This window comes from Talpa europaea (genome assembly GCF_964194135.1).
Source record: "Talpa europaea genome assembly, chromosome: X".
Classification (NCBI taxonomy): domain Eukaryota; kingdom Metazoa; phylum Chordata; class Mammalia; order Eulipotyphla; family Talpidae; genus Talpa; species Talpa europaea.
The window spans coordinates 92415289-92992004 of NC_140081.1; the positions used below are offsets into that span (position 1 = coordinate 92415289).

The 576716-nt window shown below is 45.9% G+C and overlaps 1 protein-coding gene across 5 annotated transcripts; it reads left to right on the forward strand.

Moving 5' to 3' along the window:
• Positions 1–32248: 32248 nt before the first annotated feature.
• Positions 32249–449941, forward strand: AFF2 (ALF transcription elongation factor 2; the record flags this gene model as incomplete). Of its 5 annotated transcripts, none has more annotated exons than XM_084259153.1 (20): positions 32249–32295; positions 170134–170266; positions 179423–180283; positions 297358–297402; positions 329630–329666; positions 329953–330004; positions 365748–365844; positions 377926–377963; positions 418913–419072; positions 421191–422201; positions 423667–423788; positions 427725–427947; positions 431214–431503; positions 432063–432126; positions 434108–434244; positions 437542–437613; positions 437984–438077; positions 440150–440202; positions 445735–445925; positions 449820–449941. In XM_084259153.1, 20 exons carry the CDS (start codon positions 32249–32251, stop codon positions 449939–449941), a joined length of 3849 nt encoding a protein of 1282 aa, XP_084115279.1. The 5 variants fall into 5 exon arrangements, with proteins under 5 accessions (XP_084115279.1, XP_084115281.1, XP_084115280.1 ...); XM_084259155.1 differs by having other exon boundaries at positions 329953–329986; XM_084259154.1 differs by having other exon boundaries at positions 170134–170254.
• Positions 449942–576716: the final 126775 nt, after the last annotated feature.

Here is a 576716-nt window from a genome sequence, read left to right on the forward strand (position 1 = left end):
GGCACTTGGTCACTTTGCCACTTAAACCTACAGGCATTATTAGTATCCCCGCTTCACTGATGAGGAACTCGCCCAGTGTTACCCCAACATAAAGAGAGCAAGTTGTGATTGTATCCATATCACTTTAATTTCAACACCAAATTTTTTAGCCTCTCCACCCTCCTGCTTCCCCAGAGTTCACAAATTCCAGTTCTTACCAAAGATACTTCCTACTTCATAGGCTTTCTCTTTGCTAGCCTAATTGGTGCAATTTGAGTGCATTAGCAATGGAAAATCTTGAGCCATAGACCTATGAGCAGAATATGGAGGGCTTCATTTTGGGGTAACCATCTGTTTTCGTTTTCTTTCCCAAAGTCAATCGTGTAGGTAAATCATCTTTCAAAATGGTGATAGGAAACAAAATACTTTGAAAACACCTTGATGAACAGAATCACTTTCTAACTTAAGGCAACATCACATTGATGTTAAAAAGAAACTGCAGTATGGTTTAGGACGGAGCAGAAACTGGATACAGATCATCTTTCTCCTAGGGTGGTTTTGGTCATATTTCACTGGAGAAATACCTTTGAAATTGCTAAGCCTCTAAAAAGGGCGACTCCTAATTAAAAAAAGTATTTTTTTTCTTGTATTGCTAAAAGCCTGAGTTAGGATCATTTGGTTCCCCCCCCACACACACACACACACATTTACTTTCTGATTAGATCCACAGAGATCAAGAGACATGAGTCATAAACTTTGAAACTAGAAGGCCTCTGATTCATCTAGAATCTGTGCAGCAGATGAGTCAGCGTGTTGAATTTGAGTGGCTTCTGACGCTTTTCCTTCATTGCTCGTCATCAGGCCCAGAATTGATAGTGCCATACTAGTTTGTGTTTTTTGATCCTCAGACTTTCTTTGCTGTGGCTTGGTTAACTTTTTATTTCTTGGTTATCTCTTTAGGGTTGAAAATGCAGCTATACACATAGGTATTGATTGACTGGCGAGTTGAATCACTTGGTGTTTAATTATGAACTACTTGGAGATTATTAAAAATTCATGTTGTCTTGTATTTGTGGTGGTGCAGGTTTAAAAGTCATTAAGAAACAGCATGACTGGCTTAGGTAATTAATATTTGGCTTGAAAAATAAAAACATTGCAATTATGAACAGCATGACCCATGGTCAATCACCTATCTCATTTTTTGCAAGTAAACCCCACCACTGAGGTGGATTTGTTTGTCATTCATTCATTCACTCATTCATTCAAGAAGCATTTGTTATTGTTAACTACTAGGTGTCAGGAACTGTGCCAGCAACCATCAAGAACACAGAGATAAAGAAAATCCTTGCCTGTTTTCAAAGAACTTATAATCCAACCGAGAGTTAATACCTTTGCACACAAAACATCCTTTAATACAAAGTACATGTAGAAAATGAGTGACAGAAGTAAAGCACCAAAGTAATGTGAAGAAGAGATATATTACTTAGAGAGTGGGAATACAGGAAGCTTTTAATAGACTATATAGGATTTTGAGAAGCAATGATGGACAGAGAAGGCATGATCATATAAGGCAAGTCATGAAAGATTGGGGACATTCAGAGACTCAAACTAAGATATTTAACAACTACAGATGCATAGTGTGGGACAGGGCCTCCCAAATGCTTAACATTTGTAAGAATCATCTGCAGAGGTGGTTAAAATGCAGATTCTTTTATTGTAGGTCTTAGGTGGAGAAACACGATGCTGTATTTCTAACCAGCTCCCAAGTGAGGTCTATGCTGTTGGTTCATGTTCATTTTTTGTAGCAAGGTCCAGGGCATGGCACTAGGACCAAGATGTGCATGGTCAACAGTGTGGACAGACAACAGAGACTATAGGAGTCTGTCAGAAGGTGACTCCCGTGAGCACTGAGTGGTTGCAAAATGTCTCATAGAAGAAGTAGAAATAGAATTAGGATGTGAAAGAGCTGAGGACTCAAATATGTTCGAGGAGACAGAGAGTCTACGTAGCTAAAATATGGCGCAAAAATGTGCAGAGATAGGAATGCATAAAGTGTATCAACCAGTCTGGTTGAGTAGAGGCACTGTAGAGGGGATTAGTGGGTTTTAATGCCCAGGGCATAAGGTTAGGACCAGATCACAGAGGGCCTTGATGATCAAACTAAGATGCTAAGATATCAGTTTGCATACAGGCTTGGCATGATGGGAATACACATTGAAAAGTCAACACAAAAAAAAAAAAAAAAAACCACACACACAGAAGTACCATCTGTTACTAAGCCTTGTACCCACAGTGCCTGCCTGAAGGGGGTGCTTTTTCTGTTTTGTACAAAAGCTCCATATGGGCACCTGGCAAGGAAGACTGGTAAAGTGAGTGTCTGGCTGGTTTGGGTTTCCATAGAGGGTATATTTACTCATGTTTAGTATTATTGCATACCAGGAGGAAATATCAAAAGTCAGCGAGACTTAACGGACTGAAGAATAGAAGGAAAATCAGAAGGCAGAGACTTGGCAGACAAGCATTTCAGCCTTGGGGGATGATGCAATTGCCCAAAGAGGAGGTCTAGAGCAGGAGTTCTTAACATTTTCTGCAGGATCATGGACCCTTTTGAAATATGATGAACTATATGGACACTTTCAGTCAAGTGAATGCATAGATGCACATCTAAACACAATTTGATATAAACATAGAGGTTTCCTAGAACTCTCTGAAGCATGTCAATGTATCCCTATGTTTAGAAACTCTTGCTTCTAGAGCGGAAAGGAAAACCAGTGGAAGTACAAAGTCTTGGAAGAGGAAGAAGTAAAGAAAAGGAACTCTCAAAGCGTCAATGGAGAATCTAAATACTTCAGTAGAGAATTGCCTTGAACCAAAAAAAGAATTTCTAGAAAGTAATAGGTATATCCACATTATCATAAGTCAGTAAGGAAGACCATGTTGTATCAACAATGTCAACGTTAGTGTGCAAAAGAAATTTCAGTAACAGTTTGAAAATATAAAACCCCACTAAGAAGATGGTTAAGAACTAAGTAGGCCGTGAGGGAATGGAATAGGAAAGAATAGAAAGAATTTCTAAAAAGTGAGATAGTAGAAAAGATGAGTAAGGCAGAAAGGAATGCTAGGAAAATAAGAAGAAAGGTGAGACAGGTCATGCCAGTAAGTCAGGGTGTGAGGTTGTCAATTGAGGACAGTGTGCAGAGTTGGTAACTTGAGAAAATGTTGGAATCATTTGTTATGAACATAAGGAGTACATAGGAGAGGAAATCAAGACATCAGTACTTACTAATAATACCTAAATAATTATACAGATTCAGCACAGTCCCTAGTATGATTCCAATGGCATTCTTCAGAGAAATAGAGCAAGAAAATTCTAACATCTCAATGAAACTTCAAAAGACCTAGAATAGCTAAAACAATCCTGTGGGAAAAAAAACCCAAAAATGTGGGTATCATTCTCCAACTTCAAAATAGACCACAAAGAAACAATAATCAAAACAATATGGTATTAGAAACAAACAGGCACATAGATCAATGGAATAGAATTGAGAGCCCAGAAATAAGACCACGTATAAAAAAAAAGATATGGACAGCTTATCTATGACAAAGGAGCAAAGTGCATATAATGGAAAAAGGGACATCTCTTCAATAAACAATGCTGGGAAAACTGGACAGTAACATGGAAAGGAATAAAACTAGATTACTATCTTGTACCACAGACTAAAATAAATTCAAAATGGATTAAAGACTTGAATGTAAGACCTGAAACTATAAACTATATAGAAGAAAATGCAGGTGATAAGCTCTTTGACATTGATGTTAGTGATGTCTTTGTGGGATTGTCTTCAACGGCAAGAGAAACAAAAGCATATATAAGCAAACAAGACAGCAAACAGAAAGGCTTCTGCACAGAGAAGAATACCATTGTTAAAACGAAAAAAAGCAGTCTGCTGAATGGGAGAAGATGCTTGCAACCATATATGAGACAAGGGGTCAATAAACAACAACAAAAGTACACTCTGATTTAAAAATGGGCGGAGGATCTAAAAAGGTATTTCACCAAAGAGATGCAGATAGCCCACAGACACATGGAAAGATGTCCTTCGTCAATTTTTCCCTGGAGAAATGCACATCAAATCACGATGAGATTTTCACCTTACACCAGTTAAAATGGGTATTGTCTAAAAAGTCAAGAAATAATAAGTGCTGGCGAGGCTGTGGAGAAAAAGGAACACATGTACACTGTTGCGTATGTAGACTGATCTAACCACTCTGGAAAACAGTCTGGAAGTTTCCCAAAATATTAAAAATAGATCTATTATATAATACATCAATTCCACTCCTAGGTATTACCTGGAGAATACAAAAACAGTAATTTGAATGGATATATGAACTCCATGTTCATTGCAGCACTGTTTACAATAGCCAAGGCATGGAGGCCACCTGAGTGCCCAAGAACAATGAATAAAGAAAATGTATCTACACACAGTGGATTACTAGTCAGTAATAAAAAAGATGAAAATTTTGCCATTTTTAGCAGCTCAGATGGACCTCAAGGGGCTCATGCTTAGTGAAATATTAGAGAAGAAAGAGTAATAACGTATGATTTCACTAATTTGTGGAATATATAAAGGGAAGAAAGCAAATGAACAAGCAAAAGAGAAAACAAACGCTTGGACTCTGACAACAGAATGGTGGCTACCAAAGGGAAGAGGGAGGGGCAGCAGGGAGAGGAGGCCCGATTGGTTGGGGGTGGATGGTGGCTGGATACTGGGTGGTGGGTGTGGTGAGATATACACCTGAACCTTATACAGTGTCCTAAGTTAGTGTTACCTCTCCATCAAAAGGAAAAAGAGGGTCTCCCTGGTGGTGCAAGGGGTTAAGACGCAGCGCTATGAAGCTATCCGCAGGCACTACAGCACGGGTTCAATCCCCAGCCAGAGAGGTGACACACACGGCACAGCAGACCTCTCCTGTTTCGCCCACTGCTCCCTCAGCAGTGTATTTCAATCTGCCTGTTCTGTTCCCCACTCTGTCTCTGGTGAATCCTCTCACCTCCTGCACCTCTGGCCTGTACCCCAGCTCTTGCATGCATAAATAAATAAATCTTCAAAAAAAAAAAGAAAAAGAAAAAAGAAAAAATAATAATGTAACGTATGGTGCTTTTGTGTTTGCAGTGTTTCTCTGTGCCAACTCTCTCTACGGATTGACTATATGTGGCCGACTGGTCAATTGCAGGGCTAGACTCTTGGGACAAAACGCTGTGCACACGAGCTCCAAGGTTTCACCGCTCATGTACATCTGTTTTCTATAAACAATTTCCCCAGAGTGGTTACTTTGTCCAGGCATCCAAATCCTTCCTGTGAAGCAGCCCTATCTATATAGCTGATCCATTGGAATGGAAATCATTGACTGAGAAATAAATTAAATAATGTACCTATTGTACTCAATTCATTTAATTGCAGCTCACTTGATTGTATATACGAGCATAGGGGGTACCATCTCATTGAAATGTGAATGTAAATCATGAGTATCAGATAACCGGTCAGTAGGAATTTGGAATATATCACGGTTATTGGCATATTACCCCGTGCAGAGATAGCAGTGCAATTTGGAGCTTGCTGAATTCAGGCAGATTTTGCTTTCCTCTGCTTCCTGGCTAAAGGTCCAAAGGTCCTAAGGGAGAACGCACGCGGATCAGGAGCCACGCTGACCAGCCCAGACGAGCATGGTGAGCCACACACGCGTTTTGCAGACAAAAGACATTTGTGCCAGATTTGCGAATGGCTTGCAAGAGTGATGGAAATGTAGCCGTTGCCCCCCATGTAGAGTCGGGGGTTGTCCCATTCTGTTTTTATCACTTCTGATCTTGGGCACCCACCCAGAGACTGAGCATCAAGCACCCAGCACCAGGCCTGCTAGGCCCCTGAGATTCTCAAGGGGGGCACTTTCTTCTTTTCAATGAGCGATTGCAGGGAGGAAGCGCTGCTGTTCTGATAACGCATGGTGGTTCTAGCTTCAGCCATGGAGGCCTCCACTATGGTAAGACTTGACTTTCATTTTAATTCATAAATAGTTAGATTTTTGAGACTCCACATGAATTTTGTCGACATTTGTCCACATTACAAAAACGCAACACCAGATGACACATTTTGGCACTGCATTTAATCTCCATTTGAGAGACAGAGAATTGTAATGGGGAGTTGGCAGAGGTGTGTATCTGCATTTCTAGCTGGTTGTAGCATTCTGTTCCTCTCTGAAGCTCTAAAAGTCATCACTTCTGAGCTGTGAGAAAAACGGCTGGACGCTCCTCAATGCCAATTACTTTCGATTCCTCCAAGACCCAAGAATACTTGCCACCATGGCATGCTAACAAAATAACCAAAATAAAGCGCTGTCAAATTTGAGATCAACCACCAAGCTGCCAGGGATAATATAAGCAAGACACTGTCTCCAGCACAAAACATTTGCTAAAATCCTGATTGCCTTTCTGAGGTTATTCAAGGAGGAGAGGGGCCTGAAGCCCAAGGCTCCAAAGAGGAGGGCAGGAACCCTGAAATCACAGTTGGCACACAAGGCCAGTGGAAGCCACACAGGCGGGCAGAAGCAACAAGCCTGCCCACGTGACTGGAGTCCAGACTGCTCGCCTCGTGTGACAACTTCCTTCCGCTGAGCAGCTCACGGTCTATAATTGCTTTTGAGGCCCTACTATGAGCCCGGCCTCATATTTGTGCCAGTGGTGATCTAGACTCAGAAAAGACAACACAGAGGCCTTTGTTAGAACTCCTCCTCCTCTCCAGAAATTTCTAGGCCTCTGATAACGTGAAGGGATGGTGACAGGGGTAGGGCTTCGGTGTTTTCTTTAGTTGAAGGACAAATCCATAAGGCCAGCAGAATCTCATCATGAAACAAACATTCATGTTAACATAGTTTGTGTAGAATTGAGCTATTTTTGTGCACAGCAAGTTTATGTTGTGAGGTAAACTGCATGATAGTGCTGTGAAAAAATGGACGGGAAGTCACCGTGAGCTTCTCTTCTGTATCTGAGCTTGAAGAGTATGAGAGAATGCTGACTGTCAAGGATTATCTGTTCCTCCCCCCTCCCCCCACGCACATACTGTACTGAACTCCTCTCCAGGCCCCTCATTGCCTCAGGGAAAGGGTGCTACCACAAATATGAGGCGGAAAGGAGAGCCAAATTCTTATCTTCTTTACCTCAAGTGCAGTCCCCTCACTTGCTCCCTGGATAAATATTCTCTTAGAGGCTGGGCATGACTGCGACAGGCAGACCCACATGAGTTCAAACTGCAGTTCCACCATATACACCTGAATAACCTTGGGCAAGACACTGGACTTCTTGGTGTTTTCGTTCCCCATCTGCAAAACGGTGATAACTGTGATACTCAACCTACTGAGATATTCTGAGGATTTTGTAATGCATTGAGAATAGTAGCAATCACTGTGTAAATGCTAGTTGTTACATGGCAGGGGAGGTGAGAGAGGATGTAAGGGGAAACAAGAGGTATGACTCTGACCAGACCCCTCTGAGGGGACCGATAGGATTATGGGAACTATAGGCAGATTATGGGGTTCCAAGAATAGATGACATTCATGTTGACTTTGCAGGTGGTGCACTGGGAGGGAGTGTTACAGGGTCATCTGTAAAAAGGGAAGGAGCACTGCAGAGCAGTGAGTGAGCACCATTTTCCTCGCCCCCACTTCCATGGAGCCACCTTGGATTTAAGTCCCAATGTGCCATGAACCAGACTAGGGGAGCTGCTGAACACGGGGCTGAACTGAGTGGCCAGGCGGACCCATGTCACACAAAGGCAGGGGGTCTGCGCTGTTGCTTTTCCACTTTCAGCTTGTACTCAGGGGCTTGGGGGCGACACGTGGAAGAGAGACATCTAGAGACTCTGAAGAGACACTTGATTTTGACTTTTGTGTCTCTCCTCTGTCCCAGGCCTGCCTAACCCCTTTCTTGTGGTTCCCCACCAGAAGGCGCCGTCAACGTGTGGCAGGCTTTCAGGCCTCAGCTGCCGTGCTTGGGCAGAGCCTGTTTGGCTGGGCATTTGCCCATGAGGGGAAGATAATTTGGGGTGTTCTCTTAGGAAACTCTTACCCCAGAGCACCGAGAGCAGGTGAGGTGGAGATGGGAGCCAAGAAGGAGCCAAGGTAGGGAGAGCGGGATGGGAGAGATGAAGCAAAGGCGGTTTGTGTGGGTGCCAGCGTGGGCGGGACCTGACATAGTACCTGCCAGATCCCCAGGGAAAGTGAGGAGAGACCGGTGTCTGACACCACGCAAATGAGCAGCAGAAGAGGGAATTAATTTGATTCTAGAAGGAGTCACACATTTTGCACACCTGCGTTTAAAGCCCGAGATTCATACCTGAAACAGGTTTTGTTCTTTTAATAGTCACACCCTTGCTGTGCGCTGGTTATTATTACCCTCATGTCATATACTGGGACTGTGACGCTGAGGAGGGCTAAGTAACTGACCCAAGGTTACCAGGCAGTTGCGGGTGGAGCTGAAATTGCAGCCTGATCTCTGGATCCGCAGGCCTGGACGGATGGGGCCAGTCCAGATCTCATTAAAGTCAGACAAAGTTGGTCTCCAGCAAATCATGGAATGCATATCCTCGACCTCCTCTGCCTGCTACTCTGCCTTGGCCTTGAGCAGGTCCAGTTCACGGGTCAGGGTGATCCTCCCCGGGCAGGGCCTCAGCCCTGCTAGCCTTTCGGCGCTCACCTGCCAGGGTTTCCAAGACGAAACAAGGCAGGGTCCTTTCACTGGCAGGGAAGGAACTAGATAATGTGCGCTCGCACCGCTGTCGCTGGTGTTACTTCTTACCGAGTGAAATAAACTTGTCAGGCGTCAGACCCTCAGTGACCAGAAACCGCCAAGAACATCGCGGACTCTGTTTTTGAAAGAAGGCTCCTTCCGAAGGTTGGCGCGTCACTGGAACAAAGACACCTTTGACCCTTGAGCCTGGACTTGTTCTCCTGAGCCCTGTGCTGGCTTCTGACAGGCACAGACCACTCCTCCGGTAGCTTCCTGTCTCTGCAGGCTAGTTTGCCACACCTCGGCCTCACCCCACAGGTGGTGCCGTCGTGAATATGTCTTCCATTAATTTTACAGCTTAAAACACACGTGCATCCTGGCTGAAAATGCTAAGGAAAAGAAATCCGAAACTGAACCCAAGAGAGTGCAAGCTAACACACTGATTTGGAAACAGAAGAAATCCCACTTCTAGCTTCTGCCGTGATCACGAGAGGCCATGCTAGAAGAATGACCCGGGGTGGGGGTGCTGGGGTCCGTGCGAGCGCTGGGGGGCTTGACAGCATTGGGTTTGGGGTGTGTGGTGTTGCAGTGGCCCCTGGTAGGAAGCCATTCATTATCTGCATCAGTTCACTTTCTTATCGAGCGCACACAGCTAGCTGAGTTACAGAATTGAAACATCTTGTAGGAACACACAATGCGTGATGTGCTTTCCTTTGTAAAAATCTTCCCTACTTATGCAAAGTGTATTGAATTTTATTTCCTGTCTGTGTTCGGAATTCTGGCTGAGTTTATTTAAATCTCCACGGATTTACCTTTAAGCGGTATCTCATTTGAATGCTTTCATGGCCTAATGCTAATAGTACAGCCTTCTAGATGCTTTTGGTTTCACTTTACTTCTTAGTAGGATATGTCATTTCTACGTATAAGTGGTCCTGTGCAAAATAATGCCCCAGTGGAGTTAGATGTACAAAGAAATCGTATTTTGTGTTTTCAGTATGTGGTTGCACTTTGCCCACAGGTGTGAAGGCACACGGCAGAGCAGGCATACGCCAGCCAACTGCCCACAAGGACCTTTTCCTCCGTGACTTGTCTGCACTCGTTCTTCAATGGCTATCGCAGCTTCCCAGAACCCCCTTCGACCTACTCCCAGACCATGTCTCTCCGTCGACCGCAATGATTTACATTCTCATTGGCTGGATATACTGTCTAAAGTTAAAAATGTAGAACAAAATGAGACGCATAGGATAAATTAAAAGAGAAAATGTTCTAGGCTAGGAAAGTCTATTTCCCAAGTCAAACAGAAATGACTCTGAGATTTTCAGACATTGTGAGTTACATGTGTTCCAACTCCTCTACCCTTTATGGATCATGGAGAATTGGTGGCAATCTATTTGGTGTGGAATCATGCACATATGAGCAGATTTAATAAAGAAACATCTTCTCCATTTTCCATATGGAGCTGTTCCAGAAATTACCCACCTGATGTTGAAACAATGAGAAGAGTAGAAACATTGAAAAGAATGACAGAACAGTGAAGATAAAACCCCAGAAGATAGCACAGATGACCTCCATCTTGTTATTTTTACAACGCTACTCATTGTTCTATTTTTCAAAGAAAAATGGCTATTCTCTATGGAGATTTGGGCGAAATTCATTAATAGTTACAACCTAGAAGGCAAAACCAAAATGAGCATTTCAGCACAGGTCACGTGGGCATTTCGTGGAATAACTGGTTACAGGGAATCTAGCAAAGTCATCTTCAGATATCTGTGAAACTTCAAATGACTTTTCTTAGAGTCTTTTTAAATAGGAAAATGAATCTGCATTTGAGAAAATCACTCATGAGAAGATGCTATGTATTGTCCACTGTTAAGCCATTTAGGAGGATTTTTCCTGGTGACTAAATAACATGTTTTGTAAAGTTATACAGACTTAAATGTGATAAGGTCATGTTCATCCAAAAGAATCTCAGAAGTGGATGTTGCTTGCAAACTTTGGTTAAATTCCCTCTATTTCTTTACTCTGGATCTTCTGTAAAGCACAATCTCATTCAAGCACCTTTAACTAGTCTCTCATTTGAAGGCTGTCATCACCTCGTGCTAATTTTACGATTTTTTCTGGATGCTTTTGGTTTTACTTCACTACTATTAAGAAGAAAATCTAACAGTGGAGTCTGTCTTTTCTGTCTTGGTTTCCGATGGCTTTACATGGCCAACTGACTGGGATATCAGGTTTCCTTTCTTTTCCTTTTTCTGCATTTTCAGTTGATCTTGCTTTTACAGATAAATGGTTTCATGATAGTCTGTTGGTAAATCTGCTCTTGTTTTTGATCTAGACAGGTGAACTGTGTAGTTTATGTCCAATAGGGGAAGAATGACAAGATGTCTTCCTTACTGATGGAACAATAGGCCAAGACATTTGGCGTTGGAATAATTCCTTTGAAATATTGGTCCCGGATGGACCATAGCGTTGAGAGTTCAAGTTTATTTAGCACAACAGGGAAGGAAACCAGTCAGGAGCACATCATTTAAAAAACCTGAACACGAGGTGGTCCAGGAAAGAGCCTTGAAAGGTGAAAAGAGCAGAGGAGGATGCAGAGAACATGAGGCCAAGCCCTCGTGCTTGTCTCAGAGCCAGGGTACTTTGGACAAGTCGCTCTTCTCCATGTCTGAGATCGTGTTTCTCATTTGCTAAATGGCAGCAATACTCCACCTCCTATTTTCTTATGACAATAAAAGGAAATAATTTTGCAAACCATAAAATACCAGAGACTTGTACTGGATTCTGATTATTGAGAACAGGTATTGCTATTCTCCTAAGAGAACAAAGAAACTGTGGGTTGTTTATCTTTATGTCATATATAATGTATGATTTGTTGTTGTTTAATAACTATAGAATGTTTATATTCCACTAGGATGCCAGCTGGCAGAGTTTACACTGAAGTCAAAACAGATAAATAAGGAGATGGATCATATTAGAGGGAACAGTGGGAGGATTCTTAAGTGTTATATGTTAATGGTTATGCCTAAATTACTTTCCAGACCCAATTTTTTCCGGTAGGAATTTATGACATGTCGTTTACTTTCTTTGAGCTTCTAAATTCTTTTTGGATGCACTGTAGCTCCCCAATCCAAATTCCCTCATTTTGAAAGCCTATAAGCCATTAAGTCTTTACAACTCAGTGCCCAGAATATGTAGTATACTCTAGGTATTAGCATTGGTGATACCCAAGAAGGAATCAAGTCATTTTCTATACTCATTTTTTCAGTGACACAATGTCACCGTGACATTTTCAGTCTCTTAATCATGCGGGTCAGACCAAAGCATCCTCTCTAAGTATGGTGCCGTGCATGCAAACTCTCCACACTTCCACTGAACTCCCCGTGCCATCTTTCCAAACCTCCGTGTCTGTGAGGGTGGCTCTGTGCCATGTCGTTAAGCCACGTCGGGCATAAGTACAACAGCATGGTCAGAATGAGACATCGTTTGAAATGCCACATCTTAAAGTGTTACTGACAATTGCTGTTATTTATGAAGTGCCTGGACAACAGGTATCCTTGGGTGTCTTTTCTGTAACTGCCAGTGGCAACGATTTTGGAACCATTAGCAGCCATTGTTGGTTCGCAAAATCAACAGCTATTTCCAACTCCATTCTCCTTTGCTGCTTCTAGATGCTGGAAAATTAGCTATGTGTAGCTAGTCTGGCCATGTGATCGAGCTCTGAACAATGAGACATAAGGCAAAATCTATTGTCGGCCCTAGGGGAATGCTGTGGTTTCCTGACACACAGCACACGCGGCTTCCGCTTTTCATTCTTCCTGCTGAAATTCAGACAAAACGTCTGAGGCTGTAGCAGCCTACTTGAGACTATGAGGTGACAAGACCTCACCACACACACACACACACACACACACACACACACACACACAGTCAAACCTTGGAGTGTGACAGAACAGAGAGCGTGACAGGCCCAAGTCCTTGACAGTCCTGTGGAGCTACCTGCCCAACTATGGGGCTGCCTTACTTCATACCTTCTTTCAAGTTAACAGTAAAGATTCTTGTCGTATTAATTAATATCCATCAGGTATTCGTTACTTCAGCCAAAAGCAGTTCCTTTGAAGCTATAACATAAGCCTGCATGACAGGTTCTGAAAAGTGGAGACACTTTTCCTTGTAAGTATCCATGACATCTGACCCTTGGATGGTCAAAGAGGTTTTACAAAGTATACTTGAAGGAAGAGTCTTACAGCAGAAACTTTGCATTGGGCTTCATTTTTAAATCTAAGGTGGAATCATTCATTGCTAAAAAGCAGTGCCCACATTTTAATCCTTATACTTTATTCTTTACTGTTTCCTTTCACAAAATAGAGTAGGGGCCTCCCTGGTGGCGTAGGCAGTTGAGCGCAGCGCTGTGAAGCTGTCCGCAGCCTCTGCAGTGCCAGTTCGATCCCTGTCGGCCACAGAGCAACCCACACGACATGGCCGACCTCTCCTGTCTCGCCGGCTGCTCCCCTCAGCAGTGTATTTCAGTCAGTCTGCCTGTTCTATTCTCCACTCTGTCTTTGGTGAATCCTCTCACCTTCCCTTACATCTGGCCTGTACCCCAGTTCTTGTATAAATAAATAAATCTTTGAAAAAATTAGAGTAAAGTTAGTCTTTTCCCAAGCTGGAATGAAAAATATCCTTAAATCTCTTCTTAAAAATTAAATACAGACATCAGGTGGTTGACGACAATGCTTACAGCATAGCTGTCTGCCTCCTAATATATAGTACCAAAATGCCTGGGGAAGGGGAGGAGAAGAAAACTGGAATAGGCATGAAAACCACATCCTTAGAATAACTTGAAGATAGAGAATGGCTACACTTCAAAATAACCAGGTGAAGAGAGAAAGTTCACTAGTTCCCAGAGTGTGATTGTTCATGGCCTTGTCCCACGTCTGCCTTGCTGTAAAGCTTTGTGGCAAGTAAAGGCAGAGCAAGAAAAACTGCAGGGAAGACAGATTGAATAAGTTGGCAAAAGGTCCTAGGTATATTTTAAATCTCCTACCAGGAAGACCAATTCCATGCTAAGTCTGAAAATACTAAAAGAAAAAGTTTCTACAAAAATCAGAGCATGAACTACAAGGAGGGGCCTTCAAATTATACATAACTTAAAGAGAGACACATGGCTTAGAGTGGCCAAGTCCTATTTACACAGGTAGGTGTGATAAATGAACAGGCAGTTATAAAAGGAACTGCTTTCAAAAAACCTAGCTTTTAGGGGAAAATCACAAGTAGGAAGGAAAAAGAATAATTTGGCAATTGAGTAGCCAAAGTGAATACAACTGAAATTGGGGAAATTTGGGACCCTGCAAGACAAGGGAGAACCATAAAATCTAAAAACTTCAACCCCCTACCACTACTACCATGTCCCCTAGACTTTGCCGTACTAATAGAAGAAGGTGAAGGCCTGCATTATGTCCGCTTGGTCTGCCATAACAAATCCCATAGTCTGGGTGGCTCCAACAACATTTATTTTCTCACAGTTGTGGAGGTTGGAAAGCCCGAGTCCATGATCTGGCAGGGTTCATATTTTTGTGAGAGCTTGAAGTCAGTTGCTTTCTCACTGTTTCCTTGCATGGCCATTCTGTGTGTGTGTGTGTGTGAGAGAGAGAGAGAGAAGAGAGAGAGAGAGAGAGAGAGAGAGAGAGAGAGAGAGAGAGAGAGAGAGAGAGAGAGAGAGAGAGAGATAAGGCCGGCCACCAATCCTAAAGGTTTAGAGCCCCACACTTATGACCTCATTAAGCCATAATTCTTTAAAGGCCCTGTATCTAAATACAGTCCTATTGGAAGTAAGGGCTTCAAAATATGAATTTCGAGGGAACACAATTCTGTCCATAGATGTGCCATTAAATTTGGAGTGTTCTATCAAGCCCAATTACTTAGAAAGAACAAAAGTTAAGAAAGCTATGGTAGAATATACAGATGAGTTGAAGATAACCTCCCCAAAGCAAAACAAGACAAAACGTAAAACTTAACCTATAAGTCAATATCCATACATAGCTAAATACGCTTGAACAAGGTCTTTTTTTTTTTAAGGTAATGTTGCTTTATAACACTGCATAAGTTTCAGGAATATAGGTTCTCACCTCTTTGAATGTATGATAGCCCTCCACTACAATTCAGTGAGTCCCTTTCCCTTTGATGACTCCAGTTCTGTTTTCAGAGTCCAAGGGTGTGTTTTTGTTTTATTTTCTTTGTTCATTTGCTTTGTCAAATAAGCTTTTAGGGTCATGAAAACTATCTTGAATCAGAAATCAAAAAACAAAAGTAAAAGTGGGCTGAAAATAAGAGAGAAAGAGACTTGAATGAACTTTGGAAATAAATAAAATAAGAGAGACAAAATTACCACATAAAAGAAGAATAAATTACAAGGGACCCAAGGTTAGGGGGAGTATAGGTTGAAATGAAGGATTGCAAAAAGGCATTGAAAGAGATATGGAGGAAGGGAAGGCCAAGAAAATAAAAATGCCACAAAGGAAGAAGTAAAAGTAGTCAGAGGGAAGAGAGCAGAAAGGGAAGAGAGATAAAGAAGGAATAATATTTGTATTATTGGCTTCCCTGGAGAAGAAAAAGCAAAACACCAAAAAAGAGCTAATATTGGAAACTTTATATACAACAAGAAAATTTCCCAGAAATAGAAAAAGCCCTGAATTGACCCATAGTTACCTAGGGAAATTAACAGAGAATGATCAACTCCAAGACATGACCTGGTAAAACTATTAGATTTCAAAATTGAAAATAAAACCCTCAAGGCCTCCAGGCAAAAAGATCAATTAACTTACAGAACTATTAGACTGGCAAAGACTTTACAAAACTAACATAACAAAGAAGGGCAGCAATAGAGCAGCATAAAAAAAAAACAATACAGTGCAAAGAAATATGAATCAAGGGTGATCTATCCAACCAGGCTGTCCTTCCAATTTCAAGACTATAAAAAAGCAGTTTTCAACATATAAAAACTGACAGAATTCTGGATTCAGCAGCTTACTTTGAGGGATAGACAAGGGAATGAGCTTCAAACGGTAGAAGGACTGATGGTGAGCATATTCAAATATATCTAAGGCAGAAAGTAGGAGTTATGGTAGAATGTTACCACTCAAAGTTATGTATTGAGACAAAGCGGAAACAATGAAACTAACATTAGGAGAAATAAGGAGAATGAAAGAGGATAGAAAAAGGCAATAGGGGGCCTCCCCGGTGGCGCAGCAGTTGAGCGCTGGGTCGCGAAGCTGCCCGCGGCCTCTGCGGCGCCGGTTCGATCCCCGGCTGCTCCCCGGCCACCGAAGGAGGGTCCCGCATGGCGCGCAGACCTCTCCTGCCGCCCGCTGCTCCCCTCAGCAGTGTACTTCGGTCCTTCTGCCTGCTCTGCTCCCCGCTCTGCTCTGGTGAATTCTCTCACCCTCCCGCGCTTCTGACTGTACCCAGTGCATGTATAAACAAATAAATAAATCTTAAAAAAAAAGAAAAGAAAAGAAAAAGGCAATAGGTATGCATTAAAGAAATTGTAAAGAGCAAACTGGTAGAACAAATAGTTAAATGAGAGGATCGGTATGAAGTGAATTTAAAAGCAGGGTTAAGAGGGAGAGGGTAGAATTGAGAACAAGTAGGGAGGGGCGCAGTGGTCTAGGCTGAAGTACTTTGGTGGCGGGTGTGGGGTGGTGACATGCATCTGAGAAGGTGTGATCCACGTCCCCTAAATTAGACACAGTGTGCAAACATTGTTACCTCAATAAGGAAGACATATATTAAAAATCATTTTTAATAGAGCAAATACAAACATTCATAAAGAACAGAAGAAAATTATAAACAAAAAGAAAAATTTACATCTTACAGAGATGAAAACAGAAAATAAATCAAAACACACATAACAATACAATCTCATAGCAGATTTGAGAGAAAACGTATCATTTGTATTAATAAATACAAATAAGCTTAATCATTAATTCCAAATTAACTATTTAATTGCTTCCAACACAACATCCACAATAAGCCAGAGATGAAGCTGTAAAGCAAACAACTTGATCTGGAAAGGCTGAAATGGAAGGGATGGATAAAGGAACAGCATAAACGTGGAGACCAGAAGAGAGAGTGAGATTAATATCAAAGTAGATGTTAAGCCACAGAGCATTACACATGGTAGAAAGTGTTTTTTCTTGTTTGCTTTTTTTTTTTGGTGAGTTTTATCAATTTTATTAATCTTTTCAAAGAACCGTCTTTTGCTTTCATTGATTTCGTGTGTGTTTCTGTTTTCAATGTATCGCTCTTCAATTGATATTTCAATTGATTGCTCTTCAATCTTTGTTATTTACTTCCTTTTCCTTGCTTTGGGTCTCATTTGCTTATCTTTGTCTAATTATTTAAGCTGTAATCTTAGATTACTGATTGCAGATCTTTTTTCTTTTCTAATTTAGGCATTTAGGGTTATAAATTTCCCTCTGGCTGCATTAACTATGTCCCACAGATTTTGATGTGCTATTGTCTTATTTTCTTTCAGATCAAAATACATTTAAAATTTTCCCTGAGAATGCTTTATTGATTCCTGGGCTATTGAGAAATGTGTTGTTTAGTTTCCAAATATTTGGGTATCTTCCAGATATATTTTTATAATTGATTTCTATATTAATACTCTTGTAGGTGGAAAACATACCTTTCTTATTTATTCTTTTCAATTTCCTAAGTTTTGTCTTTGGGGCCAGAATAGGGTTGACCATAGTGAATATTTTATGTGCACTTGCAAAGAATGTATATTGTGCTGTTGCTGAGTAGAGCAATGTACCAATATCAGTTAGGTGATGGTGATTGATAGTGTTGCTCAGGTTATCTATATATTTTCTGCCAACTTGTTTTATCAGTTGCTGAGAGAGGAATATTGAGGTCTCCATCTCTAAATATGAGTTTGTCTAGCCATTTAGATTGATCAGTATTGCTATCTCATGTATTTTGAAGCTCTGTGGTTAGGTGCATACACATTTAAGATTGTTGTGTCTTCTTGAAGTATTGACATTTCATCATAATGCAATGTCTCTTTTTAATCCCTGCTGATATTGTGAAGTCTGTTTTGTCAGAGATTATAAAAAAGCTTCTTTTCAGTTAGTGGTTGTCATGTCATATCTTTCTTCATATTTACTTTTAACCTGTCCATTTATTTGTATTTAAAATGAATTTCTTGTAGAGATAAGGATACATATTTGTGCTAAAAGCCATAATTCTCAATAGAGATATATCATTTATGAATATTTATATACCCAATGAGACCTCAACTATATGAGACAAAATCTACAGGATGTGATACAAATAATCGGAAAGGTTAATAAACTCAGTGAAAAAAAATCTGGTGGACAAAATATAAGCAAGAGAGAGAAGATCAAAATAACAATCAATTGTGTAGATTTTGATGATAGATATTTTGAATTCCCTTATAATAACAATATACATTATCTTAATTAACTACAGTACAGACAGAATATTGATCAATACTAGAACATACAGAAAGCACCAGCAGTTTCCATAAAATAAAATATGACCTTTATTTTTGAATTTATACATTACTCTCGCTAATCATAATGTAATAAAATACTCTAATCACAATGTCATAGAAGTAGACATTATTAACAAAACAAACATAGAAATGCCTTTCAACCTGAAATTATGAAACTGTCTTTTAAACAACTCTTGAGTGAAAGAGAAAAATATAAATTTACATAATTAAAAAGTAAAATAATGGCCTAGAAAGAATTAGATATCAGAATCTGTTGAATGCATTCAAAATACCAACCAGGGATTAACTCACTGCACTCTATACTTTTGTCAGTAAGATTGAAAAAATCAAAGTACACCAAACAAGGAAGAAAATAATTAATTTAAAAACAAATTAATGAAGCAAAGGATAGAAAAGAGTAGAATTAATAAGTCTAAATCATTGGACAGTTTTTTCCTTGAAAATTATTAAAATTGTTAAATTAATAACTATAGGAAGAAAGGAAAAGTGAAATTGCACAAAACAAGATCCCACTTTTTATTTGCAAAACGTAAACAGACCAATTTCATAGAAAAAGGAATAGAGAAAGTTTTAAGAATTTACTCCATGCTTCTACCCTCCCACCCCTGCAAAACACACAAAGCAGGCCAAGATAGTTTTGCAGGGAAAATTCTACCAAATCTGCAAATACCAGTTTGTCCCAAAGTATTGTAATTGTTAATTGAGCATTGAAAAGAAAGAGACATTTTCCTAAGTCCTTTAATGAAGCAAGTTTAACATTGCTATCTTAATACTACAGAAATGTTAAGAAACTAGATAATATCAACCATGAATATCTATAATAATTCAGAAATAGTGAATTAATCATTAGCAAACAGAATTCCATACTTTATGATGAAAATAATAAACCACAACCATGTGAGATTTGCAAGTAGGGCTGTTTCAATAATAGGATATCCATTGATACATTGTATTCATAATCTAAGGAAGCAAATCATATAGTTAGCTCATAGATTCTGAAAAGAAAATTTTGACAAAGTTCATTATCCATTCAAGGAAAAAAACAAAGAAAGAAAACTGAAGAAAGTAGTGATGTAATATATGGCAAAAGTGTTATCTTAAATCACTGGGTTAAAGGTGGACTTTTTCATAAATATTTCTGGGAGAACTGGAAAGTCATTTGAACAAGAGATTAATTATGTCCTCATCTTACATAAAATACATAAATAGACTCCAAATATATTCAGATCCAAATGTCAAAAATGAAATTACAGAAGGACTGGAAGAATATTGGGTGAAATCCTCTGTAACCTCAAGGCAAGGGAAGACTTTCTAAATATTAAAACTCCAGAGCCATCCAAAGAAAAGATCAATGAATTTAATGACATACAATTAAGAAGCACACGCTAATGACCACTGCGAACAAAATTAAAGACAAATGACAGAGAAAAATATTTGCGAAATGTGCCACAGACAGAATGGTTTATATTGTTACTATATAAAAAAAGTATTAAAAATCATAGAGCCTGATATAAAAATAGGGCAAAGATAAGGGCACACACAGACACATACACACACACATGCTTTGTGCTGTTTGCTGAAAAGACGTGCAAGTAATAATACTTCAAGCCAGGAGTGCAGTGTGTCGGCATCCTGATCTCTAAACAGGCTGCTACCCTAACAGGAACCAGGGATCCTCGAAGAAGTGGTTGATTGCAGAGAAAACGAAGATGAACCGAAAACATCTTGTCATAAATAAAACAAAGAAAGTACACACTAAGGATAAGTATCTCAAAAGGGAAACAGGTTCCAAATGGAAAGAGATTCTGAAGACTAAAGATGGCACAACCCAAGGCATAAAATAAATAGTAATAGTGTTGAATTGTCACCCATAAAATCAGTATACATGAGTCTGCGGTGATATAAATAATTCAATTAAATGGGGGGAGCTTCATGTATAGAAAATGATGCCAATTAACCAACATGGGAGAAAAGAGGGAAACAGAAAATCAGCATCAAAACATCACAACAATAATTGTAGTAAGACCCACGGATGGCCAAAAATTCGAAGATACATATGTTAAGTCCAAGATATTTATTAGTTACAAAGCGAAGAAAGTCAGCCAAAACTTGACCCTGGTCAGCACTAGCGATACAGAGCACATTAGCGTCAGGACCCCATGATATTGTGCTCTTAGGAAGAAGGTACAGCATTCCTTCTGTGATATCCTTACCAGAAATTCATAGCCTCAATATACTCATGAGAAATCATCAGACAAACTCAAAGTGAAGAACGTTCTAAAAATAACTGATGAGTCATCTTCAAAGGTATCAAGGTCATGAGCCATTCCAGAATGGAGACTCTGTTAACAGAATATCTCAGTGCAATGTGGCATCCCAGAGAGGATTCTTGAACAGAAAAATTGACAGGAGGGAGAAAACTGGTGATTTCTGAATAATTTCTACAATTCAGTCACTGCTAGTGTACCAACTTAGATTCCCTGTTTCTGAAAAGGTTAGTTTGGTTATGTAAGACCTTAAAATTAAGGGAAGCTGGGTGAAGGGTAGATGGCAGCTCTCCATACTATTTTGGCAACTGTTCTCTATGTCTAAAATTATTTCTAAATAAAAGTAAAAAATATACCAGACAAAAATACCTGCCCGTCTGAAGCTACCATTTTGATGGGGAAGACAACATAAAGAGTATGATAGGGCCTCCCTGGTGGCGTAAGGGGTTAAGACACAACCTATGAAGCTGTCATCAGCCACTGCAGCACGAGTTCAATCCCTGGCCAGGGAGCTACCCACATGGCACAGCAGACCTCTCCTGTCTCCCCTCTGCTCCCCTCAGCAGTGGATTTCAGTAGATCTGCCTGTTCTGTTCCCCACTCTGTCTCTGGTAAATCCTCTCTCCCCCCACACCTGTGGCCTGTACCCCAGCTCTTGTGTGCATAAATAAATAAACCTTTAAAAAAAAGAGTATGATAATATGTTCTCAAAGATAAATATGTTTTCTACCCTCCCAGGAAATACAGTGAGTACTGGGGGTGACAATGTCTTAAGTCTTCCCTGGGCTAAACCAACAGACTGAGATTTCTCCGTGGACTTGGCTTGCTGAGATATATGGGGTTCTCTAGGGATACCTCCTGAGGTTCCGGCATTAGTGTGCATACACGGAGCCCTAACCATTTCATCAGGCCTGACAAAACATTGCTCCTGGTTTCAACCTTACCCCATTCAATTTCTTGTGATAGAGCCTTCTCCAAATTACTTGTCCTTTTCTACATCTTCTCAGGAATATACATCACAGAAATTTCTAGAATTTCCACCTTTGAGAGCAAAGAAGGCAGATGCTTGATACTCAGTGGGAACTGTTCCTGGCGGGGTGGGGGGTCTGAAGAGACCCCAGCAATATGATTTCATATTGGGTGTTCAGGCCCAATCTGAGCACAGAATTAAACTTTTTTTAATAGGAAAGTTTTACTCTTAAGTTTTTTGTTTGTTTGTTTGTTTGTTTTTAATTTAAGGGCTACTGCAGGAGACTTACATAAATTTGGGGAAAACACAGAAAAGTAAAAAAAAAAAAACAAAAAACCAAATCATCCAAACCTCACTCCCTCCTCTTCCCTAGAGACTGCTATTTCCTTTTCGGTGCATTTGCTTCTGCTTGTGTCTTCCCACGCATCTGTTTAGCGTAGCTCAGGGACATGCTGTTTATTTAATTGTGCAACATGCATTTTACCTTCATAAGAAAACATTTTTATTTCAGGTTTTTTTTTTAAATTTATTTACTTACTTATGCATACAAGAGCTCGGGTACAGGCCAGAGGTGTGTGGGGGGTGGTGTGAGAGGACTCACCAGAGACAGAGTGGGCAACAGAACAGGTAGATTGACTGAAATACACTGCTGAGGGGAGCAGCCGGCGAGTCAGGAGAGGTCTGCTGTGCCATGAGGGTAGCTCCCTGGCCAGCGGGGGATCGAACTCTTGCTGCAGAGGCTGCTTCATAGTGCTGTGCTTAACCCCTTGCGCCACCAGGGAGGCCCTATTTCAGGTTATTATAAACCTTTTGTAGACCTAACAAATATGAGTGAATGATTCTTCACGTGGCTGTGAACTCGACACCTCCCCATTTCCTGGCTGTTTCTTTTGGAGGTTGGACTTGTGCCTCTTCTGGAGAATTCCAAGTACCAGTGAGCTTTACAGAGAAGCAGTGTGACCAAGAGGAATGAACACTCAGGTTGCAGCAGGAGACATGGCTTAGAATTTTGACTCTGTTCCTTATAAAGCTTCCAAACTGTTCTGCTCATTTTCTCTCTCACATATTTTTCATTAGCTGCAAAATGCTGTAACTGCTCTATAATCCTCAAGGTTCCTTTAAATTTTAAGATTCTGTGATAAGAATATTTTGAGTTATAAAGTTTTGTGAGGTTTTCAGTGATTTCCAAAATTTCATATGTCCAGTAGCAATAATACTGTGTTGATATTTACATGTTGACCCATCATAGTTTATGTACACATACTCATATAGTTTAAAATGCCAGGTCATGCCCCCTGCAGCGTTCTTGTTTTGTTACTAGGCACACTCTTTGCACCTGGGACTCTAAAAATACACTTTTAAAAGTTTAATATGTTATTCCTCATTTGCATCAAAAGCCCCTGTTGACACCGATAGCAGAGGAGCGCTCCTGTCGCTTTGATTGTCTGCACTTCTGCTGCTGTTTGTCTGGGGCTTCTCCTTATAAACTGTCCTCATGCCTGTTCAATCTTAGAAAATGTTAACAATAAACACAATTCCTTTTTAAATGAAATTTGATTGGTTTTCCAGTCAATTACAAGACTGTGTATTTTTGGAAGTACAACTCCACACCCCCATGTGTGAGTGCTTTGCTCTCCCCACCAGTGTTCTAGAACCTTAAACCAGGATACTGAACCCCTCTACCCATTGAACCAACCACCCCCAAGCCTTCCCTTCTGCTAATTAACATACTTGTCACAGAGTCTACAGGTCATTTTGCTGTTTTGCCAGAGCATCATTCACAGCACCCCAAACATGGGATCAGCTTAAATTTCCATCGGTGGACAGAGAAGTTATGATATACACAAACACACAATGGAATAGCATTCACTATTCGAAAAGATGAACTCTTCCTTTGTGTGACAGCCTGGAAGGTACTTGAGGTGATGATGCTAAGTGACTTATGTCAGAACATGAAAATACACACTGGATGGCTTCACGCGTGCGGAATATAAATAACCAAAGCATGTAAACCGGCAAAAGCACCACAAAGATGAACCTAATTCTTGCAGAAAGGTGCTATCATCTTTTCATCAGTGAACCACACTTTGGTGAGGGTGAGGCACAGGTGCTAAGTGGCTCCGTGGGTGCCCATAACAGAGGAGAGTGTATATGAAAACCAACCCCACGCGTTGAACATGTGCGTTAGGTGAAAGGCAGATACTGTACCCCAAACAGCTGCATGGGAGAAGGAGAGGACAGACCTGCTATCTTCTGCATCTTTCACTCACTCGGATACGAGATCGAAAGATTTTTTTAAAGTTTTACTTCACACACATTTGTCCCTAAGGCATTTGAGGTGGACGAGGACGGTAAGCAAAGGTTTGGCCTGCATCAGAGAGAGAATGTGGTTTCTTTTGGTCTAGGTGAGACGTTTTCCCAAACCCAACCCAGCAAATCAGAACAAGGAGGGGAGATTTCCGCCCTGACAGACTTTGAATGCAGGCTTTCCGAAACGGCCATGTCTAGGCTGAAACTGGCAGGTCTTCTGTCAGCCACGTGTTCAACGTGAACAGCAAGTAGCTTGTTGGAGAGCACACATGCTGGTGACATGAATGGAGGATGAAGGGAACGTCAGAACAATACTCCTTCTAGAGCCGGGGCTGGCTTTGTGGTTTTATTCACTCATTTAAACTCTGTTGGCACCTTCATCTCAACAGAGCCAGTGTAACCCATTCCAGCAAGGCCTGCTTTAAATAAGGGGAACTGCGTGTGTTTGCAGGCAGAACTTACTGTAGTTTTCTCTTTTCAAACAGTGCGATGGGGCAAAGCGTGTAACTCGGGACTTTCTGTTGAACAAACAGTTGCTGACGTGACTGACTAGAGAGATGAGCAATACTTAGAACACATCTGCACGGTGGTCGTGCCCTTCCTTAGATGGCGATTTGCATTTTTCTTCAAGGGATAAGATTTTTCTTGATTAATTGTTTGAATAACACGTATTTTATGATGTAACTAGGAATGGTGCAAAATAAATAGCTGAGGATGTCAGCACTGTACGGTTTGGTTCTCCACCTGAGACTTAGGGAACCCGGTTGCGTTGCTGACTATGACGTCACTAGCTATGGGACCTTGGGAAGTCATATGCGGCGCCGCTGGGCTAGAGTGGATATTCCATGACACTGTGATATCATAGTTTGATGTGAGAGTAGTGCAGGCAGAAAAGAACAAGGTGATCTTGGGGGCATCATCTTCCCAACAAGTTCAAATTTCAGTAATAAAATGTCATGATGTAGTAAGTCACAAAGCTTGGGCAGTTAACATGAGGAAATGCTACTGAGGCGCAAGTGTGACCACCCAAAGCACAGCTTGGTGAGGGCTATGGTCTCGGAGGCCTGTTAAGGGACATTGACTGCATGATACCTTGCCATTGGCTCATTCAGAGCCCAGCAGTGAAGACCATGGGGTGCAAATGGGCAGGGACCTACTAGCCCCATCACTGGACTGTCTCTTATCGTTGGCAGCAACACCAGAGGCATCTGACTATTAGGGTGTTTGTGGGTTTGGGGATGAAAGTATATAAGTGGGGCCATTGGGTAAGTGGTGGGAAGCCATCTCAGCCTCAAGTGAGGTCTACCCCCAGGACGCCCTCCATCATCCTGATCTGCTTCGTTGCTGTAAAGGGAGGAAGGAACAACCACCAACTGGCAGGGCAGCCTGACCTCTCTGGAGCTGCAATTCCCAGGGGGTCAAATGATTAGGCAAACAACCCTGATGCAGAGGCCTCTGCTCTCCCTGCCCCCATGAAATGGCTTGGACTCATCGTAGTGCTGAAATCCACCCTGAAACCTTCAGTTATAAGAGGAAGAAGCACCGGAAATCTCAGGTACAGCTAATGTACAGGGATCTAATGGACAATTGTAATGGTATAGTTCAAAACATCGTATTGTGTACTTGAAATCTGCTAAATGAGTAGAGGTCAGGTGTTCTCAGTATACACGATGAACTGGCAACTGATAAGATGGATGTGTTCATTTCAATGTCTATATATAGATACATATCTCAAGCCATCATTCTGTACACCTTGAATATGTACAGTTTTTATTTGTCAATTACACTTCCATAAAATCGAGGAGGAAAAAATAATTCAAAGCTTGAGGGGCTTATCAATACATTCTACTTCCTGAAAATAGAAAAGCACAATCAGCTCAAAGTTAATTTTAGGCAGGGATTTCATTTCTCCTAAGAGCATTGCTAACGATTTGATTGTTAGCAACTTAATAGAAAATGAGGGTTTCAGCTGATGTTAAGAACCAGGAAGCTTTAAACAAAGACACTTATTTAACTCTTTTAAATGTTTCAATATGAAAATCAATGACCTGAACCCCCTTCACAAAATGATTACTGAGCATAAAAGTCTATACTTGTTGATACCATTTTAATAGCATCAAAACATGGCACTTATTAACCAGGCACTGAGGCCCATGGCATATGTGCCTGTTTGTCAAACAAACACACACCAAACCAAAACAAACAAAAAAAAAAAAAAGGAAAGGAAAACTCTACAAACAACAGCCAGTACACTTATCACTGTTGATTTCACCAGGTGGGGGTGGGTGTTTATATGGGCTTTTCCCATTTACAAACCCTTTCATATATAGTAGCTTCTCTCCCTGGTCACTGGGAAAAAGCTCAACTTCCTTTAGAATGTAGCTCTTCAGGGCCCACCTGGTGGCACAAGGGGTTAAGCCTCACCACTCTTAAGCTATCAGCAGTCACTGTGGCAAGAGTTCGATCCCCGGCCAGGGAGCTCATCCACATGGCACAGCAGACCAATCCTGTCTCGCTCCTGCTCCCCTCAGCCATGTATCTCAGTAGATCTGCCTGTTCTGCTCCCCACTCTGTCTCTGGTGAATCCTCTTACCCCCCACACCTCTGGCCTGCACCCCAGTTCTTGTATGCATAAAATAAATATTTTTTTAAAAAAAGAATCCAGCTCTTCAGCCTTACAGAGTGGGCTCTGGGCAGACTCTTGGCAGTCAGGGGGCTGAATGGGCCTATAGAGCAGCCCAGGGCCAGGGCAGAGCTCAGGAACCAGATTTCTTGATCACCAGATCAGGAATAGAGATGGTGGATCTGGGTGATGATGGAGGTGACATTTCACTTTGCCTCCTTCGTCATTATAAATTACCGATCTGCATGTGGCCAGCGACTGGGGGTTGTAGAAAGGGATTTCAAATCAAGGGGCATAGAATGTCAGAGCTGGAGAGTTGCCAACCCCAGTAATTGATAGACAAGGGAATGGAGCCCTTGAGAAGTCAAGCAAGAGAGGACTGGCTTCACAGCTCTGCAGCTGCGCAGTTTTGGGCAGACAGGAATTTCTCAAGGATGCCTTGAAGCCCACTGCCCTGAGCTCCCCTGGAGTCTGCCAGAGGCACCTTAACCCTAGCTTTCTAATCTCCAGGAAAAAGACCCATCTGAGTCTCTTTAAGTAATGAAGCAAGAATTACTCCATCATCTTCTCGCTTCCTGTTGCCTATCTGGCTGGCTTTCTTTAATATGAGGGTTTGGCTCAGCCAACTGCCTTCCCCCAGTTCAGCCACAGTTGAGATCAGGGAAATTGCACCACCAGATTTTTTTTTAATCCAACAGTTAACTGATGCCACTGCAGTCCCAAACTCCTGGGGTGTCACAGCAGTGTGCTGGAATGGCCCTAACAAAAGCACTCCCTGAGGAGCACTGGGCTTATTGCCTACAGGTCCCCAAGTCTCAGCCTCAGCTACTCAGCTGTGCCGCGCCGTGCCCTTGGCCACGTCACTTAGTCTGCTTTCTCAACTGTGAAATGGAGATAAAGGTCCCTTCCTTGCTCACCTTCTGGGTTACAGCAAAAATAAAACCCTTTGTGAATGCAGAATGGAGGCTGCGGGGCTTTGTGGATTTAGTACATGGCTTTGGCAGCAGACACACTTGTGGACAAAGCCCGACCGTGGCACCTGGGAACTGTGACTCGGCTTGTCGAGCCTCAATCTCACCTTGCTAAATACAGTCAGTCCTCAAAGTCATCGAGAGCTTCTTGGAGATGGAGATTGCAAGCAAAATGACACATAAAGAGAGCAAGTCCTTGAATAACATCCTTTTGTTCATTACACTGGATTGGTTTGCATTAAAGTTCAAAGGAAACATTCTTCAACAAAATGATGTTATTCCAGGGCCTTCTATAGATTATACTTCTAATACCTACCTCAGAGAGTCACGGGGAAGAGGAAATGGAAGGATGTATGCACAGTGCCTGGTGTGTAATACAGGCTTAATCATTGTTCTCTCTTTTTCTTGTTATGCTAAATATGTGTGACGAATCACTGGGATACACCCCATAACATAGAATAGCATCAATAGCATCACCTTCAAGTGTCATAAACCTGATTAAGTGGGTCATAGATATAGGTTCTATGATGTTTGATATTGTGGGCCCTGTAGGAACCCAGAGCCAGTGACAGTGTTTCCATTGTCTATAGTCATCAGAACACCCAAGAGTAGGGGCTTCCAATTATGGTACATGAGTGAGATGCAACATACAAAATGGTAGAACCTTCTAGATTCAGAGAAGTGTCCTGAACCCATTTGCCATGGACTCTTGGGCTTGCCATTTTTGTGGAGACTAGCTGTGCAGACCTTGAAGGGGCCCTCTATGTGTGACATCCAGTGGTAGACTTTAATTAGAGTTGGAGGACACAGCTCTGGCCCTACCCTCAGGAGACTTATAGTCACTGGGAGCAGTGACCCACAACCCATAAGTGGAGGCATCCTGCGTTTAGGAAAGAGGGAACTGCTCCTTCTGGAAATTGCTCCCCACTTCTGGAAACTGCTGCTCTATCATAGGAGAGTCACCATAATGGAAGCCTGCAGAATTCTTTCAAGCAGGTTTCCTCTGATAAGCTGTAACCTTGATCACAGTCTCTTCCCAGAAAGCCACTCAGCCTGACTGCATGCCACGTCAGAAACAAATGCTTCCTGGTTGCAGTGGAAGGCTCAGGTGGGATAGGGTGACACACATATCACATGCATCACACGCTGTCAATTTGTTCATTTCTTGGAACTGACATACACATTGAAACTTAAATTAATGTTAATTTTTAGACACTGTTTGCCAGAACGTACCTTCTCCATTTTCTACAATGATAAAAATGGAGGATTTCAGATTCTTTGAAATGAAGATTAGTACTTGGAGACTCCACAGGAAAGTCCTCTGAAAGGAATTCAAGTGAAAACTTGCACTCTGGAAGTCTGAGAATCAGCACCCTGTGTAATCTAGCCTCTTAAAACAAGATGTCTGGGCTCATCTGCGGAGCATGGGTCGGGACTCTTAGTGTTGATTCTGTCCTGTCTGAAAAGGATGACTTGGCCTTGGCCCAGGGATCCTTGTGGTTGGTTCTTTTGGGTTGGGTTGTTTGAATAGGGGAGACTGGTGGGGTGTGGAGGGACACTCTGGTCTTTGAGCACGGGGGGATGCCAACAGAGAGGAGGGCCCAAGGGGGAAGGCTGTGACTTATGACCTATTGGGTTGGGCTGAGAATGTTATTGCCAACAGGCGGCCTGGGGTGTCTTCCACTTTAGATAGCACATCCCTGGGAGTCTCAGCTGGGAATGGGGTGTGCAGGGAGCAGTGGCCTCTGAAGGACTCAAGGGCCCAGCTGCCCATGTGGCAGCAGCAGTGGGCCCTGACTCCAGACAGCCATTTTACTTCCTTTTGCTACAGCCTGCTTTCCTTCCTGCCTGACATCCTGCTAGACCAGGCCTGGCTGGGTTGCATATCTCAGGATTCTCTAATGAGGTCCTAGCCCCATCAGGGCCAGTGACAGCAAGACGGGGGGGGGGGGGGGGGGGGGGGCTGAAGTGCACCTAGCTGGGGGTGCTGAAGTACACCTAGCCTCAGTTGGAAAGGTGAGGCTTCTGCTGCAACCTTGAGGTGTGCTGGGCTGGGGCTGGCTGCCTGGCCTCAGAGACAGCCTGGCCTGGTCTTTTTGGCCTCTCTTGGCTTCATCCATGTTCAGGAGGCTGGGTGGGAGTGGGAGCTACTTCCCCCAGCCCAGCTTGCCTGCTGGGTTTTGATCTCAGGCAGGGAAAGCCCCTGCCCCTCTTTTGAAGCAGCAGCCGGCACCACTTGTCTCTTCTCTCCTTCCCGCAGGCACTTCTGTTCAGAGTGCTGCCTCTTGCTGGCTCCTTCTGCTTCTGCTGGTCCTCCTGCTGATTGGGAAGAAAGTGCACCAGTGGGGTGATGGGGGTCTGGAACTCTTAAAGGAGCAGCTTTGTTTCTGCTGGAAATGTATCTAGCTTGCATATTATTTTGTCTGTCTTCCCCCAGTTGATGTAACCTGGCCAGAAAAGTGAATCGGATGCAAAGTGAGCACAATGGCCATGTCAGTGTCGCTGGTGGGTGCTCTGGTTTTCATGGCAGGATTTTCAAGCAGATCAAACCCTAGCCCTGGGGACAGTCATTGTTAGCAATGAAATCCAGCTCAAGGATCATTTAGGGGAGGGTGTAAGGGTAGAGGCCATAAAGGTTGAGGGCTGTGGATGTGACGAGAGAGCCGTCTGTCACCTGGAGGGTCACAGTCTGGAGCTGAGTACTGGAACTCCTGCAATAAACAATAGAGAGCCGTCTGTCACCTGGAGGGTCACAGTCTGGAGCTGAGTACTGGAACTCCTGCAGTAAACAAGGCCCAGAGAGAATTCGAAAATTCCTGGCCCCATTTTGGCAATAGCCCTTTCGGAGTCTTTGACCTGAGGTGTTTGGAAGGAGTCAAACTGAGCAGGCACTAGGAGGTGTAGTGTTCCCTTGGCTACCTCCTGGTCGGCCTGCAGTCAACTAGTATCTGTGAACAACTTGGTTCTATGCAAAATAGGCATTTGAGCAGAGTCTCACGGGATGCTGGGCTCGCTGTATCTTAAATGCCTCACTTCTCCATATTGGTGCTTTTTATATGTGCAAAGAAGGCGAGAGACCAGGCTCTGGGCCGCTCCAGCTGGGACTGTGGAGTCACCCGAGTCTCGCTGGAGCTGTAGCAGCGCCTTCTACCGGGGTGAGCCCTAAACGGGCTTCCCAGAGTGGAGGTTCCCAATGCGCGTCCCCGTCCTTGGAGAACTGTGAGATATTGAGCCAATCGGCCGGTGTCAGTGCTTGTGTTTCTTTTGAGAGAAAAGCGGTTTGGAGGATTTTGCTGTGAGACAGAGAAGCACATATAAGTGGCAAGGGGAGCAAGAGGGCCGCCGGCGCCCGCGAGTCCCGCTGCGCTGGCCCCGTCAAGGCGCGTGCCAGCTCCCTTCAGAGGCGAGCAGGCCGGTGTCTGTCCCCGTGCTCGAGGACGGGAGGCCCGTGAGAAGTGGGACCCGACGGTGCTGCTGCTCGGCAAGGAGCAGAGGCCGGAGCCGGTGCCAGCTCTTGTCCCGCCGCCGCGGAGCCTTTCCCTGAGGGCAGGGGCCGGTCCCGGAGCAGCCGTGGAGGCTGCGGGGAGGGAGGGAGCTGCAGGCCGGGAGCGACGGCTTGTTAGGCCGGAAGCGAGATCCGCAGCGGGTGGCTGGGTGGGGGCGTGGGCACCACAGCCATTTGCCTCGACACGTGGGGGTCGTGTCGGTTCGCAAGGACCTAACCGCCGCCGCCGCCCGCCCGAGGGCAGTGACTTGTGCGGCGCTTCTGAGCCCCGGGAGCCCGGGAGTGCGAGCTGGCGCGCCCCGGAGTAGCGCGCCGCGCCCCGCGGCCGAGCCCGGACTGTGCGGCCTGCCGGCGGGCCTGGGGGGGACGCGGCGCGGCGCGGGGTCGCGGAAGGTGACCGCCTTCTCCTTCGGCGCCCCGCGTGCTGCGCCTGCGGGCCCCAGGGGGCCTCTGAGCCGCCAAAGTTGGCTCCGCCGCTCGGGGGCTTGAGGAGCGTCCCGGGGCAGGGAGCGCGCGCGGGGCAGCGGGGTGCGGCGCGAACCCCCGGGGCCCTCCGCGCGCGCCGCTCCGGGCCCGGCCGTGCTCGTGCGGGTGGCGCGCGGCTGGGGGTCGGGCCGGGGGGCCCCTTCCCGACGCCCTCGTCCCGGGCCCGCCGGTCCCCCTGCCGCCGCCCCGGCCCGCGCCCGGGCCCGGGTCCCCGGCGGGCGGCCGGCGCCAGCAGCTGATTTTGACAGAGGGGTCCCGGGCGGCGCCGGCGGGCGGGGCGAGCCCGGCCAGATCCGGGGATGATAACGTGCCGGCTCCGTGTCGCGGCTCCGGGCGGTGCAGGCTCCGCCCCCTGTGAGTGTGCGAGTGTGTGATGCTGCCGCGGCCGCCGCCGCCGCCCGTGCCGCCCGTGCCTCCGCTGCCGCCGCCGCCCCGGCCGCCGCTGCGCGCCCCGCCGCCGCCCCGGACGCCCCCGCCGCCGCCGCCGCCCGCCCGCCCGCCCGGCGGGCGGCCCCGCCGGCCCCCGCCCGCCGCCGCCGCCGCCGCCGCGTCGGGGCGCTGGGTGCGCGGGCAGCCGGGGAGCGAGCGGCCCCCCGCGCGCGGCCAGCCTCCCGCCCGCCCCGCGCCCCCGCCGCCGCCGCCCCGCGGCGCCCAAGCCGCCCCCGCCGGCCCCCGCCGCCGCCCATGCGGCCCGCGCACTTTTAGCCGGGCGGGAGCGCCGCAGAGCCGGGCCGCCGGGAGCCGCGCGCCAGCCGCGCCGAGAGCCGCGCCGCCCCGCCGCCAGCAGGGACGCCCGCCCGCCCGCCGCCCGGCCGCTATGGATCTATTCGACTTTTTCCGGGACTGGGACTTGGAGCAGCAGTGGTAGGTGTCGCTTGGGGCCTGCTCGGGGACACGCCGCCGTCCGCGCGGGGGCTGCGCTCCGCGCCTTTGTTGGCAGGCGCGGGGCCGAGCGGGGGGGCGCCCAGGCCACCCTCCCGCCGGCGCTCGGCCGCCGCTCGCCCGGGGCCCGGTGGGGGACGCGCGGCCGCGGGGCTGCGGGCCCGGGAGCGTCGCCCGCTCGCCAGCGCGGAGTTGCCGCGGCCGGGAGGGCAGCCGGGGCCGACCCGCACGGCCGCGCTCCGGGTCCGCTGCCCGCGGCGCCGGCCTCCCGGCCCCCGCCAGGCGGCCCGCCCGCGACGCCGCAACTTTCCAGGTGCGCGACGCCCGCTGCCCAGTGCCGGGGACCGCGGCGACACCGCCTGCCACCGGCCGCCCTGCGCGGCCGCCTCGCAGCCGCCGCCCCCGGCTCCGCCACCGCCTCGGTCCCGGCGCGCCGCGCACACCTTCCCCGCGCCCGCTCCGCCAACTTCCCGCACCCGCGCGCCCGGCCACGGCTCCGGGGCCACCGCGCGGGGGGCCCCCGGGTCCTAGCCGGCTTCGGCCACGGGCCCCTTCTACACCTGGTGATTAGGAAGTTGCCCCCCAGCCGGCCGCTCCGACCACCGCCACCTTTGCCGACCGGCGACCCCCGCCGGCACCCCGCCGGGCCGCGGCCACAGCGCTGCCTTGCGACGCCCGACGCCCGGCGGGATGCTCGGCCTCCGCCTGCACCTCCCCGCCCGGGTAAACTTGTCGCCCAGCAGGTTGGAAACGCGCTGCAGGACTGACGGCGAAGCCAGAAAGTTCTAGCCGTGGCGCGCCGTGCGCGCGCCTGTGCACCAGCACGGATAATCCGTCCACCTATTAACTTTTCCTTTAAACTTCACCTTCTGCCCCAGCGCTGTCGTCCTTACTTTGTCACGACACTGCGAGGCGGCCCCCCGGCCCCCAGCCTGTAGAAGGAGAGGGGGGGAGGGCGCAGCGGCACCCACTTACAGTGACACTCCCTCATCGCCTTCTGCAACCGCCTCAGAATCTTCTGCTGGTACCGAGCGGTCGTGCGAAACCTTTCGCGATGCTCAACTACTAGCAGCCTTGCGCTGTGAGGCTCTCCCTTTTCACAAGGCTTTCCCTGGCTCATGAGTATTTCAGACAATTTCCTTCTTTAGAAGAGGGTCATACGCTCAACCAATACCTTCGTTACACCGATCACAACTCCCTCACTCCGACACCCAAAATAAGAAGATCTTAAACACATTTTCTTTTACAGCCATTCCTGATAAATCCTTGAAGCCACACATTACACTGTATCAATATGACTCTGTAACGCATTTTTGATACCGTGCTAGATTCTATCTCTCTGGGGAAAAACACTGCGTTACAATTTTTTAATAACCATGTGCCAACTTTAAAAAGTAAAGATCACAATAAAATTACTGCTCAATTAAATATTGCACGCCTGCACACAGTCTTTACTCCGCGACACTAATTTATTTTGCTGACAACTGATAACTCCAGCATTACTATTTGCATACAATTTGCCTAATATATAGTGTGAGTAACATCATTAATTTACCAGACATTCTTATAATTGATTTCGTGGGTGTAGTTCAAATGTTAAGCACATAAGGAATTAGGTTTTTAAAGACATGTTTATTATATTATTTAAATTTCAGTCTAATCTTAGGCACATGCACTTGCATATTTAAAAGAGACTTGATGTTTTCCTTTCAGAAACATTCTGCCCCCCATTTTGTGACACCGTCTTTTCTTATCGTAAGGAAAATGCAGAATCTGCTTTACTCCAGATCCCTAACTATGCCACATCAGTTAACACGCATGCAGACTTGCACACCCCATGGATGTTATGTCACATACCAGTGAATTTGTTTAACATATCTTAACACACATATGCCTGCTTTCCCCCGTGCACATATTCTAAAGACATGTCTCCTTATTCCTACTGTTTGATTGTGAAGAGCCAGCTTCCCAATGCATCCGTGTTTGTGCACCCCCACAGAGAAAAGCAGCAGAAATAGGACAAGGGAGGATGAACTAAAAAGCCCTAGATTGTGTGGAATGGAAATCTGTGCCTTTCCAAACTCTTTGGACACCCAGAGCACACCAGTGACATGTTCATTCTATGCTTGCTTCCCCTCTTGGGAGTAAGTAGGCGCTTAGAGTACAGCCACCCACTGCCCTCCCTCAACACCCCACAAGGTTCACAGAGGAGAAAGGTGCCACCACACATTCCACAAAAATGATCTTATCCACATCAGACTTACCCTGAACATTTTCTGATGGAACAGAAACTCTGACTTATTGCTGCAGCAACCCCAGATGTCTGACAGTAAATTCATGAGGTCACCCAAAAACACCCTCACGTTCCCAGACACAATGAAGAGAGACGGTACACACACAGGCATATGGGTTATATGCAGGCAACTGAGTCCAAAAAGTGTGTGCCCATTTATCAACACACACTTGTCAGGGTGAACCTGGCCCGCCAGGCTGGGCCCGGACGCCGTGGCATGTCTGTGCGGTGTCTGGGAGCGCTCAGAACCTTAACGGGTCATGCTCTGGACTCGATTAAAGGGCCAAAGCTCAAGTTCTTTAGGGTTCCTGGATGAATGAGCAATATTCACCTGAGTCTGAATTTAATATGAACCATTCTGTGAACTACGAAGGTGCAGATGTCTGTGCGTACCAGACGCCAAATGCTCTTAAAAAAAAAGAAATAGGGAAACGATAAGGAAAAAAATCCAATTTTATCCTTTCAGTCATTTCCTGGCCTTACCTGTGGTAATGCAGTCTGAATTCTTGAGGTGTCTGGAGATGGTGGGGTTACATTTGGACTGATTACCAGCATCTGGGGTGGCATTACATCCCATTTCAGGGGGGAGCCAAATCACAGGGTATATAAAGGGTACAGCCTTTCAGCCCTGTAAGCAACACCCCCCCCCAAAAAAAAAAATTGATGAGGGTTTGCTTTGCCACAGGCAGAGCTGCTTTGTGGAGATGCTTATCTCCTTTTATTATTAAAAAAGGAAAGACAGAGAAGACAGAGGAAGCAGAAAGAGGGCACATTCTTAAATATTAAAAAAAAAAAAAAAAGGTAAAGGAAGCCACCGAGCTAGCAACATCCAAATGTTCAGAAGCCCAGCAAACGTGGTTGTGAAGCAATTGTGACCGTGGCCGACTTGTCACTGTGAATGACACTGTCAATGTGGGCAGTTTTCCTGTGCTGTCGCACAAGGAGTCTAATTAGAGGCAAGCTTGCAAACGGGCAGTTAATACAGGAAGAGCCTTAAACTCACTAAACTGTTATATAAATAGGAAGTTCAAAGGTCTGTGTGTGGCTGTCAAGGCTGGGAAGGGGCCTCGTGCCCCCCAGGCTTCTCTTTTGGGGGAAAGGCAGTCCACACTTTCCCCACCTTGCCTGGACCTTGGGGGCGCCGGGGAGGAGGGCTGCTCTCAGACAAAAGTGACCTGTTTCAGCTGCAGCCAGGCTGGAGTTGCCCCCTGCTCTGCACACAGGCCCTCCCAAGCCTCCGCGTTGCACTCCTGCAGGAGAGTGGAGCAGACCTGTCTCTGGATGGGAATGTTGGGGGTGGAGGCGAGGGAGAGAGAGAGAGAGAGAGAGGGAGAGACAGACAGAGACAGAGACAGACAGAGACAGAGAGAGCAAGAGCCAAAGACCACTGTCACCAGCCGGGGGCATTAAGAATGCAGATGAGGTGGGGCAGGATCTTGTTTTGACTGAGGCCTCCAGTTTGTCAGGATTTCTTACTCTCCCCCTTCACCCATTTATCTCTCTCCCTTCCCCTCTGCCTGTCTGCTGTGAGAAGGGTGGACTTCTAGGGTCTGTTTCCTTTGCTGTCACAGTCTGCATTCTCCAGTATGTTTGAATATTCATTCAGCAAGCCATTTTGCTGTGAGCCTGCAGAGACAGTATGGGGGATAGCTGTAGGGATATGGTCTCTGGGCTCTTCCACAACCCCCAGGACACCTCTCTCCCCACCAAAGAACAAAAACTATCTCAGTAAATCTGAAAAGGCACATCTATTGGACTAGGAGGAGAATGATCTCCCGTTAGAAATCAGTTTAATGATACATGAATTGTTTTGCTAATGATTCAGTCAAGCATTTAACAACTTTGAAATATACAAATCAAGATTGAAAATGACTGCCTCAAAAATGAATCTGTCATTACAGACATAAACGAGAGTGCAAACTTTTAAACATTTTGTAGATGGATAAAAATTATATTGTATTTAAACATGCTAATTATTGTTGAATAGAAATGGCTTTAATGTGTTCAACCTTTATTTCATGCCCATCATTCCGAGCTAAGATTATTTCTTGCTTGCAAAGTTTGCACATATTTAACATAATTTCAAAATCATAAATGTCCAATCAAATGGCCATTTCTGGAACAGTCCAGAATCTGTAACTCTATGAGATTATCGCTGTAGGTCATACCTCAAAGACAGAAACCACCATGTTCTTGATTAGCCTGTTATGTAGACAAAACAATTGGTACAGTGACTACATTTTTCACTTTTAATTTTGTCTTTCTTTCTCTGGTTGCTATTGCTATGGAAGACTCCAAAACCTTCTGTGCTAATAATGGAAAGAAATGGATGGCTGATTAAAAACTCAAGAACACCGCTTGCAGAAACCCTTTTGAGGGCTGTGTGTATGTGTGCTATGACGTGCTTTACATTGTCATTGCTGCTACTATAATTTGGGTATTTACTCTGTATGCTGAGCCCTGGACTAACTGCTTTAAGTACTCAATCTCATTTAATCCTTCAGACAACTTTATGAGCTAGGACGCGCAATGATGTGAAGTAATGGAATCACTGGCTAGGCAGTGATGTAATCCAGGCTCCGGCCTAGATGGAGCTATCTCCAGAGCCCACCAGCAGCCACGACTGCCACTCTGCTTGGGCCTAGCCCACGTACTGAATACCTGCACGGATGTCATCTCACTCAGCCTTTGTGAACTCGAATATTGCAAGTGTTATTCCCATTTTACATATGACCAAAGTGAGCTCTCGAGTCAAGTTCACACCACCTGCTTTGTGGCAGAGCTAGGTCAGAGCTTCACCTCTCCCAATTTCCAGGTCAGGCGTCTGCACAAAACTTTACTGCCTATTTTTTATTGTTCCCACGTGAGCATTTAGCTCTTACTGAAACAAATGGGTTGGATTGTGTGTATTATGCTTACATGAAAATTTCTGTGGAATCACCATGTGATTGAGTGGCTACGAGCTCTGCCTTTTTTGTTTTTTTGTCTTTTAATGGCAAAAGGCACAATTTATGCACAGACACATTTTACAATTTTATAGGTGTCCGTTTAATGATAACATGCCAATGGCAAATTATATGTATATTTAACTATGTATTTATATATATGACAATTGCATGTAACAGGGTATATGTATGTGTATATATGAATATACACGTGGCAAAACTGAAGTCCTTGAGAATGGTCCACCTAAGTTTAAATGCCCTAATTTTGAAGATTTGATACTTGGACATGAGGAAGACCGCGGTGCACTGGTCCGGTTGGTTTGGAGCCTCATAGCGGGGGTAGGAGGTGGCTAACACTTCTTTTTATAGCTTTGTCACCTACCACATCTATAATTTGATTTGATCCTCATACTGACCATATGGGTTTGCCAGGAATTGTGTTATTAGTTCCATTGTAGATGAGAAAACTGAAGTTCAGAGATGTGTGTGAAGTGATTTGCCTAAGTCAGCACAGTAAGTAGGTGTCTTAATTGTGTTTATTGCTCTTTTCACTGCACCACCACTGTTGCATTAAGTTGCTTCTGTTGAAATGCCCACATTGCTTCCTAGGGCATGGCATATTGCTCTCTGGCATCATCTAGCACAGCACCTTTCCCATTACAGGTGCTCAATAAACATCTGTTGATTGACGTTAGAGACCCATCCGCTCAAAGACTGTTCTCCGCAAAAGGTCTTATCTTGCAAAGACAGTTGTTTAGTGAATCCTGGCCATAAAACTGGCCCTCTGCCTGTTTGATAGTGTTTTTTTGTTTTTTTGTTTTTAATTTATACAAGCACTGGCTACAGTCAGAAGTGCGGGAGGGTGAGAGAATTCACCAGAGCCAGAGCGGGGAGCAGAGCAGGCAGACCTACGAAGTACGCTGCGGAGGGGAGCAGCGGGAGGCAGGAGAGGTCTGCGCGCCATGCGGGACCCTCGCCCAGTGGCCGGGGATTGAACCGGCGCTGCAGAGGCTGGGGGCAGCTTCGCAACCCAGCGCTGAACCGCTGCGCCACTGGGGAGGCCCTGTTTGATAGTGTTTTAATTGTAATTTTTGAAGGTCTCTTAGCTAGTCTGGTCTCTTTTGCAGAAAATAAGAACAGTGGTTACAAATGAAGCACCATAGGAAAAGGTAAAATGAGAACCGCTGTTACTTATCGATGCGATTGAAAAATAGTTTTTCTGTGAATGCAAAGATATGCTTAGAATTGAAGAAATTAACCTTGAAGGCATAGGGGTAGAAGGGCGAGAGAGCAGAATTGCGTCTCCATCTGTGCGGAGAACGCTAAGGAAGAATGTGTGACAAAAATCTGAAGAAGAATTGAGTGATCGGAGGTTTGGGATTCCTCTAGCTTCCCCGAAGCCTCAGCCTTTCTGGCTTGTACTTCATCACGCAAAGGCTGGTTTTCTACTTAACTGTAGCAGATCCGTGTCATAAATTATCATGACTGTTAAACAAAGGTCCAGCGCTGGGTTCCTCTCGTGTAAAACTTTTATGTTGCACTTTAATGAAATTTTATATGCGTGTTCAAAGCAAGGTACACTTCATACGGTGGGAGCAGGCGATGCTCTGAATTGTTGAATTTATTTTAAAGTAAATCTTGCCGATGACCTTAGCTGCTAACATCCACCTACTTACTGAGCTAAGAAAAATTACCTGAGTGTGCTTTAGAGAAACCGCCCTGATTTAAGCAGGGCTGACAATAGCAGTACAGCTAGTGTCTGATTTTGATTAGGGATTGCTTACTCTGTGGAATGCTATTGTTTGGTATACCAGCACATTTCCCTTCATTTACAAAAAAGGAAATCAGCCAGCGAGAGTTTAAGTCATCTTTGGTTTTGTTCTGATGTCAGTAGGCATGTGTGGGGGACATGAAGGTATAAAAGCCACAGACTGGGAACTAAGCAAAGGAAACAGGTTCTGTTTTCATGACGAATGCAAAGTCACTTATCTGTGTGGGTTTTGTTTTGGTTTTTTTTTTCAATGTTCCCTTTGCTGGAAAAAACCTTTACTTCCTGTGAAGAAGAAGGTGTGTTTTGTTAGGTGTTTCAAGTAATAGTTCTCTGCCTTGTCTGCCGTCCTTAGTGACAGCCGGATCTCAGTAGTAGACGCTGACCACTTGGTGGCCTTGACTGAACCACATTCCTGGAGTCCACGTTTTGTGCATTGTGGGCAACATAGCTCCTGAAAATAGCCATGAATTTGCTTCTTTTTTAGAGAAATAAAAGATCAAAGTGCTGCTTCTCTTTGAGTGGGAGAAGTTTCCTGGGAGTCTGATGCCTTCTTGGCCTCTGAGTCTCTCGTGTGGTTTGCTCAAACCGACCAGGCAGAAGGAGTGTGTTCTGAGGTCATCTTAACCTTCCGACCATGGCAGTGTGTACACGATGACCCAACTATCTGGTGAACAATGCAATAGGCATCATGTAGGCTTTCTTTCTTCCTCCAGGATGTCAGTCAACTAATTTTTTTAATAAATTAATTTTCCAGAGGGACTGGTTGTTTCTGTGCCAGGTCGGCACAGCCACAGTAACTAAATTAACTTCTCGCGTGATGGATGTTTCTGATGAAGTGCCACGGAATCATGGAGTGGTGTCATCAATTAGCCATTATTTATTTGCTTGCAAAATGCTTGGCTCTGGTGTGTAGGCATTAATCAATCCCTGAACCTGGTGTATCCAGGCTGGAGGGCCCTTCAGGATCATCTGGTCTACCTCCTCATGGTACAGATGAGGAGAAGGAGGCCCAGGCTGGGAAACTGACTTGCTCAAGGCCACGTAGCCAGTAAGTGACAATGCTAGTGCAAGGTGTGTCAATTCTGTTACGAATTGTTTTCAATGTGTGCCCCACAGTTTGCTAGGCAATTGCTTCTTTTGGGGGGAGATGAAAGCAGTGTAGAAATGACCTCTGGCCTCACTAGGTTGACATTGGAATGCAGAAGTAGATTTGGGGAAGTAGGATCACCTGGGTGTAAGTGTGATCAAACATCAGGGGAGGGGGGGGGGAGAAGGAGGAGGGGGGAGGAGGGGGAGGAGAGGGAAAGGAAGGGGAGGAGGAGAATGTAGGAATGGGAGGGATGGGGGAGGAGGGTGTCAGGGGGGGAGGAGGGAGATGATGGGGAAGGGGAGAGGGAGGAGGGAGCGGAGGAGAAGGGGGAGGAGCGAGGGAGCTGGAAGAAGAGGAGAGTGCTCAGCAGAGCCCGCACAGCACTTCCCGCTGCTGCTGAAGTCCAGTGTGAAATGGAAAGCCAGGAATTTGGATTTTCTGGAAGACAGGCCTCAGTAGGAAGCCGTTGTCTTTGGACCCACGTTACCTGGCTTGAGCACAGCTCGTAGACAGTGCCCTGTTGCCCGAGTCATGTTTTGCTGCATGAATGTCCCTTTGCTGAGGGACACCACGCAAGTCTTGGCGACTGTTTTGACTGACTCAGCTGTGGAAACATTGATGCAAACACTCTACAAAGAAGTACCAAAGGAAAGTTTCTTTTCCTGAATCAGTTGCAACAAATGCTTGTAAATTGGCGCAATGGTTGGCAAAAGAGCTGTTTTTGGAGATGTATACATCCCGGCCATTGACACGTGCCCCGGAATGTCCCCTCTTTTTGTTCTTGCTCTTTATTTTTTAAGATTTATTTATGCATGCATACAAGAACCGGAGTACAGGCCAGATGCTTGGTAGGATGAGAGGACTCACCAGAGACAGAGCGGGGAGCAGAACAGGCGGATGGACTGAAATACACTGCTGAGGGGAGCAGCGGGCGAGACAGGACAGGTCTTCCACGCCGTGTGGGTACCTCCCTGGCAGGCCGGCATCGAACCCGTGCTGCACAGGCTGTAGACAGCTTCACAGCCCTGTGGCTCAACCGCCTGCGCCATCACGGGAGGCCCTCTTCTTGCCCTTTTAAAAACTCCATGAGCGCATCCACGTTGAAGGTGTGTGCTGATGTTTTTGCCTTCTGCATTAAGTTTTCATTTCTCCTAAACAGTGAGTGAGCTGGTGCCTAGGTAGCATCTGATTGCTCTTTATATCTGTGCTTATGATTAGCTGTTTGGCCACCAAATGACTGTCTGACTGGCTTCTCCTTCAAACCTCAGCTTTCTGGGAAGCTGCACCTTCTGCCCCCTACTCAGGTGTTCCTGCCTTGTCGGCTTTGACAGCTCTGGCCTGTGCCCCCCGCTCCGTCTGCCGTGAGCATGTTTCTGATGCACCTGAGTTGTATTCCCAGGGTCACACCCAGAGCACTCGCCCATGCAGCCATTCCGAGCTCAGCGTTGTTCCTTTAGTTGCTTCATTCAGCCTTTGTTCCATGTGGAAGTATCAAGTGTAAGCGGGAAGCTGGAGTGAGAAGGTACAATAATGAAAATGAAAACAGCCCTTCCATTTCCTCTGTGACCACCTCTGCTTCGTGCTGTCTGATTTCTCTATTTTACATACAGGGAAACTGGGACAGAGGGGTTCAAGGCTTGCCCCAGGTCACATGTCTGTCACAGAGCGGAAATGAACCCACGGACCATGCGACTTTTGGCTGCTCTCCTAATCCACGATGACGGCACCCTGCGTGCTGGGCTCTGCAGCGGACTTGGCCTGTGAGGCCTCTGTCACTCATCGCTAGTATTTACCAGTCAACTTTGTGTTGAAGTCCATAATCAAATAAGAGCTGTAACTGACCTGATATTTACTCCAACAAGGGACACAAAGTTCTGTTCCTTTGTGGTGTAAGCACCAGATCAGCGGTGTTGGGGATGAAGGTGTATGGGTCTGTAAACTTTGACTTAATTCAAACTGCCGGGGGCGCTGCAGAAGGACAATGATTGTTCAGTGCCTGCTGCCTGCGGGGTGAGTAGACCCATAGCTGAGAAGCAGAGTAGGTGCTCAGTGCTTCCTGAAGTGATGGATTGATATGCAGTAACTTGCGGAATGTGCTGTGTGGTCAGAGTGGGAAGCCCTAGTTCTGGGTTGTAGCTTCAAGGCCTGACAGGCCTCGAAACCTGCAGATCAGCCTGGTAGGCGCAGGTAGGTGTGTTGCGTTACCTTCAAAAGTGCTGTCCCTGATCCTCACGCTTATTGAAATTTTAGAAACTCAGAGCTCTCCATGTGCATGTTGCTTGCCAGGAATGCTGTGGGCAATTCTTTGTTGATGAGCTTAATCTCTCCCAAACAGCCCTAAGCTCGTCAGACTTGTGATTTTGGATGTTTACTTGTAGCGTTTTCCTCTCTTGAGGTATGCCTACATGGAGTCTCTGCAAGAATGCTGAAAGGGCAATTGTGATGATTTAAAAAAAAAAATGGTGTCTCCACTTGTTACCTCGCTAGGTTGAAGCTTTTCTCCAGTAAAGAGGGCGGAGGACGCATCTTCAGCTTGCCCAGTGCTTTCCTCCACACTTTCACAGCATTGTCTCCTCTGAGTCAGATGCCTTCTTTTCTGTTTGTTTGGTTGGTTGGTTGGTTTTGTGTTTAGCAGTTCCTGCTTTGGAGGCTAACCTAGGATTTGGGTTTTCTTAACATATTTTTAGACTGAACATATTTTCTATTTATGCCTCTGGAGGATTCAGATCACAATTTTATCTAAGCGTGTGCGCAAAAGTTTCCATATGTGTTGATTTTATGAAGTTGGTAGGATGTCTTGATGGGGGAAGAGGGCTTTGCACACATCACGTCACTGAACAAGAACCCGCAAAGAGAGGTCGTGGGGGCCTTTCCCCTGCCTTCAGAGTTGGACATCAGCTCGAAGTTGAATGTAATAGACCAGGATGGGCAAATGCACACTATTATGGGTTATGTTATTGTTTTCACTGTGCCATATTAAAGGCGACAGGATGCAGGTAAAGGAAGGTAGACAACAACATAAATAGCGATGAAGGAACATATATAGCGATGAAGAAATCTCAGACATTTTAGTGGAGATGAAACGCCCAGTGAAAGGAATCAGACCTGGGGTGCATACTAGGCGGAGAAGCAGTAGGTACTTATGGGTCTTTAATAAATGGGTCTTTAACAATCAGAAGTGAAACATAGCTGAGTATTAGAGATCTGGGGGGAATTCAAGTTAACCGTTAAATATTAACCCTATCCCTTTTGCTACATTAAACATTTCGGTCACTTGAAGTTCACTAACGGCACAAACTTCCGCAGTTCGCACGCAGACAGACTGCAAGTAGTGAGAGCTCCCATGGAACACCATGGCCATGACGGTTCTGCCTGGATCCTGATTAGCATTTTATCCAGAAAGTGCGATAAAATGCCAGCGCATCCTTTAATGCCACTGGCAAGTATGCCAGCAGCACGCTTCTTCCATCCAGGCTTTTGTAAACACTCGCAGTTGCTCATTCGCTTTGAACAAAAAATAGACATTTGATAACCCTATTTCTAGAGGCCTGAAAAGTGAAAGTGAATTCTAAATGTAGATTAGCAGTAAATGATGACAGCTGCGCCAGTATTACCTCAGTTGATTAATTTATAAGGATACTGGTCAATGATTTTAAGCAACAGCTAGGCAGACTAGAATCCTAATGGGGTCTGTCTGTTGAAATTACATAAAGTAGGGCATTTGATTTATTTCATAGTTTCTCAAAGCTCAATTTTAACTTCATACAAATAATGCATTAGTCACTTGGGATAAATGACACGTTGAATAAAGTTGTGATTTTGTCTACTTCTCATAATCTGGTTTAGCTCAGGGTTACATCTGGCTTCAAAGCTTGTTCCTGCCTAAGCCTTTGTGGGGAGAGTGGGGGTCCTCACAGACCCCGCTTCCTGTCTCAGTGGATGAGGGGGGGCCAGGTGGTCTGGCCCCGCCTCCCGGTCTCACAGGGGTGTTAGGAAGACTTTCTGGATGGAGCCGGGTGGCAGAGGGATGGGTTTCCAGACATTGCTGCCCACTGACCATGAGCTGCAAGATTTCATTTTTGAACTGGGTACATTTTCGTCCCCTGCATATGTGCAATTACAAAGTGAATTTAGGAAAATAACAGCAAAAGCGCTAAAACCAATTGAAGTGTAAGAGAACACCCTATTTTTTGCCTAGGTGCCCACCCGCGTCCCCCACATCGCCAGTCACGCCCTTGCCCGTGACTCTGGGGAGTAAAACCCTCTTGGCCTCACAGTCTCCCCCCTAAATGCAGCGCCAGTGCCAAGACCTGACTACCTTTTGCAGTCAGCCCCCTGCCGGGCCCGTCTTCCGCTGGGCTCCTTGCCTTCACGCGCGACGGGACGGGCGTCCACGCGCGGGGCAGCTGCTGGCGCGGGTGCAGAGCCACGGGGCGGGGGGCTTGAATTCACAGCTGCCTGGAAATAGGTGGGTTTATATTTTTTAAATGTAAAAAAAATGTGATTACAGAAAGTTCATAGGACTTCGTGGACATCAAATAACTCTTAAAAACGAAGGTAAATGATGAAGTAAGGGGTAAGTTTCCTTAAATTGAACATAATCATAAAAATGCAAGGAAAAGCAATATATTCTGCACAATTTATGAGTTTGGGGGGAGAGGCAGAGTTAGCAGAGCCTGACAGCACCCCCAGTGCATCTGGTCTGGCACATTCCTGTTTGTAACGAGAACCTTATGGGGTGCTGGGCCTTGGTTTTCTTAGGCAAGGCCTGCCCCCCAGGGGTATCATAAATGATAGGCAAGTCAGAAACTTCATGGCTCATGGCATTTCTCAGAGATGTTTCAGTTAAGCTGCCTCACCCAGCGACATGCACTGAAGCTGGAGAGAGAGCCCACTCATAAATCTTCTGTGCGGTTTAATTAATTCATGTTTTAGATGCTGTTCATACGAATGGGAACAGGGAAGACATACTGTGTGACTTCACCGAGAGGGCCGGGTTCTTGGGGTTCATGTGACTTTTAATATTTTCTAGGCACACATTCCTGTCACGGCCACTCCCCAAAAATGACAGAGGTGTAAACACCAGTAACAAAAAGTTAGAGACCAAAAGAAAAAGCGGCAGCAGCAGCGGCCGCCGCAGCATACTGCCCAAGCTAGGGCTGTTTCTCCAGGCGGTGTCTTAAGTGCTTTCTGGGCTTTTCCTTCCCTGTCTCTTCCCAACAGACTGTGAAAGTTTGGAATGGAGCCCGCCCTCCCTTGTGAGCTGGCCTGAAGTTGTTGGCGAGGGGGCTGGGCTGGGCGGGGGGCAGGGGGGCGCCTCCTCACGTGCCCGTTTGCGTGTGCGTGTGCGCGCGCGCTCGGTCTGAACACCCTTGTGGCGTGACTGTATTCTCCCAAGAAGGGCTTCCAGCCTGGAGGCTGCCTTTGGGGGGGGGGGGGAAATGCCAAGTTGACTCGTCTCCGTGATGTTAACCCTTTCATGCGCTGTTGCCACCTCTGCGAGTTGGGGCACCTGTCCGAGGGCCCGGTGCTCGGCTGGACGGCAGCAGCCGCTGGGAGAAGCCCGCCGTGATGTCCCTTGGGTGGCGCCTTCGCTTCTGTCTCTTCCTTCCGAATTCCCGACATTGACTCTTACAAACGGCCCGGTGGGTGCTGCTTGGTTGTCTTCCTCGGGATGCCTGATGGCGGGCGGCCCAAAGGCGGGCTCACGTTTTCCGTTTTCCGCCGTCTTCCGTTTCGTGCTGCCTGTCCCAGCGGATGACTTCTCACTCCGCACCCTCCACGAGAGCCCCGGGACTCTTCCGGCAGTGTTTTCAAAGGGGAAAACAGCACTGCTTTTTGGGGAGCCATTTAACTAATTTCTCCTAAAGACACTGCATTTTCTGAGTGAAATGTTTAAAAGGTCGCAGTGAATCAGGCCGCCCACACCGAACAGCGGAGATTGCACAAACCCAAGTGTTTTGTAATGGAAAAATAAGCACTTTTTTTTTTTACCTTTCATAATTTATTTTGGGTGGGTAATAGATAAATTATTCTCCTTCCGCACTGGAAAAAAAAGGGGGGGAACGTATTCAGGGGGCAGAGGCTTGAATATCTTACAGGCCTTTGCTGTGAATTCCATGTTTTGGTCCCAAACTATGTGGCTACTGGAGGTTTATGCCCCACCAATTAAAGAAGCCCAGGAGGGCGTCTTGAATCTAAATTGTGAAAATATTAAACCTTATTTTCAATGAAACAAAACACTCTGGAAATTGTAGCTGCTTTGCTTGGGCAGATGACTTGTTCCTATTTCCAGCATTTCACAGTGAGCTGGAATGTTCATCAGGAGACTGTGGCTGCCCAGGCCTTTCGCGCCGCAGCGCAGATACCAGGCTGCCTCCTGTGTGTAGCGGGACCATTAAGGCTGTCTGAGGCTGCATTTCTTTTCATAACGATAATCTCCCCTTTAAAAACTGAAGTGTAAAAATCACAAAAGCTATAAAATGATCGAAAGAAATATCAAGTTTCATGAATCAGTGATTTCAGAGGTCATGAGGAGAGAGGAGAAGCAGTTGTGTGGAGTCTGAGAACTTCAGACCAGCGTGGCCTGCTCCTTAACAGTGCTCTAGCACTTTCCTCAGTGTCCTGCCTAGTGATGACTCAGCTTGTAATGTCCAGAAAAGGTGGGAGGAGAATGAAATAGGCAAAGGCACTGTCTGCGGCCTCTGGCCCTGGGGGTTGTAGTTCTGCCCTGGGGGACACACAGAATAAGAACATATTCTTCAGTTTGACTCAGCCCACCCAGGGTCTAGGGATGCCCTCCTGGGTATACTGTGTTCTCATGTCTTGGGACAGAATGTCCCTGCCTGTGGCGTTTGCCTGGAGAGACTGCCCTCTCTGGCTGTGCAGGGGGGAGGGGACTGGGGCCTGAAGGCTCCAGTTCTATTTGTAGGGTAGCCAGAGCAGGAAGAGGCCTCTCCACCACCTCTGTACACACTTTTTCAAAAGTTGGATCAACTACCAGATGCCCAACAGGCTTTGCCCGGGGAAACATCCCTCTGGGTGTGTTCTCCTTTAGAGGCCACAATTTGGGAACCCCAAAGGATTAAAAGACTAACAGGAATTTTTCCAGAAGGAGCCAAGTAACTATTTTTTTTTTTAAGATTTATTTATTTTTATACAAGAGCTGGGTACAGGCCAGCGGTGTGGAGGGTGAGAGGATTCACCAGAGACAGAGTGGGGAGCAGAACAGGCAGAGGGACTGAAGCCACTGCTGAGGGGAGCAGCGGGTGAGACAAGAGAGGTCTGCCGCACCATGTGGGTATCTCCCTGGCCGCCCGGGAATGGAACTGCAGGCATGCAGAGGCTGTGGACAGCTTCACCGCGCAGTGCTCAACCCGCTGCACCACCGGGGAGGCCCAGGAGCCAAGTAACTATTGTTGAGCCCTATTACCTCCTGGGAAAACTGTGCTTCTCACTCACTGTGGCCATATTGACCTACACTTGGTCGATGGTAACGGCTCCTGTGATCAGAGCAGCTACTATACAGCTGCCCTGAATGCTTCCCACAAACTGTTAACCTTTCCAGTAACCCTGGAATTGCCAGTATTGTGATGAATTGCCAGTATTATGATGGGGAAATTGAGGCTCAGGCCAAGCCACTTGCTCAAGATCACATAGGTAGGTAGTAGTGAAGCCAGGATTTGAAGCCCTGCACTGTAACACTGAGCTCTAATGCCACGGCTCCTCGGAGACAAGCCTTGACATGTTGCTCCACACTGGTCATCTCTGAGGAAGCTCCTACCTGAATGGTGTCAGAAGGCCCTCTTCTGGCCAGGAGCATTGCTTCATGGTGCAGAGTAGACATTGGATCTGAGTGCCATTCCACGCTGACCTACATTCATGAGTGGTCCCTCTCTGTTCACAGTCCTTCCTGCCGCCCAGCCTTTGTGATGGGTGAAGTCCTAAGTGCTGTGAGGAGAGAAGTGGGCCACTCTTCCTTCATCACATATGGCCCCAGAGTCAGGCCATGAGAGAGTCAGAGTGGGATGAGATTTGGGCAAAAGTCCATCGATTCTCTAAGGTGCCCAGTCATATCTGAAGAGCCTTCTGGTTGCAGGGATGACGCCCTGTTTAAGATAACAAAAAGCAGACACTTTCCACCCTAGTCCTAATTAGCCAAACCTTCAGTGCGACTGCCCTTTGATTCAGAACGGAGATGTAGGTTCAGATATGCATGAGAAAGGGCTGACTGGAGCCACAGCAAACCATTTCCACAGACACCGCACTCAAAGGGCTTGACTCATGAATCATGTGTGGCGATGCCTGGCTTTCTTTGTGACTGCCAAGCGACAGCGCTCACCCAGCACTGCATGGAAGACACTTTTTTTCAGTGTATTGTACTCATTCTTCCCACCTGTTGCACTAGAAGAATCTGAAATCAAAATCCAGCCACTATGACCTTGCAGCACATTGTTGATTACTGCACCCTTTCAGTCAGTGTTCAGCAAACCACTTCCTGTCCTGCCCAAGTGATGAGGTATTATAACCCCCTGAATTCAGCTGAAAAGTATTCTTTCGGTCAAAGGGACTTCAAATGGACATGGATTTTTTCAAACATTGTTGCAGCTATGAAAGGGGTGTCCTGCGATGAATACTTTCTTGCTACCAAATGCTTTTTATAAATATTTAGTTTAGAATGCAGACTGGTAGGGCCTGGCCAGTGAAGGCTTTAGAGTCCATTTTGTTTGGCGCCAGTATTGGCAATGAAGTGTAGATTTGGCTGCTAAGACCAGTTTGGTTGGCTGTTTTCTTCCGAGGGCCACCCTGACCATCAGGGCAGGGGCAGGTGGAGGCCTTCGTGTTGCACATCTTACTGTATTTTACCAGGCAGCGCCCTGCCGCATGTGCCACAGGCCTTCGTTGGCACGGTCTCACTCCCCTGCAAGAGATGCCATGTGTGGCCTTGGGACCTCTGCTGACGGTTAGGTGGGGCTTCTGTGCTCTGCCCTGACCAGTGACACCCCATGGGCCTGAGTGTTGATGGGGAAAGGAAGGGGTCCTTGTGCTGTTTGGTCACTTGCGTGGAGGTTATGTGGTAGAGTTTGCGGTGGAGGTATGTATGTCGTGCATTTACGCGGAGACTGGAGGAGCCTTATCAGCAACGTTGTAGAGGGGCTTCCAGCCTTGGATCAAGGTTGAACTGGACGACCTTTCAGGTGGTTTCAAAGGCTGAGTTTTTACAATGCTTTAAAACCCTGTAGGAGAGAAGCTACAGGCTAGGGCATTGGCTGAGAATCTTAAGTTTGAAATGGCAGAAAATGATGCTCAAATGGAATTACATTAAATTCACTTTAAATCTTAGACATATATGATGCATGATATTTTGCCTCTTGGCGGGGCATGATGTGAGGGGGAGAATAGGAGGATGATGACTGCAACATGAAATACAGCAAACAGACTAAAACTCCAATTTAAAACAAACAATTTCAACGAAAAGGATTGGGAATCATTTGTGAGCTTAACAAATGGAGCCTGTTTATTACTCTTACTTCTGATTGGCGTTTTAACGGCCCCTTATATAACCAGAGGCTCCTCCCTGCTTCTCCCCGGCCTCCTCATTCTTACACTCTTGACTTAGTGGAGGGACTTCACTCCATTTGGCTCTTGGCATGCTGTTACAAAAATGGGTTCAAGAGTTCTGCAGGCGGGAGTGAGAGGCTAGCGTGCCCAGCCCAGCCCAGGCTCACCTCCCTCTTCACCACTCGTTTTCTGTGCGTGTTCAAAACCAATCCTCAGCCTCTTACTCTCCTGTGTTCAGAACATTGTGGAATAAGTAGCACAGTCTTCAAATGCATTCTTCATGCAATCACTGGTAGCTGGGGCTGGTTCACTTGGGTTTATAGTAAGTGTCTGTTGCTCATGTAGACGTGAGAACAATACAAAGTTGGGAAACTACGAATTAAAAATGAAAAAGCAAGAAAAAGAGCTTAAGAATTCCTAGAGGAACGCGAATTGGTCCTTGTGCACATGGCGTTGGTTAATGACATTGGAATGGACCATGCAGAGCCCCCAGGAATGAATGAGTAGTACTGTCCACCTGCGTGTATGTAGAGCGGGTGTGCACGTGCAGTGTCCGTGCCGCAACTCACGCCTGCCTGCACACGCGCACACATGCTAGCTGCAGACGCTAGGTTTTTGGAAAATTTGAACTCCTAAGACATGGGGGGCGGGGAGTTCCTGATACCCTGGCACCTCCCCCCCCCCCCCCCCCTGTATACGCAAACAGCCTTTCTCACTCTGCTAGCCGCCTTCTCTGGCTGAGGGTTCTTTTGTCTAAACAAATTATGCCATTATTTTAGTTTAAACACTTGGGATTTTTTTTTTAAGAATAAAATAATCAATGCTAGCTGACCCGAACACTTATGCACTTAAAGGTGGGGAAATTATATAAAATTAGCTTACATTTGAGAGGCTTCAAAGAGGGACTTGAACTAGTCGACATGGTTTAAACTTCTAAAATCCCTTGATGTCCAGGCTGCATTCAGGGCCCTCTGGCCTCGAACTATTTTAAAGTGCTGGTGGATTCAGGGAAACCCCCAATGCCTGCTGCCCCCAGCCCCTGTTTTCCCTCTTTAACCTCAAGACCCTTGTGTGTTGGAGGGAAGTGTGATTGCACGTTTCCAATTCACCCACATTTAACTCATCAACATGTTGTTTCGCAAAGAGTCATGTTCAAGAAGCTTTTGTACATTTTTTGAAATGACTTTTGTCAAAAAGTCATTTCCCCACTACCCACACCGCCGTTCCCCATAGGAAGGTTGAGTTTTGCTGAGGGTCCACAGACCGAGCGGCTTAGTTCAGTCCTGAGGTGCTTAGTGCCTGGGCTGTGTGGGGGCCCAGGTGCTGGGTCAGGGGGCTCTGCAGGTCGAGGTCACAGGTCACAGGACCTTCTGCTTCTTTGTCACCCGGGCTCAGCTGGCTCAGTTGGGGCCGCAATAAAATGGATTTCTGAATGAATTTGGAGCACAGAGGAGTCAACTCCTCTTAACCAGGACTTTTATTGAACCCTTCATAGGAGAGAGGCGTCGGCCCTCACTGGTCATCTGAAACAAACATCTTTAGTGGAAATACTTTCCTGTGGGCCCCGCTGCTGTGTCCTTTACGAGACATTACAGCTTTTGCAAAAAGTGTGATCACTTTACCTGCCGTTCCTTCTTTTGTTCCTTTAATAAGGGACTCTGATGAGGCTCAGGCCTGGCGCAGCACCCCTGAGAAGTCTCTGTGGAAGGCAAACAGCGTCAGGGAGCACAGAGATGGCACATCCCCGGCACTGTTGAATCCAGCGAGGGGCCCACTCACCCGCACAGGCGGAACCCCCCATCCCAGGACATGGCTCCCGGGAAGCTGACCAGAGGCTGGAGGTGGATCCCCAGCTATGACCCATGGGGGCCCTGTGATGCCCAGTCACTGTCCTTGCACACTGGGCAGTGCGGGGGGTTGGCTAACGGGAAATGCAGCGCAACCTCATGAGTGGCTCAAGTGCTCTGTCCTTCAGGCACCCAAGCTGCACAGCCCGGGGAGTCAAGAAAACAAACACAAAAAAACCCAAACACTTTTGCCTTCATCTTGTTCAAAAAGTTCTCTTAAGAATATGTCCACATTTGGGAAATTACAATGAAACGTAGTTGCTAGAAGATTATTTTGATTATCAAGACACATTTCCTCTCTACATAGCGTGAAGAAAGTCCCAGAACTGGATTACATTCCATGGTGTGTGCATGTGTGCATGTCAGTGTGTGAGTGTGTGTGTGTGTGTGTGTGTGTGTGTGGTCAGCCGGCAGATTTGTCTATCCCTGTGGCTGCTAATGCTTGAAATGACCCTACGGGACAGCAGGGCGAGTGGCCACCGTGTCCTCAGCGGGGGCCCTGCAGAATTGCATGTGCAGATCTCACATCAGATTTGACCTGATCGTAAACTCTTATTTTGGGAGCCTGTGAGGGTGCAGATTCTGTGTCGAAAGGCAAGAGAGAATTCCAGTGAGCAGTGTCTGGGACAACTGTGCCTCCTGGGAACAGACCCCTCCCCCCAGTTGCCCGGGGTTAATTTCTGCAGAGCTCATGTCATGGTCACAGCGCCAGCATTTGTCACCTCGCCAGCAAGCCAGGGCCTTCCCCTCTGTGCTGATGGCCTGGCAAGAGGGCACAGCTGGCCTCCAGGGGCCCCAGTGGATTCCCGGAGCCTTTAGCCTCACACCACCTCCCTCGTAGTGTCCTGAAAAAGTTCTGATGCAAAAGACTCAACCCGTGGCTGTTATTTGCCGGCCACCTGGCCTGAAGACAGAGGAAATAGCGCTCGCCCCTGCGGGCCCAAATCTTCACTTCTCCAAGAATCGCAGGTGCGCAGTGCTCTATATTTAGCATGTGGGCTGTCACTGAGCAGGTGACAAGGCCGTGCATGCGTGGGGGTGGGGGGGCAGAAGGGCCAGCTCTCGTCTCCAGTCCATCTGGGCATAAGGACCGTTTCTCATGTGGTGTGCTGTCGCGGGCACTCATGTTATGGAAACAGGCAAACATGAGGTCTAGAAAAGCAACTGAAGAAAGGCTTTGAGGGACAACTTCAGTTCCTTCCTGCTGGGGGAACACACTGCAAGGGCCTTTTCAGTTTCGTATTCACTATGTTACCATTTGTTCTAGCTGCTCTGAGTGGGAGTTGCATTTTCAATACACATAAGGTCTTTCAGGAAGACATGCCGTGTATCACTGCTGCTGCAGAAGCTTGTACAGTAGTCCCATGACAGCCGTGGCTTTCCATGGATGGGCATTTAGACTAACTCAGGCTAGACACGAGTGGCATCACTAACCCTGTCTCAGTTTTTGCAAAAACAAAACTTAAGCAGTGGCACATAGTTATTTATATAGCCATCCCAATACCTTAGTAGGTGGAAGTGCTCTGTGTGGCAACACACACACACACACACACACACACACACAAGAAAGGATGAACTGAAGCACATAGAATCACGCAACTTTCCTGAGTTCAAATTTTTTGTTGGTGACAGCATTGAGAATACATCTCTGAAATTGGAATTCAACTCCAGTCTCTAAAATCCTCCCTCCCCGCAGCATCTTTATGAAATGCAAGGGTGATACAGATGCATATAAATCTTCCATGCGCTGAGACCGAGATATTACTGTAACTCCTAATGTTAATATCTATGTTCAACATTGAAAACCTAATGAGCAAAACGAGGCCAATAGATCTAGGTTCTGTATGATTAAAATTATTTTCATTTTTAGTGAAAACGTAAAGTCAAATGTATGGTTTTCCTTTGCATTTGTAATCATGATATTATGAAACAAACACATGCACAGACCCCATTCATGTAATTAAACCGATTCATCAAACATATTGTTGAAGAATCTCAGAAACGTGTGGGACAGAGGATTAATTAACTCAAAAGCATGTAAACTCAGAAAGTTTGTCTATTTTCATCCTACATATGCCCGTCCCATGTATGATTTGTGGCAGCTTCAGGACAGATGGCCGAGTGCTTTACAACTCTGACTTCAATTATATACCATGTAGTTCAAGTGAAAATAGCTCTCTCGCAGCACAGATAGAGATGCTAGCAACCATTTAGAAGTGTTTTGAAATTCAGATCAAAGTTGAAGCCTGCTTTGTTTGATTTCATGCAAAAAAAAAAAAAAGTGCCCTTTTTCCTCAGATAATCTCCAAATACTCATCTCTGGTCCTTGGCAGTTTCAAAATTGTGCAGGTTTCCAAGTTAGTGATTGCTGCTCTCCTTGGCACTCTCGTCCAGTCCGTAGCAGATATTTTAACCCTGTCACCACCTGAGAAAATGCTTGCATCCCGCTCTTCTGGACTGAGAAGGAAATGACAGTCTCCTCAGGGTAGTCACTGAGGGAGGGAAGAGGAGGCTGCTCAGGAGGGACACACCTCTGTTGGGTTTGGGCTTGTAGAGGCGGGGCCCACCCTTCCAGCCACAGATGGGCTCTTAGCTGTAGGCCTGTAGGGGCCTCACTTAAAGCTTGGGCCACCCTAGAAGAGACCCTGTTTTCTCACCATGTAAACTGACTGTCACCCCTCTGTTATGGTGTATGACTTCATTTAACGTACCCCCGGGTGTGTGTCTTGTGGTGGGGTGTGGTTTGAGAATCTTCTGCCTCTCTCCTTTAGAGTTAATGTGAGGGGGAGAGTTAAAATAAGTATACGCCCCAAGAGAAAAGAGGAGGCAATATATTTTTGCCTTACCATTTTTAATTTGCCCATTCTAAATACGTTTCCAGAAGGGTTGGTATGACTTTATACTTTTCAGAAATATTCTATTTTTGTAGGCTAATGGTTCAGTTTACTTCTCATTTCTTCATTGCCTTTCAGATAAGTGCTTCCCCAGGAACTTAGTATTAAAATTCGCCTTTCCAAATGCACCATATGGAATTCCCAAAGGAAATTATTTTTAAAGTGTCAGTCTCACTCATGAATTTGGCTGTAGAGTTGAGTTCTTTTCCTAGCACAACCCCCTCTCCCCAATTTAAAACAGTTTCATAAATAAAGATACAGAGGGACTAAAAAAGGATCCCTAGATACTGGATTTCCATTAACATTTAGTCTGGTAGAATTTTCCAGAATATTCCCATCATAAAGTCTGAACTGATAAACTAAGAAGCCGGGTGCAAAGAGCGCTGGTGCCCTGTGGGGGCTGCTTTCACACAGGGACACCCAGACCTTTAATAGCGGGGTGTGGAGGCCACATCACCATTTGGCGTTGGAACTCACCTCAGTCTACTTTGACCGCTACGTGGGCACCTCTGTCTCTTACGTGTTCTAAAGGAATGAGTTTTGAGAAATTAGGCCAGTTGAATTTTTCTAGCATTTTTGAAAGGCCAATGACCATGCAAGAAGCTTCATCTGCAGTTGTAATTGTAGCCAGTTCAGAGTGAGAAACAGATGTCAGAATCATCTTAGGAAAAACTCATTCAGGTAATATTTTCCTGCACGTGGACCTTGCTTACTGTAGAAAAGCAAGTAAGTAAAAAAAAAAAAAAAAAAACCACAAAAACTGTGTGTGTGCGTGTGTGCGTGTGCGTGTGTGTGTGTGAGAGAGAGACAGACAGACAGACAGACACAGAAAGATTAATCATTGGGTTCTTTTTCTTCCTTTTTATAACCACACATAAGCCATAGAAAGAGCTTTGACATAACATTTAAAATCTAAACTACAGCCAGTGTCAATATTATGTAGCTAATATTGACTTTAATCAAAAAGGTCTGGCTAATGTTACAGGGTATAAAGAAGAAACAAAATTGTCACACATCAGTAAACCGCCACTCCACATGCATGCTTGAGCAAGTGCTTCCTGCGCTTCTGGTACTTTGAGTCTGATTTTAGCATTTACTGTCTATCTATCTATCTATCTATCTATCTATCTATCTATCTATCTATCTCTCTCTCTCTCTCTCTCTCTCTCTCTCTCTCTCTCTCTCTATCTGTTTAAAGATTTATTTATGCATACAAGAGCTGGGGTACAGGCCAGAGGTTTGGAGGGGTGAGAGGATTCACCAGAGACAGAGTGGGCAACAGAACAGGCAGACTGACGAAATACACTGCTGAGGGGAGCAGCGGGCGAGACAGGAGAGGTCTACTGCGCCATGTAGGCCAGCTCCCTGGCCGGGGATCAAACTCAGGCTGGAGTGGCTGGTGATAGCATCATAGTGCTGAGACTTTAACCCCTGTGTCACCAGGGAGGCCCTGCCTTTTCTATATTATATAAAAAAGTTTATATTTGAATAATCAGAATAGCAGACTTTATACATTCGGGTTTTGGTTGTAATTTCAACACTGCACCTATAGGTACAGCTGTAAAAGAAGGGATATTACATATAGGACGTTAACCTTAAGTATGTTAGAGTATCATTGAAAGGAATCACTCTGGAACTGCCAATGTAAATATTTTAAACCTTAGGAAAACAGTGGAGTTGTGCAGCCCACGGAGAAAGACAGGAGGAACACTTTGAACAATCCGTCCATTCTGGAGTTGAATTAAGGAAGCAGTGACACTGTATTCTGAATTATACATTGGAGAGAATGAATCTGTGCTGGAGACCTAGCAGGGGGCTCAAGTGAGACGCAGGAGTTTGGAAGTCCTGAGCACTCTGAATAATAAGCACCGCCACAGAGCACCAGCTCTTCATTGCCAGGTTCAGACCTTCCAAGACTGAAATGGCCCAGACGCAGAGCCTTAGATCCAGTGACTTCTCCTGAAAGATTTAGACTCCATGAAGTGATCGCCAGTGAGCAAGGAAATGTTGGCAGAAATGGAAGAGGAAACATGGGCAAAAAACTTGGTGCTGCACGCCAGGAAGTAGCTTTCCCTTCTCCATATTCATTGATTGATTGAATTGGTGCATTTTTCACTTCTTCAAAGACTTCTAACACATTACTGTCTATTTACATTTAAAATTTGAGATAACTGTAGATTCAGACAGTTTCAGGAACTATAGATGCCGTGTGCCCTGACCGTGTTTCTGGGTGGTAAGAGCTTATGGAACTGTAGTGCTCCCTCGCTCATTACTTGTTTTGATTTGCAAATTATTCCAGACTGGACCAGATGAGCGGGGGCCCCTTCAAGTTGGTTCCTGTTTCCTTTTGATTTTTGAGTAATTTCTTATTTCTGGCACAATAAAGTAACTCCAGGCTCATCTTGGGTTTCCCTGCTTCAGCCCTGAAATCAACCATTGCTCTTAGGATCCCTGGTATTTATTTCAATAAATACCATTTATTGAAAATGGTATTTAGAGAACAAGATGTAGGGACTGGGTATACTTTTACTAGCAGAGTGCATTGTCTGTCTCAGCTGACAGACCTGAGAGATATTCAGGTCTACACACACACACACACACACACACACACACGCGCGCCATACATACACACAGACACACACACACACCATATATACACACAGAACACACACACACACACTCTATATTCCTTTATTTGTCCTTCTATGTCTTAAAATACTGTGAAGTCATATTGATACCATCTGTTGTATTCACACAGCACTTCACCCCAGTCCTCCCACTTATCTAACTGGTAACTCTTTTAAAATGGAGAAACCTAGCTCTCATGATCCACATACACTTATATATTTGTACAGTCCAAGCCTGCTAACTCGGAGCACTGCGGAAAAGTGATTCAGGGAGGAATCACTGATGGACTCTAAAAACAATGGATGGACGAGAGAAGTAAGGTGCTTTTGACATAATTTCTAAATATCTCTCCACAAAATATTTATTAATTGTAAAGTGAATAGGAACTTGTCAGTGGAGAAACCTGACTGATAATGCCTTAACCATGTGATCAATGGTACCGCAAGCAATATCGGGACAAGTTGACGTCATATACCTCCAATAGGAGGTATTGAAAGGGACCCAACATTGCTGCTGTGTTAATCCTGCCAAAAATGTGTAACCTGAATCTAATCCTGGGGAAATATCAGACAACAAACTGAAAGAGGCACATTCTACAAAATAAGGGCCCTCTAGTCTGTCAAAATGGCAAGGTCTTGAAAAACAGGCAAGAACCAAAGAACTGTTGGAGGTTAAAGGAGACTAAATGTAAGGCATGATCCTGTTTTGGCTCCTGGTGCCCATCCAGGTGAGCAGGGTGTCCTGGCCAGGACATCTGTTAGCCTCCTGAACTCATAAGAAAATATGTACTGGCTCAGGGCTGGTGCTGGCTGGATTAGAGAGGCGATGGCCCTGCCTGGTGCCATGATTATTGCCATTTCATTGCAGCTTTCCTTCAGTCCTTTACCATCCTTTACCGATGATGTCATGGGCAGGGGGCATGGGATAGTGAACTTTCTAGCACCCTCACGACCAGGTTTCCAACCCAGAGAATGAGTCCACTTAAAAACCCACCAGACTTCACAGAGGATTGCTAGCTGGTTGTAAAGCTTAGTGAAAAAACAACAAAAAATCTGCTGTCGTTGGGACAGAAGTGACGTGTGTGACTGTTTTGGAACAGCTAACAGGACGAGGAAGCTGCAAGGTGCATCATGAGGCCTGGCACCTAAATGTGAATGCCAGTGTTGCCCCTTAGCTAGGTTGGCTTTCCACAAGTCACTCCCTGTCGCAATGGGTGCCCCGGTTTCCTCACCTGTGAGGCAGAGCTAAATAGTAACACCTGCCTTCTTCTTGAGTGGGTTGGAGCGCATGCCAGGTGAATCCGGAAAAGGGCTGAGCAGCCTGCTGGCATGCCAGGATGTTGTCAGGGGATCAGATGAGTTCGAGAGTGTCAGGTATCAAGAATGGTGCCTGGGTCGCCCTGAGCACAGGAGAAATGTTAGCTGCTGTGATAGTTACTCTCTTTTCAGGCCATCTTGGCAGGTGCATACTCCTGGCTGAAAATGCTCAGTAAATAGTAGCAGTTTTTGTCATCTGTACTCTTATGCCTGACACATAATAAGTGCTCAGTTCAATATTACTATTTAAGATGATTGCTGACCTATGAAAATGCCCAGGAACCTCCTGGATGAGCTGAAGTCATTTTCCAAGGCGGATGACTAAGCCCATGTGGCCTCGGGGTGATTTTGCAGACCTTTCTACTCCATTAGACTGAGTCTTGTCCCGTGTCTTCCTCTTTCCACTGAATGAACCACACACCTGGGACTCTCCTTACGCTGGTGGTCATTCTTGGGAGTTAGCTGCTCTTCCTTCCCAGCCTTTCAGGCCTAGTGTAGCCGAGCTGCAGTTCCCCCCGTCACCAGCAGGTGCTGACGACTAACGCTCCCTGTGCTTCAGCCTCAACATTTTTAACATTGGAAACTTGGAACTCAGGTAAATAAATGAGGGCCATACTTATGAGTGGATGGACACATGGGACCTCGGGTAAAGTGTATTGACTACAAGTAAAACCCTGACAATTTGGTGAGAGAATTTAAAGCTGAAATCGTCCTTGCATGTTCCATCATTTAGCAAATGTTTGAGACCCTCATGTCTGCCGGCTCTCAGCTGAGTCCTCTGGGAGCTGATGATGAGGAAGAACGGAAAATAGACATTACCTTCGACATGTTTGTCTCCTTTTTATGTAGGCACACAGGAAAATGGTCAAGGAATTGTATTAATGAAGCTCATTCACAAAAATAGGACTTTTGTCTACTAAAAGTCTTTATTAAACGTATTTCAAAAAGATTAACGGCAAGAACATTAAGAATGTACGAAAAGTCTGAAGATAACATTCAAATGCACCTTAGGATGTTGAGGTGGAAGTGAACTCAGAGGCGACAACATTTCTCCCCCCCCCCATCTGAAATAGTCTAGACAAAACACCGAATTCACTAGAACTGAATAGTCAGGTTCAGAAAAGAATATAATTAAACTTAATATTGAGCCAAATAAGATGAACTGTCATGTTCCAAAACTATGAACGTCTCCCATGGAGTGATGATAAATGAGACCCATTTTTCTGACCTATCCTTTGTACCTTCAATAGAAAAGATAAATCTATCAGCAATTCAGCAATGCTACCATGAATTCCACTGGCGGGGGCGGGGGTGTACATATGTATCCATTTGTGCCTGTTTCTTCCAGGTGAAGCATGAGGTAAAGGGAGGACCATGGGACCTCAGTCAGCCTCAGTCTCTCCATCTGTATAATGCGTTTGTTGTGGCCCCACGGGGCAGTGTAGGTGGAAGAACTTATAGATTATTAAGCAGAGTACAAATGGTTAAGGGGTTAGTGCTTTTCAAGGGGTTAGTGCTTTTCCCAGTATTGCTTTTATATTTGGAAATGTTATAGCTCCACAGCATCTGTCTACATAATAAGTTGGAAATGTTTGTATTTTTATTACCAGGGATCAGATAGATATTTGGTTGCTTTAAAAGCCACTCAACTCGGCTGGATTTCCTCAACTTTTATTTTTATTTCTTTTTTATAATGGTTGCGTACACATGTGGGGAGAATAAGTATTTACAGGAGATCATAAATTGCCCTTTAAGAAAAACATGAAATATTGGACTCGTGTTTGCCCATCCTATTTGTTTAAATGTTGTTAACACGCTCTAATGATGTTTTTTAATCATCTCATCATCATCACTCAAAAGTAAATCATTCAAATCTAGATTTAGTAACACAGCAAAGGCAGGACACGCAAATTGACATTTGTGTGTTTTCTTGATTCCCATTTTGTGCAAAAGCTAACTTAAGATGCCAGTGACTCACAAAACATATTGTTTAAACATGTTCAGATTGCTAACAGACCATACTGTTATGTCTTTTAGATTCCAGTAAACCATATGAAAATGCTAATTATTGAGTCTACATTAATTTGTATAAATTATGCAAATTGAGTAGCAATTAAGCACTACTGTGGTTGAGGTGGATTCCATGCTATTTTTTAACTTAATGTTGGACTGACATAGACTCTGTTCACTAAAATAAATTGTTTTATTGTTGAGTGTTTACAAAGCAATTGCTGATGGTAATTGGTTGTAGATGACACTATTGTGCATTTCAGTAACATTTATTTAACCATATGCACCACAACCCAGAAATGCTCGCGCACACACGCGCACACACATACACACACACACGCGAGCGCACAGAAAGAATGGTCAAGGAATGGCTTTATGGCTGTTCATTCAGAAATAAACTAGAGCTTCTGTCCATTCACATCAACATTCTTTATGAAAGTTATTTCAGAAAGATGAAAACAAATATGTGAAGATAAATGGAGAGCATTTGGAGAGATGTAGTTACGAATATTTGAAAGAGGTGGAATTTAGCAAGAGGTTAAGGCATCTCATTCAGTCTTTGGAACAGAATACCAGGAAGTAATTGTAATTTTAGATGCTTCCTACAGATATGAATGAGAAATTGAACCCTGATTTGGTCAGACCACTTATGTGTGCTTATGCTCTGGCACAGGATGGTCTTGCCCAATTCACTTTGACATACCTCTGTAGTCTTGCTAGATAATGCCTGTGTGCATGGTTCTGCGTGTGTGGGCGTATTTAGCAGTGGGTGGGACACTCTTCATGTACTCTATCAAACACAAGTTCAGTTATTAAGTGCAGCCGTCTTGGGAACAGCTCAGCTGATTTTTAGTGGTGTTTGACAGAAGGCTAGCTCTGAATGTGCTCATCTCAACCCATTTCTCTGAAAACAAGAGTCTGCAATCATGCTTTATTACCACTGAGCAGAACACAAGGCCGGCCATCTTTCTGTCTCTGGGATTCAGATTGGGTTTTTCCCATGCAGAGGTTAAATGTATTGACACAATAATTATGAGAGGAAAGTAAATCTTTCCTTTTGCCAAAAATTATTGTGTGAAAGAGTGTGTAAATTATGATTTGCGAGTGCAGTAACGACTTTTATGTTGAACATGGCAGTGTGCTGATGAGTAGATCATGTCAGCCTTTTGTAATTTATTTCATTTTAGTTTCTCTAATCGGCAATGAATTTGGGGACTCTAGATTCATAGCATGCGATTTTCCTGAGAGTTTAGTCAAATGGAGTGGGGAAGAGAGAGAAAGAATGAATATGCTCTGGAATTTCCACTAGGGTCATATTTATGCTATTATTTGAATAAGAACTTTAGTAAGACAAATCTAGAAATTGATTAGTTTTACTGACTTCATAAATGTGTTTTCTATAATCCCCAAACCCATTCTCATTTGCCTTGGCTTAAAACAGAATCAGTATTTTGAAAAATTAAAAGCGTAAATCATTAAACTCAGTAGTTGTTACTCAGTATCTTAATAATGAATGATAAATGTCCTATAGGACTTTTGCAGTTTAAATGTTATGGTTTGCAACACAGCTCACCAAGTCCTTTGGTTTTCCTTTACAGGCCACACTGGTCGTAATCCCTGTTGTTACTTTTGCTAGATTTTCCTTTTCCCTGGCTACATCCATAGGGAGGGAGCTCGGTTTTATAGCAAGGTCTGTACTTTGAAAATTTGACTCACATGAACTCACTAGATCATCTAGCGGCAAAGGATTCAAATAGAGTCCCATCTCCAGTGACAGAGGCGAAGCTGTCAGGACGGGAGTGACAATCTTGTCATGCCTCTCAGACAGGCCGACTGGGACGAGGCATTGGAAATTCATCACATGTCAAGTGCAGCTCAAACTATGGTACCTAACCGTGGTAGAGCTTTTGAGCTGTATGGCCTGGATCTGTGACTTCATTATTTTGGCTTCAGTTTCTACATCATCACTTGGTGAAAAATAACTGTCTACCTCATACGATTATTAAAATGATTATTACAAATTAATGTCTGCCACATAAAAGGCACTTTAATAAAGGTTAGCTGTTGCTATTGGACACATCACATTAACGATGACAAAGACAGTTCTCGTTTTATAGGTACTAGATGTTTGACAAGGTTTTCTTTCTGTATTTCTTGTCTACCTATGGAAAGTTGAGGTCCTCAGAGATTTATTGAATTGTTTCAGCTACCCAGGATTTGCCAACATAGTTTCATTTCTTCAGTCATGTATCCACCTTTCTGAGCTGAGCTGTCAAAATGTTCAAATGTGTGCCTTGGAGATCAAGGATTGGTGGATACAGATGCTTACTCTTCCTTTCCTCTCCCAGTACTTTGGAAAAGTTACTTCTCAATGCCTCAGTTTCCTGCTTTGTAGAATGGAAATGTTCATAGTACTGAGTTGTAGGGTGTTTGACTGTGAGATCATCTACACAAGGACTTGACCCATAACACTCAGTCATGAAAGCTGCCTCCACCATCATTGCAGTATTAGGAGAATGAGCTTATTATGGTTATTAAGAATTAACTCCAGATTCCTGACACTGACATTTAAAAACTCTCCATAGTATGTTCTATCTCCATCCTTTTCTTTTTCTGCACACTGAATCCAGCCATTGCATGGAACATGCTTCTTATTTATCTGAAATTCACATTTAACTAGGTTTGCTGTATTTTTATTTGCTAAATCTGTTCATGGGTGTGCTCTCACTCACCCCCTTGTCCATACCTCCCTCTAGGGGCGAAAGGCCTCCAGGAAGGGGAAGGCAGAGCCTCCCTACTTCTCTACTCTGTACTCAAGGAGCTCTTGGGCCACTGAGCAAACTGTTGTAGCAAAAAATATTTTTATTCTTTTCTTGCATGTCTTCCGATTACCATTTATTTCTTCTTGCTTTTCAAATGTGCAGTGTATACAGGTTCGGAGGGCCCGCCCGCCTCCCCATGGCTGTCAGCTCCCTGCCCTGTTCTGCTAGCATAGCCCTTCACTGCAACGTATCAGAAAAGCTCCCCTATTTGATGCTGATCTGCAGCCAGGGTGGTGAATAATGGCTAGGGCCTTGCTGCAAGCTGTCCTCTCTTCCCCGAGCGCCCCCCATAGCTCTACTCCCATTTTTCCCTTTAAAATTCCATCATCTCTGAACACCCTAAGTCAGATCTCCTTCAGTGAGCTTCCCAGGCAGCACCGCCCTCTGCCTGCCCTGAGCAGGTAGCCTTCTCATACCTGGTCACTTGTGCCACAACATGCAGTGTGGGGATGCCTGGAGGGCCCAGCCCCTACCTAGTGCGGTGCTGTCCTGGGCCCAGCCTGCCACACCGAACTCCGTATCGCTCCGGAAGAGGCTAATGCAGGTGTTTTATCCCGGATGGAGAGAATTTTGCCTTCCACATTAGAGCTTTGTAAAGGGGAAAATGAACGTCTTCGTAGGAGACAGTAATGCCAGGCCCTGTATTTTTCATTTTACCTGGATACTCTGGGTCCCGTAAAAGTCAGTTCAACACCAACAGAAGAGAGATTAAGCTGGTCTCATTATTTACGTAACAGCTGTGAACATTGGGAATTGTAGTCTTTGTAATGTGCATCCTCAATACCCAAGATGGTATCTTCACTTTTGTTTAAAATGGACTAAGGCACTAGGAAAAGAAAGATCTGAACCAAGTCAGTGAGCGGTGAAATCTGTATCTACAGCTTGCAGTAGAGATGATCGTTTCCCCAAAGCCTTCGAGGGCTGTTACTCAGTCTGGTGTAAACAATTTATTGTTAAAGTCCTGGAATATTTGCATTTTAATTAAAGAAAATTTTAATTAAACTCAGAACTTTTCTCAAAAAGGCGAGTTTGTGCAACTAGGGTGTCTATAAGACGTGACTTCAGACTTCGGGATTTCTGTAATTGACATTTCCATAGAAAATGGCACGTGGCTGTGCTGCTAACTTATTCGAAAGCATCTCTCAACCGCCTTTGGTGACTTCCCGGGTGGCCTCGGAAGAACTGCAGATCGGCTAGGTGTTGAGATTTGAGAGAGGCAGAGATGGACACAGCAGATCAGACTTTCTTTGTAGGGTAGGGAGGTTGCTCAAAAGGGAAACTGTCTTAATAGAAATATTTTAATACATCTGTGTCCACATGGACCATGATGGTAAAATGAATAGTAATGAAATGTTTTTGCTACATAAACTCTGTTTAATACAGAATCCCATCCGTACTTGACCTGCGTGACCTGGAGGTGTGAAACGAGGCTGGGCCTAGCGCAGGAAGGCTACATTCCACCCTAGGTTTGGCCTCAAAATCTCTGTGATCTTGGACAGGCCACTGACTAGATGGCAGACCTGGCGTTTCTCTGTGCTTAATAACTTCTGCCCTTTCAAGCCCACAGAGCTTTTGTGACAGTCAAATGATTTACTGCATCTGGAAACCAGGCACCATCAACGTGCAGTCTCACTGTTAAAAATATTATGGTAAGATCTATAAGCAAATTTCACGCAAGTACAAAAGAAAAGACAGTGAGTTATTTCAACATGAGGGACAAGTTCCTCATATTGTCGAAATACAAAGCAGATGTCTTGAGCCGCCGTGGTTCCTAACACAGCTCAGAGTAAATCATGGCCAGTGTTTTGCACCCACCTCTTGATAATGGTGACACATTCATTTCCCCTTAATCCCGGGCTGTTATGAGAGATGAAGGGGCCCGAGTTTTTCTAAAGATAATCCTGGCGTTGAAAAGGCCCCTCATGTCCTGGCAGCCAGTTCAGCTGGAATGGCAACAGTCATCAGAGAAGAGGTCCAGGGGCCTTGGTGAAGTTCCAGGATAGACATCGCTGGGCCTAGGGTTGCCACAGAGGGCTTTATGAGGTGGTTAGGTGGTCAGGTGGAAGCCGGGGGGAGCTAGCATGCCAGGGCCGCCGTGGAGCTGGGGCAGATGGTAGAGAAATGTGTGTCTAAGGTGTGGCTTGTCCAGGGTGTGTGTCCTCTGTAGCCAGTGCCCTGGTGGCTGCATGGGTGCTGGTCCGGGCGTGTGCTTCTCTAGCTTGCTCCTTAGCTCTCAGCTGTGGTCGAGCTCTCTCCTTTAGGGAGGTGGGGGTGATGAGGGGGACTCTTTGTCCTGTGCTCCTAAAAGGAAGCGCTGAGAGCAGTGGCATAGGGAGAAGCAGAAATGGCTCCATCAGTAGCATCAAGATTAAACTACTCTCCAGGTAATGGCAGAAAATGAGGCATTTTCAGTGAGGCAGCTGCTGCTCACTGTGCCTTGTGGTGCCACACAGGCCGCACAGGCGTTGGTGGCTGGTAATGAACCAAGTTGTGAAATAGATCCTGACAGAGGCCCCCTTCCTGCTTCCCCAAGGTGGCCCCCCAGTGTGGTTAGCTCTACCGCCCACCCACTCTCAAAATGCCTTCCACAGAAACACTGACGGCTAGCTGACTGGTTACACGGATGTGTACCAGAGTGAGGCCACACAGCTGCTGGTGGCCTGTGCGAGTACTCAGCACGTGGGAGGCCTGCCCAGCGGTCACAGGGTTCAATGCAGAACCGGGGCGCACATGCAGCCCTTCCAGCCAGCTTCAAGAAGCAGCACTTGCTGAGGGCCCCCAGGCCACTCTGGGAGGAGCAAGGCTGAGGGGCTCCATCTGGCCCTGCTTCTCCAACTCGAGTGCTGAGTGTGTAGCTTGTGACTCAGCAGACTTGGAGCAGCACTGGCCAAAACGCCCTGACTGTCCAGGTGAGGCCTATTGACGTACTTGTCACAGAGCATGATCTGCACAGAGTAGCATTTAGGAAGCAGAGAACCTTCTGTCCCCATACCTGCCTGTTGTGAATTCTTACTGTGTGTGAGGCCTGGTGCTGCATGTCCTGGGGCCTGATCTTGGTTAGTCTTGGCAAACTCTTCTGGAGGGAAGACCATCCCCATTTTGCAGACGAGACCACCAAGGCTCAGGAAGTTCGAGTCAGACAGTCTCCAGAACTGAAGCATGTGCGGCTGACTGTGGAGTCCAGTGATTTCTTTTAAACTCTTCTGCTCCCTTTACACAGATCATGTTCCGCCTCAAGCCATGGGTTTGATACTTAACAAACTGCGTCGGTCAGCGATGCCCCTTGCCAGTCCTGCTTTGCTGTGGCCTTGCCCAGCAGAGCCTTTCTGACTGCACAGAGAAACGACAGGCTTTGCCAACCAGAACTTGGTTTTTAATCCTCCAATAAGCATGTGATGGATTAGAGAGTTGGATTTTTTTTCTTAAACTCTCGGCAGCCATTGCATTCATTTTGTCTTAGGAGCGTTTTCTCACGAGGAAGACAAAATAATAGAATTTAAATCTTATTATGCACCTTATACTTTCAGATCTATTTTCTGTAACTCTCTTACCCATCTGGAAAGTAGAAATTATCCTCATTTTACACATTCTCATACAGACATTGCTCTGCTCAGCCTCACACAGTTGAAGAAAGACTGAGTTGTGGTCACCGGCCAGCCCCGTCAGATGTCAAAGCCAGGCCCTTTCCCGTCCGCCCAATTGCCATTCACTTGCCTCATCTGTGAAATGGGGAGAGTAATGCCCACCGCATGGGAACATCGCAGCGCCTGGCGTCGACTAGGTACTCAGTGCATGCTGCCTGTCTGTCCCTTGTTACGTCGGTGAGCTGCGGCACGGACTGGAAGGAAAGAACAGCAACCAGTGCTCTACGGCGGCCCCCCTCCCCTCTCCCCTCCGAATTCAGACTGAAACCTTCCACCAGCCTGCAGTTTAGACAGATGTACCTCCTGCCTCGCTCCTTCCGCTCCTGCCCTCGGTTTCAAAGAGCGTCGTTCGCGTCCCATAATTAAGGACAAATGTCACATGTCCCTTGCAAAGTTACAGTATTAGATGTGCTCCTGCACGGGAAGCACATGATCAGAGTCGCTCGATATTAAGAAGTCATTTCGTTTCTTTTCTCAGAGCCCTAAACACCAGCTTGTTTCAATTAGAAATAAATGTAAGGCATCTGCCGGGAATATGTGCACTTTCGTTAATCGGGGTGACTCAAGAGAATGGCGAAGGGGGTTATGTATTACATTTGCTAATAAAGAGAAATGTTAAATATAAACAGTATTTCAAGATGAGGGCTAAAATGAAATGCCTAAAACCTTAGCAGGTCCAGCTGGCTCAGATTTGCATTGCCAGAAGGAGGGATTAGGAAATACTGCAAACGCCGACACCTTCTGCATTCTTAAAATTAAAGGGACAAATTGGTATTTGCAATGAGCTGTGTGCGGGGGTGGAGGGGTAACAGTATCCGCAGGAACAAAGACGGTCCCTGACCAGCTAGAGATTGAATTTTTCCCCCATTTTCTGTGAATCTAAAAATGGAATCCTATTGCATTGCATAATGGGAGAAGACACAAATTTAACAAAGAAAAGCCGCTCGAGGCCCAGATGCTAGGTTGATACTCTGTAGAAGACAGATCGTCCTTTGATTTCCCTCTGAGCAGGCACTCGTCCTGTGAGGAAATAGAGCATTTGGGGGAGCTGCTCCCACTCAGTTCTTGCTTCAGGACGCTGCTTGATATGCTGGTAGCCCCCAATGCATAGATGCTTCGGAAGCATCCCCTGCCAGCAGTGCCTTGCACACGAGCAGAATCTGCTTTATCGTGAGCCATGCAAAAAACCTAGGCCATGAGATGCTTCTGAAACTCCCAGCCTCCTGCTCCATCCAGAGGAAAGCTGTGGAGGAGCCATTCCTGGGGTCGTGGTTAGCAAAAATTGTTGACATCCCCGACTGAAGCAAAGCTGCCCCCTCGTTGTTCATCTTGCCCTCCCCAGCCCAGATGAGCAAAGAAAAAAAGAAAAAAAAGAAAGATCTTTCAGCTCCACCAGATGCTTCTGAAAAGAAAGAACTCAGTCATTCAAGCAGTCTGATTTTATGAAGTGACATTTTCGATTATGATATGACATTGCAGATTTGACATGCTTGTGCTAATTGTGAGAAAATATGCTACTTTGATCAAACCAGAATGAAGGAAATAAAAAGACATTGTGGTTCAACTTGTAATAAAGAGCAGCTCATCCCCACAGCTTCTTGATTGTTGCCATGGTTATGTATTCAGCGTTTCATTACAGTAGCCTGTTGCGTGTGGGTTCTTCACCTAATTCTGATTTCTCATGCTGACTGGCATGAGACAGGGAGCTGGATGGTATTTAACTGGTTTTATTGTGACGTGACTATGATGGATGTGACAGGGGCCTCTGTTATTCGCTGGGGAGTGTGGCCGTTAATGAAGCCATTAGCTGAGCCAAGGCAAGTGAGGAAAATAGGGAAATCACCATTATTCTGCAGCCATTAAGTTGTAATCCGCCACTTTCTCTCCTCACTCAAGACGGCATCTATTTTGAAGGCCTCCCTGACCATCCTTTAAAGATTCATTAATTCATTAACTTTCCAAGGAGATGGCATAGCTGAAATTTTAATCAGCCCATACAGGCTGCTCCCTCCCGATGCCAGCGCCGTGGCCGTGGCCGTGGCCGGCCCCCAGAGGTTCATCTGAAAGCAGTTGCGTGTGTACTTCGGTGCACCCCAGAGCGTGCCTCCATTGGTCGGGGTCACAGAGCTCCTTCCTGCTCAGTAGGCGAACAGGATGGGAACTCTGTACCCCTGTTTTACAGATGAGTAAACAGCAGCTCCATGAGTTTAAATGACCCAAGGAGTGGTCAGCCAGGAGGAAATGTTCCCGGGAAATTCTCATGGCCCCTGGGTGGCACGCCCAGTGCTTCTCCTGTGTATGTTCTTGGCCGGCCACGTGAAACAAGCCTCTGCTTAGCATGGTTCTCTGGAAAGAGTGACTCGTGTTGTGTTCTGTGCCCAGGATGTGCCAACGACTGAAAGTCTCTCCTGAGCCTTAACTAGCTGGCGCGTTGCCAGTGCCGTTCAACGAGGGCAGCAGGCTGGTTCTGGCTCGGTTGGGCTGTCTGCTGTTGGGCATGATATAGGGGAAAGGCAGTGCTATCTGGGCCAATCCTCTGAGCCCCTGCATCCCTGGGAGCGGGTCAGTGGATCTCTAACGCTTGGCGCCATCTCGTCAGGGGGAAGTTCGCGTCTGGATGCAGAAGTGCTCCAAAGACCCGGGTCTTGGTCCTGTGCATTGGCTGCTCGTCAGCTCCCAAGCACCGGAGCTTAACCTACTGCCCCAGACGTGCTCAGGGCTTGTACACTGCACCCTGTTGAGCCAAATCATCTCCACGAAGCCTAGTTTATTGCAAAGTGTTGGATAACTCCTGTGATTCAGTGAAACCGTACTGACAGTGAGAAACAGAACCATGTCCCAGCAACACTGGCCATGCAGCTGTTGAGCCTGCCGTCGTGGGCTGCGTCATGCTTGGGCAGGAAAGATCTGCGTTCAAAAATCAAGGTCTGGTGTCTGACCAGCACGAAATCGAAGAATCGTAAGTTGCACCATTGACAGCTGGGCACTGTCTGTCCTCAATGCATGGCCCCCATGGGTGCATCTTCACCCCATTTGTGTGGGTGTGCTGCATGTGTGATCATTATCGCAAATTCCCAGGTCTGAATGCATGCAGAATACAAGATGGAAATCTTGCACCTGAGGGCTTGGGAACATTTTGCGCACACCTGCCAGTGGGCTGAACGATGTGCGAAGTAGGATGGGAACAGAATGGAAGACTGTTTCTCTGCTTGTTTCTGTGAGTTTGTCCAGGAGGGCAAGCTCCTAACCCCGAGTAGAAACCGTGTGTATTTGTTACAGGAACGAGTGAGGAGGCAAGGGATGCTGGCCCCAAGTTCATTCCGCTGGGCCCCTCTGTGGCCATTCTTTATCTCACCCATGAGGAAATGGAGCTTGGTACTCCTGATGGCCCCCAGGAGTGCAGCTGCAATGCAATCTCTGTTTCCAACTCCTCCAGGCCCTCCCTGGCCACTGGCCTGGGCTGTTTGGGCAGGAGTTAGCCAGCGGTTTCCTAACCCCCTCCACCTGGACAACTTTTCATGATCGGATGGCATAGCCAGGACTGAAATCTGCTTGCCAGAGGGGTCTGTGGTCTGGCTGCATCTGCCTGGCTTGGTGTCACTGGCTAAAAAGACCCCACCTCAGGTCCCAGCTCAGACCACCCCAGCTGTCAGCCGTGTCACCAGATCCCTGGGGATGCAAATGTACAATGCAATCCCTGCTGAGAAAGCCTGATGTCCATGGAAATGGGACTCTGGTACCAAGTGGGTGAAAACTAAGTCATTTTGCTTTACTTTTGCGAAAGAAGAGGCAGGGACTGACCTTGATTGAGCCCCTAGTCGTGCCAATAACGAAACAGGCTTGGCATGTGTCCCTGTGTCCTCTGCTCCAGTGCCCTGTGACATAAGCATTGTCTTCCTCACTTTGCGAGATGCAAAGACACTCAGTAGGGTGCCCAAGGTCACAGGGTCATTGTCAGATCTGGGCTTGCAGCCCAGGCACATGAGCCCCCAAAGCCTTTCCCCCACAGCACACTTGAGGAGAGAGCAGAGGGACAATTTGGAGGAGACAGTCTTGCCTAGTTCTTCAGGGTGTGTCTCTCCAGGAACAATTTCCTAACCCGAATTGTTGCAATGATATTTTTTTTAGTGGTGTTCAGCACCTCCTGATAAGCGTGCAAGAATTGCCACTTGGGAGTTTTGTGAAAAATAATCACCTTGGACTGCAAAGGCCTTCTGACTTTAGATGGTCTTGTTGAGAGCTTCACTTACTTGCTTACTTTTTCTTAACAGGGTGAAAGTAGGTGCTCAAACCCTTTTCTCCCAGCATCCCCATGGCTTATAAAGAAAGAAATACTTGTCAGCTTGATTTGGGTGCAGTTCCTCAGTTATGTCACGGAATGAGGACAGAGTCACTGCATTGTTCTGCGGGTCTGCGGCTGCTGGACAGACTAGTGTTTAAACATGACTTTGAACCTCTATCAGCTCCAGAAGGATTATTATTGTACTTATTAAGGCAGGAAAGTTGAAGAGATACAGCATATTTTCAAAGGAATTTTGGCAATGAGGTGGAATGAAAGATTTTCGTTGAACCCTTCACTTAGCCAGAAAATGCACTTGGTCTGAATAACCCATTCGTCAGATCATTTAGTAGAATTACTTTTCCTTGGGGGGCTCGTAGCTAGTCTGTAGTGGTGGCAGAGTTTGGTTTTCCTAGCACCAGGAGGAAAGGTACCCTCATTTGCCAGTAAGAGTCTCACCGTCACACTTCCATCTCCACAGGCTTTGAGCTGGTTTTGAATCTCTCATTGAGCATAGCTTACCCTCATGTCACCTGGCTCGTGGACGCAAAAGGAGTTCAAGCTGATGGCAGAGACTATGAGTACCTAGGCGCTAGCTTGCACTTAGGAACGTGACCTGCTTTCTCAGGGCTCGCATTTGAAGTGGCCTCCAGCCATGTCACGCTGAACCAGAGTCACCAACAAATGCTCTGTACTGTGCCCTCTTTTTGTAGCCATGGGGCAAACAGAAAGCTGGGGTCATCCCCTTCGAGCCATGGATATATTCTGCGATGCACGTGTTGATTAACATCAAGCAACTTTTTACCTGTGGGTATTATTAATGTTTGTTAATAGAATATAATCTTTTATGCCTTGGCAAGATGCCTTGGGATAGATTTATTTAAAAAATTTCTTTGCTTTTCCCATCTAGTAAATTATGTTTATGGAGAAATAGTTAGTGACACAGGCAAGATAGGAGTAACAGCACTGCTAATTATATCGCTGTACATAAAAAGTGCCATCAGTATTATCAAGTACCACTAATAGTCTTAAATGGTGTCAGATGCAGCAACCTTTGATGTGAATATAACTTGTAAATCTTGCTAAATCTTTCTCTACCCTACAGATTTTCAGTTTTGCATGGGCTGTGTAGTTTTTAAGGAAGGACTCACAAACCCACTTAGGAGAGCCAGCATATCCTCATTTTCACAATGGTTTTGGGGACAGAATTGACCCCCTGCTCCCCTAGATGGCCGGGGCAGGTGACCTTTTTATCTGCTGTTCTGTTTCTTTTTATCAAAGAGACAGAAAAGACTTGTGCGTGCGCGCGCGCGCACGCGTGTGTGTGTGTGTGTGTGTGTGTGTGCTTGCGTGTGTACTCAGTGCCGCCCCGAAGGTGGACAGTAAACGTAGGACAATCTTTCTTGCTGCTGTTGCTGATGGAAGCCAGTGTGCATCTGTGGCATCTCCAGTTTTTATGTGGTGCCCCGTGCGCGGCACATTGCTCCCTAAGTCTCAGAGGAATGCATAGGAAGCAAAAAGTTTGAGAACTGAAGGCCAGTCACATCATGTTGTCTTACTGTGCGGTGGTTTCCCAGGCACTTCATGCCAGTGGGCTCTTTCAGTAGTTTTCTGAACAAATTATTTTCACTTGTCTCTGAGGGAGGGAATCCTGGGCTGGCACAGTGCTGTGGTTCTCAGCGTGCCACCACGACAGCGAATCCTGAGGACTCATGCCTGGAGTTCTCCTGGTTGGCAGAGCAGGTACATCGCGAGTGTTGGAAGGAAGTGTCTAGATGGTGACACTGTCCTTGTTTCCTGCCATTGCATGAGCACAGCTGTGACCTCTCTGGCACCGATGAGGTCTCAGTCGCTGTGAGTTACCGCGCGTGGGCTTGTCGGCACTAGGGCGTGCATGGGGCTGTAACAAGTAAGCATGTGACTGAGATCTTGACTTGCACCTCAGAGTTTACGATCGTGTCAGGGACGTAGTACATGAAAAGCAGATGGAGTGAAGAGCTGTGAGAGAGAGATACAGGGGCCTGATGGGAATGAAAAGGATGGCCGCGGCCTTCCTTCAGTTTGTGGTCAAGACTGGCTTTGCTATTGACTTTGCGCATGAGGAGGTGAGAGGGGGAAATCGAAGTGGAGGATGCAGAGGAAAAAAGGTAAAAAAGAAATCCAGGGAGCCGCCTGCAGATCTGCTGGGCCGGCTGCATGCCAGGCACGGTGAGCGGAAGTCCGGGACCCACTCAGGGTCAGGGCTGGGCTGCTCAGTGGGGAGTGGGAGCCATGTGTGTGGGCAGGCGTGGTGTTTGTAGAGGTCTCTGCTCTAGGGTGGTGAACTGGGGCTTCTGGCTCACAGGGTGGAGCCACGGTGGCCAGTTTGGAAAAACAGTGTTGTTGGCACCCAGTGCACTTACAGGCCAGGGCATGCGCGATAGCTGTGTGTTTGTGGAATGAGCAGCGTCCCCTCCAGAGAGGTATTTTCATTTCAGTTGAGTAGCTTGTAGATGTCCTTATATGCCACAGGTGTTTCCTCCGTTGATTTGGAAGAGGGATCTATATTTGTGATTGGGATCCAGCTCTGGGATGTATCTCAAATAAGTTTCAAATCCCTGAAGGATCGCCCGGAACACTTGCTAGTGTTTTACAATCCCTGGGTCCAGGTGAGGAAGGGAATGATTTGTCCTCACCTTGCAGGCAGGGCACTGATATTTTTCAGGGACAGAATTTTCCACATGCTTCCGGTTAGGAAGACAGAAATGAAGCGACAGCACAGCAGATTAGCTTCCAAGATTTTGGTCTGGCCTCCAGGCCCTTCGCAAACTAAGAAGCTCTCAAGAGAGCAGTGTTGACTTCCCCAGCTTCAGGGTGAAGCACATTTGAACGAGGAGAAAGCCCTTCCTTGCACACACCGGTTTCAGTTGGAGGGAGCCCCTTATCTTTCGCCCCACTTGTCTGACCAGGTGTGCACCGCCAAGAGTCACTTCTGCTCTTCATCTCACACCTGCCACTCACTACGCTCTCACCCCACTTGTCACTGTCTCATCCCTGGACAGTGACATGTGCCCCACAGGGGCCCCGTGCTGTGTCACTAGGCGCCTCCACACTGCAGGTCAGTCGTGCCAGCCTGACCCCCTCCCAGGAAGCAGGGGCTGTGTTCGTCTCATACTTTTGGAACCCGTTGGAGTTAGAGGGGAGATCGATGCCTGCTCTCACCACCCACCACCCTCGAGTGGTGCCCTATGCCCAGTGGGTGTCACCACCAACAGACATATTGGAGAAAATGTGTGATTTGCAGCTGTGACTTCCCAGCATAGAGCTCCCCAGAAGCCGGGAAGACCATGACCTCAAAGGATGGCGACCGATTACTTCATGGACTCAAGCGAAGGATAAGCACGTGGCCTTCCTGTGTACGTGCGCCTTTGTATGCACCGGCTAGGTCGCCCAGCCTCTTTAAAACACTTCCAAGATAAGTGTCCTGAAAATAACTTTGCATCGGTGTAGCGTATTTGTTTTTGCATAGCTCTGTTTTTCTTTTTATTTAGAAAGGACGATACAGCGGGGAGGAACTTTCACCTGTCATCTGATTTGTTCTGGCAATATAGAGATCTGCCGTCCCAGGCCAGCGGCCGTGGGGCTTGTCTGCAGAGGTGTCCCGACAGATACTCTCTCAGCCGTGAGCATGCAGCTGGTTTAATTATTTCTGTATTTCTTTCCTGGAAGTAGAAGAAGCGCCACAAAAACTCATCAAGTCGATGAAGGAGCCTTTATTGGATACACACTGAGTTGTTAGCAAGTCGGTTCTGAACACATATTTGTGCAGCGGAGGCCCAGGTGAAGGAGAGGCCAGTGAGCCACTGAGAAATTCTCCAATATAACTAAGGTGATTTTCTCATGTTCCAGATAAAATCAGTTTGTTCTTCTTCCATTTGCAAAGCGTCAGCGAGTCTCCCCAACTACTCATCCTCCCTCTGTTTGAAGGAGGTTATGATTCTTCCCTCTGTGCACTCTGCCGCCAGGTGATCACAGTCTCCTCTGCCGCTCTGCACAGGTCTGCTTTCCAGGCCTGCGACAGTCTCTGGTCGCCGAGAGCATCCTAATCCGCTTTCTGTTGTGGATCCCAGGCCTGGGTGTGCCAAAGTGAGATTTAAGGGGATTAGCGAGCATTTTGTCTCTCGCGTGGATGCTGACAACCACAGACTTCATTAGTGCACAAGGAAAACTGTGAGACAATGGAGTTTTTGGTGCATTTGTGATGAATTTCTTCAAAATCTGGTTTGAGCATGCTTTGTTTTTTTCCTTCCAGTTGCTACTTCTAGAACTCACAGTTGTGTTTCCCTCTTGTTTATTGAAAACGAAATGCTTAATAGTTTCTTAAGCAATTCTGTGGCTCCAAATTTGTCCGTTAGCTAGAAAATATTGATTTGCTATTGTTTAGCCCCCAGTGGATTGCTTCTTATCTCTTAGACTGGATTTTTGTTAGAATGAGAGTTGACAGAATTTAGATTTAGTCAAGTGAAAGATGTCAGGGTTGGTGAAATGTTAAAGATTGAGAACAAATGGGATATTAACCCAGGACATTTTGTGAAAAGAAATTGTACCCGGAATCAGAAGCTGTGTGGTGCATATTTGCCGAAGGTAATTATTTAAATACCCAAGTCTCCTTGTGCAGGGAGCAAATTGATTTCCGTGGATTGGTTTGTATTCCTTAACTCACAAAGCAAGGCTCGGATGGGAAACAGTCCAATTTTTTTCACAGTTTCAGAATAACTGCATCAAGTTCGGTACCTCCAAAGACTGGATGGTCATTGATGCTTCTTCTTGGTACTTTTTTGAAACATCTGGGTTTGGTTTATAATCTCCCTCTGTTACTGGGACACATACCCAGATGACCAGGGAGTGAGCTGAGCAGTCCTTCCGGTGAGTCCTCTCACCATCCTCTTACGATGGTGGTCCTAGGGGTGCCCACACAGTAATCACATCTCCCCTCACTCTGTGGTGCGTAGACCTGAAATCCACACCCTTGCCTAGTGAGTGCTCGCTGCAGCTTGCTGGAGGTCTGCCCTGGCTGCTGGCCCCCCAGTGGGGCTGGGTCTTCATAGGTTGGAAGGAGAGGGAGAGTCCATGTCTGGTATTGGGGTGTGCTGCACTGCAGACGTGGGGCTGTCTGTGCCTGGGGAGGCGCCTGGTCAGTTCCACTGCCCTGCATGCCCCATCCCGTGAGCTCAGACCCGCAGGTGCACTTGGCCAGAGTTTCCTTTGCCTCGCAATCAGAGCAGAGGCGGGCTGGAGTTGCTCTCGGCTCCCAGTGTGTTCTGAGTGGGGTCCCCGAGCGGCCCTCTGTGCCCCGGCTCTGCTGCTCATGTGCTGTTCTGAGTGTTGCATAAGGGACCGAGTTGAATGTTGCAAAGTGTGTCTTGGCTTTGCAGCACAGGTGCCTTCGTATGAATGAAAAAGTCAAATCTGGGAGAACAGAAGATTCTATGGCTTCGTTTTTCCCTAATGTGTTTTGTTCAAAGCCTGTTTCCCTCGAGATAGGGACATTCGGAACCACCCTTTCCGATTACCACTGCGGTGACAATCGTGTGGAAGTCAGCTGGGGCCCCCGACTCTCCATAGGGGGTGTTTGCTGCTTTGTGGAAAGAAAGTGAAGCCATGGGAAATAGCTCTCCCTCTCGGATACCCCTTCCTTGTGGTTTGGTCCTGGTGGTGAGACAGGGAATTGCACGAAAGAGCTGCTGTCCAGGAAGGGTTTAAGAAATGTTCCAAGTGGTTTACTCTTTGATGGTAGAATACATCCCTTGAGGATGAAAGCCGAGGAGACTTCTGTGTCTTCTCTCTTTTCTGTGTGTATGATTTTTTAATTGAACTTTATTAACACAATAAAATGTACAGGTCCTAAGTGTTCAGTCTTTATCAACTGCGTGCAACTACTTAACCACCATCCCACACGAGATACAGACCAGCTGTAAGAGCAGTCGAATACAAGTCGCATATGTGCTCTCTAATTTTCTAGTAGCTACATTAGAACGAGTACAAAGAAACTGGTGAAAATAATTTTTTCAGTGAGGGTCTGTTTTGCTCTCTGGGAATAGGGATGGGTGAGGACGAGACATGAATGGGCCAAGGAGTGCCCCTTGGTAGTCAACTGTGTTATCTGTGCTAATTTTTATCCTATATGTTGAACCCAGTGTATTTAAAATATTTTCATTTTAGCACCAAATTCATGTGGACATTATAAGAAGGAGTTTTTCACTTTCGCCAATGAGTCTTTGAAACTTGATATATATATTTGATACCTTTGATACTTAGAATACATCTCATTTGGAACACTATCTGTAAAGAGTGTTGTAGGAAAATGCCATAGCACGCAGTGCACCGTGGCCTTCTCTAGAAGGGGAGAAAAAGGGTGCTAGGGATGGGCTGGGGCTGTCACACAGGAACACCTCCCTGGGTTTCAGTTTCCAGTGACACCGAATTCTGGATCCTTCTAAACAGAGGGAGCCAAGTTCTTCTGAGAGGTGTTGTAAAGACCCAAACTATACTTGAGCCTTGGGTTTGGGCCTTCAACCCACTCTTTGCTGATTGTGCATTTCATCGCTATTCCCACACCCAACTTCCTTCCACTTGCGTGCCGAGTGCTTGCCAGTGCAGGGCATCTGCAGAATAGTGGTGAGGGGGACCGTGAACGCTTCCTGGCCCCGGAACAGCTCACAATTTGGTAGAAGAAGATACTGCCAAGCGTTGCTTTAGAGAAATGTGACCCAGCCCTTGGATTAGAGGAAGCTTCTGAAAGACGAGGCTTACCCTTTAACAAATGGTTAAAAATTGACAAGGCAAAGGAGAGACTAGCAGAAAGAACAGGAACTAGAAATGAATAGCTCAAGAATGAGTAGCTAGACAGAGGCTAACTCCACTCTGTTTAAGCTTTGTCGTCCTGAGCCATTTGATTCACATCTCTGGACTTCTCCATCATCTTTAAAATCATGATCCCCACCTACCAGAGCCATCAAAAACTCAAAAAAAATATTAAAAATCTACTACAATGGTGGTTTCATTTATTCATTCATACAACAGATACTCTAAAACACCCACCAGGTGCCAGGTGCTGAGCTAGTTACTAGGGATCCAGCCGTCTGCTGTGTATCTTCCCAAAGCTTGACATCTGTATGAGGGATTTTCATAGCAGTAAGTTAGTTTATCAAGAGCAGAGGCAGGTATGAGGAAGAAGGCCATGGAATAATGTTGGGGAAGAGTGTTTTAAATCAACTTTTTCAGTGTCTGGAGGGAGAGAGGTTGGGGGTTAGTGGAGGGAGATAAGATTGGAGGGTTAGATTGGGACCCTTCTCAGTCTCACTCCTGCTGAAAACATTTTGAAAATCTTCAATCTTTAACAATGTTTGGTATCATTCAAGTTTTTAAACAAAACTGAAATAGACTCTTGAGGATTACAAAGTGAGAGAAATAATCGTCCAATTGGTATTTGTCATGTCCTTCCATTGGGATTTCAGACTCTAACAGTAGGGACAATGCTGTATGTGAATCTTCCTAACCATGGAGGAGAGGAGAGGCGAGGTGAGGCATCTTGTTGCCTAGAGAAGCAGCCCTGGCCACAAAGTTAGAGTATCTGGACTTCAGCCCTATCTCTGCCATTCATTTGCTTTGTGATGTTGAACAGGCCATGTAACTCCTCTGGATCTGTTGCCTGCCCTGCAGAGTGATGGGTTTCAACCCCATGACCTCTGGACTCGTTTCACATCCCATGGTCATCTGGCTCCCAGGCCACATTTCTTCTCTCCCAGTAGCTGCACCTACACTTTGTGTGAGCTGATCACTAGCATACAGTTTGGGGAATGGAACTCACACCTATTAGTAACAGAGCACATTGACAAGAGTTTTGGTTAAGACGTCTGATTCCATTGTTGCTGCCAAGGGTAGCGAAAGTGCAGAAAGAGGATTCTGGTCTCTGTTGGAACCTGTGTTTGTGATTTTGTTTTCTCAACATCCACTGCCAAGTACTTGATCATTGCTGTGCAGATGAAAGAGACAAATTAAACCTCTTCTGACCTGTATTTAAAAGTATGTATTGGCATTGTCCTAAGAGGACTCTAACTTCTCCCCTGATAGGGTTCTCAACACCTTTTCAGTCTATTACATGTTGGCCTCCTGATTTGAGCACCAGACTTGGATTTGTCAATACATGTCCTTCAGCAAGACTGATGTTTCTTGTCTTAATCGGTTACTGATCAAACTTCTAGCACCGGGGACAGTAGCGTGAAGAAAGAATCACCAAGCAGAGAAAAAGATGACAGAAACCAATGACTGTAGGCGTCCCCGCCCATTTAGTGGTCCCATAGACAAACCAAAATCAGCAGGGGCAATCTTTCTGCATAAGTAAGAGTCTGCATATTCAGTCCTGGAATATTCCATTTTTATGCATCAAATTATGCACATACCGATAACCTGTAATTTATGGGTGCTTGCTATTAGGTTTTGTTTAAATGAATTCCTTCCAAAAAGAACCAGCTTCTATTCTGAAGAAATGAATACACTGCACGAGGTGAACTTGCCTACAATTGATTTTCAACATAGAGTTTTCAGTATAATTTAGACTTAGCTGTGGTGGTTTATGACCATAGAAAGTGTAGGTGTGTGGGTAGGAGCTACAGGGATATACTTGTGAATGACTGGAAGCCAGAGGGCAGAGGGAGAGATCCAGTGGTGGGGATTTCAGCTCAGTTTCACATCTCTACCCTAAGGCATTAGATGCTGCTAATTCTTCAAAAGCCAAAGATTTGTTTTACAGAAGAAATTCTGATTTGATTAAGATATTGTTTCCAGACCTAGCGTTCCTTCAGCAAATCAGGCCTACATCCATGATTGGAACTAAACTGCATGTTATCTAAGCATAAAAACGCCACATGATTTGGAAGTATTCTACAGAAGTAACATTTAGTGTAATTACAGTACATTTAGATTAATTACAGCGCTGGTTCCGGGCGCCACCATACTTAAGGTCATATCAGCATTTTTGTTGTTAACCCTGTGTGGAAGAAGTTGATCCTCTGGTGGCGTAGTTTTTCCTCCAGAAAATATTTGCATTTTATCTAGGGCTAGATCAAATTCAGTGGGCTTTTAGTTTCAGGTAACTTTAAAAAAATATGATTTCAGAGGATGATTCTTGTTAACATTGCTGTGTCTGTGTAGAATCTCAAATTAGATTCATTTTCAAAACATGGAAATGGTCAGATGTTTAGTGAGAATATTTACTTGCTTTTATAAATGGCTACTGCCTCTCTTTCTAACGTGGAGCATAAAGCGGAAATTGGCTGCTATTTACCTGCTACGTTCAGGATTACCCATACCACCCGAGTCTGACACCATTCAAAGTGACCTCTTCTCCTCATTCCCATGAAGCTGCCCAGCAAGGTCGGTATCAGTTGGCAGTTTTGTCTTTTGTGAAGGGCCTTTGGAATCTGGGCCTCGTCCTTTTTGAATATCATTACAGGCCTCACATTTTCATCTCCTGAGAGTAACACTGATTTTTTTTTTTTCCTGGAAAAATCGTAAGTAATTTGGAGCCAGATTTGGCGAGTAAGAAGGCTGATAAGGCCGGATACACATGCAACTAAGAAATGAAATGTGGTTCTAAAATACTGAGCCTCAATTTAGTGGCTGGTTCATAAGCATAGCTGAAGGTAATTCCTTTGGAGGAACTGCAGCCTCGCCTGAGCAGCCTGTTCCCTGGAAAGCAGCGGCGAGCTTCCTCGTGGCCCTGCTTGCAAAGTGCCAGTGTCCATTTGAAAGTTAAGTGTCTGCTCATTTGTTATATGAAGAAACTCATTTTAGAGTTTGGGTCAGCCAAAGGAGGGTTCTTAAAAATTCCAAGTGACTGGTATGACACTAGAGGTTATTCCGACCTGTTTACCTATTAAAAACTATTCCTACAATTTATCTTTGTTTCCCTGAATGTAAACACACTCAAAAAGATTTGTCAGTAACAGCAGCCAGTATGTGACTGGCTGTTGACCAGCAGGCAGGCCACATGTTTATACTTTCACTCACTCACCCATGGTGTCTTGGAGAACCGTGGGCACTCATCTCTTCAAATGGTGCACGTTGTATCCACGGAGGGATGAACTCGCCCCAGGTGCAGAGCTTGGGAAGGGTTGTGTGACACTTTGAACCCAGGCGGGTGTAGTAATGCAGCCCTTCTGCCTCACCAGATAGGCACATGCCCCTGGGGAGAGCCGCCATTCGCTGGCCTCCAGCACTTGACTGTTCTCTTGGAGAACAGAGGTGAAAAGAGGGATGGTTGAGGCTCATTTCACAGAGAAAGTTCTAGTGAATGAATAAAAGTCACGGCAAAAATGGTGCATTTTTCAAGCCCTCACTTGGCTTGATTTTTCTTTGCTTTTTTTTTTAAGATTTATTTATTCATGCACACAAGAACCGGGGTACAGGCCAGATGTGCAGGAGGGTGAGAGGATTCACCAGAGCCAGAGCGGGGAACAGAACAGACAGACTGACGAAATGCACTGCTGAGGGGAGCATCGGGCGAGACAGGAGAGGTCTATAGCGCCATGTGGGTGTCTCCCCTGCTGGCCAGGATTGAACCCACGCCGCAGAGGCTGTGGACAGCTTCACAGCACTGCTCTCAACTGCCAGCGCCACCCGGGAGGCTCATCTTTGCTCTTTCTAAGTCACCCTGCGAGACTGTGCTTTACCTTAGCCTGGTCAAGGCATGCAGGCAGCTCATTCCTGCTTTTACCAGGAACAAATGATGCCATAAATCCAGGCCACAGTCGGCGAGGTCACGAGCGCAAGTGTCTCCTTACTGAGCTGCGCCTTGCCAGCCCAGTGCCGGGGCCGCGTCCAGCCGTGCACGGCTGCTCAGGGCCCGGCCCGCGCGGAGCTGCGCCGTGTCTGCCCGCTCCCCGGCAGCTGCCCTCCCTCTGAAACAAGAAGAGTATGTTTAGAAGACATACTAGGGAGCATGTATGCTCTCATGTGTGTCTCCAAACATACAAGAAAAGAAAGGGAAGAGGAAGTGCCCAACAAAAGCACCTCTAGATAATAACACTGTAATGTAAAAATTACAGCCTGGAACTCTTGGAAATGGCTCCACCAACCCCCCCGCCAGGGAGACTGGCACCCGCTCTTTAGCTTTACTCAGCTAAAGGGAACTTATTTACCAGTGCCAAATGCATTAATTTCGTAAAAGGGAGAAAAACAGCAGTGGATGCCATTCAGCTCTCTGATGCCTGGCTCTGGGCATTTTCTGAAGGACTGCCTTCTCTCAGAGCAAGCCCATTAGCAGACACCAGGGGGCCCAGGCAGTGGCTGCCATGCCAGGGAGCCCACTCCCACGAGCATTCCCTAAGCTCAGGGCCTTCCTTAGGCTGCCTAATGGAGTGGCGAGGGGAGTGGCCGCCATGCTTTCCACTCTGGGGAGACAGGTTCGACTCTGTCATTTCTTTGGCTAACGTGAGGGAAGCTGGGTTGGCGGTTTGAGTGGGTTGGTTCTAGTTGAGTGTGTGGGAAAACGCACGGATGTTCTACACCCTCATCACGTGAATTGCTTGGCTGAGGGAAGGGCCAGGCCTTGGGGACAGTGGGGGTGGGCCTCACCACAGCGCAGCATTTCAGGTGGCACCCCACTCTCAGCAGTAGAGACCAATGAACGTTTCAATGTGATATTTGTTTTTTAAAGAAGCAAAATGAATGTGAAATGGTCCACAAGGAACAAAAGATCTAATTTTCAGATGCAGGCCGGCTCGGTACCAGTGCCATTCGGAGTGGCATGGGAGCCTGAGGCAACAGTGAAAAACACTGCATTCATTTAGATTTTTGGCAAATAAATATTGCCTGAAATTTCCATTAGTTTTGATGACAGGGTTTCGGGCACCTCCTCCTCTCCCTGAAGGGCCAACTTTTTGGGGTTTTCCCTAGTTGTCCTCCCCCTCCAATGGCTTTTCATTCAGCACATACTTTACCTCTGGGCTTCCATGGCACTTCCTGTCCCTCTCCTGACAGCATTTTGCAGGGGAGTCTGTAATTACTTGCTTGCAGTATGTGCCTCTTTCAAAAGACTATGGTTTCCCCAGGATGAATACCCCGTCATTGCTCTTGTATCTCCCACACTAGCCAGACTTTCGGTTGGTGCTCAGAAAATATTTGCTGGCTGTTAAAAAGCATTGTATGAATGAAGTGTACGAATGAATGAAAACAAATAACATTTAAGTCTTTGAGAGCTGCTCTAGTGCGGCTGCCACTTCCACTGACAGGCACATCTAGAGCTGTTACCAGGCAGAGTGAGGGGCACCTCGAGACCCCCAAACCTCCCTGCTCTAAATGGGTTCTGCCATCCACCACATAAAGACAAAGCATAGTCTTAGTGTGTAAGACCTTCAGTAGAAAAGAACTTTACTAGAATTAGTGTGAATAGAGGGGACAGTAATAGCTTCCCGGTGAAACGCCCCAAGTCACCCATCCCCTCAGGGGTAAATGCCCAGCCAAGCAGATTGGCCCAAAGCAGGGCACTTGAGGTCCGAAAGCTGCCATACGTCTAAGGTGCCTTCTGGTGGGACCCATAGGAAAGTGGTGGAACTCTTGACTATGCACGCTTCAGGATCCGTGAGTTCTAACCTTAACCACAGGACGCTGGGGGATCTCGGAACTTACTGAATGAGGTGGGTTCCTCAGCCCCCCGCAGTTGTTACTGTTTTAGCTATTTAAGAGGGCATGACAGCTTGACTCTGTCTCCCTGACAGGATGATGGGTCTGATTCCTTTTTTAACCTCACTTAATCACTCAGCGGGGAGGTTGCTTGGACATCAAGGAGATGCTGCCTGTGCTGTCCTGGGAGCTGAGTATTGATTCAGTGTTCAGAAGCCACGGCTGAATGGTGGCCATAGCCAGTTTGAGACAGCAGCCACTCCCCTGGAAGCCGGGGCCACTCTGCTGCCTGGTGTCGCCACAAGTCACTCAGGAAGGCGGCGCCTTCAGTGTCTGCTCTGGTGCCCCGCAGGCACCTCTCAGAAAGATCCCGCCTCACCTCCACAGGTGACACCAACGGCCCTCGGTCCTGCCCCTTTGCTTCCGGAGTCGAGAAGAGTCTGGCTGACTGTGCTTCCTGCCCTGCCCCAAGCCCTTTGGCTACGATATGGGCCTCTTAGCCATTCAACTAAACCAGCCGAAAACCCTGCGTTGGGGAGGGAGGTGATGTCATCGCTATTCCTAAGAATAGTGCGCCTCAGTCTTCCCCCATGACCCCCCGCTTTTCTCTTGCTTTCCTCTTTCAGTCCTTTCATTCTCTCACCTGTTGCAAGGGGCTGGCTAAAGGCTGGGCCCTGTGCCGCTGCTGAGCACGCAGTCGGGAACTTGTGGCTTGTATACATGGAGCTTAAGTTCTAGTCAGAGGTGACAGGTGTGAACAAATGTGCAAAGGAGAAACGGGCCCACTGGTGATTGCGTGATTTGAAGGCAGGAAAGTGGGACGCTGTGTCAGCTACAGAGAGGGAGAGGCCTGGGTGGTCTGAGGAAGCCCATCCGAGCAGAGGCCTGAATGATGAGAAGAAGCTGAGACCTGAGTGACAAGGATGGAGGGGAAGCATTTCAAGGAGAGAGCAGTGCAATTGCAAAAGGCCCCGAGGCAGGGACATGCTTGACTTGTTCAAGGAACAAAACCAGCCTTGCTAAGGAGGGTGACCTTACAGAGGATGGGGTCAGGGACATGGGCAAGGACCAGATCAGTGGGTGCTTCAAAGACTGAGCTAAGCAATTTGAATTTTATTCTACCTGCAGTGGGAAGCCACTGGAGGGGTTGCAGCAGAGGAGGAAGCATGAGGTGATTTGCATCTTAAAAGGGCACTTTGGCGGCTAGGCAGGGAAGGCTGCAGAGGGACCCAGGAGGAGGCAGGGGAGGCTGGCCAAGGAGGCTCTGCACCGGCTGGGAGGGAGCTGATGACAGCTTGCTTGGGATGGAGAGATGTGCAGGGAAGCAGCAGATTTGGTGGAGATGGAGCCATTAGGAGTCGCTGATGGGTCTGGCGTGTGTCTGTGTGGGCGCGTGCGCGTGCGCGTGCACGTGTGTTTGGTGAATGAATGCAAGGGAGCAGTTGTCCTCTTGAGTTTTGCACTGAGTGCTCAGGCGGGTAGTGGTGCTGTAGATCAGGCCTTACATGCATATATCTAGAGAGTTTGTGGAGATGGTTTTATGTTTCTGAGACAAGAGTAACGTAACACTGTTTCCAACATGTGAACTGTATGTAGCCTTTTATTCTGTTCTACCCACTCATTTGTAGGCTTGCTGGACTTCAGAGAAGGGAAACAAGGCACTCCTGCCTTCTGTGCGCATAGTGGTGGTGCTGGTGCCTGCTCCTGGCAGGTGTTTGCTAAGTGCTGGCCCACAGGAAGGAAGGAAAGATAACTGGCCCAATTTTTTACTTGTCCACCTGTTAGTTCCGATGGTTATCATCATGAAAATGAAGGGGTTATAAAAGAGTAAAGAAAACCAGGGACAGAAACCTTGATATACACAGAAGGAAAAAAATAGGATAGAACAGAACCACAAACACGCCACAAATGGTTTTTTCGTCATTGTGAACAGGTTCAATAAATCTATAGTGGCACTTACCCATCCGGCATTACCGTAGTGTTCAGGGCTAAATTTCAACTCTACCTGATCGTTTGAATTCAGCCCCATATAAGTTGTAAATACATGTTTTGTTCATGTCTAAGATACTTAAGATGACAGATGAACATCTGTCGCTAAGGCTATGTTTAGTAACTGAGAAAGAAATTATTAAGTGGAAGTCCAAAATGCCTATGTAATTTTAGGGGAGCTGCGTCATGCACTTGATGCAATAGAGGCAATGGCTTTTTTTCCTCCAAAGCATTTCATAGTTGTGGCTTGACTGATTAGAGCAAGCAAGCTTCAGTGTCATCAGCACACTGTTTGGAGGCATCTTGTTGTGACCTCATCTGCCCTTTCTCATCCTACCTTCTACTCTGCCTTTTTACATCATTTCACATTAAGTACTCACTCTTCATTCTGTCTTTTCTCTTCTGTGCCTTTACTCTTGCACTTCCCGTGGTAAAGAAGATAGCTCCTTCACCATCTCCATCTCCGGTAGCCTAATTATCTTTCAGTGCTCAGTTCAAGTGCAACCTCCTCCAGGCAGCCCTCCTGGATTTCCCTGGACTGAATTGATACCCACCTTTGTGTTTTCTCTGGTTTGCATTATCTTTTTTTTTTTTAATGGCTGTTTCATACAACTATACTGTTTTTCACAGTCCTTAGGTAGTGCATTCCACAGAGTTATGCTCACTACACGTTTATTAAATGCCCAGGTGGATTTTCAGTAATATCACAATCTATGTTCTCATTGTCGTCCCCTGAGTCAGAAGAGGCTGTGTAGGGAGTTAGCTGCTTTGCTCTGCTCCTTATAGCAAGTCCAAACAAATGTGAGCTCTAATACATTACATGGAATGGAAATGAAGCGGCAAGAGCAGGAAGCTGGCAGGGATTGGCTTTGTGACTGCAGTCTAAGATTTCACCATACTGTATGATCGGATAGTTGAGTATCTGTCTGTTTGGAGAAGCATTATGTCATTCATCTCAGACATAGACACACACATCTCTCTCTATGTCTCCGTGATAACAGCACATTCTGTATCCCTATATTTTATTTTCTCAGGTTGTAAAAACCTAACTTCTTTCAAGCATTTTACTCAATATACCCCAAAGGCAACAACAGCAAAAATTTATGAATATATTTTTATTTGATGATTTTTTTACTTTTCGGAAATAGCTAGACAACTTTAACGTCATTAATGAGCCATCATAATTTTAAACATGTGGTCATTTGAATATGTTTCAGCTTTTAGGTTCTCTGTTCTTTTGGGCTTTTTTTTTTCATTTTAAGTTAATAATGATAAAAATAGATCTCATTTATTCGCTTTTTTTCTCCCAAGGTGTTACACAAACCTTAGCATGTGAATAAAATGTGGTCAGCCGTGTGCTGGTATGTAGGATTATTGTCCTGAGAACGTTTGATTACAGCTATTTTTTCTTTCGTTGATGTTGCCAACAATCAACCCAAGAATTGCATTGGAAAAGTGCAAGCCAAACCTTTGTCAATCCGGGTAACTTGTCTTTCAGGAGAGCAGGTTAACCTAGAACCTCCATATTTAGAAACCCTAAGCAACCATTGTTGCATCACCGCTGTGTGTGGGGCTAAGAGCTTGACCTTGGAGATCAAAAGACCAACAAGTCTGCCAGAGGCAGGTAGGAAGATACGGATGTCTGAATCCTTACCTACACAGATAGGTTGTATGTACTTGGCAATAAGATAGGGTGTATACACATCAGTACGCACACACAGATACATCCATCTATCTGTCTAAATATGCAGAGATTATATTTCTGTGTATGCTGGCAGGAATGTGAGAGTTAAGCCTTGGTTTGCTGATTACTCACTCTCTGCCAAGCACTGTGCCACCTTGTTTGCATGTGTTATCTCATTAAATATTTGCAGTGGTTCCATGACTTATTATCCCATTTTGCAGATAAAAAAAGCAAGACTCAGAAATACTTCGTGATTTGCCTAAGACTGTCCTGCTCATAGTTGGTGTCTTCAGGCTTCAAAACCAATGCCCGACCTCAGAGCACTTGCTCCTTCCCATATACTTTTGTTGCTAGTGTCTCTTATTCCACCCAATACCAACATTGTCCCAGAAGTTTAGAGACAGAATAAAAGAAAAAAAGGAACAATGTAAATGGTTGTGTGGGTAGCAACACTGTATCACCATGAGCACCAGGGCTCTGTTTAACTGCCTGCTGTGGGGATCTGCCCTTCCTTAGCCTGTGGTGCTAGGTCTGCATTTGCCCTACAGTCCAGAGCATGGAGTACAGCATTTCAGTGATGGTTCCTTTCTCCCATTCTCCCAGGTGAAGACCACCTTGCAGGTGAAGGTGTGGCCCCTTAGGACTCCTGGTACCTAAGAAGGGACTTGTAATGTGTTCAAACACCAGATGCTCCACCAAGGAAGGCTAAGAGACCCCCCCCCATTCTTAACAAGGATAGAATTAGGTGTTTAGCAGTGATGTTAATGTAGCAGATACACATGTTGATTCTCAATGATGTCTGCCTAAAACTTTTGTTACAATGCAGTGTTGCTTCAATTACAACTAAAATTTAAATATCACCATTAATAATGAGGCTAATAAAATTTTTCTCATATTCAAAGCGCTTTATAATATTAATTAAAAAATGTATTTCCGGGTCCAGAAAACCCATTTGTCCTGAAGAACTGAGCCTTGCACCTTTCCAGATCTCTAGCAGGTCCCTGGGTTTGTAAAACATGTGCAAGTTTCAAGTCAATTTCATCTGAAGCTGAATCTGTAGCCCAGGATATCAGAAAGTGTCCAAGGTGTTTCCGCAGTTGGTTGGCTAGGTCAGGCTCCCTGTTAGGCATCATAGCATTTCTTACAACTCAGAGTGCGATTATTGGTTTAATGCTGATGCCTGTGCTCTCTATGAACTTGGGTGGACAGGGGTTGTGTCTATTACTCAGCTCTGCATCCATCTAACCTACAGTGCTTAAAACCCTGTGACCAGCAAGTAGTTGACAATTAATATTTATTGAGGCAGGAGGAAATGAATGGAATGTAATTGGGAACTAGACGCTTGCCATGTAGCGGATTTAGTCTTGATTTATGCCATGGAGATCCCCATTCGTAGTTTTTAAGCACAGCTCTACTTCAATACCTCTTTCATGACCTAACAGCTCTGAGGGTTTTATGTGACGGAGGGCAAGTCTGTTTGCTTGGAGATTACATGAGGATAGATATAATATTTAGTAGCCTTAGCAACTCCTGAACAAATGTGGTCCCTGGAGAAGGATACACAATAATAAAGTGGGGAAACCCAGCCGTTATCTCAAAGCAAAGCCACATAGGCATCAAGGCTGTGGCTCCCGTTCCTGTGGTCAGGAGCTCGGCCGTTTTCAAGGGTAATTTATGGTGACACTGAGGAGACAGAGGTCATTTAAATACCATAACTGCCCAAGTGTTCCAAACTGGAGCAGTCAGTTTGTGGCTGAGTAAATACATTATGAACCCCGTTTCGCTCTCATATAGACTGTTGTTTCCAGTGTCTGCTCTAAAAGGCGAATCCTAAAGTGACTGGGAGAGATGGGCGGGCCATGTTGCCTGATGCACCAGGATTTGCTTTCTGAAAATGAAGCCCAAGCTCATCCTTCCTCAGCCCATTGTTCTTTGATCGGTTAAATGAGGCTATAAATGGAGGACTGTGATAGCAAAAAATAAATGTTTTAGACACAGCTAGAAAAAGCTTTAGGGGAAAATTTTAGCAAAAGAACAGATTCTTTCTTGTTTCTATAGAAACCAGTAGTGATCATGAGGAGCGAGGTGTTCTTTCAAGTGTGCATGGTAGTAAGGCCAGCTCAGCGGTCCCCAGCTCCCGGGGGCCGTGGCGAGGCCCACGGGCGGGGGTGGCGCCTCTTTCTGGGCCCCTTTCATCTTACTGGGGGGCACGGCATCTTGCTGGAAATGCCGGCTTCCTCGTGGGCTGAGTGGGGCTGCCATCCTCAGCTGCTCAGCATCATAGAGCCAGAAAGACTCTTAAAAGGCATCTCTTGTCGAAAGAAGAAGAAAGAGAGAAACACTCGGAAAGCTCTAATATCAGCTGTCAACAAACCTTTACCCGCGCTCCTTAACCACGGAGCTGCAGGCGTCCGGGTTGTCTCCTGCTGGATCACTGATACGCTGGCTAAAGCTTTGCAGCCACTGGCGGGTATGACAGTTTGTCGCCCTTCCAATCAATCTGTCTACTTCCATAAAAGTTTTTTTTTTTTTTAATGAAATTAGAATGAAACGTGTCCTTTTCCATTTCATTGGGAAGACTGCTGCATTCTTGACAAGTGAATGCTGGGCAGGACTTAAATCAAATTCCAAGGCAAATACTTTTCTAAAGCCTAATCGATACGACAGTTTTAAAATGATTCCTGCAGTCGTTTAAATGAAGTTTAGGGCAAATATAATGACAGGATGAAGCAGGCGCGTTTTGCTTCAATCCGACATTGTCCCAGAAGGGAAGAGGAATATCTAGTAACTGACAAAAGGGTTCTCCCTTTGCCTGACATTTACTTTGTATGTAAACAAGCCAGCGCATTGGCTTGGCAGTGCCTTCGTTGGTGGTAGTCCAAGCTATGATGTGCGTCGTGGTAGTGCCTCTTTCTGCTCACAAATACGCACTCTTGATCAACAAGAGAACGTTTATTGCAGTCTTGCCTTGCGGTTGGCAGAGCAAAATGAATCATTTTGAAATATAAGCTTCCTCAGATCTAAAATATATCACAGGAAAACACAAAACATAAGGGGAGTGGATTGTGAAGTGTGAGGAACACACACACTTAGTCGTCTACATAGATCATAAACAACAAATTGTCATTAATAAAATATTGATACCAATGTAGTCGAAGTCTACAGCCAGCCAACGAGTATTAACAACTGTCGAATCTCCTTGAAGCTGTACTTTGGAAGCGGCATTTTGTAATGGCTGTGTGACCTCAGGTCACTTGTACTGTCTGAACTCTAGTTTCCTCATCTCTAAAAGGATAATAATGCACATAGTGGTGATGATGAGGAGGAGGAGGGGGAAAAGGAGGAGGAAGAGGAGAGGAGAGAGAGATGTCCCTCACAGAATTGCTGTGAGGTTTGAATAAGAAAATTCTGGAAAACTCTGCACATAGGAGGTGCACAGTATGTGTCATGTTCCTTTCCCTTTTCCCTGAAAGTAACCCTATTCATGTGGAGCATTTCTTAGCAAGCTTTCAGCTGTCATCTCTTTGCTGCTACACGAGAACTAAAGTTTTGCTAAAATATACTTGTGCAGAAAAGTAAACAAGCTTTTCTAAATGGGAGCTATATTTGGAATGAGAAATACCCCACCGGGGTATTACTTTCTACTTCTTTTCCCTTGGGAGTAAAGTTAGGATGTAACATAGGTCACGTCTTTCTATATATTTAAGTTTAAGAAACCTTGAGGTTTGCTACAACACATTCAAAGCATTTCTGGAGAGTGGTGTGTGTGTTTGTGTGTGTGTGTGTGTGTGTGTGTGTGTGTCCTGGAGCTGGAGTCACAGTTTTCATCCCCATCTGACATTGGGAGCATTAGTAGCTCTTCCTACTCCTATAAGTCTTGACTGCCTAGCCCAGGGCCTGGCACATAGTAGGGGCTCAATAAATATTTTTCCAATGAATACATGATAATATTGTGAAATAAGATTAGAAGAGGAATGTTTATCAAACATCTCAATAAATTTGTTTCCATTTTTATCTTTCCTTCGCCCTCTGAGACAATGTAGAAAAATGGCTTCCCACGCGGTTGTGTGGAGTATCAGCCCATGTGCACAGGATGACCAAGGGCTAGTTGTGGGTAAAATGGAAAGAGTCCTTGCCTCAGTTTCACTGGCCTCATTGACATGAACCAGTGTCTCCTTAGTAACTTTATTGACTGTTAGTGTTGGACTTCAGCTTGACTACCTCAGGATGCAGACTATCATTTCTACCAACCCAAAGTGCCCAGGATTATGTTTGTGTTGCTTCGCATTCTCCAAACAGCCATTGCCATCATTGTTTGGCCCCTGATGAACCTGGCTAGCTATGTATCTTCACAGGTATGGAACTAGTTATCCTCAGTATGCTTATGAGGAGATATCCTGTCACCCAGTGAGACATTATTTATCAAGAATGAGTTTGAATGAGGAGAGAGTTATGAATTCTTGAGTTATTGAGCTCAACAACTCATCAGTTTTACTGAATAATTACTCTTCCTTTAAACCAAACCATACAGGCAGCCAGAGCAAGACTTGCTGTCTCATACCATCCAGTGAAGTGGAAAGGGGCATTTTCAGAGAACTGTGGAATGTGTGCTGGGGGCTGTTCTGTTCATTTCAAAGATGGTACTGCTGATGCCCGCCATGGTCTGGACACACAGATGAGGTAACTCATCTGCCTAGGCTGGGCAGGCCAGCATGGATGAGGTAACTCTTCTTCTTGAGATAACAAAAGCTCTTCCTTTGCACAGCTCCTCAGCTCCCGCAGCTGTGTATTAGTTTTGTATGCCTTCTGTGACAAAAGACCACAAACGGTGTGGCTTAGAACAACCAAAATAGACTATCTCCAAGTTGTAGAGGTGGGAAGTCTGAGATCCAGGCCTTGGCGGGACCATGCTTCCTCTGGAGGCTCCAGGGAGAGATGTGTTCAGGCCTCTCTTCCAGCCTCAGGTAGCCTCAGATGTCCTTGGCTTATCGATGCATGCCCTCAACCCTCTGTCCTTCTGTGATCTCCTCTTCCATGGCATCACGTGTGTTTCCCTCCACACCTGTCCATCTCTGTGTCCAAATTTCCGCTTTTTATAAGAACACCAGTTGTAAAGGTTCAGGGTCCAGTCTAATGAGCTCATCTTAGTGACCTGTGGAAAGTTCCAGTTTCCAAGTGAGGTCCCATTCTGAGGTGCTAGGAGTTAGGACTCTACCATGTCTACCAACACCCTGCCTACCAGCACAGTTATTCTAGGTTGGTAAGTTTAACTGGATCTGCATGGGAAGCCAGGTGGCAAAGCTGTCTTGAAGTATAAAGGAAAAGGTGGTATCGATGAAAGAGGGGATCTCTAAATGTCTTGCAGTTATGCTGCGTTCCTGTGGGGAAGGCTGCTTCTTAAATCCTCCAAGCCAAATCATGCCCGTTTAAAAAAAAAAAAAAAAAAGAAGTCTGAGCTCACTTGCTCAAGAGCAGACATTCACAATGCAGCATTATGATTTTAAGCTACTAGAAGCTTCCCGTGAAACATGGGGATGATGACTGTCCTAAGCACAGATGGACCCCAGATAAAATATTTATGGTCCAGTCTAGCTACTGATCAGCCCATGTCAGAGGGCCAGCGGTAGTAGGATTAATAGCTCTAGGTTCAGGAACACATCACAAGAAGCACTTTCTAGAAATTATGAAAAAAATATTGAGCTTGAGGCATTAGCAATTACTTTGATTTAAAATTGATTGTGTGCTTCAAAGGATACTTGAGAAAGTGAAGACAACCCATGCAATGGGAGAAAGCATTTTCAAGTTTTATATTTGATAAGGTGCTGGAATCTAGAACATGCAACGAACCAACATTCAAAAGAGAAATGACCCAGACAAAAAGGGACAAACCATCTGAATAGACGCTCTTTTTCAAGAAACACACAAAAACAGGATCAACATCCTGAGCTCCCAGGGAATGCAAATCAAAACCACAATGAGATGCTACTTCACACACCAAAAAATCACATAGTCCTTGGGGTTCTCATGGCTGGCGGGAATGTGAAGTGGGGCAGCCCTGGTGGAAACTAGTCAGCAGTTCCTCAACAAGTTAGTTCAACATGGAGTTACTGCGACCCAGCCATGCCACTGCAAAGTAATATAGCCAAGAGAATTGAAAACACACATCGATGCAAAAAGTTGTACCTTAAGAAATAAAAGCATTATTTATAAAAATCCAAAAATGGAAACAACCCAAATGCCATCAACTGGTGACTGCGTGTACAGAGTATGGCCTCACCATCCGATCTCACTTACGAACATTATCATGGGTATTAAGTAGGATATCATTCATTTGAATGATTATATTTTCAGCCACAGAAAGGAATGAAGCCCCGGCATGCTGCAGCGTGGATGAACCTTGAACACTTGGTTGTCAGGGCCCAGCGTGTCTGAGTGGACATGACTGCTCATACTTACAGGACTTTTAGGGGGTGCTGATGGAAGTGTTCTGGAATTAGTGGTGTTGATTGCGCATCTCTCAAATGTACAAATGGTGAATTCCGCTGTATATGAGTTCTGTCTCAGTAAAACTGTTAGAAAAAAAATTTCTCTCACAGCTTAGCTCATCGATGACGCATTGAAGGTCACTAGATCATTGTTTACAATGTAGACCAACAAAATTTTCGCCTGGGATGAGCATTTTATCCCTGGCATTTAGAATTCTTGCTTCATGGTGATAATAAATAGCAGACACGTAGAAAATGGTTAGGGAAATCACATCGGAACACATTAATCACTGTAGTTAGGTAAGAACTTCCAAAGATGCACAGAAAGTTTTCAGTGTTGGGCCACCGAGAGGTGCCAGGCCACACTCAGTGGCTGGTTTTCCAGTTGGAAGATCAACCATTTGGTTTCCTTCCAGCCTGGGGAACCCTGATCCCCGGCACCTCCTAGAGTGGGAGTGAGGGCGAGAAGGGATGACTTGCCACAAATGCCTGGCGTTTCTTGCTTTGGTTAGCAGCCTGGGGGAGCTACTCTATGCAGTGGGTGGGAAGTTGAAATACTAGGTTACCATAAGATTCTGTGCGCGCGCGCGTGTGTGTGTGTGTGTGTGTGTAAAATATAATAGCCAAAACTAACCTTGATAGTATCAAATAGTCAATACTATCACCTTTTAAATGGTGCTAAAGACAATTTTTTTCTTCAAGAATAGCACGGGGTAATCACTAAAATTAGAAATTTTTTGAGATGAACATCAAGGTTATTTTGAATTACACTTTGAAAAAAGAATGTGGGGAAGAAGGTGAACTTTAATGAGAACAGCCATTAAAAACCAAGAGCACATTTAAGTTGCCATCTCTCTTGTTTCTCCACATGGGGACTTTGAGCGATTTTTTTGTGGTCCTGGAATCAAGTTCCAGTTAAATAATGCGGAGATTTGCATTTTAGCCTCTCAGTAGTGAAGCTGAAAGATGAGGAACATTTTGTATATTTGAGGAGAAAGAAAAGTCATCATTTGGTAATTAATATTAGCTGACACCATTAAAACCAAAAGTATGTGGCAATTTAAACCAAGAGTATGTGGCAATTTTCATTTTTGAGACTCGAAACAGAAAAACTGAGAGCTGGATCCTTTGCGCCCTGTATTCTACCATGAGGGGAGGAGACAAAAGAGAAGGAAAGTCTTTTAAGACAATAAATACAGGGGTTACCTCAGAGGGACACTAGAAACCTAGCCCAATCTGTATTTCCCACCACAGAATGAGGGTTTATGACGACCCAATCATTCAAAGAAAGAATATAATTTATTAACATTTAGATGAGATCATTGTCTGAATCCTGAAAATTGGCCACCTCTGTCTATACCGAATGGATAGTTCATAAAATATTCCATGACCATGACCTGCAACACCTCACCTCGGTTGATCTTGACAATAAATAGCCAATTCTCAGCCATGGGGGGACGTGGGGGGCAGGATTTCTGATCTGTGGATTCCCTCTGGCCCTCCTGCCCTGGTGACAAAGGAGAGGATTGGCACTTTGTGAGTGCAGCTGACTGAGTCGCCCTCTAACTGCTGGTGGTGGCAAAGCCAAGTAGGTGGACTCCTCGTTATGACTCACGACCTCGTGGGGGCAGTGCTATGGCAGATGCAGCCGGGCAGCAGCTCGGGGCTGGCCACTTTGATCCCAGTCATGACCTGGAAATCGCTCTTAATAGTAGGAGAACACACCCTTTTGCCCTACAATGGCAGAGTTGAGTACAGTCAGTTCTACCTTTATATGCACAGCACACAAGTTCCTAAAAATAATTATGCTATGCAAGATCATGAAGCAAAAATCATAGGGTATCTGAGAAAAATGGCTTTGGGGTCAACACTCAACAACTTTGTTAGGGACACATAAAAATAGATAGGAACCTAATAAATGTGGTAACACGGTTTTACACATGTTAAATAGTTAAGAAGCATACAAACACCACAATAAATATGGCCGTTTAACTTGAAAATAATTTGCCGTTTGCTTGTGGAAGTGGACATTGGAAGAGTTTTAGTTTGTGAGTTGTGAAATGGTGGAAGAAGATTTATCTGAAATCTGATGGAAAGTTGTATTGCTGGATGTGAATAGTATGGTTAATAGCATCCATGGTGATGTTTCAGGTGTGTGCATGTACATGTGCATTTTGTGTACCTCTGCTTGTTTTGTGTCAGTCAATAAAGTTTTTTGCCTTCATGGAGAAAAAATAATAGTAGGAGAACACAGATTCGTTCTGTAGCCTGGCAGCTTGAAAAATTTACTCTTGTTTGGGTCAAACTGTTCGGGAACCAGATGTGACTGAATATGTTTGATCTCAGGCAGGGGATGCTGGATGGCACAGCCTTCACCCACCTGCTCTCAGGTGATAATAGTGACACCCTTTAATCCTCAGAGAGCTAATTTCCCGTTATTTCCATTTTAGAGATGATAAAACTGAGAGTCTGAGAAACCAGTACGATAGAACCACTATGCTTAGTGCTCTGTGTGTGTGTGTGTGTGTGTGTGTGTGTGTCTGACTGTAACTGAGCACTTTGCCTGGGACATGAGAAATACTCAGTAAACGAGATCTAGGCTTCCTTGGTCTCACACAGCACTGAGTATGTTGCCTCAGCCTAACAGGTTCAATAAATAGTAGTTGGATTGAATTAAAATCTCACTAAATAGATTTTTCGAGTTGGCTTTCCTTCTGTAATTAGCTTGCTGACAATTTGGGTGGTAATTGGTTGATGGAAAGAATAATTAATAATAGAGGTTGTTTATTTGTAGGGTAAACATTTATCATGGGTTTCATCCCTTTCCATCAGCGTTTACTTCATGAAAAGGCTTATAAGTTGACTATAGAGAAATTATATTACTAAATATTGACTAGCAATTACAATACATGATATGTTTTCCCTTTAATTAGCAAATAGACTGTTCATTATGTTTTAGATAATTGTTACATAGCATTTGATTTTATTTCTTTATCATTTGTGGCAGGTGATTACATTTCCACAGGGTATAATTTTTTATCACATTATTTTGAAATTTGATTGCAAGATTATGCAGTACAGAATTCAGTGTATTCAAATCACCCTGAATTCTCTCACATTCTTGCTTTCGGAAAATGTACACTTGTTTTTTCCTCCTTCTGCGTGCACGTTAAAGAAGGATTGGGTATTAATGAAGTCCCATAATGGTGTAAATCTCTCTAATGCCCCAAATCAGCGACCTTGGAACTTGAACTTGGAAACTTCCTTTGTGTCCCATTGAAGTAGCCATCTCTTTGAAGCTCAATCTCTTGCTAATAAAGGTAAATAATATGTAAATGGTTGAAATTTTATACATTATATAGGCATTCTAGGTTAGAATATCATATACAACAATATTATAATAGATGCAAATGAAAGGAAGTGCAAATGTCATGCTTAAGTGTCTGTGACCCCTGAAGGAGCTTAAGAGTGCTTAGTGATAGCTGCCTGCTTCCCTGGTCCAGTCTTTGAATAATTGGGATGCTAATGCCCTCAATGCCCTGCTGTGGGATTGACCCTATGCGTCTACCTGTGACAGGAAATCAGCAGCAGTGTGTGTGCCTCTTGAATCCGCTCAGCCTTCCCTGCCTCTGCTTTGATAACATTATTGATGAGGCAGCGAGATCATAGGCTGCGCTCATGATGGTTATTGTGGCATGCAGGCATCGGCAGACAGGCACCCAGGTGCCTAGTCACTGTTGTCTTATTAACTTGGTTATCTCATTTCCCCTAAATTCTGCAGTGTCTGTGTGGCAGGCTTGGGGGAAGCGTTTCCTAGAATGAGCCATGTTCTGTGCAAGGCAACTGGCTTGGTTTAAAGTAAGATCCTATCAGGAAGGTGCAGAGGCTGCAACTATATGGTCTTACAAAGATCATGAAGATCTTAAATGTGAAGCAAAAACTCTTTCATCCCCTCCTTTCAGTTTGTTGCAAGGACTTTAAATAATACTGTTTCATGCCGTCAGGAGGGTGTCAGTGCTTCTCGGGAATAACTTTCCTATTAAGATCTGGTCATGCAGTATGTTTAACAGCTCTTCCCTTTATAACGGCATGTTGCACTTCCCGGCATTCCTGAGGGCGTGCAGGGAGAATGGCGTGGACCTCTTGAATAATTAATATGGTTTTCAGAGCAGTAGTCATGGAAACTCAAGCAGTGTCACCTATTTGGATTATAAGAATTAGGCAGATTTTGAATATTACATTTAACCCAAAGGGGTGGCTGTCCCCCCAAGACAAAAGCAATTTCCTCAACTCCCCCAGCTCAGGAAATTAATACGGGGTAGGGGGAGGTGTTCCGTGCGTGTGTGAAAGGAACCCACGCTTCCTAATGAAATCATTTCTTATATTTTTCTGTTTGAATTGCTTAATTGGTTTCCTTTGCTCCCTATTTGAATTCTCTGTTTAATTGAGATGTTTTCACAGGCAAGCTTTTGTTTTTATCCTTCATCTAGTGCTGGTCGTGGTCACAGGTTATTACTTTTTTATTAAAAAGAAAATAGAGAATTTCATTTGCAATGAAATAGCATGGAGCGCTCACTGTCTCCAGTATCTCGAAGGCATCACATCCCTTCTGACTCTGCCCCGCGCCTCCTCTGATGATGTTAGGATGGAGGATTTTCAGTTGCTTTTGTAAAAAAAGACTACAGTCCCTGAAGTTTCTAGACCTGCTCTGTTACAAGTGGTTGGATGACTCTTTTATTTGTCTCAAAGTGTCTCTTCAGAATCGATACTGTCATTACCTTGGCTCTGTGTGTGTGTGTGTGTGTGTGAGAGTGAGAGAGAGAGAGAGAGAGAGAGAGAGGGAGAGAGAGAGAGAGAGGGAGAGAGAGAGAGTCAACCAGGCAATAGCAAAAAGCTATCATCCAGCCTTCAGTAATACTGTACGTGTAAAGAATAAGAATAAATGGAAGTTATTTATAGAGTGTAAACCCTCTGGTTTCCGAAACCATGTTGTGCTGTTATTTGCTCAGGTTTATTCCACAAACAACTGCAGTGGCTAAGACTCCCCAGCCTCTGTTTTCCTAGACTGATGGGGAGAGATGAGCATTAACGACGATTGGAAGAGTAAGCAGGAGAGAGGCAAAGGCCTCTTTTTGTTACTACTTCTAGTTTGCTGCCGAGGACTTTCTCCCCAAATGTGCCCACCTTGCAGGCATCTGGCGACACGTCTCAGCTCCTCTGTGGTTCTTTTTGGAATGGCCACACAAGCGCGTGTTCCGCTTGCTGAGTAGTGGGGCTCCTCCTTGGAACCCCAGATTCTCCTCGCATCTCAAGTCGATCTTTCTCGGCAGTGAATTCGCTCTGTGGTCTCAGCCCTTCTTAGGCGTCCCATGTGTCTTTACAAGTCGCCCGGGTCCCAGCTGCTCGTCACCTCTCCGCTGCGCTTGTGCTTTAATTAGGATTCCGACGGCGACGCTGGCCCAGCTTCCATCCATCTGGTGACAAGTCGCAGCTCCTCTGTGATTGTTTCTGGAATGACCACACAGACGCCAGACCGAGGCTTCAGCAGCAGCCGCGCGGTCCTTCTGCGGCCCCTCTGTCGGCGCATCGGCCCCCGCTTGCTCGGACCATGTGTTTGCCCTTGTTGTTGCTCGTGACCTTGAAGCTTTTCTGTGAACGGATCCAATTGGGAAATTCCAAACGCCTCTCATTTGCGGCGCCCTTTCTGCTGTTATTTTGCTCATGGGTGTCGAGTTGGGAAATTTGCAGTCGTGTGTTTACCTAGTCGACCTGCTTGCCGGGGCTTGTGGCCTGATTCCCACATGCCTCTGCTTCACCCCTAAGGCTGTGTTTCTGACACCCCGGTCCTTGCCTGCCTGCCTTGTTGCCGAAGGGCCCAGCTCTCCCTTGCAGTGGTGCCCAGCATTCCCCTGCGCCCCATCGCTTTGTTCCCTGTGTTCCTGCTGAGGTTACAGGCTGCACTCCAGGGGCATGTCCCCCCCTCGCCGCAGCACTCGCAGGCCTGTTGGGCAGGTTGCTTTGCTCGCTGGTCCCGCCATCCGAAACCTCAAATTTCTTAGGGACGAGGACCCTATCCTGCGCGTTTTGCTAGCCCTACCCTTTGTGCAGTGTCCACGTAGGTGCCGTTTCCAACTGCAATACTGATTGTCGAGCTGCTCTGCGATCTGGCCAGTTTGTGCTATCCAGAGACGGGGTCTGTTTGGAGAAACACGCTCATCACCTGGCTGGCACTGCAGGACAAAGCTATTCGGATACAGACAGCGAAGCATATTGACATAATGAATGAAAGTGTTTTGAAAGGCCTCGCTTGGGTGTGCACAGCCACTGAAGGGAAAATGGGGGCCGAGGGGTGCATCCAGGGACATTCACTCAGAATCTGGCCTCTTTAGAAATGTTTTAGAAAGGTGCCCTTTCTCTCCCCACCCCCCAATCACTACTATTGCCTTGATTATTCAAATCAAAAGGTCTCCCCCAGAGAGGGCCTCCAGGTGTTCCACTAGAGAGGACGCCTTTCCCCTGGGACTATGCTTGCGCCTTGCCCCAGCTACGCCAGGCCTAGGTCAGCACACTGGAGGAGCTGCCCTGAAACATCAGGTCCCAGGGCTCCTGGAAACTTCTGGAAAATATATCTAGGATCAGAAATGCAGCAGCGGACAAAATCCAATGCTAATTTGAAATAGACATATTTTTGTTGTGATAATCAAGCCCCCTGGTTAGTCTTCCTGTGTGGGACTGAAGAGCCAACAATGTCTGTCACCGATGGCTGAAGCAGCTGCATGTAGCCCCTGCGTTTGTGACCAGATTGTCTCTGGGGTACTTTGTCTGTAAATAACATTGGAAGCGGTGCACGCAACTACGTGGAGCTAAATTTCACCTGAGATGCGCATGCACCGTTTTCTGGGAGTTCAATGCAAGGCCAAGCACAATTTAGCTCGGTGAATAGCAGGCTTTTATCAGCCGCATGTATCTCGAAGCCACATGTGTTTTGAAAAATAAAGTGATTGTTGGCATTTGCCGCCGTCAAAAGAGAGTTGTCGGTAGTAATATATGTAAATGATGCTATTAGTCATTTATGCCCCCAGTATAAATGCTGTTTCATGTTGCTTTTATAGAATATAACAGTGTAGCAAGAATCTTTTGATGCTCAGAGACCTAAATGAAAACTGGACTAAATACGATGAAAGAGCAATCAGTGCAACCGAGTAACAGCACCGGAGACTTTCCTGGCTGTCCAGGAAGCTGGTCGGACCCCTCCGTCTGGGCTGGTGTCCTCCTTCTGCAAGGAGGCCAGATGAGCCAAGACCCTGGTATCTTATTCCTCTGGTTCTTGGTGTGCTGGGGCAGCCGGGGCAGACGCTCGTTCTTCTCTTGTAGCCTCATGAGCCGAGTGTCCTTGCGCCCCAGCGGCACTAGCATACATTTTAGGGCTAACACGTAGCCTTCTCACTTTCCAGCATGAGGAGAGGTTCCTGCTGTCTCCCCTGCAGACTGAACCCATTCTGGGTGCCTGTAACCAGGGGGCCATGCCACGAGGGCTGGGTTCCTGGGGAAAGCGCCAGAGGGGCCTGAAGAGTGAGCCCCTTCCTGCCAGTACCCCTTTTTGCCAGACAGCTGGCCCTCCTCATGAGTCACTGGGGTCTGTGCTTATGGAAGGGAAGCCAGCTTCTAGGCAGCCCCTCCTTGGAATGAAGAAGCCCATTGCTTTTGTCAAGGAACCCCCAAGAAAAAAATCCACATCATATTAAAGTAATGTCAAATCAAAAGTCAATCAGAATATTAAAAAACTCCAGGTCATTAGCTAGTTCTTTTCATTCGAAAAGGGTTAAAATGAAAAATAATATTTTCCTCTTCTTTGAAATCATGATTTGATTCAGATGGACTTGAGAAAAGGTTAAAACATTTTTTTTTTATAAGAACCCCATGTTAACTTAGTCACTTTGTGGCGGGCACAAACTCATAACAGTTACATTTAAAAAAAAAACAAAAATAAACCAAACTCACATCAGTGGATTGAAATGAAATAACTTTGTGTCTTAATGTAAATGCCAAGAAAGGTCAACTTTGTAGTACTATGAAGGCTTGTTTTTTTTTTTCCTTTTAGTTTTGTATTTGGTGGGTGCTCAAGAAGTTAATGACAGAGTTACCACATGACCCAGCCATCCCATGCCTAGGTGTATAGTCAAGAGAATTTCAGTTATATTTGCACACAAACACTTGTACAAGGTGTTCACGTAATCCGTGGAAGGCAGAACCGGGAAACAACCTGCATGTCCACCACCTGAGTGATCAACCAAACACGGGGTATTTGTGAAATGGAGTGTTATTTAACCTTAAAAAGACATGGCATTCTAATACCTGCTGGAACATAGATGCACCTTGAAAACTTCATTCCAGATGAAAGAAGCCAGTCAGAAAAGGCCCCATGGAGTGGGCCCCCTGCCATGAAGTGTTCACCAGGGCAAATCCACAGAGACAGGAATTAGATCTGTGGTTGTCAGGCACTGGGTTGGGGGGTGGGGGCGGGGGCACAAACACCTAAGGTATGCAGGGTTTCCTTTGGGACAATAAAATCTGTTCTGCAGTTAGTGGGTGGTGGTTGCAGTCTTGGGAATATACTGAGAACCACTAAAGCAGTATCCGTTGGTGACTCACTACTGATTCCTTTGACTCAGTGATTTTGTCGATGCCAAGTGGTGAATTTTAAAATTCCATCTTTCGATTGCCATGTAGTTATGTTGACTTTCTACCGTGAAAACCAGCTCTCCTCTCTTCTTTCCTTTTCCTTTCCTCCCCATCCCTTCCTCTTTCCTCTCTCCCTCCCTCCCTCCGTCCCTCCTTCTCTCTCCACCATTCCCTCCCTCCCTCTCCCTGCCACCTGTCACCTTTCTCTCCCCACTCCCCTTCCCACCCTCCAGTCTCCTCTCCTCTCCCCCTGCTCTCACTCTGTCCATCTGCTTTCAGTGTGGATTCTTTTGGTATTCAGTGGATTGTAATTTACTATATGTATTTCAAAACTCAAATTGCTGCAAACTTGACCCACGAGAAGCAAAGATCTTACTTACCACGAAGTATCCTGGGATGCCATCAATTCTAAACTCTCTTTGCAGCTAGAGCTTGAAAATATGTGTATGGATATATGTGTGTGTGTGTGTACATATTTATATATTTTTTCCTTAGAAGAACTGGGGTGTAGACCAGAGGTGTAGGGAGGTGAGAGGATTCACCAGAGACAGAGTGGGGAACAGAACAGGCAGACTAATGAAATACACTGCTGAGGGGAGCAGTGGGGAGACGGGAGAGGTCTGCTGTGCCATGTGGGTTTCTCCCTGGCCAGGGATCAAACTCACGCCCTAGCAGTGATGGCAGTGAGACTTAACCCCTAGGCCACCAGGGAGGCCCTATTATGTATTTCTATACATACCTTTCGCATGGACCTCAATATATGTGTGTATGTATTGTATATATGGGGTTTGTGTGCATACATCTGTGTGGATGTATGCATGCATATACAGATGATTTTGCACTCATTTCTAATTCTCATACAACACCACATGGTTCATTCTATCCTCCTGCCTCTTCATATTGATAACTCCCTTCTCTGACAATAAGCCACTTGGTTCTAATTACTTAACATACACTATTTGCTCTGTTCTAGAATGCACAGAAAGCAGTTTCAGAATTGTGACCCCATGGCACCCTGGAAAGAAGCCTAGAACTGTGCACAATATTTGCTTAGATTTCTTTTTGTCTTTAGCCTGAAGGTACACACTTGAAAGACTGTATTCAAGAATTACCTGGTTATTTCCCATGCCCCACAGTAATTGTGAGTCATTTGACATACAGTTCAGTTTATCAGTTTCTTTCAGGGTTTTTGCTTCCCTATATTTATTTTCCTTCTTTGAAAATCATATGGAGACGTTCACAGGGTTTCAACTGTCAGAACTTTTTTACTTGAAAATACATCCTGAATCTCCAGTTCATAGAACTCTTCTCTTCCTCATTAAAGCTCTTTGTAACTAAAGGAATCTCCAGAAAAGGAGTCTCAAATAATTTACTGCTTGTTTACCAAAAAATATGTCACTCTATGCTTTATTTTGAAACTTATTTTCAATTATTGAGATCTGGGGCATTTTGAAATGATGGCAGAGAATATAAAGGCAACATTAGCATCCAAAAGAGAACAGGAGGAAAATAGCTGAAATAATAATTGAGCAAATAGGGAAGGGATTGAAAAACTGCATTTTATCATGTTTGCTTACCAACCGTTAAAGTGAGGAGCCAAGGTCAGCTTGACCTCGTTATGGGCCCCAGAGGTTAAAACAGATCATTGCTTTTTTTAGTGAGCATCTACTTTGTGCCAAGTGTTATTTAGGACAAAACAGAAACATGAGTTTCAGCCCCTGGCCTTAAACAGCATCAGCTCAACTTGGAGGAAGAAGCCAAACATACACAAAAAGAATATTCAGGATTCTAGAAAATAGAGGAGCGGTTTCAGGATATTCAGTAATTATTTGATACATGATTCATGCCAGCTTGAAAGGAGGGTTAGAAGTGAAGGGCTCTGGTGCTGATCAGGGATGGCCGAAGGATGAGCTTTGGGAGGGTGTTGGGGAGTTCATGTGTGTCTTGAGGGCAGCAGCCTTGACAGTGTGGAACCATACAGGGTGTAAACAGAGGAGCACCCTCGAGCCAGACTGCCCGGCTTTGACTGTTGCTGCTGCAGTCCCTTCGCTCTGCTATCCCAGTCACTTTTCTTCCATGTGTCAGTTTCCTTGATCTGTAAAATGGAAGGTAACGGGACCTGTCACATTGCGATCTTGTGAAGCATCAAGCTAATCCTTGCCACTTCCACACAGTGCCTGGCTCCGAGTATGCACTCCATAAATATTTGCTGTTTACTGTGCAAAACCACAAAGGCAGGAAGGCAGAGGTGTCATGTAAGAAGAGTGAATCAACCAGTCTGGCTGAATTGGAATGCTGATGATGGCAGCAGCGGGAGGTAAAGTCTGAAATACATTGTGGAGGAAACAGCATAGTAGCTCCTATTTATGGGGCACTATCTGTGTGCTGCTCACCTCTCTCTGTGGTTTATAGGTGTCCATCCTTGTACTCCTCTCACCGACCGTAGGAGACAGGGATGATGAGTATTCTCAGTTTACATATGAGAACAAATTAAGGCACAGAGTTGTTGAGTAACTTGCCCAAAGTCACACAGCTTCTGTGTGGAGGACCCCAGGTACCAGATCAGTTTCAATTTTATTCTCTATGTAATGGGGAACTACCAGTGGTTTTTAGTTGTATGTATAGGTATGAGGGTAGTTATTTGTGTGAATTTGGTGAGTTAAGTAATTGCCCAGCCAGCCTCTGATATTACATGAAGAGAGAATGGGGGACTATCCCAGAGGAAGGGACTATCTATCTATGTATCATCCATCCATCCATCCATCCATCTGTCCATCCCCATCCATCCACCCACCCACCCACCCACCCACACACCCACACACCCACACATCCATTCATCCATCCATCAACCTATCCATCTATCATCTATGTATCTATAGAGAGAGATTGATCCTGGACCAAGCAAATAAGTGAATACTGGCAGTCCCCCACGACTTTTGGTAACCTCTTTAGCCTGTATTATGGTGTGTAATGGAGAAAGTGTCTCATTGGAACCACAGGTATTAGTTTTGTGAAGTGTACTTTCAAATAAATTTTATGGAGTTTGAGAAAATATGATTTTCTTTTGAAAACTTTCAAACTGCTATAGATAGTGATTGTGACGTTGCTCAGATCATGTTGTGTGGTTAAGTACAAGCTCAGAAAATACACAGTATTAACTAGTCTGGAATAATAGGGTTTTGTGGGCACTTGAAGAAACCTCATTACCTCACTTCCGGGAGACATTATTCCGGAAGTGGGGAATTCGTGGTGGTGGTGCTTTAATTAGCAGAAGATAGTCTCAGCCACATGGTGATGGAAATACGTTTTAGGCTTTCAGAGTTTCAAGAGCTTAATATTCCATGTGTGTTCATTTTAGGTGACATTAGCTTTCTTTCCTCTCATAAGTATACATTATTACAAGAGGATAATGCTCAAATTGTTGAACTAGAGTGGTGATAAGTGTTTTGGTATACCTATGGAAACACTCAGGAAGCTGAACTGTCAGCTGCACATTAAGCAAATATATGCCCAGTTCATCTTTCCAGAGCAGTTTAAATATTTGAAACAAAGAAATTCCCCCATGTATGGAGAAGAGGACAGATATGGACTAACAGGGGCACACCTCTGAGTCCTGTGACAGATTGCATCGGTGAGCAAAATCCTTTTTAATGATGACCATTGACATCAGTGCAGGCCATTTAAATCATGGCATCGTAGACTTTCAGAGGTGGCACAGAGCTTGGAAATCACGTGGCCCCTGCTCTTCATTTGACTCAGCAGGGGGGTGAGGCGCAGAGGGCCAATTACTTGCCCACAGTCATACACCCAATAAGGCCTTTCTTCCTTCCTGCCTCCCTCTCTTCTTCCTTCAGTCTTTTACCTGCCCTCCTCCTTCGCTGCTCCCTCCCTCTCTTTCCTCCTCCATCCACCCTCCCTTCTCTTCCCCGCTTCCTGATTTTCTTCCAACAAACCTTTATATACCCAGCAGCTTCAAGGTGTGGGGCCCCATTCTGGGCACTGAGGACCCAGCAGTAATGAAGTAGCGATGTTTCCTGTGCCCCCACACCCGCTGCTGCTCTGCAGGACTCCCCTCCAGCGGAGCCGGTCTGCAGCTGTGCACAGGGCTTCCCCCAGCCAGAGGGCTGAGAGCTGCTTCCTTAACCAGAGACACTCGCGATATATTTGAGGAGGTGGGCCCAGGACGGGGTGGTACTTTCACTGTGATTGTACCGTGTCTCCAAAGCCAAACGGCTGACCCCTCCCTGCATGGCTGGCCAATGGGAGATGACTTCTCGGCGTTATTACTCATGATGAGGAAGCCTGCATTTTAGTGTATGAATATTTTATTGCGCAAAGTGCCCATGAATAGCTTCAGAATTTTGTAAGGTCCGGCATGAAATATGTAGTAAATTTCATAATTGAAAAAAGAAGGGCGCGCCAACACGCGACTTGACGGGGATGATGAATCCTTGGAATCGCGCAGCTGCGTCACTGCTGGAGCACCAGTGTGCTAGGTCTTGAAAACGAGGTGTAGTGAAAGGGGGGTGAGCCCTCTCAAGGCACATGGCACTCAAGTTATGAGCCGTGGCTGAACCTCTTGCAGTTTGGCTTGCCCTAACTGCCTCTGCAAATGGGACAGAGACAAAGCCCGTGCTGCAGGCCCTGCCGTCGGGAACAGCCTGGCGCCTTCCTCTCCCCGGCACAGCTTGTTACGCAGTGTGGTCCCACTTGGCGTGGGCTGGCGAGGCCTTCCATGGGAATGAGATGCCAATGTGCTGGTAGACGCGGCGGTATCTGTGCTTAAGGTAACACGTGGGTGTTGCTAATGCAGCTGCGTGAGCCCTCCAGCGCTACCCTTTGAGGTGAGGGGGTGTCCCAGGTGCTGTGGCCACAGATGGTGCAAGTCCTGCAGGTGTCACCTCTTCCCCTCCACCTTTCGAATTTGCCAGCAAGAGATCACACCGCACTGGAACGCTGGCTGTAGTGCAAAGAAGGGATTGACTTCTCATTTCCGGATCCCAATACAGAACACAGGGCGCCTGTGGCCTCCGTGCAGGATTCAAGTCGCAGACATCATTGCGCGGATGTTTTCTCCAGACCAGTCACTTCCTGTTCACACTTAAAAGAGAAAAGCAAAATCTGAATGTCAGCTGAGAGTGCTTTCCTTCCGGCGGCCAGGCCAGGCCCACTCGTGGGAAGGCCAGCGCATGGCACCGCCTAAAAGAACCTGAGGCCCGACTCAGTGCTCCTGGCGCCAGTTTCAAGCCAACCGAGCTTGGCATTCGCTGCGGGGGAGCTGGCAAGGCGCCCCGGTCATCCCCAGCCAGCAGGTCTCCCCGGGCGGTGACAAGACAATCAACCTGACAGAATTTGAGAACTTTCCTCCTTCCACCTGAGGGGGGACACAGAGGCGGCGGGAGGCATTTCACTGTGCTGCTTGACTTTGAAAATTTGCTGTCTCCGATGCCACGGGCGCTCATCCTGGCAGGGTTAATTATGAGAAATTGAAAAGCCACTCTGAACAGACTGTCCCCTTCGCAGTCTGATAAAGCACGGCTCTGGCAAGAGAACATTTCTTCATTAATACCCATCCCCAAAGGGCTGCTATGTGCAGCCTTCTGAAGAGGAAGCCTGCACTCCGGGGGCACTGCGGGAGGCTGGGGCTGGGATGCAGAGCTGGGGGTGTTGCTTCTCCTACAATTTCCAGAAACCAGCATGGCGCGGCCTGGAGATCACCCGATGGGTGACATGTGGAAAGGATAGTGCATTGACTGGCACATTGGCATGGCATGCGGAAAGCCTGGTTGCCCTGCACCTGGGCTCTTGGTGTGCTGTGGCATCGTGCACCTGCTAACAGGTAGGTTCACCGAAGCCCCGTAATTGTTTGCCATTTACCATGGCAGCCGAGTGGCAGTATGGTCTGCATTTCTTCCTCAGGAAATTGCACCGGCTCCTTCCAAACCCAGCGCTCTCCCACCAGCCTGACGTCTCAGACTGAATTGCAGTCGTCATCCCCCAAGCCCAAGGCAGGATGTGCACTGAAAAACTCCCGATGTAAACAGTCCAGCTGTAAGGCAGATGCTTCATTTATATGTAACCTCAACTGGCCCCAGAAAGAGGGGGCCCCCACCTGGAAGTGGAAGCAGGCAGAGCAGCCCAGTGCTGTGCTCGGGTTCCCTTTCAGCACAACGGGAGCCCTGGTATTTTGGACCAGACACTGAGGCCGGACACAGAACTGCGCTGTAGGTCAAGACTGATCCATAACACGAGCCTGAGCGTCATTCTCTCTCAGTGACAGCATCTGCTCATCACCGCCACACAGCACGCAGTTGGACAGACGTTAAAATATACCACCTTCCGCAGAGAGCCGCGCCGGCAGTGTGAGCACAGAGCTGTTCCCGGATTTGCTGCCTGTCTGAGAAGCGAAGACAACCATTGGCTGTTGGGGAAAAAGAAGAGAGAAGATAATCCATCAATATGTAATTAGCACTTCCCTGTTCTCTAAAGATCATATTGTTCAAGGGGCTCTCAGCAAAACATGCCGCTGCCGCTGCTCGCTCTCCTTTGCGTTCTTCTGAACACCTTTCCCTCACTGGCTGGGGACCTGCTTTTAGTGGGTTGCTAACAGCTCTCAGCTAAAGCACAGTTGCTGCCTGCCCCTAGGCTGCTGCCTGCAAACTTTCCTCCCTTCCTCCCTCCCCCGCCCTTCCTACATCCCTGTCTTGCTTGCTTTCATCTCGGAATCCCTGAAACGTTGGCATTTCTCCATGAATACATCCTCTCTGCTCCACAGTCTCTGCTAGGAAATAGGGTTCAAACCCCAGCATTGCCTCATTCCAGGATTCAGGGCATCACGGAGTGTGGGAATGCTCTCAGTGGCATCCTAGTGGCTCCCAGAGATATACTCATGGATCCTTCTAGAAGAATCAGAGTCATGAGGGCAAGGTAGAATGGAGCCTGTACTTACTAATATTCAAAATGAGGAATTTCTACATGTGTTGTAAAAATGTTTCCTACCCCCAAAACCCCGTCAGATGGTACCTTTCATTATGACTTCACAGAGGGGTAAATGTCGGCAGGAGAGAGGCCGCATGGGCAAATGACTGGGGCATAGTGGGGAACCCTGTGCCCACTCCTGAGATTTTCCATTCAGAGAGTACTTACTTGGACCTGTCACCTCCGGAACCGTGGCGGGGGAGTGTGCGTTTTGCTGTGTAGCTGTTTCTAGTTGCCCTTTGCTGCATGAAACAGTGGTTTCTATTTCGTTTTGAATGAGTCATGCTGGCGCTGGGTATTGCAGACGTGGCCACGTAAGTGACGAATGTGCATATTCATCGAGGCATTAACAGTCTTCCCACTGACTCCTTTGAGGTGACTTTCCTTCCTCTTGCCCTTACTGTTCCTGTGCTGCTGTCACTGGCAGGACCTTCTAAAGATGACATGGGACCTAAGGTCCTTTTGCAGCCACAAACCGCTGGGTGTGGGCCGGGCCACACAGACCATCACAACAGGCTGATGATGTCTGATTCCTGGGCAGTGTGGCAGTGGGGAGAGCACTCGATGTATGGTGAGTTTGCCGCCGAGTCAGTCCTGTGGCACAACAGGAGGGGCAAAGAGTTCCAGAACTCTAGAGGCAGGGCACCTGGGTTTCAGGCCCCGGCAGCTTTGGGTCTTCAGCTCCGTCTTTAGGAGAGCCTCAGTTTCCCTCTTTCCTCTTGTGTCTTTGCATTCTCTTCAAAACTTTCCCTAACTGGCCAGCACAACCCTCAGTTGAGCTGATAATCACTTCAGTCCTGCTTTATTTCACCAAGGATCAAACAAAATACAGTACGAGCACTTCCAGTGCCCACACTGGTTCTTCTTGTGACTTGTATGTTATTAGCTAAATCCTTTATTTAATGGCTTCCAGCCACGATCAACTCTTTCAAGGCTGGGACTGGATTTATTGTATTATTAGCCAAGAAATTTTCCTTTTCTGAGAGGCCAAGATTGCATTTTGCCTCGCCTCAAAGTGACCACTTTCAAGTACTAATTTTACGTGCTCTTGAACATTTGGCAAATGAAGTGGAACACTTTTGCAAAAACATCTTCCCATTCAGACAATTGTTTCAAAACATAGACCTATCATTTCTGATCAGAGCAATAGCTCTGCACTGTTTTCAAATGTATTTTTTGTTTTTCGTGAAAAATGCAGCTCACTTGCAACTTGTTCCTGTTTAAGGAAAATGCTTACCGCCACATTTGCTCATTAGCTTTGCTCAGACTCCTGTGTCACAGCTGATGGAGCCTTTATGAGCCTTTTAGCCAAATGACTGATGTTTGCCTCGTTATGTCAGATCCGAGGGCACTCCTGGCATCTCGCTTTATTCCCTGTCTAACACCATCAATCGAGCAGCTGCCGCGTGCCCCTGATCGGGCTGATTATGAAAATGTGCTCAGGAGCCTGACGGTGCCTACTGTCTTGCCTCTGAAGGGGCAGGAGACGCTGGCTGGAGCGGGCCCTCCTGTGCAGGTGAGGGTCACCCAGGTGAGTCTAGAGGCACTAGGTGTGGGTCACGTGATTGCTTTCCATTCCTTATGGGAGAAGTTCCCAGAAGGCTGTGTCTTCCTTGGTTCAGCCATTTCCCCAGTTACCCCTTCGAAGATTCTTTGGTCGTTTCATGTGGATTTTGTGTCCTAGACAAGTCCGTTACTCTCAGGAACATGGGGAGGAATCTTGTGAAGCCCAAGGCCTGCTAATGGATTTCGTTCTAAATGCACTTTTGAAAAAGGAAGAGAAACATTTGTTTAGAGCACGTTGAACTTCCACTGACCTTCATGAAGTTTCCTAAACTCGTGATGACAGCTTAAACATGACCTGAGAGGGTCTGTGCTGCTGGCCTGCTCCGGTGGGCTGCCGGGGCAGGATGCAGGCCTCCCATGGAACCCGGGGGCAGGGCTATGGCTTTGTCTGCTGCACCGAGCCCAGCTCAGCGCCTCATGGGGCGTCTGCTTTGTGACCTTGGCCTCTTCGACTTCATGTGCTCCCCACCAAGCTTGGCAGGGCACCCTGTCCCTGACAGCTCCAGTATCACTTGTCCTCGAGCCTTTTTACTCACCACAAAGTAGTCATGTGGCACTTCCCTCTCTGTCCCCTTGGCCAGCCTCCTTTCATGCTTGGAAGCCAGAGGCCTATTTGCGATAATTGAGTTCAGAACTTCATGTTGCCCTAACCGTGTTTGAAACAGCAGAGTCGGCAACCCTGGAGGGATCCTGTCTGACCTGCAGAGGGACCGCACCGTGTGCACAGGAAAACTTGGTGCGACTCAAGCTGGAACTTGACATGCTTATTTCTGGTCAGTTCTGTCTGTTAATTCTCTAAACCAGCAAGTTCCTGAGGTGGTCAAACAGTGGGTGGAGGGGCGTGGGGCGGGCAATTTTTGTATTTGCTTAACACCTTTGGTAAATGGCCTATCGTGGCTGCACTTCGCCATGCCCACAAGGAATGTAGCACGTGGGTGTGGAGAAAGGCCTGGTGGTAGACAAAATGCTCTAGGCCCCTTGGGAAGTCAAGAGGAAGTTTGGTGAAGAGGACAGGTTTGCAACCTGGGCTCAGCATTGCAATTGCTCAGGGAGCTTGGAAAACATATTCACTCCATTGTTTAAAAATGAACAATAATGTAAAATATGTAAAAATTAAAAAAAGAACCCAAGTGATTACAGTAATAATGTAAATGCCTTAGGACTTGAGTGCACCCTCAGGGACATCAATAAATGTCTTACTAATAAATGCAGTGAATGCACAAAAAACAAAAACAAAAACAGAAACATATTCGCAGCCAGAATCCACCCTGAATGGCTGACGGGGCTAGCGCCGTGGCGTGGCTCTCCTCGTGACGAACCGCTGGCAAAGCAGAGGCGCGTGGGGTCCTCACTGAGCATGGGAGTACAAGCTCGGGCCCTCCCCCGTGGGCGCTGTCAGATTGGCTAAATCATTTAACCCCGAGAGTCTCGGCCCCTCCTCTGCAGTGTGGGGCCAGAGGAGTAGCGTGTCGTTAGCAAGTGCTTCCCCTGTACCAGCCGGGGGGGACTGCTTTGCCTGAATGGTCTTTCTCTTTTGTTTTTGTTTAATCTTCAGCAAACATTAAAAACCTCAGAATTATAGTTATGCCCATTACACAGATGTGGAGACCGGGGCCCAGAGACTTGGGACAGTTTCTCCAGGGTCGTACAAATAATGCCTGTGGAACCAAAACTCTAGCCTCCTTGACATGGACTGCAGGGTTCAAGGTCTTCATCATTGTTCTGCGTGTTCAAGGAGTCACTCAGTTGTGCATGGAGATGCACGTGGACGTCATTTATTAGCAGCGGTGGTGACAGCAAGAAGATCAGGCTGGGAATTTCCGTTTAGGAAATGTCAGGCTCAGCTGAGGAGCTGCAGACACGCCAGCAGGACTGGGAGTGGGAGGCGGCTGAGCTTTCGGGGACTCTGTGGCTCGGTTCGAATTACAGGACATGCCTTTGGAACTGCTTAGCCTGCGCCAGCAGGATGTACTAAGGTCTGGAATCAATTCAACAATGCATCCGGGACAGCCTCCCCGGGACTCCTCTTACCTCACGTTTATGTCTGCTGGATTTCAGGTGCTTTCTCAGGTTACGGAGCTAACTGGGGAACATCAGGCACATGGTTGATGTTGGGGGGCGGTGAGTTGGTTGCCATGCGGGCTTGTTTCCCTGTGGGCTGGTCGCATGCATCTGATTTCACTCCCTCTCCAAACCTCAACTACAAGGAAGGACCTTTTGAAGAGAATGAGCCCCAAAGGACTTAGGAGAATGGGAGCAGATGAACGGCACTGGGGTCGCTGGACATCGGGACAAATGGTAGCTGATTCACAGGCCTGATCCCGGGCGTCAGCTCGTAGTGGGAGAAGCTGAGCGTCAGTGGGGCAATCCAGTTGACGTGACAGAAGCCCCGAAAAGCTGAGGAATTCGTGGTGCCTGATCTTCCTGAGGTGGTTCGCCAGCTGTGTAAGTGGATGCTGGCCCCCTCGGGCACTGTTAGTGCCCCCCCCCCGGAAGTAGGCGGTTCTCTCCTGGAGAAGGTAAAGCCGAAGGTTGTTTTCCTGGAAACAGGCAGACTGAGAATGAGTGACGGGGCCCCAGCTCCATCCTGGGGCCACCAGTCTGCTGCCCCCGGAATGCCGGCAGCCAGAGCTCATAGCAGCTGCTCAGAAATAAAGGAGAAGCAGAGAACTTTCTGTAAGGTTCTGATAGGATGGAAAGGGAGGGCGGGGGGAAGGGGAGTGGAAACAGGAAAGCAGGTATCATGCAGAGGGACAGGTGGCAGGCTGGCTCTGGACTGTTGGACCCACGTTGGAAGCCACGTTGGAAGCGCAAAGACAGTTCTCGGGGATAGTCACTTCCACCCCAAGATTCTTGCCTAGCCACAGTCTCAATCAAGTGGGAGGGTAGAACGAAGGCGTTTCCATATTGTCAAGATCTCAAAGGAAATGTGCCTCTAGCCAATCCTTTCTCCAATGGACCTTTCAGCGACCAGAGCACGTTCAAGGCGAGCTCGGCGCCCCTCAAGGAAACAGGGGCTCCAGCGCAGAGTGAGGCCAGGCAGCCCGCAGGCTGCTGGTGACGAGAGTCCCGGATGCACACGGGGCCGCCAGTCTGGGTGGGAGCAGGTCAGAAAGTTCCCGAAGAAATTTATCAAGAAGCTGACATTGGTAGCTGATGTGAGGGAATGTTTTGATGATATTTTCACAACTGGGAGACTTTGGGGGTGTATTCGTGCTAATGTATAGAAAAGTAAGACAAATGATGATGACAGAAGCCACAGAGAATTAACTCCATAGAGCCGTGCGGGCAAGGCCATGTGTTGTTCATATATGGCTTCATGCTCAGTAGCATATACAGTCATATGAATGTAAAACGTCTTTCTTTCACTGAACTTCTGGTATGAATGTGTTGGGAAGATGGAGGGATGGGAAGTGTCTCGATGTATGGTGGGGGGAGGGAGAGAAAGAGAGCTTCCTGCTCACCTTCCATAGACAAGGTCAGTGAGAACACTTGAGGCTGGAAAAGCAAGAACTAGCCATGCAAGAGCCTAAAGACCAGTTGCAAGCAGCTGACTCTTGAGAAGGGGGAGGGAGATGGGCTGGCAGCGCAGAGCTAGAGCCTGTGGTTTGTGTTAACTCCTTGCAAGTAGTTGACTCTTCAATCATTGCATGCATACAAACACCTGATAAAAAAATCCCCAAGTATCTGCTGCTTCCTTTTGCAAATACAATGAGGAGAAATACCCTGAGATAGAAAATGAGCAAAGTGAGAGCAGAAATGGCTACTCATCAGGTGAGGGTGGAAGGCAGGGGGTGGCAGGAGGGAGGGAGGGAGGGATAAAAGATGGGGAAGGAGGGAGGGAGGGGGAGGGGTGAGAGAGAATTCCACCAGCAGAGAAGCAAAGCCTTCCCCAGATGTCAGTCCTGACGAGAACAGTGGGTTACAGTGCCTTTGGACGAACAGAGCCCGTCCCCCACCGCTTCTCGGCCACTTGGGCATTGGAGTGACTGCCTGGCCAAGGGACCACGCATGCTGCACAAAGACCCCTTCATCTAGCCGGGGCTTTGCTTTCACTGCTTGCAAATCCAATGGAATGAACCCAAATACAGCGGGCCCTTGAGAGGAATCCTCTGGAAAGAGCGTGCAGTGGAGTACCGTTCCCACCTCCTCTGTCTAGGAATCCAGCTTCTCAGACTCCTGCATGAGTTTGGCTCCCTGGTGCTGCAGTTCTCTCAGTGAGGCCCAATGACAGCGTGTTGCACACCGGGGCAGATTGGGAACGCCACAGAGCAGCATTTTGATAAAATCCAAGGGCTGAATGCACAGGGAAATGGTATTAACAGATATTTACAGTCATTTACATAATGGAGGCAACTCAGTTTAATCAGGGGAATGTTGGAAATACCTGGTATTATTTTCACTTCCTTTTGCATTTGTGCGTAATAAAAAGGTGGACAAGTCTGTATACGGGTTCCCACTCACTCCTCAGGGAAAGTGATGTGTCTCTTGACAGTGAAGACGCCCTGACACTTGGTGGTCACATGCTGTCTCCAGCAGCGGCGAAGGGACAGCCGCCACTGGACTCTTCAGAGGAAGGGCCAGGAACATTACATGGGGCAGATGAGCACGAGGATGTCCAAATGACCTCATCTTCTAGGGTGAAGCTCCACTTACCTAAGTTAAAATGGCATCTTCTATGGCGAAGCTCCAGTTAGCTAAGTTGAAATGGCCGGGGCTTGGAGTGCAATGTGGCAAAGAGGAAAACTTTTCCACTGAAATATGCTTAAGAGCATTTACAATCACCAGCTTCCGCCCCCCACCCACCCTTTTTGTGTGTTGCCCTGGGAATGCCCTAGGAGTGGGAGGGGCAGCAAAGGGAGCACAGGCGTCTGAGAGAGCAAGGTGGGCCCTCCGGAGAGTTTCTTTCTGTCACCAGGTAAACTCCAGACAGAAACCCTGCATCTCCTGTTGTTCTCGGTCCTGGTAAGTGAATACATTTTTCATGGCCCACCTGCTACTGTAACTAATTAACAGCCATTCCCATTAATTACATTGATCAGGATCATAAAATAATTTCAAATTGCTGAATATGATCAGCAGGAGTAAAATGGTTTCACTTTAATCCCTTAATGATTTTTTCATGATTAATCAAACAAAATATATGTAGTTATTTGATCTACTTTTTTCATCTTGGAACTGCAACTCAGGGCAATTATAGGAGACATAAAGTTGATGCAAACAGAAGTACATTTCATGCAGCAGCTAATTAAGCAATAAGGCACAATGGGGTGGGGGTGTATGATTATCATGAGATAATCACCCCCCTGGGGAGTGACAAAGCAAAAGGTACACTTGAGTACCTCTGCTCCCACAGGGCCGTGATTACCTTCGGATAACCACATACCCCGCTGGCGCCTTATTGCTAATCGGAAACTCTTTCTGTTGTACACAGAAATAAATTGAGGAAAAATGAGTTTGATCGTAGGAAATGGTTCACTACTGCATAAAGGTTTCTCTATTAATAGTGACACCATTAACACAGGCAGTAGAAGGTGGAACAAACCCAGTGTAGTCACATCGTCTATGGGTGTTGGGGACTATTTTAAATGTATTGCTTACCCTTTGGAGGGTGTGTCCATTTGGCACTTGTGAAATGCAGTCCTCAAATGCTCATCCTTCTAATAACTTGGAAAGTTCTCGCATTTAAGGTATTCTTTTGGATGAAGTCACAAAAGAATAGCAGGGTGACTTATTTCCAAAGTCTAAGAAAGAAGGAAGAATACATCTGCTGGGCTTCAGCCATGATCTCTCTCAGATCAATCCATCTCTGAAGTTTTTACCCCACCGTACAGCCAGTTCCGGACGTGACAATGGGAACACACAAGGCCATTTAAGCAGGGTAGAGGATTCTGGCTCTTTCTAGGGCATACTTTTCTCTCCTTTTTTTCTAAAGGAAAAAGGAGTGGGAAAAAAAAAATCAAACCCACATACAGAAAACAAAGCAAAATGATCAATATCCTCCCTGTGCCAGGGCCGACTGGGAGGATGACAGGGCCCTGCTCCCTTGGGTGCCACCGTCCTGCGGTGCTACTTTCTCTCCGCTCGCATGCACACACCGCATGTGCGCGACATCTGAATTCACCCCAACCACTCGTCCAAGTCATTTCTTCATATAGGTACAATAATGGGGTCACACATGGGCTTACAATAATGGGGGTAGAAGCAGAGGTCACACAAAAGAAAAGCAAAATAAACAAAACCCTACCCCTCTCACCAGAAGCTTCTGAACAACCAGTGGGGACGAACCTCTAATGGTGCGCAAACTCCCCTGCTGTTCGTGTGTCAGTTCCACAAAGACTTTCTTCTTGTTCACTGTAAAGAGATAGCCGGGCAGCTTGAATTTCATCTACACTTCCCCTTTATCATGAAAAATCACTATCTTGATGTGAGTTACATTTAAAATGGCCAGATGTATTCCATGCCCCCTTTTGGCTACAGTCTTTCCCGAAGGCTTTCTCAAGTGTTTTATCCTCAAGTGTGTTTGCTGTCTAAGTCACCCCCGAAGCAGAGCTTAAAGAGTTGTTGATGCTTGACCATGTTCATCCACATTGGCCCAGGTTTGTTTGGGATGAGCACGCCTGTTCCAGCATTGCGGGGCCTCCTGAAGGAAATGGAGCCACGCACTCCTCGTGACCTTGTGAAATGAAGACAGATGGGTCGTGTGCAGGACACATTACTGACTTTACGACATGCATAAATTGACAGCTCACTCTATCCCTTTCAGAACAGCATCCTTCAATGCTGTTGCTGTGTTTTACGGTAAGTTTAACCACACGACACATTGAAAAGTCTGTGAGTTAAACAGTCGGACACCAGGTCCAGTTTATCCTTTCCAGCGTCACTAAGTGCTGTTTTTAAAAACAACGGTCTTGCTTTAACCTTACTGAATATTCAGCGCAAGCCAGGCGGCTGGGTCAGGTCAAGCCAGTTGACTGGAGGAGGCTCTGCTGGCCAGGGGTTCTCTGCCATGTCAAAATGCTTTCTGGTCAGGGTGAAGGAGTGAGGTGAGGCTTTATTGAAAAAAAAAAAATAGGCAAAAGAGATAGGCCATCAGCATGATCTTGAAACAGTGTTTCATGCCGAGCCTTTTGGTATCCAGGCTTATCTCAGGTTCACAGCAGCACCGGGCTTACATTATGCATTAGCAAGAGGAAATGTCAGTTATTAACTGAAGTAGCATAGGTGCGAATTGTAAAAGGGCTTTTAAAGTGACAAACTCTGAGAAAGGAAATTAAATGTAGTTATTTATGACAGAGCTTTAGAAATACTTAGATTTGTTCTTGGGAGACCTGGCATTTAGATTTTAAATTGTGTGCAGTCTTCAAACTTGTACAATTCATGTAAAAATAATAATAAAGCATCTTCCCCTATAATCATCTAAATGCGCACCCGCATGTTTGGCTGTGCGTTTTTTCCCTCCAGAAGCAATCAACCATCATAAGTTTTGTATTCTCTAAAATGTAAAACTTTCATTGTATCTGATGAGTTGAAATGATGACAGATGAAACTTAATTGACAATGAACTTTGTTTGGAAAGCCCAATTAGTTGGAATTCATTGTTTTTTTTTTTTTTTTGGTTTGAGTTCCTGCTACGCATCCACATTTCGGGGAGACTGCATAGAGGGATTTTCTCCCCGGTGAATGTGGCGGATGCTTGGACCCTTCCAGGTTAAGTGGACTTGTGTGAAATTTAGAAACACAATAGGTCTTTCCATAGCTGGCCGACATGATTTCCGTGAAGTGCCTTTAGGGAGTGCTCATTGGCCCAAACAAGCCTGGCTGACCAGACAGATGGAAAGGGTTGCTTTAAGAAGGGATCAGAAAAGGCGTTGCTCCGCCACTGGCCTAAATCCACTAATCTGATGTTATTATTAGCGATAAGGAGCAGTGGCCAGAAGAAAATCTCATTCTCTGCAAATGTCATTTAAATAGGACTCTGATATTTTCCAGTCAAGTCGACAGGCTTTCGTCATACAGTGAGCACTTTATTTGTAAATGCGGGAGGGAAAGCAAAGCTTCAGTTCAGCAGTTCTTAGGATGTCAGCTTACCGGTATCGATTAATCATTCAGTAGTGGCAGCTGCTTCTTTATTAAATGTGCAGCTCGCCATACAAAAGGCATCAGATGTAGGAAATGTTTGTTGACAATTCACCTTTTTCTCCCAGTGTGGCAACGCACACACTTTCTTACATGTTCCTCGACCACTGACCACTATTCCAGGCATTCGCCTGCTCCCCTCCCCCTCCTCATGGGCCGGCCGCCCCATAACCCTGTGCCGCCCTCCGAGAGTGAGTTGCTAGGGCGGGCACACCTGTTTGGCAGAGGCGCGCGCTCGCGGCTCTTGCTATGCTCCTTGGGAAGCTCTTGCTACTCGAGTGTGCATGGAAATGATAGAAGTAACACATATGCTGCTGTGGAATCACGCCCTCAGCATTATGAAGCTGCGCCTTGCCTGGAGAAGGAGGCATGTTAAAAAGTTAAAAGAACTCTTTGGGGCCACTGGGGGTACATTTAACAAGTTACCTGCTTCCCTTTTTAAAATTGTACGCCAGGGAGGGCAAAGGCTTTAGAAGTTTTGAAAAGTCTCTCACAGTCAGAGGAGAGTTTATGTTTTTAGAAGAATCTGGCATCCGTGTGCTGTTCAGTGAGTTTACCCCACATGTACCCTTAAGAAGCAAGAATTCTGTGGAGAAAAGCTCTCTAACCTGTTCCCATCCTTCAAAATCATTTTTAAATTCTTCCTTGAGAATTCCTCGGCTCCTAAACTCCCTTGGCATTTAATTTATGTGACCCTCACGTGACAGGCAGCGTAAAGGCCGCCTGCATGGACATCCCTGTTTCTTCCCCCTTCCAACTGGAGAGGGGGCACCTCTGAAGGCATTGACTTTGATACTTGTAGTCCGTATTCTGTGATTTTCAACAACAAATCACTTCAAAAGATAGTATCTAGGTCCCATAAACCATTAAGATGCCTTATAAATTTCATATCTCAGTATCCCAACAACACATTCTAGATACCTTTTGCTACAAGCAGCATAAACATCTCTTGTTATACCCTGATTCACCATTATTGGTACAGACAATATGGCAGACATTTTATTCACTCACTCATCAGTCAGTAAATTTGGAGTGGGCATTATGTGCTACATATTGTAGGGACTTGAGAATACAGTCATCAGCAAGACACAACAAAAATCCATTTCTGCCATGAGCGAAATAGTGTTGGTTTAGCATAGGCAGTCATGGCGGAGTGCAGGTATGGCTTTTGATAAGGGTGCTCAGGAAGGGTCTTCTAGAGGTGGTGACATCACTGTAGAAACCTGAAGGAAGAGCCAGAAGACCATTCTGTGCTTCTTGAGCAGCAGAGTCAAAGGATCTGAGGTGTGGATGAGCTTGGCAAGTCTGAGAAACAGGAAGGAGGCCAACATTGACTTGAGCATAATTAACTTGGAGAGTGGCCTGAAATGCAGTTAAAAAGGAAAGAAGTAGGTGAGGACAGGAGTCATCATGAGTACACCAGGACACCATGGGAGAGTTTAAGTCAGGCTGTGACAAGGTTGGATCTGTGTTTTATTAGTAAAAATTTGCTCTGGCTTCTGCGTGAAGAATGAATTGGAGGGGGTGAGGGTAGGATCTGGAAGGTGATTATAGCAATTGTCCAGGTAAGAACTGATTCTGGCTTGGGTGAGGTTCAGAGAATTATTGATTGAAAGAAAGGCAATTCACTTTGGAAATAGACAGGTGAGACTTGCTTGTGAGGTTGAATGGACAAGAGAAATCAAGGATGACGTGAGTGTGGTTGTTGAGGCCTTGTAATGTGTGCACTGTGAAGGAGAGCGAGGCAAGTAGAGTGATAATTAAAGGCTCCACATTTTTTTTTAATTAATAAATTTTATTTTTATATTCCCCATACAATTGCAATCCCCCCATTCTGACCCCAATCCCTCCCCTCCCGCCCCCCACCCCCCAAAAAGTGTCTCTGGTTCATAGTTTTTGTTGATTTTGATTTTCACTTTCTTATAGTTATTCATTTTCCTGGTCCCTTATTTAAGTTTTCTAGATCCCTGCTATGAGTGAGACCATCCGGTATTTTTCTTTTTCTTTTTGGCTTATTTCGCTGAGCATGATCCCTTCCAGCGCCATCCATGTTGCTGCAAATTGCATGTGTTTATCTTTTTTGAATGCTGAGTAATAGTCCATGGTATATATGTACCACATCTTCTTGATCCAGTCATCTATTTTTGGGCATTTGGGTTGTTTCCAAAGCTTAGCTATTGTAAACAGTGCTGCGATAAACATAGGGGTGCAGGTGTTCTTTGGAATTGATGTTTCTGTGTTCTTTGGGTAAATACCTAGGAGTGGAATTGCTGGATCCTATGGAAGCTCTATGTTTAGTAGGCCCAGAAATCTCCACACAGCTCTCCATAGTGGTTGGACCAGTTTGCACTCCCACCAACAGTGCAGAAGAGTTCCTTTTTCTCCACAACCTCGCCAACATTTGTTGTTGCTATTTTTTTTAATATGTGCCATTCTCACTGGTGTAAGATGGTATCTCATGGTAGTTTTGATTTGCATTTCCCTGATTGCAAGTGATGTTGAACATTTTTTCATATGCCTGTTGGCCATTTGCATTTCCTCTTCAGAGAAGTTTCTTTTTAGTTCCTCTGTCCATTTTTTGACTGGATTATTTTCTTTGTTGTTGTTGAGTCTCATCAGCTCTTTGCAGATTTTTGTGATCAGTCCTTTATCATTAGTGTTGTGTGCAAAAATTTTCTCCCAGTTGGTGGGGTTTCTCTTTGTTTTTGTTATTGTCTCTTTTGCTGTGCAGAAGCTCTTTAATTTGATGTAGTCCCAGCTGTTGATCTTTGCCTTCACTATCACTGCTTTGGGTGATGTGTCTGTAAAGATGTCTTTGATATGCAAATCACGTAGTGTTTCGCCTATATTTCCTTCTATGTATTTTATGGTTTCAGGTCTTATGTCTAGTTCTTTAATCCATTTTGAGTTGATTTTTGTGTATGGTGTGAGGTGGTGGTCAAGATTCATTCTTTTGCATGTAGCGACCCAGTTTTCCCAGCACCATTTATTGAACAAACTTTCTTTGCTCCAATGCATAGTCTTTGCTCCTTTGTCAAAGATTAGTTGACCATAAATCTGTGGGTTTATTTCTGGATTTTCTATTCGATTCCATTGGTCCGTATGTCTGTTCTTGTTCCAATACCATGCAGTTTTGATGATTATGGCTTTGTAGTAGAGTTTGAAGTCTGGGAGTGTGATGCCTCCATTCCCTTCTTTTTTTTTTTCAGGAGAGCTTTGGCTATTCGGGGTTTTTTGTGATTCCATATGAATTTCATCAATAATTGTTCTATTTCTTTGAAGAATGACATTGAAATTTTGATTGGAATAGCATTGAATCTGTATATTGCTTTTGGTAGGATGGCCATTTTAATAATGTTTATTCTTCCAATCCATGAGCAGGGGATGTCTTTCCATTTCTTTGTGTCTTCTTCTATTTCTTTTAACAATGTTTTATAGTTTTCTTTGTATAGGTCCTTTACCTCTTTTGTTAGATTTATTCCCAAATATTTGATTTTTTTTGTTTCAATAATAAAAGGGATGGTTTTTTTGATTTCTTCTTCTTCAGATTTATTGTTTGTGTATAGGAAGGCTACTGACTTTTGTGTGTTGATTTTGTATCCTGCCACTTTACTGAACTGATTGATGAGTTGAATTAGTTTTTCTGTGGAGTTTTTGGGGTTCTCTATGTATATTATCATATCATCTGCAAAGAGTGATAGTTTGACTTCTTCTTTTCCTATTTGGATTCCTTGGATGTCTTTCTCTTGTCTTATTGCTCTGGCTAGGACTTCCAGTATTATATTGAAAAGCAGTGGTGAGAGTGGACATCCTTGTCTTGTTCCAGATCTTAATGGAATTGCTTTCAGCTTTTCACCATTGAGAATGATACTGGCTGTTGGCTTGTCATATATGGCCTTTATGATGTTGAGGTACGTTCCTTGTATCCCAAGAATTTCAAGGGCTTTTATCATGAATGGGTGTTGCACTTTGTCGAAAGCTTTCTCAGCATCTACTGATATTATCATATGGTTTTTATATTTCTTTTTGTTGATGTGTTGGATAACGTTGATTGATTTTCGGATGTTAAACCATCCTTGTGTCCCTGGAATGAATCCTACTTGGTCGTGGTGAATTACCTTATGGATACACTGTTGGATTCTGATAGCTAAAATTTTATTGAGGATTTTTGCATCAGTGTTCATTAGGGAGATTGGCCTATAGTTTTCTTTTTTTGTGTTGTCCTTGTTCGGTTTTGGTATTAGTGTAATGTTGGCTTCATAGAACGTGTTAGGTATTATACCTTCCTTCTCAATTTTTTGGAAGAGTTTGTGAAGGATAGGTACCAATTCGTCTCTGAATGTTTGGTAGAATTCATTTGTAAATCCATCAGGTCCTGGGCTTTTGTTTTTGGGGAGGTTTTTGATTACCATTTCAATTTCGCTAATTGTAATTGGTCTGTTTAGGTGTTCTATTTCTTCTTTATCTTGCTTTGGGTGATTGTAGAGTTGTAGGAATTTGTCCATCTCCTCTAGATTGTTAAACTTGTTTCCATATAACTGTTCATAGTAGTTATTAATAATTCTTTTGATTTCTGCTGTGTCCATTGTGATTTCTCCTCTTTCATTTATTATCCTATTTATTTGTGCTTTCTCCCTTTTTGCCCTTGTGAGCCTGGCAAGGGGTTTATCTATTTTATTTATTTTTTCGAAGAACCAGCTCTTGGTTTCGTTGATCTTTTGTTTTTTTTAGTTTCGATTTCATTTATTTCTGCTTTGGTTTTTATTATTTCTTTTCTTCTACTGGTTTTGGGGCTTTTTTGTTGTTCTTTTTCTAGATCTTTGAGTTTCGAGATTAGGTTGTTTCTTTGAGTTCTTTCTTGTTTCTTGATGTGAGCATCTATTGCTATATATTTTCCTCTTATTACTGCTTTTGCTGCATCCCATACATTTAGGAAATTGGTGTCCTCCTTGTCATTCAATTCAAAGAATTTTTTAATTTCTTCTTTTATCTCCTCGTTAGTCCAGTGGACTTCCAGTAGTGTGGGTTTCAATCTCCATGAGGTAGGAGAATACCTTGCCTTCTCTTTATGGTTTATTTCTAGTTTGATGCCTTCATGGTCAGAAAAGATGGTTGGTATGATTTCAGTCTTGGTGTATCTGTTGATGTTTGTCTTGTGCCCCAGTATATGATCGATCCTAGAGAATGATCCGTGTGCGCTTGAGAAAAATGTATACTCAGATTTTTTTGGGTTTAGTGTTCTATATATGTCTGTTAAGCCTAAGCACTCTAGATCCTTATTTAGAGCTTTAGTGTCTTTACTTATTTTTTGTCTTGTTGATCTATCCATTGTTGATAGTGGTGTGTTGAAGTCTCCCACTACGTATGTGTTTTCTCTGATGTCTGTTTTCAGAGATGCCAATAGTTGTCTGATATATTTTGGTGCTCCTTCGTTTGGTGAATATATGTTAATGAGTGTTATTTCTTCTTGAAGTATTATCCCCTTGATCATAATGTAATGACCACTGGGGTCTCTTTTTATCTTTTTAAGTTTGAAATCTGTTTTATCTGATATGAGTATAGCTGTTCCTGCCTTCTTTTTTGGTCCATTTGCTTGTAGAATTGTTTTCCATCCTTTAACTTTGAGTCTATTTTTATCTTTTGCAGCTAAATGTGTTTCCTGGAGACAGCAAAAGGTTGGGTTTTGTTTCTTAATCCAGCCTGCAACTCTGTGTCTTTTTATTGGAGAGTTTAGTCCATTTACATTTAGAGTTAGTATTGATATGTTAGCATCTGTATTTGCCATTGTGTTTGTCTTTCCTTTGATTTTATTTATTTATTCTTTTAATAACTTTCTTTGGCCTTCTTTTGTTGTTATTCGTCCCTCTGAGGTTCTGGCTTTAGGACTCCTTGTAGTATTTTTTGGAGTGGGGGTTTAGTCGCAATGAAATTCCGGAGTTTCTGTTTGTCTGGGAAGGTCCATATTCTTTCTTCAAAGAGGAAGGAGAGCTTTGCGGGATAGAGTATTCTTGGTTGGCATCTGTTTTCTTGGAGTCTGTTGACTATGTCCCTCCACTCTCTCCTTGCCCGTAATGTTTCTTCAGAGAAGTCTGATGTCAGTCTGATTGGTTTCCCTTTGAATGTTATCTGTTTCTTCCCTCTTGTTAGTTTCATTATTTTTTCTTTGTCTTGGATTCTTGGGAGCTTTACTATTATGTGTCTTGCTGTATTTTTCCTTTCGTCATGGAAGTTTGGTGTTCTTCTTGCTTCTTGTATATCAATTTTCAGATCCTTCTTAGCGTTTGGGAAGTTCTCTTCAATTATATCCATGAATATTTTCTCTGTTCCTACATCTCTCTCCTCTCCTTCTGGGATTCCTATAACTCTTATATTTCCTTTCCTCATGGAGTCAGATAGTTCCCGAAGTCTTTCTTCGGTCTTTTTCCTTCGTACTTCTCCTTCCTTTTCTGTTTTAGTTCTTTTTATTTCTGTGTCTTCAAGAGTACTTATTCGTTCTTCCATTTCATCTATTCTGCTTTCACTGCTTTTCCCAGAGTTCTTTAGCGTCTCCATTAATTCTTTGATCTCCTGCATTTCTTTTACTTCCCTCTTTAGGGACTCGATTTCATTCTTCTGGTCATTAATTATTTTCCCCTTATCATTGTTTTCCTTTATGACTTCTGTCAGTTTTTTAATCACAGCAATTTTAAATTCTCTATCTGGAAGGCTCAGAAGTTCTTCCAAGTTACTGTCGTTGCAATCTGGTAGATGGTTTTCTTTTTGTGGTGTGCTATTTTGCTGAGGAGTTGCTGGGTTGCATGTTGTTTTTCTACTCCCTACTGCCTGTTTTCTAATTTGCCGTATTCCTTGTGACACTGTGTTGCTGGTACTGGCCGGCATCTTGGGCGACCTTCCCAGCTCACCACTGGCTCCTCTGGGGAACTTCTGCTGGGTTCACAAGTCTCCAGCAAAGACAGGTCCCTGCTCTGTCTCCTCGGTGAGCCTTCTGCTGGGTTCACACAGTCTCCAGCAAGAAAGGTCCCTGCTGCAAAATGGCAATGGGTGAACGAGCTCCCCTGCACGCCCGGTCTGCCCCAGCGGTGGGTGCTGCTCCCCTCTGGGCTGGAACTGCAGGCTAGAAGGCGCCCAGCATGGGCCAGCCTCCCAGCTTACCTCTGTCTCCTTGGTGAGCCTTCTGCTGGTTCACACAGTCTCCAGCAAGAAAGGTCCCTGCTGCAAAATGGCGATGCGGGAATGAGCTCCCCTGCACGCCCGGTCTGCCCCAGCGGTGGGTGCTGCTCCCCTCTGGGCTGGAACTGCAGTCTAGAAGGTGCCCGGTGTGGGCAAGCCTCCCAGCTTAACCTCTGTCTCCTCGGTGAGCCTTCTGCTGGGTTCACACAGTCTCCAGCAAGAAGGGTCCCTGCTGCAAAATGCCGGAGCCGGCGACGCGCTCCCCTGCACGCCCGGTCTGCCCCAGCGAAAGGCTCCACATTTTGAATGGCGTGGCCTTGTTCATCCTTGAGCATATCGCTTCTCTAAGCCTCACTTTCCTCACTCGTTAAATTGAATACTAGTCGCTGCTTCTTAGATAGTTTAAAAAAATAGAATTTGTAAGAGCTAATGCCAGTAAAATACTTAGCACTGTGCATTATAAATGAGGGCCCAGATGTTAGTTACAAAGGACTGTGAGGAAAACAAACAACTTTGGAACTTTGTTGAAGTTTTTTATTAAATACCTGATAGGGACAACTCCCTTCCCTCCAAGAAGTTTCCAATTTTTACATGTTAAAAATTCAGGGCAGAAGTCTCAGCTGAGGGTGATGTCACTAGCATAGTTGACTATCTTGAAAGATTTTCCTCTGCAAAAAAGAAATACAGGAAATAACATTGTACGAAAAGTAAATTCTACACGAAAGCAAAATGCTCATCATACTTTGAGAATAGAGTTTACCAAAGGTGTGAAGTAACTGAGTGAAAAGATGGAGAAAAAAAATTCAAAAAGAACTGATGAGTGCAGAGTTCCCTGAGCACTTATATGTTGAAAACTCCCCACCCCCTCCATAGTCTTGCTTTTTAAGTATCAGGCTCATTAGATAGAAAATATAGGGACTTTCTTTCATTGAATTTTATTTTTTTAAATACTGCTCCATTGTTACTTTGCTTATGTAAACTCTGATTCCTCTCCCTTTCTCTGGACTTTGTAAGTGATTTGATAATTTTTTCATCTGGGGCCTTGAGAATATCTTTGTATTTCAAATCAAACACTTTTACAACCTTGCCTTTGAGCTGATCAGGCTGAATAATTTTCCCAGATATACACAGGGGTGGGGGGTGGGGGCTTTTCAATGAACCCATTCAGGGGTTTTTCAAAAACATTTTACTTTTTATAATTTTAAACATTAACTCTTACAGAGTTTGCTTACTGGGATTCCAGTATATGGATATTATTTCTTCTTTGCCTGCCTTCTATTTTCACAACTTTCTTTATGACCCTTTTTCGCTTTTTTCCCTGTGTTATTTTCATCTTCTTTGTTGTTTTCCAATCTTTCTTGTCTCTTCTAAAGTTTTCATTTGAATCTATTTTCCCTTGTGCACCTTATAATCTGTGTTTTATTTTTAGATAATTTAGTCTCTTCTATTTCTTTCCTGAATTTCACCAAGTCACTTTTCAATCCTTCCTGTTTTTCTTATAGATATTTGTGTTCTTGCATTTCTGATTCAAGGTGGTTTCCCATATCTTCAGGTGATTTTTTGATAATGTTCTTTTGGACTATATTTAATTCTCTACAGTGTTCACTTATAGTTTTCTTGTGTTTTGTAATTATTTTCTGGAAGGCAGTTTCCTTAATTGATATGTATAAAATTTCACTTTCTATGTAATGGCACGTTCACAGAGATTGATGATATATTAGGTCACAAAGAAAACATCTATCATTTTCAAAAAGTAGAGTACAAATAACACTATTCAAGCAAAATGTAATAAAATTAGACATCACTAAGAAAAGAAAATTCACTTTTACCAAAATTTAAAAAAAACTATAATTAAACAACTCTTGCATGAAAAAGAAGAAATACAAACTGAAATTATAGATTGAAAAAATGGAAATGAAAACACTACATAGAAGAATCGATGGCATATGTTTAAAACCGTGATCACAGGAAAATTAAATTTCAGTGAACAGTTCACCATGGAAATGAAACACTGGGAATAAAAGGTAAAATTCCCAAACCAAAAAATAGAAAACTGGAAAAAGAATAACAAAATATGCCAGAAGAAAGCATGAGAAAGGAAATAATAAAGATGAAAATGGAAAATAATGAGGTCAAGAACAGAAAAAAAAGTTCTTATAATAACTCCTGTGATTTTTTAAAAAAATATGCAAATAGAAAAACCACTAGCTGACTTATTAAAGAAAAAAGGTGAAGCTAAGTTTTACAAAATAAGATGACAAGGTGGGAATATCTATTTGAAAGTAAGAAGTTAAAAAAATCACGAGACCTTTTTTCAGATATCTACACAATGTTGAAAATGTAGATAAAATCCTGGGAAAACACAGATTGCCAAAATTTACATGATTTAATTTGGAAAGCTTAACTTAAACATCCATGAAAGAAATAGAGAAAGTTATTAGAGAACTAACTCAGAGAAAAGCACCAGGGCCACATAGTTTCACAGTTCTGACTAAATATGTAAATATATGGTAGATAATGAGTGGAGGTTTCTCGCCCTTGGAAAAAGAACTTACAGGAAGCAAGTGGAGAAAGCTAGAATGAAGTTTGTGGAGTTGGATTACCATTGGAGATTTCAATATCAGCTCACACATTTTAGGAAGATGGATGGATAGACGGATAGACAGAGTCTACGGTCTATCAAAGCTTCTTCCTGTATTCGCAGCCCTGCTTTTGAAATGTCCCAGTGTGTCAACGAATTTGTCCAGATGGTGTGATAAAGCCATGAGAAGGTTCTCGAGGCAAAATTAATTTTAATTAAAAAATAAATGTAAGGCATGCAGTGTATCTTGATAAAGGAATGGGAAGCTTGTCAGGAAATCGAACAAGCATGGCTAAGGAATTGCTTTTTCAGGAATCGGTGGGGAATTCTGGCTGCCTCTTGACTTCTGGTCATCGCCTCTGGGGAAAGCAACGTTTGTTTGTTTGTTGGTTTGTTTGTTTGGGAGTTGGCAGAATATTTGAAGCTTTCCTGAAGACCCCTCCAAAGTTTGCATTTTACATTCTGAGGCTGAAATTCTTACTGCGTCATGGCATATACGTGTACCGGTACTTTTAACAACAAGAATGTTTAATGCAGCGGAAAATGTCTTTGAGCCAAACCCTGCCTTCAACATGCACTTGTTTCCATTAAAGGAGGGTGAAAATGGAGCTTGCAGATCTGAGGGTGAAATCTGAATTCTGCTGTAGGAAGTCAGAGTATTAGGAGCTGGGATACGACTTTCACTTTTCCCCACACTGACACTGACTTTCCCTGTAGCATCACTGACTAGTTCAGTTGCCGAGTTTTTATTTTTTCCACTAACCTGAGTCCAGGGATACAAATCCTGGGCTTAGAGTGATGGGGGGGGGGTGGATCTCATAGAGATTTGCAGTATTCCTGAGGATCTGTGGGATCTTCATCATATTCATATTTTATTTATAAAGCAAATGTTCCATGACATTGAAACATTAAATGGATTATCCTCAGCCATGTGCAATGCATGATTTTCTAAAATATCTGATTAATTTAATATGGGTGATTTTCATTCTTTGATATGTGGCCTTGGTGTAATTTATAACAAGCTATAAATATTTGAAATACTGTTGAAATGTGGTTGGGGAATAGTATCAACACCTGCCTTCTATGCTAGTCGGGTTGTAGGGAGCTCTGAATGGACGTGGCTATTGTTCTGGGACTTCATTTGAACTGTGTTGCATCTGAATATGTGCCTAAAGTGACTGGTGATATTAGAAGGGGTTCTCACTGTTATCTTAGCTTTTGATCCCAAAGTGAGTCTAAATCTGGGCAATTTTATGGCAACTTTCCTTCTTTTCTCCACATTTTAATTCCGGTCGAGTCAGAGCTGCCAAGGGCTTCCTTACTGGCTCCTCTTCCTCTTCTCAACTCCATGTGGCGCTCTGACCAAGAAAGAAGGAACACAATCCCTGTCAAAGCCTGTCCTGTGCGCGGAGACATGGAAGGCCCTGGCCTCTTACGTCGGGCGTAGTCCGCCTCAAGTGGCCCGCCCGGGAACAAAGACGAGGCTGTTACCTCACGTGACGCGGCCAGGCTTCCAAGGGGCGGCGGGTGAAGGGCTGTCTCCAGTCCAGGAAATGAGTGAGCTCCCAGATCAGTAGCCTGCCCTGTGGCCCCCACTGCATTCAGCTGGTCCTCATGAGGCCACAGACAGAGCGCATGGAAATCAGACGTGTGGAGGCTCTGCCTCGCCCCTGAGCACGCCTTAAGTTCAGCTGTTGACTAATCTGAAGCTCCCGCAAACCAGGAGGGTTTAAGAACTAGGGACTACATGTACCTAGAGACAGTGCCTTTTTATTGTCACTGCTGTTCCTTTCCCCGCTGTTAGCCACCCTGATTGGCAGTGGCTTGCCGTCGAGGCAGGTGGCACATGCCAGGTGTCACAAAATGGTGTTGACCACTTGGCGACTTGGGCCAATGGCCAGAGCGCACACACGCTTGATGGCCGCCTCTGGGTTCAGAGTTGTTCTACTTGATCCCACGGCTCTGTGCCCTGTCAGCCTGAGTCAGCTCTTGGACGGTGACTGTGCATTTCCTGTCCAAACAATGAAAGCAAACAACACAGACAACAAAGGTCCTTGCGCATAATTAGCAAGTTGTGCTTCTCTTGGCTGTTTCCCCCTTTCACTTGACGCAAGCCAGGGTGTCACACATGAAAGGTTAGGGGAGCTGCTGCTTTTCGGTCCCGAGTCAGCCGAGATCTCACGCCTCAGTGAGTTGGGGCCGTTCTGACTGCGTTCCCAGTGGGGAATGTGCTTGCAGTGGCTCGGAGCAGATGTGCTGGGGATGATTCCAGGGCATGGCTGCACAGGTGACCTGGCCTCCCTGGTTGTATGAGTTTCTCTTCCAATTTTATGAGGAAATAGTTGTCACCCATCCCCGCATATGCTGAAGGCATGCGCGTGATGTGGCTGCCACACATTGTGACACGATGACATAGTGGGTCTGGCCACCGCTCATGGATGCAGGGTCAGGTTTGGCACAGTCCCCTGTGTTGAGTTAGAATAAAATATATTTTTCATCTATTGCATTTGTCCATATAAGCAACACACCCTCCCCCCCTTGGGGAGGAAGGAACGCTAGGAATTCCGCCCCTGGGGAGGAAGCAGTGCCTGGCATAGCTGTACTAGCGGACATTGAAGCAGGACTTAACAAACTAATGTCTTGTAATTCCTATTACTCACCCAGTGTTTTTTAAGTCTTCCATTGTCTTGGTGTTCCTGGGGGGCATGTAGAGGGCAGACCCCTGTAGGAACCACAAATGGTGACTTTGGTTAGATAGAAAGCTGGAGCTTGGATGTTTGGGGTCAAGTGCTTACATACAGGGGTCCCACTGGTAGGGAGGGGATAGCTTGCAAGGTGTATTCTTGTGACCTTGCTTTCTACTTTATTAAATGTGACAGCAGCCGATGCTCTGGGGTATGGTGACTTTGAGAAGGCCTTACCTTGGAAGGGGACACCTGCAGGAGACATTCAAATTGTCTGCTCTCTTGTGTGCAGTTTGTTGACACTGAGTACAGACTCGCGGTCATGGCCAGCCGCCAGAAGAACGCGTCCATGACCCTGAGCACGATATTTGTGTATGCACAACAACACCATCTCCTGTGGCTGCTGAAGCAACTTGCCACACTCACTGGCTTCCCACAAGTAGGCTCTCGTGCAGTTATGGAGGCTGACCTCTCAAGTGTGTTGTCGGTGGTGCTGCGTTCCTTCTGGAAGTTCTAGAGGAGAATCCCTTCCTTGCCTTTTCCAGTTTCCACCAGCCGCTGGCATGTCTTGGCTGTTAGTCCCTTGTCACTGTGACTTAGGCGTCTTTCCTGCCTCCTCTGGCCCTGACTCTGCCTTCTGGCACATGGCCCTCTGCAGCAGTGTCGGGTACCTGGCTCGTTCAGCTGTCCGTCCGGAACTTAATTCCCTCTGTCAGGGCCATTTGGCCATGTTAGGTAGCATAGTGACAGGGCCCCAGGAGGTGGACATCTTTGGAGGCACAATACTCAGCCACGCTCACTTGCAATGAACATTCTTGTGCCTCAGTTTCGTCATTCGTACAGAAGTGGCCAAAGCGTCTCTCCATCTTCCATGCCCAGCTTCCACTCCTCAAGGCTGAGTGAAACCTTTCCCTCAAAGTGCTTTAGGCACACTAGGGTTGTCTCTGTGGGCATCAGACATAGTTGAGTGATGCTCTAGGAAACCACGAATTTTCTCACCTCACCTCACCTTATTGCCCGACCTTCATGTGTCTTTCATGCCTGGCATCACTGTCTCCCACTGGCAGATACACTTGCGGTTGGTGCGTGTTTGGCCCTGCTTCCCCTGGAATCCACTCTCGGTCTTATTCCCAGATCAGCTCCAAGCATTCCTTGGCACCAATCCCTTCCTCCTAAGCCTCCTGATAAATTCTGAGCTTCACCTGCCTGCCACGCCTTCTGCAACACCCTCCCCCAAGCTCCTTCCCCCAACTTACCTTTCGTTGCTTCTCCACATTTGCTCTTTTATCAGACAGTCTGGGGTACTCCCACCCCAGTCTCATGTCGCCTCCCCCCTAATCTTGCCAGACTCTGCTTTCACCACCTCCTTGAAGCCTGTACGGATCTTCACTTCTCTCGCTGTCGGTAGGGAGTATCTAATTTGGTTCATTATCTTTACATGTCTGTCAGTAGTTCTTATTTCTCCAAACAATGACAATCTGGAAATCAGGAATCTTACCCTTCACATCGGGGATCTCCGCACTCCACTTTTCTCGCCCAGTACGCCTTAAATGCATATTTCTTGCTAAGAGCATGTGTGCACAGGGATTAGCGTCGCAGGCCTTTTGTTCCAGGATTTATTTTCTTGTGCTGTTAATCAGGCTCTTTATGCCATTTAAATATAGTGACACTTAATTTCTTAGCTTACATGTGGTAGCCCCTCTGTCTGCCGTAGAAGATTATGAGCCGGCTCATTTTTACAACTAGGAAACTATATAAAAGTTCACATAAGTTCAGCGGTGAGCTGGAGAGACAGCCTGTAGAGCTCTGGCAGTAGGGACTTTCCCTGAACTTCAGACCGTGTATCTGACCAGACCCATGTATAGAGATTTCTCGTCTATGACCCCCCCACGCTTAAGATGTCTGAAACCTCTATTAACAAAGACCCCCCGCCCGTGCAACAGGAAGAAGTAAACTCTCTCCCTAAGCTCTTGACTGTACACACTGCTTGTCCAATGGGGTAGCCGTGGCCACACAGAAAAGGATAGGCAGCCATGTTATTAGCAAAGGAAGGTGCTTCTAGAGAGACTCTGCAAAATAATTTCTGAGAGGCTTTCAGAGTGGGCAAGGAGACATGGTCACCAGACCCGTCGTGTCTTCCGTCGTGTCTTGGTGCGAGCTGCTTTTTCTCCCTCGGCGACTTGGTAAGAAGCAGCAGCTAGAACTGGTCGTTTTATCCAAGGCAATTTTCTGAGCAGTAATAGGGGAGAATCAATGTGCAAATTTTTATGAGCGGACGGGTGAAAATCCCTAAGTGCTCTGAGGCCCCGGAAAATGTGGCCTTTGTGATTCTTTGCCTTTTTGAATTTGCCCCTTGGAAAAGAGGGGGTGGGAGGAGGGAGTGGATCTGCCACAAAAGTTAGAAAATAATCACTATGTTTGAGCCAAGGCCGCCTTCGGAGGCTGCCGTCAGGATCACGTCACCGATTTTCAGTCTGTCAGCCCAGTTCTGAATGGCCGTGGATCTTTCCGGGAGACTCAATGGTGACCGACAGGGTCCGTTTTAGACGCCACTTCTCATCCCCTAATACATGAGGCCAGGGAAGCCCGAGTGTGAATTCAGCCTTTCAGTGATCAGTGCAGCCCTCCACTTCTCAGTTAAATCCTTAGTGTTCAAGGCTCAAGTGGTCTATTGTGCTGGCAATTAGCCAATTGCAGGTGCAAAATCTTGAAGGCACGCATAGGAGGTCTCGGTGGGAATCGCCTTAAGAAATGGATCTCTCGTTGTGTGCTGGATTTGTGAGGGACTGCGTGCAAAGAGTTAAATGGATACAGACGCCGTCTCAAGAAAGAATGACTGAAGCCAAAGAAAGCGAACATGCACTCTGTCTGAGGGCTGACCTTATTTGACTGGGCAAAAGAAACCCTCCACCTTCTAAGCCCTTTACAATACAATGACCCAGGGGTCCAAGGGAATGGAAACGTTTAGAGGTGTGCCCCAGCATCGCCACCTGCCTTCCACCCTTTCCACAATCAAAGTCACATATTTGGGGCTTGAGAGTTAAGCCCCCCAGCACAGTTTGACCCCCAGTTTGGTCTCCCATCTCATGCCCCCAGGAGCCCTGTGCTCTCGGCTCCTGTTTTCACTCGAGCTGTTCTCTCTCTTGGAAGCGCCTTTCCCTGCATTAGAGACCTGAACTAGTCTGTCAAGATCCACCTCCCAGCCTTATCTCTCCTGAGAAACTTTGTCAGATCTTTCTAGCCTGTCTGCAGCACTTTGTACCTCCTTTTTAATTTTTTTAAATTTTTTTTTTTCATTTGTGTATACTTCTGACGCCTTGCTGGTACTTCGGCATCAGTTCATTAAATGAAGACCAACCATATATCCATCTAGCTTAGGCAGAACTTGGATGAGAAAATCTCAGCACGTTCCTTTAAAAAAGATATGTAAAGAATGGGCAGCTCATTAGTAATGTGATGGAGCAGCCAGAGGCGGGGCATCAGCGACGGAGCTGAATTGTGGGGACCCGCTGTCCGTGCGATCTACTGGGAAAGAAGACAAGCCTTCTTTCCAGACAGCAGTCAGTGACAGAGTAGAAATGGACTAATAGTTTCATTCACACACAGCTTCTCAAGAACACAGTGTCGCCTCCCCCTGTGGCACCTACAGGCTAGGTTGCGCTGGTTGTGAAGCGGCCACGTGCTTCTGAAATCCCAGGCCTTGTTGCAGAACCACATGGGAAGCTCCATTGTCCTTTTGAGGGAGAGCGTGTCTGCTCGCGCCACCTGTGGAGCTGGGGGCAGATGAAACAAATGAGGCCCCGTGTCCCAGTGTCCCACCAGTTGGACAACAGTCTCTGCTTGGCCTCACCCTAGAAATCAGCACTTGGAGAAATCAGCCTTCCCAGTCAGCCGAATCCAAATTGTAGTAGCGATGCCGCTTGTGCGAACCCAGCTTCCCCGTCAAGGATCGTTCACCGATGGTCACGCTCACCTTTCTGTCTGGCCAGGATGAAGGGCGAGTCCGTTTCCTTGCATGCATGCTCCGATGCAGGATGTGCTGTGCATCATTTCCACACGCTCTCGTTTTCTTATTTCCCCGAATGAACGTTCATTTCTGTTGGCCGGAGTAACTTTGTGCTCAGCTCCAAAAATGTTGTCATCCAGCCTTGAATGGCTGCACCAAGTTTCTGTGGCCTGTGTTGCCCCTTCCTGCTGTGGTTTCCAGGCTGATAGAATGGAAGCCCCTTCTTGATTACGTCAAACAAGCGAAGAGAGCAACCATGCAGCAGCAGAATCTCGAAATGCACGCGTCTCTCAGAAGCCCAGGACCACCTCTTGTGAGCCTGCCTGCCATCGGCGAGTCACTTTGCCACGGGCTGCCTCGCACAGGAGATGTGTGATAAGCGGGGCAGGTGTGATGGAACTTTACGCTGACAGCGTCATTCTGGGTGTTTTAAAGTTTAGACAGAGTTGTCAAACCATTCTGGTGGCATCATGATTCCTAAAGAAAATGACTGTATGTGAAATTAAAACGAATCGTTTCCGATTTTCCCATCGCTTTTCTACTTGTGCCTTTAGGGAGCCTTTAAGGACGAGAAGGCAGATTATGAAAGGAGATGTATTTATTCTACTCCTGAGCAGGCTCGGTGCTCTTGGCTCTGCTGTCTGTGAATCATCGTCTCTTTCCTCCCTTGAAGGATAAATATGGCATTCATTCCAACCCATTTAGCCCATTATTCTTTTGTATATAAAATAGGCCCAATTAAGACATTCTTGTGTTAATTTCTGCCTTCTATGTATGGCTGGAAAGAGTTTAAAAATACCCATCACAGCAAACATCTCAAAATGCTTCCTGCATGCTGAGCCTCCCACCACTCGCCCCCACCCGAAGGCAATAATTCACCCAATCATGGAGATTTGTGATTTTCTGTTTCCCACTTACCTACATTAAGGCTCTGTCTATGCACAATTCAATATTTAGATGAAAACATGTATTTGTAAATATCTGGGGTTTGACGGAAAAATTTCCGTTTTCATCCAGATGTCTGGCATTGTAGAGACCCAGACTAAGAGTGTAGTGTCTGCATGTTAACTCCTTCATGGTTACCCAAGTGCACGAACAGTGACATGATGGCCTTGATCTTCCCTGCGCATCTGCTGCTGCCTCCCGCTCCCCACCAAGGAGGGCTGGGGTCATCACTTTCCCACTTGCCTCACTGAAAAGCTGTGATGTGTCTCGCGCTGGTGCTGTGATTCATGTGATGGGCCATGGGCCGAGCTCCAGGCCTGCCTGTGATTCTTCTTTGCACACCGACTAGCCTTGTGACATTTGCAAACTCTTGCCTTCTCTCCAGATCTCACTTCTCTAAGTATGGAAACCAAGAGGAGCCGAGGGAGGATTTAGGACCCCAGAACTGCCTACACTCCATTGTCACCCCAAATCCTGTGAAATCCATTTGCTCCACCTGTGTATGTGAATTGATTGCTAGTGAGTAGTACTGTGCGCCTTCTGGTATTCCTTAGCCCACTTAGAGGTTGTGTTGGCAATTTGGAAGAGGCTATACTAACAGAAAACAGGGCTTTCAAAATTTTAAAATAAGGACACGATATTTTCAAAGACACTTCCATTTTTTTATTCCATGCAAGCCCCCTTACATTTTATTCCTTGGAAAAGTTTTTCTGAGTATACCTTTTTGATAAAACGAGCATGGAAGGACCTCATACAAAATACGCCCAAGGGGCCATGATATTTGGTTACTAGAAAGATTAGCTTCCAGAAGAGTTTCAACAAAGTTTCTCTGAATCATGATATAAACCTTTGAATTTCAAAGTGCTGCTTTCCATTATGGTAGGGAGAACATAGGAACCTTTAAACGCAAGTGACACCTGCAAGCAAGCAGGTGTGCACACTGCCTCCCCCTCACCTTTCCTCCACCCCCTTCTATATTATGGGTAGACAGACTTGTATATACATTTACATTATTAGAAAAGTTGAAAGTAATTTGTAGGCTGCATTCTTAATGCTTTGTATACCTTCTCTAACTATTATAAAAATTCTAAATTTCTGTTTAGGCCATTAAATAAAACCCGCTTTCTTCCTTAGGGGACAACTGACACAACCTTTAAGACTGAGTGAATCTAACTTAGAGAAATTACTGTTTCATCCCATAATGAAACGTCCTGTATGATGACGTCAGCAGAAATGGCACCAGGTAGATTTCACAAGAGGGTGGCATTGTTACTGGGAGGGCTCGTGGAGGCAAGGTTATCATTTTGGGTTTTTTTTAAGATTTATTTATTTATGCATACAAGAGCTGGAGTGTAGAGCAGAGGTGCAGGGGTGAGAAGATTCACCAGAGAACAGAACAGGCAGATCTACTGAAATACATTGCTGAAGGGAGCAGCGGGCGAGACAGGAGAGGTCTGCTGCGCCATATGGGTCAGGACCCTGACCGGGGATCCAACTCGTGCTGCAGAGGCTGTGAATAGCTTCACAGTGCTGAGAGTTAACACCTTGCGCCACCAAGGAGGCCCAAGCTTATCATTTTCTTCACAAAGAAACAAGCTGACCAAACGAGTGGGTTCTGCTCTTGGAAGAAGTCCCTATCCAGGAAGAGACTTCTAGGCAATGTGGACGTCACTGAGCTTTTGGAATTCAGTCTTCTGGAATTCCAGGCTTTTGGAATTCAGTCTGTTGCCCCTTATGTCTCACTTCTGATTTTCTGATTATAGCCACTGCCCCCGCCGCCCCCGCCTTTGAAACAAGGACTTGAGCAATGATGTGGCCGAGGCCTGAGGTTACATTATATAAGAGTCACCCCCCCACCCAACTGCCCCTTCTAAAGTGTTTTCCCAGATAGCTCCAGTGTCTTCAGCAGAGCTAAGCTGTTTGGGAGAAAAGTGGACTTCATCATTCCTGCTTCTTATCTTCTCAAAGATGGTAGCATGGTCAGAGGATGCAAGGCTGGAAGAAGAACACACTGTGTTCCTCCAACATTCCTAGCACCACACATAGCGGGCCGTTCCTCCTGTGCAGGCTGTAAACAATCACATGGGGAAGGTGTCCTATTCCGTGTATCTGAGCTCCCAGGGGTAAGAGAAGTCAAGGGGGCAAATACATATGGAAGATTGAGCACGTCGAAATTTTGCCCTCTTGCTTCTGGGTGACTTTCCCAAGGGGCATCTGGGTGACGTATTTCACACTTGGCAATGTGACTTTTCTGAATTCCTTGTTACTTTCCAGCACATTTTTGTTTGCTCTAACAATTTTACTAAGAAATTCTTAATTGGGATTATTGTCTTGACAAAACATTTTCCTCAGCGTAATTAGAAAGAGCATCATTTGGGAGAGTAACAGCAAGCCCCGCCTCCCACAAACCCTTTTGTGCTTAGCTTGGGAGGACCAGGTCCTTGGCATACCACTCACGTCGGAGGGTGCAGTCAAAGGCATCCGTTTTTCTTGGGGGCTAGTGTTTTGGGCCATTGGCTATATAAAGTAAGACTTGTCTCTCATTCCTCCTCAGTGGCCTAGAAAGTGGTTTTCCTAGGAAATCTGTGCATGGGGTTAATGGCTACCAATGTGGATAGGAGTTAGACAGCAGGAGAGTTGGGTTTGTCTAAAGATTGTTTTCATTTTTCCAGGAACTCTTGCCCATCACATCATCCTCGGTCATGGGTGATACCTTAGAAATCCCCCAAAATAGCACATCAGGATCCCTGAAAAATCTACTTCAATCCACTCATTTAGCAGACACTGAAAGTAGAAATTGCTACATTTTGTCTCACCTGAGAAACTGCTGAATCAGTCACCCAGCCATGTGCTCAAACCAAATTTAACCATGTCCTCTTTGTCTGGTGGTTTTCGGTTGGATAAGAGAGCCAGACTACAAGAGCTCGACTCCAGTCTTGCTGAGCTTCTGATCATGCTCTGCGGTTTTGAGCAAGTCAACTACCACCTCTGCACTGTCCTAGCTGCTCCACCCTACTGGGAATATTTTCTTTCCTCTCTGTAGGAGGTTTTGGGCCTCTGTCGTCCCCAAAGGAAAAGCAGTGCCTCTTTAGCCTCCAAATTTTAGTAGACTGTATAACCACCCGCGTGACAGCCGCCCACTCAGAACACAGTGAATGGATGGGTGCTTTTCAACTCTTCTCTTTCCAGGCCTGCCCTCTGTGGGAGAAATCACTGAGTCTTTGCACCCCTAAGGGCACACTCAGAGTGCAGTGGTAGGGACACTCTCAAGGGCGAGCTTGTCTGAGGCAGTAAAAGTTTATGAAGCAAATGGATGAGTTCCCAAGAGGCGCCCCATGGAGTGGTCCAGGCACAGCTGCTGTAGCAGTGGTGATGCAGGAACTAAGGACATGTCCTTTCTGGATTATGGTGCCTGCATCAGAGCTTCTTGTTGGTTGACCCGTAGTTAATTGACAAACCAAAAGTCAGTTAAGCAGGGAATTATTTAACGTTTATATTGGGTTGTCGGAAAAGTCCTGACTCATTTTTACTTGAAAAAAAATACATCATAACTTTTCCCACAGCCCAATAATATAGGGAACACTTTATTTTAGGTTAAGATGTTTAAAATTTATATTCATTCACTCACTTTTGATGTTTTTTTTGAGTATTGGTTGGCTATGTTGATGCTCTCACATAAACCACATAAATCCATCTTCTGTTTTGTTTCTTCGAAGTGCTACAGGAGCTTAAAGGCACATAGGAAACCAGCTCAGTCCTGAGGTCATCTGGACTTTTACTTTATTCATTTTTGATTTTTGTTTTTAACAATCCTTGAGAGATGTCTGATCCACACCTAATCTGGCAGCAGGTTTTCAGTGTTCCATTTTAATCAAGCGTCTCTAAATATTCAGCTTAGTTTTTACCAGTAACTGTTTTCCCAGTTATATGTAGTCAGTTGATCTAGCCTCTGTTGTAGTTGTGTAATTAGAATAACAACTGCAACCAGCATAAACAAGTCTAAGACCTACAGAACATGCATCTTAACTAGCGAGAACAGAGCTGTGCATCCTTCTCCAGAGGAGCCATTCGCTGTGGGTGTTGAGTTGGTGGGAATAAAATGTATTAATATCAGGTATTATTTATTTATTCTTTTTATTTGACCACCTACCCTGCACCAGGTGCACTTCTAGGTGCTGGGAACAGATTAGTGAATGAAAATAGAAGGCCCACCCACCAGGAACTTGCATCCTGATGGCAGAGATAGAAAATAAATTAGTAAATGTAGATACAGAGGTGCCTCTTATTTACCTAAGCCTTTTTTTGCATCATTTGTGAGCATCATTTTACGACGTTAAAACATCAAGAGCATCAGGGCTGTAGTGCTAAGTTGTCCCTAGTTGTTTTAATGCTGGCAGTTGTTTACTTGACATCTAGCTCCTGAGTGATCAAGGAATTATATATTCTCAAGTCAGAAAACGCTAAGGTGAGGTGGGATGTTTTACTGACCAGTTGGAATGGCCTCTTCTGTGAGCTGCCAGTGCGCTCTTCGCTCAGGACGCACAGGTCGGAGATTGTATCAGCTGTTAGCCAGACAAGCAGAGCCAATAGGAAGTATCTGTCTGTATCTACCTCCCTCATCCACACCGTCTGTCAGGAGAAAGGGAAGAGGGAAAGCAGGGAAGAGGGAGAATGGTTAGAGAAAGGAAAGAGACATTTTAGAAGGGACTCGTGCGGTCGTAGGGGCTCGGGACCTGCGAGTCTGAAATTTGTGTGGCAGGCTGGAAATGGAGATGAGCTAGAAATTTACAATTCGTGTGTTTTGGGCTGGAGGCCAAATCCTCCTCCTTTGGGAAACCTGAGTCTTTCACCCCAAGACCATCAACTGACTGGATGAGGCCCACCCTTCAAGTTACCTGATTAGAGACCAATCCTGTTGTTAGACTGCCTGGGCAGCAGTGTCCGGGCGGGTGTTTGACAAGACCATTGGGTACCAAGGCCGAGCCACGCGCACACAGGAAATTGACTGTCGCTAGTGCCTGCTCTCTGAGGGTGCAGAGCTTGCTGTTGGGAGCACAGTTGACAGGCTTGGTCTCTGCCCTCAAGTGCGTGGGGTCTTTTAAGTCATGATTCACTGCCTTGAGTGTCAGGCCCCTTGGGCGAAAAAGGGAGGGCATCACCAGTGACGCGCGATGTCGTCCCGGGCCGGCCCGCACCTGCGAGGTGACCCCGGCTGTGTGTGCTGCTTCCCGCGTGCTCCTGTCTCCCGGTCCCGTCCTCACTTTCTTGGCCCTTGGTTACTCAGCGCATGCCCTGGCAGTCGTGCTTACTGCCTGTTTCAGCTCACTTGTCACTAACCTTTCACAGCAACTGCAGCGTAAGTTCCTCGAGGACATGAGGCGTTGGTTTCCTGGCTGGGGAGCAGGTGAAGTGAGGTTTTCTTGGCAATAGCTACGACGTGGAGTCCAGCCATCCGTTCTAGTAGGAGTTTCCCGGAGATGAACCACAAAATAAACATTCAAATCAACCCTAAATGCTTACAGCTCCGTACAATAAAAGGAACAGTCGGTCTCAGGAGCTCTGCCCTCTTGTCATCCTGGGTCTCAGGGCCTCTCGCTGGCTTGGAGTGTCCTCACTTGTGAAATGAAGGGGCCAGGGGAAGCACGTCTTAGTCTAGCTGCCGAGGATTTTTATTGACCTCCAGGCAGAAGACCATGGAAGAATGACAACGACGTGGTTTTCTACACATTTGAGAGGCTTAAAACATGAAAGAAGTGGTTTTTCTCAAGCCCGGTATGCATGGCTGTGCCTTGCGGAAGCCAAGTGCTGTCTTTGCCTCCCCTGTTCCCCGGGCCCCCCTCGCCTTCCAGGGCCCCCCTCTGTCCCGACGTTGCAGAAACCTCTCGGAGGGCGAACCTGAGCATCGAGGGTTGCTTCGCCCCTCACAGACATTTGAGCAGAGATGCCTTCTTCGCTTGGCCTAGCGTGCACGGGCACGTTCTTGAAAGCCTCACTAGTGCTCGGAGGAGCAAGGAGCAGGCTCACTATGTAGGTAAATAAAATGATAAAAAATAACCTCTTGTCAGTGCAGCCCTCGGAGGTATTAGTTATTCCTAAAAGAAGCTGCAGCTCTTCAAACTGCCTCCAGCGAGAAGGGCTCCGCGGCAGGCGTCCACACCTCCTCTCTCAGCCTCTGTGGAAACCCCGACCTGCCCTGATGGGAGGTTCGTAACGTGGCCAGCACTGGAGACGTCGCTCCTCAGGGTCGCGGGGTGTGCTGGAAGCTGCCAGTCTTACCTTCTCACTGTATGTCTGTCAGTGCAATTGGCCACAGATGCACATTTCAAGTTAATTCTTCAATTGCTCCTAAATGAGGAGCTCTAGGCATTGCCAGTCAAAGGTAAAGAGCAGGGCATAGGCTTTTGTGTAAAAGGACCAGTCTTTAAAGTGTCTAATTTACTGGGAAGTTTTGCGGTGTCCTGTCGCGCACCTTGTCCCAAGTCACGGTCTCTGTTTTGGATTTCTCTCCTTTACTACCTGCCCTTCTTCAAAAATTCTGTACACAAAAAACTAAAATGACCTGGCTTTAAATGCAGTGGATCCAACATGACCTAAGATAAAGGTGCTCCCTGAAAGCTTGAGCGTGTGCGCTGCCTCCCCCAGTGAGCGTGATGTAGCCGCTCTAGCTGTGTTCCTCGCCGCTTCTGTTGCCTGGGCAGATTATTTTTATTTTATCTTTATCTTTTACAGATTTATTTATGTATGTATACAAGAGCTAAGGTGCAGGCCAGAGGCGTGGGGGGTGAGAGGATCCACCAGAGACAGAGGAACAGAACAGGCAGATGACCGAAGCACACTGCTGAGGGGAGCAGCAGGCGAGGCAGTGATACCGGAATTGTAGGTTGTCAGGCCTAGTCTCCCCGCCAGGAATGGATCCCCGGCCACTAGACCCCCACGGGTTGGTGCCTCACGAAGCCGCAGCAGGAACTTCGCAGACGCTCAGGCCAGCAAGCGAGAAGAGGCGGGTTTGCTTAGAGAAAGAAAAAGTTTATTGAGGAGAAAAGGAACAGAAGTAAAGTGGGACTCCCAGGCCAGGAAACCAGGCCAGGGAGGGGCAAGGAAGCCACAGTGGAGTCGTGTCTCAGGGAATATAGACCTTTTTTCCCTCATTATTCTAAAGCTCCACCAGTCTCTTTGTGCTTGGTTAGTTCTCGGTGGTCTCCCTCACTGCCTAATTATCCCCAACTTGCACTAGGATTCAGCAGGAGAGGCCTGCTGTGCCATGTGGGCTGCTCCCTGGCCAGGCTGGGAATCGAGCCCACTCTGCGGCGGCTGCGGACCGCCTCCTAGGTTGCGTCCTAACCCCTGCGCCACCAGGGAGGCCCCAACAGATCATTTTTAATTTACTGATCATAAAAGGGTGAGTTTCAACTGATTTTTACATTTCCCCCATTATGTACCTACATGCTTTTGATAGAACACTAATGACCAGAAGGAAAATAAAACTAGATTGTTCTAAATAAACACACTTAGTATTCACTCCTCTTCACCTTTCTTTGGCAGAGGCGTCAGTAGAATGTACAATGACGAAATACTAGTCATTGTTCTTTGCATGTAAGGAAAATGACTGCCTCAGAGAACATAGGGCACCCAGAAAGCCAGCAAAGAACTGAAATTTCCACCCCATCTCCAGGCCCCCCAGAGGGAGCCAGTGCTTCTAGTGTTGGCGGATGGCCTGCATCTTACAATTGTATTCAGAAACATCGAAGCCTACAACTGGTGCTCTAAAAACTGCCTGAGGATGTCTGAAATTTACTTTGTACTCAGCAGATAACAGAACACAAGTGAACACAAGAGCGCCTCTCCCAACACTTTGAATCTCTGTTTATGAGCTCCATTTGCTCCATTGTTCTCACCCTTTGCATGCTAATCAGATGAACAGCCTCCTCTGTAGCTCCATCTCTGAGGGCTTCTGAGCCATTTCCTGGTGCCTGGGAGGGCTGCGCTCTTCCCTCTTTCTGGCACGCTTGGCTTGCCCAGGGGCGGAGCTGCTCCAAAGACAGGTGCCTCCCTTTAGGAAAGTCTCAGCCAGCAGCCAGGCCTGTTGTTAGTGTGAGCACCTTGCTCCAGGCTGGCCTGTCCTGACACCCCCTGGACTGTGGAATCACCTTGTCGGTGACAGATATTCTTAGTGGTGGCCCCTGGTGACCCCCTCCCTCCAAGCAGGTCAAAGGAGCAAAAAGAAACTTCAAAGAACAAGAGTGTGGTCCCCTTTAGCAGGCTGCGAGAACATGTTCCGTATTATCAGTCACATCTTGCCAACCTTGTACTAAGCCGGGTACACACCACTCAGTGCTACCTGCCCCTGCCTCCTCCGCATTGGACATCAAAGACTTCACATATGCCAGTCGCCTTTTTCTCGTTTCATTAATATGCTATAAAAAAATCATACTTTCCACCGTCGGAAAAATGTCTTTGTTCCCGAAGACATAGGATCCTTCAACCATTCTGACTTAGAAGAAGGCAGTAAAATGCATTAGTTCAATTTAAGCACGAAAGACTATTATCAGCGATGACCTGTTTCAGGCATATCCTGGGGATTGATGACAGACTCATGGGAGCTGATGACCTGCAGCAAGACCACAGGGCCATTAACCCCCATCAGTCATTTAATTCCTGGGGAAAACCCATTCAGAGGTAATTATTTCTGATATAACCTGAAAAAAAAAAAAACCAGAGGTGCATGAATTACATTAATGAACGCTGATCATTTTATTTTATGTTAGCTCAAGAAAAATGTAAAGGACTTTCAATTGTGAGTTTCCCTTTTTAATTTTAGGGAAATACTTCTTTTGAAAAATTGCTGGTCCTGACTCGCATCCACAGTTGGCTGGACTCCCTTCCTATTTATTATCAATTGGGTTCATAATCCCAGATGTCAGACCCAGAGACGTCAGACCCCAGCGACATCGCCTCCAGGTTGTGCTGTCCCCAAGGGGCACCTTTGCACAGTCTACATTTGGCGGGTTACTTGCGCTCAGAGAGGGGGTGAGAAGTATGGAACCAGATAAGCCTTCTGCTTCCCAGTCTCCACACCAGTCTTTTCCTCCTCCTGGTGTCGGCTCAGGTCTCTGTCTCCCTTCATCCCTGCCACCTTCATGCGCAATCTTAAGTGTGCGTGTCCTGTACGCAGGTGTTGTGGTCTGGTGGGTGGGACCGAAGACACAAATGCATAACTGATGTAGAGATGGAGGGGTTTGTTATCTCCTGACACCCCTGTAACCAGTTGTCACAAACTCGGTGTTCTGAACAACAGAGTTCTCACAGTTCTGGAACCCAGACAGCCAAGATCGGGCCCACACATGCTCAGAAGACTCTAGAGGAGAATCCTTCCTTGCCTCTTCTCGCTTCTCGCTGCCCTAGACATTCCTTGGCTTGTGGCCACGGCACGCTAATCTCTCCCTCTGTGTTTATGTGGCCTCCCACGTGACTCCAGTCTCCCTCCGCTTTCTCTCATCAGCACACTAGTCATTGCCCTAAACCCAGGGTGATGTCACCTGGGGATTCTTAATGGATGACACCAACACTCCGTAGACCCGACTTCCAAATAAGGTCGCTTTCACAGGTTCTAAGCACAGGTTCAGAGTTCACTGTTCTGTTGGCTGCAGAGCAAATTTCAGGTATAGACATCAGAAAAGACTTAATGGAAGAGGTAGCTTTATGTTCAGAGACGTAGAAAAAGACGTCTTTCTGGGTGGGAGTGGGTAGGTGCAGAGACAAAACAGTGGAGGGATTCATCTTGGCTGACACACGGTATCCAGAGCAGAGGTGAAATGGTCTGGGATTTGCATGTATCGTGGATGGAGGGAGTGGTCTGGACAAGAGCAAGTGGTGGGGGGAGGAGACAAGGCCCCTTGTCCAGCCCAGGTGACTGGGAGTTCATTCAGTCTGTGAAAGAAATGAGTAACACAGGAAGAGGAGAAAATATGGAAGAAAGCTAGAGACTAAAAGCAAACCTTGAGACATTGGAAGGTCAGGGAGCAATGTTGCTCAACCAGATGAGGCTTCAGGGCTTGACATCAGGAGGGTGGCATGGTGTGGAGATTTGGGGGTCGCTTATATAGAGTAGTAGTCTTAGCCCTGGGATTGGCCAGAATGGCCAAGATGCAGTGTAGTTACAGAAGAGCACGACAAAGACAGCCTTGGGGACCTGATCATTTGGGGGTGGGAGGAGCAGAAGACACCAGGGAAGGAGTCGTCAGGAGAGGTCAACACCACAGGATGCACAGCTGGTTGAGCTCTGTTTTCCAGAAGCCAGGCAGAAGTGCTTAGGAGAGTGGGCTGCACCAGCGCTGTGAATCTAGCTGGTGCCACTGAGCTTTACACCTGAAATGGCACAGATGGCAGACTTTCTGACTGACACATATGTGAACATGCTGACCCTCACTGTAGCACCACAGTTACATGCATCTCAGCACAATTTGGAAAAATTCTTAATGCAGTGTCCTAAACAGAGTAGAGGAACTGGTCATCAGTGTCAAGTGCTGTGAGTGAGTCAGTCTACGGGAGTGAGAACTGGGGAGAGGAAGCTGTCCATTCACACTGTGCCTGAGAGAGCGATGATCCCAAAGACCATTGACTTGCCCCCAGTTGTCCCCCTTCCTTTGGCCATTTGGAAGACATTTGCATAGTGAGTTGCTTCCTTGGTGCCCTGTCTCGGTGTGGCATTATGAAAAGACTCAGGAAGCTGTGACTGCATGGCTTCCTTCCAGCCAAAGTGGACATGTCCATGTTTAAATATCAGAGCAAGAGAAGACAGCTGTGAGATAAGCCTTTATAGGAGAATAGTCACAATATTATAGATAACGATATGCTAATTGCTGTGAAGATATAGTGGCAGTTTCTGCAAGATTTTGCCACCTCCTCCGGATGGATGTCACAGCTGCATTGTAGTGGAAAACTACATTCTGCCTTGGCAGATGAATTGCGGTCGTCTGTAGCGGGAACCTCTTGGTGTGCTAAGATAACAGATTGACTCTAGCTTCTTTTGGACATGTTGGTTGGCATTGCCTAGAGGAATAAGCCTTTGCACCATACATAAATGTAATTTTTGATCATCATAATCCTAGTAGATATATTGAAATTAAATATGTGTTTTCCAAAATAGATCATGTTTTAAGGCTATCATCCAAGGGCAAAAGAATATTAATTGCCCTCATGTGAATTACAAATAGATGGCAAGACTGAGTGGTTTCTGTGTGTGGCTCAGTTGATCTTTGCGGGGGCTCTTAACTGTAAATAGTATGTGCTCCTAATGTTGTGAACAGCACAGTGACGGACATGCCTAAAGTCTGAGATAAAGTCTTAGGCGCTTTCAAGTGGCAAATTGTTAGTTTACTTTAATGAATCAGAACTTTAAAAAGTCAAATATTTGATTAATTGCACCATTAATCTGTTCCTATTAGTCAATTGAAACAAGTTGTTTATTAATTTGCAGTTGGTAATATGTAAATTTGTAATTTAATTAAGATCCCATTACATATTTTCTAAGACAAAAGACACATTGATACAGAGTTTGATGAGTGAAGCAGAGCCCGTGCTAAGACATCAGCTCAGCTTACCATGTCCTTGGCAGCGGGAGAATGGGGCACAGCAGCCGGCCCCTCCCGGTGTGGACAAGCTGGGCTAGAACGGGCGTCCCAGTGCATGCTGACCCAGCAGCTGGGGTCCTTGCTGTCCTCAGAGGACCTGGAAATCAAAACTGCAGCAATGAGAACCTTCCTGAGATGGCCAGGCTGTCCGCCCACTGTCTGAATCGACACCCTGGCCCGGCTGTCCTGTTCCCTCTGCTGGAGTCGCCTCCGCAAGGGAGCTTGCAGGTGAGGCGAAGTTGGCTTCCCTGGGAGTGGAGCCAAACCCTCCTGCCTCTTGTTTTCTCCACACTGCCCTTCATAGCTCGCCACACTGAGAAGATACAGAAGCCAAGCAAAGCAACAGTCAAAGATAAACCAAAACCAACCCTGGAAATGTCCCTGGTGAGGAGGCCACCGAAGGGGTGGGCTGGGAGCCAATGAGGGAGGGCCCATGACCGTGGGGGAGAACTGTGGGTGCCCTGGTGGGGGTGTGGTGTGGGGACACGCATCTGAGGAGGGGTGAGCCTGTACCTCTGAATCATATCAGTGATGTAAACCAGTGTTACCTCAATGAAGTGATTCAAGAACAACAACAACAAAAAGAAAAATCGAGCCCTGACGCGCCCCGAGTCTTGTGTGTTTTAAGGCAACCCCGCAGGTCCTTCAGCCAAGGTCCACCGGCCCGCCCCCTGGGGCCGCTTGCTTTCCTAGAAGCTGAGCACATCCCATTTTGCCTTGCTCCCCTGAGAGCCGTGGGTTCCACAGACACACTCCCTGGGGGGAGTCGGGGTGACCAATTAGACTTACTTTCCTTGGGGACCCTTGTGCATCCCTGGAGACTCCTTGATAAGGAGGGAGATTCTGTATAAAACACCCATCACGGTCCCAGTTCCCAGGGGACCTTAGTCCCTCGTTGGGAGTAGAGATGTAGTGCGGTCTCCGAGGGGTGATTTGGCTTTGATTTTCTGGGCAAATGAGGGGCATATCATTAGGGAAATACAATAAATAGCATTTGCACTTGCCTTTGAGAGGTGCGAGCATTTGGGGAAGTAGTCCTCGTCTTGGCTAGCCGCAAAGATGCCCTCCTTGTAGGTGGGAAGGTCACTTGTGTGCCAGCTCCAAGGAGGGGTGTTTCTGAAGTGGGGGACAGATCGTCCCATGCTATGTAGCTCCCCCTACCCCAATCTGGTTTAGGCTGAAGTGTAGGAAGTTTCTTGTAGGCACTTCCCTGGCCTCTAACTGTTCCCGTTCATGCCTCATTGCCCGGCCAGCAAACTCCAGCGCCCTCGCCCATCACCTTTCCTCAGCAGCCCCTTCTGGTCACCACTGGTTTTCACAGAGTACGAGTTAGATTTGCTGTGCTTTGCCAGTTTTTCTTTGCTTATTTATATTCCACAAATGAGTGACACTGTCTGGTAACTGGTTTTCACTTGTTTCACTTACTATCATCACCCAAGGACCCTTCCGTTTTGTCCCAAAGGGCATTATGTCATCTTATTTTTACTAGCTGTGTAGTATTCCATTCAAGCCAGCGCCTGGGCCCAGATCTTGTAGACACGTGACCTCTCCTGGCCGTCCTACAGCTGCCTGTTCCCAATCAACCTGCCCTTCTAGGGTTTTTTCCCCCCCACTTATGTATTTGAGCAGAAAGACAAGACAAACTACTGGTGGAAGCCAGAATAGATTCACCCTTGCTAACCTCACGGCTGCTTTTCCAGAGCTCGCCTGTCTTTGTGAACCGAGATCCTCCTTTTTTACCGTGACCCTTCACAGAGGAACTCCTTTCTGAGGATAGTGGGCCGTTCGGTGAGCTTCGTAGTTTTCCTTCCTTTCCACCTGTCACAGCATCTCTCATTGCTCCCAAGCATCTGTGCATGTCCCGGTCCTTTCTTACTTCCTCCCTCTGGGACGAAGGGTCCCGCCACCTTTCCCAATGGGTGCCTTAGTGCAAAAACACTGCTGCTTTTCTCCTCTTCGTGGTAGGTTTCAGGGTCCAAGAGCGCTCTCTTTCCCTGGCCAAGTAAGTCCCTTCTCGGACTAAGAAGTGTGCAAGGCGGTGTGGATGAACTGTTACTGCTTAAACCCATGAAGGAAATGGGGGGGAAATCCTAATTTCACGTAAGATTGCATGAAGGAGGTTTTCAGAGAGTGGGGAACATGTTCCCTACGGTTGCCCAGCATACACTACAAGGCACAGGCAAGATCAAAGCCTGGCTCTCCTGACTGAAGAAGATACGACCAAACACTTCAGATTGGACCTGTTAGTACATACACAGACGCTGCAAGGCCACCTTGGTGCAGGCTCCAAGGATGAGCGAACCAAAGGGGTTTTCTGTCCCTGTGTCCCCAAAGCCTAGAAAAAAATGTAGAATTTTTCCCATTTCCTTCATGGGATACGTGTTGTTGACGAGCTCCTTCTGGAATGCCACTCAGGTTAATTTTCAGCCCATAGTTCCATTCAGTGGAGGATGAGGGGCAAGACCAGTCCCTTGGGAGTGGACACGAAGCCGTCTCAAGACAGCCTCCCGGGAGAGCCCAGGAGCCGAGTGGGAGATGACAGGAAGGCTGAGCTCAGCCATGGCGCCAGACCGCCCGCATGCAAGGTGACCGGGGGGCCATGGCAGCCGTGCCCTCACACTTATAAGGAACCAGATAAGGCACAGATAATTGTGGGGTGTCTCAGTGTCTCCTTAAGAGCCTGCTGGTGTGAGAGGAGGGGTTCCTGTGAAAGGCAACCACATTTTAGGTTTCACTGGCCTATGAACCCAATAGTGATAGACCAAAAACTAATTTCTGTTTAACTTGGATGCTAACTTAATAATCATATAAATACCTTCATGTTTAATGCTAAAGCAGAATTTCATTAAAATTTCTTTGACGTTAAGCCAAATTTTGAAATGAATTGGAACTGGTTTGCATTTCTTAAATTGGTCTTTCTTTGGAAATAATGAAAAAGTGTTAGAGTCTTGGCCGAATTCCAGTGACTGTGACTCAACTTGTTAAAGTTAAATTTTAATATTTACACATTACATAGTATAATATTTATACTAGGCAACAGATTGGGAGTGTAGAATTCAAAATAGGATACACTTTGACTTGGAATTACAGTATGGTAATCATTACTCCCAGACAATTGGGGGTTACTTGATACAGAGATTGGGGCAGCCCCAGCAAAAAATTTTGAAATCAAAACACTGTGAAGCGTGTAGCTGCAGCTTGTACTCGTGGGTCAGGTTGCACGGCCCAGTGTCTTGCATGCAGGCTCGGTGTTACTGACCTCGGTGTTACTGAGATACCAAGGGGCAAGCTGGCTGGCACACCCACCGTGTATTGCCTTGCATGGTAAGGGCATCTGTGAGGCTCTTGGAGACCAGTCCTGAGAATGCCCGGAGCGGGGGCCCCAGGGAAGAGCTTACAATCGGGGAAAGGAGGGGAAGGTACCAAAAGGTGACGACAAGCACGGGAGGACCTTGGAAATCATCCACTACAGACCTGTGTTGTGCACGCGATGAAACTTAGGCCTCAAGGCTTCAGCGATTTGCTTGAAGTCACCAAAGCAGTGAGGAGTACGTCTGAAGTGGACACCAGGGTCTCCAGACTCCAGTGCAGGGAGTTTTTCCCGAAGGTTATTTCTCTGCACATATATACGGAAATACTTGGGTCCGCATCTGAGATCCGGTGGAAATGCCGCTGCAGGGAGCAGTGCTCAGCCGGGGGCAGGGCGGTGGACACACCGCAGGGCCGAGAAGGCAAGAGTCAACACACCCGTCTCTCACCTGGTCACCACCGTGTCCAGACGCGTCACAGGCCAGGCCTGTGAGGTCGTGAGTGATCTGACACCGAACCTGCCACTCCTCAGAGGAGGACTTTGGGTCTTGAGCCGACGACTGGAGCAGCGTCACAGATGACTTCTGTGATCGCGTTGGTTCCTAGATGCCCCACTGCGGATCTCCTCCTCCCGGCGTCGCAACGCGCCTGTGCGTGCCCTCACAGGCTCCAGGAGCATTCACCGCTCCCTAAGGTTCAGCCAGGTCCCTGGCTACTAGCCTCAGCACGACATTGAGACGACCAGGTACAAAGAAAGCAGCTGTCAGTCACTCGGATCAGTGCCCACATCCTCCTGTAGGCCCTCCGCCTTGCGCCAAACTCTGGGCTCACCTTGGAGGCTTTCCAGGTTACTTCCCTCCTGAGCCAACCCCACACGGTCTGAGAATGACCGCCTCTTCCCCTGGCGCGGGCTGCTTGCGGACACTCGGTCCTGTTCAGCTTGTAGGGCTCTGTGCGCCTTTTAAAGAAAACTTCCCAGACTCATGTTTTCTGTTCAACCTCCTTCTCTTTCTCCTGTACAGCAGTGAGCTGAGCACACTGAGTCGGGGGCAGGAAACCCTTTCTCTCTGGTTGAGAGAAAGGAGCACTAAATTAAGAGTCCAGAGACTGGGGCTCCTCCGGGCCCCGTCTTGCCGCTGACCAGCCTTGGGCGGTCACTTCTTCTCTTTGTACTTGATCTTCCCCATCATGGAAAATGATGGTTTTGATCTCGGCACCTTCTGAAGACCCTTTGATTGAAGGTTGTTTTCATGCCCAATTTTCTCCTGTTTTCATGTTCCCCGTTTGAACTGCCAGGAAGTGCACCGCAAGGTGTGTGGCACCCTTCAGGAGGACTTGCTCATGTCGTATGACGTATTGTCATCTCTGTTGTCACCGTGTCATGGAACCCTGTTATTAATCAATAAAGTTGATGGGTAATGTGTGGTCTTTTGTAACCGAGTAACCGCAGATTTCATACTGCTGGGATATGTAAACATGGCGAATCCGTCTTGATTGTTGCACTCAACTAAAACATAAGAGGCCCCACTTATCTTGAGCAATTGAGCATCTAGTTATTTGAAGTAATTTAAATGTCTTGTGTCAGTCCCTTAAGCTACTTGCATATGAATAGAAAACATATTTTCAGGTCACTTTCGGATGGTACTTTTATTTCCTCTTACCGAGTAATAACACCTTCCATCTGCATGGAAGCGGGACCTTTCCCCTCTCATCTCCCTCTCGCAAAGATCTAGTGTCTCTTCTCTTAGTAATAACAAGGATAATGATAAATAACATGGATAAAGCAATTTACCTTTAGGCGTTCTCACACATATTAGCTTATTGGAAGGCCCCGGCAGTTCCAGGAGATATGGTGAGAAAAGTCAAGTCTTGGGGAGCCGAAGTGGCATGACATGACCAAGCAGGTGTGGAAGAACATGGGACCTCTGGCTTTGCCCCCACAGAAGTGACAGGCTCTGGACCCGCCTCTATGGGGGGAGGGAGTCTGGGGGAATGAAGGAGGGAGAGTGGGGGAGGGTCAGGCACACGGTTGCTCAAGGAGGCAACAAGGAAAATGAGCTACAGGCATGTGGGCGCCGTTTCTCTGTGTGTCACTGTGCCCAAAGCAGGGCTACTCCAGAGGGATGGGGGTTCCATTTCTGTTGCGTTGTAGGGGGGGGGGGGCTGGCGCTGAGCAGTCGAAGACCCACCGTTCCTGAGGCTTCTGTGCCGGCTCGGTGTTGGCAGAATCGTGCCCTCCGTGTCTGCGGAGGCACACCTGCCCGCTGGTGTGCACCGCTTTTAGGTCTGGGTCCAGATCTGCATACACACAATACGTGTGCGGGTGTGTTCATACAAGTCTTCAGATCCATTCAGTGCCGCACAGCGTGTCTCACAGCATAATATCCATTAACTTAGGGACACACTTTGGAATTTGAAACAGCTGAAGCTTGAAGTTGATCATCTCCTTTCTTTCCAGTTTGCGTTGGAGCATGCATTACGATGAATGGAAGCAATTATAGGCAGATTCAATGACAGTGCCATCATTTATTGGAGGATAATTCCTCTAGCCAATCAGTGCTCTAAGTAACAACAAATTATATTAGACTTCCAGCATTACTTGTGCATGTAGGGGCTCTGGATCAATGGGCATGTGATACTTGAAAAGCGTCAGCATTCAGTTCTTGTTGAATCTGTAATTAACAAATGAAACTAAACTAATCATAGTAAATTGTTCATTTGACTACCGTCTTGTTGTGGAGCACTCCGTGTGCTGAGGAACAAGAGTGTGAAGAGCTGCGGCGTGTGGGCCTCTGCGCTCGTAGGTGGAGCGTTCGAGTGGTGGGTTCCTGTGATAAAGCGCTCCCTCCTCACGGGTTGCTGATTCATCTGGCTTGAAGAGTATGTGTTAATCAATGATTGTTTTATATTAAAAAGTACAGTGTAATGTTACTACAGATTGGCTGGCAATTTCCCAAGAAAATATCAGTAAACTGAGGAGTTCTAAAAGTAACGTGTGAAATGTCTGTGAAGCAGGTAGAAAGAAACTGCTGGTGGCTTATGCTAATCAAAATTCTTCCCAGCTATTACCGGCACCTTGGAAAGAAAACAAGCATCAGAGGCTTAAAAACCACACAGGGTTTAGATTTAAAGAGTTACTGGTCGATTAAGTCCCTGTCTCTTATTTATTCTCTTTAGTTTCTGAACGTGATGAAATTGACCTTAAGCCCAGACGACTGTGTAGGCTCTTTGGATATTTCAGAGAAGGGCACTGGCACCCACGCTAGTTCTGGTTTGCCATGCCCGTCACAAATACAGGGGCCACAATGCTCAGCGACTGCTTAGCATAATTTTGTTTTACTAGTCTGCTGTGCACCCGTGACACTCAGTTGAGTCTCAGCATTTAATACGCTCATAATATACAGCGTCGTGCCTCCATATGGTGCATTAGGTAGAAACATATCCAACATATTACACCAACAGAGCTCAACACCTCACATATTATTGATCAACAATGCACCAATTAGACAATACAGCAACTATGAAAACAAACATTGGCGTGTGCCCAGGGTCTAAATGAAAACGTGATTGAGGGAACACATGAGAATAGAGAAGGGAGAAAATAAAACAGGACTGCATGGGTTAGATTGTTCCAGAAAACTCAAAGGCAAAAAGTCTTAGATTGTCCTGAGGCCAACCACTGATGCCAAAATTGTTTCTGCTAAGTGGGTTATGAAGTGTACCTAGAAAATCTTTTTTAGGCCACTGGAAATACAGCATGGGCCACACATGCCACGCATCTAAGTTGAGAGTTTGTAGTAGCCACATTAAGAGTAAAAAGGCACAGATGAAAGGAATTGCAATAATATATTTTATGTAACCCACTGTGTGCCAGTAGTGCGTCAACATGCACTTTGTACAAAATTATGACAAAATGAATATTGTTTTCACGAAGTCTTTGAAATTCAATGTGTAGTTCATATTTACAGCCCATCTCCACTTGGCTAGCAGCCACGGTGTTAGTGCACTTTCACATTATTCCATTACAATTCTAGCTCTTTCTCTTAAATGGTGTACTCCTTGGGGTTCGTGTTTCTTTAGGAGGCTGTGAGGGTGAGGTTGCACGTGTGACCTGTGAACACCGAAGCTCAGGGTGGCCCAGGGACTTGCTCAAGGCCACACAGTCGTTAAGGAGCAGAACCGGCCTCTCATCAGCCCGCTGCATGGTCTCCTCCTGCAGGAGTCTGTCTTGTGTGTGCGCCTCCTTTGCGGTGCTTCCTTCAGAGACACATTTATGGGCTATTAGCTAGTCCATTAATAATGATAACCCATACAAAACTGCTTTCTAAAAGCCTTCCAACAATGTCCCTTTGCTCTAACAAATTAGCAACTCTTGTCATGTTCTGGAAGAACGGAATCAGAAAACATTTTGACTTAGAGCTCAGAGTGGAACAGTGGAAAGGCCCAGGGCGCAGATGCAGTCAGCTCGTCTTCCCGGTCTGGCTGTGCCCCTCACTGGCCAGCGGCCGTCAACTTGGGCAGCTTAGCCTTCTGGGTCTCATTGTGTTCATCTGTGAAACGGAAGGCTGGCATGCCTGTCCTGTCTGCGTCTCTGGGCTGTGGTGAGATGATGGGTGGGCAGGTGCTTTGCAGGTGACAAGTCCTTTGGACATGCCAGTCTGTTGCTTTGGGAAAGAGAAGTGGAACTTGAATGCGCACCCGATTTATTTCGCTACGTTGTCGTGACCTTGATGGTATGTGAATCCACTCACCCTTCCAAAAACCCCACCACAGCGGATGCGGCGGCCTTTCCTCCTCGCTCCCTGTTAGCGCTGCTAGCCCCCTGCCTTTATGGAGCTTCTTGATCCAGTGCACGTCGGTTTACAGCACTGTGTGTGACTTAGGGGAATAGCTCCCCGCGTCCTCAGATGCACGTCGCCACACCACATGCACCTCCCCGGCACCCACACCACCTCGGTCCATGGTCCCGCTCCATTTTGCTTCCATCCTCTGCAGTAGCCGCATTTCTTCTTCGGTCAGATTCTAGGGTTTATTTTGTTTTAGTTTTTTTCCTTGTTCCTTTGCTTTGTTTTTTTATATCCCATGTTTTTACTTTTTAATCAAATTTTAAATAAAATTTGATATATATTATATATACCTATATGTAAAAGTGTATATACTTTTAATTGTATTACTTTTTTGAAAAAGATTTATTTTTATACAAGCACTGGGGTACAGGCCAGAGGCGTGGGAGAGTGTGAGGATTCACCAGAGACAGAGTGGGGAGCAGAACAGGCAGAAGGACCGAAATACACTGCTGAGGGGAGCAGCGGGCGTGACAGGAGAGATCTGCCGCGCCATGTGGGAATCTCCCTGGCTGACTGGGAATCGAACCCGTGCTGCAGAGCCTGCAGCACAGCTGCACAGCACTGCGCTCAACCCGCTGCACCACCGGGGAGGCCCTAATTGTATTACTTTTATTGAGGTAATGCTGGTTTGCAACACTGAGTGATTTAGTGTACAGGCTCACACCTCTCCAGATGGATGTTGCCACACCACACCCACCACAGAAGCACCCATACACCCACCAGCACCGGCCATCACCCCGACCCCGGCATTCTGTCAAAGTGTGAGCACTTGCACTAAAGCCTGGCACTAGGTGTGAGGCAAGCTTGGGGCACACAGGCTCCTCAGCCACAAGCTGAGCTGGTGGCCACAGCAGGGCTTACTTAGTTCATATCTGCCCCTCATGCTATGCCGCAGCATGTGAGGTGCTTCTGGAATGTGTAAGGGGTGGAGCTCTACACTGGGTCAACACGGGCTGGTGGCTCCAAACTGGACCCACACTGACTACCTCAGCAAGCCCACCTCTGTGTCTCCTCAACCATTCTTTTCACAAGGTCTGGCCAAGCAATAAAAGCTACTGGCACTTTCTTTTTTCATAGAATCGGAATGTTGGCTGTTAGACCGAAGGCAGGAGTGTTCGTTTGCTGTGGCCAATCTTCTCTGTGTGCAGTGAGGAAACTAGAGAGGAAGAGAAATCTGCCACCAGACACTGTGGCACTGATTATCAGGATGACAGAAACAGGAACTGCCCTTTGATCAACAATAACGTTATTTCTGTTTAAAAGATGAAATATTAAAAGATGAAGCTGCAAGCATTGTCCATTTTTATTCGCTGCTCTGAAGAGAGCAAATGCAAAGTGACAGAAGGATTTTCATGACAATAGTAGGCTCACCTAGAAGAAGCATTGTTAACCAAATTACCATCCCTGATGTCGTTTACATGTGTCCTGTTTCAAAAGATGAAAATGTTGTTTTTAATTTGCTTTTTCACCATCCACAGCAGGCTCTCTAAGCATTTTAATAAAACTGAAACAGTTCATTAGAACAGAAGGAAACTATCTGGATCTATTGGTCACAACTTGCTCGAAAGCATTTCTGACAGCTGCCCTCTGTTGATGGGGAAATTGCACAAATGGCCAGTTATTATCATTTTTAATAAATAAACCTTCTACCGTCTTCCTCCCTCCCTCCCTCTGCCTTCTCTGTGATTGTGTTCAACAAGCATATTTCAGTGGGACCATTTCTATTACAGAGTGATTGAGCTCTGATTTACACATCAATTACCCACCTTCATGGAGATTTTCATGCTCCCTGAGCTGACATCAATGAAGCGTAACTGCGTAAGCGCTTTATTTCATACCAGTTTTGGATAACTGAGACTGATAACTAATCATATCGCGAGACAATGTGCTACAGTACCGGAAACAATAAATGCTTCCCTTTGAAATCTCATCTGTTCTTTATGAGCTCACCATTCACATGCTTATCTCACTCACCCATTTCTTTCTGTGAGGCTCTGCCTCTCACTTGGTATCACACGCGCAATTAGGGTTTTACCCTTGAAGACAAGCGTTTGCCAAAATCAGATTCTCCTTTTCTAGCTTCTCCAAAAAGCAGAAAATCTTGCTGCTTTCTCGCCACTGTTGTAGACCGAGTTCCCCAAACTCCCCAAGGCACTGCAGGTCATCAGGCTGGACGAGCAGGTACGAGCGAACAGGAGATGAAGGATGCAGGCCAATTTGCTTCTCCGATTGTCCACAGGATGTTCCACGAACTTGTTCCCTAACAGTGGTGGCCAAGCCGCCCGGTTTTCTGCAGAATGGGAGCTCATCGCTGCTGGAGGCCCAGCTGGAACACAGCTGCCTGTTTGCGCCCCCGCTGCATGCCAACCTGAGGACGTCCCCACTGCGCTTTGTTGCGGTGCCCTGCTCTGTGATGATTCGGTAGTGGAGTTACCGCTCCTTCTGGGCTGTGAATTTCTCAGAGGCTCTTACTGTGTCTTACTCTTTTTGTTTTTCTGAGCACCGAGCGTGGTGCCTGGTGTGATATAGGCCCCCAGTTAACGTTTGTTGATTAAATAGACAAATTAATTAATATATTAATTGAGATCTTTGTGAACATTTGTCACTGAACTTGGGCAGAAAAAAAATATGTTTGCCTGTCATTTGTTCATTCAGTCAGTCAAAAAATATTTATTGAGAGTTGAACACTGAGCTTGGCACTTTTCCAGATAAATGGGGAGCAGAAGTGCGTTATTCCTCTCTGGTGACAGTTTCATTTAACACCCACAGTTCTCTCAGACAGAGCAGGAAAAGGGGGAAGAAGGATGAGCTGGAAAGCCAAAGGAGAGCTGTGCTGGGGTAGAAGAGAGAGGGACGGATAACATGTAATTTGGTGTACAAAAATATAATTCCTAAGGTTATCTTCTTTCGACATGAGGAGGCCTGGTGTGTTCACTGGGAACTGGCTGAGCCGTACCATCCAGGGGTGTACATCAGTTTGCTAGAGCTGCTCTCACAAAGAATCACACACGAGGAGGCTTAAACAACCGAGATTTACTCTCTCGCAATTCTGGAAGGTTGGAGTCTGAAATCCAGGTGTCACAGGGCTCTCCTGCTTCTGCTGGCCTGCTGCCATCGTTGCCTCTCCTTGGCTTCTAGAAGCTTCTAGACGCTTCTTCCACCATCTCTGCCTCCCTTGCTGTCTCCATAGGCGTCTACGTATCCAAACTTCCGCTTCTTACAAGGACACCATGTTGGATAAGGGTGTGACTGCATCCTTACATCTGCTTCCAAAGACGGTCACACTCTGAGGCTTCGGGGGTCAGGACTTCACTATATGAATTTTGAGGGGATATACTTCAACCCATAACAGGGGAGCACCTTGTCAGACATCTCCTCAAGGCCAGAGAGAAAAGTGTAACCCTGAGGGAGTCAAAACTGTAGGTCCATGTACCATGTGAGAAAACCAGCCGGTCTATTCAGAGGGCACATCTTCACTGCAGTGTTATTTTCACGCTCCAGCTGTATGTTCAGGCCAGAGCTGTGGGGGCCTAGTCGGCCACGGAAAGCGTCGGGGCCCAAAGGGTTGAGCCTCTAGGGAGTAGAATTTGCCTGGGTAAAAATTAGTCAGAACATGCGGATCAAAGGGTTTGGTGAGACAGGAAAATAGAGCCAGCTTCAAACTGTCAATTATAAACTGCTCGTTAAGGGCATTAATTTCCTTAGTTTAAAGGTAATTAAGAATACTCTTTCTGAGAAAATATTGTTTTAAATTAAATAGTTATTGAAATTGTCTTGCTTGTAGCTAACTGAAAATAAAACACCTTTTAAAAGTGTCATTTATGAGAAGCCAGATTATATTAAGACTTCGACTTGGAAAAGAAAGCCTGATATTTAACGGGCACAGAGAGGAAATACTTGAGGCAGCTTTTTCCTAATTTGAAAGACAGAGTTGTTCTGTGTAGGTCGGCTGCAGAAGCAGCAAGTGTGAAGCTGGGGACGTGGCTCCATGAGACAGCCCCAAGATGCACTGGGGCTGGACCAGGGATCATCAGGAGCCGAGGGCCATGCCAAGCCTTGGGCAGCCAAGTAGGACTCCTTCCAGCTGCAGGGCAGAATTCAAACTAGCTGCAAAATCTGTGTGAACCACGGAGAATACTCAGCTCCCCTGCCTCCTCCCTCGTGGGCCCATGGTGCGCCCTCTGCTCATGAGAAGCATCCTCTAATTTCCTTGAAGTAGATCAGGATTTAGATCTAGCAGCCCTTTAAAGCTTGGTGTTAACATTCACCCTGATTAGCTTAAAGAGAGACTTATATTATACATAAGATAGTTTTAAGGCAACAATAAAGATTGCATGAAGAAACAGTAGAAGGATAAACAAGAAAACAATAAAAATGGCTGCCTTTGCTTGGCGCTGGGGGAACAGTAGATGCTTACAAGACTGGAAGTGCTACCATTTCATCATTTTGACTTTTATAGGCTTTTAATTTATGAACTGCTTACAATGGGCAAATCAATACAATTGGATGAAAATTACAAAATGACGATGATACCATTGTCATCCCTAAAAAATGTCACACGTATGTAGCTATAGTCACTCTTTGTATTTCCTTGGCTTAGGGTAACCATTCCAGGCCCCTGCTAGCCTTTGGGAAGAATTTCTAAAAGCTTCTGAGTCACACAGTTGCTGGCAGCACCCTTAGTTTGCCGACCTTGTATGCGGGGAGCTTGGAAGTCACTGGTTTGTGTCGCCAGCGGTCAGGGAGCCGTAGAGGTGAGCGGGAATCTCACTTTCAATGAATGGGTAGAAACCAAAGTTTACATGATTTTCTATAAAAATGGAAGTTGGCTACTTAGCCTAAGAAAATGTTAGCAAAGCAGGCAAGACAGCCAGGTATCCTTGCTTTCTGTTGTGCAGTGGCTTCTTCTTCTTATTGAGGGGCACCAGCATGGAAGAGGGTGTTGCATGAGGCTGAAGGAGCTAAAGGTGCGTGGTTGTTAAGGGTCACTCGCTCATCCCAAGCTGCCTGGGACAGTCATGCGCTGGGAAGACACACACCGCTTTCGAACAGTCAAGGACATTGGACTGCGTCTCTTAGCCAACAGTTAGATTGGGTGAAGACAACAGAATTTAATTTCACTGAAAAGACCGCATTTAAAGTGCAATTTTTAGGCTTCCTCCAAGTCATCGATATGCCGAGGACAACTATGGCAGACGGGAACCTCTGGCTTGCCGGAGTCATGGGCTTGTCGTATAAAAGTGGGACTTCAGTGCACCCCCCCCCCAGCCTCGCTCATAATCAATATCTGTCCGAGTGTCTCCCCGTGCTGCTCCGAGAAGACTCTATAGCATGCTCCAAGAGCCTCTTCCCAGCTGAGGTATTCTGCAGGGAGTTCAGATGCCACACACAGCCCCATCACCCGTGCTGTGTGCGCCGCCAGAGCACAGCCCTGCCCCTGTAGCAGCCTCTGTATGCTCCGAGTGTGGCTGCTGGGCCCCAGACTTAGCGCTCCTGCCGCTCGCACCGCTGGCTCGTTGACTCTTGTTCAGTCTCACTCTCCTCGTCTGCAGAATGAGGATACTAGTACCTCATTGGTGTTTTGTAGGATGAAGTACGATTGTGCTGACCGTGCTCTGCTGCCTGGCGTGGAGCCAGGGTCGCAAGGAGTTGCAAGGTGCTGCGGTCACTCTTCTGCTTGACAGGACTCCTCCCTTGATAACTGCCTGTGGCCGCGAAGGCGGAGCCACTGACAATATTCGCCATATAGATTTCTGTATAATAGAATACATCTGTCCCCTAGAGGGCCTGATTCTTGACTTACCTTCATGTTCGGTCTGTCACATTTGGGCACACGCAAATGGGTCCGTTAAAGAAGTTTCTATATGAATGATCTTGTATGTGCCAAGATCAGAAGTTGTATATTTCGTTGGTTGTTTGGGACCCATACCCAGAACATCAGAGGCAGCTGGTCTGGGGAGTGGCTTGGGCATGGGGATTTATAAAGTCTTCCCTGGGTGAAACCCATGCATGGCCAAAATTGAGAACCACACAAGAGATGATTGGTAATATTTAGAAATGTTTTAAATTGAAAACGTATTATCTTAAACCTCATGTCAAGATTAATTTGTGAATGAAACATATGGACCACCTTGGTACCTTGATTGCCAAGATCAATTTTGGGTGTATAGAAAAGCATTTTAAGAAGCTATCTGATGAAATGTACTTTCCTCTTACTAGAAAGACTGTAGACCTCAGCAATAGTGAAATTTTGCTATTTGTGGGAGAAAGAGAACTTGTGAAAGCTACATATAAATTGTCATTGGCATACTTAGGCCTTGTAGCAGCATCTCAGAGGTTTGGAAAGAGATTAGGAATTTTTGGCCTCCCTAGTGGCACAGGGGGTTAAGATGCAACACTATGACGCTATCTGCAGTGACTGCAGCACGAGTTTGATCCCCGGCCAGGGAGCTGACCCACATGGTGAGGCAGACCTCTCCTGACTCGCCCACTGCTCCCCTCAGCAGTGGATTTCAGTAGATCTGCCTGTTCTGCTCCCTACTGTGTTTCTGGTGAATCCTCTCACCCCCACACCTCTAGCCTGCACCCCAGTTCTTATATGCATAAATAAATATTATTAAAAAAAAAGAGATTAGGAGTTTTACTAATTTTCCAGGTATTGCTGAGGAGCCAGTGAGTTAATGTGCAGTAAAGCTTTGCTTGATGAAGGTAAAGCTTGAACGGTGTGCCACTGACCTCACCCCTTTCGTGTGGGAGGCCATAGTTGTCAGCAGAAACATTCCTCATTCCCTGTCATATTTGACCTTTACACTGATTGCATGCAGAAGGGAAAGATCGTTCCTGTCCTTTCACAAATAAGGAAGTGGAAGCTTACAAAGGTAAAATGATTTATTAATAATCAACTTCAAGTGAAATGATTAGAGTTCCAGCCCTTCTGAATCTGGACACACCACAGACTTCTTTAGAAACAGCAAAACTTGTTGGCGCAGGTTTGGTTTTACCCAGGTTTCCCCATTCCTAGATGTATTTAATCATCTTTGCAGCTTCAGCAGTCGGTATTTGTTAGAGGTATTACAACATCCTTTGGGGAGTTGGTAGGCTAGTCAGAACAATTTTGTCCTAAGCCGAAGCTGAACACATTTCAAAGTGTTTTCCTTGCAATATATGTATTTGACACTGCTTATTTATGTACAGGAGGATTTGCATGCTCTGACTTAGAAGCGACAGACCTTCCCCTTAAGGAGTAGACAGTCTAATGGGAAACAGAAGCCCAGTTAAGTCGTTTGAAATCATCAGATTGAACCCCCTTAATGAGCGTGATGTGACAGAGGACCAGGAATATCTGTTCAGTGGGATGTTATTTGGCTCCGAGGAGAGACGCTCTTGCAGACGTGATGCTGAATGAAAGGCATTAGGCAGATAGGGACAAACTGTGTATCCCACATGTAGGAAATATCCAGAATAAGTGCATTCGTTCAGGGACAGGTTAGCCGTTACTTAGGGCTGGGCAGGATGGCAGGATTGGGGCAGGGTGATTGCTAAGGGGTACAGGGTCTTTTGGGAGGTGCTGAAAATATCCCAAAATTACATCATTCTGATCATTACAAAACTGTGAAAGTACTGAAAACTACTGGATTGTAAACTTTAAAAGGGTGACTGCAATGGCATGTGAAGTCTGTCATGTTGAAACTGTTATAATAAAAAGGGGGGGTGCAGGTGAGAAGGGGAGCAGGTGAGCCAGAAACAAGAGAAGAGTGGTTCTTGGAATGTCTGCCTGATCCCACTGGAGGGTGATTTGAGAAGGTTCTGGGATGACCTGAACCTTCGCTTCTGCTTTCAGACGTGAAGATAATGGAGCACCCTGGACGTGCCCCGTCAGGGGAACATGAAGCCTGCCCCCTGCAGGACTTCTGGGCATGTCGGTGTACACGTTTAGGAAGCACAGTTGTAAGGGAACTCAGAAAATAAGCCCTGGCCCATTGACCTAAGACCTCAAGACACTGGCATGGCTAGGTGGGCAGCTGGCAGATGTCTCAAGTAAATGTCAGGTGTGTTTCCTCTCTGTTCGCTTCCATCTTGATCTTCATTCCTAATGAAAGCCAGTTTCTGTAGGGAGAGAGTCCATTTGAAGAGTGGTTGTAGGGAGGACTTGCAATGAATCTAAAGACGGCTAAGAACTTCTACTGATGCTAGAAACTCTTTCTGAAGGTCCCATTCTTATCTCCAGATCCACCGTTCTCGCGTGTCTTCCCTGAGTGACATAGTTAAGGTCTGTTTTTAGCTTTTTATAAACCGTTTTGAATGTAGCACTTTCCATTGAAGTACTCATGGATGTTAGCAGCTAGAATAAGTACATAACTTGGGGTTGATTTTTTAAGGCATCGAATAGCAGAGATTTTCTTAACACATAGAACGTACGTGGAGATTACGTCAATGTCAAATTCAAAACGGGGCTGGACATCGAAAACTCGTGCCACCTGGAGCTCTGCAACATGCAGGAAGCACAAAACGCTGTACATTTTATAAAAGGCAGAAATTCATTCAGGAGAACCGCGAGGAATGAATTATCGCTTATGTTTGTCCCTTGGGTGAATTAAACATATATTTTTTATGGTTTTACAAAAATATTAGCCAAAATAAAGGTGTTTTAGTGCCAGTTGGAATGGAAAACAAGTAAGACTGAATTATTTACCTTCCTGCACGTCATTACTGCAGTAAATCCTATATTAGTTAGCAGTATTTTTAAATAAACTTGTCATTTTAAAATATCAGCGCTTTGTTACTTTTCCCCCAACTAGATTTGTAAAAGAACCAAATTAGGCAAACAATGATTATTAAACTTCATGAATTATACAAACCAAATGGACTTAAACTGGTTTTTACTCTCCCTCTCTCAGCTTCTCCCCACGGATGTAGTTAATTTTTACAATCCCTTTAGGGTTTGTATATTTTGGTGCAAGGAAACTCATGGTTTTTTTATACACAAATCCAAATTAAATTCCTAACATTTTTCACTACTGGCAATTTCTAATAAGATGCAATCCTAAGGAAAGCTGACCAACGGTGAGCAAAAGACATGGATATTCACCCTTGAGTGCGATGGGAACGTGGGGGGAGGGGCAGATGGGAAAAGTCCTGGGCTGTTTGTAAGAAAACCCAGGAGTTCCTGTGTTCCTGCCTCCCTTTTCTGTCACAAACCTGCCCAGAAGCCTACGGCTTTTCTGAGCTTGATCTCATCATCTGTGGAATGAAGGGGCCAGAACTAGATGATTGCTAAGGTCTCCTGAGGCTCAAGCAGTCTCTGTTCTGAAGGACTAGCCTGCATTGTCAGCCCCAGTCTGCTGCCGCTGGGAGCTAATGAAGACTGACTCATTGAATGTTCTGGAACTCAGCAAATGTACACGTGCCCTCGGTTTTACTGTCCCATGCATGCGTCTGCTTGGCTTCTGTTGTGCAACCATCCCAAGCTGGGTGGGTTCACCATCGGTTCTCGCAGCCTCCAGGAAAGCAGTTCAGCAATGACAAGGATGACGCACATGAAGGTCAAGGCCGATGCCACAATCAGAGGGATGACCCGCCCCATTCTCCCTGGAGAAGGGCGGCTTATCATTCTAGAGGCAGTCTTTTCTGCAAAGCAGGTCCTTCCTCTGTCTCTCAAGCCCTGGCATCTTTAGCCATGCGCAGTGTGATGCCGCCCTTTCCTCGCTCCCGTCTAGGCCCAGGTGTGCGCACTTACACATGCACACGCCCATGCTCCATACTCACCGGGGTGTGCAAGACCGCAGCCATACAGGTTAGTGGCAGGAAGGTATAAAAAGCCTGATTTTTAACTCACTACCCTAAAGCTTCTGATGATGGAAATGAAAATTACACAAGCCGAGGCTTAAGGTCTAGCAGAGGAGAGGAGCTGAATGGAGAAGACGAGAAGATCAGAGCTGAACTAGAAGAGGGAAGAGACGCAAGTCCACATCGTCCTTTGCCAACCTGACGTGGGCCTGGGCACCTCTCCCGGCACAGAGGGGCCTTGCTTTCCAAAGGACTTTTTCTGTCGGCGGCGGCCAGGGAAACGGGTGGCAGAAATCCGAGCTCGTCTAAAAGCCCCCTTGTAGAGAGAAGCTTCTGCCCACTGCGGCTGTGAAGGGTAAGTGAAGGATCAGGCTTTCCCTGCGCTGTGCCCCTTGCAGCCCCTACAAGCTGGCATTGGAGTAACAGAATAGTCAAATGGAACTTGCTCGTCGTTCTGTCCTCTCCCCTCAGCTAATGCAGGTGACAGTGAAACAAGGATTCCAAAAAGGGTAGGCTGCAGAGCGAGAACCCAGAGGCCTCTGACTAACCAAAAAGCAGCTTGGTTTTGAGTGTTCAGTGGCTTTTATATGATCATAATGGGGCACGCTTCATTCTGTCAGGAAGAAGAAGAAAAGGTTGGAAAGATGGCCTGACTTGCTGAGAGCAGAGTCCTTCAGACGAGCTTTCTGGCAGAGCTTCCCAATAGAAAGAGGGTTTTCCTGCTGGGAGGGCCTGTGCCCTGTCCTCATCCATGTGAATGAGCTTGAATTGCTCGGTTCGATAATACAGCTGATTCATTTCGAAGTCTGGCTTGACATCTCTTTGTGGGTCACGGAGTGTTCTTTCCTTTAGCAAACAAGCCCAGGAGTGTCACAGCTCATCACGTCATCAGGGGGCAGACACCAGGCTTCAGACGTGTGTTGCGCTCACAGGTTCAAGCCCACCCTGCCTGCATCGTAGGAACTTCAGTTGAGTAGATAAAGAGGTCCTCATCATTATCAGCCGCAGTAGGTATAACAAGAGGCTAAATACATAGCTGTGGTTTTAATTAGCTGGTGCTTCAAATTAGTAATTTTGGTTTCAGTCAGAAATCAGTGACATTCTACATGATGAAAGCCTCATCACCGCGCCGTTCTTTCCTTATTATACCTTGCCCTGTGAAGCTTTCAATACAGCGCCTCCCTGAGCAAAAAAGGACAAACTTAGAGATCTTTGCTTGCCTTCCAAGAGCAGAGGAACTCGGCGGAGATTTAAGTCAGTCTCGCCAGAGAGATGGGAATGAACTGCTCTTTGTTATGGGTGTTAGAGTGTGCGGCAGGCACCTCAGTCTGCTCTGCGAACATGCGTCTGGAATCTGCTAGCTAATGAAGGGGTGCAAAAGGCGGGCAGAGCCTCCTCGCAGACCCACCCCATGTGGAAAGCTGGGACGCCCCAGGCTCGTCATGCAAGCTCCAGCCGCTTCCTTTTCTTCTCCTTTCCTTCCTTTAGGGTTTTCGTTATGTTCTTTGTCTCTGAGGAGAAGAAAGGTAATTTGCAAGGCGCAGACTAAGGTATTGCAGCTCTCTTCAAGCGGAAATTCAAGGTGATCTGTGTGCCTGTCATTGTGGGCTATCTGGTGCTCAGTGGCTGCAAGCCTGACATCTCACTCGCCTTCTAGAAGCCTGAGACTGTGGCTCCTGTTTCTGTGTGGAAAACCGTCTCCTGTGGAAGGCAGAGAGATTAAGTGTCCTGCTCCTTTGCCCCCCCCCCACCAATAAACTGTTGCTTTCACCGGTTCCTCCACCCCTCACAGCATCTTTCTAACATTGTGACAAGTTGATGATGGACTTGGATCACACACACCAGCGCGCACTGCTGAGCAGACCTGCCTGCTCCACCTTTATGGACTGAGATGTTCCTGTGTCTGCTTCATTCTACGTCAGCCCCCTGCACATGGATAGCCCCCCCACACCCCACTGCCCGGGTTCTGATCCCAGCCTGGGGATGGTGGTGACGGACACTGGTAGCATCCAAGGCGGCACAAACCACCCAGGCTGGCTTCCGGTATCTGGACTTGGCACCTCTCCCAAGTTGGCTGAGCCCAGATGTGCTGACTAGGCTTTGGGTAGAACTTGAGGTTCTTTGTTCTTCCCAGATAGTGACAATGTGCTGGGTGTGCTTACCATGACTCAGCAGCTGTGACGTAGCTGCATTGTTTGTCCTCTGGAAGCATAATGTTCCTTTGAACATCCAATACATGTTGCCACGATTTTAAAATGGAGAAATGAAGTGTTGTTTTTCCAGAAGGTAAGGTTAGCAAAGTCACTTTGAGTTTGCCAGTTCAAGGATTCCGGTGGAGAAAGGTAGATGGCTAAGTGAGGTGACATCTGACACTCCATGTATATCACTGTCTGGCTAAGCTGCCACAGGGTTTCCATGCTCTGAGCTCTCACTTTGTAAATTAAAACAAGGATGCTCGTGAGAAAGCTAGGCTACAGATGATAGGCGTTAGGGCTTGGGATATATTCCAAACCTGTGGACTATATTCTTCTATCAGTACATCTCTTGTAATTCCTTTAGCTATTACGTTCATTTGCATGTCGATTATCTAATTAAGTCTTAACATGGCAGTATTAACACGGGGAAGGAAACAACATTTATACTGCACCTGCTAGGCATCTTACGTGCATGTATGCAATTTAAATTTGCCCTGCGTATGTGGACTTACTCTGGGGAAGATTACAATCAGAAGCATGATGACAAAACCCAACAAACAAAATAATTTGCACTACTCTGAGGCTTACAGATTATAGTTTAATATGCACCCTCCTGCAGGATGAACAAAATAATTATTCAAAAAGGAAGCATTCTATAAAGTCCACACACCTTAAGTATATATTAGATGTTGTCGGGAAGCATCTGGAAGAGTCCCACAGCTGCATGGCGCTTATAAAACATTTTTGTGAAGGACATTCAAGACTTTCGACATCTCCTTTCCTTGTTAGTAGTTTCTTGCTTTTCTCTGTGAAAGATTTCCAGAGAGGCTTCCAGCTACCTATGGCACACATCACAGGAAGGGCAAACCACCCCCACCTACAACACAAAGACAATGAATGATGGTGTGGTCTCATTTTGGGGAGACTTCCATAAATGCACTTAAATCTCTAGTGACGTCAGTAAAATAGGCTAATTCTGGCTCGGGGATCAGGACAGAATTCCACTTTGATAATTCCCTTCCCTTGGGACTTTGTGACAGCTGAGCCCTGAGCAATAGGCCACAACACAGCTTGAATCAGTACCTTTCTGCAGAGTGGACTGACGTTTGGGGAGTCTGTAGTTACCTGCAGGGATTGCACAACAAGGGAAGATGATTCTGCCAATGGCGTATGGTCTCTAATAAGTCAGTGTCTGTTTTTTTCTGCTGTATTCTGATCACTGACTGGGAGCTTCAGCCCAGTTGAAGAAAGAATTCTTTGCTCCCTAAGTTGTACCGCTTGGGTAGATTGACTTGTAGGTTTTTTTCTTAATAACAAGGGAGATGTGAATGATTTACATGACTAATCTTTTCCTCCTTTTGTCTATTTCTTTTCTCATCAGTCACTACGAACAAGACCGTAGCGCACTTAAAAAAAGGGAATGGGAGCGGAGGAATCAAGAAGTCCAGCAAGAAGACGATCTCTTTTCTTCAGGCTTTGATCTTTTTGGGGAGCCCTACAAGGTAGCTGAATATGTATGTAATTTATCTTTCTGAGAAATGGTTGCTTGTTACATTTTGAACACACTAATCAACAGTTAATCTATTTTTAAAACACCTAAATCATTTCCAAGAGAATATGTTTTACAAATGAAATATATACATGCACTGTCTTTGGGGCAATGGCAGGTTTCTGAGAAAGTCTTCAGAGACAAAGTCCATCCTGTTGGAGGAGCTCAGTAAGATTTGAGAGGGACTGTGAGGCTGTCTATTGGACGGAGCTCTTTAATGCACCAGGCACCCTCTGGCAAGCAGGCAGTGCCCCTGATGCTTTGCTCCCCTGGGAGTATGAGCACAGCACCCCTGAGGACTTCATCAGAATGCCAACGGGTATGTCTGTTCCTCTTCCAATCAGTGCCATCCACGGCAAGGACACTGCTTCTCTTTGCCATGTTAGCTGTGCAGTGGTTTGAGTGTTCTTTGAAAATCACTGCTCTTGGACAAGGGGGGAAGCCAATCATTTTTTCCTGGTGGTGAATAATCATGGGCTAGGAGATTGCCTCAGCTGGAGGGGCTGGTGTAGCTGGGTTGATTTTCTGGTGGCATTCAGGCTAGCGTGTCGCTCCAGTAACGATCAGATTGCTCTGTCTTCCATTCCTGACTTCACAATGACTGCCTCTCAATGTTCTTTTCGGGGTGGGGGTTGAGGGATGAATCTTGTTGAATTGAGGAACTGGTTGGTTTTTATTGAAATTTAGTAGCCACATAATTTTCTGTAATGAAACAAAAACAATGTAAAAGGTCAAGTGACAAATGATGAGATTTTCAAGAGCTGTGATTTTAGGAGAGCAGCATGAGGGGACAGAAGCTTCGTGAACAGGAAAATTCTTCATGAGGATAGCATAGGCCAAAATACTCCTTTGCTGCCTTGTTCAGAATGAGTAGGCAGCTTTTGATTAAGACACTCAGGTGCCCTCCAAGTTTGATGAGTCTGACAAAAAAAGACTGCTGGTTTTCAATCTGCCCACCATATTGCAGTCTTCAAATTTTCCCCCTATCTCAGTGGATTTGCCTTATATGCTACCTTTGAAGGTATGTAGAGAGATGATTAGTTTAATAAGCATTTCTTGAAGGCCCACTATGTGCTAGTGTACAAAAGGGAGTGAGACACAGACCTTAACTTGGAGGAACCCCTCATCCGGGGCAGAGCGCTTCCTGACCCGGGAGGGTGTGACTGCGTAAGAACTGCCGGGGAGCCAGGCAGCTGAGCTTCACCCCTAGCTGTTTTGGACAACATTCTGAGCCTGAGGAGAAGTCATTTTACGTTGGCTCGGGGGAGTTCACGACAGGCTACAGGAAGGGCAAGGACATTGAGGTGACGGGGCTGGGTGTCTGATGGGATGGAGCGAGGGGTGGGATGGGAGTGAAGGGGCCCAGCTTTCTCTCTCGGGATGATGATGGCATCACTGGCAGCGTGTCCGGCAGGACAACAGGGCTGGTGCCTGTAGAGAAAACACTAAATCCATTTTGAGCATTTGGGGGTTGAGCTGCCACTGGGTGTCAAGAAGCATCGGAGCCCTGCAGCCGGAGCTTCTGGGAGTGGCGAAGAGAGGGAGGAAGGAGCTGTCTTGCAGCTGGCAGTGGAGGCCGTGAGAGGAATGTGGGGTCTGATTAGATTGCTTAGTAAGAAGGACAGAGAAGCTGTGCAGTAGCTCCAAATAAACTCCAGAGCAGAGGCCAGGAAAGGGAACTAAAGGAAAGGGTGGGCAGAGAGGTAGGAAGAGAACTAGGGAGAATCACTTAGTAGAATCCAGGAAACAAAGAGCTTGATGCAGAGCAATTTGCCAGAGAGGTCAGGACTGGAAAGCGGCTGCTGGATTGGGCGTTGAGGGATGAGTTGTCTTAGGGAGAGCCATTTTATTTTGATTCCTGCCAGGGTTGGACAGTAAATTGGAAGTAGTGGAATAAGGCAAGAGGGGCAGGAAGGTGGACTTGATCTTGCACAGAGGTTTTGGATGGAGGGAGGAAGGACGGAAGATATGTTAGAATGTGAGGGGAGACATGGGCATGGAAGGCACCTTTTTTTTTTGGAAAGTTAGTTGAGTGATTGATAGAAATGAACTGATGTCTGGAGAAGGGGAATATGAAGAAATGGGAGGGAGAGGTGGTGATGAGTGGAGCAGGGCCCCAGAGCAGAGGAGAAGAGTCAAAGTCAAGAGCACGTGAAGATTGTTCAGACAGCGGGGGCAGGTGGGAACGGAATTTCAGGAGAACAAATCAGGAGAGTGGCAGGAAAATGTCCAGGGCAAGAAAGTGTGGTCTCCAATTTTTTCTAGAAAACGGAAGAGAGGCCACAGGATGGTAGATCTTTCCTTCTTGAGAAGGAAGAGCAACCAGAAGAAAGTTATCATTGGATGGGGTAGAAAAATGACCATTACTCAAAGGATGTGTTCTTAAAATTCAACATCCGCCCCAAACTCAACACTATTATGAGGGTTTATTTCCCCTTTATAATTTTAAGTCCTAAGAATTAATGGTCTTGCATCTTTAAGGTAAATATCATTTCTTGTTAACAGGACTTCTAGGTACGTGCATATTTAATTTTCGATATAAACACAGTATTTTTGAAGAGGTGGTTAAAATACCTGTTATCCACACCAGCAGAAGTTTTCAAAAGCTACCGATCCATCTTCATATGGCAGGGGTGTGCCAGGGAGAGACGCAGACAGGAACATGGAGTTGACTGTGGGGCCAGGCCTGTTGTGTGGTTCGTAGCTATTGCATCTGTGCTTCTTGATGGGCAGAAGCCTTTGTTCTTGAGTCAAGACCATGAAGGAAAGAAAGAATGCTAGCAGTTGCTGACCTAGTAGGAATTCTCTTTCATTCACCTTTGCTTTGATGGTCGACTGTCATCTTGAGCTGTGTCCATGTTCAGGGTCCCCTGGGAGGTCACTTTCTCCTATGATATGATAAGAGAACTGCTCCTCCAAAGGCTTCCCCGGCCTGCAGTGGTGTGGGCATCCTTGAAGTATCTGGACTTGCTAGTGGCAGTGGGAGTTTTAGATCTTGCTCACGGGCCACTGGTGGAGGCGAGGACATACCGCACCTCTTCTGCAGCGCTATGGAGGGAATGCTTAGCGAATTCAGCATCAAAGTTCCTGGTGGTGAAACAGGACTTTCTGCCACCCTAAGGCCTAGAACATGGCTTGGTAACTCATCCACTAATGTTGGTGGTTCTTGTATTGGCCAGTGAACACCAGTCCCTATGCCTACTGCCCTTTCTTGGCCTAAGGAAGAAATGGAGAGCTCTCATCTCTCGTGTTCTTGATTGATTCCCTTCCTGGCCTCACCTCCACCACTCTGGAATGGCAAGAATGTTGACCGTACCCATATTTGGTTTTTGATGGGGAACTTCTCTGTGGGGCTGCTTTTGTAGCTTATAACTTTCAAATCTGAGTTTATAGTTTCAAGAGCATTTCCAAATGTGGGAAACTGTTTGACATGTCCTGCTGGTGTGGAAAGATTGGGAGTGATGAAAGACTGGTTTGCACCCGGTGCCTCTTTGGTGCCAGGCACTGTGCGAGGGCTTCACGGATGTGTTCGCTTAGTCCTTCCAAAGGGAAGAGTGTGTGTTTCCCCTCCGTTCCCCGTGAGGATCTGGGGGCTCAGAGAGGTGAGGTGCCTTCTCTGCAGCCTCATATTGTTGGAGGTGGTGAGCCTAGCCCTAGTCCCGGGGTGAGTCCGTGTCTTCACAGGAAGCTGGTGACAAGGAGTCACACAGGGAGTCGGAGACCCGAGGGCATACCTTCTGTTTGACTTCGGGGGAGGAAACTTCATTTCTCTGACCTGTAGTTGCCTCCTCTCTGAATTGGATAATACCTGATTCTACTAACAGTCCCCGATCATAAAATGAATAGTAACGACAACAGACCTTTTTTACTGCTCCTGGATCAACAAGAACCAGGGCACCAAGGTGGAGATGCAGTTGGTGACCCGGGTCATGGGGTGGGTGGGGGTGAGGGTGGGGGTGGGTGGTGGAGGCCAGACCCTGGCCAGAGCTGTTCTGCTGATTCACCTGCCTGTCATAAGGGTCAAGGGAAAGGACCCAGGAAACCTTGCTTTTCAATCTTTCAAGTGCTATACAAATTAGGGACTTATCATTATTATAATTAGGCCATAGAAAGAAAGAACCACTCACAGCTCACAGAGATGACCTGTAAAAATGGTAAAATTAGGGAGGAATAAAGAATTACTAAATCACATGCATTAGCCACAATGAAAAAAAAAAACTATCGAAGCTCAAAACTTATTTCACTACTTTTATTCAAAAGAAATAGTGTGGTACGGTAGCCTCCGAGCACATTAGTCCTGCCATGAAATTGTACGACTGATTTGTAGAAAGCACCAGAAGCAAACTGAGGCAACTCTATTTGCAGAAGTAATGAGAGGCAAAAAGCTTAAATGAAGGAGTGCTGTTAGTCATGAGCCACAAACCAGACATGTAATTTATGCCTGAAAATACTTGGAAAATGCATTTCCTTGATGATGGAGAAATTGTGATTACTTAGAAAATAACGGCTGCAGGGGTTACCTTTAAGGAATCAACCAATTATCTAGAATGGGAAGTAAAGAATTGGCCAAATTGAAAGAAGCCTATAATTGATTGAAATGGCTAATTTCATTTTTGCCATGTTTATCATGTTCCATCAAGACTGCCAGGAATACCTTTCTCCTTAATAGGATTACTAAGACTCTGGAGGGTGAAAAAGAACATTTAGTGTGAACCAGAAGTTGCTGTGGTGTATAATGAGAGCACACTGTGTCGGTGTCTATAAATATATTTCAGTCCCGTTGGGTTTTCCATCCTGTGGAACTCATGTCTACATCTTGAGAACTTGAAAAAGTGGTTGACAGCTCCCACCACCGATGGGGGGTGAGGGTGGGGGGAGAGTTTACTCTGGCCGTCTGGTGACCTGAACTGCATGTTGTTTATCTCAGCTTGTTGAATGGTGGCTTCCTGAGGCTGTGTCTCTGTGTCCTCCGTGCCCAACACTACCTCATGCGTGTTTTGAATTTACCAGCGTCTGTCTCAAGAATGACCATGGTAGTTCCTACTTATAGCCACGGCACGTCTGTTATGCAAAGTATATGGATCTTCCTTCAATCAGCAACTCAGAAAGTGTCGCCAGTGAACTCAACCTTGAACTGTCTGCTATGCAGTTTCGGTCACGAGTCCCTCTGAGACTGCTGCTCTGTGAGGAAGCTAGTCTAAGGGGGATGCTGGCCCTCCGTTCCTCCAGGTTATTACAGCTTCACCCCCCAATCTTTCATTTTTCTCTTTTGTTTTTCTTTTTTTTTTTTTTTAAGAACAGGCCAGAATCGCGGGGGGGGGGGGGGGGTGAGAAGATTCACCAGAGAGAGCAGGGAGCAGAGCAGGCATATGTACCAAAATGCACTGCAGAGGGGAGCAGCGGGCGAAACAAGAGAGGTCTGCTGCACCATGTGGGTTGCTCCCCAGCTGGCCAGGAATTGAACTCGTGCCGCAGAGGCCGCAGACAGCCTCACAGCACTGTGTTCAACCACCTGCGCCACCAGGGAGCCCCCGCTCCAGTCCTTCTTGAATCAGTAAGCCACACACCTGCAGCTAGCAGCCTCGTGCCCTAACTGCACGTGCAGACACGTCCTTCCCCGAGTTAGACTTTTGCTTTTTACTCATCATGAAAGTCACGTGAACAACATCTTTGCATCTTCTGTAAAATGGGTGCTGAAAAAAAATCTTTGTTTTCTTGTTTGAGGGTTCATGTAGATGAACCAATGAGAGGAATTCCTTCTCATATTGTACAGAATCAGGCAGCCATTTCTTTTATTGAATTAGTATGGGCTTCCTTCTATCCAAGAGAATTCTGAAATCTGTGCGCTTTTCCTTTTTGTGTTAACTACCAAAAAGCTCAAATTTCAGTTTAGTGTTCAAGCACAGTAACCAAGTTAGCTTGACTTCTTACTTTTCTATGTAAGTGCCTTTTATTCCAAGGCATCACATAGTCTTTATTTTGAAATAATTCGGGTATGGATTATTATTTGATGCTGATCAGTTCAGTAACACATTGTTGAGTTACTAATATGCACCAGACATGGTGCTATATCTTCGGGATAGCCTTTAAGAGTTCATATTTTTATACAGGAAAAGAAACCACAACTGTTGTATACCCTACTCTACGTAGTAGGAGGCTGATTTCCTAGACTTATTCAGAGAACTTTCAGTTTTCGTCTAACTTTATTCATGTAGGGGCAGTCTAAGACACTGATCAGTTTAGACGTTCTCCTAATTGCAAGCATATTTTACCACCTAGAGATGGAAATAAAAATTCTAAGCATGCATTAGAAACCCAGATCGTTAGAACAGTAAGTGTAAATGAAGAGACATTAAAACTTAACCAAGGTTCTTTCCACTGGGTACAAGATGAAAATGTCCCTTTTATTTATTCGTGAAATAAACCAGAATGTGACTAGTTTCTTGCAAACAAATAGTCCATGAGATTCCAGGGCCCTAATGATATTGGCTTGGAGAATGAAGGGCTTCTCAGGGCTTGGAGATATTGTGGTGGGCTCTATGACAGCCCAGGGCAATGTTATAATTGTGTAGATCTCTGTTTAGTGGAAGTTCGACAGACTTTCCTTGAGAGTTCAATAGATTGAAATTTGTGCTTCCTGGTAGCCAAGGCAAAAAAGGAAAAACTCAGAAGTTATAGAATTCTCTTTGTCTGATAAAAAGTGTGTCCTAATTCATAAAGGGGACAGTGTAAAATGAAGGCATTTAAAATGGGGAAATGAAATGTTGTTTTCCCTTATTGGGTCAGAATCTGGAAAATAGCCAGGTATTAGTTCCCATTAGTCAATCATCTAACCCAAGGGGTAAACTGTTTCGGGGACCAGAACAGCCCTGCCAGTATTTAAAGCTTGCATCAAATTCGTACTGGGCCTTTACACAATGAAATCTCTTTGTTTTGAATTTAGGGATTGAATAGAGAGGCTGGTTTTGGCTGCCACCCAAGTGGTTCATTGTGCAGCTCCGCTGAAGGAGACTGCTATATACAAAGAGTTTATTCTTGTCCTAGCTGGAAAGTAATTTCTGCCATTAAAATTGACAAACCTAGGGACTCTCAAGGAATAGAAGTGATTTCTACCCATCTCTCTCTATTAAATATGCCTTTCAAATGTACTTCTGAAAAAGGAGTGATGATTCAGGTGAGGATTATATGAAATGTTAATTGTTTAATCACTACTTTAGCACCCAGGCTGCCTGAGACGCAGTATAAGATGGCCTGTGGAATAAGACAAGTAAAATTGACGTGTATTTATATTTGAGTTCTAAAACCTCCTGCCCCTCACAGCTTCCTCTTCACATATGTTCAGCATACTTCTCCCTAATCTTCGCAATCGTATTTCTCTGACTGCCCTCATTTCTTTGGAAATGTCTGATATGATTTAAGACGTGATATGAGTTGAACACCCGATGCAGTGGCGATCATCCTAATAACAAGGCCAAGGGCCCCAGCTGATTTTCCCTCTCAGTCTTCCTTCCTGATGTCCTCTGCTGACTCCTCTTTTATTTTTTTTCCCAGCTTCTTAAAGATTGATGTTCCCCAGGGTTTTCTCCCAAGTCCAATCTTCTCATTCTGCATTTTCTTTCCCTGGGAGATTTCCTCCATTTCTGGCACTTCACCCTCCGTTCATCTGTACGCTCCCCCATCCTCACATGCAGAGCACAGCACACAGCCACACGGTGTAGGTGTAGGCTGAGAAGCCAGACGTGGACAGACAGGCACACTATCCACGTATGCCAGGAGACCGGGCGGCACAGAGGCTGTGCGAGAGAGCTTAGGTGCGGACATCTCTCTGTAGTGGAGAGTGTACCTCCCGCCAGGTGGTCCTCCCTCCTATGCATGGAGCACATGGGATGAGTCCTGGGACAGGGAGGTGCCACAGGTTGGGTGTCTGCCCTATCCAGTGGCCCTGCTGCCAGATGGCTCTCTGGCTGCCAGTAGCCTCTTTCCTTGTAACACCTGGGCCAAGAGAGTGCAAGCCGACCACAAAGAAATCCTCTGCCCTTCTGAGTTCAGCAGCTTGTTTTGATAACACCTTTGACAGTTCAAGAGGATAATAAAAAGTCATTTTCGAAGATGAATAGCTGAGCTTTCAGCAGGCATTTCCAGGTATACAGCTATCTACCATTATTTAGTTATGAAAGCTGTGCTTTCTGTATTACAGAACCCCACGCAGGAGCAGAGTTACTTTAAAAACAATCACAACCATTTGAGTAGGATTAGTATATCCTATAGGGAGTGGGATAGCCGGTACGTGGATGGTCCGTACAATGATTCAGTGGCCAACATTTCTTTGCGAATCTGACTTTGTTTTGATTTAGTTAAGCAACACTTTCAATTCTTGAATAAATTTTTCGAAATCATTGAAATGACACAGGAGAACTTGAGTCACTGTGGATGAACAATCGCACCATTTCACAGCCAGCGGGTATGAGTCATCAATATGTAAACACAGTTGCCCCCAAATATGTAGTCAGACACCAGTAATTTATACAGTCCTTTGATTAAAAAGAATTAGATGTGCTTTAGTCATACGTTAGCTCAATTAGATGTTGGTTAATCCCATGCCTATTCGACACTGAATGCGGTCGTGATAGCACAATTTAACTGACGTCCTTATCCAATGGGCTAAGCCTTTTTCATGGTATAATGGAGTGCAAAGGGCCGTTGTGTCAAGAACAAACAGAAGTCAAACGTTCCATTATGACTGCCATGATCAGTAAGCCGAAGTGGTTAATCACAACGTAGGAAGGAACAGTTCAGCTCGTCTGACCTCCAATAAGTGATTTTGCTAATAAAATTCATAAGTGACATAACTCCAAACTTTCTCGCAGTGAGCATGTTTAAGGACAGGCCAAGGCAGTAAACAGATGCTAATCACACAGCTCACGCCAAGAGGCTCTTTCAATAGCGCCATTGATTTCTTCTTACATAGCACATGGAAAGTAGGAAATAATATAGCAGCGTGAGAATTGTAAAGAGCCCTATATGCTAGTCTGCTTCGGACAGCTGGTTAAAACATTACCATTAGGAAACACAAACCTATTCATGCTCTCTCCTCCCACCCCCCATCTTTTCGTTATTTTAGACAAACAAAGGCGATGCACTTGCCAACCGAGTCCAGAACACGCTGGGAAACTATGACGAAATGAAGGATTTGCTAACTAACCATTCTAATCAGAATCATCTCGTGGGGATCCCAAAGAATTCCGTGGCCCAGACTCCCATCAACAAAAGCGAATCAAGTTTTTTTCCGGAACAAAAGAACCGAATGATCCCTCCTCACCAGGACGGCGCTCACCCCCCGGCACCAATGCCTCCGCCTTCAGTCGTGATACTGAACTCGACTCTGATACACGGCAACAGGAAAGCAAAACCCGACTGGCCACGAGATAGCCACAGCGCGAGCGTCACGCCAGCCAGCCAGGCCAGCGGGCAGCCGAACACGGTGCAAACGTCCGTGCAGGACCAGCCCCAGGCCAGACTGGAAGACTTCTTCGTCTACCCGGCCGAACAGCCTCAAGTTGGCACAGTGGAAGAACCAAACCCATCTGCCAAGGGAGAGGGTAATGTCAAGCCCAGTGGAGGGGATGCATTCAAAGAGATCTTTCAGTCGAGCTCACCGGAAGAACCTGAATTTACGGTGCCCGCGCCCGGGTCCCCCCTCCTGGCCTCCTCGCTCTTAGCTCCCAGCAGTGGCCTTTCGGTTCAGAACTTCCCTCCGGGGCTATGCTGCAAAACGAGCATGGGGCAGCAAAAGCCAACGGCCTATGTCAGACCCATGGACGGTCAGGACCAGGCACCGGACATCTCCCCGACGCTGAAACCTTCCATCGAATTTGAGAACAGCTTTGGGAATCTGTCTTTCGGATCACTCTTGGATGGAAAACCCAGTGCAGCCAGTTCAAAGACTAAACTGCCCAAGTTCACGATTCTGCAAACAAGTGAAGTAAGTAATTTTTTTTTTGAAGTTCTGTTTCATTTCTTTTTTTTTTTTTCTCTGTAGTTCACTGCACTAGGCCTGGAATCAGGTATTCCCAAGCAGTTCTTATTTGCCTTCTTGAGCCGTAGATGAGACTCTTCAAGGTCACAGTCTGAGTCTTGATCTGCTGTCACTTGTGACTTGACTGATTAATACTCTGCACATACTGTTAAATCTCCATAATTTGGAATGACAAAAGACAAGGTCGGTCTGAGTGAATGAAATGTTGGTGTTATAAATGGTTTCAGATGATGCGTTTGTGGTTCTCTCCCGTACAAATGAATGTCATTGGCCACTTTAATCGGTCGTGTACAGCGCGAGGTCCGTGAAGGTCGCCGTAGGCCTTCACTAGCCGATAACGTATCAGGAACATAAAACACAGACGTGGCTTAAGGTCCAAGAATGTACAGGTCTGCTTTGCTGGAACTGGAAGCTGAAGGCATGCTGTTAGATTCTAGCTTGCAGGGCCATTCCCTGACAGGTCTTGATGGTCTCTCTGTCTCTCTCAGTCTTCTGCTTCACCTTCTTCCACAGCCACCGCCATAGCCCTCTTCCCCTGCCTGCCCCTTCTGTCGGAGCAGAGGCAGTGGACTCAACCACAGTTCCACTGGGGGTACAATGGCTAATCGGGGATCCTGACCTGGGAAAGAGAAATACAGAGGGACCCAAGTCTCGCCCCAGAGGAATAAATCACTAATGACTGGATCCCAGGCCTTCTGGCCCCTGGGTGGGGGACTCATGTGGGGTGGCCCTCAGATACCACCGTGTAAGCGGCCACCTTCTGCACATCAAACACTTTATTGGAGGCCTGTTACTGGTCACCCAAGACACACAGAGGAGGAACGCAGGTGGAAATGCATCCTCACCAGGCATCACAGTGTTTCTGTCGCTGCAGGTGCCAAGTTAGTGGTGTCTGAGTTAGAGCAGCATTCACATGCGTCTTCTGGACTTCTTCCTTTGTTCATACTCGGCAGATGCAGTGGTTGCAGAGGATGCTGGGAGCACCAGGCAAGGGAGGACTGGGACTATCAATTGTATTTGCTGAATGCGTGTTTTGAATATTTTTTCATTTCTGAGATGACTTGGCTTTCTGTGTCTCTGTTCATCAAGTCTTGTCAAGCTTGCTTCTACGTAGCTCTCCAGTCTGTCACCTCTCCACCCTCAGTGCCTTCTGTGCACCCATGGGTGTCTCAGCCCCTAACTGCTGTGATACTCCCTCCTTTCTCCTCGGGTCCCTCCTCTGTCCCCAGCTGTCCCCCATGCAGGCTGATCTCATGCGCAGATGTGACTATGCTCTGGGAAGTTCAGCGTCTTTGCATTGTTTCCAGGAAAAGTCCCAGCTTCTTAGTCCTGCATACAAAGCTGTTCACTCTCAAATTTCCTGCTCTCTCTCTGACCTCACGCTTCACCGCTGCTTCCTACACAGATGCATCACAGCCAGATGGCGTTGCCCGTGCCCCCCCCCCATGCTATGCTCTGTTATGCTTCCTTGCTTCTGTTCCTGCTGTACCCCAGCCATTCTAGAATGTCTTTCTCCACCCTCCCTTGTCTTCCTGCTCAAGTCCTGTTTCTCTGTAAAGGCTACTCACTGGTCACTTTGTCTGCAAAGGTTTCCCTGAGTCCATCAGCTTAGTGGCCTACTGCCTCCCCTGGCTCCTTGGACACCTGGTGAGGGCTTGGCTGGCACTGCTTTCATGGTAGAGCAGCTTCTCGTGTCTGTATCTGTCTCCTCTGCTAGACTGTAAGCTCTGCGAGAGCAAGGACTGTCTCATTCCTCTCTGTATCCCTAGAGCCCAGCCAATGCCTGGCACCTAATAGCTACTCAATAAATGTTGAATGAATGAACTTACAAACTGGTTACCTGATTACATTCTCTAAGTCATAATGTGAATCAAATGACATGAACAAGGGTAAACTATTACTAGAAACCCCATCCTCAATTATATTTCTTTAATTGTACTCTGCCTGCCTTTGTCTGATTCCACTCCGCTGCTGCACAACCACTGGGAAATCCTAGTCCTCGTTTTTTTTAGATGCGTTAAAAAGGGTTGTAATACTTGGAAACCAAAAAGAAACTTGCTTTGAAAGAGGGCTAGACTAGGAGGCTGGATGTCATTCTTGTCCCTTCTCTTGCCCTGGTAGCTGCTGCATTTCCCCTGTATACAGCAGTGCCATCCGTCGGGACTAGTCCGGAAATAGCACTGGCCTATCAAGAGCGCTGTCAGCCCGTGTCCATACCTCATTAGTGGAGTGACAGGTCACACAGCCAGTGAGATCTGCTCTGTGGAATCCTCTCTCTTGTACATTCACAGCATGGCTGACTCAGATTCAGAAACTACTTCATGCTTTTGCTCAGTGCCCTGGTACACCAGTGAGAGGGCCATTCGCAGAGAGTCTGAGCCGCCATCAATTCTGGAGATGAGTATCCAAGGAACAGCCAGCGAGGCGCATGCAGTCTTTGGTGACGGTCCAGACCGACTCTCATAGAGCCTTGTATGAAAAATGGGTCAGGTGTGATCAAGTCCCGATAAGCGATCAGTGAGGAACGTACTTATTTTACAATATAGGTCTTAGGGAAGGATTTGAGAGAGGGGCAGGGAGAGGCTTAGGGCCCTAAAGTCAGAAGACCGTACAGGCTCCGAGGGTAATGTAAAACCCAAAAATAGGAGGAAGGAAATGAGAAGTTAGACAGCCCAACAGAGTGCTTAGAAGGGTGTCGATGAAAATGTGGGCATAAATATAGACAGGGTGGAGCATTATGGGACTTTGAACCTAATGGAATTTATGTGGCTAAAACGCTCAACAAGTCTGGAAATTCACCCTATTAAATCTTGATGCGCTTTTCAAAAGCACTTAGCATTAGAATCCCGCCCTGGTTCCTGGCGCCAAGTGCTCCAGGCCTGGGGTTCTGGGTCCTTACTCAAAGTAGCAGTCCTCGATGAACGGAAGCATTACTTTGAGTTATTACTAACAAGGCATATCCATAGAGTGATCTCGGGGTTTCTCTGAGTAGTCCCAAATCTTTCAGTAGCTCTGGTGACCGGAAGCTGACACTGTGGGTTAGTGAAGTGCGTTTGCCAGGAGTCAGGGGGTTGAATGACTTGAAAACAGCATCCTAAGATACACAGCACCCAGATAGCATTGTATTTGTGAGCCGAGAAATCATAACCTTTTATGGAAAAGTGACGTTGGCGTGCATGGACACATGTTCGTTTACTTGTCTCTGCTGGCTTCTGTAGTGAGGCCACTTACCTTATATCCTGTCACGAGACATCTCGCTTCTGAGAATTTCCAAATCAATCATAAGGATACTAGAAGTCTAGCCAACTTTATTGAGAAAGGTCACCATTTCAACTGCGGCTTTTTCTTGAAGCAAATAATTTGTTTAAAAAACTTCGTGTTACAAAAGTTACTCACACTTTATGCGACCCGAATAAAGAAGACGGATGTGTTCTGCAGTTGGGCTTAGAAAGAATTTTCTGGGAACTGCATGTGAACACAGTAAAAAGCCTATTTATATCAAGTGGAAACTGAGGGTTGCTCGCAGATGGTGTTTTATTAGGAAATGAATTTGTTAATAAATGTAGTTTTAGACATGATTTCATTACAGATGTTTTTGTTTATATTTTCATTAGGCTAAAAATCTGCCGGCTTACGTAGCTTTGCATTTTGGTGCAATTTGTTAAGGTTAGTATTTCGGGAATGCAGATAATGGCATGCAAATGACGGGATCAATGCCAGGTATTATGTGTCTCCATCCCAGGTACAGCACTAACGTGTGCAGCAGCGTCATCCGCGTAAAGGATCGTTTGCTTTACAAGCTGCTCTTGCTGGTGACCTAAGGCCTCAACACCAGGAGTCTCTTAGAAAAGTTTAATGGAACTGATGTGAATGATGGGATTTGGCTTCAGCTTATTTCAGCGGCTAGCTTTGTCAACCAGCTGAAAAGTTATTGCTCGTCGTGCCTCTTTTATTTTATAGCCTATGCGGTGAATAGTATGAGTGTAATTAGCTTTATTTATTATGAGATAATGGGAAGCTCAGGTCCCTGGGCCAGAACTGCAGGGAATGTGGGAACTTACCATTGTGTGCTGGATGTGTCCAGGCAGCATACACAGAAGCCGTGGAGAGGCTCCCCAAAGGCCAGAAGGCCTCCAGCTGCGGTGCGCAGCCCACGTCACTGAGCACTGTCCACTTGATACAGATCCTGAGTTGAGTTTTTGGTCCATTCCTGTGGAAACAAAATTGTATCTAGTCAAAGGAGGCTATCCCTGGCCTAATTCCCACCTCCCTGGGAGTGAGTGGGGACCCCTTTGAGAGCCCTCCCTCTTCCAGGATGCTACACAGACTCCTGGTTTGAGCGTTTATGTCCGGGATGCGCCTGATCCACAAAGCTTCGTCCCCTCTGTGAGTCTGGCATTCATTGGTGTTCAGTTATTTTTTTTTCTTCCCAGACATCTCTTCCCCTCTGCTTTTACCATCCCTCTACACTAATGATGGGGCCGCCCCGGACATCTGAAAAGGGCAGTAGATAATCCAAGGGCAGCCGAGCCTGGCGTTCTCCGTGACGGGGCGGTCACAGATGCTGGGGGGAGACTCAATTGCTGCCCATAATTCAGTGAGTAGGAAAGCTGTCCTGGGGAGAGAGATTTTGAACTTGACCTACTGGGCGGATTTACAGCAGGTCGGGAGGGATCTGCGGGGCAGCTGACACGTGTGCAAGTGCGCGATGGGCCGACAGAGAGGCCCGTGCAGAAAGGGGAGCGCAGGCACCGTTTTTTTGCCCACAGGCCAGTTTGTCGCTGCAGGTTTGTAGGACCAAAGTGACACAGGGCTCGAAAGCCAGACCCTAAGTGTCTGCATGCCTAGGCAGTGTGGCTGCCAGACAGAGGCGCTGAACTTGAACATTCACTTCCCCAATGGCTTCCTAGGAGCGCTCTCAAGCCAGTTGCTCTCAGCAGCCCCGGCAGTAATCTCTGAGCTCCCGAGGGAGCGCTGCTCCCTCCCAGGCCTGCACAGCTCGTCTCTTCTGAGCAGGCACCTGCTTCTCCTTGGCCTGCCTTCCCAAGGCTCTTCCTGAAGTCGCGTTGGTGTAGTTACTCGGAACCCGTCCTTCGGTGGCGCCGTCCAACATTCCTCATTGGCCTGGTCCCGCTCAGGAGTAGACCCCAGCCTGGGATCAGTGAAGATTGTGCAAATACCTGGGTGTTTTCCTTTTCACTTTCTTAAGTCCTGTTCTCTCTCTCTCTCTGTGTGTGTGTGTGTGTGTGTATGTGTGTATATATGTATATATATGTGTGTTTCTTTGCTGATTCCATATGTAACTGATTCTGGTGATTTTAGGGTCTGGGAACAACGTCATCTATTTCTACAGCTCACTTTAAAATGTATCATTACACTATTTGTGTTCCGTGCATGTGTCATGGCGTTCTGTCCCTTGTCACTTTTAATATTTTTTTTTTGTTTGTTTGGAAACAAACCCAAAGATTGATTGTTATTCTGAAGCTTGTCAATTCTTATATTATGGAAATTTAAGTCACCATTAATTAGGATACCTTTGAAATGTCATTATTTGTTCATTATTTTAGGGATTCCTTATAAGAGGAGTCAGTCTTGTTTGGGAATGCATGTGTACCACAGAGACATGTAGATGGCCCAGGCTTGTGAGCCCGCAGGTGACCGCTACAGGCCTTTCCTTCCTCAGGGAGCTCACGGTAGCTCTCGGCGACGCTTCTTCCAGTTCCAAATCCCCTGTGGTGAAGTCCGAACTCAACTGGTCTGTAAAGGGACAGCCGCCATGCCCTCTCTTATCCACGCCCCTCCAAGCGTGCGAGCATTTATGGAACCCACAGGGATGGGGGCCTGCACTCCCTCACCACCAGTCTCTAGAAGACTCTGGGCAATTGCGAGACTTTATAAACATGGGATTTTCTTTAGGGCTTGAATACCAATTCAATCTGGAGTATTATTAGATTTCCACTTTTTTTTTTTTTAAATGAAGATAAAGAGCGATCGGTTGCATTTCACTCCAAATATCAAGCTGTGATCTCAGAAAGAGCCTCCTAATCCTTTTGTCACTACCTACTAACATATTGAAAGATGGAGAAGTCCTACTTTCACATTACTTGTAGGAAAATATTTTGACAGGTTCAGTATGCAGTAAAGTGATAAGCTTTTGTTACTTGTGTTCCAAATCATCCCGTTATCATCACGGGATATATCAATAATGTTCTGAGCCAGTCATCAAAACCAGACTGCGTATATTCTGCGTTCAAGAAGAAAAAATTGACAGCTAGATAACCATATTGATTCAACCCGAACAGTGATGTGAAGGGCTTTCAAGAGGAGTAAAAAAATTCTTTATGACGGTCATAGCTTTAGTACTTTTTTAATTGACGAGAAAGCAAATAATCTCTATCTCTTAGAGAAGCACAATGCTTTGGTCGCCAAACAAAATTTATAATATAGGAGGCAATAATAGAAACCTCTCTTTTATATTTTTTAGTGTACAAATGCTTCCACATATACACTATCTCATATTTTCCCAGCTTTGTTGAGGCAGAATTGACAAATATACTCTGGGGTCGAACTTGAAGTTTTGATATAAGTATGCACTGTGAAATGATCCCCACATGCACACTAATTAACATTCACACCCATCACCTCACCGAGCTACCATTTTTGTGTGTGGTGAAAACACTTAAAAATCTACCCTCTTGGGCCTCCCCTGGTGGTACAGTGGTTGAGCGCTGGGCTGCGAAGCTACCCGCAACCTCTGCAGCGCCAGTTCAATCCCCGGCTGCTGGTGAGGGTCCCACATGGCGCGCAGACCTCTCCTGCCGCCCGCTGCTCCCCTCAGCAGTGTACTTGGTCAGTCTGCCTGTTCTGTTCCCCACTCTGGCAAATTCTCTCACCCTCCCACGCTTCTGACTGTACCCAGTGCTTGTATAAATAAATAAATAAATCTTAAAAAAAAAAATCTACCCTCTTGGCAAATTTCGAGTGTCACGTTCACAGGTGCTAACGGTCGTCACCAGCTGTACTGTAGATCTCCAGAATTTATTTGTCTGGCCTAACTGGAACGTTGAACCCTTGACCAACAGTTCCCATCTCCCCCTCCAGCCTCCATCTGGTTTTGATCAGGATTATCATGAGTCCCTTTGCAGAGATATAGGAAAACTGTCAAAGAGACTGAGGGTCACTTGCCTCAAGCCGCGGAGCCGGCAAGTGGCAACCAGGACTAGACCCCAGGTCCTCGTCACGCTTCCCCGTGCGCAGGGCATGGAGGGCGATACTGCCTACGGAGGGGTTAATTTTCTAAAAGTAGCTCCTTACCGGCCCATAAGGGGCAAGAGAATAATGAGCTGAATCCAGCTTAAGTTGAAATTCCCTTGCTGGGTTCCAATTTCAAAAGTCTGGGGCCAAACATACCAAAAGAGCAATTTTTCTTGTGGCATACAGGTTATACTCATGTGTTTTTCATTTACAAATCTGGTGAGAAGTAGTGTTTTTGCAATATTCCTAAATGAGTAACATATGACAGAACTTGTTAGCAGACCTTTCCTTGGTTCATAAAGTTTCTGAGTTTTTGTCTCTGGTAGGATGACTTTAGCAGAATGCTCAGACAACATAAGTAAAAGGTGGGTTTCTGTGGCTGAAACACAATCACCCTCAAGATAAAGCTTAGATGTCAAGGTGAGGTAAGTAAACAGTGGGCGTGCTAATAATTGGTAGGAAATAATTGCTAGAGAAGGAGTAAATGAGAGTTCCCTCAAATGTTGGAGTTCCACAAGTATATTAATTTTAAAAACATCCAGGTCATCAGATTGCGTGAGGAGCTAGCAAGGAACAGGAGAGGAGCCCTGGCTTTTATTCACAGCTGCTAGGTGGACAGGCCCCCCGTACCTCTGCAGAATACAGACGACCAACACATTCCTTACTAATGATATCGCTCCAAGAAGCAGTGAACTGTAACTAGCCATGGAAGATCTTTGAAAGATATTCAAGATGCTGGAAATGGGTGATATATTAGTTTTCAGTAGTTGCTGTAGCAAAGTATTGTAAACTAGGTGGCTTAAAAGAACAGAAACTCACTCCCTGACAATTATGGAGGCTGGAAATGCACAGAGGTGTCAGCAGGACTGAACTCTAGTTGCTCTGGGGTAGGATCCGTCCCATTCAAGTCCAGCTTCTGCTGGCCCCAGGCATGCCTTGGCTTGTGCACATCACTGCAGTCTCTGGCTACGTTGCTCTCCCCTGTGTCTCTCGTCTCTCTTTTTATCAGGACATCAGTGCTTGGCTTTAAAGCCCACCCTAAATATGTCTAAGATTATTTCATGTCTCTATCCGTAACCGACTGCATATGTCAAGACCATATTTCCAAGAAGAGTTATCATCTACGGTTCTGGGAAGGCATGAGTTTGGGGCGGGGAGATCTTTTCAGCCCACTGGGAGCGGGATCGTTCTTCACACTGGAAATGGAGGGCGGTCAGGCAGTGTTCATTGTGAAAACCCCAGGCCAGTCCGCAGGAGCGTGGCGTGCTTCCCCGTCTGACGACAGGTGAGGTGCACGAGGGTTCTGAGCAAGAGGCTCTTTCAGCCCTTCCGTTTATACCCATGGGAAAGAGAACTGCTGTGAATAACCCGTTTAAACAGAATTGTGCAAAACTGATTGAAAATATTTTTTCACCTAGTAAATATAAAGTTTGTTTTCAATGAAATAATAGAAAATAATTTATCAGGGCAGGTGCCTTGATTGTAAGCCAGAGCTAAGTGGGCAAGCTTTTTTTGTAAAGCCAATACTTTTCACCTTTTTGAACTAGAGGACCCAAGGCAAATCATAATGAGACGTAAACAAATGGGGTGTCTGCGTCAATAGCATTTTATCTGTGAACATTGAAACTCAAATATCACACACTTCCATGTGTCACGAATAGTCTTCATTTCTCCCAACCATCTTTCCATGTCCAGAACATTCTTAGCCAGAGATCCTTCCAAAAGCAGGCAGCGAGCTGGGTTTGACTTGCAGACATGAGTGTGCTGACCCCTGGGTTAGCGCCGTACCAAGCTTTAGACGCAAACCCCATTTGATTTGCTCTGCTAATCCTCACCGGAAAGGGAGCTTTGAGTCCGGCGGGGAGGAATGTCCAGGGAGAAGAATCCTACTGTCAGCAGAGGGGACTGTGGCCAAAGGAGAACTGAGCAGTGCGGGGAAGGTTCCTGCAGGTACCCACGCAGGAGGATAAGAAGGAGCTGGACTCGGGAGGCGAAATACTCTCCACTCCCGCAAACCACACCTCCACTCGGGAGGGACTTTTCCCTGAGTGACTGCTGAGGTCAAGTTCATTCTGTCTTTTGCTTTTTTAGAATTTTGGTGCCTGAGCTGCTGGGGCCAGGAACCGTTTCCACAGCCAGGCTTGGGCTCAGTCTCACAGGATGTGAAGAGATGACGTCGTGATAGCTACTCAAAGGAAACCGGTCCCCTAACTCTGTCTAGAGGGAGGAACCTGGGCCCAGCCCAGTTGGGGTTCTGGAATCCGCTGGGACTGAGGAGGACTGAAGTAGTACATACTGGACTTGGGTACGGGGCTGTAGGACTCTCTAAGATTCTAGAACTGGCAAGTGCTGTTGCATAGTCTGAGGCTTTGGGGTGAATGGACTGATGATCTGTGGCAGCCCCCTGCAGGCTGTATCCTAAGAGTTAATGGACAAATGAGGTGGTATCTTGGCCAGGTAAAGTGGACTGTGTCTAAGCCTTGGGAGTTGCTGGGGAGGCCATGCGTTCTGGGATATCAGGGTATCAGGGCAGCTTACTGCCACCCACAGAAGAATGCTGTTCCAATTTCATTAAATAGGTTGGTGGAGGGGAAGGAGCTGTCCTCTTGTACGGTTTCCGAGGTCACCGTCCACGTGGCCTGCATTATGAATGTAGCTGCTTAAGGAGACGGTGCTGGCTCTAGGCCACAACTGTTCTTTGACCTTTCCGTGCCTGGTAGGATCTCCAGTTCACCAAGATCTTGAGGCAAACTTGCTGAGGAAGCTGGTTTTCTCTGCCGTCCAGAGCACCTGCTGGGGATGCAGGCCACGAGGCTGACAGTGCGTGGGGTCTAACCACGTGTTCCGTCTTGTGTTGAGGCACTCACATTGTCTGTCTGCAGCTTGACCCTGTTTACTTGAACACAGCTGGCTTTCAGGTCCTTTGAAGGCGGAAGATCTAATAGCCCTCCCCAGGCAAGACTGATGGGTAAAAGGGCCCACACTGAAGACGTCAGTCTGATTCCATAATCCCCTACAATAAATCTTGGAGAAAATGTCCTGGCTAGATATGTGAGGCAACATTCGGCCCAAAGTCAAACATCTAAACAAAACAACCGTTTTGAGTTGTTCACATTGAGTCTGATATTATGAATTGTGATGTGTTACATCTGCAAATAGTGTCCTCTGCATAGTTGGAAGGCTCCATTGGAAGAGAATACTTACAAGATCTCATGTCTTCTTTTATCTAGTCATTGTATTTGTTCATCCGTTCAACAGACGTTTAGTTTGAACACCATTGTGTACTAAGCACCATGCGAGGCCCTGGAAAACTGAGATCATAAAGATATGTTGCCTGATCTTAACTAGCGTGGGGGACGTGGGCCTCCAAACAGAAGAACCACAGTGAAATATACTAGAGGGTTCCTCAGTGTCCTGTGGGAGCGGAGAGGATGACCGAGACGGTCTGCAGTGTTCGGAAAGCTGCTTCAAGTAGGCGGTCACTTCTCTGCTTGCTCTTAGAGTGTGATGGGAGGTTTTCCTGGTAAAGAAATGGCGGCATGTGCGTTTCCTACCATGGAAACCCACATCACGTTCATGAGATGCAAAACTACTGGGGTTCGTGAGATGCCAAAGAGTGTGCTGTGCTTGGGGAGTGAGCGGGGGCGGGGATTCGTCGGGAAAAGATCAGGGTCTTGGCGCCCGCTCCGGTGGGTGCGGGGCCTTTAATGCTCTAAGTGTGGTGGTGGATGATGTTTTAGAAAAGTCATGTTGGGGGAAGGGAGAGCTGGGCATGGTGAAGCTGGTGAGGTTGGAGGGAGAAAAAGGCACTGAGCAGGTATTAAACTAGTCCAGGCCACAAGTGCAGGCAATTTATACTGAATTGTTTTCAAGTTAGATTTTTGAAGGTTGATTTGATGACGTTCAATGATTAATTAGACGGGCACAGAGAGGAAGCCCCAGAGGGATCTAAAATGGCCCTGAGGTTTCTAGCCTGGGCAGCGGTGGATGGTGACATGGAAATCGTCCCCAAGCAGGTAAGCGTCTTCTTTTATCTTTTTTACTGTTGTGCTGTCATGTTCGAATGTGTGATATTTGATGAATGTTTGCCCCGTGTTTCTTGTGCAAAGCTTTGTACAAAAATCATGATTGTCTTATGCTGCAGTGAAGGATTTATTTCCTATAAATGGCCTCTTTGGTTCGTCACTTAAAAATTAATATCCTAACTCAGGAAGATGGTATGGTACTTTAGAGAACATGAGAAAAGATGCTGAAATATACTTTCCTACAACTCGCAGAAGTGGAAGTGACAATTTTCTCTGAGTTATGGGGTACATTAACTTGTGTTTTGTATTTTTTGGAGTCAAATGAAGATATTTCCCATTGAATGACTCTTGTAGTGAAAGCTGCGGACTTGGCTGTGGTCCTTCCTGATTTATTTTTCCTGTAGAATCAGACTGTACAGGGAATAAGCTTTCCACCCCACCCCACCCCGTCCTCTTCCCCTGACAGAATCCTCAGTGACGAATTGCATCTTTTCATTTTGCTGGACTGTGAGTAGGGTTTTAATGACGGGTTTTCCATAGAAATTGTTGCTTCAAAATTGTTGCTTCTAAATGCTCCTCCCTTGCCTTGATTATTTGGTGGGCGTGACCATTGCCTTTCAGTTAAGGTCATGCATTTCTGGTGGTGGAAGGAAAGAAAGGACTAGAATTGAGTTTATACTCCATAGTAGGATTCACATAGGGTTTTCCAACGACAGGAAAATGAATCATGGTGGATTAGCTTTATTTTACTTAGCGCTCTTCTGTGCTTGACTGTTCGAACTTCTCTGTGCAGCCCCTGTGTGCTTCCTTACTTTGAAATCATTCTAAACACAGAGGCTTTGGGAGCATCTCCCCAAACAACCTCATCACAAAGAGTTACAGAACTGGCCCTTGAACTCTGGACTTGTAACTCTGGACATTAAGCTCAAAGAAAAAAATTGATTGCTGCCTTGAAAAACAGTTCACATTCTGTGAGCACACAGGATGTGGAAATGTAGCATTCTGAGAAAACTGAGGACTGCCTTTGCCTGGGAGATGACCGGGGTGGCACATCCGTGGTGATGATTGTGTAATTTGTAGAACTGGAGACACCTGGTGCTGGAGGAACTCTGCAGAACCAGCTGTTTTGGTTGGCTTAATAGAAGCGCATTGGTCCTCTGTTAGACTGGACGTTCCTCACTCGGGATGACGTCCTTGAAGGCAACAGGCAGGGCAGGGCTTCATCCGAGAGCACTTGAACCAAAACTAATCAAATACAAACTGGAGCTCAGCCACTTGGCTCAACTCAGAGCTGCGGAGGAAAGTTCCTTAGCTGGGACGTTCCAGCAATTAAGTCAGCCCTATGAAAAACAACAGCTAACTTCTCTACTTTGACTTAGGAAGGAAAAGGCCTCCCTACCACATAAATATGTTCACCTTCTGGGAAGGGAAGGAAGGAAATTGTGGCTGCACTATGTTATTGAATCTCCCTGAAATTTCCCTTTGGAGTTTTGGGAAGATTAAAGGATTGAATGCCAATGCCTACCACACACAAGGGCCCCGAAATAAGCCTTCCCTATATTTGCATCAGCTCCCGCACCTCTTACGTAGAATTAGTGCAAGTGTGTTATCCAGCAGTGCTTTAGAGTGTTCAGATACATATTGGGTTGGAGATGAATCACTGAGAGATGAGATTTAGTCCGTGGATATTAACTGTGACATGATTCATTATGTGATTTACGTAGGTAGACATAAATAGATTTCTGTCCAAAGCTTATAACAATATACCCACAAAAACCATATCATAACACTGTTTTTGAGCACTGCTGGGAAAAGGGTACTGTTAATTTTTTTTTCAATGGCAATCTGATGGTGAAGTCAATGTGTGCTAGGAAAAACGAGTTTCACTACCAGCAGTGTAAAAATTGCATCTTCATAAATCAAGAGGATCTAGTACTCAGAGCTAGCAATAACAGGGCTGTCTGAGCTTCCTGTTTTGAATAAGTCATTAGACATTTTAGTCTTTGCATTCCTATTTAATCTGTACAGCATTATTTATTCCAATAATTAGTGTTAACTTCCTTGGCAGTAGGCAATATAATTACCTTTAAAATTTAAATGGGATAAAAATGCCTTGAGAACATGGCTTAGGAAAACTCTTAATATTTATTTTCAGTTGCCTCTTTAATTATTCATTTATGTTGTATTTGAAAAAGAAAAGGATCTTGAAAAATGGAAGGCTGCTGACAGAGTTATGTCCCCCGGGAAGGGCCTTCGCTTTCTCGGTTGCTTGGGTGGCTAAGACCTTACTACTGTCCAGTGGAAGCGCCACGCCTCCTTTAGCTCTGAATTCCTTTCCGTTAGAACAGCCCACACTGTTTTTTCCTGTTCTGGTTCTCCTTACCGTGAGTTTCCATCAGTCTCCCTTCCCAGGTATGTAAAATCCCAAGGTCATAGGTCACCGAATTGCAAGCTTTGGCACCTCCATTCACTAGGCAACCAGGCAATTATTTCAGCTTATTTGAAAATTCTCAGTGTCATTTGTGTGACTTTTGATTCAAGTATAAATATGAAGGTGATTATTTGCTTAAATATGTATCTAATTAGAACCCAGTTTATAGGCTTGATAAACCCTCTAATTCTGAATAAGTATACTAGTTTCCGAGAAAAATCAGTGTTGCTAAAGATGGAAGAAATAAAACTAGCCTGTTCTGAAGCCATTATGAAGAACAAAAGCAATTGCAAGGGAAGGTTGATAGTTATTCATTCATTCATTATGCATGGAGCGCATCTGCATGCATAATGGACTTTCATCTTTCTGGGGCATCCAAAAATGTTTAAAGTAGAGACTGGATTTTTGCCAATTCCAGTTCATCGTACCTGATACAAGAGGGGGTGCGCGTAAAGCACGTGTGCAATAAGTGAGTGTCCCCCCAGAAGAACTGAGCAGTCTGTAGACTATTGAGGCAATTGGATAATAACCCGGGAAATGTGAGTGCAGCTGTGTGGTGACAAGGTACAAACATAAGGGTAGTTTATGAGCAAGCCTTTCTTGAAGATGAAGGCCAGCCAGCAAGGCTCGGAGTGGGGGCCGTGAGGGGAAGCAGGTTCCAGAGTGGCATGGAACCCTTTTGATAAGTAACCAGCAGACTCTTCATCACTTGATCTTTGCCAGGCGTCTCTTCCATGCAGAGCGCTGCTCTGGGGTTTGATGGCGGGACAGGCGGGCTAGATTGTGCCCTGCATTCAAGACACTGAGCTCTGGCAGGGCAACTCTCAGGCCCCGTACACAAATAGCAATGAAGCAGGGTCCCCTGCCAGGGTTGCAGGCTCATGCAGGCGCTGCAGGCGCCCCGTGGGGGGTGGGGGGAAGCGTGCATGCTGCGAGGCAGATCTCGGGCATGCTTGAGCGGAGCGCTGCCCTCTACGCCACGGCCCGGAGGAGAAGCACTCGGGAGAAATCATGGGTTTCACCCTCTTCGGGGGCCTTTGATGTTTTTGAGAAATGGATGAACACTCTACTCCTCTCTCCAGAAGGGCGTAAACTGGGCATACTCGACTTTGGAGGCAATTCTTAGATTTCCTGAAGACAATCTGGGGATCCCTGAGGAAATCCTTGTAGCTAACTTAACTTTGAGACCTTCGGTGTCTTGGGGGACAGGGAGAGACATACTCACCTTGCAGGCCCATCACCTCCAGCCACGTGATGTGGGCCTCAATGTCAGTTCCTTGGACACACAAGGGCACTAACTAATGCACGCTCCCATGTATTGACATATAAAATGAGTTCACAGAAGTTACAGTATTTCACAACCACGTTCCACAATACCACGTGGCTGTGTGTGTTTCCCCGAGAACAGAGGGGGTGGCCGCACTGCTAGGTGGTTTGATTCCCTCATTCTATTCCCACCGTGAACAAACTACTTGGGTTTTTAGAGAATCCCAATATGCAAAAGAAAATGAGGCAGCATTACTGGGAAATAGAGGCTGTCCCTAGTTTCCAGAATAAGCAAATTAAAAAATAAGCCTAAATGTTCTATTGCAATGGTCTCGATCACAGTGTGCAAAAAAAGTGCGTGTGCATACAGATGTGTGTATTTGTGTGTATATATGTGTAAGAATAACCGAACGTTAGTTAATAGGACTTCAGGGATCTGTTTCACACTCCCCTCCAGAGGTCTCTCCACTTTCCTACTGCTTAGGGACACATCTTCCTGTATTCCCCACAGTTTATTTTGATTTATTAATTGGTAAATATACTGATTTTGGTCAGAACATCCACATTCACACGCAGAAACACACACACACATACAGGAGTGTGTGTGTAACAAAATATGCAGTTGACAAATGCATATTCCAGTTGTACAAACCTGATATTTAATGAAGAAATATAAGGAGGTGGCAGTGGGTGGTTAGATTTGAAATCAAAAGTTATTCAGCTGGTCATTGTACAGGTCACTCAGGTTGACTTGTCTACTGTGAATGTTTTGATTGCAGGACTTCAACACAGGTGATCCTAATTTTAAGAAAGCAGGTGGAATAAATTCTCATTATACCAGCAAAAGCCTGTCCATCCAGCTTTTCATTGCTTTTTAACACTTCTCTCCAAAATAAAATGAGCAATTGTTTGAAAGTGCTTTTAGTACTTGTGCCACGTGGACGCGGCTTGTTTCTGACATCTACAATCCTTTTAATGAAAGTGCCACAGCTCCCCTACTACCACGACCACTGCCAAGTGTCATGTAAACCTGTGTCTCAGGCTGCATGGATAGAAAGCACTGCCAGCCCAGCCAGCTCCCGAGGAAGATTCACAATGCTGGTAATAGAGTTGAGCCAGGCGGTCTTTACTAGACTAGGCCCCGAGTAGGTATTGTATACATGTATGTTGTAAAACGGGTGGATGGCTGTCCGGCTGGCTGGTGGGCATTTGAGGCAGGCCTAGTGACATAGCATGCTTATCCACTTATATGAAAAAGGAAACTTTTTCAAAACAAATGCTGGGCTTTGGTTTATAATAGTCAACAGTCTATGTTTTAATCAAAAACTTACATAAAATGATCCTAATCTGTTATTATTTGGGTGTTTTTCTTTCTTGTACTGAGAAATTCCAAAAAGTTAGTGAGTTAGATAGGTCGTAATTCCTAACCCTCTGGGAAAATATATTGGAGAAATCCTACGCTCAGGAAATACAGCTATTATCTCCATTTTGTTATTGTTGTTAGAAGTACAAATGGGTCTGCAGGGGCAGAAGTGACAGCAGACATATTCTACTGCAGCATAGCCTGGCCTGGGATGGATCAGTGGAGAGATCTGAGGCCCTCCCATCATCTACTTGTGACTGACTTGTGGTCTTGGGTCTTTCTTGAGTTGGTCATACATACGTTGAGTAAGTCACACCCATTCTCTTAGCCCAATATTGCTCATCATTTAGAGGGAGAGGTAATCCCTGCTTTACTTGCCCTAAAAGGCTATGTGGAACACCACCTGGGTTATGGCTGTGCAGTGTGCTGTAAGCTGTCAAGTGTGTTGTGCGTACAGCAGGAGAGCTTCCCCAGTCCTTCTGTCTGACCAGTTGGAATGACATGTGCGTCCTTCTCAATCACTGTAGCTGTGACCGGGACTGTATCCACCTACATGACTCAAGAATTAAATGATGCACACGTGAGATTAAAGCTTCATGTTTTTCTTCTGACTTTGGATGTTTGTGAACTTCAGGAGCTGCCCTCGTGCAGCCCTCTGCCGCTCCGCCTTCCCGTGGTGGATGGAGGGACCGGGCTTGCAGCGGATTTCTGCGGATTTTGCTCAGTGCGTTCCACATGTCGGCTTGGGCGGGGAAATAGGTCTTTTTCCATGCAGTGTCTTTTCAAGGCCTACTTGTTTCTCGATTGGAATGTAACTGCAGTCCAGTTCTTGTCAGTGAGCTGCTGTTTTTGTTGTCAGTTCTTGTGTGTAAGACACCTGACTGTCCTTCATTCCACTCAGCCTTTCTCCTAGCAAAACACACGCCCCACTGGTTTTGCCAATTCCTGGTTAAGCTCTAGACTCAACTGCTCCTTCCAGTTGTCTTATTGCTTCTCAGAAGACCACTTCTCTGGGATCACTGATTTTTGTTTACTTTTGAGACTTGGGGAACTATCCAGAACATTTTTTTAATGAGGCAACATTACCCAATGGAAACCTGCTTTCTGTTGACTTTTTACCATTAAAAAGAATTGGTGCTTAATAGACATTTATTTCACCCATACCTTATTGCCCAGAAGTTACCCTGTTGCCAAGCCTATCAAACACTTTAAATGGAGACAGGCTGAGGTACAGTCTAGATCTGAAAGGCACTAAAACATTGAAAAGCTTGTCATCGGTGAGGAAATGAGGGGAGCTTATGAAACAAAAGTATGATCATTATCATCACAAAATAAATAATGTATGTAGTTTGTCCTTACTAATCAGAAGTCTTTCAAAGTAGAGTCAGCCTTTAGGATTGTGACTTCTTTGAATTCAGCCGTGTCCAGGAGTTTTAATTTCAAAGGAAGCTTTTAACTGGCCCTTAAATGTGTACCGCCAGCCTCAAATGCAGCCCATTCCTGCAGTGGTATGTGTGAGCCCACAGAGCCTTTGCTGAGAACTGTCATCCAGTTCTGCAGAGCAGTTTCAAAAAGTCATAGAGCAAGTCTGACTGATAAAGGGGTCACCTGTAAACATGTCCTGACTGTGTGCAAGGCCAGTTTCCTAGCCCAGGCCCTCTATTCACGGCATGAATTCTTATAACCACTCAAAAGAGCACTTAGGCACTTAGAGCCAATATATATCTGGCCACCTACACACCTATTTGATTTTCTAAATGTCAGAGCAGAGCTCCCGAGTTTGAAAATGCATGGCAGTAAGCAGGTATCCGTTTACAGATTAAGCACCCCAGTAGCTAATTCAGAAATGCAACTGTAATTATTTGGTGAAGTAGAAATCAGGTCATTGTAAGTACACCTTGTAGTACAATCGACTCACAGGGGAAGCTCTTCTCTCTGACTGACATGGCCATCTCTTAACCTCGCATTTGTTATCATGTTTCCCATGGCCGTTATCTGCATTCTAGATGTTTAGAAACCAGAGTGTTTCCTAGGTTTCGATGGCTAAGTGGAAATAAATGTGTACTTGTGGGAAAGCCTTTCGAGTGTGCAAGGAGAGAGCATTGCTTTTCTGATTTGAGCAGCAGAACTTACAGCAGGATTCCAGGTCAGCCATTTCCCACTAAAGGCATTTCTGTAGGTGCTTAAATTCAAATTAGACATGCTCAGTCCCAAATTAGAGTCAAATCTGATGGGAGCCAATTTACTCTGAACCACATCCTGGGCAGTGAGAAGTCATCTGCCGGCCCAGGCTTAGCTTAAATCTTGGCACTGACTCCATGGGGGAGGCAGGGGCAGACGAGATGGAAGAATAGTGACCGGTGGCTAAAAGTAATTAGTAATTTGCTTTGCACATTAGTTTGCTCTTGCATTATTTAAACAAAACCAGGAACATTTTCAACCTCATGAGTTTCGCCTGTCACATGGCAGGATTTATTAAAAGGATGCCACTGGGTCTTCTAGAACATTTACATGAGAGGTTTTAAGGTTTCATCCCTGACCAGCACACATTAGCACATAGGGTGACTTTATTTTTCTATGAGTTTCAATTTTTAAGAATTTGGATAAGGGATTCAGAATCCCATGTACCTAAACAGGAAAGGCCCAGATCCCAGAATGGACATCAAGTGTCCTGGTGAGATGCTCTTGTTGCCTTGAGCTGTTTCAGAGTTCATGTCATGTGTCGGTATAGGATTTGGAATCTAGTGCTCAAAATGGGCAGATCTCTCCCTTTTTCTGCACAGCTTCCTCCCAGGCCCCTCCCCAAATATTCCTTTATCTTCATTTTTAAAATTACATTTCTGTTTACCTCTTGTAAACTTTCACAATTTTATTATAGAAAGAACTCAGGCATAAAGCTCTCCTCTTTTCTCCCCCAACACACACACACACACACACACACACACACACACACACTCTGTACTTTAATTTTCTTCTAGGAGATTTGAGGCCAAAAGGCATATGAAATTTTCAATTTCAGAAATTGCCAGCATTGAATTCAATAGTATAATTAGCAGTGGAAAATTTCAAGTCTGTGATTTTTTAGTGAAATCCAAATGAATCTGTGATAACTAATAAAAATGATAATAAAATGTTAGGTTTCTGTAATGGTTTTCATCCTGACAAATTTCTGACAATTTCATATATATTTCAAGCAACCCAGAAAATGAGGAATGAGGTCAAATCATTGATCTCAGTTTCCATGTGAGGAGTAAAAAGCATAGACAGAGAGAAATGCTGCCATTTGCTCCAAGAGTTGTCCGAGGTCTCCCCAAATGTGCACAGCAGCACCCATGGGTCCATCACTCTTCGTCCAAGTCCGTCAGTCCACCAACCTGCCGAGTCTGAGCACCTACTCAGTGCTAGACATTGCTGGGGATGATGCCATGTGCTGTGCAGAGAGTGCATTCTGGGTTCTGGGGGATGCTTTGGAAAGCAAAGGGGGCTGAGGGACCTCGAGACAAGTGACTTGGCTTCTCTGAGAGTCAGTTTCCTCAACTAGGGATGACAACACAGGCCCGAGTGGCACGTGTAGACTCCTTCCCAGCGCCTGGGTGCAGCAGGCCTTCCAGAAAGTCTCATTTTCCTCTCTTCCCTGGAAGCCTCCCACCTCTGGCATCCTGGATATCTTAGTGGCAGCATATCCGGCCTTGTCCTGGGGTTCTTAGCACACCCGCCTGTCTTTTTCTATGCACGACCATAGTTCATCAGAGAATTGGGCCTATGGCTTCTTTATCTTTCCATTTACTATGAAACCATGAATTAGTTAATTGACTAGCTATTGATTGAACACCTTCACTTAACAAATATTTTAAAGACAAGGTGGATGTAGATAGATAGGCAAGGAAAAGAAAGTGTGTCTGCATTGACTGAATAAAGCAGCAGCTATGGAGTTGCAAGAGTTGATGTGGTCTCTATGGGCACCGTAGCCTACCACTTGGCCGGTGGCTGACGACCAGTGGGGTGTTCCCGACTACTTTCAGAGCTGAGAATCACCAGTTCTGTTTTCATAAAATGTGGATTGACATTTTCATTGGAACTGGGAGAGAGTAATTAAGTAACCATCTCTATATCACAGGGTTTCCATTTTGTAAAAACAGAACAAATGATCAGGTTTCAGTTTCAACTATTTAAAAAAATCTTGCCAAGAGCTTGTTTTAAGACCCATAATTTTGTCCATTTTGGGATCTTTGAATTTTTTCTTTTTTAGATGCTTAAAAATAACACAGGGAGATGACAAAATTCCAACATTTTCTCGTGGTGGTAACCGTGTTTCTTTATTTTGAATTTAAGTCAATTAGGTGCATATCAACGTGTTGACTTGGTAGCAGCAGAAAACTCAGTAGTGCCTTTCATAGTAGAAAAGAAAAATCTTGAAAGGCATCTTTTCAAATGTCATTTAGTTGATGAGATATAGTTTTCTCCATATTGAGTTTGCTCCTTACGATGATATTGGTGCTTAGATGAGAGCTCATCATCTTGAGACTTTGATTTCCCTTCTACTTGATCCTGCTTGGAAACCAGGGTGCCAGGCGGGGCGCCGCCGTGCATAATAGACACCGTTGTTTAAACATTTTAAGTTGTTAAGGGAAACCAGCTGGATAAATGGTTTGGACTTACAGCTTCCCCTTCCTCCTCCTTTCCCCATTTCTTCCCTTTTCTTCTGTACCGGGTACCTGCTGTGTGCTGGGCGTCAGGTATCGCGCGCAGCTGCCTTCTAGACCTGTAGACTTGGCTGGCCATCAGGGAGCTCTAACTCGACATAACAAGCAAGGGTTCTGCCATCAGACCCCGAAAGCAGAATCCCTTCAGATCCCCTCCCTCCCCACTGCCTCCACCCCTGCCTTCCTATCACCTGTCAGTCATCAAATCCCACCTCCCTTGTTGACACCATCCCTCTGACCCTTGGCCATCATCTTGCACTAGGTGAGGGGCCTGTTTCCGCTGATGTCTGCATCCCATTTTCTTGCCTCGCTCTTGCTCGTCCCCATCATGCCTTCTCTGCCTTGTGGCCAGCTGACCTTTTGGTGCCTCTCATACCTGAAAATACAGGAGAAGTCTATAGAGATTCCCTGTCCCTCACTGCACTGGCCAGCTCCTCCCTCCCTGTCTTCCAGCCTGAGATGCTCCGACATTGTCTCAAGTTGTGCCATCTGGTTTGCATCTCACATTCTCCAGAAAGACTTCCCAAGTCAGGTTCCCACCCTCTTCTCCATTCCCGGCAGACCCAGTACTTACTCAAAGTGAACCCGCCCACATCTTGTTCTGACAGCCTCTTTGCAAGTTTCCTCAGCAATGGTCTCCAAGTCCTTGAGGACAGGGAGTGTAAATCAGTTGTTTTTTCTTGTATCCTCAGCTCCTGGGAGCACTTGACTGGCTGTAGGTGGGGGGCCAGTAAATACTAGTTTGTTCTATTCCTGGCTATAGAAGTCCGCCCGGGTGGCCATAACAAAGCCCCACAGTCTGGCGCCTTAAACAGACAGTGATTGCCTCACCGTTCCTGAGGCTGGGGTGCTGGAGTCTGAAGTCAAGGTGTTGACCTGATTGACTTTTTTTTTTTTTCTGAGATGTCTGTCTTCACGTTCAGATATCCGCCCTCTCGCATGTCCTCCCGTGGTCTCCCCTGCGGAAACTGTGCATCTTAGCACTTCTTCTTATCAGCACTCCAGGCAGATTGCATCAGGGTCTTATATTGACCCCTGTTGATCTCATTTGAACTTAATTACAATTTGAAAGACCCTGTCTCCACATTCTGAGGTACTAGGGGTTAGTACTTTGACAGAAGTATTTTGAGGGGACACAATTCAGCTTATAACACTTGTCACCCAGATGTTTGCAGACTAGTAGATGGTTGTCCTGCCAAGGACCATCCCACTTTGTTTGTTGGAGAGAAACCTTGGGAGTGGGATTCTCGCAGTGGAGTGTCAGGGAGTCCCCAGATTTTAAGCGTGTGTGCTCCCCAAGATCACTGCTGGCAGCGAGTTTCTCTTTCTCTTCTTTGCAGATTCACTTGAACTGGTGCTCGGGCAGCAGTGATGGCCTGCCATTCAGGTGGCCAGAGGGGAACAAACAGGTGTCCTTTGGAGGTGCTGGCTGCCCTGCAGGTCCCAGCACCAGGTTAACAGTTTAAAAGGTGCCCATAGGTGCACCATGGGCACGTGATCAAATGCACTCATCCTCTTAAAATTTTTGGGAAAACTTTAGCCTCAGTTCCTCTGAGTTGACTTGCCACTGTAAAGCATCAGAAAGTGTTTGCCTGGCCTTGGTACATCTGTCACCTCAGAGATGAATGGAATCTATCCGTGATTTGTTCATTCACAAACATAAATTATCAATACCTTGTTCTTTCCCTGCTGGCTTCGATTGACTGGCAATGTTTGCAGTCTCTAAAATATTCTTCATGTACACAAATTTCCAGACCATGTTCAGGTGAAATATAAAATTAGAATATTCCAGAAAGACTCGGGCTTTCTCAATTAGGTCTGGCAACTCATCTAATGGAAAGCTCGTTGGAATCGCTGTGCCCTCGAGTCATCAGATCCAGACTTCTCTGGTCAGAGGGCAGGAAGTGTCTGGGACCATAGATTTCCCAGAGGAAACGCCCTGCTTGCTCACACTGACTGCACTTGGCAATGAGATTGGCAGTAAGAGGGAACCGAACCCATTTGCCACAGTGATCAAATAATTGGGCAAGAGGATGCCTCAAACTGTCCGAATATATGATCATTTGATGGCAAATCAGGGATCACTCAGTAATCCAGGAAGAAGCTTCTTGTTTTCCACTAGACCAATCAGTCACAGCCAGCCCTCTGGCAGCCTAGACCAAAGACTACTAGAAATAAAGAGAATGAAGAGAGAGTCCCTAGGGATCATTGAGGCCAAAGCTCTCATTTACGCCTTTGGGGCAAATGAGACCTAAAGAGGAGGAGGACTTACCTGGGGCCAGATGCTGTCCTAATGATGGGGCGGTCACGGCTCCCAGCCCTTCGTGTCATCTGCGTCCTCCACCACATCCGTGAGCTCAGGCACGTTGGCCATCTCATCTGTGAGGCAGTAGAGTGTAGTTACTAGAAGAACGTGCACACAAGAGTCAAGCTGCCTGATACTTGAATCCTATCCTAGCTCTATGACCCTCTGCAAGGGACTCCATGGCTGTGTCATTTCCTGAGCTATCATAACAAAGTTGCATGGACTGGGTGGCTGAAACAGTAGCAGCTCATTTTCTCACAGTTATAGAGTCTAGAGGTTCAAGATGAAGATGTTGGCAGAATTGGTTTCTTCTAAGGGTCTACCTGGCGTGCAGGTGGCAGATCTCGTCAATGTCTTCACACGGCCTTCACCCTCTGTGTGTCTGCGTCCCGCTCGCCACCTCCTGGTAGGACCCCAGCCACATGGGGTCAGGGCCCAGCCCAATAAGCTCAGTTAACCTTAATGACTCCTTCAAAGACATTCTTCCCAAATACAGTCACATATGGAGGTACTGGGGGTCAGAACATCAACATATAAATTTTAGGGGAACACAGTTCAGCCCATAATTATGACACTAGGCCTTGGTTATCTTAGGTACAAAACAGGAATGATAACAGATTTTGTGCCCAAATGGTGTGAGGATGAAATGAGTTGCTTCAATGTACAAGGCTTAGAACATTATTTAGTGTGTAGTGAGCCCTCAGGAAGCCTTAGCTAGTCTTCTGGAGAGTTCCGTTCAGAGCAGTTGTGTAGGGTAAAGAAAATATCAGGCTTTTCTGCCCTTCCGCCATCAGGATAGATGATGGATCCTTGTCCTGAATGCATGCCTGATGGTGGGCACCTGGAATAGGGTGTGGGCACAGGTAGATGGGATTCAGCTGAGCTAAGACTGTGCTTTTAAGGGCGGCGTCACGGGGACGCCAGCAGAAGCCGAAGCAGCAGAAGCAGCAGCAGTACAAGCCGAAGCAGAAGCCGAGAGAGAAGCCGAGAAGCAGCAGAACGAACGCTAGAGAGCCCAGATAGAGTGAAGACTTGCTGGGGGCTGGGAGGCCTGCCAACCTCCCAGCCCCCCAGCCAGTACCCCTGCCTGCCATATGCCTGGTGAACCCCAATAAAAGACCTGCAAAAACCCACTAAGGACTCTGACTCCTCCTTTACCCGGTCTGCATGGGATCAGAAAACCTGCACTGTGGTCCAGTCCTGCCTTTACAAGTTGTGAAGCAGTTTTGTTGTTGGCTGTACAGATGTCATGGTACGTTCTTTATAGTCAATGAGTTTAATTCATAAACTGACCAAAAAAAAAAAAAAAAGGATCTGAAACCTTTTGTTAGATCTGACTGCTCCAAGTGAGTGACTCTAAGCTTAAGCACATCGAACCCTCTGTTTGAGACCATAGTGTCCCTGAAAGGTAAGAACAATTAGCAAAGAATGGGCTATCATTTAATAAACCTTCTTTCTTGATTAGTTGACTCTAACTGTAGCTATATTTTAGGTTTTACACACTGGTTGATAAAACCTGAAATGCAGGGCCTTCCTAGTGACATAAGTGTTAAGTCTCAGTGCTGTCACTGCTGTGGCCTGAGTATGATCCCTGGCCAGGGAGCTACCCACAGGGCGCAGCAGACCTCTCCTGCCTCGCCCACTGCTCCCCTCAGCAGTGTATTTCAGTAGATCCGCCTGTTCTGCTCCCCGCTCTGTCTCTGGTGAATCCTCTCACTCCCCTGCACCTCTGGCCTAAAAACTTAAAAAAATAAAACATGAAATGCAGACTTTAAAAATACATTTTCTTTCTTCCATTCATTTATTCATCAATAATTGGTTTTCTGTGTATCTTATGTTGTGGTAGGTAACACCTCTTGCCTCAAGAAACTCATAGAGTGGGGAGCCAGGATTACAATGCAAGCATATGAAGTGAAAGATATGAGCAGGGAGCCTCTAACTCAGAACTGCTTCAATCCAAGAGGATTCCCAGAGGCTGTGAGCGAAAGTTAGGTCATGAACTAGGAGTAGGAATTGCCAGGAAGCCAAAGGAGAAGGGGATCAGGGAGTAGTATGTATACACAGGCTGGGGAGCGGGAAACGTGAGTGCTGAGTGGACCCTGGAGTTAGCTATGGTTAGAGCCTAGGCTGTGCTGGGAAAAGTGGTCTCCAAGAAGACTGAGCATTCTGCATCATCTACCTGATATCCCAACCCCTAGGAAATTAGACTTCCATCCTGTCAGGTGAAGCTGGCTAACGTGATGATCAACATTACTCATTCCCAGCAAGCCTGAATAATACCTTCAGGTCCGTCTCCACACAGCCATTACCAATCAGCTTGGAGTTGGCCTCGATTCCACTGTGGGGAGTAGCACTTATTAATGAATAAAATTACATCAGAAACATTTGTTTTTCATAAAAACAATCGGCCTTGGGGGTAGTAGTTGCAAATATTAGACTTTTTTAGTTTTCGAAACATCCTTCCTGGCCTGATGTGTAGATGTGATAGAAACGTTCCTTAGAAGAACTGGAATCAAATCAGGTGGAGCCACTTGGGTTTATCAGGGTTTCCTGAAAAAAGTAAAAGATAAAACTGTCCCTGCCTGTTCATCGTTCATGTATGAGGGTCTTAAAGTTTAATGAGAAGTTGAAATAGCATCATTGTGTGCTAGCCATGGGACTCTTAACCTAAAGTTCAGTATGCTGCATTTCAAAGAATGATTCACTTGTGTTTTCACTGTAAGGGATAAATGATTTTTCTCACAAACCCAAATAAAACAAAAATCCTAGGATTGTTCTCTATTGTAATAAGGCATGTTTACCTATTTGTATCACAAGGCTCATAGATGGTACATGATGTTCTGAAAAACTTGACCCGATTCCTTTGTGCTGTTTGAATACTCATGTTTTTGTTCAGATAAAAAGAGGTTACTTTTGAAGTAATTTAAACTTAAATGGCCAGGGTTGCTATGGGTGAGTTTTGTACAATTTGTGAGACTCGTGAGCTATTAATTTCTAGTAAGATAAAGTCACATTTATTTTGCACCATTCATAGCTAAAAGTATATAAAACTTGAAATACGCTTGCCCATTCTGCCTGCTTTCCTGAGTTAGGTCATCCCTGGATGCAGAGAGGAAGGATGCTCTCCATCTCGTAGACAGCAATGCTGTCACACACAAGTCAGTTTCTGCAGGGAGTCAACTCTAAGCTGGAGATTGGTGGGCAGGAAGTTTTTTGAGGAGTACTTTGAGGCTCAGTGTGTCTGACGAGTAGAGTAACTGGAATAATCTTCAGAGCTGTCTTGAAGGGATGCCAGGCGCTATACCTTTAAGCACCATTGCACCAGCCAGTTACTGGCTGCGGCTGCCCTCAGAAAGTGGGTACATGTTTGGGCGAGAGACTCTCTCCAACTCAGAGCAACTATCCCAGCTGCTGGAGGCATGAGTGCCTCCATCTGCAATGGGGGTGAAGATCTGGGACCTTTGGGATGCTACACGGACACATGTGTCTGCACAAAGAAGCATGTTCTTGCATCTGATGAAGAGCAGATGGTGGTACATTTAATAGCCATTTAGCTTATGAGCTATTTAGCTTGCTTATTTTTAGTTCTTCCAACATTCCTCTTTGGAATGGCCCCATTTATGCATCTTTTCCTTATATTTTCTTCAATTCCCTCAACCCGATACTTGTTTCTGGCCTCCTGGACCAAGCCACTTGGACACAGGCCATCCATTGCTACATATTGACAGAATTCCCTCTTTGGTACACGTGTGAGGACCAAAGTGGATTGGTTGTGTCTGCCAAACGAGAGGAAGCTACTGGCTGGCCCAGAGAGGATCCAGTGTTTCTACTGAATGCATGCTTCTGGCCTCACCTGGCAATATGTTGTCATGTGGTATAAACTTACATTGAATTCAAATCCCTGTCCTCAGCTACCCTTTCAAAATAGAAGTGAAAAGCAGAGTCTAGTTTAAGAATGAAAAACCCAAGGACGGAAGCTGTGCAGTTGGCTCAGACCAGCCTCTTTATGATCCTTTATGAAGACGTCTTGATTAGCTAGAGAAGACCCTTAACCAAGGTCAGTACTTGTTGTAAATGTGATCACATACAATCTAGTGTCCATGAACATTGGCTTTGTTGGGCTCAGGTCACCTGGCACTTACCTGATTTTTTTTTTTTTTTTTTTTTGCTGCGAAGAGCAGAGAGGCTTAGACCTAGGAGCATTTTGCCTGCATCCTGCAATGGCCACGTAATGATGACAAATGGGTTTAGGAAAATTACTTGAGTCACCATCTCTCATAAGGGTTTAAGAATCTATGTTTTGTTTTTCAATGTGGGAAGAGAATGTCAGTTTTGAACTGTGAATGGGATATCATAGAGCATATCAATTCCCATCCAGTCCATCTACTCAGCTACCATTTGTGTGGACTAGGTTTTCCTTCTAGCCTCATTTCAACTTCACAAATATCTACTGAGCACCAACTAAGTGGAAAGCAGCATTTGGAGGATTAGACCCCACCTGGGGACAGGTAGAGAGGGTATGATCTTGGATGGTGCTGACACCCAGTCATGATGGGATCTGCCCTTGGTGACAGTGCCCCAACTTTGTCTGAGATGTCACTCTCGCCTAATGTGTGTCTGTGGACTCTGAAGGCAGGCCTGGTGAATAACAGGACCATCTGACAGCAAATAATCAACGCAGGAAATTTAGGCCACAGCAGCTTGCTTGCTCTTTACACTGTCATGGTTGATTGGTTATTCTCATCACCCTTTGTTTAAAATCATTTCAGAATTAATTGGCGTTCATTAACGAAAGTCTTTGCTGTGGAATTGCAGAAACAGTCATTAATGTAGCTAATAAACATAAAAAAGAAAAAAAGGTCCTATTACTGGGTCCCTACAGGCTGTTAACTAACATTTTGAATAAGAATACATAAACATAAATTAAACATTTTTCAAACTGCTAAGAATGTGGGAATTTCACATGGTGGTCTGGAATAATGCTTTGAACTAATTTGTTCCTTAAAAAAAAAGTACCCTCCAGAGAAAGTGGGTTGGTTAGAAATCATCATCTGGGGTGATCGCTCAGAGAATCCAGGGCAAGGTCAAATTAATGCATCCCATGGGCCAGTAGACCTTACCTGAAAGTAGAGCTTTCTGAAGTGAGACTAGACCAGTAAGACCAGAGCTAAGTAAGTCTAACATGACTTTGTTTGATCATTTCATGGATTCCTAAGGTAAGCACCTGAAAGAAACTTAGAAAAGAGGCTTTCACAAGACAGAACACCCAATCTCCTTTTAAGAATAAGTGATGCTTTCTTGACCAGGCACCTCCATGTCGGCTCATTGGTGTGTTAATGCCAGGTCTTCAGCTGTACCCCATCAGAACAAACCCCAGGAGACCTCCACAGCGTTTTGATGACTCCACCCAAGAGCCAAGAAGTGGGATTTGTAGATATTTTCAAATGAGCTTTTAAACTTGTTCTGTGTATCTTCATATGCACAACTCCAGGGAACTCCAAAATGCACCCTTCTGGAAGGGATTGGCAGTCCATCACGGTTTCTCATTTTTCTTCTGGGACACCACCAGGCATTTCCAGTGATCTTGATGGTATGAAAAAAATACACACACACACATATAATTTGAAGGGCTGACTTCACTGTCCGGAGGTTATTTGTGTTATGTGGCAATGTTGTGTCTCGAAGACTGGGAGCGCAGAGACCTTTGCTCTCACAATGAAATCCCATGGATTTTTTTTTTTTTTTTGCCTCTACCCATTTGAAAATGTGCCAGGTGAGCCAGTACCCTCTCAGCTCTGGGGAAATGGCTGACTGTGTCCCAGGACACCTGCAGGAGGAGCAGAGGCAACTCACAGGCACCTCCACTGCCCCCGCACCCACTCTCTGAGTCACAAGCTAGCAGAACTTGGCTGTGTCTGTCCCCCAACCTGTCAGTGCCAGGCGTACTGAATATTATAATTATGTGATGTCCTTCAGTGTTGCAGAGACCGAAGAAAAATGAGTGTGGAAAATAAAGGAAATTGTTTCTACTAAAAAATGAAGTTGAATATTTTGGGGGAAAATGTTCAGTTAGTTTCCTCTGGTAGCTGTAAGAAATGACCACAAACAGTGGCTTAAAATAACACACATTTATTCTCTCATGCTTCCAGAGGTCAGAAATCTGAAATGGGAACTACAGGGCTAAAATCAATGTGTCAGTGGGGATGTGTTCCTTCTGGAAGCTTCTGGGGAAAGATTGTTCCCTGCCATTTTTTTTTTTTTTTTTTTTACCTTCTACAGACCATGTGCATTCTTTGGCTTGTGACCCCTTCCTTCACCTTCAGGAGCCGAGTGTAGCTTCCTGAAGACCTCTCTCCTCTGTGTCCCTCATCACACACCCTCTTCTTTCTTTGTCATGTTGTCTTCTCTGAGACTGCCTTTTCCACCTCCCTCTTCCACTTCCAAGGGCTTTTGTGACTGTGTTGTCCTGGATCATCTCTCCATCTCAAGATCCTCACCTTCATCACATTTGCGAATTCCCTTTCGCCATGTGAGATAACCTATTCAATGTTTCTGAAGGTTGGTCTCTGGATATTTTTCAGGGGACACTGTCTTCTCCACTACTGTGCAATTGCTACTGCCCAAATTCATGTCCATCCCACATGCAAGATACATTCATATCCAGCCCAATGTACCCATGAGTCTCAGCCTATTATTTCCATAAAGTTCAGCTGACTGAAAATGCAACCCTAGTAGGTGTTCATGAGACAGCTCTTAAAGAGTGGGGGGAAATTATAAAAATGTCAGCGATTCTGCTCTTACATTGCTGACATCTTTAAGCTCCTAGCCCACTCTTGAAAAATCTCAAATGAGCAGTCCTCAAGGATTCCTTCTAGGTGTGGTTCATGTGAGAAATACGTAGAGGACATCCTGTCTGTGATCTGTACTCAAAAACCTGGGCCTTGTATGAAGAGATTTGTGAACGGATTAACGTTTTTAAACTGATGTTGTATTTTCTAAGGTACCGAAGGTCGTGCTACCCCACTTTAAGGAAATCTTTTGATTTAGTGACCCAAGTCAGTTGAAAGCCCTCCAACTGGAGAGCGCCATCATGCTGAGCTTAGAGCTGCCGTCCCAGGTGAATAATCAAAGTTGGGAATGAGTCGTTCTGTCTTGGTGTCACTGTATCTTCTGCGACAGCCAGACTGGACCCTTTACTGACACCCAGACTCCTCAGGCACCTGTCCCTGCTTGCAAAGACTCCTCCGCTCCATTTTTTCAGTCTCTCCCATTCCTCTCCAGAAGGAGACACGCAGCTTCTCCCCAGGTCCTCCCTCTGGTAGCTTGAGTCTTTGGCTGCAGAAGGACCCATGTGGTCCTGGGCCTTGTGTCTTGAATACTGACAATGATTCCAGAGTACCTGGAAATGATGGGACCGCCACTGGCTTTGTCATAAGTGTCAGAGTTTTAGCCCACAAATGTTCTGATAATGCATTTGAGCATTAAATTCCAGGCCAGGTAATTAGTAATGGGACACTGGCACGCTTTTAATAAATGCTAGATCTCCAAAGTGCAAACGCTGAATGCATTGCAACCGAACACAATTTTATTATGGCAGCACACGCGCGCGCGAGCAGACACACACACACATACACACACGTGTCTAGAGTACACATTGAATTGTGGGCATCCTATTTCATATTTGACTCTTAACTACAACTGAAACTGCTCCTGATGTGATCAAGAAAAAGCGTGTTAACCTTTGGTAATTAGAATATAAAACCAGGAAGACTAAAAATTGTTAGTCTAACTTTTGTTTATTGACTAGAACATCTAAATGTCTTCAGGCATCACAAAACAATAAAAAAAAAGTGGCTTCCTAGTGGGTCTTCGATCCATTTTAATTTATTTTTGATGCTGTATGCAGTTTCTGAATATCTTTTGTGGCTTGTAATAAAATAGCTGTAGTGCAATTTTGCATGTATGTCAAGCGACGCGTGACCTGCTATGCAAATTTAATACCAAGGTGCCAAAGCTGAATTCATAATGTTTCCCAGCTACAGAGCTGTTTAAGGCAGTTTAGAAATCAATGAATATGTAATATGAAGGTGATAAGACCTAAATAAAAACCCTATTTATCTACTCTGAAAAAGTATTTATACACAGAATACTTAGCACAAGCAGAAAACGGACAGAGTTTCCAATTATATGGTTTGCATAAACAAATGTTAAGCTGCGTGCACCGCATAGATAATCATGTGGGCAGTCCCTCTGCATTGTGCTTCAAACTTTGAAAATGTTTACAGATTGTTCCCTCCTTTTAGGAGCTAAATAAAATGAAACGCACAGCGGAAACAGTGTCTCTGGGCTGCTCCAGTGCTGCTTCTGCATAGTATGTTAGCCTAGATGCTAGATCTGATTTGAAAGTGCATTTCTTTAATAATGAGGTAAGCAGATAAGTGTCCTAGGAAATCTTGCAGTTTATTTTGCACTAAGAGAGATCAGTTGACAGCAATTGATGAGAGTGAGGAAATCTTTTTCCCGGGCTATTTCAGAAAGTGTCATCTAGATGGGATTCAACTTTTGAGATGCCACTACTCACATTGATAGAATGCAGCAGTTTCTGATGGAGGAGCTCTGCCACCCTGCGAGTAAACATTTCAGGAGTTTGCTGAGTGCTTCTTGTGCAGCAGCTGGCTACACCGTGGGCAGAGATGGATGGGGGAAGACAGGGCTTGATGGATGGGAGTCCATCCTAGCTTTTGATCTGGGGGACAATATATTTGCACTACTCCCTAGAGAGAATGAGAAAGCAAGCCAGTGAGTTGGTGGGTGTGCAGTGTGTGTGCTCACACATGTACTTATCCACGCTCAATCTGTACCATTTTAACCAACCCCACCCCCGACAGTCAGACTCCAGACACATCTCTACCTTTGGCTTAGACCGAGCTGCTGCAACAATGACTAATAGTGTGCAAGCATCAGGGACTATGCAGGGGTGGATTTGAAAAAGGCATCTCTAATGCCATCTGGGGACGCTGGCTCTCGGAAGAGCTGGGAACGTGGCTCTTCCTAACGCAGTCAGAATCAAGTCCAGACTAAGGAAAGTCCCAGCTCTTGGTGGTTCATCATGAACTTCACAATGGTTCTGTATTTAGGTCTGAATCGGCAGGGACATTGGTTTCTAGAAATTTAGCACCATTAAAGCCACCATTTGTCCTTAGACGAGCTGTCAGAATAGACACTCCAGCTAGAAAACTGGTGGGTCCCTGCCTTTGAATTTTCACTCGCCATATGTTCCCTTTGGAAAGCTGCACCAGGAGCACTTAAAGCTCCGACAGTAATTCTAAGGAAGCTCAAAAGAAAGGCTAAGTCATTCCAAGATTATCTCAAGATTTTAATATCAAATTATATTTGTTGGTCTTTGTTATTGTATTTTCGGTTAATGCTTAAACACACAGTAGTGAGTTATGCATTTCACCTGGAGGTTACATATTGCTTTCTAGATGAGATGTGATGTCAGGCCCTGTTCATCTGATTTAACAAATGGGGAAACTGTCAGGGTAAGTGATGTGCTCCTCAAAAGATTGGTGACATATTTGGGTTGTGGAGACTAGTGAAATGGAGATTTGGCAATTATCTGGGTCATTTCATCAACACAGACAAGCCCGACTTGATAATTCAGACAAAAAAAATAATCTACCTTGGCCACTTTCATTGAACAGATGAACTGAACAATTGCCAAATCTCAGCTTCCTGATGCTCTGTTCAAACCAGCCTTCTCTGTGCCAGAGCCAGGCCAGCAGGCTGCCTCCCACGGTAGCTCTCCTTCTACTTAGCTTAATTAAATGTACCAGGCACCCAAAGTGATGGAGTCACCCAAGGGAGTATTTGAGCCCCATATTGATCCAGAGAGGAGTGCTGTGGAAGTGGGCGGTGCCATGTCTTGAAGCTCACCCCGTTCCTGCAGGAGCCGGAGCTTGGCACACCAGCACCCCCAGCCTTCACAAGCCTACTCCCCTGCCTCTCTCCTTGCAGTTAGCTCTTCTGACCTTGGCCTTTGCTGAGGCTTCCAGAAAGAGGAAGCTCCTACAGGGTGTTTCAGAATATAACTGCAAAAAAACCATTAAAAATATTTTTGTGTTGTTTAGAAAGAACATCTGTGGACTCAATTATTTTTCAAGATTCTAATTTAGTGCTGTGCAAACAACAGGCCAATTATATTATCTGTACTTAGCCCTACTCTGTTGCTGTGCTCCTGAGGATTTCATTGGCAAGCAAGTGTCTTGTCAAAATGTGTTCTGTGGCTGGAAGTCTTTCTAGTGCTGGGAGATTATAAGGCTCAAAATTAACTAGAAATACCCTAATAAAATTTCAGCTTGTCATCTAGGCCCTCTGTCCTTTGTATTCTGTGGAAACCTTTCTTTTGTAAGTATGATAGGGGTAGGGGTGCTGGGTGGGGGTGGGGTGTGTGTGTGTGTGTGTGTTTTGTGCTCATGTGCACGTGAGCCCACGCCATTATAGCAAATTGCCTCGGTGGATTCCACTCAGCTGTGCAAAAATCTGTAATGCTGGCAGCAGCAATTATATCATGTCCATAATATTGAAATAGACCTCCTAGGTTTAGAAAAAAAGTGGTGTTTGAATGGGCAGACAAAATTGCGGTCTAAGTGATGTGCTAGTAAGCATTTTGATGAGCACTAGCTTATGTGTGGAAAACGGTCGACCTGTCTCTCAATGCCTGGTTGAACACTGACCAGTTTTAACATTTAACTTGCTCTTTTTTGCACAAGATTTCAAAGCCTGTATAGGGAGGGCCCTCCATCTGTTCTGCTGTCCATCCCTTCATGGATAAGAAAAATGTGTTCATTGTTCTGTTATCGACATGATAAATAAATGCCAAAACTTCAAATCATATAATCATATAAATTCTAAACGATGTAAGTGGATCCAAGGAGACTACATTTAGGCTATGATACATTTGTGATGATTACCCATGGGTTTAGATTCTCAAAGATAGCAGCAATGATTCGAAGGCTATTTGACTACTTATATAGAATACACTATTTTCTTGATGAATATTTCTAGACCCGTTGCTTTAGAAAGTAGTTTTTCATGAATCTTACAAAAATATTTTGTAGCAAACTCATGTTCTTGTTTTTTTTTTTTTAACACTGAAGAGTAATTTACTTAGCAGTTAAACTGATCTTATTTGTGGTTGCGTGTCTGTACATTAGTCTGTGACTTACTGTGAAATTTGCCATCTTTGCCATGACCAACCCATGAAATTTATCGTCTGTCTTTCTGATTTACATACAACTCCTTTTGTAATCATCCAACCCAATTCACAAGTGAAACCTGTTAAATAAAAGTCCTCAACACATGAGCATGTCAACGGTGTTTGGTGTGCAGTGAAAAGGGGAATTATGAGTATGAACCATATATAGATATTTTGACATTTATATTTTTAGGTTTCTTTTGATCTTAAGTGTGCCATCGTTATGAATTCATTTGCTATTACTGGAAAAGTACTTAGTATAATGGCTCCATTTGGTATCCATGTGGACGTTACATGTTATTTTATACATGTTCTACTATAATTTTATTTCAGTACCAGTTTAATTTAGAATTGATTAATGGACTCTGTCATAACTGCAGTTCATTTTTAACATCCAAACTTCCTAACTAAATTTTCTCATACTTAAAAACTGTTGAATGACATGGCTTGGAAATAGGATATTTTACTTGGTCCTTGTCAGGAATAATGAGTAAGAGCAAGTCCATTTTAGTGATGCCCATTGCTTATAACTGGGCATAAGCTAGAAGTATAAAAATAGCATTAAAGAAAGGGCCTCCCTGGTGGTGTAAAGGGTTAAGACGCAACCTATGAAGCTATCTGCAGCCACTGCAGCATGAGTTCAATCCCTGGCAAGGAAGCTACCCACATGGTGCAGCAGACCCCTCCTGACAGCAGATCTCCCCTGACTTCCCCTCAGCAGTGTATTTCAGTCAATCTACCTAGGTTCTGCTCCCCACTCTGTCTCTGGTGAATCCTCTCACCCCCCCCACACACCTCTGACCTGTACCCCAGTTCTTGTATGCATAAATAAATAAATCTTTAAAAAAGTTATTAAAAAATGGCGTTAAAGAAACATGGGTGATGGGGAAAGATCTTTGATAGTTGATATTTTTTTCGTTGAGTGTGGCCATGCCCATCGCTCATTTGTCCTCTCTTCCCCTCACCTTGCTCTCGCTGTCCCTGGGGGCACAGCTGATTCTTTTTCACCTGGGAAGGGCATATTTAGCATTGTTGCATGAAGTCCTTCCTGAAGGCTCCATCCCAGGCGGTTTGTCATTCTCTCTCAGGGGGTGAGTCACTTGGACACTGAATGACACCAAAATGGCCACACTACACACCACAGCCCAAGCCAGCGGGACTATTGACAAGTCATCGTAGGGCATTTTAAACAAAAGTGGCTTCATACCCAATTACAGGAGAAAGAACAGACAGTCCGCATCAGAACTCTGGATTGTTGACAAACAGTAGCATAAGCTGGTCATTTTAGCTTGTTTGTAGACTGGTAGGGAACTGTTTGCCCAAGATTCCATCTCAGGTAAACCAGCCCCTCTAGACTCACTATGGAAAGCGAGCAAGCTCACAGAAGCTCGTGGCCTATTAGACTCGGGATGAAAAGCAAGCCAGAAAGCTGCCAATATTTATATACAGTATTGATTCGGTTGTTTTATCTTATAGTAAAACCAGTCAGGGGAAGACAAAGACTTTGAGGGACCAGAACAAACAAGAATTCATGAAAAGGATTTAATCAAGGCCTCGCGCCCCCTCTCTCCTACTGTCAGCTTTTCTTGCTGGACTTAATAACATGCTCTTTTTCTACTCGGTACCTAGTGCAGTCTCCCAGTTCGGGAATGAATTATACACCAAAGTTCCTTTTAAATCCCAGGGCCATGAAGACAAAGATATACCAAACCCTAACCAGGATATTTTAGATTAGAAGGTGTTCCCCACCCCCCGCCCATCATCACTAAATATAAATCGCTCCCCCCATTCAAAACCAGTGTAAATGTCAAAACTACAATAATTCATGAATAGAAAGGTGTAAAATGAACTATCAAAAATATAAAACGTGGGGGGAGGGAGTTAAAACTATAATGTCTTGGAATGTGTTCAATGTTAGGGAGTCACAGGGTGCTTAAGGGACAGAACGTGTCAGGCAGAGAACGAGAAATTTTGTGTGATCTCACTCATATGTGAGGTTGAGCAGAACCGAACTCCTAGAAACATGTTCGAGGTCAGTGGTTGCCAAAGGTGGGGGTGGGATGGGGAAACTGAGTGAAGGGGGTCAAAGGGCACAAATTTCCAGTTAAAAGATGAATGAGTTCTGGGGATGGTGATATAGTTCCCGACACTGAAGGGTAGATTTGGAAGTTACTAAGAGAGTAGATTTTAAACGTTCTCACTACAAGAAAAGTAATTGTAAGGATGTGAGGTGACAGATGTTCCCTGAGCTTATTGTGGGGATCATTTTGCAGTACAGACAGACATCAAATCGTGTTGTAGCCCCTAAATTAATGTTATGTGTCAAATAAAACTCCTAACATTAGGGGGAAAGAATGGTCACATGTAGTGCAATATATACAACTGGATTTGAAAACTGAAAATGTTCACACTGGAAAAACTAAATTAAATATGTTTAAAGATTATTTATGCACACACAAACTGGGTACAGGCCAGAGGTGTGTGGGGGGGGGAGAGGGTTCACCAGAGACATAGCGGGGAGCAGAACAGGTGGATCTACTGAAATACACTGCTGAGGGGAGCAGCGGGCGAGACAGCAGAGGTCTGTTGTGCCATCTGGGTTGCTCCCCGGCCGGCCGGGGATTGAACTCATGCTGCCCGAGGCTGCGGATTGCTTCATAGTGGGCTGCTTAACCCCTTGCCCCACTAGGGAGGCCCAAAATTAAATATTTTTTTAAAAAGTGTTGTTTCCCCTGGTGTGGCTAGATGTATATTCCAGGAAAAAGTTTCTCATGACTTGTATTCAACTTAGAAAGTCAAAGAGTAGGTTTATTCTGGGTGGATCATGGATTCTGAGATTTCTTTTTTGTTTCAGAGCTCGTTGAGGGTGAATTGCTTGCTTTGTAGTTACCAGGCCAGTGAGAAGTGAATGGTTGACTCCAACGTAGTTAAATTTAATTGGATTAACTTCCCTTTGCTATAAGCTCCAGGGAAGCCAATTTTGAGAGATGATGGTGCCTGGATCATCTCTCCTGCTCACATTCAAATTTTCAGCATGATCGTATATTTTACATGGATGCTTGACATATTAAATACTAACTAGTTTATTCATAAGCGTTAAACATTTATAAAACAAATTATAAGTAATCGGAACCATATAAGTGTCCTAAACATAGAGCTCCCTCTTCTCTGGTCACGTGCTTCTCCACTTTGGCCTGCTGGCGCGCCACCATCCACGCAGCTCCCAAGCTCAAACCCTCCCCACAGTGTGCACTCACTTCCCTCCTGTGGATTTACCAGCATGGCTCTGCCCACAGCCACCCCCCTCTTCTTCAGCTCAGGTTCTCATCTTTTGCCCAAATAATTGCAACTAACTGGAGGTGCTGCTAGAAATTCTACCTTCTCTTCTGTCTGCTCATCACCATATTCTTTAATCAATTGCTTTGTCAAAGACACATCTGTCATCATTTATTTTTCTGCCCCAAAACCTGGATGGTGTGGTCGTTCCTGCAGACTGAAGCCCAGACCCCTCTAGGCCCTCAGCCACAAGCACATCTCCCACTACACCTAGTGGCTCACCCCCACCTGAGCTACGTGCACCAACCTCCAGTGTCGTTGGTGCACAGGTGTACCTTGGCACAGACCCGATACCCCAGTGCCACTCACCATTTAAAGATCCCGTGTTTCACCTAAGCAGAATGTGTGATGCACTCCTCTTTGTGTCCTTGAAGATATTTTAATCACAGCACAGATATCAGACTTTCACCTTTTATGATGGCGCCTCTGCCTTTCCCTCTAGAGCGTGTGTTCCGAGTAGAGACTTGTGATGTCATCGTGGTACATTGTGAGCAGGGGGTGCTGGCGCTTGCTGTGGTGCGCGCTGTGCTGTTGAGACCATGACATGAGAGTTGCAGTGTGGGCTGAGGGTGCCGTAAAGAGACCATAAATTGGAGTGATATAGGGTGCCGGGGAGGGAGGCTGCCTCACAGTATCATATGAAACATAGAGAACCGAGGGCAAGAGGAGGGCTTTCCTAGTGTTTCTGACAGTCTGCTGAATAAAAGCAGAATTAAGCCTTTTCCACGTGGCTGTGAGGACCGAGCCCCATCCCCACAGCTACAAGCTTCAGGGAAGCCAAGTTTGACTGTTCAACAATGTACGCCTCCCCCGACACAGAATTCCCTGTCACAGGAAGTATGTGGCAAGAGGTGAGCGAGCTCCTTGAGCAGACAAGCTGCAGAGAGGATTCAGGGGCTCGCGGAGGATTTCTACCAGATGACCACAGTTCCAAGCGCCTCCAGCCCTGCCATCCTGCGCTTCTTTGCTTTGGGAAGGGGCCTTCCTTGTCATCTTGTGCCCGATTTATGGACTCAAGTTTGGAAGTCCACTGTGACCCCCTGTCAAGCAGCTGTCTTCCTCAAGCCCCGTGATAGGCTGGCTCTGTTTTCCAGCTTCTGATGTCACTCTCAGACCCTCGGCGTAGGGAGCACCTGCACCCTCCATGAGCTCCCAAACCTTGTCTCCTAGAGCCCAGCCCCACGCTGTGGTTTCAGCAGCCAGGGCTTCCTGTGGCCATCCTAGCTCGAGCTCTGCCTCGGAAACCTGGTGGACAGGATGTCATTTGGACACTGCCCATCCAGCAAGAAACCCAGTACTTAACCTTGGCACTCAGAGCAGAAGTGTAGGTGAGAAGGAAATGCTTATGGTCTCTATAATGGGTGTCCCGCTGCTGAACCCTCCAGCGTTACCCTTAGCATAAAAGCTGTGAGTCCTGGTGAGCTCAGTGATGTAAAACATTGGGAAAACTGGCACATTTATGGTTCACACACGACAGGAACCCCCACTTCTGTCATGTCTGCACTTTAAATGAGTTGTCCCAGTCACATACATCTGAAGATGGGTCAGAACCTATCCCCTGAAGCATACACAGTGTTGTAGCAATACATATGATACAATCTTAGCAATAAACAAAAGGTTTGCAACAACCTGTGTGTTTCTCTTCCCAGACCAGGAACACAGAGGTTAGGACCATGGGTGTGTTGATGTCCTATGTGGCGCGGAAGTCAAGGATGCTCTTCCTTTAAGGCATAGGGGGGATGAAATGGGAGCGCGCGCTGGAGAACAACATGGCGCTCTCTTTTTATTTCTGCTGCACTGGTGACTGCTGTGTCGTGGTGCATGAATGGAGCTCGCTTTGCAGTGTAGTGGGGACAAAAATCATCAGCCAGTTTTCACAGTAACTGTCTACATGTCTACACATGTGTTGTCTGGCTAATGCATAAACAGAAGAGTCTTGTTTTAGGATAGAGAACACTCGTTCATCCGGTCTGGTTTTAGAATCAAGCTGCTTCCCTCAGTCTATCATCTTGAGACCTTGTCTGTTTGTCCTTGTGTCCAAGGGCTGCCAGACTCACTGGCTTTGGAATCATTTGGTGTATTGGATTGTTTTAATTGAAGTTGGAAAGTTTTGATCTGGTCTGCTTTTAATTCAGTTTTTTAGTTTCCTAACAATAGGTCTGGTTTGTACATTGGAACTATCTAGACTGTTAGAAGAATCTCAAAATGTCCTATGAATATACAGAGAGACAATGTAATTCTTATTTCTAGGAATAATAAGGTGATCTCTGACCTTCTGCTCAATGCATATCTTTGAGGAGAGTTGAAATGGTTCGGCTTGCTGTATTTGTACAAAGATATCTTTTATTAAGGTTTTATCTATTCATTGTAGAGATTAGTATCTGTGTATTGCAATCATTAACACATTAATCTTTTTTAGTTCTTCGAAATGGAATCACTTTGGGACTTTTATGTTTGGAAATTCTATCACATAATTAGGCATATTTATTGCTTTATAAGGAGTATACTATTACAGAATTTAAAATAATGGATTTTTTTCTTTATCATTTTGATCATTTAGGAAAAGGATGGTAAGTTACATTTATTGATTGTCTCATATATGCCAGAGTGTATGGAAGGTTTTTGTATGCATTATTTCATTTCATTTTTGTGATTCTTTGAAGCAGGTATTATCATCATCCCAGTTTTATTAATGTCAAAATTGAGACTGCAAGGACTTAAGTATCTGGCCTGAGGTCACAGAATAAAGAATTTGAGCCCAAATCTGTCCAGTTTCAAAACCAATGTTACTTTTTACTACAATACATCCATTCAGTCAGACTTGTGGCTTGTGGCATGGCATTTTATATTCACGTTTTTAGTCTTGATACAGTGTCACCATTAGAACTTTCAATGCCTGTCATTTATTCCAAGAACCGTGGAAAGGGTGATCCAAATTTTAATGTTGGGGGTAGGATTTCAAATGATTACAAATATAAAATAATAAAATTCACAAAATGGAAAGGATAAACCATGTTATCAAATGACTGTGCCACCCCTTCTGAATCTTTAAGCCCTATTAATTTTTTTAAAGTTAATTTATTTTTTTTATATATTTTGCATCATTCTTCCTTTCTGTACAATGCATGCTGTCTCCTCTCAGGTGTAGTTCCCACAAAATTCCCACCACCAGTTCACCCATGCACTGTGCACCATCACCATTAACTTATAGCAGAATTTATTGGCTTAATCATTACTACCACGCCGGTATTTCAGGGTTTTTTTGTTTTTGTAGATTAATGCCCACTCATTGTTCCAAAATGTTCTAGTGATTAAATACAGTTAAAAAAAGATCTTCAGAATATTATAAATGATCTTGTCTGTAAATTTGCTTGGACTAGAGCCTGAAGTGTGTATTTTAACCACAATATGGAAATGTATACAACATCAAGTTCCCCATGGAATAAAAATGGGTTAAATTGAAGGTTTAAGTTGTCTTAAGTCACTCTGTTGGAGACAGCTACTCACATGTGCCACTGTCATCTAAGTGAAAGTGAGTTTTACAATAACTCTGTTATTTCTTATATTCGATCAACTGAAGTCAGTTGGAAACATGCAAGCAAAAAACAACAACAACAACAGCAACAGATCTCCAGCAGTTTAATTATGTGCCTTTCTTATAATCTAACTGAAAATATTACAGTGCTTTGGTCTGAAAGAGAAATCTGGAAATAGGGTCATATATTATACAATGGAACATATCAGGCCATGATTTCAAGGATCGACTGATGGTTAAGTGTTAGGCTAATCATATTTTGGATGAAGTTGACTGCCCTCCCTCGCCAAATGTGCCGGAGTCTTCTCACTGCCGCCCTGACCATGGTGAAGGCGAGTGTGGACAGGTAGGGCTGGAGTGGCTACAATGACTGCTTTCAAAACACGGCTTCATATGTCATTGACGCTCACAAATGGTAGGCCATCAAGAAATGTCTATTTATTGAACATAGGAAGTGGAGTCTTTAAAGTGAGCACCCACCCAGAGAAAAACAGTCTACATTATGTATATCACCTTTGCAAAATTATAAATGTACCTATCTCATGAAGTGGTGTCAGGTTAAAATGATAGGATCACGTAAAGCTCCATGAATAGTATGTTCTTATAGTTGTCACTCAGTCAATATTGGAGAATAAAGTGTATGCCTTCTTGTAATGACTTTGCTGTTGGAACTAATGGAGACACACACACACACACACACACACACAGAGGCAGTGTGACATAGTAGGAAGGATCACATATCAGTAGTGGCCAGATGTGGATTCTGATACCCATTGCACACTTTGCATGTTCAGAAAACCATAATTACCCATCTCACTTCAACTGTTTCTTACCTATAAAATGGGAATTATAAGACCTGAACTGCTTAAAAGCAAGGTTCTAAGACAAACTCTCTCTAGATGACTTAATGGTCATGAGTCAATGAGAAGTTTAATAGAAATTGTGACAGTCTGATATGAGAATGGGTTTATGCTCCATGAATATTATTCTAACTGTTGTCATTGTGGTGATGATCAGGGACTCTACAGCACTCATTGGCTGTTTGAACTGGCAGGATTCTGCACACGATGCATTTGGAAATGGAGCGCCAGTTAATTAAGGAAAATTCCCCAAGGCCAACTACTGTTTCTAACGGGAAGATTCCAGGTTAGAAATAGGGGATCAACTGGTGATGAACTTGATCAAGTTATTTTCATTGCATCACTGACTGGGATGAAAAAATAGCACAACAGAACGGAAGACAAATAAGGCTCTTAAAACATATGCAGTGATAAAATGGATCTCTTTGAAAATGGATGATTCCCTGTCCTCTTCCTCTCTGCCTCCCTTGATAGCAGTCTCCATCCATCATGTAGGCAATATAGATCAGAGAGCAACATTTATAATTTTCCTAGGGTTCTGTTCCATCCTCTGGCTTAGACAAATGGAAACATAAATTCTCACAATTTTATAAATAACATAGAATTTAAGAAAAATTCAGTGGCAAAATGTATGGATATAACACCAAGTTTACCATCTTAACCATTTTTAATGTACAATTCTATGACCTTGAGGACATTTGCAGTGTTGTGTGACCGACCACATTATTTACGAAGCTTTCGTTATTCAAAACAAATGCTGTAATGTAGCATTTTGGGAAATAGAACACATCTTGATTTTTGGAAACTTACCTTGGGAGAGTGCGTTATCTCCACGTAGCTAATTTGCACAGTGGCTTTATGATTTTTCCCTATTAAATCTGATTTAAACAGTTGGATTTATCTTTGTGGTATATGCCATATTCCTTGGAGGCAGTCTTCGCATTTCTGCATCTGTGAAATCTTAGCTCTTCCATCAGATGGGATGAGGCACTGCTTTCAGGTCAATTGGTTGGGTGACCTATAATTATTATCTAGCTTAAAAATAATGATAAGGCTCATTTTAGTATTCTTCATACTGATTGCTGTTTTTATATGTTGTTTAATTATTTAGGAACCTCTTTTTTCAGTAATGAATTACACCTGATGAAGTTACTAATATTAATGTGTGTTTAAATATGCCAAACATAGTCAAATATAATCACTGAACTGCATAATATGTTGCGTTTAGACAGCAAATTCGAAAGCAACTGAGTAAACAAGGAATGGATACAGTGGTTTTATGTTGTTTTCCCTTGCTTTAACATATCATAGTTTTAAAAAATGCACGAGAGAACATAGTCTTTAAGCCAATTTGGCTCTGGGAAAAAAAAAATCTTTCTGCAAAATAGATAAACTGCCATTTCTCTTACCCAATGATTCATCATGTGTTTCTAAATTCTGATAAGAACTGTTACAAGTCTTTTCTGTAGCATTATTTGAAAACCTACATTACTATGTATGACAGACCATGTCAAAATAATTGTGTGGGGAACTAGTCTGGGTTAAGGGGAATCATATTTGATGTTACTAATTTTCACATTATTTCACCCATAAAAATTCTTCTAGCAGCAAAAGTTTTATTGCACTGTATTTCAGAGTCTCTAATTTATTCATGGGATAAATGTTTCATATAATGAATTTTCAAGTAAATGTATTCTGAAATTCATGCATAACCACTGCTGCTGTAAAACCATAAAAATTTGGTTAAAATTGAGGCATCTCCCCATTCTCCTTGGAAAGTGTAGTGGGGAACCTGGAGGATTTTATGCTAATGAAGACAATATTGTTCAGCTTTCCTCTTTATCCAATATATCCCTTTTATTGCATCGCAGCCATTATTGCAATTAATAACTTTAAATGGAAGCACTTCATCAATTGTATCGAACCACTACTACTGCTTAGAGGGAGCACGTGCTAGGCCCATTTCATGTCATTTAACACCTGCCTTTTGCTGGACATACTCTCTATATTGCCTTCTGAATTTTGTGTGTGGTACTAATCAAGAGCCCTTTATAATTTGTTCTTGTATCTGCTTTTTTCCCCTTACTCCCTCTATGCCCTTTCTAGACCTTTTGATTTGGTGCTGGTGCTGGTGGTGCTGGTGTTGGTGCTGGTGCTGGTGCTGATGGTGCTGGTGGTGCTGGTAGTGCTGGTGGTGGTGGTGGTGGTGGTGGTGGTGCTGGTGCTGGTGCTGGTGGTGCTGGTGCTGGTGCAGGTGCAGGTGCTGGAGCTGGAACTGGTGCTGGTCCTGGTGTCTCAGCGATCCACATACAATAAACACCCATGAAGAAAATAATGGCTCCAAGCACTCAGTCACAATCGCCTTCATCCTCACCTAGAAGCGTGGGCTCAGATTACTGTAAGGATTTGAGTGTAGTATTTCTCAACTTGCAGATGTAAGAAGTACTCATAGGATTCGGAAGAATGGAATTTGTGTTGATCCTTAAGACCGGGAACTCTTGTGACGTGGGAATGTTGTTGCGTGCCAAACCCGTGGAATTATGTTTAAACATTAAGTTTCCAGAAATAACTCGGATCTTGAAAGCATAAAATGACACGGCATGTGAAGAGATGTAAAGTTGAATTCCACGTTTTACAAAGTCTGGAGTTCTCGCTCCTATGACAGTGAAGGAGGTTGCTTTTCTCCAGGGACAAAGACAACGTGAAACTTCGGAGGTCACATAGTTCCTCTGTCTAGACGGCCTCCTGGGTTTCGAATCCTTCTCTGAAAAATGAATGATGGTCAAAATGGGGTGGGCAACCCCTCCTTAATAAAAAAAGAAAAACCTGCTATTAAATATAGTTTTTAATGAATGTAATCAGACAGTCAGTGCATAATGATTTGTGATGAGAGGAAGTGCTGTGCATTTATTTCACTCGCTCACTTGTCGAGCAGTGTTGATGAGCCCCCGCCATGTGCCAGTGCTGTGTGCCAAGTCCCTCACAGTCCATGTCAGGCTGAGGAATGGGAGATAAAATCCACAAAATTAATATGTAAAATGAAGAATATGCAGGGTGATAATAAATGCTATGCAGAGTTATGGGGACATGGCTTACAGGCCCATGTTTTGAAGGCCCCATTGGGGAGATGACATTTGACACAGACTTGAAGGTGGTGAGGAAGCATGCCTGGGACTCTGTGTGAGAAGAGCCTTCCAGACAAGGAGAGCAGCTGCTCAAGGGGCTAGACGAAGCAGGCAGTGAGGCTGGAATAGAGTACGCGAGAGGAAGCGTGCCAGGAGATGAGGCAGGAGGTGGAGGGTGTGCTTGGAGGTCACGGAACATCTTGCAGACCATCTGTGTAGACCCTGGGTTTTACTCTAACCCATATTTTGAACAGCATGAACTAGGGGTCCTTTTCTTTAATGTAACATAAACTTTGGTAAGAGGATTTTATAAATCCCATGTCTCCTGGGACTAGTGCTTTAGTGGTAGGGTGGTTGGCTTTGTGGCGAAGGCTGCGCCAGTTGTCCTGATGTTAAGTAATTAATAGTCGATTTCACAGGAAATGCTTCCAGCATATAATCCCCAGTGCTTCCTATTCCACCCAACACACAAACTTTCTGACAATGCATTATGTTCCCAAACCACTAGTAGTCAGCCAAGTTATAGGCATCTAAACAATCCCTTCTGTCCATTGGCATAAATGACTCTGACTCCAGAAATCAATGTGAGGTCATTAGTTATCAAATAGAAGAGATGAAAAGGATTGAAAAATTAGCATCTTCAGAAATGCAGGGAGAAGACAGTTACCATCTTTGGGGTGGGAGGCATAGTTCCCAGTAGCATGCCTTGTCAGGACCTTTTTTAGGAAAATGGGTTCATCTTTGTCTGTTTGAGAAGCTCTGTTATAATGACTCTTGCAGAGTAAAAATGCAAAGACGTTGGATCTCTGGATGACCGGATACATGGACGTGTGTTTCAAATGACTACAGTGTAATTAATATATGCTACCATCAGTTGTGACCCAGGTAATGGTGGAGCTAAAATAATTTCAAGAGGGTCAAGACATCCCAGGAGTACTTGCTGCAGTGATAGAAAAATCTCCCAGCAATGTGTCTTAAGTCCTGTGAGACTTAGTGAAATCTTCTGCACGAGCATTCCATTTCTATGATGCATTTAACTGTGGCATTTCCCATGCCGTCGCTGGGTGGAAGAAATATGTAAACCTTTGATTCATTGCTATGGTTCTACAAGGATAGAGCATGTGGACCACTAATGTTTTTAAAAGTGAGATTCAGGGTATGCATCTTTATAAGTATTCCCTACTTCAGACATGCTTGCTTGGAGTACGCCTTCCTCCTCAGATCAATATTTGCATTTCTACTTCATGGGTTTGGTTGATCATGCTTACCTTTTAAGTTTGAAAACTCTGGAACTCTTGTCTGAACTGGTGTGTGGTTATCATGCTTATTTTTGTTGCCTTGGCACATCGAGTTTGATTTAAAAGCAGCGCTGGTGCAGTTCCATGCTGGGGGCGCAGGTACTGATGTACTCCATGGACCTAACACAGAAGGTTAGTTATTACAGACCCAAATTGCATGCCAGTGACCTGTTTATCATCGCTATCCCTCTTAGAATGCCACCCTCTAGTCCCAAGTCTGTACATGAACAGCTATCGACTGTGACTGAACTTCACAGATTCTCTTGGGACATACGCATTCAGAAAGCACCCCTGTCTTGCTCATCTCCGTATCCCCAGCCATGCTGACTCATTGAACGAACCATCACAGTGCCTGATGCAGGGAAGAGCATGAGAGAATGGAGAAATGCAAGAACAAACATTTGCTGGATACCTCTGTGCTGAGGTTGGAGGCAAGAAAATCACAGTTCCTGCTCTCAAGTACATCAGGGTCTTGCTGGAGCGAGAAAGGTGGCTGGAGGCAGAGATGGGAGAAGCCTAGAGTGCCTTCTCCTGGGTGGTGGCCTTCGGGGAGAGGACATATTCTCTTTGTAGAGCAGCAAGGGCTCGAGCACTTATTAAGTGATGTGTAAAAATGGATTTAGTTGCCATGCTATTCTGGCATCTTTCACACCAGTGGATTCAGTTTTTTCATAGGCATCCAAGCTTGTGTCTAGGTGCAGCCTTCTGATGCTGCCCCACTTGGCCTCTTCTTCTAATGATGGGGTGCAGGCCACAAAAGAGATTCTTGGACATACCCCAGCAAGGTCTGGATGTGGGCCAGGATGGCAGGGTTCACTTGCACCTGTGTCCAAAGAGCATCTGTGACGTTTCAGGTGCAGTCAGTAGCTGCCCACGCATACACTTTGGAATCTACACGGATGGATTCACTAGTGGGTAGCGAGGCATGAAATTGTTCAGTCAGCTCCCTGTGTGTCAAGATTAACTGTGCCCTCCCCCCTCTTCCCGGGCTCATCTAGGTCTGTTCCTGTCTGCTCAGGGCCCCTCTGAGGTAACCTGTGCTCAGCTCTCATAGTAGACAGCCTGAGTGTGTGAGGATGGTGCCATGGCTTCCTAGGGCATGGGTTCAGCAGCTCAGACTCCCTCTTGTGGGTTCTCACACAGTGGGGTGCTCCGGGGGCGCAGGCTGGTGCTTCAGTTGAACCTGAGTACCTTTCTCTTTGGCTTCCTTTTTCTTCCAGTCATTTCCTTTCACACTTTTGAGGAAGTCTGCTCTGCCCTGAGAGTGCTTCCTGTGCTCTGTGCAAGCATTAATTCTCTTGGCCAGAATTATGTCAAGTTACTTCAGCTTAAATGTGTTCAGCAGGGTGGGGGCATGTGGTGTGCAGTGAGCTTGCTGTATGAAGCGGACTGAGGAGTGACGCCTGAGCCAAAAGCTGACGCAGATGGGCATTATATGTAGAGAGGGCGAGCACGCAGGGGCCCTTGGGCACAGGACTTTCCTGCTCACAGGACAGGAAGGAGGCAGATGCCCGGAAGGGACTGAGGCGGGCTGGTGGAAGTGAGGGCAGCCTGGTGTTGGCCTTCCTTGAGCTGGTTTCCCTGCTCAAGGCTAGAGCGGGGCCAGCGCGGGCCTCCAGAGGAAAAGGAGGCTGGAAGAAGGGCGGATCACATCCCCTCAGTGGACTCGGGGATTCCTTTACATGACTCACAACCTTAGTTCTTTGAGCAGATAATGAGTCGGGAAGTTTTAAGTTTGCACTTTCTATTGAATAAAGGGCGGTGTGCTGACTTTTGTGGCATCCGTGAAGATCAGCTAATGTAGCTCAGCCGTTTCATTGCGTGTCTGTGTCAGGTGAGACAGACAGACGTGGAGAGCAGTAGATGCAGGCCTGGCCCGCTGCTCCCTGATGCGTAGGAAGAGAGCGTATGAATGGATGCGTGTCACCGTTGTCGTCTCAGCTCTCCCCTGACCCCATAAAGTGGCTCGGGGGCCACAGTCACCTGTGAGAGATCCTTTCAAAACCAGGGCAAGCAGTGATCGGCACCGGGAGAGCAGCGTATCTAGAAGTGGGGCCTCGAGGCCCAGTGCTTGTGAGTTGCTGCAGCCTTGGCCAGAGCCCTGCCTTGGGCCGTAGCTCCCAACCCTTCAAGCTCCAGGCCAAGATGGTGCCCCTCCCCGCCCCATGGCTCATTCCTAGGAGTCAAAGGTGTGAAAATAGGTTGAAAAGCACAATTTGCTTCCACAGATGGAAAGCTTTATAATTAGTTATCACATATAAAAGCTAAACCCTTCTAACCTTTCTCTAGGACCTGTGGGGGTCTCGTACTGACAATGAGGGTTTTATACTGGGGTTGCACCAGTGCCCAGCCCCTGAGCCCCGGGTGAACAGAGAGGCGGCTCTGACCCATCTCCACACCCCTGCTGCCAGTGGAGAGACTCACTCTGAGGGTCATTGTGACCTTCCACTGCAGGTCACCTCTGTTTGCTCACCTGTCAAATCAGGCTAAATAATTCCAATTCACGAAACAAAAGCCAACACTTACCTGGCAGGGGAGACACCATGATCACAACACTGACTTTCCCCAGATGAGGTTCCCCCATAGTCCTCGGGATGTGCTGACCCCTATGATTTCCTCAAATGTGGGGAACTCCAGTGCATCATTTGTGATGTGACTGTGTCTGTGCTCCTCCCTGAAAAGAAAAGGAGAAAAAAAAAAAAAGCAAAGACTAAACACCCCATTTAGCCACCCCTTTAGTACTCACTCGTGCAAGATTCAATGGAGCAATTTAACTTCTTGGGGTTCAGGTTGAGGTCACAATAGATCATCGTTATCGATTAGATTTGTTGCTTTCTAAATAGCAAGGAAGAAACATAACGTGGGCGTGCCCAGCTGAGTTCCTGCAACACAGTAGGTGTTCATTGAAGTCTGCACAGTAGGTGAAACAGAAGGCTTCTTAGACCATGACCTAGCTGAGCTGGTTGCTGAGTTGTGCTTTGAAGGAAATTTACTATTTTTGATGGGGAGATGTTGCTGGGAAATTTCTGCCCCCCCCCTTGTGCCTAATAAGTACCTGTGGTCGATGGTCCATGAATGCTTAGGATGGGTGACAGTGATAATAGTGGTAGGAAAAGCAAGACTGTGCTATTCCTCGGTGCTATTTATCTCATGTACCAAATTACACATTAATGTTGCCATCAATTACTCCCAAAAGATGGTGGAAGCATATTTGTTAGGAATATTTTGATAATAACTATATAAACAGATATTTGTCATGCTATTCTGACTCCTACATCTTCATTCACAGAAGAACATTTTATTTACATTGTCAAGTAAGAGGGTGGCAATTTAAGTGAGACTTGCAATTTATCACTTGCTTTGCTTTCCAAGGCAAGGCCTGGAAGTTGCATTTTTTCCCCCCTGAAATGGATCTAGGTTCATTCTTTTGAAATGTATGTGTTTGTGTGTACTCAGAAGGAAACAGACATATTTATATCTGCATGTTCATATTGATACCCATCTCTATATGCCCTCCCTCTGCACCCCGATTCCAATTCAACAGGGTTCACATATCTAGCTGCCTCCTGACGGTGTAGACTCAGAACCTGTGCGTGCAGAACTCCTCTCACTTGGTCAAAGGTGATTTTCCTTTGAGTATGTTTTTCACACTCGAAGCGAGATGTTCCCCAGTGGAAGGACCTTTTAAACATGGGATGGCGCATAAAGCACAATAAATTAGGTCCAGTGCTTGGGCAGATGGAAACGTGAACATATCAGAGAGGAACGCATTTGGGGCGGGCATGATCTCCTGACATGGGGCCAGTGTCTTCTCACCTGGGAAACGGGAATAATGATAGGCCCTGCCCCAGGGTGTCAGTATTAGGTTAAAATGGAGCAAATGCGTTCAAAATCACCTGTGAAGATAACACGGGATGGTGTTTATGGAGTGGCTATCACGTGGAATCCCGTCATGAGTGAGCAGTTACTGTGATTGTCCCATCAGATGGACACCACCCACCTGGGGCTGGCAGTGCAGGGCAGAGAAGGATTATGGGCCAATGATTGTTTTCTGACTGTTCAGGATGGATAATTTTAGGCTTGAAGAGACAAGATAAGCTTCTGGAGAAGGCATGATGCTATTTGATTGCTTCAATTCGCAGGTGTAGTCGTCCGCTAGTGCTGCTAGCAAAAGGTATCACAAAGCAGGTGGCAATGATGACAGAAATCTTTCGTTGCTCAGTTCTGGAAGCTAGAAGTCTCAGGTCAAGGTAATGGCAAAGCCACAGTCCCTGTTGCAGGGCGGACCCTTTCTTGCCTCTTTCGGCTTCTGATGGGGCCAGGTGTCCTTGGCTTGCCAATGCAGCACTTCAGTCTGACGCCATCTGATTTCTGGAGGTGGTTACATGACATTCTCCAGGTTCATGCCTGTGTCCACATTTCCCCCTTCTTCTAAGGACCCTTAGCCCTGTTGGCTTAAGGCCCTACTGTACACCAGTATGCCTTCATCTTAACCTCACTAATTATATCTGCAATGACCTGACCCCATTCCCAAATGCAGTCACTTTCACAGCTACTGGGGCCAAGGAATTCAGTATAAGTTTTTGTAGGGAACACTGTTTGACCCTTAATAGACTCTATTAAGACTATGTGCTGGGTATGGAACTTAATCTGGAAGGATGGGTGGCAGGGCGGCGGGAGGAGGGCGTGTACATGAAGGAAATCTTGAGTTGAGCTTTGGGAACAGAGAAGTAAGATTTTTTTCAGGAGGTAACATGATTTGTTGTCAGAGTGGGCAGTACCCCTTGAGTGTGGGAGGAGTTGTGGAGAATGGTCATGGGACCTAGCTCCGGGCCTTTTGGTGTTTGCAGTCACACTGGGCCCTTCCTTCCACTCAGGCTCACCAGATCCAAACTTGTGAGACATTCTAGACTTCTGGCCTCTTCCCACCTGCACATGCTGCCCTTTGGTTAGTCGTCACAGCCTGTCAAGCTGACCTCTTCCCATGTCTGACTGTCCTACCTTATTTCTGTGTCTCCTGTGTCTTCTCCCTGCTTTACCCACCTGCTGAAAACCCTTTCAGACAGTAGAATTCCAGCTCCTTCATTCCCGTCATGCCGAGCAGCACGCATAGCTCCTCAGCTACCCCATACTGTGCCATGTCCAATGCCTTCCTACATACTGTGCTGTTAACTCCTTCTCAACCTTCAACACAAAACTCAAGTATCCCTTCTCTCGAGACCTCCCTGACCCTCTTTCTGGCCTATGATACATGCTCCTTCTCGTGCTTCTTGACTGCAGGGCTCTACCCACTCCTACAGCTCAGGCTCAAGCTCTGGCTAGCTGAGTCTTCTACTTCACCACACAGTGAGTCCTTGAGAAGGGCCACTCTGTGGCTCCCATGCCCAGTGCTGGGCCTGGCCCAGTGAAGGTGGCCAGGAAATGTTCATGGGCTGGAGAGCAGAAAGACAGGCAGGCTAACTTCATGACCTCTTAAGTTACCCCTGAGGTGACCAACTTCCAAAAATGCAGGTAGATGTGACTCCTGCATCACCTGCAAACTCTATGACAAGGGAGAATTTAATGCTACTGAGAGGGAAGAGGGAAAACTTTGTATGGGAAAACCCATTCCCATACAGCCCACGGGCCTTGGCATTTGGCAGGGATTGTATAGAGCACTCACTTTTTCTCTGTTTTAATTCACCATTTCCCAAAGTCTAATTATTGAGCACACATTAGGCAGAAGATGCGGAATGACAAAAAATACTCGAGTAGACAATCACCTTGTAAACATCTTGTGATGGGATGGCTATTAAACAGGATCGCTCGGCACCCACCGAAGCTCAGGCGAGTCTAGCCAAGCACATCAATGCAAGTTAATCTTTCAGTGTCAGCTGGCTGAGTTTTGGACGAGTGATGAATGCCTTGACTGGAAAGATGGAATGCTGGAATGCCAGCCAGCGCTCTGACAGCTACAGATGGTGCCAATTACTGCCAGTGGAGCCTGTCCTGCTGGGAGCCCAAGATGTCTGATTTGTGGCCACAGGAAAATGAAAAAGAGGCCTTCCAGCTGGGCCTGTCACCTGTCCTTTATTGTTCTGTAACCAAAATTGTATTCAGGTGTGAACACCTTGGTGCGCGTGGGATGGGGGTGTCGAGCATGGGGAGGGGACACGCTCCTTGTGTTAATGCCACAGCCGTGCTAATTGCCAAGCATATGCCTGAGAAGGGTGAGGTAGGTCACTACCCAGGTGGCCTACTGCATTCATCCCTTTTCCAGTCAACAGAACAGTCACTGAAGCCTTTCTGGAACAGGGACAAAGGCCAATGGACGTATCCCCCATCCTTACGAATTCCACGGGACTTCATCTGCACACGCATCTTTGAGCATGCCATTTGATCCGGGTACCCTAGAAGGTCACTGTACTCCATCCAGTGGCAGACTCTGAGACTGGGCTCTTCTGTGTCCAGATCATGGTGTGGTGGGAGGTCTGAGGCACAAAGGCCCGCTGCTTTGTTCCTCCCCTGAGACAGCAGCGTGTACTCATACTTTGCAGGCAGTGGCCAAGAATGGTATCCTGGTGTCAACCGCATCATCACCAGAGAAAGAACAAAAACAAGAATGGCTGCAATAATATGTGCAGCCATTTATGTTTTTTGCAAGATTTTGATGCACTTATGTTATTTTTTTTTTTATTATTGAGTTGATATTGGTTTACATGGTCATTTGAGTTTTACAGTTACAGCATCTCCCCTGCCAGGTGTTGTTACTACACCACACCCACCACCAAAGCACCCACAGTCCATCCCCATAATCCGTCGCTCCTTCCCCACTGTGTGCCCCCCCTCCCGGTCTGGTAACCTCAATTCTGTAGTCAGCTTTCTAGGGTTTGTTGTTAGTTTGGCTCTCTATGACCTTTTGTTTGGTATCTCTATATTCCACAGGAAAGCGACACCATCTGGTATTTGTGTTTCTTCTTATTTAGCTTTGCATCATCCCATCCACGTCCATCTATGTTGCCAGTAATGGCAAGAGTTTATCTTTTTCGATATGTGAGTAGTGTTCCGTTGTGTATACAGACCACAGCTTCCTGATCTGCTCATCCTTATTTGGGCACTTAGGCTGGTTCCACAGCGTGGCTGTCATCAATAGTGCGGCAGTGTTTGCCTTGCCTCATGAGATGAAGGGCGTCTCACATATCAGAGAGGGCAGATGACTTGCCCAAGGCCATAGAATGAGTGAGGCCACCACCTACCTTTGAACACAGTTCTCCAACCCTTGAGAATGAATGTGAGCAAGAACAGAAAAGATACCTTTCATGCCCTGTATTCCAGGAGGGAGGTTCGCAATAAATGTTGGAAGGAGCAGTGATGGTGCTGACACGGACCTGCTTAGTGTGGTGAGAGATCAGGGCTCTAAGACAGAGGGGAGACGGCCGTAGCAGTGACACATTGTTTTCATTTTCACTATTAGTACTGGTAGTTTTGTTTCTAATGACCTGCCACTAAATGTGACAGATCTGGGCCTAGATCAGGTTAGGCATGGGGGTGATTTTTCATTAACCAGGCAAGGGGATCAGGTCAGCTGCTACCCAGTAGCGTGAGTCAAGAGGAAATGCCAGCCGGCTGCAGTCGCTGAGCCTTGGGGGGACATTGGGCTCTTCCAGAACACCTAGCGGAGCCACTGTTCACCAATGTTCACCAACCCATCCCTGGAGAACCCCTCAGATGCAGGGCAAGGAACAGAGAAACCAGTTCCCAAAGCCCTATCCCGGGGAGCAGGGTGTGGGAGCGTGCCACGTTCGCATGGCCTGGTCTCCCCGGACTAGCTCAGCTCTGTTCACCTGGATGTCGGCCTCCTCCAGGCAGCGTGGCATCCCTGGCGGCCGAGTGCCCGTGTGTCTGCTGAGTTTCCACAGGCCTTGGGGCAGGAGTGCTGGGTCTGGAATACCAGGTATTCCATTATGAGACTGTTCCCTTTCAGTCGAACAGGCTCCGGTGGCCTATGGGAAAACCTCAAAGATGCGATACAGCCACTTAAAAACTAGCCCCTGCATCTTTGTGGCAAGCAGAGATGGCGCTGGGGCCCTAAGAATACTTGGCTCACTGCGAAATGGCTGGTATCTTTCCAATATTTTCACTTTTCTGACATGCTCACTGTGGATAAACCTGGTCCATTTCTCCCTTTTCCTGCTTCCTTCTGTTTTTTCTTATTCAAAACATCTTATTTACCACACTCCCCCATTTTTCTCTTTGTGATATTTAATGGAATTAGTTCAGACAGCTGTGATCTCTAATTGATTCCCCCCCCCAAAGGCTTTTAGTTATAAGAACTTCAGCAACTTAGAATGATTTTATTTGCAATACTGAAACCATTGCTGATAGAGTATCTTCCTTCTGCCTTCCTGGCTTTTCATGAGGGCCAAGGGTGTCCTCCAAACTGTGAAGAACTTGCAGCAAATACTTTGGAGAAATTTTACATAAAATTAATACAGTGTCCGAAGGGCAACAGGCCGACTGTCATCAGAAACGGCCACATGGTAATTGTGTCGGGTGTTTGTGATGACCCAGCGTTCACTCATTTGCTAGAAGGGCTCATAGGACTTAACATATAGCAGAGCTCCTGGCTCAGGTTTAAAAATAGAGACACATCAAGGCCAAACAGCCATGTCTGTACAGAAAAATATGGGTTTGGGAGAGACCATATCTAGGTCTAGCTCTGTCCCTCCCAGGAGGTGCCACACAGAATGTTCTCTGCCCAGCAGCCAAAATGCAACACCTGTGAGATGCATCTCCCAGCACAACCCACCAAGACACTTCATGCCTAGGGTTTTCCTGGGGTCTGGTCATGTAGGCCCACTCACCCCAGCAACAACCACCATTTCAGAGTCCTAGAATCTGAGGGTGTTGACCGCCCATGGTGAGCAACACAGGCCAATCACTAATGGTCTATTCTAGAAGGTTAGGTGGCTTCCTGTTGGAGTTTCTGTACTAACCTTTTCCTTACAGCCTGGGGCATCAATTCAGGTTTGGGAGAACCTGAAAACCATCCAGGCCGAGGCCACACATGGCCCTCTAGGCCATAGAGTTTACAGCTATTAGGCACCCTGACACAGTCCAGGCTAACAGAACCCCCAGGGAGGCCTCCCGCTGAAAGTGGAAGTGGTAGGCCTCAAAGGTAGGAGGAGTAATGCTTTCTAGTCAGATTTAGATGTTTATCTGTTTACTTACTCAGCACTAATAATGACCTAGTGATTAACTCTCTTGAAGGATAATAATATGGAGACATGCTTCTTTCTCCATGGAATGATCTGGCTAGAATGACCTAATTGCTACTCGTTTGTCAATTGAGGTAGAGAAAGAAGCATTTTGTTCTCGTTTTATTTCAATCTGACTTACAGGAATTGAGCTGTTGTGCCCTCAACTTCAAACATGAGTCTTTACTACATTGTAGGGTCCACATCATGTAGACAACTGGCCCCCTAGATGTGATCCTGCGAGTACCTGGGAAGCAGGTCAGAGGTTCCAGATCAGCCTCTGGCTGCCAGCGGCACACATTATATTTCCAGCCGTGGCACTTTGGAGAATTGGTAGTTTCTGCTCCAAATAACTCTGAATGCTAAACCACAATCTCCTAAATGGGAAACTGGTTTTTATATAGAACATTTGGGACTACAGATGAATGGAGGCGGTGGGAAGGGGGCAGTAATGACACAGCACATGATTGTTTGCACAACACTGTCCCGTTGATATGCACAACTGTCCTCTGAGGTTGCCCTTCTCATCCCTGTTTTCTGGGGGAAAACAAACAAACAGACAAACAAGGAGCTTGGAATGTGTTGAAAGTCACTCAGAACAAATAAATAGCCCCGGATGACGTGAACACAGATATTCTGACTCCCACCTCTGTGCTCTTTTCACTCCTATGATGAGATAGCTGTGGGCCCTCAGCCTCCCATGTACCTGAGCTTACATGAGAGCTTATGTCGAAGCAACCCAGGCCAATGATTTGCCAGCCTTCTGCAGAGGCTCACCATGTCTTAAGGGTGATCATTCGGTTGTGAGGTCCCTCTGGGAGGAGGTGGCCCCTTGTATGGTTCGGGTGGCTGATGATGTTGAGGATTGGGGACAATGAGTACCATGGACCAGGAAGACATCTGGAGAGACTTATCCAACCTGATTCAGAGGGAGGAGCTTGTTGTGCTGGAAGGCATGGCCTCTGGGTGTCAGATGGGCTGAAGAAGCTTTGCTTAGCCAACGTGCGAATGCTCTTGCCAGCAGAGATGTTCATCTCAAAGACTGTGGGGCTCATTTGCCTCACTAGTAATAACTGCTGCCGAGGCACTGCAGGTTGCAAACACAGAGGCGGCTAAATCCAGGGCCCTCTTCATCATCTGACTGCATGACGAGGTGGCGATGGACGCCCTGCTTGCAGCATCATGGGTAGAGAGTACATTTTCATTTGTCCTAGGCTACATAAAGGTGCATCTCTAGGCTTAGCCTTCCAGGCTAGCCACTGTCTCCAGAACCCATTTCATTTCCTGCCGGCAGGAAGAGAGTGGCGAAAACTGGTGCAATCTGCAGGCCCCGGCCCCAGTGGACAGTTTTCTGCAGAGCTGCAGAGGACAATGGGTGGGTTTAGGTAACATTAAACCCAGATGGGCATTTACCCACTTTGCCTTGGTGTGGCCTGTCTAGAACTTGGCACAAATGAGTGTTTGCCTTTCATTCCACTTGGCCATGGGCCAGCAGGGACGCTCGGTTTTCATTTTGAAATTTTACTTGGCAGATCCTTAAACGTCACTGGAGAACTTTTCCTGAGTAATAAAAAGCAACTTTTATTGAAAACTAATTATTTTTTCAGATGAATATGCCAGCTGTTGGAAAATAGTTCTGGTCACGTTAAAGCGTATTTTAATAGCGTGCTTTCAAATGCAGATCCAATTGTGAAATCCTTTCTGACAGTAACTTTTATAAGCACTTTATTCCAAAATGCGTGTAGGCCCAGGTCCCTGCAGGTCTAGAAATCGGATAACTATCCAGTGGTTGAGTCAGTCAATTATTTGGGGAGTGGGTGAGTATCGGACAGTTCAATATGTAACTGACAACCTTTCGAAGGTGCTGAGAGACGAGGCAAATGCAGGTTTCATCCGTTGGGCACTTTTAGACTTTGAAGAGGGACTAGGGTCCAGTGAGTCAGAAAGGTCTGGGTTATTGTGAATCTGCGTATGTTTGTATTTGGTCCCTGGAGACCTGGGCCTTTGGCTGTGCCCACACCTGGGACTCCGGTGTGATCCCTGTGTTCTGGGGTCTGTACGGTCAGCTGGGATGAGGAGGGGCCCCTAAGCGTGGGGTGAAGAGCTGTCCTGAGCAAACTCAGTGCCAGTGGACATTCTGACTCAAGGAACCAAAGAACAGGGACCTTGTCGAGCGAGGCTGTGAATGATGGGGATACGATCCGTAAGTGAGACGCAGAGAGAGGCCATTTCTCATCACTGAGCAACAAGACATGAAGTGGGTGAAGCAGATCATAGAAGGTCTCACTGTCGCACTTTTGTGTGGAGGGGAATGGATCTGCTCTCCATTGAGAACGGGCTTCTGAGAAACAGGCTGGCGTGTTCAGGCCTGTTTTAAGTCTGGTGGAGGGTAGAGAGTGCGTCCGAGGGCCACGAAGCTGGAGCGGGGTAGCCAGAGCAGAGAGGAGCTCCTAGCGCGCTGCAGGAAAGGGCTGATGAGGGCTTGAAATGGGGCATTAACACAATTATGCAGTGAATTTAATCAACGCAGAGAGTGATCTGGCTAATTCAGGGGTGGGGGGAGGAGGCACTTGACGCTCGATCACTTGTTTTTATTGGCTTGACTCGGCCACATAATTGTCTTGACGCTCCACTGTGCTTGGCCTGGGTCGCAGCCGATGTGCGGTTCGGACAAATTGCTTAGTGTCTCTCGCTTTCCTTTTCACTAGCTGTAAAATAGGGCTAATAATTCTTGCCACCAATGGTAATTGCCTCATAGGAGTAGTCCAGCATTTGTGTGAGTGCTAGCATATTCTTGGCGTGAGATAATCATTAATGCCATCTCTGAAACTTCCACTAATGTGCTTCGAGATCTTTAGCCAACACCCCCCAACAGTAAACATTTTAAATATGAGAAAACATTCGGGAAGGATAAAAGGGTGACGCCAAGTTGCTCAGCAATAATCCCCGGTGGCCTCCCTTCATTTGCAAATCCCCTCTGACCATCTTCATGTAATTCACAGAACGTTGTTTTATCAAACACGTGCCCCAGCCAAGGTTGTCTTGAGCTTTCTAGGGTTTTGCAACAGATTGGATTCTACTGTCCACCAGCTCCAAGAATGTTCCAAACACCCAGACTGCTGGGGGCCAGATGGGAGAGTCAGGCCGCCCCACTGTCACACGAAAACAACTCGGCCGCAAGTGCTGATGTCTGGGACAGCGCCTCTGGCGCCTGCCCACTGGAGGGCGTGGCGTCCCCTTCACTCCGGAGTAAGGTGGCACCAGTGGCATTTCCTTCTTCTGCAGCTCAGTTTCCTGAGGCCGCTCACTGCCTTCCTCCTGGGGAGGCGGATTTCAACTCTTCCCTGTGTGAGTTTCCTGGTGAGCTGGTGTGAAGTCCCAAGACGAGCTCCCCTGCTTCCTTGCTCCCAGTGGAGCAGACGCGGGCCTCGGCTGTGGGTGCTGTGTGTGTTTCAGCACTGCTGATGCCAGCCACACTGCCCGCGGGCTTCACAAAACACAGTTCTGCCACGACAACATATCACGACACGCGTGCACCTCGGCGGGACATGGCCTTGCTGGGTGGGCAGGCGGAGTAGGCTGGCATCCTGAAAGAAAATGTCCTTGACACCTTCCCCTAACTCTACTAATTTATCTCCCTAACACTCTACGTAGTCTGAGACCAGTTAACAAAGACATTATTTTCCCTTCATGTTGTCATCGCCATTTTGAACTATCACGAACTTCTGTCCATCACCAGGTCCTTGGGCCAGGGTCCCAGGGGGATGTTGACCGCACCTGCCTTCATGGCTGTGATTCTGGTGCTTCTGGTCTGCGGGGGGGGGGCTGTCTCTGCCTGCTCCCTTGGCCATTTAGCACCAGTTAGAGGGCTAAGGAGATGCTCCCTCTGCTCACTCTTGAAAAACCTATCAAGGGTTCTTTATCTGGAAGTTTCTGTTTAGGATGGGGGTGTCTTATAAGCAAAGGGCCCCTGATTGTCACTGAATCCGGTGGCTCCACTCCTGTATTCATACAACACTGAATGCCACGCTTGTGGCTTCCGTTCTCCTTGTGTGGAAATACCACCAGCTCAGAAATGATTTGATCTTTGCTCAAGAGGTTATCACTGACTCTGATTTAGAGCTGCAGTTAATTTCCCATCAATGACTGTGGTCAACCTCAAACAATTAGAATTATTCTGCTCCCTACAGGGTTTTGTCTAGAGGGGCAGTTCACCATGCCTCACCCTCGCACCTCCCACCCCCACCCCCAATGAACTAGTGAGAATAAAGTCATGAAATAGCAGTTTCTTTTGACCTCGGGCAACATACTGCCCACATGGTTATGTTACTGTTCAGGATGGCTCATTGTGGCTGGGCGGGGTTGGCATGTGTCAGTCATTAAAATATTTGAGACACAGCAGCTGTGCCTGTGGCAATGTTACCTTTGGTGTTAACTACTGCAGTTTTTTTTTTGGGGGGGGGGCATAAAACATTATGTCTCTTTTTTTTTTTCAAAGATTTATTTATTTATGCATACAAGAGCTGAGGTACAGGCCAGAGATGCAGGGGGTGAGAGAATTCACCAGAAACAGAGTGGGGAACAGAACAGGCAGATTGACTGAAATACATTGCTGGGGGGAGCAGCAGGGGAGACAGGAGAGGTCTGCTGTGCCATGTGGGTAGCTCCCTGGCCAGGGATTAAACTCGTGCTGCAGTGGCTGCAGATAGCTTCATAGGTTGCATCTCAACCCCTTGCGCCACCAGGGAGGCCCTAAAACATTATGTCTCTTAAGACTGCAGTATTTTCTTTTGTGCTCGCATTCATCCATTTGGTGAATATTGGAACGGCCTCCGTCTGTCTAGGGGGCTGCGCTGGCACTCTAGACGCAGCTCAGTAGGCTTAGCCTGATTCCTGGCATGGAGGAGTCTACAAAATGATTTTTTTGAATTTATATATATTTTACATCATTGTTCAATTTTGTACAGTGTGTGTTTTCTCCTCTCAGGTGTAGTCCCCGTAAAATTGCCCCACTGACTCACCTGTGCACCATCACCCGCAGTCCCTTGTGTGCTTCCCGTGCCTTCTTTGATCTCTGCCTCCCCCTCAAAATTAACAGGTAACTAGAAAGTGATTTTTATGAAAATGAAAAAGTTAAAACTGCTGATTACCAAAAATATAATTTGATTAAAACCAAAAAGCCACACTTCCTGAAATTCCATAATTTATGTTTTTCTTTTCCTGCCTCTAGCCCAGCCCTTCTTCCTTCCCTTGGGGCACTGCCCGTGGGTTACCGTGATCGGTAGATGCACAGCCCACCCTGCATGTAACTCATGCCAGGAAATTGTGACTTTCGGTCTCACCGAGCATGGGGAAATGTCTTAATTTGACAGTGGGCTGACCAAATGCTAATTTGTTCAGGAAGACAAAACTAGCCAGCTATGTGGCTCTGCGCATATGGTCTCTAATCTGAGTGGAAGGAAACCAAAACTTACCCAGTTATTTCCACGTGGTGGCCTCAGATCCCACATGGCTGCCATTTCTTGGTCAGATGGGTGAGTAGCCTTTCATGGCATCACTTCATAGAAACATAGAGCTGTGGGGTCAGCGGCCTGGGGACAGAAAGTATGTATCCCGGCCATCTGTGCACTCAGTAGGATCCCAGCCCCAGTTAGGCTCACTCAGGAAGGGTGGCGAACATGCTTGCTGGGCACTTTCTTTGTCTCCAGTAGCTTCTGTGGATTCCTTCCCTGTAATAGATCCTGCTTTGGCTCTTGACTTTGAGCACTCAGCTCAGGAGTTTGGCCCACTTTTAAGTGAAGGGACCAGACCAAGGGACTGACCATTGCAAATGGAACAAGAAAGGAAGAGAGTTACTAAGCACATGCAACAGTTCCCTTGAACCCCCCAGTAGCCTACAAAGGAGAAGCTAGCATCATGTCCCCACCACAGCACAGAGCCTTCCGACTGTCTTTCCAGACCCATGATAAGCACAGAGGCAGGATTCAAAGCCATGTCCATGTGGACTGCACACCTTCTTCTCTTTCCATTACACCACACTGCGTTCTACTCCATCTTTCTGGGTTGAATCCAGAAATGACACAGGTGATGGCTACTGAAGATGGACCATTCTCGTGGGCGGCTTAGGTTGACCAGTGCCATTGCTTCAAAGATGTGCCATAAAAACACTTTAGGAATTAAGAAGCTTTTTAAAAATTTGCCACAACATATTTGCCACAACATCGCCTTCCCCACTACTTCCCCCGAATAATGGGGGCAGTGAAACCCAATTAAACTACAATAGTCCACTGTAGACTTCGTTTTCCAGAAGCTTTGTGTCTTTCTATTATTTGTGTGTCTTCAACTTATTTGAATATGTAGAGAAACTGGTGTGAGAACTGGGAAGACCATCTAGTATATTTGACAGATGAGTAAAACAAGACCCGGAGAAGGAGACCATTATTTCTTTCGAAGTCACACAGCAAACAAGTGGCAGTGCAAGAGTCTGGCCCTGAAGAAAATGTCACTGTGTGCTCACAGCTAGAAATTACATCACCCGAAGTCGTGAGGCTCTGATCAGCACAGACTCCTGGGCCGGCAGAGGCCTGATAGCTCTGTGCAAGTGGCTTGTATGGGAATCAGGCATCTTAGATATCAAAGCAAGAAACAGCCCATTTCTGTCGATGCCAGAAAACCAAACTCCTAGTAAAGTAATTATTCCTCTGAGACCGTGTAAAGAAATATCTGTTTGAAGGTCTGTCTATATTTATGTACATGTCCACTCTTTTTTTAATGATTCTGTCTTTCAGTGCTATGTTTAGCTCTTGGGCATTTAAACAAAGACTGGGTTTTTCATCTTGCTTTGTTTCTCATTTGTTAAGTTGCATGAAGACTATGTTGGAGGTGGGACTCGGTGAAGGAATGGCTCGACCATATAATTTATAATTTTTAAATAGGTCAAAGGATTGTATGTATTAGATTATTAAAATTTGTTCTTCCATTATCTCCACCTTTTCCTGCTTATGTACAGAAATGAATGTTATTCACTGCACACTTTTTTATTGCAAAAATAAGCAAGCAGTGCAGATAAATTGCTATTATTTCAAGATTATGACTCCATATGTTTCAGTCCGCCAAATCTAAGACTTCTATTATCAATCTTATATACATTAAAATACAAATTAATATTTGACAGTGCTTACTACACAACTTTCTTCAACAACAAACCTGTCACTAGTTTCTGGGTGACAATTTTGCATTATTCACCATTTCCTTTCAAAACTTGGATTTAATGTTTGTTAAAATCGGGAAGAAGAAAGTAAGATTTCGTTTAATAATGTTGTTTTGTATGCCTCTGTTGGAGGTGCTAGAAATCATCAATTTCAGGTTCAAAAAGTATATTAAAAAGCTCTTAAATTAATGTAAGCATTCCATTTTCAGTTTCGTGAGCCCATTAGCCTGTTACAGTGAAGTCATTACTGCACTGAACTCAGAATCCATCGGACTTCTGTTTTTCTGTCTATAAAATATAAATGGCACTTACACTATCTTTAATATTTCTAAAATTCAAAGCTGTGGTTGGCGAACCAGCATCTCTTTCAAAAGAAGGGAAATTGACTATATCCGTTGCAACACACAGTGAGCTGATTGGTTTAAACAGTGGGCCCTGGCTCCATTCGGGCCTCCCCGGCTCTGCCCTGGACTCTGATCACCCATCTCCCCGCACTGACTCCTGTGATCTCTGCAGCTCTCCTCTCGGAGTCAGACATTGTATTTGGCTACTGTCTGGGCCTACATTTTCTTATTTTTCCAGAATTTGTTTCTTCCGATCTTGCTTTTTACATAGTTTGGTTCTTCCTCTGATCTTGCTTTTCACTTAGTTTCATAATTTGGCCTCTCGTGCATTCCCTGGGAGAGGAACACGGTGCGTGGTTCTGCTGTTCACAGCTCTGCTTCTCCCATGGCCTCCTGCTCAAACATCAGTTCACTTTCTCACTAGCCTCTGACCATTTTCTTTTCAGCTTAGCAGCGATTTTTGTGATACTGTTGCCTTATGGACCCAAGATTAAAAAGAAACGGCATTATGTCATAATGATCTAATGCAATCAACCGTTGCATGAATGACGGTATCTTGACAGGAGTAACAGTATTTGTCAGGCAGCTGTTCCTCCGTTTTGAACAACGGAAAGCGTTTGGTGTCCTTTTAGTGACAACGGATCAAAGTGAAGACTTTACAGATCAAAGTTTATGTTTTCTTACGTGAATGTTGAAAGAATAGCACTTTTTCCAAATGTTTAAATTTAGCAAAGGAATGTCTTTAAGAAACACGCATGAACACTTTTCCTCACTCTGTATGAGTATTTTTTTCATGCCTTGGTAAACTATAAAACTTAATATTCAGAAATGAACTTTTGCTCTGTGAGTGAGGAATCGGTGTGCTTGTAGGTTTGCTTATATGTGCATGTTCTGTTGGGGTACATGAGGAATATCCTGTTTTCTTCCTCATTCTGCTCTTTGCCATTTACCGGACACCCTGATTTCTACATTCTCCTAAACATGCCTGCTCACCCAACAGCAAAGATCACTGCCTGAAGAAGTACACAGCAGAAAAGGTGGACCCTCTCATGCCATCTTTATAAAGATCAGAGCGGGGTAAACTAACATTTCCTTAAATGGGACATCTCAGGGCTACCAGAGGTCACTTCCTCTGTGATGATGAGGTGCAGGTGCAATGCCAACTTCAGAATGGGTTTGTAAGACTTTCAAAAGAAATTTAAAGTTTTTTGTTTAAAATTTAAAATTTAAATTTTTACATCTTATGATTCCAAAGAAAGGGGAAGTAATGGTTTAAGAACCCAAGAAGTAGCTTCTCCTGGTGTGCTCTGTGGGTCAGTGGTGGGGGCTGGGCCCCAATCCTGACTCACCACCAAGCACCCCACCCATTTTCCCTTTAGTATATTTATTCTATGTCCATTTTCCAATTCTATGACTAATATTGAGAATTTTGCATGTATGGAGAAGTATAGAGAAGAAAAGCAAGTCGAGGCATGATAGTGCCAGCACCCAGAAATATTGACTCAGTTGATTTTGGTCTGATGCTTGTGTGTGTAGAGAAGACCAGAACTGAGTTGACGTGACCAGCACCATTGAGGCTTTGCACCTGGCTTTCACAGCCATTTCCTTGGCCCTGAGAGAGTGGCAGCAATTGTAACATTGCAGGGCAACAGTGTTCAAAACGCAAACATGGCCAAGCACTGATGTTCTAAGAGCCTTCTGGCTCTTACTGAGGATGGTCGCACGGAAACCTCCATACACATTTTGTTTTCTTTTGTCTTTTGCATCAGGTCCAAGGAAGGAGGGAGAGGGGTGGGGAGAGGCCAAGAGGTGTCAGTGCCAATTCTTAAGGTTGATCTGGCCTCCCTTTGCCCCTCGACTTGTCATGATCTCTCTGATACTGGAGCGCTGGGAGCGCCCCTCACTGATGAGGCAAGGTCGAGGAGACTGAGCATGTGGAATTCTGAGGAAATAAAGGCAGGCGTGATTTCCCAGGCAGGCTCTCCCGTGGGCCCTGCGGGAAAAGCTGGCTTCGTGCTTGACTCCCTGCTTTTCTTTGATGGACCTGTTGGTGGATCATTGTTCTTGCAAATATTCCCTGGTTAATATTCTTTGGCAAATCTATGCGTGAGCTGACTTCCTGGGTTTCCTGGCTCATTCCTGTGCTGAATCCCTAGGTCGCCCTGTCTAATGGCTGCACAACTGGCTGTGGCTTCATCTGGGAAATGAAGAGGTTGGGCTAGCGGATCTCCCCGACCTGTGACCTCTAGAATGTTCACATAGTGTGTGTCCTATTTTGGTGAGTGCAACTCCCCAGCAGGAATGTGGAGGTGGAGGACATTTCCACAAACCCCGCACCCCCGACCCCCCTCAGGACTTCCTTTAGAAGTCAAGCACTTGTTAACTTTTTGCAAAACAGTATTTTGATGAGTTCACTTAGAATGGATCAGCCGCATATGGACTCCATTTTACTTGAACTTCCCATTGGTTTAACAATGAAACGGCAACAACAAAGACATGGGCAGATGTTTTTCAAAGCATCTTGAAACGAACCCAGACTTCCTGTACCTGTGCCTTTACATGAACGGGTAACTATGGCTCCCGCCTCTTCCGCTCCTGAGCCTGCACTGTCTGTTCCAGTTATGTGGGCATCAAGGAACCGGAGGTATGAGGTGACAATCACACTGCACCATGGCAAGGGGAAAAACAGCAAGCCCGAGGATGCACCGCGTAGCTTGTCAGTTCAAAAAGAATAGTAGCCACAGCGAGAGGGAAGCGTCAGCAGGAGTGGCTCCTTGCCTTGTGTGTAATGGGGCTGTAGACAGGAGAGGAGCAGTAGTCGCCTCTTTCCATCTCTTCTTAATTAATCGGCAATCCCCGGCAGGCTTTTCATTAAAAATTCTGTTTTCCTCCTCTGGCCTTGTTTGCAAGCCGTTATTTGTCTTTCTTCTAGCTACACCCTAACCTTTTCCTTCTTGAGGCTTTAAAAAATGAATGTGCCCCAGCGTCATGTGCCTCCTTCGTGCCCAGAGTGTTCCGGAAGACTTGGAGTAGGAGAGCCCGGGTCGCACAGCCCGGCGGCCTCACCCTCCTGCGGTGCATGCCCGAGGACGGTGGCTTTCTGCAGAGGCTCAGGGCTCTTTCTCTGGGCGCCCCGTCACAGCCGGGCCTGCAGGGTCTCGGCCCGTGTTTCCTCTCCAGGAGGGAATCGCTGTAGCTGTCCGGGGTTAAGGGCCGCTTACGGCTTCACTCGTTCATTCCCTCATCCCCCCTGTTCTGCGTTCCCTGCCGCTTCCGGCGGGCGAGCCCGCGGCCGTGGCGGCACCGCGACTTCTAGAGAAATGCCCGGACACGGGCACCTGAACAGAGGAGGACTCGACCCTCAGGGAGCGCTTCTTGAACTCAGGCGAACCCCTGGCAGAAACTTGTTGAGAATGGCATCCCAGAAAGTAGAAAGAGATTTCGGGCAAGTCTGAGTGTCTGGTTGACGCTAGCAAGGAGGAAATTCACCCGGGCCATCGCTGGCACCGGACAGAGGCAGACCGTCTGGGGCTGGGGCCTCGAAACACAAGAGAAGCGTTAGATATTTGATTATTTCTCGAGAAAGGTACAAATCTTTTTCAAGCACCTCTTTCACTACAGCCCCCTGCCTTCTCTATGCAGCCTTCCTGCCTCACACTCATGAAAAGTGACGGTTGGGGGTCAGGTCAGCTATTCCTCACACACTCCTATTCATCCTTCAAGACCTCGATGAAATGTCTCCCTTCCCACTGACTGCTGGTCCCGTCACATAAAATACTTCTCACTCATTATAACCCTATGAGGAACTTTCCTAGGTCATTTTTGCAGGAACAAAAGAATATACAGGAAACCCACTAAAACTCTGTATAGGCTACACAGTACCATGTTGAACATATACACAAAAATTTTCTTCTAGCTTAAAAGAAGTAACTCAGCTTGAACCTTCATCACAACGTATTTACTGCCAAGCACCAAACTGAAGGTTTTTGATTTTCCATGTTTCTTTCCCATCCAGGGTCACTTCCCAAATGACTCTGCCTAGGACTATTTTGTTGTTTACAGCTTTCTTTTTTTCTTTTTTTCTTTTCTTCTTGCTCTTATTTTTATGAACAACAAATACTTTAATATGATGCTAAGCTGAGCTATATTAGATCAGCTAGAGATCTTTTGGGCTCTCAAAGCTTGGGCATTACATATTCAAAACAGGACCTAATGTCTCAGAGCTTCATATTCTACTATAATTATATGGTTCAATGCAAGTGATTATATCTCTTCTTCAGTTACGGGCTGAAAAGTTTTGGTTTGCTGGTTCCCTCATAATTTACTGCCTAGGTATAATAGGCCAGTCTTGCGGAAAAAAAGATGATAAATGATGCTGGCTAGGATTCATAGATTTATTAAATTTCTATCAAACAGTGCAACAAAAAAAATCTGCTTAAGTTAGAAATGGGCTCAAATTTTTTAATCAAAATTCATGAGTCCTGATGCTTGGTTCAGTAGGCCCAAGGAAGGCTTGAATTGAAGACTGATTAAAGAAAATAAAAGGCTTATTTGAAGTAATTTTTCAATGACGGCTTTTAATTGGATGTTAAATCAAATTCTTATCTGCCTTTTTGCAGATAGCACATTATATAAAATACAGTTAGCGGCACCACCACTGTAACGGATACACTGAATAACAATTGACTTCTCACTTTACACTGAGGGGGGAGAGGGGTTGCGGTTGTCAGCCTGTCAGAAATTAAGTATGTAAATTAATGCTTAAGTGTATGAATATGAATATGATTTACAAGAGTCTGGGAGTGTTGCTGGGGGAAAATACTGAGGTTTTTCTTTCCCCTTCAAGGTTAACAAGTGCTCAGTGACCTTCACACATGGTGTGTGGGCCCTGGCGCGTTGGCGGGAGTGCCCACATGTGCATTTTGCCACTGAGGTCTGGCAGGGAGCTTAAATACTCCCGAAGAGCAAATACCAGTCTCATTCTCTGGCGTCCCTTTCTGCCATCCATGAATGTCAGCCCATAAAAGCAATGTCATTAGCATTTCCTCATTTTCCAATATAAGCAGTTAGCGTGACCTAATAATGGACCCTTACCCATCCTTTGCAAGGCATGGTGTTGTGTCTGACAGATGGAGGGGCTGCCTGGACTTGCGGGGGGGGGGCTCCAAGCCCAGCCTCAGCAGACAGGCACCCTTGGAGGCCTGTTTGGGAACAAGTGGACATTTCTGGAAAAGCATGTTTATTTTGGGGGGCCTCTCGGTGGGGGAGTGTAGAGCAAATGCCTGTCTCACAGCTAACTGAGATGGTGGTGGTTTGCAAGAGTTAATGGAACTTTCCTTTAAGTGCTGAGTTAACTCCCAGGGTAGCGCTCACTGATGGCAGGAATGGAGTTTGCATAGGGCCGGTTTTCTCATATACATTTTTAATGGTAGATCTTTAGTAGACAGCTCATTAATTTCATGGTTCTTTATTGCCAAGAATAATATCCTTAAAGCTTGGGAAAAGTTTCTCCCATTTTTGTTTTAATTTTTGGAGGAGCTGTAGAAGCTGTGCTTCATAGAATTTTAAGAGGAAACCCTCAGACATAGTTCAGATGCCAATACATCGTATTTCCCTGTTAGCCTCAACAGAATTGCATCTGTATTGGCTTCCCATGTTGGAAATCACACACAATATAATCATTTTCCTGCTTGAGAATTATTTAACGTAGTGAAATTTATGTTGCCTGACCAGATAGCCTGTTTTTATTGCATATTTTGTTGACCTTTTTTAAAGAGTAGACCTTAGTTTAATCGCTAAAGTCTAAGAGTCAAACAGTAATGAGTAATGCAGCTGCTACATATTGAGCACCTGCTTTGGACCAGATGAGTCGCAATAACCTGTGGTCAGTTCTTGAGTCCCAAAGGAATGGCCCAAGGCCACCTAGCAGGAGGTGCCCACGCCGACACTGCACCCCCACTTGGACTGACCCCAAATCCAACGTGCTACCCCAAAGTGCAGTATACTTTTCTCCCTCAAATCTTCACAGCAGCTGAGAGGAAAGGCCATTGAGCCCATTTCACAGATGAGGAACCTGAGGCTCAGGGATCTTAACTTACTAAAAGCATGGCAATGAAGAGGCTGCTGTGGAATTTGAGCCAAGCTCACTCCAACTCCTGCCCTCACCCCACCCCTTCCACTCCGTGTACTACAGGCCCTTCCTCCACCGTGATATTGAATGCTGCACCCCACGTGTTCACTTAGAGTCTTCTAAGCACTGATCCTTTCTCAGACCTCATCTGTCTTGACTTTAATATTGGGGGCGTCAGTTGCCTGAGTTCCCCATCCTTCTTGTGAAAAGTCCTTCCATGACCTGGGTTCAGTGAGTCCGCATTCCCCATATGTCAGTTGATGTCTTTGCTTTCTGTCCTCCAGCAAGGAAATCAATTCAGGGTTTGGACCTTCAGGAAATGCAGTCATTAGATTTATTCAGTCACAAAGCTCGAATTCTCGTAACAAGTTGATAACAGTGCCTCAGAGAAATTTCACAAAGATTAAAAGTAAAGATAAGTTGTGTTCAATATCTGTAATGGAATACTACTGGTCACAAAGAAAAGGGTGAAAAGTTCCCGTTTATGACAACATGGCTGGACCTGGAGGGGGTGATGCTAAGTGAAGTAGGTCAGAAGGAGAAAGGCAGATAGATGCCACATGATCTCAGCACGTGTGGAACATCAAGGGGAAAAAGCGAATGAACAACCAAAACAAAACGAACCAAAAACAAATCATTAGACTCTGACAAGAGAATGGTGGTCACCCTGGGAAGGAGAGGAACAGGCTGGTTAGAGGGGCTGGTAGGTGGGTGCTGGGTGTGGTGTGACACACAGGTGCCGAGCTGCGAACTTGCATACCTCAGACCTGTATAGTGTTGTGAGGTGATGTTACCTCAATGGAAAGAAAATGAGGAGGTAGAGGACAGAGCACAAGGCCTGGCATATACTGAGTACCCAGGCACTGGTAAGCGCTGTTACTGTTGTTAACACTCCCTGTTAGGTCACGTGGCACAGCCTGCCCATATTGGTATTCTGGTCTCCCTCAGATGCCTTGTGCAACTTGAACGACAGATCCCTGTCTAGCAGGGCATATCCTGACTGCTCTCTTGGTGACAAGCATTTCCAGTAATTTATTTCCATTCTATGAACTCAGTAGAACAATTTATGCTTATTTCCAAATTCTCCAGTGTTTACAGGCTATAATTGAAACCACATAAAGTTACAAGACAGAGCTAATAATTCTGTGCTAACAACACTGTCTAATATTTCAAGGAAAGGGCCTGTTTCTGTGGCGAATTGCTAGTCTCATCAGCATTCACCAGGCTACTGACTGGGTGTGCTGGATTTGAACTGCTATGGGCAGGTGAGAAGGATGGAAAAGAAAAGGACCAGCAAGCTCATTGGCTTCATCCTGACTCACGTGGCCCCACTCATGCCACTGTGGTGTTTCCCCACGAGGGAGTTGCCTCAGAGTGAAAGGGAGTGTGGTGTGGTGCTTTCAGAGTATTCTGAGATTCTGAGGGTCATGAAGTAACCTGCACAACCAGGCTATAGCCTACCCACCATGGCAGAGAGCTTGTGGCCAGGCTGCCTTTCACTCCAGAAAAGCACTTAGGGCTCAAGGAGGTCATCAGCAGGCTCTGGTAGACAGGACATGTATTCTGGGCAAGTCACCCTGAGTATCAGAGAATGTGTGTGTGTGTGTGTGTGTGTGTGTGTGTGTGTGTGAGAGAGAGAGAGAGAGAGAGGTTGGGAGTTTCTGAATACCCCATCTTGTCCTGTGTTGCCATATGCCAGGTGGACAGCAGTCACCATTTCTTCACCAGGCCTGTTGGATTCTGCCTGTTCATCAGCCAGCTTTCCCAGCACTGCCCTGTCAGCTCACTGTCCATGCTCCTGCGTAAGCTAGTCCTGTACTCATAACACCACCTTCCTCCGTTGCTAACGCACAGCCGCCATGCCCATCTGAAGACACCCGAGCAAACTGCTGTTCTGTGACTTTGGGGGTACTTGACTCTCTGCACTACTAGCAGTCACCTCGCTCTGTATGTCCAGTGCTTGGCACAAGGTCATGTCTTGGACCTGGGAAGGGAGGGAGAGAGGAAGGGGGGAAGGAGGAGAGTAGGCAGGAAGGGGCCCAGTTAGTCAAACCACTGGGGAATCAAACAACTCGTTAATAATCCAGCTATGGAGTTTGCATATCTAGTTTTATTCCTGAATAGCATCCCAATTAAAAAAAAATTGGATTTCAAGTGAGAGAATGTCATGGTCACATTAGTGTTGAGCGAGCCACAGCACGTCCCTGATTTAATTATGTTATGTGAAAATCTAAGTAGTGATGTAAGAACAGATCCCTTTTGGGGCATTGGCTGTTTTTTAATTTAACCTTTGTGGCAGCTGAAACCATCTCCTCCATGAAGCAGTATTATCTGGCCAAGACCCTAATGAACACGGGCAGGAATTCATGTTTTTCGTTTAACTGCATCACAGAAAAATAGTATGTCACTTGCACAGATATGGTTCTAATTATAGCTTTTGCATGATACGGTTTTAATTGTCTTCTTAAATGCAGTCGTTGACATTCCGCCAAGAACTTCTCGATGATTTCCTCATCGAGCAAGGGATTTTTTCAGACATCGACTACATTTCTTAAAACTGTACATTTTAACAACTTTAAAATCCCTTATCTCTTCCCAGAGTCACGTTGCAGCTTACGCTGCTCTTTCCCAGGGCACAACACCCCGTGCCCGCTTGCAAAGGCCAGCGCCGGCGAGCCCCGCAGCCATTCGGAAGCGGCTTGCTTCTCCTGCTCTAAGACCTTGGTGAGGTCGCGATGATGTAGCTGTTTGTCGGTGGGGGGCGCCGATAAGATGGAATGAAATGAAACCATAGCAAATCACTCCAGTCCACATGTTTATAGGAAGCGGGAGCTGCTGTTTTTATCCTGGAAGTCATGAAAGATGTTTTTTATTTCTTGTTTTACAAAAATAGCTGCCCCCGAGTGTTGATAATGCAAGTTTAAATTCTTCCCCCAAATCCGTGAATTGTAACTGCTCTCATAGTTCTGTGGCTATTTTTAAGTTTGTGTTTTTGCTCAGAAAATTATACACTGTGGGCGAAATTTTATGCGCAATTATATCTCGCTGCAGGGAACTTGCGAGGCGGTAGCATGAGTGGACTTCTGAGGCCCCTCCTGAGGAGCTGGCCCAGCTGAGTCTGTCACGTGGGCATCTGGCCTCAGATGCCTGCCGCATCTTCCTTTATCTCATTAAACTTATTCGGACAATTATTCGGAAAATTACTTATTTTTCACATAATAGCTTCTCTGATCTCTTTGGTTGGCAAAACATCAACAGCACGATGTCTTTTGAGGGTAGGTAATGCGATCTCTGTCCTGGTCTCCTGCGGCTCCGCTGTGTAGCCTGCACTTGGGCCAAGTGGCAGAAGGGCCGATTGTCACTGTTGGTTATTACCAGGACACGTCATGGATGTTGACATACTATCCCATGCCCTAAACTGAAACACTTTCCACAGATCACCGACAGGTCGTGCATGGCATCCAAGTCTCTCAGTTAGCTCTGGGTTCCACGGACGCCACGGCCACCTGCTCTGCTCCTTCCCCTCCCCTGCATCTCTCCCGCTGCTGCATAAATTGTCATCTTCCCATCTTGCGACGTGTGTCTGACCGAGATGGACCCGATACCCGATACTTCCATGTATTCATGCATGCCTTGTGCCTCCAAAATCACTGAACCCAGTAAAATGAAGTTGCAAATCCTATTAAAAGAACACTAATGTACAATACACTTTGATTATACAGAAGACCTCATTATGCCACATATAATATGCAACACACACAAGCAACCATACTACTAAGATTTTTTATCTCTATTAATCTAATAAGCTAAGTCTACTAAGCATTAATTCAGCATTTAATTACCAATAATTGTGTTTGGCTTCTTAGAATCCTAAAGAACTTGGAGGCTTGATTTGGTCTTCCATGTCTCATCAAAGTGTTTTTTCTGGGAAACGTGAGCTGATAACTGTAGCAGAGACCATCAGGATCGAGCTCTTGACCTTGGAACTACAGCCATATGGACGCCCATGCTTCAGAAACGCCATTGTAGTATCTGAACACCTGCAGGCCTCACCAGGAATTTCATGATAAAAGTATGGGGACCCAAATCCTGGGTCCTCCTATTGTCTCAATTTGGTAGCTCTTCTCTCAAAAAAGAAAAACAACTCCCTAGAAAAATCAAATATATCTCTGAAGCCACCAGAAATCACAAAATGTCAAGTGACTGTAAAAAAAGTATAAAAAGGGGGAAGATTTAGTTATTTGCCTTGGAGGAGCCAAGGACTGTTTATGGGTTTCCTCTACAGCATGCACACATCTGACCTTTCTTAGTGCCCACTCAAGGGAAGATTTCCCTTTGACCTCTGATCCTGTTTTGCTCCTCCCCCATTTCCCTTCCCAGCCCCAGCAGGCTAGAGCCCTGTTAGAGAATCCATTCAGTGGTGGGCACTGATTACACATTATTGAGGGAACAATTAGCCATTGTCAGAAGGAGGATGCATGAAGTGCTCAAAAGTGGTAACCTGACACAGGCAGACTCCTCCCTTCTTTCCCATTGGCCGAGAGTTCCATCTAAGTGCGCTGTTGAGGAATACAAGAGGGATGCTGTGGAACCTCTCTTTATGGAACCCCTCCTCCTCACATGTGCATAATCTATTGGGAGGGCCAAGAGAAATATACAAAGAACCGCAGTGACTTAAAGAGCAGACCTCTCTTCGCAGCATCCTTAGGGGCCATGGGGCTGCTGGGTGAAGGTGTGAGCATGCCCAGGGGGTCCATTCGCTCACAGGTGCAGATTTTCATGTCGTTTGTGGCATCAGGTTGGCGTTTCACGTGTGCTCACACCAGACTCCCACATTCAGTCAGTCCTGCCCATCTTATATCTTTAGCTCTGCATTAATTATGATTGAAACTGCTTTTGTCAAATATTTGTTTTCAAATCATTGTGACTCTGAGACAGTTCAATGCTTTGTGCTTAGTTATCATTTAATTTAGGGACATTTTTATTTTTTTACAGTTGACCTCCATCAGAGCCTTTGGCCTGATCTCCTCCTCATGGGCTTGTTTTATATTTGCTCCTCAACACAGTAGCAGGGGCTTCCCATGCCAGTCACACTAAATCTCAAACTGATGAGTGGCTGTGGCTTCTGCAGTGGCTTGGAAAGGTGGGTTCCTTGATTGTTGCCTCTATGGTCCACATTCTCACAGAAAAAAGTGGGGGTCACTGAGAGTCTGAAATGAGATCGTAACTCCAAGTGACAACAACTTCTTTTTTAGGTAAGGGAAGTAGATAGAATTTTCTGCCAATAAAACCCCTAATACCCAAGCATTATAAAATGACCATTCGGTAAAATACCCACATATATATTTATATTTATGGATAAACATATATATATATATGTAATTGTCATGTATATGATGATTCTATGGCTTCATTAAATCAATGAAGCTGAATATCTCACATTGAAATGTTGTTGAGTTTTAATGTATATGATTAGTGATTATTTCCAAGTTTGATAGACTGGGCTTGACCACCAAAATATTTAAAGAGCTATCCATGAGAAGCTGTATAGGCTAGAGGATTAGCATAGAATAGGCTTTATTTTTGAGAGAATAAATAATTCAATACATTTGAAAAATTGGTGACCAAGTATAAGGAAACAGAAGGTTCTAGAATACAACAGACATACAAACTTTAGAACATAACAGCCTGTGTTTATGTCCAGGAGCTATCTCCTGCTAAGGATGGGCAAAATATTTAACTGCCTGAGCCTTGTTTTTGTTATCTATAAAATAGATAAATTATATATGTAAAATGGATCGAATAAGTTACCTATGACATAGATTAGTAAGGATCACATGAAATAAACTATATAATGTGCTTACCACATAAGGTTGCTCTGTTGTATATGGGTTAACATTTAAGTTTTTCTGTCTTGGCCAAAGAACAGCGCTGGATCTAGTGGCAGAAGGGAAGAACAGCCAGCAATGAATACAGGAACCATCTGTCCTCACTGTGCTGTGTGCCTTGAACAGGATGGTCTGATAGGAAAGAGTTACCTGTGCTTTCCTCTTAGCTGGAGAAATAGGAAAATTCTGAATTCCATGACTTTGAGATGGGAACATTTCACTTGGAACTGGTTGTTTGTATCCCTTATAATTCATAAACAGTCTATTTATTGAAAATAAAAAGAAGACAATTCAAGAGATGGCTTATTTCCCTGTTATTTCAATATTAGTAAATCAGAGGCAGTATTCACCATCTCTGGATAACGTTGAAACCTGCCCAGGCAAGATGACCCAAAGCCTAGCTTTGAATTTTCAAAACAAAATAAATGAAACAGATGTTTTCAGTGGAAGCTTCCTCACTCTGGATGGTTACATTTAGATGGCACAGAATGAGGGACTATTTTGAGGGCTCATGTGGCAGCCTAGCACGATGTGTGTTCCCAGAAGTTGTGTTTCACAAATCAGCTAGTGTATAGGAACCTGAGATCTATGCGCGGGAGGCAGCAGTTATAAGCAGCTGACTCTTGGTCCCTCAAGTCATTACATTGGACCTGCTCACCCCTAGTCTGGGTGGGCGCTCAGCATTTTCAGGGAGCCACCTCGTGACCTCAGTACACAGAGACCAACCAAAGGGTGAGAAAGCTCGAATTCTTGTCCTCCAGAGAGAAAATTAATAGGAAGAAATTGACCTTTAAAGGCAGAGCCAGTGAAATTCTGGTATATTTAGGAAATTTATACTCTAACCATGGTCCACCTCAGCATCGAACTTTCTGCTTGTCACCAATAGGATCTCAAATTTCATTTGATGTAGAACAGGGCTTTGTGACCCATCGAATTCTGTTTTTGTAAATAAAGTTTTATCAGCATTCTGCCAGGCCCATTCATCACTTGGTGTCTGTGATCGCTTCTGCGTTATTGGAGTGGTATGGAATCCTGTGACAGAGACCAGATGGCCAGCAAGCTGAAAATATATTGCTATCTGGTCTTTCACAGGAACAGTTTGCTGCCTCCTGTTGTAGATAAACAAGAAAAAGTTATAGATACATTTTGGAGTTCCACACATACATAGTAACTAAAGAAAACATACTGTTGATACTATGCCCTGCTCCCATTAGATGTCCAATAAATGAGAGTTTTCAGTATTAAAAATAAGCTGCATTGAGAAAAGGCTACATGAGATTTGCTTAAAACGTTTTCGGCCAACAAGAGCTGCTTTCCAAAGGAAATGAGTTAAATGAGAGCTGATGCTAACTTTTTTGCCCTATACCCAAATACTGTTTTTTTTTTTTTAAGATTCATTTATTTATACAAGAACCAAGGTATAGGCCAGATGCACGGGAGGGTGAGAGGATTCACCAGAGACAGAGTGGGGAACAGAACAGGCAGACAGACGAAGTACACTGCTGAGGGGAGTAGCAGGCGAGATAGCAGAGGTCTGCTGCACCATGTGGGATTCTCGCCGGCGGCCGGGATCAAACCCGCACTGCAGATTCACAGTGAGACACTCAACCGCCTGCACCACCAGAGAGGCCTATACCCAAATACCTGGTGACCACTGTTTTAATAGGACTTCCAAACCTTTGAAAATCAGTTTTTCTGCCTCATCCTGTTGTTGTCCTTGTTCTTAATGATCATTTGAAAATGTAAACTCTTAAACATGGCTGTATTATCAGACAGTATCAGAACATGGAAGCCTGTTCCCATAATAACTGGTGAAATCAAGTGACAATAATTATCCACCTGCTACTATTAAAAATGCATATTTGCATCAATATTACCTACATAGGGCAGAGACCACGTGGAGGCGGTTGGGGGGGGTGTCTCCAGTACATCAGTAAGATTTGGGCCAGAGCCTTAAATGCAAGGAAGCAGAGTGTGTGGGATCGTACCGTATAAGACAAGACTTTCTAAGATGCTGTCTGGGAATAATTTCACTGTCAATCTAAAGGGCATGGACTTTGAAACAGCATGATTCTTAAGACACAGAGACAGTCCTCAAATATTTGACAGCTGTTCTTGTGGTTTGGCTGCTTGTTTAGTGGGCTGACTTTGGGGCAGACATTTCCTGTAACTTGACTGGATAAAAGTGACGGCAGTGGAGTGTGGAAAATGGGGACAGTGTGAGAAGTGTAAAGAATAGGGCGAAAGTGGCCCACAGTCTCAGTGACCAGAAGTGGCCCCTGGAGCTATGTCGGCGACAACCATCTGTCCATCTGGTTATCTGTCTCCCCCAACATATCATTTTCTGCCATGCATGTTTGTGCATTCTCAGTTATTAATTTTTTTAAGCTTTAAGGCCAAATAGTACAAGACTGTGGTATGTGATTATATCATATTTGATTCAGCTAGTGTCCCTTTGTTGAACGTTTAGCACTTCAATAATGAACATGATACATGAATCATTTTGTACAAGTCTGGCTTTCTCCCCTCAGGAAGAAATTGTAGAAGTGAAGGGACGCAGAAGGTTCTAGCTGGGAAAGCCCGAAGTCTGGTTTTCATGCTAACCCGGCAGTCCTAGGCTACCGGGCCATTCACCTACTGTGTTTTGCTTAGTGTAACCCGGATGTGGAACTAAACTCCGGGCAAGGTCATGAAGAGGACCATAGGTTGAGGGATTTCTTACAAGAACCGTTTCTATGAAAAAAGTCATTCATTTGGTTAAACATGATCCCCAAGGATCTTTGCAAAATTAGAAACCATTCTACTTTTGGAACTTTAAAAAGTTTTAGTACTGGGCTTAATTATTTGCATGACTTTATGGTTTCTGAGGCCTATTTTTTTTTTTCTTTTGAACTGGGAGAAAAACCGCATTTAAACCCAAACCAGAAAGAATGAAGGGTTTTGCATCTCAAGAAATGTGAAATGAATTCAAGGATTGTTACTGAGCTAGGAAGGTCTGAATGCAGTGTGACAATGAGGGCATGATGTACTCAGAAGCAAAGTAGTTCTGGAAGTGACATTTTCTGACATAGTTCCCCCTGACATTATTGTAACCGCAGAATGTGCTGTGTGTGGTGTTGATTCCAAATCACAGTAGGGGAAATAGCGGGCAGAGACATTTTCATCATATTTGGAGGATGGAGGGATCATTATGTTATCCTCTGGATAGTTTTCTTAATGGAATGCCTCTGATCCGCCCTGCATCCATCATAAAGACATTCAAATAGCTTCGGCGACACTGATCCTGCACCTCACCTCACTTCACTTACCCTTCTGCGATTACGGAATGCCTGATCTGCGTCTGCGACACCCAGGCCGCCTCAGCCTGCGATGACAAGCGAGGGCCTGCGGGCGTGGTGGTCATTCTCAGGCACACCATGGAGGAGCCGCTGGGCAGCTGACTCGCTGGCCCGTGCAGATCTCGCGGTGTCTAGTAGAGAGGCTTCTAGGGCACTTTGGCTTTGAGCCCCATGGAGCGAGGGCAGAGGGGGGACGTTCACCTGAAAGAGCTCATTCATTTTCCTAGCAAAACGTATCTGCCTAAAAGCCAGGTTTACCCTTTGCGTTATAATGAACAGCGTTTTAAAGTTAAAAACAAACAGTGGAAACTCAGCCATTTGTTATTTCCGTTGTTGCAAAGTGCCGTGGCTGGCATTTTCACGGAACTGGCAAAGTCATTCTCTCCCAAGCTAAAACCAAACAGGCCAGGTTGAATAACCAAAGCTTCCAACCTAGCAGAACCAGGAGCTGCTTCAGGAGCCAGAGCAGTTTTCGGTGGGCCTCCTTTCAATGCATTCTCCTTCTTGCCTCCACACACGGTCACAGAAAGCGGTAGGAAGAAGGGCCAGAAATGCCGCCTCTCTTCTTTCCCTGAGACAGTTCTTCGAATCTGAGACAAAGATTTCCTCAGGCTTTTAACAGTCTCTCTTGGAGGCTCCTCAGGAAGAAAACTGGCCTCATCCAGTAACTCCAGGGGGAGAGGCTGCGAGGCGGGCTGGGCCAACTGCATCCTCCACTGGCCTGACTCGCGGGTGGCTGGACAGCAGAAAGGCAAGCTCTTACTGTTATTGAGAAGAAGTGAAATCACTGAAAATAAATAGGAATTGCTCCCTGCGTAAAGGAATGAAATCACCAAAACAGAGAAATGCCTCTAATTTCTATCCTTCATCTACGTAAACACACCATTTTCCAAGTGCCCGAAGGAAGGCACTGTGGGAGGGGGGATTTGTCAGTACAGTCACATCAGTAGCACACACAGCTCTGGTTAAAGCATGAAGTCATTTCTGCAGAATGAGCACATGCAGGAATTTCAGATGCCGGTGCTAACCTCTTATCCTCTACCACATCGACAGAGAGGCGGCCACAAACACTCCGTTTGCATTGGGGACTGAAGTGCACGTATTCTGTTTCTGGCTTTGTCCAGGCTTCCCTCAAAGGAAAATAACACTGTTTGCTTCTGTGCCAAAAGAACTTTCAATCTCCTTACCACTTCCTGGATGCTCTTCAGGCCAGAAAGTCATCATACTTGTAGCTTAGTCCCACTTATATTGTGTGTGGGACATCTACAAACACAGAACGACCAGAACAGTGGGTGACTGTGGGGGGCACACCACTCAGCTACCCTTCCAAATGAAGCTCCAGACCCTTTTCCATTATTTCTTCCATTGAAACCATTCACCAACCAGTCGACCTCTACTTCCTGTTCCATTCAAGCCCTGATGCTAGGTCAACTCCCTAGGATTCGCCGGCTCTTTAGACTAGACTCACTTGTTAATTTATTTACAAATATTTACGGAGCCCTGACTCTAAGCCAGGCATTGGGCTGTTGCTGGGAATGTCATGGGGATCACAGCAGACACTGTCATTGTCCTCATAGTGTGAGCCAAGCTTGCCTGTCTTCTTGGATTGCCCCATGGCCTATGCCAGTGCCTGTGTTACAGTGAATCTTGGTGAGGTTGTTGAATATAGATGATGGATGATGGGATGAATTGGTAGATCACCGAGAAAGTGAGTGATGTGGTTTTCTGCAGGTGTAGACCTTCTTAGCTCCAAGCACCTGTCTCTGCCAATTCTGAACCTCACTACTCAACTTAGGATATCAGGCGCTGCTCGGCCATGATACCTAGTGACATTCAGGGTTGCATGAAAGATCCAGAAGAGCACATTCCCTCTGATGTGAGGAAAAGGACTCTCACTCAGCACCTAGCCAGCCTGTGCTCTGAATCTCATACCCTCTCAGGAGCGCCTCTCTGCTCTGGCTGCCAGAAAACTGGACTTCTGTTTTTTGACCCACCAGGAGCAAAGTATCTGGCCTTTTGTAGAAAGCCTTTCAGTTACTTGAAATTAGCCCAATCCCACCATCCTTACTCTATCTTATATGCATGTATGTATGTATCTATGTATGTATGTATCTGGCATTGTATTGTTTATCCACACAAGCTGCCGCACATCTATTTTGTGATTGAACTTGTAAAATTGAACTTGTAAAATCGAACATAAAAGTGCATGCAGCATGAGGCCACTGAATTCCCCAGCCCAGACAGACAAGGCCTTTTCTGTATAGCTCACTTCTTGAACTGCAGATCTGCTTTGCCAAATTATTTTATACTTTCCAAGATGTGTACTATGGCCTGTCTCCAAATGATAAATATTGATCTAAAAAAAAATGTGTTCGTATCGGGAATCTCAAAGCGAGTTATCGCAGACTTGACCATATTCTCCTGGTAAAAATTTTTCTAGTACTTGACATTGTTCTGCACACTCAACGTGTGTTTGCTGAATTGTATTATAATGCATGACTTACTTCCAGGGCTCGTCCACAGGAGTAAAAGTCAAACTCCAAAATCTTCGTCTCTTAGACTTGTATACAACTTACTCACTGAGTGTTCAACCTTAGACTGGCCTTCAGAACTGTATTCCAAGCCCTTCTACTTTGAATGCAGGACACCTTACTGTCAGGTTAATTTGTTCTTTCCTGCTTCTGTTCACCTGGGAAATAGCATGGTAGGACCAGAGTAAGAGAAATTAAGGCTGGGTACAGAGCTGCACAGGTCCCCAACCTCTAGATGTACCACTTTGATTCCCAGGGATTCGTGTTTCTTCTTACTGCTGTCTTTTGAGGGGTGCCAGTGGGAAGAATTGCATGCAAGGGATCACCCAATAAAGGAGTTTGCTCAGGGAATAAACTTAACACCCATAAGGTTTTCCTGGGAGCTGAGGGAGTAATTAGAGCAATAAGTTTTAGAGACTTCATTTCAGAAAAGTTCGTGCTTTTATATTCAAATAATAATTACATTAATCTGTAGATCAGTCAGCTGAAATATGAAATCTTTTGGCATAGGCTTAATGAAAACTGTCATAACGGTGCCAAAAAGAAATCTTATGGTCGCCTTTTAAATACCAAAAAAATTCCCCATTATTGTGATAAAATACAGTTGTGGCTTCAAAAGAAACTTGCATGGTGAGCAGAAATAGAATATATAATTAGAACAAAGAGGACTTAAATCAAATTAATCTTCATCTGACAGGAACAGTTACATTTACATCATTGAGTGCAAAGTCATAGCCAAAATTGAAATTAGAAACAGATAATTATGATAAGAGAGGACACTTATGCTGACTTTTCTCATGCATAATTGGAAAGCATAGAGAAAGCAATGCTTGTTCTAATTAGAATTAGCATTAAAAGATGCCAGTTTTGATGAATTCTGGGTTTTGCCATAAAATAAGTTGTTTAAATAATTGAAATATGGACATGCAAATTTATTTGTCTGTTCAAAATCAGAATGGGAAGTGAGTATAGGAATACAGCTGTACTAGTTGCAATGATATGAATTATGTTTAATTTCTTCCGTTAATGGTATATTGTACTCTCCTTGGCTTTGTTTCGTGAATCTGATTTTATTCTTAAAATGTGCCTTTCATTTCCTTTTGCAGCATCTCTTTCTGCATGTCTAACTACATATACACATGCCTTGTAAAAACAGTTTCCAGTCGTTCACTTGGAGTGTAGAAAAAGTGTTTCAGAAACGCAGATGGCAAAAGACCTGGGGCTATAATCCTGAGATCTGCTCTTGAAGTTCAGATTTGCCATTTCAGACGATTGCACTCAAAGGGAAAATCTGCTCCCCATTCCCATCGACAGTTCCTTTAGTAATAGTTGCTCCTGAACTCCTTCCTAGAATCCATGTCTCTGATCCAGTGACCTTGGCAGTGGTCCTGGTTCCTCTGAAAGGGGCTAATGATGTCATCTCTTGATGGTACAGCTTTTACCACTCTGTATTCTTTATTTATTTATATTTTCTGGTCTCACATCCTGTTTCTCTATTTCCTTTTTTTCTTCTGTTGTCGCTCTTTCCAGGGGAAGCTCTGGTCTCTTCAGTAGCAGCAGTGTGCTTACCTCCCTAAGTACCTGTCAAGGCACCCTTGGGGGTAACTTCACTCTGTTCCATTGGGTTCAGTTTCTTATCATGATGTGCATTAGTGTGGATCACAGAACCCCTCATTCCATCTTTGTTGGAAATGTGTGGGTTCTTGGCTACGGCGGTGGACCCAGACACACCAGTGGAAACTTTTTTCCAAAGCCCTTTACTTTCCGATTGTGGGTAGAGAGTTATCTGTATAATAAAGTGCATGTTAGTTGCTTGTTGAAAACTAGTGGCTCCAGGTTGATAGAATGGTGTTTGCATAGGCCGTAGCTTTCTGCGTAGGACACACTGAATGCCTTACTGTCTGGGCCCTTTGCAGCAGCGCAGGGGATTTGTACATTTACCTCCTGAGAAAGTCTTTCTACACAAGGAGGATTCTGATCTGAGGTTTCTCTAGTTCTGTGACCCTAATCGTTGTTCAGCTTCCTGGCTGACTCTTCTCTCAGAATTTCCCATAGCTCAGAAATGCTGGAAGTAATGGAGTGTGGAATTTCTCTTGAATATGGGCAGCCCTGTCTTTCATTGGCCTTTAAGTTTTTGTTTGGACTACGTTTTTTGTTTGCTTGGCTGGTTTTGGTCTGAGGGCAAAGGAAAAAGTTACTCGTATGTGGTCTTAGGGCCCACGGTGATCGGGACGCATAAAATGACATCTGAAAATAACTTCTCAGATGGCTATTGTAGGTGATTCAGTTCTTGCCAACATGAATTATAGCCTGATTCCTTAATTGTATTAAAGAAAGGCAATTGGAAGGGAGACTTTTCAATGCCAAAATAATAAAAAAAAAAAGATAATTTGCCATAAGGTCCAACTTGCGTTATAATATATATAGATGATGTGGGCTAAATGATCACAGTCAATTAAAAGATAGTTGTAAAATCTTAACATGAATAGTTTCTTAAATAGAAGGGCATCATGGGAGGAAGTCTGGCAAGTGGCCTGGTGGCGGGGCCTCCAGCAACCTAAAGATCAGTCTTCAGGGAGAAAGTCACTCCCAGGCCACCACTTCACAATATCCTTGCAGCCACTTGCCCAACAAACTAATTTGCTAAGAACTTAAAAGAATTGACATCACAGCCACCTTGATAGTGGGTGATTATTGGCATTCCTGACTGTTATTCTTAATGAAGTAAGACAACCTTATTTTCACACGTTGGCTTGTAATGTAGGTGAAATATATTGAATATTTTTTAATGAGCAGTTTTCTGCACCTATATGGTGTTTGACATTTGCAGACTCCATTGAAGTCAGTTGTATTTCTTTTTCTAGCTAAGGTTGCTGTGCAGTAGAGGGTCAGGATAACCATAACCATGCCCACTCTATAGAAAGAATAATGGTGGGCCTCCCTGGTGGCACAAGGGGCTTAGCACAGCACTGTGAAGCTATTCACAGCCACTGCAGCATGAGTTCCATCCCTGGCCAGGGAGCTACCCACATGGTGCAGCAGACCTCTCCTGTCTCCCTGCTGCTCCCCTCAGCAGTGTATTTCGGTCATTCCACCTGTTCTGTTCCCCGCTCTCTCTCTCGCTGGTGAACCCGCTCACCTTCTGCACCTCTGGCCTGTACCCCAGTTCTTGGATTTTCAAATAAATATTTTTAAAAAGGAAAGAATAATGGCAACATGCAGCTCCAGTGTGGTGAGGCTGGACAGTGCAGTGCACACACTGACTTCCCAGCGTCCAGCCCTGGAAGCCAGCTAGAAAGCAACTGACTGGTTCCCTTCTCGGTTCACAGGCCTACCTTGTGCTGCTCCTTCTGTTGGAGTCTTTGGCTGCTTCTGCTTTCTCTGCCTACTGAACTTCTATTCATCCTACGGGGGCCCACTCCTGGCTCTCTTCTGAAGTTTGTTCTGCTTCCTTCTAGCCCCACTCTCCCAGTCTGGGCCTCTCTTCCCAGTCTCACACCCCTCTGCTCCTACCACTACGAGAGCATCCATCACCCTGTGCTGGCCTGGACTGGCGAACCCCTGGCCCCTGCCTCTGGGACATGGGTCCGTTACCTGTAACTTCCTATCTGGGAGCCGAGAGGAATAGTATTCAATAAACTTCCAGGTCTTCAGAGGCGCCAGCCTGCTGTGGCCGCCCTGCTGTCCATGCTGGCCATTTTATAGAGTGCCTTTCAGGAGTTTTTTCTCAAAGCGGAACAACAGTGGGCCCAGCTCTCTCGCTTGCTCACACATGTGCAAGCGCCACATTTGTAAGCCTCTGGGGTCCGTAGGACAACGGCCGTAGAGCAAGTTTTGCCATTGACATCACTGGAGAAAAAAATGAAAGAAAAGGTGCCTTCTTGGGCAGAGATTGGGGGGAAAGCGTTTTGGGTTCACCGAACAAAATGTTTCTGCTTTGGCAGAGCATCCCAAGGGTGCGCTTGCGTTGTCTGTACCGTCCCGTCGCGTGGCCTGGGGTTCAGAATTGCATCTCCCTTCTTTTTAATCTCGACCTTCTGGTTTAATTCCCCTCGACAGCCTTTGGGGTGGCCCCCTTGCACATGGGAGAAGTGAGGCTCCAAGGAGCTGGCTCCTGTGCCCTCCGTGCCTCTCGTCTCTCCCAGCAGCGTGGCGCCGCCGCAGGGGAACGAGACGGGTGAGGCCCCGATCACTCAGCCCACAGGTTTCTTGCTGTGAAGGGTTCCTGCAACAGTCTTTGCAATTTGGACGTGCTTGGTGGAAAGCAGCTGTGCCCGCCTTCTGACGGGACTATTTTGAATACGTGGGAGCAAAGGAATCTCCAGGCGCACGCGGGCCGCCATCGAGCCGGAGTGTGAGTGGCACGCGTGCAAACCTGTCACGGGAGAAATAAGGTGACGGGGAACAGGCAGTGCTGACAGCGATGCATTCGTGTTCCTGGTCGATAAACCGTCAGGCAGTTCTCGAGTGCGTTGTGCTTCGTGGCGAGCCTCGCCTCTGGGCCGCTGGGGCAGACTGTCGTCAGTTCTGCGTCCCAGGGTTGGAGACTTTCGCCCTGCCCTTCCACCCTGGCCTTGGCCTGTGTTTCCGTCGGGGGGGGGTATTTTCAGTGACAATCCAGACAGACCTTTTGAACGGCTTGGGAGAAAGCCAGACACATGGGAGTAGCGTGGAAAAGTGTTCATTGGGCTCACGGCGCTGAATGAACCAAACAGATGCCCAACCCTACCTTGGTCATCTGCTCGGTGCCCTCTGTGCTGGGCGTGAGGAGCAGAGGATGGGGGAGGCCGGAGCACACAGATGTGACTGGGCCCTCCCTGCCTGACGCCTACAGGAAGTGGTGTTCGAGCTGAGCATTGAAATATCAGGGGGTGAGTAATTGTGGGATTGTTAGGAGGGTTCCAGGGCAGGGTGAGAAGCGAGTGTCTCAGGCGAGTCCGCCACGCCTCATAAGTGATAGTGCAGGGTGGACCATGGTCCAGAGAACAGAAGGGCTGCTGTGGCTTCTCAGGTCCAGGGAGGGGCTCACTCATCGTGCATGGGGCAACTTCTCGCTTGCACACTGAAATGACTAGCAGCTTAGAGTAAGAAATACATTTCACCGCAAGGCTTTCTGCAGAAAAGGGCTTAGGTGGCACTACTGAAACTGTGATCTTTTTAACAGCCCCTGGGACTGGACTTTGAGGACATCTTATTCCTGATCTAGCCTCACTGGACCCAGACCCTGTCTAGACATGTGTGTGCTGTATGCCGATCGCCAGCTTTCCTGCTGGGGGTCTGGAGTGCTGATGCCTGCTGGGCAGGGAGCGCCCATGTGGCCGGCTGCAAGTGCCAACCTTGAGAGCTGAGTCTCATGGGCTGCCCTGGACAGAAGCATCACTCGTGTGTCATGGCTTTGGCACGGTTGGAGCAGCGTGCACTCCGGGAGGCCCTTTGCAGACAGAGAGATCATAAGAAGCCTGCGTGTGGGTCCCTGCAGCGGCCCTTGTGTCATTTCCCCCAATGACCCTGTCTTTTTACTGTCAGTCAGCCACGAGCAGCCCCTTGGTTTTTCTAAATTTGTGGATGATTTTCTGAGCCCAGCAAAACAGGCCAAAGTGTACCTGGGACAAGAAGAAAATACCAGTTTTCAAATGCACTATGAGCAGGTGTAGAAGGAACTGATGAGGTGCCACAGACAGGACCAAGATCTGAATTTCCTCCCACCCATGTTCTCTTTTCCATCTGTAATTGCCAGAAGATGGCCACTGAGTTGCATAGTGTCCTGCGGGTCCTGAGCATCCCTCCAACCCACAGAATCCCCAGAACGGAAGCCACCTTTTCACCTGGTCACACTGTGCTTTAGCTGCCAGTACAGGCAGTACTAAATGTATTCTCCTCTCACACTAGGTGATCCTCAGTTGATCTGATTGGGATGCACTTGCTCTCTCACGGTAACAGATGTTGCGTTTGCAGATGGAAATCAATGTTACAAAGTAGTAACAGAGGACTTTCGGGAACATGAACCCAAGCACCTTCCTGCTCGCTTACTACAGCGTGATGCTGGCCTGTTGTTAGGTTGGGTGTTGCTGATAGATTTCCAGGGATGTTATTTTAAGTAGGCAATTAGTTCTGTGAAGTGCGTACATGCATGCCAGATACCCCAGAGTAGCGAAGGTAGGAAGACAAGACCCCAATTTGAAATGAAAGACCAGATCGAAAGTTTACCTGCAAAAGACACCTGCAGAATTCATGCAAGACTGGATGTAGGCAGGAGACCGCTGGCCCTACCCATGTGTTTTGTGACCCATAATAGGTTACAGCCTGATTTAATAGGTCACATTTCACTGCCTTTATGTGCATCTGTACATCTTCTTTTCAGGGTAATTATCTCAACACGCATCTGATGTGCCAGTGTAATTGACTCTTGCTTTGGTACAGTTCTAGGCTAATGAACCAGACTGACTTTTTTTGACTAAATCACTCATGTTTTGTTTTTGAAATGAAATAGAAATGTATTTAGAAAGTGATGTTTGATACATTAAAAATTCTCAGATGGCTGACAACTTTGATTTCTCATCCTTTATGCATCGCAGTGTGTAGCCATGAAGAAAGGATTAGAGAGGCATATGAAAGCAGCGTGGATGTTGGAAATTTAGAAGCCAAGAGGGAAGAACAGCAAAGTGATGTTTTTGATGAGTTGAACATTGGCTATCGGAAATCCACGTGATTATTATAGAAAAGCGCTCTGTGATTTCAAGGGTTTTTTTTTTTTTCACCCTTCCTACCTAAACCCCCTCTGATTTTCAGGTATAGTATTTGGTTATCTATTTGAAACGGTTAACTTATCTATTTGAAACGGTTCCAAAAGTGTCTTTTGAGATTTAAACCTTTTATCTGCTAAGGAAACTTGTGTGATACTTCTTTATTATTAATTTCCAAATAATTAAAGGTGATGGGAGAAATAAGAGATACCAAAGGTTAGAAATGGGATTGAGAAAATAGATGCTGTAGACTTTTATTTTGTATTTGCATATCTATCCCATAGTTACAGTACTGAGGAATCAAAGACAAAGTATAATGATAACAATAATCATCCATCCATTGATCAAGAAGCGATTGGCTATACGTGGTAAAATACTTATTGTAAAACAACAACAACAACAACAACAAAAAAAAAAAATGTGTAAACAAAAAACCTAGGAAACTATACACCAAGATGTTTGCTCTAGTAATTTCCAGCCAGGGGACTATAAAGTCTTTTATTATTTTTGTTACCTAATTTTTATATAACACCCTGCTTTTTTGTTATAAAGTAAAATTATGTATCTTTAAAAAAATAGCATGGGGAGCTATGAAAGTAATAGTGACTATACATTTGATTGTGGTGACTTTTTTTTTCCCCAAACCTTTATAAGGCGAACATAATCCCCCAATGAAGGCTGTTTCCAGCTCTTATTAACCAGCCTCTTAGGACCAAATTGAGGGCCAGGGCAATTTCACAAGCACTTGTGAAGAGGGCAGCCTCCTGAGTAGTAAATGAGATTCATCCTGGAAATATGCAAAATTGGGGAGAGAATTAATCAGAATGACAGATGCGAATGATGCATATGCTACAGAGATGTAAAGCTGCTGCTGAAAAAAATGGCTCCCATTTGGGGAGCCCTCAAAGGAGGGCAATTTCATGGTGGGGATTGGACAGAAGATAGTCTTTCTCTTTGTGCTGCATGGAAACATCTAGGGATGCACGCTGGCTCTGCGAAGCCCCTCGGTATTGAAAATAGAAAATAAGGAAGAGGCCAACCAACGTGTCTGAAACAAGGCTCTGTCAGAAGCGTGAGTTACATGTCTTGCAAGGGGCTGGCGTGGGGGAGCTGTGTGCTCATTACACTCCAATAAGGTCTTCCACGTTAAGCTGCTGGGAGAAAACCTGCCTCATAAGTGTTTCCTCTTTGAATGAAGCTATAGGACTCATCCAGAGTTACTGCAACTCCAACTAGTATTTTTTTAAGAAATTTTTTAAAGATTTATTTATGCACACAAGAACTGGGGTACAGGTCAGAACTGTGGGGAATGAGAGAGTCCATCAGAGACAGAGTGGGGAACAGAACAGGCAGTCAGACTGAAATACACTGCTGAAGGGAGCAGTGGGCAAGGCAGGAGAGGTCTGCTGTGCCATGTGGGTAGCTCCCTGGCTGGGAGTCAAACTTGTGTTGCAGTGGCTGCAGATAGCTTCACACGTTGTGTCTTAACCCCTTGCTCCACCAGGGAGGCCCTCAAACTAGTATTTTTAACTCATTTACTATTATTGTTATATGCCCCAACCGTTTGCAAAAAAGAATAGAGGCAATCCGAAAGTTAAAATGAATTCTTAGCAAAGACAATTCAAAGTACAGTAGCAAAAGTTATGAAATGTGTTTAGGAGGAGGAGGAGACATACCAGGAGCCTCACAGGGCATCCCCATCTGCAATTGAGCACATCTTTCACTCTGACAGTGAACTCCTCAGCCTTGTACGAGCACAGGCTGACCCTTTCTTGTGTCTCCTCCTAGATGTGTGTCTGGCTACGGTGAGCTTTGGCTTCAGCTACTTTACTACTGCTGGTCACAGCTTAAAAAAATTAGACAGCCTAAGAGCAACCAGGACAATCTCAGTTGGTTGAGATTAAGATTGAATGGACTGGTTGCTCTCTGCTATTCTATGTTCCTCAGCCAAATAGCGGGGCGGCAGGGGGGGGGGGGCATTAACTGATTCATCATGTAATGAACTTTGGGGGACTTTGAAGTGATCAGAAAACTGACTTGGACTTTATTGGACTAGAACCTGCAGGGTAATTTTTATTGATTGGGTAGTTCAGCTCTCTTGCTTGATTCATTGTAATTATGCACAATCAACACTTCTTTATTTTGAATGATTATTCATGCAAATGGATACGTTAGAGAAAAGTGCTATAGTGCAATGTATCCCTCTTTGTTCATTTAGAAATGATTGATACCAGCGAAGGCATTTATTGCAAAAATTGATTAGGTATCCAGGAAAGAGTTGTCCATTTCTTCTGGTTCACAAAATCTTGCAAGTTGTACCTCTAAGTTCTATTTAGAATGTGTTTTCTGTTGTGGTCCTGAAAGTAGTTTATCAGATTGGAACTACGAAACTGGCAAGCTGAACTAAGAATGACCTCTGTGTAGCATGCATTTTGCCTTCCTGGATAGCACCTGGTAACAGCACATGGTCAGTGCTATGTAAGGACCAGACTCTTATTATTGCTTATTTACAGGCTTATTATGCTGAATTTGGGCGGTAAACATGGTTAGCCCCGTTTTCCAGCCTAGCAAACTGAGGCCTGAGGTTGTGTTAGTTTCTTATGGTTGTTGTAACAAGTTATTCTCCAATCATTTGAGAGGCGAGAAGTCAAAAATGAAGTTATCTGCAGGGCCCCCGGAAGGCTCGAGGGAGAATACTGCCTTGTGTCTTCCAACTTTTTGGGGGGCAGCAATCCTTGGCTTGTGGCCCATTACTCCAGTTGCAGCCTCCAGCTTCGTCACTGTCTCTTCTGTGTGTTGCTGTGTCCTCTGCTCTTCTATGTGCGTGTGTCCCCTAACTCCTCTTGTCATAGGGGCTAATGCTCTTTGTCGTGGGGTGTATCTTTGAGATCATTTTTTGGTGTAGCACAGAGGTTACCAGACCAAGAAGTGGCAGCACTGAGACCAACTGCAGCCTGGGTATCTGGACGCCAGAGCCTACGCTTTTGTCTAGTAACTGCCTCACACTACACCTAATCTCTGCTCCGAAACCCATTTGGAGCTCACTCAGTATTCCTTCTTTCTAGAGGTTGGGAAAGTGGGTCCCCCTGGGGAGAAATGTCTTAGAATTATTGTTAAATCATGCTGACAAACAAAAATAAATCAAAGCCACAGTTAATACTACAGAATATTGGTTTCCCATTTCTCAGTAAGGAAGTAAGGGTTTCACTTGTGTTTTTTAGTAATAAACATTTTGGATATTATTTGGACTAAATAAAGCTAAAAAGAATATTTTATTTCATTATGCATTTTAGTGAGCTTATTATCAGTAATATGTTTAGCATAAAATTTATTAGTGACATGCCCTTTAATTTAGCCTGTCTAATTGGTGCTAATTTAGTTAGATTGCATTAAATTACACCATTTAATATAGCTATACGTGGGTCAAGAAATCTATTTCAACAAGTTAGGTAATTTTCATGCAGCTGAACTGCAAAAAAAAATGGCTTTGAGGTAGCTGAGAAATGCAATATTCCAAAATAATAATTTTTCTAGAGGCTTACTGGAGGGACTCAGCACAGAGAGTTTATCTTCTGTTTCTGCTCATTATCTCGATCTGTAACAATTCGCCAAAGTATAAATGAGGGCTGGGGGGGGGGTGACACTTTTAAGCATGGCAGACTCTTTACAAACGACCCTTGTTCCAGCCTTTGTTTCCACTTTACCATATTAAGGAACAAATAATATTTTAAAAAATGAAGAGAAAACAGGTTGTCCCCATTTTCTGCATCTTCCTACTTGAGTCTTACTGGTTAGATGACGGAAATATGAAGTCATTTATTGACGTTTCCCCTTGGTGGTCAAAAACAAAAACAAAAAACAAAACCCAAATTGGCATACCAGAAAATACAAAAACAAAACCTCATCCTGGCGCTCTCTGTATTATGTGCTGGTCAGCCCGAGGCGGACCTTCTGACCGGCGCGGACCTTCTGACCGGCGCGGGCACCCACCCGCCGCCGCCGCCGAGCCTCCTGTCTGCTCTTTCACCCTCTGCTCATCGACGTGCGTCACCAGCTCCCACAGTTGACAAATGGAGGCCAGAACGTGACTGCTGCTCCTTCTCGAATGCAATAGACATGTCCAGATGTGACTTTTTAACTTGTCTCGAGAAGGGAGGGTCGCCTGGGTCTTTGGGGTACCTACAGTAATTCCAATTGGACCCTTAGGTGGCTCTTGTGTCTCTGTCAACTGAAATGCTGAGCAGAGCTGCTCTACTGTGGGCAGACTTGGCAGGGACTTGTGGCTCTTCCTATGGGGTCTGCGGGGTCACAGGAAAATGAACTATCAGCTGCCTTGTAAACTGGGCAGGTACCCCCGCGAGGCAGCTGCCCCGGGTCTCTGCCTGGGTTTCCAGCCTCTTCTGAGCGCCCCGCAGAGTCGGGTATCAATAGGTCCCTATTGCTTTTGCCATCAACCGTGTCAGAAACTTGAACCTTTTGTAAGAACCTCTTCGGAGGCCAAAGAGACACTTAGCCTGGGAGGACAACAGGGCAGGATTGAATGAGGAAATGGCCCTGATGCCAGGGAGCTAGGAAGGCGCAGTGGCCATTGCTGTCCACAGCTGAGTCCTGGCTTAGTCCAGTCCTCTGCCCAGGCTCTGGGGAGCATCTGGTCACCGCCACCCAGTTTCTGAGGCTCTTACTTGCAGGCAGTGATGGGGGGGCTATTTTCTATCAGCCCTTTGGGCAGAGCTCTTGGGTTGCCAAACCCAGGACAGAGACAGACAGAGAGAGCTCAATTTGGAAAAGCTGCAGGGAGCAAGTGACTTTTCAGCAGCAGGCTTCAAAGGCGAGGTGAGAGCAAGTTGGAATGATGCTCCATCCTCAGGAAGGCTGGCCGAGGTGGCACCAGCACGCAGCATTCTGGCAGGGGCACCTGTGTTTGCTGAACCCCTGGCTGAATACCTTGAAGAGACCCACCGACCCCAGCACCTCATGCTAGAGTGCTTACGGCTTAGATAGCGCTCACTGAGTACTGTTCCTCCTAATAATAAAATTAATTTGACCATTTGGAACAAGATTTAGTAATGGGCCTCATCCAAGCCTCTAAATATGCATATTCCACTTTGGAACTGTACATAATTGCTCAATTGCACCTGCAAATCATGTTGTTAGCTCACTAATTATTCAAATAGTGGGGGCAATTCCACAATTGTGTGTGTAATTGTGTTAATTGTTAATGCAGTTAGGTACAGGTGCACCGTGACTAATTACACATGCGGAAGCTGCTCGCAAACAGCCCGCTGTCTCCGGGCCTGGCCGTCCCTCTCAGAGCAGACATAAGTGGGTGACACACACAAAGCCAGAGGCCATCGGTGGGGGTCCATCTGGCGCGGCTTTCACTCGGGATCCTCAGCATATACATTTGGGAAACAATCAGGTCTTTGACTGAATTCAGCTGTTTTTGCTCTGGCTTCTGCTGGGCCTTCCCAGCCCCTCCCTCCTCCAGAGGAGCGCGGCCAGGGGCGCACGCGTGTGCGCACGCAAACACACCCCCCACACACACGCAGGCATACACACACACGCACTTAGGCACAGTCACACACAAACTAGTGCGCGGGGCTGGCTCCACTCATCTTTTCGCTGACGGCTCCCTTGCCTGGCCAGATTAGCTTTCACTCGGGGCTTTTATTACTGTCTTTCTCCGCCACCCATATGACTTGAGAATGTCATTTATCTGGACCATGTCAGGATATTGATGCCACTTCCAGGCTAAGATGCAGCCAGGGAGGTGAAAGTTAGGTGATTCCTGGGACATTCTGCTGGTTTATATCAATGGGACCAAAATGGGGCCCTGCTACACTATTTGCTCTTCACCTCTCTGCTCAGCGAGCTCTTCATGCAGGGCAGTGTCATTTCACCTGCTGGCTTGGCGCGAGGCCCTGGTGGGAGCTTCCTGGCAGGAAGACAAGTCTGATAAACGCTGACGTCACCTGTGTGTGGGGATCAGGCGCGCAGCGCACATCTCGTTCCATGGGAGCTGTGCTGTGGACATGCCCTCTGTTTCTCAAGACCAAGCTCATTTCAGATAATCCGCCGCCATCCCCACAAACCAGAAGTTCTTAACCTTTGATATATTGTGGGTATTTTGAAAAGTTTGATGTACATGGTAGATCCCCTTGCCAGAAATGCACAAAGCACACGTGCGCGCGCGCACACACACACACACACACACCCCAACACCCATTTGGGAATTAATTTAGATCCCCTTAAATGCATTCATGGGTCCCAGGTGACAAACCCACATAGATTCCATGTCTTAGCAACTAACGAGCTGCCCGCTTCATAGAGGAGCTGTGATTGGACGAAAATGTATCACGTCAAGGAACTCCCATTTTAGGTATTTGATAACTAAATGAGGTTGGGAAGAATTACAAATGCAAATATGCTCAAGTCTCTCTCTCTTTCTCTCTCTCTCTCTCTCTCTCTCTCTCTCTCTCTCTCTCTCTCTCTCTCTGAGACACGCATCTGAGATGACAAAGGCTACTTTTTTGTTTGGGATGATCTGGTCAGTATCACCATAGGTTTCTCTTATTGTCACCACCATCTGTTAGTTTCAAAACACAGTTGGTCAATTTAAAAATGAGGATTCAGAGCCAAGTACACATTTGCTGCTCGGAGCAGCGCAAGAGCGGAAGAGTGCACGCGGTGCACGGGCTGGTGGCACCCGGGCCGGGGGAGCAGCAGGCGGGCCTCCTGGGCTGCACGTGCCGCGTGCCCGCCGCGCCGTGGCCCTCCCAGCCAGGCACATCTACTCACTGTGTGCTCTGCGAGCCCATTGCTCTAGGGAATGGGCTCTCACAGGGGGACCTTCACATGCCACACCTTCCCTGGAAGGAAGACAGGTCAGCTGTGAAAACTTCATTAGCACTGGCTGGCGAGCCCAAAGCCTGAAGGGAAAGTGGACCATGCATCAGACCAACCAGTCTGTCAGCGATGTGCGAGAACCCGTTCAGGGAGCACTGAGGCTAGGGGCAGGGGACTTGCGCCAGTGTGGGCCTAGTCTCTCTGATGCTGGGCACAGAATTTACCTGCTCCAGACCCAGACTGTGGCCTGCCAGGTGTCCAGTGTTGGGCAAGGAAAATGCTAGAACTCACAGGATTGCTGTGAGGATTAAATGAGATAATCCTTGTGGGGCATTTAGCATTGTGCCTCACGCATATTAAGTACTTAGTAAATGTGGCTATAATTTGCATCATTATTATAATTATTGTTATTGTGGTTATTATTTCTATTGTCGTCATTTTAATCTATAAATATGGGAAATTAAGCCTGCGGTGCTGTTGCTTTCACCCCTCACCCCCACGCATTACCTCCGTCCCCTGCCACTGGGTACTGTTCATGCCTCCCTTCTGTCATTTTCTGTCATCTGCCTTGTGGCACAGGTTGTCATACCCACCAACTGGGCCACTCAACTGCATTCTGTAACCAGGTACCACAGACCGCATGGCTTCACCCTCACGGAAGTGTTGCCTGGAGGCTAGAACTTGCTGCCTCCTAAGGGCTACAAGTCAAATGTGCACCAGGCCTCTCCTTGCCTTTTAGACGGTCATGTCTTTATGTCCTCACACTTCCTCCCTCTGTACTCATCTGCATCCATTTTCCCTCTGATAAGGACACTTGTAGTACGGGAGGAGGCCACATGTCAAAGCTCATGCTAACTTGATGACGTCTGCCAACGCCGCCCATCACCTGGTAGCTGAGCGGGCCAGCGTCATGATCGCTGCATGAACCTATGAAGACACACGCTTCAGCCTGTGACAGTGACCAGTCACACCAGGGCCCGTGGCATGGACCTTGGGGGTCCCTCCAGCATTGGGCTGTGGCGGGCCTGGACTGAGATGGAAGGAGTAGTGGGCTTGAGGGGCCAGGAAGCGGGAGTCTGGCCTCCCACAGGCAGACTCCTGCACCTGGTGCGTGTTCCTGAGGTGGTTACTGTCCACAAAGGTTGGCTGAACAAATGAATGAAAGAAAGGGATGGAGGAATGACACAAGGCGCCCAATCACAGCAGTTGGCTAAAATTAGCTTCTTTCACTTTTTTAGGGTGGTCTCTGCAAAATTCGTGCAGTGCTTGGGAAAGGTCTAAAAAGTTATTCCACTTTTCCAGACTCAATTTTAGGACAACTATCAACATTGTGCTGTGCAGTGCGTGCGTGTGTGTGTGTGTGTGTGTGTGTGCAGTCCAAGTTCAAGTTCCCTCCTTGAGACATAATATTTAATTTGTAGACAGGCAAAGGCAGTTTCATGATCACCCCATGCTGAACTGTGTCTGAGTTTCATCCATGGGTGTCATTTGCAAGGAAAAAACTCCCACTAGCAGCAGTGTCTCGTGGATGGGCCACCCCGGCCAGTAGTTAGGAAGCTGGAAATAGGCATCTGGTTGGAGAGTCGGAAAATGGAAAGTTTGCACTGAGGGTGTTCACTGTCATTCCGATCCGCTAGCATTGCAGTGTCAAAATCGAATTCAGATTTCCTTTAGCCGGCTTGTCTCAACATTTACCACAATGGCCTAATGTGCATTACTTGCTATTGGGTTGAAATAGAGCAGAAAATCAGTAACACCCAAAAGCCAACCTCATAATCACCGATTTTTAACACTGTGTCAATTGCTGTAAATCACAGAGATGCAGGTACGTGTAGTTGTCATGTGGAAGGCGATTAAAAGATGTTGACTCTCTAATCACCACAATGAAAGAGACTGTCATCGATAAAGAGACTCCCAGGCTGGGGTGTTGTATTGATCTGAGCAGAGGAATTTGCAAACTCCCTTTCTCAGTTACCTCGTCCTTCTCGAACTGTAGCCAACACCTTTAAAGATCAAGTGGCACATTTCCTGGAAGAAGACAGTGCGCATTTTAGTTCAGGCTGCCTTGTTCATTTCCAGCTTCCAGGTGCTAATGGACGCCTTCTTAGCGTGTGGCCACGGGGCCTGCGAGTGGACGTCGCTGTCCAGCCAAGCGCAGCGCCGGCAGCCATCCTGAAGGTCTAGGCAGCCTGGAAAAATCACTGGGGGTGGAGGGCGAGGGACTTCAGGGACGGTTTATCTTTTGTCAGAAGCATCCCCGGGAGGCAATTGGTTTCCTTCTCTCTCTAAAGCGTGTGGAATTATGTATAAAAGTGCCTAATGCAATAAAAATGAAGCATGCGTGCTGGCCCTCCATTAAGTTTTCTGTTTTTAGCGCTTCCACTGAGCCACTTGTCAAGACCTGTGTCTGCGCAGATCCCTGTTCGTATAAAATCTGTGCGGCGGCCAGTCCAAGGGGCCGTGGCTGTGGGCTGGGGGCTCAGCCAGCATTCTCTGCACAGACCTGCCCCACCTTCCTCCCCATCCCCGCCAACCTCTTGTCTATGCTTGGGTGGTCGTATTTTGCAATTTCCCCAGGCCCAGCCTGTCGGGCAGGCACGCTCTCATCACATGTGAAGGCTGCTGCGCTCCGCATGGTAATGAGTCCTCTTTGTCGCCGTTCTGAGCTCTCGCAGCCCTGCCCTGGCTGGGCTCGCGGGGGCTGGTGGCTCGCAAGGGCCTCTCTGAGGGAACGCCTCGACTGGTCCCCAGTTGGGGTTTCAAAACCTGATTTCCATCCGTTTCAGGCTTTTAAGCTGTTCTGTTTACTCTGTTTTCTGAGTCCGTGAAAACAATTGAGCATCCCTGCAGCCTTGCTGGTGTGCCCGCTCTGTTTGCCCGGATTATCGTGCCCATGTAGACAACGGACTGCAGATTTACAAAAGAGCCTGAGCTAAAGGACCCCCACTTGGATTTGTTCCGGAGACAGCGATGATGCTCCTGAGGGGTGTTTCTTTCTTTGTGAATCTAGTGGCTCTGATGGTGTGGTTCCCACCCTGGTGGCTGGAGAGTATTATTTTCTGTCTTCTCTTGGAATGCTCCTTGTTGGGTTTCTAATTCTTTAAAGGGTATCCTGAGAACGTATTGCCTGTCGAGGTGCACTCTGTCAGATTTAGAAAATATGTGCGCATGCTTTATCTTAGCCAATTAAGAATCTAGCCCTGTAATCCTTATCTAGCCCCCAGAAAACGAATGGGAAAACCGAGGCAGCTAAAGGGTAGGATTGAGCTTGCCGTGGCGCCGTCCGTCATCCCACTAGCTGGTCAGACTAGCACTGCAACAAAATCGATGTCCCCTGAATTAGCACAGAAATGCTGGTTATGGCTAAAGATGATTTTATCAACATAAACCCCACGAGGCTTAAGAATCCTAATTATGTCAGCTCCCAAGTCCTCGAGACCATGCAAAGAAATAGATCCCTTCTTTCACTGTGAGAACACTTTGGCCCAGAGAACAGAGGCGATTTGCCAAAGACACATGGCTAGATAAAGGAAATTTCATCAAAAGTGGCTTCCAACTACCAGAGTAAATGGGAGGCATGCTTCCACTGAAGTATTCGAGGCTATCAGAACTTGCCTGAACAGAATGAAGAAGGATGGATACTCCAACCCTTCCTGAATGTTCTAGACAAAAGCACATCCTCCTAAAAGCAATCACTTGTAGATTATTATAAAATCATTTAATCTCAGTCTTATTGATTATTGGTGTAATTGCCTCATTTGACCCCCAGTCACAGTCTTCGGGAGCTCTGCAAAATCTGGGATAGCTGCCCCTCAGGCCTTTACATTTCATAGGTAAAGCACCTGGGAGAGAGCTGGAGAAAAGAATCGAACGACGATCTCCTGACCTCAGTGGCAGGAGGTTGCTTTCCCATGGGCGCTCTCTCCACGGCAAACCATGCGTTGTTAAAGATTTTCCTCTCTATTGATGGTAGAATTAGGCACGTCCATTATAAAATTTACTCACTGCCTGATCTATAGCTCCGAACACAGAGATGGAAATATAAGTTCCTATGCTCGTTCACTAGCTAGTGAAACTCTTTGTCAGGTCAGTTTTGCCATGATCCAAGGTCAAACGAGCATTTTAAACAGGACGGGACCATGAGGTCCACTCACTTTTAAAGCACGGGAAATGATAATCCTGGATAAAACAAGTTTCCTCTGAGTAGAACTAACTAGAACAAACCAACCTGCATTCCATTAGAGGAAACTCATAAAAAATGCAGCCTTTAAAAAATGAGCTTTGAAATGCCTTAAGGAGGACTCATCTCACCAGTAGATTATCAATCGAGGGCCAATACAGATTTTGCCTGTGTGCGCTGGCACATACATAGCTTGCATGTGCAGAGAGAATCACTGACATTTCAAATACAGAAGTGCATAGCAGGTCAATTCCATCTTTTTTAAACTTTCACTCCTCAATTACTTGCCTTTATTTAACAGGCTCAACATAATCTTACCTTCCAGTTTGATTTAATTTGTTATATACAGAGAAAAATGGCACCAAATCCCCTCCTGGTTATTTTAATCAGTTTCTCTTTGAGATCTCTAAAATCACCCAATGAGCTCTACATTATATTCTGTATGGATTAATTTGCAGTGATTATATCGGTCGTAATGCTGACAAAGGCAAAGAAATAACCATGATATCTTGTTTATCCTACAGATGTAGGTATCTATAACCTTCTGCTCCTCAGAACAATGAGCAAAATTGGGCTTATTGAACAGCAACTTGTATTTTCACACTCACTGCATTATGTTATATTGGCACAACAGAGGAGTCTTACAAGGTGAAAATAATGTAACACGAGTCATATTTTTAATGGAGCCACTGCACACCTTATGTTTTGATAAAATATGGTGCTTTAGAACACGTGTTGATGTCACACACACACAGATCTCTATCTTGGCTTTATCACGTATTAACTACGGGACCTTAGGAAAATCATTTAACCTCTGAACCTCACCTTCGTCATCTCTGAACTGATGGTGCCTGTCATCACAGTATTGTTATAGGGATGAAGGAAGATAAAGGACAGGCCTGGGCCCTGTGTTCAAGTCTTTCATATAATCATTTGGGCCCAAGAGCTTCACAACAAAAGGTTCTGTTGACATGCAGTTTTGATGTGGGCCAATATCTGCTGTTCTGTTTATACACAGTATGCCTTTAGTTCCGTCTACTTCAGGCGTTCAGCTATGAAGATAATTATGAAGAGAACCATGCCCGGGGGCGTAGTGTCTGCATATACCATTCCCGGTGCCGCAAAGGCAGCTGCCAGTGAGTCTAAATGGACTAGACCTGCGGACGCTATCAGACCATGGTTTAGGGGTGGGATACACCTCTGAGCTTACTTTGGGAACCCCATGGAAGTGGTTTGTTTCCCCTTTGGTGCAACTCTTCCATTTAAGGGCTGGATATTGGGATTGCATTGGTAAAACCGGCAGACAAGGAAAAGAAAGGGAGGAGACAGGAAAATTGCCTAAACTTTTAGAAATACCACTCAGGCTGCCGGCTTTCACTTTTGGAATAAACACCTTTAGAAAGGAGGTAGTGGTGGAAATGCCAGTCTTTGCAGAAATTAACAAGTGCTATTATTTTCTGCATTTAAATCAAAATTTACAAAATGGGTGTATTCAGCTGCTAGCTGTGTGCGTCTTCATGTCTCTGCTTTGATTGGTTCTGGTGTTTTGACTGAGCCCAGCGCGATGGCGGCCAAGACAGCGGCCATGGCTCCCACTTGCAGGCCAGCCTCCTCTTGCTCTGTAGCCAAAGTCTAAGTAGGAACAGCAGCCTATTGCTCTGCACACCTGGCTCTAGCAGGCCTTGATTGTGACTTCTGATGGCAGCAGGTATTGAGGGTCGGGAGGGCAGGGCCTCCATGGCCAAGTGACTGAGAGCAAGAACATCAAAAAGGTACCAGACTTGGCCTCCCTTTTATGGATTTTCTGTTCTTGTGCTCACACTGCCTTCTCACTTTTTCCAAGCACCACATGACACTAACATGTGGTGTTAGTGGTGACACTAACATTTTTTTTTTTTTTTGAAGAAATGGTACATTTGGACTCTTGTCAGTGGGTACATGGGGCACAGCTTTCTTCCCCTCTCTTCCCAATGTAATGCACACAAGTCTGTGTAGCTAGATCTATTCCATCTTCCAGTGGAGGAAACTCGGTGAGAGATTCTTGAGTTGCTTAATTAAATTAAAATGAATTAAATTGAATTGAATGGAATCATGAAGTAATGAGTTCGCTGTCATGGGAATGATGTAAGCTGTTGTTATAGCATGTGACTATGAAAACTTGGCCTTTTCAGTCAGGTAGACCACAGCTGAGTTCCGGTTTGTCCATTCATAGGACTGTGTGACCTGGGAATATTATTTTCCTGTCTACACTTCATTTGTTCTCATCTTTAAATTAGGCCGCATGTTAGAAGGTTGGAGTATATAATTGTCAGGACATCTTTTCTGTCAGGAGTGTCTGTGAGGTGAAGGTATTCCACTGAGAATGAACCTGTCTTGTATGTGACACATGGAGTGATATATTGCCTGGTCCTTCTTGTCCTCACCAGATTTAGGGTATCATGGTGAGAGCTGCCAAGAGCAAGCCTTTCTCAGAGTCCGCATCTGATTCCAAGTAACCACATTTATGAGGATGGAATGCTTGCCCCTGCCAGCTCTTTTGGCTTTCCCTCCATTCTTTAAATGGAGAAATGAAAGAGAAGGGAAGCTGTGTTGAGGGAGGAAATGGCCTTCTTCATGACAGCCTGGCCACGGCACCAGCAAACTCCTTTCACCACAGATTCACCATTCAGATCATCAGTAGGCAGTGGAAGTCATAGGAGCACAGTCTTCATGGCCTATTTGTGTGGCCAATGAAGTTGCAGGAATTGCCTTCATTTGGGTGTATAGTAGCCAAGAAACAAATGCTAAAGAAGGAGTCACAAACTGGAGTAGCAACATGCCGACCTCCATGTTGAACTTGAGTCCTCAACTTTGGAGGCCTGGATGGAGGAAAGAGCTGGTCTTCCAGCGACAATAGCAGCTGCTCTTCAAGGCATAGAATCGGGACCACTAATGTAGCAATTCCTCAAGGATGCTCTTCTCTCAGGCCCAACACACCATTCTGGAAGTCCCCTTTAGACCATCTCTGTTTTTTGCCTTTTATGTCAAGAGTTTGGAAATTGTCATCAAAATATTTCCCCTCTCACAGAACAGCATCCTCTCACTTTAGAGGGGAATCCTCGTTGCAGTTCATGAACTTGGCCCCTGAATTTCTAAGGCTTTCGTGGGAAGTGTGAATGGTTTGCAGGCCAGCAACATGAGGTAGCAGAGGAAGCACTGTGTAATCGTCATCCTAGGTCGCCATGACACCTCAGGCAAGTCGTAGAATCTTCTCAAGTCTCCCTTTTTTCATCTTTGAAATGAAACCCATTTTGTCTCTTTGCTTACTTCACGGGGTTGAACAAATGGTATGGGGTCAAGGGAGTGGGTTGCAGTCTTTTCCTATCCTGTCTGCCCCACCCCCCTCACCCTGTATGGCAACAATAGCAGGAGATGCTCAGAATTGCATCCTTATATAAATGCCCTGTTCCTTTTGTTTTCATAGGCCATCTGGGTGCTATTCTTAGAGTCTTGAATTAAGGAGCGAATACCTTCATGTCAAGAGTTTAGGAGATTGCACACGGGGTTGAGTTTTCATGTATAGAAAGAAACTGAGAATCTTAAAAATGTTAATTGGAAAGCTTATCATCACAGAATAGATGTGACATGCTTAAAAACTTTGTAGCGTCCTAATAAGGTGTCATGGTTTGCTAATGTTCAGGATTGTAAAACAAAGGCAAAACAGTGACAAATTAATGAAATGTATTTTATAGGTATTCCTAAATGGTAGACAAGGTAATTTCAAGATTTGTGTGATCATAATAAATTTTAGTTTACAGTGCGCTCTCAGCCCCAGAGCCTTTTGGGTACTTAATTAAATGCACTCTAAGTATTAGTCATTGCATCATTTAAATTAGTACATTATTTTGGATTTTAAAAGTCCCCTTCTTTAGGGTAATCCATTTGAATGAAGTTTCTAAAGATCGTCAAACAACACTTCACAGTGTAATATATATTGGTGAATTTATTTACCTTGAGTTGGGAGCTTTTATAGATTCCACCTGTATGTCTTCACCGCAAATCTTGCTTTCTGTGCTCATGGCATCAGTGAGAATAAATGGAAGTTGTGGCGTCTGTGAAGGCCACTGGAGGGAATCTCCCCTTCTCCTAATATATCAGTGTCTCCTCGGGTCTGTTTCTGATGGGGTCCAGCAGCCGTCAACATCCTTAGGTAAAGAAAGGCTTCCTAAGAGTGAACAGCAGTCACTGAAAGTAAATTAATGAAAGCCAGCATCTGCTGATCTCTTTGACAAGAAGGAATTCTTGCTGCCAACATTTAGAAACCACTAGAAGCAGTCTCCATTGGAAACCAGGTTTTGACTTTCTGCCCTAGGCTGCCAAAAGTATTGCCAGAGAAAAGGCGAAAGTAAGTTGAACTTTGAATTATAATTTCAGTGACTGTCTAGTGAAATGGATTCCTGCTCTGGCACCGCACCTTTGAGGCTTTAGGTTGATTCGCATAAGATAAAAATCTGTCTGGTCTGACAGTTGAAAAGTTCACAAGCACTGTTGATGTCTGAGGGCCTCAGTCCATTCCCAAATCTTGATTAAAAAAGGAGAAATCGAGGCACTATTATGGGACTTTTCAAAATAATCCTTTCAAACCGTGTCATGCGTACATGCTTTGGCTTCAAGTTTACTAACTTAGCCAAGTATAGATTAGCAGCCGCCTCTGATTCAACCAGGAGCTCTCGCATGATTGAAGCACTTTGGCTTTGGGGCCAACACGTTATTTTTGAAAATGACACGTAATTGTCATTGTTGTCTCCCTGATATTAATTTTTTTTTGATCTGTCCACATTTGAATGCTTTCCCTGAAATTCTAAAGCATGTTGTCTGTTCCCATTTTGAAAATATTTGCTGGACTGACTTGACATGTTTACGGCTACGGATCCTGCAGGCTCTGTACCTATGAAGTTTATAGATTTCAAATTTGGATTGGAGACTTCTACTAATTAGAGATGATCAGTGGCGCACACAAGTTGGAGTTTTGAAATGCATTTGCTTTCGGCCACAGGCTTGTTTGAACAGATTGGAGTCGTTTTGGAGATGAGGTTCCAGCCCTTTGATAGCTGCAGAAACTGACTTGCCAGGCGTCACACAGTGCCAGGGCCACTACCTATCTGAATCTTTTCTGCTGTTCAAAGTTAAGAGCAATATTTTTTTCTATGATATGCCGATATTATAAATTGCATTGCCTTATTTCTTGATCCAAATAAACTTTACGTGATCATCCAAATCCACGACCGCTCCTTCTTCGGCGACTTCTGATTATGGTTATTGTCAGTGCCATGTGGCTTTTTAGTACCAGGATCACCACACAAATTGGGACATTTATTCTTCATCATCTGCTGAATTTCCCATGATGCTGAGCACAGAGTACTGTGATAGTGGGGAGGCAGTGTATGTTTTCCATTTGGGGCGATTCCTTAACATGAGCAGCCTTTCCAGAATCCAAGTGTGCAGGCACCCTAACACTGACTGCAGTCAGGAGGAGTAGAAGGTTATTTGCTGAGTGTATTTGATTTGTATCAGTAATGTCTGGTGACCATCCTGGAATTATAAACACATGTGGAGTGTCTGTTTCTCCTGTATACGTTCACAGCCAAGAAATAAGTAATCATGGTTTCCCGGGGATGTGAAATGAGCGCGGGTCAGCGGTGCCTTTCAGAGGCTGTCCACTCTTTGCCCTTTGCCTTCACCGCTGGGCTCCGCATACCCCTGCAGGCCGCGCATCACTCATTCTGCTCTGTAGCTGATGATGCAGTGAGCTCGAGGCCCCACACTTAACGCCTCACACGCCTTCTTTATGACACGTACTGTGTCAAGGGTCTGTGTTTGCAGAGTGATTTTTCTGGAAAAGTGCCGTGTCCTTCTGTGAGCCAAGAATTTCGGAGTGTCCCATAAACGCTGGGGCCATCTCTCAAGTTAAGTGGAGATACTAAGTAAGGCCCAGGGGAAGTTTAAGAAATAGGAACTTCTTGTATTTGTGCTATCGATTTTTCTGCCAACCAAAAAGTGTAACCCATTGTGGTGTTTTCAAATAAAAGCATCAGGAACAAACTCCAATTTTAAAGAACGATTTCCCGGGCACACATGTGCATGCTCAAGGGTGGCGGGGAGTTGGGTAACAATGCCAGGTTGCTTAGCAGAGCAGGAGGGATAAGGGCCATGGTTGGGAATCATTATTTATAATGGAGCCAAACAGTACTTTGGCCAATTCTCCCTTCTCAAATATGAGCCCATCCTTATGGTAATCAAACTATTACTCTGACAGAGTTTACTTATCAGGAGGCCAGTTGGAGATTGTGACCTGAAAATGGAGGTTGTCTTTCAATTCATTTGAATTGCAAAAAGGGTAGACAACCTCAAGCTAAGGGGCATATTTTTTTTTAAGCAAAATCGGGCACCTACATTGACCTCCTATTTACATTTCTTTGAGAAGAAAAAAAAATCACATAAAAGCTATCAAGAAACACATTTCACAGCAGGCAAATTAATTGGTTTTACAGTATTTGAATGGAGGGTTTGTCAAATAAAACATGCCGTGACAGTTAATAGTGTCATTTAGAGCCAGAAAATTATTGGCTTATTTGTTATTGGATAAAAGGAAGGCAAACATTTTGTATTAGGAAGTTTTAATGTGTTTAAAATCCTCATTAGGGATTAATGGACATGCTTGCTTAGCATAGCGCCTCATTAATTTGAGGCTAAACAGTTACTTCTGTGTTTCAATCTCAGTGTTGTTTCTTAACATTTTTTTTAACTTCTCTTTAATTAGATCTTGCATTTGAGTTTGGGCTCTACACCATTGGAGATGTAGAATTAATTAATGAGATTTATAAATCTAATGGAAGAGAGTTATTCTTAGCTATCGTTTCATTTCAGTGAGCAGTTAAACCACAGTGTAAGTGGGGGCAGATCTAAGAGATTTTAGAAGTATAGAAAAAAATGTGAATTTCCCTGAATATATTTAGCAGTGTCACTTGGCATTAATAGATAAAAGTGTTTTAATTAGAGTTATAAATAATAGGGGAGCTGGCGAGGACTCGGTTCCCATGCGCGTGGCTTGTTCTTTAGGCTCGTCACTGTCAGAGAAGGAGTAGTTGTGGCTGTTTCTGCGGAATCACAGTGTCATCCACTGGCAATTAAGACAATCCTAAGTGCAGGGTTTAGAGAGTCGAGAAGGTGCCAAGTTCGTTGGAGGTTACACTGGAAGTGGAGCCACTTTCTAGCAAGTGTATTCTGTTGTCACATTTTTATTGAGGGCACGTAGGGGTACAACTTATAAAGTCTGTTCCACTCACATTGCTGTAAGGGAAACTTCGCTAGAAGAAAATCAAACAAATGTGGGTTTCTCCTTTTCAAACAGACATTTAAATCATGGGCTATGTATTTAGGAGACTGTGCTTGTTTCTTTAGGATGAGGGATTGTTTTTTAAAAGATTTTTCAAAAATAAGAGCCAAAGATTCAGATTTGAGAAGAGGTCCTTATGTAAATAGGGTTACAGCATTTGAAACCTCATGATATGGGTTTGGCTATGTCTTCAGAAACTACCAGAAAAAGCTGAACTCCAGTTCCTTTCCTACCCCGCCACCCCCCCCCATAAGTCCTTGTATTTCTTTAAGATTTATTTTTGTGTGGAGGAACTAGGGTATAGACCAGAGGGGTGTGTGTGTGGGGGGAGAGGATTCACCAGAGACAGAGTGGGGAACAAAACAGGCGGATGTACTGAAATCCACTGCTGAGGGGAGCAGCAGGTGACACAGGAGAGGTCCCCTGCGCCATGTGGGTCAGCTCCAGGGCCAGGGATCAAACTCGTGCTGCAGTGGCTGCAGATAGCTTGATAGCCCTGTGTCTTCAACCCCTGCACCACCAGGGAGGCCCCCAGGTCCTTGTATCTTTAGTCCATAAATGCTTTAAAGAACTTGCCAATTCAAGATGTATTATAAAAGGTAAATCATATTTTAAAATGCTTTCTGCTAACAAAAATATAGTAAGTGTAAAATGTGTGTTTAAATACAAAATATTTAAGCGATTTAAATACTTCTTTAAACAATTTGGAAATGCCTTGCAGTGTTATATAGGAAAGATCTCCCTCTGGAGGACTGGGTTGTTTAGGTTGTCTGTTTCCCTAGAGACAAAACTGAATTCATTTAGCCCCAGAGAGGAGCTCCTTAACCCCTGGGGCCATATTTGGCCCTGTGCTTAATTTCATGTGGCCTCGGGGCAATGTTATGGGCTGCACCACTGTGGGATCCCAGAGAATCATTACTCCTGCTCCTGGGCTCTCTGTTTATTCTATTACCAACGAAGACTCATAGATTAGAGCAGTTGGAGAACCAGGAACTGTGTAATTAGCTCATCAGTGTTGGAAAGGACAGTAGCTAATAGCGAGGTGCAAAGTGTCACCTCTTGCTAAATTGCCAGAGCTGCTGGGCCTCCAGCTCTCTCTCCTTCCCCCAACCCCCCAGCCTCCTTGTGCCTTCTCTGCATACTCCATACTCGGGGGTTGAGAGCACGTCCTTATGTGTTTCACTGTACTAACTCTTTTTCTCTTCCTTAAACATTGCCAGATAGTTCTATTATATTCCCCGATCAAATCCATGTTCTTGTTCTCCAAGATAACGATCTCCCTCCTTCGCTTTCCCCTCCATTTCCAAGAACCATTTTCCACCCTTCTCAGCTGATGACCTTGCTCCCTACTTCACAGAGAAAAATAGAATCAGATAAGCACCAACTCATCTTCTCGTCTTGAATTTCTCCAGCCCAACTGCTTATGTACCTAGGCACTCTGCCTTCCCTCTTGTTACAATGGAAGAAGTGTCCAGAAGTGTCTGGGCCCCTATTTCAGGCCCTCCTCTCCAATTGTGTCCTGATCCACTCTCTTCCTCAAGGACTTTGCTTTTGCAATCATCCACTTTCTCTTCTGCAACTCTTTCTCCTTCTCCACTGAGCTACGCCTGCTGGTATACAAATATGCTTTACTATCATCCCTCTTAAAAGACAAACAAATAACCTTGACCCCCACACCACCATTTCCTATCACCTCCTTTCTCTGCTCCCTTTCACAATAGGAATTCTTTCTTCACCCTGTTTCTGCCCCTCCCCCTCTGTCATGGCAAAGTGCTCTGCCAGCTTGGCAACCTCATCCTCCCACCGAAACAGTCTGACCAGGTTGCCAGTGGCTTGGGTCTCGTCAAAGCTGGTAGCCAGTTCTGCATCCTTATCTTAGTGACTGGTCGCTTCCTTCTTGGCACATTTGCCCACTTTTCTTCTGGCCTCCCTTGCCAATCCGAAGAACTCATGCTTGCTTCGGAGCACATGACATCTGGTGGGCAAGGCGCTCTGCTCTGTGGAATGTGGACCCGTAGCAAAAGGGACTGCAAAAGCTCTTTGCCTCACTTTCACTTTGGGATGTTGTAATGGCAGGAATGGACACAGTGCAGGTTTTCTAGGATCCCATGCAGACCGGGTAAAGGAGGAGTCAGAGTCCTCAGTGGTTTTTTGCAGGTCTTTTATTGGGATTACCAGGTACACAGCAGGCAGGGGTGCTGGGGGGGCGGGAGGCTGGCAGGCCTCCCAGCCCCCAGCAAGTCTTCACTCTATCTAGGCTCTCCAGCCTTCTCTGCTTCTCTCCCGGCTTCTGTTCGTTCTCGGCTTCTTGGCTTCTGCTGGCGTCCCCATGACGCCAACCTTAAAAGCCCAGTCTTAGCCCGGGTGAATCCCATCTACCGAGGCCCACACCCTACTCCAGGTGCCCGCCATCAGGCATGCATTCAGGACCGCCAGGATCCATCATCTGTCCTGATGGCGGGAGGGCAGAAAAGCCTGACATTTTCTTCACCCTACAGATGTACAAGGTGTGAAAGAAGTTTCACAGCTGAGGCCTATGGCACACGCATGCTGAATAGGCCTTGCTGCAAAGGGGTCTCCTCCTCCATCATGGCTGCATTGCTCAGCATGAAAGTTGGTCTGCTTCCCCAGGCATTTAAAGAGTGTCGGCGGAGACAGAGGGGATGGACTTGGGATTTTCACAGTTTACATCAGTAATCCACAGAGAAAATAATTCATGCGCACAGAGAGAGAGAATTGAACATTAAAAGTGGTTTACTATGCAGAATAAAATATAAAATAGGTGGATAAAATCGTAGAATCAAAGGAGCGCGTCTCACCTGGCTACCAGTACGAGGTGCAGGTGCTGTTACTCTGAGGCCAAATGGTAAATATAAGAACAATGGCTTGTGTGTGTGGGGGGGGGGGTGTTGACATTGGCATAAGTTGCCAACTGCCCTACATTGCAAAGAAAATGTCCTTTACTCACAGATGCTATATCCCTTTCTTTCTCACCTCCTGGACGCTCTCTGGTAGGCCCTTCCTTGACCAAAGTAGAAGCTGGCCTTCTCCATGCCTTCCCGGCCGTCGCGCTGCTGGGGCTGAGAGCTGCTAACACGGGCCGGCGAGTCGGGAGGTGATTGTTCCCAGTCACATAGCTGATGAGTGTGAGAGCTGGCACCTGCGGCTGTTCTCGCACTTGTCAGCGTGCTTTTCTTTTCACCCCTTAAGGCCACGGGTCCCTGAAAGAGGGACGGCGGTTGTGCTCCTCGGCGCGCCGGCCGCGGCCCCGGAGCGTCAGGCGCGTGCGGAAGCTCCGAACTCTCGCGTCTACTCCTGAGTTGACGCAGGGCAAAAGTAAACTTGTTTCCTTGTGTGCCTTCTGTACACACGGAGACCGTGCACGTTGGCCTGTCCAGAGTGGCTGCCGAGAGAGTGTGAAATTGCTTACTTCTGTCCAATTTGGACAGCATCCTCTTTGACTAGGAAGAGATCAGGGGCCTGCCCACCAGCCGGCCTTTGACAGGGACGGGCATGCAGCGAGGAAGGATCGAGTGGCGTCGGGCCTCGACTCTTACATGCCCCTTGGTTTTAGGATGAGACCGTGAACATGACAGAAGCAGGGTCCCCTGGGCCCTGAAGACTCGAAGCCAGGGATGAGGGCTTGAAGGTGCATGGGCTGTAGGACAGGCACCCCTAGCATACACACACCCAGAAAAGCACGACATTGGGCATCTGGGAGGCTGGCAAAGAGAAGTAGGAGGATGCAGCCCGAGTCTGAGCAGCAGAATTGATGCATTTGGTGCCAAGACTGGAGAGGATGTGAATCTGGCCCCGAGAGACCTGGCCCACAGCCGGCACAGCTTCAGCACAGGTTTGGACAGCAGCAGTGGCCAGATGACCTCGCTGCCCAGCCCTGGTGACCAGAAGCCGGGCATCCTTGGCACTTTGGAGCACCAGGCAACTCCAGGCTGGCCCTTGGTTTCTTAGGGGAAGATTTCCAGATGTGTACCCTGTTTTTCCTTTAAGACTAAGCCCCCCCCCCATATAGCTCACTTTTCCATGGAAACTAGTTATTAGACCAAATAAACGAACAGTGAGCTAATGGCTATTCAGAGCCCACTGAATTAAGCACTCTTCACTTGAAATTCCATCTGCCATTAGGTGCTCTCAGCTGATGACGGCCCTTCCGCATCTGCATTCGCTGCTGCCCATGCCTAATGCAATCAGTGAGGAGATGGCTCGTAATGAACGCATTGCCCGCCCTCCTCCCCCCAACGCCCCCACTTCCTGTCTCCCTCCCTCCTCTTACGCCTCTCAAGTCCCATCTCCAGCCCCCCCCCTTCACCTTTCATAAAAGCCACCAGATGGAGCAGCAGCCTGAGGCGCCTTGCAGCACTTAATAATGACAGACACCAACAGGATGTGATGGGGACTGATTTCCAAGGTGACCAAACCATCTCGGTGGTCCCATGACTCAGGGTGCAGACGCCTTTGCACAGGCCTTCCCAGGAACTTGGACTAGAAGGGTGCCCAGGCACCCGCTACCCGGTTCAAGCACCTTCATGGACCTCACTTCATCTCAGCCTCTCAGCCATCATAGAAGTGGGCTTTTTATTCCCCTTTGGCAGATGGGGAGACAGAGGCTCAGAGTTTGAGGCTTGCCCGAGTTCACAGCGCAAGTTAGTAGCAGAGCTGGGAGTGAAATGAAGTCTCTCCACATTCAGAGATCATGCGCCTTCTCTCAACCCACTTGGCGCCCCAACGACAGTAAATGATCTCCGCTTTGCTCAAATAATTAAAATCGGGTTCTTGTTTCTCTCTTTTTAGTTTGAGTTCCGCGTGAGATTCTAGAGGAAGGGTCACTTTCCATACTTGACTTTTTTCCTTTCCTTTCTTAGAGGGAATGGTGGGTATTAACTTGTTTTACATGCAGCATTTTGGCAATGTGACTGCCTTTAAAATTGGCCAGAAGCAGTATTTTTAAATAAACACCAACGCTGCGGACATGCAGGACTGAAGCTGCATTAAAATGCAATGTGAAGGTGAGGCAGTTGGCTGTAGACGCAACTGTTGTGAGATCTTTTTTGTTTTGATTAAAGTTCTATTACCTGAGGACTTCTGTCTGCAGCTTATGTAATATTAACTGTTCCCGTTTAATCACAGCCTCATGAATACAAAGTAGAATAGGGAGAATAGGGCCAGGTTACGGTGAGGCTGGGAAAAGGCACAGCAGGATCCTCGAGTGAGCAGGTTTGTAGATTTCTGACTTGGAAATCTGGAGCTCCCTGGCTGGCCGGGGAGAGAAAGGGAGCCCCAGATACCTGCAAATAAGAACGTCAGAGGCTGCTGCCCCCTCACTTTTACAAATGACCAGCAAGGGAAAGTCAACATTTTAAAAAGATGAGACATTCACTTGGGGGGTCCAGTATCACAGCCTGGGTTTCCTTGTTGTTATTAGCAAAGCCGTGTCCCGGGCACCGGCCAGCAGTCGAGGGGATACACGTGGCGAGTTGTTGGTGAAAATACAAGTGGAAGCCCCAGGTGTCTGGGCTGGATCTTGCTGAAGAGGCCCATCCCGTGGCGTCTGACGTGGCTGTCTCCCAGCCCCATTGGCACCGGCTGCCATTTAGGATTTCGCTCTTCAAGTTTTCCTTGATGAAGTCTTTGTCAAGGTGGAATATGCCTACCACTGGGGGGCTGTGATTGCCAGGCGGTGTGAGACAAGCTCAGGCTGCGTTTGGGGGGGGAGATGACCTCTCTTTCTTGCCATCCCTTAATAACGTACTGAGAGGCACGCTGGAGGTGCCCCGGCTTAGCCACGTGACGATTCTTCTTCTTTTAATGTTTTACATTAATCTCCGTGTTTTCGGTTAGCACTAGCTGCTGCTTCTGTCTCTCAATGCCACAATCAGGGTATTTTTGATATCTTGTATTACCCTAATCGCCAAGAAGTATGCTCCAAACTGATTAATTCCCGAATGATTAAAACATCCTATGCAATTCATTTATTGTTGCTGCAGTTAATTGAATATTTGATGATTTAAAGGTACCCTGATTATTTCCTAAGATCTGGATTTATCACCGGGCAGATGATCCGCGTGGTCTCTCTGTGGCTACATGGGGTGGCGGCCACACTGTCACAGGCAGAGAGGGCAGGCACTTGCCAGGGCTCTTGGTGCCCTCTCCAGCTGCCCTGAGTGCGCCTGCCGCCCGGGCCGGAGGACCACATCCCCGCGCCCAGCACGAGAGGGTCATCTGGGGCCAGGAGTGAGAGCACAGCCTCCTCCGCCGCCGTGCAGCCTGCTCTCTGCTTCCAGGAGGAGGGGGCGGAGGGGGGATGGAGAGGACGCCGCGGCGCTGAGTGGCTAACTTGCGCTTTGTGGACTATGTGAATACTCAAGAGTGGATTAAAAGAGAGGAGAAGGTGGCTCCGGCAGTCAGCGGCAGCTTGGCGCCTCGTGGGGCGGCAGTTCTAATCCCAGTGTCACCCCTTTCACACCTGTCCAGAATTACTGCGAGAGGGGGGTGTGTATGTGTGTGTGTGTGTGTGTGTGTGTGTGTGTGTGACAGAGAGAGAGAGAGAGAGAGAGAGAGAAGAGAGAGAGAGAGAGAGAAACTGGGCAAAATTCAGGCCGAAGCCCCAGCTTCCTCCCTGGTGCACAGTGACCGCGGGGGGCTCAGAGACCGAACTGACCTCAGGTGGCCCCGCCACTTCTCGGCCATGGCAGATCCGTGGCCTCTCACTCCCTTCTGGAGTGGGGACTACAGTGGCGACCTCGGCAGCTGGGAGCTTCTGTCGGACCTGGCCGTGTCCGTGAGCCCGGTAGGTACCCTTCCCTGGCCCCCAGACACACCTCCTGTTTGATATTGTCTGTCTCCCGTGTCACTGTTTGTCTCCCCAAGTTGCGTGGAGTCTTGAAGGCAGAAATTACGCTGTCCTCAGTGTCTTTAAATCCTCCCCCCTGGCATCATCCTGAGCCCAGTGTGAACTCAATCAGGATTTGCTGTCTAAAGAAATAAATGGGAGAACTGATGAATAGGCGGACGGGCAGGCGAATGAATGCGATCCTATTACCCTTGTCACGACCACCTTACAATGTATGTCCCAGTGGGTCTCTAATTGTTTGTTTTCCCATCCCATCCAGACATTTAACTTCCAGAGAAAGAGGCCAAGCCTCAGAGGTATTTGGAGCCGCCGCCCTCCGCCCCCCAACCTGGCACCGTGCTAGGCACGGAGGAAGGGCGGCTGGTTAATTAAAAGGCACTTGCAGGGCAGACGTTGAGGCTCCAGTAGTTTGTCTTACGGTGAAAACAGCTGTGGGCCAGGACTAGCTGAGTTTGCGGGATGAGACTCCACGTGAATGCCGGTCCCAGTGTTTTCTAAAAAGGAAAAAAAAAAAAAATCAGACCCCTCCGTGTGGACGCACGTTCATTTGACTGCCCGCGTCTGTGGGCTGTTTCTCAGTGCTGTGTGCTGTGCACCCCAACAAGGCAGCATTAGATTTGCTGCAAAGCCCCAGAGCCCACAACTCTTTCTGTTTTGACAGCATGTCCCCCATAAGGAAGTGGATATTTATAATACCAAGTGGAGAGGCGATATTTGCAGTTGGCGAGAGTGAGTCAGATCTTACCTTGGAAAGACGAGAAGGCTGGGCTTAATCATGAGTAGAGCTGTGAGGAGACCAGGACGCAGGGCAGGAGCCTGACTCACGGGGGGCTTTGCGGGTTATACATCACGTTACTGACCTTGTCCTCGGCTCGCGGGAAGCCGGTGAGATTTCAGGGGAGCGGGTGTTATGATTATCATCGCTATTTTTTTTGATTCAATTTAATTTTACCTTTGAGAAAGGTGGGACCCCGAAGGGCGACGACTCCATCCTGTTCTCGAGTGGCAGGGCCAGCTCTCCCACCCAACTTTTGACTCGGGGCAAATGTTCTGGCGGCTAAATTCTTTTCCTCTTTCGTGGAGACATTCACACGGATGTGTGTGTGCGGGGAAGGGAGAACAGAAACCTCTCCAGGAGAGCGGAGAGTGTGTGTGCGCGCGTAGCGCAGGCAGCCCGCGCCCATGCAAGGTAATGATGATCTGGAAGCTTTAAGTCTTTGCTGCAATCATTTGACCTTTGTGTCAGGGGAAGGCATTTGCTCAGAGTTCAAGAATTCTCTTGCAAATACAATTGCTGGGGCAGCGAATAATGGGACGAGCTTTTTTTTTTTTTCCCATGGTAAAGAATACTCACTTGAGTTCTGTAATCCCCATGGCGGCTGGGCCAGCACCGCCCAGCGTACGCCCGCAGACGGTCACTCTGTGGAATTAGCATGACTGATAACTGGCAGTAGTTGCTAATAGGGAATCACAAAATTGACAAAGCCAAGAAGTGAGCGGTCAAGAAAGTCAGGGCCGGGCCTCCCCTGGTGGCGCAGCGGTGGAGCGCTGGGCTGCGGGGCTGCCCGCAGCCTCTGCAGCGTCGGTTCGTTCCCCGGCCGCTGGCGAGGGTCCCACAAAAAAAAAAAAAAAAAAGTCAGGGCCATGCTGGTTGAAAGGCATCACAGACGTGTCTGGGGCCTTTCACTTGCCCCGTGGCGCTCCCAGCTGCAGCGCGCCCGCACTTATTTGCGCAGAGAACCTTGGGGCCTGCGGGACGAGGGAGCGTCCATGCTTGGTGTCCTGACATCAGTGATGCCCACGCGTGACCTATGGGATTGTTCATCTCCCCTTCCCCCTCCTTGCGCTCCCCATTCTGTGTGTGGCTAGCGCAAGCCTGGTGGCCCTGGCGTTGTTCTCCAGACGCATGTGCTGAGTGGATGATGAAGGGCAGGAGGAGGAGGAGGGAAGGAGGGACTGTGCAGGCCCAGCCGCCTGTGCTTCCCTGTCGGATCTCAGGTTCTCAGCCTGTCTTCTCCTGTCCTTTCCCCCTGATGTTAGAGTGTCGGTGTTCTTGGAATGCTGATGGATGTTGTTTTTTAATTAATGAGATAGACTCGATGCTACTGCATGGCATCATTCCGCATGGCCGGCAGAGTGCTCTGCTATTTATATGCATGTATTTGTGTTTACTACCCCACGGTCACACTTTTTTTTGGTGTTCTGATGAAAACTATTACTGTCTGCTCTCTTTGGGTGACTGTATGATTTTTCATCCCAACTGGGTCATTTCTGAGGGTGCAAGGGGACTCTAATTCCCCCGGGGTAACAGTATAAACTGGAGCCACACAGCCTAAGGCAGATGGATGAGCCCCTCATTACGAGGGGTCTTATGCTCCCTGGAGCTTGTACACAACAGTAAGGGACTCAATGAGTACCAGCTGGATTCTATGGAGCACAGTAGTGACTTACAGCAATTTGTGATTTGCTGATGTTTCCAGCAAGAATGTTTTAAGGTGCCATCGTCTATTCCTCACTTTCCCAAATGCAGCTTCTCTGCCTACTCAATCTATTGGATTAACCAGGGGTGAGGACTTAGTTGCCCTTGCGGGAAGCCCGGAGCATGCACCCTGTGTGGCCATGCGGGTCTCACAGGACTGGCCTTTCACCTGCCAAGGCTGTGAATTAAAGCGACCAAATGTTCTCTTTGGCAGAACTGGGGTGGAAGCGAGCAAATTACAATTCTGCAGAAGGTGAAGGTGTGAAGGACAGAGTTAGGAGCGTTGGGGAGGTGGCGGCCTCTATCTGGCAAGGCGACGTCACACTCAGCAGCCCTTTTCCCAGATGGCTGGCCTGCTCCCCAGCACCGTGTCCTGGACTGCTCCGTGGCTGGCCTCTTGTTTCCGGTTCTCACTGATTCTGGTGCCCTGGAAGAAAGGGCACGTGTGGGACATGGAGTAAGTGCTCAGCGTGGTCCCGCTGGTTGCGTGAGTTCTGATTGATCGGGAAGATGTCACACTGGGCAAGATGCTCACAGCATTCACTTTGTATTTGTGACATTCGGGGCTCCGAGGCAAGCGTGCAGTCTGCACTGGAGGTTAGCTAGCCTCGGTGTTCTGAGTAAGAGCTGTGGATCACTGATTGGCCTCCCAAGTTCACACAGAACTTCATTTAATCGTGCACGCCTTTCAAATAGGTCTCATCTTTTCAAAATCTGTGATTGTCAATAATACACTAGGCAATGTCAGGACGGCAGAGAAGTCTGAGAGATCCGGAAGTGGAGCCCCCTCTGTGGATAGAAGAGCAAAGTGAAGTCCAGAGCGATGGGGGAGGATGAGTCAGTGGCCCTCAGCAAATCAGTGACAGATGACTCATTCGAGCTACACCTTCCACTGTGGTCTTACTGCCTCATGAAAGGAAAGCAAAACTGGCCATTTGCAGATAGTGAGAGCTTTGTGTACTGAGGAAACAACCCATATTGAGTGCAAAATTTACCTTCTTTACCACTTTTCTTACAGAGTAAGCCATTATGCAATCAGTTTCTGGGAGAAAAACCAGATTGTTGAATTTTTTTTTTGGTTTATTTTGTTTTAGGTAAGCCTTCCCAGTGATCCAAGCTGTGTTGAAGAAATCTTGCGGGTGAGTTTAAATGTTTATTTCTGTGCTTTTTACTAATGAAGTCTTCTATCTGCTGAAGCTGCTGAAAGTAGTCACTGTTCTGTTTCTGTCTGTTGTGACGGGAAAGCCTTGCCTTCTAGTTCTGGGTCCTTCTGCCTGTATCTTAGTTCCTACCTGTTGTCTCCCTATCTCCAGTGAAGCTGCTCGAACCTCACTGAACTTCTGTCCCATTGTTGCATCTTTCTGGACCTTTCTCTTGAGGTCTCGACAGAGACTCACCCCCTTTTTAAGGAAACTTTCCCTTGCAAGCATCCTACTGTAAACCTGGGCCTCTTGCTCTCAGGGCTCTCAAGTCAGCTTTTTGGCCTCCTGTGACATGGCCGCTGGCACTCGGGTGTGGAGATGGTGGCCCTGTCATGAGGGGATGAGATGTGGGCGGGTGGAGGGGAGGTGAGGAGGAGATACTGGACAATGACAGCGAGTTACAGGAAGCGTCCCAGAAAGAGTGCACGCAGGCGTGGGAAAGGCATGCAGGCAGTGTGGAGTTGTCAAAAATGGGCATAAACTCTCCCCAAGTGAATGGTGAAGCCAAAAGGAAAAATTAAAGTCAAGCCAGAAAAATGCATGTCCGGGTGCTGGCTGTCAGCAAGGTGACATTCCTGTCAAGGTGGACAGCATCTACGACGGCCTCCTGCGGCTCCTGCACCCCACACAGACACTGCAGGAGCGATAAGAGGTCGAGGAAGACCCAGCTCTTCTTCCACGATGCCCTTCTGGCTTTGCTGTGCCAGCAAAAGGGAGCAGTACTCTTTGGAGAAGTACTTTGGCACCACGACGCCATTGCCAGACGGCTCGTTCCTCAGGAAGCATCCCCGTCGTAAGTGACTTGATGTGAAGAATGAAGCGTAGGCGTGAATGCCAGTCCCGGCTCTCCCATTTGTCACGCCCGTGATGTGGACAGATGACTTCCTCTTTCTGAATTTCCCTTCCTGTCTGTAAATGAAGACAATGATACCTAATGCCCTTCTAAGCTGCCAAGTGTATATAAATGCCTGTTTGTCGTGTGATGAACGATGAGAAATCCAGGCAGGCTTTCCACGGGGGAGAGAAAGCAACCTACGTGCCAGTGAACATTCCGCACCCCCTTTCCTCACTCTCCAGAGTCACCCAACTTCCCCTGAGCCTCCTGCTGGAGAGACCCTTGTAGAAGCTCCCACCCTGCGAGCATGCAGCCAGGGAATCCTAAGGAGCAGAAGGCTGTTTCCCACCTGCACACTGGCCGCCTGACCGCCCCCGTGTGCGTAGCCACGCGCCTGTCTCAACCTAGGACGCGGCTGTGGCGTCTGAAAGGCTGAGTCCAGTCCCGTGAACAGACTTGGGCCCTCGGACTCAGGCGGTCTGGCTGCTTTTAGAAGAAGCCAGCAGCCTCCCGGGCCTCTCTGTCTGGGGTCCAGGGTGAGGGCGGACAGGCAGGGGCAGCTGTGGTGAAATGCACAAGTGCGATGCACCCTGGGAACCCCGCTGCTCGCTGCTTCCCGTTGGGTGGAAGTTGACCAAATCCACCAGATCCTTGCGTGCGCGGTGGCACCTTCCTTCAAGAAACCCCTTCCTCTGGTCTCTACAGCCGTGTTGTTTTCCCCACGACATCAGGGGTCTTTTCTTAACTCCCAAAGGAATGCCAGACCCATTTCAAAACCCCCACCTAATTGGCACAATCAGAATTCTCGACTTAAGAGCAGCCTGCCCTGGGGCCTATGTGGCTCTCACAGTGACTAGGCGAGGGGAGCAGGGCGAGCACCTGTCAGAGGCTGGCGACTCTAGTCTGCTGGAGAAGCCACTTAGAGAAACAGCAGAATGTCACTTCAACGGGGAAAGAAAAGAAGCAGGTTGCCTTAATAAGCTCATAAAGATAGCACCCTTTGAGAAAGTAACAAAAGTCCTTCTGTTGTTCTTGAAAGAGAATCTAGGGAAATGTCTTTTTTTTTTTTTTTGAAGGGCTATAGATTGTATAGAATTCCTCTTTTTTTCCCCAACAACATCATTAATGAATGGGCTTTCCTTTATTGAAGAACGACATGTTTCATTCCCCATGCCTAGAATAAAATTAAGCTTTGTGAAGTTTCTATTCCAACTTTCAAGACTCATTCTTACGTTTTCACAGGCTGTGTGTTCAGGGCAGGACACGTTATCATGCATTCCTCTTCCTCGTAGTTTGTCACCTGTTGCCCATCTGCCTCCACCGTGCAGGGTTTGGGGGGTCATCATTCCCTTTCTCCCCTCCTCCCTCTGCCCCCCTCACTACTTTTCAAAGTAAGCAGAGTCAAGTGCAAGTTCATCTTTTCTCCCCCACCAAGTGGAGCGATTTGGGAGGAAGGCCTTGTAGCCTGGGGCTGGAAGAAAGAGCGGCCTCCAGTCAGTTGCTCGGGGCGTTCCTGCAGTGCTAGCTGCATGTTGGCCAGTCTCAGCAGCTCAGCGGTGGGGGCCAATCACCCACCCCTCCACCCCTGCACCCACCAGCAGTGAAGGAGTCTTTAAAGTGGGCTCATTGTTTGCACATGGAATGGGAAACCTCGGTCTATTTGCTGACACACACATACCCCCACCACCGCCCACAGACTTTCCCACCTCCCAGTCCCGCCTCCCAGGCTTCCCCTCTAGAGCCTGGCAGGCAAATGCGGGCAAACCCCCTTCATCTCACATTGGGGCACACTTCCTTTATGAGCCACGGTTAACTCTTAACTCTCCCCACTGTCCGTTCCTTAGGCCCCAGGCAGTGGAAACACATTTGCCTGATACATTTTATCTCGGCCCCTTTTCTCAAAACGAGGTTCAAATGCAAACCAGTTGGCTTTTGTTGTCAGTTCCTCTCCCCATTTGTCTAATAACGGGCTCAGTTCCCCTTCAGAGCAGTGCTTCTCATAACACACGCGAGGCCGTGTCTCTGGTCTCAGGGCTTGGCTTCCTGCCCTCATGCCCCTGCGCGTGCCACCACACCCCAGCACGCTGATTTGATGCGCTGTGGAGACCTGATTTCCCCCACAGCCTGTGACCACCTCCCAGAGTGCCTGGACCTCATTCTCTTAGAGTCTCTTCTCATTTCAGGGAGTTGAGGCCCAGACAGACTAGGGTAGCACCGAAGTAGAAACAGTTCGGCCTGGGCTTTGCTCTACCTCTGCTCACCCCCCTACTGCAAACCTATGTCTGGGTTTAAAAGACATGGCGTCAGATGCGGGCTGACATGCTTCTAGCCCCTAAGAGCACCAGCAGAGCAGCGCCAGTGGAGCAGGCTGAGGAGAGCCTGCTTTCTGCCTGCCATTTTTTTTAATAGTCTCAATTCTCATTTCAAATAATAAAATAATAGCTGTAACAAAGCACTATTTTGTGCCGGGCATAGCCCTGAAGCACATTATGTCATTTAATCTTCACAAGACCCCTAAAAGACTGTGTTACCAGTCACACTTTATAGAATTAGGAAAGCGTGAGACTCATGGAGATGAAGTCAGTGGCCACCAGGCCTCTGGCAGCCGCCATATTCTCCAGCCTTCTGCTCCCTACAGGCCTCCATGAGTCTCTCCTAATTTTGCAAGCTCCAGTCTAGTTTATGATGAATGCCCCGTCTAACAGTTCATTTTAGTTTCTGTTGCTTCCTTCCTTTGTACAAATTCAATTATGCTGAAGTAATTTTCAAGGCATTTTTCAAACCGGACTTTACCAGCCTCCACCCCCTTTTGGCCAAACTGCTCTTCTCCCACAAACAAGCGGTGTCTGTGCTGCCTGTCACGTATATTATTGCTTATTATGAATGTCGCCAATCAGAACCTTAAAGGCAGTCATCTCTGCAGTGCAGCCCAGCCTGGGTACCTGCTCTCATCAGTGCACCAGTTCCTCTTTCGAGTCCAAACAGAAATGAAAAATAATAACAACGCTGGCCCCGGTGATGGCGTCTTGCAGTTACAATTCATCTGTCATGTGAGGGACTTCTCAGCTGCTCCAATGTAATAATCTGGGCAGCGGCAGCAGCTTCTTTTCTGAGCTCCATGGGGTTTTATGGGTCCTAGAGTAATCATTTCTGGAAGAGTTCAACCAAGGAGAGCAACATACACTCAATGCTGCTAGCTAAGGATGGATGTTCAATGATGATTCGTGCTCCAGCAGTATGATTTATTTGTTCCCAGCAAGAATTTACTTAAAAATATCAACAAACTATCAATTAAGTCCTTTCTAGAGTCAAAAATGCAGATCTAGTGCTTCTCGTAGATTTGATGGTGAACAGATTGTGTTTCCGAGCCAAGTACCTTCAGTAGTTGATAATTTCATAGGCAAACATCTGTAAGGGTAATTCACTGTTTATGAGGGATGCTGAATTTGCGAGCTAGGATTTAGGGAACTTGATTTGATAAACTGTATCATCTTACGGATCTCTGCCTGCCATATGGATCAGGTTGGTAAAACTGACATGGGCATCTCTTTTTGATTACAGCATGATCTGTGTTTACTCATTGCTAAATTACGGCAATTCTATTTATTAGGTCTGTGTTTAAGTTTACTGTTTTAGCATAGAAAAAACTCACCAAATAATTACAGGACGACCATGTACAGTACTTGCTATTTTTTACATTTTAAGGGGAAATAAATGCAAAATGCATCTCAAGAGTGAGACAAAAAATGGATCAGGGACCAAAATTGGTCAGACAATTATGTCTGAAAGGAAATTTGATGATATTATCATAACTATGCCGCATAATCAAACACCTTTCAGTAGAATGTCTATGATAAATTTAACCAATAATTAGGCAATTTATTTTATATCCCGTCAAATTAATGTATAAATAATGTTCAAATTGGACTCATACAAGCTATTTTGTATATAGCTGTCTTAAATACTAACCCTTCTGGACTGTTTTAAAGAGCATCTCTCGTCTTCTGGTGTGGACTTTTAAAATTATATTTTCTTGAAATAGAAATACAGCACTCCATCTAAGAAAGACAACAATTGTTAAATATAATTTAGACTGTAATTAATGTTAACACTGATGGAGTCAAATAAATGAACTAACTAATGATTGTATCCTCTACTATTCTGATGACTAACTAGCTCTTACCTAATGATATTGGGAAATATGTAAATTTGTCAGCAGGTGAGAATGCCCTTGACTGGGTAAATTATGTAGAGTATTACCTTTTCTGAAGCTAATTCAAAGCACTAATGGACTTAATACATAGTATGCATATGTGGGGTGAGGTATTCATGGAACCAAATTAGCACATAAGAGATATTACCCATTATTTGCCTCCCAGTAATCATTTCCTCTTTGCTCAAACACAAACCAACCCAGAAGAAAGATGCTAAATTTAATTATAACAACTATTATGTGAACAATGCAGGTAAGCCATCCCATGCGCTTCCAGATGCACTTAGAGCCTGTCAAGCAGTTCAAATATTTTCATGTGGAACCTGGGGGGTTGCGGCTAGTATATGATGTGAATTTTAAATGGTTCCACAGACGTCATTGAGAAAATGAGTAACATGAGTAACGAGGTGACTGGCCCAGTCAATCATGGGAACCTGTCAAACACGGGACATGTCAGGGAAGAGATGATGTCAAATACCAGTAACTTTGCATTTAGCTGCCCAAGGATTGAGCAAGAGTAGCCCCTTTAAAATAGCTGACTCAATATGCGAGTCCCTATATATCTTAGGCGTGCTATAAAAATGAGTCTATTTTCTGGCAATCTGTTTCTTTTTGTGAATGTGGTGATTTATTATTTTCTATGGAATTGAATGAAAGCAGGTGAGAATTTAAGCCACATGTAGAATTTACACCTGCTTTCTGGATCTTGGGTGTACAGAGAGGGTAATGAAACAATGTATTGGTTTGCCAAAATGGAGTCTAGGCTTATCCCAAAGAAGTAATAGTTTCCAACTGTTGTTTGAGAACCCAGCCTTTTTGTTCCGGCTATGCAAGTGGGATTGGGTTGCGGGTTGGGAAGACCGAATGCAAGGAGGTTAACCATTACTTTTGCATCTGTGTAAAGGTAAAGCTAGTGTCTCTGGAAAAATGCATCAAGAAACTAGCCTCTCAGAATCAATTTGGTAGGCATCTTCCAGTTTTGAAATGAAAGAATAAAGCAAGACTTGCCCCTTCTCTTGTTTATTACCAAATGCATTGCAGAGAATGAAAAGAAGAAATGCAAACTCTTTAGCTTACCTACCAAGAGACATCCATGAGCTTAAACCATACTTTATTCTGTGCAGATGATGCAGGGAATACTCAGGGGTTGGTCCCCATGGGTTGGATGGGGGCCATAGCTGATGAAGCACTGATACTCAGGACAGGTGGGACACCATGAAAAGCAAAAACAGTATTGGAATAATGGGAATGAGGATGAAGGTTTGTGCCGGTAGTGTCCTTGGACCAAGTCTGGAGCATACATTACCTTGAGAAGTTGGAAAAGGGGAGTGGAATGAGAAATGGCACAACTCATCCACATTTGGCGAAAGTACTTTGTTGCTGAGATGCTTCTTTGTGAGTGGCCTGCAAGGTTAATGTCTTGATAAGAGAGAAGAAAGTCCAGAGCACTCAGGCACATGTATAGTTGTTGGGAGGGGAATTCCTGCTAGTCTGGGATGAAGCCATGTCCCCACTGCCATAAAAACCTCTTGCAAATAGCTGATCCAGGAAGAACTCTTGTCACTAAAAAAATTAGAAGTAATCAAAAAAAGAATTACTGCACAAGTTAGACAAAAACACCTGCCCAAAAGCATTTAAAAAAATGTAGCAGAAAAATGTTGCTGTGGAAACAAATTAAAGCTCTGACCAATGTAGTATCATGAGTTGTTAAAAAATGAAACAATTTTATGTAAAAAACAAGAACCAAAGCTGTGATACAAGAGCTTAGGAATGCTATTAAAAAGATAAATCAAGAGCTCAACAGTAATGAATTACAAACAGAAAATCATTAGAATTATCCACTTCAAAATGTTTTTCTCCTAAATAAAAGAGTGAGTAAATAACTTCTTAGCTAATCTAACCAAAAAAAAGAGAAAAGTACAAACACATAAGAGAAGGAATAATAAAGAGGACTAGCCTCTCAAATATAGGGAAAAAAATAATCAGGAGTGGCAATTGATTCCACTCTGTGCAAATAAATATAAGTGTCTAGATGAGATGGACATTTGAAATACAGGTGACAGAAATTGACTCCAGAAGAGAAAGAAAATCTGAACAGACTTATCCTCAATGAAATGGAGATGCTTTACTAAAATCATCGGCCCCAGACAGGCTTTCATGGGGAAATTAACCAAGCCATTAAGTAATAATACAGCTCAGCTACTCCAGAACATAGAACAAGAAGAAAAATTTGCAAAGTTCCTTTTGGAAAAGCTGAACGCACACATAATAATAATGTAAAAAATATGATGAAAAAATTCTGAAACATAACCTATAAATATTGATGCAGATTTTCTCAATGAAACACTAACAAATAGAATTAGAACTTTCAAGGTCATGCATCATGACTCAGAGTTGTATTCCAAGAATATAATACTGGTACAATATTAAGAAATTCATTAAGAATATGTCTTTTAGGGCCTCCCCGGTGGCGCAGCGGTTGAGCGCTGGGTTGCGAAGCTGCCCGCGGCCTCCCTCTGCGGCGCCGGTTCGATCCCCGGCTGCTCCCCGGCCACCGGAGGAGGGTCCCACATGGCGCGCAGACCTCTCCTGCCGCCCGCTGCTCCCCTCAGCAGTGTACTTCGGTCCTTCTGCCTGCTCTGCTCCCCGCTCTGGCTCTGGTGAATTCTCTCACCCTCCCGCGCTTCTGACTGTACCCAGTGCTTGCATAAACAAAACAAACAAACAAATAAATAAAAGCATGCCTCTATAAAAAAAAAGAATATGTCTTTTATATAAAGAACAAAAAGATTAACTAGATAATCACCTTTAGAGACTCAAATGATGGGACAAAACTCAACACCCATTCTTGATAAAACAGAAAAGTTGAGAACATCCTTCATGCAGTAAAACATATCCATCTCAACCAAATGCTAGTGTCACATTTCCGAGGGAAGCATTAGAAGCATTCCCATTATAGTCAAGGAAAAAGACTAGGTAATTATTATCACCATTATTTAATATTGTTCTGGAAGTTAGCCAAGGCAGTTAAACAAACTAAAGAAATCACAGGTATTAAAATGGGAGAGAATGTGTAGACTGATTGTATTTGTAGACTATATATATTGTCTTCCTGAAAACCCCAAGAGAATGAACCAAAAACACTCTTATGAAAAATACAGCAATTCATCAAAGTTTCACTGTGCAAAACAAATATATATACACACACACACACACACACACTCCCTAAGTTAATCTTAGATCCTTACCTCATACCATTTAACAATATCATTTCCAGATATTTAAAAATTCAAAGCAGAAACAAAATATTAGAATATGGGAGGATTGAAATGTTTCCATTTCCAGCCCATTCTGATGAGCCAGCAGGCATGGGAGGCAGTCAAGGGGAAGTTCAGAGTTTTGAGGAGATTGGAGAAGATGGAGCTAGTCATTGAAAGGAAGAGGGAGGTCTGCCTAACAAGTACAGGAAGATTAGGAGCCGATGTCAAGGAGCCAGATGATACTGTGCAGACATGAAATTTATACAAGTTCCCATCGGTAGGTTGTATAGTTTTTCCAACAGTGCTTGGCTGATTACCCACAGACACTAAGCAGACCTCAAAGAGGTTGAATAAATTGCCCCAAAATCACATAATCATACAGCTTCTAAGTGGATAAAATAGGATTGGCACTCAGGTTGGCCTGAATTGAAGGTAGGCACTAATAATACCAAACAGTTCGACAGCAGATTTCCATACCTGGACTGTTCTAAGGATTTCACATATAAAAGCATATATAATCACCTTACTAATGTCAGGAAGCAAGTACTATTATCATCCCCTTCTACAGATAATGAAATGGGAAAACTTTGAAGTTCAGTGACTTAAGTGACTTTCCAAGCTCAGCAGCTAACTGGTGGCAGAGTCAAGATCTCAACCCCAGCATGTCTTCAGAGTCCACATTTTGCCTTTCACCGGGAAGATGTGGGCCTGAAGGAGTGGGTTTTAAGTGCTTACAGCAGAGCACAGCCCCTGACCCAGTCTCGGAACTGAACGCTGTTGTCTTAGCCTGGAAGCGTCCATGGGCAACATTGAACAAAACAAAACAGTTGTGGCTGTGTTCCAGTACTTCATTGACAAAAAAAGAGCAGTGGGTGGGATGCAGGCTGAGAGGTGGTAGCTTGCTGACCCCCGGTGTAGAACACCTGGAGCTAAAAAGACTCCCCTCTGCTCTGTTTGGCTTAGACCTCACTGGGCATGTGGTGATGGTTTCTGGCCAGCACATTTATTGAAATATTACTTCCAGTAAAGTTTACTTGAGTTACAATTCTATAGGTTAAATATATGCATAGATTCCTATAATCACCACGTTTAACAGAATACAAAACAATTGCAATATCCTGAAGATACTACCATTCTGCAGCCAGACTTCCTCCCAGGTCTCTGTCCCTACATTTTGCCTTTTGCAAAATGACATATATACAGAATCATCCAGTATGGAATCATCCCATAGTGATGCTTTCACTCAACACATGCCTTTGAGATTCACCCAGGCTGTTGCATAGATCAGTAGTTCATTCCTTTCTATGCTTACATTCCATGTTATGGGTATACCACAGTTGCTTTATCCATTTACCCATTAAAGGAATTTGGGTTGTCAATAGTTTTTGGTGACAGTGAATAATGTTACTCTTCAGAATCACATACGGATTTTTGTGTGACAAGTTATCTTAGGTGTATACCTAAGGGTGGGATTGCTGGGTCAAGTGTATGTTCAACTTTTTTTAAAAAAAGGGCTGAGTTGTTTTCCAGAGATGCTCTACCATCTGTGTTTACACCACCACCAGTATATGAAAGACCCACTTTTTCAGCATCCTTACCAGAATTTGATTTCATTACTACTTTTCATTTGAGTATTTCTAATAGGTGAGTAGCAGTATATCATTGTGATTTTAAGTTGCAGTTCCCAAAAGGCTAATGATGTGAAGTCTCTCTTAGTTACCGGAGTCTGAGGTCCAGCTCATCAGCTAGAATTAGAGAGATGAGAGCTGGTAGAAGGAAATCAGGTTGAACCAGGAGCTGGTATACTTGAGGACAGGAGGACTACTTTGTCAAAGGCCATCTCCCCAAATTGGGAGAAGCAGGGTCTTATATGGGGGAGTACATCTTGGTCTTGACCACGTCTGTCTTGGTGCTGGTGGGCACTCTATTTACTATGGTGATGAGGCTGGTGCCTTAGCCTTGTCTTCTACCTTCATCTTGGCCTCATCTGGTCTGGACTGCATTTCTGTAGTTTTTTTCTGCAAGAGAAGATAAACAGGATCAGAGCAAGGATGAACAGGGCAAGGTCAAGGAACTTATGCTTACCAGGCTAGTGACAATTCCTTGTGCTCATTTTCATTTTTGTCTATCATATCTATCATGTCTGATGCCCATCTGAAAAATCAGGTTGGTTGTCATCTTATTGTTGAATTTGGGGTTCTTTTTCATACTCTGTATATGGCTTTGCTCTGATATGTGATGAGCTAATATTTTTCTCCTAGTTGCGTCTTTCTTTTCATTCACTTGATGGTGTCCTTGTAAAACTAAAAGTTCTTAATTTCAATGAAGTCCAATCCATCAGTCCGTTCTTTTGTGGATTGTGATTTTGGCTCTATGTCTAAGAACTCGCTATTGAACTCAAGGTCATAACAACTCTCTCCCATGTTTTGTTCTTCTAAGACTGTTATGGTTTTGTTTTACATCCAGGGCTCCTGTTCACCCCATGTAAGAACATACACAAAGGTCACACCTGGTGGAAACACCTAACACTGAGCAAATGAAATCATTTTCTGGTCCCTTCTTCTGGGTCTCTGTCGCACTTTCTATGCATCGGTATTTGTCACTTTTGTGTGTGGAGGGAGTGTATACAAGTTCAAAGAGGAGGTGAACTGTGTTTATGGAATGACTTAATATGTAGAGGAATGCTTAAGGAAAATGATCTCATAGTGTTATTTCCACCCAAGGTAAAATAATGATTTGATTTTCCATGAAGATATTATAACTTAATAAGCAGATAATAGTGTTTAGTGAGTAGAGTAACTGTACAAATATTGGGCATTATAATGACTCCATTCCTTAGTTCTCCAAATAATAGATTTAGTACCATTTTTTTGTGTGTGAAGTTTTTCCATTGCCAATTATTTTTTAATACCATTGCTCTAGCCCATTTTAATATTGCTCCTCAAAGCACAATAATGTTGGCATTATCACTTTAAGTCAGGCATTGACTCAAGGCAGAGGTGGGGGCCCATATGTTATTATAATTCGAGAGAGGAGAGATGATTTGAATTTCTTGAATAATATTAAAGCGGCTGATAATAATCATTGTGCTTATTATCATTGTGGTCACAGGAAAGGCGCTTCCAAGAGATGTGTTCTTCCCTCCAGAATGAGCTTTCCAAACCTCCTTGTGGGTGATAAACCTGTGTGTTGCTTCTGTTAAATGCTCTCAGCCTCACAGCAAAGGTTGTGTCAAAACAGAGCATTCCTGGGATGAACATGCTAACACGAACAGAATCATCCAGCCGTGCTCTGGTGGCATGTTAATTAGAAATTGCAGAACCTCAGAATGAACAACTAAGGCTGATTAAAACTAAAGCAGACAAAAGCATCCTGACTGTCTTGGCCTCTGCTAGTTTTATTCAGTTACTTTCCAACTTCTCAGGACCTGCTGGACTTAGAGGAAACCTGAGAAATCAGTCCACTCCAAGTCGGCGGCCTGCTTCCTGCAGCAGCCTCACACACCCAAGACTTCAGGTACAAGAGTGAATGATAGTCTGGTCTGGAGGATCTAGCCTGAGGTTGTCGGCGCCTGGTCTGTGTTACAGAGCAAAGGCCACATACAAGTAGCCTTAGAAGGAGCTGGGTTTAAGAGGAAAGCAATGTGACAATGACACTGTACTGGACACCAGGAGACCTCCAAGCTAGTCCTGACCTTGCTTACCTGATTTTGTGACTCTCGACTAGTCTTTTAACCAGTAGACTTTGGGGTTTCCATTTATGAAATTGAAGGGTTAGCTATCCCATGCAGTCCAATCTGATAACAAAAGCCACATGTGGTTGGTTATTTACATTTAAATCAATTCCATTTTAAGAAAAGTTCAGTCCCTTAGTCCATTAGGCACAGATTTTTTTTTTAAAGATTTATTTATTTATTTATTTATACAAGCACTGGGTACAGTCAGAAGCGCAGGAGGGTGAGAGGATTCACCAGAGCCAGAGTGGGGAACAGAACAGGCAGACTGACGAAATGCACTGCTGAGGGGAGCAGTGGGTGCAACAGGTGAGGTCTGCGCGCCATGTGGGACCCTCACCAGGTAGCCGGGAATCGAACCAGCGCTGCAGAGGCTGTGGGCAGCTTCGCAGCCCAGCGCTCAACCACTGCACCACCAGGGGAGGCCCCAGATTTTTTTTTAAGTGCTCAATAGCCACATGTGCCTAGTGGCTATCATTGGACAAAACAATATTTCCATCTTTGCAGAAAGTTCTAGTGAAAAGAACTGCCTCTTAGGTTATGTAACAGTCTGCCCAGTCTTAATTCTGATCATTAAATAAAACCCAATTGAATTTTACCAGGTGCTATAAAACCTAGAATTTGACTCATGTGCATCCCTTCCCAACCCCCTCTTTTACTATTCCTTTCCTACCACCACTAGCTTTCCCACCTGTTGAGATATTCACCTAAGGTGCCGTCCTGGAGGAAGGACCATAAGCAGCCCTTGTAGGGCCCCAGAGTCATTAAGTCACCATCACCACAGGGGATGCACACCTTAATGTAGTGCTGTGAAGGGCGGTTCCTTGGATTGTATTGTGCGACGAAGCATATTTAATAAATCAAGGCCATTGATGATGAATTGAGATAGTGGCACGAGTCAGAAGAGTGGTTTCAGAAAAAGGATAAAGTAGCTCCTAAAATCCCCCGCGTGGGACTGCCATGCAGGAAGCCGAGACAGTCTGGATCCTGCTGTGTACAACTGACCTTTGAGCGGCTCTTCAGGACAACTACCCAGCACAGTCTGAACTCGTCCTAGAGTCTAGAGGGCCTGCCAGTGGACTCCGCATCTGGGGATTCAACCCACTGACCTCCATGATTGGTTGAATCCATGAGTGCCAGATCCAAGGAGAGAAAATCCCCACTCCCCACAAGTGGAACCACGCAGTTTCAAGCCCTATGTTCACAGTCAACTGTATTTAACAATGTGCCCTTTTATTCTATGTATTTCTTTTTTTTTAAGATTTATTTATTTGTTTATACAAGCACGGGGTACAGTCAGAAGTGCGGGAGGGTGAGAGAATTCACCAGAGCCAGAGCGGGGAGCAGAGCAGGCAGAAGGACCGAAGGACACTGCTGAGGGGAGCAGCGGGCGGCAGGAGAGGTCTGCGCGCCATGCGGGACCCTCCTCCGGTGGCCGGGGAGCAGGCGGGGATCGAACCGGCGCTGCAGAGGCTGCGGGCAGCTTTGCAGCCCAGCACTCAACCGCTGCGCCACCGGGGAGGCCCTATTCTATGTATTTCTTAGTCATGTGCCCTGTTAGAGAGCCCGTCCATGTGGAAACAGTGGTGGCAGATGTCCTCGGTGCAAGTGCTTGGACAAGGTCCTTGGTTCCATGCCAGCCCCTGCTCTTCCTTTGAGACTCAGTTGTCTGATCTGGGAAAGCAGAACAAGAGGAGACTTGCCTGGGTTCTGAAGCAGATGACATACAGTGACATCAATGAAACTTCCAGGAGTTTTGCCCCTAAATACATGCATCTTACCGTGACTTCGTACTGTTCAGTCATTCCAGATATTTTCCAAGCATGGCATTGAGTTCCGAGTTTCAAGGCTTCTCAGACTCCCGGTCTGGTTTAGCCAAGGAGTTTTAATTACCCTATGATGGGCTTCCTAATTATTAAATACGCAAACCCCTTTCATGTCTTTAATACAGTGCATTTTTTTCTTGTTCATTTGTGACCACGCCATGGTTCATAAGGCACTTTGCTGCTTTTCAAATAGCCACATTTGTTTAATTAGCCCAGAGACTCTGCACGTTGATTTCTGTCAGCTGAATAACAGTCTCTGTGGGTAGCTTGCAAATCCTTGACCAGGTTGTTTGTTGTTATTGTTTTTAATGGCTCTGCACATTTCTTTCTTTTTTCAAAGCAAATGAAGGAGACTAGATGAGCAGGAGCTGGTGGAGGGAGGGGCAGCGGGCTGGGGTGCTGGTAAGAAAGATGTGACCCCGGCCGGGTGGAAAACCCGCGGTTGACAGCTGGCTTTGGACAAGAGAGACATTGATTACCTGAAACCCGACCTGAGAGAGGGTTTATGGGGAGAGTGGTCTGTGTGCTGCCCATTGACCTCCGGCCCGATGGAACATTTGCTCCCTAGAACCTCTTCAGAGGGTTTGGCGTTGCTCTCTTTCAGTCTTCTCCTTGGTGCTTTACTAAATTATAACCAGGAGTCAAAGTCTCTATCTGGTTACCCCAACAGATTGTATAGATGGAGAAAAGATAGATTAAAAGAGGGTTTAGAGACATCCGTGGGTGATGGACTTCGTGGGGGTGGGTGGAAGGCAGCCCTTCATGACGGGCCGATGCTTCGGAGTAGGTTCTGGGAGTGGGAATCTTGTAAGAAAGGCACTTTGATAATAGTCTCTGCATGTGATTGTTATGTTTTTATTAAAAAAAAAAAAACTGACCAGGTGGTGAAATGTAAGAATCAGATTGGAATCCTCAGTACAGAGTATCTCCATAAAATGATTTCAAAGACACATCCTAACAGTGGACACGCCTAACTTGTTTGGCAAGTAGCTGTTGCACCAAGGCAGAGAGGGGTCCACATTTTTTTTAAAAGATTTATTTATGTATGCACACAAGAGCTGGGGTACAGGCCAGAGGGGTGTGGGGGGGCCGGGGGGGTGATAGGATTCACCAGAGACAGAGTGGGAAACAGAACAGGCAGACTGACTGAAGTACACTGCTGAGGGGAGCAGCGGGGAGACAGGAGGGGTCTGCCTTGCCAGGTGGGTTGCTCTCTGGCCGCCTGGGGATCGAACTCGTGCTGCGGAGGCTGTGGATTGCTTCATGGTGCAGTGCTTAACCCCTTGTGCCACCAGGGAGGCCCACCACCTTTTTTTTATTTTAATACAGCTTTCTCTCATGCCTGTGGGCCAAATTTCAGGCCTGTACTGCCTGGCCCCAAGAGTGCTAATATTGAGTTTAGAATATTCTCTTTCTCCGTGGCTCACACATACTGCTGCTTTGCCTGCTCCTAATATGGAATAAAGAAGCTATTTATTTCCCATTATTTGAAGTAATTGCAGGAAAAAACAAACCTGGAGAGAAAAGAGGGTCTGTTCGGACATTCAGGAATGCTCAGCCTATTGGGGGCTGGGATCTTTGCAGGGGCTTTCTGAATCAATTTCACAGGGGCTTAGTCCCAGTTTTGATGTTAAATTCAGGTTACTGCAATGACTCTGATGCCTCTGTTGGTTTATTTTTGTTTTTACTGTGACTGGGAGCATGGCTGGGGGAGAGGAAGCCTGCTGTTCTCTAGTTAGACTGACATCTTGTGATCGATTTGTTAGCTAATTTTATGTGAATGGGACAAACCAATTCCTTTCCATCCCCCTGGCGCGGCGATTCTGTGATTCTAAGGTTGAAATAGCTGTTTCAGAGTAAAGACAATTCCATGCAAATCATATTGGCTGGAGTTTCAGCTGTATTAGTCGCCTGGTGCCTTATTTTTACTGAGCTCAGAAATAATGAGAAAGCCAAGCTCCGGCCAACTGGCTCATTGGAGGCCTCTTTCCATGAAAATAGATATTACTTCTTTTCTCCTTAGCAATTGAGTCTTTGTTCCTTCTAAAAGCAGTTGTCATGAGCTCCTCATTACCATTTTTCTTAATGTGCTGAGTGTAAACTACAAGAAAGCGATCATGTTTGAAAGCTACAGCAGCCCTTAGAAATGGAATACCGACGCCTTGTGTAATGCTGTGAAAAGGCGTAGACAGCGATTGCACGAAATGTAGCCTTCTGACTCCCTTTGCCTGGAGTTGTCATTCTCTAGTGCCTGTTACTTACAGCCTAAGCCGGCTTCCTAAATGACTGCTGTATTGCTGCAGCCTCGCTGTGTGTCTCTCTCCAGCAATGCAAGATCAACAAATCCCTTTGGTAATTTCTAGAAGGTGATAACAAATTGCATGCTACTCTTTAAAACACACGTGTGTGCACACACACACATACACACACACAACTCTGACAGGTCTATTTTACTTCCACTTTTGAATGATGACAAATAATTGTCATTTCCTTCTACCCCTTCTAATTCTGAATTCTCAGCTACCTGGAACGCAGCTGCACCCTGTGCCTGGACCCGGTCCAGCTGCCTGGCTTTCAGATGCCTCGCAGAGTAGACACTCAATAAATGTCTTTTGAATGAATGAAATTAAATGCAGATCATTAAAGATGGTGTCAGGGGAGAAGCCAATGAAGATTCATAAGTTGTATCAAATTGCTTTATCTGACCTGGAGCTAAAGGAGCAAATTGGGGGTTCGCCATAAAGAAATATCTCATGCGACAAGGATATAGCATGTCATTCCATCGTGTAAAGTGGCTCTGAAAAATAAAAAAAAAAAAAGTGTGGTTGTAATATTATGAAAGCCCGGAGAATTGTTTTAAGCCAGTGTATTTTAAATGATGGTCATTTGGACGTAGTGATGTCAAAAGAATTTGAAACAGAACTCAACAGTGAAATTAAAAATTGCTTTTGAAAACAGTAACAGTGTCAGAATTAGCCTACAAATGATGGCCACAAGTTCAAGAAATGTAAGAAGTGGCCATGGAGCAAGCTCGGACTCCTCATGCCTGCACAGAACCACCCAGCGGACGCCCCCACCAAGGTTGCCTTTTCTCTCCTGAGCTTTGCAAAACCATTTCCCCATGGCCAGTGCTTACATTTCTAGCACTTGAACTTGCGTTATTTTGCCTTTACCAAAGATGGCAATTTCAATCTAACAACACCTCCGAGTGGGGCAGCCAGACTTCTTGTTGTGATTGGGTCAAGTAATTGAGACAAATGTCCTGATAAGGATGGAAATTTCCAAGGCAATCATCTGCCGAGAGTCAGACCTCATTAGTTAGGTGGGTTGTGCCCTCAGGTTGCTGATGTTGGAAACACACAGAACTCAGTGGTCTGGCTGAATGCTGTGCAGTGTGCCGTTGTGATGGTCTGGCACGCAGTTGCTGCCTTTGGGGACCTCTCTTTGCATGTCTCAGTGAAGAGCATCTGATTAGTGACTGGTCCTGAAGATACTGCAGTTAGGCCCTGCGCATGGCCGCCCACGGCCCGTCTGTTCGGTGGATGAAATGGAATTGATTGCACCTGGCAATGGCGAGCTGGCTTGATTGATTGTCTGAATGAGCTCAGTGAGGGTGTGCATTCAGGCTTCTGATCACTATGTGCTCCAATCACAAATTGGAAGGAGGTTCTTTTTCGGGGGAACCCTGGTTTCGGGACTCCAAGGATGAAGGCAAGCGGTGTGAACTGGACTTTTTGCACATATGATCCTGGGGGTGATAGAAAAAATGATTCCCAGGAACAACTGCAAGCACTAGAGCGTTGTGGATAGAGCAGTCAACGATTGGAAGAAACCATGCTGGAGTTTTTGTACTGTGTTAGTGCAATCATAGCTCAGTGTTAGGAGCTTTTGAAAGGATTAGTCTTTTTCGGGAGTGTGGTGGGTTGCATTTTGTGTTGGGCCATTGATGGAAGTTATGTTTAATATAGCAGCTGATTTTTTATTTCTTCTGTACTAACACTTGCAGAGAAATCAGAGCTGGAATCTCAGGAGACTGTCTTGAGAGCATTCCAAGCAGAAGAATTTTCATTTGTTGGATGGAATGGACTTCTGATCAGTAGAGCTGCGTGGCAGGAATGTTTAGTGATCAGCCCAGGCGAAGCTGGGCTGCACTGAGCTGGGACTTCCTAAGATTGAGCAAACCATCAGACAGACTGGGTGGGGACCTGTCTCGCTGTGGACAGCAGCTGCTCCCTGGGCACCACGCCACTGCCCACCACCCCAAGTCACTGATGGATGGATGGCCTAGCTGCGCTGGTCAGCTGTGTTTATGTGCCATGTCAGCATACCTGGTGCTCTGCATTCGGTTCTGCATCTTCCCACATATATTATTGACTTTACAGAGATGAGAAATAGGATCATATGATGCTGTGAGTTTATCAAGTTCGTCGGCAACCCCATATCCCCCTGCCTTTCTAGAAATCCATGCTGCAGTACCCTTGGCAAGGGCAATTCTGCCTGTGTACATGGGCCTCCCACCGCCTTCGGAAGCAGTAGGCTCCATGGTGGAAAGGCTCCCATAATGGGAATTTGAGCCCCAATTGGTCCCTCGATAGCTTCTAACCATAAGGCTACTTTTGATCTCATGGCCCACTAAGTTGGTCCCAAATTTCTTCCAGGTGAGAGCCCAGCAGGTATTTGAATGTACCTCTCAGACTCAGCTCTACTGCTTTCAAAGGTGTGTGTGCGTGTGTGTGTGTGTGTGTGCGCGTGCGTGCGGGAGGAGCTTCGGGGCACTTGCAGCCCCTTTGGAGAGATTGTAGCTTCGCTGGTGAAATGGGTATGGGGTGGCACTGTTCCTGACATGGTCCCATCTGGTGCCCTATTGTGCACCAGCTATTGTCTTGCATGTCCTGGGCATAAAACTGGGCATGGTACCTAATGTTCATAGCACCAAGTTGGCATTTGCTCTTTTGGCTGCCAGGCTTCCTCAGATTTACGTGGGGGTGTACTAAAGTCCTAGTGTTTTAACCCATGGAGTACAGCGGAGTCAGGTGCTCTTTCTCATTCTGCAAGGTCACACTTGCTTTGTGGCACGTCATTGCACTTTTCATGTACTTCTGTTCAAATACCTATCAGTGACTTCAGGCCAGACTCTCAAGATCTTTCCGAATGTTGATTTTTCACACCTGGGGTCCCCTGTGGTTGTGGTCAGGAGAAGTTCTATAGAACCTTTTCCGTTATTGAGTGAAGGAGATGATGTTTCTAAAAGCATTTCTTTCAACCAAAGAGCCCACCAAAAAGTAAGATGATCTTATTATTGCAGCTGGTCAACAAGGAGGGGCCGGCAGCGCAGAGCCCCGCGCGCACCTGTGAGGACGCTCCGCATCTTGTGCCGGTTTATTTACCTTCTCTGTAAACCCCTCTTAGTGCCTGACCATGCACCTCACACTTTCTCCTCAGTTACACATTAAGGCGAGGTTTGCTAAGTGCCTCGCCGAAGCCCAGAAGCTCTGTGTCGCAGGCAAGTCCCATCTTACCAGCCCGACTGTCCTCTCCCAGTGGCACCGAGGCTCGAGACTGGTTTGCACAGGGTGAAAAGGACCCCAGGGGCCCTAAGTCGACAGAGCTTTTTGTACAAGCGTCTTTAGGGCCAAACTTTCTAGGGAACATGGTGTCTCTCCCTGAGGGGACCCAGAGGGAAGAGACCACTAGGCGCCCATGGGTGTAGGGGAGGCCCGGCTCCATGCCCCAGCTGGGGCCCCATCCTCCCGCCTTTGTCCCCCAGGGCCCGCTGAGGAAGGTGTCCCACAGGGGCTGCAGGCTGCAGGCCTGTCCTTATGTTATTCCGGGAGCAGCGGCCTGTGCCGATGACAGCCAGCATGTGAGTCCCCTGCCACTCACTGCACCGCCCCCTCTGGGGCGCGTCCCCGGGCGCCCCAGCTCCTGTCATCCGTTTCCACTGAACAGCCCACTGCCACGCAGATAACGCTGCTGATACCCCTGGCTGGCTCTCCTTTCCTATCAGGGAGGAGCAGAGCTTCCCATGGGCTAGTTAGCAATTGATAGCGGCTTGAGGACTGAGGAATGATTTGGCTGCTGCTCCCCTGATGCCTGAGTCCCTGGGCAGCCCCTACTAGGGGCCCCTAGGGCCCTTCTCCCTGATTCTCAGTGTCTAACTTCCCTTTTCTGGCTCTTCAGAGACCTGCCAGGGCCCAAAGATACAAAGGTTCTAAATTATTTATTCAAACAAATTAGATTTTCTGCTAAGTTATTAGCGCACGCGCACGCGTGTGTTTCTGCTCTGGTAGAGGGAGGGCCCTTCAGCGAAAGAAGTGCATTTGACTGTCTAATGAACAGCCCTCGCTCACATAAACAGGACACAGGATCCAGCATTTTCATATTTAGATTTGTTTTAGATGCTGATGTCCTATGTCCTTAGACCCGGTGGCTTGTCACCCAGCTCACTGTATGTATTTATTTCCCGATCCCCATGCTATTTGAGAATATACTTCCTGGAAGAAAAAAAAATTGAAAAAAGACCCCCTCCCCAAAGGAACTCAGAGACCAAGGTTAGTTACCATGGCTTGGGAAGCATCTAAGTGCAAGTCTCCATGCAAGTAAACTCCAAGCCAATGGTGTGGATTTATGCCCCAGTCAATCGTATTTGTACTGCGCAACCATGCCGCTCTTCCTGGTCATGGGGGTTTGCAAATACTTCCAACATTGCAGTTCCATTCTTGGCAAAGGGGGCGGGGGAGGTGTCCGGAGCAACTCTCAACTTGAGGCCTGGATGTAGCCCAGGTTCCCCATTTGCTCTGCAGACCTGCACAGGCTCCTGGTGCCAGTGCCCTGGCCATGCTGGTGCAGCCAGCAGGTAACAACAAGCTTTGTAGATGCTCAGCTTTGACGGTTTCCGAAGCTCTTGCAAGCGTACCAGCTCGCTTCCCATGGCAGCAGGCCTGTGAAGAAGGCAGAACAGATAGAATCAGATATTAACGACAGTGAAAGCTGGAAGAACCTCTAGCGGCCTTTGAGGCAAAGCCCACATGCTACAGGTAGTAAAACAGTCTCAGAGAGGGCAAGCAGCTGGTCCAGGGTCACTCAGCCAGCTTTTGGCAGCGCTCAGACATGAATTAAGGTCTCCTTACTCCTAGTTTAAAGAGATCTTTCAGGAAATTCCTCTAAGTACGTGTGACATCACCATCATTCATACTCATTATGATGAGCATTTTAAAAATTGCCATACAGATATGAACAGACAGTTCACCAAAGAGGCCATCCAGAAGGCTAATAGATATACGGGGGAAATGCTTATCACACTTTTAATAAGGCAGATGCAGGTCAAAACTACTACAAGTAGCACCCCACACCTGTGAGAACAGCACACATTATTTTTTTAAGATTTATTTATTTATTTATACAAGAACCGGGGTACAGGCCAGAATCGCGGGAGGGTGAGAGGATTCACCAGAGATAAAGCGGGGAACAGAACAGGCAGACTGATGAAATACACTGCTGAGGGGAGCAGCAGGCGCGACAGGAGAGGTCTGCTTCACCATATGAGATTCTCTCCCGGCAGGCTGGGATCAAACTGGCGCTGCAGAGGCTGCGGACAGCTTCACAGTGTGGCGCTCAATCACCTGAGCCACCAGGGGAGGCCCCATTATTTTTTTAAGATTTATTTTTTATTTATACAATAGCTGGGGTACAAGTCAGAGATACGGGAGTGAGAGGATTCACCAGAAACAGAGTGGGGAACAGTACAGGCAGACAGACCAAAAGCACTGCTGAGGGGAGCAGCGGGCGAGACAGGAGAGATCTGCCGCACCATGTGGGAATCTCCCTGGCTGGCTGGGAATCGAACCTATGCTGTAGAGGCTGTGGATAGTTTCACAGCACTGCACTCAACCCGCTGCGCCACCGGGGAGGCCCCGAGAACAGCACACATTAAGAAGCCCCAACAAGTGCTGGAGAGGATGCAGAGAAAGGGGTGCCCTGATAACACTGTTGCTGGAAAGAAAACTGGTGCAACTGTTTTGGAAAGTGATCTGAGTTTCCCTTGATATGCTAAGCACGGAAATGCCACTCGCTCTCGGCCAGCTACCCAGCAATACGAACCATCAGCTGAAAAAATGATCGGTTCTTCAGTGTTCACTGCGGCATTATTTTAATGACTGGGACATGGAAACAAAGGAAGTGTGGGCTGATGGAGGATTGGGGCAAGAAGCTGTGGCGTGTCCAGACCCTGGAGCACTGGTCAGCCCTCAGGAAGGAAGGAAGTGGCCGCTTCGGGCGTGTGGAAGGAGCTTTAAGGAACGATGTGCAGTGAGGCCCGTCAGCAGGGCAAAGACCAATACTGCACATTGGCATCGTGGATGACTCCGCAAAGCAAAACACTTATAAAAACTAGCAGGCACCAATACATGGAGGGGAATTTCTGAGGTTAAGAGGGAGAGGAGGGAAAAAGTCAGAGGGCATAAGGGAGGGTGGTGGGAAAAACAGAAAATAAATAAAATACAACTGGCGATAATCTTCTTTTCATGTGGACTCGTTGAGATTAGGACGTTAACATTCGTGACATTATTTCGCCCGAACATAATGTTTGAGCAAGTTCCTTGTGCCGGGTGTCATGTCAGCCCCCGAGAGACGCACACCATGCCCACGTGTGCACACACTCTGCTCACATTCTGCTCCTCCCACCTCCCAAGCCAGGTCTCCCCGCCACCTTTGCACGGTCCCTTCCGGAAGGGGTTCGCATGGCAAGGAGGGCGAGCTCTCAAGGGAAGGAACTGACATTTTATCCTGTCTATACCCCAGTGCCTGGTACAGAATGGTTCTCAGTACAAGTTAGGAGAAGAAAATGCAAAGAACCCACCAAAGAGACCCTGCTGCCGGGTGACTGTGTGGCCTTGGGCAAGTCACTTCCCTCTTCTTGTCTCCATTTCCTCATCTGTCAAACAATACGGTGCTGATCCCCGCCTCTGCAGTTTGTGGAACAAAAAAGTGTGTGTGAGGCGAAAGTGCCTGGCATACTGAAAGCACTTGGCAGATCTTGGAAGTATGATCATCACTATCCGTGTACACATAGGATCTTCAGAGAATAATTATAATATCTCAGGTTAACCGGTTACTGGAGATGCCACATTGAATAAGACAAGGCTGGGACAACACACTAATTACCTGTAACAATAGCCGGTCAGACAGTTCTATGCTTGGTGAGTCTGGGGTGCATTTGAGATGGGCACAGTCTGGTGCTCAGACTATCTTTCTGCACCTCAACCTATGGAGCACCCCATTCCTTTGTCTAGGTCCAGCAAAGCAGGACTCCCCATGACTTTTTGGACTTACTACAGTCCTAGCCATGAGCCATCATAGGAATAATATGCTTGAGAAATAATCAGAAATTGGGAAATTGGGACTGTGCTGAATTTTCTGCACCCAACATTGGTGATCTTCAGATGGCATTGACGCAGGTCCTGCCTCATTGTTAGAAAGCACGTAGAATGTTCTGTGTCTCCTGAAACCCATTCTCTATCAAATAGCAAAAACTAAAGCATCATTACTGAGTCCTTTCTTTGTTAACCTTCTTACCCAGCCTCACAAAGAGAGACACAGCTGGAGTAGGGGTCCAGCCTTCACTGAGGACTAACACAAGGCTATGTGCCAGCTGCCCACTTCCGGGGAGCTCCATTACTTCACCTGCCCGGTGGGGGTCTGAAGTCCTTCTTTGTGTCTACAGGAGGTTCAAAGGAGCCTAGAGTTGAAGGAGTTTCAGACCAATGTGAGACGTGTGTGTCATTTGTTGCCAATGGAGAGGCAACGCTGGCGCTGGAGTTCAGGTGCTCAGCCCTGGCAGACCAGCAAAGGACTCGTGCTACTGGATGAGGGTGCCTAGGTATCCTTATCTTGGAACTAGCAAGAACATCAACGTAGATTAATATCCCTGAAGTGGGAATGAAAAGGACGACAATGGAGCGTGCACGGTGAGCTGCGTGCACTTTAGAGGGCCACCTCATTTTGAGAACGCGCTCACTCCAACTTCCCTTGCTGTAGCTATCCCTTCAGGAAATTAGATTCCATTCAGCTGCGACCTCCCTCCCTTGATCAGATGCATCGGTGGGAGCGTGGAATTGTCTAGCTGTTTCATGAAATCTTCTATCTTCTTTTTTAAAGTTTATATTATTATAATTTGGGCATAACTTTGTGCTCCGCCACATGTACATACTCTATTCCCCCTCCACCAGTCCACGCATGCCCACACCCGATCTGCTTCGCTTCCCATGTCTTCCCCCATCCCCGTATGTTGTGGTAATCAGTGCACTTTTGCGCTCAGTACAAGATTTGTTTTTGCTGCATTTCGCCTGGGTATGTTTTCTGGTTATTTATATTGCACAGATGAGTAAAACCATCCGATATCTGTCTTTCCCTTTCTGACTTACTGCCCTTAGCATCTTCACCCCGAGGTTATCCATGTTGTTCCAAGAGTCACGATTTCCTCTTTTTCAACAGCTGAGTATCAGTCCACTATGTGTCTGTTCCACGCATTCTCTGTCCATTCTTCTGTCAGCGGGCATGTGGGCTGACTCCGGGACTGGCTGTGTGGACAGAGACTCAGTTGTCATCGAAAACACAGTTTTCTGTGCATTGCTCAGCAGGATGGTGTCCCCCATGCTATCCTGCCACGGAGTGAAAATGGAAGATGTGAGGGAGAAATCACCTTGGAGAAGGAATCACTTCTTCTAAGTGTCACAAACCCCTTCTAAGAATCAAGCAGGGGCACAGGCACACCGCTCAGCCCATGGTGAGGGCTACAGCTGAGCCTCTCACTGACGGGGTGTCCCCCGGAGGAATTGACAGAGACAGCGCCCCTCTCCTGGGCTGGGGCTTGCTGTCCTTGGCTTGGCTCAGGCCAATCCAACCTGTATCTTTCAAATGATGGGAGTAAGTGTGGCAAAGACAAGCCTTAATCAGAAAATAAGCCATCCAAAATGTAAAAGAAACCATTGAGGATTTTAAAGTCATGGAGTTACTTTGGACCATTTTGTCGACTCTCTTAAGTAGTAGTTGTCGCGAGCGCGATCAGCCGCATACAAATGCACAACTGCAGAACACTTGAAACTAGTCTGTCTCTTAAGTAGGTTAAGCACCCCCTCTAAATCGCGTGTGCATTTTTAATGTACTTACTGCCTCCTCTGCAGTAGTGCTAGGTGGAATCCAATCTCTGTCAGCGCCGGTGTGAATGAACCTGTGAAGTAGCTCCTTGCATTGCAGCTCTTCATACATCAAAGACTCTCTTGGAGCTGGGTAATTACAGAAGGGGGGAGACACGTCGTAGTGCTCCCTGAGAGTTCTTATTAATATTACCTTTGAATGACTAATGACGCTACCTAGATCGGGGGAAGGGTTATATAACTGGCTCATTAAAAGGCCTCTCATAAACTTTGGTTCCTTCCTCCCTCCGCAGAACTCTCCTTTATTTCCATGATGACGTTGAGTTTTATGTTTAATGTTTATCATCCAAAATGTTGGCTGAAGGCAGTACATGCTGGCCCCCCTCTTGCTCCCCAACCTTTGCCATCTCTCTGCTGTTGGGATGCTAAGCGTGCGATTTACTTATCCTTACTCTTTGGGTGAAGCTCGTTGGCCACAGGCCAAAGACTCAGGTAAGACTTGAAGGGCACCTCTTTTCAAGGAGTGTGTGAAAGAATAGACAAAGGTGCCCCTGCTGATGCCAGAGTGGGAGCCTGGGGGCTTTGAGACTGGCACGCCAGAGGGCATCTCGAGCTAGGCCAGCAGAGCACAGCCTCCCACCCTGTAGTCACCTGCTTGAGGATCGTCCTCACTGCTTCTTCGCGGGAAACATTCACAGCACTAGCACGGTCTTGTCACGAAGCGGCGGGCTGCTTACCGAGAAACATGTCAGCGTATCCTGGCCCAGGGCGGCCACAGGGCTGTCACAGGCCAGGAGTGAGAGCCCCTGGCAATCAGGAGTCCCTCCGGGGAGCACCTGAGATGGTGACAGAATGTGGAACTGAAGGCTTAGAATAGAAGCTGAAGGTTCCCCATGAATGAGTGTAGGGGTCCCGAATGCCTTGACCCAGAGACGGGGGACAGGATCGCCGTCTCCCTGCAGCTGAAAGCTTGTCACTAGAAAGGACAAATGTTTGGTGCAGCTCCAAGGTACTGTCCTCAGCTCTGGAGACAGACTTATGGTTGCGACCAGGAAGAATCGTGCGACCGGGCTGCCCCAAGCGGCTGGGCTGCCTCCTGCAGTCCCGAGCCCCCGGCCCCGCCCTGTGCAGGTGGACCCACGTGGCCCCTTATGTTGCAGATTAGACTTCAAGCACTGGTGTGGAGCAGGGCAATGGACCAAATGACTTCAAGTTTCCCTCAAAAATAAGGCCAACTAAGTCAATAAGTATTTCTAAAGGGCCTACTGGCTTGAGTGCCAAGGAAGCATTTAATTTTCCAAGTGCCTGAAAATAAAGTTGCTTCTTTGCGCCTCCTCAGGGGCTGACCCCTTCCTGGCCTGCTCCTCCCACTGCCACACTCAGCCCTGGACACTCAGAGCACACGTGTGGGCCACCCCAGGACGGCTCCTTTTCTCCTTTTTCTTGCATCTTTCTTCCGTGATGTTGCTCTTCCATTTGGATTCTTAAATATTCAAGTGGAACTAGTGTTCTAGTGCTATAAAATCTAGACTCTCTGGACACTCAGGAGGTTGACATAAGTATCTTTTCTGTTCAGAGTCTGCTAGTGAGGTGCACATCTTCCTGGGGCGCCGCCACTGTCCCAGGTACAGTGTCCAGAGCTGATGAGTCTGAGAGGGGAGTATACATGGTTATTCTAAGAACACATTTTAACAGAAAAAAATAATGTCTTCCTTCTCTTCCATCTAATCAACTGTCCCCTCATCCCTCCATCCATCCATTCATTCACTCGGAAACGGTTTACGGAGGAGATACCACAGCCATAAGGATGAAGGAAAAATTCTCTGCATGTCATCAGCTAAACCACAAAACGACATAGTAAGTGTCTTCATACACAAATAGCCAGCTCTCCCTGATGGTTGAGGAAGTGCTCACAGAGGTGACGCCACTTGGAAGACTCTGACAGGTGCAGAAGGACCCCAGAGCAGGTCATTCCAGGCAGGAGAACCCGCTGGGGCCACGCGCGAAGAGGTGAGGGATTACGGGTGAGCCCCACGGGTATGGGTCCCAGGTGGCTGGATCACAGTTTATGTGATGGGAAATGGAGGTGACGACCTCCGGGCAAGGAAGTGTACCCCATGAAGGACCCTGAGTGCCAGTCCTAGGAGCTGGGGCTGTATTCATAGGAGGAGAAACTCAACCAGGTCCCTTGGGGTCTAGGGGCGTGATTTCAACATTGCCAGCAGCTGAATGGTGCTTATCCCCTTCCACCTTGAACAGGGGTCAGAATGCAGTGAGCAGCGACCCTCTGTTCCTGGCCAGGTGTATCATCCCCGCCTGTGTCCCTGCTCTCCCCCTCAGCTGCCCTCGGCTCCCTCGCTCTTCCCCCAGCTTCACTAGCCGAGGGATCAGTCCGTCCATTTCAGGCATTGCATCCAAACTTGTACAGCAATTGCAGTGTTTTCAGCTGTGTTCTTCAATTTTGGAGATAATTTGTGCAAGTTGCAATTTTGACATTAACAAGTGTATACAATAGAACTGGTTGTTTAAACGGGCTTTTGTAGTAACGGGCTTTTGCACAATTTGGAATCAGGCATGACTTGCATTCTCTGCCAATTATCTGTGTTACCATGAACCCCGAGGAAAAGGTAGAAAGAAACAAGTGGCCTAAAATGGTGAAACCAGGATGGCTACATACCCACTCCTTTCTTTCGCTTCATTTCTGGCAAAACATTATTTGAAGGACCCATAACACCTCATTTTCAGCACTTTGCATATAGCAAATAATTCAGTCCTCACTAGATCCCAAAGAGATCGGTCATTTAACTGTCTATAATTTAAAGAGCAGAACACTGAGGCACAGAGCAGTGAGGTAATGTGCTCAGGACCACCCGGCTGATAGAGGAGGGCACCAGTCTTAGATCAGGTGTTCTGGTACTGCCTTTCTCATCGCACAGATGGCCAGAGGGCCCAGTTCCAAAGGCATCTGCTGAAACATGGCCGTGTCCAGGAAATACGTGTCGCCCTTTCCTCAGTGCTTGCACCAGACCTCGATGACACCAGCCTCTTGGGAAGCTTCCATTTCTTGGATCTGTGGCAGAGGTTGCGTGGTGGAATGCTGCCTTAGGAGCTGAGACCCGACTGCTTTGAATACAATTCACCATTTGCTGTCTTTGGGTTCTAAGACCCAGTCTCCCCATCTGTGTTTGTGTGTGCCCCTGCATTTTTTTTTTCAGGTCAAAGAGTGTATAGTTCTGTAAACATGTAAAAATAGAGTTGAAAATTCTCAACTTTTACTTATCCCTTCCAAATTGAAAAATGACATTTTTTTTTTTCCCATGGAGAATGGAAATACTCGCAAGGAAGGGAGGACATTGCTAGGCACAATGGAGGGAGCTTATAATGTCCTCAGGGGAAGTTCAGTAAAGGCTTCATGGATGAAAACATCCTCTAAACTAGGTTGGCAAAGTAGAGGCCATGGGATTGATGTTTTAAGTGGTTAAGATTTTCAAAAGGAGAAGAAAATTATCATGAATATTATGAATAACATGAACGTGAATATGATTTCAAATTTCATTGTTTATGAATCGAGATTTCTGGGAACCTGACCCCACCAATTCATGTACATATCATCAATGACTGCTTTCATGTCAACATGGCTTGACTAGATAGTTAACCATGGAGATTGCAACACCTCCCCGCCACCCCCCCACCCCCCCACCCCCCCACCCCCCACCCCCCACCCCCCCACCCCCCGCCACCAAAGCCTAAGGCATTTGCTAGCTGGCCCTTGACAGGAGAAGGTTGCCAACCCCAGCTCTAAAATCTAGATCTCAGAGGATCCTCTAATTGTAGGATTTTCATCCAGGTTTTTACTTAAGTTTCCCATGACTTTGTGGCAACAGTTTGGCATCCTGTTCTACTATTAAATTTGTGTAATATGATACTTAGGAAAGAAACACACACATCAGAGGCAGGTGTTTGTGAGTCTGTTGTATTTTGTACATCCGCAATGATTCCTGCCGTGGTCAAGCTTTTCAGTAGGATTTGGGTGTGTAGGGAAAGTAACTGGGGCAGTGTAAATGTGTCATTTGTTTGGATTTCTGGTATGGAAAAACCTTATTCAGACTGCTATTAGCAACTGTATCAAGAATTCGGAACACCGATACTTACTCTAATTCGGTCAATAACATACCCCCAATAACATACCCCTCGTATTTGTTTCATGCATCACTACCTGGGTGCCCTGAACACCTGTTATGTCAGAAGTCAGAGCACTTGGATGAAGGTTAAAAACTCAGGCCAGGTTTCCAGAGCACTGCAAAGACTGACTGCATTTTGCACTAATTTAGCTGTTTCGTTTATTTGACTTTAGAACTTCTCTTTTTATTCCTAAAGGTATGCAAATGTGCCCTATGCAATTGTAATGAAATCCTTTTTAAAAGTAGCAGGTAGGAAAACTGCTATATAGTTAAGTTAATGGTTAACTGCTCATTTATTTGGCACCCTGGGAAAGAAGATGTTCTGGGCAATTGAAATTCTTGGATAACCAAAAGTTATCCTTCCATAGTAATCATTTTAAAGTAATTAATATTTTCCTGACCTCTTAGAAAGATGATACTGAAAATGCTTTAGTCTTGCTAGATAACTTAGACACTATTTTGAGCATCAGTTATTGTAACATGCAGTGACGTTGCACTGTGCTGCAGCTATTTTGATTGCGAGGAGGGCTTGCCTCTATAGTTAGTGGTCATATTCTTGTGCTTTTTTTTTTAAAGATTTATTTATTTATTTACACAAGACCTGGGGCACAGGTCAGAAGCACAGGAGGGTGAGAGAATTCACCAGAGCCAGAGCGGGGAGCAGAACAGGCAAGATGGACCGAAGACGCTACTGAGGGCAGCAGCAAGCGAGGCAGGAGAGGTCCGCAGCGCTATGTGGGGTTCTCCCTGGCCGGCAGGGAATCGAACCAGCACTGCAGAGGCTGAGGACAGCCTCTCAGCGCTGTGCTCAACCGCTGCGCCATGGGGGAGGCCCTATTCTTGTGCTTTTTAACTTCTGGTTTTTCTTTATCATCTTCTTTGGCACCCTGTGCTATAAGTTTCATGCCTCGGTGTTCCTGTTGGCTTTGACTCTGCAAGTGTTTCCCTTTCCATGACATCTAGGATTTGCTAAGGGGTGGGAATCAAATGGTCGAGATTGTTAGCGCCCTTTGTCAAAAGTCAGTTCTCATAGAAACACTAATTCAAAGGGATACACACATCCCGATGATCGCTCATTGTGGCACTATTTGCAACAGCCAAGTTATGGAAACAACATAAGTGCCCAAGGACAGAGGAGTGGGCTAGGAAGAAGCTGTGTAGGTGCACAGTGAAATACTACTCAGCTGTGAAAAACATGAAATCTTGCTATTTGTGACAACATCGAGGGAACTGGAAGGTATGGTGCTAAGGGAAATAAGTCAAGAAGAAAGACAAATATTCTATGATTTCACTCTTTTATGTGAATGATAAAGACAACAAACAATAAGCAAACTCAGATTCTAAGAATAAAATGGTGGTGATCAGAAGGGAAGGGAGTGTATTAATTGGTTAAAATGAGCCAATTCTATGGTGGTGGATGGAAACTAGTCTTTTACTGGTGATCATAATACAGTAGATACAGATGTTGATTTATCATGGTGCACACCTGAACCTCAGAGAATCAACCGATGTTACTTCCATCTATTTTTTTAGTTGTCACCTCTGTCAGTGAGGCCACACAAACTTGTGCACGGCAAACTGCATGGCTTTCTGACCACTGTTGAGTTGAAAGGCCTGTTCCATCTGCTGTTGAGTTTATGGTCCCCCTTTGGGGTGATCTTACAAGACGTCTCTTGGGTAACAGAAAGCTCACTTTCAATTAAAGCAGTGTTGGGGCCTCCCCGGTGGCGCAGCGGTTGAGCGCTGGGTTGCGAAGCTGCCCGCAGCCTCTGCAGCATTGGTTTGATCCCCGGCTGCTCCGAGGGTCCCACAAGGCGCGCAGACCTCTCCTGCTGCCCGCTGCTCCCCTCAGCAGTGTGCTTCAGTCCTTCTGCCTGTTCTGCTCCCCGCTCTGGCTCTGGTGAATTCTCTCACCCTCCCGCGCTTCTGACTGTACCCAGTGCTTGTATAAACAAACAAACAAATAAATAAAATAAATCTTTTTTTAAAAAAAAAGCAGTGTTATCATTCCTGCTTATTTCTTTGAAAGATAATTATGCTATGATCCTAATTTTTCTTCACACAGTAGCACCACTCGGCTTAAAAAGCAGACTATTTGCAGCAGTGGTTGATATAACTAACTCTTGGATATGCTTGAATTCAATGCCCCCGTTTGGGAACACTTGCAGTGTGGTCGATATTCTCTCTTCCGTCTGTGCGGTGCTTGGGGAGCCCCATATGTCCCCGTTGTGCTCCTCACTGCTAGTTTTGTCAGGATCACACAGGTGCCGCATGCTCTCAGGGAGCCAATGGGTGCACATCCCAATTTCTCTACACAGTGAATGAATTGTGTGAGGGTGACTTTCCAGTCAAATCGAAATCGAAACCCCTTTTATAATACACTCCCCTTGCAAATTCCAAATTGCTTCTTAAACTTCACCAAATTTGTAATGACATTTTAAGAACACTTCTCTTGTGCCCTGTGAAGATGAGGTAAATCTATGGCATATGGGTCACAGTTTAGGTAGAAAATTAGAGAGGTTTCCATGAAAAGGACCTGAGCAAATCTATTAATTATGGTCTTGTTTATACTTCAGCACAACCCACAATTATTTGTTTGTTTGAACCAAGTCCCATTTATTTCCTTAGAGGCATCAATGCCTAGCTAAGTGAGAAATTATACACTTGAATTTCACACATACGGGTCATGCGTTCCCATGTTGCACACATTTCTAGAAAGATACCAGTCTTACTTAAAATTCTGGTAAAATGGCAGTTATGGTCATGTTGTAGCAAGTTTAGCTAGCAAATGTTTATCCTTCCAATAAAACTACAGACAGAAGCCTAATTAATGGAATTGGTAAGTGGTTTCCTATTTGCAAACATTAATGCAACTCTGTCTTCAGCAATAACAGATAGACCGTGTGTTCATTCACCTGGTGTCATTGAACTAATGTTTGTATTGTATGTGTTCTTCCTTATAGGAATCCCAACACCTGACCCCAGGATTCACCTTACAAAGTAGGTGTTTTTACAAAAATCCTTCTCAGTCCAAACTTCATATCTCCTGCCCCTCACATTCTGTGCTTTCCTTGACTAACATCATTAATACATGATATCACAACAATAACCACAAGTCATACTGTGATATGTCCAAATGGCTCCTTTTTTTGTCATCTAGAATTCATGGCAGGATGCTGTGAGAAAGTATAACTGGAAGGGCTGCATGTCTGAAGACCGATTTCATTGAAAATAACCACTTGAGAGTAAAACTGTGGGTAGTAACCGTGTGTTCCTTTTCTTTCAGAGTGGAGCGACCCAACTGGCAGAGCTTCTACAAAGTCAGTATCACTCAAGTCGTGAGTATTTGGTTTCCAAAATAGGCTTCTTCAGAGGCATTTGGCAATGAAATGGTGTCTCAGTGTTGCGAATCTCGTTTTCTCCTCCTTGAAAATATGAACCTTGATTCAATAATACGTAGTCTGGTTAGAAGGCAGAATGAGATTTCCCATGATAAGCGTGTATGAGTGAAAATGAATGAGATCATCATTAGACTCTGATGATATGGACGTAGGTTGGGCCAACACTTGAATACCTGGAGTGGGAGAACAACTATGATCCTGGGCTAGTTGTGTGAGAGTCATGTACCTCCAACCACAGGCGTCATTATACACAGCACTCAGCCACACTCGATGAGGCTAGAGATAGTCTAAGCTGCTGTGATTGGACATGAGATGTTGAGCAGGTTGCTTTGGCCACTGAGCCTAAGACCTCACAGCTTGCAGGTCATCTGGTGACTGTATATTAAAGACAAACAAGTGCAACCAGGAAGAGATGGGAGAAGAGATTGTGCTTCTGGGTAGAAGTTCAGAAGCCAGGGCCCTGCAGCTCACTCAGTTCTGTCTTCGTTGCTGATTAATGGCAACTGAACGAGAAGTGTGGAGGAACCGATGGCCTCAGCTTAACTATTGTAGATTTTGTACTGTCCTTTTGTCCATGAGTGCATCGAGGAGGTATTTCTCGCACAACTTCTTTATTCCTAATAATAATCTATTATTCCTAATAATAGAAGACTTTCTAATAAGTCAACTTTTCTGTATAATAGTCACGTACTTGAAAATATTCAAAACGAAAGAATTTTTGACATTCCAGTGGCCTGACGGTGCACTTGAACTGCATCGCTCACCTCTCGGAAGATCATCAGTGATGGCATGAAACAACTGGGAATGACTCCCAGGTACTCTGAGGCTGCGAGAAAGTCAGTGGTGTTGCCACATTGTCCATTCTATGTAGCAGCAAAGCCCCCAAAGACCTGACCCCATCATCATCCTCTTACGGGTTTTCTGGCCTGAACTGTGTCTTCTAATTTAACGTTCAATTTCAACAACTGAGAAATCTCCACTTAAAGAAGCAAAGGAATATAAGAAGAGGGGAATAAAACCGAAACCCAGATTTTAGGGCCAAATTATGTGGAAACATGGTAAATCAGAATCATCTTTGGCATTGTTCAGTGCAGCTTTCCTATTAATCACATTATGAATTGCCCTTCCTCTTGCCATCTTAGTAAACAATAGACCCTCTCCTCCTACCTTGCCCCACTCCTATTAAAAAGGCAATATAATAACATACACATACTCCAGCACTTAATAAATCAGCACAGGTTTCCAGACATGAAAAAGCGTGCAAATATTTTCTGCATTGTAAAATGATCTTGTTCCTAAAGCAGGAGCATTAGGCTCCTGCTGTGAAGTATGCTCATTTCCATGCTTACCATGAAATGCAATATTTCAATACTTTGTAACTAACAGAAATAAACTCACCAATTGTGGTTTATAGTTAGAGGTTGCATTTCCAGAGAACAGCATGTCCACAGCATGGGGGTATCCAGTGCATTCCATGGAATTAAGATTCTGGATAGGAAGCACCAATAAAGCTAGAAGACACAGAGTCCATTTTATGAATGAGCTGCTCTCTTTCTAGCTGCTTGATCTAGAGTCCAAGCATTGGGCATCAGAATTCAGTTGGAATCAGCTTCTGGTGTGGTCTAGGCTTTCACAGCACAGATCAGAATTATAATAACAGTTTTTATTGCAAGTATTCACATTATCATCCATTATTAGCCATTACTGTCCTCTCATATTTTCCTACAAAGTGCTTTTCAGCCAGCTTCTAGGATTTTCCATTTGGCTGGGCAGTCCTCCAGGAGACTATGAACTTTCAGAGTGTATACAGATTGCTGGTGCCCTGAACTTGGTGGGAAGCAGCCCCTGTGTCGCCCTGCTGCGGGAGAGACACCCTCCCAAGGCCCGTCAATGTCAAGAGCATGCTCGGGCCACTTACAGCTGCAGTAAGAGAAGAGGGTCTTATGAAACAGAACCCTTTAATTGCAGGGGTATTTTAGTAGATTCCCTCCTCTTGGCCTCTTTGCCCTGGTTGATGACATGCATGTCTTCCATTTGAGTCTGGGCTGTTTGTCAGGCCTGCGCACACTGCTCCCATGTCTGCAGACGCCAGCCTGAGTGTGCCTGGGTGCAAGCTGATGACCAGCCAGGCTCAGGCTGTGCTGCTGACAGCGCTGCTCTCTCTGGGCTTGACCCCAGTAGAATGGCTGGGGTGTCCATCCGCAGGGTGACACCCTATCTGCTCCAGGGGTAACACTGACTGCCCATGACACACAGAACATTGGACTGAGGGTGCTCAAGACCCAGGTTATGGTGGTTACAGTACTGGAGAGAAAGCATCGTCCTAGGATTCAAGGATGTGCATGGAATTCATGGGGGAAATTATTTTTATTTTGAAGTATACAAATAGAGCTCCTTAAGGGAAATTAAGCAAATTAATATGCACATATATACATGTAACAGGTACATATACAAACAATTATCAGAATTGAAATCAGTTGTACTCTTTAGCAATTAAACTGCACTACAAAAATGCATTTAACATTAACCCTTCGTAATTTCTGCAGGAAAGAAGACCTGACGCTTTAGGTTTCCCTCAGCCTCTGTGAGTCTGAGCTGTGTTATAGTCTTGGAACAGGCCTCACCCAGTTCTTAAATGCCAGGGAGGAGAAAACTGACACCAAAGCCCGAAATCTTGGATTTCCATTGTTGAGTTGGATTCCTTCCTCTAATTGATCATAGCATCCTGTCAATTATTTGTCAGCACAAAAGTATCTGACCTTGTTGGTCTCTGAACCCTCCTACATAGAGGCAGGTAAGATGTACCTACTTGCCCCCGAGAAGATGGCAGCTCCAGATATCTAGGGCCTTATTACACTTGGTTGTTAGCATCTGCAGTCTGTCTGGTTGGATACCATCCAGACCCCCCTTTAAATCAAGCAGCTCCTTTGTTTTAAGCCATGTTTTCAAGAATGCTCATGCATCGTCTTCATAGAAGCCAGAATAAAGGCAGATGTAGTCATATGGCTGTTCTTTCCTGTCCATGAAACCTGTTTCACCACTCACGGTACTAGTAATAGGTTTGAAAACATGCCCACTGTGGACCCCAAGAGTTGGCGAATGGCCTTACAGAGACAGACTAGTGGTGATCAGCCTCAATTTACCTGTGGGTGATGGCTCTGCACACCATATGAACAGATCCTTGAATGTAGCACTAGGCAGGTGGGAAAGAAATTATACTACCACAGGGAGGGCAGAAGCCTCACATTATACTCCTTGTGCTGTTGGGCACATGTGCCAGGCAAGATCCCAGGCCCCATGCCCAGTGCTTGCCAATGATCCTGGAGGGCTCCGACTGGCTCCCATTTTACAGATGAGAAAAGGCAAAGGTAGAATACAGTTCTTCCCCGTGAAGTCTGCACATCCAGTGGGAAGACAAGCTGAACGGGCACTTGTCTCAAATGAACATATTACCTGTGTATGTGCACTTGGGCCAGTGAGTGACTCCTTTGTGGGGAAGCTTGGAAGCAGGCTGAGGGCTCAGAGCCCTCGCTTCCCCCTGGGCTGCCTGCCCTGTGGTGTCTGATGGGTTTAGAGATTTGTTGCACCAAACTGGACCTTTTGTACCCAGACACAACCTGCACCCTGCACAAAAACGCTTCTAGACCTGAAGTTGGTGGTGGGAAGAAGTCTAATTTAACTAATACCACTGTTTTTGAACTTCTCTATGTGCTATGAAGATTCCAGTACCACAGAGAATAGAATGGTTATTCGAATGCTTTATAGTGTGCTATCACCAATAACAAGCATTACATTATTTCTTAGATGAATTTAAAAAATTAACCACAAAATCCCCTCCCACCCTTTACAATGCTGACCATCTTTCTACCACAATGTTCATCATCAAAACATCAAAAGTATTTCCTTTGAGAATCTGATTTGTGATTTGAGAACTGCCATGTGTTATTGCAGTCAGTATCACAGCTCTCTAGCAATTTCATATATTCTTCCATAAGTCGATATTTGCTCTGCTACTCTTACACAATTTTGCCAGCAAAATAACTGGGTAAGGAGGCAGAGGGGGAAATGACTATTGTTTTCTTAATAAAATTTATTCTTAATAAGAATACATGATTCTGTACTTAGAATTTAGAACTACTACTAATCAGTTTGAGGCTTACAGGAGCCCAGCTGAACACTCCTGATAAACTGGTCATCTCAGACACTTTCACTAGTTGTAGCCATTCTGACTTTCAAACTGAGATGTATGCCAACTCTTGCTTTTAACCTGTCTTTACACCCTGCATCTCAGAGCTTGCCAACTTTTCCTAAGGACTTAATATATTTTTGGAAGTTCTCCACTGCATCAGGGACAGCCACCTGGGAGCAGAGAAAACAAAATTTGGCAGCCTGTTCAAGCTGTGAATTAAAGGTAATTCACAGTTTGAAATGAATCAGCATGAGGTCCTTAAGAAGAGTAATCAGACATCAAGAGGATTTTATTTTGAGGATTGTATATTGGCTAATGTGACAACAAGCAATATTGGCATTTGGAATGTTCGCATCAAGTAGCGCTGAAGCTGCTGGTGCTTGATGGGTGCCAAGACTGAATACTGGGCTCCTTCAGTGGGAGCTCTGGAGTTCCAGTTTCATTATAAAAGCTGAAAACATAGATGTTTTTGCCCAACCAGCATGAATCTTACGAGATCAGATTTGATTTTTGTGGTGTTCACGTGCCCAAGATTTGCATGTTTCAGGTGGATTTTGAGACAACTCTATAATTAGAAGCAAACATCTCTCTCTCTCTTTCTCTCAGGAAAAAGTCAAGTAGCTCTTCTTTTGTATCTGATTTGCATCCATATTTATATTCATTCATTCAAGCTTTCCTTCCTTTCAACAAAAATGCAGGAAGGCCCTGTTGTGTGTAAGGTTCTGGAGAGGCACTGTGGTAACTCAGGATGAAACACCACATGCCTTACCCTCTAGGACCTCACAGTTTAGTGAGGTCTAGACTTGTAGTGATAGTTTCACCACTATGTGTCTTAGTATATGACTCAGTGCAGTTAGGTAACCAGGTGTTCTTTCAGTTTCATGGACTTGTAGATTTAGTTCCTTTGGGAGGTTTTCCTCTATTATTTCTTTGAAGAAGCTCTCTATTCCCTCCTCTTACTGTTGCCCTTCTGGGATACCCATTATCTGTATGTTGCATTTCCCATGGAATCAGATAGTTCTCCTAGTTTTTCTTCACTTATTATTATTATGTGTGAAGTCGTATGTCTCTCCTTCCACCTAAGTCATTTCTGCATTACTGTATCTGAGGTCACTATGGTGTGGCAACACATCTGAAGAGCTATGAACCTATATCCTCAATTATATACAGTGTTGGAAACCAACCTTATCACAGTAAAAAATAATACAATTTAAAATATTTAATTAAAAATTAAAATTAAATAGACATGTACTGATGATAGCAGTGCCTGAATTAACTCATTTTTATTGGGTGCCTGTCCTTACAATAAGTCCATAGAAGTCATCCTCATTATATACTACATGGGCAGAAACCCAAATACAGAGGCACTGAGTGAGTCTCCAAGAGGGCCACAGTAACAAAGCCCAAACAGGGAGATGTCAGAGCGCAAGATCTTAGCTACACTCAGACCATCCTGTGGGCACTTTGGAAATGGCCCTAGCATAAATGGCACTTGCTGACAGCGTGCCTGTACCATGCTCCCTGTGGTGAGGCTGGGAGATCCATATCAGCAGCCAAAGTCCTGCAATGTTGATTTTCGGCAACCTGTACTGGAAGCAATGTCCTGTCTAGAAATCTACATTTTGCTATGTTAAAACAAAAAGAATAAATGATATTTAGGTGAGTTTTTATGAGAGGTTTGCCCATCACCTTTCATGCTCACCAACTTGTTTGGTAATTAGAATGTTGCATTATATCCTTGTGGTAGAATAATTTTAAAAAACATTCCCAGTGTTATCCACTGGCCCATTTTGAGTTCTCCTTCATGTTTTCAACAGAAACTGGGAGTGATACAAATAGTGTCAGTGGAAGATACTGGAGTTAAAAAGCAAGGGATCAGGGGCCTCCCTGGTGGCGCAGGGGTTAAGTCTCAGTGCTGTCAAGCTATAGCCAGCCACTGCGGCATGAGTTCCATCCCTGGCCAGGGAGCTGACCCACATGGCACAACAGGCCTCTCCTGTCTTGCCCGTTGCTCCCCTCAGCAGTGTATTTCAGTCAGTCTGCCTTTTCTGCTCCCCACTCTGTCTCTGGTGAATCCTCACACACACCCCCACCTCTTGCCTACATCCCAGCTCTTATCTGCATAAAAAAATCTTTTTTAAAAAAAAAGCAAGGGATCAAAGCCAAAGTAATGCAGTTGTGCATCTGAACATAATACTTTGATTACATGTGCATACACACATATACCACATGGATGTGCACCCACATGTACACACGTGCTCTGTATCCCAGAATGGCTGGCCTCCCCAATGTGTCTACTCTAATCTCCCCAATGTGTCTACTCTAATGAGCCATACACACACACACACACACACACACACACACACACACACACACACCCCTCACCCCTTTCTACTAGATTGTAAAATACCCCCAGGACTGCTCTCCACATGCACAGAGATTGATCCTGTCACAGTGCTTTCACACACTGCACTCGAGTCACGTGAGTGTCATGGCAACCCTGTTCCATGGCCAGGTGAAAATAAATCCGATGCAGGGAGGGGAAGATACTTGCCAGAGTCCCCCAGGTAGGGAGCGGCAGAACTGGGGCCAGACGCCGGGATTCTGCGTTCCCCTTGGAGTCTGTCCGCAGAGTCCCCAGAGGGCGCAGGGCCTGGAGTCATCCATCAGAGCACTGGCAAGTCTTACAGGTCCAGGTGAAGAAAACACAGCAGCCGTGTAGACAGACCCCATGGATCATTTCTGGAAATTAAAAAGAAACAAAGACCCCTAACTGAGACTGCAGGAGCTGAGAAAGAATGTCCACCCGCTTCTAAACTATTCATTCCACGTTCCCATCCTATGAGGGGTTCACAAACAGCCAGGTCCTTTGCCACAATTATGTTTGGGGAATGTTATGTTTAAATGGGCTGCTCTTGACACCTTCTCAGAGCTGCTAAAAGCCCTTCCATTTTACTGATGAGTGGGGAGCAGATGCTTGCACAATCACAGCTGCAAAATCAGTTGAAAATTCTGACAAATGCCTTTCTTTGTGGTTCATCCATCTACTTTAATAATGAGGACCAAAAAAGGAAAAGGTCTCAAAGCTATTTGATTGACGTCTGCAAATATGCTGCCAAGATTGGGACAGAGCAGGGGCAGGGAGTTGAGATGCGCCTTCTAAACAGCAGAGGACCAGAATGTCCTTACATTGCTCCCCTGCAGCATCTGGGCGCTCGGGCTCATCCAGTGCAGTCACGAACCCCTCACCACATCCTTGTGAAGCTTCCAGGGTGCCCAAGAGAGCAACGTGGGAGACCAGGCGTTCCAGGGGGTAGGGAGGTAATGATTTATGCAGGGACCAAACTACAATTACAATTCTCAGCTCTGTTGCTCACTTTCAGAAGTGACCTCATTTCTGCATAAGCTGTGCACTAAAATATATATATATATATATATATATATATATATATATATATCTCAGGTAGATACTCCAATATTATAGCAACATGGAATATTCCTAGATTTCTAAAAGAAAAAAACTGGTAAAGGTACCCATTGCTCATAATATCTAGAAGTTGTCTAGGGTATCTAGAAATTGAAAGGGTCATTATAGGTCTCTCCAAAATAATGTTCGTATATCATCAGCACAGAGCAGAGCCCAGGCCGCGCGCGGGCCAGCCTGGCCTGGTCAGCGTGTCCCCTCTTCCAGGCACCTTCTGTGCGCCAGGCCTGTTTAGCCTCACAGCAACTCTGCAGCATGGGCAGCATCAGCAGCACTGCTGTCAGCATCATCACCATCCCAGGCATGTCTTGTGGAGGGCTGAGCGAGGACCCAGAACGAGCAGCCAGTGTTGGTAGCAGCCCTGCGCCCGGGCCTTCCCGGTGACCTGCACTGTGCCTTCACCCTACTTCACTCTGTCACCACCTTCCAGTCGCACAACCTCTGTAATAGTGAACTGGTTTTTTGCAGAAGGAAACTTTGTCTCAGGGCAGGGCAAAGACATACCTGGTTGTTGAAGGAACTCGAGTTCCACTCTAGGATTCATGGATGGCAAAGCTCTAGTTTGTTCCTTTCCTCGACCCTACCCATTCTTACATTTCAGCTGAGCATTTCTGAAGTCCAGTGGCAGTGACACCGAGCGTCATGATCCTTTCTGTTGTGTTGCAGGCACACACTCCTGCTACTAGACACATCCTCCTGCTTCCGGGAACTCATCACAACGTGTCCTCACATCCACAGTTGTACTTTCGATGCTGTGATTCTTTAAAAAGTAAAAGCTGGTTTATTAAAAGTCAGGCACAGTGCTGGGTGTTTTATATCCAAGAGCTAATTGGAGACAACCCAATGAGGGGCAGGCACTGCCATTAGTGAAATTTCACTCAGGAGCAAGTAAGGTTCATGACTGAAGTTAAATTCTCACAGCCACTAGCTCTGGGTTCACAACTGGAGCATGTGTCTGAGTAGAGTATGACCCCCCTGACCCTGGCCTTCCTGCTCACCCATGGAAGCGCCAGTCCCAGAACCTACCCAGACTCCACCGTCTTGGGAAATGCCAACATCCCTCAGACACACTGGGGAGAACCAAAGAACACCAGGAAAGACCTTCTGTGCTCCTGATTCCCGAGATAGCTGCTTCTCTTTTGTCAAGCAACCTCTGGAGTCATTTCCCACATCATAATCATGGATTGCTTGGTGCAAATGTATATGAAAAGCTGCTTTGGAAATATGAAAGCAAACACATTGGCAGTTTTCTAATCAGGTAGAATAGAGTCCTGTTCTGAATCCCACGTGTTTCGTATGCAGAGGGAAATAGACTCAGTAAGAGCACATGTGAATAAATTTTCGTGCACTAACCCCCGCCACTCTGTGATATGAACACACCGTTCCCCCTGCCCAGATGCGTGGTTCCTGATGCTGCCTTCCTGCGGCTGCTTCCTTGGTCTAAAGATTTATTTATTTATGCATACAAGAACTGGGGTACAGGCCACAGGTGTGGGGGGTGAGAGGATTCACCAGAGACAGAGTGGGGAACAGAACAGGCAGACTGACTGAAACACACTGCTGAGGGGAGCAGTGGGGAGACAGGAGAGGTCTGCTGCGCCATGTGGGTAGCTCCCTGGCCAGGTATGGAACTTGTGCTGCAGTGGCTGTGGATAGCTTCATAGGTTGCGTCTTAACCCCTTGCGCCACCAGGGAGGCCCTGCTTCCTTGGTCTAAACAGACATTTCGGAGTCTGCCTTTAATTATGACCAGGCTGGACCATGAATCCTTTGAGAAATAAGTTTGTTTTAGCTGGAAGGGAAGGGAAAATAACATTTAAATAGGTTTTAAAACTAAGTGAAATCTCAAAAGACACGCTATTGTAGAACATATACTATGTCAAAATATATAAGCACGTAGTTGTAACAGTGACTTAGTCAGCATGTTGCTGAGTGAACTATGAGAAATAATCCACCGAGGTGTCATTTTCCTTCCTCCTAAACACTGAGTTAAGAGAGTATTGCCATAAAATAGATAGGCACTGTTTAAAAATTTGTGTGTGTGTGTGTGTGTGTGTGTGTGTGGTATAGACTATATTTTTCAAGCCCAATAGACTAATCCTTCCTCCCTTGCTAGGAAAAGTATGTTGTAAAGAATTTGGTTAAGTAGTATATTAAGTGAAGGTCTTAAATGGTTTTAGAAGATAATAATTCTGAGAAAAGAAGAGTCTTTAGCAATTTGATTTTGAATGGGGCATAAATTAACTATAAAACAGAATCCAAAGAGGTTCAATGATATCTTTCCAATCTGTCATATAATTTAGAATTTGACCCCTGATTGTATTTACTACTGGAAACTTCATTAGTATAAAAGCCTGAAACTTGTAGGTAGAAGTGTATCAGTCCCCATGAATAAATCCCCATGTTCTACAAAGTGATCTTTCTTTAGACTATATGAATTGCCCTGGCTATGAGACCACCTCTGTGGAAACACAACTCTCTCAAACACTATACTTCCCATAAGGTTTTATGGCAATCTCCCAGAAGCCCATGTTCCAGAATCACAGAATTACAGGGAGCACTCGTCAGCCTGCATCTGTCTATCTCTCTTTTTTTTTTTAAAGATTTATTTATTTATTTATTCAAGCACTAGGTACAGTCAGAAGCACAGGAGGGTGAGAGAATTCACCAGAGCCAGAGCGGGGAGCAGAACAGGCAGACTGATGAAACACACTGCTGAGGGGAGCAGCGGGCGGCAGAAGAGGTCTGCACGGCCCTCGCTGGCAGCAGGGGATCAAACTTGCGCTGCGGAGGCTGCAGGCAGCTTCGCAGCCCAGTGCTCAACCACTGCGCCACCAGGGGAGGCCCTGTCTATCTCTCTTGCTAGATCTTTTCCATCTAAACTAAGGCAACTTGACTTTGAAAACAATGTTTCAATTACGGTTTGTTGTCTTTTATTTATTCTTTTATAAAAAAAGATTTTTTATTTTGTGTAGAAGATCTTGGCTGTAGGCCAGAGGTGTGAGGGGCCTTGAGAGGATTCATCAGAGACAGAGCAGGGAGCGGGACAGTCCGATCCACTGAAATACACTGTTGAGGGGAACAGGGAACAGCAGGGAGACAGGAGAGGTCTGCTGGGCCATGTGGTCAGCTGCCTGGCCAGGGATCTAACTCAGGCCGATGCGGTGGGCCCTGGTGGTGGCAGCGTTGAGACTTAACCCCTAGGCCACCAGGAAGGCCGAGCTTTGCTGTGTTTTAATTCCATGTAAAAAAAGTTGCATAAGACAGCTCCTGATGCACATCAGACCATTATGTAACTTCCCACAATTGAAACTCTGGCATCAAAATCTTTTCTTGTCTTAATTCCGATCACGTCAATGGCACACACATGGAAGAGTGTCAAAGCGACATGTCTCCACATCATTGCAGTGGCTGCTCCTCCGGAAAGAAGGCATGGGACACAGCTGCTCAGTCCACTGCGTTGCAGTCTTGCCTTATAACTCACACTTTTACTTGGGGGAGAAAAAGAAAAGACATATAGAGATGTTTTCCCACTTGAAGTAAACCTGTCACAGAAATTCTAGCATATATTTCCAAACAGATAAAAAGGTAATTTTTCACCCTTAAAAAGAATCCTTCACTTTGAAAATGATTCACCACAGGTTTCCTCTAAATAGTCAGCTCATCTCATGCATTTTCAATATGGTTTGATTTTCAAAACACCAATTTACATGCACTTTCCAGAAACAAATCTATTGTGCAAAGTGGTGCTTACTTGTATAGCATCAAAAGGTAAAACTACTTTTTAAATATTGGGGTACATGGTTTATAGCATTTACTCATCATTAATATTAATTATTTGTAGTCCAGTAGCTCTTGCTAACGTGAGTGGAGCTGGAGCTGCCATGGGCTGCCTCCGAGGAGCATCCGTAATGCTCATTCATAATTAGTGAAATGCCATTTTTTCAGCAGCCTCACCCTGGTTCTCATGGGAACCTCAGCTTTCCATCCTTCTTCTCCTTCACTTTCCCTGGTTCACAGACACATTCCATGAGCTGAAAATCTAACAATGAATTAGTGAGAAAATTAGCCATTTTCCTGACTAATGTATGAAATGGAACGTAGTCCTTGGTGTGCAGGAGATTCAGAGGCAACGCGAAATGGACCCAGCAGTAGCTGGAGACGTGGCATCGCGTCTCTGGACCACAGATTCTTGGGAAAAATCAGGACAGTGCCTGTGGAAAGGATTCTTGGAATCTGGAGTCATCATTTTGAAGAGAGCAAAATGCTGTTGGAAAGAGAGCCAGGACTGAGCTGTACGTGAACACGAGACCTGTGCCCAGGAATGACGGGACGTCTCCTGCCAGAGATGCACCCGCCGCTTTCAATGAACATTTTCAGTAAGCAGCTGGTGGCTGGGCTTTTAAAAACCAATGTGGTTTGTCCTCGTTACAGAGAGAGGGTCAAACCCTGCAGCATTTGCAAGCAATACAGAGATTGACCTGATGTGGATTGTCTGTCTTCTAAGAAGCTTTCTTCAGGAATCTCGCTCTGCATGAAGCATTTAAAACCCTAACCCCAATAACTTGGCTAAATGGTTTCGAATGCCCATATGCAAGTCAGCTTGTTTTCCAATGCAGTTGTCTCAAGACAATTTCCAAGAGCACATTGAACTTCTGGACTTTGAAAAGTCCAGAAAAGAAAAGTTCTATTTCTGCATTCAATGGTGACCACTGGGCAGGTCTGCAGGAGAGACGTGCATGTATTGCTGCGTGATTATCTTGAAGAGTTTTAGCATTTTGACTTTCATCGCCTCATTGAAAATCAGGTTTTTATTGTGCTTTTTCATTTTAAACTCCTTTCTAGTGGCAAACAACTTTCCTTGGAAGCCTTTGCTGGATGGTCTTATTTGTGTCATGCAAATCATGTGAATATATGAGCCAAGTAAATTCAGAGGGAAAGAAAATAGCCTCAATTTTCTGTCAATTATGTAGATGTGTAAGACAAAATTATTTAGTTATGAAATATCTAGATTCACCTTTCCTAAGTGCTTTACCAGAAGCTGTTACCATGAAGTAGTTACAGTGGAATTTCAGCTGTTAATCAGGGGGAAAAGAATTTATGATCCAATATATTTGGGAACCAATGGGTTAAAAAAAACAACAACCTACCAAGTCTTTTCATTGTAGGGACACTTTGAGCCTTTAATATGCTAATGCTCCCTGTGTTTTTACCAGAGGGGTGTAGAATGTGAAATGTCTCCTAAAGGGACTTCACCAGAGAATTCATTTTCCCAGAATACCCACCAACAGAGCAGAATGGGTTGGCTTTGCTGATCTAGAGAAGCACATGGTTAGAGGTGGGCTGGGCTCGGGTATCACCTGGAGTTGCCCCACCAGATGGGAAAATCAAATATCTCTTTCACTAAGTGAAATTACAATTTTATTTAGAAATGACAAGGCTTTATTTTTGTGTTGATGATAATGAAGGGCACTGTGAGGTCCCGTCCACTTTCACTGTGAAGCTTTCCTTTGTGAGGAGTCTTTTGTCTGTGTGCGTGTGTGTGTTTTTTTTTCCCAGACCACCTGCAACTTTAAGTTGTCTCGTGGGTGGTTAACTCATCCTCAAGATCATCTTCCCTCACTGTGGGGAGAAAATCAGACAGAATAGAGAAAGAGACACTCCACACTCACTGAACATTCTTGGAAGATAATTTGCTGCCATGTCTTATAAAACCAAGGTCTGGATGTACTTAGGAGCTTTTTATTAGATATTGCTGAGAGAGATAATAGTCCTATTATCCTGGTGACTTTTGAAAACATTCTGAATGCTGGCATTATTGAAAATGCAGTAATGAAGTCAACTCTCATGTTCACTTCAAACTGTCCACTTCAGACTGTGTCTTCTCCAACTGGCAGCTCTGGGTTCTTCCCCCACCTTCTGTGTGGGGATGTGTTTTTGAAATACAAACTTACAAAATGTCTCACTGAAAAAAAGAAAAACTCTGCCATGAAGAAGATGCCCGTTTATTAACTTTGGAAAGGTTATATCACACACAATCCGGAGTGAAAAGGCAAGAACCTCCCATTTTTGCCTCGTTTTCTCTCTGCATCCCTCTGCCGCCCAAGCCAAATCACATTTTCCTTGCAGCCAGGAATGAGTCTCTCAGTCAAGTGCTTTCTTGATAACTCTCCTATTCTAAGGAGCATTTACTACACAGTTCAGCTGCTATCAACTGGGATTTCTGGTCTTCTGATCTGCATACTTATAACAAAGATGTTTCCGTATGTACAGTACTCCATGTAATTATCATTCTTAATTACCTTATTGACTTAAACATTCGTTTTGAACACATTTTACAATAATGACTATAACATACAAGCAATTTACAATTTTCATTATGTCTTATCTGATTCACATTATCTGAAGCTTGATAGATAATTAGTTGACGGGATATGAAAGCACCCAGACTATTGATGGGTAGCAGAGATGAGTTCTGATTAGTTGGCTCTTTCTTTCTTCACCAATCACATATTGTTCTTTGTATGTAATCTTGATATGTACTCAATATTAGCAATACGCATCTTGTAAAATTTATTGGGAGATGTTACATGTGGAATATATTTTAACAGCTGTCTCATGAAGGAACACACATATCGAGGCTTTTATTTTGAGAATTCACTCTTTGCCTTCAGATTTCTTGCTCATTGTTATCACTATTAGATCTGTGTGTGTCAGAGACACATCCTTACAAATGTTTTTCAGCCTACTGGTAGGTTGGTTCAATTGAGAGATTCACCTATAGGAACCTGATACATGAAAAATTACGAAGGTGAATATACATTATGCTGAGAGGCAGGTAGGGAAGTAGAGTCTAAAAACTGTCTCCCCTGTGAGGTTGGAAGTTGCAGGAGAAAGATTGGTGACAACCACACACCTGTCCCTAAACTCACTGTCCCTGTGGCAAGTTCTGTGTGTGTGTGTGTGTGTGTGTGTGTGTTAGCTTGTTTACTGGACTAGGAAGTGGCCATCCACCTGCAATTAGTCTGGTCCACTGATTGCGTAGTCACTAAGGCTTGGTTTCTCTGATAGACTCCTCACCCAGGTTGTAGCTAGTTACTTTTTCAAGAGCTTTTAAAAGTACACTAGTAAAGGGCCTCGCCTGGTGGCACAGCGGTTGAGCGCTGGGCTGCGAGGCTGCCCTCAGCCTCATGCATCGCCAGTTCGTTCCCAGGCCGCAGGCGAGGGTCCCACAAAAAAAACAAAAAACTTGGGTTATAGATTACATTAAACTGTAGGTAATTAAAAAAAAAGTACACTAGTAAAGTTGCAAAGTACACTAGTAAAGTTGCAATCAAGATTCATAGTTTGTCTTGAGGAACTCCCAAGAGTAGACCCACAGAAGGCCAGCTTACCTTATAAAGTTCTCAAGTCATATGGCAGGGATGCTTCTCACTGGAAGTTGAGGCTCCTGTCGCTATCCTTGTCTTTTCCTTTGTCCACAGTGAGGAAGGAGATAGACAGGGTGGGAATGATGCTGGAAACCACATGGCAACATGAGAAGGAATGTGTATATTCACCAACAAAGAGAGGGCGAAATTACATGCTTCCAAGTCAGGAGATCCTTGTTTAGGCTCTGCTGGCAAATCAACCCAGGTAGACCTGGCCTTTGGGTGGATGATCCTGATTTTCCCTTTCACTGCAACTCATGAAAGCAAGAGAGAAGTACTCTGAAAAGCATCAAACAAGGGCTCAGAGATTCTCTGATGCTGCATTTTAGAAGGTCCAGTGCCCCCCACGCCCATCACCAGCTGGCGCGGGGCCAGTGAGGGGTATGTCCAGAGAGAAGTAAGCAGAACCCTAACGGAATCTGACTCTGCCTGCTGGCCTACCTTGAAAACCTAGAGATTGGCTTCAGATGAGCCACTCGTGTGGTTTTCCAAAAATTGTCCAACACTAGGTGGGTGGGGATCCAGCTCAGTGACTTCAGAGCACCCCAAGAAAGGGTGGAAAGGCGTCTGCGCAAATGTCATTTCTGACTGAGCAATGGAGACCCTGGAGCCTTGTGGACGGTGTGGTCAATAGAGATAAGGAGGTGAGCATTGCTATTTGGTTTGACTTTCCCCCAAATTCCACATGAACAGCAGCGTGGATGCATTTCTTTGTCACTGACATTCATCCCTGTGTCCTAGAAAGAGGTGTAGATTTATGCAGATTCATTTGACATAGTACAGCAAATTGCTGCTGTGAGATATATTTTAGAATTACTTCCTAGCTCAGGCTAATGGCTAGAATCAAATAAAACATAAAAATAGGTTTACATAGATTGTTTTATAAATCAGATAAAGCTTTATGTTACCTACTGTTGGAACTGGACGTGTCTCTGCAAGCAACGTTAGGGTTGTTCAGGTAATGCTTTCATTATTTCCGGCAAGAATAAAACAAAATAGAAACAAGTCCATTGAATTTAGCCACCATTAACTACCATTAAGTGTAATATTTCCTGACAAGCTCTCTTTCATCTGATGATGAGTGAAACAGTGGGCAAAGTCGCCTGAAAAATTGCATAATCGCTAATGAAATATGTCCATGTATTTTAAGTGTGCCCAGTTCAGGCATTTAAAATAGAGCAATTTATAATGTGTTAGCAGCCAGGACTCCATCTTGTTTTAAAGAAATTTATTTTCTACTCTTGTGAGACTCTAACTCACTGTGAGAAGGTGCTTGACATTTCACTGCACTAGGTGGGTCACAAATCGAATAATGTGAAAAAATGTTATTAGAGAACTGAAGAGAATGATGTGGCAGTAATGCACTTTACAGTAAAATGTGATAGTTCTCCCAAGATCAATGCGTGTGTTTGTTTACTTTGAAGTGAAAGGACAAAGGCATCCTAATGGAATCCAGAGAAACGCCTGAATTAAAGGAATCTTTTCAGAGAAATGAGCAGCTTTCGTCGTCTGTGGTGAATTCAGAGCTCTCGCATGCTCTTTGCAGCAGGCAGAAACCAGCCTAGGTGCGGCCCCGGGAAGGCGTCCTTCTTGGCTGCCCCGGAATGAATGGAAGTCCTCTCCCGGCCACACAGAATAAAACAAGCTGCGAATCGCTGGGGTCCTGTCCTGTCCCAAACATTGATTGAAAGGGCACTTTATAAAGGGAGAAAGAAACAGCAGGGGCACCCTCATTTGCATCAGCAAACATTAATGAGGGAGGCGCTTTTATGGACACACTGTGTACACAGAATAGGTTCAATTAGAAAGAAGCTATTTTACACCGGCCTTTACTCCGCCAGGATTGGAAAAAGGGAGACAAAACAAAGAGCATTTATCTAGGTAACAATACGTTGCTTTAAGAAAATCGAGGCCCGGTGCAGAATGCAGGGCAGGCAAGGAGGCCGGCTTCCTCCACGGTTTTGTCCTCCCGCCCAGTGCGCCTCAGACGGCGCGAGGACGCATCTTTGTCCCCGAGAGGTAAATATGAATGACGATTAGCATGTGTGGGAATAGAGTAGCTGACCCCGTCGACGAAGAGCAGGATTCAGAACCTCTTCTGAGTTTAAAATCAAGCCAGGACCAGAATGAATTGCTGCCTGATATTTTTGGCCTTGATGAAATAAATGGGTTGGGGGTTTGAGTTCAATGCCTATGGACAGATGTTCCTCAGACAAAAAGCGAGACTCTTAATTGGCGCTAATTAGCACCCTTGTTGGCAGGGAGGGATTGACAAGGTTATTTCTATGGCACCCCCCGCCCCCCACCCGACTCCCAGAGCTGTTCTTTCCAGGACAAGGGAAGGGCAATGTAGGTAAACTTATGTTCTTAGCCTTCAAGGGTTATTTGTGCCCGCAGACAAAGGCAGACGGCACATTTCTAAGCTGTCAATTTAGGGAGATCCTTTGCCCAGAATATACATTGGCTTTTATTTTTAATTAAATAGCATGTAATTAGTAGGAAACAATCAATACAGTAGAGAGACAGGCACTTTTTGGCTGGTTTGTTTGTCCCTGCTTAAAGAAGCAGAATTAAAAAGAAGTAAAAAGGAAAAAAAAGCATTGAGGATGAGAAAACCCATGTGGCCACGCCGTACGTGTTCGCAGCAGTGTGGCTGGGGTGGGGGGGGGTTCTGACCTGGCCTGGATCCCAGCGACGCCCGCCTGTGCCTCTTCTCCCTGCTAGTCACGTCGTGTGTAAAGTGGGTAGGACCACCGGCCTCGCCAGAGGCCTGAGGGGCGCGGCAGTGAGCGCCGGTGGAGAGTTAGTGTGTGAAGAAGAAGGAGCCTGTGGCCGCATTCTAATGGATATTAAGCAAAGCTGTGTGGAGACAAGGTTTACATTTCAGCTAATGCGCCTCGCTCTGTAATTGCAAACTTGGGAATTATGCAAAAGTAGTGGCATGGGCTTTTTTTGCATTTAATTCCATTTAGTGCTAATAAGAACTGAAAGAATGGATTAGAGCCATGTGTGGTAACACGACAGCTTGTTTTGTGCCGTGGCATGATGGCGGGCATTTCTGGAGAGCTAAAAGAGGGCCTTGAGTCTAGACGAAGCACCTGTTTTCTCCCAGGAACATAGAGGGATTAGGTCTCCCAAACAAAATAGCCCCAAAGAATCCCCATCAAGAAGCCTCGTGATGTGAGAAATCCTATGTGGCATTGGGGTGCCCGACTGTCAGCCCACCTTCTGCAGTTTCCCTGACCCCTGCCCACACTTTAGAGTCCAGGGAAGCCTCCCAGGCCTGAAACATCACCCGAGAGGCATTTCCCTTATTGCCAGGCACCAGCCCTGAGTGGCAAATTAGATGCAGTGATTTTCAGAGGCCACGGGCTCGGTTCTCCAGAAGGAATCTTAATCAGAATTACTTGACCAGAGCTGTGCTTTGGGAATATTCTCTTGGCCCATGTGAGCGATGCTGAGGGCACGAACCAAGGTGGGATGAAGAGGAGGGCAGACTGAAGAGGATGGGGTCCCATCGGGAACTGAATGACTGGAGGCATGTGAGGTGAGGGTACAATAGAACCTTCTGAATGACTCCAAACTCTTCCTGGGAGATATAGTTAAATGGGATGCTAGAGAGGCCTGCGAATGAGGTTCTGATGCCTGTGACAACATGGGTGAATATCTGGGAGCTCAGGGGAAGAAGCCAGAGAGAAAAGATCACATACTGTGTGATTCCACTTGTAAGAAATGTCTAGAAGAGGGCAATCCATAGGGACAAAGCACATCAGAGGTGAGATCCAAGGGCTGGAGTGGATGGAATGTTCTAGGCATAAGGCATAGATGTGGGGTTCAGGGCAGTGGATATCACCCAGGAAGAATGGGAAAGTCAGGGGCTCCAGTAGAAGAGCGACACGTGGAGGCGTGGGCAGGGAGAAGCCCTGCCTGGAACCGCAGAAGAGTGCGCTCAGCTCCCTCTCATCCTGCCTTGGGAGGACATAAGCCGTACCACCCGCTGCGCCTCCAGCTTCTGTGTCTTGCATTCCCGACTTCCCCTTGTCCTCTCTGACCACTGAGTCATCATGCGGGGTGACTTGCCTCTTGTTTTTTTTTAATGTGTGTATATATATATATATATATATATATATATATATATATATACATATATTTCTTACATCATTTTTCATTATTGCACAATGTGTGCATTTTCTTGTTTTGAGGTCTTCTGTCCAGAATGTGCCATTTTAAGGTCTCTCAGGAACAAAAACATGGTACAGGAATGCCTCTGTTCCAAAACACACTCTGTCACTCTCTGCCCTCAGAGCACATTGGCCTGAGTCACTGGAAACAGATGAGCTCTGTAGCTGGCAGGAATAGAAGTGAAGTCGGTAGGGATTAGGGATTGCCAAAGCAAAACAACAAAAATACAATGATCTTTGGTGGAGGGAGCAATGTGGAGTTAGGTTGAGCTTTATCTCTGCCGATGCTATCTCATCTGAAGAGGCTCGGGGCACTGAAGTTTCAGTTATTTTTTACTTTAGAAAATTGGTGTCTGGAACCCTCCCCCATCACGTTACTCTTTTCTCTTACCAACATGTTTCTGTCATATCCCTAAATGTGTCCTTGCATGGAGAGGCAGTATATGAAAGGACAGCAACTGAGGAGTGAACACATTCCCACCAAGTCCACATATTTGGGGGTACTGGGAGCTGGTGTCAAGTCCTTTACTGATTTTGGGGGGCTGCCCTAACAAAGTGCCACAGGTTGGGGCACTTACAACAGAAGTTTATTGTCTCCCAGTTCTGGAGGCCGGAAGTGCTGGATCCAGGTGGGTTCCTGCTGAGGCCTGTGAGGGAAGGGCCTCTTCCGGTGTCTCTTCTCGTCACCTTCCCCCTCTTCACGTCTCTGTGTTCAAATTCCCCTTTTTACGTTAGGACGCCAGTTATATTGGATCACGATCTCACTCTAATTTGTCTCTCTCCATAAAGACCCTATCTTCAAATAAGGTCATATTCTGAGGTACTAGGGGACATGAGGACTTCATATTATTGGGGGTGGGGCACCGTCACAAGCCCATATCCTGAATTGCCTTTCCTGAATGGCAGCGAGTCATACGACCTTTGTCACATGTGCTCTGTCCCGCAGTTCTGTCCTACCCCAGGCAGTGGTGATTTGGGTAAGTGCAGTCAGTCACCCCTGGCCCCAGGAAAGCCGACGTTGAGTTCCCTCTTCTCCACCATCTCCTGGCAACTCAGAAATCATCTGCCATGTCACTGCAATTACCAAGTTCTCAACAGCCTGTTCGACCACTACTTGGGCAATTGAGGAAGCAATGAAAAAAAACAAACAGATTTACTTTTTCCTGCGGAGACAGAATGTTTGTAGGAAGCAGCCCCCACATTCTTGGTAAGCAGCTCTGCTTTTTCCCGGCGTCCTTAACCAAGCCCAGCTCTGACGGACCTGCTTTCCTGTGGTAGTTCACTCCTTGGCTTTGCAGTGGGATTTTATGCCAAGAGAACTCGCTGGAGACCCAGAGACAGATCAGGCTGTTGTCCCACATTCTCTCTCCACTAAATCACAGTTTTCTTTGCAGGGAAGGTGGCTATTGTGAAGCTGTCAAACTGAGGCAAGTTAAATGGGCTGAAGTGAAGGGTCCTATTAACAAGAGCAGCTATCTCTGTCAGCGGCAAGCTCCGCAGACAGTTACAAGGCAATTTGGCCCTGATAGGTGGGCGATTAAAAATAAGGAAAGGCAAGAAGAATGAGAGGGGGGGAGCCCCGATCGCTCCAGGCTCCGAAACCCAGTGGCCAGCCAGGGAGTCCACTCTGGAGTCTAGTCCCCGGTGAGCGTGATGGTCCCAGCGACAGGGCATGTCCCTGAAGCAGCCCCAGATGTCGCCCTTGGCCAGCATAAGTGTCTCCCTCTGCACAAGTGTCCTGTACCTTGGAGGCTAGCCCACCACCTACCCGAAGGGGATTAAAGGAAAATGATCCCTCAGCCCGTGGGAACCCCGATTTAAATGGAATTTATGATCTCCCATTCACATCCCCTCGGGAGCAGCCCGCCAGCATTGTGGCCAGAGCAGGCCGGCTCCCTAAATCCCACGTGTCAGAACAATCTGTGAGCTGGTGGAGCATTTGCAGGCCTCAGACCCGATGGGGGAGCAGCCACTGCCGCCCCACAGTCCACCTGGAAGTAGGGAGAAGGGACTGCAGACACGCGCTGACCCTGTGCTTCAGGGTGCTCCTGGAACTATAAAACCACGAGCTGAGTCCAAATCCGCGCTCTCACCCCGGCTTCTCCTTTACCCCACAGACAGAGCCCCCTTCCACCGGGCTTGACTTCAGATTGGATCAAATTATCAGGCTGCACGTGCCGCCGGCCTGCCTCTGGAGAGGAGGCCTCAGGGTCACAGACCGTGAAGTCGGCGGGGGCTAGAGCAGCGTTTTTGCAAGTTCCCTGGCCTGGCCCTGCCCGTGCGGGCACCTGTCTCTGTGATGTAGTGAGTGCGCCGCGCCGGGGCCGTGCTGGCTGCGCCCGCTGCGGGTTTACCATAGGAAAGTGCAGGGGGGAAGGCGTGATGGGGAAGCACAGTGCTTTTTCTCTCAGCATTTTTCTCCACAGATGTGGGTGCCAGCCTCAGTCATGTAGAGCGGTAAGTGGCGTGGTCAGGAGTGGCATCCCGGCTCCTCCCCCGCTGGGCTCTGTGACTTCTTAAAAATAGCTCTGTTATTGAGATTCAGATACTATCAAATCCACTCTTGTCTTTTTCCTGTGGGTTTAGCATGTATTTATTATTGACGTAGCATTGCTTTATAACCTAGAGGTGTTAGGTGTTTATCTCAGTGCACATTCTCGATGTTGCGAGTCAGCATGTGGATGTACGTGTCCCCATGAAGGTCACTGTTAAAAGTCCAAATCTATCCCCCACCCTGTCCTTGTCCCCTGGCTCCTGATCGACCCCCTCCCCCCGCTTCCCACTTTCCTTGTGGTAACTTTTGAAAGTGGACACTTACGTGGGTTTTAGTAGTCGCGGAGTTGTGCACCTGTCACTACTATCACTACCCAGTTCCAGCATGTTTTTAACAACACAGAAGAATCCCCCTGCCCTTGACAGTCACATCTATTCCCCTCACCCCAGCATCTGACAACTAATAATCTACTTCCTCTCTCTCTATATGGAGCTGTTTTCATAGAAACAGAATTTTTTCATATAAACAGCATCACCCAATATCTGTTCTTTTGTGTTTTCCGGGTGTGTCTCTGTTGTAGCAGATGGGCGGGCTTTGTTCTTTTTACAGCTGAGTAATATTCCACTGTAGGACTAGACCACATCTTACTTGTCCATTTGTCATTGTTCCACAGTATTGGGTTATTTCCACTTAGTTTTCTGATGGCTAGTGTGCCTTTGGCCATATGCATATCTTCTTTGGAGAAATGTCTGTTCAGATCCTTGACTCATTCTTTAGCTGGGTTGCCTGCGATTTTAATGTTGAGTTTCCAGTCTTGCTTATTTGTTCTAGATTGTAGACTCTCATTAGATGAAAATTGGCAAATATTTTCTCTCTGTCTATGCCTGGTCTTCTAGAAAACTTTTCTAAACCCGATTCTCCTCACCTAAATACAGAGAAAATAAAGTGAGTCATCATTATTAGCAGGTAGTATTGGCTAAACTAGATTTACTGTGAGACAGAGGCAAGGTGTGAGCCCTCGAGTCATAATTATACATCTGACAGGTGTGATGTGAACGGTTAAAAATGCTTTCATTTTACTAATATGTTATTCCTAGAATGACTGGAGCAGTTTTATTGGGGTGATTCCATTTTTACTCTGAATAGATTTTCGACTTCTAGAAATTAGTTGGCGACTATTGGTAGCTGCTGCTGTCCATATATCTGTATTTATCACTCTCTACATTCCTCTATCCAGACAGTTAACTATCCATCTATCACAAATGTGAGTATGTGAAAAAACAGTTGATAAAAATACCCTAGTTCTGGGGAAAGTATTCAGAATTGGCACCTTTTTACCTAAGGCCAAATTATGAAAGAGTAGATTTCCAGTTTCATAAGATGCTTACCCACTGGATGGAAAACCTACTTTGATGGTTCTCTGTTTTTGCTTAAACTACTTTCTTCAGTCAGACCTGGTGGTTTCCTCTAGAGTAATTCTTTTAACTTTATTTATAAATGAGTTGATACAAGAATTAGGCTCCTATTTGCCCTGGTATCAAGTAATAGTTATTAAACATTAACAGTCAGGCTCTTTTCACACATTATCTCAGGTACTCTTTACAATGACCATGCAAAATGGAGACTCGAAACTCGTTTTAGAGGCAAAGATGGAGGCACTAAGAGATCAATCAGTTTGCCTCGATTGGCGCAGCTAATAACTACAAGAGCCTGTGCTGGAGCCTGAGTCTATTCAACTACCAACTCTTTCCTTTGTGCAGTGTCACCTCCTAGGAAATTAGGATATCCCAGAGCCCTCAATCATTAGGCACCTGGGTCACTTCTGTGTTTCAGAATGAAAAGGCTCGTTCCTTCCAATGCACTGATGAATGGCAGTGCAGAACAGCTTAGCGAGGGCTGCCACCCGGTGCTCTCCTGCATCCTGAGGATGCTCCTATCACAGAAATTCAGCTCTTATTTTGGCATCAATGGCAGTGCTGAGACCATGGCCTTATGTATTCCTGCAGGGTCACAGTAAGAAGCACTCAGAATTTGTTGATGCCCCACAAAGTGTTCATTTGCAGTGAGTGGAGGTTTGGAGAGGTGGCCGAAGTGACGCAATCTGGCTGACTTCCCACATCAACGTAATTGTGCCGTGTGCTATAATTTATAGTGTAAACAAGTTTTCTGCAAAAGCTAAATATATCACGGAGCTCATTTAACATGCACAGAAGGAGCCGTAAAATTATTTCAGTGCCATTACTCAAAATGTTCAGAAAATTCCTGTCTTAGAGCCAGTGCGGGATTGCCTCTATGGCCAAGAGCATTGACAGAAACGTTGAATTCCCCAGAGGAAAGGCCTGTCTCGTACTGTTACTTAGGGAAAATATATGTCCAGGCACTGTGGAGCCCCTTCTAAAACAATTCTCATTTGGGTAAAACAATAGGATCAAATTTTCAGTCGTGCCCCCTAGTATCTCTGTATCTATAAAACTTGCACCAGACAGGCACAAATGCCCATAAAATAGGGTATGTTTTAAAGGATTCATCCTTTATGAAACAAAAGTGGAAACTGAGGTTTTTCACGTTACTTTCCAGTTTCATCTTTACCTACATGGAAAGAATCCCTGCGGAAGCCATATGTAATGTCTCAAAACTGTTAAAATTGGAGGAATTATCAGAACAAATGGTGTCATTGGATGATATTAGTCTGTTTGTATTCCTTCTGTCTACCCAATGAATCAACATTAATACATATTTTTAGAAACACTTGAAATACAGTCATCTGTGATTCCATTTTTTAAATGTATGCTTGAAAAATTTATCTAACCTTTCTACTTACTAAAACATGCCTTTGGACTGACAGTTTTCCAGTGCATATTGCTTACCCAGCAAGGATGTTCCCTGCTCTAGCTGATTTTCAAAGGGTCTGGATCAGGAATTAGTGTGGAATTTTATCAAGTCTCCTTTTGGCATCTATCAAGGTGATCATATGATTTTTATCAATTTACTTGTTGGTGATGTGATATGTAGATCTCACCATCTAAACCTCATTGTGCCCTCCTGCAACCTGGCAGATTAATATATTTTGTGATGTATAGTTTGGTTGCAACTTATGTGGATTTGAATTCCCCAGATTTGAAAAAGTTGATAGTGTAATATTAGCAGATGCTCTTTGTAGCAAGAATACCGTCCTTTTCCTTCCTTTAATTTTTGCCTCAACATAAGAGCACGTTTCTCTCTAGTTTTCCTTGTTTCCAAATGAAATGACATCTGATGAAAAGGGACTTGAAGCGGGTTATCTCACTTCATAATTACATCAGTCGTAGAAGATGGTGCTATAGTGACGCCTCGTCAAGCTGACCTGGCTAGTGAGGGCTGGAACCTGGGCCTGTCTGACTACAGAGCAGCTCCACTCCCGAATCTTTCACTGCACTTGGAAACCGTGCACAAGTTGGTTGACTTGGCAAAGAGGAGAGGTACTGGTCTCCGAGGACTGTGAGCTTTGGCTAGTTCTTGAAGATGAGTGTTCCTGGACTCAAGCCGCGGCACCCATTGGTCACATTCTTCACCCCTAGTAGAGAAACCAGCCCACCAGCCTCCATCCTGCTTATGGCGATGAGACGCCTAGCCTTTGTTAAACTTAGTGTGGTCAGTGCACTTGACATGGAAGCCACTGGAAAATGAGTCTGTTCAGCATGGCACTGGAAGGTGAAAAGCATGCCTTGTGAGGAATAAGTATCAGTCTGGGTGGCTGCTGCCTGCCAATATCCAAATAGGTGCCATGGGCTGAGGCTGGAACCAAGGCTCGCCTGAGTCCCAGCGATCCTCGTGGTGCGACAGTGACCTGAAGACCTCGAGGTGTACCTCAAGGTCATCTCCCATTTGCCCCCTTGTCTCCCCTGAGAAGCTGTCATGAGACAATTTCCCATTGTCTCTCAGATTCTGGTAAGGGATGGAACATTCTGTCCTATCCCCTGCAGAATACAGCTGCAGCCAAAGAACCCCCTTAGCGGAAATCTAGAACTGGCTCCCAGTAATAGAATACCCCACAACTTGCTCTGCCCGCAGCCCCTATTTTTGGTGCCAGCATCAGGGGAAGCTGTCTGACCGGAAAAGTGGACTTTTGTATCTTCAGCGTGGCCTTGGCCTGTCTTGTGCATGTGTGTATCAGGTGCTACCAAGGCTCACTTGCTGCTCGCAGGTCTCCTAAGCTACACGTGCCCAAGAAAGTCTTCCCAGTCTTAGGATTTTGTAGGGTTGAAACTGTGGTAATATGGATTATACTTCTACCCTAAACAAAATTGGGGGGGGGAGGGTCATTTTGATGCAACAGAAAAGCCTGAGCAAATAAAACAAGTAGGATTTTCATAAACAGCATTTAGCTGGGCCTAAGTTGCAGATGGCATTTCCTTTATGCTGCTGCATAAAGAACTCAGAAAGGAAATGCCATCTGCTGTGTCAATTCAGGTAATCAGGCCTCCATGCCTTTCTGTAGAAATGGGATTGAGAAGCAGTTTAGTGCATGCCAGCAGAGACACGCAGCACCTCAGATCTACCAAGAACTAACCTAGTCCCATTGAGTTCAGTGTGAGGTGCTTGGCCGTTGCACAGGCGCCCTGTAGTGCCCTCAGCAGCAACTTAATATTTCAATTGTTTTGAAGAGTTTCCTTAGATAGAGCGTAATGAGCCAGCGAGATAAAGGAATTCTTTACTTAATCCTTTAACAATTAGGAGCTGACTGAGAGAGATAAGTAATGTAGTACCTTCCATAAGGGGAAGGTACTTTGCAAGTAACCACAGGGTTTCTGCTCTCTAGTCAGTCGTGGGGGCTCTAAGAAGCTGAAGGAAGGCTGACAGGGACAACCCCAAAAGAAAAGCTTCATGGCAAGAAATCTGCCTCTCCTCATCCATGGGCGGTGGAGCTCACCAGGCCTGATCCACAGAGAAAGGTGGAGTACTAGACACACTCCTTCTGGTAGCAAAGGTCCAAGCTCAGGCGTCACACCGTCGCGACAAGGGAGAGGCACTCATCTCCGCGGAAGGGCGGCCTTGACGGAGGGGATGCGTGCCTGCTTTGGAGTTTGTGAGCCACTGCAGAGCCATCAGCGTGGCTAAGACGCCCTTGCACGGCAAGATCTCCGGGTCCCAATTCAGCTGATTCTAATCGCAACAGGTCTCTTCATTCTAGTCTCTCCTTTTTCCTCACCTCCATGCCATTGCCCTAGCCCAGGCCACTACCCTTCGATACCTGGATTACTAGAAGAGGGTCTTGCCCGCTTGCTTGCACCACCTTCTCCCAGTCAATCTGTATTTTTTGCTTGCAGCGATCTCTGCCTCTGACCCTCAGTGTCCCTCCTCTGCTTCGAAACTTTGGTTGTTCTCTCTCCCACTGTCTTAGAAAAAGGTGTCAACTTGTTACCTCTGTAGGCCCATCCCTTCTCATCAGCACCTACAGTTAATACACTCCAGCTAGACCAAGGGCCCACCCTTCCCGAAACCTCCAGCGTTTTGGTACTCCTGCCTGTCCTCTGTGCTCAGGCCTTTCCTTTCTCCCCTGGCAGTTCATAATGACTTCAAGGCATCGCTTGAAGATTGCTGCATCTGTGTGGCTTTCATCAGACTTCCAAGATAGTCTTAGACATTCCTTCTCTTAGTTCCTTCGTCCGTGCCTCTGGCACTGAACATAAAGCGTTGCTGCTCATTGCTTGTTTACGGAGTCTCTGTCACGGCTAACGCACGAGCTTATTAGAGTTGGGGACCAATCAGAGCCAGGCCAAGTCATACTGTCATAGTAATTACTAAATACTTGCCAACCATGAAATGCAGTTTCATTTAATCCTCACACTAGCCTTCTGGACAATTATTGGCTCCATTTTGCAGATAAGAAAGTTAAGTAACTTGCCCAAGTCCATATTAAGTCTTAAAGCTGGGGTTCAAGTTTAGCACAGCCCAACTCCCAAACCTGTGCTCTTAAGCCCTTCAAGTATTATTTTACCCATAAATACCAGGCAGGGCCAGGAAATAGCCTTGGATGAATCCCTATGATTCCACTCAGATGTTTTTCCCTGTTGACTCAAAGGAATTTTGTTCCCAATGACTTGTACAGTCCACTGAAGAATGCAATGTCAGCTCTCAGAACGCATGCTTGGGATATGCTTTGACATAAAAGATTCTCTTTCTCCTTTGGAATTATCCCAGCAATTGTTTTTAGGGCCAGGTTGATCCACTGCTTATGATGTTCTCTGGGGAAATCTACTGTTAGATATGTACACACACACACACTCACACACACACACACACACCTGGAAGTGACACGACAGTGTTTTGGTGTGTGTAACACTCCCAAATTCCATTAGGCAGCATGTCATTTGCAAATAGCTTCACTTGTCACATTGGGAGAAAATTACAAAACCCAGAGAAATATGCCAAGAAAATGAAAATCAAATTCAAAATAATGATCATGGAGCAGAAAATGGGTATTGTGCAGAATTTATGTGACCCATCGTAAGCAAGTTCCAGGTTGAGGAGGTGGCAGTTGGCTACAAGTCAGTCGTCATCTCCATGAGGGCACAAGCTACTAGCCTCGGCTTCTGTATGCAACATAGACAGACATCTGCACATAGCACAAGCACATCTAGGGAAGGACTCTTCAGTCTTTCCTACTTTTGACTTTTATGTGCTCAGCACCCTGACCACACAGAGAGCTGGGCATTTCCTGGATCTTATTTCATTCCCATTACACAGAGAGTTAACTAAGATTCAGAAAAGGTAAGTTGGCTTAAATTCAGGTTCCTCTAACTAAATCCTATCCATGGAGCCTATCCAGTATCCATGGAGCCAAAATTACCTCTAAAAGCTGAGACTTGACCAATTAAGTTGTTTTTCTACCTTCATCCTTTAATCCTCAATGCTCTCTGGAGGCCCCTCGACCTGGCTGTGGCCCGGGGGCAACCCTGCTTTAGTTTCTTTTTGTTCGTTTGGGTCCCATGTACATTTGCACTTGGCCAGGGGGAAAGTGTCTTGAGTTTAGGAGAGTTCAAAAACCACTGGCTTGAAGCAGAGGTCGGCAAGCGTTTTTAGGCAGGCTGGAGAGTAAGCCTTAGGCTGTGTGGCTGAGTGTCCCGTTACCACTACTGACCCTGGCACAGAGACACTGTGCCAGGCGATGGCAACAGCACTTGTGGATAAAGGCACTTGCATTCCATAGAATTTTCCTATGCCAAGAAATATTACTGTTCTTTTGATTTTCGCTTCAACTATTGAAAAATGTGCGAACAGCTGCAGCAGAGAGGGAGAGCTCCAGGGACTGCACCTGGGGGGAGAAATCAAATACTGCCCAAAATGAGCAACAAGGTAAGAAAATAAATGTAAAAAAATAAATAAATAGGATGTGCAAACCATCCTTAACTCAGAGGCAGTGGAAGAGAGAGAGGGCCAGCTGGGCCTGAGGGCCCGTGTCCAGTCCTCTGAGTAACTGGTCCTGGGCCACTCGCTGCCCTCGTGCGCAGGAGTCAGAGTGACCTTAGGAGATGCCCATCTTCCCACACCCTTAGAAGTCACGCTTCTCTGGCCTGCATCCTCAGGGTGTACACCCTAACTGAAACCCGGCCTTTGGGCCACGTGGGTGGCGCTGGGCCAGAGGGCCCGACCCTGACCCCATCGATCTTAGAGATTTATCCTTGAGAATAGTGTGGATGCTCAGCTGTGTGTCGCTGCCACAACCCCCAGTCTGGGGTCATCCAGGGATCCCAGAGGGGTGGTCATTGTTAAAGCCTTGGGAAATTTCAATGCAGCTTCTCCAGAGACAGAACCTGGGAGCCTTTACCTCAGGGAAGCAGAATGAATGTTTTGAAAATATCACCAGCTCCTCCTCATCTCCTTCCTTCTACCAGCACGTGATTCACTGCTGCAGAGACCACAAAGCCCTAGGTAGGAAAATATATAGCACCCCAAATAATTCTCAGCCAGCCATGTTTCCTTCCTCTCAGCCTACTTTATGAAGAGGAAGTGCCCTTTAAGGAATCAGTGGAGCTATGATACTGTTCTAGAAGGGGACCCACGGTAAGATACCCTGATGGGAAGGCACAAGTGTTCAGGCCTCCCCAGACTCTCCGGGGTGCTCAGCCCAGCTCAGCTATGTTAGCCATTTGGAGCCATCTGGAGCCTCATCCACTTGCCATCAGCTCTGGGCGCCATGAGACAGTGGCAATTTGAACTAGTCTCCTGGATACTCCAAGACAGTCAAGACAGAAGCTATGCTTTCTCATTTTTGCTCAGAGCCAAAATTAGAAACAGCCTCCTTCCCTGTGCCATGGAGGTAACAGTACTGGCTCTCACTCCCAGCATGCACCATAGGGAAAAAGGCGCAGGGTACCATGTGGAAACTCTCAGGAAGCCCAGGACAACTCCGAACTGGCAGAACTTTCCTAACAATTAAAGCTGCTGAACAATCGAAGGGTATTTATAGCCTGCTGCCCAGGCTTAAAATCTAGACGTTCAGAACATGCAGCCCTTCCCAGGGCTTATGGCCATGTCTTGGGAATGTTGTAGCTATTTCCACTGGGTGATGGTGAAATAGATTGCATTCATTTCTTTTTCTTTTGTTAAGATCTATTTTTATTTATTTATACATACAAGAACTGGGGTGTAGGCCAGTGGTGTCAGGGGTGAGAGGATTCACCAGATTCAGAGTGAGGAGCAGAACAGGTGGATTGACTGACATACACTGCTGAGGGGAGCAGCAGGCAAGATAGGAGAGGCCTGCTGTGCCATGTGGGTCAGTTCCCTGGCTGGGGATCAAACTCATGCTGCAGTGCCTGCAGATAGCTTCATAGTGCTGCGGATAGCTTCATAGGTCTGAGACTTAATCCCTTGTGCCACCAGGGAGGCCCCCAAAATAGATTGCATTTAGAGGCACTTCTGATTTTAAGAACCAAGGTCACCTTGAATGTCACCAACCTTGTAGCTATCTCCATAGACACCTGGAAACTGGAATTCAGCCAGAGGTAATAGCACTCCTCATGGGTGTAAGTGAGGCCTATTGTTGATGTTTTGTGATTGACGAAAAGGTGCTGAGAACCACTCAGCCATCTGTAGATTAACCCAACTAATTCTGGGTCAACTAACCCAGTCTTACATACAAAGTTTACCATCAGGTATGTATTGGCACTGCCTCCCGAGGGTGCTGGGCCATGAGACAGGGTGCTGCAGGCGAGCAAAACTCCCAATGGGATCCAACGTTGGCCCCTTCCTCTGTGTCTGCAGGTAGCTCCATACATATAAGGAGTTAGACATCAGAGTCAATCTTACTTTTTTGTAACTCACTCTTGGAAATGTGTGGGTGTTTCCTCTTGCCACTGGCCTACAAAATCTCCAGGGGTCTCACTCTGGGAGAATCTCAGGAAACCCAAAGCATCCATGATGTGTTTGGAACATTCTAGAAGAGTATATCCAAATCCTGAAACTTTCCAAACCCCTTAATCTCTGAACCTCTCATCTGATCAAAGACTTCTAATGGTGCTTGCTACTTGATACCTCTGCCTTTGGATTGCCACCAGAACTTTCTCTTTAAGATATTGTCTCAATCTCTGCAGTACCATTTCTCAGGTAATAATGCTTACTATTACAATAATAACCAAAATGAAAACAATAGCTACCTATATTGATTTCTGTGCAATTTGTACAAAGTTCCTTTCTCAAGTTCTTCCAAAAATTCTCCAAGATATATATTTTAATGTGAGAAAATTGAGATTCAAAAATTTTATTAACTAATTCAAGTGCACAAATTCGTTAGAAAATCTTCTATTTGAATTCGGGTCTCTGGCTCTCAAGCCCTTGTTTCTAAGCCCACACTGCCTCAACTAAAGATTTTATTTACCTGGGACTTTCTGTAATGTTTCAAGCTCTATTTTTCCCTCTTCAAAACCACCTGAGCATCCCACCGTGTGAAGGGGCAGGGTTGCTGGAGGTGACCAGGCCCGGAGCATCAGGCCTTCACATTCTTCTTTTTGTTCATTCCATCTCATCGACCCCAAATTGCATTATTTGAGCTTTTATAGGATCATCTTTTCAGGGCAAGGAATTGGTTTTGTTGACACAGTTTTATAGATTATTTTATTTCTTACTACTATAGAAATTATAAGTTGCAATAAAATTACAACAGTTTTCACACAGAGACTGACATTGTAAACCACCAGGTCCTAAGCAAACATCTGAGGTCTTCTTCGAGGAGACAACTCTACTCTGTACTATTTTCATCTAACTGAAAATTAGAACAATCTTTGTTTTCTCAGAGTACACACACAGTCGTGCATTTCTATGAGTGTTTTTTTTTTTTTCTTCACATTTCGAGGTATCCAGAGTGTGATGAATTTGTCTGTGGAATTATCACCTCATGCGAAGAGATTGCTGTTCTTCTGCTGAGCCCTCCTTAACTGCAATGGATATGAATGGTGCTGCTACCATAATTAAATCCCAAATCTTTCATAATCCTACACTTTCTCTCGAGTATTGTTCAAGCATTAGCTATGGATGGAAACACAACCAAGTACATGTATATTCAATAACAAAGCTTAATAGGCCAGGGAAGTTGTGGGGTGCAATAATACCTCTAACACCTCCATGGCTAACTAAGGGTAGTTTGCCTTTCTAGTTACTTGCTTGACTTGTGTTTATCAGGACTTGAGTGTATTCATCAAATGGTCCTTAATTAACAGTGCAATCCATAGCAAGCTGGTTACATGATGAGTGTTTGCTGTCTATCTCCAGGTAGATCGGCTGCCTGATTCTAGAACAATGCTTGGTGAGGGAGCTTCAGTTTTCATGTTCAAACTATATACAGTTGGTTGGCGAGTAAAATAGCTGCTGGGTCGGGGTCTCCACGCTCTGGCTCTGGTTGTGCTCCTTCTCCCTGAAGGAGGGTAACAGGAACACCGCGAGCCCATTTCTGGATCTGGCTTTTGAGACTTGAGAGGTTTCTGGAGTTACTGTGGCTTATTCAGATAGTTCAGCAAATTATGAAAACAGAGGCTCATGAAGACTTCCTGTTTGTGATTACTTGTTAATAACATTAATGATGTAGATTGTTTCTAACTGAGATGACATATTTCCAAAGTAGTCATGATGCTGTGCCTTAATATTGTGCTTTCATAAAGCATGAGATACGCACTAGCTCACGTTATGCTCAGCTCACTGTGAGACACTGGTAGCCTATTCCACAGATGAGGGCCACAGATAAGGCCCAGTAATGACTTCCCACGACATGAGAGTCTGACCAGCACTGAAATCCAGGCATCTCTACTCCATATCAACACGTTTTTGTTTTGTGGGTTTTCTGTTGTTGCTGTTGGTTTTAACTCACCTTCCTTTGTAAGTTACACCTTCTAGGAAAACATGATATGCTCTCAACTTCTGGCTGGAATTGGTCTGGCTCCCATGTTTGCTTGCATGGTTTTCTAGCTCTGTGATCAAGAGCAAGTTCCTCTCGTTCTCTAAGTCTCTGTGTTTCCATCTGGAAAATGGGACATGCTTGCACGCTGCTGGTCAGATCCTTAACACCTTCCCTGCCACAGAAATGGGTCTTCCAATGACAGAAATCATTGCTCCTTTATTTTTACTGAACACTTAGATGTAAATTAACATGAGACATTGCCTGTGTCAAAGTGTGTGTGCACACTTACGCACACAAAAACGAAGTCCTTTCTGACCAGCAGTAGTACTTTTAGAATGAGTTCTATAAATTAGGAGAATGGTCAGTCTTCATTTACTACAGTGTGCGGTAAAGAATTATTTGTTCAAAGGCGTAAGCCTGTAACTGCAAGAGGAATGCCGAGATACACCGAGTCTCCCTGTGTAAGATCTTCAAAACACCCATTAGTCTCCTGAAGGACAGTCATAAATCCTGCACATTCAGCTCGTATGAAAGCAGCTCTGACAGCTGTCCTTCCCACCAACCATCCTTTACAGGAGTCTTTGCTTTTCAGACCTCAGTGAGCACCTCCTGGGCTGAGGTGGCTGGGTGTGAAAGTGGGGGAGCTGTGCTTTCTTTGGAGAGGGTTGTCAGATACCCACTCGCTCTGACCCAACTCTGTCTCTGACATTTGAACATAGCCTCTAAAATACTGTGGTCCCCTATTTATAAACGTAGGCACTGCATTTTCTCTTCCAGTTTCCCTTCTGGAAAAATAAAAAAAAAACACAGAAGCAGGAATCAGGAGTTTTGGGACTGGCTTTAGCACTGACTAGCTCTGGCACGTTGAGCAAAGCAGCGGGCTCCGAAGGACCTTTCTGTGTGCAAAATGAGGGTGGTGGGCTATGGTGTGTCGGAGAAGGCCTCTCTGGAAGGAAGGAGAAACATGGCAGTCACCACGTAGAAGGAAGTCGCCCCCTCTGCCGACAAGGGAATGAGGAACTGTTGGAGGACAGCACTGGGCAGGAGGTCCTGTGCGGTGATCCAGCTGAGCTGCGGGTGGGGCAGGGCACACGGCGTTCTTTCTGACATGGCGGTTCTTCTGACATGGCGGATCTTTCTGGAAAGTTGGGATCTCTTTGTGCTATCAAGGGAAAACAGGATGTCCAGAGCAGAGGAAGAGAAATCCTAGCCTGGGAGCTGAGCCTGAGTGGAAGGAAGGAAGGAAGGAAGGAGGAAGGGAGGGCACATCACCCCAAAATGGTAATTAATCCAAAACTGCTGGGCCTGCCCCCACTTGAAGTCTAAAGAAATATTTAGTTTTTAATAAATATTTAATCGACTTAAGTATTTCATAAATAAAAATATTAAGGCCAGTTCATCCTGGGAGGCTGTGTGACTGGGATCTTAAGGTAGGAAGTCCCTCTTCCTGCTGCGCCTCAGATTTGCAATGGAGCGGGCGGCACTGGGATTCACAGCCCCACGGAAACAAAAGGCTAGTGCTCGATAAACAATTTGGAAAGTGCTAGTTCATCACCAAAATTCAGACCACTCATATTTTTCAGGTACATTGCCCTAGGAGAGAGCGATGTCTTACCCACAGCGTGGGCTTACAGCTCTTGGATCAAATTTTACAGGATGAGATCGGTCATATATCAAAAGGTTAATGACTAGCCATTTCTATTTTTTATTATTTTTTTTAAGATTTATTTATTTATTTATACAAGCACTGGGCACAGTCAGAAGCGCGGGAGGGTGAGAGAATTCACCAGAGCCAGAGCGGGGAGCAGAACAGGCAGACAGATTGAAATTCACAGCTGAGGGGAGCAGCGGGCGGCAGGAGAGGTCTGCACGCCAGGTGGGACCCTCCTCCGGTGGCCGGAGAGCAGCCGGGGATCGAACCGGTGCTGCAGAGGCTGCGGGCAGCTTCGCAACCCAGCGCTCAACCGCTACGCCACCGGGGAGGCTCCGACTAGCCATTTCTTGCCCAGCTATTTTGTGGCCACCGTGCTGCCACCTTGCAGAGAGCTCTAGAAGGCAGTGGAAGCTCACTGGGCCTTCTCCCTCTGACATCCAGGGTACCCTGGCAGGCTTGGGCAACAGTCTCCTGCGAGCTAGGCTGTGGGCATGCCCTGCTCTTCCCGGGCCTCGGAGTGTCTCTTCCCATAGAGATGCTGTGGCACGTCCTGCCTCCGCGGTGATTGATCAGCCCATTTATTACACTTTCAGTAGTAAAAATATATAGACCCCCGTCATCTCTGGAGGAGCTGAAATAGTCCCCCTTTTCCCCTTGATTTAGAGGAAAGTAGAGAGGGAAGACGTGAGTCAGACCCGACATAAATATAAGAGCTCAAATATCTAATTAGCTGCAAGAATCTTGGTTCCCTCTGCACCTTTGACGGAATTGCAGCTGTCACATTGTAGCGCCGATATTTTATCCTTGTTGCAAGATGTGTCTGAGAATGTTCAGAAAAGATTCTTCCTAACCCAGGCGCCACTCTGCCTTTCTCGTAGGATGCTTGAGGATGACCTGAAGCTGAGCAGCGATGAAGATGACCTTGAGCCTGTGAAGACCTTGGCCACGCACTGCACTGCCACTGAGCTCTACCAGGTAAGAGCAGCTTAGGGCTCAGTTTAGAACCTGAGGGGAGGGAGCAGAAGGCACTGGAAAGGTTCTGCCCTCTGCAAACCTACCATGCATTGTCTGCGTGCTTCGGAGAGAGGGGAGAAGCCAAGATAGGTGCCGTCTGGAGCAGGGCGGCTCAGCGCCCATGTTGCCAAAGCTATAGGGTGTAGAGGCTGAGCGCTTGCAAACTGCCGTGCTGGGGTCGCCGGCAGCCAACAGCAACTGTCTCCCCTTTCTTGGACTGAGTAATGTTTGGGGTGAGTGTAAGTTTCTTTCTCTGACTCAGTGGAAGGCTTAGAGCCCACACACGTGAGTTCATGAGGGGATACGTGGAACAGTGCCACCCCCACTGCCCAGGGGCACCACTTGAGAACACAGATGAGAATCAGCCCCAACATCTGGAGGTTGGCACAACCTTCAAGCAAAAAGCATTTGGCAAAAACAACACATCTGGTGAAAACTTGCTGCTGCCTGACCTCCCCCTCTGTACTGTCAGTACTGTCTTTACAGTACAGACCAGCAAGTCCGCTGGCAGGAGCGTGCTGGCGGCATTGCCACTGGATGTCTTGATTGGAAAGGTCATTGACGCATCATGAAAATGGTCACGTAGAGTCAGGGCCAGTGATGGCAGCTTGTATATTTTCTCTGTGAACAAGAACCATCCAGAATGTGGAGTCCTGGGTGTGTCTATAGCATCCAAGAAGGAACACAGAATAGGCGTTTTAAAACCAACACCTGGCCACATTCTTCACGTGGTGAAGTTTATTGAGTTATACAGCTACAAATAGGCGGTTTGGGGGATGCTCATGCACTGGGATTTCAAGATGGTTGACAAAGACAGAATTTCATACTCAATATTTTGTGAGGAGCCTGCAAGAAAAGCTGAAGAAAAGCTCCCAAGGCTCACCTGATGCTTTCCATCTGTAATTTTTCACTATGCCAGGACGCTTCCCATTCAGTGTAATTTACAGTGTTATGAGGCCAAACTTCAATGCTTTAGCAAGAGCAGGCACAGCTGCCTCCCTGTTGTCTTGCGTTCTCAGCTGGGACAGTTAGGGACGCAGATGTGTCCATGTTGCCTTCTAAGGTGGCGTGGCAGTGCTGGCACATGTTGGAGAGGTTTGCGGCTGGATGGACACAGGTTCGAATCCTGACTGCCTCTTGCTGGGTGACCTTGGCATCTATGCAGGACCTAGGGGTCTACAAAATGCAGGTAACAATCACACCTGCCTCTTTGGGTCATAGTGATGATTCAATGATTAGGCAAATGAGTACAGGCAAAATCATCTGACACTGCTTAGCACATCAGAATGTTCCAGAATGGTGTTTGAGTTGGAAGCAGTGTTTTGTACTGAGTGTCTGCATACTTTTTAAAGTTGGAAATTAATCCCATGGGGGTCATCGATGTCCGTCAGTCAGCACGCTCTGCTTCAACTCCTCAGCTGTTGCTCTTGCCATCAGACATACAGAACTCAGCCCTGTACAACACTTACTGAGTTGCCATTTCCAAGCCATTCATCCAGGGACACTGTGACGAGGCCACCAGTGGTTGGCTGGAGAGTGGCACGATTCCTGGGCCAGGCCGCTTCAGCCTGCGTAGGTGTGGGCTTCCCTGCGCGCCCCCATCCTCCCACTGAACCTTAGTTTTCCTTTTGGTCTATTATTTTCTCCTACTGTTCTTTGGGATTAAAAGAACCCCTGAAAATGAGGGGTTAAACCAGGAATCAATTTTCATTTACAGCTGAGACGCAGTTATTGATGCTGTGCTTGCAGCTCAATAACAGATCTAAAGATACAGACCTTGTGCTTCTCTCTCAATACAAGCAGCCTAATCAGCCTCAACTGATTTTTTTTAACAAAGAAATTGTATTGACAGGTTTATTAAAATTACTGTCTTTACATTTTTAAGCTGTCCACAATTTGACCTGTGAGAAAGGTTTTTAGTACGCATGGTGGCCAAACTCCAGCACCCCCTCCCCCCGGCCCGTCTTCCTGGGACCAGGTGAATGTCTATTTTGCGTTCCACTGAGTGGCCTCATGATGTTGGATCTACACAAGCCTAAGCCCGTGGTCTGTTGTAACCTGGTGGTGGGACGGTCTGCTCTGCCCAGGTTTGATCTGGTCACAGCTCATGCCCAGTTATCTCCACTGGCATGAGAAGCAGCAGATCTTAAAAGCATAAAGGCCATAAACGAAACTGCCCACAGAGCATGCTCATACTCGTCCCCTCTTGTTATGAATGTAAATAAGACTAAAACCTTGGAAGATGTGACCCGGTGAGTCCCCACTGGACTACGACTGGCTAGTTCCATTAGCGGCCAAGCTCAGCTAAAGGGCTCTCTCAGCATGAACTGGAGGGGTTGTGTGTGGGTGCTTTCCAACCCGAGTGAACAATTCAAGTTCGCTTTGTGCCCGAAAGTATTTCAGTGAGTGCTGTCTAGGTACATCCTTGTAAGTAGTTCTGATGTCCCCAATTTCATTTAATTTAATCTTTCTTTTTCTGCTTGAGAATTTCCCTGGTATCCTTAGAAATGTGCTCTTAATTCAAAGCTTGTTAGCAGGGATGTCTGGGCTTTTCAACCAGATGCCAGCAGCAGAGCCCCACCTTGAGATGTGAACATGTACAGAAAAACGTTGTCTTCCTAACTCTGCTCCTCCACAGCACCGTTTTAATTGTGTATCTGAAGATCACTATCTCACACCGAGCAGCTTACTTTTAATCTGAGTTCTTGATTCTGGTTTTATATTTGATCCCATTTTTTTTCTCTCTATTTTCTTGGAGCTCCGTGTTTGATCCAATTTTCTTTCTTTGTTTTTGTTGTTACTGCTGGGCCAGCTCGCTGGCGGGTTGCTCCTTGATAATTGCAGATGAGACGAATTGCATGGTAGCCGAAAATTAGAACATCCCGGTGACTTTGGGATCCCTTCCACCTGTGATGCATGTTGAAAGCTCCAAACATAGTTGCCAAGTTCAATTAAAGCCACTTTTGTGTTTAAGGTTCACTAATGAAAAAAGATGCAATAAATGTTGCTGCTGCTATCAGCTGCTCTTTTGAAGCTGATGAGCTAGAGTGAACACATTAGTTGTGACAACAGATACTCTTCCCTGCTGTAATCATTCCTATTTTTTAGCCTCAGTTCTCCCTCATCATGCTGAACAAGTTGTTACCTCCCCAAGGTTTCACTCCATTTCCATTTACTTTGTTATCAGCCTTCAGTAATGACAGCGAGAGGGGTCAGCCTGTCAGAGCTCTAGAAACAGCAGATGGATTAGGATGAAACCAGGTGCAAAATAACTTTGAGAGAGTCTTTTAATGTAAACAGTTTATCTGTCATTGCCTTTCATTGAAATCCCCCACAAAATGATAGTGTTTGGGCTGTGAAGGCCGCAGAATTCAGCTGAATAAAAGCAGCACATTCTCGTACTCCATCGGGCAATTAGAGAATGAGAGGACATTTTAATTTATTCATTAAAGACAGGAAAGTAAATAGGATAACATATAAGGTTAATAGAATAACATTGGCCTTCCTATCCCAAGATTTTGTTTCCCATTTGACTGTATTAGCACAGAGACTAGATTAATAAGAAACTGCTTAGGGCTTTTGGATGATGTGATTTTTAATATGCTCAAGGCAAGTCTGTGACTGTTTAGAAACCTGCACGCTGCATTTTTTCATTGTAATTAGGTCTTCTGCTTTTAGCACCAAATATTTTGACTTGTACTCTCGATACATAGCCTTTTTATTGTAATCCCGAGAATGTTGGCCGCATGCACAGAGGTGCACAGAAGCGCCGCGTCCTTCCAGGTTGTGCTCACGTGATGAGTTCTCTCTGGGAGCATTTCAGGCGCAGAGCCAGTGGCCATTTTGCTTATCTTAACACTTTTCTCACCATGACTTTGAAAAGACAGGGGCCAGGAGGAAACAGAAATGGGTCCGAACTGCTATGTTCAGATCCATAGCTCTCGTGTACGACAGGGCGCCCGCAGCCTTTGTCCATAAAGAGCACACAGCACGTGTCTGGCTTTGAAGAGAGGGTGACAGGAGTAGCAGCCTCCTCTGGGATGCTGGGGACCGCTAAGTCCATTTGAAAGGAAGCACTGGAAGGAAGAAGTGTCACCTTGTTGCCCCCGTCTCTGCCCCTGGACTGGAAGAGGTGGCTCGAGGTGTGGTCCTCTCTCCACTCTCACCCCGCTCTTTGTTTGGTGCCAGCATGTTCTCTTCCGTGGGCCCCTTCATCACCCCAAGTTGGGTCCCAAATTCACCTTTGGAGCTTGAGGGCTCTGTCTCGGAGCCCTTGGTCAACAAGTGCCAGGCAAGCTATCTCGAGTACCTACGTTTATTCGCGTTTCCAAGTCTCGAGTTGAATCGGGGTTCTAGTAAACTCTAGGGCCATATGAACATCTCCTGTCCAAGCTGTGTAATGAAGCATTTTGCCAAACTGAAAATGAAACATTTTGAAATGTATATGCTAGCTTTGAAAATTTTACTGGAGCTTTGCTTCAGGACCCAGGAAGGGGTTAGCCTGTCCCCAAATGTCTGCCAATGGCTGAAAAAACTTCCAGGTGGGCTGCAAGCACAGCCTTGTCCTGAATGGAAAGCCCAATAGGTCTCTTTCTTAGGCAGCTATGTCATATTTAGCTGCAGAAAGAGCATGTGCATTGTGTGCACACAGAGGAGGTGCCCACACCTGAGGTTAGTGACCCATCCAAGATGACCATTGACATGCAGGTGGGTGGCCAGGTAGCAGCCACAGAACTCTCCGAGCTGTAGTGAGCACTTGACCCACATTTCCCAGCATGTCTCATGGCAGCCTTTAGAATATTTCCTATCAACACCCATCAATGTTGGATTTGCTCATGGCGGAGAACCCAAGTTCCACATTCAGCCATGGATCACATAGTATCTCTATGTATGTTGAAATGTGACTATGTATATTAAAATGGAGAATACCAGACCTTAAAGTGACCATGTCAAGCCCTTACTCCAGCTACCTAATTTTGCCAGTAAGGACGGTGGGGCACGGAGAAGTCAGTTGGTAGTTGGTAGATGGATAAAGATGGATGCAGTACTCTCAAGGAGCAGAAATCCCAAACACATCACCTACCAATGCTGAAGATCTATTATCAGCATCTGCTCCCATGTAGGCTTTGGGATGCTTTAATCACTGAGTATCTACTATACACCGAGAACCCCACTTTTCTGGTTACACATGGTAGAAAGAGCGAACCCCTACTAGGTATTGATTTACTGTCTCTCACCAAGGGACATATGTCATTTTGTGAAGGGTGCCCTCCTAGCATCAGCAGCAAGAGGGCTTGGGTTGGCGAGGAGGGAAAAAATTGAATTTTCAAATCCACAAACACCAGGGGAACAGAGTAATCAAGTGCCACTTACATTGGCCCTTCTAATGGGGAGAATAAATAATTCAAACCAGTACTGAGATGCTCTGCCTGGCATCTCCATATTTACTGTACCTAGACAATGATTAGTGTCGACAGATGACTCTTTAGAGTGAAAGAAGCTTCACCAATGACGGTGCATTTTTCATTAAGTTACAATATAACAAAACTTGAGTTATAACGAAAATTGCCAGTTGACAAATGAATCTTGCTAAAGGGTTTTCTATCCAGCAAAATAGCCAGTCTGAAGGGATCAACCCTTAATGGAACATATGTACTTCTGGATCCTGTTAGCACATCATCTTTGGGCCAGACACTCAAGAAACTCCTACTGGTTGCCATGTGAATGACATCTACATGGAGGGACAAGTAAGGTCTGCTATGAGGCGGCTGTTCAGCTGGCCTTAGGTGAGGTTGATAAGTAGTTCAAGGAGCCTTGGGAAGCCAGGAAGGAGTCTGAGAATGAGAGTGCTATGATCAGAGAGGAGCATCCGGTGGGCTACGAGCAGGGAGACCAGCAGAGCAGTGGCGCGGCTGGGGCCTGCTCTGTCCAGGTGACAGGTAGGAAGGATGGAGCTGGCCGCAGCTGTGGGAAAACTGAGGAAGGCTCAGCCTCTGCCAGAAAGTGGGATGGAACATTCACCTGGCGGCGCTGCTCCAAGCCCCCTTCTCTTTGGATGTCACCCCTTCTCTTCGGGATGTCACTGAGACTCCCACGTGCAGTAGCTTTTCTTCCCAAGTCTCTTTTCTCTCAGCACAGACCTTGGGACCCTCCTGTACTTCCACAAGAGCCATGTGCAGTCCACTTGGGTGCCACAATCGCCCCACGTGACTTATCCAGTCACTGTTAATGAAATGACTACTGGGTGTAAGACCCAGGATCCCCCACATAGAACATACTTCCTCCAATCGCTTCCTATCAAAATTCTTTTCCTGCCCCCATTATGTCGAACAGTGGCCAACTTTGTTTATGCAGAGAAAACAATGAACTCAATTAAAACGGGAAAGCCCAATACTCTTTATTTTTAAAGATTTATTTATGCATACAAGAACTGGGGTACAGGCCAGAGGTGCAGGGTTGGGGGGTGAGAGGATTCACCAGAGACAGTGGGGAGCAGAACAGGCATATCTACTGAAATACACTGCTGAGGGGAGCAGCGGGCGAGACAGGAGAGGTCTACTGTACCATGTGGGTCAGCTCCCTGGCCAGGAATTGAACTCATGCCACAGTGACTGGTGATAGCTTGATGGCAATGTGTCTTTAACCCCTGTGCCACCAGGGAGGCCCTAATACTCTTATGAGAAAGAACCTGTTTTTGCTTCAAGTTTCAAGGTTCAAAATCAGGCTGGGCCCACATACCCTCTCAGCAACCATCAGTGGCTTGCAGGGATCTGGGGCGGGGGGGGGGGGTGGTTCCTGCTGCAGGCAGGCTTCTGGGGGTTGCAGAGCGCCAGTGACATTCTCTCCTCTTAATCTGCAATTCAAGCTATGCGTGCACGCTGCCAGCTGAAACCCCAGCCTATAGGATATAATAGAAGCCTCTCGCTGTTTTATTCATTCCAGTGAAATCTATTTAAATGCTGTAATTAAGCAATTCATTTTTATATTTGGGCAAGTGCTCTCAGTATATGTCTCTTTAATTGATTTAACCAATTGTGTAGGCATTGATTTTGGACCCTCTGAATACACTGATGATGAGTTCATTTCTTGATAGAGGACTTTCCTTCTGAACCTAGACGGTTGATGCAATTTCCCAGTACATGGTGCTAGTAAAGGCATGGGCCTGTCTCACAGAACAGGTCATGAAAACTAAAAGAAAATAAAAAAGGTAAAACATAGAAACCCAAAGCCAATGCAATTGAGTTTTCTGTCTTGACTCCAGGAGATTTGAAATTTTCTGAATGATTGACTTTTCACTCCGTCGGGAAGCGTGGTGTACACACCCAGCTGGGGAGGGTCTGCCAGGAGGGTGCCAGGGAGAAACATGTAAGCAGGAGCTGGGGGAGCCACGTGGAGCAGTGCTGCGAGAATCCCATTTTATGCTTGACTGACAGTGTTATTACTGCTTAAGAGAAACAGAGGTACCTGCAAACATAGCCCACAGCCTTGTCAGGGGGCCTGCTGCCCCACCGTCTCTCGGCGTCAGGCTGCTCACTTCGACAGCATTGAACAGGAAACAGATTGCTGTGGTTTGCTTCCCATACATTTCCTGGTGCAGGGCAGCCTTGTCCTGCGTCTGGATATGACAGTTTGCGGCCTGCTTCTTGCAAGCCCAAGATTCTCTCAATGATTTTTCACGTTGTGTATATCGCTGTTGGGCTGGAGTCAGAGTTAAGGACATGTGCTCACTGGACAGAATTCTGAGGAAGTTGCATCAGTTTATAAAAAATGGCCAGAAACTGCCTTACACTTCACCTGCAGCCCTTTCTGCCTGAAGAAACAGGGTGTTCAGTAAGCTGTGGAGGCTGGGACGCAGCAGACACACTGTCCGCCCACCACTCCCTCCTGCCCACCTGCCGTCTGTCCGCCTCTTCCTTCCTTCTTCCTTCCCGCCCTTCCTTTATTATTTCTACGTTTTTATGATCACACTAGATTTTATAGTTCATGTCATTCAGCGTGATTCCTGAGTCACTTCAGCTTCAGTGCAGCGAAAGGATTGTCAGAACAACAGAAAGACAACGTCCTTCTCATTTCCAGGAAGACAGATCGAGTGAATGAGCAACTACGAGCATGTCCTTAGTCGGCTTGGCCCTCCTGAGAACATAAATTTGCTGCTTAGCAGGGCGCCAGGAAGAGTACAATACCGGTAATGAGAGGAGAATCAGCTCGTAAACACTCCTTGGAATGAGAGAAGTGCCTTCTTCCTGGGAATATAATTTCTCAAGATGCCACAGCACGGAGGGTGCCCGCCTGGGAGAGCAGCCTCCGCACTGCCCAACCTCATGGTCAAATGTTAGTGAACAAGAGCCCGTCTGATAGAGTGAGGGGTGAGATGACACGCTGGAAAAGAGGGGCGCTTCGAGGGTGAGAGAAAGAGGGACTGAACTGTAGGCACACACACTCATGCACCACAGCACCCGGGCACCCTTCCTGCTCCCCCACCAGTCCCTGAGAAGGCTCCGGGCAAAGGCTGCTGGGAATGTGGAGGGGGTGGGGCCCCCTCCTGCTGGACTAAACTGACAGAAGCATTTCATTCAGAACTGCTGCTCTGCAGAGAGGCACAGAGCGCTATCCCAGTCCTTGCCAGGACAGCCACACAGCTTTCTAGACCTCTCTAGTGCTGTTTCTAGGGTGGGTGCTCACAAGCACGGTTGATGGAGAAGGGGTAGGAGAAGGGGTAGGAGAAGGGGTAGGAGTGCGCATCTGCATTTGTAAAGTGAGGTGCCAGCCTCAGGGCTGAGGCCATGCTGGCAGTGACGGTGAGCAGGGAAGCTGGGACTAGAAGCCAGTGCTTTGGGGTTTGCTCCCAACTGCAGGCCGGTGCCTCCCAGCCCATGTTGGTGTACATGCGGTCGCCGTCTAAATTTCTTTTCTCATCCTTTCTGATCCTAGAGCTCCCTCCATGGCATGATAAATATCTTAGGGAATCGTGGCGCAGAGACGTGGAATACAGGTTTTGAAAGCATTATAGATATTACAACTTAGCAGCGTATCTGGTAACGAGCCAGCCCGTTTCCCGATCAGTTGATGTATGTTTTTAAACTCAAAACGAGCTGGCATCCAGTGTGTCGCCCTCTCTGAGCTCAGTGCACATCACTTCTTTCGGATTCCCTGCAAGGTCCTCACATTCTGGCGGATGCATGTAGAGTTTGGAATTGTCTTCACCTTCCCCCCCAATATTCTTAATTTGTCCGTTGTTTCCATAACTATATGATTTGGGGAGTACAGCCTCACCCCTCCAAATGTGCCCCTGTTTCACTTCCGCTCAATCACAGCTTCTGTGCCCATGTCCTGTCCACTTCCCTCCTTCTGCTCCCTCCACTCTGCACCCCTTCCTTCTATGAAACTGTATATTTTTCACCAAGTCAAACAATTACTTTTGCTGTGTTTTGCCAGTTTCTTATCTTTCATGTCCCATAATTTCAAAAGAGGAATTTCTCCTTATATTTTGCAGACTGATTCTTTGACCTTAGAGGCATATATAGTTTGCATACAAATAGTTTACTCAACTTTCTGTCAAAGTCAAAGTCTCTTAATTAATGTCTTGTAGCATGCCTAAAACAGTCCACTTACAGTGAAAGAGAAGAACACAAATTGTGAGCTGTGTGTCATGTCTGGTGGTGGCTTTCTGTGACCATTTAGTTTAGAGATTAAAGGTGACGAGCTGCTGGGACTCCAGAATGCTCCTGAGTTAATTTTCAAAGAGAAGAGAACCTCTTGGCACAGACATTTTCAATCAATAGCCCAGCCACCCAGAAAAAATTAATTTGAATGAAGTTATTTTCCTCTAATGGCAGTAGAGAAAGGCCTAAGTTTCAAAGAAACTGGCCTCAAACATGATTATGTTCCTCCTGATCAAAGTAAAATTACTGGATCTAATTGACAGTCAGTCCCGAAGCATAGAGGAGATGACATTTTCAAAAAACATGTCACTGAATCAAAGCCAGGTTAAGTCACTTTGATTTCTGCCCTCTGTGACTCCTGCCAGTAGCACGCTCCTCCCTCCCATCACATCCAGAAGCCACTTGTACGCCATGCCCATGACTTCTTGGTAACCTAAGTCTTCCAGAGCAGATGCTTGCATTTTAAGGGGTTGGAAAGAGTGGATTCGTGTGCTTTGCACAATGGTGTCCTCCAGTGCCACCACACCCCACTACAAAGCATCCAGGATTGGAGGAGATAAAAGGTGCAAGAGGCAGACTACTCGGGGCAGGCATTCACATCCCAAATGCCTTGGGATGCCTGAGACATGACTTGGCCCCTCCCACCACATGGTCTTTATTTTATCATTTTCACCTGTTTTCTTCAGCTTTCCACAGCTTTCTTACTATTTTACCACTTGCCAAAATTCAACCTCACACACAGATGGCGAGAAAATGAGTTTTGAATTCCAAGCCAAAAAAAAGTGCCCGGATATGAATGGGCATGTATCTTACAGTGGAACCTGAGACTTAATAGAAGAGAAGGACGTAGATTTCCAGCACTGATGTCTGAAGCTGGAAAGTGTCTCATTCATTTAAAAAGTAATCACTTCCGGGGCCTCCTTGGCAGCCTGGGGTTTAAATCTCAGCACAATCACTGCCTCGTCCTGAGTTCGATCCCTGGCACAGCAGACCTCTCCTGTCTCTCCGTTGCTCCCCTCAGCAGTGTATTTCAGTAGCTCTGCCTGTTCTGCTCCCCACTCTGTCTATGGGGAATCCTCTCACCCCCTGCACCTCTGGCCTGCACCTCTGTTCTTGTATGTATAAAGAAAAAAATATTATAAAAAGTAATCGCTTCTGTGTGCATTGACTTGTTCTGCTTAGGATTCCGTATGCGCGCGCAGTGGTGTCCCAGAATGCCATGTCCAATGTGAGCTGAAAAGTTGTGTCTGTGGCAAAGGGTTGCCTCTGCAGTATGATTTACAGTGGGGTTTTCTTCATCTCTTAAACTCTCACCCACCTCCAGGATTCCCAAATATGAAGGTCTCCAATTGGATACTTTTTAAAAGGCCTGAACCACCCTGAGTTGTCAAGCCACTGCTTCGGCACTCCCTGCGTTAAATGTTATTTCTAATGCCTGAGAAAGTCTAGGGCAGCACTAGTGTGGTTCTGATTACATAATTATGCTACAGAAGTATGAAAAAAAAAATCATCACTAAAACCCTCCAGGTGCTTAAACACTTTGATAGACTGTAGCCATTCTGCCATCAGCGCCCCCAGCTGTGTTGCTTAGCAACATTTTAATTCCAGAAGAATCGAAGGAGATGCAATCCCTGTGGAGAGGGAAACAGAAAGAAGAGGGCTGTTGACAGATGATCTGAGTTGTTTCTTCTAATATACTGTGAAGATCACTAGCTCTTTTCATGAATGATAAATGGACTGAATACAGATCAATGAGTTCAGCAATAAACTGGAACCAGGCTCCATATCTAAGGCGATGCAGGCCGAGAGGCCCAGAGAAATTTCCTCATTTTGGTGATTTGGCGTTTGTTTTCTTAAAGATTCCACAGGAAGAAGCGGGTCCAAACATTCACTCGTCCCTTGCCCTTTTCTGGTGTCTGCTAATGAAACTGATTTTGGAATTGTCCTCTTGGGCTGATCTGTCCTGCCGAAGGTGCAGCCAGGTGTCCACAGTGACGCAGGCTGAAGCGTTCCCTCACGTGAACCTAGAACATACGGACAGCCGTTCCACTGCACCTCCTTCCTCTGCGGCAGCCCCATCCGGCCCGCTAGGAGAGGATGCAAGAGGCCAGCTAAGAACCTGCAGGCCTTGCTCCTCCGGCACTTCCCCAGGAGCCCTGACAGGGTCTAAAAGCTGCCTCTGGATGAATGACCACATCCTTAGGAAAAGGAAAAGAAGGAAAATAGCTTTCTGTGTCTGCAGTCTGCCCATCTCCTGCAGCCACCTTTGGTTAGCACCTTAAGTTTCTGAAGAGCCTTTTATATTGTTTACGGTTTTGGTATCTAGTTGCAAACATTATGCCGACTAATGTCTAATTGCATTTTCCCCTTCTATTTACAGGCTGTTGAAAAGGCAAAACCTAAGAATAATCCTGTGAAGTAAGTTCATTTTTTTATTCGTTCGAAATTTTAATGTGAATGGATTCCCTGCATGTGAAAAAAGAAAGTCATGAAAGAGGCCTTAGATTTTAAGTTAGTCCCTGTTCATGACAATTGAAGAGCAAAACGCCAGCACAAAAAGAACAAAGAACCCCTCCAGTGACCAGGGACAGGCTTTCATATTTTTCCTCTCTGGTCTGATGAGCAAGTGCCCCGGGTGTGTCCAGTTTATGTTAAGTTAGTCGGTGCCCTCCAGGAAGAGATGCCAAATACCATCCTATTCATATTCGAGGCTACATCCTGTGAGCCCTGGGCCTATGACAGACATGCCAGGGCAGCAGCGAGCGCCAAGCCCCATGGGAGGCAGGCACCTCAGCACCCAGGCCTCCTGCTCCCTTCATGAAAAGCTGATGCGAATATATTTAATGAACGTTTTCCCAGCTAACAGAGAACTGTTCCCAGGGCATCTGATGGGGCACTGTTCAATTATAAACAAGTTGCACAGCACTCTTTTTAAATATAGTATGTCTTAGACACCCTGGCTTATCCCAGAAGGGAGACTTTCAAATTCAGAAACATGCCTGTCTTGTCATTTGGGTCAGCGGCCTCTGACTGCCGCGTTATCACACATACCAGGCTGCCAGCCACGTGGCCCAGGGAAGACCTGCTCTCTTGGCTGCGTGTTATTGGTCTGGCAACATCACGTGTCTGGGAACTGCGTGTTGATTTATGTCTGCCGACTTCCATCACCAGGAGTTCCAAGTGCAGAAGTGAGAAGTCGATGTCAAATACTTTCTGGGAGAATGGCCAGATAGCAGGAATGACCAGAGGGCTGCTTGTGTTCTGTGAAGGAATTAACTCTGCCCAGTTTTGTGGGCTTCAGCTTTACTTTTCTTAGGCCACAGGATAGTCCTTATTGGATTCTGTAGCCTCTGGATTTGATTGTGCTACAAGAGGATTTTTAGTTAGGGAGTTTTTGGCTGCGGGTTTCGTTGGGGTTCAGATCTCTGCAGCCTGATTTCTTTTCTGCCTGCTTACCTAAAAGGCTTCTCTACTGGGGGCCCCTGGCAGACGAACTCTGTGAATTAGAGGCCTGAACCAATGACGCCAGGGCTTCAGAACATAGTGATCGTGTCAGCTTGACTGCACGTCTGCCTTGCCCTCCGATCTACCCACATGCAGATGGGTGCCCCAGCTCAGAAGGGGTGTGACCAGGGCTGGAGGACTGGAAATATTGACCCTTGATGGGACAGACATATCACATCCTACAAGCTGGCAGTATGCAGGCTTGCTGGAAAAGTTAAGGTCTGGAGGCATCATTTATAGCTTCGTTCTCAACACAAATTGATGGAGATGAGTAGACGTGTGATTTGAAGCCATCCCCTGGTGCAGAATTTGGCAAATGGTTGGGGAAACTCAAGAGATGAACGCTTTGTGCAATATGTGACATGTGAAAATTATATGAAATTTAAATTTTAGTGCCTATAAAGTTTTATTGGCACACAGCTACACTCACTTGTTTCCATATTGTCTGTGACTGTTTTCTGCTACAATCGCAGAGTTGAGTGGTTGAATCGGGGACTGTACAGGCCGCAGAGCCATAAATATATACGATGTGATGGCTTGCAGAGGAAGTTTACTGCCCTTTGCTTTAGTAGGTCGGGAAGAAAAACACACAGGCGTAAACTTTTCCATGGCCGGGAAGGTTGAGCTATCACACCTTTCCCCACTTATTCTTTTTGACCTTTAAAATATTGAGTATTTATCATATGTTCAGAACTTTGTGGGGTAGAAGCATTCCCTCCCCCATCCCATTCAGTACAGAAACACCACTCTTAATCTACTGTCTTTGAAAATCGTTTGGACATGAGCTCCTTTGACAAGGCAGCGACGCCTCGGCAAGCAGCAGAGACGCATGTACAACACATTCTAGTCTCTCGAGTTGTATCTAGATGGATATATTGTGAAAGGCATCTGCATTTTCTGAAATTCTCTTACTTCCCAAGATCTAAGGCTAAGTGAGCTTTCAATTAGAACGATGGCAAGTGACTTACAATATCCATTTGCTTTGTATATTTTCCTCTCTAAAGGTTCCCTCCCCCTCCCTATTTCTCAACCACTTGTTCAATTTATTTTTAATACCTTCATGGTTGTAAGCTGCTTTCATCACTGTAGGGAGCTGTGGTACACATTAATTACACTCCATATAAGGGAGAAATTAAATATATGCTTAGTGAATGTAAGCACATAATGTACCTGGATACACTAATGACTTTACCTTGAAACATTAAATATTACCTCTGAGGGTAAGACTCAATTGAATGTTCCTAAAATCAGCCATCAGGACAGGAGATGCCAGCGTATTTCTCAGTCTATTGGAACCATGCCGCTATCAGAGCTTGATTAGTATGTTCAAACTGTGGCTCTTTAATGTGTCAGAGGATTTCACTTGTATGTTAATGTTCTGTAGCAATTATCTCCAAGCTTTCATTGTGAGAACAGAGCCGAAGCGATGTACAGATTTCTTCCACCATATGTGACTTAGCACATACATTTTTTTTCAAAAACACATTTCTGTTATTAAGACATATGTGATAGTACACTTCTGCAAATGTGAATTGCTTTTGGCTAAAAGCCATGCACTAATAAGTTGAATTGAATCTAACTGAGGTTGACATCTGTTACCAAAAAAGAGAGCGAAGAGAGGAGAGGCGAAGAGAAAGGAGAGGGGAAAAGAGAGATCGGTTACCAAGCAGAAAACTCTCACTTGCTTTACACTTTCAAACAACGTTGAACAAGATGGTGGTTGACTTTCACAAATCAGGATCAGAATCCACTCTGCTTAGCAAACGACAGCTTTATTTAGGAACCGATCCATCTTCTAGATGGGGCGGTTTCATCATTGAATGTGACAAATAGCCACCAAGATTCTCCTGACCATGACGTGTGGGCATTATTCATTTAGCCATCCAAGAAATATTTATGGAGGATCCCCCAGCATTCTGGGGACAGTGATAGATGAAGAGAAAAATGAATATAAAGGTGACACAGGTCTTACCCTCGAGGAGTTTTGAGTCCAGTAGGAGAGAGAAAATCAGTTTGTAAAGAACTAAACACAAGATAGAGAGGTTTAAGTGGAGGCCGGATAAAGGGTGAAGGAAGCTCTAAGAAAAGGGATCGGGGTGGGGTGGGGGGACATTTGCACAAGGACTTTAAGAATCTGCTTTGTGACTCTGGACCTGAGGTGATCGGCTGTTGAAGGTCGGGTTGGAAACTGAGTTTGGAAGAACTGGTGGCTGAGGCCCTCGGGACTTATCCCGACGGAAGAGATGAGTGTGGTGAGTCGACCAGCATTGACCAGCTCTAACGTGTTACTGAAGGGCCATCATGCACGAGTCCCCTAGTTAGTGAACACAGCAGTGTCTCTCGGCCTCGGAGACACCCCTGAATCTGACACGAGCGTGGGGTATGAAATGGCGTAGCCTTCCTTGGCATGCACCTCAGCTAGGTTATTTACATGGGTCATCTCTGTAAAAGAGGGGCAAACCTGAAATCCTGTTTCATAATCATGATCATTAAAAGTGTACTCATTCTGGTGAAGTTTGGTGTATGTGCACACGAGCACGTATGTCATAAATTGCGTGTTAGCGCCTGTGTTTCTGTGTACACACACGCACGCCCACATGCACACCTAGTGCCTCCCCCACCCTTTCTGTCTTGTGTATTTGTGCACAGAGGGCAAAAAGCCACACCGCTCGGGTTGCAAAGAGATAGGCTAGGAGAGCCGTGTGACTGCAAGGACGTGGCATGGACCCTTCGGCTGAAGGTACAGCCAAAGGTGACTTTGCAGATGGCCAGTGTCCCTCGCTGGGCTTGCCGCAGCAGCTGGTTCTGTGCGGGGCTTGGCCCAACACCGGTCTTCTGGGAATAGCTCCTTTAGGACAAAGAGGCCCGAGCATCAAGAAGTCTTGGTGCACGTGACCACAGGCCTTTCCCGGAGCACCACTGCAGCTCACCAGGGTCGCCCAGAAGTGCAGGAGCACAGGACAGCTCGATCCGGACGGGCAGGCATTCGGGGAATGCAGAATTGGACGCGCAGCCTGTGGGGAGCTCAGTGAGCTCCCGGGGGGCTTGCCCTCTGCGGGCCGCCTGAGAAACCTGGGGTCTAGTAACTGACATCCAGCCTCTAACGAGAATATTCCAAGTGAGCAGATTTAAAAATTCAACCATGGAAAGGAAGGGAATCCCCCACGTATTAAAATGATAAACTATCTCCTGTGTCTCTTTCACAGTGTCACACTCCAAATAATTTCTATGCATTATGAACGCCCAGAGGAGCAATCCTCCATGAGGGGAAGGCAAATTTAGGGTTACGTCCCTCCAAATGAAATTCCTGAATGCCAGCTGACCCCAGTGAGCCTCCTGGCCCCAGTAGTGGTCACCCAGACGGCGGGCTCCCAACCACATCCACACGAGAGCAGCCAACGGCCAATGTGCTCTAGCAATTTTAAGGGTAATTGAAGGAAAAAGAGCCATAAAACCTTTTTCTAGATCACGGTGTAAACCACACTCTTTACATTGTCCGGCGAGCTGAAGTTGGATGCAGAAGGTTCCACTGAATATCCTCGCAGCTTCTGAACCTATTCATTGGTCATCAGAGTTGAATCATCTAGGTGACGTCAGCAGAGACAACTGAGAGCCAGAGAAAGTCTTTCCACTTTGGACCCACTGCCACCTCCTCGCCACCTCCCAGGGCACGTGCGTTCACTACCAGTGCCTACAAAATGTGTTGGCTTTTAAAGTCATGCTACCTAACTCTGTGTACCAGTTTATTTTCTTAGAATACGGCGTCACATGTTTCAAAAACGAACAATTTTGTAAGTTTACAGGCACTTTAACAATGTGTACAGCGTGGGTAATGTTAAATCTGCGTCTGCAAAGAAGAATTTCTTCAGAACTTCAAGCATGTCAACTTGTCTCGTTGCCATCACTCACCTTCCCAAAAGCTTTATGAGAACGTTGCTTCTTTAGGTGGCAAATTAACATTCTAATAACCATGACAGTGAAATGAAAATAAGCAGCACACATTTGTTGGTGAAGGTGAGGGGACTCCAATAAGCCAGCAGATGTGGAATCACTCCGCTTTAAAGGAACTTAAATTTAAGCCACATATCCATAAATCCCTCTTTATCCAGCTCTTTATAAGAATCATGCAACTTTCTGACCCCGTGTCTTAGCATTTGGTGCTCAGACGAGAATTCACTTGTGTGAATTCAGTCCATCCATGCAAGTGAACTCAGTGCTTAGCACATGAGTTGCTCCTAAATTTTAGTGCACGCCATCATTCAGCACTCTTTCAGAGCTGACAATCAACTAGTAATGTAAGCAAGCTATCCCATGTATTCCTGTCACGAGCAAATTGTGCAGCGACTGTGTGCCAGGCTCAGTTGAGAGGCAGATGAGTAAGATGGCATCCCTGCCCTGAAAGTCCTCATCCCCAGTAGGGAAACAGAATAGCCGGCCCTGGGACTGAGGCCTAGAGGAAGGAGAGACCACTGCTTGGGGGAGGCTCCCCCTAGCTCAGCAGGAGTCCTCTGGTGACCAGCAGGGGTGAGGCCATTCAGGAGTGCAGAGCAGCACTGGTCAAAGGCATTCCTTGGAGAAGAAAGCAGAAGCCATGTCGTGGGCAATGTCTGGTAGGCAGAGGCAGCTAAAGAGAGGGGGTATTTTTCCCAGTAGCAGGAAAAACCAGTTCTGTGAGTGGCCTGAGAGAAAAGAAGCAAAAGGGTAGCTGCTGTGCCAGGAGCCCTAAGGCACCATGCTGGCAATGACTGGGCCCCACTGTTGGCATGAAGAGGACAGCCTGCAATGGAGACAAAGCTAAGAAAATGTTAAAAAGGATTCTTTTATTCTAGAAAGTTCAAGGTCAGAGTTAGGGGAGGGATTAGAAGGTGCCCTTTAAAAACTGTTTGCAGAGAAATAGACATATCAAATACTTTCTGATTCTATCTGGCTAATCCTTCTCTTTGGCCTTTCATGTAAATCTCAGCTCCTGAAGGCCTCCTCCAAGCACCCAGCTGGTCCCTTGATGGTTGCTAGCATTTTTATAAATTTTCCTTTCATGCGATTCCTTTGCGTTTATTCAAACATCCAGGCAACATAAGATACTGTAACTTAGTCACGATGCAACCATACAATTATTTTCGCTTTTTTTCTGAATTTGTTTTACAGACATACAAATCCTGAATGTGTTTTTGTCAGCCACAAAGCTAAGAACACAGTAGGGCTATTTTTCTTTCTAGGGAAATGACACATGCCTCTGTGGGGACTGCACCTGGGACTCCAGACAGCCCGTTAGTCCTTCACTGACTGCAGAGCAAGGTCAAAGTCAGGAGCTAGGGTCATGAGTTAGCTGACTTCTAGTTTGGGGGACGGGTGGGGACTGAACTATACAAATGACTCACTTTGGCCAGAGACTGAAGTAAGACACGCATGGCTTCTGCTTTATTGAAGTTTTTGCCTAAACCAACACTAGTTATCTAGGTAACCAACATAAAACGGGGGGTAGAGGGATATACTGTTCCTCCACAGGAAGATGTTTCACACCGCAGTCATTGAAAATCCAAGATAGAGTTGCTGGTGGTGAAGGAGAGCCAGACAGAACAGAAATTCTCAAATCTTTCTCTCAGTGTCCATCTGGGACTTTAAATATGATAAATGCAGCATTTCAAGTCATTGGAAAATGGGTATATATTCTGTATATCCAATAGGTGGACTGTATTTGTTTAATAACCGTTTGGGGGAAAAAAAAATGAAGTCTGATTTCCAGCTTCACGCCATACACAAAAGTAATTTCTAGGTGAATTAAAGATCTAAACAGAAAAATCACAAGGATAATGGAACTGGGAGAGAGTATTTTCCTAATCTGGGGCTTCCTGTATGGCCAAAGCCATCAAAGAAAATATTGACAGATGACTACAGGGAATAAACGGAGCTATGTACATAGATATGCATTTCTATTTCTATTTCTATATAATTATGATGATGAAAAGAAACCAAGCACAATAGAAAATGAACAGAGGTTCAGAGAAGAAATTCACAGAAGATGCCAAGAAGCACCGGAAAAGGCGCCCAACTTTGGGGGTGATGCAGGAATGAATATTAGGAGAACCGAGAGAGAACTTCTTCCTGACTGGGCATGACCGAAGCAGGTGCCCGCGGCACCGGGCGCTGAGAGCGAGCAGGGCTCCGTTCCTCTGTCCTCACCGCCCTGTGACCTCAGCTGCCCTCCGCCCTCTCTCAGCACCCTCTTCTCACAAGTGAGATTTCACAGCAGCCTGTGGCGTTTTGCTTATTTTTCTTCAGAGGCGTCATCTGGTCTCTTTCCCTCCATGCGAGCCCTGCGGGAGTCTGGCCGGGCAGGCCCGCGGCCGCCAACGGGCTCCTTCAGACTCTTGGTCTCTGCTTCACCTCACCCTGCAGAGCTGGTTGCCGGGAACCTGCAGACAATAGTGTCTTCGCACACGAACATACCTGCCTCGCCTCTCCCCCTCCAGCTGCGTGCCACGGAGTAGAAGTTTAACTTGCCCCAAAACATGCTGCAAGGGTGCTCTAAGCAAATCAGACATGTTAGCACACTTGATTTAAAGCTACGTGTGCATGGTCTCCTCTCCACACACACACTTGTATGTACTTTAAACCCCACCTATTTCCAGGAATGGACTTGATGTCCTCAGCACAAGGTTATAAAGGAAGATGCTTAAAGAAAACAGGAGCCCTCGCCCTCCTGTGTGCTAGCCCTGAGAAATACCTGTTTACACAGGTGACACAACTACACAAGACTGTGTGTTGTAAGGTCCACCCAAATGAGGGCTGCCATGCAGCGGCAGAGCTGAGGGGTTGGGGTGGCAGTGCAAAGCCTGCGGGGAGGTCCCGTTCAAGAATGCCCTCTTCCGCACGCACGGCCAGCCTGCTGGTCCTTGGCCATGGGAGGTAGATCTTTGAATGTGGCTTGAACTTTTGAAAACTAGTTGAAACTGGCGACCCAGCCATCGATGCTGAGAGAGTGGCATCATTGCCAGCAAGGCAATGGCTGCTTCCAAATAACAGTGATTTTCTCTGGTCAGTAGGTTTTGTGCAAGAGCCACAGGGCTAGACCACACCCCATGCAAAACATGAACCCCTCAACATAGCCACTTCCCACCCCCGTACCTACTTTATTTCTCCTCTTCAGCAACTGTCATTGCACCGAATGCACGTCTCTCAATCTTGTTGTCTGTCCATCATCTATCAGTGTCTTGAAGTGTTACCTCATGCAGAAATGCGGCTTGTCTGAGGATTTTGTCTCACTCACTGCTGTAACTCCAGCACCTCGGATGCTACCCAGCATGTAGCGGCAGCTCAATATTTGTTGAGTGAGTGAGTTTAGACATTCCATCTGAGGCGCAAGCAACATAGTTGAGTGTGAGAATGAGTTTAGCCTCAGAGTAAGGGTGACTTCACAGGACCCTCTGACCATCCGTTGTCCAACCCCTTATTAGCCCTCATGGGAGTTACTGACTTTTTCTGGGAAGAAATCAAGCTTTCTTTGAAAGTAATCTCTATTCCATCTTGGTTTATCTTGGAGGCATTTGCAAGTGAGCTTTAAGTCTCCTTGGGCCTAGTTCCGCCCTCCTTCCTACTCAAGCTGTGTTGCCACTCTTGATTTTGAAGGGAAGGCATGGGGACAAGGTGTCGCCTCCCTGTGGGTGGAGGCTCTGCATGGGCAGTAGCCTTTGATGCCATTAGGCATTTTCAAGAATGACAAAGGCCACATTTCTGTCACTGTGGGACAACAAACCAGGCCATTCAGCTAACACAGGCAACACAGGCTACTTCTCTCTTTGAAACACCATCTTCTTCATATTCAGAAATGAGCAGGATGGCCCCACAGGAGGCGCCTCCTCAGAACTGGGGCATCTGAGAAGCTACCATCTCCCCTTCCTCCGCACTTCTCTCTTCATGGCGTGGGCAGCCTTCCACACCATCTCTGCTGGCCGACAGTCCGCTGGCTGATTGTCCGAGAAGTTGGACAGCTCCAGAGTGGACAGTGCATGGGAGCCAGGCCCTCAAGCAAGGTGTGACATACAGAGCCTCACACATTTCTAGCCAAAAGGGTTTAGGCACTAACTGTGCAGAGCTGTACAACCAAACAAGCTTTCATTCATTTCATGTTATTTTCATGAATTTGTAAGAAATTAAATACTTTAGTCACGTCTCCGTGATAGGGTTTTTAAAAAGTCCCTCACTTTATATCGATATGTGTGAAAGAAACTAAAAGCAAGAGCATGTTTCAGGAAATAACTGCTACAAGGTTAATTTTGCCTCATACAGCCTTTCCTAGAATTGAATTGCCTGATCTCCTCCCCCAGGGATGGCTCTTATGCTTGCCATAATCGAGGCTGATTTTATTGGAAAATCACCTCTGGATGAGGAACATACTCCAGAGGAAACTTTGTGGGGGGACGAGCAGGGAGCTGGGGCCAGAGGCACATGACCCGGCCCCTGCTGTTCATTCGGGCAGCACATTCATTAGCGATCCTTGAGGCAGGCTAGAGGGAGCCATATTAGGGAACTTGACTTTGAATTGTTTGGGGGCCTTCCTTGGCTAACAGGTCAGCAGTGCAGTTGTGGCTTTTTCATCTGCACGTGTAATACTTCAATGAAAGCAGCAGCGCTCGTGGCCGTTCATAGGACGCTTGTCATGCAGCTGTTTTGGGCGATGATCTAGAACCTGAGACTCTGGGTGGACAGCGGCATCTGCGGAGGCTGGGGTGGGAGGAGAGGACCCGCACCCCCAGAGGGGGCGCCCTCGCACTGCTTTGTGCGCAGGCTGCATCCATCAATCATTTCCTGCTTGTTGACTTTTTTTAATTATAAAAGGAACCCGAGTTATCTTGACAGCACAGTGCAGCACGGCTAAGCAGGAGACCCAAAGTCAGAACTGTCCCCCAGCCCCCAAACTCCACCAAGTGGAAACTGTGAATATTATAGGCAGAACACGTGGAGGCTGCGGGGTGGGGGGTGCGGGGGGGCGCGGCGGGAGGGAAGGGGAAACTTATAGAGAAGCCACAACTCAAGGGCTCTGGGAACCTTGGGCTGGCCTTGATTCTGGAGGCTGGAGGAAGGCTATTCAGAAACGGATTCCATTCATGAAGGCAGGAGAGTTGGGGGTATGGGGGAGCCAGAAAGGATACTTTTATGAACAAGAGGGGGAAACAGAGCAGAGGGCCGTCTCACCCAAGTATGTACTGCATCTGGGCCCTCGAGCTTCTTAGGCAAAACCTGTAACAGGAAGGAGAAAGGAGATTCCGGGCTGTGTTTCTGTTAAAAGTCTCAGCATAGGCCCCTTGTCTGAGCACAAGAAAACTCGATCAGAGATGATGTGCCTGATGCTGACTCCTGGGTTTGTAATAATTCAGACATTAAGTGGAAAAGGCAGCGTCGGCCTGTGCTGACTGGCTGCTCCCTTTCTTTTATGAATTTTGTGCCTGGATTATTACTATTATTTACTTTAACCGAGAGCAGGGAAGTAAAACAATTCCCAGGATCCAGCAGTCACACAAAGCTTTTTAACTACTGATGTAAGTAGCATGTGGCTTAATACTCAGCTTTCCAGCCATCAAGAAGCAACCTCGTGCAATATTGGCGGAGCTCGGCTCCCAGTGGGCATAACGGAGATGATTAGATGTATTGAGTTCTTTGTGTCATTCAAAGAAAGCAGAATCTCATACACATTGGTGTCAGCTTCCTCTCACTTCATTTCAATTTTCAATAACCAGTGTCATCACATGTAACATTTTCTTCATAATGAAACTTCATGTCAAATTGGATTTGTCTTTCAAGTGAAAGCATATTGTGACGCCTTCTGAACTCAGACCCTTGAAATGATTCTTACTGTGACAAAAATCATAACTGTACCTCAGATTTCCCCCCAACAGGAATAATGCAACAAATGAATAATAAAAATGAAATCACGGTTGGAAAACAAGAGCTGTATCTCCATTGTTGCTATTTGAGAGGCCTGGGGAAAGAAGTGCTCTCCTTATCGAAGTCATTTTGTTAATGGAACTACAGCTCATGGAGAGAATGACTGTCAAGGAATTAGGAGAGCACAAGAACCCTTCACAGGAAATGTCGCCAGGCATAATATGATCCTTGTGTGATGAGAGAGACCACATGAGATTACTGCTAGGAATGGGCCTCGTCATGCCATTCACATGGGATCTGGGTTGGTCAAAAGTTCTAGGTGCTTCCTATTGGTTGAAATATCAATTGGTATGGCAACTAATGAGACATGGTGTGGATGTTTCTTTAAAAAAAAAAAAGATTATGCATACAAGAACTGGGGTACAGGCCAGAGGTGTTGGGGGTGAGAGGATTCACCAGAGACCGAGTGGGGAACAGAACAGGCAGACTGACGGAATACACTGCTGAGGGGAGCAGGGGGCTAGACAGGAGAGGTCTGCCGCGCCATGTGGGTTGCCCCGCGGCCAGCAGGGATTGAACCGGCGCTACAGAGGCTGCGGACAGCTTCACAACACTGTGCTCAACTGCCTGTGCCATCAGGGAGGCCCATGGTGTGGATGTTTCTCAAAAATTTTAAAAGAGGGTTAACATACAATCCAGCAATTCCACTTCTTATCCTTTGCCTTTTTATTGTTGAGTTGTAATAATTCTCTGTACATTCTAGGTATAAATCCACTATCAGATATATGATTCCAAAATTGTTTCTCCTGTTTTTAGGGCTCTTAGCATGTCCTTTCAAGCTCAAAAGTTTCTCTTTTCATGAAATTCAACTTACCAATTTTTCTGTCTGTGGCTTGTGTTTTTGGTGTCATGTATGAGAACCCATTCTCTAGTTCAAGGTCATGAAGATTTGCACCGATTTATTTTTCTAAGAATTCGAGGTCTCAGTTCTTATTTTTAGGTATTTGATCCTTTTTTTTGATTGATTCGTGTATGTGGTGTGAGGTAGAGGTCCAATTTTATTTGATATGTAGAAATCCAGTTGTTGCCACACCATTTGTTGAAGACTATTCTTTCTGCCATTGGATTATCTTGACACCTTTGCCCCAAATCAGTCGAGCATAGATGTGACAGTATATTTTTGGACTCTTATTTTCTGTTCCCTTGATCTGTCTATCCTTATTCCAGACCTGTACTATCTCTGTAGCTTCGTAGTAGGGTTTGAAATTGGAAAGTATGATAACTCCAATTTTCTTCATCCTTTTAAAAATTGATTTGGCTGTTCTTTGTCTTAATGATACATTGTCTAAACTTCATCTTATTCATATAAATGCTGCCTTTGGTGTAGGAGGAAACCCTCAAGTAGTTATTTGGACTTTGGAAGTGGATATTTCTAACTCTGAATCCAAGAGTCCCTGGAGAATGGGGTTGGGCATCAGGTCACTAATCTACTCAGTAAATTGAGCTGCGGTGTGATCAAGGTATTCTCCAAATCTGTGTGTTCACACTCATGAGTCACTCTGATTTGGAAGTTTCTTACAATCTGGCTGGCAACTAGGATTCCCTGTGGCCTCTGTGGGGGATGAGAACAATTAGCTGGTGCTAAATAGGGGATGTCACGGCAGTGGGGAGGGAGTCTACCCTTTTTTCTACATTCCACAGGTATGGTGAGGAGGAATTTTAATAGCATTTAAGTGTATTAAGAGATATTGAAACAAAAGTAATTATAACTGGGTGTTTAATGCTTAGAATAGAATGAGTCAATTATGTGGTCCTTCGTGAAAGTGTCTAACACTAATCTTGGGGCTTGGTAAGTTGGTGTGAAGTTATAAAAGGGGGCGGTGTGGCTATTGTATGCTTATTTGAGGCTTCCAAGCCCATGTTCTTCCTTCTTGGCACTTTTCTATAATTTTACGAAATATTTTAATATGACAAAGTCACTTCAATTACACAGTCATTATAAGTTTTGCCAAGGTTGAGTATGGATCGTTTTGTGTTCATTAGAGCACAAAATTAGAATTTTCATTGCTGCAACTGTAAACACTGTTTGGCTCAACAGAATTGAGCATTTTCTCATAAAATCTTGGATAACTGATCATTGATATCTTGCCTGTTTTCCAGTCTATTTTAATTTTGTGGAACTATTTTCTGTTTTTTTCTCCCTTGGTATACATTTCTTTTGGCCTGGAAGTTGAGTAAGTGATTCTCTTCCAAATGGATGGCATTGCACACAGTGAATGAACTAGTGGGCACAGAGAGAACCATCCCCAGAGTCAGAAGAAAGAGAATAAATTATGACTTTAATTTTCTCAGCTTTAGTTGGCCCAAAGTCTGGCAGTTAGACCTGAATAAGTCTGGAAAAACCATCTGGCACACCTACATCTGTTCTCACATTTGCCAATCAGGATTTATCAAAAATCAATGGCTCAAAAACACGAAGCTTTTAAGAGGTGCTAATTTGTGGGCAAAGAATCACTCAAACACCACACCATTTGGTCCACATGCAGTATAGTTTTAGGTTTGGGGAATCCGGTGACTCCATTCCCTTCTCCTCTGTCATATTCTCAGGGGCATGAAGAAACACTGGAAAGGGATTCATGTCTAAGGGTCTTCTCTCCCTCCCTTTGTGTGTTCATATGCCGGAGTGAGTGTGCCAAGCAGATGTAGCTGCTCCAGTGCAATGTATTAATGGGCGCTCATACACCCCCTCTCATCTTCCAGTTATAAGGGTGTTCTCAGCAGAACACCAGCACCATGTTAAATCATCTCCCTCTTCCATCTCTTTTCTCCAACCTTCTGCCACCGCTGGGAGTCAGTCATCTATGAAGAGCTCCTCCCCACCAGCCAAGGGCATTCATTATTCATTGTGATACTTCCTCTTTGCCAAGGTATATTCTCTTGCTTCAAACTCAAAACAGCTCATTGGCTTGCGGGGATCCAACAGCCACAGGCGGAGGGACAAGTTTATTATGGGAAGCACATGACTGCCAGATTTCACTGACAGATTTTGAAGCAGGAGCGAGCAATTGGCTGGCCCTCTCCGTGCATTAATGCCCGTTGGCGTCACCGTGCTCATTGTTACACAGGTGCCCCTCACAAAGTCTAGAGACCATAAAGCAGTGCTGTTCACCTAGCAACAACGCTGGCACATACATGCCTCAAACCCCATCTACACCACGATGGCCCGTATGTAATGGACTAAATTGTAGTTTGATATAATTACAGATGGCTTTTATCAGGCTTTGTAAATTTGGAGATGCAAAGGCACAAAGGTTTTTTATTTTTTTATCCCTGGCATGTCAAAGCACCATTTTCAAAGATGGTTTCCCTAATGAAGTCATTCCTCAGCATTGCTTTTAAGGTTGGCTTTATGATGGGAGCACTACACGGAGGAGTATTAAATCCTACTCCTGTTTGCTAAAATCTGTAAACTGTAAAACAGCAAACCATGTCTAGCTCACTAGTAGGGAAAAACAAAGCATGTGATAGATAAAATATGGGCATGTGCTAAAAATCACAGTGTGTATTAGCAGAGTTGAACAGGGTCCCACGGATACAGCATAGGGAATGGGAAAATATGTCAGCTCCTAAAAGACGTGTGATTGTTTGCTTTGTAGGACCTGTCTAGTCTTTGCCTAAAAGGGTTTTAGCTGTCGGAGTGTCTGCAGTGTACAAAATACTCCCTCACAGGATCCCAAATCACTTTCTAAATCCAGCCCAAAGCTCATCTGATTGCGCATGTTCATGAGGCTGGTGAGAATCCAGACCTTAGAAGGAGAAGGATTGTGAGCGGGTTTGGTGATCCCAGAGGAAAGGGTGCCTGATTTTCGGGGGCTGTTTACCTTTCATAAAAAGCAGGCTCTGTCGAAGTGGAGTCACAGCACAAACTTTAGCAGTTGCCAGCAGATAAACGGGACCTAATTCCATTTAAGACTTCAGTTCTATTGACAGAGATAATAACATTTGAAACAACCACCAGATTTTAGGGGTTTCTATAAAAGCTAATTGAATCTCAGTTTTATACAGTTTGGGTGAGCCTCACCTCCTCTTAGAAGGGCAGCGATGGGAACTGAAATAATAAAAAAAAAAAAAAACCCTTTTACTGTGCGTACTTTGATTTGTTCCAGGGACATAATGAATGGCCAAAGAATGATTAAACCTACTAGCTAATGAAAACAGAAAAGCCAGACTTGTAACATAAAACCCAGTGTGTGTGTGTGTGTGTGTGTGTGTGTGTGTGTGTGTGTGTGTGTGTGTCAACTCTGCTGGACACTGGGGAGGCTAAAATGAGGACTGCACCGTGCCCGTGGAGCATTAGTGTTTAGTGGGGAGGGGGGAGTCCAGACACAGACAGATGTTCCCCCTTCCAGACAGAGGCTAACCCAAGTCTGATGGACAGTATTTTCTTAAATGATAGAATCGGGCCTCCCCAGAGGCGCAGGCGGTTGAGCGCCACACTGTGAAGCTGTCCACAGCCTCTGCAGTGTGGGTTCAATCCCCGCCATCCTGCAAGAATCCCACATGACGCAGCAGACCTCTCCTGTCTTGCCCGCTGCTCCCCTCAGCAGTGTATTTCAGTAGATCTGCTTGTTCTGCACCCCACTCTGTCGCTGGTGAATCCTCTCACCCTCCTGCGCATCTGGCCCGTACCCCAGCTCTTGTATAAATAAATAAATCTTTAAAAAAAATGTTAGAATCAACCCCCCCCACACACACACCCACAAATCCTGCTTGTTCCCCTGACCTCTGGGTCACATGGGCCTGTGCTGCTTCTCTTGTGTTCTAATGCCTATGCTGAAAAGCAGGAAACAAGCCGGCCAGATCTATGCAGCGAGGAAGTGCATTTAATAAGGCACTTGCACATCCAGCCAAATTTCACCATTCCATGGACAGTGATTAAAAAGTAGCTCCCTGTGATAGCAGATCAAATTCTCTTGACAATTGGCTTCTCCGAGCGCTGTCCGTCGCTGCTGGGCTGTCCTGGATCAAATGAAAGAGGAACCTGCGCAAGCTCCAGGGCTCTGGGCAGCCCTAGCCCGTCTCGTCTATGAATCCGGGCTGCTAATGTGCCGATTCCTGTCCCTGAACAGCTTTGGGGATAAATTTGAGAATATCCAGTTATTTTATCCCAAATGTTAAAGTTGCCATCATAAGAACACACAGTTATCTCTATATTTAGAGAAAATTGGAAAAATAATTGGAACTTTTAAACCAATTTGTAGACTCAGCACCTCGCACACAGCAGGCATTTAGTGCTGGCTTAGGTGAATGGGTGTGAGAACGAGTCAAGGTTCCCTCGGCCTCAAGGGCGCTGTTTCTCACTCTATCACGCCCATGCTCGTCCCAAGGGAGGCTAATCATTATCTCTATGGCAAAATGCTGCCTGCTGCCTGGGCCTCGGCAGTCTAGGCCCCTCGCAAAACTTTTGACAAGCCCGATCACAAGAGGCACAGTCTCGAGTAGCGCAGGCACGGGCCCTGTTCCTGGGTTCAAACTGCACCCCTGCCCCTGCTGGGCAGCTTTGGCTAATTGCCTCACCTCTCTTTGTCTCCTTCTCCTCCTCTGTAAAATGGGGGTAATGATAGAACCTGCTTCTCAGGGTCGTGATGAGTAAATGAGTTGATATATGCCCGGTGCATGGAACGAGGGCCGTGCAAGCGCGGGCCGCGATGGTCCTCCCTGGCGTGGCCAGCCTGCCGTCAGCTGGCAAGAGCTCCAGACCTGGTGTCAGAAGACCGGGATTTGAAATACATTAGCTTGGTGGCCTTGGGCAATTTCCTTAACTTTTCTCAACCTTCTCTCCCTTATTTCTAAAATGGGATAATGCCTCCTCTAATGTGTGTAAAAGCCCCTGGCATATGGTAAGCGCTGGATAAACATCTGTGGAGTCTGCTGGATGCAGGTTCTTAGAGCAACTGCCACAAAAGCAAGCCACAAGCTGATCAGAGACTCCTAGGATTCCCCTTGCCCCAAAACGCAGCTTCACCGCCCCCCACATGCCTTGTGCTATGTACAGAGTAAGTCCAGAGACGGGAAGCAGCGAGGCTGTAGTGGAAAATCCATGTCACTTCTAAGCTTGCTGTGTCATAAAAGAAAGGAACAAAGTATGTGTTGGTGTCCTTTGCCAAAAGCAGCCACATCAAAGCCTGGAGATTCTATTTATTCAATCTCTTTGGAGATGAAAGGGCGAGTAGAAATTCTCCCCCTCTGCATTGCACCAGCTCCGTGAGCTCCCCGCTGTGGTATAATTCAGGGTCCCCCCCCACACACACACACAGTCACCTCACCTTTCCTATGCAAAGCAGAAAGAGAAGTTGTTAAAGTTCATTTCACTCACTCTTGTGGAGGATCTATGGGAACAGCGATTTCAGAGCTGAGGTGGAGGCAGCCACGAACGTGTGGTTTCTGAGTGAAGACATAGCATGCGGACCACACCGAGTGGAGTTTGTAGCTCGTAAATATGGAGGCTACGCGACACAGTCCATCTTGCTGGTGTTCGCAGCAGTCTACTCCTTCCCGCATCAAAGCGTTGCCAAATTGCAGTGGCCTCCTCGGCGTTTTCCTGGTGCTTGAACCTTGCACTCCACTTCAACCCATATTCATTGATTTTTTTTGCTCAAATGGAAGTTTATTGGTGGATATGCTTGGGTGACCTCTTAGAATAAAAGCCTCAGTGTCACATGGAAAGTGCCGCTGATGAATTCTTCCCCGATGGTCTGATTGACATATATCCGCAGCGACGGCCAGCCGCCTCCTCACTGCTGCTTCTTCCCAGATAGTGTGAAATTCTCCAGCCCTGAGGCCTCATTTTCTCTAGTGACTCTGTTTGAGGTTTTTTATTTTTTTTTAAATTTTTAAAAAGATTTATTTATGCATGTGCAGGCCAGAAGTGCGGGGGTGGAGGGGAGAGAGGATTCACCAGAGACAGAGCGGGGAGCAGAACAGGCGGATTGACTGAAACACACTGCTGAGGGGAGCAGCGGGCCAGTCAGGAGAGGTCTGCTGCGCCATGTGGGTTGCTCCCTGGCTGGCCAGGGATCGAACTCGTGCTGCAGATAGCTTCATAGTGCGGTGCCCAACCCAATGTGCCACCAGGAAGGCCCCGAGGGTTGTTTTTTAAATGAATTCTAATCATCAGTTTACATTTCAGTGCCACTTTGAGTAATACTAGGGTTTTGTTTGGAGGATATGCTTAAGACTTACACTTCTCAGTTTATCCAGAGAACTAAGAGATTCTGGAAAGGAAGAGTAATTGGAACCTTGAACATAGACATTTACTAATAATGAATAGTGCTTTGGCTAGAGGGAGGGAATACGGCTGAGGCAGGGTTCAAGGCAAAAGTGTTTCTTAGCAAATACCTTAACAGCAACCAGACTAGAGAGACTCATGATTTCTTTATTAAATGAACAATTCTATCGTCACACCCAGTCTTCTCTTCTTACATCCTTCTCGCCCCAGTCTCGTTTCTTATGGTTTCTCTTTTCTTTTCACTGTGTGTCTGTCTCCCTCACTGTTGACCTGTTTACACACAGTCCCCCCTTCTCTCTCCTTTCCTTGCCCACCGTCTTACGTTCTTACACTCTTCTCCGGTCTCGAGCTTGTTGTCAGTACGCTGTGGTCTGCAGGAGGAAAGCAAAGATGACTGGACTCCAGACCAGAGCCAAGGGTCTGCAATGGTCTCTTCAGTTTGTTATTTTGAGCACCAAATGCCATCCAGTCACAGGCAGAGAGATGCCTTGCAGTCTCCATTCCAGCGAGAGGAGAATCACAAAAAAATGTTTACAACAAAAGCAAATAATCCTTACTTCAACGGGTTGAAGAAATGATAGTGTGTGTTTTTATACATTCATGCTGGATTGGACATCACATTGGGGAAAGAATTACTAAATAGACCAAGTTGTCATGTTTCAGGTGGTCTTTCCATGTGAGGGGCTTATAAGATGAAATCAAAGCTGATTTGGATGCTCCTTGGATTCCAAAATATGCAAATGGTACCCAACATCCCCTCGATGGAAGTTTTGGCTCTGTTTTTCATAAGCTTCCCACTCTGTTCATATACAATCCTGTATCTTAAATATAAACCTATCATCGGGTTTAGCAAATCAATACCATAAGAGTGTGAAATGGTCCCCAGAACTCTCCACAAGGGCATTTCACAGTAAAAGCAATTGAAAAAGAAGCAGCAGTGGAATATCTTATGAGATAGCCATTTAGATCACAAAAGGACCATAAAAGTCACAAGCAGTTTGTGTGAAGCAAGGTTCATAATATAACCATACAGGACTTGCTGGGAAGAAAGAGGAAAATTGCAAACCAATTTGTGGTTATAGCTTTTTCTGTCAATTCTATTGGGATTTAAAACTTGTAAAAGGTAGAAACTGGTGCCAGCTTACATTATGTAGACAGAGTGTGATAACTATAATCATAGAAGCCAGACAAACACCAATTATTTGAAGCCAATAAAGTCTTTATTAACTTCGAAGCAATTAGTGCTTCTTAGGTTCATTTAGCCACAGAATGGGAAGGTGCCACCCAAGATCATTTGTCAGTAACAAATTTGGGAGTCATCCCAGGATGTTTCATTTACATCTTTCAAAAACAGTTTTGCAAATCATGGCTGAGTAATTGTGAACTAGAGTAGACGAGAGAGTGGGCCACTAGATGGCGCTCATACAGACTCCGAGATTCCAAGATGGCGCGCAGAGGCAGGGCGGTGTGCGTGGTATTTCATAATCTCAGAAAACTTGACTTTGTCCTTTGTGTTAGACCCAGGCAACCTTCTAAAAGCAATCACAGTAACAATTGCTCTCTACACTAAACACCTGCTGGGTACCACCCATTCTCCATGCATGATCTCTAGTCATTTCAGCAGTGGTGCAAGGCCTTATTCTCTTTCTACTGGAGGCCTGGAAAGGTTAATTAGTAGTAGCTGAAAATCCTACCCAGAGTTGCTTGGTTTTCCCATCTGGAATCTCACCAGATCACGAGGCTCCCCCTCCACTTGATCAGTCAGTCCGTTGATGGCCAGTATCACCCACATTACGCATTTTCCACTTGGGTCACTCTTAGCATTACCAAATTGAGGTTTAATGTTCCAGTTCTCCCAGACCAGAGGCAGGAGCTGACAGATCTCCCGGCTATGTACTAGTCTACATCCCTTGTCCTAGCTCTACATTAATCTCTTCAAACAGTAAGAAAACTAATTAGATTACAATTGCCAGTCTTTTTAGCATGAATCTTTATGATTTACTGTTGATCACAAGCTAATGCACAGCCAATCTACCCTCGTCTTTATTTCCATCAGTACAATAAAAGTAGTTTCTGGTTTCCCTTCACTTAACATTTCTCTTTAAAGAGCAACACTCCATTAATGAAGATGTATGAAATGAAATTCCATCCCTGCTGAACTCAATCTGATTTCTTCAAACAACTGAAAAGCGATACTGCCTTTTCTATCATTAGAAAATCTTATGTCTCACAGTTATCTTTCGGTTGTAGTGTGGCTGCGGCAAGAGTATTTTTGCATCACTTGTTATTCACTGAGTACTTTCCTCATGCAGCAAAACAGATTCCACGCGCCCCCTTGTCTTCTGACTCCATCTAAAGTGGCCTTTCCGAAACAAGACAGAAATGGCCGTTTCTGTGTTTTGCAGCATCCCCAGTCATCCTAAAAATCCATGCCTGAGGGGCTCTCTGTGGCTCACTAGTCCCACTTAGCTGGAGGCCAGCCCAAACCCAGGATCCGGTGGGCATTACCCCCTTCCACATCTAGAACCAAAGATGACAAGAACCCCAGATTCACAGGTAGCCGTGCAGACTTGGAGAGTCTTCGCAGCCAGGGCTCATGACCAGTTTCTGACAGACCCTATAAAATGAGTCAAGGCCAAGTGCATGGAAGTGTCAGGATGGCGGGAGCTTAAACAGCACGGTGCTGCTGGTCCCTTGGCCCCCAAGGCCGTTTCAACACTGCTGCTGGCTGACTTCAAATAGAGTCCTGGGATGGATGAGCCTTCTGAAAGCCGTAAATGCCTCTGAGTAATGGGTTTCACTCGTTTCATCCAAGACTGCATACATTTTATAAGTGGTCGTGCTACCATGCAGCAGTTAAGAATTACATGCAAGCCTTGCTTGTGATTTGCATTCTCCACACTAAGTTATTGCAGTGCATTGATATTTTAAATAATATCTCAGCTCTTTAGAGTCAAAAGGAAAAAATGCAAAGGTTATAACAGGTATCACCTATTTATCAGAATGGTAGAGTTATAAATGGCACTTCTTCAATTAATCAGTAACTTAATCATTATTTAAATACAAATCACACCAGGCTAGGATCTTCAAATTTACATGTCTTGCACCACTTTCATCACCTGCAATGACTGATATTGTTGAAATAAATTTATTAAAGTAACTCAAAAAGACAAAGGTAAAATATCGTATTTTCCCTTGTGATGGGTAAGAAGATGAAAGCTGACATGCATGTTTTTATCCTGTGTCACATTTGCAGTGGGGATGGGATTCTCTAAAACGTGCTTGTAGGACGGGCGTTGTCTGGCTGAGCGCTATAGGGTGAACTCAGAACACCTTCATGCAGGATCTGCTCCAGAAGGAAAGGAGTGACGATCATAAGCTGTTCATCCTTAAACCCGGCTGCTTGTGTCATCCGTTGGCTGTTCACACGTCCCTGGGCCTTTGCTACTGTCGCTGCTAGTGCTCATTCCAGGGAACGTGACTGAGGTCAATGTGAGCCTCAACTTGGCAAGTATGTAGTAGACTCCGTGGGGACCCAAGAGCCTGGCACTCATCTGCCCCAAAATCAGTATGTCCCTTCACTCTCTGGCCTCACTTTATTCTTCTCTTGGGTTGCAAAGAGTGGAAGAGTTTCTCTCCAAGTCCAACTCTCAAAACCTCCATGTGGAATGCTACAGGTTTCGATTTGCTTCCGAGGATGAATCATATGGGAGTGAAGGTTGTGCTTGTTTGAGATTGGGGATGGCCTGGGGCAATATAATCTCCCAAGAATTTTCTAGATTGGCAACAAATAAGGGCTACTCTTGGCTTCTTGGGAATTCTCAATAAAGTGCAGGCATGTTTAATGGCCTTTTCTTTGGGCATGGAAAGAATGAGCTACATGGGCACTTACTGCGCTCTCTGTTCTTGCTTTTGCATAAGAGTAAGAAATCTGGAGTCCAGCAGACCTGGTTTGACCAGTACCTCTTCCAGTTATTAGCTATGTGCTCTTACACAAGCTCATTTAAGCTACCTGAGCCTCAGTGTCATACACTCCTCCCTCCAGTTGGGCTCTACATGGTTCCATCATTGTTCCTCTCTCTTCAGAGAATTGTAATTTGTGTCAAGTATAGTCACGTGTCATTTAATGCATCCTTTAATGCATTGCTTCTGTTCTGAGAAATGCATCATTAGAGAGTTTCTTTATGCAAATGTCATGGGGTCTAATTACACAAACTGAGATAGTACAGTCTACCACATACCTGGGCTGTGTGGTACAGCCGTCATAAAAACGGTCAGTCTGTTGTTGACTGAAACATTACTAAATGACACGTGTTCAGCCCCTGGCCCAGAGTAGTGGCTCACAAAATGGGCACATATTCCTGTTATCTATTATTAGTGGTTTACTTTGTCAGTCATTGAATTCAGCAAATTTACCCAATTCACAAAACACACATTTTTATATTTATTCATGTTCATTCATGCATCAGATAGTCATCAAACACCTAGAAACACCAGACACCATTCTAGGAGCTGGAGATACAGCAGGAAGCAAACAGTATGAAGTTCTGCCCTAGTGGAGTTTATATTCCACTGAGGGGAGAGAGATCACAAATGGCAAATATATGATAGTAGAATAAGTTGGAAGGCTTGGTGAGTATTATAGAGAGAAATAAATCAGAAGAGTGCTAAAAGGGATGAGTAAATTTGCAGTTTTCAGTAGGGTAGACAGGGAAGGCCTCCCTGAAAGGTGGCATCTGAGCAAAGACCTCAAAGATGGAGGAATGAGTCCTGAAGAAATTTGGGGAAGATTATTCCAAAAAGGAATAGCACATGTAAAGGCCCTGAGGCAGATGTGCACCTGGTGTGCCTGAGAAACAGTAAAGATTGTTTGGCCGAAGCTGAGTATGTGAGAGACTGCTAGGAGAAGGCTCAGAGTGTTCACTGGAAACCATTGCACAAGATCTTGTAGGCCATTGGAAAGACTTGGGCTTTGACTCTGAGCAAGTTGGGAGCCACGGGAGGATTCTGAACAGAGGAGGGACCCAATCTGACTTATGTCATAATAGGATCAAACCACAGCTGTTGAGGAATGACTGTGAGGAGCAGGGGTGCAGGCAGAGAGGACGGAAAGGGGACTACTGCCATAGTCCAGGCAAGCATGTGGTGGCTTAGGCCAAGGAGTGGTGGTGAAGGTGGTGAAGAGTCGATGGATTAGGGCTATATTTTGAAGAGAGAACACACAAGACTTGCTAATGAGTTAATTGAATGGAGATATGAAAAAATACAGTAGGCAAAAATTGAGTCCATGATTTTTAACCTGAGAACTTGGAAAAAGATTATTACTATTAATTGAATAATTCATTATAACTATTGCTAACATGCTAACAGTAAGACCAGTTGGAAATATTTGAATAAGTTCTTCCAATAAACGAACCAGGAGGAAGTTTAGTTCAAAGAGAAATGTCCAAAATACAGAAAGATATTTCTCTTCAGTTACTAGTTCCGAAATTTGAATGTACACCTATAAAGCTTATTAAGAAAACTATGACCTATGGCTGTGAAATCAGATCCTCTGCTTTAAGCACACACACACATACACAATCACAAACACAGTTGTCACTGTTATGCTTTTAGACCACTGATAAAGTCAAATGCCTGGTTTGTGGCCAATCGCCAACCATCTTTCAAAGTAAAATAGATGGTTGATTTAAATAAAAGATTTTCCCTCTCTGGGTTTTCTGTATTAATCAGCTTCTGTCCACCACCAAGGCAGATTGGCCTTGGCCAATCTTATCAAGTGGGGGTTAGGAGTTGGATTGAGTCACTCACATGACCTTATAGTTCACTGAACACCCTGCTGATTGACCTCAGTTCCTCTTCTGACCTCAGAGAGATGATTAATAAAAATCCCTGAGGTCCTCTGCAGCTATGTGGTTCTATGATATTATGAATCTGCTGCTACTATGAAATTGTTAGACCATTTGCCTTTTAAAACCGGGTCTTTACAAAACCAGAAACCTAAATGATGGTGATGAATATTTTATTTAACTTGCATATCTGAATGAATCCCATGTCACTTCAATATAGCATTATAATAAAAGATCATAGCCTGCGGAATCAGAAGGACTCTCATTCAAATATTTAAGCAGGTTGCTTCACCTCTCTACACCTCAGTTTTCTCACCTGTAAAATAAGAAAACAATAGTACTATGTGCTTCTTGGGTCTGTTGTGAGGGTTGGGCGAGATTTCTGAGCAGGGGTCGGCATCGGACCTGGTGTGACTATGAGCCCAGTGAATAGCTGTCATCATCGTCATTGCTGGGAATTGAAGAGAATTGGTAAACATCAGACATGTTCAGTTGTCACTCGCGAAAGCTGCAGATTTTCTTTTTAGAGATTTATTTATGCATACAAGAGCTGGGGTGTAGGCTAGAGGTGTGGGGGCGGGAGATGAGAGGATTCACCAGACAGAGTGAGGAGCAGAACAGGTGGACCTACTGAAATATACTGCTGAGGGCAGCAGCAGGCGAGACAGGCAAGGTCTGCTGCGCGATATGTGGGTCAGCTCCCTGGCCGGGATCCACTCATGCTGCAATGGCTGCTGATAGCTTGATGGTGCTGTATCTTTAACCCATGTACCACCAGGGAGGCCCCTCTGCAGATAATTTTAGAAAAGGATTTGTGTACAGATTTTAGTACTTGTTCTCCACTACATTGGAGATATATCTGAAAATATACATATGGATGAGAGATTGGCTGAAAAATTGAACTTTTCAAAGTGTGTTTCAGCAAAACAACCAAAAAGTGGGATTGTTTCCTCCTAGATCCCGACTAGCAGACAGTCAGGCACAGGTTAAGAACTGGATAAAATTAAATAGTATTAATATCATCAGAATGCATACAATTTGGGTGGTCAGGGCGGTAAAAGAAGATTTTGGTGGGAAAGAATGTTGAGGGAAAGAAGATGTATGTATGCATCACATGCTAATAAGTGGGTCTAACACTGAGGTGTCAAACTCAGTAGTGAGGAGCTTAACCTATTTTGAAATTAGATTTACGTGAGACTTTCTCTTTACACGCTGCAGGCTGTGGCTAGGCTAGCAATGAGTATAATTTTGTCATCAGATATACATCATATACAGAGAGTGAATGGCAAAATCCTCCACCCAGTGGTTCACCTTCAGAGGCGGTGCTGTTGGTGTTCTCTGATCTCATCCGGGAAGATCCGCCCCCGAACTCCGGTCTCTAGTTGCAGGTGATGTCCCCTCCTTCTGGAGGCTGGAAAGAATATGAGGACTTTTGAGTAAGTGCGAAGCCCCGGTTGCTTCCCTGCCATGCAGTCAGAAGCTGGCCCGCAATCTGAGTGTTTCACAATAATTGCCATGTTTTCAGTGAGAATGATAAAAAGGCAGATATCAAAGCAAATATCAAGCCTCTGGCTGACAAAAGCCGATTTTAGAAAGAAATGTGAAAATAGCAACTTACTTCAGCAATAGAGTATATTTTATACTCCAGGTTTTTGTTGTGTTTTTTTTTTTTTTCGTTTTGTAGAATCATGACTTTCTAGTAAATGACATCCCAGAAGATCTTTATCAAAGTGGAAAGCTGTGAGAAGGAGCATCTCGCACTCGCTTTAATATTTCGCCATTTCTTTTGACATTTTCCTGCCTAGAGATCTAATTCCATTAAATATGTACATTTTGGCAGGGCGGGGCGGGGGGCTGGAAGTCTTCTTCATGTATCTTTCAGATAAATCTTAAAAGTACATAAGGTCTGTAGGGCAGCTTTTTGTTTTTAAGTGCAAATGAGACACACGGTAGAATATTGTCTATGAGGGTTTCCAAATTATTTATATTCCTGCAGAGCCTTACTTTGCACTCTCTGTGATAATGATAAGGGAGAAGGGAAGATTCCAACGTGCCTTCTGCAGAGCCCTGTCAAACCGCATTAGTCATATCTAATATCTGACGTGCAGCAACTTTGGCTGATGGCTGCTTTGATTGGCTTTATTAAGCATTCCCATGGCTACAATGTGGTCTGATGGACAGGCAAATAGAAGGTACCGGTGCCAAGGTAGCTGTGCACCAGGGAATATTCCACGATGCTTTGCAAATGGACATGGATTGACTACTCTGATTCACCCTCAGACTCTCTAGAACCTTGGAGTGTGTGTTTGCTAAATTGGTAGAAATAGATTCCAGATCCTATAAACACTGTAGGTGATCGAGACGTCTCCTAGTAGACCTTTCAAGCCTACACCCTTGCAGCCATAATTTCTTCTGTGGATTTTATCTTTCATTCCCTCTATCTTCAACTTTCCCTTGCAATCTTACTTAAGCAAACTCCCACCATAGGTTTCACAAATGCAGGATTGTCAAATTCTCCTCTTACGGGGAGCCTATTGTGGGTGGGGTGAGGGAAGCGGAATTGGAACTGGATATTGGGGTCATCGACAGGTGCTGCTGTAGATGACTATCTTTATAGTAGCCGACACCTCAGTGAAACAACAGAAAACCCGAAGTCCTTGCATAATTAAGTTAGTCACAGCACTGAGCCGTGACTGCAGACTTGGGATGGTCAGGTTGCCAGGCGACATTGCTCAGAAACTTGGGGCCAGCCTGGCAGTAGGCGGCTGCAGGCCAGGCCCACAGCACTCCTGGGATGCCACAGGGGACCAGGCTTAAGAACAGTTTTTCCTTTGCATTCTGAAAGCAAGAAACAAGTCTTTGATTATAAGCTTCTCAGGGCCCAGATACCCCCATCCAAAGGCAGTGAGACTGAGAGTAACCCTTACAGCTCATCAGCACGCACACTCAAACTGTAATAATGTTAGGTGAGGAGTGTAGACTAATCTCAGCGTGGCCAGTGTTGCACAGTGTGCGCGTGTGTCAGATCATCATGTCGCACACCTTAACTTCACACACTCTTCTATGTCAGTTACATCTCAATACAGTTGGAAAAAATAAAGACAATGAGAGCAGACTTTAGGAACACAGTGTGAGAACCCAGAGGAAAGGACCTTGCAGAGGAAAAGAAAGGGACAATCTCCTTGTCAGAATAAATGCAAGGAAATCAAATCCCCAGCCCCCCTGAGACGCTTGCTTTGTCAGAGACCTGTCTGCACGGGCAAAGCCGGTTCTTCTTTTCTCAGCGCTGGTGCCTAAAAGCCCCGTGTCTTCCCTTATCATTGGATAATGGCAGGAGCTTTGCTCAACTAATTTTTCTATCACCACAGACAAGGATATGTTGAAGTTACTACATGGTAGAGGGGATGGTGGGAATAAAGGGAGTGCACAAAATCTGTTGCTTTTGCAAAATTGTCATCGAAAGGATAGCCAGAACATAAATGATACTGTTTTGGCTTCAAAAGGGTAAGCAGGTGTCTCCGAAGTCCCAAATGAGCTGTGTACAAGCTTGTACAAACAAGCGCAGAATCAGGCCTGTTTGTTATTCACACAAACAGAGTTTAAACCATCTGAATCCCACAGTTCCCAGAATTCAGATGGTGCACAATGGTCCATAATGAGCAGCACCTGTGCTTACCTCAATTACCAGACAGTTCTGAACAACGGCAGAAAGGGCTTTACTAGAATTTTTTTTCAATAATAGATTTAGTTATGTCTTTCATAATTGGATTCAAAAGCTCCAAATTTCATTTTGCAACTTGTTCATAAAATTTGTATGAAAAAGTCTGGCATTTATTCAAAAGAAATAGTCTATGAAGGAAAAATTGCAAAACAGCCAACCGCTGGTAACTAAGCAGCCAAATTATAGTCCAAGCACTTGGCAAATACACCATCTTTTTATTATTTCAGTAATTGAATTTCTGTTAAAGCGTGGAGCATGATTTAACATGAGGAATTTATTTATAATACAATAGTGTTTCAGTAATAAATGCATTATTATTGTCACTTTTAATGGAGTCTTATGTATTCCCTCTGAGACTCTGGCCGACTTTGAGACAGCCACTGCACCAGCGTTGTTTGTAGACAATTGAATTAATTGGAGACAGGGTCATTAACTCGACCTGAATACCTCTGATTGCTTCTGTAAATAAGGTTAGAGAGCAAATGGCTAATCTTCGTTGTCATTATAGATTCCTCTTACATTTTCACACTGCCTTGTATATTAAGATCATTTTGCTAAGCAGCTTTTCAGAGTCTCCTCATATTTACAGTATTGTCTTGCGTGGCACATGAGCGTAATTGTAGCAGACTTATATTACATTCTCCAGATCTATATAAAACATGAAGCTAGAAAATAACCTATGTTGAATCACAACTCATAAAAACCATCAGACCAATAAATGAATAAGCCGCAGTATAGAAACCATCATATTAAAGGAAAGTAAAAATCACAAAGCAAAGTTGCTTTGGCCTCCTCTTGCACATCATGTACGATTCGGAAACACAGTTAACACAGGATGGGCTTCCAAAGACGCAATCCCTGAAGAAGCACAGCAAGGGCAGCAGTGGTTAAAATCACTTTATGAAAAAAAAAATTAAAAAATAAAGAAATAAAATTGCCTTTTGTTTCGCTGCTGCCCTTTCCTGCCCTCCTATGAAGACACATCAACACGCACATTACAGGAGATGGGGGCATTTCTCTGAGCTCATTCTAGATGAAATTAATGAAGACCTGTTTGAAATATAGATCTTAAAAACCTTTCATATTTGTCTTATTGTCAATTTCCAGAGCATTATCCAGTTACAGTCACACAAAATATTTAGAGAGGATTTCGGGGGGAAATACTCTCCTATTATATGACTCAAATAATCCAAACAGAACACATACTGGGAACCGCTCTAAAAATGGACTTTCTCAAGTCATTTTATAATACAATTCAGAAATAAGGGCCCATTAAAAATGGACATGATTATGTTAAATAATGAAACTTTCATTATTAAGATACAAGAATGAGAGGAGGAAGAAAGGAAAGTCATTTTATGCTGTTATTTTTCTTGACAAGATTAAAAAATTACTGAAACTATCAAAGAGATTGCCTTTACTACATCTGTATTAGAACTTCCGTACTACTAGAAGAGTAAGTTAATTCTGTATAAACCATGGTTCCAGCTGTGGAGAGGCTGATCGTTACTGCTAACTGGAAGCCTGTCCCTTCCCCCCAGTGTTATTGAGGTATGATCAACAAATAAAAATTGTATATACTTAACACGTGCAGTGTTGTGATGTGCAATTACATTGTGAAGTGATCCCCACAATCAAGCAGTTAACACATCCATCACCTCACATGATTACCTTTTTTCTGGTGGTGAAAGCACTTGAGAGCTGTCCTGGGCAAATGGCGAGACTACATTAACTGTGGTCACCACATTGCATTTTACATTTCCAGAACTTGTAACTGAAAGTTTGATCAGTATCCTCCCTTCCCCCCAGTTCCCAGCCCTTGGGATCCACCATTTAACTATCTGGGTATATGAGTTGGACTTTCTTGTAGATTCCACAGATAAGTGAAAATATGCAGTATTTTTCTTCTCTCTGGTTTGTTTTACTTAGTATAATGTCCTCCACGGTTTTCCATGTTGTTACAAATGGCAGGATTTTCTTCTTTTTTAATGCTGAATAATATTCCATTATATATGTATATATGTTATATATAGTGTGAGTAGGTATGTGTGTATATACATATACATACCCTATACATCTTTATCCATTCATCTGTCCACACTTAGGATATGTCCATGTGCTGGAAACCTATCATTTTTTCATGATTTTCATATTTAATTGAAAGAGTTAACATTTCATTTGGATATTTGATGAGTCGTGTAAAACACTATTTCAGTTCCTTCAAGTTTTTTGTTCTTAAATAGTGTTATCTGTACAACTAGCCTTTGCATATATGATGAGGACTTGAGTATTTGATTCATGTGAATATAAATTTGTGGATCTATTTAAATATAGCTAAATGGAGATTAACGTAAGCATCATCTGTGAGCTGTATCTTCTTTATTAAATGACTGATATCCAGCATGGACTGCACAGAAACCAACATTTCTGTCATTAGTCAGCTAACAGCATCTTTATTAAATTAAAGCAAGTGGCTTCAAACACAAAATTTAAAGGCACCCAAAAACTCGAGACTCAACATAATTGATATTATAGTACAATACTTAAAAAATGAAAATCAATGTGGAATATTCCCAGTTAAATATCAAAAATTTTAAATCAAAAATGAATAAGAAAAATTAACATTATACACCTCCCCTGAAGGAGAAAAATGTTGTTTTACTGCTGAGTTGACCATCTAAATTGATGCTGAAATCATTTTATTTCTCTTGGTGTCAGCCATCTTGGATTTTAACCAATAAATTGATACACACTCACATACACACTCACTCGTGTGTCCACATTTTTTTATTTTAAAATCGTATGGGGTTGATGATGTTCTTACTTTACCTTAAAGCTTTTTAGGTTAGAAATCTTTGCCAATTTGGGGCATTCTTTTCTTTTTCTTTTTTTAATTTCCCATCTAATATCTATTATTTTTTATATTGAAATAACATTGCATTATAACATTGTCAGCTTCGGGTATTCATCCTTGAAAATCAACATGTGTTTCTACTACATTAAATTCACTAAAAGTCCAAATCTATCCACCACACCATTGTCCACTTGGTCCTGGTTTGCCTATCCCTTTCCCCTGTGGTAAGCAGTAAATGGTCTTATGGGTAAGGGCCAGGCCTAGCCTTGGGCTGGCAGTAGCCTAGGGAGAAGGAAGGACCCCCCCCCCAGACACGAGGGGAGGGGATTTGGCTACCCCCTCAAAAAATAGTGCTTTTTTAATCCTTTTTTCTAAATTCCACCTTCTTTGGGATGACTAAATTTCCCAAGTTCTGCATGATACATTCCTCCACATGGCAAATGTCTCTTAAAGACAAAGCCAAACAACCTGACCTTCTGACGACTAGCCTCTCTGTCATTATCACAGATCCTCTAATTCCTGGAGAAATGCCTCAGTTTGTTTCCATTTCTTTCTAGGTCAGTTTTTTTTTTTTCCTTAGGTCAGCTGCATTTGTTTGTAACATGGAATTGCCGTTCCTGTTGCCATTGATCTAAATCCAAGTGTAAACCCAGCCGTTGTACGTGCAGGAATCGCTGTTGACTAAGATTGCCTGTTAGCTGTCTGGTTACTAGTGCTCGTGATCAGACTTTCCCCTTGATGTCAAAAGCGAGTTGGGTACAAGATCAAACGAGCTTCCCAAATCTAGAGAGAATTGTGGTCCCTTCTGCTCTCATTTACACTTGACCTCCTTTAATTTAGCATTGACGAGAACGGAGGCTGTTGGCGGGAAGGCAGATTTTGGGGGCAGATAGCATTATGGGATTAAACAGCCAGTATTTCCTTTGCTGTCATTCAAAATAACAGGCATAGGAAACGGTTTAAAATAGCTGGGCTTTTTGTCTTAGAAGGCTTCTGTATAGGCAATTTAAGATGTCAGCTTTAAATATGACATTGATACTCTTCGACAAAGGATGGGAGTGAATTCTTATAGAAACTGTCGGGTTTTTTTTTCTCCCTGTTTATTAATGGTCTTTTTTGATTTATGGAAAATGCTGGGGAGGATTTTCAGGTCCATTTATCATGGGAAGGGAACACCTTCTTGTTCTTAATGTGAGTGTGTCGTAATTAGCAATGCATGTGGGCGAGGAGATTTAGTTCTGTCTTTTGTGAAAGTCCTTCAACCTCGTATTTAATCCCAAATTGATTGAATATTTTTCTTCCATGAGGAAATTAATTATGCCATAGAAGAATCATCAACTAGAAAGGGAGTTCATATCAGGCATAATGTAGACCAAGCTGGTTAATGTATCAAAATAGGAGGAGAGGCACGCACGCCCCACACCACTGAGAATAATGGAATCGTCACTTTAATGAAAACTGAGAGGGGGTCTGTGTGTGTGGCTCTAGGTTTCATTTCTTTCTGGTGTTCACACATCTATGGCTGTGGCTCTAAATGCCAATACCTTAAAAATGCCCATGCAAGGAAGTTGCATTTTGTCAGTGGAACTGAAGCAGAAGAGTCAGGTACCGTCAGGCAACTTATTTGCCTAATGATTTTCAGCAGAATCTTCTCATCAGAATGGTGTGTGGTCGGGTGGGCCGGCCCCCTTAGTCACTCCCATTGAGCGTCAGCAGTACCTCAGCCTTTCATAGAGAACTTGTTCTTTCACAGGTGACCTTGCTTGCGCTGATTTTCTATTCATTGCAAGGCCACTCGGATGACATGAAAATAGCAGATGTTATCACGCTAGTCACCCCACAGTGAGTGTGCGGTCTGGCCCCTGCCAGTGGTTAGCACAACACACAATTCAACAATAATTTTTTTTTTAAATAAATTTTATTGTTATATTCCCCATACAATTGCAGCCCCCCATTCTGACCCCAATCCCTCCCCTCCCGCCCCCGCCCCCCTAAAAGTGTCTCTGGTTCATAGTTTTTTGTTGATTTTGATTTTCACTTTCTTATAGTTATTCATTTTCCTGGTCCCTTATTTAAGTTTTCTAGATTCCTGCTATGAGTGAGACCATCCGGTATTTTTCTTTTTCTTTTTGGCTTATTTCACTGAGCATGATCCCTTCCAGCGCCATCCATGTTGCTGCAAATTGCATATGTTTATCTTTTTTGAATGCTGAGTAATATTCCATGGTCCATAAATATGTACCACATCTTCTTGATCCAGTCATCTATTTTTGGGCATTTGGGCTGTTTCCAAAGCTTAGCTATTGTAAACAGTGCTGCTGTAAACATAGGGGTGCAGGTGCTCTTTGGAGTTGATGTTTCTGTGTCCTTTGGGTAAATACCTAGGAGTGGAATTGCTGGATCATATGGAAGCTCTATGTTTAGTAGGTCCAGAAATCTCCACACAGCTTTCCACAGTGGTAATTCAACAATAATTAAGTGATAAATTGTGATGCAGTTAGTAGAAAGAAACCGGATCAAGGAGATGGCTGTGAGAATTAAAACCATTGGACGAGACCTCCTATTACTTGAATTTGGGCTTAAAAAGATAAAGATTGGTGCAAGCAGAAGAGGGAGCCATGTCACTCGAGACAGAACAGGATGAGCAAAGGCATGGAGGCAGCATGGGAACGGGAAGCTCCCAAACTTGGCAGGCGAGTTGGCAATGGGGGATGTGACACTGGCACTGAAGTTAGGTAGGCTGGTGGTGGAGCCAGAGCTCTGAAAATCTCGTCAAGAAGACAGCCTCTATCTGCGAGGAAGCCATGATGAATTCTGAACCCAGGGGCTCTCGTGACACGATGTGCTCGCTGAGACCAAGTCCAAAAGGAGTCAGTTTTCAGGCCATCAGTGAGGGACATCAGGCGAGTAAGGGGAGAACACACTTGAGAGACCGCAGGACCGGGGTTGGTGGTGGCAATTCAGATCACAGTTTCCGAGCTCAGGGTGGGGTGAGGCCCGGTGGCTGGGCCTCCAAGCACGCGGTGTTGCTTGTGCCTCTTCCCCAGGTGACGGTTAGATCACTGCAGTCTTGACAGTGGCCATTTTGGCCATTAACTTAGTTTTTTATTTAATCTGTTTGCGATGTATTTCAGACATGCTTTGAAAGATACACTCAGTAATGAAGCCGTGGGCTCTGTGTGTGAGTGTGAAGGAGTCAAACAAAACAAGGCTTTTTAGCATAAGGGCTGGTGACCTTCAGTGTTGCCAATGCCAAATTTTTCAACCTATCTCATGGGTCACTGGAAGATTTGGGATTAAGTCTGGGTTCCTCTACTTGCCTTTTGCTATGATTACACACATGAATTATGTAGTGGGTGCCTGATTCTTTTTATTTCTTCAAGATAGACTTGATATTAAAGAAACGGTCACAGTAGCCTGATGAACCCCAAGTGCCCCCGACCCTAGCCACGTGACTTTGGCTAAGCTCGGTCCTGTAAAGTGGGGAGGACACCTGCTCTGTCCACCTCCTGCAGTTATTGTAGCAATCAGATGACATCATGGGAGCGAAAATGCTAGAAAGCCCTCCAGTGCTCTGCATGAAAAAGTATTTTGGTCTTGTTGATGCACTGATGACAATATTCCATGGGGCCCATGGGGGCAGAAAGTGGGCACTTGATAGGTCCAGGCCAGTTCTCTCGGGGAACGCACCCATTCTGTCTTCAACGCACCAAGCATTTTACTGTGTGTGTGTGTGTGTGTGTGTGTGTGTGTGTTAGTGAGAGAGAGAAAGAGAGAGAGAAAGAGAGAGAGAGAGAGAGAGAGAGAGAGAGATAAAGCCTCTGGCCTTGGAAGCTCATCCTCTAAATCACGTATCTGTGATACATCAGGTGACAGACTTGACACGAAGTGGAGCAGCCAATACTGATAAGGAGATTGGCACTGAGGAACATCAAAGAAGAAATATAGTCTAGGGAGGCATCGCAGGAGGCATGCCCGCTGCCCAAATCCAGGAGCAGATGTAAGCGTGATGGGCACCGGGTAAGAAGACATCAAGCAAAGAAAAGGGCTCTGGGGCCATCTCCACCAGCTTTTACACCCCAGGGAATTCTTCCTACCCACAGCCCGGCTCTGCCCACCGGCTCTGTGCCACAGCGGGGCACCTACATAGAAGTTGTCCTGGGCTTAAGTTGCCCCTTCAAAGTTCATCTCCTACCCCACCTACAAGTTGTGACTGATGTGATTCTTTGTTGGCAGGCTGCAGCCTCGTTACAGGTTCCTGGCACCCAGCCTTCTCTGGGTTTCTGATGCATGTGAGCTGCTTTGGTGGGGACCTGGGCTCACTTCCAGTTGCTTCCTTCATCCTCTCCTTTGCTGCCATTTTTAAAAGGGACCTTAAAGGCCAAAGGTGCAAACGTATTTGGCTGTATATGCTCTTATTCTCCCACCTACTTAGCTATTTGATTGGAGCGGAAGCCATGCATCTGCTAAGCTCTCTCCAGGGACTCAGAGAAAGCTGAAACTTGACCAGGTTTGGTTAAAAGCTACGTGAAGCAGTCAGCTTTCTCTGTTGGTAAAGGAACGCAGAATAAAGGAAGGAAAAATAAAACCCACAGTTGGTCTTGAAACTGTGTTTAAGCCTTTAGTTTCAAAATCAAAGCTACCAACTCCCCCCATCGCCCCCAGCGTCTCACCTCTGAACAGCCCCCAGGAGGTTTTAAGTCTTGCTATTGTCAGTGGGCCCACGCCCAGGAGTCTCTGTGTCACCAGGAGTGTGTGATGTGCAGACCTCAGGACACAGTCCAGGCAGCTAGTAAGACATCCAGATGACTCCACCCCATCACTGTTGGAGAGGCACTGAATAGACTTCTCTCACCTGCATGACCTCACTCAGTCCTCCTATAAGGTCATCATGAGCTCCCTTGCATAGGACACTGAGCCCCTGATGTTAAGGGCGTAGCCTCAAATCACACAATAATGAAGTCTTCCGGTTGGCATTCAACGGGAGACCACGTGCTTCCAATCCCATGCTCTTCCCATTGCACAAAAGCCAGTCAGGGCAATGCAGGTGCAGAGGTGTGTGAAATAGCCTGAAAGTGGAAGGAAAAGCACAGGCAGGGAGAGAAGACACACGCCTGGGGATGGTTAGCATCTCCAAAGGTGACCAAGCTGTGCAAGTCAAGTGTGCTTAGGAAAGGCCATCGCCATCCCGCCCTGGCTAGGGCCCGGGTTCGCAGTGCCTGCCTCTAGTGGCCCTGTTCTGGAAACCAGACTTCAGAGAGGAAAACGAAGAGAGGCAAGATCAGCTGTCAATGTTCAGTCCAGTGCCCCCGGGCCAATCCTTCACAACTTAATAATGCAAGCAAATATGGAAGCATTTCACATGATCTGTGAACAGAGATTGGGTCCCTATAAAAATGGGGAAGGCTCATGTTGCTCAAATTCATACAAGACCAGGGTTCACGACAGGACTCCCACATCTGACATCGCATGCTACATGTTCTGATCCACCAGTACCCGCCCCCCACCCCAACGTGCTTGTCCACTCCTTCCTGTGAACGTTCCCACTACAAAGTCGAGCCCACTCTGGAACTTTCCCTTCTTGATGCCCACAAAGCTTAATAGAGCAGAATGATCAGTTCATCATCCTTGTTTATCTCTTGAGAAAGGAATTTACAGTTAAGATTCGAGGAGAGGGCCCTCATGTAGATGTTTCACTTTCTAGAAGCTGTTCATCTGAATTAGTGAAAATTCGGACTTATAAATGAGTCCTACAGAGCAGTGGCTTTAATCCTGTAAAGTCCCCACAATAAGTGTGTGACTGATAAAGTTTTGCCAAGACCAAGTCACTTCAGACCTGCCCTAAAGAGCAGATTGGATTGTGCGGATGTCTCCGCACACGTTTTTTAAATAAGGTCGTAAACAGTCCCCCATCAAATTCCCCACACACTTCAGTTTCTGAAGGATTATAGTCTTCAAGTTGGAAGACACCCTAGAGTTCAGTCACCCTTATCTCAGACCGGCCTCCTTCTGTATGGCCGCCAGCTGGTCGCCTGAGGGCACTGAGCTGCTTTCTGAGGGCAGCTGCAAATTTTGAAAGGTCTCTCCTGGCGTTGAGGAGAAACGTTCCTGAGCAGATCTCTGACTCAGTGGTCCTACTTTTAGCTTGGAGGCCCTGCGAACAAGCCCACTCCCCTTCACGTGGGCTAGACCGCCATGTTTTCCGAAGACTCTCGTCACAGGAACCGCCTTCTTCCCTGCCCCTGTGTCTTCTCCAGGCAAAGTAGTTTCACTTCCTTTCTATAGCTTCCAGCCTCTTCATGTGATGCCATCCCAAACTGACCTCCTTGTTGCAGAGGAGGCCTGCAGAGCGGCTGTCCTGTCTGGGGGTGAAGGTGCCGTGGATACCATTAAAACCCCTTTCCCCAAGGTACTCTCCAGCCTTTCACCTGCCCAGAGCGGGCATCTCCAGTGCTTCCCCAGCTGCCCCCCCACTGGCCTACTCTTTGGCCCTCTCCGCTCAGCCTGAATTTCCCCGCGAGGGTTATGGACCTGCTAAATCAACTTCTTTGCTCTCAGACCTACCCATCGGGGTTGGGGTGAAAATGAGGCTTCGTTCCACTAAGTGCAGACGGCTCGCTCTGATGACTACAGTAGCAAAACCTGGTCTTTGAAAAGGTTGAGCAGTTGACTTTGAAGTTATTACAAACGTGGGTCCTTTCAGAAGTTTTATTGCATTAGGGATGAAGTTGTAGATTACACATTTAATATTTACTGACTATATTAAACATTAATGATTTTTAGTATCACACATTATCTTTGTTTTAACCACTAGCATTCTTTTTTAAAACAGTTTACTAAAGTATGAGAGTAAATGGTGCGTGGGAAATAATTCTAATCCAGTTCATTGAATGAAGAATGTGTAAATTGCACATTAGGCTTCCTCTCCTAGGCAGGGTCGAGGATTGCATGGGCTTGCTTTGCTCATAGCCACTTTAATGGACGTTTGGAAAACAAATTAGTGACTTAAGAAAATAAATGTAGCAGAAGTAGGGATTTAACTGCTGAACAGTTAAGGGATTTCAGTGAAGAACTGAAAGTGAAATATTGTGATTTGCCAACTTGAAAGCAGATTCTGCACACAGAACGTGGCCAGGCCAATAATTCGGATGTGGCTGTTTGGCCTGCTTGTGGAGGCAATGCTGTAGCTTTGGGCCTTTTGCCCCCCCCCCCCGGGAGTACCCCTGCTGAGTGCGTGGGGGGGGGCAGGAAGAGTGCCTCCACTCAGCTGCGGAGCTGACATTCCTCCTCAGAAGGTGCTGGAGAGTGATCCTGCTTCGATTTTGAACTGTTATTCCCCCCACAAATGCCAGCTCGCCTTGCTTGCAGCCATGCAGCTGTCCAGAGAAAGCACTTCTTGCTCAGGAAGACAGTAGGGTCGTCCTTCACCCCCAGTTTAAGTTCTCATGGTGTGCTGTCGGAACTCAAGTCCACCTTCCCTTTCACCCCCAAGTCTCTGTGCCCATCAGGGTGGGTATGAAAACCTGATGTACCTCCGCTAGTACTTGCCCCTGAGTGCTCATTGTCAGCGTGAAGTGGCCACGGGGTCCTTCTGACCACACAGCACATAGCAGTAGACTCATGGGTAAGAAGTTGCAGGGAAAATAATTCCAGGTCTCCTTTCATTGGGTCTCAGTCAAGGTTACTCTTCCATAGGATCATCTTTATTGCACGTCTCTAGATATCTACATTCATACAACTATTTATAGTCCACTTGTGTGATATGGTTTCTCTCCATATCCCCAACCCCTTAGTAACAATTCTGAAATCCAGCAAGTTCTGAGAACTAATTTTGGTAACTTCAAAACAAACTCATTTGATGACAAAACCTAAATGAATGTGCACTATTTATTTAAAGTCATTTTTTTTATTCCTCTTACTATGAACACGCTTCATGAAGGGGAACTTCTCCTGATCCCACTGGGGATGTTATTATATACATGGTAAATTCACCAATTACCTTTAAAAAAATTTTAAAATAGGATATGAAAAATCACCTGCCCTCCAAAGGGCTTTGGATGAGGAACACAGGTCTACAAACACACATTTCCTGCTAAGTTTGTGGAGGTTTTATTTTGATCTGGCAAAAGAATAAGGTGATTTGAGGAAATAAAACATATATCATTCCTGTGTCACCCCAGTACATTCGGTTTTGAGGAAAAACTCCCTGGGGTTGCTTGGTTTCTTACAGAAGTTGCTCAAAAATTACCCAGTAAATAGAAACTCCATCCAGAAATATTCCAAAGTAAATCTAGCTGCTATTTTAATTTGGTAACAATAGGATCAGTGTCTTATGAAAAGTCAGAAATTAATACGCATATGTGAAAGTAAAGCAGGAAGTGAGCTTTTCACTTGAAAATCATACATGTGAGTAGAAATTAGATACTCTCCATCCACCAGCAGGGAGTCTCACGCTACAGATGCTCTGTGCTGGGGGCCGGAGGCCAGGTTAGCACAGTCTCTGGATTAGTCTCACTTAAATATATTCCCTTGAGCTTTACTTAGTAACCAAAGACAAAAGCAATTGATTAGATTTAGAGGGTACTTTACATAAATATGGAGTCATTACTGACATTAAGGCCAGATCTGCAAAGGAATTCAGACAGTCACACTCAGACACGTACAGACCACAGATACACACACACACACACACACACACACATTCACACGCACATTTTCCCAGGGGATATAGCTTCCTATTCCTTTTGCATCCCCTAATCTTTTGGTGTATTTGGACGAGGAATGTTCTGGTAGATAGCATTTACTTAGCAGCTAGCATTTGAAAATGAGCTTTTGCTGCATGAAAGAAAACACCTACCGAGGAGATGAAGGAGCAGTCTCCAGGGACACGAGAGAGCTGACAGAGAGGCGGTCTGCCTTGGATGGTGACTGATGAGGAGCCCGTGCCTGTTGGAAGGGATCCTGTCCTTCCAAAATTCTGGGGAGCAGGCTCCCGTGGGGCGTGGCATGCAGGCAGGCAAGGAAGAATTGTGTGTTTCCAGTCTTGGGCTCAGGGGTCCTTGGGATCCCTCTTTCTGGTTGGAAGGTGGACCGCAGGACGCCCTACCCTGCAGGGCGAGGACTGAAGGGAAGAGCGAGTCATGGAGGGGGAGGGGCACCAAAAGGGGGGTCAGGTGGCCAGATAGACAGAAGGGTGTGCCAGTCAGCACAGCGCTGACCCCCAGCCACCCCTCACTGTGATTCAACTTAGCTCCGAAGACTGGGTTGGGCTGGTGAGCTGAGGGGGAATGAGAGGTCGCCCCCGGGGTTAGAGCCCCATTTCCGAGCAAAACCAAGTCAGGAGACAATGAGCAAAAGGACAGTGAGGCCCCGACACACCCCAGCATGCCAAGAGGCAGCTCAGGCTGATTTGTTATGGGCACAGGGAGCAAACAATTAGTGAGGGAAATTATTGATGATCAATAAAAGCAGCGTAGCAAATGGTGTCCATTTTCAAATGCCTGGCTTGGTCAGCTTCACAAATTTAAAATCAATCATTTCAGACGGTGGGTCCTTTATGAACTTACCTCCTGGTAAGAGTTTGACAAAGAGTTTTGCAAACATTCTGGTGGAGGAGGCCAAGAACTCACCCTCTCCTGCCCTTACTCACACAACCCTCGCTGGTCCCCGGTGCGGTGCTGGGCCCTGGGACCCTAAGTGAAACTCAGTGCTCCCCGCTCCTGCTGTTTGAGGAAGCTGGGGCCAGGCCTCTCATCTCAGTTCTCTAGCTAACTGAAAGGCAGAGGCAAGCCTCCCCCACCTCAAACCTCAGTTTCCCCAATTAAAATGAGGTTAAACTCACCCTTCTGGGTGAGAATCTTAGGCGGGTTAGAGCCAAGACCAGAGCCCCTTGACACATTGGAGGGTTTTTGACTAAGATGGTGACAGGAAATGAAACTCTCTTAACTGAAATAAAATAGGGGTGGGATGCATTGAGAATCTGAGGCTTTGTGTCTGCATTCAGAGCACATGAAAGTCAACTTAAAGTTTCCCTCAAAGAAAGGGAAGAAGGGCTTTCCTGGGTGGGGGCGGGAGAGGTCTTGGTTCCACACAGACCTCATTCTGTTCTAACCTTTGACCCCATGGGACATTCTCCCACCTCCCCTCTGTAATGCGTGGTGAGTGCCCCATTCTGCCCGTCTCACAGATATAGGTGCTTCTGCTGAAATGGGCTTTTTCCAGCTGCTTTGAGACTGGAAGGGGCAATGAATGATGTGGTTTTTCTTTCAGCCCACTCCTGGCCACTGCTCCGCCCCCATCTGCAGTGCCAGCCAGCGGAGGGTCTGGCAGCTCCAGTGACTCAGAGAGCAGCTCTGAGTCCGACTCAGACACCGAAAGCAGCACCACCGACAGTGAAGCCAATGAGGCGCCTCGCGTGGCCACGCCAGAGGTAGGTAAAGTGGCCTGGGCCCCGGTCGCCATATTCAAGGCAGCTCGCCTCGCCGGCTCTCAGCACAATCACTTTACACTAGGAATGCTTCAGGAAAGCATTTCAGTATTGATGGCATTTTCCCCCTCTGACACATATTCACAACGTCCCGACCAGACAGACGTTACTGCTGTGACTAGCTTGCTGTGAGACTCCCTTAGTTGCTCTGAGCCACAAGCTTGCTCCTGTGGAGAGGGCAGTGGCGGTAACTGGGCTCACCTTCTCTGTCAAAGAAGCAGTGAAGCCAGTCAAGACCTGTTTCTGGCCCTGGGCCAGTCTAGGCCAAAGCCATCAATCGGAATTTGTCAAGTAAGCATGATGGTTGAAAGGCCTCAAGCTTTTCATTTCCATTTACACTTTAGGTGTGCATTTGATAATAATAATCCATGAAAACAGCAAACACAGTCCAAAATTAGAAATAAAATCACGTGCCTTTTCTCTCCCTTCCACTTCATGTCCAAGGTGGCTGCTCAGGTCCTCTGAGCCCACACTTTGTCCAGCGGAAAGATCCTTTCATGGTTTTTTACACACTCGAGTTTCTTTATTTTATTGTATTCAAAATGAATTTATTTTGGGCCTCCCCTTCCCCTGGTGGTGCAGGCGGTTGAGCGCCACTCTGTGAAGCTGTCCACAGCCTCTGCAGGGCAGGTTCAATCCCAGCTGGCTGGCGAGGGTCCCATATGGTGCAGCAGACCTCTCCTGTCGCGCCCGCTGCTCCCCTCAGCAGTGTCTTTCATGAGTCTGCCTGTTCTGTTCCCAGCTCTGCCTCTGGTGAATCCTCTCACCCGCCCACGAATCTGGCCTATACCCCGGTTCTTGTATAAATAAATAAATAAATAAATAAATCTTTAAAAAAAATTTTAAAAAATGAATTTATTTTGAATAAATTTATTCAAAATTTATATATTAAAGTGACATCACATTATGACTTCTCCAAGTTTCAGAGCTGCATCATTGAGAATCAACATGTGTCTATACTGCATTAAATTAATGTCACCGCAAACTTGTTTTCCATAATCAGAAAGAAATAATAGCAGGTGCTCCTACCAATGATGGCAAACACTTCTTGATGAGGGCTGTGTGCTGGCACTGGGGAAGCTCCTGACTTCCGTTTTCTCATTTCAGCCTCATGACAACCCGTAGGTACTTGCTAATATTGTCCTCATTTCACAGATGAGAGAATAAGGTTCTTAGGGGTTAAGAAACTACCCAATATCTCCCAATTAGATAGTGCCAGAGCCAGAGCTGAACCCAGGATCTGTGCATTACCAGAGCTGCTGCCCTTCACCTGGGACCTCACTGCCAACAGGGGCAGCTCGTACCACCTCTCCACTGGCCTGCTGTTGCCCCATGCAGGTGGGACCCCAGCTGCTCCAGTGCTTTTAATTCTGTCACCCTCTGTCGGCTGCAGTCATAAGCCTCAGCTGATGGTTTTCAGAAGAGGGCTTCTGAGAAATACGATGGCTCTGGAGTGCAGCAGGCAGAATTCAGGGTGGGGAGCGAAGGCTCACAGGGCACATGTCATCTCCATGGCTTAGCCACCAACATGTGCATGCATGTCCCCGAAGGTGGCTTGTTGCCCGCACACACAGAGGGAGGAGTGTTTTGGAAATCAAATCTTTTCATCCTTCAGTAAAAGTCCACAAGGCGGGTTCTTCAGCCAGTGAATTACAGCGTCTCAGAGGCAGCCCTGGCCCCTTGGCAGCTAGAAGGCCTCCCCTTTGAGTCCCACGACGGGGGTGGGGGCGCGACTGAGGCTCCTCTCAGGACTCTGCCTCCTGCTGGGACCCTGAGTGGGGAGAGGGAGGGGTCCTAGCATAGGATTTTAGGAACAGGTTTCTCCTCCCAGGCCAGAGTGCAGAATATTTCCGGAAGTGGAGTGTAAATAAATGTACTGGGGCTGCCGGTGCTGATTTCACCTATCTAGATCATTCGGTCGATGTGGACTCTGTGTTTGTCCTGTGTGAATGGTCACCTAACATTCCAAGCTTTTCTCAGCAAGCAGCCAGCGCCCTGAGCGTCCTCCGGAATGCTGACTAAATGTGAAATTGACTCTTGCTGCTGTTTCTCAATCTGCAGCCCGAGCCTCCCTCAACCAACAAGTGGCAGTTAGACAAATGGCTTAACAAGGTCACATCCCAGAACAAGTCGTTTATTTGTGGCCAAAATGAAACACCCATGGAGACCGTTTCTGTGCCTCCTCCCATCATCCAGCCGATGGAAGTCCAGATCAAAGTGAAGACAAACCCCAGCCAGATCCTGGCTGAACCCAAAGAAAGGCCTCTCCTCGGTCTCATTAGGGAGAAAGCGCGTCCTCGGCCCACCCAGAAAACTCCAGAAACAAAGGCGTTGAAGCATAAGTTGTCAACATCTGTTGACACAGCTTCTCAGAGGACAATTGGGAAAAAACAGCCCAAAAAGGTTGAGAAGAACGCCAACACCGACGAGTTTACCTGGCCCAAACCAAATATCACCAGCAGCACTCCCAAAGAAAAGGAAGGTGTGGAGCTTCCTGAGCCGCCGAGAAGCCGCAGCAAAGCCACAGCCCACAAGCCAGTCCCTAGGAAAGAGCCCAGGCCTAACATCCCCTTGGCTGCTGAGAAGAAGAAATACAGAGGCCCTGGCAAGACCGTACCCAAGTCCCGGGAATTCATTGAAACGGATTCATCGACGTCCGATTCCAACACGGATCAGGAAGAGACCCTACAGATCAAAGTCCTGCCTCCTTGCATTGCTCCTGGGGGTAACACGGTCAAGTCCAAGGAGACCTGTGGTGCCAGCCTGACCCTCAGCACCCTAATCAGCAACAGCAGCAGCAACTTACCCGCCAGCAATGAGGAGCCCACGTTTTCACCCATCCCTGTGATGCAAACTGACCTCCTGTCCCCTCTACGAGATCATGAGAATCTGAAAAATCTCTGGGTGAAGATTGACCTTGACTTACTATCTAGAGTACCTGGCCACAACTCACTGCAAGCAGCTGCAGCCAAGCCAGACCACAAGGACAAGGAGACTGCCTCAAAACCCAAGCGCCAAACTGCGGCCACAGCTGCGGAGAAGCCCACCCCCAAGGGCAAGCGTAAGCACAAGGTAATCTCTCCCAAGGGTCTGCCCAGCGATCCCTACCAGGGCGGTCTGTGGGCTGCCTTGATCTTCAGTCTCATTTCCCAGGAGGCTGATGGCAATGGGTTGCAGTCTTTGGTGAAGGCCATGGTTACTTCCTGTGGGAAATGCAGGGTCTGACCTGACCAGGGGGGAAGTGTTAGGCAGGATCAGAGTTTGGAGGCCAATGTCAAGAGCATCCGATATGGCACATGGGGGATGAGGATGTGTGGGAAAGAAAATATGAAGAGTTCCCTTTCCCAGACAGCCCGTCCCCAGGTTGACGCCTTAAGGCGCTCCTGCTGCAGGCACCTGCTCCAGCTCCAGCACCCAGAGCGCCAGAGGCAAAGCACTTCATCTGGGCCTTGTTAACTTCCCGCCACACCAGCACCCCCACCACCCAACTCTCCTTTGATTACCTGACTCCTGCTGGGCACAGGCTCTGAGCAGCCCATTGGGCCCGATGTGTGGCTTGGCTTGACTTGTGAAAATCTCATCTGCAAGAGGTCAGGGCTGAATTGCGGGGCTGCAAACTCTAATCAGAAGGGGACACCCAGAATGACCTCTAATGTTTCAAATACATCAAGGGAGACGAGCTTATGTCAAATCGGCTCCTCCACGTGGAGACGAGCTTATGTCAAATCGGCGTACCTCCACATGGCGGTTTTTGAAAGTCATATCACCTCCTGGTGATATCTGGGTAATGTATGTTTAACGCTGCCATAGTGACTAGAGAGAAGGTCTCGAACCCTTTCCCCATCTCGTCTGTCTTTTTTGGTCAGAAATGGCTCAGAGTTTTGGTGGGAAACCTTCCCCGGCAGGCCGTCCTGCTGGTTGGGATAGAACCAGGATGAGTTAAATCTTCCTTCAACATCAGGGATTAAAGGGCGGAGGGTGCTTTCTCCAAGCAGTGTACCACCTTGTCCAATGAGAATGTTCCAAAATATACACCAGGGTCGCCCAGTCCTGGCACTGTCCCTGCTCTCAGTGCCAATGGCACAAGCAGGCAAAGACCTGCAGGCGTCCCCTCGCCCGTGAGCGTCCACGCGTGTTGTTGCTGGTACACGTGACTGTTCTGTGTCACCCACCATCCTTGTGCCATTTGCAGAGGATTTATGCCATGGTAGCTTGCAGTGGTAGTTTCTAGACTCGTCATTCAGTGGAGACTTTTTTGATGGGAGAAGTGTCTGAAGCTTGTCGATTCTCCTTCGCTCTGGTATGAGATTCCTGCCCCAACCAGAGGTTCCCATCACAGCTCAGCTCTCCCAATCACCAGCTTCTCGGTAGTTGTGGACCAGGCCAGGCTGAGGGCCCTCCTCTGCCCAGGGGTGCGCGTGGAACTCCCTCCCTAGTCCAGGGGTTAAGATAGAAGCCCACTGTCTACCTGACTCATCGTTTTTACAAGTCTGCACGCGCCTTGTGTCTGAAACTCAGCATTTTTTTCCTGTTAAAGCCCACAGATGTGGCAGAGAAAATCCCGGAGAAGAAGCAGCGCCTAGAGGAGGCCTCAGCTGTCTGCCTGCTCCCCCCTTGCATCTCCCCAGCCCCACCTCAGAAGCCTCCCAGCACTAAAGAGTGAGTTTGCCCTGTCTCTCTGTGGTGCTTCTGTTTTTTAGACCCTGAAGCCATTCCCGTGAAGCCTTTGGGGGTCAGATAAAAAGTAGGAGTCTCAGAGACCAGTCCTGAGGCTGTCCCTGGCTGCAGGTCTGACAGGGGCGGGGCACTAACTGGAATACAGGCTGCCAGGTCTGGGGTGCCTCCGTGAGCTACTTAGCAACATTTCTTCACCCCAACTCGATCGGTGACTGAAATGAGCCAAAGCGGAGATTTAGCGTTACGTGAGGGTCTCAGTGGGTGACCTAATTAAAAAGAGGCCGCCTCAAGGGACACTTGTCATTTTCTATTACTCAAAGGAGCCAAATGCCTACTCAGAATCTCCATGCGCAGGGGTGTCCAGTCCTGTCCACAACCCACGTGCTTTTCTCGGCTCGTCTCAAGTACACCCGGCAGGCTGACTTGAGCGGGCATTTCAAATGGAATATTAAAAGAATTTTTAGATGTAAAAGAGAGAGGACCCCGTCAGTTGAACCAGGTCATCTGCTTCTAGGCAACTTCTGCTTCTGATGATGATGAAACGGTTTCCCTGGAAAAGCAAGCTCTTGTCCTTGAAGGATGGCCCAGCTGCCACTTCCTCTTTGGTGTCGTTACTGAACCTTGATACGTGGGGCTTGAGGACCAATTGCTACCTCCTGGGCTCCTCAGAGACCAGGGCAATGACATGCTTCGGGAGGCTGGAGATGAGCCTCTGGGGCTTGCCTTCCCCTTGGGGCAGTTCTGTGTTGCGGAGAGCCATTCATGCCAACCAACTGGCGCCGCTTCTCCGTTCTCCCTCTTTGCAGAATGTGCCAGAATCACACAGGCGGTCTCCCTGTCCCCGCCTCACTGGAGAAGTCCTGTCCTCTGTTTCTATCAAGCATTGTGACCGAATTCTTCTATCTTATAAATATCACTTAACTAACAATCATGTCAGCTACTGGGACCATTCCGTCTGGATAATTATTGCCATAAATTCATTCAACATTAGACATTACTTCCTTCAAAGACCAGTTTTGGAGCCTATTAGCAGCCCAGAGCAGAGAGGCAATCTGGCTAACTGCTGCTGACAATTGATTTCCCAGATTCCTGTTTAACATCAGTGATATGGCATCAATCTGCCCCCGATAAGATGTCGGAAATAAGTTATCAGCCACATTTGTTTGCATCCTTGTTTTGAGATGAAAAGTAGGAAAGACCAGTTACCGCTAGATCTGCTCAATAGAATCAAGAGATTCGGGCCCCTTCCCCAAGGATCAGAGCGTCTGTGATACGAGTTTGCTCTGAAGCATCCTGTCTCATCCTTGAGGTTTTGAGAACCAGAGGAGCAGGTTGACCCCCTTCACTCCAGGTGGAGCAGGAATATGGAGAAGCTTCCTCCCCAGTGGCCAAGCAGGGTCGCTGCAGGGTCTCCTTTCCAGGAGGGGGGACTGAAGTGGCAGCTTTGCGGTGGCAATACCCAAGCCCAGATCCCAGGCGTTGACCGGTTCAGGCCATCTCGGGGCAGAACGGAAAGGCAGGGGGCGTGGGGCATTGCCACTGCCTTCAGCCCCCACTCCTAGTCCCGTCTCCCTAGCAACCCAGTGACCTGTCACTCTTCCCACCTCACAGAAGAGAGATGACCAACTATTTAGTGAATGTCTTGTCATGTCAATTTATTGTCATAAAATAGTATCTGTAATCCATGGTCTTTATAGTAATTCTGTGTTTCTAGTGTTTACCCAGTGGCATTTATCGTCCAGGAAGGACCGTATGCTCACCCAACAAGTGCAAGTCTGGGGAAATCTCTGGAGTTGAGGGAGGATGAGTCAAGGACCGGCCTGTCAGAGGTCTTCATCTAGGAAGCCTCCCTTGAGGCTTTGCCTGCTCCTCTGCATCTAGCTGGCCCTTCAAGCCATGTCCTTGGGCACTTCCATGAGACCACATTCACTTTTCTAAAAGAATTTCCTCAGCCTAGCAAAGAACGCCACACAGATTATGCACATGGAAGCCCACCCCATCATTCAGTGGGGGCATCCTGCTGGGCTCCTCCCCTCCAACCTTGGAATTTGAAGTATCCCTGAGTCCGCTGAGTCACTGTGTGGGGGTGGTGATGCTCTTCTCTTGCCCACATCCTCCTCTGGCCTACTGCAAGTGTGCCCGAGGTACCGACTGTTCTCGCAGTGGGCCGCCATAATGGTGACAGAGCAGTCCCTCGACAGCGTTCCTTGGGCGTCTTTTGTCCAGGAATTCATTGAAAATGTCAGGTTTGAGGTCACTACCCAACCGATGGAAAGGGGGGCAGATGACGGTGTCACAGAAGCATGGACTTCTGCTAAGCACAGTGGCGGATGGAAAAGGCTGGCAGGTAGTAGCCAGTGCCTCTGGGAGATAGCTCTTCCCCCCACTCCCAGCCCCACCGCCTTCCCAGGCAGCCCCAGTGGTAGAGGGGAGGTCATAGCACACGGACCATCTCCAGCCTATGGAGTCCCAGCGACGCTTGACAACGCTTCATCCACCCCGAAGGTCTGACGCCTGCGTGACTAAGCGCGGGCCGGTGTTTGTGGCGCTTCCCATGGGCGTGAATCCTACCCACATGTTCATTTTAATCAGGCATCACAACTGTCTTCAAATAGTTCTACAGGTCAGGGTGTTTTTAAAAGCCCATTGGCAAATGTTTTTTAATTAATTTTAACCAATTAAGGTAATGGCAGAAGCAATGAAGTTGTTTCTTCTAATTTGGCTGTATGACAAAAATTGACATAGTGCCAAATTTATCAAACAAAAGATGGAAAGGACAAATATTATTATAATTGGCAATGGTGTGCAACACAGCAGGAGTGGAGCCAGGAGGCTGCATCGACTCCTCCCACTTCAGAAAATCAAACCACTTGAATGCTTGTTCATCTTTGATTTGTTGCTTGGAGATATTATAAATCTATTTTTCTAGATACTGACTGAAATGGACCAAGAGGAAAACATAAATTCTTGTTGGCTTAATTTGCTATTGAAAATTGTAGTCAATAATCATGAAAAGTAAATGGCTGCACAGTGCAATATTAGTTGTCTAAGAAAAGATTAAAATTCAAGTAATCTTCATTGATTAGTCTAAGACAGTAACTAAAATGAAAATCCATGACCCAATTACCATGTTAAGCAGCTAGTAGAAGGTTTTAGTTGTTCTGTTTTATTTGAAGTCTCAGACTGTTTGATGGTGCCCATTTAATGGGCAGATAAATCAGTCTGAAAGCACAGGAGTCCTTTAAGCGCTGCAGATGTCTTAGGGCGCTATGACGAAAGAATATTTTTCAAATGGAGTTTTGTAAAGCGGAGAACATCGCTATGTCAGTGTGACACCTACGGCCAGCAGGTCATTGTGCCTTGGTGTTGGGGTAGGACATCTTGAACATACAATTTCCAGTGTGGCACAAAGTACTCAGGACTTTATCAAGTTCTAGGTAATGTTCAAATATCATATTTCTTAGGAAAATCTCTCTCCTTAATTGTTTATTATACCATTTAATCTGTGATTGTGCAGTGAAGTCACAGGGCAGAACTGTCCTAACAATGATGGGATTAACACCTACATTGGATTTTCCAGAAAAATCCAATGAACAGTCTTCTTAAAAGGTTGCAGATATCACATAACATATTGCATTAGATGCTTGATTTATCATAGAGTTCTGCTTCAGACACATGTGCTTGTTTCTAGATCCATGCTTGCCCTAGTCCATAGCTATGTTTATAGTGAGGGCTGCAACCCCCCCTTGACAGCGGCATCTGGTGTGCAGTAGGCAACACACTATGAATGTGTCTATCTGCATCTTTATATATGACGGATCATTGACTAAAATACGTCTTTAGCTGAAAGTGCCAGTGTCACGGGGAAAATCAGAATCAAGACAGAACTTTGACATCCTCTGCTTTTTGTTTACACAGAAACAGTTCATCCAGGAGAGCAAACAGAAGAAAAGAAGAAAAACTGTTCCCTCCTCCACTTTCCCCACTGCCAGAGGACCCTCCACGCCGCAGAAATGTCAGTGGGAATAATGCCCCCTTCACTTCAGACAAGAACATCCCAATTATTGGACAGATCATCTCCACCAAACCTAAAAGGAGTGAAGGGAAATTCTGTGCTACTTTCAAAGGGATCTCCGTGAATGTAAGCCCTTTAGGAGAAATACCATAATTGTCATGTAGAAACACATTAACCCAACTTACCTAACTAGACTTGACCACATGGCACATGGGATGTTGCAGGGAATGGGAGTAAGAGACAGAGAAAGTGTGAGTGCGTACACACACACGCGTGCACACACACACACACACACACAACACACCAGCCCTCCATTATTTCTAGGCTTGATTTTTCCAACTCAGGATGGATTTTTCACACCAGTGTTACTTCCCCAAACAGATTAATATGCAGAAACCCAGGCCCTTGGACATCCTTTGGTTCAGCCCCTTCCTCTCTTGGGTTGGGGCAGACAGTTCCATAACACTCTTGACCACAGCATCTGGTGTACGGTAGGCAACCATTATTTAGCGAATGACAGAACACATGGATGGGATGGGAATGTCTCAGATCACTGAATCATGGCTGGAAGTCTCAAGTTCCATCTCTCCACACCCAGCTTAGGAACTGTGAATTGTTTTGGAAAGACAGGAATTAAAAAGAATGAGTTTTTAAAGGTGAATCACACAGCTGGGGTTCCAAGTCCACCCAAAGGATTACCCAGTCCTTTGGAGCTTCTTTTTTTTTAAATACATACTATTTATTTATTTATGCATACAAGAACTGGGGTGCAGAGCAAAGGTTCTGTGGTGGTGAGAGGATTCACCACAGACAGAGTGGGGAGCAGAACAGGCACATCGACTGAAATACACAGCTGAGGGGAGCAGCAGGTGAGATAGGAGAGGTCTGCACCATGTGTGTCAGCTCCCTGGTCAGGGATGGAACTCAGGCTGTAACGGTAATAGAGCTGGGACTGCACCCCAATACCACCAGGGAGGCCCCCTTTAGATTTTCTACACTGCTGTTGGATGGGAATAAATAATTGTAGATTTGTATCACTGTGCACGCCATGTATGATGTCTTTTCAGCTGTCTCAGGTGGAGGTCCATACATTGTGGAAACCATGAGCAATGGTGTCACTAGTGAATATTAATGACAAATGAGCCCCTCTTTCCACATGTGCAGAGGTAGCATCCACAATCATCATGTCCTCCTTTAGTGTAATGTGAAAAGCAGATGAGTGAAAATAAGTTTTCAAATGTCTGGTATCAACCTGGTACGCCTAGAATTGCAGGTATCCATTGACCACCCCAGAGCTTTATGGACCCCAATTTGTAGTCCTCAATCATGTGACATGACTGAGATGGCATATCTGGGTAAATGCCATCTCCGATAGAAAGGAATCGCTTGTTATAAAGTTGTCATTTTGCATCTGAAGGTCACGGATGTGACGGTGTGTGTACCCTAACAGTAGGCCTACAGTCCCATTGAAAGATGCTGACTGTGCTGTTGGGAACTAAACCATGTACTTTAGGCAGTAATTATACTATCAATCTCATTTTCATACCGAATATAATTAATATCATGAATTCCAACTGACGCTGTGTTCCATTGCAAGCTTTCGGAGGGCACACGCCATATCTAGGCAATTCTTCCTGTGAAGTGCCTGGGATATTGTCACAAATAATTAGATGCTTAACATGGATGTTATTACAGCAGCGATAATGATTATAAGAATCTGCAAAGTCATTTCCACAAGAGCTAAAAACTACTGGGGAAATTTGGTACCTGAGCTTCCATTTGCCCGGGACATGGCTCCTTCTTCTGGAGAAGTCTCTGGGGTCCCCCATGATAGGTTTTGTGTAGCCATCGCCTCTTCTTCGGCCATTCCTTCTTTCTTGTAATGGCTTGCAATCTGGGAAACTTTGCAAGATATTTTTGCCCTAAACTAGCGCTGCAGCAGATTTGCTCTGTGACCTCAGGCAAATCTGACCTGCAGGCAAATCAAATTTAGCAAATCGCCAAATTTCTATAGGCAAATCTGCAAGCCTGTAGAAGGCGTGCAGTTGGGCAGATGATCTGTTAAGGTGTTTTTCCTGTCCACAAGTGTTTCAGGTTTAGTGCTCTCCACATCTTCCCCATGCTGGGTTTGTGTCATGTTTGGTTTGTTGATGCCCGGTGGGGAGGGGCAAGTGTGGACAGAGGACATGTTTATGGCATTTAAATGATCGTGGCTGAATGCAGAGCTTGCCAGTCAGCTGCGCCAGATCGACATCAGTCTGTGTGCGTGCGGGACGTGGCGGGGCAGGGTCCTTTCCACCTCTCTGGCCATGGAGAGGAGTGACATTCTGCTGCGCTCACGCCAGTGTTTGGCCCGGGCCATCTGTGTCTGGCAGCGGAGACATGGAGCTGGCTGAGCAGTTTCAGAAGACTTTGGGTTTTCTGGGTTTGAGTTGAGTATAATCCGTGATGATCTTTAAAATAGTGTCTCCAAATCCATCATAACAAATTTTAATTTTGTAGCCTCCCAGCCCCTTTGTCTCAGTGAGGTCTTGGTGGCAAGAATTATTTCATAATCAGAAGGTTCAGGATCAAGTGGAAAAGATCATCTTTCGGGGATCTTAGACACGTCCACATTGGCCTAGCGTCTTGAAAGTGCCCCCTTCTCACCCCGGCAGGCGGGCACGCGCAGATTCAGCAGACACAGGAGAGCCCACCAGGTAGTCTGTGGCACACTTGGTCGTATAATTGCAGTCTGACCACCTACCTTCTTCCTCTGCACCCCGTCTTTCTATGGCGATGACAGTTCAGAGAGAAACGCAGAAACCTAGCCATGTGATCCTTGACCTGGTCAAAGGGGGATTTTGTTGCCTGAGACGTCCCCAGGAGGAGGCGCTGGGGTGTTCACAGAGCTGGAGGCCAGGTCGGCTCCGCTCGAGAGCAAAAGGGCGACCCCAGCCTCACCCTGGGTGACTGATGAGTGTGTGTGATGCTTTGCTGCTCTTCTGCTGCTGAGCAAGGGCCCTCTCCTTACCTGGTGACATGTTGCAGGCTGGTCCCTCCTTCCCTTGTTGAAAATATACACATCAGGGCTCTCTCTTCCCTTCCTCCTCCCCCCTCCATCCCCCCCCCACATCCCTCCTGGATTTAGACTTTCGCCAGGGACTCCAAGGCTGTCTCCTTGAGGCGGGCCGGTCACAGCACCCGATTACCTTGGAGCCGGGGCCGTTTTACAGCAAAAGCAGGTGCTTCACGGGACTTGTGGATGGAGCAGGGTGACCTCCTGGTCCTCCAGCCGTGTGCACCGTGTCCTGTCCTCGAGCCTGTGTCCTAGTGTTCTGGGATTCGAAGTATTTATGAAAAGATGTTGTAAAAAGCTGGACCTAATGGCAACCATCTGTCCTTTTCCCCAGGAGGGAGACACTCCAAAAAAGGCGGCCTCTGCCACCATCACTGTCACCAGCACTGCTATTGCCACGGCCACTGTCACTGCTACTGCCATTGTCACTGCCACTGTCACCGCCACCGCCACCGCCACTGCCACCACCACAACCACCACCACTACCATTTCCACCATCACTTCCACCATCACTACCGGCCTCATGGATAGCAGTCACCTGGAGATGACGTCCTGGGCAGCCCTGCCCCTGCTGTCCAGCAGCACCGCCAATGTCCGAAGACCCAAGCTCACTTTTGACGATTCGTATGTTGTCCCCAGATTCTCATGGACCCAGTTGGGGAGTGTTGAATGGGGAGCGGGGCAGTGTGATCTAGCACCAAGCATGTATCACCCCAAATCGGACCTCCCGGCAACTCCAACCTTAGAAGTACCTCGCTCCTCCCCCCACACCTCGAGTCCCAACTTGGCATGTCTTTGGCCCTTTCTAGTCACGGAGCGCTGTGATCGTTTCCCCAGGCAGGTGCTTCATGTAGCTTGCTCAGCCCTGCTGCTTATCTGAGTCCTCAGAACTGTGGGCCAACAAGATAGGGTGGCAACGACGTTCCTTTTGATCTGTTTGGACACTGTCATGCCTGCGGTTGGGAATGTAGTGGGTTTTTTTGTTAATGGGCCATTCATTATGAACTTCAGATTTCACTTCCAGGATTATCCATTTCAGAGTTAGTTCTTCTATGAATAATAGCATCATCTGCCTTTCCAGGGCATCATAACAGGATGAGATTCATAGCAATTTTTTTTTTTTGACTTCTCAGTCTTTTAGCAAAAAGATGTGTATTTCTGAGAGAGCTCGCTTTGTGTTTAGGGTTCACAATGCTGATTATTACATGCAAGAGGCTAAGAAGCTAAAGCACAAGGCTGATGCACTGGTAAGTGTCCTCCTCATCGCTTCCCTCCTGCTGGGCTTTTACGCTTTAAGGAGCCAAACTTTGTCTTGGCTGCTCTGACATCGGGCTATTGGAGTGGCTGTCATCCCACACGGTGATTCAAATGGCTCAGCTGTTGTCTATGGGGCAAACTTCCCCAAGTGAAACAATGCTCCCCTGATCCCACAGATGAAAACGAGGGGCAGGCTGGATGTCGGCTCCAGTCAAGGTGCCAGGAAGCTGTGCCTGAGACCTTCACTTGGGTGGCAAGAGATCAGAAAGGCTCTGGGTGGCAATGCCACTGGCTCCAAGACCAAAGGTTTTCTCTGAATGTGCCCAACTACCCTGTCAAAATCAGGGCCAGAAGTGCACAGCTGCTTCCCTCACCAGCTACTGACAGGGAGGCTGGCAGAGAAAAGTGCAGGAAGGTGCCTCGGGTGCTATTTTCACATATTTGTGGGTATCACTACCTTTTTGGTAGACCAGCATCGCAACCCTTCCCTCTACTGGCTTCTTTCTAGTCCCTAAGTCAACTAGACTGGTCACTGCAGAGGCCGAGCCAGAGCCAGCAAGGAAACTGCATTTCCTAAGTCTGGGGGACCCCTGATACCCCCTAACACCTACAGCCTCCCAGAGCACCAAGACCCCAGTCCCAGACCAAGAGTAACAAATGGAGGCCATTGTCATGGAAAACGTGGACTGTAGCTTGACTGTGGACAATAATTGCTTCACTGTCATTGTCAAAGATGGCCTGAAACTGTGTCAAAAAGCCAGGAAATACAGCGCTGCTAAATATTTTAGTTTAGTAAGATTTTATTGCAAAAGGTTTTAGCCTTGATAATGGACACGATTAAAGTGACTTAGACATACTGATTTCTTTTTTATGTGTAATGAATATTATATACGACACTTTTATAGGGAGCATTTTATAACGGTATTTAACATTTTCAATTTTTGATAGCTGGATGTTAGAATTCCACTAATATGGAATTTGAGGTAAAAGAATCAATATAATGCAGATTGAGCGATTTAAATTTTCTTGTAGACCTTTTTATCAAAATATTTTCTATGCAACCGTGAAGGTTTCAATTCTCAAAATGGCAGAGTAGCTGTCTCTAGCAAAGGATTAAGTACAACTGTAAAATGATGAGTTACAGGTCCTGCAGAATCTCTTGTTGTAAATGACTCTACAATAAATGTTCTTCAGTTTTTATATACCGCAGAAATTCTGAGCTTTCCTTTCTGTAAGCTGTTGTGCAGAAACTTAACAGTTTCAACCCAATTCAAAGGGATTTTACGAAAGCCCGTCTGTCTCTCTACCCGATTTCCTTCTCTTCTTGCCAAACAAGATCATTTCCTCCCCTCACCTTGCTCTGACTGCCTCTCCCCAAAGGAGAAAGTAAAATCCAGAGAGAAAATGACACCATCAGTGTCAACTGATGCCCGGGCTGTCCCCCCTTCCGACGCCTCGGTTTCCCCGTCCATCAAATGAGGGACATGAACTTCCCGCTCTGGTGAGCCCTGCAAAGATGGCGTCCTCTGAATCCATGTTTCCCCACTGTTTTCTTTTATCCCCACCCCATGAGAGAGCTTCTTTAGATATGTGTTCACACATCCCCAACGGGATCTTAATAACAGAACTGTACGGATTAGCTCTTTATGTAATGTGCCCTATGGACGGTCACACCCCGTAGAACATTCAGTCAGTGATGACGTTGACGATATGATCTCAAACAGGGCTCCCAGCTTTGGTACCCTTGACATCTTGAGCCTGTGTGTTGGGGGATGTGTGGTCGCGTCTCTGGCCTCCGCCATCCAGATGCTCCCTGCCCTTGGCGGTGACAACCAGGAATGTCTGTGGCTCTTGCCACATGTCCCCGGGGAGGGCTACAAAGTGGCCCTGGCTGCTGAGCCTTTCCTCCGCGTGAAGGTCTGAGAAGAGAGGGAGTATCACGTTGACAAGTCCTCTTCCCATTTGTTTCAGTTCGAGAAATTTGGCAAAGCTGTGAATTACGCCGACGCGGCCCTGTCCTTCACCGAATGCGGCAACGCGATGGAGCGGGACCCTCTGGAGGCCAAGTCCCCGTACACCATGTACTCTGAGACCGTGGAGCTGCTCAGGTTACTGGCCTTTCCGCAGCCATCTTCCTAAGCTCGTTTCAGCCCTGGCTCCTTCAAAGCTGCTGTTTTTCAAAAATATCATTTCCACATAGTAATGATTTGTGCAGGGCATCTTCTTCTGAGAAGTCATCATAATTAGTTCTTGCCATTTTATTAATGTCATGGAAAATTTATAATTGATGGGCACTGCTTTTATAAATGATCCCCTTCAGAGGTTATAATGTGAGTGTTCTAATTTGCAATATTCATAAAATTAAAATGAAAACGTAGTGGGTGGAAGGAAAGTATAAGAATTTCACCGTTTGGCATTGACACTCATCTTTTAAAAGTGCGGTTTTATAATTCAAAAAAAGTGGTGCCATTGGGATTTCTGTTTTCTAAGAAGTTCTGCCTCGGTTATTAAAAAGGGAGGAGGTGCTTTCTGTGCATCTGGAATTTAAGGGAAGCAGACAAGGTGGTAGCAAGGGGCGGGATAGCGATGAGAGCGGGAGCAGAGGAATTTATTAACTGCACAGATAATTGGTTTCATTTGCATTTTAAATGAAATTTTCTGACCTGTTGGTCTTGGTGGAGTAGAATTTGTGGGTAATCAGATAAAACTTCCTGGAAGAAGGGAAAAGAGAAGAAATAATATGCATTGTAGTGTTTTCCAGTAACCTGAGATATTTTTTAAAATAACTTAATCCACTTGTGAATAGCGGAGAGGCGCCGTGGTGAGCTGGGTGGACTCGCTAATTGCTTCTGATTGAGCAAGCGGTTCTTTCCTGACACGTCCTCATTCCCGGTCACCTCTGGCTGGATTCATCCATAATGCCAGGGCTGGTTTTCACTGCGTTGCTTGTATCTGCATAAACGGTTACAGAACTGAGGGCACCTCAAAATTGGACACGTTTAGCTTGCCGAAGGGGAAATTGATTTCTCAGTACCTATTCCAGGTGGCCTGTGATTTTCTGGCAAAATGATAAGGATTCAAAGTCAAGAGGCGAAACGTTAATGAACAAGCAGGGAGAAAAGTCATGCCCCAAATGCAAATTAAAACAAGACACTTTTTAAATTAACAAGGAAATATAAACATGTTAGTGCCTAGTGTTAGCTTGCCAGAAAATAATGGTGAACTGGGCACCTCCAGTGTTGAGAGTAGGGGTGGAAATGGACGTGTCAGAAGACCTGTATACAGTGAGTTTTTGAGCCAATGGTTCAACTTCGGGAAATGGGAATTTCCTCTACGGAAGGATGTAATTGTACGAACAGAGCAAGTTATCTGCACTGTTTTATAGCTTATAAGTAGACGCAAACCAAATAATCAGTCACAAAAGGATAATGAATTACCTCGTAGTACACTTATGATGTGATGCTAAAGTCGAAGCCAGTTGAGGAATTATAGACAGGCTCTCTGTTTGACCACGGAAGGCATGTTTCTGCATGTGGACCAAACTGGAAGGGAAATGAGAGCAAACTTGTCTTTGTTATTTCCTTTTAGGAAGACCCACGCTGTCTTAAAAATACAAAGCAAGGCATCCATTTTTTTTTCATTTTTTGGAAAAAATGCAGTGTGAATTGTTCTGTCATCATTTATTTCCATTAGAAAACACACTTTCCCCTTAATTGTCTACCAAAACAACCTTTTTTTTTTTTTCTAAGCATAGTTCATGGTATTTTTTTGTGGTGTGGTCATTTGGTCCCCGTGAATATATATTTCAGTGGAACTTGGTAAAAGGTAATGGACAATTTGTAGACATTCACTTTAAAGTCAACATTTTTGAACTTTTCTTGGGAGCTCATTGTAGTCACATGCAGTTGGAGGGAGTGATGCAGGAGGCGCCCCCCGCCCCCAGCACCACACGGTCTTTGAAACCATCCAGGGCATTGATTCTGATTTCAGCAGCCCTGTTTTCATTTCAGTGTATTCCTTTTGTGTCCTCTCCTCTACCCTCCTTTCTCCATATACGTGTGCATGTATATGTGTGTCCATGTACGATTATGTGCATACACACTCTAGATGTGCAGGAAATATGTGTTTCTATACATAAAATATAGACACACGTATATTTTTTCCTGTAAAGTATATGTGTGGATGATCTTTGGGGATAGAGCAATTTCATTTGGGAATACAATGAGCTAAAGCAACTAGGCCTTCTGGTCTAGTTAAGCATCTGAAGCTCTGCTCTCCAGTCACTACAAACGCAGTTGCAATTAGAGGGTGACTGTAATCTGAACACAGTTTTTAGTAGTGTAATATTATGTTGAAGAGATTTTTATTGCTCTCTCCCTGACAGTATGCTGGCTACAGGGAGCGAGCCCCATTTTCTGCATTCAAGTAATTATAGTTGCTCTGAGCCTTGGGACTCTGCAATAGAAATGTAGTTGTGAAAACAAGTGAGGCATCACCGTGACTTGACATTTGCGTGATCTGGCTGTCAGAGACACTTAGATTGATTGCATAATAAAAACCCTTTTGCTTAATATTGCACTACAGGAGGGGCCGCATCAAGTGCACAGGCCCCTTGGCTGGGAAATGTTCGCTCAACAGAACGCCTTAACCAGGAGAGCGGGGCAGAGTGTAGGCTGAGCGGGTGCGGACTCTCGGGGGTGGGGCGCCGCCCAGGGACTATGGTTTTTCGGGGGAGGCTGCCGAAAATGAGGCGTTGGTGGTGTGCGCACGGGGTCCTACAGGCGCCCCAGCCTGGTCCAGGCTGCTGCTCACTTCGCTTCCTCTGCAGTGCTGACCTCCGTCCCTTGTTCCGCCACGAGTGCCTGTGAAATTGCATTAAAACTCACACAATGATTTTATGCAATGAATTGATTTTCAAGAGTCTCAGCTAGAAGAAAAAAACAGGAGCTGCTCAACCTTTGCACCCCGCTTTCTATTGGCATATGTTCCGAAGTCGGGCTCTCAGAAAAGAGCTCTTTAGAGGTGCGCTCGCTCTCGCCCCGCACTGTTGGCAGAGTCGCGTGCCTTCCAGCTCGCGTGTCATAAACCCGCTGGCGCGGACACTCGTGTCCACCTCCCACCGAAACCCATAATGCGGTTTAACACGGTGCTCTGGGAGACAGCATTTTTACGAACCCCAAACCCCACCGTGGAGCACAGACCCCGCATTTCCTACCTTCGCCCCAGCTGGCCTCTGCCCGTCGACCTTGGGTGGGTGTTTTCAGGAAGGCAAGCTTTTGCCCTCACGGCCCGGTGGGCCCTGCTGCCCAGACCCAAGTGGGACAAACGCCTTCAGGCACCAAGGACTTTGGGAATTTCTGAGCCGCGATCCAGACTCCACTCCAGCTTGTCCTTTCTCTTCAAAGGTATGCAATGAGGCTGAAGAACTTCGCCAGTCCCTTGGCCTCAGACGGGGACAAGAAGCTGGCAGTGCTGTGGTAAGTCTCCCGAAGGTCGTAAAGCAAGGGCTGAAATGTCGCAGAAGGATTTGAAAAGTCCAGAGTAACTTAAGCTGCTTAGCCCAGATCATTATTCTTGTTTTCCATTAAACTATTAAAGGATAACTAATGGATTTCTCCAGTCACTGACTACACATTCCCTCTCCTAATTTATACTCTGATCAAGATGAGGTTTGAATGCTACCCCTTCTCTTATAAAAACATCCTTGCTTTATGATCCTCAGTAACCACAGGAGGGTCAGCGACCCTGGGCTCCCCGAGTGGATGGCCGTGTAAATGGGAATCAGCATTTTGTTTTACAGTGTAAGTTTCTAGAAGCATCTGCTTTAATGTATCGCTTCCCACACAGCTACCGGTGTTTGTCGCTGCTCTACCTGCGGATGTTTAAGCTGAAGAAAGACCATGCCATGAAGTACTCCAGGTCACTGATGGAATATTTTAAGGTAATCCTTATTTGGACCATTTATACATGCCACGTAAGCAAAACTGCTGATGAGGCACAGCCCGCCCCCCCCGCCTCTCCTCTGGGGCTAGGCTTGGATTGGAGTCCAGGCAAAGAAGGTTCACTCTTGAGCCCCCGCTTATTTTCTGGACTGACCCCGTGAAGTCGTGTGCCTCAGCCTGCATGCTGGACCCCCTTAGGCTGCGGGTCTTGTGTTCAGGCGAGCAGCTAGCCGAGAAGTTTCTCAGCAGGGAGAGAACGCTCTGTGGCCATCCTGGACGGGAGGAGCACTTGAAGACAAAACTCATGGCTTTGCTTATTACCAAAATAAGGACACAAGCAACAAAAAATACATAAATGCATAAATAAGGAAGCAAAGAAGTTTATCTACCACCTAGGGAGGCACCTAGCATTTATTTGCAAGCAAAAAAAAAAAAAAAAAAAGACCTTCAACCACAAAATTTGGGGGTGAACAAGATCTTATGCTTGCCCCCCCACTGTACCAGTTGTCAGCGACTTGAGGGTCCTTATGGCCTCTGTGGCTTTTGTCCCCCAACAGTGGCCGTGGTTTACAGTTAGGGACACTCGGTGCTCCTCCTGTTCGGCAGCTCTCAAAGGGAAAGGACAATTGATTTCTACTTATTTACGTATTTATTTGTTTATTTATTCCCCAATGCATGTGACCGCTTGGCCAAATTGCAGCGTAGCAGTTGTTTAAACTGTCAGATCACACTCTCGCATCAAACACCTAAACCCAGGCAGGACACAGCGGGGTGCGATGCTGCTTGGGGGCAAACGGCGAGTCCCCGGGCTGCTGTGTGGTGGTGTGGCCATATGTCCACAGCCTCAACCTGGGCTCTGGAGTGGTAGTTCTTGAACTCGAGGGGGCCCCTGTGTCGGCTGAGGAGCTCTGCACCGCCCCCGCAAGGTTCTGATGGGATGGGGCCTGAGAACAGGCCTTTGCAACATCCTGGCTGATGCTGCTGCTGGTCTTGGGTCACGCTTCGAGAGCCTCTGCTCCATGACCCATCCTCTTCTGCCCATCCTGTGCAGCCCTCAGGGCGCATCAGCCCCCCTCCAGCCTCCTCCCCCTACCCCCGGGAGACACGCACTGCCATGCCGCGCAGCGCATTGAGCTAGTTTCAGGCATAAAGCTGGAGTCTGTGGAGTGCACGTTCCAGTGGGTCACATGCTTACTGGACTCCCAAACATGACATTCTCCCCCCAGCACCCCATTTGCAGAGGAACCTAGGCCAGACCCCAAAAGGCAGGGAGGAGCACTACTTGGGCCCTGACTCGAGAGGCAGGCTTGAGTCAGGCCCACCGCCCTGACCCTGTCTGCCTGAGCTCTCAGCCTGGAGAGGCCGAGTCACATCCCTGCCCTGTGGTGGTGATGCCGAAGACCAGGGTCCCCTGCGTTCCAAAAGTATATGCCACAAACGTACAGGGGGCCCATTTTCTAAAGCAGCCCGGCTCCAGGAGAGGGCAAAAGACTTCAGCATCCTATGCCATGCAGCTCAGGACCAGTGACATTGCTAAACGGGGAAAACTGTCAGCTGTGAGGATGTGCATAGAAAAATAGCAAACCCAGACGATTACGATTCACCCAAAAACAAACCAACCCCAACAACTAAGACTGGGCCCATTCCTAGGATTCCAGAAGTCACAGCCCACCCAGCAGCCCAGGGAAAAAGTTTGCAAGTGGAATTAAGGTGAAAAGCTTGCCTATACGCTGAAGCTTGTTTTGCAGAATAAATTTCAGATGAGGATAATTAAACCACTTCTTGGAGAACTGAGTCTGATTTCACTGGGCCTTTTAGTTTATAAGATCTTTCATCAAGTGACTTTCGTGGCCCTGATTGGAGCCCACTAATTACCCTCGCCAGCTATTTCCATCGAGGGTGCACCGTGGTGTGCTGGCATGCACACACATCCCAGTTCTGCTAACGAAACAGGAAGCACCCCGAAACACTAATCAATATTAATGTCCTCTCAATCACACCCCCATCTGTTTTGGAATTAATAAAACACCAAATAGATATCCTTATTCCCCTCTCTCTCTTTCTCTTTTAGCAAAATGCTTCCAAAGTCGCTCAGATACCATCTCCATGGGTAGGCAATGGAAAGTAAGTATTCTATGAGAATTGTTTTTTCATGAAAATGAATGTCTTAATAGCCCCCCCCCCAATATTTTGTATTGGCAACTCAGGAGCAAATGTCAACTCTGACAGTAGTCACTTTTGTGCCCACAAAATGCTACTTAGGTTTCAGTGAATGACTGGCGCCAGCGGGGCACAGAGCGGGATCTCTGTGATCCAGGCATATGGATAAATATGGATAAAGGAGAGCCTGGAGCCTTCAGTGGCTTTTTCAGGCTTTTATTTGTGGGACCCTCACCGGCGGTCTCCGGTGGCCGCGGCCGGGGAGCGAGCCGGCGCTGCAGAGGCCGGGGGCAGCCTCGCAGCCCAGCGCTCAACCGCTGCGCCACCGTGGAAGGCTCCCTTTATTGAGCTTTTTTACATCATTTGTAGTGCGGCAACCAGGTACCCGGCAGGCAGCGGGGCTGGGAGGCTGCCGGCGAGTCTTCACTCATCCTGGGCTGTCTGGGGTTCACTCGCGGGCTCCATTCTCTGCTACCTGTGCTTCTCTGCTGCTGCTTCTGCTGCCGTTGCTACTACTGGCATCCCATGACGCTGCCCTTCTATGCCCAGTCATGCCCACCTATGCATGCCCACCCCCCTACTCCAGGTGTCCGCGATCAGGCACGCGTGCAAGCCCACAGGTGTCTATCATTAATGCTAATGGTGGGAGGGTGGAAAATCCTGACCATTTTCACTTACCCTGCAGGCAAGATTGAAAAGTTTAATATGATGTGACTCCAAAGTTCTTTAACTATTTGATCTTTAAACCAAATGATGGCCATAAAGCTCTCTCTTAATGAGATGGCAAGCACCATGCCATTTCAGGGAGGCAGGATAAAGTTAACTCAGCTGCGGTGATTTCTCAATGATTCACTCCGTAATGAAAGACCGATGAAATATTCATTGATATATGGTAAGTGCTGTTTAATAAAACCAAAGGCATAATAGTGCTGAAAATGTGAAGGCCCTTAGTCAGCCAATTATCTGAGCCTTCATGATGATTTTCATATTAATACTAAAATACCCTGACCTAAAATAAAAAAGCATCTGCACAAAAGCTGATCTACAGCCCAGTGAACTTGCCCCGCGGCCGCGGCCATGTTCACAGCTGTCAGCAGTAGGGCGGCTTAGTCTTCCCGGGCAGGGTGAGCGGTCATTGGCCAGCTCCAGGATGAGCTCAGTGAGGCCGTCCTCTCTCTGGGTTTCTTCTTCCATTGCGAACATGGAAGGGCCAGCCCTGAAGAGTTGTGAGGCCTCTTCAGAGGGTGCTTTGCAATGGCAGTAGACATGGCACCGGCACTTACTGGCTTGAGCAGCAGTTTCTCCTCTGATTCTCGCCCTCCCTCACCAGCCCAGCCCCACTTCCCACCCACGGAGCGGGCGGGGAATCTGGGTGCCTGTGGGCGTAGACGTTCGCAAAAGGCTGCTTTTCCAGTTTCATTTCAAAATTCTTATGTCTCTGATCAAAACACTTTCTTCAAGAGTGAGTTTCCTCTACTGATTTATAAATATCTACAAAGCACACTCCCAAAGCAGTGGGATGATGAACTCTACTTTGAGATCATAAAAACATTCAGAGTGAGGGAACAGATCCATTAAGAACTACACATTAACTCAATTACTCGATTGAAAGGAAGTACCGTTTACATTGTTGAATTAGGTCTTACTCTTATATTAACGAACAAAAGCAAGAGAATGCATCTCTCTGGAAGTTCAGAAAATAAAAATAACCATTGAAAGACCCAGAGAAAGCTATTTTCTCTGAGCACAGAGTAGAGCAAGGGCAAGTTCAGGTAAGCAGCCATTAAAGGATCACTGGGAATTTTTTTTTTTCTAATTCTGAAAGGAAAGAACTCAAACACAGCCTAAGCTTGTGAAGTCACACTAAAAGCCTGCTGAAATGATTTTGTAAGTGGCTTCTGTCTGAAGAAAGCACACTCCCTCTGGCAGGCCATAAAGCTTTTTGAGCGAAGCAGCTCAGAAGAGGTTACATTCCACTCATTCAGCAAAGACTTGTGGCACCAGAGCTGGCTTCTGTGTACCCAGTCCAGTGACAGGAGGTGACACATGCAAGCAGAGTTCTCTGGCAACCCAGGAGAAAAAAATGCCCAGGCCCCCCTGGATGCTCAGGGAGGGCTTCCTCTCTGAAGTAACACAATAGACGTGGCAGGCTTACAGGAGGAGGGAGCCGCCACTCGTTTGAGACATTGGCCAAGGAAAGGGTTGTGGGGCATCTGGTGGTCTCTGGAGGGCATGTCCCAATCAAGCTGTGCCTGCGTGGACCTAGGTGAGACCCTTTAAGCTGGAAGAGGTGACCAGTGTGTGTGGTGAGGGGAGAGGTAGGCGCTCACGCCAGGTGAAATCCTTAGTAGAGTGGAGGGTGAGACTTTGCGGTTACATGGTGGAAGGGAAGAAAAATGAACTTTGGGAGAACACAGACCTGCCTTCAAGTCCTGACTCAGTCGCTGTGTGACCCTCTAAAAGGAGCAGAACTTCTCTGAGGCCTTCGTCATCGGTGACCAGTGGTGGCAGAAACTCACCACAGCGTCATCATGAACTGAGAGATACATTCGGCCACACCCCCGGATGGCTGCTTGGCACACAGAAGCTTTAACAAGTGGCGACTGCTGCCATGGCTTGGGCTGTCGTTTTCACCTGACTTCGACAGCATGAAGAACTCCTGCAGGTTCTCCTCCACACTTCGCTGTGGGCGCTCACACTACAGCGCCACCAAAGCATGGGTTTGACTCCCTTGGTAGACAATTTGCTCTTTTCAGTAAGGGGCCATTCGTTCTTTCACTCATCGCGGACGGCCTCCGCCACCCTGGTGTTCACTCGGCACATGGTATGTGCCCCAAGCACCGCCTGAACGCTGGGGCCGTAGCGCTGCAGAAGTAGAAGAAAAGCCCTGCCCTCCTCGAGGTCACGTTCTGCTGAGGAAAGACAGTAGAAAAAGATGCTGGATGCCGGACGCTCACACAGGCCATTGAACAAATCCCAACGAGGCGGGGGCATAGAAGCGACTGCTGGGGTGGGGGAGGGGCGATGGAATGATCTCGCATAGGGTCGCTCGCAGAGGGCTCTGGTCCAGGGAGCCCCGTCCATTCCTGGGGGACGTACAGTGCAAGCAAGCACCTCCGAAGTCGGGACATGCCTCCTGGGCCTAATGGGGGTACGTGCCTAACGGGCCTGAGGAACAGCATGGGGGGAGCCTGGCGGAGAGGTGAGAGGACAGTGGGCAGCTCCGAGGTACAGAAAAGCCGGGAAGCATGTGCGTGTGTCCACGTGCCATGAGTGTGTGAAGGGGGCAAGGTCAGCAGGTGGGCCCCCAGGAAGAGCCGAGGACGCGGGACCCCGAGCAGCAGGGCCAGCCACATTGGCCTTGGAGCGTCGTGAGATGAGCGCAGCCTCCGCCCAGCTGGGTCAGAGCCACGCTTCCTGGGCCACGTGGCTGGCTTCACGTGACCAGTGCAGGCCGCGCACACGCACCCCCCGGGAGGGGGGTCAGGGAGCCTGGAGGGCCACAGCAGCGAGCTGCGCCGTAGCTCCCTCTCGCCCACCACGGGCTGTGTCAAGGAAAGAAAGGCATTTTATCAACCACAAAAAGACTTTCTCAAGATGTAGAAGGCACCCGGAGGTGGCTTGTCCCTTGTGGCTTCTGGCCAGGACCGGCAATCCTGGAATCCAACCGTGCTCTCCAGTGAGGAAAGGCCACAGAGGGCAGGACGGGCTTAGCAGCTCCTAGATGTGGGGTGAGAACTCAGTGTCCTGGGATGCCAGCACTTCCGATCCCTTCTCAGCAGTGTGGACGGACAGCGCTGCAGTTTTCTCTCGAGATGACGAATGAGGATGTCGCGCCTTTCTTGCCTTACAATGACATTTCAGATTTCATGACCAGCACAGGGGGAAGAGAGCAGCGTTTGCATCCTGCCACGACGCCAGCGAGATTCACCGCTGGAGCTTTTGTTTCTTTGCTACCAGCCAACCCTTCCACGCCCTCGCTGGCTCCCCATACGCCCTGCCAAGAGAATAAATCTATCAAGGAGTTGTGAAACATCTCAGAATTGATCAACAGAGCAAGAAAACCTTCACACCCTCTTATGCCGGACCAGTGCAGGGCCAGCGGGAGCCCGCGCCTTCCGCGCACCCCGGGACGGACCGGAAGGCCTCCTGCGTTTGCGGAAGTGACCACCGCCCCCTCTTGAGCCGAGAGGCCAGCATGCACTTTGAATTGCTTCCATTTCTAATCAGCTGCCCTTGTGCCATTTTGTGATTACTGCCCCCCAAATCCTTTGTGCTGCTAGTGGGGTGCGCATCTGTTTTGTGAGAAGGGATTGGCTCCCAGGAGCCCCACCAGCCTGGAAGCAGAGTTGCACGCAGCAACAGCTGAGGATAAAGACACGGAGGGAGAGCAGGCTCCTTGATGATGTGCTGGGCTAGGTCTGGAGGGAGGAGGACGAGCTTCCTTCAAACCTACAGACTCAGGGAGTCCCAAACACCACTTCCCCCGTTCTCTCACTCTCCCCAAAAAAAGTAGTGCCTTCTCCTGGACAGTCATTCAAAGTGCGGCTGAAGGAGAGGGAGGCCGGTCAGCACGGTGTGCATACCTTGCTCGTGTGCACTGGAACCCCGCACACTTTGGGGACGGGTGCATCCGTGCATCTGCAGCCGCCAGCGGAGGGCCAGGCCCTCCAAGCTCTGTCCAGCCCGCAGGTGACTCCTTATTACTGACATTAAGGAACTAAGCAAAAGTCTGTCTGCGGATGCTGGTACTGCCCAAAGTAGAGCTCCAGAGACTTCTGTGTGTACACCAGCCTGCAGGCACCAGTCACTGTCTTAAGCACCCCAAAGAGCGCCGCAGAGTCCTCCTTTCTCCTTCCCTCATCCTGCTCCTTGGGGGGGGGGGGGTTACGAACTGCACTTGGCTAAAAGTGCTGACTGTGTTTGGCGCCAGCTGTCCTTGAGCTTCCACAAAACACTGATGCTAGACCAGCACCGCACAGCAAGTCTTCTCTAACTGCCAGTTGCCGTTGCGGCGGAGGGTGGGAGGGCATCATCGCTGCGAGTTTTGCGATCTCTGAAACATCACAACACTGTCATCTGTATAGTCCAAGGAAAAGCCGCGTGTACAGGTAGCCTGACTGGCAGAGGAAGTTTGCCCACCTCCCCTGCAGAGTCCTTGCTGGTTGTCAAAGGCAGTGCGACCTCAGTGCTTGTGCTAAGAAAGGAGAAGGAGGGCTTGTTCTACGGCCTCGCCCTGCAGCCTTGTGTGGGCTGGTCAGATGGGGTGGGGGGTGAGCTCACTCTAGGCTGATGGCAGAACCTCTAGGATACCCTCTGAGAGGAGTGGGTGGAGTGTGGGCACAAGCTCCACTCGTGCTTCATCCATGTTCACCATGTCAAACCACGCTGTGGCCAGTGGGGTTCTCGTGAGGGCTCAGGGTGATGAGAGAGGCCTAAAAGCCCACTGTTGCTCTTCCCAACCAGCCTAATGAGGGCTCTCATCCCATTTCCCAGGAACACTCCGTCCCCAGTGTCCCTCAACAACGTCTCTCCCATCAACGCAATGGGGAACTGTAACAACGGCCCAGTCACCATCCCCCAGCGCATCCACCACATGGCCGCCAGCCACGTCAACATCACCAGCAACGTGTTACGGGGCTATGAACACTGGGACATGGCTGACAAACTGACGAGAGAGAACAAAGGTATGCCTGTCTACTCGACCCGTTTTTCACAGGCCAGGATGGAGCGACCTGTGCTTGAAGGACTTGAGTTTTCCACGGTAGCCTTATCTGTCTGTCTCTTTAGTTTCCAGGGCCTAGATGAGGGGCGAGGGACTTACCTCAGGGTGGAGTCAGTGACCAGTTTCTGCTGAGAGAGTGAAAAAGGCCTGGAATTTTGTTCCCCTTTAAAGCTTAAACTAATATGCATTGTGATATATTGACAAATGACTGTCTCAGATTTTTACTCAATGGTAAGGATCGACACAGAAACAGAGGCAAAAGAATGATTTGCCACTTAATTAGGATCCTGTTGGCATCTGTTGTCAACTCTAATCTTTTATTTTTTGGAGCGGTCGAACTAAGGCCTTCTGATCGCCCCAGCTCTGGAGACCCCATGTAATGTGGCCTGCATTCAGAAGCGAGGGCCAAAGCTCAGCTAGCAGTTTCCACGCAGGGAGAGCTGGGACATGGGGTCGGCCTCCTGTTCATGGTAACACTTAAGGCTAACTAAAAACAAATGTCAGGAGGACCCTGCTTGGCCAGAGAGTGGCAGTGGTCATAAGCGACTCCTGCTGCCATCTGTCTGTAACCCTCACTGTCATGTAGGTTCACAACGAATACCCACTGTTGTAAGGAAGGTGTGAAGCCAACACTAAGACCACTTTTGACCTGGCCAGTCATGTGACTTGGCTGATTCTGGCCCAGCAGTCAGAGACAACCCTGCTCGGTGCAGGCATGGGCAAATGTGGGCCTTCATTGACCCTGCTGCAAAGAGCTGAGCAGCAGTTGAGGGCAGGAGGAGGCAGGCATTAGCATCCTGGCAGTCTAGTGGCCACTGCCAGGCCATGACGTGGCATAAGTTACCTGGAGTGAGCTTGGATGCTGCAAGGTCCCGAGCATTGATAAGGCTTTCCAGAAGTCAGGTTGGGGCTGCAGGTCACCTAGATGCAGATAGGACACCCCAATGATTTAACCAAAAAGGACTGACTGGGCCTCCTGGCCCGATTCTTCTCCCAAGCCCTCACGGCCCAAGCAGCTGTCCGTTCTCTTCCTTCCCCGGCTCCAGGATTGCAGCCTGCATCCCTTCTCACCGAAAGCCACTGCTCTAGTCTCTGGGTGCTTCTCCCCAGAGTGTGATGGAGAAATGAAGCAGGGCTTCCCAGCCCCTCCCCTTACCACGCATTCTTACCGCACTGCTCAGCTTGCGGGAAACTCACAGTGAACCAGGAGCACGCAGATTCGGGAGCCTGATCGCTTCAGCCTGAATCCCACTGGGTCACCCACTGGCTGGGTGAGCTCCACCCAGTTAAATGAGCCTAGGTCTGAGTCCAGCTTCCATCTCTGTAATGGACAATGATAGTATGATGAGGACAAGGAGAACGACAGATGCGGGCTGAAGGAAGTTACATGTGCAAAGCAGCTGGCATTAAACTGGGTACGGGGTAGAAATCCTGCAAATATGTGCGCTCTTTCCTCACTCCAAAGCATTATATATATATATATATATATCTGTATAACCCCAGAGTCTGTGGTGACCAAAGCACAGACCGCAATTTGACACCTTCCCCTCTGTGCATCTCCAAACTCACGCCAACTCCCAGGACTGCCCTCAGTGACCTGCACAGTGGGCAGTTCTGGTGTACTTTTCTAGACTTGTGGAAATCCACAGACAACCAATCCAGGCAACCAGACCCATGCAGGGGTTCCAGAACTGCCAACAAAGGCATCAACATGTCAAGTCTTGCCCACCTTGTCTGCCCCCACCGTCTGGCTTATTTTGCACTGGTAACTGGAGGGCATTTGGTATTTGTGGGTTTTCTTCAGAATTTCATCCCTTTTTGAGACCTGTTCAAGTGATTCCTTCTAAATTAACCACACAGCTTGCCAGGAGCAGTGGGTGGTGCTACTGCTGCGTGAGTGAAACAGTGCCGATCTGGTCTTTAATATAAAGGGACAAGAAATTGCTCATTCCCTGCCTGACACTGAATCTAGACTCCATCACTCTACCTCAGAAGACCTATCCCAGTCAGGTTACCCTTGGACGTTCAGATTGGGGACAGGCTCCACCATGGAATCCTCTCTGCAGCCTCATCACTTCTGAACTGCTTAGAGGGTGGCATTCTTCACACATCTGTCCTGTCCACACAGCGATGGGGAAGCTGAGAGGGCTCTCCTTTTGCACTGCTGTTCTGCTTCCCACTGGAGACAGCCCTGTACTTGAATCTCCTTCACCCAGTTGTGCAGTGGACATGGCGAGGTTGGCTCTCCCAGGGCAAGGCCTCCTCCCTGCCCTGTGCCTGTCCACCCATGCGGCTGCAGACAGCTTAGTGCCGAAGGTTCTGGTACTAAAATGGCCGGTGGAACTGATGCCACCTCCTGGCCTTTGATCTAGAAGACCTTTTCCCTATGTCCCCAAATGCTTCAAGTGCTCGTGGGAAGCAGTTATGAAACTGGTGACCTGGGTATCTGATTAGATACCACTGAATAGAAAGGCATAGCGGACTTGACCCAGGAGACCCAGGGGACACGCTGGCTCCCACCCAGCTGGCGTCCACTTGACAATGACTGGGTCCCCTAATCTGTCCCCTTACATAAGACTGTCGTCTTACATAAAAAGCTACTTTAGATGCCCAAAATAATTTGCTGCTTTATCAGCACAAATTACTTTTATTGCCTAGTCCAGGTTAAAAAGTCTCACATAATCAAGTGAAGTTGATACCCAAAGGAGGAGCCCATGTTAGACACAGCATGGAGGATAAGCGCGTTGTCTAGAGAAACTCCAGCTGGCGAGCCATCAGCGCATGTCACCTGTGAGTGAAAATTGCTTTCCAGGAAGGCAGGAGACCCCCCAATCCCCTGTAGGGTACTCTCCAGAGCCCAGCCCCCAACCAGCGCAGCTGTGGCTTCCCCCATGGGGCCAGGGCTGCCTCTTTTAGCAGCTAACCAAGAGGATGCCTGGAGCCCTCTGGCAGCAAGGCCGCCACAGTGCCAGCCACCTCAATGTAAAGGTGACAAGGGAAGCCTGGCAAACTTCTGGACATCATGTAGCTTCTCCCACAGCACCCGTCCCCGCCCTGCCCCAAAGCAGACATTCTAAAATGCCAGGCACACAGGCGAGCAGTGTGGCCGCCATGCTGCCCCTCCCCCCAGTCAGCTGGGCAGTCTTACCACCCATGCACTGGGGTGCAGGGGCCACTCACTACGTGGCACAAACTCCCAAGTCATTTCCCTTCCTGAAAGGAACTGGTGATGACTCAGCAGATGAGACCTCTCCCACAGCCCCGTTCAGCGGGGGGTGTCGGTCAGCGCACACAGCAGTCCTCGCTGTCCAGGTTCGCTGCCTGCAGCGACAGAACCCCAGAAAGACGGGGAACTCGGCTGGTTTCAACAAAAACGGGGGGACCATTCCCAATGCAGTACGTACGGAATGACCAACAGCTTCGTCTCAGGCAGACCTTGCTGCCTGCATTGTGTGCATCAGGACCCCTTTCCAAATATAAATGTGATCGCTAAAAACATCCATCCAGCATGTGATATAAAAGTGGGATTCAATACATTTTACTTTATGTACCTAATTTTATGTGTTTTCATGTGTAAATATATATTTATTTTACGTGTGCTGGTGGGTGTATCTCACAAACATCTCCAGGATCATAAATGCACTTTTAGAATCTGCTGTCTCAGACTATATAGAGAGTGAAAGAATCATAAGGAACTGAGCTACCTGCTTTTGTGTTGTATTGATCGCGATAACACAAGCGGTATTTCGGCTGCGGAGTCTTGGGAGCTAGGGTTAGCCCTGTCCACAGGGCTGTGTCGGGGCGTATTTCCATGATACCATTTACAGGCCTGACCAAGCCCCGCTCTGATTTTCAGAATTCTTCGGCGATCTGGACACGCTGATGGGGCCTCTGACCCAGCACAGCAGCATGACCAACCTTGTCCGCTACGTTCGCCAGGGACTGTGCTGGCTGCGCATCGATGCCCATTTGTTGTAGTGGGCGCTCCCCCACCTCTAGCATTGCCGCCCATCGCCTACCTCTGCCAGAAGCACCCCCGGTCGCTGGTGGAACGCCTCTCATTTGGGAAAGTTCTCTTTGATTATGTTTGTTTTAATATGCTTCTTTTGATATCTGTGAAAAACAGAAGTCATTGTAAGTGGACACTACAACTTGAGAGCAGTGTATGTTTTATTACTTAGTCATTTTTCACTATTTTATATGCATTTGTCAGATCCCACCATCCTTTTGTGCTTGATGGAATGACCCAGTCCCTACAGTCTTGTTTAAGTCCACACTACCCAAAACACAGGATGGAAAGCACTTGTGATGATAACAGGTTCTAGAAATGAAATGTCATATATGTGTACATGTGTATATCTACATATATATATATATTTCATTTCATTATCTAGATATGAACTTAGACACAAAGGACCTACCTGCAAAGATTCAAATTTTCAGCAATAGCCATTCCTCAAACTGGTGTCCAGAAAACAACGTGTTTCAGAATCCATTGTTAAACTTTTGTGGTTCCCACAGACTCAATCTTCAGGTGAGAATTTCCATTGTCAAAACCCAGCAGTTAGAGGGCATCGCAAAACCATAACATCCGGGGTGTTGAGGAGATAAATGAGCACGGCAGGCCATGCTTCCGCTGCCGCTGTGACCACGCCCTAGGGGCTTGTTTGGGGTCAGCAGCCCTCTCCTGAATCCCTATTTTTTTTTAAATTTTTATGGTGCGCAGGAGGGGTGACGTTCATGTTGACAACTTCATGACATCCAGCGGCATGAGTATTTTTGAACTCCGACATTTGAAGGGTAAATCCTCACCTGGATTCTCTTTGTGTGAAGCTCTCCTTCTGAGGGGCAATTGACTGGGTTTCCGCCCTAGTGGCCAAAATGCTGTAGTTCAGTTTTTAGCGAGGAGAGCAAGGAGAGGTCTGGAGAACGCCCAAGGACGTGGCACCTTGGCCACTTTTGCAGCCGGTAGGTTGGTCCATAACTGGCGGGATTTTTTTTTAAATTGTATTTTGTTCAAATCTCCAGAAACAAAGGTCAGGTGCTCACTACCTAGAAGAATCTACAGTTTGCTTCCCAGTGGCTTTAAAATTCTGACTGCCCTAATTATTGTCCACATTTCCTATTTTATGGGCTCTTTTTTTTGTTCTTCCTTTTTCTTTTGTCTTTCTTTTCTTTCACTTTTTTTTTTCTTTTGGTTCATTAGCTTTTGACTGAAATGCAATCACTGATTTTATTCAATGTCTATATTAACATAAATCATTTCCATGAAAGTTCCAAAGAAAACTCCAAACTCTCCAAGAAGTAGCTAGCCTTTCAACAAAGAAAACAAGTCTTGGGGTAATGTTCCACCCTAGGGTGCTTGGAAGGAGCCCTGAAGATTGGGAACAGGTCACCTAATTTCCACATCAGTTGCAACTATCCCCACCCCTTATGGTCCTCTGCGTTCACTTTATGTCTCTAAACCTCACAATGTAAATATCATCTTTGGTGTTCCAGGAGAACCCCCATGTGTAGTCAACACTAGCCATACATTAGTTCTTTGTAATTACCTGCCGGTATATAATTCCACGTAGCCTTTAATCTGCTGAGTTACTGAATTCTGTTCACTGAATTACGACCAGATAAATAATAGTTACATACCTATGAAAGATGCAAACTTGTATGATTTTAGAAGCAAGTCATGCAAGTCAGAGACAAGAACAGCAAGGGATCACGCTGCACTCTCTATTGTCATGGTTAGATGTAGCCCCGGTTGCAAAAGAGCGAGACCTGAGCTCCACTCTGGTCATCCTTGAGCTGAGGGCCCTTTGTTATAGAATAAGGCTGTGGAAGTTGTGCTCCAGTGGCTGAGGCTGCGTTCAGATGGTCGCTGGGGGCGTCCTGGCCACTGGCGCCAGCACATTTCATGTCCCCAGTGCACTTGAGCTTCACATGCGCAGCCTCAACGCCAACACACACACACGTGTAGAGACACGCACATACAAATGAAACCTGAGGCGTGTTCTGAGCCTCTTCAGTGAGGACTATGACAACAGGAAAGACTCAACACCCAAGGTGGGTGTCACATAGAAAAATGAAGCTGATGGCTTTGTAGTGACTCAAGTTCTCCGTTCATTCCCACGGCTTACCAGGTAGAGCGCCTGGTTTTTACTATATAATGAAGCCCACTGGCTTGACTTGTAAGTTCAACCTAGACCACATCCTAGACCATCATGGATTTAGGAGTAGATTCTTCTTGAAATTCAGTCTTCAGAAACTAGACATTAGAATGGTAGAGGCAGTTTCCCAGGAAACGTGCATGTGGCCCAGTGAAGGAAGGACTTCCAGGGGCTCTAGTTGCCGCAAGTTGTTCTATCTACTTTGCATACAACAGGGGGCAGCAGAGAATCCTGCTGCTTGATGTCGCCTCTGGTGGCTGAGTGTACAGTGTGCGCCAAGTCAGCAGCACAAGGATCAAATCTGACAGTTGAGCGCAGGATCACCACCTGATTGTTTAGCATACTCAGTTTTAAAGCAGCTTAGAAACCGATTCATCTTGGAGGATGAGTCGCCTTCTTCTCCCTGGAGCTGGGACATCGTTCGGCTTCATGAGGACTGTTGCTGGTGTCCAGGCACCGTGTCCATCACGCTGTAAATGGTGACGCATGTCATCGCTGTGCTGCTATTTGAGGGGTTGATTTTGTCAAGTGAATCACTTCAGAGCCCCAGTTCGTGGGAGGGATATAAGACATGTGGCTGGCAGTGAGAGACCCGTGCCTGGGGCCTTGATGGAGGCGGGGTGGGACCCATCTCAATGAGCACACGGTGGCAGGAGAGCAGGCAGGGGCCTGGCAACGCCACCTGAGCAAGTCCACAGAGGATCTCAGCCCTGCGGGGCCCAGGCAGGGCCACCACTATGCCTTCCTTTGTCACCCAAGCTCCAACCACAGAGAGTTTGACAGGTTTGTGTTAGGGTGTTGGCTTGGCTTCGTATTTTTAAGTAACTTTGGATTTTTTAGTGGTTTTGTCATATTACTGTCTGAGTTTGGTAGGTAGGATTAATTTGAAAAGAGTATACTAGTGTGGTCCTCGGGGTAGAATTTAGCCGTGAGCATGTTGTTAGCCAGCCTGTAGATTGTTAATTACTTAATAATCTCATTGGGAAAATACTAGTAGTTTTATATCTGGATGACATCATTGGGATAGCAGATTAGCTGCTGCTAACTTTTAAAAGACTTGAGGTCGAGATGCCTTTATTCCATGTAATGACATCACAAAGATCTGGGCCTTCAGTCACGCACTGAGTGGCTAAATTAGAAAAACCATGGGCTAAAATGTATTTTGTTGAGTTTCCAAATAGACGGCGTCTCACGCGGGCATCGCATCGCGAAGTGCGCTGGAAAGATCCTTTTCCTCCCGCATCTTTCCCAAAACTCTCCTTTTATCCAAATGTGCATCCCGGAGGCTGAAGCTGGAGTGTGAAGTCGGAAGGTATTTTTGAAGGCAGAATCGACTTAGCTGTGAGGGTGAAGACCTCACAGACTTCTCAACCGACATGATACACTCCACCTGCGTGAGCGGGCAGGGGGGAGACCCACCCTGGACTGCTGGGTAAGACTACTCGGTGAGGCAGTGACTTGCTCGCTTAGAGAAGCTTCACTCTCCCCGTTGAGAAAATGTGTGGCGAGACGCTGTCGTTACACAGTTTCAAATGAAGGGGTCGATCCAGTGCCCCCAAGTCAATTTTGTGGGGTGGCACTCGAGCCAGTTGTCATGCTCTGCTACACGACTGGCAGACTCACTCCGTCGTCGTCGTCATGGTCGTCCTCATCTCCACTCGCACAGCCTTATTCTCATAATTAAACGGATTCATGTTCTCTTTGGTGTTAGCAAACTCCAACAGAAATGGCTTCTGTGTATTGATAATCAGCATTTATCCTGGCAGGAGGCTAATCGGATAGGCTGGTCAGACATTAGTCTGATATTTTCGGGGAAAGAAAAAGTATTAATTTCCTTTCCATGCTCCTCCTCACAGATCTAGAAACCCTCTTGACCAAAAACATCCCATTTTCCTCTGTAATCCATCGACTGAAAGAAAATTGCATTGTGGGGAGGGCGGAGGGGAGGGGGGTGGGGGGTCGCGGGGAGGGAAGCCCTTCCAGGCCAGGCTGTAGTTCTTGCCCCTTTCTGCTTCTCACATGAGATGTTCCTGAATCGTCCGTAAGGCTCACGTTGGGTTAGGGGAACTGAACTGCTTTTCCAATCCATGATCAATCATCGTTCTTCTAAGAGATCGGAGCTTTGCTGTTTCATCAACTGTGCAGTGTAGACTAATGGTGTTTAATAAAAATCATTCAAAATTTCAAACTTTTTCGCCAGTGACCTTAATTTTGTTGGCTCTTTGATGTGTCCCAGACTTTGAGGAGGGAAGGGGGAAGCAAAAAGCCTGCCTGCCAGTGCCAGGTAGTGAGCATCTCGGGAAGCCTCCAGAAGAAAACCCAGGAGTCCTTTCAGCAGGGCGTAGCTTGTCCCACAGAAGGGTCAGTGTTCTCCCACCTGCGCAGCAGGAAGCCAGCTGCGATGCCTGGAGTGTAATAAGAATTGTGTCTGCTTTACCTGTGTGGCTACTGAATAGGAAAAGGGTCTTGAGAGGAGAGCCCAGGGGGTGACCGTGGGAAGTGAGACACATCCCAGATGCACATGCTCAGCTGTGGTGCTGCCATGCTGATGGACTCGGAAGAGTAGTCTCTGGACAGGAAGCACCGTTGACAAACCCCCCAGAGGTCAACTGTTTCACAAGCAGCTCTCTGAGAACGCAAAGCACTTGCTCTGTGGTGTTTGCAGCTTCTGTGGTGTAAACACTCCCACTGTCACTGACGTGACGTGACCCTACCATGATGTCACTGAACCGAGAGTTGGGAAGAGATGTACACAAAGATGGGAGACTGGGCAAGTCAGCTCCAACACAGGGGCGAAAGCAGCCAGCCACAGACGGTGGGATTTCACATTTGCGTTCACCTGGACATGTACTCACATGTGCACTGCCATGACAAGCCATCGCATCCTTGGCAAATCTGAATCAATCCTCACTGCATGTAGGTGGCTGGTGATGACACCCTAGCGATAGGGGTTTTAAATGGAGGTTACCTGTAAAGGATGAAGCCCTCTTGATCCCACAATGCAGATGGGTCGGTGCAAGAGTCCTGCTCTACATCCTCACGGCAAAATGGAAGTCAGACAAGTGCCTAGAAAACCATGATTGATTTTTAAAAAGTATATTATTATTATTATTATTATTATTATTATTATTATTATTATAATTGTCCAAGTAGTATTTCTAAATTGTACCTTGGGTAAGTGATGTACTGATGACCATTATGACAACCTTTGTGGAGAGCAAACCCTAGGGCCTCCATGGAGAACAGCACAACCCAAATAGATCGTGTTGTTTTCTTGTAATATGGAAACTGAGTCAGTCTCCGCTCTCCCCATTGTTGTTCAGAAGATTTTTACTTTAGTTATTAGGGATTGAAGTTATTCCTTAACATGTGTTTTTAGTTAAAAGTATCTACTTCCTATCCTAGCTCTGAATTCAAACCAGAATGTCTCTGTATCAATTACATGATTAATATTCAGAAATGATCATCCAAACCCAAAATAATTCCCTCTTCTATCCAACATACAGAAAACCAAGGTCACTGACAAGAAGGCATAAAGTGTAGTATTTTTTGTAAGAGTGAGGTTGTCGTTCAGACAAACACACACACACACACACGCACACACACACCTCTCTGTTTTCTTAGACCTTCTCATCATAAATCATCCTAAGAGTAGAAAGAGGAACCTCAGAGGACCCGGCCCCTGAATCCTGGGCATCTTCTGAAGTTAATAGGAGGTTTGTATCTGGAAACATTGAAGAACTTACCCGAAAATCCTATTTTTCTTCAAACATTTCCATGTTCTCTCTGGGCCTGTGTCCAAGTTGAATGTTAGCCTGGAGAGACCTGTCTTATTCTTCCATCCTTTCTGTCTTTGGCCTCCACGATTCCTTCTGAGGCCAGCACAATATCAGGATTTGGGGGTCTTCTGTCACCTCATGCAACGTTTCCTGACTGGAATAAAGGGAAATCTGGGCCTGGTTAGTTGGCGATACACTAACGCCAGGCCTCTGGGTCCCCCTAGGGCACTGACTAGTTGTTGTGGACACCAAGAGCTAGAAACGTCTTCATCATCATCTTACACATCCCCTATTTCAAAACCATCCTCACTCATCCATCACATTCGCCCACAAATATTATGAAAGAGATTGATTCGGTCTCATGACAATTTGCCTAATCATTTTCTTTCTGGATGATTCTACTCTCTGGATATTTTAGAAAGAAAAATGTCTGAGATGAAATTGCTTGTGTTTATTGAATTCCACAAATTGCTGTTTTTATTTCTATTTTGCTCGGAGTAGTGCTTCTGAAGAGAGTTTGACATAGTGTTGTTTTAGATAAAATGAGTCTGTCAGAAGTGAACCCATTAGAGACACCATGCTGCCAAATGCTCCTTGGGATCAGAAGAGCCCTAGACTCCTTGCCCTTGGCACACTGGCTTGGTTCAGGGCGGCTCTTGGCACCCTCCCCTCCAGAGAAGAGCAACTTCTCTTCTGCTGGTGGCGGTGGCTGTGCTGTGGTGCTTGTTACTTGTTCCTCTATTTCCCTCTCTCTCTCGTTTTGGCTTTCGCTTTCCTGCTCGTGTTCTTTCTCTCTCTAAACAAATGAATAGTTGAATTAAATGTGAGCTTCTGAATTGTACTTGTTCATGCTTCTAAGACATAACAGACTAATAAATATAGACGTGTCCTGATTTAAAACATGCCACCTGGAAAGGCATGGTATATTATGAAACCATGATGGCATAATAACTACATGATTACATGGCAGTATAAATGAGTCTGTTCAGTTCATTTGTCCATTTGTGTGACTTCATGGAGCAGTATTTGACCTTTGCAACATCGTTTTGAAGCAAGTGGAGTGGTTGCAGGAAAGTGAGGCAGTTTCTGTGAGGACTTTTTTCAATGGACTTTAGTCGAAGGCCTGCCAGTGACAGCCATCTTCAGTTGTTGCTGTAATAACCATTATAAATATGAACAACAAATTTCTGTTCTGTGTCAACCAGTTTCCCAGAATTCTTCAGTTGAGATTTTTTTTTTTGATTCATCCTTATTTTTCTTTCTCCTTTTTTTCTTTCTTTTTTTTTTTTTGAAGGGGTTTGTTATTATTGCCTGAAGAAATACTTTGATTCATAATATGTTTTGCTCCTCTCTCCCTCCCCCACCCGTCTCTCTCCTTCATCAAAATATTGAAATCTGGAGCCTTTGGTAAATCTGCATTAGACCAGTGTATAAACCAGGAATGAAACCTACATTTAGGCCAACATTGATGGGTTCTCAAGGAGGAACACTCCGTGTTCACTGGGCCCTTCCACATCCCAAACTGACAAATGGGAAGAAGTTCAGAGAGAGTTTTCCAGAGGGGCAATTTTATAGTATCCTCTGAGACCTACTGCGGTTTAACAAATCGCTCCACTTGTTTATTCAGTGAGTCACTTGACTGAGACTTGAAAAATACCCCTCGAGTTGCCAGGGGTGTCTTCTGCCTGGTCTCCAGTGCGCATGTTTGCTTCGCATTCAAGAGGCCCATTCCTGTCTTCTGTGCTCATTGGAAGTGTTTCCGCACATCCCCATTAGCCTGTATATAAGAGCCAGAAAGAGAACCCCAACATGTTGTAAATGAAGATGTGTCTCTATAACCTTTCTCTTGTTCTTGAAATAAAAGAAGACATTTTCATGCATATTTTAAGCAGAAACTTTGTACCTTTAAGTGTCATGTGACGTATTTATTGAGTAACCAGTATACAAATGGGATTTAATTGTCATCATATGCTTTGTGTGTGGGAGTCTTCGCCAACACCATGTCACTGGACCATTGTGACAAGCCATAGCTGCACAAAAAGAACATGTCGTCTGTGTGTGTGTGTGCGTGCGTGTGTATGTATGCATGTGTGACACATCTAGTTTGCTGTCCTTCGTGAGATTTTAGCTTTCCCTTTTGGAAAAACATTCCTTAATTGTTCCAGGAGGCCATGGCACAGCGCTATATGAAGGCAGTGATTTGCCACAAACACGCCTTTCCTCTTGGCAGCTTTTATCATAATGTTATATAGTTCAGCCACATCGATTCCACTGGCCTTTGAGAGGGAAGAGACTCTGTTCAAATTCAAGTAGATTTCCAGAGGAAACTGAGGTCAAGATGAATAGGATGGAAGATGGCAGTCACCTCAGTTGCAGCACACGAGTTGAGTTGAGGCCAAGGGGTCAGAGTAACCTGGCCCTGAGCTGTGGCTTAAATCCCTAGAGTCACTGTGCTAGCCTGGACTCCTGCCAAGTCAGAAGATAGCAGAACCATGAGAAATAGCCTGGCCTGCCTCCTGAGGAGAAAACTTCCTGAGGCCCTGCCAACAGTGGATGACCTTTTTCCACACTGGTGGCATCCCAGGTGGCCATTAAAATGTGATGGCAATTCATGATGTGCCTCCTTTGTTTCACCATAATTCACTTGATCTTTAGAACCACTTTTTCTCGGTGTAGATTTCCAATATTCTTACTCATTGCAGATTCACCAACTGTCACTGTTCTTAACAAGCATGTTCATCTTGTCAGAATTTCAGTGAGTTCAGATGTCCTGTGTAGACCAAGGTAACTGTTCTAACATCGAGCTATGAATGCAATGGTATCTGGTTTCTAAAATCTGGTTTCATGTGTGTTATGTGTATAAAACTGTATCTGCCTGTGTGGCTTTGCATTTCAAATGTGTGGCACGCAAGCATTTTGTTGGTGCTTTGTTCTCAGTACAGTAACTCTGTGTACAAACATTTTCATGTAGTTTTGTTGTTTTCCAACATGATGTCTCTGTAAAAATGATGTTGGCTGAGCTGGTGCGTTGGTTTCTCTCATAGAGGCATTAACTATACTGCCAATGCATTGAATTATTTAAAAATGCAAAATAAAATTTTTATGAAAATCTCATTTTAGACATGTAGATGATTCTGCTTACAGGCTTTGTAACCGCAAGTACCTTGTTACCTCCCTGTTCACATTATAATGCATAGTAATACCACCGGTGACCTCGGCAGCTTTAAAACTGAGTCCTTAAAAAAATAACACTCACAAAATGAATTCACTTGATAAGAGAGCCCTTTGGAATATCAGCCAAAGTTCAACGAAGAGAACATTTTCTGATGGCTAGTTATCCGAACTCCTAGCACACAGTACAGAAAACCTGGCAAAGCAGAAAGTCATTAAGTGCAGTAGTTGCTGAGAAATGAGAGAAAATTCTAAAACTAGCCTAAGATCCTGAAAGCACAGTCATCTGTGGCATTTACTGCAGGGGCACTTGGCCACTGGCCTGGGAGGGCAGCCTAAGCGATAAGGGAGGTCACAGTAATGATTTCAAGGCATCGGAAGATTGCAGGTTTCTGGAAATTGCATTCAGGTGGAAAATATTCTCTGGCTGTGGGAAGAGAGAAATTGCAAGGCTAAGACACTATGCAGCACAAACCACTTACAGGGAACATTAACATTTAAAAAGTAACAATCAGCTTGGCTGAATTTCCTGTGAACAAATGAACTACATTTGGCTCAGCCTGAGATTTTGACACTATAGAATCATAGCCCAAGCATCACAACACCATCACTAAGAACTCGAAATCCTTTCCAAATTCTGAAGTCTACAATATCCATAAATATGAACATTTTTCTTATGAGAGAGTGAAGAACTATTTGATTGGAGTAAATCGAGCTAAATGGATCATAAATTAGTTCTCAAGCAAACAAGGTGTTTTTTACGTCTCTCAAAAACCAGATGTCGTAAATTTTGACCATGCCTAGGTAAAAGTATGTGTGCGTGCAGAGAGCTTGGAGGAAATACACAGAACACCATTTTTTAAAACTCATAGTTGTGGGACTGTGCTAGTAGATGAGTTTATGTAGCACATACTGTGGGCCAGGTACTATTCTAGCAATTTCTTAGGGATTAATTTTTGTAGTCTTCCAAAAGGCACCATGAGATCAGTACTACTAGGTTCCTATTCTGTAGATGACAAAACAAGGCACAGAGACATTATGCCACTGGCCTAAGGATTTGGACAGTTTGGCCCCATTGGTCTTGGTCTTAACTACTAACGTTGACTGTCTCTCCCCATCATGCCTAATGCCCTTGCTGCCATTTTAGAAATAAAAGGAGCAAAGGATTCTGAGCCCTCACAGAGGGAGGGACTGTTTATTCTTGCAGAGGGCACTAAAGGAAATGCCTCCTCCCATGAAGATTGAGCAGGGCCAGAGTGGAGTCAGCAACTCAGGAAGGTTTGGTGAGGATGAGACCCTTTCAGCTCAGAAGCAGCAAATGGAAGGCGTTGCACCTTCTTCCCAGCCTGACACTCCGACTATCGTGACAGTCAAGTCTTGGCTTGGCAAGGCTTTGCTATCTGTTCACTTTGAAGATGGGCCCAGCCTGCCTTGACTCCCAATTTTGGTCTCTGCCAGGCAGGCCTTGGTTCAGAAGGGAAGCAGAGACTTCGGAGGAGCAAGTGCCTGGGGCTTAGAGGCAGGATTTTAGAGCCACTTTTGCTGCCTGACTTAAATGAAAGTTTAACCTTTCTGTGGCCCACTTTCTGCCTCCACACAATGGACTTGATAACATCAGCCTTCTCCCTGCTGCCCAGAGATGAGCGAGTTACCGTGAAGACCCGTGTTTGTCATCCTGCATCCCTTCTTGGCAATTGTGAGGAGTTTGTTGCCCACAAATAATTTCCCCTGACGCACTGCCACTATCAAGGCCAACGGCCTTCATCCTCTGAGGGTGTTAGAGTGGTGAGGGCAACTGCAAGGTTGCATTTCTGGCAGGGGAGGTGATGCACTGGGTGGGCTGCGGCATGTGCGGCGCCTGGAGGACCGGGGGGCACTGCGCTGAATGTCTTCAGCTTTGTGGGTGTCGCTCCTCCGAGTAACACATTTGGGGCTGCAGGGGGACAGGCATTTTGGCCCACTCTCTGGAAAGGAGATACCATCAGAAACCTTCTAGCTGTGCTGTAAAACGGATTCAGGGGGATCTTGGGCACCAATTTCAGATGCAGTCATTTGAAATCCCCATGTGTTCTCAGGGCCCCAAACAACTATCACCTGGGTGGAGTGTGGGTGTGCAGATGGCGAACTGGGGGTCTATCTCATTGACCCTCACACAATGCCTGGAGTTCAGGAGCCCGGGAGGGCAGGTGGGGACATAGGAAATTGACTTTCAGGCCCTGTGACTCTCCACCCTGGGGAAACACCAGGAGCCTCTTCAAAATGCAAATGCCGGGCCACACTCCTAGGGACTCTGAGGTTTAGACCCATGACTGTGTCTCATCGACTTTCAAGTCCCATGTTGACTCTAAGGTGGAGCCAGGAGGAAGAACCACCCTCCATGCTTATGAGGAAAGGCTCCCTCCTCACCGGCTGCCTGGAGGCACCAGGAGAAAGATTCTGAGAGAAAAGAGGGAGCGGGAGATAATGGCCTCTTCTCCAGGGAAGGGATTTCCTTTCCTGTTTCTGTCACTCTCCAGGAATTTCCCAGTTAGGCCAAACCCCAACTCATTTGAAAGTATTCTCAGTTCCCAGATAAGAGGCCCTGCAGCAGGCCAGCGACATGAGGGAAACCCAGGAGGAGGGACGCGCTTCTCTGGACACATAATCTTGGGCAGAGCTGGACCTGGGCAGAGGATGATTGTGCCAAGCTGAGATTCTCCCAGAATTCCCGACTCTGAGGACACAGCCAACACTAGGGAGCTGGAAAGAAGTTTTCCGCACAAAGCTTCCGCCAAAAGTTACAGTTGGCGTTGAGCTTTTGGGGAACAGAAAACTCAGACCAAGCAGAGGAGCGGAGCTTGCTGAGGCCCACTGGGATCCGGAGGGCTCTTGCAGTGCCTCGGGCCTGTGCTGTTTACTTTTTCACAGGAGCCTGCTGGAAAAAATTTTCAAAATTTCACATACCCGTTCTCTAAACTGGAGCCAAAATAAGCAGATTTTTACCCATTTCCACAAAACTACCCGACATCTGCAGCCCCAACACCGCTGCCCTTCAGAGCTGTCCGGCCCGGAAGGTCCCCATCATCTGCTCAATGTCAACGAATGCCCAGGCCGTACCCCTTTCCTCAGTCTCCCCAGGCACCAAATGAGGGACCTGAACTACGAGCGGACTTCCAGCTCCGGTGTGAGCCCCACAAGCATGGCTTCCTCTTGAATCGGTGTTTCCCAACCTTGTCTTCATTTCTTAACCACATGACCCCCTCCCTGTCCCTCTCTTGTCCCCCAGGAATTCCCTTGCTCTCTTCGAGTTCTGGGTGGAGACCTCTGGGAGGTTCTGTGAGGGACACCCCCACTCACCCCCACGAGAAAACCTGCCCAAAAGGCACCCAGTAAAACTCCTGGTGCGTTACTGCCACCTTGTGGACGTATTTTTTCTTGCCCGGAACCTCGAACTCAGTACACCTGCAAAACAGGCCCTGAAGGATGAACTCACAGGGAGTGGCAGCAGGCATCACTTGGGGCCCCTCCTGATAGCTCCCAAGCACCCTGAACCCACTCCCCCTATACTGGCCAAGTCTCGGCCCCAACTCACAGGACGAGTCCAGGATAGCCACGAAACACGGCAAAGCAAAGCCCCCACCGAGAAGGGCTTTGGCCCAGGTACTTCCAGTGCCCATGTGGCTCGGGCCCAGCTCCTGCCCTACCGCCTGCCTCCCCAGTCCTACACTCCAGCCAGTTGGGTGGGTGCCTTCTCCCCTGGTTTTGGACGAGGGCCCCGCTCCGCTCCTATGCTCTGACACAGTGTACCTCGTCCTTGGCTGAGCTTCCTTCCTCTGTTACCCATTTCTGGTCCACCCCTAGAAATTCTGATCTGGTTGCTTGGGTAGCATACTCAACACCTCCCCCTGCAACGCACACGCCACCATCCCCAGGTGGGTGATTTCCAGAGCGCTCTGGGTGCTTCCAGCCTGCGGTGAGGAGTAAAAGAGGTGCCCTGGAGTACCACTCAGCTAGGACAAGACGAGCTCTTGCCGATTGTGACGACATGGATGGAGCTGGAGGGAACGGTGCTGAGTGAAAGACTCAGAAGGAGAAAGACACACACTGCATGATCTCACTCAAAGAAAAATATAGAGAAACCAAAAATGTAGAGAAACCAGAAACCTAACTGCAGAATTGAGGCTACCAGAGAGGGCAGGGTACTGGGGCACAGAGGGAGCAGGGGACCCAATGGGCTGTGGTAGAGGATTATGGGTGCCTCGGGGATGGGTGTGGTGTGGGCACGAGCCTGCTCCCCTAATCACATCCAGCGTTGCTGTTAATCGATGTTGCCGCAATTAAAACGACGACACAATTTTTAAAAAGCGCTACGAATTTACATGTGAGAGGGACTCTGAAATCTGGCCCTTTCACTCCATCCCCCTGGCCATTGCCTCCTCCTCATCGTGTGATCAAGTTTCCCACTCACCTCCCACGTCTGTGTTCCTGGATTCCAATGCTCCCCGCCTCTGGAGGGTCCTTGTCATGGGCTGGCTGAACTCCTGAGCTCAGACCCAGCATATTCTCCCAGCCTTAGCTCCTCCCACCCCAGCCAGGCCCATGCCTCGACTTCTGCCTCAGTGGACTGCTTGACATTCCAGAACTCGTTCTACCCATGAAGGTCCCCATGCCTTTGCTCATGCTCTCGCTGTGCTAGAAATGCCCACCGTGCTCTCACGCCCACCATCCCCCCGGCCCCCGAGGCACAGCTCAGACGCTAGATTGTTCGGCAGGATTTGTGCGAGCCTGGAGGGCATCTGGCACAGAGCTCGGCAGAGACCTAACAACCGATTCTATTTCAACGAGCTAGGTGCTCTTGAAGCGCAGGCTCTGAGCCTCGAGGGTGAAGCGACTGGCCTGACTTAGGATCACCCAAGACTTCAAGAAAGAGGGGATCTTTTTAGTGTCGTGCGGATTTTTAAGGGAAAGACACTCCAGAAAGAGGGGCAAGCAGTGGCGCAAAACCCAGGAGGCGTAAGAAAGCAGAGAGCTGAGCACCACTGAGGCCGAGGTGCAGTGTCCGGCCTGGGGCTAAACCAGAGCGCGGAGTCCCGAGACTGTGACTGAGGAAGGCAGTGGCCAGGCACTGGCGCTGCGAGGCAGGCGCGTGACTAAGAACCCAGCCACAGGTCGCTGCAAGCGTCTGTCCAGAGACCAGGAGTGATCCTTGGGGAACAGGACTTGCAGGCACCAAAGCAAGGTGATCTGCTCTGGCCCTGTAAGTCCCAGCACAGCTCCGGGAGACATTACGGCTCTTCAGGGGGGAAAGCACTGTCTGCGGCACATCTGGAGACGATATACTGAGAAAGACGTCTCTTCCACTTGCCATTTCAGCTCAAAGCTGGGCTTTCCAGTCCAATCCAGTCATAACTAATAACTCAGAGCACGAGAGACCAACTCTGTAAGAGAGGGGCGATGCTTCACGTTAACTTTCTACTATTGGGTAGCGAAGTGCCAGGAATGTAGTGACTTAAGACCATGCCGGGTCTTAGCTCAGTTTCCCAAGACATCCGTCCAGGTGTTGGCCAGAGCTGTGATCTCATCCACAATTGGGGGCCTCTCTCGAGCTCCCTCGGTGTGTTGGCAGAATTCATTTCCTCGCAGCTGCAGAAGCCATGATGCTCTGCTGCCTCCGGAGCCTGCCCACTACCTCCTCTTCAGAAAGGACTCACCTGATTAGGTCAGGCCCACCCAGGGTCTCTCCATCAAAGTGATGAAGGACCTTAATTACTTTTGCAAAGTCCCATCACCTTTTCCATATAATGAAGTCTGATCACACAAGTAACATTCATCCTCTTCAACGTTATACTGGAGGCAAGAATCTCTGCACCCATCTTAGGGTTCTGCCCACCCCTTGCCTCTTAGGCACCAAAAGACTTCGCCTACCGCCTAGCAGACTCTTCCCCATGCCCATGTTCCCTGGAGCAGCAGACATAGATCTTCTGGAATGGTGGCCCTGCCAGCCACCTCGTCCCTCTCTCCCTGACTTAGTTTCTCCAAGCAGAAAGTGATCCATGCAGTCCTTACTTACTTCTGTGCTGCTTAGGGGAGCATAACAAATTAATGAATTAATTGTGTTAAGCTCATTAGTCAGATGAAAGGTGGTATCTACATGCAAATTATTATTATTTTGAAATCTTGTGAAGTCATTGCAAAGTTTGCACTTAGTTATTAGACACTGCGCCTTTGCCATCTATCAGCCCCCAGTTCAATAACAATGCTCGTATTTTGCTTCAAACCATTAATTTGAAAATAACCACCTTGGTGCTCATGATGTGCTGATGGGGAATTATCTGCCCTGGGAACTTGCCAGCAAGAATTATAAAAAGAGATTTGCATTAGCTGAAGCGCAAAAAGGAGAACCAATCAGAAAGCAGGAGAAACATATCCCCACTGGTCGCCTCTTTTACCTTCCAGGGGCTGCAGAAAAGGGGGTGCTCCCTCCCCCGCTCCCCCGGATCACCAGGGGGCCCCAGTGTCCTAATGGGGGAGCTGTAGCTCCATGTTTGCGCCCTCTCACTACAACTACAGCCGTCCCAAGGTGGTCTGCGGCTTCCTGCCCTGGGGGTCTTCCAGGGACATCTTCCTTTCCTGCTTCCCAGGCCTTCCTGGAAGCTCTGAGCCCTGCTCCCTAGAGAGCACCAGTCTCAATGGGCCAAATCATATGCCGCCAAGGCTCCCTCTCAAGTCTCTGCCCACGTCCCACTTTGTGCATACACTCCAAAGTTGCTTCCATGCTGGAACTTACCCTTGCTGTGTCAGTCCACTGGGATCTCTGTTCCACTGGCTTAGCCTTTATCCCTCTGGGAAACCCCCACCCCATCCCACACAGCCCTCTTGAGCCCATTCTCCCCGGCAGCAAGCCCCAGCTCAGTCTGACTCCCTAGTGAGCTCTGGGAGCCAGTGGGCCAACGGCAGGAGGGTAGACTGAGTGGATGGAAAGGAAAAAGAAAGACCTTGACCTACACAAAGCCAAGACTAAGGGCTCGTGTCTGGGTTGGGTTACTAGTTCCATCCTCCATTCTGCAACAACTGGTGACAGGCAGCAGTTCCATCCTCCCCAGGGGCATAGTGGACTGAATTTGAACAGAGCAAGCTGGGGGTCAATCTGTAATTCTCCTCAGTGTGACTTAAAAAACAATGCTAAAGGCCTGCCATTGAGGTGTCTGAGGACGCCTGCATCTGGGTCTGTAGCCTCTAGTAAGGGGTTGAACTGTGTCCCCCTCCCACCCCATTCATTCATTTGGTTTTGACACCCAGTACCTCAGACTGTGACCATATTTGGACATAGTTTTAACAGAGGACATCAGATTAAAATGGGTCATAGGTTGGACACTAATGCAATAAGACTGGTGTCCTTACAAATTGGGGGAGTTTGGAGACAGGCGTGCACTCAGGATAAACAGCATGTGAACATGAAGACAGTGTCTCCAAGCCCTTCAGAGAAGTCTGGAACAGATCTCATCTCCCTCCCAGCTCTCAGAAGGAACCGAGCCTGTGGACCCCTTGATCTCAGACTTCTAGCTTCCAGGTCTGGGACAAGATACATTTCCTGTTGTTCAGCCCCTCTCCCTCTGTGGTCGTTGATTATAGCCATCCTACCACAGGCATGTATTTGTCCTCATCCATTCATTTGATAAGTAGTCATTAAGTCACAGTAGGAAGAAGCAATTCAGCCCTCCCATGTCCTCATGATGCTCATGGACCAGTGGGGTGAGAGCCATTCAGCAGATAACCACACAAATAAATAAGAAATTGCCACAAAGGCAAGTATCATGAAAGAAAAAAATCCTTGCTGCTGAAAGCTTGTTAACTAAGGGTGCGTGGTAAGTCAAGAAGGCTTCACTGAAGAGGTGCCATTTGAGTTGAAATCTGAGAGTTGACAAGGCAGAGAGGGAAGGGCAGCTCAGGTCTAAGGAGCATCAGGTGCAAAGGCCCTGTGGTTGAACTTGCTGCAGAACCCTGCCCAGGCTCTCGGGTGGCCCACAAACATGCCCATTGGCCTCAGTCATTTAGCTAACACTGGCAGCTCAGTGAGGGCACTTCCAATAGACCCTCACTCAGGTTTACCCATCAGCAGGCAAGGGAGGATTTGGTTGAGGCAAAAGCCTGAGAGCTAGGGCAGGAATGAACTGGCCCAAACACTGGCTACCACTCTCAGCATCCTGGGTCTGTGAGACAAGTACCGAGAAGTAAGGGCATTGTGTGGCGCTGTGAGGGGGCTGGCCCTGGCTTGAATCGCCACCTGCTGCTTACCAGCCACATCACCTTAAACATGTCACTCTTTCTGAGTCTCAAGTTTCTCATCTGTCAAGTGGGGATAAAATTATGCCTGCCAGTATCGACTCCATCTACAGACCACAGCCCAGGAGAAATCGTCGATACCTACCTCCATGCCACCTTCCACACTCACATTTGGCACTGGTGTTTTTTTCTGGAACAGAGAATGACAGCCAGATCTCACCCCTAAGAGCCAACCTCCTGGGATCCACAGTAGATTATGGGTGGTGCAGCCCGACCTGGCAGGTCAGACAGACTGGAGTCCCAAGGAGAGTGGGCTGAGGTGGCTGTACCCATCGGAAAAGGCAGGGCCAGGCTCTGTGCACCAGGCAGCTACTCCCCTGACCTGTCCCCAACCCGAGCTGGCCCGGCCCCCCGCCTCTGGCCATGTGGCTGTATTTCCTTCCTGCTTTTCAGGGACAGTAATTTATGGCTTGGCGAACTCTGACTTCTTTGTCGTGGAGCCATTGTGTTCGTTAGCATAATCATTTCTCAGAAAAGGTGTCAATAAAGGCTGGGGAGTAAACACAAACCCCCCCACCACCCCAACTGCTAAATAATTTCTGGAATGAGTTGTCAGGAACCTTTTATTTACTGATTTTGCGCATTTCATTTATTTCTGGCACGGGGCCAACCTTCCTGACAGTTAAGATTTATTGATTTAATTGCCTAGGGTAACCATGCAATAAAATCATCTCAAAGATAAATTTTCATGGCACTGTGCAGCATGGAGGTAATTTTTCAAATGCTACGGCTATATTTCTGCAGGTTACAGGTGCAAAATTTGCTTAAAGCAGGGATGTCTCATTATTGCAGCCCAGGAGCGTTGGGGGCCAGCTCTGGTGGAATTTCTTCCGAGAGCTAGACCAAGTAAGAGAGAGAGGAGAGGTGGGGGGAGAGTGGAGAAGGGGGAGGGGGGAGAGAGAAGGGGGGGAGAGGGAGGGGGAGAGAGAGAAAGAGAGAGAGAGAGAGAGAGAGAGAGAGAGAGAGAGAGAGAGAGAGAGAGAGAGAGAGAGAGAGAGAGAGAGAGAGAGAGAGAGAGAGAGAGAGAGAGAGAGAGAGAGAGAGAGAGAGAGAGAGAGAGAGAGAGAGAGAGAGAGAGAGAGAGAAACACAGCCCTTTCCGGAAAGAAATGATATTTCCTTAATTGGTTCATATATTCAATGCCCATGAGAAGGCGGGCCTTCACTTTAATTAGGAGTGGGCTTGGAGGTTATTTACAGTGTTCTGAGGAATCATTTGTTTCCAGCTGTGCGGCGCCTCACAAGGAGATGATTGCCACTTGTGACATTCGCGTTTATTGCTGCTTTAGATCTTTTTATTTACCCTGTTAAAGTGCTCATTACGGCTCGGAACCACGGGTAAATGAAAAACTCTGATTAACTCCCAGGTTAATGGTAACATTTCGGGAAGTCAGAAATAGCATAAACTTTTAACAATGTGAAATCTTTTCTTATCTCCTTGATTTATTTTACAGTGTTTTTGCTTTGAGTGCAGGTTTCAGACGGCGCTGTTCAATAGCTTATTAAACTTGCAGCCGAGGTGGTTTGCTGTTTGGATAGATTTTGCTCAGGTGTAAACTTTTGGGGCAGGTAGTGACTTTTTTTTATTTTTTCCACCATATTGAGTTCCAGCAGTGGGGTCTGGAACGTTGGCTCCAGAGCTCCCGGCACCATGCAGGACGTGCAGGAACTGGTCTGAAACGGTTGACCTTGTGTCGGGGCAGGAATGGACGCGGTGCCGGTTTTCTAGGATCCAGCAGACCGGGTAGAGGAGAAGTCAGAGTCCTCAGTGGTTTTTTGCAGGTTTTTTATTTAGATTACCAGGTACATGGCAGGCAGGGGCGCTGGGGGGCCGGGAGGCTGAGCTCCCAGCAGGTCTTCACTCTGAGCTCTCCGGCCTTCTCTCAGCTTCTGCTTCTCTTGCTTCTCTCTCAGCTTCTACTGGAGTCCCCGTGACGCCGCCCTTAAAAGCCCAGTCGAGTCCCATCTACCTAGGCCCACACCCTACTCCAGGTGCCGCCATGAGGCATGCATTCAGGACCGCAGGGTTCTGTCATCTCTCCTGATGGCGGGAGGGCAGAAAAGCCTGATACCTTTTACCTCACCCTACACCTTAAAACCTCCTCCTTGCCCAGAGTGGGCAGGAAGGACAGCCTGGGACAGGGGGAAGGTCAGCCCAGGATCAGGGTAGGGTCAGCCCGGGATGGGGGTTGGGACCACCTGGGATGGCAGGAGGGAAGGCAGCTGCCGGGTTTTCAGATGAACCTGGATGAGGTACCAAGGACCATATGCCATAGTTGAATCCCAGCCCCAGCCCCCTCATAGAGTAAATGAGTGAATCAGGCTTTTTGCACCGCTGGCCTCTGTGACCCTCACCTGCGGCCTTGATTGTGTGGACGCAGAAGGCGCCTGGGAGCGTGGGCACAGGGCACGTGGGCCTGACGGTGCCCACCTGGAGCACGGTGTGGGCGTGTGTAAGTGCACACCCCTGAGCCTAGAGGCCCGGGGACACAAGGGCGGCGTCACTCAGACGGCTACAGGAGGACGAGCGGCGCGACTACAGCAGAGAGACCACAAGGCGATGAGAGAGAGACTGCCAGAGAGTGCCCAGAGAAAGAACGTAAAATCTGTTGGGGGCTGGGAGGCTCCGTTGCCTGCCTGCATCCCAGCCCGCCGCTCACCACCTGAGCCCTACGTTGCCCCTGCCCAGCCAGTGCGGGTCTCCGTGCAGGTCAGCCTCCCCGCCTGGTGCGCCCGTGAGCCTGGTTCCCTGAGAGAGCACTGAAGTCTGGAAAGGCCACCGAGGGCTCCAGGATTCTCCCTTATCCATCTGCCCGAATCGATAGTGAACCTGTCCTGTGCCTGCTGGCACTGTACCCCCTCATTGCTCAGAAGGGGAAACTGAGGCCCAGGAGTTAGGAGCAGAGATGGGTGTAAAAGCAGGTCTGCAGATGCAATGGGCAGATCTCCCCATTTTTCTACTACTTATGTCACCCCTTCCTATGCTCAGTGACACAGTCCAACTACACGTCATCTTTCTGGGCAACTCACCGCCCCTCCACCCTTCCGTTCCTCTACTTACAGACAAGCGGAGCTAGAGGAGGTGCCCCCCTAAGCACTTGCTCCCTTCAGACAGTGCATCGAGACTTCTGAACGTCTAGCTGGTCTTGTGCCGTCACCTGGCTGTTTGCTATACAACTCAACAGCCCTCAGGTGTCAGACCCCAAACTCCATACCCACACTGACTGGCGGCTGCACATCCCCCTCCAGTGCAGTGGGCTTTGCCTAGTGCATGGGATGTGATTTGCGAAACTATAAAAGAGGGAGTTCAGACGGTCTAAAGAGGCAGCAGTGAGAATTTGAAATAGGATGAAGTGGTGCGGCCAGCTGACCCTGAGACCAACTGGAGGGTCATCTGATGGGGCGTCCCTGTGAGGATTCTGAGGCTCCACTCAAGGACTGATTGTGAGGCACAGGGCTTGTGTGTACACACTTGCTCACCCCATGAAAGTGTGTGAAGAGTCAGTAATCCTCAGGGTCCTCTGCAGGACGGAGTGTGGGGGACAGGTGATTACATGAGCGGGGAGGGGACAGACCTCCACCTGGCTCAGGTGGCCTGGCTGGCATCAGTTTGGAAAACTCTCTGGCTCAGAGCTCTCCATTCTTACACTGCGGCAATGGTCTCCTACCTTCTCTGCTCTGCATCTTGCCCCTCCAATGCACCCAGCTGGCACAGCAGCCAGAGGCATCTTTCTAATGTGGGGATGTGATCCTGTCATCCTCCCAAGACCTAGGGGACCTGGCTCTGGCTTTGCTCTCCAATTGTCCCCTCCCTTCTCACTCAGCTAACTACCAACTCCCTTAGATGAGTGGACCAGCAATCAGCCCAGGTACTCCCATTACATGTGCATGCGCGCACACACACACACACACACACACACACACACACACACCCCTTATCCTCTTTCCATAATGATTTGTATCCAATCCATCAAGAAATCAAGTCAACTCTACAGATTCTTAAGCCGTCTCCTTCTCTACTTCCACTGCCTCCACCTTGGTCCAAGCCATCATCATCTCTCACCAGCATGTTACACATTTAAAACTATTAGAAATCTCTGGAAAAGGAAAGTTGTCTGGCTGTGGCTAATCCTCAGGTTCCCAAATACATTTGACAATGACTTCTGTTCAACAAGCATTAACATCATCCATGCAGTATCTGTTAAAGTCTTTCTTTGTGCTCCAAATTGTCTAGGGGGTGAGAACATATCGCCGGAACCAAAAGACAAAGTCCCTGCCCTTATGGAGCTTCCATTCCAATGAAGACGACAGGCAGTACCTAAAGTAAACCTGTACAACTAGAACACAGGCAGGAAGCGCCACAGGTAGCAAGTAAGTAAACAAGGCAAGAGGGCAAATGGGGGAGATCGAATGAAAAATTGGAGGGTTGATGCTAGAGGAATGTGGCCATCCATCCATGTGACGGAAGAGAAGACAACGTGTGCTGCACACACAACATAGAATGAAATGGTCCATTGTTCCAAGAAACATGGCTGAAAAAATGCTCCCCAGAGGACAAATGCCTAGCTCAAGAAACGCCTTGTTCCACTGAGTCTCCTGCCGTCCTCTCTCTGCCCCCCATACACATTCATACACCCCTCCACTCCAGCAGTGACCAGCTACTTCCATTTTCCAAAAACATAGCTTGTGACTTTCTTTGGCAAGATTATTTTCAGAACCTGAAAGGCCCATCTCTTCCCAGAGCCCACCACTGCCTCCATTATTTAAGGAGAAGACTAAGCTTCCCCAGGAGAAGGAGAAGACCAGGCCAACAGGCTGTCGTGTCCCTCTTGAACACAACAGGACATGTTCAGGCCCCTGGCTGGGCAGAGCCCACGTCTCCCTTCACAAATTCGGAGAGCAAGGATGCAGCCTGACGACGGCATCTAAATCGCGGGCCCTTCCCGCCATGTGAAAGCCATCAGGCCCTTCCCTGGGCAAACAAGGCACTGGCCAAAAAGGGCTAATTCATTCCAAGAGGGGGTTTGGGAGCCACAGAAGGACAAGCAAGAAGTTGATCCCCAGTGAGGATTTCTGGGAGCTTGTTAGGACCCAGTTGGTCTAAGTGGAGAAATGAAGGTCTCCCTCATATGGAAGACATTAAGATTATAACGCAGGAAGTCCATGGTAGGGACGATATTAAAAAGCACACCCTCATGCTAATTTGGAAACAGTCCACTGGAAGAATGTGGAGGCATGGGGCTGATCTGGTGGCACTCTCTGACCCAGATGGCTGGCGCCTATTTCTCAACTGTCCCAATCCTTATCATCGTTGGGCAGACGTCTGCTGTTGCCTCAAATTCCCAAATTCCAAATGCCCGAATTCCAAATGCATCAAAGCATCTATGGCCCTGCATTAACACTTTAAAGTCCACTGGGACATTCATGTCTCTCTAATCAGCAGATTTCCATTGTCTGGGATACCAGACTCTGGCCAGACAGAATGGCTAAGGTCCACCCATTGTGACAGCCGAGCTGCACCCACATGGTAGAGAGAAGCAGACTCATTGGCTCATCCATGCAGGAGAGGGCCTAACGTATTTGGCCTGTTGCACACTGCAGTGGCCATGACAGAAGGCACAGGACTCATGCAAATTCGGGCTGCGCAGGATTAAATAAACAGTGCTGGCACAGTGCAATGCCCGCCCTTGTCGAGTAGTTTCCACTCATAGGCACACAGACTCTGCTGCTTTGTGGTCACTTTTTCCTGGCTGGGATGGGGTCAGTGGCCAGGACAATGCACATTTCCCTTTCAATCAAATCATGGCTGCAAGGCCAAGCAAAACACATCATTTGAGCTTTGTTCTTTCTGTAACAATTCTTCTCCAGAGTATCCATAACTCGACCTGGCCAACTGGATCAGCCTGATAGAAGCCAGGAGCATAAGCTCTGACTACTGATCCTACAACAGAAGCAGCACTTTGGGGGGGATGAGACTGGGTCTTCCGGTATCACATTCAGTTGATTCCCACCCCGGTGGGCCTCCATGTTGGGTGAACTGCTCTGCCTGACTTCCTAGCACCCATGTTCTCTGAAGCTATCCAGGGTCATATCCACCCACGTCTTCACGAGCTTGAGAGTCACCGGACTCTCATTGTGTGCCAGGCACCACGCTGGGCATGGAGGAAACCAAAATTAACACAACATGCTCTCTTCCTCACAGGGAGACAGAACAGCTGACCCCAACCCACAAGACCTGTGTTAACGAGACTTGTGGGTATTAACGTGGACATAATCGTGTGCCCTCTCCTTCCTCTACAGCAATAGATCTCAAGCTTTTGGGTTCAGGGACCGTTTTATAGTCTTAAAAAGTTTTGGGGACTCCAAAGAACTTGTATTGATGTCGGTTTTCTCTATTATTAACTGGGAAATATTTGCGATTAAAACTGAGAATTGGAAAAATATATATTAATATATAAGCTCATTTTAAAATAAAATAAACCCAATGTAATGGTAACATTGACATATTTTTTATGAAAACTCTATTTTCCAAATTAAAAAACAATTTAGTGAGAAGAGTTGATCATTTTACATTCTTGCAAAAATGTTAATATCTGTCTTAAAGAAAGAGGGCTAAATTCTCATAACTACTTCTTTGCTGAATCTGTTCAGTGCATTGTTTCACTTGAAGCATATGAAGAAAATGCACATACATGTGAAAAGTGAAAGCAATTTTTATAGAATTTTCAGATAATTGTGGATATTTGAGACAGTATGAAAATTTCAACAGGAGGGAGTTTTTTTAAAAGTTTTTTTTAAAGATTTATTTATTCATACAAGAACTGGGTACAGGCCAGAGGTGTGGGGGGTGAGAAGATTCACCAGAGACAGAGTGCAGAGCAGAACAGGCAGACTGACTGAAATACACTGCTGACAGGAGCAGCAGGCAAGTCGGGAGAGGTCTGCTGCACCACATGGGTAGCAACCTGGCCGGGTATCAAACTCGTGCTGCAGTGGCTGCAGACAGCCTCGTAGGTTGCGTCTTAATCCCTTGTGCCACCAGGGAGGCCCAGTTTTTAAAAAATTTTAATAGTAAAGAAACCATAAAGGGAACCCTTGTGCTATATTGGAAGCCATTGGTCTCTCTTTCACTTCAAAATGCGCTTTCAAGCAGTCGTGCTTTTTCAACATTACACTTTTGGTCATTTGGAAAACACTGGTGTCCTGCGTTGTTAATACCAAGACTGGTGGTCGCCGGTGGATAGAGCAGAGCTGAAGTGCGCTGCAGGCCCAGCTGGCTAAGGAGCAGATATGACTTTGCCAGTTCTGATCTCTACTTCTGCAGCGGGAAGCAGAGTTCCCTGAGGCCCCTGTGGTGGCACAGCCACAAGATGGTAGGCCTCTGGGTCCCTGGGTCACCCTATGGAGGAAAGGCTGCCAATCAGCCGTGGGCGCGGTGCTCTGCCACAGGCCTGAGAAACAAACTTCAGTGATGACAGACTGCTGACCTTCAGGGAGTTCACTTGGTACGGAACCGAGTATTATCCAAAATGCACAGCCTACGTTTACGAGAGCTTCCTAGAAAATGGCTGTGAAGCAGTGTTAAAGCAAACGTGTCCCGTACTGTTCTGATTCCCAGAGGACTCGCGAAGGCCAACCTTGCTGGTGGTTCCATGGGGCTACTAGGGACGAAGACACCAAAGGCCCAGGGGTCACACAGCTCAGGGAAGACGGGTTAGCAAGGGGGATAGGCCCATCTTTGGAGCAGTTTGCATTTCTAGCTATGCTTTGCAAAACTGACTCTTCTAGGTCTGACAGCTGAGTCTGTACTCTTCACAAAACTGCCCCAGAGTTTGGGGGCATTTTAGTAGTAGGTGAGCTAGGATAAGCGGCGGTTAACCCTGGAGCCACGGAAAAAGACACAGAGAGGTATCGAGGTTGATTTGTGTTCCCTGAATTTATTAGGTAAAGCTTTGATGGACTCCATGACTTCCTGGCCCTTCATAGTCTCCATTTTCCCATGAAATATAGTGTATAGAACACTAATAATGAATGATATTGATTGAATGGGGGATTTTCAGGAGGAACAGATTTTTATGAGATGCAACAGTGCTTATTTGAAACATATTGGCGTTTTTAGTGGTTGACAGCTAGCGTGCTGAGAAGCTTCCAGATTTACAGGATGCAAGCTTTTTATAGGAAAAAAGACAATGAAGATCATTAAAAATCCTAAATTAAATTGGGAATCTGTAAGAACTATAAAGGTTTCGTCAGAAAGTAGCTGTCAAGGGAGCCGCAGGTATTAACTCCGGGATTTCCAGCCTCAGCAATCATGCCTTGAAAAACAATAGAAAGGACAATTCATTTTTAGCTGTTTTAATACAGGAAGTCATCCCAATAGGAAATGGCTTGGCTTTTTTCCAACCCTGGGAGTTTCCAGCAAGTACAAATGTTTCTTTTGTGGTTACCCAGCGATCAGAGCCTAAGAAACACTGCAGCGCTAAGTGAAGGAGTTATCTGAGCAAGACAGAGAGATAGAAATGGCGTGAAAAGCAACATCTTTTTCATCAACTGGGTTGTCAGCTTCTAAATATATCGCCAGTCTCTTGGGGCTAGAATATTGTCAGCTACACATCTTGCATAGCACTCTAAGTAGTCACACAGTAAGTCTAATGCCATGACATGCACATAGTAGGCATCAAAAGTCACTTATTCAGGGACTCATACATTCATTAAATACATAGTCCCTGAGGCCTCCTCTGTGCTAGGCCCTGGGAATACAGAAAGAGGTGATAAGGCCTGATCCTAAGCCTCCAGTTTCCCAGGCACCTAGATAAACACAAGCTACTTTGATCAGCACGAATAGACTGTGCTATTATCTATTATAGGATAATCTATTTAATGGCAAGTGGGAAAGTTCAAGCTAGAGAAGATGATTTAAAAAAAAAAGAGCAAACAATACTGTTTCAATGTTCTACAAAAAATAAGAATGCATGCATATTTTTGGAAAGAAGACTTTGGAGCCTTCTAATCAAGATGGCGCTGTACATTCATACTTGGAGCCACATCACCCTTTCTCCTGCCCCCCCTCTCCTGCCCATTCCACACACAAACACACCAAGCTGAGAGAAAATGTAGAGAGAAAAGGACAAAGAAAAGGTAGCCATACTTCAAAACAAAATATCTTTGGACTTCTGATGGTCATGGAAAACAAAGTAGCAAGTAGGGAGGAGGTGTTCAGGAGAGTGTGCCCAGCACTGGCTTGGAAACCTGCCAACAGAGTCTAGGGGCCCATCTCTGATGGGTAATGGGACATAGGAATACACCATGCAATATGGAAAAGGAGCTTGAAATGATGGGCTGGAATCAGGCTCCCCCACTGAGCAAAGAGGGCAAAAACCAGCTGTGACTCACTGCTCTTGGAGCTGCCTCTTCCATGAAGTGGCACTGAGCGTCCAGGCACACGGGAGGAAGCAGACTAGACCGCTCATTTAGCCCCCGGGCCAAGCCACTGATGGCCTATGACCGGGTCCATTACCGTCGCAGTATCACGGAGGGGTGGGGAGCCCTATGCTGGACTGGATGTGTGGGAGAGGATGAAAGCAAGTGCAAAGTCATTAGACAGGGGCCTTCGAAAGAGTATGCTTGTGGTCCTCAAAGGGAGAAAGGAGAGGATAAATTATGATGCGGAGAAATAAAACAATGAGAAATACTGGAAATGACACACAGAGTGAAAAAGACAGAGAGGAATAAAGACAGATTGGATAAAACTCTATGGACAGGAAAGAGTCAAGAACCAAAGAGTCAACAATTAAATAAGTACACTGGGGGATCACAGAGAGGGACTCGTCTAAAAACCAGTCCAGTATGGTAGAGATATTACATAGTATATTTTTAAAAGTGTAAGTCTCTACTTTTAAAAAAATATTTAGTTTTTTTTTAATTTAGGTTTTTTGTTGTTTTTTTTTTAAGATTTAGAAATGCCAACATATATGTCTCAAGATTACAGAAGTTGGACCTCCCTGGTGTCACAAGGGGTTAAGTCTTAGCACTACGAAGCTATTGGCAGCCACTGCAGCATGAGTTCCATCCCCGGCCAGGGAGCCACCCACATGACTCAGCAGACCTTTCTTCTCTCCCCGCTGCTCCCCTCAGCAATGCATTTCAGTAGATCTGCCTGTTCTGCTCCCCACTCTGTCTCTGGTGAATCTTCTCATCCCCCTGAACCTTTGGCCTGTACCCCAGCTCTTGTATACATAAATAAATAAATCTTTTTAAAAAGATTACAGAAGTTAAGAAATGGCAGAAAATGAATGTTCTAAGAGTTCATGGCCGAGAATTTTCCAGAACTAAAAAAAAAAAAATGAACGTACACCAAATCTTTTTCACATCGATTAGTGATTTAAATATATTTTAAAATGCTTTTAGAAAAGAAAATAGCACAGTAACATAAGATAATATCTTCATGACCTTGGAGCAGGCATCATAAGACATTTTAACAAGAGAAAAAAGCCACTAGCCCTAAAGGGAAAGATTGCAATTTGGACTACATTAAAATGAAGAACTTCTGTTCATCCAAAGACATAATTAAAAAAATGGGAAAATCAGGAAACAAAGTAGAAAATATATCTGGGATAAATATAAGCAATAAAGAACTTGTATCTAGACTATTTAAAGAATCTCTGCAATTCAATAAGAAAGAGACATTTCTGGAAACATAGGATAGGGACTTGAGCAGAGTCCACAAAAGAAGCCACTCTGAGCTTCAAAAGAAGCTCAATCTCGTCAGTCACCACGGGATTTCAAGGTATAATCATAGGAAGATATTACCGCAGATTGGTCAAACTAGTTTTAAAAAAAACACAAAAGCATCTAGACTATAATATCACAGGTTGGTGGGCACGTGAAACAACCAGAACCCTCACGCACTAGTGGGAGGAGTCTAAGTTGGTACAGCTATATTGGAAACGTGCTTATATCGACGAAAGCTCAACATATGCACACATTATGATCCAACAATTACATGCTTAGGAGAAGCCAAGACAGAGGTACATAGAGTGCACCGAAAAACATGCACCAAAATGTCCACAGCATTTTGCCTCAAACTAAAAAAGCGCAAATGTCCACTGCTGGCACTATCAATTAATTAGGTTGCACCTGTATAACAGACTACTATCCAGTGGTAAAAGTGAATGGTCTGCTCCTACATGCAGCAGCATGGATGCATCTCACACACAGTGGTGAACTTAAGGACACAGACACAAATCAGCACATACTGTGTGCTTTGATGTATATAAACTTCAACAACCCCCCCTAGTTAATCTAGGGCAGTAGAAGTTGAAAATCAGAGTTTCCTTTGAAGATGAGGAGCATGGGAGAGGGTTAGGGAGGGGTCAAGAAAAGGGCTCCTGGATCCACTAATACTGGATTTCTTGATCTATATGGTGCTCACATGGATGTCTTCACTTTGTGAAAATGCTTCAAAATGCCCTTAGGGTTTGTGCATGTTTCTGCATGTATTAATTTATAACAGGCAAAAGACATCTAGAATCTCCAGGATATACTGCTAGTGAAAAAAATCAAGGTAGGGAAAAAAGGTTACGCATTCTCATTTATCTAACAAGGGGGACAATATGAACACACACACACACATCTGTGTCTTTGCTGTACTCACCTGAAAAAAAAAAGAATATTCATAACATTTTTTAAAAACCACTTAAAGAGAAATAGAGGACACCGAATAAGGGTAAAGGGATAACGGCTATACCTCTTTGTATATATTTGGATTGTATATCAGACTTTGAAATGATTAAACATTTTGCATAATTATCATGCAAATTAAGTGACAGTGAAAACAAAAGTCATTCCTACAAACTGAAAATGAAATTAAATAATTGAAATGAAATGAACTGTGCATTGAGTTGGTGGCAGAGCAACACACAGAGCAATTATTCCAAGTAGGAGTAATTTGACTGCTCATCACCAGTGGGATATCCCCTAGGACAACAAGAAAGCCAACCAAACAACAAAAGAACAACCGAACTAAACCAAAAACCCAGAGCGAGCAAACAGAAAGGAAAAGAACCTTAAATTGTTCTCTGAAAGTGTATTGATAATAAAAAATTGGTATAGTTGTTCAGAACCTCGCTGATTTTTCATCAGCAATAATGAATTCTAAAAGATAATGGGACAGTCTTCAAAATATTGAAGGTACATAGTTACCAAAGTCACCAGTCCAGAATTTTATTCCATGCTAAATATGGCCTAATAAAAGACACTTTTGTTCAAAAGTCGATGAAAAGTAAATAAATATTGTATAAAGATCAAAGTTCTGGAGTGAGAAAAATTATTCAAGATACCTTGAATTCTGTATCAAGACACACTGAAAATCAAATTAAACAGATGACTTGAACTGTGCATTGAGTTGGTGGCAGAGCTACACGCAATTATTCCACGTGACAGTAATACAATAATACAAGACTGAAAATAAAATATGTTCTCTCATACAAACAAAAAAAGAGCTTATTCACGACTGCTAAAAGATGTACTTCAGCAGCTTGGAGAAAAGTTATCTAAGAAGGAACGAATAGGATGCAGGAAGCAATCAAAATGACATGAAGCAGTGAAATCTGTCACATCAGGGTGTAAAGGAAGCTAAAGAGATGCCATCAAGGGATGACTTTATTGTGACCAAGGAACATCACAAATTTGATCCAGCACTTTAAAAGACATCAGACAGCAATTTCCATCACAGCTTACCTGGAAAAGAAACCAAAGGAAGCCACATGACTCCCACATGCTGCGGGGCAAAGTTGCTGCCTTCCACATGCCCTTCCCAGAAGGGTTTGTGGGCAGCGAAGTCAAAGAAAGAGTTGGAGGCCACTGACATCAAATCACGCTGGAATGACCTCATAATAGGTGGCAGATGTCAACCGAGAAAAGTGGGCTTTCTTATAGACATTTCACTATGCCCTTCCCCCCAGCGCCATCAAGAGGCAAAGAGGAGTCATCAATGTTTTCTGGGTGGGAGAGGTCTGTGGGAAGGGCAGAGAAAGAATCAGGGGTGCAAATGAAGGAGGCCAGAAGTAGGGCCTCTCAAATGCTCATGCCAGGGAATGTATTTTTGGACTTAGACCACCACTGACCCATGTAGGACCCAGCAGGAGTTTTTCACAGCCCACCCCTGGGGCCTGGGGGTCATCTGTTGCTGCAGCACAGAGTGTCTTCTCCTCCCAGCCACTCAGATGTCCAGTGATGTGTCCAGTGATATTCTGTTGCCATTAGGGGTTCTCATTTTCCTGACAAATTTGAGAACCAAGTGAACTGGAGCAGAGAATAGGCCTCCCCCCCAACATCTTTCATGGAGAGGCTTAAAATTGCCTGATGCCTTCACCTTAACCCTGAACACTGCATGCTTAGACGATTGGCTCCGTGACCAGGGCTTTGGATGGATCTGGTCTTATTATTTACTCATGAAAAGTCCTCACTACTCACAAAGAGAAAAGCATCTCAGGATCGCTGCATGTGAAAGGGCTTCTTTTCCTCCACACAAATGGCTAATTGCCTAGAAATCCCAGAGGCAGTGCCAGGCAGAAGGGAGAGGGAGAATAAAAGAAAATTGCTCCAAATGGGCTAAATATACCTATGGAAAAAAAAAGCAGATTTTCCTACCAGGCAAGTGCATCAATTAAACCTTTCAATGGGGAGATCTTACTTATGCTCTCAGCATTAGTCTGGAATATACATTACGGAACTCTATTTACTTCTCTAATTAATATCAATGAGCAGTTTCCATAGCAATTATTGCATTCTATGATGCACGTATTACTCTGGCTATGCTTAGAGCTAGGGTCAACATTTTAAATCATTCTGGACTCATCATGAATCAAATGTCCCTTTCTGGATATTCTGATGCACGAAGGTTGAGCATTTATTAGTAATAATGGAATGTAGAATTAATGTAGCACATTTTATCTTCAAAGTGCTTTAGCCACATTAGCTAGCTAAGCTCCGCAGTATGCCTTTTGTGAGCATCTGTCTTGCCTATCTTTCTAGTGGGGAACCAAGGCGGAGGCCTGTTGAGGGGCTCCAGAGCCAGTCCCAGAGGGAGAATAATATTCTCTTGTACGGTTTGGTAACCCACAGTATAAAATTGTATTATTTCTCATAGAAGTGACATAAAAGAGAAGAGGTTACATCCAACCAACATTCACGGATTCTTTGTGGTGTATGCCTGTGGAAAAGGGTCTGAGGAAATGTGAGAAGACTGGAATAGCCAGGTTGGGGGTGGGGGTGGCAGCAGCAGGGCAGTTGTTTGACTGGGAATACAGACTGATGGATGGGGGAGGGCAGGGCGGGGGCCTGGTGCCCACCTCTCTGTCCCCATTCCATGGCAGATCCACTCCTGGGCCCCTAAAACCTCCACACCAGAGCAGTGGGCTGTGCTGCCTCACTCTGGGCAGTAGGAGGCTCAGCTTCCGGCCTGCACTCTCTTCACCAGCTGGCACACAGCCTGGGACCAAGCAGGTGCTCAGTCAGGACCAGTATCTTGGGTGCAAGCAGAGTCAGTACTCTGAGGGTATGCTGTTGAAATGCTTAATAATTTTATCTTTGACTCCACGTGTTCTAAGTGAAGTCTGCAGGACAGTACAGCTGGGGGTGCCTCAGCTTACTTCCTGCCCTACTCCAGAGATGGGGTCACAGTTACCTGCTCCCCTGACCCTGGTACTCTTGGGCACCCCCAGACACCCCTCTATGCTTCCTCCCATAGGGACCCTCTGTGCCTGGCAGGGGCCTAAGCGCAGGCACTATTAGTAGTAGACGAATCTCCTTTTGATACACAACCGGGACTTCTAGAAGTTACATGTTACAACCAGAAAGGGATGGTTCTGATGGAACCCAGCCCTTTGCTACTGGAGCTGCTCTGCCTGACACCATCTTGGCCTAGAAAAGGGGTCCAGAGCCGAGGAGCAGCCAAACTCTGTGGCCAACCCAGAGGTTGGAATCCAACTCACTGCTGTTCCTGGAAGCATGCGGTGGCATTGCTTTTCCTTCCCTTGTAAAATGAGAGAAATGTCTGCGGCCTGAAAGTGCAGTGTTTGCCTGCCTCGAGAGTGGGACAACAGCCGCCAGCCAGAGAGGAATCCCCTACAGAGGAGCGCTTCCGGTGTGCAGCTCCACTTTCCCAGGGACAGACACGTCTCAAGATCTGTCCTCTCTGATGGCTTCCTTCTTGAAGGGCTCTTCAGGATTATAACTGTAATTGATTTCTTTTTATTAGCTGAGGAGGAACTCCAAAAGGGTAAAGGTTCATTTTGGATAAATCCTCAAAAGTTCGGAAAGCTCCCCAGACTCTCGCTGAACTTTCTTAATCTCTCTCTAGCTTTGCGTTCCGTGTAATTATCCATATTTGTGAAGGGTAAACTGCTCTTGCCTTCTTCATCTCTGTCACTGCCGATTGCCTGCTGGTCCCAGAAGCCTCACCGCCCTTCTGCAGAGGCCTGTTCTTCTTTCTCCTGAGCCCACACAAGGTCAGCATTGTCTGGGAAGACACAGAAGCGGCTTTCCCTAAGGGGGTCTGGCCTAACAGGGCATTCCATTCATACCACAGAACTGATAGGTCTGGGCCCTGAGGGAAAAAATCCTGAAATTCAGGAGATTTAACAAATGAAAGGCCTTTTGAAAATGAATGTGGTACTAAATCTTCCTGGGAAGACCTGATTAATGGTCGCCATTGCCCTTAGTCACAGAGAAGAGAACCAAATGTCTGGGTCCCTCTCATTTGCAAGAATTTCCTAACAGAGCTTTTCTGGATGAGTTCTGGCTGAGAAGCTCTGAGTGTTTACTAATCCCACCTCAGACAGCCTTACCCCACACACAAGAGAAGAGAGCTAAAGCGACTTGAAAGTACCTCCTGTTGCACCCTGTCCTTGCACATGAGGCACTTGGTGTGGTGGGAAGCTCCCCACGCCCTCGGGGAGGCAGGAGCCCTGGTCCCATGCCCTGGCTCTGGCACTTACCCCTGGGGATACCTTGCCCCAGTCATTCTTCTTTCTGGGCCTCAGTTTCTCCACCAGGAAAATGAGGATTCAGATGCAGTCTGTAAGGGGCCCTTCATTTTCATCTAACTTGAAAACTTTTAGTGAAAATGTCCATGACCACTATATGATCCACTACCTGTTATTATTGCACACATTACTGTGTGCAATGCCCCTTACCCATTGTATAAAGTCAGGGCCAGTTACTAAAGCTCTTTGTCCCTCAGTTTCCTCTTTTGCTAAATGAGGATAATAGTAGGACTCCCCTCCCATATGGGGTTGTCCTGAGAATTCACCAAGGAGATCCACGTAATATCCTATACGCTTGGCATAAAAGGTCTCAAGAAATGCAGCTGTTCTATTGTGGGGTGCAGAGAAACGTGTAGGTATTTTATGCAAATGGAGACTCTCTATGCCTCTCCCCCCAAATCACTAGTCAAATGAGTTCATCTGCAGGGTAACAGCATCAGCCGGAAAAAAAGATACTTTAGGGCATCCCTGGTGGCGCAAGGGGTTAAGACACTGCCTATGAAGCTATCCACAGTCACTGCAGCACAAGTTCGATCCCCGGCCAGGGAGGTGACACACAGGGCACAGCAGACCTCTCCTGACTCGCCCGCTGCTCCCCTCAGCAGTGTATTTCGGTCAATCCACCTGTTCTGTTCCCCACCCTGTCTCTGGTGAAACCTCTCACCCCCTCGCCCCCACCCCCGACACCTCTGGCCTATACTCAGTTCTTGTTGCATAAATAAATAAATCTTTAAAAAAAAAAGAAAAGAAAGAAAAACTGCCCATATTTTTAAAGTTAAAAACACTTAAGAGATGAGAAAACTGAGTCCCAGAGAGGGAAAGTAACTTGCCCAACATCACAAAGGAAATTATAGAAGAACTGACCTTTGAGCCCAGGGAGTTTGACTCCAAAGCCCACATATTCAGTGAAATCTGCCCATAAATAGCCCCAGGCTAAGCACCTCCTCATGTGAATGAGAGACCATGGTGCTCAGATCACTTAGGTGCTAGAAAAATGGCCACCTGCTGAGTGGATGGGTAAGGGAACTGCCTCAAGTTGTCTCAGTCTACAGGGAAGAGAGATAGGCGCACAGACAAAAGCAACAATATGCCTGCGAGGGGCACAGAAGGGACAGTCACTGCTTCCTCTTAGAGGGTTTACAGAAAGCATCAAAGAGGAAGAGACTTTAGCATTACGTGTGAAGCTTAAAACAAGCATCAAGCATGAAGTCTTCTTCCAAAGCAAGTGCAGCAAGTCTTCCAGCGCACACTGTCTTCGTGCTCACAGAGAGGAGATGGTTTCGCTTCACTCTGGTAGAATTCTGTTTGGCGAGCCACATTTGATATGCACGTACATAAGAAACTATTGCAAAGCAAAGACAATATTGAAAAATATGTCTATATTCTCACATGTGTTACGATGGCTACTACAAGAGAAAATAAGTGTTAACGAGGGTGGGGATAAACGGGAACCTTGTCCAGTGCTGGGGAGAATGTAAACTGGCATAGAAAACAGCGTGGTAGTTCCTCAAGGAATTAAACAGCATTACCTCGTGATCCATTTCTGGGTACATAGCCAAAGAATTGAAAACAAGATCTCGAAGAGAGATAGGCACATCCATGCTCGTAGCAGCATCATTTACAACCTTCAGAGGTGAGAGTAACTCAGCTGTCCCTCAACAGACGGAGGGAGAGACAAGATGTGGTGATACAACCGTGGACTATTATTCAACCTTAAAAAAGCACGATGGAGATGAAGCTTGAGAACATTGTGCTAAGTGAAACAAGCCAGTCACAACGAGGCACACAGCGTGTGGCTGCACTTATCTGGGGCACCCAGAGTCAAATTCATGGAGCCAGGAAGCAGAATGGTGACTGGCCGGACCCCGGAGAGGGGAGATTTAGTGTAATGGGAGTAAAGTTTCAGCTTCACAAGATGAAAAAAGTTCTGAAGATGGGTAGTAAGTGAATGTACTTACCACCAAACTTGAAATGGTTAAGATGACAAATTTTATGTTGTTTCTCACTGCACATGTTAGAGAGCAAACACGTAAACCATGGCCGTTATGCTGTGATCCTAGCCCAATGTAAAGACAGAATTTTGAGCTGATGTCCACAGCGTGGCTGTTTCTAAAAGCCTTTCCCCTACATTAGCACGTTATTAGAAACATAATATGCCAACTACTTAATTGGGAAAACAGAGCCACGGCGTAATGATTGAGCTGGTCGATAACTGAAAGGGTATTTATTCTGTGAGAGAGAAAGATCACCAGAGCCTTGTGAGGGAACTGTTGAAAGAGGGATCGACAATCTGTGCTGCATGGGAAACAAGAAAAGCCCTTGAGAGGCAAAGAATCGCCCCATGAAATGAAGTGGAGGATCCCCTGGTGCTTGGTTTCAGCGATCCCTGATCCCCCCACACCCCCTCAGTGGCCAGTCAAGGGGCTTTGGGATAAATGGGGCCTACAGAGATTTCAGCAGAGCCAAGTCCCATGCAAGCCTTCCATTAGACTAGGCTGTCAGCCACTAGCTCCTCACTGAGGCGGGATCTAACGAGGCCCTCCGTTAGAACTGCTGTTCTCAGCGAGTGTGCAGACCCTGGGGGAAGACGGGAGCGCGCAGTGTGTGCGAGCCTGGTTTCTGGAATCCCCCAGTCCCGAATCCAAATTCTAGCCCTTCCCCTTCCACTTATTGGCAGTGTGACCTTAGAGAGTGAGTTTTCCCTGCAGTTTCCATTCGCTCGTCTGTAAAAGAGAAGAGCAGCAGCACCCGACTCGGAGTTGCGAGGGGAGGACGCGTGGCCAGCCCTCAGCACGGCCCCTGGCATTCATTGCGTCCTCACTACATGATTGCTTTGGATGCTATTGTTGCCACTTTAATTGAGTGATCAAAAAAGGGACAGTTCAATGATCTGCCTGAGTCATTTTGAGCTTAGATTTCCTGGAAGCCAAGAAGGTGAGCGTCTTCAGTCCTTGCAACACGTGGACAGGGCTCAGTCAGTCAACAAGTGCCCCTTGGGGACTGTAGCGCTAGGTTTCAGTATCCCCAGTCGGGCCTCCTGCTAGCCCATTAACACACTAGTCTGTTCTCAGTGGGCCACAATACATTTGGCTGAAAAGAGATGGCAGACCCTGTCTCTGGCCCATGGCTCAGTCCAGGGGTTTCTGTGACGTCAGAATGGCTCCTCACCACCCTAGAGCACTTGCCAAGTTGCTTTGCCTGGCGCCCACAGTAAAAAGACTTGAAAACTGAGGTCTCTCTCCTAGAACCACTGCAGGTCTTTCTTGATTAGCCTCGGGTGGCCTGACCACAAAGAGAGGATGCCTTCCTCACTTGCTAGGGTGTCACCCTCCAACAAAGGACTGTTAGTGTTTCCCCGCACCAGTTACAAAGTTGTTTGAGGGCCCAGGAACAACACGCTACCAGAGGCCCAGACTTTGCCCGGAACAGATCGGGTCTTCATTATCTCCAATTATCTGAAACAGGGTCTTGTATTCCTGAAGTTTTGTCCCATGCCAGGCATAGTTCTAAGCGCTTTCCATGTTTTACTTATTTAATGATCAGAAACAACCCTAGGAAGTAGATTCTCAGAGAGGTCACATCTTCCGGTGACCACCCCTAGACTTAGTGGGAATGAGTCCCTCCAAGGGCCGAGAAACCTGATGCAGGAGATGCTGGTGTGAAGTCATCTTCCCTGTGCCAACTCACCGCCCTCTGTGAATGGAGGACAACCAAGAGCAAGGGATGAGAAATTCAGGAGAAGCACTGATTTTGAAATGTGTTGTGGAAAAGATTTGAAGCCTGGCACCTGACATACCTGCGAGCATATAATTTAACAGAGAGAAATCGTGAGGGGGCTAGGTGAGTGGATGAATGAATGAAGCACATTAATTTTTTCAGCCAAAGATTTATGTGAAGTGATCTGTGCTAGGGTCTGAACGCTTGTGTCCTCCCAAATTTATATGCTGAAATCCTAACCCCTACGTGATGGTATTTGGAGGCGGTGCCCTTGGGAGGTGGCACCGTGAGGTTAGTGTTCAAGTAGGAGAGACCCACATAAGTCTCTCACTGCTTCTACAGACCTTCAGCAGAATATGGCCGTGCTGGACCTGACCTTGGAGTTCTGGTCACCAGAGCTAGGAGAAAGAAATTTGTTTCCATGCCAGTCAGTCTGTGGTGTTTCGTTGTAGCAGCTCGAATGGACTGTCCAATAGCTCAGCAAACACAAACACACAGGCAACAAAAGACTTTTGATTTCTTCTTAGCAGAAGCCAGAGTCCAAGACGCAAGCACATCATTCTGTTCCTTCCCACATCTGCGCTGTGCCATGAATTGGAAGTTGGGGCGCAGGAACGCGGGCGCATGCAGTCCAGTTGCCACCCAGTTTATGGAGTGTGGACCATCCAGGCGGAAGCCGGCACTTGACCTGCACACCAGAAAAGGTCCCTCCCCCCGGCCTGCCCCCTGAGCTATTGGAAATGAAGTCAGGGGTGGCTGCACAACCCCAGCCGCCAGTGCATCTGCCGGACCCCCACTCAAAGCCTTGCTCGTTGCTATTTCCGTGGAAGCATCTGTGCGGCCACTCGTCCAGCCCCGGACTATTAGCTTCTGACGATCTGGGCGATGAGGATTTGTCATCCTTCATCTAGCGCGTTAGTCTGATCCCCAGGAAAGAGCTTTGAATCCTGGTTTCAGCAAACATCTTCTCTCTAATCTGTAAGCTGTTTATCAAATATGAATGCGCTTTTTGAAATGAGTAACTCATTTCCCTGGCGTTTTTGTCCAAAAATAATTGGAAGTGACAATACAAAGAATTACACATGGCGTTGAATCATCATAAAATAAATATAAAGTTGGGCCTGCCCGTGGAGGCGCGCGCACTCACCGCTTCCTCTCCAGGCGCGCGGCTCCCCGGGGCAGGGCTGTGTTCCATTATTGATCAGCGTTTGCACTCTTGCTGCTTGTGCGGCGAGGATGCTCTGTGCCACACGCAGACATCTTAGGGAGGAGTTTCTAACATTTTTTATTTCAAAAGGAAGAAAACCTCATTTGGGTAAAATTGGAGAAAATGACAGTCTATGAACCCTACACTCAAGGTACCATCTTATATTTGTAATGAAGCCAAAGATCACTTTTTCCCCACCTGGCATGTAGTGTGTGTGCATGTGTGTGTGTGCCCGTGTGCGTGTGCAGGTGGGTTTGGTATGTCTGCATCAACCACTTTGCCAGCAATTTGTAACTAAGGCATTAGAAGACATTCTAAGAGAATAACTGCTGTGTGTAATGAGACTGTTCTTCAAGATGAAGACATCAGAACTCTAAAAATTATATTTAAAGGGGGTTTCAAACGCAAATATTTTGAATTTAACAAAAAAACATCTGGCAACAGCACACTCATTCTCCCAGTTCTGCCACAGGTTCCTCCCTCTCCTCTTCTGTCAATTTTCTCTCTCACTCAAGTATCTAAGTCAGAGACTGCAGGCGGGGGCCAGGAGGGCCTAGAGGTCCCACGGTCCTGACTGCCTGATGCCAAAGCAGCAACTGCACGTGGGCCTGCTTGGCGGCAGCTTTGGCACTCCCCCAACCACAGCGCCACGGTGGTGTCTACAGTGAACTCCACTGTCCTCATTCTGGAATCTGTTTCTACTGCCTTGAGAGACACGGACTATTTTACGCCACCATTGTTTCCTCCAATTGAGAAAATAACCTTCGGGACAGGTACTTGTTGATCAGTCCCTGAGTCTGTATTGGTTTTGTAATGATTTACCACAAGCTTAGAGGCTTAAAACAACACAAACTTCCCATCCTGCAGTTCTGGAGACCAGAAGGTGAACCTGGTCTCATTGGGGTAAGATCAGGTGTTAGTCCGGAGACTATGTTCCTCAGCTCAAGGACCATTCCTCTGTTGTCAAAGCCAGCCTAGCATCTCTCTGACCCTTCTTGTACCCCAACATCATTTTTTTAAATTTAGGTCACATTAGTTGACAACACCATGTGATTCAGGGGTACAGGTCACATCTTTGGACATATGTTACCCCACCAACCCTACCACCAAGTCACCAGAACTGCCCACCATTGTCCACTGTAGCTCTCCACTTTGCTCTCCACCCTGCCCTTCCTCCCCCAGCCTTAATTCTACAGAGGAATTTCTAGGGTATACTATTGAGGTGGTTTTGAAGGACACTTTGTTTTGTTTCTTTATACCCTACACATCAGTGAAACCGTGTGATATGTGTGATGTGTCTTTCTCCTTCTGAGTCACTTCTCTTAGCACTGACCCCTTCAGTTCCATTCATGTTGTCACAAAGGGCACAAATTCATTTTCTCACAGCCGAGTAGCACTGCATCGCATATACACGCCACAGCTTCTTATCTGTTCATCTGGACTGGGCCACGTTGGTGGATTCCACGGCTTGGCTGTGACAGACACCCCTGCAGTGAACACAGGCGTCCACACAGCCTTTCAGCCTTTGAATTGGCGCTTTTGCACTGCAACCTAGGAGCTGACCTGCTGGGATATAGTACATCTGTTGTTTTTTTTTTTCTTACATTTTAAGAACCTCTGTACTACTTTCCACAGGGGCTGGACCCGTCCACCTTCCCACTAACAGAGTACCAGGGCTTTCCCCCACACCCTGGCCACAAATTGTTTCTCTTCCTTTCGCCACAGGCCATTCCACAGGAGCGAGGTGGCATCTGGTCGTGGCTATGATGTGCGTGTTCTGATAAATGATGATGAGCACTTTTTCATGTGCCTGCTTGGCATCTATACGCATGCCCTCTCTTTCTGACTGAAGGCAGGAAAGGTTTCCAGCTTCTAAGGACTCACATGATTATATTGGATCCAGCTGGTTAATCCAGAATAATCTCTCCCGCTCAAGGTCTTTACCTTTAATCATATTTGCAACATCTCTTGAGCCGTGTAAGGCAACATATTCGCAGGCCCTGGATATAGTACACAGCAATCTTTGTAGGCCATTATTCTGCTTTCAAAGAATTCCATCACATTTGTTTTTGTTTCGTTGTTTAATTTACTTGTGCTGATGTAGGAGAGCCCTCTCACTTCCAAAGGATCTGAAAACAGGACTCACTCAACTCAAGAAACTCTTTTGACCATTGTTGTGGTCACTGAGAAGGTCGTTGGCCAAGGCCTCGAGGCTCAGCTCCTTCGGTGTTTGGGGTCCATGAAACAACCTGGCTACTTACTACAATCATTCCTTCCCGCAGTGATTGTTTCTGTGTACAGAGACGCTTCAGTTTCCCTAAAACTCAATATCTCAAGCTGTCTGTTCTTCAGAGATTGATCAAGTGTGTATATTTAACATAAAAACCACATTTTCTTTTGCCAAAATTAGCACATAACAGGCTTTTGCCTTCACTTGATAAACACCCTTTTCCATTTAAGTGCCCACTAAATAGCAGTGTGATTGTCCAGAGTGGAGGGAATGCAGCACTCAGCGGAGACGCCATAATCACCTTTTAAGTTGAATTACTGGGCTTTCACTGAATCATGATTCCATGGCAGTTAAAACAAATGTAGGTGGCTGATGTTGAACAGGAGATCAATTTCATTTTTCAGCATAGGGAAGTAATATATTTGCCTTCCAAAAAGGTGTTTCAGTGATAAAATATTTCACAATACAAATTGGCTAGTGTGTGTGGGGGGGAGCAGTAATTCTCAGTTAGGTTCAGTGTGGGGTCAACACAGGCGCGAGAGCTCACCTGGACGAGCCCAGGCTGCCAAGTCTGAGGGATTGGCAATGCCTTATCCATTTGGGCAGTCGGACCACATAATTCAGCCCGAAAAAAAATAATCCCTTTCTCTTTCATTTCCTGTGTAATTACAGAAAACACTGGCTTACTTGCCTGTATATGTTTATAATTTTAGGCCTGTAGAACTGACCTCAGGTTGTCTGCCCAAGTAACACTAAAATCACCTGAAAAGCAGTGACCATCTACCGGAGGCTTTGTCAAGCAGCCAGTTAAAATGATTCCTTTCCCCATCTCTTCTGAACTGAGGAGAAAAGGTAAATAGACCCATCAGCTCCTGCGCCACTTACTCTGCCTCACCTGCACACACACACCTGAGCTCTAAAAGATGCTTACAACACTCCAGCATCTCATTTTTTAAAAAGATTTATTTATTATTTATGCATACAAGTACTGGGGCACAGGCCAATGGTGTGGAGGGGGGAGAGGATTCACCAGAGACAGAGTGGGGAACAGAACAGGCAGATTGACTGAAGTACACTGCTGAGGAGAGCAGCAGGCGAGCCAGGAGAGGTCTGCTGTGCCATGTGGGTATCTCCCTGGCTGGCCGGGGATCGAACTCATGCTGCAGTGGCTACGAATAGCTTCTTAGGTTGTGTCCTAAACCCTTGCACCACCAAGGAGACCCTGGCATGTCTCATTTTTACACGAGCTGGCTGTCCTGTTCACCCGGTGATTCCAGCCTTAAACCCCTTTATTCCCTTCTGTGTCCGCACTTCATTAGGGATGTGGAGACCAAGAAGCTTGCATTTGATCTCAAGTTTCTGCCCTGTGTCTGTCTGCTAGTGTATCCCCTAGGCCATTAGTAATTCTGTCCTTCTTGTTAGCTGTGTGACCTTGGGCAAGTCCTTTCCCCTCTCTCCGCCTGCCCATCTGTAACTGAGGGGGATCTGAAGGTGCACTTTAGTAAGACTACAGCAAGAGCAAACGAGACACTGAGGAGTCACTCTCCTCGGAGAATCACCATTTGTACCTTTCGCTGTCTCTTCTCCAAGCCACTTCTGAACATACGAAACATAGTTCTGTTAGCTATTTTTTTGTGTGTGGTTTTAAGTGAAATTGTAGGTTAGTTTCAAATTTACAGAAAAATCATAAAACTGCTACAGAGTTTTCATGTATTCCACACCTAATTTCCCCTACGATTGAGATGGTATGTTAGTATGAGATGTTTGTCACAGCTAGTGGACCAGTATTGATGTTATTACTGTAGTCTGCACTTTCTGCGTATTTCCTTAGTTTTTACTCAGTGTCCTCTGTGGCAGGACTCCAGGGAGGGTCCCACCTGGCTGGTGTGTTTCCTTAGACTCCGCTTGACTCTGAGAGTTTCTCAGACTTACCCTGCCCTTGGGGACCTTGACAGTTTTATGGAGTCCTGGTCAGATACTCCATTGCAAGACCCCAAATGGGATTTGTCTGATATTTGTCTCATGATCAGATTGGGGTCATGGGCCTGGGGGAGGAAGATCAGCATCACAGGGGCAAAGTTCCGTTTTCATCGGACATATCAAGGGTACTCACTCTCACCATGACTTTTCACTCACCCCCTCTCCCAGGGGTTTTATTTATGTATCTTTCATCGAGGTTACATTGGTTTACAACACTGTATGCGATTCAGGGGCCCAGATTCATACCTCTTCAGATGCGTGTCCCCACACCAGCGCCACCAGCCAGGTCACGCCTCTTCTTAGTGGGCACAGCCCACACTTACAGGGCGGGGAGTTATGCTCTACCTTCTCAAGGAAATATTATGTACATAAATTATTTGGACTTCTGTACCAGAGATTTGTTTGTTCTCCTTCATTTAAGTATTGATTCAATTGTTAATTTATGTTGTATAGGCTCTTGGATATTTATTTTATGCCTTGACTTATCATCTAATCCTACCTTATTTATTTTGTTGCTCAATTTGTTCCAGCTTTGGCCACTGGAAGTCCTTCATATTAGCTCTGGTGTCATTTTCACAACCCCTGTCCCCATGTATCTTTGAACGCGCCCTTACTTTCTGTCACTACGAGATGCTCCAGGCTGACCTTTCCTTCCCCAGCCCTGGAATCTGTCAGATCTGTAAGGACCCTGATTTCCTTCTTTGGATAAGAATCAGAAACCAAGTTCTAGGTGCTAAGCACACTTGTTGCTCTGAGGGCATCATGGCTTCCAGCCTGTCTGAGTGGAAGAAGGTAGGAAATGTACGTTGGCACACCACGCCATGCGTAGACTTACATCTGCATGTCTGTACTTCGGAGCGCATGCGTCTCTCTCTATGTCAATCCTAGCACGAGTTCCTGCTGTTGTTTGTGACTCTGCTCCAGGACCACAGGGTTCGCTCGAGCCTGTCTCCCTCGCTTGTCTGTATCCCGCCACCCCAACAAGGAGACTCCGGCCCCCATCATCCTCCAGTTACTTGTCTCCTTGTTTCAGCCCCTAGAATTGTTAGCCTATAGACCGGGGAGCGACTTCACCATCCAGACGCCAGTGTTTACATAAGGTACTTTGGTCTTTAGACTTAACACCTCCACTCGTTTGCAGTCACTCAGGCCAGCACTTTTGTCCCCATCCGCTTCAGTGAGGTGTGATACATAGGTAGGTTATTTTGCCTCAGTTTGCCAGTTGTGGTTTATGGTCTCCCAAATGATTTTTATTTACTGTGTATACATGAAGATCGATACTTACATTGTAAAGTTACATGAGCCGGCATATGTACATTTTGTGTAGCCACCACTACAGTGTCCATGGAATTGTCCCTCTGTCCTAATAAACCCCTCTGGCATTGCCTAGTTCAATGCCACCCTTCCCTACACCTCTGGCAACTACTGACATTTTTTTTTTAGGATTTATTTATTTTTATACAAGAGCTGGGGTACAGGCCAGAGATGCGGTGGGGTGGGGGATGAGAGGCTTCACCAGAGACAAAGCAGGGAACAGAACAGGCAGACTGACTGAAATACACTGCTGAGGGGACCAGCGGGTGAGACAGGAGAGGTCTGCTGTGCCATGTGGGAATCTCCCTGGCTGGCCAGGAATCGAACCGGTGCTATAGGCTGCGGACAGCTTCACAGCATGGGGCTCAACCCGCTGTGACACCAGGGAGGCCCATTTTTTGTTTTATTGGTTTTTTTTTGTCTCTACTTGTCTTTTCCAGAATGCCATAGAATTGGAACCATATAGTGTTACCTTTTTCAGACTAGCTTCCTTCATAGCTCATTACTTTGTATCACTGAGCAGCATTCATCATAGGGATGTACACTGCACTTCTTGATCCATTTACCCATTGAAGCCTGTCTCGGTTGTTTCCAATATTTGGTGACTGTGAATAAAGATGCTATAAACATTCGTGAATAGGTTTTTGTGCACAACAAATTTTCAAAATCTGCTGGGCAAATACCTATAAGCATAGCTGGTGGATTGGTACAGCAACACTATGGTCAGCTTTGTAAGAAACTGCCAAGCTGTCTACCAACATGGCTTCCCACCGGCAAGGATTGACAGTTTCTATTGTTCTACATCCTCACCAACAATTGGTACTTTTTTAAATTTTAGCCATCCTTTTATGTGCATAACGGGTTCCTGTTGTTCTGGGACACTTCTGTGGTTCCTTTTCCCTCAAAAAAAATTGAACTAACATCGGTTTATAGCATTAGATTAATTTCAGGTGTAGAGCATTATAATAGAATGTCTGTGTACACTTCATTGTGGTCACCACCAAAAGGCCACTGTCCAGCCACCATAATAGAATTGTCCCCTTTCACCCATTTCACTTACCCCCAACTCTCTTCTCCTTTGGTGACCAACAATCTATTCACTGTATCTAACAGTTTGTTTTTGTTTTCTTGTGAATACTTGCTTTTTTTTATTTTCCACATATGAGTGAAATCATACGATAAGCTCCTTGATATGGGGATTTGACTCCAACAGCAAGGGAAACAAAAAGCAAAAATTAACGAATGGGATTATGTCAAACTAAAAACTTCCACACAACCAAAGAAACCATCATCAAAATGAGAAGGCAACCAACTGAGGGGAAGATATTTGCAAATTACACACCTGACAAGGGATTAATGTCCAAAATAAGTAAGACTAATAGAACTCAGCAAATAAAAACGAACAACCCAATCAAAAAATGGCCGGAGGATCTGAATAGACAAACAGACGGTCACCATCACATGAAAAAATGCTCATCATCATTAGGAAAATGCAAATCAAAACCTCAATTCTCACTCTGATGAGAATGACCTAGATCAAAAAGACCAGAAAGAACAAGCGTTGGGGAGGATGTGAAGAAGAGGCGCACTAGCACATGGCTGGGAGAATGTAAATCGGTGCAGCCACTATGAAATATTCCTCAAAAAATTACAACTATATATACCATATGATCCAGTTGTTCCACTTCTGGGCATTTATCTAACAATATGAAAACACTAATTCAAAAAGAAATATGCACCCCGCATTCATTGCAGCACTATTTATAATAACACGAAGTTTATTAAAAATTAAAACTTTTGCTTTATAAAAGACATTGTTAGGAAAATCAAAGGACAAACCCACACTGATAAAGGATAAATACACAAAGAAGTAAAATTCAACAGTAAGAAAACGAACCATCCAATTTAAAAATGCACAAAAGATTTGAAGAGACACCTCACCAAAGGAAATGTACTGACCGCAAATAAGCATATGGGAAGAGGCCCAGCATCATTTGTCAATAGGGAATTGTGAATTAAAACAATAAGTGAAATCATATGGTGTTTGTATTTCTCCATCTGACTTATTTCGCTTAGCATAATACCCTCAAGGTCCATCCATGTTATAGCTAGTAGTAAGATTTCACTTTTTTGAAAATAGTTGAATAGTATTCTATTGTTTTATTTTCATTTTTGCATATGTTCAAGTTGTCATAGCTCTGTTTGTGGAAAAAGACTCTCCATTAAATTGACTTTGTACCTTTGTCTAAATCAGTTGACTATAAGTGCGTGGCTCTACTTCTGTTTCATTAAATCTACAACACACGCTATCTCCTACCACACCACCTTGATTACAGTAAGCTTGTAGAAAGTCTTGAAATTGAGCAATGTGAATCCTCCAAGTATGTTTCCCCCCCCCCAGAATTGTGTTGCCTATAATAGATCCTTTACTTGCCTTACATGTTCTAGAATGAAGTTCTCAATACCTACCAAAAAAATCTTTAGGAGTGTAATTGGGATTGTCTTGACCTTATCTATAGATCAAAATGAAAACTACATCTTTAAAATATTGTCTTCTTATCCAATAACAGGGATTATCTCTCCATTTCTTTAGATATACTTTCATTAATCAATGTTTTGTAGTTCCTGCATACAGATTCTACAAATATTTTGTTAAAGTAATACCTTCATATTTCATTTATTTTGGTACTGTTATAAGTGGTCTTTTTTAAAATTTAAATTCCAGTGTTCATTGCTAGCATACAGAAAAGCATTTGACTTTATATATTGACTTGTATCTTACAATCTTGGTGTTATTAGTTCCAGGAATATTTTATAAATATTTTGTGATTTTCTACATAATCATGTATCCTTGAAAAAAGACATTATTCCTTTTCAATTGCTACACACTTTAGTCTTTGTTCTTATTTTATTGCACTAGCCAAAGTCCCCTTACAATGTAGGAGTGGCCAGAGGACATCCTTGTTCGTGCCCTATCAGGGGAGCACATTCAGTCTCTACCACTTAAGTGTGATGTTACTAAAGATTGCTCATAAACACCCTTTATTAGGATGAGGAGATCCCCCTCATTCCTGGAGCTTTGAGAGTTTTTATCATGAAAGAGTGTAGAAGTTTGTCACAGGCGTTTCTTGCATCTATTCATATAATCAGGTTGTTGTCCTATTCAACCTGTTCAAAGGAATTGCATTGGTTGATGTATTGATACTGGAAATAGTCTTTCATTACAGGAATAAACTTCCTTGGGTTATGTATCTTTTTATATATTGCTGCACTCAATTTGCCAATATTTTGTGAAGAATCTGTGCTCATGAGAAATACTGATAATGTCATTTTCTTTTCCCGAAATGTCTATTTTTGCTATTAGGGCAAAGTAATGTTGGCTTCATAAGACGAGTTGGGAAGTATTCTCTCTTGTTCTATTTTCTGGTCGAGATTGTGTCAAATTGGTATTAAGTATTCCATAGGTTTTTACAGGATTCATGACAAAAACTATCTGTTTCAGGTGTTTTGTTTTTTTTTTTTTTCCTTTTCTGAGGGTTTTAAACTACTAATTCAATTTTTAAAAATAAATATACTGCTCTCAGGTTATCTGTTTCTCATTGAGTAAAAACTCCATGCCTTCAAAGAAACTGGTTCATTTCATCTAAATTACTCAAATCTATAAGACCATGCAATTGTTCATAATATTCCTGGATTACCTATTTAATATCCTTGGGCTCAGTTATGATGAACCTTTTTTTTTTCATGGCTTATATTTGGAATTTTTGTCTCTCTTTTTTTTTTTTTTACTTAATTAACCTGATCTTGATTCTGTTTTTCTGATTTCAATTGTATTGATCTTTGACTTCACCTTTATCATGCCATTTCTTCTTTATTATTTTCTCTATTTTTAAAACTAGAAGCTTAGGTTATTCATTTGAGATCATTATTCTTTTGTAATATTTGCCTGTTATTCTAAAAAAAAAATGTCCCTCTAAGCATTATTTTCAATTGATTACAAAGTGTGGTAAGTTGTATTTTCCTCTTCATTTAGTTCAATCTATTTTAAACTTTCTCTTGGGACTTGTTCTTTGACCCCTGGTTTATTTAGAAATATATAGTTTAATTTCTAAACATCTGGGAATTTTCCAGCTATCTTTCCATTATTGGTTTCTATTTTAATTATTTTTCTTCAAGGAACATATATGATTTCTATTCTTTTAGATTTGTTAAGGTGTGCTTTATGACCTAGAATGTGGCCTAATGTAGTGTTTCTTGTGAACTTCAGAAAAATGTGTATTCTGTTGTTGGATGGATTATGCTATGAATGTCATTTAGATCAAGTTGATTGATAGTACTATTCAGGTCATCTATATCTTTATTGATTTTCTGCTTGCTGGATCTATCAATTAATGACACAGTGGTGTTGAACTCTCCAACTGTAATGGTGGTCTATTTCTTTCAGTTATATCAGACTTTGTTTCGTGTATTTTGATGCTCTGTTGTTAGGTGCATAAATGTTAAGGATTGCTATCTGGCTTTGAAAAGGAACTTATTTATCATTATGTAATGTCCCTCTTTATCTTGTAATCTTCATTATACTGAAGGGTTTGTTTTTTTTTTTTTTTTGCCTGAAATTAATACAGCTACTCCAGCTTTCTTTCAATTAGTATTAGCATAATGCAATTTTCTCCATCTTTAGTTTTAACTGATTTGAATCTTTATAAATAAAGTGGTTTTCTTGTATGCTTTTATCTTGCTTTTTTAAAAAATCTATTCTGGGGCCTCCCTGGTGGTGCAGGCGGTTGAGTGCCGCACTGTGAAGCTGTCCGCAGCCTCTGCAGCACGGGTTCGATCACTTCCAGTGAGAATCCCACATGGCACAGCAGACCTCTCCTGTCTCGCCCGCTGCTCCCCTCAGCAGTGTATTTCTTCAGTCTGCCTGTTCTGTTCCCCACTCTGTCTCTGGTGAATCTTCTCACCCTCCCGTGCATCTGGCCTGTACACCAGTTCTTGAATAAAAATAAAAATAAAATTTAAAATAATCTATTCTAACAAACTATGCCTTTGATTGGTTTATTCAAATAATTCACATTTAGGCTGACTGTTGATCTGCCATCTTTGTAACTATTTTCTATCCATTCCTTTCAATTATCTCTTTCTCTCTGCTTTCTCTGGTTTTAATCGAGCATTTTATATGATTCCAATGTATCCTCTTTATTGATGTTAAATTTATACTTCATTTGTAAGCATTTTTAGTGTTACACTATGGTTTACACTATTTAATTTAATATATGCCTAACCTCAAATAACACTATACCAGTTCACATAGAATGCAGGTACCTTATAGCGGAATATTTCCATTTTCTTCTTTCTGTCTCTTGTGACATTGCAGTTATTCATTTAACTTATGTATTTACTATAAACATTCAAAATACTGCTAATATTATTGATTTAGACAAGCATTTATCTCTTACTAATTAACGATAATGAAACTGAGGAGAAAGAAGGGATACTGGGAAAAGGAGGTGGGCTGAGAAAGTTTCCAGGTAGTAATCAATAGGCCAGTGGACTTCAAGGTCCTTAAAAGCAATTTGTAGTCAGGAGGAGTGATGGTTCACATTTCCACTGAGAATTATATACGACTGCATCATTTTGAGGGATTTTAGGTAAGACATACAAAATCTAGATAATGGGGAAGGGTAGGGGAGAACAGAATGGACCAACCAATAGGGTGGCCATGGGGAACGGCATAAGGAAACACCCTCTCCCTGCCACGTGACCCACCACAATTAACTTGGGGAGATGAGGAGGGTAAAAGGTCAGTTTGGCAGACTTTTTAGGCGGCAATAAGGACATGACCCCTTTCTCCAAACAGAACATCTTGGCTCACCCACATGACCTATCCTCATGAAGACTTTAAAGAGAAAGACACAACTGCATTAACTTATTTTCATTTATGTCGAAATCAGTGAAATGAAGTGTAAACTGAGAGGTGGCAAGTTCTGTTTGAAAAGTGCAAAGTTCTCTTGTATTTGAACCTAAAATATTTTGCTGATTTTGAAAACCATGTAAGTGAAATTTATTGTTCTTTGTCAGTTTATTTTAACACTCGACAAAGCAAGAAAAAACAATTATCTTCATTGTGGTGGTTTAAATTATGACTTTTGCAAATGTTTTGGTTTTCTTAAAATTCCCTTGCATTTTTTCCTGTCATAATTATATACCAAAGATCAATAAAATAAATTTTATACTATTCTTATTTTCTGAGCATTATTTTTTTTAATTTATGAAAACTACTGGAAGTTTGTTCCATTGAGTAGAGAGTGTTAAAAATGATTCCCTTCCATTTTGGAATACATTATGACCCTGCGGGGAGATCTTTCGTTGCCTAAAACCATACAGAAGCCAGACTTAGTGTCCAGCATTTTGTTTCGCTTAAGGAATTTCCCTTCTATTCCTAGTTTGCTAACCCACTGTATGCTAGATTTTGTTACATGCTCTTTTTGCAGTGACTGAGATGATCACACTTTTAATTTTTAGCTTGTTAATGATATGAATAACAATTTTCAGATGTTTAACCAACTGCATTCCTGGGACAGATGCCACGTGATGACTGTCTCTGTGTCTCATCTGCATGGCTTCTGCTGCTATGTCTTCAGGTACAGAAGCCTTTCCTTCTGCTCTGTCTACCTAGTTTACTGCCAGTCCCATCAAGTTATGTCATTACAAACATCTTGTTTTTGTTTTCTATGACTTCACTCTAGTGCTTCCATTCAGTTACTACTTGAATGTACCTGTCCGCTTGTTCTAGAATCTGTCTATTCTACATTCGTTTCCATTCCTCAGGAGAGCTTTTTTTTTTTTTTTTCCTTTTAATTGTACTTTTCTTGCCTTGGTGAGGTGAAACAGCTTGGAATACGGTAAAGGGCTACTTCTATATCTTGCCTGTGAATTGTCTGCTCATGTGCTTTTCACGTTTTTCTATCAGGTTTGGGTCCAAAAACATCTCAGTCTTTAAATACCAGGGATATCTAAGGTGGAAATTTTCCAATTTACCCGTTGTCTTTTGATTAATTTGTGTGGCATGTGTTATTCTGACTTTTATAGTTTTAAGGAGTGTGGGTAAGGAAGTGACCAGAGAAGTGGAAGGGAGTGCTTTGGAGGAAACCCAGCAGGCCGAAAGGGTGAATGGCCCTGTGACCTCCTCCAACTGGCCCAGCCAGCTAGTCACTAGGGAGCACAGGCCTGCGGTGAACTCTGCTGTACATGCCCTTCGGGACTGTACCCCACACGAGACACACTCCACCAGGGGACTATGGGCACAGGGCTTGATTACAGTGTCTCCTCCAATAAGCCAGAGGCCGCAGTGGCCCCAGTTAACTCTGGGTGGTGCTTGCCCTCACGCGCCCAGGGCCCCGTGTTGAGAAGGGCTCCAAGGACTCAGTGTGATGTTCTGCTGTTGCAGTCTTGGAATTTGTGCTAATTTTTGAATGGGGGGAGGGGATGTCTGAGTTTCCATTTTCTACTCAGCCTTGAAAGTTATGTAATTGGTTTGGTCTCCACCCTCAGGCAACTACAATGAGAATTGCTATGGCGAACAGCAGACCTCTGAGAGGGTAAGTCCTGTGGCTCTGCTGCTTCCCTGCTGCTGACACGTCACAGTCTGGCTCGTCCGATTTCCCATGGGAAAGACATGAGCCATCGACGGACACACTTACCCTAGACAGCAAAGAAGTGGTGTTTCTTGGGCTCCCCCTAGCAAGGCCCCCCATCTGGCATGCCTTTAGAACCAGGACATCAGCTGCTAGGGCCTCCTGTCTGCATCTAGAAAATGCATCTGGAGCTCGCTCCCTCACTTGCCAATGGAAGCCACACCTGGCAACGCGGGGCTGCCCGGTAAGTAGGCGATGCGGGCTCCCTGTTGCAGTTGAAAACTGTCAATGCTCTTGGCTTATAAGTTCTGAAATGAGGCCCTGACCTGCTAGAGCCTTGGGGTGTCCGCTGCTTCTGAGTCAGAAGAAAAGGGCTGGCAAAGACTTTGTAGGTTGTCAGGACATCAAAAGGCCCTTCCAACCTTTTCATAATTGTAAAGGATTCAGCAACATCTGGATGAGATTTTTGCCTCAAGTACCCAGAAACTCTAACAGGAGGAAAAGGTGAGGAGCAAAATATGCTGGTCAGATTCCAAAAGCAGCAGAGGATGTGGGGGACCCCAGATGAAACCTCCCTTGCCCGTGTAGAGTTGAAGCCAAATGAAAATGCTTTGTCCTGTTTGGAAACCCTGGTCCTCACGGTCTATTCCAGCGGCTGTGGAGATCTGAGGAAGCAGATTCAAAAGGCTCAGCAGCACATGTTTTGAAGGCTGGTGCATTCAGGGCACCGCCCGCTGCTCCCTTCATACCATTTCTCACTCGCTCGCTCGGCATTAGAGGGTCGTCCACTGCAGGTGACACGGGCGTGCCATTGATTTCTTTCTCTCATAGTCGCTCCAAGTCAAAGTGACCCAACTGCAGAAACGGGTGCTTTGCACCTGCCAGGGATTTACGCTGGAGGTTTCCTTTGTGCACTGCATCCTTCCGAGGCCTCTTCCATGCAGCGAGGACTCCCCGTCCTCAGCAGCATCCAGCCCCCTGTGTCTCCTGCCCTCCAGCGCGGCCTGTATGGGTTGAGGAGGAACTTTGGAAAGCTGAAAGGGAGTGAGTTTTGTCCCCTCTGAGTGTCTCCAGCCGAAGCATGATGACAGCGGGCGTGGTAGTGGCAGGACAGGGCCTGTGGCGGGCATCCCGATGGTGACAGTGCTCCTGGGGACACCAGATGAGTCAGCCTTCCTGGTTCCTCACCTGGGCCATCTAGTCCGAGCGGCCCATTCACAGGGTCCTTGGGGACTGGCTGAAAGAAATCTGCGAGCTCACTTTCCAGGCACTTTAACCCTGCGGGGTCCCGGAGATAGGACTTGTCCGTCCTGAGGTGTACGGAGCGGCAGCGTCCCAGGATGGAGCTCACCAAAGGGAGCAGTCCCGGGAAATGGAAATGACCGCCAGGTGTCAGCGCTCGGCCCGGGGCCACGCGGCAGGCGGGGCAGCAGCTGCTCCCACTCTCCTCTTCTCCTCAGAGATGCCAGCTCACCATGACAGCCACGCCCAGAGCCCACCATCCGGGTCCCAGAGAGGGAGGCGGATTCACGCTGGCTAAATAAATATGCTTCAGAATGAGAAGGCAGAAAAGTAAACATAAATCCCCCCAAAGACAAACAAAGCCTCCACGTCACGTGGGGCTCGCAGCGGCGCTGTCTCTCTCCCCTCCGAGGAGCGTGCCCACAACCCCGTGCAAGTAGCAAGCAACGCCGCGCACGCCCACGAGGATGGTATTTCTGTAATCAAACCACACACGCAAAACCAAAACGCAGAAAAGAGCAAGTGTCCCCGAGATCCTGGGAAAAGCAGCCCCGTGCCCTGGGGGGTGGGGGAGGGGGATGGAGTTGGGGCAGGATGGAGGCGCCTCCAAAAATGGAAAACAGACCTATTACCACGTCTGGGTATTTATCCAGACTCAGAAACAGCATCGCCACGAAGTCGGCGCCCCGGGCGCACTGTAGCGCTGCACACAGAGGCCGAGAGATGCCGGCAAGCGACACGCTCGCCAGCCGGCCAGCGGGTTTCACGATGCGCGGCGGCACAGCACGGACTGCCGCTCGGCTGTTAGCAAGACGGACACCCCGCGACCTGCCAGGACACACATGAAGCTTGAGCGCATGATGCGGAGTGGGTGAGGCGGGTCCCACACGGACACCTTCTGCCTGGGCCACCCCGTGAGCGATCGCAAAGACAGTCCAACTCAGAGAGGCAGGAAGGAGGACGGTGCCCGCCAGGGGCAGGGAGGGGGCACGAGGGAGTGGCTGTGCGAAAACGACAGCGTCTCAGCCGGGCGAGATGGACGCCAGAGGCCTGCCCACACCACGGGGCCTGCCCCCGCCAGGCCGCACCACCTGCGCAGACCTTTGCTGAGGGCACACAGTTTGCACCATGACAATGACAGAAATAATAATAACATAACCGTTTATCTGCAGAGGCCTCAACAGCAACTGCTGGGAGCTGGGCTGCAGGGGCTGGCGGTGGGCCCTGATGATACTCCCCAACTTGGAACAGGTCTGGAGGAGGCAGCACCCAGAGTCACTGCAGACGCAGGTCCCCCTACCCTGCCACCGCCATCATCTTTCATTATTTGTTGGACTAGATCACCCTTGCTCTCCCACGAGACAGGTAGGACTGTCCACCACCAAATGGCAAGGCCATTGCACTCTCCTGCGCTTTCTAACGCAGCTCAGGCACAACATGGACCCCAACAGGCTGTGAGGACAGGAGCTGCCACGACAGAAGGCTGAGCACAGAGTGGGGCACCAGGGCCGTGGCTTCACTCATGGGCCTCCTGGGCTATCTCAGGACACCTTCTGGCTGGAACGTCATGGCCACTGAGCAGAGGCCGCTTATTTCAGAGCCGGAACAGCTTACCGCGACGGAGCTCGTTCGCCTGCGCTCGGGACCAGGTCCAAACACACTTGCCCAGTCGCTCATCCCCTCACATCAGCATGCCGCTGTGTGCCGACACTGCACTGGGCTCAGGGAGCGGCAGAGACAGGTGGCCAAAGATGCACAAGAGAAGGCAATCCTGGCCTGAGTTCTAGAACAATGTTTCCTGACCTGCAAAACCAGGGATCTCTGAGGACCTTGGTGCCAGTGCCGAGGGTTCAGTGTGGAAGTAGACCTCAACCCTGGCCCGAGTAGAAGCTACGCCTGCTTCAGAGCGGTGGAGCTTAGTCAGGAGCAGGTCAAGAACTGCCGGGTTCAAATTCCACTTTTGATAAAACAGACCTAATCACGCACCCCTCCCCTACTTAAACCCTCTAATGGTTCCACTGCACTTGGGGTGAAAGCCAGCCTTTTCCTGTGTCCTACGAGGCTCTCCAGGACCTGGCTGACCCCTGTATATCTCCCCACTGCTATCTGGGGCATCCCCCCGCCCTCGCTAACCATGCTCCAATCACTGGCCTGCTTCTGTTCCACAAACAGGCTGAGCTGCTTTCGCCTCCTGCGTCAGAGCCTTGGTACCTGGAAACTGGAACATCCTTCCTGATGAGGCTGCAAGCCTGGCTCCTTAGTAATCAGGCCTCGGCCCTGCTACCATTTCCCCTGAGAGGCCTCCCCTAGCTCTTGTAGCTAATTCTGTACAAACACCCATATCCGATGGATGCTGTGAGGTGCCATCCAGAGTCTCCTTTAGAGACTGAAGAACTTATTTCCCCAGCTGCTGGGATGCTGCTAGCACCTGACCTTGGCTAGAAAGTGCGCACCTTCTCAGGTGTAACCTGCAGCAGACGACTTGTCTTGGGAAAGTTGAAAGTCACAGCCACCTCGCTGCAATGTGGACCAAGTCCCCGTCTAGTCCTGCTTCCTGCCATCCCACAGACATCCGGCACCTGACTTCTGTCTCAGGAGCTGCATGCAGAGAAGGCAACACCTGCCGGCCAGCTGCCTTTGCTCAGGGCTTCTTCAATAGTGGAACTCAGTGTTGCAAAATATTAATTCTCTCCAAACCAATCTACAGATTCAATACCAATATTATTCACCAGGTATGTGTGTGTGTGTGTGTGTGTGGGTGGGTGTGAGTAGAACCTGGCAAGCTGATTCTAAAATTTATAGGGAAATGCATAGGGCCAAGGATATGCATTGAAAAAAACATGTGGGGATTTGATGTATTGGTTATCAAAACTTGTTACAAAGTTACACTAATTAAGACACTGCGGTATGGCCACCTACAGAAATAACACAATCAGAATAGAAAGCCCAGAAATAGACCCGCACATCTGAACACGCACTTGATGTAAAAGGTGGCACTGTAGCGCGCCAGAGGACTGCCTTCCAATCAATGGAGCTGGATCAATAGGCTACATATTGGGGGAAAAACCGATAGCTAATGGACCCATCCCTCATTTATGTAATACATCAATCGCTAGTGTGTCGCACAGATAAATGTGAATGGCAAAATAAGAAACCTTTTAGAAATTAAAGTAGGAGAGTAGCTTCATAATGTGATGATTGTGATGATTAGAAATAGTCTGAAATGGGATGTAAACTGGACTAAACAATAAAGGAAAATATTTATGGATTGGAGCACTTTCAACAACCTATTTTTATCCACAGACAGCATTCAGCGAGTGAGAAGGGAAGCCACGTTTCTCGTGCCCTTACAGTCCATCATGTGCTCAGCGTGCAGAGCTCGCTGAAAAATAGCAACCCGCTCATATCACCACTGCCTTGCTTAAAATGTGCCGCGTGTCTTAGCCCGGCCTGGACTTCATTTGGCCCCACTTTTTCCATGATAAACCAGGTCGATTCCAACCTTCTTTCTTCCTTCTGGGGCTCGTTACCCACCTTCTTTCCCTTTCTCTCTCCTTCTCTTTACTTACCTCTTCCTTGCCTCTCACTCGGGTCTCAGCTTAAATATCCCCTCCTCAGAGGAGCCCTCTTCGAATGGCTTGCTGGCTGAACTAATAACATAATCATCTCCTCAATCCAGAATTTACTCTTCATAGCTAGACCTCCATTTCCAGACACAGACACAATGGCCAAGAATTTTCTTTCACTGAATATTTTTTAAGATTAATTTATGCATACAAGAGCTGGGGTACAGTCCAGAGGTGTGGGGGGCGAGAGGACTCACCAGAGACAGAGAGGGAAACAGAACAGGCAGACTGACTGAAACACACTGCTGAGGGGAGCAGTGGGGAGACAGGAGAGGTCTGCTGCGCCATGTGGGTAGCTCCCTGACTGGGGATTGAACTCCTGCTGCAGAGGCTGCAGACAGCTTCATAGGTTGCATCTTAACCCCTTGCGCCACCAGGGAGGCCCTCACTGAATATTTTTTCAAGTGCATAAAGTATCTGTGATTTTTTTTTTATTCACTCCTCTATTCAATGAATCATGCAGCATGTTTTTAAGGAGACTATTTACTGAGAGGGTGTGGGTGATGCCCTGGATGAGTAGACTTCTGCTGAACAGAGAACAGTGAAGGCACAGCGAGATTCTCACTTTGATCTGCATTTTAGGGACCCACAGAAATATGACTAGGGGAGATGTTTTCTGTGCTTCAGTTGTGAGTTTCTTAGCAGTTGAGACAGTGAGAGCAGGAACATGCTCTGTAATGTCTATGAGTTTTCCCCCCAAATTTGTAAACAAGTCATCAGTTAATTCTGTCAGTTTTTCTCAAGTATCATGTAACAGCCATAGTAGGGAAATTCCAGAGTTTACTAAGTCAAGTGTCTCCAGTGATAGTCTAAGGGTGGTGTGTGGGCAACGTGGACAGCAGCTCCCAAGATAGGCTATTCCCCAGCAGGCACAGAGAACAGTTAAGAGAAACAAAAATGTGCGGTGGCTGCAAAATGTGGCCAAAAGGTCTTTGACACTCTTGCCATGGAGATATGGGGTCCATGGCCTTTTGAGTCTAGGTTGGCTTGTGACTTCTTTGACAATTAGAGTAGGGCAGAAGTGACTCCATATTCCAAGACTAGTCCATAAAAGCCCACACAGAATCTGCCCAATTCTCTGGAAATATTTTTTTTTTTGAAAGCTCTGTCTGAGGATATTCCTTCTCAGAAAACAGCTGGCATGTTGTAGTAGGTCCCAGTCACATGGACAGACCACACAGAGGGGCCTGGTCAACAGCCCCAGTTGAGCTTAGCCTTGAAGACAAGGCAGCCTAGGTGTCAGATATATGAGTTAATCTTCAGGTAACTCCAGTCCCCACCTGCTCAAGTTACCATGCTTATCTGAGTCTTCCCAGATGAGGCTCCACAAAGTGTTGAACTATCTCCATTGTGCCCTGTCCAAATTCCTGACCCACAGAATCCTTGACCATGATATAAAATAATTTATGCTCTGTACCATGTGGGAAGTCATAGCAAACGTCAGGCTTCAATGTGATCAACTATACAGAATAAGGCAGCAGTTGGAAATGTTCTTAAGGCAACACCTATTGTCTTGCCTTCTTAAGAGACTGAGGAGAAACAGGAACACCACTCTGCTCCTCTGGCCACCCGCCCCGGGAACTCTCCTGCCTAAACTGGGGAGCTCCAGAGCCTCCTCTCTGATTCCCAGTGACTTTCCGCCTTGGCACCTCACCAGCCTGAGGGAAAGAGGGCTTAGGGAGTTAGCCTCCAGCTGCCACAAACTGGAGAAGGGGCTAGAGAAGCGCCCCCATATCCACAATTAGCCCAGTACCTATTCTCACAGTAGCCAAGCTGTTAATGTGGTGGGCTCCCCAGTGCCATGGGCCCTGTAGTCCAGCCACACTCTGGGCTAAACAGGCTTTGGTGGCCTGGCCTGGGAGCCTTCTCACTGTGAGCAACACTGTTTCCATGGGGAAAAATGCTTCTCAACTCCCACACAACTGACTTAGAAACAAACTTCTGGAACAAAACGCATTGGTAGGTTGGGAAGGCCTAACTTCCAGAGTGGTAGAAAGGCCCGCGACTTCACACCAAGACTTTAGCAACGCGTAGGGTTACTTAGCATAGCAAAGGGGAGCACTGGGTGTGCCAGGGAGACCTCAACAAGCTAACACACAAGACTGACAAGTCCATAATAGACAAGCCGACCCTGCCTCTGCTTGGCTGCCTGGCGGCCTTCGCACTGAATGATTTCCCTTCGTCAGACACACGCCTTAGCGGCCCAGCGGACGCCGAGGCGCCTCAGCGGGCGGTTATCCGCGGCCAGGCACCCCGGCCCGGCCCAGCGCGCGCTCGCGCCCTTTCACCCACACCGCCTCGTTTTCCCTCCGTTGTCTGATGCTTCAGTGTTTCGTTGGTTCGGACACTTTGATACAAACAGACCAATGATGCAGCTTTCATCTGCTTCCTCGAAAGGCATATGGAAAATTCTGCTTTCAGGAATAAAATGGTAATTCCAAGAAAGTACTTCCAGGCATTGAGAAGCGTCTCCCCTTCCCGAGATGGCAGCAGCGCCCCGCGCCACTGGCAGAGCAAGTGTGAAGGATGGTGGCTTAAGAGACTAAACCGGCGGACTGCAATGTAGAGACACCTCATTTCTCAGGAATTACTGTTCAAAATGAAATGTCATGCCAGGAGCTACAGGGTGCCAGAAGAAGGAAATAGATCATGGTGCATTTAAAAAGTCTTAGAGTATAATAATAATTAACAAATTATTACCTTCCTGATCTTTTAGAAACAGTATAGCCACCTGTTCACACCTTTATTAATCACCAATTTTCTCCCTCCTAACACAGCACCACAAAGACTCTTACAGAGAAGAATACAAAAATGGAGGTACTGAGAAATAATTTATATCAAGTAGCAAAAGTATATTAAAATGCATCATTTTAATTAAGACTTTCACTAGTAGAGAAAGTCATATTTTAGCTCTGCTTTATAGCAACATATAATTGGACTTAAAAGAATAGCAATGCATAATAGTCATTATTATTGTTGATATTATTAATTTGCTCTCCAATACGCTCTAAGTGATTCTTTTTTCTCCTGTGAGCAGCAAGCAGTCATAGAAGTGTGCGAGCGGGCAGTGTGGGGAGACAGGGCCAGTGCGCTCAGGCCATTACCAGGGGGCACTGGGTTCCTCCCATGCCCATGCAGCCTAGGGGGCCCGCACTTCTGTGGATAGACAATCTCGGAAAGAGAAAGCGCATGATGGAGAACAGACCAGAGTTGCCTGGGGTGGAAGGCGGCAAGGGATGACCTTACGAGATGACAGGAAATCAACCAGCCTTTCCTGCCTGGACCCCTGCGTGCCCACCGTCTTGGAACCAGGAAGAGGTCGGCGCCAGGGGTAGCTCATTTGCTATTTGTTTATGTGCGCGTCTGTTCGAGTATTTTGCCCACTTTTAAAAAATTGGTTTCTTTCTTTAATATTGAGCTGTGAGAATTCTACACGGATTCTACAAACTGCTGCCAGGTATGTGGCTTACAATTTTTTTTTTCCCAAGTCTGTGATTGCTTTTTATGATTTTATCAGTGGCTTTGGCAGAGCAGAAATCTTTACTTTTGATGAACTCTGATTAGTCATTTTTCTCTTTCATAGTTTGTGGTTTTGGTGTCATGTCTAGGAATTCTTTGCCTAAATCCAGGCCATAATTTTTTTCTGGATTTTTTTTCTTCTGGAAGTATTGCTGTTTCAGGTTTTACATTTAGATTGATCATACATTTTCAGTTGCTTTTTGTATAAAGCAGAAAGTTTAGGTTAAAGCTTTGCCTATGAACATCCAGTTGTTCCAGCAGCATTTGTTAAGAAGGATATCCTTCCACTGAATTGTTTTTGCATCTTTGTCAAATATAAATTGGCACCATCAGCTCCAGGCATGGCATCCGTAAATTATGGTTCACGGGCCAAATCTGCCAGCACCAATTTTTGTAAATATAGTTTTATTGGCACTCTGATACACCATTTCTTTATAGATTGTGAAGATATTATCTACAGCTGCTCCCATGCTACAAAAACAGACTGAGATCATTGTGCCAGAGGCCATATAGCTTGGAAACCGATGTTTTTTCTATTTGGTCTATTTACATTGACAACTCCTGGCCCTTGCAACAAGCAGGACCATCTGATTATGACCTTGAGAATAAAGGTTGCCTCCCATGAGTATCAGGGTCCCAGCTTCCTCCATGGATGCGGACACCCAGGTTATGTGGTGGGAAATCCACCATGATCCCCGCCCCCCCATTAGGCCAGTTCTTCTGCCAAAATTGATCACACAGCCTCATGCTGACCTCAACCTCCAGGCTGTGGTCGAGTAATCGTTGTCGTGCTGCGTAGGGACTGCAGTTGAGACAGGGCCTCAAACCAGGGATTTTCTCTTTGCTTTTCAAGTAGGAGCAGTATCCTGCGGCACTTGCTCCTAATATTAAGAGGCTGGTGCCTACGCTCTGGCTAGTGTGAACATTCGGTTGTCTGGGCTTTTGGGGTAAGGCAACGTTTTACAGATCACAGCCTCAGGCTGCAGATAGAGCCTCTTCAATGAGGAGATGCAGGTGACTCCATCTGTCTCTACCCACCGGTTTAGGGTCCAACACTTCTAGTTCAGGGCCCTCAGGTTCAAGTCTGTAATTGTCGCTCTGCTTCCTTACTACCAGGGTGCACCCTCTGTCTTGTACACCAACTCTGTGCACGCCCTTAGTGCAGTGCCAAGTCTCTAAGTCCCCATAGGGTGGGTGGCCCTGAGTCAGCAGCAGCACGGGAGCCCCACAGCAGGCACCCTTCCCAGCTTGTACCACCAGCGCAGTGGCCCTGCCCCTATCGCCCCTGCCTCTGCTCCCGGTGTGCCGACATGACCACTCTCCCTTCAGGGGCTGCTGACTTTGTGACGCTGGAGGCGGCGAGAGGTGTCTGCACTCTGCCATGGAGACGGCCTACCCCGTCACTGTATTTAAAGTGAAGTTCTTGTATATAACTTGCAGCTGGATCCTGTGGGTTTTTAATTCATTGGCCATCTCTTTTAATTGATGGATTTTAATTACTCCATTGAATGGAATTGTTGATAGGTCTGAATTTGAATCTCCCATTGACTACGCGCCTCCTCTAGTTTTCACCCACGCATTTCTACTTTGCCTTCTTTAGGGCAGAACATTATTTGTTGTTATTTGGACATAAATAATGTATGTCATCTATCGTTTTGCACTATATATATCTTTGTATCATTTTTTTCTGTCTGCTGCTCTAGCGAATACAGTGTGTGTATTTAGCTTTTTATAGTCTACTTGAAATCAATACCACTTTAGTGACATATATAGAAATTTTACCACCATATTGGTCCCTTTCCTGCCCCCATTTTATTTACTACGTCTCTCTCTCTACATTAAAACCCAATAAATGTTATGACTTCCTATTTCAACTCTCAAATATATTTTAAGAATTAAATATGAGAATAGGGGCCTCCCTGGTGGCCCAGGGGTTAAGTCTCAGCACTGTCACCACTGCATCCTGAGTTTGATCCCCGGGCAGAGAGCTACCCGCATGGCGCGGCAGACCTCTCCTGTCTCCCCGCTGCTCCCCTCAGCAGTGTGTTTCAGTCAGTCTGCCTGTTCTGCTCCCCACTCTGTCTCTGGTGAATCCTGTGCTCCTCTGACCTACACCCCAGTTCTTCTATGCAAAAATAAACATTTTTTTAAAAAATGAGAATAGTCTGTTATGACTACCCAGCAGTACCCACTTGTGCTGCTCTTCTGTCATCCCGATGTTCCGTGGGTCCCTCTGGTTTCATACCCTCATTAAGTGAAGAACTTCTTTTAGAAAATCTTCAGAGAAATCATATTGGCAATTCTCTTAGTTTTTCTTCACCTGAGGTCTTTATCTTACCATCGTTCCTAAAGGAAATTTCCACCCAGAATTCTTGCTTGATAGTTTTTTTTTTTTCTTTTAGCACTTTAAAAATGTTTTGCACTTTCCTTCTGGCTTAAATGACTCCTGATGAGGACAGGTTTCCTGAGCAGCACGTGCTAGCAGTCGCTAGGCTGCTTATCACATGCCCACGAATTTGGCTAGTAAGGTGGAGGCAGGCCCAAAGGGTCCAGACCACTGGTTACTTAGCGTAAGCAAGGCCAGCATGGCGTCAACTCTCGGAATTTCTAGCCCCACAGAGTGACAATAAACCTGATGGGTAGAGCGACTAATGATGCGAGCAGGGGCCACCCAAGGGTGAGCCAGCTCTAGACGGCAGCTAACCAATCTGGGTGCCTGCAGGTGTGTCTCAAGGGGAGGCGGCAGGGTGGTGGCCCAGGGGAGTAGATGAGGGTCTACCTCTTGCAAGTAGGGAGGGAAGTGATAGCTCCTCACAAGGTCACCTGCTTCACCATGTTCTGGGGTTCACAGGATGGTCCCTCAAATCTTAGGTCAAATTATGGCTTAGCCTCACCTGTGGTCTTTGCAGAGACATGCAAGGTGGCCAGATTGCCAAGGCGGAGCTATTCCAGTACAAGGAGAAATCCACACTCAAGTCATTGTTTGTGAGTCTTGTTAATTCTCTGCATTCAACATATTTTTCTTTACTTTGAGCAGTTTTATTATGATGTGTTTGGGTATGGCTTTCTTTACGTTTAACTTGCTTAGATTTCACTGAGTTTCTCAGATCTGTAGGTTTATGTCTTTTGCCCAGTTTGGGGTTTTTTTCAATGATAATTTCTTCAAATTTTACCTGTACTGCATATTTTCTCCTCCACCTGTGGGACTCCTATGACCCCAGCCCCTCTGACCAGAAAAGAAGGTACTCCTCTGTTGGTGTACAAGGCACCTGGGAGCCTGCTGCTATCACTGCCACCGCTCCCACCAAGGAAAAAAAGTAAAATGGGCAGTGGCGCCTACTCATGCTGAGTGGTAGTCACCCACTTTCCAGCATCTTGGGCCATAAATAGACGTTTTCTCGTGGATCCCTCTCTGGGTTCCTACCTACGCTGGGCCCAGGACTGGCAACAGAGGAAGGAACGAAAAGGAAACTCATGTCCAACTTGGGGATACTTCAAACTCTCATCCTCAGCCTCAGTCTGCCTCTACTAGAGACTCGTCAAGGTCCTCAAACAGCTGCACCATGTCCTGCCTGCATCTTTCAGCCACAGTCGAGGACACAGAACCGTGGCGTGTGACTACTCCAGCTTACCTGAAAGCACACACACTCAGTGTCAGTGTCGCCACTTGAGAACTGAAACCACATACGGGCCAACAGTGGAACTGGATTGAGAACATGAGCTGACTATTTCATGACATGATTATTCAAGAAGCTGAAACGTTATATAGCATTTTGATTGTTTCTGGGAAATCCTGTCAATTCATTTGTTTAAGCAAAGGAACACTCAGCTGACCCTGATCAGAGTAATGAGTCCCTTCTCACAGTGGAAGGGCTGCCATGGGTGTTTTTATATGATTAGCATTCTTGAAGGTTTGCTTCAAAACCTTCACCTCATTGTGACCACCAATTCCGAAGTATAATAGGTCACAAATTATGTCCGATTCTAACAAGCCCCAACATTGAATTAGCTACCTTTCATCAGACTTTGCTTGGTCAACAAATTATTATGTTGGTGTTTGTTTTGAGGTTGGCAGTTAACAGACCTTACCCAAAAATGGTTTGGGGTACTATGGTAGCAATTAAAAACCTCTAATGATACTTTGTACTTATACACACACACAGACACACACACACACATACAGTTAAGACGACTAAAGATTACTAAAGATCTCAATAAGAAATCTGTTTACTTCATTTACACCAACTATTTACTAACTAGAAAGTTCCCTAGATCCCACGCCCCCAGCATTGCCAGGGAGATGTTTCCACATTTGTTCTGCTTTGTTGCACATGATATGGAGAAGACAGTTTTATTTTTATATATCTAGTTCTCTATTCAAGAACTTTCCAGTATTAGAATTACGTGGTTAGCTCCTACCTTCCGGGTGTCCCTCAGGCTCCCAGACACCCACGTCAAACACATGTTCACGTCTGTTCTGTTCTTCATCACACCGATGCTCCTTGTTTTCACGTGTGTAAATTCACCACCTGTATTGTAGAGAATCACACCATGATCATTGGAAACGCAACATGTGTGTATGTTAACACAGGTACGCGTGCAATTAAATGTCTGAGCTAAGGGAAGAAAAATAACCTGCTCAACATTATTCCAATTTATGTGCAGGTAATCACACTTGTCCTCGTTATTTTGCCTAACTTCTCAAAGGCTCTTTTTCCCTCCCTTTGCTTTTTATTTTAAAGAGCACTGACATTCTTCCTAAACGATTATGTAAATACTGCGGTGAGCATGATGTAGTCAAGAGGCGAGGCAAGGTTCTTAAACGTGTCTTTAAAATTTCACATTGAGGTTGAGAAATGTTTGCCGTGGTGTTAGCTGTCACTGTAGAGCTTCCTCCTCCTCTTCAGCTTCATCACACCACCCAAAGTCCTCACTCTGCTCGAGGGTCTCCTTCTGCCCCCTTCTATTCCCACCTGGGGCCCCTCACTCTCTAATCACCCCTGCCAGGACTGACTCACACAGACTCCCGCGGAGATGTGTATCTGGTAAAGTAGACAGATAAAGCTATGTGTACACTAGAATTTTGCTTGTGGGGAACTCACAGGGGGGAAGGATTTGTATAATTCCATTTTGGGGGAGGGAGACAATTTATCTCTGTTTTCTGGGCTTCTTATCGAACAAATTCACAGGGCGCTTCTGTCTAATATTTGCATTTCCCTGTTTCCAAATAACTTTGCTATGCATTTGATCTTCAAGAGGGCCACTGGAGACAGTCAGGGAACATTGCTGCTTTTCCTGAACAGATTCGGAAACTGAGGCTTGCCCAAGAAAGGGGGTGCTTCAGGCTCTGTGCTGAGCTCGGCAGCCTGCCAGGACTACTTGCTCATCACTCACTCTTGGGAGGTGTGGGTGCCTGTGGGGGGTGCCCAGCCCTGTTCCTAGGGGACTCCAGACTCCTGAAGCAGGCAGATGTGACACTTTCCTTTAGAATTTGGGTAACAGGTCTTTCACTTAGCTGACTGGGCCTCAGTTTCTCCTGATTTAAAGAGAAGCATTAGAAGAAGTGCGTTGAGAGCGCTAAGAATCTGCCTTTAAAGATGCACAGTAATTGGTTCTTGCTGTCCATTTGAATATACATGACATCAGTGACTCTCAGTGGGGAGTGGGGGTACAGTCCCCAAGGTGGGGCACTGTATCAGATTCACAATGTATGGAATTTCTTTCCATAATTACAATAAAATATTATAGTTGGATATTTCAAAGAGGGGAAATCATTGATTTTATATCACCCACTGCAGAATACAGCTTGGACTGCTGAGAACAGAGAATATATTTGGGGGTCATGTTAGACGGAATATGGGGCAGGCTGGGAGGAGCAGCAGGCTCTGTTCCCCTAATAGGTCCTCAGGTTTGAAGCAGAGGCTGCTTGGCGAGCACTGCTCGGGCAGCAGGCCGCCCCCACGGAGCCCTGGTCAGCTGGCGTCACGCTCTCCACCTCCTGTGAGGCCCCTGTCTGTCTCCTGGGGTGGGGAAGGGTCTCCACTGCCCTGCTCCCCTCCCTAGTTGCACGACTGCTTCCTTAACCACCATTCACCTGGATTCTCTGTCTTCCTTTAGAGACAATTGAATTTTGGTTTTTCTCTCCATGCGGTGCCTTCCCAGGCCCCCACTTGTTGGCTGCAGCAGACGCGCCGCCCTGTCCCCCGTTCCTTGCTCATTTCATTGAAGCCACGTGTTTACACCGTCCATCACTCTCCGTTTTTCATCTCCAATTCGCCAATAATCACCTCGGTCTCCACACCCTCCCCCAGCCTCATCCGCCGCTTTTGTCCACGCAGCATTTACCCTCCAGATCTTTCTGTCACATTCTTGCAGATTGCTAGACCTGAAGCATCGATTTTCCTCCTTTTTGCCTGAGAAAATAGTTACTGGCTGAATGATTGTGCTTTTCAAGCCTCCCTTACTAGAAGCCCACAAATTATCATTGATCAAGGACTTTCATTAAGTGCATCATTAAGCAAACACTATTCTTTAACACACCCGAAATCCGTCTTTCCCAGAAGGAAGCGGGGAGCCAGCAGGGCGATCCTGTTGCTCAGTTCTTCACCCGAATGCGACGTGGGGAGCAACCCTTCGTCTCCACGGGGCGTGTGCTCATCTCCACACGAGCACCTAACTGGCAGTGACATAAATCAATTTTTATGGATTAACACAGGCTTCATGCAGAAGGCCGGCAGGGCCCTGGAGACTCACCTGTGGGGGAGGCCCCTGCTTTCTTTCCTTGTCCCCTTTAAAAGAAATGCACAAGTCTGGAGTCGCAGGTCCCCAGTGCTGGCAGGCCCCAGCCCACCAGATGCAACTGGCCATGCACTGAACTCACCCTGTTCCCAGAAAGGCCACTAGCGCCCCCTCCCAAGCAGCGCCCCCCCCAGGCCATGGGGAAACCATGGCTTCAATTGCAGGTCACCGTGGCCCAGGACGGCTCATCTGCACCTTTGAAGCCCCCAAAAGGGGAAGGAGCGGGAAAGCACCTGGGCTAAAGGGCCCAGGAGCAAACATCAAAATGCTGGTGCTGAAAAAAATCAGGGGGACCAAGCCAGGGGGAGCCGGTGGCCAGTGTCTCTTCTTCCCGAGACTCCAGCAGCCTTCCCTCTGCTCCCGCCGCCTTTCAAAATGGAGAGGAGAAAAAAGAAAGAGGGGTGGCTGGCAAAGAAGAAAAAGCTCAGAGGAGGGTTTCGTTTCCCAGGCCTGCCTTTCCTGCCTCATTAATATACCTCCACGGCCGATGAAAGCACTTGGCATCCGAAGCAGGGAGTCGTGGCCCATCAAGAGAGCACGTTAGCGTCCTCACGCCCTATCAAAGGGTTATTGAAGAGCGCGGCCCTCGTGCTGCTCTCACTGGCTTGAAAGAGTTCCGTGAAGACAGATGAAATGCCCCTTTCCTTGCTGCATTTCCCCGGCCATTTCTGATGATCTCTGTCATGTATAAATGGTACTTCTCTGGCAGCACCGGCTGGGGCCGTCGGATTAACAATGGTGGATTAACAACAGTGGATTAACAATGGTGCCAGGACAGGTCCAGAGGGCCGAGTAGATGCGCTGGGTTCACTCAAAGAGGCACAGACGTGTGCAGGGCGCATTCAAGCGCAGGGAGCGGCGGGCTGGGGGTGGCTACGCTCTGGCCAGGGTTGGAGCTTGAGCTCTGTAGGGCGGTGAGGACATTTCCGGGACTCTATCGAGTGCACTCGGGCTACAGCCTTAGCACCAAGAACGTGGAAACACCATCCTCACTGCCACTTTCGCTCACGCCAAGCGTGGCGCCCTCCAGCCGTCGGGCCTGCGCCGCAGGGGGGCCACATGGCGCAGATGTGGCTGCGGGGCGCCCTGCACTGGCGGCGGGTCTACAGCCTCTTCGGATTACGAGCACTCCCCCCCCACTCCCGTCCACCATCCTGTTCCCCCGGCTCTAGACTGTGTGCCCTCTTCAGCGACTTCCGGTCCTAGATGTCCGCCTCACAACAATCGCTCTGCTGTTGTTCCCCTTATCGGCGCTCCTGTCTGCTTCAGGCTTGCCCGCAACTCCCCCGGAACTCATCACCTCTTGTTGGTTAACTGTAATGGTCTCTGGGAGGGTCTCCACGCCCCTGCGGTTGCACACAGGGGGTGCCCTTGCGCGGTTCCTCCCACCATTCTGGCCGAGCTCCTAGCCTGCAACACAGCCTGCACCACGAGGCTCCGTCCTCACACAAAACCTTCGAAGGCTTTGATTGGCTTCCACATAAATGTCTTACCCTGGTCCTCCAGGCCACCCTCCATTAGAGACCAGGAAACCCACTCGTAGAGCCCTTTGCTACTACCCCCCTTCGAGGATCCCCTCTTCTAGCCAGCCTAAGCTACTGGCGGTCCCCCACATACATAACAGACATCCCCGGCTCACCGCTGATGCGATTCCTTCCCTCTTTCACACCCCGCCCCCCACCCCACGCCTAGCATCCAAACCTCACCCATCCTTCAAGACTGGGTTCAGAGGTCAGTTTCCCTGCGAAGCCTGCTGCCCGCAGCCACAGGGACTGCACCCCTCTGGTCCCAGGACATTTGCCCTTTGCTTCTGATACGCGTTCCCACCACTCCGGCTTATCCAAGTAACAGCAACTTCAATGGTCCAAAGTTGCCACCTCTCCTAGCTCACGTGCTAGTCTCAACCACGCTTTATTAAACTCAGCATTACTAAAAGATACTAAAGGCATGTTTAGCAAAACACTCCTCTCCCTGCACCAAGTTTTACTTGACTTCCACCCTGGGGTAAATCAGTGGAGAGGACTGTCTTCCCACCTTTTCTAACTGAAATGTATTCAGAAGTATCCTGAAGAGCCAATTTTCTTTTTCAGAAGCAACTTCATGCAAATTATAAGGCTTTGCTCACAGGTCTGGCCAGAGTAGACCTAGGGCTGGGGATCGTCATTTGTTTTTGAGAGTTCCTAGGGTCACTTTATGAGCACTGGGTTAATTTACCCAACTGCTGAGAGAGCACAGTGTTTACAAGACCAGGGGTTCTAGAATGATCTAATTGCAGACTGGCTGGCCAGGGAATGTGCTATATCCTTCATCCCATCTAGCCTCTAACTACTTTGTCCTAGGTCCTTTCTCCTGGCCACTTATCAAAGTCGCATCTCCTACAGAGAGCCTGATTTGGGGGTACCCTATTTGTTTACTGTTTATTTAAACCGTATCAAGTTGAATTCAGGAGTTGATGCGGGCCTATAGCAACAGGTTTGTATATTTTATTTAGCAAACAATTATCCTGATTAATTGGCAAGAAAAGAGTTTTAATTCCATTTTATAAACACTGTTATTTGAGTACAGTGTCTTCAGGGTGACACCTGCAGAAACAACACAGTGACCCTTCCCACATGCCTGGGTTTGGCTGACATCTTAGTGATTACCTCCCTATGTGTCAACAGGCTTCCACCCCTGAGCGTCCTCTGCACTACAGCTGTAAGTAGCTTTAATTGCCACACGAGCTTTAATCTATGTCAATGGCAATAGCTATAAGAGGTGCAGCCTGTGGCCACTCTCACCTACAGACACAAGGCTGGTCCCTGCAAACACCCCTAAGGACCAAGCCATAGATGCCCACAGGCTACTCCTACCCATTTCATCAAATGACTGATATGTTTCTGGGTAAACAAGATCAAATCTCAGTCCTGTCACTTATAATTAGTTAGAACTGCATTCAAAAATTGAGCAGAGACCTATGGCAGTTCCCACTGCAGAAAACTATAGGAGCAGGGTTGGGAAGACAGGAGAACATATAGGACAGAGCAAAGGCAGAACTAAGAAGGAAGTACAGAACAAGACAGGCCCACATCAAGTAACAAGAGAGAACACACACCCCCCAAAAAACAACCTAATTTCCCATCTCAAAAGAACAACAACAAAAAGCAAGTAGAAAGAAAGAAATCATTAAATTGAAGCAGAAATAAATGAAATAGAAGTCAAAAATACAGTTCAAAATGTCAATGAAACCAAAAGCTGGTTCTTTGAAAAAAATAAACAAAATACACAAACCCCTTAGCTAGGCTCACAAAAGAAAGGGAGAAAACTCAAATAGGAGAATTAATGCCAAGGAGAGATTACAACAGACATAGCAGAATTCTAGGAGTTAATAAGAGATTACCTTGAACATTTTTCCGCAAACAAGGTGAACAATCTAGATGAGATAGACAAATTCTTAGAATTATACAATTACCCAAGACTGAATAAAACACTAAACTAAAAAGCTTCTGTACAGCAAAAGAGACACTAACCAAAATTAAGAGACACCCCCACTGAATGGGAGAAAATATTTGCACACCACACAACTAATTAGGGGATGATATCAAAGATCTACCACGAACTCACACAACTCAACAAAAACAAATGAAACAACCCAATCAAGAAATGAGTTGAAGAGCTAAATATACACTTCTCCAAAGAAGAAAGGCAAATGGCCCACAGGCATATGAAAACATATCTTCACTTGTTATCAGGGAAATGAAAATCAAACCCACAATGAGATACCACCTCACACCAGTGAGAATGGTCCATATTAAAAAAAACTAGCAACGGGGCCTCCCTGGTGGCACAAGGGGTTAAGACACAAACTATGAAGCTATCCACAGCCACTGCAGCACGAGTTCAATCCCCAGCCAGGGAGCTACCCACATGGTGCTGCAGACCTCTCCTAACTCGCCCGCTGCTCCCCTCAGCAGTGGATTTCAGTCAGTCTGCCTGTTCTGTTCCCCACTCTGTCTCTGGTGAATCTTCTCACCCCCCACACCTCTGGCCTGTACCCCAGTTCTTGTATGCATAAGTAAATAAATCTTAAAAAAAACTAGCAACAACAAATGCTGGTGAGAATGTGGAGAAAAAGGAACTCTCTCACACTCTGGTGGGAGGTAAACTAGTCCAGCCACTATGGAAAGCTGTGTGCAGGTTCCTCAAAACACTAGGAATGGATCTGCCCTATGATCCAGTGAGTCCAGTCCTAGGAATGCTGGGAACCCAAAGAACACGAAAACACTAATTTGAAAGGAAACCTGCACTCCTGTTTGTTGCAGCATAGTGGAATACTACTCGGTGATCACAAAAGACAAACTCAGGCTATTTGCAGCAACATGGATGGAGCTGGAAAAGTTGATGCTCAGTGAAATAAGTCAGAAGGAAAAATATAAATATCAGATGGTTTCATGTATACGTGAAATAGAGAGAAAGCAAACAAAGGGGCAAAGACAAACCTTGAAAGCTGAACTTAGATCTGAGGCATCCAGGAGGGGCGGGGGAGAGGGAAGAGGAGAAGGGGTAAAAACAGGGCTGGGGAGGGAGGCCACAAGGGACTGAGGTAGAGGACTGTGGGTGCTTTGGTGGTAGGAGAACTATGGTGACCATACCTGAGGGGAGAAATCCTATATTGTCCAAAAATTAAATTAAAAATAAATAAATAATAAAATGAAATAGTTCCTGGTGATCTTTATTTTAACATTTGTATTGATGGCACACTAATGAGGAATCGAGGCAGCACGGTCCCCAGAGGATTAGAAATCATTTTTTCCCTAATGCCATTTATTAAGGGTCAGCTGACATTTTCATCTTGAGATGTGATTTTCAGGAAAAACTGGCCCAGAGGTGCGAGTTGAATGTAAAACACCTGATTCTGCAAGGCAAGTCACAGAAGCCATGCCGTTTTGGGCCATTAAAAAGTGTCCATTGCTTTCTTTGGGGATGGCCATGGAAGGAAACATCCACGTATGGAATTGCTTTGCTTCAGGGGAAGTACTTTTGGTTTTCAGTAGGTAAATCATCCACCCTCCTCAGAAATGAATTTTTCTTCGGGTCATTTCTGAGGGATACACTGGCAATCGGGCTGCCCTTCACCTTACACCAGCACGTCTCACTCGCAAGCTTCTGTGGCCAAGCAAGCAGTAGCCCCATGACAAGCAGGAGCGATGGAGAATGTCACGATGCCTTTCCCCCCACTAGGTCCCTGGTTCCGAGGGTCCCCACCCAAGTTGGGGGGAAGCGTGTTTGAGGTCCCTGAGCTGTTTTCTACCATTTAGGTCACTTAACACCTTATCAAGCCAGATCGTTTAGAGAGCATTAAAATTAATGTCCAAGAACATTAAATGTAAGTGAACTCATCTGGGTGATTTAATCCCTCTGTCTAATCAACCTAAAGGCTCTAAAAGCTAAACAAGCAGGCGAGGTCAGGACTTCCACCAGAAAGGTCAGCGGGCGACTTCCCTAACACCAGCCCAGCAGCTTCAAACCAGGGGCCAGTCAAAAGTGAAAGATTGCAGCCGTGGTGATGTATGGAGACCTCCTGGGTGACCTGAGGTGGCAACCCACACTGGAATGACTCATCAGTGGGGAAGAAACAGCAGAGAGAGATCAAGAAAACACTCACCTGGTGAGGACACAGAACGGATGCCTAGAAACGAGTGTCAGTTTCACCCAGATGGCCCTTTTAGCCTTGAAAAATTGGATCAACACAAAGGGATGGAGTTCTCAAAGTTCAAAAGGTTTTCTTTGAGAAAAAAATAGAAAAGATTGCTTCCTCTGAGTCAGGCCATCGCTCAGGAGGCGCACAGCGCTATCACTTCCAAATGGCTCTCATTACCACGCCGGACATTTTCGTCTCCGACTGAGGGCCGTTGGAGTGTGTTTGCCTTCAAATCTTTCTTTATCCAAAGAACCCCTTTTAATTTGTCACTTGGAAAAAAATAAATTCCCCTCAGACATTCACAGGCAGCTGCTACCGCGTCTTGCAAATTCTACCTTCAAATGGGATTCCATTTTTGCTCATTGTCAACCTGACCCCTTTGTTCTGCACAGCGGAAGCATGCACTGCTGTTTCCACTGCCTTTTGTGCACCTCCTGTTAAGACTTCTAGGCCCTGAATAAGAAATTCAAGCTTTTGAAGGCAGATTAACAACAATCAGAAACAAGAACAGACTTCGGTTCTGGAGAACACACCTATCCACCCAGAAGCCACTGCGAGCAGTGGGTATCAGAGAGTAGTCTGACTTGGCAGACAAATGTATTTACTGCACCCACATCTTAGTCACTTGCACTGATCGAGCAAAGTCACTGAGCAATTCACTTATCGCACCAAAACCCCAAGGCTTGTTTCATCTCGGAAATGTTCATGTGCCTTCCAGATGCTGACAACACGAGACAGCAAGCATGAGGCCCGCTGTGTGTGGGGGGGTGGGGGACAGGCTGGGTAACAGAGGGTGTCCCTCAGGAAATTTCTCATCAGGGTGGTTTTTGGCATGGCGGGGAGTGTTGTAGAGATGCTGTCTTTGCATTGGTTGGAAGGGCTTTAAGATGCAGAGTTTGCAGAGAGAAAATGATAAGACAGTAAAGTAGCCCCAGACAATCCGCTGCATAATTAGCTTCTGCTGAAATTAAAGGCTCTTAAGTGATATGTTATCTTGTTGTCAACTCACACAAGATGGCAAGAGATTTAAATCGCGCTACTCCCCTCCTGCACACATCACCCCAGATACAAACACACATGCACGCACACCGAGGAAGGGTGTGTAGATTCCATCCGGAGTGGGTCAGCCCTACCCCCATTCTGCTGAAAAAAATTTGTTACTTATTTTACAATACGAATTGTTTTCATCAGCTCCGTGTTGATGCAAGCCATACACCACACGTGCATGTTTCCTTTGAGTTGAAACCCACCTTATCCGCCACATACTTAGGTCTAACAAATGGAGTTGCAAGTCAGTTTGAGCTAGCTCAGTTTTTAAGAGTCTTAGAAAGGTCCCACCATTTCTTTGGCTGTGGGGGAGGGGCATCATTGTTCTTTAGTTGCACTTAGGATTTAAGACTTTGAAATGACTCTTTGGGTTCAGTTCCAGATTGGGGGTTGGGTGGCATGGGGATGGGAGATCAGTTGGGGCTGGTTTCCAGTTCAATCCTGTTTGCAAGAAGAGAAACCTGATCCTACGTCCATAGGACTCAAATATAAGAGACCTCTGCTACTTGAGGTGGGGGTCTCCAATTTCAATTCCTTTTTTTAAAAGGGAAAAAACCTGGACTCAATCCATCTAAGTGAAGGGCAGTGTTTTTAGTTTATTTAAGTCTCATGGGGGGAAAAAAGCGCCCTCAGACACATATATTTCGTTACAAATCTATTTTAACCTTTTCCAGACTATAAAGATGAGAGGTGCACAGGAACAGCGTTTGCACATGACTAAAACACAAAGGCAACTGCTGCTGCAGCAAACGTCCACCAAGACAGGGTCGCATTTCCAGGAGCCGCTCCCCCTCCGCCACACCCACCGCGCGGCACCCAGGGCTGGGCAGTGCAGGCCGGGACCTCGCGCTCCTGGCTGCTGGGCTTGTATCCTATGTGGGGCACGTGTTACTCCAAGTCTCACGTGAAAACTGTGCACACACACGGGAACCGTACAAAAGCCAAAGAAAAGATGAATGAAGAGAAAAGCCCCAAGCAGCATAGGAAAATGGAAGTTGCAGTCCATCGCCACGTGAGTCCTTGGTGAAATCAACGAAGAGCCAAAAGCAGACTGTTGCTCGTGTACGCGCGGCGTCAGCGCGTCGTTTACCCGGACTCCTAACTCCTTGCAAATGCGCTCAAGTTACAGGCACAACCCACAGGCACGACCGCGCCAACCAGGCGCCGAGTCTGCCCGCAGGAGGGCACGAGCCTCCCTGGGAGGAGAGAGACGCTCACGTCCCTCGTGCGTCGGCCCTGCTCGGTGCCCAAGGCGCGGGCCAGAGTGAAGAAACGGTTTATGCACAAACACGGTGTCCGGGAATCAATACAGAGGCTTCCTATCATTTCTAAAGGAGAGAACCACATTGATTAAATGACTGTTCATTACTAATAATATTAACTGTAGAAACTGTGTCTACCCACTCCAGATTTTTATGAGGAGAATTTACAACCAGATCTACGTCCTACTACATGCAAGACAGCCCCGCATGGGGCCAGGGGCCTGGCTGGTATCTGCCTGCACGTCTTGACTTCAGGGAATTGGCTGGCAAAAGACCAGGTGCGCACGTCCAAGCCATGTCCACAGAGATGCAGGGATCAAGGTGCCGTGCTCCAGACGAAACCAAGACTTCTCCAAAGAAAAGGCGGAGAAAAGGCTGTCAAAACAGACCTGCAAGGAAGGTGGTGTCTCCTGTGGTTCAACCTGGGGACCTTTGAATTCTCCTGCCTGGTTTCAAATCCCGCTCTCCCACTACTAACTCCGTCAACGTGGGCAGCTTAATGCCCTCAACTTCAGTTTACTCATTATCAACCGGAGATCACTCGTGTCTACTCCAGAGGGTGGTTGGAAAGAGAAATGAGTTTACACATAGGAGGCACTTACAAGAGTGGCTTTGCTCTTTGCTGAGGGCTAGAGGAAAGTGCTGACCACTGTCGCAAAGTCATTCACACATGGCTGCCATTGAGATGTGCTCATGGAGTTCCCTGGCCAAAATCTCACTCCAGCATCTATGCAAGAGCAAGAAAAGAGAAAAACAACGGTATAAGTGACACCCTCCAGCTGGGCAACGATTTCCTTTTACACCCATCTTGGGCAGCAGACACAGTGCAGAAGACAATCAGCAATAAAAGAAACGGGTCATCCCTTGAGGCTGAAGTCTCAGTGTACCCCCTTCTCCCATTTTGGGGTCAGAGGGATCTTACCCCAGGCGGCAACCACACATTTCTGCCTCTGGAGCCACTGTGGTTCAGGACACAGGTCCCTAAACTGCGAAACGGCACAACACTACCTGCTTTTGGGGTGTCGGAGTCTGTGGGAAGTATTTACACGAAATGAACAGGTAATAATCGGAGCACTTCTGTGATTTTTTTTTTCTCTTTAAATTTTTATTTTTTTTTTATTTTTTTTTTTATAAATTTTATTGTTATATTCCCCATACAATTGCAGCCCCCCCATTCTGACCCCAATCCCTCCCCTCCCGCCCCCGCCCCCCTAAAAGTGTCTCTGGTTCATAGTTTTTTGTTGATTTTGATTTTCACTTTCTTATAGTTATTCATTTTCCTGGTCCCTTATTTAAGTTTTCTAGATTCCTGCTATGAGTGAGACCATCCGGTATTTTTCTTTTTCTTTTTGGCTTATTTCGCTGAGCATGATCCCTTCCAGCGCCATCCATGTTGCTGCAAATTGCATGTGTTTATCTTTTTTGAATGCTGAGTAATATTCCATGGTATATATGTACCACATCTTCTTGATCCAGTCATCTATTTTTGGGCATTTGGGTTGTTTCCAAAGCTTAGCTATTGTAAACAGTGCTGCTATAAACATAGGGGTGCAGGTGTTCTTTGGAATTGATGTTTCTGTGTCCTTTGGGTAAATACCTAGGAGTGGAATTGCTGGGTCATATGGAAGCTCTATGTTTAGTAGGTCCAGAAATCTCCACACAGCTTTCCACAGTGGTTGGACCAGTTTGCACTCCCACCAACAGTGCAGAAGAGTTCCTTTTTCTCCACACCCTCGCCAACATTTGTTGTTGCTAGTTTTTTTAATATGTGCCATTCTCACTGGTGTAAGATGGTATCTCATGGTAGTTTTGATTTGCATTTCCCTGATGACAAGTCATGTTGAACATTTTTTCATATGCCTGTTGGCCATTTGCATTTCCTCTTCAGAGAAGTTTCTTTTAAGCTCTTCTGCCCATTTTTTGACTGGATTATTTTCTTTGTTGTTGTTGAGTCTCCTCAGCTCTTTGCCGATTTTTGTGATCAGTCCTTTATCATTAGTGTTGGGTGCAAAAATGTTCTCCCAGTTGGTGGGGTTTCTCTTTGTTTTTGTTATTGTCTCTTTTGCTGTGCAAAAGCTCTTTAATTTGATATAGTCCCAGCTGTTTATCTTTGCCTTCACTATCACTGCTTTGGGTGATGTGTCTGTAAAGATGTCTTTGATGTGCAAATCACGTAGTGTTTCGCCTATATTTCCTTCTATATATTTTATGGTTTCAGGTCTTATGTCTAGTTCTTTAATCCATTTTGAGTTGATTTTTGTGTATGGTGTGAGGTGGTGGTCAAGCTTCATTCTTTTGCATGTAGCGACCCAGTTTTCCCAGCACCATTTATTGAACAAACTTTCTTTGCTCCAATGCATATTCTTTGCTCCTTTGTCAAAGATTAGTTGACCATAAATCTGTGGGTTTATTTCTGGATTTTCTATTCGATTCCATTGGTCTGTATGTCTGTTCTTGTTCCAATACCATGCAGTTTTGATGATTATGGCTTTGTAGTATAGTTTGAAGTCTGGGAGTCTGATGCCTCCATTCCCTTCTTTTTTTTTCAGGAGAGCTTTGGCTATTCGGGGTTTTTTGTGATTCCATATGAATTTCATCAATAATTGTTCTATTTCTTTGAAGAATGACATTGAAATTTTGATTGGAATAGCATTGAATCTGTATATTGCTTTTGGAAGGATGGCCATTTTAATAATGTTTATTCTTCCAATCCATGAGCAGGGGATGTCTCTCCATTTCTTTGTATCTTCTTCTATTTCTTTTAACAGTGTTTTATAGTTTTCTTTGTATAGGTCCTTTACCTCTTTTGTTAGATTTATTCCCAAATATTTGATTTTTTTTGTTTCAATAACAAAAGGGATGGTCTTTTTGATTTCTTCTTCTTCAGATTTATTGTTTGTGTATAGGAAGGCTACTGACTTTTGCGTGTTGATTTTGTATCCTGCCACTTTACTGAACTGATTGATGAGTTGAATTAGCTTTTCTGTGGAGTTTTTGGGGTTCTCTATGTATAATATCATATCGTCTGCAAATAGTGATAGTTTGACTTCTTCTTTTCCTATTTGGATTCCTTGGATGTCTTTCTCTTGTCTTATTGCCCTGGCTAGGACTTCCAGTATTATATTGAAAAGCAATGGTGAGAGTGGACATCCTTGTCTTGTTCCAGATCTTAATGGAATTGCTTTCAGCTTTTCACCATTGAGAATGATACTGGCTGTTGGCTTGTCATAGATGGCCTTTATGATGTTGAGGTATGTTCCTTGTATCCCAAGAATTTCAAGGGCTTTTATCATGAATGGGTGTTGCACTTTGTCGAAAGCTTTCTCAGCATCTATTGATATTATCATATGGTTTTTATATTTCTTTTTGTTGATGTGTTGGATAACGTTGATTGATTTTCGGATGTTAAACCATCCTTGTGCCCCTGGAATGAATCCAACTTGGTCGTGGTGAATTATCTTATGGATACACTGTTGGATTCTGATAGCTAAAATTTTATTGAGGATTTTTGCATCAGTGTTCATTAGGGAGATTGGCCTGTAGTTTTCCTTTTTTGTGTTGTCCTTGTTCGGTTTTGGTATTAGTGTAATGTTGGCTTCATAGAACGTGTTTGGTATTGTCCCTTCCTTCTCAATTTTTTGGAAGAGTTTGTGAAGGATAGGCACTAATTCGTCTCTGAATGTTTGGTAGAATTCATTTGTAAATCCATCAGGTCCTGGGCTTTTGTTTTTGGGGAGGTTTTTGATTACCATTTCAATTTCGCTAATTGTAATTGGTCTGTTTAGGTGTTCTATTTCTTCTTTATCTACCTTTGGGTGATTGTAGAGTTGTAGGAATTTGTCCATCTCCTCTAGATTGTTAAACTTGTTTCCATATAACTGTTCATAGTAGTTACTGATTATTCTTTTGATTTCTGCTGTGTCCGTTGTGATTTCTCCTCTTTCATTGATGATCCTGTTTATTTGTGCTTTCTCCCTTTTTTCCTTTGTGAGCCTGGCTAGGGGTTTGTCTATTTTATTGATTTTTTCAAAGAACCAGCTCTTGGTTTCATTGATCTTTTGGATTGTTTTTTTAGTTTCAATTTCATTTATTTCTGCTTTGGTTTTTATTATTTCTTTTCTTCTACTGGTTTTGGGGGTTTTTTGTTGTTCTTTTTCTAGATCTTTGAGCTTCGAGATTAGGTTGTTTCTTTGCGTTCTTTCTTGTTTCTTGATGTGAGCTTCTATTGCTATATATTTTCCTCTTATTACTGCTTTTGCTGCATCCCATACATTTAGGATATTGGTGTCCTCCTTGTCGTTCAATTCAAAAAATTTTTTAATTTCTTCTTTGATCTCCTCATTAGTCCAATGGTCTTCCAGTAGTGTGGTTTTTAATCTCCATGAGGTAGGAAAGTTCCTTGCCTTCTTTTTATGGTTTATTTCTAGTTTGATGCCTTCATGGTCAGAAAAGATGGTTGATATGATTTCAATCTTGGTGTATCTGTTGATGTTTGTCTTGTGCCCCAGTATGTGATCGATCCTGGAGAATGATCCGTGTGCGCTTGAGAAAAATGTGTACTCTGTTTTTTTGGGGTTTAGTGTTCTATAGATGTCTGTTAAGCCCAATTGCTCTAGGTCTTTATTTAGAGCTTTGGTTTCTTTACTTATTTTTTGTCTTGTTGATCTATCCATTGTTGATAGTGGTGTGTTGAAGTCTCCCACTACGTATGTGTTTTCTCTGATGTCTGTTTTCAGAGAGGACAACAGTTGTCTGATATATTTTGGTGCTCCTTCGTTTGGTGAGTATATGTTAATGAGTGTTATTTCTTCTTGAAGTATTGTCCCCTTGATCATAATGTAGTGACCATTGGGGTCTCTTTTTATCTTTTTGAGTTTGAAATCTGTTTTATCTGATATAAGTATAGCTGTTCCTGCTTTCTTTTTTGGTCCATTTGCTTGTAGGATTGTTTTCCATCCTTTAACTTTGAGCCTATTTTTATCTTTTGTAGCTAAATGTGTTTCCTGGAGACAGCAAAAGGTTGGGTTTTGTTTCTTAATCCAGGCTGCAACTCTGTGTCTTTTTATTGAAGAGTTTAGTCCATTTACATTTAGAGTTAATATTGATATGTTAACATCTGTATTTGCCATTGTGTTTGTCTTTCCTTTGATTTTATTTATTTATTCTTTTAATAACTTTTTTTTTTTTTTGGCCTTCTTTCATTGTTATTCGTCGCTCTGAGGTTCTGGCTTTAGGACTCCTTGTAGTATTTTTTGGAGTGGGGGTTTAGTTGCAATGAAATTCCGGAGTTTCTGTTTGTCTGGGAAGGTCCATATTCTTTCTTCAAAGAGGAAGGAGAGCTTTGCGGGATAGAGTATTCTTGGTTGGCATCTGTTTTCTTGGAGTCTGTTGACTATGTCCCTCCACTCTCTCCTTGCCCGTAGTGTTTCTTCGGAGAAGTCTGATGTCAGCCTGATTGGTTTTCCTTTGAATGTTATCTGTTTCTTCCCTCTTGCCAGCTTCATTATTTTTTCTTTGTCCTGGATTCTTGGGAGCTTTACTATTATGTGTCTTGCTGTATTTTTCCTTTCGTCGTGGAAGTTTGGTGTTCTTCTTGCTTCTTGTATATCAATTTTCAGCTCCTTCTTCACATTTGGGAAGTTCTCTTCAATTATCTCTTTGAATATTTTCTCTGTTCCTACATCTCTCTCCTCTCCTTCTGGTATTCCTATAACTCTTATATTTCCTTTCCTCATGGAGTCAGATAGTTCCCGAAGTCTTTCTTCGTTCTTTTTCCTTCGTACTTCTCTTTCCTTTTCTGTTTTGGTTCTTTTTATTTCTGTGTCTTCAAGATTACTTATTCGTTCTTCCATTTCATCTATTCTGCTTTCATTGCTTTTCCCAGAATTCTTTAGTTCTTCCATTAATTCTTTGATCTCCTGCATTTCTTTTACTTCCCTCTTTAGGGACTCAATTTCTTTCTTCTGACCATTGGTTTCCCTCTCTAGGGACTCAATTGCATTCTTCTGATCGTTGATTATTTTTCCCTTATCATTGTTTTCCTTTATGACTTCTGTCAGTTTTTTAATCACGGCAATTTTAAATTCTCTTTCTGGAAGGCTCAGAAATTCTTCCAAGTTATTGTCGTTGCAATCTGGGGGCTGGCTTTCTTTTTGTGGTGTGCTTTTTCTCTGGAGAGTTGCTAGGTTGCGTGTGGTTCTTCTCCTCCCTACTGTCTGTTTTCTAATTTGCCGTATGCATTGGGACACTGTGTTGTTGGGACTTGCCGGCATCTTGGGTGGGCTTCTCTGTTCCCCTCTGGTTCTTCCAGGAGTCATCTGTCAGTTTCAAGCAGCCTTTACTGGAGAAAGGTCCCTGTTCTAAAATGCCGATGTGGGGACACACTCCCCTGTGCGCCTGGTCTGCCCCGGCGGTGGGTTCCTGCTCCCCTCTGGGCTTGGACTGCAGGCCAGAGGGGGTCTGGCGTGGGCGAACTTCCCCCGCTCACCTCTGGCTCCTGAGGAAGCCTTCTGCAGGTAGTCTTTACTGAAGAAATGTCCCTGTTCTAAAATGGTGATGTGGGACACACTCCCTGCGCTTCTGGTCTCAGGCACACTCTTCTGCGCGCCTGGTCTGCCCCGGCTGTGGGTGCTCGCTCTCCCTGTGGGCTCAGACTACTTGTTCAGAAGGGGCCCGGTGTGGGCTAACTCCCCAGCTGGCCACTAGCTCCTTCAGTAGCCTGTGCTGGGGTCAAGTCGCTAGGTGGCACCAGAGATCTCTCCTAGAACCCTTGGGGAGCTGATTTTCCACCCCGTGGGACAGGGAGCAGAGCGGGGATGGTAGGGTACACCTCAACGGCTTTGGGGTGCTGTGTCTGCCTTGTGCCCCACCGTCGTGGGGAACCCACGCCCCTAATTTCGTGCCCCGGGTCTCAGTTCCAAAGCCCTCAGTTCCAGGACGCGGGCTGTAGCCCAGATCAGTGGCGCGGGAATGGCGCCTTTTGAATCCCGCTCCCCTGCCTGGGCGCCTTGTTCCTGCTCACTCAGGGAGGGCCTCCGCCATCTCCCCGCAAGCCTAGGTCGCAGGCGCGGGGACCTGGGCAGCTGCAATCCGAGCACCGCTTTCGCGCAAGCTTACCGGGCGGCCGGGGCTGTGTGCTGGTGCTGGTCTCCTCCTGGTGGGCGGGGCTCTCTTTAATGGCGCGTGGAGCTCACCTCCGCGGTGGATCCTGCAGGGTTCGCCTCAGCTCCCGTTCACGGGGTGTGGTGGCTGCAATAGTTCCTTTCCACTCACAGTCCCGCTTGCTGCATCCGTTTTTCTTGTTGGGCGTTTTGGTTTGTTGTTTCCCTCGTCTCTGCCGGTGGGAGAGTCTGATTTTTTTTTATATTTACGTATTTGTTCTTTTTAAACTTCCTGGTCCCCAGAGGTCTTCAGATGACATAAATCATGCGCTCTACAATAAGACAAAAATGAATGTGGGGGCTTGACTCAAGACAGCAGTGTAAGAATGTGCTGTCAAGCTTTCTGCCCAACATCATTAGAAAATACATAAAAACCTGTTTTATAGGCAAGTAATAAATGTAAAGCAGTGTTGATGAACAAGAAAGATTGCTAGTGGAAGGCCAGAAATGTGATGGCATCCCTGGCAGATGGAAAATAAGACTGAAACTGAGGCGGATATACACAGTAAGAGATTGTTTCCAGGTCACACTAGCAATGCAACTGGGCAACTGCTTCCAGTAAGAGCTCTAGAAAAACAGGTAAGAGATGATAGAGGGGGAAATTAAAATATAATAGAAGAAAATTTCCCAGTGCTAAAGACATGACACTTACTTAAAAGAAAACACGTATTGAGGTAACACTGCATTGTGACATTACGTAAGTTTTAGGTGTGCCTCATTAAGCATCATCATGCAGATGTACTACATTTAGTTTACTGTAAAGTCCAAAACTCTCCTTTACCACACCATTGCTCCCTTTGTCCTGATTTACACCCCCCCTCACTCCTTTCTTTCTCGTAGGCACTAACTGAAGACATGACATTTTATACACGCAAGGGAGTACCAAACGACAAAGAGAATGTATGAAAAAGATATAGATAGATAGATAGATAGATAGATAGATAGATAGATAGATACAGATATAGATATCGATATACTTCACACGAGGGTGAACAATCAGAACCCCAAAGGTAAGGGGAAAATCCTCAAAGCTGTGAAAGACCTCCTACAAAACAAAAAGAATCAGATTCGCATCAGTAACACTGGATGTCAGAAGATCATGGCTAGTAAGAATGACAATTATTTTCAACCTTGAATCCCATCCCTAGCTAACAAGCTTTCACATAGAAAGGTAAAATAAAGTAACTTACAGGCATACTGGGAGTCAAAAACCTTATAATCCACAGTCACCGTAAAATAGTTTGATGTCGTAGTTCAGTAACATCAATAACAAACACAAAAACCAAAGATGATATGGGATACAAGACAGAGAAGTGACAAAAAAGCCACAGCTCTGGACAAGCACCCCCTCTGACAGCTAGCTCCAGCTGAAGCTCCCTCAGGACTCCTGTAACCATTCCGTCTCCTTACCCCTTCAAGTTTCCCAGTGGTACTGGCTTCCTGCTGTTGCTGACCCCTGGGAATGTTCCTAACCTTTCATTATTCATTTTACTTCATCATGGCCATATGTTTGTGAAGAGTCTTCCCATTAAATTCATCTAGTTACCCCACCTGTTTCTTGCCGGGACACTGACTAATATGGCCATCCTGTGTCCTGTCTGGAACACAGATGTGTTAGCTGGAGTAACTGCAGCCATTTCAAGTAATAAGGCAAAATGGAGATGGAACTGCAGGCTAAGGATGGGGAGAGAGAAGGGAGGCGTCTAGGAACTTGATCACTTCATGTTTTCTCCACACTGCCTGGGCTACCATTATGGAAGATGACTAACTCTGGCTGTTTATGAAAACCATTCTTGTATTTAGCCTCATAGCCAAAAGTAGTTTCCAGTCGATACATGGAATTTATCCAGAGGATGAGAAGGTAGTTTAACATTAATAAATGTATTGCTAGAATATACATTAACATATTAAAGGAAATAAATATCATGCCAATAGGTGCCATTTGCTAATAAAATTTGGCATCTTTTTTTAATCAAAAATAAGCTATGAATTATAGGTTCCTTTTTTAACTTGATTAAGCATGCCCCAAATAGAATTATAGCGACTAGATTCCCACTGTCCCTACCAAAAAAACTATAATAGCTATCATAAGGAATAATGAAGTATCAGGAGTGTGATAGAATTCTGCAATGGTCCCCAAATTGTGCTAGTGACAGCACCGATGGAATAGATTCATAAGAGTGACAGAGTAAAGATATATAAATATTGGTGTGAAGATAAAAAGTGCTTAAAGAGTCTTCATCAAAATGGCTAAATAAACTGTAAATAAACAAAAATCAGTAGTTTTACATTAGCCATAAATTTAGAATGTATAATAAATGATAAAAAGACACATTTTACAATAGCTAATAATAGTCATCAGACAAAAAATTAAGCAAAAACCAATTAAAATGTAGAAAACACTGAGGAAGAGGTACAAAGATCTATATGTAAAAAATACCCAAAAATAACTGAAGGACCAATAAGACATGACTAAAAGATGTCTCCTGTTCCCAGAGAGGCAAGGTGCACATTGCACTTTTGATGTGATGCAATTCACATCAAAATCCAAATAGAATTTTTAATGTAGCATGATTATCTGATTCTTCAATTTATCTGTATATATATATATATTTATACATATATATTTCTATTCCATTTATCTATGTTATTTATATGCCAGTATTTCATGGTCTTAATATAGTAATCAATATCATACACATAGAACATATATGCAGAGAGACAGACAGACAGACAGACAGAGACTAGATTGTGGCGCAGCAAAAATAGAAAGGGCCCATCTGGAAGACCTTTGCAGTAATCTAGGTAAAAGATAATGGCAGTTCTTTAGCTTGCTTAGGGGTCCAGCAATGGAGGTGGGAGAGCTAGGTTTATGGCTATATTTTGCAGGTAGCATCCACAGGCTTAATGGACAGGCTAGATCTAAGTGCTTGAGAGGAGTAAGGGAGTACTGTAAGAGCTTTGACCAGAACCATTGAAAGAACAGAATTGACATTTGTTGAGACAAAGATGTAAGGACAATTGCAAGTATTATAAAGACTGAGATTGCACATTGGATAGGACAATATAGAGGCCAAAGGTGACCTGGAAAATGTCAGTTTCAGAGAAGTAGCAGGGTCAAAGCTTGTGTGAAGTGGGTGCAAGTGAAGAGGGGAATAGCGGAGACAGGGAACGCAGACAGCTCTCCCAAAGGCCCACCTTCGGAGGTTCGGATTTCAACACATGAATTCTAGGTAGACAGACATCCAGACCTCAGCAGAGGCACTGCTGGAAGGACACAGGTATACTTGCTGATACAGACGATCTGGTTGAAAGCAGAAATTGCTTTCTCTGGGAGTTTGGGTATGGATATAAGGACTCACGGATTCCTTTCCCGGAGATTCCAGGTCGGAGAAAGTAAGCCCGGCCCTCACATGCTTACCCACGGGTCTGAGCACTGAACCTGGGGGCTCACGCCTGTCCTCCGCCTCTGCGTGGTGCCCCTTTGTACAAAATCAACTCTACTGCTTCCTCTCCACACTCCCACCCAGCTCTTCCTGCCAAGAAAGATTTTTGCCTCTTTTCCCTGCATGAAGAGTAAAACCAGCTGGCAGCTGAGAAGTCAAGATTTATGGCATGAGTTGTGGTGAGAGTTTCACAGACACAGACTTCTCTCCAAACTCGTCAAGTCATGTACATTAAACATGTGCGCCTTTTGTATGTCAATCATTCCGCAAGAAAGTGTCTCTTAAAAAAATTACCTTCCATTGCTCTTCTGATCCAACTGGGACATTTCTCGGGGACTGTGGAGGTCAAAGCCTAGTTTGAGCGGGAATGGGTGACGTGACAAGCACCGGGACCGCAGGGACAGAAAATCTATGGACTGTCTTCCAACAATGAGCACCTGTGGCCGCCTTCCCTGAGTGAAGATGATCAACAAGATGTGGAAACGCAGCAGCTCTTCCAGATCAAGCCAATAGCAGTTTGCTTTTAAGAACTCTCAGCCTCACAGAAAACATCACGGCAGCTGAACCACGAAGAGGTCAACTTAGATCCTGCTCATGGAAGAAGCTGTCCCTGAAGTGTCCCACTTGGGCAAGTCTCTGAAAGTGAGGCTGGTCTTTCCGTGGAATTGTTTCTGTGGCTCGAGGGGATCTCACGGTTCACTGCAAAAACACCAGGAACATTGTGCCCTTGAAGATCAAGGCACTGCATTGCAGAAAAGCAGAGGCTTGGATTCACTGCTTGATTCTTCTCTCGGCAACCAGGAAAAAAAAAATGGAGTCAGGGAGGATATGTCAGTCATGTTTCTTACTGTCCCAGCCCTTCCAAACTGAGCTGCCACCAGGAGACAATTGTTGACCACCAGTTGCACACAAACAACCTGCTTGGGTATTCAGGCCCAAGCTGGCAGTTTTCGCTTTGCGGTCCCTTCCTTGCTGTACACATTGCAGCCACGCTATCAGCACTAATCCAGAGGCACTGTTTTCCCCAGTTAAAATCATCACTCACGAAATAATCATTAATTCAATGAAGAACAAAACCCCTCTCCTTTGGTACTCTGGGTTGTCAGTGATAAACAGAACAATAATAAAAGTAATTGAATGCAACAATCGTATATGCCCCACACATATGCCAAGAGCCAGTTTATACTCTACACATCAGTGGTTTTGTTCGACTATGGTATGAAATATCTGCTGTTGTGCGCTCATGATAGTTACTGCTCTTCCTTTTGTTTGTCATTGATGTTTTGTCACATCGAACAGTGTCATTTAACCCCTGTTTATTCTTCCCTCTGAGCAGAGTATTTGTCATTAAATTTGCAGCTGGTAGCATAGTCTTCTTGACAATTAAGTAGCTTACGCCTGTGTATTAAGTCTGAGTATGTGTTCAGCTGCATGGAATAGACACAAAAATTAACAGAGGCTTCAACAGACTAAAAGCTGACCTCTGTTTTAGATAATAGCCTTGCGTTAGAAGGTTTAGGATCAGCATGGAAGCTCTGCTCCAGGAAGGCCCCCAGACTCCCAGGTCCCTTCTGCCCTCTCTCTCCATGTTCACATCCACACCCCAGATAGCAGATCGGGGTGGGTGGGAGAAGACGCATGACCCTTAACCCTTAAAGATACACTTCAGAGTTGCACACGTCACTTTCCCACACATCCCATTGGCTGAGATTCAGTCACGTGACGGCACAGAACTGCAAAGAAACACGGCAATTGTATATTTCTCCTAAGTGACCAAGTGTCCAACTGAAATATCAGCTTCTCTTTGTGTGCCGAAAGGGGAACAAGAATCCAGGTCACCTTTAGCCACCTCTGTCATATCTTGATTTTGTTAAGAGGAGCAAATCCCAGAATGACACATGTGTACTTGGGCTTTCTTTGTTTTAATGAGAGAAATCATTCACTGATGCCTGGAAAGCCTCACTGTGCCCTACCATTGGGAGTATCCAGTGCCACGTGCTTTGTTAAAAACGGGCATGACGTGGTGACGCCTTTATGCCACCTTTAAGCAAAGCTTTATTTTTTAACGCAGCCCTTGGTATATTACCTAGCCTCCCTTTTCTTTCTTGGTTTAGGAAGATTATGTGAAATTACCTCACTCATACTATCCCCTGGTCTCAAACACACAGATGCAGTTTGTATTCCGCCTAAGTCCTAGTCACCATTATTCTGAGTTGTATTTTTGTGACCATGCCTTGAGTCCTTTTATACCTCATTGAAACATTTTGACTCATGGATCTATTGTTTTGAAGTGAGGAGATACTCAAGCACGATAAACAATCAGAACAAAAAATACAGCACAAAAAATAACCTACAAGTGACATGAAAATGTGGAAGTGAAGAGCCATCTTCAACTGATAATTAGGTCAGACCAACTGACAGATTCCGTCCTTCATGACAGAATGATCTTCAGGAACATTTAGGAATTTCTGTGACAGACCTGATTGATCTTACATGTCCAATCTTAGGAGTGCCTGTGAGTGGATTCAGTTCATTGCCTTTTCCACTAGAACTATGGGAGACTCTCAGAATCACTTGACAGACCAGCAGGGATTCATCCGTGGCCTAAGGCTTGATTCTCAGAAAGCCTGCTTCCTGACTTAAGCCACCCACCCCGTGAGGCCCAGCCTGAACCTGAGGGGTCCCCCAACCACAGGTGTTGTGGCAAGAACAAAGGTTTTTTGTTTTTTTTTTTTTTTACACTGATGTCTTATTTGGTTCCCCTATATTCCTGTTATAAGTGAAACCATCCGATATTTTTCTTTTTCCTTCTGGCTTATTTAAAAAATGATGTTAAAATAAAAAATAAATAAACTTAAAAAAAAGAACAAAGGTTTGAGGCAGGAGGGTGTGTGTTCCTGTTTGGGGTGTAACTGAGAGTGCTGGGGGTGGCAGGGGCTTGAGAGCAAGAAAGGCAGAGAATCAGTTATTTAACTCCTATAAAGGAAACCTCCTATTATCGGAAATTTTAATATTTCAGAAAGTTTGTTTGAGCCCACTGGTGTAGGAGATTACCAAGTCAGCTTTGCTCCCCGTTGCTTGGTGTTTCTTTACTTCACCTTTAGAAAGTTTCCGAGGGATGCTTTAGATACAGATGCCGCCCCGCTTCCAGGGGACCAGCCCATAAACACACTGACAATCTAAGACCAAAGTTGTGAAAACCAGAGATCAAAGTAACCGCCAGCCTGCCATGCCTGGCTAGGGGTGCGCTGGCCTAGAACACGAGCTGCTAAAGGAGTTGTGAGCGTGGGCATCTTTGCCTCATTCTGGCCTTGGCAGAGAAGTTTTGTGCCACTCACCTTTTAGTATGACACTAGCCGTGGGTTTTGTTGAGAGAGTGACCTCTCTGGTCCCAGCTTGCTGAGACTTTTAATCATGAATGGGTATTAGATTCTGCTAAATGTGCTTTTTCTATGGCTGTCGATAAGATCAGCAATCAATATGTTTTTTCTTCATTAGCCTGTTAATGGGATGCAGTATCATTTGTTGTTTTCAAAGCAGGAAATAAACAGGGAGGATGATGTTTCTCTTGCATTCTTAATGTAAGGCCTACATTGGCTAGTAAGGCCTAAAATGAAATTAAAGGATCTAGCTTCATGCCTGAAATGCAATAGGAGTTTAGACACTGGTAGTGACTTCCGTGTGAACTCCTCCCGTGAAGCTACACACCACTGACACTCAGGTGCCCATCCTCAGTCTGCTCCCGGGGAGGCTCTGAACCCCCCGCCAAAGAAACACGCTGACCCTTCATTTAGGAGGAACCAGCCACCCCGACTCACACAGTGTAGCACTGCTGTGTCCTCAACACAACTATCCTCACTCCACTCCACTCTACTAGCAAACACAAAATGAGGAAAATCTGTAGTTTGCAGAAGTGAAGGTCATTTTTGGGGCGCACAAATATCTCCATTGACTGCATCATCACACAGAGGTTCCCTATGCTTAGGGGTACAAATATCTGCCCAGCTCATTAGACATCAGCTGATAAATGGATTTGACCCCACAATCTGAAATCTCACACTGGCATACTCACACGAAAGTCCATGACTTTAGAGTCCTTCAAGGTTTAATTCATCCTAGAGAGTGTTTGGCGGGAATCAGATCCAAGGCAGCGGCTCAGCACAGCTTTCTAACATGTTGGCCAGAAGAAGGACAGACTCCATTTGGAATATTGTCAGCGATAAATCACATGCACACTTTGAGAATCAGGGCAACAAGGCGTAAACACTTTCCTCGGCTACCTGCTTAAACATGAAAACGTATCCTCTGCGCTCTGATAGTGCCTATCAGACAGAACCCATTGGGGTCGGGGGGCACATGGAGTGGGTTGAAGCTGGAATCTACCCAAAAAATACCCTAAAAAAGACCTGGATGTTCCCCAGGGATCCTGGACACCTGGCCACCATCTGACAGCTCGGTCAGAGGGCCCCCATGCGCTGGGCGTGGGTCACAAGCGGCCAAGTGATAGCTCTTAATTATCATTGCAACTCATAAGACTGCGGCTTCACAAAGATGGAAGAGAAATTCTAAAAATGAGATAAGGGATTTCAGGATGTTTAAATAACAATGGATAACATATAGCAGACGGGGGTGGGGGGTGGGGGGGCATGAATATACAAGAGAGATGTGGCCATGGCCACATGGTATTTAAGTTGTGTGGGGATGAGATCCAGAGCACAGATTAAATGTTGGCCTTATTATTTATTAACTGCCTTCAATTATACAGACAGAAATTATCACCATAGCACACTATGTGGGCTCAGCATAGATCCCTGACTATCAATGCTTCTGCAATGTGTGTGTGTGTGTGCGTGTGTGCGTGTGCGCACACGTGCATGTGACCAAAAGAAGCAGGAGAGGCAGAAATGGTCTCCTGACAACAGATCTTAATTTCCAGGGAAAATATGGAGCTATATCTCAGATCCTCTTCTTAATTTGAGGGGCCCTCAGCAGTCACTTGCTCCCCGGCCAAGGAGCTACCCAATTGGCACAGCAGACCTCTTCTGTCTCCCCACTGCTCCCCTCAGCAGTGTCTTTCAGTCAATCTGCCTGTTCTGTTCCTCACTTTGTCTCTAGTAAATTCTCTCACCACCCCCCACCTCTGGTCTGTACCCCAGTTCTTGTATGTATAAATAAATAAATCTTTAAAAAAAAAAAAAAACAAATTGTCTTTGTGGATCTGATAAACAGACACCAAAATATAAATAACACCACTCAGCAGTCCAACTTGGTCAGTTACTCCAGGGAGCAACTGGCAGCCAATCCATCCCGACAGCCTCAGAGAGAATCTGACATTGTGAGGAGCAGGAATGTTTTCTATGACTGGAGGCAGTCGGGCCCACTTTGAAATTCTTCCAGACAAAGCTCATTTCCACTGTGCCTGAGTTTGTGGGACTCTATGCAGGACTTGTCCAGAAGGCCTCAAAGCTAAAGCACAGATCCCAGTACCAGATTGCCTGAATTCAATTCTTAGTTCTGCTGCTGCCTAATGGTGTTACCACCAGTAAGTCATTAAAGGTATCTGGACCTTCATTTTGTGCAGGGGAGGGTGTTCTAGTACTTACTCCAGAGTATGAGCATTAAGCTCTATATCACTAAGTAGTAATTTTTACTTTACAGACACTAAATATTAGCTATATACCTGGCTTTGATTAAAAAGACTAAATTCTTGAGGCTGCCTTTGCCTGAAATCACAATTTTGAAATGTCACTTTAATAGCAATTTATTTAGTGAATCAGAACAGTGGCACAGAGATGCCAGCTAGCTACACTGTTCTTCACTGTTGCGCTGGCAGTAAAAAGAGCCATTTCACATAAGAATGCCCTTGATGAATCATTAAAAAATTATTAATCGTATTAAATCTTGACCTTTTTTTTAATATTCTGTGTGACAAAATGAGAAGTGCACATAAAAACTCTCCTGCACCCCAAAGTCCAGGGAGTCCCAACTCGGAACTCTGAAACAACTGGCTGCTTTTCTCCTGGAATCACACTTTTACTGGAAAGAATAATTCAGAGATAAACTATTGTTATTCAAATTTTAGTATTTAGGAGCCATTTTTTAAAAAATGTGAACTTATCTCTTCAAGAAAAACAACTCACAGTATCAATATTTATTCCCCATACTAAAATTCCAGCTCTACATTGGAAATTAGAATTTGGGAAAACTTGGATCTGCTACCTTGAATTTGACAGCTTCCAGCTACGGAAGGATTTTTCTAGTGAGCTGGCACTCTGACCCATTCAACCCAGCTGGTGATGGAAGCGAGGTGACAATGGGCTACACCTCAGGGGCTACAGGAGGGCAGAGAAAGGAGAGACGGTTTCCAATTGGGTAAATCTAGGGGGACTCTGCAAAGGGGGTGCATTTCAATCATATATACCACATTACTGGGCAGGGGATGTGGGCCCCAGCACTGCCGCAGTCTTCAGTAAACACCATGCTGCACTGGGCCAGGGCAACACTGGACCCCTCCAGCAGAGACCATCAGAAACACATCCAAGGTCAAAAAAATCAGGGCTATCGTGTGTTGTGATGAGGTCACCACATACTTGGGAGCCATGTGGTGTCACAGGTAGAGGGGGTAGGGAAATCTACATGATTTTGACTTACATTAGGCGATTTAGGGGAGAGTTCCAAGACGTAGGTTCTACCGTGGACTGGACACTGTCAGATAGTGGGGTAAGTCTATGGTCGGGTATATTAAGTTGTATCTAGAAGGGAGAGAAAAGATGAATGAAGAGTGTGATCATCTTGGCTAATGGGAAGTTTGGTCATTTTGGAGCTTGGACAGCATTTTGTTCTTCACTGGTCTCCAGACTTGAATACAAGTGTCTTGAGCCATCAGCATGACAGAAGGGCTCTGTCTGAGGTTGATGCTCAGTGACATTGTTTACAATACAACAGAACACCAAGGTCTGGCTGTGAGCGCCACCCAGCTTCTGGATGTCAAGAGCTGCCTTTTTCCTTTAGCACTTACTTCTGCTCAGACGACTTGAGTGTGTGGGTTTGAGCTAGTCAAAGGCAAGTAGATGCTCTTACTGGGGCAATACATACAAGCATGCCAACCATTTAGAGAACGCCAGGTACCATAGTAAATACTTAGCTTGCTATGATTTATTTTACTCTCACATGACCAAGTGATCTCTGCCAATTATTATCCTTTCCACACTTTTGAAAATTACTGTGGAAAAAAGCACATAACAGAATATACCATCCTAACCATTTTCACTTTTAACTATATGCACATCTATAGATACGACCTTTTCATCTTGCAAAACTGAGAGTCTCTAACCAGGGAAAACAACTCTTCCTTTTCCCTCCGCCTCCCCCTGGAAACCACCATTTTAAAGAGTTTGACTGCCTTAGATACCTCACAGAAGCGGAATCATGAAGTGTTTGTCCTTCTGTGACTATTACATACACTTAGCATAATGCCTTCAAGGCTCCATGTTAGAGCAAATGACAGGATTTCCCCTTTTGAGACTGAATACAATTCTGTACCGGTCTATACCACGTTCTCTTTACTCATTCAATACTCAGTCGACACCTGCGTAGCCTTCACATCTTGACTATTGTGAGTAATGTGGCAATAAACATGGAGTTATTTCCATAATTCCTTTTGCTTCTTGTTTGTTATTTGTGTATTAAAAAAAAGCTATGGATTTTTGTATGTTGATTTTGTAGCCTGCCACTTAGCTTTATTCATTAGTTGTTTCTAGTAATTTTTTTGATGGACTCTAGGCACTTATATATAACGTCATATTGTCTGCAAATAGTGAGTTTCACTTCTTGCTTCGATTCCTTTCATTTCCTGTTTGTCTAATAGCTCTGACCAAATCCTTTAGTACTAAGTTAAACAGAAGTGGTGACAATGAGCATCTTGTCTTGTGCTGGATATTACGGGGAAACCTTTCAGTTTTTCACGATGGAGAATTTTATCAACTGCTGGTTTGTAATTATGCCCTTTTTTATACCGAGATAGGTTCCTTCTATTCCCATCTTGTTTAGAGTTTTTATTACAAGTAGGCTTGAATCTTATCAAATGCTTTCTCTGCTTTTATTGATATTATATAATTTTTATCTTTACTTTTACTGTCTTACATTAACTGATTTACATATAGCAAGCCATCCTTGCCTCTCTGGGGTGAATACCACTTCTTGTCTCTTTGTCACTAATTACTTTTATTGACTGAAAGTTTATCAGATATGACAATAGCAGTTTCTGCTTTTTTTTTTTTTTTTAGTCTTTTGACCATGATTTAAAATAAGCCAGAAAGAAAAAGAAAAATACCAGATGGTCTCACTCATAGCAGGAATTTAGAAAACCTAAATAAGAGACCAGGAAAAAGACTCATGATAATAAAGTAAAAATCAAAATCAACAAGCATCTATAAACCAGAGACACACTAGGGGGGAGGGGGAGGGAGTAGGATCAAAACAAGGGGGGTGGGAATTGTATGGGGATTGTAACCAAGATGAAAATGCATACATGGAGGGGTTGGGGTCAGAATGGGGTGATTGCAATTGTACGGGGAATATAAAAATAAAATTTATTAATTAAAAAAAATGATGTAAAAATATAAAATAAAATAAAGTTATATATATAATGTAAATGTAATAGAGATCAAAGGATATGAAGGGCAAAGTAAGCACTTCTAGTCTTTTTAAAAACAATTTGCGTGAGGTAGGCATTATCCATTGAAGTTTTGATAAAATTCATTTGTAAAGCCATCTGTCCTGGGCTTTTGTTTTCCAGAAGATTTTTGTCACTATTTCAATTTCCGTGTTTGTGATTGGCTTGTTCTTTACTCTTAGTAGATTGTGTTGATCTAGAAATGTATCCACTTCAAGTTTATTGAATTCATTGGCATACAGTTGTTCATAGTAATTTCTTATGATCCTTTGTATTTCTGTGCTGTGAAGATTTTTCCTCTTTGATTTGTAATTTGGTTTATTAATGTTTCTTCCTTTTTCCTTTTTTTTTTTTTTGTTAGCCTAGCTAATGGTCTATCTATTCTGTTTATCTTTTCTGAAAATAAGCTCTTAGTTTCACTGATTTTCTGTATAGTCTTTTTTATCTCTATTTCACTTATTTCCACTCTTATTTTTATTATATCTCTCCTACTTCCTTGGGGTCTTATTCGTTACTCTTTTTCAAGCTGATTTAGATCTATCAGGTTGTTTATTTGGGATTTTCTTGCTTTTTAATCGGGTACTACAATTTCTTCACTGGTTTCCAGAATTCTCATAAAGCCTTCTTGGGTCATGTGTTTTTTGGTTGGTGTCTCTGCAGCGGGGCGAGGTCTGGGGTTTTCTATTTCACCGTCTTCTTGAGCTTCTTGGTAGTGAACATGGAGATTTGGTGCCTTCCCTCACCCCTTCCCCGTGCATCTGTTCCGTCGGCTTCTGATCTGTATCTTTGAGCATCCTTTGTGATAAATAGGCGCAATAGAGAGTAAATGGGCTTGCTGAGTTGTGTGTGTCCTTCCAGCAACTTAGCACATGAGGAGGTGCCGGGAGCCTCTGCTTCATAGCTCATTGGTCAGAAGCACAGGTAATACTCTGGGCTTGTGACAGGCACCTGGAGTCTAAAAAGGGGGTCAAGAAACCTCCAATTTGCAGTCAGTTGGTCACCCGGGACTTGTGACTGGCACCTGAAGTGAAGCTCAGCCTTGGGAATCTGAGCCCTTCACCTGTGGAATCTGATTCTCTCTCCAGGTAGATGGTGGGAGCATTGAGTTCGCACACAGCCTACTGGAGCCTGAGAATTGCCTGTTGGTGTGGAGAGACCGCCACCAGCCTGTGTTGTAAACGTGTCTCAGGGCACAGCATTATGAATCACAATGTTCAGTTTAAAAATCACTTACTTGACAGGCACTTTGTAGCCTGGTTCCATCACTACCTGCCAATACAGAGTAGTCACATAGCTAGGAAATGGTATTTGTTTAAACTTATCAATTGGTATTATTATTATGAATAGCAGCAAAATAATTCACCTGTGATTCTACCAGTTAAGCAAATCAAAGAGGGTGCTGCAATCAAAAGACAATTTTTGTGCCCTAGGTATGCCACTCCTTAGCAAGTGATCTCTGCTCAGCTTCACTGAGCCTCGCTTGCACACATCTGCAGAAGGAGCATGGTAATCATGACAACCTCCTGGGGTTATTGTGAGCATTAAATGAAATAATGTGCATAAAAGCAGCTCATAACTGTAATTTACTGGGTTCTTTCGTTATAATTATTTTTGTCTTTTATATTCTCTTCCAGCTCTTGTCCACAAGCATATAACCTTTTCCCAGCTGTGATAGTCACGCATACAAGTTTATTGCTTGCCCTTTGCTCTTATCATGGACTTGCTTGCTGGCTTCTCTATCATTACGACCATCATTCCTTAAGATAGCATGCCACATGAAGCGCATGTCGCACCAAACCATTTCTCCAACATTGGTTGTTCGCTATGCTGGAAGCTTTGCTATAATAGATAACAATGAGCATCTTTTAATGGTTTGTATTTTTTTGAACATCCACAGGAAACTTTAAACTCAAGGTTTCATAAGGTCTAAAGAAGTTCCTCCTCCGAGAGTCTGATGGGCCCGGGTCAGGCGTGCTGCCAGCCAGGCTTTCATGAGCCAGAGTGCTGCAGCCACAAAGACAGCGCCTCAGGACCCATAAAGTGTGCTTTGTGCCCCTGTAAAGACAGGAGACAAAGACAGACAGGGGCCTGGGCAGAGATTGTTTTCAACATAACTGTGTGAATTGCTATGGGTATCGCTGGGAGCACTGATTTAGAGATGGGAGTAGGTGTAAATGCAACTTTCAAGTACCAAAAGCCAAAGTCCTTGCCCAAGGAGGTTACAATTCAAAACATTCTAATTGGACGTGGGAACAAAGAGCAAAGTGGTGCCAGCCAGTCCCAAGGAGTCTGAAGATAGAGTTGGCGCCAGTGAAGGTCCTGCCAGGAGGCAGGTCTGGGGCAGACCAGAGTCAGAGAAGCCATCAGAAGGAAAGGCAGCCAGAGCCAAGTGCCATTCGGGGGAAGGAGAGAGCAGGAGAGCAGAGGCACTGGGGTTCAGCAAGGGGGCTCAGGAGGCAACCACATGGCAACAGGCCTTTTCTAAACTGCCTCACAAGGAGAGACCAGTAGATGGAGGGAACGGTCTCTCCTGATATTGGCGAAAAGAGCAGATGGTAGTTGGCTGCAGGAAGAGAACATGGGCCTAAAGCCTACAGGGGCCTTGAGTAAAGCCAGGATGGGATCAGAATGGGCCTGCCCCTACTATGCCACATGGAAAAGATGAAGGGGCCAAAGCAATGCCAGGCCAATCTGACGGCGTTACCTCCCAAATAAAACCATTCAAAACTGCCTTCTGCTCCTAGGATGCAGCACGATTCCACACCAAGTCTGTGGGAAGTGTCTTCTGGGCCCACAGACTTAAAAGGCCTGGAAGGCTCTGACCACCTCCCACCCAGGCACCATGTTGTTTCTCATACCCAAGCTTTCCCACATGCTGTTCTTTTTCTTTCAACACTCTCTTCCCCGTTCCCTCACCCAGCTAATTCCTGCTTGTTAACTTAAATGTCTCCTTCCCCAGGAAATGCAGCCTTGTGTACTCCTTGGTAGCCTGTGCATACTCTATAGCAGCATGTGCCCAACTCTTTAGTAACTGGGACTTTCTGTGAGCTCAAGTGGGCACACTCCACAACTATCTTGTTCACTATCGATTCACTAGTGCCTGGCACAGAATAGGTACTTGATAAACATTTCGCATAAAATAAACAGATGAAAGCAAACTGGTGGATTGCTTTCAGCCTACTTACCACTTGGTGAGTGCACACTCTGTGGCAAATTGAGTTCTAAGAGTGATGAGCCAAATAGGTAGATTTTCTGTCTCCATCTGAGCCCACGGCCTAGTCTAGCAGTGGCACAAGTAGGTACATAGAGAATGCTGGCGTAATAAGTACTCTGAGAGTGATACAGAGTACACTAGGATTGGGGGGGGATGCATGCTGAGGAGAAATAGATGGAAAGATTCCAAGGAGAGGAAAGGGTTGGAATTTAGCCTTGGAGGGCCAGTGAGACTTCAGCAGACAAAGGAGCAGGAATGATGTTTCTGGTAAGAGTGAGTCACTACAGCAAAGTCATGGACTCAGAAAATAATGGCAGGTGGTCAAGGGTCAGCAAGCAGGTTGTATGGGTGGCACTGTCAGAGAGAAGTAGTTTTGTATTGAGGTGAGAATGTAAAGTAGGCAACAGCCAAAGCAGAGGGTTATATGTGCCAAACCAAAGAAAATGGGCTTCATTCCATAGTCAATGGGGAGATACGACTAGAGTCGTGCTTTGGTAGATGCACAGGTGCCATGGGGCAATAGCCTGCATAACTGGGAGTCTTTAGTCTATGGGCACCACAGATGGGAGAAGATGGTAAAGAAAACCTTATTGTCTGCACTCTAAAATTGTGGAACCGTTTATCAAATTGTAGAGGCAGCTAGAAGGACGTTAGTTGTATCCCGGAATATTCACATGTGAAAGGTTAGTTTGGGGTCAAACCACTGATCCACATTTAGCTGACATACACCAAGCACCGAGAGCACTGTTGTGGAGGCACAGGTGAGAGCCACCAGGTACAAGCAGCGCAGAGGGCAGGAAGACAGGTTAGATTTCAATTCCAAGTTTGCTGTGCATCTTGGGTTAACCCCTTTCTGGCCCCAGGGCTCTCTTTTCTCTGCTCAGCCTTTTGTTTTAACATCAGTCTGATGGGCAACGCGAACGCACAGTGGAGTTCTGGGGGAGGGCCCACCTAGAGCCTTTGTGAAAATAACAAACAAAGCCATCTCTTCCACGAGGCACCTTACTTCGATAAGTTGGCAAAGTGCTCCAAGAAATCCATAACTCTTGGCTGTGCACCAGTGGAGGGAGGTGAGGCGTATGGCCTGCAGTGTGTGTGGCGAGCCTGGGCCCTCGGAGAGCTCACGACAGACATCAGAGCTGGAAAGGCCATCAGTCTGGCCCAGTGAGGCATATCTGACTGGTCCAGGACCAGTGAGGAGGATGTGGCTTTTGAGATGAGTGAGAAAGAGCAGAAGAGTCTGTCATGAAGAACCAGAAGGGCTATCATCAGCACGCGGTGGTGATGCTCCTGCAGCGAAGGTCTCCAAGAGGACCCTGGCCAGGGACTATGGTTCCATGTGGGGCCAGGGCCAATTGCTACAGGAGGAGAAAAGGGATGTTGCTCTGTAATGACCCCTTTGAGGATGACGACAAGCCCTTGAACAGGTTCTCTCAGGCAAGAATTGACCAAGGTCATCTTGAAGGAGCCCTATATTGTGGGAGACACTTTTGACACCTCAGATGTCCAGAGAGAGAGCAACCGTGAAGTGTTGGCACAGGTCTCCCAGATCCTTGGAAGAAGTGGAGTTTTTCCTGCAGAAATGAAACCCTCATAGCACACGACGTGTACATTTAGGGGGGGTTGACTTATTTACCATCAGCCAAAATATGGAATTAGCTCATCCGCAATGGCAGTTACATCCTGCCCTGTCCGATGCTTTAATAAATCGTCCTAGTCAAGGAGGCTGGAGGCAGTGGGGGAAGGGACCGCCGGCTTTTCCTAGTCTGGCATTCCACACGAACAATCCTTTTCCTTTCACGGCCTACGATGACCCCCCTGAGACCATCTGCATGATCCTATGATTTCTAGTTTCAGGGGGACCGGCCCTGGGTTTGCTTTGGCTGGCCATGACAGGAAACTTTGGTTCACTTTTTTCTGGTTTCAAAATTTAAAGTCCTGGGAATGTTTTAGAAACAGGCCCCTGACTAGGACAATGTTTCCACTGTAAAGAACATAACAGGGACGATTCTCAGGAGCATAATCCTTCTCCTGGCCGAGCCACACTTTTAAAGAGAGCAAAAGAGACGGGGTTTGACTATTCATATTTCTAGCAATTCCCCTGCTGCTGAGAGAAATGTGAGCATGCGTGAAACACTCTCCTCTTGAGTTGACAATCCAGGAGCCCCAGAAAGATGCCATTTTCCTGCCAAAGAGTAAACCCACAAGCTGCTAGAAGGGAGGAGTAGGCGTGGGGCTGCCCTAGGATGACACAGGGGTGCTGGTAGCGATGGTCATGGCAAGGCCAAGGGGGTGTTTTGGGCACAGGGGCTGGGGGAAGACCTCCCTGCTGTAAGCCATAGTGATTCGTGTGGAAAAGCAGGCAATGTGCAATGTGACCCGCGGCTCCCGCCAGGCGCTCGCCCGCAGCGGCCACTTCTCGCTCTGCGGTGCCAGGGAGCTCCTGGAAGCACAGTCCTGAGCAACGAGACAGATCCAAAAGACACGAAAGTGAAATCTCCTTGGCCTTCGCTGGTTCCTCTCGGGCAGGCGTTGCATTAGCTGAGTCGGAAGCTCCCTATGACGTCTTTGTATGTTCTTCTGCTCGGATGCTTGTCTTTTTTTTTTTTTTTAAACCAGTGAGCACCCCCGGTGCCAGGATCCGGAAGTGGGGCGGCTCCTCAGTGTCACGATCTTAGAGGGCATCCTTGTTAATTCCAAAAATTAATCAGCAAATCTTTTGTAGTGGCCTCGATAATTATTTCACAAATCAAATCTCTCTCATCTCATCTGAGAGCTGTATGCTTCTTTGCCCAGGCAAGGAAGACATGAGGGAGCTCCAGATGTCACTGCTGGCGTCCGGGCTTACAGTCAAAGTGAGACTGTTACCCCGCATCTCATGCATTTTTCAAAAAAGCTTAATTTTTTTGTGATACATTTAATGGAAATGAAGAGAATGAGATTAGCTTTAGCTTTTTCTCATGAAGTGAAAATCAAAGGAAAACATCAGAGTGCCCGTTGGCGCGAGCGGGCGAGCAAGAGAGAAAGAGGTCTTGCGCCTCAACCGAACCTTTGGTCATGGCAAGGTGGGCTGTGTTTGACATAGGTGGGTGGCGCTGATTGGTGCCAATGGCCAATGTATGGCACCCTTACCCAGAGGCAGCCTGACCCACGACACCCGCTCTCAAAGAGCTATTGGGGGCAACAGATGGCACATCACGCTCCAGGCACCTTCTGAAGTCTCCTGGGCAGTACGTGCTGCACCGGGCACGCCTTACCCAGCCCTCTCAAGCTCTTTATGGAAACAACGGAGAAAAACAGAAGCAGAAACAGCCTCTAGCTGATGGTTCACAGTAACCCGATAAAGTAGACACAGTGATTGTTCCCACTCGCCAGTAAGGAAACTGAGGCGGGACAAGCAAGGACTGTCCCCAACAGCACACGGAAACGAGAAAGTCTGTGCTTTTAACTCAAAACCGTGGATGCCAGATTCCATGCTCTATATCTGCTCTTCCCAGAATTACTATGACTGAATTTTTGCAGTGGTATCATTGAGTTGTACAGATAACACCCCTGGAAGAAATCACAAGAGATTATCCAACCCACCCATCTCTTCACAAGTGAGAACAGTGAAGTTCAAATTGGGTAAATTATTTGATCGAGGTCGTAGACAAAATGATTAGCGGAGCTGGAATGAGAGAAAAGTTGGCAGGCTCAGCCTGACCCTTCCTGCAAAACTAGCCCTGCTCCCCAGGGCCAGATCCCTCAGAGGGGGGAAGAGAAGGAAGCAGCAGCCCAGCGCCACCGCCTGGCCCAGCGTGTCCTCGGCTGCGGGGGGTCTTGACCTATGAACTGGGAACCTGGATTAGACCGAAGTTACAGTGTCGGCGCGCTGACTTCTAAGTAGAATTTAGAATTTCCCCCAGTTAATGAATATAAGTAGTAAGCCCCGGGAACATTTGCAGTTCCTCTTATGTGTTACCAAGAGGTATTTGCAAATCACACCAGAGTTGTTAAAGATAGCTCAAAATATTATTTGTAAGAATGACTCTTAAACTATAGTCGTTGCTCATAACTCCTTGATAAATAAGTACACCTTTGTTTTATAAAACCGATTGTTTACAAAAATATTTTATACCTATATTTCCACATTACTGGTTTCCTTTGGTAACATTTTTTTTAATTTAGGCCTATCTCATATAGGCTGTTTTCTAATACTGGCTTCAGGAGACCACCCAGGGGGCCAGGGCACAATCCAGGTTAGGCCTTCCTGCCCCACCAGGCTGCCCTCCAGTGGTGAGCAGTTCGCGTAAACTCATCAGCACAGCAGTACGGCTCAGAGGGGTTCTGACCTAGCAGGCCATCCACAGGCTTGGCTCAAGGACCGAGCAGCAGCAATGTTAAAGGACCTGGAGTGGTGTCGTCAGTCAACACCCAAGTTCAACCCAAAGTTCAGTCCCTTCTAGAAACCGCACAGGCTGTTGGCTACATGATCCCCCGGGGCAGCAGCGGCACCGGCCAGTGTGTATGGGCTTCTGCCCCGTGCGTGGGCCAGGACCAAGCAAGTCTTGACTTTCCATTCTAGCAAGAACTGATTCGCCCTGGATTTGTACAAAAAGTGGCCGATTAAAATGCCTTGCAAACGCACAGCAAGGCACGTCCCATAAACCCTTAGCACCAACGCTAGCCGTCGAGGGTGGGTGGAGAGCGCGCTGAACCCTGGGCCCTAGAGAACTTTCCTCACTGGGACCATCACCCTGTCCCTGACTGTCCCTCCCTTCCCCTCTGCCGAGTCTGTGCCTCTGTAATTGGCCACACCAGGAGGGAACAGGGAGCGTTGTCCTGAGATGAACTTGAAACTGTGAAAATGTGCTCTCTCGCTGACCTCTACTCATCATCCACTCACTTTCGATCCAAGAAGTAATACTTGGTTCGTGTATGCCATCACGTGTGGATTCCCACATCTGCAACTGCTCCAGGATTGTGTTTACGTACACTAGCTCCTCACCCGGACAGAAAACACTAATTTTCATGAGAGAAACGCCCACAGAGGCTAGGTGCAGCGAGCAAGGGAGCAGCCGCACGGAAGGCCCGGAACAGCGCCCCCTGCTGACACAGCGCTTCACAGCACCGGGTCAGTCAGCGCGGTTGTGGAGGGAGCAGTGTCTCCACTTGACCCAGACAAGGCAACAAGGCCATGCGCCTTGCCCAAGGTCACGCAGGCAGCCTGAAGCAGAGCGAGAGCTTGAACTCAGCCCTCCTCTCGCTCAGATTCTCCACATGACCGCAACAGTCCCGTTTATTCGCGTGTTTGAGATGCTACTAGGTGAGAGGACAGCAGCAGCAGCGTCACCACTGATTGTCTGGGTCTTCCAATCCCCCAAATGCATGGCTAGTGACACCCCCCAAGATGTACCCGGACATCAGTTCTTCCTGTGATTGAGTTTCAGCTTCATCCCCTTTCCCACTTGAACACAGATGGAGGCGCCCTAAGGAGCCTATGCAGGCCAAAGGGCAAGGAGAGAGCCTGCCCCAGCTACAAATCCCTTCAGAAGACAGAGCACTGGCTCGTCCTCCCCACGGTGCTGATGTGGTTACACCCATCAGCACCGGAGAGCGGGCTCCCAGCCCAAGACTTCCGGGACACACCGTCACTGAGACCTCCGAGGGGCAAAGGTGACCGACCACACAGGATTGCAACTGTGCTTCCAGCTGACCCACCTGGAAGCAGAGAAATGAACAACAGACAAATTAAGGGACACGTCATCTAAAGGGCCCTACTGACGTTTCTGTCTGGATGTGACGACTGGGGTTCCCACAGCAGTCTAATGCCACCGACATCGGGGATACTCATCTGTGGGCGCCATCTTGACGGTCAGCTGACCATCTGCCACTGGGGGACACAACTGCCTAATTGCATCCTTCTCTGAATGTTTGCAGATGTGTTCTACACACACATAAGAGAGGGCCACTTGCGACCACGACCAAGAACCTCATCGCCGTGTTACCCAACCTTCCACAACAGCCGAGAGGAGACCTGCAAGTCAGCAGCTCTCCCCTAGATCTGCCTCCCCCCCACTAGGAGGGGAAGAAGAGTGAGAGAACAAGAGAACAAGCCGTGCTCCCCTCCAGGGGCCCAAGTCAGGTTTATGGGGTGCTCAGCCTCAATCAGGCTGACTTAGGGCAAGAGAAGTGGCCGCAAAGCATCCGGGTGGGAGGGAGGGAGAGGCTAGCATCTCCCCACGCGCTCAGTCCCGGCCCACCACGTGTACAGTGCAGTCGGGCCTGCAGAGCGCCTGCTTCCATTCACAGAGCGTCGCCCTGACGGGGTGGGACCATGGCTCCGAATCGCTAGCTCTCCCCAAACAGTTGCCTGGGAGCCAGTGATATTTACAAAGGCTGGCAAAGCCCTAAGTTTGACTATAACCATCTCCCCTGCCCTTTCATGGCTTCCAAGACAATGGGGGCGGGGGGGGGGGCTTCCCTTGCCTGTATCTCTCAAGGCCAGGATCAAGCTTACCTGCTGGTCAGATACTACTATCAAATCAGAGAATAAAGAAACACCCCAGCTGGGGGCCCATGGCAAGCGCGCAGATCACCCTCCTTTATTCTGCGGAGGAGGAAGTAGAGGTCGCTGAGCAGCTTTGTCCAAGATCGCACAGAAAGTCAGAGGTAGAACCCAGGTTAGAATGCAGGGCCCCTGGCCAATTGCTGGACAATTGCTGTTTAATCGGAAATGCACGCAGAGGACCCCTCAGGTCAGGGGCATGCGCAATGGGTCCTTGACAGAGCTGAGACGTGGCACTTCCAGCTCCGCCCCCCTTTCAAACCTGTCCTGAGGAGCCCTCAGCTGCACCTCAATTCTGCTTAATATTTGGCAGATGGAATTTCCTGTACCCGCGTTGCCCCAAAGAGTTCTTCAAGTGAATGGCACAGGAAATATGCATAAAGTAAAGGCGGCCGTAGATGGCAGAGCCTCGTGGCAGGAAAGCCATAAACACTGAGAGCAAACAACCCTCCCTAGGTGTACATATAACACTCCTCTGGGAACACAGCCGAAGGAAGCGTGTTTCTGTAACGCAGAGTTAAAATCTAAATTACATTATTCTGATCTATACAAGTGTGGATAATAAATAACACATAAAATAAAACAGCACTTTATGGGGAAGACTCATCCTATATTTCAAGCATTTTCCCCGCTCTTAAATTCATTATTTAATATGGACACTTTCAGCCACAAAATTTCTAGAGTTTATTCAATATCTTTTATGTGCTTTACAAGGTCATTAGAGGATTTATTTGCTCTTTCCCTTACAGATTGGAAGGTGGGCAGTGATATATGAGGTTTCACATTTTATTTATTCACCAAACTGTTCCAGATGTGATCCCATCATTTATCCACTGACACATCAAACCTGCTGAGTGCCCCGCACACTGACCTCCTCCCCGTGCTCGCTTTCATGCTCTTAAAGTTACAGCACTTGCACGAGAAGACGAGAGGATTGCTATGTGGGGAGAGGCCGTGGCGGGAGGGAGGCGATCGAAGTTCAGTAATAAAAAATTTAATTGCTCGGCTACAATTTGAAAATGATATCCAGGTGGAAAGCTGACCCAGTATCACGTCCCCCAAACCACCGCTTCCTGCTCGCCCTCCAAACAGGCTGCGTGTCTCGGGCTGGGAACGTTCGGGATCTGAATAAATGGCACCGAGCAGGCCCTAAATCATTTCCCCTTCTCCGGGTGATTTGTCACCGTGATAAGCATTCTGAGGGTGATAGACCTTTTATTACTACACACTGGTAAGCAGGAAGGAGGCCGCGATGTATTCCTGGTGCTCTTTAGGGAAAATAATTACCCCATGCAGACTTTTTTTTCAAAATATCGATTTAACAGAAAGAGTTATTTTTAAACCCAAGTGCTTATTTAGTGCAAAATATGAAACATGGCTACATCCGTGTCGGAGAGGGTAATGGTGACTCATTCCATGACACCCGCTGCCCCCGACATAACATCTGCTTGGGAGCAAAGAGAGGAAGGGGGTCCCCTGGGAGGAGCCCCTCCAGAATGCCGGCTCCACGTACCTCGTGTGTCAGTGCTGACGTCACCCTCGACTACTTGAAGAGCAGTTTATGATTTGCCCAACAAGGTCATGAGCATTCAGAGCCCAGTGAGGTCCTCAAGACTGATGTGATGAACCCCATGTTCTAGAAGAAGAGACTGGTGCCTTCATGTGAGGATGCAGAGAGCACAGAGGTGGACACAACTGCTTAGTTAGTGCGAATTCAAAACCGTGTCACGGACGGCACGGCAGCCAGGATTTCCAAATTTGGCAAAAACACAACAAAAGCAGCCTATTGCACAGGACACATTTATCTGTTGCTTATTTGAAATGCATCTTTAACTGGGCATTCCACACCATGTCTGGCGGCCTAGCCCTCTGGCCCCGCCCAAGGAGAAATGCGTAGGCGGGTGAAGAAAGTGTGGGTGACGTGCCCACAGTCCCATGGTGAGTCACTGCAGAGTGGGGAATTCCAGGCACTTATCTGACTGCTTAGTGGAGCGAGTTTAACCTCTCGCCCTCTCCTCTCCCCCCTGCCACCTTCCACCTGGGGCCACAGAAGGACTGCAGCTCCCTCAGCCCAGCTCAAGTCAGCACAGGGAATGCAGTGTTCGGAGACCACCTCTGGCTGGCGTCCCCACACTTAATTCTGAGGGGTGAAATCTGGACACGACCCAACCCCACAACCAAGGAGCCCAAATGGATGGCTGTATGCTTCATGTCGCTAACAAATACAGATGTGCACGTTGAAATGATGTGATACCATTTTTTGCTCCAAGATTAGCAAAACACAACACTATATTCTACCAGGGGTTGAGGAAGGGGTGAGGAAAAGAAGCTTCTCCTATAGTGTTGGTGAGAGTGGCAATGGAGGCCATCTTTGTCGGGACCTGTGTGGCACCCTCTAGAGTAATTTAAAGCCCATGTACCCTTTGATGCCACAATTAACTTGCTCATAATACCACCTAACCAGAGATGCCCTCATTCTAGCTCTAGGCCCTGGCCCTCAGGCCTTCCTGGACAAAATCAACAGGATCTTGTTCGTACCATGAATACGCATCCCCATAGCACCAGGCACTGCGCCAAGTTCTCCACTCCCCTCAACTCATTTAATCCCATAAAGGCAATACTGGCACTAACCCCTTTCTGCTCAGATGGGAACTGAGGCTTGAAGAGATTCCACGAGATCACTGCAGAACACCCAATTTGCAAGCGGAGAAGCTGGCACTTGAACCCAAATCCATCTCACACTAAAGTCTGTGCTCCTTCACCTTTTTCCGCAGAGCCGCAGTTGAAAGAGTGAGGTGGGGGGCGGGGGGGTGCCTGGGGTGATGATAGACTCCCTCAGCAGAGCAATAAATGTGCCTCTGCCTGCTTGAATTGTGTTATTTTCTGTGACGGGTCCACTGTTCAAACTTCAGAAACTACTTGCTAGCAGGCAGAAGGGGTCTGCCCAGAATTCAGGGTCCCACCTGGACCTTCTGGGGTGAAGTGGACGAAGGCATCACTAGTTTATTTCTGCTCACCCAAGGAATTCATTTCTTTAGTTTCAATCAAAATGGATAGCAGGTTTTTTTTTTTCCTTTTGTAGTCATTTCCGCAAAAGCAAATGGCGACTGGATGGTGTAAATGGCAGTGGAGATATTTTGAAGAGCTGACACCACTGTGACATGATCAGGGAAAATCATTTCAAAGATGTTCCCGTTACCTGATTAACCCTAACAGCAAGAAAAGTGCAACCTGTTGGGACAGTTTATTCTTTCGTAAAGCAAAAGATGAATAACTTTAATGAGCAAGAATAACTTTAATGAGCAAGCACTGAAACATGTCAACTCTCCTCCCAAGCAAAAAGAAAAATAAAGACAAAAATGTCCTTGAGTGCTACAGCTTGCAAGGAAGACCCTGCACTAGGTCTATGCCCCCAAGACTGTCACAGCCCCCTCTGTCCTTGGAACTCAGAGACATGTGCCAAGACCAAAAATCAGAGCAACACGGTAGCATGCAAAGGATTTTGGGCTAGTGTTCATATTATAGGTTGACTGGTTGGATCTTGAGCAAGGGCCTTTACCAAACCTCAGTTTCCCAATCTGTAGCCTATGAGTAATGATGTGTGGCTTGCGCCACCTCATGTGGCTGTCAGTCTGTTAAAAGCAGAATTCACAGAGGTGAGGAAGTGCTGATAAAACTGAAAGCACAGCACGGGTGCCCGGACTTGGAGTAGCCGGGCTGTGCTGGAGAGGACAGTAAAGCTGGGTCTCAGGTCTGCACCGGCCTGAAAGAAAATCACCTCACCTGCAGGACCTCCTAGGTGGAAGGAGACTAGAAGGCCCAAGTGTGGCTACTACTCCATTGCAAATAGGTGCAAGACATGAGACATAGACCTTATAAAAATAGCAATTTCAACCTTGAACTCTTAAGTCCACAGAAATTTTTTCTGCAAGCAAAGGTCCTGGGTTTGCAGCTTTATAAGTGGAGGTGGCTCGCATGCGTGGGGGTGCGTGGAGGCAGCAGTGTCCAGTGTCGCTGCTCCTTCTCCATGGCCTCAGTCACTAAAGAGCCCCCAGAGGGCACCTCTTTTGATAAACTATACTCATTTTTTAATGCAAAAAAAAATCCTCGAAATGTTGTGATCATTTGCTATTCTAACAACCTCACCTGTGGAGCCGCCTTTCTATGTACATTTCTCCCCCATCAGTTTGTATTTCTTTCCCAGTAACCTGCTCCGGAGAGCAGTGTTCTTTGTAGCTGTCTGCTTTGTATTGATCTTTTCATTCATTTTCACTTGGGTTTGGGTAAAATAGAAGCATTTCTGCCTACATCTTTTTCTTCATCTGTCCGCAGGTGTTCACGCGTTTGCCGTCTCTATGACAATAGTTTTGGTCACTGTGCAGTCTTCTCACATCCATGTTGTTTCAGCGACCATTTACAAATGGTGTGCAAGCGCTCACTGAGTTCCCTGGATTCAGAAGGTCTTCTTTAGGAAGAACTTAAGTAACAAATCACTACTACACACACTGAAGAATATATGGATTCGCCTCTTACATTTGAATTTTTTGCTCTATGGATAATATAACGATGACTCTGCGTGCGCCCCACCACTGTCTAGCCAGGCGGTGAGATCACTGGGGGCTGTGTCCCTCTCGGGGCTGATTGAGTGTCACATACAGCCATGAAAGGACTGTCTCTGGGGCTGTGCAGTGCTGCCCATGTGTGAACAATCATTTTCACCTGCACTGCTCTACGAGCAAGAAGGATCAAACTCCATTTCAGAAGGCCAAAATGGTGCCATCGTAACCCCACCCAGCTGTTAAAAACAGAAATGTGTATGGCCCTCTCAGAACACAGGTGCCGAGATCTGCAAAGGTTTCTCTTGCAGAGCCAGAGGTTGTTGATGAGGTTGACGACCCACCGAGCCATATGAATGTGACCCAGCCTCCTTCACCCTATACTTGTGGTCCAGATCCATCTCACTTGAAGGCCCATCTCGCGTGAGTGGCAATTCAGTGGCTCAAGAGTAACCTGAATCAGACAGTGACTAAGTTGATGGTCTTTTTCTGTTATGATGAAACGCCTTCTCAGCGACTGACACTCTGACACAGAAAGAATGATTCTCTAGGTGAAAAGCAAACGACCTGGAAAACCAGGGTGTAAGTGACTAACTCAACGTAGTCAAAGGTCAGAAAGTTCTCCTCATGCCAGCCAGCCTCCTGCCTTCAAGAAGCCCCTTCACTGTAAGCTTTGTTTTCCAAGAACAAGTTATTGCAATATCCGGGTAAGAGACAAACAGGAGAGGAGCAAGATGAGAGCTACTGTGTCAAGAACAGTGGTTGGTTGGTTCGGGGGTCTCAGCCGCCATTTGCATGTTCAGAATTCAAGTAGCCCTGAGCATGTAATTCATTTGGTAGCAAAACCTGACCTAAAGTTGGGAAAGGAAGGATTATTTATCCTACAGGACATGAGCAATTACACATCTCACTGCAGAAGCACCATTTGTTGGGTTATGGGGCGCTGCCCTTGTGCTACTAATGCAGGATATGTCCAAGTATGTAAACATGTTAATGTTTCTAAATTTTGAAAATTTTAAAAATCTGCACCACAGCTGGCATCAAAGGTAAGGGGTGGTGGACATGCATAGCTCTTAAACCAGACTGCCTGGCTCTAATCCCAGCTCCACCACTTAAAAGCTGTTGACCGCTGGGAAGTTACTTCAGCTATCTAACCCCCGGTAGAAATGATGACACCTACTTCATTGGGTTGTTGCAAAAATCAAGTGAGCAAATACACAGACAGCGGTCAGAAGGCACTTGATGTTTTGAATGAGGATTTGCAAATGATGGTCTACACCTGGCCTCCCCAGGAAGCCATGCGACTGTGCCCTGAGAGCTGGCAGCCATTATCAAAGTGGTGATCCTTACAGGGTGACCCTAGTGTGGGAAGAGATCGAAGGGAGGCATTTACTGGTCTAACCACTGCCATCACCTAGGACTGTGTGATGTGTTCATTGGCATCTAGGCTTGACTCTACTACCCAGTCAGCTGTGACTGTGAGCCATTCGCCCTCTCTGAACTTAGAACGTGAAGGGGAACACTGGATGATCCTCGCTGCCCTCCGGCTTGAACACGCTGAGTCCAAGGGAACAGACCTCAGAGGAACAACTCTGATTGGGAACTGGGAAGCCTCTCACCTTCCTGGGGGCTGAAGCAATGCAACCCTTGTTTTTATAACCCAGAGCTGCATCCAGGGCCAGCACAGTGCAGCAGATGGACAGACCCAACTCCTAGATGTTTGTAATTGATCAAGACACACTATAATGAAGTAATTTTCTTGTCTTCATTCTCCATGTCAGCAGGGATCTGTCTGCCACGCAGGAAGGGTGACAGAGTAATCTGAGCTGCAGCTGAAAACCTGCTTTTTCTCCACAGTTATTTAGCCTGCCACGAGCTGCGGCAGGCAGCGGGACAGCGTCCAGACAAGCAGGGGAATTTGGCTGCTCTCAAAATATCATACAGGAACTTTAAAAATTGAACTGATTTATGCTTTGTAATGTTTTCAATAATGTGTAAATTAAGTTAGAATTTGAGTCTCGGCTAAAGGAGAAATGCTATATGTTACCAGCCACGAAAGGGCCAGGGAAAAATCTCATTGTATGATAATGTTCCCTCTGCTGTACCAAGAATTGTGCTTTGCATAAATAATGGGTTCTGGGGAAGAATAGGCAACTTGCATTCCTTCCAGTATCAAAGAATGCTCAGAATTACCTGGAGATCAGAGAACTCCTTTGGGGCTTACAAATCTCTGGGCTGAGGCAGAGGCATTGCCATCGCAGACCTGGTTTGCTGGCTCTATGAGCTCAAGGTGCTGCCGCCGGCCCCTGACATAAGCCTCAGTCTGCTCCATAGAGGCCCAGGCACCCCAGGACCGCATCTGCCCTGATCCAGGCTCTTCGTTTGGAAACACAGCACGTTCCCAGTGGCAAACCTCTGTGGAAGATAATGGCCCCCATCCATGAGAGCCATGTTCAAGGTCAAGGCGTGTGACTCAGAAGCCCTCAAATGTCCTCCACACACCCTTTTTCTAAGCCAGGGACCAATTTTTTCCTCATGCTTTATTATCTGGCACATTTTTTACCTCAGAGATTTTGACAATAGCTAGGCTGGTGCCGAGCAAAAAACTCGACAAAGAGAAACCAGCTGCAGCTGAGGTTGAAACAGAGTCAGGACAGAAAAGGAAGGCAGAGCAGCAGATCTGGACACTGTAGCCCATTGGCTGGTGGACCCCTCTAAGCACAAGCCCTGCTGCCACCCAGAAACCCTGAACACATCACTGCAGGCCGCTCCATTTGCCGTCGGTCTAATCTCAGGCGAACGCCACTAACATCCCGATGGGCTTTGTGCCTTGCTGGGCAAAATTGTTAGTGCAGCATCATCTGGCCCTGCGGGAACCTCCTACTGGGATCTATCCAACTTCTCAGAAGGCAAGAAGACTGATGTCTGTATTACCAAAAGCCTTCTGTAGAAGTTAGCCTTTTGGCTAGCTCTGAAGGGGATTGTCCATGTTGTTTCACACATGAAGGGGCCCAAGTGAATGCACAGGAGTGTTCCACACCACGCAGCTATCACATGGAAACTGAAATTGCCCAGATTCCTGCAGCTGTAGCTTGACATCACCATATTTAAGTGACAGGGGCAAAGGGAAGAGTGAGCATCACTCAGGACTTGACCCCCACTTCTGGGAAGGGGTCAGTGTGTTTCAGGTTGTTCGGAGGGTAGATGCGTTAAGTGATCACTTTCTCTTTATTTGGAAAATAAGTATGGCCGACAAGACAAGTATGAGTGCCGTGTTCACAAGGGGGGCATGTGATGGCTTCTTCCTTGTGTCAACTTGACTGGGTCAAGAAAGCTGATTAGACATTATTTCTGGGTGTACCATGAAGCCAAAGAGGTGCATTGGCTGCAGGATGGGCCGGCAATGATGAAGCTGGGGAGAAGGGGAGTGGCTCTGCCCTGGGTGGGGCCAGTGGTGGGGTAAGCACACTCTGTACGGGAAGGTCAAGGTTGAATGAGCAAGCCTTTGCCAAGAAGTCCTTGCCTGGGGCCCTCAACCCACAGCAACCCTGGCAGACCATCCCAGCTGAGGCCCTGAGGCCCACACCCCACAGCTAGTGGCACGTTTGTACACACAAAGATCCTAGTCACACCACATCAGTCACCAGCTGCTATAGCAGCAACATTACTGGTCACACAAAGCTGGCATAAAGCATTTCTTTTTCCATGAATTCATTTTTGTCTTCATAGAAAATCGTAGGCAGGTAAGGAGCTATTATCTTCATCTTATAGAGTGAGAGAAGTTTCTTACCTAGGGTTCCCCAACCAGTCGAGGACAGAGGAAAGCAGCCGAGGCCCTAGTCTTGGACTATTCCACCAACCACATGTCCCTTCCAAGGACTTAGTGCCACAAAAGCAACCAGGTTCCCACAGGACCTCCAGATCCTACGCTGCTTTGCACCAAGGCCCGTCGTTTTCCAACAGGCCTGTAATTTAAAGAATGGATTCTGATGAGAAGTATCTGGAGCCTGATAAAGGCTAATTACAGTTAAGGAATATGAAAATTAGAAACGGGGAAGAAGATTGGCTTCTACTACTGCCTGGGCAGAATAATCAAGAAATTAGCAGAAAGTGATGGTGACCATAAAGAGGCACTAGAGGATAATTGAAGTATTAAAATTAAAGACATGCCGGCAAGTGGTCTATCCCGGGAGAATCCAGGCCATCTTCTTTGCTATCAGGATATAATACAACTGAAGAGCTTTTCAACGAGGCAATGGGGGCTCCATAGAGGTATTGTCTCGTAGGCTGGGGCTGAGCGACGCTGGCTAATGGGCAGGCTTTTCTAGATGATGCCTAGAGACCCTGGCGGGGCCCCATCTTTTAGGGTTGCTCTGACAAAGGAGAGCAAGTACCGATAAGATCAATCAGGAGAATGAAGGGCCTGAATTCACAGCATGGGGAAGGCTTAAGGACAGCCAGGGCTTAGCTGGTGAGACAAGGTCTCTAGATGGACACAGGATTTTCAGTTATTTTGCTGGAGCCATCACGAAGAGAAGGGGTTATGAGTGTTACTAGACTGTCAAAGAAAGAGCTAACCTACATGGAAAGCATTTTAAACCAAGTATTGTTGAGCTCCTTCCACCTGCCACACAGTGCGAAGTATATGTCCTCAGCACCATCGGGTGAAGTAGACCCAAGCCTGCAGAAGGAGGTCTCATTGGCCTTCTTTCACCATTGGTAGAACTGAGGCCCAGAGAGACAAGTGACTTGTCAAAAGTCAGATGAGGGAAGACTAAATCTTGACTCCAGTGCTGCCTGGACCATAGCCAGAACTCTTTCCCCTCTATCATACAGCTCTTAAATCCTCACTCAGCATGGACAAATATGCTACAGTGGAATCCAATTCTCCCAAGGTGGTAAATTCTCTATCATTTGCGACAATCAAAAAAGCTGGATAAAAACTGTCAAGTATTCAGACATTACGCATGGGTTGGATCACATAACTGCTAATGTCCTTGCCAACACATAGTGGTTTGCACTTGGCCACCTCAAAAGCACATGTTAAGTGGGTGGGGTGCAGGTTGTAAATCTCTGCTTGATCCCTTGTAACTAGAAAGAGGAGAGATCAATGACTCACAAATGATTCCAAAGCCTTCTTTTAGTCTTCTAATCCAGAGGCCATTTAGTACCCACTTCATAAAGCCCACTGATTTGATAGTAGCCTTCTGTTTTTTGCCTGCTAAGGCAGGATAGAAAAAGTCCGTAAAGAAAAAGAGGGACGGATGGCCCAACCTGGATACTCAGCTTAGCACTGAGAGCAATGGGGTTTGGGGGGAGTGAAATGGCCCACCTTGGCATAGGACTTATCAACGGTTTCACCAATTGAGCATTTCCCAGAAGGCACAGGATCTTAGTCTAGCCAATAAATCTTAATCTTCACCCTCAAGCTTCATAATAGGGTCCTTATGAAGAATGCCCTTTACTCAAAACTATCTGCCTCACCTTCCTGTCATCCTCCTGAGGAACTGGGCCCCAACATTCACATCTGATCTCTGGCCAACCTTACCTGCGTGAACTCTGAATGTGCTTGCTGAGTAAGCCTTACTGTGAAATCCGCAGCAAATTTCCTTTGGTGATGTGATCGAAGCAGCCACTCTTAACTAGTTAGCCTTGGAACTACAAGAATGGGTGGCGGTACAAGCAGTGTTTTATAAGTTGATACCTCACCAACTTGTCCAGAAGGACTTCAGGTAGCCAAACCATGGCACTATAGTGACAACACAACGAAACCAACAAGAGTAAAAATTAGAAAAGCCAAGCGATCCTGAGGAATTGAGGAGAGGACGATTATGTGGGAAAATCTGGGTCAGAGGTTACAAACTCAGATGCCTACAGGGACCAGGCATGTAGCATAAATATACAGATCAGACCAGGTTTGAGACAACAGGGAGAGAACTAAAGAGTCCATACACAGACAGACAGACATATATGTACATATCCCAAAGTCATGTTATAATTTTCAAACACAAAGCAAGCTGCACACATTTTGTCTTGAAGGCAGTATTTGGGCCCCAGCCTGTGCCTCCCAATGCACATGGAGAAATGCCGTTACAAATGAACTATCACTTAACTCTGAGGGTCCTGGTAATCAGACAAAAATGGGCAGATGATGACCTAGAGTATCCTCAGCAGCTCACAAAAGCAAGCAGGCCAGTCTGTCAAGAAAGACAGCCTGCTTCTTATTTCAGAGCTCTAAGAAATATGTGTTGCCTGGGTCTTTGCTTAAGGGACCTTGCGCACATAATGGATGGTATACTGTACAGGAGTTTTCCCCAAGTAACGTTCCTATGTTCCACATATGGTGTCTATTAAGTGGACCCTCAGGAAAACCCAAGTGCATGATGTTAAGCGTTTGTTCTGGGAAGGCAATGCCGCGGGGAGCACAGTGATAGAGACCAAGTGTGTAGCTTCCTGGAGTTCCTGTATGACATAGGAAGAAACTTTTGAAACTTTGGAGAAATTCCCTAAAACTGGAACTTTTGAATATCAGCATCCTCTGTGTTTTTGACAGAAACTGTAATGCAGATAATTAAAACTACAGGTCCTGAGAGACAGCCGGAAAGTAGGGGAGGCTCGCCCACATCAACGAAACAGGATCCATAGCCAGCTCAGCACGGAGGTAGCCAGAACCTCAGGTGCAGGCTGGGCCTGTGTTCGTCTCAACAGGTAGCTTCATTTGGGATGTGTCCTCTGTCCCGGGCCAGCCTCTAGCTACAACACAAGTGCGTGTGCCAAAGACAGGGGGTGGTGAGCAGACCCATTCCCAGGGCTTTAAATATCAACTCATGGGCCTCCCCGGCGGCACAGTGGTTGAGCACTGAGCACTGCCTGCAGCCTCTGCAGCGCCAGTTTGATCCCCGGCCACCGGCGAGGGTCCCACATGGCGCGCAGACCTCTCCTGCCGCCCACTGCTCCCCTCAGCAGTGTGCTTCGGTCCTTCTGCCTGCTCTGCTCCCCGCTCTGGCTCTGGTGAATTCTCTCACCCTCCCGCACTTCTGACTGTACCCAGTGCTTGTATAAATAAATAAATCTTTAAAAATAAATAAATAAATAGATAGATAAATATCAACTCAATGCTTGTGGCTTCCAAATTGCTCTCTCCAGCCTAGATGTCCCCCGAGCTGCAGACGGGTGGTGTCATACTGCTCTCTTCACACCTCCCCTTGGGTGTCTCATAAGTATCTTAAATCTCCACATGGCTAGAACAAAACTCTTGACTCGTTTTCTCCAAATTTGTTCCTCTTCCAGCCTTGTCCATCTCCGTGAACAGCACCGAGCAATCCCAGCTGCTCAGACCAGAAGTTTAGGGACTATGGTCTTGGGTTCCCACTGTTTGAGATCACACGAGGGCATAGAGGGCCCTGGAGTTCATGTTCTGGGTGGCCCCAGGGCCACTTTAATCACTTGTGTGACCCTGAGAGAGCTATTCAAAGACTCTATGACTCAGTTTCCTCATTTGCAAATTAAGAAGAATAATGCACTTATTTGATACGCTTTGGGGAGTATTGAATGATGTCGAGCACAGTGAGCTTTGGGGCCAGCGGCTGGCACTTAGTAGTACATGTTGTAAACGGTCACTGCTACACTTTTTCCTCCCACCCTGTATTCTAGTTCTTAGCAGTCTTCTTCCTCTGTAAATTATAGATAATACGGTCTAAGTTATAGAGAGGTTTAGGATTAAATGAGCACATATAGCACTCAAAAGGCAGACCCACAGTAAGTACTAGGTTCTATTAGTGATAATTACTATTTTTGCTGAGTCACCCATTCACAAATTCACAAATCACTCATTCACAAATTCACTCATTCACAAATTCTGCAAATACTTTTGGAGCATCTACTAAATTTCAGGCATGGTAATAGACACTGGGCATAGAGTGATGATCAAGACAAAGATAATTGTCATCATGGGACTTTATTTCCAGCAAGGGCTTGGGAAGATGACAAATGTAGCAAATAACTCAATTGCATAGTAAGTGAGTTGGGCAAAAGTAGTATTGGGAAAAATAATGTAGGGAAGGAAAACAGGCATTTGGGGGAAGAGTGTAAGTTTAAACAGAATAGCCAGGAAGGCCTCGCAGAAAAGACAATTGAATAAAAACAAGAAGAGGAGGAGGAGGAGGAAACCAAGTGAAGAAAGAGGAACTCGGGTAGATGAGGGACCAGAATATGGAGGACCTTCTACGTCCTCCTGAGGACTTTAACTTTTACTCAGAGGGAGATGAGGAGTTATGAGAGAATAAACATGATATACTTTGAAAGGTTTCACTCATACATGCAAGATAAACAAAGCAAATGAACAAACAAAACAAAACAAACTCTTAGACTATAAGAACAAAAGGTGGTTACCAGAAGCAGGGGAAAGGCAGGTGGGTAAACGGGATTGTATGTATATGGAAAGGGATGGAAACTAGCCTTGTGATGATGGACATAATGTAGCATGTGCAGATGTTGATTTATAATTTTGCATACCTGAAGCCTACATGACATCATGAACCAATGTTACTTCAATCAAAATCTGCAAAACCAAGTTCACTCTCTCATCTATACTGAGACTAGAGTAAAGGGAGCTGGGGTAAGAATGGAAGCAGGGAGTCCAGTCAAGAGGCCATTGCAATGATGGCAGCTTGGAGCAGAGTGGTATGAATGGAGTTGATGAGAAGTGTTCAAAATCTGGATATATTGTGAAGGTAGAGCTCACAGGGTTTCATGAGCGACTATGTGGTACATTAAAAAAAATAGTCAAGGATGATTTCAAGTTTTGGAATCAGAAGGTCTGGTTTGAAATCCTAGATCCAAAACTTATCTTCTGTGCTTGAATCCAAGTGGCAAATTATAAACACTGAAACAGGGCCCCAAGTTCACCCAAAGCCCCACACGAGGAAAATAATCTTCTCCACCTGGAAGAGCTTTGTTTCTAAGGGAACAGGAACTACACAAGACATAAATAACAAAGATATCTGAAAAATCCTCACACTTCTAGAAATAAAATAATGCTATTTTAACAATCCAATGGCTAAAGAGGAATTCTCAGTAAACATATATGTGTGTGTATGTGTGATATATATATGTGAGATATATATATATATTAGCTGAATAAAAATACTACATGTCAAAACCTGGGTTGCTGCTAAAAGAGTGCATAGAGGATGTTTGTGGCATTTATTGCTTATTGTAGAAAAAAGAAAGATCCCAAATCAATAACCTCAGCTTCCATTTCAAGATAAAGAAAAAAGCAGAAGAAATAAAGATAAAAACATATATGCAGTTTAAAATTAACCATAGAGAAAAGTCAATTAAACCCAAAGTTTATGAAAAGGATCAATAAAATTGATGGCCCCCAAGACTTACAAAGAAAAAGGAGAGAAGGCTTATAACAGTATATATCAATTTTCGGAACAGAACAGGGGATACGCCTACAGACCTGTAGAGAAAATCGATCACATAAATAGCGCTATTAACAATATAGTCAACAACTTAGATGAAACAGGCCCATTCTTTTAAAACCACATCTACATAATCTAAATAGTTCTATAGCTACTAAAGAAATTGAATCTGTATTTTAAACACTTCCAAAAAAGAAATCAGTACTCCCAGAGGGATTCACTGGTGAATTCTATCAAACACTATTAGAAGATATGACCCGTTTAACATAATCTCTTCCCAAAATTGAAAGAGGAAGGGACACTTATTTTAATGAGCACAAAATCATGACACCAAAATCAAAGTATTTACAAGAAAATTACAGACCGATAATCCTCATGACTACAATGTTCCTCAACAAAATATCAGCAAATAAAATTCAACAATATATAAAAATAATAATGTCACAACCAAGTAGGATTTATCTTAGAATTTTAAGGTTAGTTCATATTCAATAATCAATGGATATAATCCACAATAATAATCTGAAGAAAAAACACATGATCTTTTCAACAAGTGCAGAAGAAGCATTTGACAAACTCCCATGTACAGTTATGACTAAAAAAACAACTTTCTCAACTGATAAGAACATCCGGAAAAAAAAAAAAAAAACTCTACAACTAACAATGGTGAAAGAATGATTGGGAACGAGGCCAAAAGATCTGCTTTCACCAACCCTATTCAACATCATACTGAAAACCTTAGTACAATAAAGGGGGAAAATGAACTGAAAGACATGCAGACTGTAAAGGAAGAAATAAAATTATTCTTCTTAACAGATGCCATGACTACTCGTGTAGAAATGTTAAGGAATCTACAAAAATGTCTCCTAGAATAAGTGATTTAATCAAAGGCAGAAGATACAAGGTCAACACACAAGATCCCACCATATTTCCATATGCTAGCAATGAACATCTGGAAACCAAAATTTTGAAAGTATACCATTTACGATGGTTTACAAAATGAAATACTTAGCTATAAATCTAACAAAATATGTACATGCTATCTATGCTAAAAATGACAAAATACAGACAAAAAATAAAAACAACCTAAACAAATGGAGAGGCAAACTGTGTTTATGGATTCAAAGACTCAGCATACTAACAACATCAATTCTTCCAAAATTGTTTGACAGATTTAATGCAATTCCGATAAAAATCCCAGCAGGATTTTTTTTTTAGATAAAACAAGCTGATTCTAGAACATATATGAAAAGGAAAGGGTACTAGAATAGTCAAAACAATTTTAAAACATTAAAGTTGGAAGACACACACTCCCCAATTTTACAACTTACTGTATAGCTACAGTAATCAAGACAGTGTGTTACTCATGGAGGGACAGATACAGAGACCACTAAAGAGAGTCCAGAAAACCATCCACACAGATGTGCCCAAGTGAATTTTGACAGAGGAATGATAGCTTTTTTAACAAATGGTATCGGAATATTTGGACATGCATAGGTAAAAAAAAAAAATCTAAAAAAAATCTTACAGTCCCTAACCTCAAATTTTATTTAAAAAAATTAACTGAATCAAAAATTTAATTGCAAAATGTAATACTATAAAACAGTCAGAAGAGAACATGGAGGGAAGTTTCTGTCACCTGAAATTACTCAATGAGTTCCTAGACATGATTGAGCCATAAAGGAAAAATTCATTATTTGGACTTCATGAAAAAAAACCACTTTTGTTCCACAAAAGATACTGTACAAAAAGGGAAGTCCACCAAAAGACTTAGAAACAATATTCTTCAAATCACATATCTGACAACAGAAGATTTAAAAGAACATATGAAGAAGCAACAATAACTGAAGAAGAAATGGGTGAAAGAACTGAACAGACACCTCACCAAGAGGACAGACAGATGACAGATTTGCACAGGGAGAGATGTTCAGTATCACTGGCCATCAGGGAAATGTGAATTAAAACCACAATGAGATGTCATTACACACCTAACAGGATGTGTAGAGTAAAAACACTGACAAATTAAGTATTGATGAACATACTGGACAAAAGTGACTCCTTTGCCTTATTGGAGATGATTCAAATGGCAGTCACTCTGGAAAAGTTTGGCAGTTTTTAAGCAGGCTGAGCATGCACTAAAAATATGGCTCACTAATAGCACTCTTGGGCATTTCTCCCAGAGAAATTAAAAATTATGTCCACACAGAAAGCATATCTATGCTGAAAGCAGATTGTCTCTCAATAGTGAACCAAAAATTGTGGTACAGTGGAATACTACTCAGCAATAAAAAGAAATCAACTGTTGGTACAGGTGTCAACCTGGGTGAATCTTAAAGGCATCACTCATTTATATGACATTCTCCAAAAGGCAAAACATGAGTGATGGAGAACAACACACATGTGTCAAGTTCTAGGTTTGACTGATTACATAGATATATGCACCTCTGCTTACTATTGAACTATTAGCCTCTCAACAACAGCCATATTACATTTACCTTTAAACCTCCAACACCTTGCACTTGTAGGCACTTTTTAAACGTTGCTGGATGGAAAGGGACTGGCCTCCAAATTCACATATGGAGATGCAGGTGGCCAGATTCAGAAACAGAATCCAGGTCATGGCCCTTCACACCCACACCCCCTGTCCAGCTATCAATGCCCAGTACATGTTCTCTAAGAAGATTAAGTACTCTCGCTTCCCCAATTTATGACTGCTGTGCACAAAAGCCAAGCTCAATGATAACGCCATCACAGAGCTAGGCTTGCTCTAAGTGTTTCAGAATCTTGACAAGCTAAGCTCTTGCTGAGATGGTTAAAGGGACTTTTATTTGTTCATCTGCCTCCTTGACTGGGAAATTTGTGGTAAATTGGCAAGGCATCCTCAACCATATTGCAAATATTTTTTAAAGAGCTGCCAGTGGCAATTTTCAGATGGGTATTCTATCATCTCATATTCTGATGATTTCAGGCCAAATCCTTAGCATAATTTTATAAAAGTCACAGAGTGTCAACTTTGTGAATCTTGGCAAGTCATGTGTTGTTTTCTCTTGGCTTATAAAGTTGGGACGCTTTATGCTTTTGTAAATCAAAAGCCAGGATTCTGCAGTTGTCCATTTGCTCATGTTTAAAAGATTGGTAACTGGTCGTTACACACACACATCACATCAGCATTTGTGGAGATGGTGGCAATCAGATTGTGGTCTTAACACGCCATATCAGACATCAAACTTCATTTGACTATCCAAACCAATTATATGCCCAATAAATTAAAATAGATTCTGGTTCTAGTCTTGTCTGTCGTAAACACAATCAAATGTTCTGAAGGCAAATCACACAAAATTGATTCAGCAAAATAAATCCTTTTGCAATTTAGCATTACAAATTCATTATTTACTCACTTAAATAGCTAATCCAGTGGACAAGTGTCTCCACGGATGCACCCGTCAAGGCCATTAACCTGTTGCAGGTACTGTCCAGGAAATCCCACACTTCCACGTCCAGTCTGTGGTCAAAGGCTGATGTGTATCTGAAGCTTGGTTGTGTCTCTGCCCACGCAGCCAGGCTGGCCAGGTGAGCACTCTGGGACAGTGTCACACATGCCACACCACAAGAGTGATGAACTGAATGAAATGGAGACTACACAAGCTCCCAGGCCATTTGGCAACCTGGCCTGGATCACCTGTCTTGCCTTACTAGCATCTTTAGCTCAGCGGTTCTCAGCCCTGGCTGCACATTAGAATCACTGGGGGGAGCTTTTCCAACACACCCATGGCCAGAATCCCCCCAGAACAGTTCATGCTCAACCTCTGGAGGTGAGACCCAGGCATCCATGCAGTAAACCTCTCCAGAAGTTTCCAAGTGTGCAACCACACTTGAGAAGTGTTTCTCTAGATCAAACCACAATCACAGACACTCCAGCTCAGTCTTTGTGTCCCTGCTGTAACTTCAATTTTGTTTGTAACATTGGGATTCGAGAAGAACTTGGTCCAAATGGATTGATGCTGTGGGAGGAGACTGTCCCTCCAAAGGAACATGCAGTGGCAGAACTGTCTGGGGAGGAGGGGAGAAATTTGTGGTCAAGGTCAGTCCCACAAGCTGTGCACACCTCTTAGGCACAGCTCCTTTCTGTCAGGTGTGGCACAGGAGGTAGGGGTGGGGATGGGCTGGCCTCCAAGTTACATCCTCAAAAATGCTAGGACTGTGGGTAAGTTCCGTGCGGGTATGTGTCTCGTGGGTCTTGGCGACATACCGAGCCCTGGACACACGGGGCCGGAGGTAACTCTATGTTGAATTTTTGAGGGTCTGGCAAACTGATTTCCACAGCTGACGCACATTTTACACTTCCATCAGCCATGTATGAGGGTCCCAGTTTTCCTACATCCTTACCAATATTCCTTTTTCCTTTTTAAAAAATATTATAGCTTTCCTAGTGAGTGCTAAGTAGTTTCAATTTGCATTTTCCTAATGATTAATGAAGTTGAGTATCTTTTCAAGTATTTCTTGGTCACTTGTGTATCTCCTTTGAAGAAATGCCTATTAAGGTTTACATGTCCATTTATTAATTTGATTACTTATCTTTTTGTTGTTGAGTTCTATTCTGGATACAAATCCTTTATGAACACCTGCTTTTTAATTAGCTGTTTCTATTCTGTGGGTTGTCTTTTCATTTTCTTGATAATATACTTTGATACACATAAGTTTTATTCTAGATAAAGCCTAATTTATCTAGTTTCAAAATTTTGTTTCTTATACTTTTGGTGTCAAATCTGAGAAATCATCAACTAGTACAAAGTCATTAATATTTTCTCCCAAAACTTTTATACATTAGCTCTTACATTTAGATGTTTGACCCATTTTAAGAGAAATACAGGTACACATTCATGTTTTTGCCTGTGGATATCCAGCTATTTCATTTGTTGAAAAGACTTTTTCCACCACTGAATTTTCTTGCCTCCCTTGTGAAATAGCAATTGACCATAAATGTAAGGATTTCCTTCTGGACTCTCGATTCTATTCCATAGATCTGTATGTCTGTCCTTCTGCTAGTCACACGCTGTCTTGATTTGTAATAAGTTTGTATTGATTTGTGATAAGTTTTGAAACCAGGAAATGTGAGTCCTCCAACTTTGGTACTCTTTCACAAAATTGCTTTGGTTATTGAGGGTCCCTTACATTTCTATATGAAGGTTATTATCAGTCAGTCCATTTCTGCAAAAACCACCAGTTTAATAGGGATTGCATTGAATTCATACATCAGCATGGATTCCATCCATCTTAAATATGCCATCTTAACACATTCACTCTTTCAATCCACAAATATTGGTTATCATTCCATTTATTTAGATCTTAAATCACTTTCCACAATGTTTTGTAGTTTCCAGTCAACAAGTCTTCTATTTCTTTGGTGTAATTTTTCTTAAGTATTTTATTCTTTTGTATGCTATTCTAAGTGAAATTATTTTCTTAATTTTATATTCAGATTGTTTATTACTCGTGTATAGAAATACAACTGATTTTTGTAAACTGTTCTGTATCCTACAACTCTGAATTCTCGTCTGAATTCCTTAGAATTTTCTACATAAGACCAAGTCATCCCCAAATGGAGATGTTTCCCATTTCTTCTTTCCAATCCATAAGTTTTCTATTTCTTCATCACCCTTAAATGTCATGGTTCTACTCAGATTTTCTATTTCTTCTAGGATCAGTTTGGACATTTTGTGTCTTTCTAGGAATTTGTCCATTTCACTAGGCTATTTAATTTGTGGATTTACATTGCCCACGCTTTCTGACAGAGTGATCCTTTAATCCTTTCTCATTATAAAATATCCTTCTTTGTCTCTAGTAACCACTTTATTCTTAAAGTCTATTTTTCTGTGATATTAGTATAACCACTCCAGGTCTTTTGCTTAAACTTTGCATAGTTTCTTTCCGCCCTTTTACTTTCAACATATTTTTGCTTTTCTTTTTCCTTCTTTCATTATTGAAGTAACTGCTTCATTAAAAATCATCAAGTTTATACTATTTTTTTAAGATTTTATTTTTTTGTAGACAAACTGGGGTGTAGGTCAGAGGTGAGGGGGGGTGAGATGATTCACTAGAAACAGAGTGGGGAGCAGAACAGGGAGACTGACTGAAATACACTGCTGAGGGGAGCAGCGGGGAGACAGGAGAGGTCTGCTGCACCATGTGGGTCAGGTCCCTGGCTGAGGATCAAACTCAGGCTGCAATGGCTGGTGATAGCTTGACAGCACTGAGACTTAACCCTTAGGCCACCAGGGAGGCCCAAGTTTATACTATTTTAAGTTCACCACTAAAAATCTAATTCCTTCACTATACAATTCGTGTTTTTAATCTAAAATCAGTCTCTTCTTGAAAGCATACAATTGGATAACATTTTTAATACATTATGCTAATATCTCTCTTTTAATTGGAAAGTTTAATCTATTTGCATTCAATGTAAGTGCAAATAAAGAAGGTATTTCTGCATTTTGCTACTTAGTTTCTTTATGTCTTATATCTTTTTTTGCTCCTAATCTCCTCCATTAATGTCTTCTATTGTGGTTAAAAAAAAAAAAAGTATTTTCTAGTGCGCCATGTTATTTCCCTTGTCACTTCTTTTACTATGTTTCTCAGTTATTTCTTACTGTTTTCCCCATGAATTAAAAGTAACACTTTGGTTTAGAATTGTTCTGTTGAAATTAATACCAATATACATCAATAGTATTCCAAAGCTTGCTCCTGTATGCCGTGAACTCTGCTGTGGAGAGACTTTGGGCCATTTATTCGGGCACTTGTCACCTCTGCAATTTTCCAGTTGTTAGTATGACTATTGATTACCTATGTCCCCCACAAGAATGCAAGATCCTTGATGACTGGGACCTTGTCTCTCTTTTCACTTCTGTGCCAGTGCCTGATACATCAAAACGATTCAACAAATATTTGTTAATGAATGAATACAGGAAGGAACAGACAACTTATCTTCCTTCTTGGTAAAGGCTGACCTTGGAATTAATCTCCATTTAAGAGGGTAAAGGATTACAAATACAGAGGACGGGTAAAAATAAGTAAGATGCTATGCAGTAAAGAGGGGTATGGAAAGAAAGACTAACACCAATCTGGGTCCAGATTGGTTTTGCCTGAACCACACAGGAGCAGAGGGAAATCTCTTCTGAGAAAAAGAATTCTGAATGCAGAGTAGCTAGGCCTCCTGCCCACTCGCACACATAGGCAAAAGCCACTAATTGCTGTCCTTTGATCTGGGTAAAAGCAGCTGAAATCTGCCAAGCTGCCCTTGCAGAGTCCTCAGATGAACCCCATCTGGAGCTGCAGCCTCTGACTTGGACACAGGGAGAGAACACGGATCTCCAGCTGCCGTGGAGGGAGTGGGGTGTTACCCCCTTAACGGTTTCCCAGGCAAATGGCAGTGCCACCTCCCCATCCACTTCTCTGGGTTCCAGGTACCCTACATGGCCTACTGCTATTGACCCAAATGGGAGCAGAGTCAGAAGAGCTCTAGCTTCAGGCTCCTTTGAGGCACAGAGAAGAGGAAACAGGACTCCCTTTGAGAGAGAAAAAGAAAGATAGGGGTGGAAGAGTCATATTAGGGGCTCCTTAAGGTCAGGAAATGCATCAGCAACATCCCCTCTGGCCATGCTGATCCATGAAAGGTATTTAGGAAATACCTGTGGCATCGAGGAGGTCAGGGCCTCTGCTCCAATGCCAGCTCTCCATCCTAGCAGGAGGCTGCAAAATGACCCATGGTCTGCTTACCATCCACCAAAGCTTCCTTCCCTCCCTCTCAGACCAAAGCTGGAGCTCAGGAGGACCACGGGGAACAGAGAAAGAGTAGACAGATTCAAGAAGCATTTTAGGAGACACATACAACATGACAGATGGGGACAGGAAACAGGGCTGAGTCTCTCCAGTCTTCAGGCCTGAAGGGAGACTGGGGTAGGGTGCAGCAGGGACAGCAAGTTCAGGCCAACAGGAGATCCCAGGAGGCTGGGGCCACCACTGGAGGCAGAGAAGGTGTGGTCTGGGTCACCTCTGTGGAGCACGAGCCAGCTGCCAGCAGTCAGAAGGTGTCAAGAATTTTCTAGAGGAATAGCTGCCTCCTGTGGCTAAGGAACGGGGCTACCAATCACACCATGCAGCTTCCATCCGGCCTGTTCCACTCCAGATGATCTAGAGCCAGCAAGGGGCCAAGACGGACATCTCTCAGGAGTCTTAGTTGGTGGAGATGCAGGCAGAGCAACAGTTCATCAGTGTGAGTGGGGGTGCGTGTGCTTGTGTGTGTGTGTACACTAAATTTTGTACGGTTCAAAGGAAGAAAACCATGAGCTGGAAGGTCTCCATAGCTCTCACGCTGTCGTGGCTCTCCACACACTCATTCCTCTCATCCACCAGCACATGTGTGCTTAGGCTTTGAGTGGCTTTCCTGAGACATGCCCCACCCCATCACAGCTCTGCCTGGGATCCTCTGCAGAAGACACAGCTGGGCGTGAGGGAGGACAGGGGCTGTTTGTAAAAATGGAAGTTGGATGTCATTATGGCCTCAAAATCAGTGGTAGGGAGGGAAAAGAAAGTCAGGGCAAAAGATGTGGGCACACAACCTGCAGATCTGAGATTGTTTGTGGTCCCAGGGTTGAAAGTCAGACCCACAGAAATGTCCCAAGCCCATGGGGTCTCCTGGTGCTGACAATGTCTTCTTCCAAATGCCTCCTTGCAAATCCCAACTCAAATGATAAAAAACAAAGCTGTCAACTCTGATATATTAGGAAGACAATTCAAGCAGCTGCTATTTGTACTTTATTTTTAGATATCTTTTTTTTTTCCTTCAGACTGATCACAATTTCTATAATATTATTCCTTCTTCTAGGTCAAACAACATCTGTTGCATCAAAAAGAAAATAAACTAATTCACATTGTCAAGTTTACAACTTCCATTTTTATGGTGCCATGGCAATATCATGCAGTTATTTTATTTCTCCTCCG